This window comes from Salmo trutta, chromosome 21, assembly GCF_901001165.1.
Source record: "Salmo trutta chromosome 21, fSalTru1.1, whole genome shotgun sequence".
Classification (NCBI taxonomy): domain Eukaryota; kingdom Metazoa; phylum Chordata; class Actinopteri; order Salmoniformes; family Salmonidae; genus Salmo; species Salmo trutta.
Genome location: NC_042977.1, coordinates 1,918,947 through 2,495,662, shown reverse-complemented (window position 1 = coordinate 2,495,662; position 576,716 = coordinate 1,918,947). Strand labels below are relative to the sequence as shown.

Below are 576,716 nucleotides of genomic sequence, written 5' to 3'. Positions count from 1 at the left end.
GTGTGGAAAATTATTTAAGACTGAGACTCTCTCCTATACAACTCAACATTGCAGAGATGTATGTGCATACTTTCAAGCACACCCTTCTCATTAACCTGTGGTGAGTTATTCACATTTTTCGATGAACAAATAAAGTTTTATATGTAAGATGGCTAAATAAAGAGCAAAACTATTGATTATTATTATATTATTATTTGTGCCCTGGTCCTATAAGAGCTCTTTGTCACTTCCCACAAGCCGGGTTGTGACAAAAACTCACACTCATTCTTATGTTTAATAAATGTATTGTATATTGTATGTGTGGCAGACTTAAAAGGGGTATGGAACTATACAAAGTTTGGGAACCACTGCTCTAGCAGATCTATTCAACGTGTCTTTAACAACTGTTGAAATACCTTTTGTATGGAAATGAACACGTGATAACTCTTCATAAAGGTGGAAACTGAACAGACCCAAACAACTATAGACATACAGTACTAGCCAAAAGTTTGGACACACCTACTCATTCAACTATTTTTCTTTATTTTTACTGTTTTCTACATTGTAGAATAATAGTGAAGACAACAAAACTACGAAATAACACATATGGAATCATGTAATCAAAAAAGTGTTAAACATATCAAAATATATTTTATATTTGAGAATCTTCAAAGTAGCCACCCTTTGCCTTGATGACAGCTTTGCACACTCTTGGCATTCTCTCAACCATCTTCATGAGGAATGGTTTTCCAACAGTCTTGAAGGAGTTCCCACATATGCTGAGCACTTGTTGGTTGCTTTTCCTTCACTCTGCAGTCCAACTCATCCCAAACCTTCTCAATTGGGTTGAGGTCAGGTGACTGTGGAGACCAGGTCATCTGATGCAGCACTCCATCGCTCTCCTTCTTGGTCAAATAGCCCTCACACAGCCTGGAAGTGTGTTGGGTCATTGTCCTGTTGAAAAACAAATGATAGTCCCACTAAGCGCAAAATCAGATGGGATGGTGGATCGCTGCAGAATGATGTGGTAGCCATGCTGGCTAAGTGTGCCTTGAATTCTAAATAAATCACAGACAGTGTCACCAGCAAAGCACCCCCACACAATCACACCTCCTCCTCAATGCTTCACGGTGGGAACCACACATGCGGAGATCATCTGTTCAGCTACTCGGCGTCTCACAAAGACATGGCGTTTCTCTTTGCTTATTTGAGCTGTTCTTGCCATAATATGGACTTGGTCTTCTGGATTTGTTTAACACTTATTTTTTTCTTAATGCGTTTGTGCCAATCAGTTGTGTTATGACAAGGTTGGGGTGGTATACAGAAGACAGCCCTATTTGGTAAAAGACCAAGTTCATATTATGGCAAGAACAGCTCAAATAAGCAAAGAGAAATGACAGTCCATCATTACTTTAAGACATGAAGGTAAGTCAATTCGGAACATTTCAATAACTTTGAAAGTTTCTTCAAGTGCAGTTGCAAAAACCATCAAGCTCTATGACAAAAATGGCTCTCATTAGAACCACCACATGAAAGAAAAACCCAGAGCTACCTCTGCTGCAAAGGATAAGTTCATTAGCGTTACCAGCCACAGAAATTGCAGCCCAAATAAATGCTTCATAGAGTTCAAGTAACAGACACATCTCAACATCAACTGTTCAGAGGAGACTGCGTGAATCAGGCCTTCGCCGATTAGGTGAATAGAACCCGCAAAACACCAATGTCAACAGTGAAGAGGCGACTCTCAGTTCCTCTGTCTCAATGTCAACAGTGAAGATGCGACTCTCAGTTCCTCTGTCCAGTGTCTCTGTTATTTTGCCCATCTTAATATTTTATTTTTATTGGCCAGTCTGAGATATGGCTTTTTCTTTGCAACTCTGCTTAGAAGGCCAGCATCCTGGAGTCGCCGCTTCACTGTTGACGTTGAGGGTTTTGCGGGTACTATTTAATGAAGCTGCCAGTTGAGGGCGTCTGTTTCTCAAACTAGACACTCTAATGTACTTGTCCTCTTGCTCAGTTGTGCACCGGGGCCTCCCACTCCTCTTTCTATTGTGGTTAGAGCCCGTTTGCCAAGAATTGTTTTACTGTATCCATTAGAAAGACCTTAGTAACCCAACTGCTGCTTCCTGGACTATGGCAACATCATCTATCAAAACACATCCAAGACCCAGCGGTGGCCCCACCATTAGGGCACTCCACTCGTCATTGGAAAAGTTAAACTAGACAAGACTCTCGTTAATCTAACCACACTGTCCGATTTCAAAAAGGCTTTACAGCGAAAGCAAAACATTAGATTATGTCAGCAGAGTACCCAGCCAGAAATAATCAGACACCCATTTTTCAAGCTAGCATATAATGTCACAAAAACCCAGAAGACAGCTAAATGCAACACTAACCTTTGATGATCTTCATCAGATGACAACCCTAGGACATTATGTTATACAATACATGCATGTTTTGTTCATTCAAGTTCATATTTATATCAAAAAACAGCTTTTTACATTAGCATGTGACGTTCAGAACTAGCATACCCACCGCAAACTTCCGGTGAATTTACTAAATTACTCACGATAAACGTTCACAAAAAACATAACAATTATTTGAAGAATTATAGATACAGAACTCCTTTATGCAATCGCTATGTCCGATTTTAAAATAGCTTTTCGGCAAAAGCACATTTTGCAATATTCTGAGTAGATAGCTCGCCATCACGGGCTAGCTATTTTGACACCCACCAAGTTTGGCACTCACCAAACTCAGATTTACTATAAGAAAAATTGGATTACCTTTGCTGTTATTCGTCAGAATGCACTCCCAGGACTTCTACTTCAATAACAAATGTTGGTTTGGTTCAAAATAATCCATAGTTATGTTCAAATATCCTCTGTTTTGTTCGTGCGTTCAAGACACTATCCGAAGGGTGACGAAGGGTGACGCGCCCGGCGCGTTTCGTGACAAAAAAATTCTAAATATTCCATTACCGTACTTCGAAGCATGTCAACCGCTGTTTAAAATCAATTTTTATGCGATTTTTCTCGTAAAAAAGTGATAATATTCGGACCGGGAAACCCTGTTTTCGTTCAAAGACTAAAAATCTAAAATGGACTCTTCCCGTGCACGCGCGCACCAGTCTCATTGTTCTCTGATCGACCACTTACCAAATGCGCTACTGTTTTTCAGCAATGGGCTGCAAAGTCATCATTCAACGTTCTGCCGCCTTCTGAGAGCCTATGGGAGCCGTAGGAAGTGTCACGTTACAGCAAAGATCCTCAGTTTTCAATAAAGAGAGTGTAGAAGGCCAAGAAATGGTCAGAGAGGGCACTTCCTGTTTGGAATCTTCTCAGGTTTTTGCCTGCCATATGAGTTCTGTAATACTCACAGGCACCATTCAAACAGTTTTAGAAGCTTTAGGTTGTTTTCTATCCAAATAAAACAATTATATGCATATTCTAGTTACTGGGCAGTAGTAATAACCAGATTAAATCGGGTACGTTTTTTATCCGGCCGTGCAAATACTGCCCCCTACCCTAGAGAGCTTAACCTGTTGGGGATAGGGAGCAGTATTTGCATGGCCGGATAAAAAACGTACCAGTACTCAGCATCAACGCCATAGTAAAACGCCGTTTTTGGATATAAATATGAACTTGATAGAACAAAAAATGCATGTATTGTCTAACATAATGTCCTAGGAGTGTCATCTGATGAAGATTGTCAAAGGTTAGTGCATAATTTTAGCTGGTTTTCTGCTTTTGGTGACGCCTGTCTTTGCATTGACAAAACATTACACACAGCTATTTTCAATGTACTGTCCTAACATAATCTAGCTTTATGCTTTCGCCGTAAAGCCTTTTTGAAATCGGACAACGTGGTTAGATTAAGGACATGTTTATCTTTCAAAGGGTGTAAGATTGTATGTTTGAGAAATTTGAATTATGACATTTAATTGTTTTCAAATTTGGCGCCCTTGATATTTCACCTGCTGTTGATAGGGTGTACCAGGGGTGGGACGCTTGCGTCCCACGTTCCCAGACAGGTTAAGGAACACCTAACTTTACAACACTCACACTATACCTTTTAACAACAGCAGCAATGACAAATTTCAAGCGTACATCATGAGCCTGGAGTAAGATCTTTCAGATACAAAGGCCCAACTGACTGGAAAATGTTCCTACAATCTTGAAGTGTGGATGCCGATTGGTCAGAACAGCGTTGAATAGTCCTTAGCACGGGTACTTCCTGTTTGTGTTTCTTCCTATAGGAAAGGAGGAGAAAAATGGAGTTGTGGTCAGATTTGGGGGAGGGCCTTGTATGCATCCCGGAAGTTGGAATAACAATGGTCAAGTATTTTTCCAGCGCGAGTACTACAGTCAATATGCTGATAGAATTTAGGTAGCCTTTTTCTCAAATTTGCTTTGTTAAAGTCCCCAGCTACAATAAACGCAGCCTCAGGATATATGGTTTCCAGTTTGCATAAAGTCCAGTGAAGTTCCTTGAGGGCAGTCGTGGTATCGGCTTGAGGGGGGATATACACAGCTGTGACAATAACCGAAGAGAATTACTTCGGGAGATAATACGGTCGGCATTTGATTGTGAGATATTCTAGGTCGGGTGAACAAAAAGACTTGAGTTCCTGTATGCTATTACAATTACACCATGAGTAATTAATCATGAAACATACACCCCGCCCTTCTTCTTCCCGGTGAGATGTTTATTCCTGTCGGCGCGATGAACTGAGAACCCAGCTGGCTGTATAGACCGGGACAGTATATCTGTAGTGAGCCATGATTCCATGAAATAGAGTATGTTACAGTCCCTGATGTCACTCTGAAAGGAGATCCTTGCCCTGAGTTTGTCTACTTTATTGTCCAAAGACTGAACATTAGCGAGTAATATACTCAGAAGCGGTGGATGGTGTACACACCTCCTGAGTCGGACTAGGGATGAGCAAAACTAGTCCATTTTGCTCATCCCTTCCAAAAGGCAGAAACTCAAACAGGAAGTACCTGTGCTAAGGTCTATTCAACACTGGTCTGACCAATCAGAATCCATTCTTCAAGATTGTTTTGATCACGCTGATTGGGATATGTAGCCTCTGAGAATAACATCAACGTATACAGTGTCATAATGACTAAAGTTCATCAGGAAGTGAATATTCCCACTGTGATGTTGTTCCCACTGTGACTATTAAAACCTACCAAAATCAGAAACTGTGGATAGATGGCAGTATTCGCACAAAACTGAAAGTGAGAACCATCACATTTAACCATGGCAAGGTGACTGGGAATATGGTCAAATTAAAACAGTGTAGTTAATCCGTTTGAAAGGCAATCAAACAAGCAAAACGTCAGTACAGAGACAAATAGGAGTCGCATTTCAACGGCTCAGACACGAGGCGGGATGGGGTATCGCTGCAGAATGATGTGGTAGCCATGCTGGTTACGTGTGCCTTGAATTCTAAATAAATCACAGACGGTGTCACCAACAAAGTACCCCCACGCCATAACACCTCCCCCTCCATGATTTACAGTCGGAAATAAACATGCGGAGATCATTCGTTCACCCACACGCATCTCACAAAGACACGGCGGTTGGAACCAAAAATCTCCAATTTGGACTCTTGATCAAAGGACAAATTTCCACCAGTCTAATGTCCATTGCTCATGTTTCTTGGCCAAAGCAAGTCTCTTCTTATAATTGGTGTCCTTTAGTAGTGGTATCTTTTCAGCAATTTGACCATGAAGGCCTGATTCACACAGTCTCCTCTGAACAGTTGATGTTGAGATGTGTATGTTACTTGAACTCTGTGAAGCATTTATTTGAGCTGCAATTTCTGAGACTGGTAACTCTAATGAACTTATCCTCTGCAGCAGACTTAACTCTGGGTTTTCCATTCCTGTGGCAGTTCTCATGAGAGCCATTTTCATCATAGCGCTTGATGGTTTTTAAGACTGCATTTGAAGATACTTTCAAAGTTCTTGAAATGTTCCGTATTGACTAACCTTCATGTCTTAAAGTAATGATGGAATGTCGTTTCTCTTTGCTTATTTGAGCTGTTCTTGCCATAATATGGACTTGGTCTTTTACCAAATAGGGCTATCTTCTGTATACCCCTCCTACAAAGTCAAAACACAACTGATTGGCTCAAATATATTAAAACCTCTACAGGATCGGTGGGTCCCCCGTGGGACGGTTGAGCTAACGTAGGCTAATGCGATTAGCATGAGGTTGTAAGTAACAAGAATATTTCCCAGGACATAGACATATCTGATATTGGCAGAAAGCTTAAATTCTTGTTAATTTAACTGCACTGTCCAACTTACAATTGCTATTACAGAGAAATAATATCATGCTATTGTTTGAGGAGAGTGCACGGTTATGAATTTGAAAAGTTATTAATAAACCAATTAGGCACATTTGGGCAGTCTTGATAAAAAATGTAACAGAAATGCAATGGTTCATTGGATCAGCCTAAAACTCAGAAAAAAAACCTCAGAAAAAAATTGTAGACCTCCACAAGTCTGGTTCATCCTTGAGAGCAATTTCCAAATGCCTGAAGGTGCCACGTTCATCTGTACAAATAATAGTACGCAAGTATAAACACCATGGGACCAAGTAGCCGTCATACCGCTCAAGAAGGAGACGCGTTCTGTCTCCTAGAGATTAACGTACTTTGGTGCGAGAAGTGCAAATCAATCCCAGAACAACAGCAATGGACCTTGTAAAGATTCTGGGGGAAACAGGTACAAAAGTATCTATATCCACAATAAAACGAGTCCTATATCGACATAACCTGAAAGGCTGCTCAGCTAGGAAGAAGCAACCACTCCAAAACCGCCCCCCCAAAAAAACAGACTACGGTTTGCAACTGCATATGGGGAAATAGATTGTACTTTTTGGAGAAGTGTCCTCTGGAGGCCTACAAACCTGACTCAGTTACACCAGCTCTGTCAGGAGGAATGGGCCAAAATTCACCCAACTTATTGTGGGAAGCTTGTGGAAGGCTACCCGAAACGTATGACCCAAGTTATACAATTTAGAGGCAATGTGACCAAATACTAATTGAGTGTATGTAAACTTCTGACCCACTGGGAATGTGATGAAAGAAATAACAGCTGAAATAAATCATTCTCTTTACTATTATTCTGACATTTCACATTATTAAAATAAAGTGGGGATCCTAACTGACCTAAGACGGGGAATTTTTACTGAAATTAAATGTCAGGAATTGTGAAAAACTGAGTTTAAATGTATTTGGCTAAGGTGTATGTAAACTTCTGACTTCAACGGTACACTGCTGCCATCTAGTGGCCAAAATATAAATTGTGCCTGAGCTGGAATAATACATTATGACCTTTCTCTTGCATTTCAAAGATGATGGTACAAAATATAGATACTTTTTCTTCTTTGTATTATCTTTTACCATATCTAATGTTTTATATTCTCCTACATTAATTTCACATTTCCACAAACTTCAAAGTGTTTCCTTTCAAATGGTATCAAGAATATGCATATTCTTGCTTCAGGTCCTGAGCTACAGGCAGGTAGATTTGGGTATGTCATTGCAGGTGAAAATGTAAAAAAGGTTCAGATCCGATGTAAAGAAATTCCACAAATTAACTTTTAAGAAGGCGTACCTGTTAATTGAAATGCATTCCAGGTGACTACCTCATGAAGCTGGTTGAGAGAATGCCAAGAGTGTGCAAAGCTGTCATCAAGGCAAAGGGTGGCTATTTGAAAAATCGCAAATATAAAATATATTTTGATTTGTTTAACTTGTTTTTGGCTACTACGTGATTCCAAATGTGTTATTTCATAGTTTTTATTCCTTCACTATTATTGTACAATGTAGAAAATAGTAAAAAATAAAGAAAAACCCTTGAATGAGTAGGTATTCTAAAACTTTTCACCGGTAGTGTATGTGGCAGGGTTTACAGACAATCACGGATTACAAAGGGATAACCAGCCACGTCGCGGACACAAGATGTCCACCATTGTTCCTGTACCGAAGAAAGCAAAGGTAACTGAACTAAATGACTGTCGCTCCGTAGCACTCACTTCTGTCATCATGAAGTGCTTTGAGAGACTAGTTAAGGATCATATCACCTCTACCTTACCTGACACCCTATACCCACTTCAATTTGCATTCCGCCCCAATAGATCCACAGACGATGCAATCGCCATCGCACTGCACACTGCCCTATACCATCAGGACAAGAGGTATACATTATGTAAGAATGCTGTTCATTGACTATAGCTCAGCCTACAACAACATAGTAACCTCCAAGCTCATCATTAAGCTCTGGTCCCTGGGTCTGAACCCCGCTCTGTGCAACTGGGTCCTGGACTTCTTGATGGGCCGCCCCCAGGTGGTGAAGGTAGGATCCTCAACACAGGGGCCCCACAAGGGTGTGTGCTCAGCCCCCTCCTATACTCCCTGTTCACCCATGACTGCTTGGCCACACATGCTTCTACCTCAATCATCAACTTTGCAGACAACACAACAGTGGTAGGCCTGATTACCAACAACGACGAGACAGCCTACTGGGTGGAGGTGAAGGCCCTGGCGGAGTGGTGCCAGGAAAATAACCTTTCCCTCAATGTCAACAAAACGAAATAACTGACTGTGGACTTTAGGAAACAGCAGAGAGAGCAGGCACCTATCCACATCAACGGGACCGCATTGGAGAAGGTGAAAAGCTTCAAGTTCCTTGGCGTACACATCACAGATGATCTGAAATGGTCCACCCACACAGACAGTGTGGTGAAGAAGGTGCAACAGTGCCTCTTCAACCTTATGTAACAGATATAAACCGTACTCTCCTTGCGTTGTGTTTTGTCCAAATAAATCACATCAGCCAGTGGTCCCATTTGAGCATCATTTATTTCTGTTGCTGTTGTTAAATAGGAAACAGCACGTTAGTTGTGCAGGGCTTAACGGTATTGATGGTTGTCGATGGCAAAATCCCTTGCATCACATTTTCATACTGGGCGAACAAAATACAAAAATACAATACAAAATATAACATGTGTAAATACCTGTTGTTAAATAGGAAACAGCACGTTAGTTGTGCAGGGCTTAACGGTATTGATGGCTGTCGATGGCAAAATCTGTAGCATGAAGACAACTGTGTTAGCAGTGGGCTTATGTGACCATTACGTCGGTGTTTGCTAGCTAACACACTTATTTAAAGCAATCATATGCGAAAGCACATCCCAGAAAGCCCCTCAATCCCTAACAGGTACCATATACCCACACATGTATAAATCAGCAATGTACAGCAAACGTGTACACATTGTAAAATAGAAAACAGTATTCAGAACGTGACCTACCCCTTGCATCACATTTTCATACTGGGAAGACCTGACTTTTGCGATCTCCCCCTATCTGCATACGGGGCCAATCACAACACGCCTTATTGTCATCAGAGTTGAACCAACCAATAAGAATGCTTATTGGTTGGTTCAATAAGAAATTTGGCAACTGCACTGCCCGCAACCGCAGGGCTCTCCAGAGGGCGGTGCGGTCTGCTCAACACATCACCGGGGGCACACTGCCTGCCTTTCAGGACACCTACAGCACCCGGTGTCACAGGAAGGCCAAAAAGATCATCAAGGACAACAACCACCCAAGCCACTGTCTGTTCACCCCGCTACCATCCAGAAGGTGAGTTCAGTACAGGTGTATCAAAGCTGGGACCGAGGCCATCAGACTGTTAAATAGCCATCACTAGCCGGCTACCACCTGGTTACTCAATCCTGCACCTTAGAGGCTACTGCCCTATATACATATACATATACATATACATATACATGGAATCACTGGTCACTTTAATAATGGAACACTAGTCACTTGAATACATACTGCTTTATTCATTTCATATGTATATACTGTGTTATATTCTACTGAATTTTAGTCAATGCCACTCTGACATTGTTCTTCCTAACATTTATATATTTCTTAACTCCATTCTTTACTTTCGATTTGTGTGTATTGTTGTTAATTGTTAGATATTACTGCACTGTTGGAGCTAGGAACGCAAGCATTTCACTACACCTACAATAACAACTGCTAAATATGTGTATGTGACCAATAACATTTGATTTGATGAATGAAAGATGATAATTGTACAAGATGTGTAAACTCGCCTTTAAGGGGGCTGTGTAAGAGGCTTTGTAAGGAGCTTACAGATGGACAGTGGTAAGGGCAACGGTTTCACAGACATCATTGGGAGTAGGGCAGAGGGCTGCAAAAAAACGCAAGCAGTTTTACAAGCAGTGTGGTTTGTGTTGCTCATGCCTGTGAGAAGCGGCTAATGGATCAGCACTCTAGGCTCCAAAATATGAAATTAGGTGAAGTCAAGAGCAGGTGCTGTGCATGTTTGACCAATGAGCAGAGTGCATCTTGTAAACCAATCAACCAATGTTTTAACGACAACATTCGTGCTGATAACAACCGGGACCGCTGGTCTCTACACATAATCGAATGCCTGCCTCGCGGTTCAATTGCTGTTTATCGTGGCCCATGTGAAAGTCCCTTTAGGAATTTGTAGATCAGCCCTCCACGTCTCAGCAGCGTCGCGCGCCCAAATGATCGCCAGAATGGAGTGAACCGTGTGCGTGCGTGCGTGTGCGTGCGTGTACGTGCGCGTGTCGCCAGAGAAATGCAGAGCGAGCCACGCAGAACACTACCATAATAGGCACACGCTACCACGCGCACAGGCGAAGCCGCTTGATAAAATACACTCATTGAAAGGAGGGCTTTGTAACTTACTTCACTGTCAACGGTAAGAATCACTCCATTGAATATTTATTTTTGAAAATGATTAACATTTGCTCAAGTGCGCTTTTTCAAATCGTTTTATTTTCAGGGTGTGTAGATTTTTGCTTTTCACCTATCCATTTGGATAGGTAGAGCGCACGTTGGATAATGGGATGTATTTGACAAAAAAAGGAGCACTTCTGAGCAAATTGACTTGACAATGATTATGTGGACAATGATTGACAATGATTATGTAACCTTGTTTGCAATGGAAATGTCATAATTAGTCCGTTTTCCCTTCTATGCAATTCTACCGACAAAATGTCAAGATAAAGGGGTGTGTTCTCTTTCTCGTGCACAATGTCTGGTGAAGTATGGACCTTTTCCTCCATACAAGTATTTTACATGTCTTGATGATAGTGTAGTTTATTAATGTACGAGCTCTTTTTAAAAGTAAATATGACTGATTACAAACATTGCGTGCTAATGATGCACAAATGTCACAATTTAGGCTGACCAAATGGACAGAAACTCCACATTTTATTGAGATTGCGGAACATCTCTCCAGATGGAAATGATAGTAATTCCAGAAATAAGATTCTTTGCCCCACCTCTTTGTGTATGGAGGTGTGACACTACATGTAACACACACACACACACACACACACACACTGTCATATCATCAGATCTGAACGCGACCGAATTAGGTGACTGATTTATTAATATCATATTTCATCTGAATGTGCACAAATAGGAGATGCTCAGTTCTTGTATGGCATGTGTGATGAGAAGGGGGTGTAGGCTACTAGAGTGCCTATCCTTTCGCAAGACTCTTTAGCATCATTTAAAAATATTTAGCATCATATCGGATTCGGTTAAATAATAAGTAAAATATCGTTATCATTTTTAGTGTCCATCGTTGCAATTACATCTCAAATACTATTGGGTTGGAGTGAAACTTCGATTAGTAATGCCAAGTCCTTTGTTTGGCGGGACGCATGCGCATTGCTTTTAGGGTGTGGATTGCTGGATGCATGATATGCTACCTTGCTTATCAATTGCCTGTCGCGTGTCCCGTAGTTCGACATCCTTATCGATAGCCTAAAATACTACTTTATTTCTTGAATTGAGAATGTGCACGGGTTCTCTTTTTTTTACGACAGTGATTAGGGCGGGAATGAGACATTTTGTATTGACATGTTATATTATCAAATGTATGACCTAAACATTTGGCTATTATTCAATGACAAAAATAGCTACAGTTCGGTTTGCTTTAATGCATGTTTGTAGGGAATGCAATTTTGGTTTCTGCTTCAAGCTACACTGTCGCCTATACTTAAGCCACCTGTCAAGAAGCAGCATAATGCATTTCAATAACTGCTCTGCTATGGATGCATATCATTTTAACGCATCATTTGGGTATCATCATTACATCTGCAGGAGGGGAATTGGCTATAAATTGGAGGCAACCTGATGTCTATTCGATGCTGCTATGAAATTATGGCTGAATAACTCATCCCATAAACTAAGATATAGTCTATTGAGCACCATCCAAAGTCCATGGACTTTGAAATTTGGTCCGTTCGCCCTGGCTTTGATGTCAACGTCCAAAGTAATAATTTTTATCTCCGATTGGGACCGACCTTAATTTCAAACTCCACAGCCATCTGGTACTTCACAATACAGTACTCTCCTGTGATCTACTGTGCCCCCCCCCCCCCCTGATTCGGCAGGTGAAGAAGCTGGATGTGGAGGTCCTCGGCTGGCGTGGTTACATGTGGCCTGCGGTTGTGAGGCCGGTTGGACATACTGACATATTCCCTAAAATGACATTTGAGGTGGCTTATGGTAGAGAAATGAACATTACATTCTCTGGCAACAGCTCTGGTGGACATTCCTGCAGTCAGCATGCCAATTGCACGCTCCCTCAACTTGAGACATCTGTGGCATTGTGTTGTGTGACAAAAGTTTACATTTTAGAGTGGCCTTTTATTGACCTCAGCACAAGGTGCACCTGTGTAATAATCATGCTGATTAATCCGCTTCTGGATATGCCACACCTGTCAGGTTGATGGATTATATTGAAGAAATGCTCACGAATAGGGATCTAAACACATTTCTGGGATCTTTTATTTCAGCTTAGGTAACAAGGGACCAACACTTTGCATGTTGTTTATATTTTTGTTCAGTGGTTGCTTCAGGTTGTGTTTTTACGGCCTTTTATGTATTTCCTTGGAATCAACTCCAATTCCAATGTTAGTCCATTATAGTTTGTTAAATGGCTTACAGAAACAAAATAACAAAATGTAGACCTATTCCTAAATAGGATAACTTGAACCCATTTGCACTCCACATTGAAGCCATGCTATTACTTACAATAGAATTCACACTGATATAAGGGCTATAGTTCAGGGCCCGGTTTCCCAAAAGCATGTTAAGTTCATCATTAGAACCTTCGTAGGATCTCTGAGCTGTTTCCCAGAACCAGCGTTAACATTGCACTTGAAAATGAACGCGATCGAATGCCTGCCTCAGACCACTTGATGCACAGCGCATTGTTATATACTGTTTTACCCTCCTGTGTCACTTGATTTATTTGTCTATCTGTGACTGCCGATAACTTCAGAACAAAGTTGACTGCAAATACAAAGTTGCCAATGTCTTTGCAATTGACACAAACAAGTATAAAAAAATATGCTTTAAATGAAAACTGAGATGACTGCATTAAAATAAACAGTAGGCTATAGGCCTATTTTAACTATATTAAAATACATTTCATGTTCAGTCGAGTTCTATTTTGCTACTTGTAGACTAGGCTACTGTCTGTAATTTGTCTCAATATATTTAATGATGTGTAGCCTAACGTGCACAATAATGTGCCAAAATGGTGATTTAATGCATTTTTATTGGGTAAGCATTAGAATAAGCCACGTCAATATTTGCAGCTATTGTGGAAATATTTCTCTAGGAGCTGATCTGTCATCAGTATTGTGAAATAATTCTAATGTTAAGGTAAGATTTGAATTGAGAAAGCTGAAGCAAGACCCTGTCAGTATCGACATATGCTCCAACGATGCGCTCAGTGACCATTCTATCTGTGTGGTGTTTTGGGAAATGCATGTTACATTTTCAGTCATTGCAGTAAAGATGCATTGTTAAAACACTCGTATACCCAAGATCCATCGCTATCGGAAAACTGGGCCCTGTACAGTAGAGTACAGAACAGTAATGTTCATACAGTAAATTAAGTGTGAGTAGAGTATAGTAAAGTTCAGTATAATGTACTATATTGTACTGAACTCTTCTACTTGACTGTACTCTATGAAGTAAACTCTACTGTAGGCCTACTCTACTGTATTGTGCTGAACTAAATGCAACTTTGCTCTACTATACTGTGCTGTATTGTACTTAATCTATGATTGGTTCAGATTTGGCCCAGTCCGGGCAGACCAAATATGGTCTTGTTTGGGGGTGAGTTCATTTAGAATAATACTCAGCATGCTTTGAAAGAGTAGATTTACATTTTAGGCTTTTAGCAGAAATGTGTCTAGAGCGACTTAGTCAGTGCATTCAACTAGGGTAGATAAACAACCACATATCATATTCATAGCAAGAAAAACATTTCTGTAACTGTTACGGAGAACGTTACTGATAAATTGTGAAACCGTTGCAAAGTAGACAAAATGATTCCGAATACAGGAATGGTGTTGCTGTAAGCTTATGGCTAGCTGCATATGATCTTATTTATTTTTTGGGTTTTGATGTTACCGGTAGAGTGCAATGGTATGTCTTATTTAGGGGATCCAATTCCACGGGTGGAAGCAGAAAATTTAACACAAGTGGCTTCTTTGTTGAACTGCCATTGAATGGGATTATGTGTTTCACGTTCACATAATACTGTTTCTGTTTTAATTAAAAACCAAGCAGTTCGCACACTTGGACAGAGGGTACAGAGAATGTAGTAGGAACATAGACAGGTGCTCAGGACATTGCCCTCACTGCTAACTCTAGCCACACCCACTAAACCTCTAATTAGCTTTTGGCTGGGATTCATGCTAATAGGCAGAATGTAAGTATATTCATTTAGATAGAATATCTATGTACAAGTCTTTGACAAAAACCCCAAACCAATTTTGAAATAATATAAAATGGCCCTTTGACTACTACATTAGACCATTTTACAGTTAATAGGATGGGTTCCTTAGAATTTATTAGGAATCATAGGGAGTATTTAATCATAACGTTTCTCGCTCTATTAAAAAAAAATACAATTGAACAAATAATATCCTGCACTTATAGTAGCCTATAGGCAATATGATTCCCTTCTCAAAATGTCTAAATAAAAAGTACACATTGAAAATGTATAGACTACCATTCAAAAGTTTGGGGTCACTTAGAAATGTCCTTGTTTTTGAAAGAAAAGCAAAATTTTTGTCCATTAAAATAACATCAAATTGATCAGAAATACAGTGTAGACATTGTTCATGTTGTAAATGACTATTGTAGCTGGAAGCTGCCAGTTCAGGACTTGTGAGGCATCTATTTCTCAAACTAGACACTCTAATGTACTTGTCCTCTTGTTCAGTTGTGCACCGGGGCCTCCCACTCCTCTTTCTATTGTGGTTAGAGCCCGTTTGCGCTGTTCTGTGAAGGGAGTAGTACACAGCATTGTATGAGATCTTCAGTTTCTTGGCAATTTCTCGCATGGAATAGCCTTCATTTCTCAGAACAAGAATAGACTGACGAGTTTCAGAAGAAAGTCCTTTGTTTCTGGCCATTTTGAGCCTGTAATCAAACCCACAAATGCTGATGCTCCTCAACTAGTCTAAAGAAGGCCAGTTTTATTGCTTCTTTAATCAGATCAACAGTTTTCAGCTGTGCTAAAACAATTGCAAAAAGGTTTTCTAATGATCAATTAGCCTTTTTAAAATGATAAACATAGATTAGCTAACACAATGTGCCATTGGAACACAGGAGTGATGGTTGCTGATAATGGGCCTATGTAGATATTCCATATATAAATCAGCCGTTTCCAGCTACAATAGTCATTTACAACATTAACAATGTCTACACTGTATTTCTGATCAATTTGATGTTATTTTAATGGACAAAAAATTTGCTTTTCTTTCAAAAACAAGGACATTTCTAAGTGACCCCAAACTTTTGAACAGTAGTGTATGTTTTTATGCCCAGTACGGTCATACTTCAGATATAACAGCAATCCAACATTTCCTCATCCCCAGTCTCTATACTGTGAGCACCATCTGTCACACAAAACCCTGTCTGCCAAGAAATCATGACTGCAATAAAAACTGACAATGCTATTTAATGCAGCCAGAATTGGCATACCGTCAAACCAATTCAAGATACCTTGATGTGACCATATCCAAGACCGAGCCTAACTTTTAGCCAAATTGGCTCTGCATTTTGTGAGAAGTTTATCATTATATACTATGGGCTCTATTTTCGGCTGGCATTAAGGCGGCACTAGTGTCAAATGCACGTTACTTTGCAATCATCATGTAGTGCTGCCGCACTGGCATTTTCCAGCCCTAATGCCAGGTTTGGTAATTTACCTGCCTTATATCAGCTTGCTTGCGCTCAGATGGGCGGGGTGGAAATATTTAAGGTGTGCCCATAAACATGATCCAAAGTGCTAATTTCAGGCAGCGCTGATGGATATTTAAGACCAACCAAAAGCTGCTTTCAGTGGTAACGCAGTTCGTTATTGCATGGATTTTGACAGCGGAATCGCAGCCTATCCAGCAGTGAGACACAGTGCCCATATGTGGATGGAATAAGAGTAACCTAATGTGCTTTCGTTGCCTGTATACGTCATATTTAAAAACAGAATTTTTTTCACATTTTATTTTCTATAAAACCAAGCATAGCCTCCCCTCCCCTCAATGAAGGCTTTTTTTTTTTGTCTGCTCAATGCAATCGCGAAGTAGTCAAGACTGTCGATAAAGGGTTTGGCTCCTGAGACCGCTTGGAAATACATCTTAGTCACCAAAGCTTTAATAAAATATCAAGTTTGAGAGTAAAACAGTGAGCTGACATTCCCTTTTTATCTATGCATTGTAGGCAGGCCCACATAATTTTAGCCATGCGGGTCCCATTTTGATGTGTGTAAAACCCTCCATAGTCTGCGTTGTTTTAAATGCCCACGGGGAGAAATGGTGCCTGTAAGTGTTTAAAGGAAGTTGTTGTTTTGTTTAGAATTTGATTTATAATTATATTCTCTTTTTTTTAGGCCTTATCAATAATGAATTTAATCTTGCTTATTGACCATGTTTGGCATGTCCATGCTCAGCCATGATTCAATTCACAGTAGGCCTAGTCCTTATATCAGTGTGAATGCGATTGAAGCCATGCTATTACTTAGAACAATGTGGACTGCAAATGGGTTCAAGTTAACCTATTTAGCGTAGGGGTGAAGTTTAGGGTTATGGTTTGTATATAGTTAGTTGAAATGTTACTGATAGTCAATCTGTAGATGCTCTACAGACTATCCAAATCAAGTGTAACCAAATGTCTTATTCCCTTCTGAAAATACAAGGTGCAAATGCTTGGTAAAAGCTTAGCAAATCTGGTCCTAGTTTAGTGGTTGAGAGAGATATGAGTGGCTTAAATCATGTAAGATATGATGGGATAACGTTGTGAGTCCTAGTTAAGTCAGATTTCATTTAGTGTGTGAGTGTTCAAGAGTGAGTGCTGAAGAGGATATTACAGTAATTTTCTCACCGTTTTTTTATAGGGCAAGAGGGGAATCAAAGGCTTGTCAAAAACATTCAATTGTGTGTGGGGGAGGGGTTATAGATGTGCATGTTGGGGTGAGTGAGCATTGTGTGCTTTGAGTGTATTGCAGAGAGAGAGAATGTATCTGTGTGTTAACAAGAAAGTGTGTGTGTGTGTGTGTGTGTGTGTCCCGACCCCCTCTAGCAGGGGGTTCGGAGGACAGTATCCGGTCTCCCCTATCTGTCTGGCCACTCTGTGCAGACCTGACCACTGTGTTGTGGCTTTGCCCATGTCTGCCCTGATGCTGCCCACTCAACCACACAGTGGAACGGTCAATGAGAAGCTGTCTTAATAGACCAGCCTAGTCAGTCAGACAGACAGACAGACAGAGTGATTTTAAAAATTTTTTATTTAACCTTTATTTTGACAGGGAGTCAATGCTGAGACAAAGGTCTCTTTTCCAGATGAGCCCTGTATAGCACCAACATATACATTAAACTACACATTCATATACACAGTAAAATATTTGTATTTTTTTAGGGAAACTCATTAGCTGCTAAAAAAACAAAAGATAAAACATTACACCACTACATATCTACAATACAAAAATGTATAATACCACCATACAACAATATTACAATGCCCGTGTGTTTGCGTATGCGTGTGTGTTCCTGTATCTCTTCAGTCTCCACTGTTCCATAAGGTGTATTTTCATCTGTTTTTTAAATCTGATTCTACTGCTTGCATCAGTTTCTTGATGTGGAATAGAGTTCCATGTAGCCATGGCTCTATGTAGTACTGTGTGCCTCACATAGTCTGTTCTTGACTGGTGGCATGTCTTGTGGGGTATGCATGGGTGTCTGAGCTGTGTGCTAGTAGTTTAAACAGACACCTCGGTGCATTCAGCATGTCAACACTTCTTACAAAAACAAGTAGTAATGAAGTCAATCGCTCTTCCACTTTGAGCCATGAGAGATTGACATGCATGTCATTAATGTTAGCTCTCTGTGTACTTTTAAGGGCCATCCATCCTGCCCTGTTCTGAGAAATTTGTAGTATTCCAAGGTCCCTCTGTGGCACCAGACCACACGACTGAACAGTAGTCCAAGTGTGAAAAAACTAGAGCCTGTAGGACCTGCGTTGTGGCATGTTTTTAGTAAAGATTGAAAAAAGTAAGGGGCCTAGACAGCTGCCCTAGGGAATTCCTGACTCTAACTGGATTATGTTGGAGAGGCTTCCATTAAAGAACATCCTCAGTGTTCTGTTAAACAGGTAACTGTGTATCCATAATATAGCATGGGGTGTAAAGCCATAATACATACGTTTTTCCATAAGCAGACTATGATCGATAATGTCAAAAGCCACAGTGAAGTCTAAAAAAACAGCCCCCACAATTCCTAAGCTTACTAAGGGTTGGTAACAGGCTGATTTTGGTCGGCTATTTGATCAAGTAAACGGGGCTTTACTGATCTAGAGGAATTACTTTTGCTTCCCTCCAGGCCTGCGGGCACACTTTCTAGTAGGCTTAGATTGAAGATGTGGCAATATCGTCCTCTGTTATCCTCATTCATTTTTCGTCCAAGTTGTCAGACCCAGGTGGCTTGTCATAGCTGATAGTCAACAATACTTTTTTTCACCTCTTCCAATCTCACTTTACCGAATTCAAAACTACAATGCTTGTCTTTCATAATTTGATCAGTTAAACTTGGATGTGTAGTTTCAGCGTTTTGTTTCTGGCATGTCATGCCTAAGTTTGCTAATCTTGGCAATAAAAAATATAATTAAAGTAATTGTCTATCTGTGGATTTTGTGATGCATGAGCCATCTGATTCAATGCATGATGGAGCTGAGTTTGCCTTTTTGCCAAAAATGTAATTTAAGGTGCTCCAAGGTTTTTTCCTCATCTTTATAAAAAATGTCTTTGTTTCATAGTATAGTTTCTTCTTGTTTTTATTCAGTTTAGTCACATATCTCAATTTGCAGTACATTTGCCAATCGGTTGTGCAGCCAGACTTATTTGCCATTCCTATTGCCTCATCCCTCTCAACTATACAATGTTTCAATTCCTTATCCATCCAAGGGGATTTAACAGTTTTTACAGTCATTTTCGTAATGGGTGCATGCTTATTAGTAACTGGAATAAGCAATTTCATGAATGTGTCAAGTGCAGTGTCTGATTGTTCCTCATTACACACCACAGACCAGCAAATATTCTTTACATAGAATACGTTTTGTAGTGATTCCTATGACCTCTTATACACTATTAGGCCCAGCCTTTGGAACTTTGATTTTCCTAGACATGGCAACTATATTGTGATCACTACATTTGATGGATTTTGATACTTCTTTAAAGCACATATCTGCAGCATTAGTAAAGATGTGATCAGTACATGTTGTTGATTTCATTCCTGTGCTGTTTAACTTCTCTTACTGATAACCTGAACGAGGTTGCAGGCACTAGTTACAGTTTGAAGTTTTTTTCTTGAGTGGGCAGCTTGATGAAAGCCAGTCAATATTTAAATCACCCAGAAAATATACTTCTATGTTGATACATTATACAGATACTGACTGTTAGCATTTGGTTGTCTATAGCAGCTTCCCAGATGAACCTGTAGCCATATTACTTCAACAGTATTTAACATGAGATCTTCTCTAAGCTTTAAAGGAATGTGGTTCTGATCGACCGATTATGATTTTTCAATGCCGATACCGATTATCGGAGGACCAAAAAAAGCCGATACTGATTAATCAGCCAATTTATTTTATTTATTTATTTTGTAATAATGATAATTACAACAATACTGAATGAACACTTATTTTAACTTAATATAATGCATCAATAAAATCAATTTAGCCTCAAATAAATAATGAAACCTGTTCAATTTGGTTTAAATAATGCAAAAACAAATTGTTGGAGAAGAAAGTAAAAGTGAAATATGTGCCATATAAGAAAGCTAACGTTTAAGTGCCTTGCTCAGAACATGAGAACGTATGAAAGCTGGTGGTTCCTTTTAACATGAGTCTTCAATTTTCCCAGGTAAGAAGTTTTAGGTTGTAGTTATTATAGGAATTATAGGACTATTTCTTTCTATACGATTTGTATTTCATTTACCTTTGACTATTGGATGTTCTTATAGGCACTTTAGTATTGCCAGTGTAACAGTATAGCTTCCGTCCCTCTCCTCGCTCCTACCTGGGCTCGAACCAGGAACACATCGACAACAGCCACCCTTGAAGCAGCGTTACCCATGCAGAGCAAGGGGAACAACTACTCCAAGTCTCAGAGCGAGTGACGTTTGAAACGCTATTAGCGCACACCCCGCTAACTAGCTAGCCATTTCACATCGGTTACACCAGCCTAATCTTGGGAGTTGATAGGCTTGAAGTCATAAACAGCGCAATGCTTGAAGCATTGCAAAGAGCTGCTGGCAAAACGCACGAAAGTGCTGTTTGAATGAATGCTTCCTAGCCTGCTCAGTCAGACTGCTCTATTAAATCATAGACTTAATTATAATATAATAAACACACAGAAATACGAGCCTTAGGTCATTAATATGGTTGAATCCGGAAACTATCATCTCGAAAACAAAACGTTTTTTTTATTTCAGTGAAATACAGAACTGTTCCGTATTTCATCTAACGGGTGGCATCCCTAAGTCTAAATATTCCTGTTACATTGCACAACCTTCAATGTTATGTCATAATTACGTAAAATTCTGGCAAATTAGTTAGCTACAAGCCAGGCGGCCCAAACTGTTGCATATACCCTGACTCTGCGTGCAATGAACGCAAGAGAAGTGACACAATTTCACCTAGTGCCTGCTAACCTGGATTTCTTTTAGCTAAATATGCAGGTTTAAAAATATATACTTCTGTGTATTGATTTTAAGAAAGGCATTGATGTTTATGGTTAGGTACAGTCGTGCAACGATTGTGCTTTTTTCGCAAATGCGCTTTTGTTAAATCATCCCCCGTTTGGCGAAGTTGGCTGTCTTTGTTAAGAAGAAATAGTCTTCACACTGCATATATCCTGACTCTGTTGCAAGAGGTGACACATTTTCCCTAGTTAAAAGATTTTCATGTTAGCAGGCAATATTAACTAAATATGCAGGTTTAAAAATATATACTTGTGTATTGATTTTAAGACATTGATGTTTATGGTTAGGTACATGTTGGAGCAACGACAGTCCTTTTTCGCAAATGCGCACCGCATCGATTATATGCAACGCAGGACAGGCTTGATAAACTAGTAATATCATCAACCATGTGTAGCCAACTAGTGATTATGATTGTTTTTTATAAGATAAGTTTAATGCTAGCTAGCAACTTACCTTGGCTTCTTACTGCATTCGCGTAACAGGCAGGCTCCTCGTGGAGTGCAATGTAAAGCAGGTGGTTAGACGTTGGACTAGTTAACCGTAAGGTTGCAAAATTGAATCCCCGAGCTGACAAGGTAAAAATCTGTCATTCTGTCCCTGAACAAGGCAGTTAACCCACCGTTCCTAGGCCGTCATTGAAAATAAGAATTTGTTCTTAACCTTCCTGGGCAAGGTGGGACGCCAGTGGAATCGCATGGGGCGAAATACAAATACCTCATAAATGCTATAACTTCAATTTCTCAAACATATGACTATTTTACAGCATTTTAAAGACAAGACTCTCGTTAATCTAACCACACTGTCCAATTTCAAAAAGGCTTTACAGCGAAAGCAAAACAGATTATGTCAGGAGAGTACCCTGCCAAAAATAACCGCACAGTTATTTTCAAAGCAAGCATATATGTCACAAAAACCAAAACCACAGCTAAATGCAGCACTAACCTTTGATCTTCATCAGATGACACTCCTATGACATTATGTTATACAATACATGCATGTTTTGTTCAATCAAGTTCATATTTATATAAAAAAAACAGCTTTTTACATTAGCATGTGATGTTCAGAACTAGCATACCCACCGCAAACTTCCGGTGAATTTACTAAATTACTCATGATTAACGTTGACAAAATACATAATTATTTTAAGAATTATAGATGCAGAACTCCTTTATGCAATCGCGGTGTCAGATTTTAAAATAGCTTTCGGCGAAAGCACATTTTTGCAATATTCTGAGTAGATATCACGGCTAGATAATTTGACACCCACCAAGTTTGGCCCTCACCAAACTCAGATTTACTATAAGAAAAATTTGATTACCTATGCTGTTCTTCGTCAGAATGCACTCCCAGGACTTCTACTTCTACAACAAATGTTGTTTTGGTTCGAAATAATCCATAGTTATATCCAAATACCTCCGTTTTGTTTGTGCGTTCAGGTCACTGTCCGAAGGGTGATGCGCGAGAGCATTTCGTGACAAAAAAATTCAAAGATTCCATTACCGTACTTAGAAGCATGTCAAACGCTGTTTAAAATCAATTTTTATGCGATTTTTCTCGTAAAATAGCGATAATATTCCAACCGGGCGACGTTGTATTCGTTCGAAGACTGAAAGAAAAACATGGAGTCCTCTCGTGGACGCGCACTCCAGTGTCATTGTTCTCAGCCTAACCACTCACAAAAACTCCTGCTGTTTTTCGCCCAGAGACTGCAGAGATGTCATTCCACTTTCTGGCGCCTTCTGAGAGCCAATGGAAGCCTTAGAAAATGTCACGTTACAGCAGAGATGCTGTATTTTTGATAGAGATGCCACAGAAGGAGAACAAATTGTCAGACAGGGCACTTCCTGTATAGAATCTTCTCAGGTTTTGGCCTGCCATATGAGTTCTGTTATACTCACAGACACCATTCAAACAGTTTTAGAAACTTTAGAGTGTTTTCTGTCCATATCTACTAATTATATGCATATTCTTGTTTCTGGGCAAGAGTAGTAACCAGTTTAAATCGGGTAAATTTTTTTATCTGGCCGTGCAAATACTGCCCCTTAGCCCCAACAGGTTAACTGACTTGCCTAGTTAAATAAAGGTGTAAAAAACAAACAATAAAATCGGCAAATCGGTGTCCAAAAATACCGATTTGTTATGAAAACTTGAAATCGGCCCTAATTAATCGGCTATTCCGATTAATTGGTCGACCTCTAGTTCTGAATACACATTATTATTCACAACAACACATGAAAAGAAAAATACAATCAGAAAAACACAATAAAAAGGTCCCTAGAGGCACCAATTCCTCCCATTTTTTAAAGTGTATTGTAGATCATTGCACACGTAGTAAGGTGCAAGGAAATTTAAGGCTGCTTTACATAACTCTTTAGACCCCAAAGGAGTCTCCAGAGTTAACAAACCCTGTGAACGGGTTTGATAACATGTAATTTTAAATCTTAACAGTGACGTTAGCTAAGTCGGAAGTTTGTGGAGCAGGGTTTTGTAAACAAAAAGTGCTTAATGATGTGATCTACGTGACTTCAAAGAGGTCCAGCCAAACTTTTGGTAAACAATTCAGTGATGAGTAATAAAACTAAGGGAGCTATGAAAAACGGCATCCAAGGGTTTAAGAGTAGAGGCAGCTGCACATTGATAAATAGTATAAACAAGAACAGGTAGAAAGGTTGATCTGCTTCCTGTTGACTAGAGAGGGAGACGAGATCTGTTTCTGTAAATAAAGCCCACTTTAAATCTTAGTTTCTTAACAAGCTCAATCGTATGTTTTTTTTAAACAAATCATTGTCAATCCAAATATCAAGATATTTGAATGGAGGGATTCATTCGATTATAGAACCATCTGATGAGTAAAGATGTAATCCATCTGAGACAACTTATGAGAACATGAAAACAACATGTATTTAGTTTTGCACGTATTAAGTAAGCGTTTTAAATCAGTAAGGGCTTCCTGCAAAATTGGACTGTAGCCTTGTCACAGCCAGGTCAGCAGTTAGGGCAATTGCGTTCATAATAGTAGCATTCGCCAATTTATTATTTTCTTTTTTTTGCAGATTGACCAATAGCATTTATATAAATAGTGAAAAGAACAGGTGCTAGTATCACCCCCTGTGGAACACCTTTATGTACTTCAATCAATTTGGTCACGATAGCCTGCGTTCTGTCACTCAGATAATCATGAAACCATGAACAGGCGTCAGAGATCAGGCCTATCGAGGAAAAGGTATTCAATAAAGTAGCATGATCAACAATATCAAAAGCTCTTGACAGGTCCACAAACAAAGCAGCACATTTTATTTTAGTGTCTAGGGAATGAGAGAAGGGAGAGGAAGTGGGGTGGGGGTATGCTGTCAATAGCCCCGTTTATACCTGGTAGTAATATGCGTCCTTTGTCCTGATCTTGTCCAACTGATCTTGTGCCTAACTACCTCCCAGATGTAGTTAGGCACACATTGTAGACAGATCTTGACAGTTAAATCATCATTATCCCGCTTTCTAAAATCATTGACAGGTGGCACCATTGACTTACGACATAAATAACTATCATTTTTAAGAATAACCGTCAAATAATTTGTGTACATGGAGGCACCAGGACATCTAGCATGTGTAGATGCATATATGAAAATGTGGGCACAACCAGAATGTAGACAAGATCAGGACAAAGGATACATGTTAGCGCCAGGTATTAACAAAGCTTTAGTTTGGGTTAAAAGGCAACAGGCCTAAGGGATTGATATTCAAAAAAGAGGGTAGTGTGGGATGTGCTATTTTAAGAGTGAGGGCTCGACTCAATCTGTATCGTTGAAGCGTTACAGATTGTGCGATCGAAATGTGAAGGTCTTTTCCGATTGAGCCGACATAGGCAGCTTTTACCGTGAATGCAGTCTCCGCTAACGCGGGAACATTGCCTTTAAATTTAAATCGCGCTGTAACGCCGAACTTCAGTGGTACAGATTTAATCCAACCCTGAATTCACAAACATTGTACTTTACAACTATATTTTCCTTCTGTAGATCCTATTGATTGATGTTGGGTCACATCTTTAGTGGATAAAAGCAGTAGGCCTTGAAGCAAAATGTGTACCTTACGCAATGTAAGAACGTAATTAGGATCATCATGCTGCGTAGGTAATTGCTTTTTCGCTTTGCGTACTTACGTAATGTATTAATTAGTCTTAAGAGACACAGCAGGCAGACACTGGGATGTAGGTGTGCATGAGAGTGGCGTGTTGGTGGCAGCTGGGGGATCCAGTCTGGAGTAGTATTGATTGACAGTGGATGCCTAGTCAAAACCAAGGGATGCTAGTCATCAGGACTTTTCTTTACAGTGATTGTGGATAGCCAAGTGGTGACCCTATATACCTGTACATACAGTTGAAGTCGGAAGTTTACATACATCTTAGCCAAATACATTTAAACTCAGTTTTTCACAATTCCTGACATTTAATCCTTGTAAAAATAGGTCCACTTTAGGTCCACTTTATTTTAAGAATGTGAAATGTCAGAATAATAGTAGAGAATGATTTATTTCAGCTTTTATTTCTTTCATCACATTCCCAGTGGGTCAGAGGTTTACATACACTCAATTAGTATTTGGTAGCATTGCCTTTAAATTGTTTAACTTGGGTCAAACGTTTTGGGTAGCCTTCCACAAGCTTCCCACAATAAGTTGGGTGAATTTTGGCCCATTACTCTTGACAGAGCTGGTGTAACTGAGTCAGGTTTGTAGGCATCCTTGCTCACACATGCTTTTTCAGTTCTTCCCACACATTTTTGGAGGTCTACAGTTTGTGGAGCTCTATCATTTTTTTCTTCTGAGGTCTTGGCTGATTTTTAAATGTTGTATTTCAAGACCTGGCTGATTTCTTTTGATTTTCCCATGATGTCAAGCAAAGGCCTTGAAATACATCCACAGGTACACCTCCAATTGACTCAAATGATGTCAATTAGCCTATCAGCAGCTTCTAAAGCCATGACATAATTTTCTAGAATATTCCAAGCTATTTTTAAAAGCACAGTCAACTTAGTGTATGTAAACTTCTGACCCACTGCAATTGTGATTAATTGTAATACAATTTTTGGAAAAATGACTTGTGTCATGCACAAAGTAGATGTCCTATCCGACGTGCCAAGAATATAGTTTGTTAACATCAAATTTGTGGAGTGATTTGAAAAACGAGTTTTAATCACTCCAATGGAAGTGTGTGAATGTTTATCTGTCAGGAGCTCTGTCAGGAGGAATGGTCCAAAATTCACCCAATTTATTGTGGGACGCTTGTGGAAGGCTACCCAAAACGTTTGACTCAATTAGTATTTGGTAGCATGTAAACTTCTGACCCACTGGGAATGTGATGAAATAAATAAAAGCTGAAATAAATCATTCTCTGTACTATTATTCTGACATTTCACATTCTTAAAATAAATTGGTGATCCTAACTTACCTAAGACAGGGAATTTGTTCTAGGATTAAATGTCAGTAATTGTGAAACTGAGTTTAAATGTATTTGGCTAAGGTGTATGTAAACTTCCGACTTCAACTGTATAGGCATATGCAATATGTATAAGCTCTAATATGCATATGTTTTAAAAAAAAATGAATCATCACCTTAGAAAGCACTTTTCATTTCCCACTCAGTTTCAACCTGTTGTTGAACTTCTTTTATGATACTGTTTTGATCATAAGTGTTTGATGTGATTTTTCGATTGCATTTGCATTGATGTCATTGGTTAGAGGGACAATAGGTCGCTAATGGCATGGTACTCAGCGCTCTAACAGTTGCTAGCGAGTTGGTTACTACCAACACATGTACAGAGTGCATAAGAGGAGTTTACCGGGACTCAACAGTCATGTGGAATTTCCTGTGTGGCGGTAATAATACCACAACAGCCCTAGCCATACCATATTTGTGGGCTTGAGAACAAATGTTACAACCCCGCCTGAAACTCCTTTCATTCACCTTTTATGGTTACAAAACTGCCTCATTTGCGATATGATTCGGAGATTTTGGAACTGGGCCATGACAGTTTCTAAAAGAAAGCGCAATTGGCAAATTTGACATTTTCTGTAGAGGTATGAGCAGAATGTTAATCTTTTTGTAGTGATTTTTTTCCAATAAAAAAAAAATGCATTTTGCCTATAGCGAGTGCCAAACACTGGCTGCACATTCCTTAAGATTGTTCGACTAGACAATTTAAAAGTATATGCTACAGCCCATACATGCTACATCCACACTACAGCCCACACAAATTTGTTCAATATTTAAAAAGATGGAAACACAATCTCCTGCCTTGATAAAGAGTCTATTTAATAATAGACTATAATGTCACGCTTCTTGCACACAATACTGTAGCCTATCCATACTGTCAAATATTTTAAATAAACTACCAGTCTCTTTACTTAGATAAATGGTGACCTTTTATTTGTTGTGTAGTGGGAATAAACCAGTCATGTCAAAGGAGAGATGTCTTGCAATATGATTATTATTTAGGACAATTTAATAAACACAAGGCTACATTCTGCTATCTTACCAATGGCAAATGCATCCGTTTTATGATTAGGCCTACGTTTTGAATGTTTTTAGTAGTCTACCATTATTATATGCCAAATTCCTGTGCATCAAACAACTCCATTTCCCTTAAGGCCTCCGAAGACAGATGTGATTCTATATAAACTGAACAAATATAAATGCAACATTTAAAGTGTAGGTCCAATGTTAGGTTTCATGAGGTGAAGTAAAAGATCCCAGAAATTTTGGATGCACTAAAAGCATATTTCTCTCATTTGTTTTGCTCACATTTGTTTACATCCCTGTTAGTGAGCATTTATCCTTTGCCAAGATAACCTATCCACCTGACAGGTGTGGCATATCAAGAAGCTGATTAAACAGCATGATTATTACTCTTCAATGTGCAGTTGTGTCACACGTCGCAATGCCACAGATGTCAAAAATGTTGAGGGAGCGTGCAATTGGCATGCTGACTAAAGGAATGTCAAACAGAGCTGCTTCCAGATAATTAAATGTTAATTTCTCCACCATAAGCCGTCTCCAATGTTGTTTTAGAGAATTTGGCAGTACGTCCAACTGGCTTCACAACCGCAGACCACGTATAACCACACCAGCCCAGGACCTCCACATCCGGCTTCTTCACCTGCAGGATCGTCTGAGGGGGGGTTGGGGGGTTGCTGAGGACTATTCTGTCTGTAATAAAGCCCTTTTGTGATGAAACTCATTTTGATTGTCAGGCCCACCCATGGCTGCACCCCTGCCCAGTTATGTTGCTGGAGTGTTTGTGAGAATAAGAAAAAAAAGTGTTTGAGGTTTATTTGATACACCAAGCTCCAAACAGCCTCTGGAATTAACATCAGCACAATACGTTTTCTTCGGGAGCTTCCTGCGTTGTATTGATAAAATGGAGTACTTGTTGCGATATCAACGCTGTAGGAGTTGTGTATATACTTCACCCTGTTCTGGGATGAGGTCGAACACCATGACTTTCAGTGCGATAATTGCCTGCTCGAGGAGGGCTACAGAGAAGTCACTACGCTGGGCATACAAATAGCTAATTTGCACAGGCTACTAAAAAGCCAAGACCTGTGATTTTCTTGTTTTCCTCCACTCTTATGGCCATGCATCGCGCTGGACTGATAGGTTATCTTCGATAGACTGGCCGCTGCTTGGAAGTGATCGCTCACCGATGGAGAATGGAGTCGGCGGGACCTTTTTGTTTCTGAATTGCGGGATGATCCTCTCCTGGCTGGCTGGGCGGGGAGATACATCATCAGAAGTCGAGGGTGGCGTCCTCCTCTTTCTGAGCCCTCTGCGGTGACGGGATTCATGAATGGGCTGCTGACATCATCGAATAGCTTCGCTGCTCTGGAGCCTGATGTCCCGGCGCCATCTTCTCATGGAGCGTTGGAGGTTCCTTCCGTATCGGCCAACGTTGTGATGGCATCGCCGGGGTCTAAGGTGGGTTCTGCTTCACCGGGGTCGACGGTGGGCTCTGCTATTCCTGTCATTTGTGCGGGGCGAGTTAGAGGAGCCCCTGGTGGGGCTATGGTTGGGCTGATGGCTCCGGCTCGAAATGGACAACAGCCATCAACCATTATGGGAAGCTCCATGGTTAGATTGTTGGAAGTCTGAAATACCCGTACACTTTGTTTTCCTGGAGCTAGGGTATTGGAGTTATCAGAAGTCAAGCCCGACATCAAGAAACCGATTCCTGCTCTGAAAACAGTTGCGTTGCATATGTGTGTGTGAAATCTGTAAAGCCAAGAGACAATTTCTTACAGCTCTTGGAGAATGCTCAGAAATTAGCAGGACATCTAATTGTCTCGGGCCCAATTCCAGCTCCTTGCCGTTGCAGGACTGAGTCTTTTAGCCGTCTTTGATCTCTTCACCCATGGTTAATGCATCTGACCAAGGACTAGGGCATGTCCCTCATTGACAATTTTGACTCTGGAATAGGCCTGGCTACTTTGTAAGATGGAATTCACCTGGGTGAAAATGGCTCCCGGCTGTTGTCATCAAATTGGAAAGGTTATTGATCAACTAAATTGATGTGAGGACAATATAAGCATTATATGCAAGTCAGTTTTTACCACCTCCTCTTTGGTCACTATGGGAGTTCAACATGTTGTATCTGATTGCTATTCCTACTTTGTTTTCTTTTCCTAATAGGTGTAATCCAATCTTTGAGTCTGCTGTTCTGAAATCTCAAAGTAATCAGATTTTTATTGAAACTCAGATTTTAAATGCAGAACATGTTAGACATTTTTTACATCTTAACATTCATAGTTTATTACATGAAATGGATAATGTCAAGATCTGGCCCTCTCAGGCAGACCCTGATAATTTTTTATATCTGAAATCTGGTTAACTGATAGCAAACCTCAGAGTCCAGGGTTTTATGGATGGTTTCAATGTGTTTAGGGCTGATACGAAAGGCAAAGGTGGTGGTGTTGCTATTTCCACAAATAATCTTCTTTCTGTGTCTGTTAAAGGCTACCTCTATTCCTAAACAATTTGAATTGTTGGCTTTGTGTCTTCAGTTGGGTTCAATTTTTTGGGGGGAATCTATCGTCCACCCTCCAGCAAGAAGTGTGTACTAAACAAACTCACTGATTTAGTTGCCATTTTTACTACCCCAGAGGTGTTGATCACTGGAGATTTTAATCTTGCATGGGGAACACAGTCAGGCTATTTTGAGAATTCTGTGAGTAAAACTAGTTAGTAAAGCAAAATCTGAGTTATGTTAATACATTATCTGAATGTACAGGGAACCCAGCTAAATTTTGGAAAGCTGTTATGTCACTTATGGGGTGGCTCCTCTTCTCTCCCCCCAAAAATGTATTTAGAGTCTGGCCCGATTACTGACAAAATTGATGTCATTAATGCATTTAATCACCATTTTATCTCTTTAAATGTATTTCAAAGCCAACTCTTGAAAAGAGTAGTTTGGATGTTGATGGTGAAAATCTATTGAATGTTACTGAGTTTTCTTTTCGGAAATTCACTGATAAAGAAGTCCTGGATGCTTTGCTATCATTTGACAACAACAAAAAATCAACAGTGTGCAGCTCCCTTTTATTGCTGGCTCAGTAGCCCACATTTTATATTTAACAATGTTGTCAGGAAGTATTCCAAAAGCATGGAAATCCGCATCTGTGCTGCCACTCCATAAGGGTGGAGCTACAAATGATCTTGACAACTATCGCTCCATTTCCAGACTACCTTCTTTAGCTAAGATTTTTGAATCCTTGGTTAATGTACAACTTTGTTCCTTTTTATCTGATAATTGTATTTTTAATATAAACCAATAAGGGTTTAGGCCTGGGCATAGTACTACCACAGCCACCATGCTAGTTGTTAATGATCTTGTAAATGCCTCGGATGCTAAAAAGAGCTGTGCTACCTTGTTTATTGACCTATCGAATGCGTTCGACACTGATCATTTTGTTTTGTTGAAGAAGTTATCAAAAATAGGCCTGGGATATACAGCCTGTTTATGGTTTCAGAATTATCTTAGGGACAGAACACCTGCCATCTTGACAGATGGGGTTAAGTCTGAATTTCTTCACGTTCAAAAAGGTGTTCCTTGGTTTGATTTTGGGTCCATTATTGTTCACCTTACATATTAATGACATAGGAAACACTTAATACTTCTAACATTCATCTCTATGCAGACAGATTTATGTTCCTGTGCCACCTCGGTGCAGCAGGCCATTCGTGAACTTCATCAAGACTTTGATTCAATTTAGAAATCACTTACTTGTATTTACCACTAATTTAAGATCTGTAAAACCAAGCTCATGCTGTTCTCTAAGTCACGTAATGTTGACCCTGAGGACCTGCATATTTGCGCTACAAATGGAGCCCAAATTGAGCTTATTTCTCAATATAAGTACCTGGGTGTCTATGTTGATGACAAGTTGTCCTTAACGCATATAGAAAATCTGACTAAGAAGCTAAGATCCAGTATTGTTTTTTTATATCGAAATAAATCATGCCTCCGTATTGAAAATAGGAGAAGGATTGTTCAAACAATGCTTCTCCCTGTATTGGATTTTGGTGATATTGTTTACATGCATGCCGCAACCTCTGTTTTGAAACATTTGGACGCAGTCTACCATTCCGCAATACGTTTTATCACGGGTGACAATTTAGGACTCATTGTAGTCTGTATTAAAAATGAACCTCTCTGATTGTAAGAAGAGAGCTGCATTCTCTTTTAATTATTTTCAAAGCAATCTTACAGAGACTGCCTCCATATCTAACTTCATTAATGAAGTTAAGAATCATAAGTTACCAAACCCGTTCTCAGGAATGGATATTACTAGAGATCCCTTCAGTCTCCACAGATTTGGAAAAGTCTTTGTTCCACAAATGGGGGCAAAAAAACGAAACAATCTGCCGAGTAAACTGCCACTCAGGCAGTTTAAATTATTGATTGAGGACCTCTATGTAGTTGAATGCGATTGCTTTTATTAAATGTTTTTTGTTATTGTGTTATACACATGTTTTTATTGTAATGTATACAGGGCTCTTGTAAAATGTATTTTAATCTCAATGTGACTCCCTGTTTAAATAAAGGTTAAATAAAACATTTCAATAAATAAAAACAGATTAGGGCCTAATACATTTATTTCAATTGACTGATTTCCTTTAATAAACTGGAACTCAGTAAAATAATTAAAATTATTGCTTGTTGCGTTTATATTTTTGTTCAGTGTGTATATAGAATTTGTATAGAAACATTAGACATGCAGTGAAGTGAAATTGAATATAGTGGATTTGGTGCCAATCGATGACACTGGGGGCTAAAATGATTCGTATTTTATCATATCCACTACGTACATACATACATACATACATACATACATACATACATACATACATACATACATACATACATACATACATACATACATACATACATACATACATACATACATACATACATACATACATACATACAGTTCCATGTGCAAACACACATGGATAAATACACATTATATGCAACACTTATACACTTAAATGCATCATATGAACAGTATGTGTAGATAATAGTTATCGGAAGCTCGACTCTTTTTACAGACTCAGACCTTTTCAACTCGATCAGTCAAAATAACAAATCTTGACTCATTTTGTCCTTTTTACGAACAATGAACTAAACTCGAAACACGCCTGATTTTGCAAGTCTCTCATTCACAATAGAGGGCTTATTGGAGCAGTCATTTTGTGACTGAGACTTACAGAAGTGTGCTTCAAACAATGTTTACGTTGTGACCGACCGCATTGATTCTATCTTATGTAGCCAAATGAAATTGTTTTTTTACATTGGATAAAAGCAGAGACACAGAGCTACAAAATGGTATAGCATACACTGCATTTGAGGAACAATGCAATGCTTTGAAAGTTGATAAACTTGTAACCTCACTTTTGAGAAAATAGCCTTTGAATATTTTGGTACACATACTGGAGAGCTCCTTGTCTACACCCATTCAGCATCGTTCACACCCTTTTTTTCAATTTCCGTCTAAATCTAACTGCCTGTAACTCAGGCCCTGACGCAAGGATATACATATTCTTGGTAACCATTTCAAAGAAAACACTTTGACGTTTGTGGAAATGTGAAAGGAATGTAGGAGCATATAATGCAATCGATCTGGTAAAAGATAATACAAAGAAAAAACCAACCGTTCTTTTGTATTTTTTTTGTACCATCTTTGAAATGCAAGAGAGGCCATCATGTATTATTCCAGCCCCGCTACAATTTAGATTTTGGCCACTAGATGGCAGCAGTGTATGTGCAAGGTTTTAGACTGATCCAATTAACCATTGCATTTCTGTTCAACATTTTGTATCAAGATGGCCCAAATGTGCCTAATTGGTTTATTAATAACTTTTCATGTTCAAAACTGTGCACTCTCCTCAAACAATAGCATGGTATTCTTTCACTGTAATAGCTACTTTAAATTGGACAGTGCAGTTAGCCAATATCAGATATGTCTGTCTTGGGAAATGTTCTTGTTACTTACAACCTCATGCTAATTGCATTAGCCTACGTTAGCTCAACGTCCCGCAGGGGACCCATCGATCCTGAAGTTAACAGTTGATCTGAGCATTCTGTCCTAACAGCAGTCAAGCACCCAATCTAACTGGCTAACGCTCGCTAGCTTGCTAGCTACTTCCAGACACAAATGAGAGAACAGCTCACTGACCATTTTACTTGCCCTAGCAGAGCTGGTTAGGCTGTTTTCCAAAGCGTTGGTGACTGCAGCTGTGCTGCTGGCAACAATTTACACTTTTTTTTGCCAATGTATACTGACCCCGGCCATATTCAACGGGTGTTGAGCGTTTGTAAATTTGTCAGTTATTCTGCTCTCTGGCACACTCAGACGAGTTCTCTGAAATCGGAGTAGATTGCCAGAGCGAATTTACCAGCTACGTCTATCAACAGTTGTCGCAGTGACATTCAATTGAAATGGATACTTGCATAGTGGACTCTTTTTGATAAGATGTAGCTTTTTGTTAAGACATGTAGCTTTTTGTTAAGACATGTAGCTTGTTAAGACATGTAGCTAGATGAATCTGCAGGTAGCTAACCAACCAGGTTCAATGTGGCTCTGAGATACGAATAATATGGCTCTGAGATACGAATAATAAGATCATACACGTAACGTTAGCTAGCGAGTCAGTCAGTCTAATGTTGGCTCCCTAGCTAACAGTTCACTTTAACCTCTCTAGGGTATGTGGGACGAAATCGTCCCACCTACTCAACAGCCAGTGGAATCCCGTGGCGCGATATTCAAATACCTTAGAAATGCTATTACTTCAATTTCTCAAACATATGACTATTTTACACCATTTTAAAGACAAGACTCTCGTTAATCTAACCACACTGTCCGATTTCAAAAAGGCTTTACAACGAAAGCAAAACATTAGATTATGTCAGCAGAGTACCCAGCCAGAAATAATCAGACACCCATTTTTCAAGCTAGCATATAATGTCACAAAAACCAAAACCACAGCTAAATGCAGCACTAACCTTTGATGATCTTCATCAGATGACACTCCTAGGACATTGTTATACAATACATGCATGTTTTGTTCAATCAAGTTCATATTTATATCAAAAACCAGCTTTTTACATTAGCATGTGACGTTCAGAACTAGCAAACATACCGAAAACTTCCGGTGAATTTACTAAATTACTCACGATAAACGTTCACAAAAAACATAATTATTTTAAGAATTATAGATACAGAACTCCTTTATGCAATCGCGGTGTCCGATTTTTAAAATAGCTTTTCGGCAAAAGCACATTTTGCAATATTCTGAGTAGAAAGCTCGCCATCACGGGCTAGCTATTTTGACACCCACCAAGGTTGGCACTCACCAAACTCAGATTTACTATAAGAAAAATTGGATTACCTTTGCTGTTCTTTGTCAGAATGCACTCCCAGGACTTCTACTTCATCCACAAATGTTTTGGTTCAAAATAATCCATAGTTATGTTCAAATATCCTCTGTTTTGTTCTTGCGTTCAAGACACTATCCGAACGGTGACGCGCGGACGCGTATCGTGACAAAAAATTTCAAAATATTCCATTACCGTACTTCGAAGCATGTCAAACGCTGTTTAAAATCAATTTCTATGCGATTTTTCTCGTAAAATAGCGATGACATTCCGACCGTGAAAACCCTGTTTTTCATTCAAAGACTCAAAGTTGAAAATGGAGTCGTCTCGTGCACTCGCGCCCCGTCTCATTGTTCTCAGATCGACCACTAACCAAATGCGCTACTGTTTTTCAGCCTGGGACAGCAGAGTCATCATTCAACGTTCTGGCGCCTTCTGAGAGCCTATGGGAGCCGTAGGAAGTGTCACGTTACAGCAGAGATCCTTTGTATTCAATAAAGAGAGTGTAGAAGGCCAAGAAATGGTCAGAGAGGGCACTTCCTGCACAGAATCTTCTCAGGTTTTTGCCTGCCATATGAGTTCTGTTATACTCACAGATACCATTCAAACAGTTTTAGAAACTTTAGGGTATTTTCTATCCCAATCAAACAATTATATGCATATTCTAGTTTCTGGGCAGTAGTAATAACCAGATTAAATCGGGTACGTTTTTTTATCCGGATGTGAAAATACTGCCCCCTACCCTAGAGAGGTTAACTTGAAATGAAAACGACTTTCTGTCAAAATTAGAAATGTGTAATATCTGAAAATGTAGCTAGATAGAAGTGTCCATCCATGATGTATAGTCTGTCTGCCACGGTTGCCCTTAGTTTGAAGATGTAATCCGGAGACTGGTGTTTTCTTCATCTCCTTAGCTATCATACTCTAATTCCACTGATTTCAAAACTCGGTCCTCCAGAAAGTGGAGAGCAACACTTATGCAGTTCTACTACGCAATATATATTTTTAAAGCCGCGTTAGACAAAATTACCTACATATACTGACCAGCTCAAATCGACTGACGCGTGCTATATGGTAGACCAATCCAAACTCATCTCTCGGCATTTCCAGCCCACTCATTATCTCAGCCAATCATGGGTAGCGGGAAGGTTGCTGCCTTTCTGTGTCTAAACCAACTAGGCAAATTGTTTTATTTATTAGTATTACAGATGGCATACAAGTTTGTTATTAAGGCACATGAAAGTTCATATGTTCCAAAAGGCATTTCTGCCAAAACACACATTTTGATTAACCTCTCTTGGGTATGTGGGACGTGACCGTCCCACCTGCGGGACACACTCCCAACAGCCAGTGAAATAGCAGGGCGGCAAATTCAAAACAACCAAAATCTCATAATTCAAATTTCTCAAACACACGACTATTTTACACCATTTTAAAGATGGACTTCTCCTTAATGCAACCACATTGTCCGATTTTTAAAAGGCTTTACAGCGAAAGCAAAACATTAGATTATGTTAGCGCACCACCTAAACAAGAAAAGCCACACAGCCATTTTCCTAGCAAGGAGAGGCGTCACAAAAACCAGAAATACAGCTAAAATTAAGCACTAACCTTTGACGATCTTCATCAGATGACACTCATAGGACATCATGTTACACAATACATGTATGTTTTGTTCGATCAAGTTCATATTTATATCCAAAAACAGCATTTTTACATTGGCGCGTGATGTTCAGAAAATTTTTGCCTCCCAAAACCGGTGAATGTGCACATTTACAGAAATACTCATCATAAACATTGACAAAATATATAACAATTATTTAAAGAATTATAGATATACTACTCCTTAATGCAACCGCTGTGTCAGATTTTAAAATAGCTTTTCGGCGAAAGCACATTGTTCAATATTCTGAGTACAGAGCTCAACCATCAATGCAAGCTATACAGCTACCCGCCAAGTCATGGCATCAATAAAACTCTAAATTTAATGTTATAAATCTTTCCTTACCTTTGCTGATCTTCAGCGGAATGCACTCGCAGGACTCCCACTTCGACAAGAAATGTTCATTTGTTCGATAAAGTCCATAATTTATGTCCAAATACCTCCGTTTTGTTGGCGCGTCCAGAAGAAAGGCATGATGCGGGAGCGCAAATCAATAGACGAAAAGCTCAAAAGTTCCATTACCGTTTGTAGAAACACGTCAAACGATGTTTACAATCAATCCTTAGGGTGTTTAATATAAATAATCAATAATATTCCAACCGGACAATAGCGTATTCATTACAGAAGAAAAAAAAAATGCTAGCCATGCGTGAATGCGCATGAAGTAACTACATGACCTTACAGTCCACTGCTTGAACCGGCTGTTATTCCCTCAAAATTCACCATAGAAGCCTCAAACAACTTTCTAAAGACTGTTGACATCTAGTGGAAGCCTTAGGGAGTGCAAAATGACCCCTAAGTCACTGTAGTTTGGAAAGGGAATTAATTAAAAAAAACTACAGCCTCAGATTTTCAACTTCCTGGTTGGATTTTTCTCTGGTTTTTGCCTGCCATATGAGTTCTGTTATACTCACAGACATCATTCAAACAGTTTTAGAAACTTCAGAGTGTTTTCTATCCAAATCTACTAATAATACGCATATTCTAGTTTCTGGGCCCGAGTAGTAGGCAGTTTAATTTGGGTACGTTTTTCATCCGGCTGTGAAAATACTGCCCCCTACCCAAGAGAAGTTAAAGTTTATGTTCAAATGGCTCTCCTGGGAAGTAGTTACCTGCAACATACGTCTTGTTTCCTGAAACGAGTCACATTTGCGATCGCTAGACATACAAATAAGATTATTTCTTGATACCTTTTGAAACGAAGTCTAGTTGCAAACACAACTGGACTACACACAAAAAATATGACAGTTTACTATTGATCTCTGTAGTAATTACTATAGAATTCTGTAGTATACTGTAGAATCCTACTCCACTCTGTAGTATTCCTCGATCGTGTAGTGCTTAATATGTGACCCGATTCAGTGCAGAAATGCCTTCTCGAACATGTCAACATTCCCGCTAGCCAACCTTCCTGCTAAACATGATTGGCTGAGATAATGAGTAGACTGGACATGCCGAGAGATGAGTTTGGATTGGTCTACAATGTAGCACGGGTCTATTTGAGCTTTTCCATATATTTAGGTAATCGTGTTGAACGCGGCTTTAACATTTTTTTTATCGTGTAGTAAAACTGCATAAACCTGATGTTAGTGTAATGTTAGTTAGCTAACGTTAGCTGGCTGGCTCGCTAGCTAACATTATGTGTATGCTCTCCACTTTCTGGAGGACCAAGTTTTGAAATCAGTGGAATTCGAGTATGATAGCTAAGGAGATGGAGAAAACACCAGTCTGGATTACATCGTCAAACTAAGGCAACCATGCATGGCATCAGACAGGGACGCGTCCAACCATGATGTATACTGGTAAGATTTTCAGACATTACACATTTCTAATTTTGACAAAGTGGTTTCATTTCAAGTGTACTGTTAGCTAGCTACCATTAGCTGGCTGGGTCGCTAGCTAACGCTATGTGTATGATCTTATTCTTCGTATCTCAGACTAGTTATAGCCATAGAACCTGGTTGGTTAGCTACCTGCAGATTCATGCAGGGTAGTAACGCCATGACTTGTGATTATGGTCCATTGTTTAGCTAGCTACATGTCTTGTCAAAATTAGAGTGGAGTCTTTTGTTAAGGTATTTTCATTTCAAGTTAGGGTACTGTTAGCTAGCTAGCTAACGTTAGCTGACTGGCTCGCTAACTAACGTTACGCTATGCATTGGGATTCATTGTTTACCTAGCAGCTATCTAGCTACATTTCTTTGTGTGCCAGAGCGCAGAATAACTGATGCATTTTTGAACGCTCAACACCTGTTGAATGTGTCAGTGAACGTCGGCAACAAAGTGTAATTCAGTTGTTGCCAGCAGCACAGTTAGTCATTTAGTCATCAACGCTCTGGATAACATGAAAAAAGCCTAATCAGCTCTGCTAGGGCGAGTAAAATGGTCAGAGTGGGGTGTTCTCTCATTATGTGTCTGGAAGCAGATAGCCAATGTTAGCTTGGGTGATTGACTGTAGTTGTGAGGTCAGAGCTTTCGGAACAACCCTACTTATTGGCCAGAGCGTCCAGTGTGCACTCAACGCGAAACCACAGATAAAGCGATAGGGTGAGTAATGTCAGTGAGCTGTTCTCTCTCAGATGTTTGGAAGTAGCTGGCAAGTTAGTACAGAACGGTTGGATTAACTCTTAAAGAGATGGGTGAGGCTAAGGCTTAAGAGGGTGTGAACAATGCTGAATGGGTGTAGACAAAGAAGGGCTCTCCAATAGTAGTACCAAAACATTGAAAGACGGTTTTCTCAAAAGTGAGTTTACAAGTTGATCAACTTTCAAAACAGTATTACTTTCCCATTGTTCCTCAAAGATGTAGTGTATGATACACTATTTTGTAGCTCTGCGTCTCTACTTTTATCCAATGTAAAACACAGAAATTCAAATGTTGCTACATAAGACAGAATCCAGGTGGTGAGTCACATACAGACTTCTGTAAGATACTTTGGTGTAGAATACTATAATACACACTGTACTATCCCTTTATCGTGTGTAGTACAGTGCCTTAAAGTATTCACACCCCTTGACCTTTTCCACATTTTGTGTTACAGCCTGTATTTAAAATGGCTAACGTTTTGTCACTGGCCTACACACAGTACCCCATAATGTCAAAGGGGAATTATGTTTTTAGAAATGTTTACAAATTAATAGAAAATGAAAAGCACATGTCTTGAGTCTAAGTATTCAGCCCCTTTGTTATTGCAAGCTTAAATAAGTTCAGGACTAAAAATGTGCAACAAGTCACATAATAAGTAGGATGGACTTACTCTGTGTGCAATAATAGTGTTTAACATAATTTTTTAATGACTATCTCATGTATGTACCCCACACATACATTATCTGTAAGGTCGAGCAGTGAATTTCAAAAACTGATTCAACCACAAAGACCAGGGAGGCTTCCAATGCCTCAAAGTGAACCTATTGGTAGATTAGTAAAAAAAAAGACTTCGAGCATTAAGTTATTAATTACATTTTCGATGGTGTATCAGTACACCCAGTCACTACAAAGATGCAGGCATCCTTCCTAACTCAGTTGCCGGAGAGGAAGGAAACTGCTCACGGATTTCACCATGAGGCCAATGGTGACTTTAAAACAGTTACATAGTTTAATGGCTGTGATAGAACTGAGGATGAACAACATTGTAGTTACTCCACAACACTAACATAATTGACAGAGTGAAAAAGAAGCCTGTACAGAATAAAAATATTCTAAAACATGTATGCTGTTTGCAACAAGGCACCTAAGTAATTATTTCAAATGTGGCAAAGCAATTCACTTTTTGTCCAGAATACAAAGTGTTATGTTTGGGACAAATCCAATAAAATACATTAGTGAGTACCACTCTCCATATTTTCAAGCATAGTGGTGGCTGCACATGTTATGGGTATGCTTGTAATCGTTAAGGACTGGGGATTTTTTCAAGATCAATAAGAAATTGAATGGAGCTAAGCACAGGCAAATTCCTAGAGGAAAACCAGGTTCTCTGCTTTCCACCAGGCACTGGGAGATGAATTCACCTTTCAGCAGGGCAATAACCAAAAACACAAGGCCACGTCTACACTGGAGTTGCTTTACAAGAAGACAGTGAATGTTCCTGAGTGTCTGAGTTTTGAGTTAAATCTACTTGAAAATCCATGGCAAGACCTGAAACTGGTTGTCTAGCAATTATCAACAACCAATTTGACAAAGCTTGAAGAATTTTGAAAATAATAATGGGAAAATGTTGCACAATCCAGGTGTGGAAAGCTCTTAGAGATTTACCTAGAAAGCTGTTATCGCTGCCAAAGGTGCTTCAATTCACTCAGGGGAGTGAATACTTATGTAAATTAGATATTTCTGTATTTCATTTTCTACAAATTTGCAAAAGAATTTAATAACATGTTTTCACTTTGTCATTGTGGGGTATTGTGTAGATTGGAGAGATTATATATTTTTTACATTTTGTATTTCAGGCTGTAACAAAACAAAATCTGGAATAAGCCAAGGGTATGAATACTTCATGAAAGTACTGTAAGATATGTAATAAACAACTGAGGAGAATTGTTATTTAAAGTAGCCCTATGTGGAAATCCATTTCCTGGTTGCAAAAATTCTAATAGTTTGCCTAATTTCAGGTTGTGACAAAACAAGCAAGTATAGTGTAGAGAATCATTGTACCATTACTAAACAGCTCTGAAATATATATTTTCATAACCGAAAATAGTCTATATTCAGCTGTTTGAAGCTGGTGTGCAAAACGGAAAGTAAAAGACGCAAAAATGAAACTTCAGAATGAGGAGCATAGAAATAGTCCACAGCACAGCTCTACCGCTTCTTAGACTTGCTTTCAATCAATCTCTAACTCACATAGGGGGCAAAAGTGAGAACACTGGGAGGCGTCCTTACATTTTTTTTAAATAAACGCAAAATGAGTGCTGTATTAACATCCCTTTCAAATTAACCTTTGTCAATCATCAAACATGTTACACATTTACAGCTAACCCACATGATTTTCTTTATGGTATACTTAAGCAATAAGGCCCGAGGGTTTGTGGTAAATGGCCAATATACCATGGCTAAGTGCTGTTCTTATGCACGGCGCAACACGGAGTGCCTGGATACAGCCCTTAGCCGTGGTAGATTGGCCATATACCACAAACCCCCAGAGGTGCCTTATTACTATTATAAACTGGTTACGTAATTAGAGCAGTAAAAATAAATGTTTTGTCATACCCGTGGTATACGGTCTGAAATACCATGGCTGTCAGCCAATCAGCTTTCTGGACTCGAACCACCCAGCTTATAATATGGTTTAAATACTCTTCTACTACTATAGTATTCACTGTCGTGTTTTTGTGGACTACTGTAGGATACTATAGTATTCACTGTAGTGTTTTTGCTGGAATGACTGTTGTATACTGTAGTATTTGCTGTAGTCTGTTGTGACAAAGCTCTTAAGAAAAGGAGAAAAAAAATGAGAATGCAATGGACTCTACCTAGTGGCAAGGAAAATTATGTGAACCCTTTGGAATTACCTGGATTTCTGCATAAATTAGTCATCAAATTTGATCTGATCTTCCTCTAAGTCACAACAATAGACAAACATAGTGTGCTTAAACTAATAACAGACAAATTGTATTTTTTTCTTGTCTATATTGAATACATAATTTAAACATTCAGTGTGGGTTGGAAAAAGTATGTGAACCCCTAGGCTAATGACTTCTCCAAACGTTTATTGGAGTCAGGAGTCAACTAACCTGGAATCCAATCAATGAGACGAGATTAGAGATGTTGGTTAGAGCTGCCCTGCCCTATTAAAAAACACTAACAAAATTTGAGTTTGTTATTCACAAGAAGCATTGCTTGACGTGAACCATGCCTCGAACAAAAGAGATCTCAGAAGACCTAATATTATTAAGAAATGTTGACTTGCATAAAGCTGGAAAGGGTTACAAAAGTATCTCTAAAAGCCTTGATGTTCATCAGTCCATGGTAAGACAAATTGGCTATAAATGGAGAAAGTTCCGCACTGTTGCTACATTGCTGCATGTCTGAAGTTCGCAAAAATGCACCTAGATGTTCCACAGAACCAACTTCTTTCACTTACTTGCTGTTTCGTTGTTCATTTGTTCAGTTTCATTCTCAACCTGGATTTCTATGGAATGCCGTTTGGGTCTTTGCGTGTCAAAAAAGATACACCTCAAATAACACTATTTGACATGTCAAATAAGCTTGTTGACCAATCAGGACCTGAATATGACTGCACGTCACATAATAATTTAATGCGTTCATACATTTTTTTTTAACGTAGTTATTACACATTGATTACACTCACTCGTATTTCATATGTCATAACGATTCATCAATATGTATGCTGGTAAAGTTGTCTCGTGCACCTGCCCTTCCCCAAGCTCTGGACAGTGCTGGTCATAAAAAAAGCTAGCTAACTGATGGACGCAAACAATGTTCTTCACCAAAAACATAGCAAAATGACATCTGTTTCAGTAGCTATAGTTAGCTAGTTAACTATATAGCTAGGTGTCGTCATCTAAAATATCCTAATTTGTAAGACAGTTCTTCCTTGATTAATGGTGGTCGGACCATCTATGTGAAGCTAGCCACAATAAGGATTCGCCAAAATAGTGGACTTTGCGGTTAGCCTTCAAAATAAAAGTATGTCATTGACAGTGATGCAAATTAATACAAATAGTAGAATTATGCTATTAATAGATCATGCTAAACGAGGTTGGAATGTTATATAAAATCAACAAAAGACGATTTGTTAATTTGACATATCTGTTGATCGCACTGGATGTATTATACACAGCTCAAAAAAATAAAGGGAACACTTAAACAACACAATGTAACTCCAAGTCAATCACACTTCTGTGAAATCAAACTGTCCACTTAGGAAGCAACACTGATTGACAATAAATTTCACATGCTGTTGTGCAAATGGAATAGAAAACAGGTGGAAATTATAGGCAATTAGCAAGACACCCCCAATAAAGGAGTGGTTTTGCAGGTGGTGACCACAGACCACTTCTCAGTTCCTATGCTTCCTGGCTGATGTTTTGGTCACTTTTGAATGCTGCCGGTGCTTTCACTCTAGTGGTAGCATGAGACGGAGTCTACAACCCACACAAGTAGCTCAGGTAGTGCAGCTCATCCAGGATGGCACATCAATGCGAGCTGTGGCAAGAAGGTTTGCTGTGTCTGTCAGCGTAGTGTCCAGAGCATGGAGGCGCTACCAGGAAACAGGCCAGTACATCAGGAGAGGTGGAGGAGGCCGTAGGAGGGCAACAACCCAGCAGCAGGACCGCTACCTCCGCCTTTGTGCAAGGAGGAGCAGGAGAAGCATTGCCAGAGCCCTGCAAAATGACCTCCAGCAGGCCACAAATGTGCATGTGTCTGCTCAAATGGTCAGAAACAGACTCCATGAGGCTGGTATGAGGGCCCGATGTCCACAGGTGGGGGTTGTGCTTACAGCCCAACACCGTGCAGGACGTTTGGCATTTGCCAGAGAACACCAAGATTGGCAAATTCGCCACTGGCGCCCTGTGCTCTTCACAGATGAAAGCAGGTTCACACTGAGCACGTGACAGAGTCTGGAGACGCCGTGGAGAACGTTCTGCTGCCTGCAACATCCTCCAGCATGACCGGTTTGGCGGTGGGTCAGTCATGGTGTTGTGGGGCATTTCTTTGGGGGGCCGCACAGCCCTCCATGTGCTCGCCAGAGGTAGCCTGACTGCCATTAGGTACCAAGATGAGATCCTCAGACCCCTTGTGAGACCATATGCTGGTGCGGTTGGCCCTGGGTTCCTCCTAATGCAATACAATGCTAGACCTCATGTGGCTGGAGTGTGTCAGCAGTTCCTGCAAGAGGAAGGCATTGATGCTATGGACTGGCCTGCCCGTTCCCCAGACCTGAATCCAATTGAGCACATCTGGGACATCATGTCTCGCTCCATCCACCAACGCCACGTTGCACCACAGACTGTCCAGGAGTTGGCGGATGCTTTAGTCCAGGTCTGGGAGGAGATCCCTCAGGAGACCATCCGCCACCTCATCAGGAGCATGCCCAGGCATTGTAGGGAGGTCATACAGGCACGTGGAGGCCACACACACTACTGAGCCTCATTTTGACTTGTTTTAAGGACATTACATCAAAGTTGGATCAGCCTGTAGTGTGGTTTTCCACTTTAATTTTGAGTGTGACTCCAAATCCAGACCTCCATGGGTTGATAAATTGGATTTCCATTGATTATTTTTGTGTGATTTTGTTGTCAACACATTCAACTATGTAAAAGTATTTAATAAGATTATTTCATTAATTCAGATCTAGGATGTGTTATTTTAGTGTTCCCTTTATTTTTTTGAGCAGTGTACTTTAGAATTGCATTGGGGGCATACTTATTTCACTGTAGAGCCTAACCTATGGATTGTGGATCAATGAGATGGGGTATCAGTCGTAGCTCTTATTGCAGGACTCTGAAACAACTGTGAATTGAGCAACATTTATTGTCAACCTATGTGTATTGAATACTATTCTAGAGGAAAAACTATACTGCTTGGATGTTTTGGAGTCTGATAACTCTGAGGACTTTGGGAAAATATATCTTGGGTATTGAGTAGACTGATACCCATTTTCATTGATTCCCCAATTCTTAGGTAAAGCTGTACAATGCAATATGAATGTCAATACACACAATAGGCTGACTGGAGAGGTGTTTTCACACAGCTACAATGCTAATATTTGTGAAAACTCTTCAAAGTTGTGTTCTGTGGGTGTCACCGAGTAGACTGATGCCCCATTTCATTGCTTCACATTCCAAACTTGTTAAACATTATCTAGTCTAAATATGGCATGATTCCACCAATTGTAACCTTCTGCATCACTTTCAAAGAGGTACTTTTATTTTGAAGGCAAACCACAAAATTCACTACAGACTAATCTCTATTGTGGCTAGCTTCACAACAAATAGTCCGGTCGAGCATCACTAGCCAGATGAAGCTCGCTGGCTGCTTATAACGTTAGCTTTGGGCAGCAGGGTTAAGTAGCTGGCTAGCTATTTATTTTCATGAACTGAAGTTCAATATCAATAAGTGAACAGCAAGTGGCTACCTAGCTAATACTTACTCACAAGGATTCCTAAATCATTGCTAAGATTAATGAAAAGGACTGCAGTTTCTACTGGTCATTGTTTTCAGGCTGGTTGTGTTGATGCTAGCTAGGAACCAAGCTAAAGCTAACTAGCTACCCCAGAAGTTACGGTCGAACAAATAATGCTTTATTACCAATGCGGTATTGTAAACACATCGTTCGTGGCCGGTGTTTGCTTGTTTGCAGACTTCTGTACAGCTTTGACAGTGCTACTCATAGTAGTGGTGGCGCTTGGCTTGCACGTGCAAATTCAGAACACACAACATTCTATAATAGAACTGTATTTTACATGTCAAATTAAAAGCTTAAATAGTGTTATTTGACGTATCTTTTTTGACATGCAAAGACCCAAACAGCGTTCCATAGTATGTCGTGAAACTAATAGTAGTGACGCTATTACTTTGTAACTCCGGTAGGGCAACATCTGAAAAATAGCGCACTTGGTAGTGTATACCGGTGGTCGACCAGTCGCGAAAGCCAACATCACCCACGACAGAGAACGGTTGATTGTCAAGGTGCAATGAATTCCATTATCTTGGCTTTAATGGATGTGTAGCAAACATTTTTTACGTGGCGTCATTGTCATGTACCTACGTTATATAGGTATGCACATCAGCTTTGACATCGGTTTTGCACATCAGCGTTAAACTAGACATCGGGCCGATACCGATGTTGGCATTTTTGGCTAATATCGGCCGATTCTCCTATTTTAAAATATTTTTATTTTTTATTATTATTTATTTATATATATATATAGCGCATCCCTAGCTGTAACGTAACATGTGGAAGAAGCCATGGGGTCTGAATACTTTTCGAATGCACTGTATTCTACAATAGTCTGTCAATTTAAAGGTACTCCAATTTTAAAGAGAAGGCTTTAAATGAATGTACTGAAAACCCTTTAGAATGAAAAGTCCACGAGACTGGGTGCGCAAGGGAACCACGCCTGCAACGCCCGTTACACACCTGCATAAGCTAAGTCTGAATACCAACTACGGAGAAGTGTGTAGGAAAGGCGTGCTTAAGAAAGGCATACATTTCCTTAGTCTGAATCGGGCCCTAGAAGTGCTTCCATGCATTGAGTTATTGAACTTCTTTTGTCATCTGTAGCCCCAATCAGCCAATCTGTTTCCCTTATTTCTGAGCAACCATTTTGTGACCATGCTGTCTTTTTAGAAATATTTGGTGTGTGGTTGATTGTTCTGAATGGTGTGTTGAGTTTGATCATCATTGAGTTTATTCATGTGTGACAATTTTCTAGATGTTCGTTATGTAAAACCAATAATGTCCTTTTCTTTGTAGTTGGCTTGTTTGGAGAGGCTTTGCTGGTATAAAGGTCCAGTCAGTTTATTGGCAGTGCCCTCCAATAATGTGATTGTCTTTAAGTACTGTAAAATAATTTGTATTTCTAAAATATCCATTGTTTATGTAAATGCAGTGGGTAAGTGTAATTGATTTTCTACCATCAGAAGTACATTATTGTTTGTCACTGATTTCGGGCCTCTTGTGATCTTGGTCAGCTGAATCTTTGAAGGCACTGCATGTCAGAAAGCTTTATAGTAACATATCTAAGTCATTTTGGTGTACCCTTGTTAATGTGTTTATTTCTGTGCCAAACAAGCAACCCTAATCCGCTAAGCTTTAATAAACTTTTTATTTTCTTTATCTTTCTCTGTACTGCTATCCTTTATAGGGCCTAGAACCTGTCTAACGTTTCGATCAGGTGTCTGATCCGTTGCTTTGCTCAGAACTGTTGAACCAACTAAATAAGTGGTCACGAACCTGTGACTTATGTTCTGATTGAGGTGTTCCTCTCATTAAACTGTAACTGCCATTATCTGGTAGTTGTGCCATTTTAGATAACCCTAGTTGGCAGGAGTTACTACAATAAACTAGGCATGTATGCAAAACACTACAGTAAATACTGCGGTATACAACAGTCATGTCCTTAACACTAATAGTGAAGTCCAAAAACACTAGTGAATACTATAGTATACTAGTCATGTCTGTAAAAAAATACTACAGTAAAGTCCACAAAAACACCATCTGTCTGCAAAAACACTGTAGTGAATACTATAGGTTACTACAGTCATGTCTGTGAAAACACTACCGTGAATACTATAGTATATAAAGTTGAAGTCAGAAGTTTACATACTTTTTGCCAAAGACAGCTTTGTCCCTGACCTGTTTGGAGATCTCCTTGGTCTTCATGGTGCCGCTTGCTTGTTGGTGCCGCTTGCTTGTTGGTGCCGCTTGCTTGTTGGTGCCCCTTGCTTAGTGGTGTTGCAGACTCTGTGACCTTTCAGAACAGGTGTATACAGTTGAAGACGGAAGTTTACATATACCTTAACCAAATACATTTTAACTCAGTTTTTCACAATTCCTGACATTTAATCCTAGCAAAAATTCCCTATTGCAGGTCAGTTAGGATCACCATTTTATTTTAAGAATGTGAAATGTCAGGAATAATAGTAGTGATTTATTTCCTTCATCACATTCCCAGTGGGTCAGAAGTTTACATACTCAATAAGTATTTGGTAGCATTGACCTAAGTTAAACAATTTAAAGGCAAACATTTCGGGTAGCCTTCCACAAGCTTCCCACAATAAGTTGGGTGAATTTTGGCCCATTCCTCCTGACAGAGCTCGTGTAACTGAGTCAGGCCTCCTTGCTTGCACACGCTTTTTCAGTTCTGCCCACAAGTTTTCTATAGGATTGAGGTCAGGGCTTTGTGATGGCCAGTCCAATACCTTGACTTTGTTGTCCTTAAGCCATTTTGCAACTTCTTTGGAAGTATGCTTGGGGTCATTGTCCATTTTTGGAAGACCCATTTGTTTTTAACTTCCTGACTGATGTTTTGAGATGTTGCTTCAATATATCCACATAATTTTCCTCCCTCATCATGCCATCTATCTTGTGAAGTGCACCAGTCCGTCCTGCAGCAAAGCACCCCACAACATGATGCTGCCACCCCTGTGCTTCATGGTTGGGATGGTGTTCTTCGGCTTGCAAGCCATTTCATCAGACCATAGGACATTTGTCCAAAAAGTATGATCTTTGTCCCCATGTGCAGTTGCAAACCGTAGTCTGGCTTTTTTATGGTGGTTTTGGAGCAGTGGCTTCTTCCTTGCTGAGAGGCCTTTTTAGATTATGTCAATATAGGACTCCTTTTACTGTGGATATAGATACTTTTGTACCCGTTTCCTCCAGCATCTTCACATGGTCCTTTGCTGTTGTTCTGGGATTGATTTGCCCTTTTCGCACCAAAGTACGTTCATCTCTAGGAGACAGGATGCATCTCCTTCCTGAGTGGTATGATGGCTGCGTGGTTCCATGGTGTTTATACTTGCGTACTATTCTTTGTACAGATGAACGTGGTACCTTCAGCTGTTTTGAAATTTCTTCCAAAGGATGAACCAGACTTGCGGAGGTCTGCAATTTTGGCTGATTTCTTTTGATTTTCCCATGATGTCAAGCAAAGAGGCACTGAGTTTGAAAGTAGGCCTTGAAGTACATCCACAGGTACACCTCCAATTGACTCAAATGATGTCAATTAGCCTGTCAGAAGCTTCTAAAGCCACGACATCATTTTCTGGAATTTTCCAAGCTGTTTAAAGGCACAGTCAACTTAGTGTATGTAAACTTCTGACCCACTGGAATTGTGATACAGTGAATTAAGTGAAATAATATGTCTGTAAAAATTGTTGGAAAAATTACTTGTCATGCACAATTGTAGATGTCCTAACCAACTTGCCAAAACTATAGTTTTTTTAACAAGAAATTTGTGGAGTGGTTGAAAAACAAGTCTTAATGACTCCAACCTAAGTGTATGTAAACTTCCGACTTCAACTGTATATACTGAGATCATGTGACACTTAGATTGCACACAGGTGGACTTTATTTAATGTGACTTCTGAAGGTAATTGGTTGCACCAGATCTTATTTAGCTGCTTCATTGCAAAGGGGGTGAATACATATGCAGGCACCAATTTTCCGTTTTTTATTTTTTAGAATTTTTGGAAACATGTTATTTATTTTTTCATTTGACTTTTTACCAATTTTGACTGTTTTGACTGTCCATTACATGTAATCCAAATAAAAATCATTTTAAATTACAGGTTGTAATGTAACAAAATAGGAAAAACGCCAAGGGGGATGAATACTTTTGCAAGGCACTGTATGCTTACCCAACCATTAAATAACATTTTAATAAACTACCAGCTACATTAATAAAAAGCAATCGCACAGAGAACAGAAAGGTATTAGGTGAAGAATAGGTAGGTAAAGAAAGGTGAAGGAGCAGTGGCTTTTTAAAGTGACTATGCATATATGATGAACAGAGAGTAGCAGTAGTGTAAAAGAGGGGTTGGTGGGTGGGACACAATGCAGATAGCTCGGTTAGCCAATGTGCGGGAGCACTGGTTGGTCGGCCCATATATAGGGAATTTGGTGCCATTTCAGGAGAAGGCAACTCATGCCTTCCATTATATCAATACAGTTAGAGAGCCATGGACAGGCAGTTCTGATCCTACAGTGTGTATTTAAGATAATAGGTAGCTGCTCTGCGCTCTACCTCTGATCTAAAGTGTACATTTTCTATTGACTCTGGCAGATTTGAACATCTGCTCCCTACAGCAAAGTGACATTAACATCTTAACAGGTCATGTTTGCGTTAAGTACGCTCTTATTTGTGACCCACGTGATCTCTTGTGTTTTGGAGGTCAAAGTCATTGTCATGGTGGGATGACAAACATGATGTTTGACTGTGTTCATACGATCTATTCCATTCACCAGCAGCAATGTGTAGCTTTTTTCTGATGCATTTCTGAAATGTTTGATTTGGAATGCACAGAGCATTGTTTTAATTTAAAACACAGTTCAAGGCATTCAGGATTTTCACGAAGTGAACTTGGATTTCGTTGTTCAAAGATTGCCATATAGGCTCTTATATCGACCACCCATTTGTAGAGTTGAGATAGTCCTCTCCTTCCAGCCCAAGGAATCTCTAAAACGGCCAATATTAGATTATCTATAGAGCAAAAGCAGAGAAGATCCAATAAACCTAAAAGAAAGGGCTGTGTATGGGTGAGGGGTCAGACTTGTGTCAAACACGTCAAATTATGTCTAATACCAATGGAAAAGTTGCACTGAAAATACTTATTTTATAATTACAATGTATATTAAAAAAGGCCACAGGTCAATTTAGTTGGCCTCAGTTGGGTTCTAGATGTGAACCACTGTGCACCTGATGCCCTGAAAAACAGTGATGCTTAGAACTATGGGGACATACAGAATAAAATGGAGTTGCATGACATTTCAAAACATCAATGTGTTGCTCAATGTGCGTGTTGCATTGAAAATACGTAAATATGATTTGGACCATGAGCATAGCAGTAAGCTCACTCCAGCATTTAAACCTGTTCAAAATGGACACCTTATCATTGGTCTCAGACAGCTCTGTGTCGATCATTTATCCCACTTATGCTTTGTGCCAAGCCTACGAGATGGATCAAACGGCCTATATGATATGGCCAGATATGTTTTTTCTTTCCCCAGCTCTGCTCATAGTTGGTCCTACAGGAGCTCTTTTATTTTCTAGACTGCATACATTCTTTTATAAATGGCTGACATCTGGAATCGATTGGAGGTAATATTTGACATGGTGTTGATCAGGGTTTTTATTGAGTCTATATGCCAATTGATTTCCTGAATTGACATGAGCTTAAATAGAAAGGATGTGTCATCTCAGTTTAAAGGTGTAGGAGGTCACAAAAACATACAAATAACTGACACAGTTAAACTGTGAAGGACCATCTTGATGCCTCAGCTCTTTGACATCATTAACATTGTACCACCCCCAGGAGACCCAGTAGGCAAGTTGGATCATGCTCCGGTACGAAGCATTGTTCTGGGATACAGGCTGAGGATCAGTCCCTTTGTAACCTGGAGCTCGACCATTACACGGAAGATGCACCATCTGAGGCACGTCATTTGAACAGGTGATGGCTCCCTAGGGGTGGCCATTCTGTTAGCGCAGTTACGGTACATGTGATGCCAGTTTTACAAGGTATCAAGGTGTCAACAACAGCGTTAAATGTGCAATGGCTCAGTAGCACTAAAGGAGAAATAATGTGTCGGCGTATGTGAATATATTCCTATGTGAAATAATAATCACCCTAGTTAAAGATTAAAGGAAATAAATAAATATGGTCTATGGCTTTTGTTACGTGTATGTATGTATGTATGTATGTATGTGTGTATATGTATGTATGTATGTATGTATGTATGTATGTATGTATGTATGTGTGTGTGTGTGTGTGTGTGTGTGTGTGTGTGTGTGTGTGTGTGTGTGTGTGTGTGTGTGTGTGTGTGTGTGTGCATGTATGTGTACACACACACACGGGTTTAAATGACAGCATTGGTTTAGAGATACTATAGTCACTGTAACTACCCACCAAAAAAAGCAAGAACCTTTCAGACTAGGGTTGTAAAAATTCTGGAAACTTTTTACAAAAATATTCAGGTTTTCCAGAAATCCTGTTTGGAAGTTACCAGAATTTTGCAACCTTATTTAAGAATATGGCCAACCAGTGTTGCCAGTTGCTTCTGTTCAAGGTTTAAAAAGGCTTCAAAAGTTTGTGATTTCCACTTTAAAATGTCAGACATGATTAGCCCTAACTAAAAATGTATCATCCCCTACAAAAATGTCCATTAATTATAATCCACACAATAATTCCCATTTACGATAGCTTCAGGATTGTTTTTACTGCTGTGAGACAGGTCAAATTAAGATCATATATCTGTAGCATTACAAGTTCAAGAAAAATAACATTAATGGGAAATAAGTGTTTCCTCCATCCAACATGTCCTTATCAAATCACAATACATTAACCAGCCTTACTTCCAAACCCACCGCATTGTCTGCTGTAGGAAATAAATCACACGAGTGAAAAGCAAACCATCTCTGTTATAGTCAGACTTAGTCAGACACAGCTGTTTAGTCCAGGTTGGAAGGATAGTGGATGGCCGTGTGGTTTGGTATGGGGGGTTGTAAATACCATATAGCCCTCGGATGTGTTGGCAGCTTCAGGAGCGTGGAACAGGAGAGACGCTGAAGTGTTAAAGGAGACGTTGCGGACGACGGATCAATCGTGGCCCTCTCTGGGTGTCACTGGACACTTTGATACGGAATTCAATACATTACCGATGTTACTATGCGATTATGCTCTATTTACAGTATTTGGCTTTTGGGTCTACATTTGTATATGGTTGCTGCACATTGGGGTTACTTGTTGTTACATTGTAATGTTTGTACGTTGTGGCTAATTGCACAGACATGTCCCTGCTCTATTTCATGGCTAACTCTGTGCTTCACCATAACTTACTTTGCATTAAAACCTAAGTTAGTTCTTCTGAATGTCTGCCCTATTCAGCAATTCAACGTGCCAAAAAATTGCGCTGCCTGTGTCCAAATGATTATCTAGTATTACCTCTATTGTAGTGTATTATCTTGAAGCGATAATAGTGCAACAAATATCTGCATTGTTGTCGATTCAAGCCCTTACAGGGTCTAGTGAATATTTTTTATATGCTGTTATCCTGCTGCTGAGTTTTGATTACACCTGTCCATTAGTTTAAATGCCCTGAAAGCTTGACCTGGATGTGTCAGACAGCGTAGCGCGACACTGAAATCTTTCCCCCACTTTAAAGGGAAACAACGCCTGGAGTGCTCGCTTAAATTCACAATAACCCAAGATGGGATGTCAAATGAGGTACTCTGAAGTGCTCACTTGGTCAAAGTGTTTAGACATATTTCTGTGTGTGTTCTGAATGTCGGTTGGGTTGGAATATCTGTACTATTCAATGTAAAGTGTTGGCCTATATGTCAAACCTGTGAACAGCACACCAAATAAGATGTAAAATGTGTATAATAGTATAATAAAATGCACATAGATACATTTTTCAATCATTCCTCCTGAATACAAGGGAAGTTTTGCTGAACTATTAATGACAAACATTGTAGATTACAGCAACCTGATTCTCTTTTAGGCTATCACCTACTGCACTGGCATTCTTGTAATGGTAATAAGCGTAGTAGTGGGTCTGTGGTATGACTGGTCTTTTCCTATGGTGGTCGTGCAAGGTTATGCCAGCTTGGTGAGGATAGACGTTATGATGCTGACAAGTCTAGAGGGAAAGGATTTTCAAACGGAAATGCCACAGTATCTTGCGGGACTGAGATTTTAGTGGATGTATTTAATTTCCCTTCTGTTGCTTGCTTTCCCGTTTGTTGTTTGCCATTTATTTCTGGCATTTTGGGTGAATTCGCATTCAAACCGAAGCTCTCAAAGCGCATTGAACGAAAAGTCAAAGCTTGCTCACTCACTCTCGTCTTTGCTGAGTCCGTCCTTTGACTCCTAAGCAGCCACTGAACACACAGACAATTCTTTCTCGGCGGCCATTTTGATCAATAGCCATTTCCAGCTAAGGAGGTTGCCCCAGCTTTGTCAATTTGGGAATTGATCCAGTAAACACCAACAAATTGTGTATGTCTGTGTGTTTGCGCATTTTTTGTGTGTGTACAGCCTTGGGCCAAAACAAGCAATTGACACAGTCTAAATGCACAGTATGGAAAATTACTCTCCTTTTTTCAATGTCTAAGCAATACTAGACGGTGGACTTGAACTACAAAAAGTCATGATTGATTAGTGGAAGTTCATGTGAAACCAGAGTGCCTTCTGCAGAAAAAAACAGGCATTACAGTATTTTTTTTCAGTGATACATGATGGATAATACTGGTTTATAGGGTTGCAAAATGTTCAATAAATCCTGCTTGTAGGATGCTTATTCCATCTTGATTACAAGAATATTCCAACAAAGATATCAGGAAACCTGGGATTTTTGGGAAAAGTTTCTGGAATTTTGCAACATCAGCGTTAGTCTTAAAGGGATAGTTCACTGAATAGATACATTTAAGTACTTTGTTCATTAGTCCACTCTTTGCTCTGTACTGGAAGTGTTTTATCGCAAACTTGACTGCTGACATGCTACACTTTTGGGGATTATATTAACGGTGGACTGATTTAACAAAGTACTATCCCTTTTGTTTAACAACTTAGCGCTGTTTGAGTTGAATCATTACACATTAAATAGCCTGTGTGTCCTGCGGATAGTTCTCGATGACTTAGGCCGTTCCACTGGATTTTTCATGAAATAGCCATAGATACTTGGCAACTAATCTTGCTTAAATGGTAATGAAGTCTAGAGAATTGGAGCAGGAGAGGTCATTTGCAAGTATTGAACTGCTTGTGGTCTAGTTTACTAGTGATGGGAAATTCAGCTCTTTTTACTGACTCAGACGTGTTCGACACATTCAGTCAAAATAACTAATCTTTCAACTAATTTTGTTTGAGTCAGTAATGCCCAGAGTGCGCAGGACCCCCTACCAGGGAACGATGAATTGAAAACTCGAAAGAGTCATGATTCTACGAGCCTCTCGTTCACATGTCGTTCACCATAGGGGGCTTATTGGAGCTGTCATTCCTGCCATGTGCTTGAAACAATGTACATTTGTTGATTGCTAGGCACACAAAAAAATATTATTTCTTGATACAAGGTCTAGTTGTGGCCGCAACCGGACTAGATTATGAACAACTCTTGGCAGAATGCATTACTTGACTGCAGTTTTAAAATTATTTGTGTTCGAGTTTGTTGGGTAGATGCTGTTTTATGTTTTGGTTCTATAAAACTGTGTACATCATAACATTCAATAATCAATTAATTGCAGTTATTCTTGCACCATGAGATCAACTATCAGCTCTAAACATGTCTTTATCTTCTCTATGCTCATGATCTATTTTCCTGCGTGCATATGACAGAGTTGATGGTCGGAGTATATCTCTGGAGCCGCTGAGCCGAAGGGTCCTGCTGCAGGTCAAACGAATAACTAAAATGAACAAGTCACTCATAAAAACTAGTCATGACTCTCTAGTCAGTAAAAAGAGACGTTCAAAAAGAAAGAATCGTTTGAATTGCACATCACTATAGTTTACACATTTGTCCAGATATTTCTATAGCTTCTTAAAAATACATTTCTATTTCTGTAAAGCCATTACAAAAGAAATGATTACGGAAATCCAACATCTTGTTAATTATTTAAATGCCATATCACTAGAAATGATAAACTTAAGTAAAAAATAGTACACCTGGTTATTGTTCTGTTCAGGCACTGTGACAAATCACATCAAAGGGAAGCACAGCCGCGAGCTGCCTAGTGACACGAGCCTACCAGATGAGCTAAATCACTTCTATGCTCGCTTCGAGGCAAGCAACACTGAGGCATGCATGAGAGGATCAGCTGTTTCGGACGACTGTGTGATCACTCTCCGTAGCCGACGTGAGTAAGACCTTTTAAACAGGTCAACATACACAAGGCTGCGGGGCCAGACGGATTACCAGGATGTGTGCTCCGGACATGTGCTGACCAACTGGCAGGTGTCTTCACTGACATTTTCAACATGTCCCTGACCGAGTCTGTAATACCAACATGTTTCAAGCAGACCACCATAGTCCCTGTGCCCAAGAACACAAAGGCAACCTGCCTAAATGACTACAGACCCGTAGCACTCATGTCCGTAGCCATGAAGTGCTTTGAAAGGTTGGTAATGGCTCACATCAACACCATTATCCCAGAAACCCTAGACCCACTCTAATTTGCATACCGCCCTAACAGATCCACAGATGATGCAATCTCTTGCACGCCACACTGCCCTTTCCCACCTGGACAAAAGGAACACTTATGTGAGAATGCTATTCATTGACTACAGCTCAGCGTTCAACACCATAGTACCCTCAAAGCTCATCACTAAGCTAAGGATCCTGGGACTAAACACCTCCCTCTGCAACTGGATCCTGGACTTCCTGACGGGCTGCCCCCAGGTGGTAAGGGTAGGCAGCAACACATCTGCCACGCTGATCCTCAACACTGGAGCTCCACAGGGGTGTGTGCTCAGTCCCCTCCTGTACTCCCTGTTCACCCACGACTGCATGGCCAGGCACGCCTCCAACACCATCATTAAGTTTGCAGATGACACAACAGTGGTAAGCCTGATCACCGACAACCACGAGACAGCCTATAGGGAGGAGGTCAGAGACCTGGCCGGGTGGTGCCAGAATAACAACCTATCCCTCAACGTAACCAAGACTAAGGAGATGATTGTGGACTACAGGAATAGGAGGACCGAGCACGCCCCCATTCTCATCGACAGTGCTGTAGTGGAGGAGGTTGAGAGCTTCAAGTTCCTTGGTATCCACATCAACAACAAAATAGAATGGTCTAAACACACCAAGACAGCCATGAAGAGGGCACGACAAAGCCTATTCCCCCTCAGGAAACTAAAAAGATTTGGCATGGGTCCTGAGATCCTCAAACGGTTCTACCGCTGCAACATTGAGAGCATCCTGACTGGTTGCATCACTGCCTGGTATGGCAATTGCTCGGCCTCTGACCGCAAGGCACTACAGAGGGTAGTGCGTACGGCCCAGTACATCACTGGGGCTAAGCTGCCTGCCATCCAGGACCTCTACACCAGGCGGTGTCAGAGAAAGGCCCTAAAAATTGTCAAAGACCCCAGCCACCCCAGTCATAGACTGTTCTCTCTACTACTGCATGGCAAGCGGTACCGGAGTGCCAAATCTAGGCCAAAATGGCTTCTCAACAGTTGTTACCCCCAAGCCATAAGACTCCTGAACAGGTAATCAAATGGCTACCCGGGCTATTTGCATTGTGTGCCACCCCCCAACCCCTCTTTTTACGCTGCTGCTACTCTCTGTTATCATATATGCATAGTCACTTTAACTATACATTTCATGTACATACTACCTCAATTGGGCCGACAAACCAGTGCTCCCGCACATTGGCTAACCGGGCTATCTGCATTGTGTCCCACCACCCGCCAACCCCTCTTTTACATTACTGCTACTCTCTGTTCACCATATATGCATAGTCACCTTAACCTCTCTGGGCTAGTACTCAACAGCCAGTTGAATCCCGTGGCGCGTTTTTCAAATACCTTAGAAATGCTATTACTTCAATTTCTCAAACATATGACTATTTTACACCATTTTAAAGACAAGACTCTCGTTAATCTAACCACACTGTCCGATTTCAAAAAGGCTTTACAACGAAAGCAAAACATTAGATTATGTCAGCAGAGTACCCAGCCAGAAATAGACACCCATTTTTCAAGCTAGCATATAATGTCACATAAACCCAAACCACAGCTAAATGCAGCACTAACCTTTGATGATCTTCATCAGATGACACTCCTAGGACATTATGTTTTACAATACATGCATGTCTGTTCAATCAAGTTCATATTTATATCAAAACCAGCTTTTTACATTAGCATGTGACTAGCATTCCCACCGAACACTTCCGGTGAATTTACTAAATTACTCACGATAAACCTTCACAAAAAACATAAATTATTTGAAGAATTATAGATACAGAACTCCTCTATGCACTCGATATGTCCGATTTTAAAATAGCTTTTCGGTGAAAGCACATTTTGCAATATTCTAAGTAGATAGCCCGGCATCACGGGGCTAGCTATTTAGACACCCAGCAAGTTTAGCACTCACCAAAGTCAGATTTACTATAAGAAAAATGTTATTACCTTTGCTGTTCTTCATCAGAATGCACTCCAAGGACTTCTACTTCAATAACAAATGTTGGTTTGGTCCCAAATAATCCATTGTTATATCCAAATAGCGGCGTTTTGTTTGTGCGTTCAAGACACTATCCGAAAGGGTAAATAAGGGTTACGAGCACGAAGCATTTCGTGACAAAAAAATTCTAAATATTCCATTACTGTACTTCGAAGCATGTCAACCGCTGTTTAAAATCAATTTTTATGCCATTTTTCTCGTAAAAAAGCGATAATATTCCGACCGGGAAATCGTTTTTTTATAACAAAGAGTGAAAGTGAAAGCATGCTATCCCCTCATGCCCTCTGATAGAGCACTTGCCAAACGCGCTAGTGTGTTTCAGCCTGGGCCTGGAATTACGTCATTCAGCTTTTTCCCGGGTTCTGAGAGCCTATGGGAGCCGTAGGAAGTGTCACGTCATGCCAGAGATCCCCTGTTTTTGTTAGAGATGATCAAGGAGGGCAAGAAATCGTCAGACAGGCCACTTCCTGTAAGGAATCTTCTCAGGTTTTGGCCTGCCAAATGAGTTCTGTTATACTCACAGACACCATTCAAACAGTTTTAGAAACTTTAGGGTGTTTTCTATCCAAAGCCAATAATTATATGCATATTCTAGTTACTGGGCAGGAGTAGTAACCAGATTAAATCGGGTACGTTTTTTTTATCCGGCCGTGCAAATACTGCCCCCTAGCCCCAACAGGTTAACCATATCTACATGTACATACTACCTCAATCAAATCAGCTTGACTAACCGGTGTCTGTATGTAGCCTCGCTACTTTTATAGCCCCGCTGCTGTATATAGCCTGTCTTTTTACTGTTTTATTTCTTTACTTACCTATTCTTTACCTAATACTTTTTTGCACTATTGGTTAGAGCCTGTAAGTAAGCATTTCACTGTAAGGTCTACAACTGTTGTATTCGGCGCATGTGACAAATAAACTTTGATTTGATCAAATTTTAGTTGTCACATACACATGGTTAGCAGATGTTAATGCAAGTGTAGCGAAATGCTTGTGCTTCTAGTTCCGACAGTGCTGTAATATGTAACAAATTCACAACGACTACCTTATATACACAGAATGTAAGGGGATGGAATAAGAATATGTACATATAAATCTATGGATGCTCAATGGCCATGCGGCATAGGCAAAATGCAATAGATGGTATAAAATACAGTATATACATATGAGATGAGTAATATAGGATATGTAAACATTATTAAAGTGGTGTTATTTAAAGTGACTAGTAATACCATTATTAAGTCCGTTGATTTAAGTGGCCAGTGATTTGAGTCTGTATGTTGGCAGCAGCCTCTCTGTTAGTGATGGCTGTTTAACAGTCTGATGGCCTTGAGATAGAAGCTGTTTTTCAGTCTCTCGGTCCAAGCTTTGATGCATCTGTGCTGACCTCGCCTTCTGGATGATAGCGGGGGGAACAGGCAGTGGCTCGGGTGGTTGTTGTCCTTAATGATCTTTTTGGCCTTCCTGTGACCGGGTGCTGTAGGTGTTCCTGGAGGGCAGGTAGTTTGCCTCTGGTGAAGTGTTGTGCAGACCGCACTACCTTCTGGAGAGCCTTGCAGTTGAGGGCGGTGCAGTTGCCGTACCAGGCATTTATACAGACTAACAGGATGCTCTCGATTGTGCATCTGTAGAAGTTTGTGAGGGTTTTGGGTGACAAGCCAAATTTCTTCTGCCTCCTGAGGTTGAAGAGGAGCTGTTGCGCCTTCACCACCCTGTCTGTGTGGGTGGACCATTTCAGTTTGTCCCTGATGTGTACGCCGAGGAACTTAACTTTCCATCTTCTCCACTACTGTCCCATCCATGTGGATAGGGGGGTGCTCCCTCTGCTGTTTCCTGAAGTCCACGATCATCTCCTTTTTGTTTTTTTGATGTTGAGTGAGAGGGTATTTTCCTGACACCACACTCCGAGGGCTCGCACCTCCTTCCTGTAGGCTGTCTCGTCGTTGTTGGTAATCAAGCCTACCACTGTAGTGTCATCTGCAAACTTGATGATTGAGTTGAAGGCGTGCATGGCCACACAGTCATGGGTGAACAGGGAGTACAGGAGAAGGCTGAGAACACACCCTTGTGGGGCCCCAGTGTTGAGGATCAGCGGAGTGGAGATGTTTCCTACCTTCACCACCTGGGGCGGCCCTAAAGAAAGTCCAGGACCCATTTGCACAGGGCAGGGTCGAGACCCAGGGACTCAAGCTTAATGATGAGTTTGGAGTGTACTATGGTGTTGACTGCTGAGCTGTAGTCAATGAACAGCATGATTACATAGGTATTCCTCTTGTCCAGATGGGATAGGGCAGTGTGATGGCGATTGCATCGTCTGTGGACCTATTGGGGCGGTAAGCAAATTGAAGTGGGTCTAGGGTATCAGGTAGGGTGGAGGTGATATGATCCTTGTGGGGTGAACTAGAAATGAGGGTAAAAATATGAAAACCAGTGTCCCTCACCTACAAAAATACTACAGTTTACTATAGAATACTACAGTACTTACTATAGAATTATGTAGTATACGGTATAACACTCACACTGTAGTATACCTTGATCATGTGTAATACCAACTATAGAATGTTATAGTATACTGTAGAATACTCTAGTAAATACTACATTTTACTACATAACACCAAAACACTAAATACAGTAAATACTACACTATCTAAGGAATATGGCACCATTTGGGATTCAGCCTAGGAGGAAAACCTTTGACGTGCCCAGGTACACAGCACTTTGTGTTTTGATTGAGAATTGGACACACACCTACGCACGCAAGCATGTGTGTGTTTGTCGCCTGAGTAAGTTTTCTAGTGTTTGTTGTTTTTTCAGTGTTACTGTGCTCCTTATGTTACCTTATTTTCAGTAAAGTATTTACGTTGATCCTAAACCATTGATTCCTTGTCTGATTCATTCTCTGCACCTGGGTCCAACCCCACCATGTCACAGCAAGCTTCTGTCCAAAACATGAATCCAGCAGAGATCACCCAGATCAGGAACATCATAACCCATCAAGGAGCATTGTTGGGACGGCAGCAAGAACAACTCTTCCAAATCTCAGAGACCCTCCGGGCACCTACCGATTCCCTTCAACCACGGCACGCCCCCAACCCAGGAGCAGCCAATGCCCAAGTCTCATCACCCAGTGTTACAGGCGTCGCCGTAGTTCCTCAAGGGAACTTGCACCGGGAACCCAAGATCCCAGCCCCAGAGCGGTATGACAGCCACCCGGGAGGATGTAAGGGTTTCCTCACTCAGTGCTCTCTGGTGTTCAAGCTACAGTCCTCGTTCCATACCGATCAGGCCATGATCGCCTACATCATCTCTCTACTCTCGGGCAAGGCTCTGGCGTGGGCAACGGTAGTGTGGGAACAGCAGCCACCATCCTGCAGCTCCATATTAGCCTTCACTGCCGAGCTGCGACGAGTCTTCAACCACCCAGTCAGTGGACGACTGTTAAGACTCCGCCAGGGGGCCAGACCAGTGGCTGATTTTGCCATTGAGTTCCGCACCCTCGCCGCCGAGAGTGGGTGGAATATTGAGACACTGGTTACCGCCTTCAACCAGGGCCTGTAACTCCAAGGATGAACTGGGAGAGTACCTCGAGTCCCTGATAACACTAGCAATCAGGATTTACAATCGCATCCGAGAACAGGTGAGACAGCGCCCTTTTGACACCACTCCAGCATCCCGGGTTCCTGAGCACCCCAAGCCCCCCGAACCCATGCAGTTGGGACGCACACGTCTGAGCCCACAGGAACGTGACAGGCACATGCCCAAAGGCTGCTGCCTCTACTGCGGAGGTCTTGGCCATTTCCGTGCTGCATGCCCAGAGCGGACGGGAAACACCAGGGCTCGCCAGGACAAGGGGAGACCCTGACGAGCTGTGCAGTTTCACCCCGGCTACCCAGTTACTATCCGCAACCCTCCACTGGGACAACTGTCAGCACCAGATTCAAGCCTTTGTAAACTCCGGGGCCGCAGATAATTTCATTGATCAAGAAGTTGCCAGAGAATTACAAATCCCTTGCATGAAATGTCCCATCCTCTGCAGATTCAAGCCTTCAAGCCCTTGAACGGCCCATCGGCTCCGGCCAGGTGGAATACAAGACCAAACCCATTCTACTGCAGGTTGAGGTGAACCACTCAGACTCTGGTACCCCTGGCTAGCGCTACATAACCCACTATTCTCCTGGTCCATGGGACACCTACTAGACTGTGGTAAGGACTGCCAGACTAAATATCTAAAACCCCCAACAAGAGCCTCGCAACGTCCTCTTGTATCCATTGAAGACCAAGACTTCTCCGCTTTCCCTCCCAAATACTTCAACCTCCAGGAGGCCTTCAGTAAGAGGCAAGCGGCCACCCTTCCCCCTCATCGTCCATAGGACTGTGCCATAGACCTCCTGCAGGTTTCATTCGCCCCTCTATATCCCCCGCTGGTGCAGGCGGCTTCTTCGTAGGTAAGGATGGAGGCCCGCATCCTTGCATTGATTTAGAGGACTGAACTGGATTACGATCAAGAATCATAACCCCCTACCGCTGATGCCCACTGCCTTGGAGTTGGACCAAGAGGCCCGATTCTTCACCAAACTGGACCTCCAACGCTTACTATCTGGTGAGAATTAGGGAAGGAGATAAGTGGAAAACTTCCTTTAACACCCCTAGTGGCCACTATGATTATTTAGTCATGCCCTTTGGATTATCGAACTCACCGGCAGTCTTTCAAGCATTGGTCAATGACAATTTTAGGGATATGTTGAATCGGTTCGTCTTTGTTTACCTTGACGACATCCTGATCTTCTCCAAGACCCTTTCGGAACACATGCACATCTGCCAAGTCTTGAGATGCCTCCTGCAGAGTCAACTATATGTCAAGATAGAGAAGTGTGAGTTCCACATATCCCAAGTTTCCTTCCTGGGTCACATTATCTCTACCGCAGGCATCCAAATGGATCCCGTAAAGGTAAAGGCGGTCACCGACTGGCCCCGCTCACCTCACTCACAGGTCCAGCGGTTACTTGGGTTTACCAATTTTTACAGGCTTTTTATACGCAACTCTGGTGCCATGGCAGAGCCTCACGGTCCTAACCCGCAGGTCCCAGACCTGTTTTTGCTGGCCCTCCGAGGCTGACAGGGCATTCATGGCGCTCGAGGGACATTTCACCTCAAAACCCATCCTTTTTCATCCTGATCCTACTCGTCCCTTTGGTAGGGGTGGACACCAGAGTGGTGCAGTCCTTTCACAGCGGGAGGAGGAGGACAAGAAACTGCACCAATGCGCCTTCCTCTCCAAGCAGTTCTCGCCTGCGGAACGCAACTACCATGCAGGCAATTGGGAGCTCTTGGCAGTTAAGTGGGCCCTTGAGAGGTGGAGACACTGGTTGGAGGGGGCACCTCATCCATTTTGTGATCTGGACGGACCATAAGAACTTGGTCTCCATTCAAGAAGCCAAGAGGTTGAATGCTCACCAGGCTAGGTGGGCTCTGTTTTTTTAACAGGTTCGATTTCACACTAGCTTATCGCCCAGAATCTAAGAATCAGAAAGCAGACGCCCTGTCCTATCAACACGATGTCTCTAACGAGGAGAGGGACTCCAAGCCCATCATCCCCAGCTCCTGCATTGTGGCCCCTGTGGTATGGAGTATTGAGACCACGGTCCGACAAGCCCAGACCCGATAACCGGACCCCGGCGGGGGACACACTTCCAGACTTTACGTTCCGCGATCAGCCCGTTCCGTGATCAGCCCGTTCCCGAGTACTACAATGGGGACACTCCTCTATATTAACTGGGCATCCAGGGGTTAATCAGACACTGGAGTTCCTGAGGAAATTCTGGTGGCCCAACAGGATTGATGTTAGATCCTTCGTTGCAGCTTGTTCCACCTGTGCCCAAAGCAAGTCCTCACGACAGCGACCGGCTGCGTTGCTCCAACCTTTGCCCATCCCCAGCCGCCCCTGGTCCCACCTGTCCGTAGACTTTATCACAGGGTTACCATCCCAAGGGCTTACCACTGGTCATCAATCGGTTCTCCAAGGCACCCCATTTCGTCGCTTTACCCAAGTTGCCCTCGGCGAAGGAGACAGCTGATCTCATGATTACCCATGTCTTTCGACTATACGTACTTCCCCAGGACATTGTCTCGGATCATGGGCCCCAGTTTGTCGCACAGTATTGGAAAGCCTTCTGCTCCCTGTTGGGGGTGTCGGTGAGTCTCTCCTCGGGATTCCACCCATAGTTGAATGGGCGAACTGAGCGGGCCAACCAGGAGTTGGAGAAGTTTATCCGTTTTTTCGTCTCCACCCAGGCCAGCAACTGGAGCAAGTACCTCGTCTGGGCAGAGTATGCTCACAACACACTGCCGAACTCGTCCACTGAACTGTCGCCATTCGAGTGTCAGTTTTGGTCCCCCCCCACACCCGTTTCCAGAACAAGAGGCCAAAGCGGGGGTGCCTTCAGCCGAGGCGTTCATTCGATGATGTCACCGCATCTGGATCAGAGCGCAATCTAACCATTCTTTCGCTAACATTTTACTCCTTGCCACTCCTTGCCATAGACAGACTGGCAATCTTCAAATATGAACATTCTATCATGAGCTCGAGGGGAACAGTGGAGTTGATCCTGATTTGATAACCCTCACAGCTATCCTCCAATCACAACATTATCCAAATATTTGGAACTCTATCACTTTTTTCTCTTCACAGAACAAGTTGGTTTCTGGCTGCTAAATCCCCTGTGGGATTTTAGAAACATGATATAAAAGCGATTGGAACCATTTCCCTGTTTGAGCACTAGGTTTTATGGGTATTATGACTCATACTGTGGTACTCGATTGCTTTTCCACCACTGCCTCCAGAAATGTGAAGTTGTCATGTTGCTAGGTAGACAATATGTGATTGCGCAGCTGGCTTCGATAATGTTGCTAGCTAGCAAGCAAGAGGTTTAAGAATTTAATTCACTCTCCCCATGCTGTAACTGTTACCCCATAGACCTGCCAGTACCAGCCAGACACAGAGCCATGTATTTAGCTTGCTAACATTAGCTAGCTAGCTAAACGGTTAAAATCAAATTGTATTTGTCACATGCGCCAAATACAGATGTAGACCTTTTCGTGAAATGCTTACTTACAAGCCCGAAACCAAAATAAGAGTTAAGGAAATATTTGGGGGCGTGCTCTGCATTTTCCCATAGTCTACAATCTGCTTTGTCTTGATCATGTTGAGGGTGAGGTTGTTGTCCTGACACTACACTGCCAGTTCTTTGACATCCTTCCTATAGGCTGTCTCATCGTTGTCGGTGATAAGGCCTTCCACCAGTGTGTCGTTGGCAAACTTAATGATGGTCGTCGGCAAACTTAATGATGGTGTTGGAGTCGAGCTTGGCCATGCAGTCATGGGTGAACAGGGAGTACAGGAGGGGACTATGCACGCACCCCTGAGGGGCCCCTGTGTTGAGCATTAGTGTGGCAGATGTGTTGTTGCCTACCCTTACCACCTGGGGGTGTCCCATCAGGAAGTACAGGGTCCAGTTGCAGAGGGAGGTGTTTAGTCCCAGGGTCCTTAGCTTAGTAATGAGCTTTGAAGGCACTATGGTGTTGAAGGCTGAGCTGTAGTCAATGAACAGCATTCTCACGTAGGTGTCACTCTTGTCCAGGACAGGGCAGTATGGAGTGCAATAGAAATTGCGTCATCTGTGGATCTGTTGGGGCGGTATGCGAATTGGAGTGGGTCTAGGGTTTCTGGGATGATGGTGTTGTGAGCCATGACCAGCCTTTCAAAGCACATCATGGCTACGGATGTGAGTGCTACAGATTGGTAGTCATTTAGGCAGGTTACCTTTGTTCTTGGGCACAGGGACTGTGGTGGCCTGCTTGAAACATGTTCGTATTACAGACTCGGTCATGGAAAGGTTGAAAATGTCAGTGAAGACACTTGCCAGTTGGTCAGCGCATGCTCTGAGTACCCATCCTGGTAATCCGTCTGCGGCCTTGTGAATGTTGACCTGTTTAAAGGTCTTACTTTAAAGCTCCCGAGTGGTGCAGCGGTCTAAGGCACTGCATCTCAGTGCCAGCGGCATCACTACAGACCCTGGTTCGATTCCAGGCTGTATCACAACTGACTGTGATTGGGAGTCCCATAGGGCGGCGCACAATTGGCCCAGCGTCGCCTGGGTTAGGGTTTGGCCGGGTTAGCCCAACATTGTAAATAAGATTTTGTTCTTAACCTCTATGGGCTAGGTGGGACGCTTGCGTTTGCAAGCCCTGATATATCCGACGAGCGTCAGAGCGGGTGTAGTAGGATTCAGTATTAGTCCTGTATTGATGCTTTGCAGGGTTTGATCGTTCGTTGGAGTGCGTAGCGGAATTACTTATTAGAGTCCCGCTCCTTGAAAGCGGCAGCTCTTCCATTTAGCTCAGTGCAGACGTTGCCTGTAATCTATGGCTTCTGGTTGGGGTATGTACGTACGGTCACTGTGGGGATGACATCATCGATGCACTTACCAATGAAGCAGGTGACTGTGGTATACTCCTCAATTCCATCGGATGAGTGTTTTTTGTTGTTGTTGTTGTTTGGCGAACAACAAGGAACGCCTGGGAAGTCGACCAGTTGATTGCGATCAACCAGTTGGTGACCACAGCTGTAGAACATTTTGTGAAGTTCAGTCTTGTGCTTCTTTCTGTGGGCTGATATTTCTGCGTAGCAGTCCCGGAAGAGCTGCACGGCAGTCACGTGCGCACCTTAGAGGGAACATTGGTTATGGGTATGCTTGTAATTGTTAAGGACTGGGGTGTTTTTCAGGATAAAAAAGAAACGGAATGGAGTTAAGCACAGGCAACAAAAAAATAACCTGGTTCAGTCAGCTGTCCACCAGACACTGGGAGATTAATTCACCTTTCAGTAGGACAAAACCTACAACAGAATGCCAAATCTACGCTGGAGTTACTTATCAAGAAGTCAGTAAATGATCCTGGGTGGCCTAGTTACAGTTTTGACTTAAATCTGCTTGAAAATCTATGGGCAGACTTGAAAATGGTTGTCTAGCAATGATCAACAACCAATTGTGACTCAACACCTGGATTCGGTCTTATATAGCATCATTTGAATTTCTGTTTTTTACATTGGCTCAAAGTACAGACAGAACTACAAAATGGTAGACTGCATCATACACTGCATTTGAGTAAACAACGGGAAAGTAATTATGATTTGAAAGTTGACCAATTTGTAAACTCACTTTTTAGGAAACTGTCTTTAAATGTTTTGGTACTACCTTTGTCTACATCCATGCAGCATTGTTCACACCTTAAGCCTTAGCCCCACCCATCTCTTTAAGGGTTGATCTGTGCGTTCTGTACTAACTTGCCAGCTGCTTCCAGACATCTAAGAGACGGAGAACAGCTCACTGACATTCCTCACCCTATCTGTGGTTTTGCGTTCAGAACACACACTGGACGCTCTGGCCAATAAGTAGGGTTGTTCCGAAAACTCTGACCTCACAACTACAGTCAATCACCCAAGCTAACTGGCTAACATTGGCTAGCTACTTCCAGACACATAATGAGAGAACACCACATTCTGACCATTTTACTCGCCCTAGCAGAGCTGGTTAGGCTTTTTTCATGTTATCCAGAGCGTTGGTGACTAACAGTGCTGCTGGCAAGAACTGAATTACGCATTGTTGCCGACGTTTACTGACACCGGAGATATTCAACAGGTGTTGAGCTATTAATAATGAATCAGTTATTCTGCGCTCTAGCACACTAAGATGAGTGTCTGTTAAGAAATGTAGCTAGCTAGGTAAACAATGAATCTCTACGCATTGAGGTAACGTTAGTTAGCGAGCCAGTCAGCTAACGTTAGCTAGCTAGCTAACAGTACCCTAACTTGAAATGAAAATACTTTGTAGACATGTAGCTAGCTAGCTAAATAATGGACCATAATCACAAATCATGACGTTACTACCCTGCATGAATCTGCAGTTAGCTAACCAACCAGGTTCTATGGCAATAACTAGTCTGAGATACGAAGAATGAGATCATACACATAACGTTAGCTAGCGACCCAGCCAGCTAATGTTAGCTAGCTAATAGTACACTTGAAATGAAACCACTTTCTGTCAAAATTAGAAACGTGTAATATCTGAAAATGTAGCCAGCTAGACTATCTTACCCGTGGTCTGAAATCGGAGTAGATAGCCATCTCCATCTCGTTGATTTCAAAACTCGGTCCTCCAGAAAGTGGAGAACATACACTTAATGTTTGCTAGCGAGCCAGCCAGCTAACATTAGCTAGCTAACATTACACTTTAACATTAGGTTTATGCAGTTTTACTGCGCGATACATTTTTATAAAAAAGTCATGTTTGACACAATTACCTAGACATACTGACCAGCTCCAATAGACAGACGCGTGCTATATGGTAGACCAATCCAAACTCGTCTCTCGGCATGTCCAGCCCACTCATTATCTCAGCCAATCATAGCTAGCGGGAAGGTTGTTCACTTTATCTGTGGCTAAACCAGCTAGGCTCGTAATTTAACAATTTTATTTGAATATACTAGTTTCCTGAATCGGGTCACAATTTACCAGAGCTTGAAGAATTTTGAAAATAATGGGAAAATATTGTACAAAGCTGTTAGACATAAGGCTCTGTATGGTCAATACGACGTCTGCATTGGCTGTGCAGCATTTACGGTGATGCGGCATCTGCAGAAGTCAGGGCATTCATAATTCTTGCGCTTTGCGAAGCAGCACAGAGCTGTTGGGCAGAGTGAAGGAAGTTGTCACAGAAATGAGTTAGTTTATAACGGACTTCCAGCCCCCACCTACAGTCAACCAATCATGTAAATACGGAGCCCTCCGCATTGTTACAACATTTGGGAGGTGCGCAGCGATGTGTTACAGAGCTCAATTTGGCCTCTGCATGTCTTCGGAGGTTCGTCAATAGCATCACACCCTTCATACGGAGCCTCCGACCACATTTTCCGATCAAACGTAAATTGATAGAACCACACCTGTAATCATCACCAAAGGTGATTCTAATGTATTGACTCTGGGGTGTGTATACTTATGTAAATTAGATATTTACACAAAACATGTTTTTTTTGTAATTTATTTAATACATTTTTAGTTCAGGCTGTAACACCACTAAATGTAGAATAAATCATAGGGAATGAATACCTTTTGACGGTTCTGTATTTCAAACAACCAATGAGCAACTCCGCCGTTAATCCAGCTGTATATTGAACGTTGAGATTGCCGAAAGACCAATCTCTTTGGCACTGACATGGAGTAGCAAAGAGTGGAATGTTAGCTAAAAAAAACTGGTACCCAGACTTGAGACATTGAAACCTCTCCTGGATCAAAATCCCTGTTGCCTATAATTTTTTTAAATAGCGTTCCTTGTAATGCACTTTCAGTAAAACCGTATACCCCGGTATGGACCAGAAACAATATGAAAATCTGGACACCGTCCAACCCTAATGCACACAGCTAGCTGGGTCAACCCACATGAAAAAATACTACATTTTACTACAGAATACTAAAGTACTTACTATAGAATTCTATAGTAAACTGTAGAATACTATACTACACACTGTAGTGTCCCTCAATCATGTGTAGTACCTACTATAGTGTCAGGTGTGTGCGTACTGGTAGCAAAGTCAGGTGCAGGAGAGCAGAGATTTGTGAACAGGCGCACACTTTGAGGCAAAAGTGCAAAACGTGCAAAAGTCACAAGAATGATGTTTAACAATAAACATCTTTGTGAAAATACCACGGAAAAAACAAACCAGTCTGGCGCGTCAACAATAGACACGTAACACAAACAATCTTTCACAAAGACATGATGGGGAACAGAGGAATAAATACATGTAGATTGATTGGGGAATGAAAACCAGGTGTGCAGGGAACAAGACAAAACAAATGGATACATGAAAAGCCAGTGACGTCGACCGCTGAACGCCGCCCGAACAAGGAGAGGAGCCGACTTCGGCGGAAGTCGTGACATATAGAATCTTGTGCTATACTGTAGAATACTACAGTAAACACTACCATATTATCTGAAGAATAAAAACTGTAGTAAATACTACAGTAATGTCCCACAAACACTATTGTCCACAAAAACACTACACTTTAACTATAGCAAATCCTACAGTATTACATTTGCATATATACTTCCCATTCCCCTTCCCTTTATCGCAATTTGTGCCACCTATAAGTGAGAAGCCTACATGCCAAGTGTAGACTTTAATGTGTTCCAGACAGTACATAGAAAGTTCAGCGCTTCTGCTCTATCCATTCAGACCCCAGTCCTACTTACCTACAGGTAATGGAACATTTGCTCTATTAGTATTACTCCAGTAGGTTTCCATGTTTGTCAGATAATAAAACAAAAACACTATAGTAAATATTACAGTTCTTTTACTACAGTATCGATACCATAGTCAACTGTAAATACTACAGTATAATACAGTATACACTAAAGTATTCACTGAGGAGGAAGAGTTTTTTTGGGGGGGGGGCAGAATTTGGTCCACAAACACGACGCTGAATACTACAGTAAAGTCCGCAAAAACTACAGTGAATACTATAGTATTTACACTTTAGTATACTACAGTGTTTTCTCTTGAGGAAAGACAACCAGGGAAATTGCAGATGATTCTTTCCTGCGCTCAGCAGTTGCTGGGACTAGCCACATCCCTAACCCCTTCCCTCTTGGTTTACTGGCTGCATCCCAAATGGCACTCTATTCCCTCTATAGTACACTAGTTTTGACCAGGGCTCTGGCAAAAAGTTGTGCACTTTGTAAGGAACAAGGTGCCATTTGGGATGCAAACACTGAGTTGCTTTTAGAGCCAAGTTAGCAACAGCATGATTGATGATCCAGTATCCACCACCAATGGCTCTCTTCTCCTAGATGTTTGTGATAAAACATCTGCTCTGACGTTGTCAGTCTAAATTAACATTTGATATGCAGAAGACTCAAGAGATGGTAATTCCGCATTAAGTTTGGATAGTGTGGTTCCTTGATTAGGACAATCTTTTCTCTCCTGTCCTTTTGTCCCTTGCAATCATATCAACCTCTCTCTCCTATCTCTTTCTCTCTTGCCGCCTCTACCTCTAGTCGTCTCCTTTTACAATGTCCATCTTTCACACTGTTTCTGCCCTCATCTCATTTACCTGTCTCTCTTTTAACTGCTTGGTTTCTTCCTCCCCTCTTCCTTCTCTCTCTTCCGTGCTGCCTCCTTAGTTGCTTCTCTATCCCTCGCTCTCTACCGCCTCTCTCTTTTTCTTGCCATCTCCCTTATTGCTTCTCTGTCCCTCTCTCCTCTTCCTTCTTTCTTTCCTTCTTTCTTTCCTTCTTTCTTTCCTTCTTTCTTTCCTCCTTTCTTTCCTTTCCTTCTTCCGTTCGTTCCTTCTTTCTTTCTTTCCCTCTCTCTCTGGTACGGGGCAGATGGACTTCTCTCCAGGAGGCCCAGAGGTCTCAGTAATCCAGTGGCTGTGGCAGGCTGGGGCGACGGCTCCTTTCACCGGTGGTCTAGGATGACACACTAAAGGTCAAGGCTGCCATCCTAAGATGCCCTCCCTTCCTGTCTGGCTACGCTACTATCATAACCATGAGCCAGCCATGTTACAGTGCTGTGAGAAATACAATAGGCACAGACAGAGGCACTATAAAGTTCCATGCTAACAAGGGTTTATAAGCATTAATAAACCCTTAATAATCCATTAACAAGGCATTTATAAGTGTTAAGTTACCAGTATTGTCACAGATAAAGACAGTGAAAAGCACAGTAGAAGGTATGGTTACATGCCAACAACAGTTTGTGTTATAAGGCACGAGTAAGCCCGTAACAAGACATTAATACCTGTAAGAAGTTCCCTGTCATGTATAAATTACTTTTCAGGTTTAGACATTGAGAAGGATATAATAAAACATAAATATGTTAAAAACAATTAGGATTTTTTTTTTTACTGTCAACATTTTAGTCCTTGTTATAAAGTATGCCATTTTTTTCAAGATCCCTGTGACCATATGAAAAAGGACACTATATGTCGAAACATCAACTCACTTCAAAGTACTCAGCACTGCATTTATTTTCAATACGCGATTGGAATACAACAGTTAAGTGCACAACTAGCTACATCCTAAACATTCATAAATCACTGACACCCATGGACTAATAAGATGTTTTAAAATACAATTCCACTACTTCACTGAAGGGGGGTAGTATGGAGTCATATGACTTTAGTGCTGCTAATTTGTGCTGTTAAAATGACGCCTTGAGTATAAGACTTGACACAAGCCTGAAAAGATTTGCTTTCTACCCTTTCAACCACCATGCTTGTCATACATTGGTCCTCCAGATGAGGGAAGTGAGGACGACATCAATTGGTAGATAACAGATGCTGTGTGACCTCAGTGGTCATTTTGAGATTATATGTGGTGACTCAAGTACTCACGACTTGGAAGTTGAAACAGTGATTGACGTTAACTGCTATTTGCTCTTGCAGTGAGACAAAATACTTGCCCTTTCAGTAAGTGGTCATTAATATAGAGTTTTGGTGTGTGTGTGTGTTTTTTTTTTGTGTAAGTGTTTGGTGTGTAAGAATTTCCAACAATCAATTACTAATTTGAAGTAAAAAAAGATATGGCCACACCTACTCATTCATGGGTTTTTCTTTATTTTTCTATTTTCTACATTGTAGAATACTAGTGAAGACATCAAAACTATGAAATAACACATATGGAATCATGTAGTAACCAAAAAAAGAGTTAAACAAATCAAAATATTTGATATTTTACATTCTTTGCCTTGACAGCTTTGCACATCCTTGGCATTCTCTCAACCAGCTTCACCTGGAATGCTTTTCCATTAGTCTTGAAAGCGTTCCTGCATATGCTGAGCACTTGTTGGCTGCTTTTCCTTCACCCTGCGGTCTAACTCATCCCAAACCATCTCAATTGTGTTGAGGTGGGGTTATTATGGATGCCAGGTCACCTGATGCAGCAATCCATCACTCTCCTTCTTGGTCAAATAGCTCTACACACCCTGGAGGTGTGTTGGGTCATTGTCCTGTTGAAAAACAAATGATAGTCCCACTAAGCACAAACCAGATGGGATATCCCCACACGATCACACCTCCTCCATGCTTCATGGTGGAAACCACACATGCGGAGATCGTCCGTTCAACTACTTTGTGTCTCACAAAAACAGGGCGGTTGGAACCAAAAATTTCAAATTTGGACTCATCAGACCAAGCAAGTCTCTTATTGGTGTCCTTTAGTAGTGTTTTTTTTTGTAGCAATTCGACCATGAAGGCCTGATTCACGCAGTCTCATCTGAACAGTTGATGTTGAGATGTGTTTGATACTTGAACTCTGAAGCATTTTATTTGGGCTGCATTTTCTGAGGCTGGTAACTCTGGGTCTTCCTTTCCTGTGGCGGTCCTCATGAGAATCAGTTTCCTCATAGCGCTTGATGGTTTTTAAGACTGAATTTGAAGAAACTTTCAAAGTAATTGACATTTTCCATATTGACTGACCTTCATGTCCTAAAGTAACGATGGACTGTCGTTTTGCTTTGCTTAGTTGAGCTGTTCTTGCCATAATATGGAATTGGTATTTTACCAAATAGGGCTATCTTCCGTACCCCCCCCCCCCCCCCCCCCCACACACACACACCTTGTCACAACACAACTGATTGGCTCAAACTCATTAAGAAGGAAAGAAATTCCACAAATTAACTATTAACAAGGCACACCTGCAGGTGACTACCTCATGAAGCTGGTTGAGAGAATGCCAAGTGGGTGCAAAACTGTCATCAAGGCAAAGGGTGGCTGCTTCGAAGAATCGCAAATATGAAATATATTTTGATTTGTTTAACACATGTGGAATCATGTAGTAACCAAAGTGTTATTTCATAGTATTGATGTCCTCACTATTATTCTACAATGTAGATAATAGTAAAAATAAAGAAAAACCCTGGAATGATTAGGTGTGTCCAAACTTTTGACTGGTACTGTATATACAGTGCCTTCGGATGTCACGTCCTGACCATAGAAGCTTTTATTTTCTATGGTAGAGTAGGTCAGGGCGTGACGGGGTTGTGTCTAGTTTAGATTTTCTACTTTGTCATGTTCTTGTTTCTGTATTTCTATGTTGTTTTTTGGGGGGATGATCTCCAATTTGAGGCAGGTGGTCATCGTTGTCTCTAATTGGAGATCATACTTAAGTAGTTGTTTTTCCCACCTGGGTTTGTGGGAGATTGTATTTTGAGTAAGTGAATGTTGCACCTCTTCGTCACAGTTTGTTGTTTTGTTTGAGTGTATTTGTATGTCAGGCATAGTTTCACAGTTTAAATAAAATGTGGAACGATACACACGCTGCGCTTTGGTCCCATTCTTCAGACAGCCGTGACATCGGAAGTATTCAGACCCCTTGACTTGTTCCACATTTTGTTATGTTACAGCTTTTTTTCTCAAATAAAAAATCCTCAGCAATCTACACACAATACCCCATAATGACAAAGCGAAAACAGGTTTTTAGATATGTTTGCAAATGTATTAAAATAAAACAGATACTTTTTACATAAGTATTCAAACCCTCTGCTATGAGCCTAGATATTGAGCTCAGGTGCATCCTTTTTCCATTGATTATCCTTGATGTTTCTACAACTTGATTGGACATGATTTGGAAAGGCAGACACCTGTCTCTGAGTTCCCACAGTTGACAGTGCATGTCAGAGCACAGATCTGGGGAACGGTACCAAAAATTCTGCAGCATTGAAGGTCCCCAAGAACACATTGGCCGCCATCATTCTTAAATGGAAGAAGTTGCTTTGCTTTGTCATTATGGGGTATTGTGTGTAGATTGTACAAAGTACTATGCTTTCAAGAAAAAATAATCATGAAATATTGGTTTAATTTCAATGGAAATAGAATTAGCTGAGCCCTGTAGTTAAAGACGAAGCTTGCATTTTATATGGTACCACGACAAAATTCTGTCAAAGAGGAACAGTCGTGAACAGTGACTACATACCTGAACAAGTCCGATCTCTCAAGTACGATCTCTCTTGGATCCGTATGTAGTGGCTGCTGTTTGCAGGTTAAATGGACTCGTTTGTGTCTGAATTGGAGCGGTTCCCTTGGTCCGGTTCCAGCCCCTGCATACACTAAACCACATGTACTGCAGAGAGAGACACTGTGTCTTTGTGAAGAGAATTCATTGTGTGTGAGGATGTTTGTTAGGGATTGTGGCCACGCAGGCTGCCAGTCAAATGGTACAGGGTAGAAAAGAGTCCCTATTGTCATCTGTAATAACCCGTGATAGGAACGGTATGGAGTCTGTAGACATTCAGAGCAATTCACATGACAGTGAAATATTAGGGATAGGAGTATGGATTAACATGAGGTTACATCACAATTCATGGGCCTTTAGCGACTGGGCCACAAATATCTTAAACATCTGTCTACACCTCTCAACGTCTTCAGTTTTGATATAAAGCACAGTGCACATTCAACTGAATTTTCCACCAGTACACTATGAAATACGTTATTAAGTCAAGAGTTTGTAAAGTGTTTGAAACCTCTAGGCTGCACAATGAATTGCCCTACTGGGACGATACATATATTGGTTGATATATCGATTGATTCTCATCAATCTCCTGGCTTTTGAATTATTTTGACTTCATCATAAAGTGTCTTAGTATCTCGCTACATGAAATGTGATCATGTGGAGAATATATGTAATACTCTGCTATATAATATGTAATATCTAAAAAATATTCTGTCATATAGTACTCAGCACCTGTAAGGTCCTTTGGATGTACATATGGATGTACACTATTTGGATACATTTTAGGTATTGAAAATCCTCTTCCCCATAGCGGAGGCAGATGGTCACTCAGGTTCAATTGCATTATAATAGATGGAGAGAGCCAAGAGCCTGCAGGTATGTGTTCAGCAGAAGCCAAGTCAGACACTAGTCAGACACTATGTCTGACTTCTTATATAACTCAATTGTTGGAGGAGGAGATGCCTAAAGTGCCCTCTTGTCACTGATCCCAAATCCAACTCATTGTTCAATGGAAAGGTATTAATAACTCTTTATTTGGACCATCCACCATAAAAACATTTTTTGACACTTAGCATGATGTAACACGTCATAAGCGTTCCTAGTCGAGACTTGACAACTGACTTCAAACAGTCATGACAATGCCACTGATCACTAAGTCTAGCAAGGTTTTTAGCTGATGAAGTTGCCATGGAAGCCACATGCAATATTGTACAATATTAAAAAATATAGACATAAGCTGCTCATGATAACTATTATATCATGCTTATTACAGTATAATTGCAGTTTTATGACAGGAGTTTCAAGTCCATTGGTACTACAGAAGGTTGGTCATCAACTTGACACCTTGGCAGATGTTTATTAATATTTGTAGTAGAAATTTCTCCCTCGCTCCCCAGTCATCTGAATCAGTGTTTCACCAATATGAATGAAGGGTTGAATGTGTGCATGAGGCTTTGCATCATCTGTTGCTGAGAATTCCATTAGTTAGCTGCAATAATCTTCAGAGGGACTTTAAGGGGCTATTTGATAGGAGTGCATGTTAGGAGTAAGATATATTTTAATTTCCACTCGCTCTTGGCGTCTGAGCGACGGGAGTGCTTTTTGCATACTCAATGAAGGGACAGTGATGTTTTGAGAGGGAAGTAACTAGCACATATGAAGTGAGTGAAGTCTAGATGTGTAAGGTGAATCTTGCTGAAAAAAATCTGTCTGCATACTGATAGGTAGAAGTAGCCAGATGCGGATCAGGGGCCGTATATCAAGGGTCTCAACACTAAACAATCTGTGTGTTTGCTGGCAGTAGCATTGTGAAAAATCTTAAGCATTGCTGCAGCAGATTTTTAGAAATCCGTCCCTCTGTTGGTTCATAAATTAACAGTTGAAAGCAGTACATTTTTCATAACTTGTATTGTAATTGCCGAAATACATGTACATACATCCTACTTGGTACATCAATGTTGAGTACCAGAGTGCAGTGCATCAGTATATCACCACAAGCTTTTCCAAAGTCTAAATTAATTCCTCTCTTTTTGATCTTTCAGAGACTAAAATGGGAGGCAAGCTCAGCAAAAAGAAGAAGGGATACAATGTAAACGATGAGAAGGCCAAGGACAAGGATGCCAAACCAGAGGGCGCAACAGCCGAGGAGAGCGAACCTCAGAACGACAAAAAGGACGAGGCCCCTGCTCCCGCCGAGACCACCGAGGTAGCTAACGACACAAAGGATGTGCCTGCAGCCGATACCACAACGACCAAGGAGGAAGAAAAGGGCGCCTCCCCTCCCGCCAAGGAGCCGGAAAAACCTGCAGCAGAGCCCAAAGCAGAGGTGCCTAAGGCTGCGGAAGTCACCGACCCTGCCCCCAAAGCCAAGGAGAAACCAGCCGCCCCTGCGAAAGAGCCAGCCCCCTCCACTAAGGAAGCCGCCCAAGCTCCAGAGGTCAAGGCCCAGGCGCCTGCACCACCAGCAGCCCAGGCTGAAAGCAAAGACGAGGCCGATGCTAAAAAGACTGAGGCCCCCGCAGCACCAGCGGCTAAAGCCGAGGCGGCCCCTGTTGCCGCTGCCCCCCAGGCCAAGCCCACAGAAGCAGCAGCGGCAGCCCCGGCCAAGGAGGCCCCGGCCGCTAGTTCAACAGCAGCACCACTGGCTGCCACTGAGCCCGCTGCACTGGTCAAGGAGGCCAATGCCACAGAGGCCCCAGTTCCAAGCAAGGATCAAACCATAGAAGTTCAAGATTAATGGACACCTCTTTTAAGAAAATAAATTACATTAAACAACAAAAATGAAGTAAAATAGAGAAAAAATGTAATAAAATAGCCCACCCATATTAATATTATAATAATAATAATGATGATTTGTTGGAGGAGGAGGATTGTGACAACAACCTTGAGAAGGATGATGCTGCTGCTGCCGATGATTATTATTGTTATGGTTATTCTATTTTTTCTGCTGTAGTATTTGAACTTTAATAAAAGTATGTCAGCCATATGCCCCTCCATTCCACAGCATCCTTCCTCCATCCATTTCTGGGATTCAGCATTCTTCGCCTTCATCTCGCTCACAGTCCTCTGAGACCTCTGTAGTCTGGGACCATACACGTACATATTTCCCCTAAACAGTGTGCTGCCGATGTCTGAAAACTAAGTGGGAAAAAAGGGGTTTGAATCTATTTACCAGATGGACATGCACTCTCTGTCCCATCCTCGACTCACCCCCTCTCCCATTCCCCAAACTCGCTCATCTCCAGAGCACCGTGTTCTCTGCTACCGTACCTGGCATGTCTGTTTTGGCGCCAAGTGAGTTCCTTTTGCTGTCCCCATAGTCGGCAGCTTATTTGGTATTTTTGGGTTGTTCGTGCTGTATATGGTCACTCAGTTTCTTGCCGCCTGTTTTCCCACAGGTTCATGCCACCTCGTTCAGACGCTGTCAGAGTTGAGAGGAGGTACTTTGGAAATTCTGAGACTTTCCTAGAGGTACAATATGTCGATGCATTCTTAGGCATATGAAAATGTCCTAAGAATTTTTTTTTTTTTTTTTTACAATATTCTTATACCTTCTTAGTTTTTCTAAGAAAAACATTAGTTGTAGATGATCAGGACAGTTTTTGAAGCATTTCTTAAATGTTCCTAGAAATCCTGAAAAGCTTTGTAGATTGTTCTCAGACGTTCCAGCTCTGAATTCGCAGACATCGGGAATTCTCATTTCCTTTGGGCCACTCTGACTGCAGCATAGTCTTTCCTCTTCCTTACCCCGCCCGCCCGCCCCCCACCACTATCTTATTTCAATTTAAAAATAAGACATATCTACTGTGTTTTAATCAATGTAACTCAATGGCTCTCAGCCTACATCACAAAGGTGCAATACATTTACACTCTAAAAAGGGATTGTGCCCAGCTGACAACAGTAGTAGTGTTGTCTGGGGATGGGGGGTTCTAAATGAATGATACTGAATGAGGCATCTACAGCCTACTCAAGCTGCCATGGTCCCTGTAACCATGGCTACCATGTGACATGTTCGAGTAGTAAGATGGAAGAAACCCGCACAAGGAAGGGAGTCTCTAATCTTGTCATCTCCACCCACCATGCATTTTTCATCTTTCTGCTCATATATGTTACATATATGAAAATATATGTAGGTATACAGTACCAGTCAAAGGTTTGGACACCTACTCATTCAAGGATTTTTATTTATTTTTACTATTTTCTACATTGTAGAATAATAAGGAAGACATCAAAACTATGAAATAAGACATATAGAATCATGTAGTAACCAAAGAAAGTGTTAAACAAACCTAAATGTATTTTATATTTGAGATTCTTCAAATAGCCACCCTGCCTTCATGATAGCTTTGCACACTCTTGGCATTCTCTCAACCAGCTTCACCTGGAATGCTTTTCCAACAGTCTTAAAGGAGTTCCCACATTGTTGGCTGCTTTTCCTTCACTCTGTAGTCCAACTCATCCCAAACCATCTCAATTGGGTTGAGGTCGGGTGATTGTGGAGGCCAAGTCATCTGATGCAGCACTCCATCACTCTCCTTCATGGTCAAATAGCTGTTACACAGCCTGGAGGTGTGTTGTGTCATTGTCTTGTTGAAAAGCAAATTATAGTCCCACTAAGCGCAAACGAATGCTGTGGTAGCCATGCTGGTTAAGCGTGCCTTGAATTCTAAATAAATCACTGACGGTGTCACCAGCAAAGCACCCCCACATCACCTCCTCCATGCTTCACAGTGGGAACCACACATGCGGAGCTCATCAGTTCACCTACTCTGTGTCTCACAAAGACACGGCGGTTGGAACCAAAAATCTCACATTTGGACTCATCAGACCAAAGGACAGATTTCCACCGGTCTAATGTCCATTGCTCGTGTTTCTTGGCCCAAGCAAGTTTCTTCTTATTGGTGTCCTTTAGTAGTGTTTCTTTGCAGCAATTCGACCATGAAGGCCTCATTCACACAGTCTCATCTGAACAGTTGATGTTGAGATGTCTGTTACTTGAACTCTGAAGCATTTGGGCTGCAATTTCTGAGACTGGTCACTCTAATGAACTTATCCTCTGCAGCAGAGGTAACTATGGGTCTTCCTTTCCTGTGGCGGTCCTCATGAGAGCCAGTTTCATCATAGCGCTTGATGGTTTTTGCAATTGCACTTGAAGAAACTTTCAAAGTTATTACATTTTCCAGATTGATTGATCTTCATGTCTTAAAGTAATGATGGACTGTCGTTTCTCTTTGCTTATTTGAGCTATTCTTGCCATAATATGGACTTGGTCTTTTACCAAATAGGGCTAACTTCTGTATACAACTGTCACAACACAACTGATTGGCTCAAACACATTAAGAAGGAAAGAAATGCCACAAATTAATTTTTAACAAGGCACACCTGTTAATTGAAATGCATTCCAGGTGACTACCTCATGAAGCTGGTTGAGAGAATGCCAAGAGTGTGCAAAGCTGTCATCAAGGCAAAGGGTGACTACTTTGAAAATCTCAAATCTAAAATATATTTTGATTTGTTTAACACTTTTTTGGTTACTACATGATTCCATATGTGTTATTTCATAGTTGTGATATCGTAACTATAGTTCTACAATGTAGAAAATAGTACAAATAAAGAGACCGTTGAATGAGTAGGTGTTCCCAAACTTTTGACTGTAGATTTATTCATTCATTCATTCATTCATTGAGTACAGTACCTTTTCGGTCAGTTTCTCCCAGTTGACACACAACATTTATTTTTGCCCAACAATGTAGAAACGTAGCAGAAACGTTGCGAGAATGTTGTGTGTCACTTGGGGGATTGTCTCTTCCTCTCTTGACAAAGTAATTGCATGTCCGTGGTTGGGTAAACCTGTGTAGTCCTGTCTTTCGGTGAAGTGGAAAATAGCTTTTTTGAAGTCTGCATTCATGGCAATTACAGTTGATATTTCATTCCATGTCTTACCGCTATCTTCACACCACCTCTAATTCAAACAAAGTAAAATAAAAATGTAAGCATTCAAATGATATGTACTTGTATAAATGGTGCAGCAGTAATAAAATGTAAGAATTTGATTGAAACTTCAGGCCTCTAGCAAGACCATATTTTTTTTCCAGCTTTGTCACACAACTCAATACCTTCGGGCCTGCCTTCACCTTTTGAACTGTCTCTGTCTGATCAGTATTTGGCGTTGGGCTTGGAAAGAGAGAGCTTGACACTTGCATTCAAGCTTTTAGTTCTGCTCAGGCTAAGTAAGCCATGAAACAACTTTTTGACCGCAGACCTACTGTATTTGTTGTGTATAATTCCTGGGCAGTAGATATGATGTACGTCACTGTTTGCTTAACAGCTTTGCTTCCTTCCTATCTGGATACACTGTCCTTTAGTGTTAAACGATTAGTGCTTTTTGAGGTCGTTTCGGTTATTAAAAAATAAGCATGGTTTTTGATTTCAGTTTAGATAATTTGTTTAACCTGTTAGGGCTAGGGGGCAGTATTTGCAAGGCCGGATAAAAAACGTACCCGATTTAATCTGGTTACTACTCCTGCCCAGTAACTAGAATATGCATATAATTGTTTGATTTGGATAGAAAAGACCCTAAAGTTTCTAAAACTGTTTGAATAGTGTCTGTGAGTATAACAGAACTCATATGGCAGTCAAAACCCTGAGACAAATCCTGACAGGAAACTGAAATCTGATGTGTGGATATCACTTCAAACATTTGCCATTGAAACACACAGGGGCTTGTGAATCATTTAGCACTTCCTATGGCTTCCACTAGATGTCCCCAGTCTTTACAAAGTGGTTTGAGCCTCCTATGGTAGTAACTGACCCAAAGAGAGGCTGTGGCACTTGGTCACAGGGGATGGGCCATTACCATTGTGACGTCCGCGCCCATGACTACTCTCCCTTTTCGAAACGTTTTGAAAAACAATGCAACCGTCCCAATGGAATATTGAAGCCCTGGTTGAAAAAGCCCCTAAAGATTTATGTTATACAACGTTTGACCTGTTTGAACGAACTTAAATATATATTTTTTGCTCATTCCTGACGACAAGTCAGAGGCACACGGTACATTTTCACTAGCCTTCGGAGCGCGCTAACACTATTGGGACATAAATTATGAACTTTTTTGAACAAAACTACATTTGTTATGGACCTGGGATTCCTAGAAGTGCCTTCTGATAAAGATAATCAAAGGTAAGGTATTATTTACAATAGTACTTTTGATGGTTGATCGTTCCAAGTTGGCTCCAACATGTAATTTGTAAAAATCCAAATAACTTTACTGATCTTCATTGTTAAGGGATTAAACACTGTTTCCCATGCTTGTTCAATGAACCATAAACAATTAATGAACATGCACCTGTGGAACGGTCGTTAAGACACTAACAGCTTACAGACGGTAGGCAAGTAAGGTCACAGTTAGGAAAACTTAGGACACTAAAGAGGCCTTTCTACTGACTCTTAAAAACACCAAAAGAAAGATGCCCCGGGTCCCTGCTGATCGTCCTCGCAGTGACAGACCACGTGTAACAACACCTGCACAGGATCGGTACATCCGAACATCACACCTACGGGACAGGTACAGGATGGCAACAACAACTGCCCAAGTTACGTGAATGCACAATCCCTCCATCAGTGCTCAGACTGTCTGCAATAGGCTGAGAGAGGCTGGACTGAGGGCTTGTAGACCTGTTGTAAGGCAGGTCCTCACTGGACATTGCCGGCAACAACGTCGCCTATTGGTACACACTCACAGTCGCTGGACCAGACAGGACTGGCAAAAAGTGCTCTTCACTGACGAGTTGCGGTTTTGTCTCACCAGGGGTGACGCGTTTATCGTCAAAGGAATGAGCGTTACATCGAGGCCTGTACTCTGGAGCAGGATCGATTTGGAGTTGGAGGGTCCGTCATGGTCTGGGGCGGTGTGTCACAACAAGCTCAGTCGTATGCCTGCAATGACAGCATCAATCTCAATGCTGTGCGTTACAGGGGAGACATCCCCTTTAAGGTTCATCCTGACATGACCCTCCAGCATGACAATGCCACCAGCCATACTGCTCGTTCTGTGTGTGATTTCCTGCAAGACAGGAATGTCAGTGTTCTGCCATGGCCAGCGAAGAGCCCGGATCTCAATCCCATTGAGCACATCTGGGACCTGTTGGATCGGAGGGTGAGGGCTAGGGCCATTCCCCCCAGAAAAGTAAGGGAACTTGCAGGTACCTTGGTGGTTGAGTGGGGTAACGTCTCACAGCAAGAACTGGCAAATCTGGTACAGTCCATGAAGAGGAGATGCACTGCAGTACATAATGCAGCTGGTGGCCACACCAGATACTGATTGTTACTTTTTATTTTGACCCCCCTTTGTTCAGGGACACATTATTGCATTTACGTTAGTCACATGTCTGTGGAACTTGTTCAGTTTGTCTGTTGTTAAATATTATGTTCATACAAATATTTACACATGTTAAGTTTGCTGAAAATAAACTTGACAGTGATAGGATGTTTTTTTTTTGCTGAGTTTAGAACTCTTTTTGTTTGTTTAAAATATCCTTCATGTGTGATAGAGAGACACCACTTTCCTCAACGGTACTCCTGCCAGCTTTGGTCTTTGTCACGTTAGCTAGCAACATAGGTTATGCTGTTGCTCCTCACAGTTCCAGACAGGGCAGGTAACAGAGAAGATTGAAAACAACAAACAGCAGGGATCTAGACAGCCACAAAACTGGGTCAATCCGCGGTCCCAGCCACAATGGCGTTGAAGCCCTAAAGAAAACCCCACTAGCTGCAAGCCAAAATAGCTCCTCAGACCCGTCCTTCGTTGGCAGGATCACTGGACAGAGACTAGCAGTCCCAGAAACTGATGCCAACTGTGTCGCGGGATCCAAACTAAAAAGTTAGCTAGCTACTAAGAACTTTCCAATACACTTTCAAAACAACAAGCGACAAACTTTGTCAAAACAACAAACCGAGCTCTTCCGCGCTCAACCGGAAGTTCTGCTTTAAATGTTGATAAACTCGTAAGCTCACTTTTGAGAAAGTGACCCTTGAATGTTTTGGTACCTACTGGAGAGCTCTTCCTTATCTACACCCTTTCAGCATCGTTCACACCCTTTTAAGCTTTAGCCCCACCCATATGTTTAAGGATTCACATGTGAGGCTATGTACTAAACAACCCAAGATTTCAAGACTAAAGGCTGGTTTACACTATAGGTGTGTTTTTAATTTTAATCTGGAGTGCCAGAGTGTTCTCTGGGCGTAAGTAAACTTATTGTCAGTATGGCCGTTCATAAAATCAGAGCGCTTCACTCTCGGAGAGCACACAGCTCTCTGGGCAAAAAGTAGGGTTGATCCAAGTGTTCTGACCTAACAACAGAAATAAAGCACCAACCTGACTGGCTAACGTTGGCTAGCTTGCTAGCTACTTCCAGACACAAATGAGAGAACAACTCACTCTGACCATTTTACTCGCCCTAGAAGAGCTGATTAGGCTGTTTTTTTATGTTATCCAGAGCAACTGTGCTGCTGTCAACAAATTAATTTAAAAAAATTGCCAACTTTTACTGACAACGGGTCTTGAGCATTCATAAATTTGTAAGTTATTCTGCGCTCTGGCACACTCAGACCAGAGTACTCTGAAATTGGAGTAGATAGCTAGAGCAAATTTACCAGCTATGTCTATCAACAGTTGTCGCAGTGACATCATAAACATTCTATTGAAATAGTTACTTGCATAGTGGAGTCTTTTGTTTAGACATGTAGCTGGCTAGCTAAACAATGAACCATAATCCCAACTCATGTTACTACCCTGCATGAATCTGCAGGTTGTTAACCAATCAGGTTCAATGTTAGCTAGCTAACATTAGCCATTTGCATTGCTAGTTATAGCCTATGAGATATATTACTAATATATGTAATATTACTACACAGATCATACACATAACGTTAGCTAGCTAGCCAGCAAGCTAACATTAGCTAGCTAGCAAACAGTACACATTAACTTTTAAATGAAACCGACTTTCTGAAAAAAGTAAGAGCATGTACAATCTGAAAAAGGTAGCTAGCTGGACTCTCTTACCCGTATACATGGACGCTTCTCCATCTCTGTCATGGATGCCATGGTTGCCCATACGTGAATACGTAATCCGGAGCCTTGTGTTTTTTTTGACTCCGTCTGCATATTTGCAATCAAACGCCAGAACTTCCAGAAACTGGAGAGCAACACTTATGCAGTTCTACTATGTTAAATCTTTCAAAAAAGCTGCGTTAAATGATTATCTACACATACTGACCAGCTCATATTATAGACAGAAGCATGCTACATGGCAGACCAATCCGAACTCATCTTTCGGAATGTCCAGCCCACTCATTATCTCAGCCAATCATGGCTAGCGGGAAGGTTGCTGCCTTTTTCCATTGCTAAACCAACTAGGTTCATAATTTAACAATTATTCGTATTTCCAGGTGACATACATGTTTGTTAAGGCACATGAAAGTTCACATGTTCCAGAAGGCATTTCTGTAAAAAAAAGTTTACGTTCAAATGGCGCTCCTGTGAAGTAGTGACGCACGACATATGCCTAGTTTCCTGAAACGAGTCACATATGTTCACTGCAATGTTATAGAGTGTAATGAAGAACCCTCCACAGATGGTTTATTCGAAGAAGCAACGTAAAAAGGTTTTCATACGCCCAAAAAAGTGTTCCCTTACAGGGACAAAATTAAGAACCTTTTTTGGTACTAACTAGCACCTTTATACTGGGATACAGTTTATACTTTTCAGCAGGACAATTACAAAAAGTGTCATGCCAAAAACACACCATAATGTCTTTCCAAGAGGTGTTAAGTTTTCCTGAGTGGTTCAGTTTTAGTCCTGACTTCAATTAGACAGCAATATTCAATCCTAAGTCAATCAATAATCCCCAACTACATTTATTGAACTTAAGCAATTTTCACAAAAAACACTGGATATACACTCAATGGATATACACAACAATGGAAAACAGCTCATTGATGAGAGGTTGAAGGAGAATGGCAAGAATCGTGCAAGCTAACCGGCTGGCCACAAAAAGGTAAATAATGGCACAGTACAACTGTGGTTTGCAGTATGGCAGCTCGGAACGCACAACTCATCCTCCCTTGTCATGGATGTGCTATTGCACCTGACACCCACACCGGGTTCCACTCCTGTCAGCTAAAAACAAGAAGAAGTGGCTCCATTGGGCATGCGATCACCAACACTGGACAATTGAGGAGATTAAAACATTGCCTGGTCCGACAAATCCCGGTTCATGTTGCGTCATGCTGATGGCACAGTCAGAATTTGGTGTAAGAAGCATTTATCCATGGCCCGATCCTGCCTGGTGTCAACGGTACAGGCGCGTGGTGTAATGGTGTGGGGAATGTTTTCCTGGCCCACGTTAGGTCCCTTGATACCAATTGAACAATGTTTGAATGCCACACCTTTTAGAATCCATGCCTGAAGAATCCAGACTGTTCTGGATACAAAGGGGGTCCAACCCGGTACTAGATGGGTATACCTAATACACTGTCCACTGAGTATGTTGCACTAGGAGTTCTGCAAAGTTGGAAGAATCTTATTCGAAATGATACACAGTTGTAATGGCTGCAAAAGTGTTTCCACCAATTATTATCTCTAGGTTGTAAAGAAAGTACATGTTTTTTTTTGGGGGGGGGGGGTTTCTTTGACCGATATTTACAGCATTTTCCACTGGGTTTGCTGCAGGCCAAAAATCCTAGGAAATGCTCTTTAACTGACACAAGATTGCTCCAATCAATAATTCAATGTCTGGTTGTGCGTGAGTGTTTGTTGGGGAGATCACCTAAACTAGGGGAGGCATAGCATGAGCATCTTAATTGCACAAAGCCTAAGATTTGGCAGGGAATATTATTTGTAGATCAGTGATTCTACACCTCACTTTGCTCAAGCTGATCCTCTCCAACAGGGCAATACCCCGCTGGGACGCTCCATGCAGACAACAATATATTCTTCAAAACCTGCAGATTTTAAACAGAAAGACGGGATAGACTGCCACCTGAAAAAATATTACGTTGATTGATGCTTCTACCATAGAAGGTTGTGGAGGATATAGTCTCATCCTTACGTAACAAGACCCCATCAATCAACGAAAATATTTCACAATGTATTCGTCTGTTCTTAACATATTGGTATGATAGGCATTGAAAGAAGGGGAATTGTAGACTTTTCAGAACATAAATGGCTAGGACATTTTAATTCGCTTTAGAAATAACAACCCAACAACTTTTTCAACTCCATTAACACCGTAGTATTTAGAGATACGCTTCTCCGCCTCCACAAAACGCGTGTAAAAGTGCAGGCATTCTGAATTATATTCTAACACGTGAAATAGTTCACTCCCTGTAAATACACTGTATCATCCAGAACAACTTTAACGTTTACACCCAGCTGACCTAGAAAATATGAAGATTTTATTGGTCTTGTGTGTCGGTGGATGTGCCTGCTATTGTGGAGATGCGTAAATCTTTTCTATTTTTTGACTGTGCCTCTGTTTTTCCATGTGTATTAATGAATGTGCGAATTTTGGGATTGTCAACTTTTGTCACGCCCTGATCTGTTTCACCTGTTTCTGTGATTGTCTCCACCCCCTCCAGGTGTCGCTTATTTTGCCCAGTGTATTTATCCCTGTGTTTCCTGTCTCTGTGCCAGTTCATCATGTATGTTAGTCAAGTCAACCAGTGTGTTTTTTCAGTACTCCTTTTACTATTCTCTTTTTGATAGTCCTCCTGGTTTTGACCCCTGCCTGACTCTGGACTACTTTCCCGCCTGCCTGATCATCCTGACCTTGATTCTGCCTGCCCATCGGTACCTTTTGTACTCTGAACTCTTTTTGACCCTTTTGCCTGTCCATGATCATTCTCTTGCCTTGACCTATTGGATTAATAAATATTGTAAGACTTCAAACATCTGCAAACCTGGTCCGGCCTTGTGTCATGATACTTTTTTGTATTTCTATAGCAAATGAAAATGGCCACTTTGTTCAGAAATAGGCTACATTTTCTTAAATACAGTAGAATGCCTATAATTCCCATATAAGATTGATAACAGACAATGAATAAGGTAATATTTATGTTGATAATGTCCTTAAAATAGGCTAATAATTTGGTGCATTAGGCTAAAGCGTGTAGGCTGCTGATGAGAATTGTTGGCAGAACATTTCATTTGAAGTCAATCGACATGGTTGGGAATTTCTTTTTTACTAGTTTGATAATTATGTTAGAGGATAATGTTATTCACACGTGACAATGAATTCACACATGGTGTGAGAAGGTGCTATATCGGCCTTGAGGTCAGATGATCGAAATGCGGTGTAGAAAAAACAAAACAAAATGCCTGGCCTTAGGTACAGTGCATTCAGAAAGTATTCAGCCCCCTTGACTTTTTCCAAATTTTGTTACGTTACAGCCTTATTCTAAAATGGATTAAATAACAAATGAAATTTGTGGCAAATGTATTAAAAATAAAAAATATACCTTATTTACAATACATACGTGTTCAGACCCTTTGCTATGAGACTGGAAATTGAGCTCAGGTGCATCCTGTTTCCATTGATCATCCTTGAGATGTTCCTACAACTTGATTGGGGTCCACCTGTGGTAAATTCAATTGATTGGACATTTATTTGGAAAGCCACACACCTGTCTATATAAGGTCCCACAGTTGACAGTGCATGTCAGAGCAAAAACCAAGCCATGAGGTCAAAGGAGTTGTCCATCGAGCGCTGAGACAGGATTGTATCGAGGCACAGATCTGGGGAAAGGTACGAAAATATGTCTGCAGCGTTGAAGGTCCCCAAGATCACAGTGGCCTCCATCATTCTTAAATGGAAAACGTTTGGAACCACCAAGACTCTTCCTTGATCTTGCTGCCCAACCAAACTGAGCAATGGGGGGAGAAGGGCATTGGTCAGGGAGGTGACCAAGAACCTGATGGTCACTCTGACAGAGCTCCAGAGTTCCCCTGTGGAGATGGGAGAACTTTCCATTTCCACAGGACTCCACCAATCAGGTCTTTATGGTAGAGTGGCCAGATGGAAGCCACTCAATGAAAGGCACATGACAGCCCCCTTGGAGTTTGCCAAAAGGCACCTAAAGGACTCAGACCATGAGAAACAAGATACTCTGGTCTGATGAAACCAAGATTGAACTCTTTTGCCTGAATGCCAAGCGTCCCGTCTGGAGAAAACCATCCCTATGGTGAAGCATGGTGGTGGCAGCATCATGCTGTGGGGATGTTTTTCAGCAGTAGTGATTGGGTGAATAGTTAGGATCAAAGGAAAGATGAACGGAGCAAAGTACAGAAAGATCCTTGATGAAAACCTGCTCCAGAGTGCTCAGGACCTTAGACTGGGATGAAGGTTCACCTTCCAACAGGACAACGACCCTAAGCACACAGCCAAGACAATGCAGGAGAGGCCAAGCTTGAATGTCAATGTCCTTGAGTGGCCAAGCCAGAGGCCATGCTTGAACCCGATCGAACATCTCTGGAGATAACCTGGAAATAGCTGTGGGCGACGCTCCCCATCCAACCTGACAGCTTGAGAGGATCTGCAGAAAAGAATGGGAGAAACACCCCCAGTTGTGCCAAGCTTGTAGTGTCATACCCAAGAAGACTCAAGGCTGTAATTGCTGCCAAAGGTGCTTCAACGAATTACTGAATACTTACAGTACCAGTCAAAAGTTTGGGGTTTTATTTATTTTCACTGTTTTCCACATTGTATAATAATAAGACATCAAAAATATGAAATAACACAAATGGAATCATGTAGTGACCAAAAAAGCGTAAAACTTTTTTTGTATATTTTGATTCGTCAAAGTATCCATCCTTTGCCTTGACAACTTTGCATACTCTTGGCATACTCTCAACCAGCTTCACCTGGAATGCTTTTCCAACAGTCTTGGAGGAGTTCCCACATACAGCTGAAGTTGGAAGTTTACGTACACTTAGGTTGGAGTCATGAAAACTCGCTTTTCAACCACTACATAAATGTTTTGTTAACAAGCTATAGCTTTGGCAAGTTGGTTAGGACATCTACTTTGTGCATGACACAAGTAATTTTTCCAACAATTGTTTACAGACAGATTATTTCACATATAATTAATTGTTTCACAATTCCAGTGGGTCAGAAGTTTCCATACACTAAGTTGACTGTGCCTTTTAAACAGCTTGGAAAATTCCAGAAAATTGTGTCATGGCTTTAGAAGCTTCTGATAGGCTAATTGATATAATTTGAGTCAATTGGAGTTGTACCTGTGGATGTATTTCAAGGCCTACCTTCAAACTCAGTGCCTCTTTGCTTGACATCATGGGAAAATCAAAAGAAATCAGCCAAGACCTCAGAAAACAAATTGTAGACCTCCACAAGTCTGGTTCATCCTTGGGAGCAATTTCCAAATGCCTGAAGGTACCACGTTCATCTGTACAAACAATAGTACTCAAGTAAAAACACATGGGACCACGCAGCCGTCATACTGCTCAGGAAGGAGACGCGTTCTGTCTCCTAGAGATTAACGTACTTTAGTGTGAAAAGTGCAAATCAATCCCAGAATAACAGCAAAGGACCTTGTGAAGATGCTGGAGGAAACGGGTACAAAAGTATCTATATCCACAGTAAAACGAGTCCTATATCGACATAACCTGAAAGGCCGTTCAGCAAGAGAGAAGCCACTGCTCCAAAACCGCCATAAAAAATCCAGACTACGGTTTGCAACTGCACATGGGGACAAAGATTGTACTTTTTGGATAAATGTTCTCTGGTCTGATGAAACAAAAATATAACTGTTTGGCCATAATGACCATCGTTATGTTTGGAGGAAAAAGGGGGAGGCTTGCAAGCCGATGAACACTATCCCAACCGTGAAGCACAGGGGTGGCAGCATCATGTTTTGGGGGTGCTTTGCTGTAGGAGGGACTGGTGCACTTCACAAGATAGATGGCATCATGAGGAAGCAAAATGATGTGGATATATTGAAGCAACATCTCAAGACATCAGTCAGGAAGTTAAAGCTTGGTCGCAAATGGGTCTTCCAAATGGACAATGACCCCAAGCATACTTCCAAAGTTGTGTCAAAATGACTTAAGGACAACATAGTCAAGGTATTGGAGTGGCCATCACAAAGCCCTGACCTCAATCCCATAGAAAATTTGTGGGCAGACCTGAAAATGCATGTGCGAGCAAGGAGGCCTACAAACCTGACTCAGTTGCACCAGCTCTGTCAGGAGGAATGGGCCAAAATTCACCCAATTTCTTGTGGGAAGCTTGTGGAAGGCTACCCAAAACGTTTGGCACAAGTTAAACAATTTAAAGGCAGTGCTACCAAATACTAATTGAGTGTATGTAAACTTCTGACCTTCCTGGGAATGTGATGAAAGAAATAAAAGCTGAAATAAATACATGTCTACTATTATTCTGACATTTCGTATTCTTCAAATAAGATGGTGATCCTAACTGACCTAAGACAGGGAATTGTTTCTAGGATTAAATGTCAGGAATTGTGAAAAACTGACCTTAACTGTATGCTGAGCACTTGTTGGCTGCTTTTCCTTCACTCTGCGGTCCAACTCATCCCAAACCATCTCAATTGGGTTGAGGTCGGGTGATTGTCGAGGCCAGGTCATGTGATGCAGCACTCCATCAATCTCCTTCTTGGTCAAATAGCCCTTACACAGCCTGGAATTGTGTTGGGCTATTGTCCTGTTGAAAAACAAATGATAGTCCCACTAAGCGCAAACCAGATGGGATGGCATATCGCTGCAGAATGCTGTGGTGGCCGTGCTGGTTAAGCGTGCCTTGAATTCGAAATAAATCACAGACAGTGTCACCAGCAAAACACCCCCACACCATCACACCACCTCCTCCATGCTTCATGGTAGGAACCACACATGCGGAGATCATCCGTTCCCCTACTCTCCGTCTCATAGAGCCACGGCGGTTGGTACCAAAAATCTCAAATTTGAACTAATCAGACCAAAGGACAGATTACCACCTGTCTAATGTCCATTGCTTGTGTTTCTTGGCCCAAACAAGTCTCTTAGCCAGTTTCATTATAGCACTTGATGGTTTTTGCGACTGCACTTGAAAAACTTTCAAAGTTCTTGAACTTTTCCAGATTGACTGACCTTCATGTCTCAAAGTAATGATGGACTGCATTTGTCTTTGCTCATTTGATCTGTTCTTGCCATAATATGGACTTAGTGCTATTTGGTAAAATACTATTTTCTGTATACCACCCCTACCTTGTCACAACACAAATGATTGGCTCAAGCGCATTAAGAAGGAAATCAATTCCACAAATGAACTTTTAACAAGGCACACCTGTTAATTGAAATGTATTCCAGTTGACTACCTCATTAAGCTGATTGTGAGAATGCCAAGAGTGTGCAAAGCTGCCATCAAGGCAAGAGATTCTTCTACTTTGAAGAATCTCAAATATATTTTGATTTGTTTAACACTTTTTTGGTTCCTACATGATTCCATATGCGTTATGTCATAGTTTTGATGTCTTCACTATTATTCTACAATGAACAAAATAGTCAAAATAAAGAAAAACCTTTTGAATGAGTAGGTGTCCATACTTTTGACTGGTACTGTATGTAAATGTATATTTCATTTTTCTATTTTGTTATAAAATAAAAAGTGTTTTGGCTTTGTCATTATGGGGTATTCTGTGTAGATTGAAATTGAATCAATTTTAGAATAAGACTGTGACGTCACAACATTTGGAACAAATCAAGGTTGTGTGAATACTTTCCGAATGCTCTGTATAACACACTAGTCTGTGTCAACAAACCCTATGTCTGTACTAGTGTTATGGAACACATCTCGCCCCCGTCATATGTGTCATAGGCACTGGGATGAGCGGGTTGACTAGTTTACGAAGGAGGTTAGGTTTGACTCCCCTTGGCTCCTAGAAACAGTCCCAGAGATTCTAAGCCCCTAGCAACCATTTGTTAGCATGAGGCATTCCAGCAATAATTACTATTTCCTTGTCGCATAAAAGAGAGAATGCAGGAGGGATGGAGAAAAAGCCTCGCCAGGAGGTAGATTACTGACAACTCTACCTTTCTCTCTCTCTGTCTCTCAGGAAAGGACAACAGTAAATCAAGCTCTTAATCACAGAGCAGTTAACATCCGTTTAGGCTATGGGTCCTGGTCAAAATAATTGCACTAAATAGGGAATAGGGTGCCATTTGGGACACAGCCTATGTGATGTCTGATGCAAAATTGACAATGTTCATTGATATTGTGCAGTTTTTCCGCTCATCTATATGCTGAAGCTTATCCTTATCTAGATCCTAAACACATGCACGTGCGCATGCACACACGTCAGCTCTGTTACACCCCTCCACTCCTGCCTGAATCACTCTTGTAATCACTCCTGATGGACTCACAAACCATACCTGCCCATTCAACACTGTTCCGGGTACCCCAGTTTGAATCCTCTTTCCCAAACCATAAGTACTGTCTAACTCATTGCGGTACAAACGGTATGATACAAATCATTCCTGTTCAATTGTCCAGTTGTTAAAAATGACTGCAGCTCAAACTGACTATAACCAGACAGAAATACAAATGCTGAAATGATATGAGACAGCAGATTTTGACCTTTGGGACACAGCCTATGTGACTACAAGCATCAAACCCCCATGGCAGAAGCCCTTGTAGTGTCTGCAAATGCAATCAAAGACCTCAACGGAATGTCAAATACACAAATCTCAAAACCAGCTGGAGAAACAGGCTATTTTATTCCCTTTTATTCCTTCACTTCCTGAGGACCCCTTCTTCAGTCTCTTCTTTTTCTCGTTCACAGAGGAGTTGGTTCCTTTTTTCTCCCTGATGTGTCAGTGCTTTGAAGGCAACATGAGCGACGGTTGAGAGCAGTTTCAAAGAAGCCATGTCATTTAGCTGACTGACTGAGCAGGTCCTTACTGAGAATCTTTTTCTCAGTTTCAAAGCTAGGGCGTAGGGGAAAGTATTAGAGAGGAAGACGTACACACCAGGCAAGAGCTCTGCTGGAGATCAGTATATGTTATTGATGTCAAATCAAATTGTATTGGTTACATACACATGTTCAGCAGATGTTATTGCGGGTGTAGCGAAATGCTTGTGTTTCTAGCTCCAACAGTGTAGTAATATCTAAAAATACACACATCTAAAAGTAAAAGAATGGAATTAAGACATATATAAATATTAGGACGAGCAATGTCGTAGTGGCATAGACTAAAATACAGTCGAATAGAATACAGTATATGAGATGAGTAAAGCAAAAATATGTAAACATTATTAGAGTGACTAGTGTTCCATTATTAAAGTGGCCAGTGATTTCAAGTATATGTATATGGGGCAGCAGCCTCTAAGGTGCAGGATTACATAACCGGGTGGAAGCCGCCTAGTGATGGCTGTTTAACAGTCTGAGGGCCTTGAGATAGAAGCTGTTTTTCAGTCTCTCGGTCCCAGCTTTGATGCACCTATACTGACCTCGCCTTCTGGATGATAGCAGGGTACCCATGCAGTGGCTCAGGTGGTTGTTGTCCTTGATGATCTTTTTGGACTTCCTGTGACATTGGGTGCTGTAGGTGTCCTGGAGGGCAGGTAGTTTGTACCCGGGGATGTGTAGGGCACACCGTACCATCCTCTGGAGAGTCCTGCAGTTGTGGACGGTGCAGTTGCCATACTCGGCGGTGATACAGCCCGACAGGATGCTCTCAATTGTGCATCTGTAAAAGTTTGAGGGTTTTAGGTGCCAAGCTACATTTCTTCAGCCTCCTGAGGTTGACGAGACAGTGTTGCGCCTTCTTCACCACACTATCTGTGTGGGTGGACCATTTCAGATCGTCAGTGATGTGTACACAGAGGAACTTGAAGCTTTCTACTTCCCTAGAACTCTAGAATACTAGGGCTACTGAAATCTGCCCCTTGAATCTAGTTATACTTCTAGAGCCATAGGTATCAACAGGGTTGGGGAGTAACGGATTACAGGTAACAGATTACAAAAAACAAACTGTAATCCGTTACGTTACCAGCAAAAATATTGCAATCCGTTAACAAATACTTTTGAAAAAAGATCAAGGGGTATTAAATTAATTGGAATGACTGGAAATCTGACAGACTTTGGTTTTTAATGGAAAAAAATAACCTAATCACATTATCTGTAGTAGAAAGCAATGGGTTAGAAGAAGCCTACATAAGTAAAATGCAACATTCATTTATGGCCAACTATGTAAAATAACATTGATTTATCCTGCAATAGATGTTGGTAATATACATTTTTGTCTTATAATTCCTCTTTAGGGGATAGCAATCTAATAGTAACTGGGTATGGGTAATCCAAAAGTTACTTGGGGCGGAAGGTAGCCTAGTGATTAGAGCATTGAACTAGTAACTGAACAGTTGCAAGATCGAATCCCTGAGCTGACAAGGTAAAAATCTGTTGTTCTGCCCCTGAACAAGGCAGTTAACCCCCTGTTCCTAGGCCGTCACTGAAAATAAGAATTTGTTCTTAACTGACTTGCCTAGTTAAATAAAGGTAAAATAAAAAATACAAAAAAAACCTTCACTGATCACAATTTCCAACAGGTAACTGTAACAGATTACATTTAGAAAGTAATCTACCCAACCCTGGGTATCAAGTGTCTCAGTAGTGCAGATTTAGGATCAGTTTTGTCTTTTAGATCAAATGGACAGGTGGGACCCGATCCTGTGGATCAGCTCTCCAACTATAAGACGCTTGATACATATGGACCCTGGTTCTTTCTTCCCGCCTATCACGGACTGATTTAGACCGGAAAGCGCAATAGACTTGGCCAGGCCTTATTGTTCGTTCTGCAGTATGGCGCCACTGATAAACATGACTAACGGTTCCAAAAACACCCACATACGTCCTTTTAGAAACAGCAAAGCTCTCAGTATAGTGATGTAGGTCTTCAGATGTTGTACACATGACATTGTGTAATTCCTTACTTTATTTGCCACGTTATTCCTTTTTATTGGACTTGAGTGATACTTTTCTGTGTTCGAGCATGCGCGTGCTTTCTTGTTCCCATTGTAGTGATACGAGAAAGCATGTATTTGTATTTATTAAGGATCCTCATTAGCTGCTGCCTTGGCAGACTTGGGACACCAGATGACTTGAATCTCTGGTGTAGCACTTAAGTGAAGAAGCCAAACTACACCCCCTTTTTGGAGCGGTGAGGTCCTCTGATAAATAACAATAATATATAAACACTAAGCACACAGGTCCTACCAACAGGGGTGGAGAAAACAACGAGATGGCAAATAGAAGCCATTTTACTTTCTGCAGCAGCAATTAATAGTTTTAGTATCAGCTTCATTCTTACATTCAATAAATTCGTATGGTCACACATAGCTTAATAATCAACATCGGAGTGCTCTGCATATAAATATAACACAATCTTTGACATTATCGTTCATACAGTCATTCTAGCACAATTATTAGCTTGATATAACAGTAGCATACAAACAAAGACCAAGCAGTGTTTTATGACACTGAAGGAAGCAAATTAGTTTTAGAGCATGGTTAAAATATGAGTGTGAATGAAGATTATGGCGGGGAACTGAATCTCTCATATTGCCACCACCATATACTGTATCTAAGCTTATCAACCTGGCAAGAATTGGGTATGTGTTGAAATATGTATATCTATCTATAATATGTTAAAACAACAGTAAGGTCATGAAAAATACAAAAGATTAAATTGACTACTGCAAAGACGCCAACAAGATATGGCATCTGAGTGTGTGTGCTATTGTGGGGGATTTGTGTACTGAACATGTCTCTGAAACAATAACTGCAGGGCACTCCACTGAACTTCGCTCAAGGCCTTGCCATTACACCAACAGCTGCCTCCTATGAAACTTACCCTCAGTGCCCCCCCACACACACACACGTTTTTGGTGTTTAGTGGGTCAATTCCCAAATTGACAACTCCCAAATTGACAGAGCTGGGGCAAACTCCTTAGCTGGAAAGGGCTGTAATCAAATTGACAGCCGAGAAAGAATTGTCTATCTGTTCACTGGCTGCTAAGGAGTCGAAGGACACACACAGCAAAGACTAGAGTGTGTGAGCGAGTGAGCTTTTTCGCATAAAGTGCTTTTCACACACACAGGGTTCACACCTGAGACGTAACAATAGAGAGATCCCTTTATTGTCCATATGTGTCCAATCTATACATGAAGTACACCTCAGTCTCTAAACACACACACTAAGGAAAGTGAAGTTCTGGGCCTGATGTTCATAAAGCATCTCCGAGACCATTGATCATAATACATTTGATTTTGATTTGGACAGGGAGCTTAGCCACATAAGCTTAGCCACATAATGACAGGTCATCTTTGACATAAAAGTAAGGCCCAGCTGTGCAGCCGTACATGAAGACAGAGGGAATTTGTCACCCACGACCACGAGCACTGACTTTGAACCAGGGTCAGAAGTGCACCTCCAATCCTGTCCACCAGAACAAGCTGATCCGAGATCAGTGGATGCAGATCCACATTTAGGGCTTATTACGGACCTGTGGATACTTGATGGGGTGAGTGAGTTCATTCCCTGACAACTGATCTGAGTGCATACTCACCCCCTCTCGGCCTGTTGCGAGATGGTGTTGCCATAGCGATGTGGTGATGTAAACTGGCGTGATAGGCTGTCACTGTGAGGCTGTACTGCAAGGAGGAGAAATTCTCTCTAAACAGAGAGAGTGGAAAGACTATATTTACCGTATTAAAGACACTGAATGTGTATTTGATATATATGGTGCTGTTAACTGTATTGTCACTAATCACCCATTTAGAGAATTGTATACAATAAATTAAGACTTTCTCAAATTGTAGAAGTACTTTATGTTACATAACATACATTACTAGGTATTTTCAGAACAATTTTTATTGTAAAATAGTATTTACACAGTAATAATCTATGATTTACTTGTTTGTTTCAATCTTATTAATTGAGAACACCACTAGGCACTATTTTGGCAACAGGTAGCTACCGATGTTGAATTCTTTCAAGTACCAGAAAGTGCCTATTACCATACAATTTCCTATGAAACACTAGGTAAATCACATAGATATGCTCACATTATCGGGCCGGTTACCCAGACCCAGATTAAACCTAAACATCCTTCTCAATGTAGGCCTAATTTGTGCTGGGAAACCGACCCATAGAGTAATAGGGACTCTTCAAAACTACGGTATCATAGATATTCACTGATTTTAATGTCAGAAGGGACTTGTGTTGGCATTTACATAGCAGACCGGATCATTTATGCTTTAGAATTAAACCGAAACGTAATGTAATCACAAAAATGATTCCAATCCAAACACCCTTTGAAAGTCTATTTGGACAACAGCTGAGCCTTTTCATTTGTTGTAATAATGTCACCCACTAAGTTCTGAAGAGACTCACAATAGTGCCGATAGGTTAGGCAAGTGGTTCTCAAACCTTTCCTCGGAAACCCCCAGCCGTTCCATGTATATGATCTATTCCAAAGATAGCACGCCTGATTCAACTTGTCATCAAGCCCTTGACTAGATGAATCAGGTGAACTAGTTCAAGGCTACAAAAAAATTGTGAAATGTCTGTGGATCTCATAGGAGAGGTTTGAGAACCACTGGGTTAGGCTACTTCAAACATATTTACTGCTATGTGCAGACGTTTTTTTTATTATTTTATTTTATTTCACCTTTATTTAACCAGGTAAGCTAGTTGAGAACAAGTTCTCCTTTACAACTGCGACCTGGCCAAGATAAAGCAAAGCAGTGTGACACAAACAACAACACAGAGTTACACATGGAGTAAACAAGCATACAGTCAATAACACAATAGAAAAAAAGAAAGTCTATATACAGTGTGTGCAAATGACGTGAGGAGGTAAGGCAATACATAGGCCATAGTAGCGAAGTAATTACAATTTAGCAGATTAACACTGGAGTGATAGACGAGCAGATGATGATGTGCAAGTAGTGATACAGGCGTGCAAAAGAGCAGAAAAGTAAATAAAACAATATGGGGATGAGGTAGGTAGATTGGGTGGGCTATTTACAGATGGACTATGTACAGCTGCAGCGATCGGTTAGCTGCTCAGATAGCTGATGTTTAAAGTTAGTGAGGGAAATGTCTCCAGCTTCAGCCAATTTTTGCAATTCGTTCCAGTCACTGGCAGCAGAGAACTGGAAGGAAAGGCGGCCAAAGAAGGTGCTGGCTTTGGGGATGACCAGTGAGATATACCTGCTGGAGCGCGTGCTATGCGTGGGTGTTGTTATCGTGACCAGTGAGCTGAGGTAAGGAGGAGCTTTACCTAGCATAGACTTATAGATGACCTAGAGCCAGTGGGTCTGGCGACGAATATGTAGCGAGGGCCAGCCGACTAGAGCATACAGGTTGCAGTGGTGTGTGGTATAAGGGGCTTTGGTAACAGCTTTACTCATAGTCACTAACTCATTCTCTCACTGTGAGAGTGACTGCACATCCAAAATACTAGAAAAAAGGGAAACAGTTGACACATCCATGACTGATACCATAGCAGGAGAATAAAGGGCGCTAAGGGGGTGGGTAGTGTAGGAGTGTGTGTGTGTGTGTGTGTGTGTGTGTGTGTGTGTGTGTGTGTGTGTGTGTGTGTGTTTCTTTAAATTGTGAATCTTGCAATTGTAATTAATGAGATCCTTATCCTTAATATGGATATATGTTAATGATTCATATTGTGTACATAGTAACATCTTGTGTGGAATATTTTCATTTACCATTCCGATATCGTTAACTTGCTGGGTTACTTTTCTTGCATATGTTCTTATTCAGCAATGTGTTGAATACTGGAAAAGGGACCTAAAGTCTACATCATCACTATAAGGGGGGGAATATGGAGAGTGATGGTGGCTGTAGTGGCATCAAACATGTCCCAACATTCTAAAAGGACCATTACTTTTAGACACTTTACAGGTTTACATATTTCTTTATACTGTATGTTCAAGAAAAGGCATGATATATCTGTATAATGTATTGGTGTCAACAAAATCCTATTTAGTGTATGCTACTCAAAAAAAGAATGTCCAGGTTTGTCACGGTTCTTTGTTGATGAGTGGTTAAAGAAATAATGGTTTCCAAGTATGCATAAACAGGTTCCTATTGATGGTAAAAGGTAAAAACTTATCAAGGTAAAAAGGATGAAATTAAATGGTAAAAAGAATGGTAAAAGAACGGTTGAAAACGATCATAACTCTGTGTCCATCTAGCAGGCGCCACACACCTGTTAAAATCAAGGTTCAATAATGCCTTTCTTTGTCTTTAGTGTCATGGAATGCACAACAAAAAATTGTGCATGCCGCCACCTACTGTGTGGTACTGTTTGTTCAATCACGTTACAGTTGTGATACAAAAATGAAAAAATAAGAAATTGCACCAGAAACCAACCCTACACCTACAGTACAAGTCAAAAGTTTGGACACACCGACTCATTCAATGTTTTTTCTTTATTTTGACTATTTCCTACATTGTACAATAATAGCGAAGACATCAAAACGATGAATTAACACATATGTAATCTTGTAAACCCTCCAAAAAATGTACTAATCAAAATATTTTTTATATTTGAGATTCTTCAAAATAGCCACCCTTTGCCTTGATCACAGCTTTGCACACTTTTGGCATTCTGAGTTACAGTTCATATAAGTTCAAAAATAAGGAAATCAGTCAATTCAAATAAATCCATTAGGCCTTAACCTAAGGATTTCATATGACTGGGCAGGGGCGCAGCCTGGGAAGGGCATAGGCCCACCCACTGGGGAGCCAGACCCAGCCAATCAGAACTTTATAACAGACAGAAATTCTCCTCAGTTAAATCAGCTGTCCTTGCGGCTGTTGTCAGACGATCCCGCAAGTAAAGAAGCCGGGGGTGGGGGTCCTGGGCTGGGGTGGTTACACGTGGCCTGTGGTTGTGAGGCCAGTTGGACGTATTGCCAAAATCTCTAAAACAACGTTGGAGGCGATTTATGGTAGAGAAATAAACATTAAATTCCCTGGCAACAGTTTTGGTGGACATTCCTGCAGTCAGCATGCCAATTGCACACTCCCTCAAAACTTAAGACATCTGTTGCATTGTGTTGCGTTACAAAACTGCACATTTTAGAGTGGCCTTTTATTGTCCCCAACACAAAGTGCACCTGTGCAGTCATCATTCTGTTTAATCAGCTTCTTGATATGCCATACCTGTCAGGTGGATGGATTATCTTTGCAAAGGAAAAATGCTCACAAACAGGGATGTGAAAAAATTTGTGCACATACAGTAATTTAAGAGAAATACGCTTTTTGTGTGTTTGGAATATTTCAAGGATATTTTATTTCTGCTCATGAAACATGGGACAAACACTTTACATGTTGCGTTTATATTCTTGTTCATTATAGATGAGTGAAGCAATGAACGAGGTTCACAGGATGACAGAAAGGACACGAGGTCAGTTGGATAACAAAGCAAGCACTCGTCATGTTGAAACTATCTTCCTTTACATGTATTCTGTGAAAGTATTGCCATGTTTATCTCTCAATAACATAAGGATGTACAAGTCAAATATTACACATATTCTGCAGATGTTATCGCAGGTGCAGTGAACTGCTTATGTTTCTAGCTCCAACAGTTCAGTAATACCTAACAATGTAAAACAATACACACAATCCCCAAAAATGTAAATCAAGAAATGTCAGAACGAGGCCGGAATATAAATACATGACCAAAAGTATGTGGACACCTGCTCGTCGAACATATCCTTCTAAAATCATGGGCATTAATATGGAGTTGGTCCCCGCTTTGTTGCTATAACAGCCTCCACTCTTTTGGGATGGCTTTCCACTAGATGTCGGAACATTGTTGCTGGCAATTCAGCCACAAGAGTATTAGTGAAGTCGGGCACTGATGTTGGTTGATTAGGCATGGTTCGCAGTCGGCGTTCCAATTCATCCCAAAGTTGTTCGATGGGGTTGAGGTCAGGACTCTGTGCAGGCCAGTCAAGTTCTTCCACACCGATCTCAACAAACCATTTCTGTATGGACCTCACTTTGTGCACAGGTGCATTGTCATGCTGATACAGGAAAGGGCCTTCCTCAAAATGTTGCCACAAACCTGGAAGCACAGAATCGTGTAGAATGTCATTGTATGCTGTAACATTAAGATTGCCCTTCACTGGAACTAAGGGGCCTAGCTCGAACCATGAAAAACAGCCCCAGACCATAATCCCTCATCCAGCAAAAGTTAAAGTTGGCACTATGCATTCGGGCAGGTAGCTTTCTCCTGGCATCTGCCAAACCTAGATTAGTCCGTCGGACTGTCAGATGATAAAGCATGATCAATCACTCTAGAGAACGCGATTCCACTGCACCAGAGTCTAATGGCGGCGAGCTTTATACCACTCCAGCCGACGCTTGGCATTGCCCATGGTGATCTTAGTTTTGCGTGTGGCAGCTCGGCCATGGAAACCCATTTCATGAAGTTCCAGACGAACAGTTCTTGTGCTGACGTTGCTTCCAGAGGCAGTTTGGAACACGGTAGTGAGTGTTGCACCCAACGACAGACAATTTTTAGCAATTTCAGCACTTGGCAGTCCCGTTTTTTGAGTTGAGCCATTGTTGCTCCAGACGTTTAAATTTTACAATAACAGCACTTACAGTTGACCGGAGCAGCTCTAGCAGGATGGAAATTTGACAAAATAATTTTTTGGCTAGGTGGCATCTTATGGCGGTGCCACGTTGAAAGTCACTGAGCTCTTCAGTAAGGTCATTCTACTGCCAATGTTTGTCTATGGAGATTGCATGGCTGTGTGCAAAATTGTATACACCTTTCAGCAACGGGTGTGGTTTAAATAGCCGTAACCACTAATTTGAAGGGGTTTATACATACTTTTGTATATACATTGCCTTTGGAAAATATTTAGACCACTTTACTCTTTCTAAATGTTGTTACGTTACAGCCTTATTCTAAAATGGATGAAAAAAATTACAAATCATCAGCAATCTACACACAATACCTGTCACGTCCTGACCAGTAAAAGGGGTTATTTGTCATTGTAGTTTGGTCAGGGCGTGGCAGGGGGTGTTTGTTTTGTGTGTTTCGGTGTTTTTGGTTTATGTTCTATGTTTTCTATTTCTATGTCTATATCTAGTTTTCTATTTCTATGTTGGGTTTTTGGCAATGGCCTCCAATTAGAGGCAGCTGGTTGTCGTTGTCTCTAATTGGAGGCCATATTTAGTTGTGTTTGTTTCACTTGTGTTTTGTGGGTGGTTATTTTCTGTATAGCCTGGGAGCCTTATAGAACTGTTTTTCGTCGTTTGTTTATTTTGTTTAAGTGTTTTCATTAAATATATTAAGAAGATGAGAACTTTACCCGCTGCGCTTTGGTCCAATCCTTACGACGCCATTGACAATACCCCATAATGACAAAGCAAAAACAGGTTTAGAATTTTTTGCAAACGTATCCAAAATAAAAAAACAGAAGTACCTCATTTACACAAGTATTCAGGTCCTTTGCTATGAGACTCGAAATTGAGCTCAGGTGCATCCTGTTTCCATTGATCATCCTTGAGATGTTTCTATAACTTGATTGGAGTCCATCTGTGGTAAATTCAATTGATTGGATATGATTTGGAAAGGCACACATCTGTCTATTTAAGGTCCCACAGTTGATCTGGGCAAGGGTACCAAAACATTTCTGCATCATTGAAGGTCCCCAAGAACACAGTGGCCTCCATTATTCTTAAATTGATGAAGTTTGGAACCACCAAGACTCTTCCTAGGCTGGGCGGCCAGCTCTATCTGAGCAATGGGGGAGAAGGACCATGCTCAGGCAGGTGACGAAGAACCCGATGGTCACTCTGACAGAGCTATAGCATTCCTTGTGGAGATGGGAGAACCTTCCAGAAGGACAACCATCTCTGCAGCACTCCACCAGTCAGGCTTTTATGGTAGAGTGGCCAGATGGAAGCCGCTCCTCAGTAAAAGGCACATCACAGCCTGCTTGGAGTTTCCCAAAAGGCACCTAAAGACTCAGACCATGAGAAACAATATTTTCTGGTGTGATGAAACCAAGATTGAACTCTTTGGCCTGAATGCCAAGCGTCACGTCTGGAGGAAACCTGGCACCATCCCTACGGTGAAGCATGGGGTTGGCAGCATCATGCTGTGGGGATGTTTTTCAGCAGCAGGGACTGGAAGACTAGTCAGTATTGAGGGAAAAATAAACGCAGGAGTGGCTTCGGGACAAGTCTCTGAATGTCCTTGAGTGGCCCAGCCAGTGCTACTTTCCGAATGCACTGTATGTGTTCTTGGGCTGAATAAAAAGACTAAACCTTGTAATAAATAATGTGGAAATTGAGCAAGTTGGTCAACCATGTTGATACAACATTAGCTAAGATTTGTATTTGTATTTATTATGGATCCCCATTAGCTGTTACCAAGGCAGCAGCTACTCTTCCTGGGGTCCAGCAGAATTGAGGCAGTTTATACAATTTTTAAAACATTACAATACATTGACAGATTTCACAACAAACTCTGTACTCTCAGGCTCCTACTCCATGCTGGTCATTTATGAACATTTGAACATCTAGGCCATGTGCTGTTATAATCTCCACCCGGCACAGCCAGAAGAGGACTGGCCACCCCTCATAGCCTGGTTCCTCTCTAGGTTTCTTCCTAGGTTTTGGCCTTTCTAGGGAGTTTTTCCTAGCCACCGTGCTTCTACACCTGCATTGCTTGCTGTTTGGGGTTTTAGGCTGGGTTTCTGTACAGCACTTTGAGATATCAGCTGATGTAAGAAGGGCTATATAAATACATTTGATTTGATTTGATACTCCACCACTATCACATATCTACAATACACAATCCATGTGTACGTGTGTGTATAGTGTGCATGTTATCATGTGTGTATGCACGTGTCTGTGCCTATGGTTGTGTTGCTTCACAGTCCCCGCTGTTTTATAAGCTGTATTTTTATCTTTTGTTTTTCAGCTCAGACACCCATGCATGCCCCTCAAGACATGCCACCAGAGGTCTCTTCACAATCCCCAAGTCCAGAACAGACTATGGGAGGCGCACAGTACTATATGGAGGCATAGCTATATGGAACTCTATTCCACATCAGGGAACTGATGCAAGCAGTAGAATTAGATTTAAAAAACTGATAAAAAAATACACCTTATGGAACAGCGGAGACTGTGAAGAGACACACACACACACACAAGTACAGACACATGCATACGCATACAAATGCTAGCATTCTACACACAAGTAGATTGAAATAACGTTGTATGGTTATATAATGGTTTAATAATGTTATATGATGTACTATTTTATCTTTTGTTTTATGTCAAATATAAGTGCCTTAATGTGTTTGGACCCCATGAGGACTCCATGAAGAGTAGCTGCTGCCTTGGCAGGGATCCCTAATAAATATAAATACAATGATATACAACAGATGAACGTGTTTTTACTGTACTTCATCTAATAGCAGAACCAAATGACGTGGATTGCAGTTGAGATTACATTTAATGTACTGTACATGGTGCAAGTCATCAATGCCATTTGAGATTCTGCACAGATTATTACAGCAATTATGATGATCTATGCACGCTATCTTGAACATGCACTAGATTCCACGTTGAAACAACGTTGATTTAATCAGTTTGTGCCCAGTGGGTGGTAGGTCATCGGAGGCAAAGGGTGGCTACTTTGAAGAATCTCAAATATAAAATATATTTTGGTTTGTTTAACACGTTTATGGTTACTACATGATCCCATATGTGTTATTTCATAGTTTTGATGTCTTCACTATTATTCTACAATATAGAAAATAGTACAAATAAAGAAAAACCCTGGAATGAGTAGGTGTGTCAAAACGTTTGACTGGTACTCTATGTAAATTGTAATAATTTAACTAGCCAGCTAGTTAATCAGGCAAAATGACCTAAAACTAATGTTGTGCAAGGTAGATGTGCATTTTTTGTGGGTAGCTAGCTAGCTTGCCAGTTAGCCCTTTTGACTTACTTTGGACTTCCCCATTCACTGAACCTTCTTCCAGCCAGGACAATGGCAATAGAGACGAAACACAAAGCAAACATTTCAATTCATAACTATCAGCTAGCTATATGTAAATCGTAATAATGTAGCTTACCAAATAGTTTAACCTGTTATGGCTAGGGGGCAGTATTTTCACAGCCGGATAAAAAACGTACACGATTTAATCTGATTATTACTCCTGCCCAGAAACTAGAATATGCATATAATTATTGGCTTTGGATAGAAAACACCCTAAAGTTTCTAAAACTGTTTGAATGGTGTCTGTGAGTATAACAGAACTCATATGCAGGCAAAAACCTGAGAAGATTCAAAACAGGAAGTACCCTCTCTGACCATTCCTTGAGCTTCTTGGCTCTGTTTAAAGAAAATGTAGGATCTTTGCTGTAACGTGACACTTCCTACGGCTCCCATAGGCTCTCAGAACCCGGGAAAAAGCTGAATCATGTAATTCCAGCCGCTGGCTGAAAAACTTTAGCGCGTTTGGATGGTGGTCGATCAGAGGGCCATCAGACTGAGGCTCGTGCACGAGGGGATCCCATGCTTTTACTTTCTCTCTCTCTGAACATAAACACGCTTTGCCAGTCGGAATATTATCGCTTTTTTACGAGAAAAATGGCATAAAAATAGATTTTAAACAGCAGTTGACATGCTTCGAAGTACGGTAATGGAATATTTAGAATTTTTTTGTCACGAAACGCGTCGGGCGCATAACCCTTATTTACCCTTTCGGATAGTGTCTTGAACGCACGAACAAAACGCCGCTGTTTGGATATAACTATGGATTATTTGGGACCAAACCAACATTTGTTATTGAAGTAGAAGTCCTGTGAGTGCATTCTGACGAAGAACAGCAAAGGTAATAACATTTTTCTTATAGTAAATCTGACTTTAGTGAGTGCTAAACTTGGTGGGTGTCTAAATAGCTAGCCGTGATGGCTGGGCTATCTACTCAGAATATTGCAAAATGTGCTTTCACCGAAAAGCTATTTTAAAATCGGACATGGCAAGTGCATAGAGGAGTTCTGTATCTATAATTCTTAAAATAATTGTTATGTTTTTTGTGAACATTCATCGTGAGTAATTTAGTAAATTCACCGGAAGTTTGCGGGGGGAATGCTAGTTCTGAACGTCACATGCTAATGTAAAAAGCTGGTTTTTGATATAAATATGAACTTTATTGAACAAAACATGCATGTATTGTATAACATAATGTCCTATGGGTGTCATCTGATGAAGATCCTCAAAGGTTAGTGCTGCATTTAGCTGTGGTTTGGATTTATGTAACATTATATGCTAGCTTGAAAAATGGGTGTCTGATTATTTCTGGCTGGGTACTCTGCTGACATAATCTAATGTTTTGCTTTCGTTGTAAAGCCTTTTTGAAAGCGGACAGTGTGGTTAGATAAAGGAGAGTCTTGTCTTTAAAATGGTGTAAAATAGTCATATGTTTGAAAAATTGAAGTTTTTGTATTTTTGAGGAATTTGTAATTCGCGCCACGCCCATCATTGGCTATTGGAGCAGGTGTTCCGCTAGCGGAACATCTAGATGTAAGAGGTTTAACCTTTTGATTTGTTTAACACTTTTTTGGTTACTACATGATTCCGTGTGTGCTATTTCATGGTTTTAATGTCTTCACTATTATTCTACAAAGTAGAAAATAGTAAAATAAAGAAAAACCCTTGAATGAGTAGCTTACATTTACATTTAAGTTATTTAGCAGACGCTCTTATTCAGAGCGACTTACAAATTGGTGCATTCACTTATAATATCCAGTAGAACAACCACTTTACAATAGTGCATCTAAATCTTTTAAAGGGGGGGGGGGTTAGAAGGATTACTTTATCCTATCCCAGGTATTCCTTAAAGAGGTGGGGTATCAGGTGTCTCCGGAAGGTGGTGATTGACTCCACTGTCCTGGCATCGTGAGGGAGCTTGTTCCACCATTGGGGTGCCAGAGCAGCGAACAGTTTTGACTGGGCTGAGCGGGAACTGTGCTTCCTCAGAGGTAGGGAGGCGAGCAGGCCAGAGGTGGATGAACGCAGTGCCCTTGTTTGGGTGTAGGGCCTGATCAGAGCCTGAAGGTACGGAGGTGCCGTTCCCCTCACAGCTCCGTAGGCAAGCACCATGGTCTTGTAGCGGATGCGAGCTTCAACTGGAAGCCAGTGGAGAGAGCGGAGGAGCGGGGTGACGTGAGAGAACTTGGGAAGGTTGAACACCAGACGGGCTGCGGCGTTCTGGATGAGTTGTAGGGGTTTGATGGCACAGGCAGGGAGCCCAGCCAACAGCGAGTTGCAGTAATCCAGACGGGAGATGACAAGTGCCTGGATTAGGACCTGCGCCGCTTCCTGTGTGAGGCAGGGTCGTACTCTGCGAATGTTGTAGAGCATGAACCTACAGGATCGGGGAGGAGGACACAAGGGAGTTGTCAACCGTGATGGCGAGATCATGGAACGGGCAGTCCTTCCCCGGGAGGAAGAGCAGCTCCGTCTTGCCGAGGTTCAGCTTGAGGTGGTGACCCGTCATCCACACTGATATGTCTGCCAGACATGCAGAGATGCGATTCGCCACCTGGTTGTCAGAAGGGGGAAAGGAGAAGATTAATTGTGTGTCGTCTGCATAGCAATGAAAGGAGAGACCGTGTGAGGATATGACAGAGCCAAGTGACTTGGTGTATAGCGAGAATAGGAGAGGGCCTAGAACAGAGCCCTGGGGGACACCAGTGGTGAGAGCACGTGGTGCGGAGACAGATTCTCGCCACGCCACCTGGTAGGAGCGACCTGTCAGGTAGGACGCAATCCAAGCGTGGGCCGCGCCGGAGATGCCCAGCTCGGAGAGGGTGGAGAGGAGGATCTGATGGTTCACAGTATCAAAGGCAGCAGATAGGTCTAGAAGGATGAGAGCAGAGGAGAGAGAGTTAGCTTTAGCAGTGCGGAGAGCCTCCGTGACACAGAGAAGAGCAGTCTCAGTTGAATGCCCAGTCTTGAAACCTGACTGATTAGGATCAAGAAGGTCGTTCTGAGAGAGATAGCAGGAGAGCTGGCCAAGGACGGCACGTTCAAGAGTTTTGGAGAGAAAAGAAAGAAGGGATACTGGTCTGTAGTTGTTGACATCGGAGGGATCGAGTGTAGGTTTTTTCAGAAGGGGTGCAACTCTCGCTCTCTTGAAGACGGAAGGGACGTAGCCAGCGGTCAAGGATGAGTTGATGAGCGAGGTGAGGTAGCGGAGAAGGTCTCCGGAAATGGTCTGGAGAAGAGAGGAGGGGATAGGGTCAAGTGGGCAGGTTGTTGGGCGGCCAGCCGTCACAAGACGCGAGATTTCATCTGGAGAGAGAGGGGAGAAAGAGGTCAAAGCACAGGGTAGGGCAGTGTGAGCAGGACCAGCGGTGTCGCTTGACTTAGCAAACGAGGATTGGATGTCGTCAACCTTCTTTTCAAAATGGTTGACGAAGTCATCCGCAGTGAGGGAGGAGGGGGGGAGGGGGAGGAGGATTCAGGAGGGAGGAGAAGGTAGCAAAAAGCTTCCTAGGGTTAGAGGCAGATGCTTGGAATTTAGAGTGGTAGAAAGTGGCTTTAGCAGCAGAGACAGAAGAGGAAAATGTTGAGAGGAGGGAGTGAAAGGATGCCAGGTCCGCAGGGAGGCGAGTTTTCCTCCATTTCCGCTCGGCTGCCCGGAGCCCACAGTAGCTGTGTCCAAACTTTTTGACTCGTACTGTAGATACAGCAATGCTTTCAGGTTAATTAAAGTTTCATACTAGCCGAGGAATTGTGTTTGAGAACGGAACAAGTAAAAGCAATGGCAAAAACGTATGACGACGAACGAGCACAAACTCTTGAACAAAATCAACTTCGACAGGAACAACTTGATTTAGCCAAAAATAAATACGATGAAGTCCACGCCAAAGCAGATAAATCTGACAAGTTAGCAATAAATAGGGGCGCTCAACTTGATAACATGCATGCAGTTTTGATGAACAACACTCAAAGCAATAATGTTCTAGTCCAAATGCTGCAGACCAAAGACGATTAGTTAATGAACACATTGACCAAGTTTGATGAGCGGAACTCATTGAAGTCACTGACCAAATGAATGATGAGAGAACACAGGTGAGGAAGATAGAAAAATGTATCTCTAAGCAAGCGGGGGAAATCTCATCACTGAATCGCTCGCTCCGCACTCAAGACTTCTACCTGCAAACCATGACAGATAAGTATGAGGCTGAACGGAGCAAGTGTGACACTCACTTGTGTAAAATAAGTACCACCTGGAGGAATTCCAGAACAGTCACCGGATACAGCGTGACTACCCAACCAAGCAACCAAGCACGCAACCGGAGCTCGGCACACAAAGGAGTGAAGACGACAGAAGGTTTCAGACTTTACCCCTCTCAGGTGTCCCTCAGTCTTTTCCTCTTGGCCATTCGGCACAGAGTAATATGGCGCCTCCTCGCCAACAAAGCCAAAAGCTTGGCTTCTCCTCTTGGCCTTTCGGCCCAGAATTCCCCACAAGATGAAGCCAAACCTCTCCGCGCACATGGCACAAAACTTCTTTACAAAATTGTCAAGAACTTGCGCACCTTTGACCTCGCTCCAGGGAAGCCAAACGACACTGAAACGCTCTTATCAGACATAGAGGACGCCTTGGATGGCTACCCGAATGCTATCTGTCTACAACAGCAACACGCGCAAAACGACTACATGAAACTTGCCATGGCTTTGAAAATAGAATTCAGTGGTTCTGCGACTCGCAAACACGACAGCTCGCTGGCTAACACTGTCAAACAAGCTCGGAATGAACACCCACAAGCATACTATCATAGGCTTCGTTCAGCTTACTTTGGCCAACTCATTGAAACAGGAATGGAAGAGCTACTACCATTCAAACAAATGTTTCTGTCAAACATGCATCCCAACTTCATTAACTCCCGGGTGGCGCAGCGGTCTAAAGCACTACATCTCAGTGCAACAGGCCTAGTTAAATAAAGGTTAAATAAATAAAAAATGAAATGAACTACTTGGGCCCTACAGCCCACGTTGGTTTGCCAATCTCAGAAGTCAAAGAACTTGCGAGTACAGCATCAAAGGTGAGCCGCGCTTAGAGCCATGACATCTCCATTTTCAATATTGAACATGAACACTCACTCCAGTCAGAGGGTGCGTCATTAGGGATAGGAGCGCTGAGAGATGAAGCACAACAACGGTATCTACCTCAAACCACGATACCAATAACCACCGCGGTCAAAATAAATATAAAGAACGTTGCCAGCGAAACGACTACAAATTGTCAGGGCACAAGGGTAACAAAGGGTTCAATGACAATCAAAACGTAGACCAATACTCTCTAGAAGATATGCTAATAGAAGTACAAAAGGGCCAAAAAATTGAGGAAGAGGAAAAAGGTAATTCACTGGTTGTGGAATTGCCGGAGAACAGATCCGCCGAAATTAACACCATTAGCGAGGACGTAAACAATCAAATTACCCCCTGTTTTAACCATGAACACAAATGACACATCATGCCGTTCCAAACAATCACTCTACTTTGTGGGGAATGTGACCACAAAACGCAACTCAAAGGCCATACCTCAAAACAGTCCTGGAGGACTGCTTAACCGTTGATGCGCTAATTGATTCGGGCTCAACAATATCGCTCATTTCTCAAACATTGTTCAATTATCTAAAAATGGCTTTGAACCCAGCTTCGAGTTTTTACTCAGACTACCTTGCCTCTCACAATGCGACTGAAACTACACTTCCAAGACGTATCGCTTGTTCACCCTGTGTATGTTACCAGCCTCGACAATGAACACATGCTACTCGGAGCAGACTTGATCGATCATTTGATCCCACTAATGGATTGGAAAAACAACCAAATATGGTCACAAGTAACCGTGCCGTCTCCATAGACCACACTGTCTTCTCCTAACGCTGGCTGCAATACAGTCATCCACAAGAAATATCTGTCGACAGGACCCCTTGGGAAAAATACTTTTGATACCTCTTGGTGCAGAATCTGACTCAAGCAGATGTTACGAAATTTCGTCACATTCAATCAGCAAACCTGATAAAATATTATTTTCATGATTTCGAGCCAGCAGTCTCTGTGAGTGAGCAACTTCCCTCTTCCTGGGAGTCATGCGATACTGTAGCTAAGATTAACTTCTCTTGTCCTTCAGACACTTCCACCAGCACCGCAGCCGTCTCAGGAAACAAAGCATCAATGTTCAGTGGACTCTGCTTCCGATGATACATTTTCCACTTTGAGAGGGACTGAAACCCTTTACAATGAAACTAACGGTGTCAGCCCGCCACTGACCCGGTGACTCCAACTGGTGAAACACTGTGCAATATTGCCGAAAGATATCCTTGTCTTAGTTCGCAGGTACTGGAATGGTTGCAACACACGGACGCTGTGGTGAATGGCAGGCCATGACAGCCACTGAGCGTTTTGAAGCACAAACACCAGGGGATTTGGTTGAAAGGTTACAGCCAATCTACTAACAACACGGCTGCTGACAACTAGTACAAAGGGCACAACCTTTTCGTTTGTGCCTCGGACACCAATACCAACTGCTGGTGGGAGGGGTCCCAAGAACCAACGGGGGGGGGGAACACTAGCCCAGAGAGCCTCATGATGAGCCTCGTCAAGACCAGTGGGGAGGTCGAGGCTATGTGCAACACTGTACGAGGCCGCCCAATAAGGAAAGAAATGAAGTTGTAAACTTTCCCACAAGAACAGAGAGGGGCAGACAAGCCCCTCGACGGGATAACCTTAGAATACATCTTGAGATATCACTGAGGTGTCCAGTGGACCAGCGGACTTTCCACCTCCCCCCAAAAATTGGTAACAATAATCACTCCTTGCCAAGCGTAGTCTCAACTACAATGCAACTAGTAAAATGCTCTAATCATGTGCTCCGGTAGGATAACATTACGGAATAAATTGATAGGGTAGCTGGTCCCCTTGGGTACCAGTACCAATGCCAGCAACAGTCAGTCCAGCCACAGTCAGCAAGAAAGTTAAAGACTTAACATGTTGAATGCCCTTGATAACAGCGAAAGAGGAGGTAGTAGTCACTCAGATTTCAACAAGTGGAAGGGAATCTCCAAAACACTCTTCTGATGGTTAACACACATGGGCTAATAAATAGAACCCTCCATTCAGGACGTAAGTTGTTAGAAGTCATGAACCATGATCACACTGCATACGACTGGTTCAGTGCTTATAGAGTACTTCCGTCGTGAGGTTAGCTCCTCCGTAGATAACATAGCTATGAAATAGAGTCCTTCATACCTATCGCCACTACAATGGTGTAAGACACATTGACTTGTAGTAAAATCACGACAGGTCCCCTTGGCATATGGCTTGAGGTCGGCACCGATTCTTATTGACACACGGTCATTGACATGAAAATTATCTGATGACGTCAGACTCACTCTACCCAGGTTGCAGCCTACCATGATACTTGGTTTTCTTGCCCTTGGCATGTGTGCTTGTGCAAGCATAAACACACATGCACAACAGAACATTTAATGAGGATTTATGCTCGGATCACTTAAGGGTCAGAGCAAAGTACCAGTCTTGGTAAAATTGAAAATTGACCCTGAAGCCTTTGAGTTTACAGCTATATTAGTGACCAGTTTCTCCCCAGAGGTCCATAGGTCATCCCTGTAGACTGTCCAAAGCTAGTGCCTTACAGCTGTAGCCTATGTAGTTATCAACTTAGGAAAGTGCCCTAAGCAACACACCACTAAATAGGATCGCCCTAGATGTGACAGACAAAATGCCATGATAGATTCATATAGCCAAGACTGTAGACGTACAGTGCCTTGCAAAAGTATTCATCTCCCTTGCCATTTTTTAAATTGATTTGTATTTGTATTTCATGTAATGGACATATACAAAATAGTCCAAATTGGTGAAGTGAAAAAAATGTTATGTTTAAAAATATGAATTAAAATAAAAAACAGAAAAATGTTGCATGCAAATGTATTCTCCCCCATTGCTACGAAGCCCCTAAATAAGATCTGGTGCAACCAATTACCTTCAGAAGTCACATAATTATTTAAATAAAGTCCACCTGTATGCAATCTAAGTGTCACATGATCTGTCACATGATCTCAGTATATATACACCTGTTCTGAAAGGCCCCAGAGTCTGCAACACCCCTAAGCAAGGGGCACCACCAAGCAAGCAGCACCACGAAGACCAAGGAGCTCTCCAAACAGGTCAGGGACAAAGCTGTGGAGAAGTACAGATCAGGGTTGGGTTATAAAAAAATATCACAAACTTTGAAAATCCCACAGAGGACCATAAAATCCATTAGTAAAAATGGAAAGAATTAGGCAACACAAGAAACCTGCCAAGAGAGGGCCGCCCACCAAAACTCACGGACCAGGCAAGGAGGGCATTAATCAGAGAGGCAACAAAGAGACCAAAGATAACCCTGAAGGAGCTGCAAAGCTCCACAGCGGAGATTGAAATATCTGTCCATAAAACCACTTTAAGCTGTACACTCTTTTTTTTTACCGGTGCTGGATTATGGTGGTGATATTGTCTATATGCAGGCCTCAGCAAGTACCTTGAAAATTCTGAACAGAGTGTATCATGGTGCTTTAAGATACATTACAAATGCTAGATCACTCACTCATGACTGATCTGTATGCTATGGTGCAATGGACCTCTCTCTCCAGCAGGAGGCTAAAGCACTGGTACACTTTTATGTACAAAGCATTGATGGGACAACTCTCTTTGTATCTCTGTTCCTTACTGACCAGATCAGTCACTCAATACAGTCTTTGTTCACAGTCATTACTGTCCTTGTCTGTTCCTAAGGCTAGAACTGAGATTGTGAAAAAATATTTTTCACATAATGCCCCTTCTGTCACATCCTGACCCTAGTAAGATATCATTTTCTATAGTAGAGTAGGTCAGGGCGTGACAGAGGGTTTTTTGGGTTGTTCTATGTTTTCTATTTCTATGTTTAAGTTCTAGTTTTTCTATTTCTATGTTGGGATTGTTTGGGTTGATCTCTAATTGGAGGCAGCTGATCCTCGTTGCCTCTGATTGGAGATCATATTTAAGTAGGGGTTTTTCTTCCTGGGTTTTGTGGGTAGTTGTTTTCTGTTTAGTGTATGTCACCTGACGGAACTGTCGGTCGTTTTGTTTAAGTATATTCATTACAAGTAAATATGAGCACTTCACACGCCGCACCTTGGTCTCCTTTATATGACCCGCGTTACACCTTCATCCTGGAACATGCTTCAGAAGATTTTAAAGTTAGGGGAGTTAGTGTCTTTTCCTGTTTTTAAGACTCTGAACGACAACAATGTTTGTGATAACTGCAGTTGTATCTTTAACTTGTGACACACTGTCTTTTGTGTGTATTCTCTATTTTTCTGTTACGTTTTATGGACATGCTGCTATTTTCTTGTTTTGCCTTCTTGCCAGGTCGCCCTCGCAAAAGAGGTTTCTAACCTCAATGGGTTTTACCTGGTTAAATAAAGGTTAAATAAAAAAATATATATATATATGGCATGCATGTTCACTAATACAATTTTTTTACATTTAAAGTTCTCTCAATACTACCATAGAGAAGAAATGTAACAACATTTCCCCACACCCACGGAAAATCCCAAGGTCACGTCGGAAAGGCACGATAATTGTAAGAGGAACAAAAGTGGCCAGCTCCCTTTCTCTCCCAGCAAAATTACTATTAAGGTCATACGTCTTTGAATTGCTGTCAGCCTTTTCGACAAAAGCATATTATAGTCTGCATACATGTCAACACATACAGTACCACCTGTTTATGTCAACACATATTCCTGTTAATTTACTCAAATCAGTTTGAAGTTCAGCTAGCTTACTCCTGCACAGGCTAGCCGGCAAATAAGCACTAGATGGTAAACTTGAGCTAGCATGAGTTAGCCTTGTTTAGTTGCTTGGGTCTTCCCTCCTGTCATAAAATAGTGCATTGTGCATTAAAACACAAAAATTAATGTGTACTTTTGGTAAATTTCAACTGCTTAGGGGTTCTGTAAATGACCTACGTTGTTACTTTTGTGGATATTTTAGCATGGAACCTTGTCTTTAATAGCAAGTTTTAGGCATAATGTACAGTGGGGCAAAAAAGTATTTAGTCAGCCACCAATTGTGCAAGTTCTCCCACTTAAAAAGATGAGAGGCCTGCAATTTTCATCATAGGTACACTTCAACTATGACAGACAAAATGAGAAAAAAAATCCAGAAAATCACATTGTAGGATTTTTAATGAATTTATTTGCAAATTATGGTGGAAAATAAGTATTTGGTCAATAACAAAAGTTTATCTCAATACTTTGTTATATACCCTTGGTTGGCAATGACACAGGTCAAACGTTTTCTGTAAGTCTTCACAAGGTTTTCACACACTGTTGCTGGTATTTTGGCCCATTCCTCCATGCAGATCTCCTCTAGAGCAGTGATGTTTTGGGGCTGTCGCTGGGCAACACAGACTTTCAACTCCCTCCAAATATTTTCTATGGAGTTGAGATCTGGAGACTGGCTAGGCCACTCCAGGACCTTGAAATGCTTCTTACGAAGCCACTCCTTCGTTGCCCGGGCAGTGTGTTTGGGATCATTGTCATGCTGAAAGACCCAGCCACGTTTCATCTTCAATGCCCTTGCTGATGGAAGGAGGTTTTCACTCAAAATCTCACGATACATGGCCCCATTCATTCTTTCCTTTACACGGATCAGTCGTCCTGGTCCCTTTGCAGAAAAACAGCCCCAAAGCATAATGTTTCCACCCCTATGCTTCACAGTAGGTATGGTGTTCTTTGGATGCAACTCAGCATTCTTTGTCCTCCAAACACGACGAGTTGAGTTTTTACCAAAAAGTTATATTTTGGTTTCATCTGACCACATGCCATTCTCCCAATCCTCTTCTGGATCATCCAAATGCTCTCTAGCAAACTTCAGACGGGCCTGGACATGTATTGGCTTAAGCAGGGGGACACATCTGGCACTGCAGCATTTGAGTCCCCGGCAGCGTAGTGTGTTACTGATGGTAGGCTTTGTTACTTTGGTCCCAGCTCTCTGCAGGTCATTCACTAGGTCCCCCCGTGTGCTTCTGGGATTTTTGCTCACCGTTCTTGTGATCATTTTGAACCCACGGGGTGAGACCTTGCGTGGAACCCCAGATCGAGGGAGATTATCAGTGTCTTCCATTTCCTAATAATTGCTCCCACAGTTGATTTCTTCAAACCAAGCTGCTTACCTACTGCAGATTCAGTCTTCCCAGCCTGGTGCAGGTCTACAATTTTGTTTCTGGTGTCCTTTGACAGCTCTTTGGTCTTGGCCATAGTGGAGTTTGGAGTGTGACTGTTTGAGGTTGTGGACAGGTGTCTTTTAAATTGATAACAAGTTCAAACAGGTGCCATTAATACAGGTAACGAGTGGAGGACAGAGGAGCCTCTTAAAGAAGAAGTTACAGGTCTGTGAGAGCCAGAAATCTTGCTTGTTTGTAGGTGACCAAATACTTATTTTCCACCATAATTTGCAAATAAATTCATAAAAAATCCTACAATGTGATTTTCTGGATTTTTTTTCTCATTTTGTCTGTCATAGTTGACGTGTACCTATGATGAAAATTACAGGCCTCTCTCAACTTTTTAAGTGGGAGAACTTGCACAATTGGTGGCTGTCTAAATACTTTTTGCCCCACTGTACATGGGCAGTTGTCACTTTAAGGCTAAAACACACCAACCGGACGGTTGGCTGACTGCTCCTCACCCAACATGATGGGGCTCCCGAGCGGCGCAGCGGTCTAAGGCACTTCATCTCAGTGCATGCGGTGTCACTACAGACCTTGGTTTCGATTCCAGGCTGTATCACAATCGGCCGTGATTGGGAGTCCCATAGCGTGGCGCACAATTGGGCCAGCATTGTTAGGGTTTGGCTGGAGTAGGCCGTCATTGTAAATAAGAATCTGTTCTTAACTGACTTGCCTAGTTCAATGAAGGTTAATCCCTGGTCGGGCTCCGGACGGACATCCAGCGAGAAATCCTATCGCTATTAGCATAACAAAATTAATTATATATTTTTTCAAATATAGGACTATATTATATCGTTTTATAGATACACCTCTCCTGAATCGAACCACGTTGTCCGATTTCAAAAAGGCTTTACAGCAAAAGCAAAACATTAGATTATGTTAGAGGAGTATATCGTAAAAGTAGCCACATAGCCATTTTCCGACCAACCACATGCATCACAAATAACCAAAAAACAGCTAAATGCAGCACTAACCTTTGACAATCTTCATCAGATGACACTCCTAGGACATCATGTTAATTACTAGATAGTAATTATGTTATTAACAATATTTTTGTTTTATTGGAATTGCAACTATGTGATTACATGGTAATATTGTTTAGAGCCATAGGTTATTTCACAGATGGAACAAGGTATGGGGGAGGAGTGACTCAGGGGAGGTGTCCTGTGATAACATCACCAAATTCTAATTACAAATTCTATTTACCTACATTGTTGTTACTAACAGCATTACTATGTATGTTACTATATAACATCAACTTAAGAATAAGTGTTATCGTGTTTTCTAATTCAATATCCTCAATCTTTCTGTACATGATGAAGTTGATTTGGTTTTCTAGCTTTAATTGAGTTTATGGCAGAAGGAAAGATATAAATATGTATGTTTAGAATAAATACTATTGTGTTCAGTTTTCAGAAAGCAAATGAATAAATTGCTTTATGGTGTACATGTTAACAGCCAAAACCCTGGACGACATAGCAAAAAGGTACAAGAAAGTCCCGGCGACCTACAAAAAGAAGGGAAGCATATCCACTGCTTTCCACAGCGACGGCGTGGATCGCAACACTGTGGTAATGAGTGCCCCTCTGGCAGAGATCATGCTAGTGGTGCCGGAGTTCCTTCGTTTGACAGCTCTAAAACTGTCAACCAATACGCAAAAAAGGATCACCAAAAATACAACAGCAGAGATGAGTGACGCTATAAAAGAGAAGAGGCGTAATGAACTGCTCCCTATCACTTATATAAGTTCAAATAAACACTGATTATGCACCCTCAAACACACCACACACACACACACACACACACACACACACACACACACACACACACACACACACACACACACACACACACAATAGGTAGAGATAATGTGAGAGAAAGTAAGATACAAAAATGTTGAGGGAACAGAATGTATTTTTTTTTTTAAATGAGGCGCACGGAACTGCTTCATATCCCCTATAAACGTGATTTATTGCACACATTTATGTTTAAATGTTAAGGATACAGCATGTTCTGGCTGTACATGTTTTATAAAAAACGAAATATAGTGAGTGGTTGACGTTTGCTCCAGATGTGCAGTGGAGAGCAATACTTTTGCAATACTTTTCTTTGAAATGACATTGTAATAACTGAAATTGTGATATACCCTGCCAAATGTTTAATATTAAAAGTACATAGTAATGACACTTAAAGTTGCTGTAACAAAGTTTTTCCTAGATTGAGATGCAGTATTATATTGGGTGTGTGCCTAAATTGTAACATAGTAACTACATTCACAATGTCTTTCACTTTACATTGTTGCTTATTCCTGTGTAGAAACATTGTAGTTGCGATACTTTTCTTTATAACAGCATTGTAATAACTGTAAAATATGTACTTGCATTGAAAGTACATTGTAATTACACTTATAGGTGCTGTAACAACATTATTCTACATTGAAGTGTCTTTTCCCAATGATTGTCATAAAACTGTTTACCCTATTGTGTTTCACTTTACTTAAAGCTGTTTGCTCAGAAGTACCTACATTAACATTATATTATCTTGAACAACATTTCATTTACATTACACCATTGAAGCCAGATAAATAAACCCTTAAATCCCTTTTCAAAGGCAGGTACATTGGAAATACTAAGGTTATACCATTGTGTTTCACTTTACATTAAGTTGCTTCCTCCTGGGTAGGTACATTATAATAACATTCATATCCATTGTAAATACATTGTTCTTACATTTTATTCAGTACATCCATTAAGTCAAATAATATGGAAATAAGATAACTGAAGCTGTAGTTAATGATAGGGTGTGCATTGTCACAACAGCTGACGGAGTCCTAGCCTAGCTTATTTAGGTGGTAGTGACTTATGTAGTCACATGTAACAAGGTTACATAATAGGATGCATTGTCACAACAGCTGACGGAGTCCTAGCCTAGCTTATTTAGGTGGTAGTGACTTATGTAGTCACATGTTACAAGGTTACATAATAGGATGCATTGTTACAGCAGCTGACGGAGTCCTAGCCTAGTTTATTTAGGTGGTAGTGACTTATGTAGTCACATGTTACAAGGTTACATAATAGGATGCATTGTTACAGCAGCTGACGGAGTCCTAGCCTAGCTTATTTAGGTGGTAGTGACTTATGTAGTCACATGTTACAAGGTTATATAATAGGATGCATTGTTACAGCAGCTGACGGAGTCCTAGCCTAGTTTATTTAGGTGGTAGTGACCTATGTAGTCAAATGTTACAAGGTTACATAATAGGATGCATTGTTACAGCAGCTGACGGAGTCCTAGCCTAGCTTATTTAGGTGGTAGTGACTTATGTAGTCACATGTAACAAGGTTACATAATAAGATGCATTGTTTACATGTGTAACGCCCTGGCCATAGAGAGGGGTTTTTGTTCTCTATTTTGGTTAGGCCAGGGTGTTACATGGGTGGGCGTTCTATGTTTATTTTTCTATGTTGGTTTGTTTCTTTGGTTGGCCGTGTGTGGCTCCCAATCAGGAACAGCTGTAGTTCGTTGTTGCTGATTGGGAGTCATACATAGGCAGCCTGTTTTTCCTTTGGGGTTTGTGGGTGATTGTTTTCTGTTGAGAGTTTTTCCTGACAGGACTGTTTTGCTGTCGTCTTTGGTTTATTTTGTAAAGTGTTCTCTTTTTCTATTAAATTTCTAAGATGAACACACATCCTCCGCTGCACCTTGGTCTCATTACGACGACGGCCGTTACAACATGATGCTACACAGGAGACTGCCAAAGTGTAATTAGAGAACACGTTAGTTACATTTGGAACAAGACATCTTGTAATTACCTATACATAAATCATGAGTAATTACACATGTGGAATAACCTCCGACACGCTGATTTGTAATTACAAATCCTTGTTCCACTTGTGTAATAACATATACCGCTAAACTCTTATTACAGTGTAATTATATAATATTTGCATGTAACTATGATATTATAAATACATGTATTACTAAACTCAGCAAAAAAAAGTCCTCTCACTGTCAACTGCGTTTATTTTCAGAAAACTTAACATGTGTAAATATTTGAATGAACATAACAAGATTCAACAACTGAGACATTAACTGAAGAAGTTCCACAGACATGTGACTAACAGAAAGGGAATAATGTTTCCCTGAACAAAGGGGGGGGGGGGTCAAATTCAAAAGTAACAGTCAGTATTTGGTGTGGCAACCAGCTGCATTAAGAGCTGCAGTGCATCTCCTCCTCATGGACTGCACCAGATTTGACAGTTCTTGCTGTGAGATGGTACCCCACTCTTCCACCAAGGCACCTGCAAGTTCCCGGACATTTCTGGGGGGAATGGCACTAGCCCTCACCCTCCGATCCAACAGGTCCCAGACGTGCTCAATGGGAATGAGATCCAGGCTCTTCGCTGGCCATGGCAGAACACTGACATTCCTGTCTTGCAGGAAATCACACACAGAACGACCAGTGTTGCTGGTGGCATTGTCATGCTGGAGGGTCAAGTCAGGATGAGCCTGCAGGAAGGGTACCACATGAGGGAGGAGGATGTCTTCCCTGTAATGCACAGTGTTGAGATTGCCTGCAATGACAACAATCTCAATCCGATGATGCTGTGACACACCGCCCAAGACCATGACGGACCCTCCACCTCCAAATCGATCCCGCTCCAGAGTAAAGGCCTCAGTGTAACGCTCATTCCTTCGACGATAAACGCAAATCCAACCATCACCCCTGGTGGGACAAAACCGTAACTCATCAGTGAAGAGTACTTTTTGCCAGTCCTCTGTGGTCCAGTGACGGTGGGTTTGTGCCCATAGTCGACGTTGTTGCCGGTGATGTCTGGTGAGGACCTGCCGGCCTACAAGCCCTCAGTCCAGCGTTCCTGTTGTAACTCGGGCAGTTGTTGTTGCCATCCTGTACCTGTCCTGCAGGTGTTGGTACACGTGGTCTGCCACTGCGAGGACGATAAGCTGTCCGTCATGTCTCCCTGTAGCGCTGTCTTAGGTGTCTCACAGTACGCACATTGCAATTTATTGCCCTGGCCACATCTGCAATCCTCATGCAACCTTGCAGCATGCCTAAGGCACATTCACGCAGATGAGCAGGGACCCTGGGCATCTTTCTTTTGGTGTTTTTCAGCGTCAGTAGAAAAGCCTCTTTAGTGTCCTATGTTTTCATAACTGTGACCTTAATTGCCTGCCGTCTGTAAGCTGTTAGTGTCTTAACGACCCTTCCACAGGTGCATGTTCATTAATTGTTTATGGTTCATTGAACAGGCAGGGTCCTGAAAAAGCGATGTTTCTTTTTTGCTAAGTTTATTTGGTTACATATTAATTTATGTACAATAAAGGTAGTGTTATTATTTTTCTCACACAATACCCCATAATGACAAAGTCAAAACATGTTTTTAGAAATGTTTGCAAATATATTGAAAATGAAATACATTTACATAAGTATTCACACCCCTGAGTCAATCATTTGTGGAAGCACCTTTCTGGAGTTTATCTCTAAGAGCTTTCCATACCTGGATTGTGCAACATTTGCCCATTATTCTTAAAAAAATTCTTCAAGCTCTGTCAAACTGGTTGTTGATCATTGCTAGAAAACCATTTTAAGGTCTTGCCCTTATTACAGTGTAATTACATAATATTTACATGTAACTACTATGTTCTAAATACATTTATTGCTATTTAGTTATATATTAATTCATATACATCTAAGGGAAAGGTGCTTCTACAAAAACAGTACAGTACAGTAAAAAAAGTAGAGTCTAGTGCAGTTAAGTACAGTACAATACATCGAGCAGCAAAAAACTGTACTGTACCCTACTTTACTCTAATGTACTCTCCTGAACTAAACTGTACTCTCTACTCTACGGAATAAAACTATTGTCCTGTACCGTACCATACCATATTGTAATGTACTCTGTGTTCTACTGTACTAAACTGTGCCGTACTGTACTGTGATGTTCAAACTTGTGAAACATAGCCTACATGTCTATGATTTGTTCAGATTTGGATCTGGGTCAGTACCGACTGTACTTGTTTGGGGGAGGAGCTCATTCAAATAATACCCAGCATGCTTTGCAAGCGTTCGTTTTTACGTAAACATTTTGGTCCTTTAGCAGACGCTGCTATCAACTAAGGTAGATAAACAACAACATATCACAGTCATAGCAAGAAAGAAAAAAATCTGTAGTCTGTTGGTTTATTCTGTAGTTTGGAAAATTTTCAACATCATCGCTGTTCGTTTTCAAGATTTTGTAAAAGCTAACATAAGTACATGTGATAGATGGGAGCAATAATAAATATTTTGTTACAATCTTCAGTTGGCACCTCTTTCCTATTAAGAGGTGAGAACAATTATTGTGGTGGAAATTCAACACCAGGGACACCTGAAGTCAATAATAAATGAATTACTCTTTATTATCAGTTAACCAGAGAGGTTACAACAAACACACATACAAAGTACAAGTCTACCACAAGCTCTACAAGGGCGGTCCCTTCAGTCCTCTTATATACTGCTACACAAAAAGCTACATAGGCATGGTTCATAGGGTTGGTTCTTGCAGGTGACTGGCTGTTATCGCGCGGGGTCAGTTTCCCAAGAAACTGAACAATGTCTCCTATCTTAATTTCCAGAATATATTCTAGGCATTCTGCCAATTGGTCAGAGGAGGAGGTCACAGTCACCTGCACGAACCAAGATAGAGTGAGACAAGATGCATACTGTATACAATTCAAGGCTATCTCTTCAGACAATAAAATGTTCCCTTACAATATAATGCTTACTTAATTGATCATGTATAGCAGTTGAAATTTCATCCAAAAATCAATGACCCAAAAAATACATATTTTCAATGTATGCAAATGATATTTTTTCAACGTCAAGAAAATACGTATTTTTGACATCCTTATAATGTCCGTATAAGATATATTTTTGATGTCCGGAAAATACGTATTTTAACCTTTCATTCAGCACCTGAAATGCACGTGATCACAATGTCTGGAAAAGACGCCTAAAATACATATTTTCTACATCATTGTCAATGTTTTCCATCTTACAAATCACCTTAGTACAACCTACAGTACAATTCGTATACAATCACAGTCCCCGGATATAACTATTAGATGGATACTTGCTTTGATGTCAACCCCATTGAGAAATCAATCAAAATTACATGAAAAACTATGCATCAGCCCACTGTCTCGCATCGCCACCTCATTGGTTCAAAATCTTCATGCATCATCCACGGTGCAGATTCTCGCCTAGCAACAGCCTCTAGTGTAGCCACTGCAGAAGTCCACCGACTGACTGGAAGAGCAGCTGATAGATGAGGCAGAAGGAAGGGCAAGCATGTGGCGAGAGAACAGCACAGACAGACAGACAGACAGACAGACAGACAGACAGACAGACAGACAGACAGACAGACAGACAGACAGACAGACAGACAGACAGACAGACAGACAGACAGACAGACAGACAGACAGACAGACAGACAGGCAGACAGACAGACAGACAGACGTTAACATGTTTCCCATACCAATAAAGCCCCTTGAATTGAATTGAATTGAATTGAGAGAGAGAGAGAGAGAGAGAGAGAGAGACCAGCATGGACCTGACACACATGTTCAGTACATACACACACAAAGAAAGAGAGTGAGCGAGCGAGAGAAAGAGAGAGTGAGAGGGGAGGGAGAAGCACAGACAGCCACATACATGTATTTACACAGTGCACACACACACACACACACGAGTGATAAAAAAGGGGACAAAATGGAGCCTAATGTAGCTACTGATTCCTCTCACTGAGTCATCTACCATGTAAGTAACCAAGCGCCTATGAAACCGTCATGAATTAACATCGACTGTCAATGGAGACACATTTCTTCTTTCTGACCACGTTAACACATCAAGAGATTACATTAAGAAATTAACACGTCCACGTGTTCAAAATAGATATATTTAGATATAGAACACCTGCCGAATGGCTGTGACTAATGAACGCATAACTAATTCCTGGAGTAATGAACGCCTGCAGAACAGCCGTGACTAGTGAACGCATAACTAACGCCTTGAGTAATGAACACATGTACGTGACAGGTACGTGTAAAATATGTGACTATAAATTAAAACTTATTTCTGGCTTGTGTTTTTCATGTCCCAGTTATCAGGTTAACTCTGGGGTGCTGAATTGACAGGACAACTGTTTATCCAGCTGTAATTCTTATCGTTTGTGTACAGGCCAGGAGACGGTTTGTAGGCACAGTTCGTTACACACGCCCTGATTACGTTTTACAATTTTGAATAGGCTAATAAACAGTTATTCTCATGTTGATTCAATATAGTAGCCTAAGCTGCAAATTGCAAAGTACAATGCATTTAGGCCTACATTTACTTTTAAATGATGTCTGTTTGTATGTCCTTATATCACTGACTTCTTCAATCAAATCATTCTGTAATGTAATGAAAACACCGTGTTAGAATTGCATTTATTAGACATTTCAATAGTTTAAATATGGATATTTCGTTAGAACACTTGTAAATAGTATTTGTAAATATCTTTATTTATCATCATAATGCCCATACATTTTTGGGGAACAGTTACATTTTAATATTGGCATTTTGAATAATAGCACAATTGAAAACTGGTGCACAAATGGATATGTTGACATCCTGCACGGTCACACTTGCTAGGACACATAAAATGGCAAAAAAGAACACATCACCCACACCAGTACCTACAGCAGGAGTCTGTCCTGTACATTTGAAATGCATCAGTTCAGCCATTTAGGCTATTCATTCATCACCACCAGCCAATCACATATTACACCAGAGCTACTTCTCGCACGTTAATTTTCATCACTGCTGCCTACTTTATACTTTGCTTGTCTCCTTGACAATTCGTTTTATTCCTGTGACTTGCATCAAACTCGTTCGGTAGAAGAGCAATCAGGAATAGAGAGAGGAGAGGGGAAGAGAGAGAGGCCAGTGGAGCTGATGTGATGCCAGCGGAGATGTGTGAATTGTGCAAGACGGGAACAATGAAGACAGAGAGATTTGTTAATTTGAAATGAAGGTAATTTTTATATTAATCTATCATTTGTAGGGCTATGCTGTCATACCATCTGAACATACGCTATGCAAGATAGAGACGCATAATATCAGCCGGAGACAGATCTAGATCGGCCTATCTTACACACTAATTAAAATGTGGTGTCACCAATCAGCATAACCACACTAAAACGTCTAATTGTTGTACATTTCATCTTCCTCAAATGCCTACTATCGCATAGCTGTCTCTCTATCCCCCTTCAAACTTTCCTTGTCTATTAATTTGATAGACTACATAGTTTTAGCATTATCCTATAGGCCTAAGTTTTTAATAGCCAACATTTTTAGGAAACGAGAATGTGATATGCTGCTGTGTGTTTGAGATGTGCTGGTGGCTTTGATTGATGTGTAAGCTACTTCTCTCAATGTTCATTCAGAAAGGTTCCTAAAGTAAATTAATTTATGTTAATGTATTGTGATGAGACTGTCGTGTTATCAATTTGGCCACACGCTCGGCCGCTGGCCATGGTCCTGATATTGTCAATCCCACCGCTGAGATGCACAAAAGAGCCCAGCGCTGGGCCTGCACTTCATCTGGATGACACAGGTTAGCCTATACTGTAACAATAGTATTGTTATGTGTTGCAGTGGGGACACTAATATGAGCAACACTCATTGCTGCCATGCTACTGCAGTGACCCGCTGGTCACTGTATTGATGCTGAGATGTTCACCATTAATAAATAACAGTTAAGCAAGTGAAATGCTTTAACCATCCATTTTGTATAGGGGTATAATCTATAGACAGAATATATATGAAACACGGTGATAGCAGAGACGAACTTGTCGGCAGAAAAATGACTTTTGCCATCGAGTGACTGAGTAGCAAACATGGAAGTGGTTAGCCAACAGTGAGCTATGTAGCTAGCTAGAAAGAAGGCCACCAAAGCAGCTGACAGCAGAGAGAGAAACCGTGTTGCAAGACGGAGAGCGTACTTGGATTAAAACCACCATCGACATTATCCTTGGACACAAACAACCTGGCGAAGACATGGAAATCGTGGAAAGAGGAGTTTACAATCTACCTGGATCTTACACCAAAAAAGTGAAACTTTTCTACTATCTAATTGAAGATGGTAGGGAGCTGTGTGAGACATTGACGTGTTCAATTTCGGCGAGGAGGACAGTGAATTTAGAGGTACAGTTGAAGTTGGAAGTTTAAATACACTTAGGTTGGAGTCATAAAAACTCGTTTTCCAACCACTCCACAAATTTCTTGTTAACAAACTATAGTTTTGACAAGTCAGTTAGGACATCTACTTTGTGCATGACACAAGTAATTTTTCCAGCAATTGTTTACAGACAGATTATTTCACTTATAATTCACTGTATCACAATTCCAGTGGGTCAGAAATGTACATACACAAAGCTGACTGTGCCTTTAAACAGGTAGGAAAATTCCAGAAAATGATGTCATGGTTTTAGAAGCTCATGATAGGCTAATTGATATCTATCGAGTCAATTGGAGGTGTACCTGTGGATGTATTTCAAGGCCTACCTTCAAACTCAGTGCCTCTTTGCTTGACATCATGGGAAAATCAAAAGAAATCAGCTAAGACCTCAGAAAACAAATTGTAGATGTCCACAAGTCTGGTTCATCCTTGGAAGCAATTTCCAAACGCCTGAAGGTACCACGTTCATCTGTACAAACAATAGTACGCAAGTATAAACACCATGGGACCATGCAGCCGTCATACCGCTCAGGAAGGAGACGCGTCCTGTCTCCTAGAGATGAACATACTTTGGTGTGAAAAGTGCAAATCAATCCCAGAACAACAGCAAAGGACCTTGTGAAGACGATGGAGGAAACAGGTACAAAAGTATCTATATCCACATTAAAACGAGTCCTATATCAACATAATCTGAAAGGCCTCTCAGCAAGGAAGAAGCCACTGCTCCAAAACCATCATAAAAAATCCAGACTACAGTTTGCAACTGAACATTTGGACAAAGATCGTACTTTTTGGAGAAATGTCCTCTGGTCTTCTGAAACAAAAATAGAACTGTTTGGTCATAATGACCATCGTTATGTTTGGAGGAGAAAGGGGGAAGCTTGCAAGCCGAAGAACACCATCCCAACCGTGAAGCACGGGGGTGGCAGCATCATGTTGTGGGGGTGCTTTGCTGCAGGAGGGACTGGTGTACTTCACAAAATAGATGGCATCATGAGGGAGCAAAATTATGTGGATATATTGAAGCAACATCTCAAGACATCAGTCAGGAAGTTAAAGCTTGGTCGCAAATGGGTCTTCCAAATGGACAACGACCCAAGCATACTTTCGAAGGTGTGGCAAAATGGCTTAAGGACAAAGTAAAGGTATTGGAGTGGCCATCACAAAGCCCTCACCTCAATCCTATAAAAAAAATGTGGGCAGAACTGAAAAAGTGTGTGCGAGCAAGGAGACCTACAAACCTGACTCAGTTACACCAGCTCTGTCAGGAGAAATGGGCCAAAATTCACCCAACTTATTGTGGGAAGCTTGTGGAAGGCTACCCAAAACGTTTGACCCAAGTTAAACAATTTAAAGGCAATGCTACCAAATACTAATTGAGTGTATGTAAACTTCTGACCAACAGAGAATGTGATGAAAGAAATATAAGCTGAAATAAATCAAATTCTCTCTACTATTATTCTGACATTTCACATTCTTAAAATAAAGTGGTGATCCTAACTGACCTAAGACAGGGAATTTTTACTAGGACTAAATGTCAGGAGTTGTGGATAACTGAGTTAAAATGTATTTGGCTAAGGTGTATGTAAACTTACGACTTCAACTGTATTTGAGGCGCATTGCAACCCAAAATTTAATGATACTTAAGGTATCTTTTCTTTGTAAGAAATCAAGGAACTGATATCGTTATTGATAAATATGTGACAGAATTTATAGTGCTAGCCAGTGCATGCAATTTCAGTGATATTAATGACTCATTGATCTGTGATAGAATGGTTTGTGGCACATGGAACTCCCATTTTAGAGAAAGACTGCTAAGAGAGGAAACCCTGACATTAGAAAAATGTATGGAGATATGTAGAGCTGCTGAGTTGTCACATGAGAACAGTAAAACAATTCAAGGTAATACAGTTGAGGAAGTGCTTGCAATGAAACAGAGCACAGAAAGAAAAGGACAAATATGCAATCTCATGCAAATTCTGTGGGAAAAAAGCATGAGAGGAAAAAAAGGAAATGCCCAGCTTTTGGAAAGCAGTGTAAAAAGTGTGGGATGGACAATCATTTTGCTGCAAAGTGCATGTCAAAGCAAGGGTAAGGAAAATCAGTGCAAAAAGTGACTGAGACAGATGAGAAATATGAGGAGATTCTGAGTGTTACTACAGAGACTGTAAACACAGTAAAGACAGTACAGCAAGTCAGTTGTTTGCAGCAATCCCATTGGCAATGAACTAGTGAGATTGTGGATCAAGCTGTAATATTATCCCAATAAATCTACTGAACCTGGTCGCACAAGTTGAGAAAACAAACCAAGTCCTAGTGATGTACAACAAGAGCACACTACAGCCACTGGGCAAATGCAAGATTAAACTGAGAAATCCACAAAACAAGAAAATGTACCGTCTAGAGTTTATGGTGGTTGACGAGGGCTCTACAACGCCAGTGACAGAGGGTACAGACACAGAGGGTCAATGGACTTTAGAGAATATAAAGAGATAATATTCAGATGTCTTCACAGGTGATTGCTGTCTGGAAGGAAACTACAAGATCAAAATGAACCAGAAGGTAGAGCCAGTGAAACTACCTAAAAGAAGAGTTCCAGTTGCAGTGATGAAGCTGTTGAAAGAAGAGCGAAGCAGCTTTCAGCGCAGAATGATTATTACACCTGTGGAGAAAAGCACCGACTGGATAAGCAGCCTTGTGATCGTGAAGAAACCAAATGGTAAATAGAATGTGTAGACCCCAGACCACTGAATAAAGCACTAAAGAGAAGTCCATTTCCCCTACCAACAACAGATTACATCTTTCCGAACCTGTCTAAAGCAAGAGAACTCACAGTGTGTGACATGAAGCTATCTGACCATATTCTCTACACCGTGTGGCAGATACAAATGGTTGAAGATGCCGATGGGGATTAGCCAAGCACCTGACATTTTTCAAAGGAAATTGAGCCAAACACTGTTCTGATTACAGTATTGTGGATGTGAGGAGGGGTCCTAGTGTCTGTGTGCAGACATGTTGTGAAAGGTGTTGGTGGGGTGACAGAGGCTATTGTGTTGATCAAGGTGCTATTGTATTGGGACCTATTGTGACACGGTGAGGGTTGATGTGATGGGTTAGTTAGGATGAGGGTTCCATGTCTGGGATGACACCAATACCCCATTGTCCAATTTCTGTAATCAGAATGAGTTGTGAGAATGCTTGAAGTTGTGATGGGCTAATCAGGAGGGAGGTTCTTGTGTTTGTGTGTATTGGTGGGGAGGGGCTGGTGATGTAGGTCTGGAAAGTTCTACTCTAAAAACGCTTATGTTGGGGCACGAGTGAAACATTTCAGATGGCCAAGTCTGTGGTTATTTTTTCTTGCCCTGTAGACAGGTGTGAGGGTCAGGTTGTGATCCTGGGGGTAGTGTATATGGCTATATGTTTTTTTAAATGTATTTAACTAGGCAAGTCAGTTAAGAACACATTCTTACTTAGATCATCCGGCCAAACCCGGATGATGCTGGGCCAATTGTATGCTACCCTATGGGACTCCCAATCACGGCCAGCTGTGATACAGCCCAGATTCGAACCAGGGTCTGTAATCACACCCTTTGGACTGAGATGCAGTGCCTTAGACCACTGCGCCACTCGGGAGCCCTTATGTAAGACAGAATGTGCTTTGTGCTTTTGATCGAGTTGAGTTCTTGGTCAATTGTGGGACAATTGTTTGGTTATACCCTTGATCAGTGGTAGTGTATTAGGCTATTTGGGGAGCCAAAGTTCAGTTGTGACTTTTGATCAAGTTTGTGGGTTAAGAGGAGGGGTGTTGCGCATGTTGAAACCGTTTTGGTGTTTAAGGTATGGGTTTGGTTGGGAAGCCTATTGAAAATGTTTTGGAATGGGGTCTGGGTTGAAAGCCAACAATTTTAATCAAATTGGTTAGGGATAGGCTTAGGTCTGGCCCAGTGTGTCACACCCTGATCTGTTACACCTGTCCTAGTTATTGTCTCCACCCCCTCCAGGTGTCGCTTGTTTTCCCCAGTGTATTTATCCCTGTGTTTCCTGTCTCTCTGTGTCAGTTTGTCTTGTATGTTCCAAATCAACCAGCGGTGTAGTTCCTGTTGTCCTGCCTTTGATATTCTCCTTTTTTCTAGTCCTCCTGATTTTTGACCCTTGCCTGTTTCTGGACTCTGTACCCGTCTGCCTGACCATTCTGCCTGCCTTGACCTCGAGCCTGCCTGCCACTCTGTACCTCCTGGACTGATCTGGTTTTGACCTTTTGCCTGTCCATGACCATTCTCACATAAATCAAAATGGCGCATTTTTCAAAACGCACATCAATCAAATTGCCGCATGTTTCAAAACTCACATTTTCAATTGACTGAGTACATCAAACCAAGTGATCAAAAATGTTGACACTGTATATGACATTAATTTTATGATATGGAAATTTGAAGTGCACATTTAGAATCACGAGGTACTTTAGATCACCCCCAGTTAATTTGCCATCACACTAATACAAGATGGCCCCTCTATAGACCCTTTGTAATTGGACTTGAAGCCGTAGCCTGGTTTTGAGTACGATGAACATAGATTTAATTATTAGATTTGATTTTTAAGATCAAGAAGGATTTCCCTCTCTCTCTCAGTTTTCTAGAAATAAGGATTACATTTTAAATCCTAGATATTAGTGTTTGGCACCAATATCGCTATTTCAATCTCGATATCAATATGAGAAAGGGATATCATGACATTTAATTTCTCTGAGCTCTTTACAGCAATGATAATTAAAATATACAATTATATTTGGGGAGCTTATTGAAACTATTTTGCAATTGGATCTGGGTTGAAATCCAACATTGTAATCAAACTGGTTAGGGGTAGGCTTAGACCACAAGAGCATTACACCTGCCCCAGTGGGAAATCAACAAGCACAGTTGTCCGGACTTCAAAGAGCCTTCTTTTTCAATCACTTCGGTGCAATTAAACAAAAGTATGTGGTACATAAGCACACAATTGCTTTTGAAAATGCAATATTCACTTTACTTTAATAGAATTTTCTATCACTTAATGAATCAAACTGCTCAAAACTACTAACCACTGAAACAAAACTATGTAGTGCCTGGTTTTACGGACATTGTTTGATAACTGCTGAAGACTGTAAAGGTGTATATTTTTTGATCAAAATGCATTTTGGGCAGAAATGCCTTCTGGAACATGTGAATGTTCATGTACCTTAATAACAAACTTGTATGCCCTCTGTAAATACAAATAAATGTAAAAAAAATACCAGCCTAGTTGAATTAGCCACATAAAAAGACAGGAACCTTCCCTCTACCCATGATTGGCTGAGAAAATGGATGGGTTGGACATGCCGAGAGATGCCATGTAGCATGCATCTGTCTATAACATGAGCTGCTCAGTATGTGTAGATAATTGTTACCACAGCATTTATTAAAGATATGAAGAACCTCAAATGTGTTGCTCCTGCTCTCCACTTTCTGAAGGACGAGCGTGCCATGCTGACTCTCTCTGACTCTGAAAAAGAATCAAACAATGAGGAAATCCCTGAATTAAGGAGATGAGAAGGAGATCAAATTTCAATATTGAAACAATGGCTGATGAGACAGTGGATTGCACAGTCAGATGGAACAGAGTAAATAAACATTTTAACGTCATAGATTTAGCTGGTGGTAACTTGTGGAATAGACACCGGCTGGAATGCAGTTTTAACCAATCATCATTCAGGATTAGACCCATCCGTTGTATAAAACAATATATTCCATACATTATCTGCATTTCATTGATACACATACTTATATTGTTAACAAATGACAAAATTGTAACTATCACTTAATCAAACTGCTCAAAACTGATAACTACTGTACCAAAATGATATAGTGCCTAGTAACATACCCTGAACACAAATGTAATCACAACATGTAAAGTGTTGGTTTCATGAGCTGAAATAAAATATCCCAGAAATGTTCCATACACACAAAAAGCTTATTTCTCTCATTCTGTGCACAAATTTCTTTACTGTACATCCCTGTTTGTATTTGTATTTATTAAGGAGTGAGCTGTTAGTGAGCATTTCTTCTTTGCCAAGATAATCCATCCACCTGACAGGTGTGGCATATCAAGAAGCTGATTAAACAGCATGATCAGTACACAGGTGCACCTTGTGCTGGGGACAATAAAAGGCCACACTAAAATGTGCACAACACAACGCCGCAGATGTCTCACGTTTTGAGGGAGTTTGCAATTGTCATGTGGACTGCAGGATTGTCCACCAGAGCTGTTGCCAGATCATTTAATGTTCATTTCTCTAAAATAACTCGCCTCCAACATCGTTTTAGAGAATTTGGCAGTACATCCAGCCGGCCTCACAACCGCAGACCACGTGGACCTGTCCTGGTGGCCAGCCTAGGACCTCCACATCCGGCTTCTTCACCTGCGGAATCGTCTGAGACTGGCCACCAGGACAGCTAATGAAACTGGGTTTGCACAACCAAAGAATTTCTGCACAAGCTGTCAAACAGTCATAGAGAAGCTTCTCTGCGTAGTCTTTGTCCTCAACAGGGTCTTGATCTGACTGCAGTTTGGTGTTGTAACCAACTTCAGTGGGCCCACCTTCGATGGCCACTGGTACGTTGGAGAGGTGTGCTCTTCATGGATTAATCACATTTTCAACTGTACTGGGCAGACGGCAGATAGCAAGTATGAAGTCGTGTGGGCGAGCTATTTGCTGATGTCAGCGTTGTGAACAGAGTAGCCCATTGTGGTGGTGGGGTGATGGTATGGGCAGGCTTAAGCTACGGAAAACAAACACAATTGCATTTTATCGATGGCAATTTAAATGCACAAAGATACGGTGACGAGATCCTGAGGCCCATTATCATGCTATTTATCCGCCACCATCAACTCATGTTTCAGCATGATAATGCATTGGACCCATGTCACAAGGATCTGTAAACACTACCTGGATGCTGAAAATGTCTCAGTTCTTAACCTCTTATGGCTAGGGGGCAGTATTTTCACGGCTGGATAAAAAACGTACCCGATTTAATCTGATTATTAGTCCTGCCCAGAAACTAGAATATGCATATAATTATTAGCTTTGGAGAGAAAACACTCCACAGTTTCTGAAACTGTTTGAATGGTGTCTGTGAGTATAACAGAACTCCTATGGCAGGCAAAAACCTGAGATGCTTCTGTTCAGGAAGTACCCTGTTTGAACATTTCTTGCCCTTGTTGATTCTCTCTATCTATTACAAGGGATCTCTGCTGTTACGTGACACTTCCCACGTCTCCAATGAAGTCTCAGAGCCCGGGAAAAACAGGAATGACGTAATTCAAAGCCCTGGCTGAAGCACACGAGAGCAAAAGCGAAGTGGTCACTCAGTGGACTAAGCCTTACGCTCGCGACCCGCCCCGCCCCCGGGTTTCGGTTTTTCCCTCAGTATACAGACAGGCAGATTCCCGGTCGGAATATTATCGCTTTTCTACGAGATAAATTGCATAAAAATTGGTTTTAAACAGCGGTTGACATGCTTCGAAGTACGGTAATGGAATATTTAGAATTTTTTTGTCAAATTCTGCGTCATGCTCGTGGCCGAAATTTAGCGTTGGGATAGTGTCTAGAGCGCACGAACAAAACGTCTTGATGGAACATAACGATGGATTATTTGGGACCAAACCTACATTTGTTATTGAAGTAGAAGTCCTGGCAGTGTATTCTGACGAAGAACAAGCAAGGTAAGAACATTTTTCTTATAGGAAATGTGATTTTGGTGAAGGCTAAACTGTTTGGGTGTCTAAATAGCTAGCCCTGTGATGCCGGGCTATGTACTTAGATTATTGCAAAATGTGCTTCATCCGAAAAGCTATTTTAAAATCGGACATATCGAGTGCATAGAGGAGTTCTGTATCTATAATTCTTTAAATAATTGTTATGCTTTTTGTGAACGTTTATCGTGAGTAATTTAGTAAAATCACCGGAAGTGTTCTGTGGGAATGCTAGTTCTGAACGTCACATGCTAATGTAAAAAGCTGTTTTTTGATATAAATATGAACTTGATTGAACAGACATGCATGTATTGTATAACATAATGTCCTAGGTGTGTCATCTGATGAAGATCATAAAAGGTTAGGGCTGCATTTAGCTATGGTTTGGGTTTATGTGACATGATATGCTAGCTTGAAAAATGGATGTCTGATTATTTCTGGCTGGGTACTCTGCTGACATAATCTAATGTTTTGCTTTCGCTGTAAAGCCTTTTTGAAATCGGACAGTGTGGTTAGATAAAGGAGAGTCTTGTCTTTAAATAGCTGTAAAATAGTAATATGTTTGAAAAATGGAAGTTTTCGGATTTTAGAGGAGTTTGTATTTCGCTCCCCGCCCATCATTGGATATTGGATGTTTGTTGCATGTTTTTAATATATTTTTGTTCAGTGTAGTTTGATAACTGCTGAATACTGTAAATGTCTATATTTTTACCTCAAATGTATTGATTTGGCATCAATTTATGTTTGAAGGTAAATATCTAATCATATATTAATGTGACTTTAAATACTACATCATAGGCCAAAGTGTAAAGAGTCACTTTGTGCTACTATTTGGAATCATAGTGTAGTGTACAATGGGTTATATATATATAAATACCTGGGTTATATATAACAACATTTTCCACTCATTATCTGAATTTCATTTCATTTAAATGGTAGGCTCACCATTTAGTATTTTAACTAGGATATTCTGATGTATTAGATGGATATCTGTCCCCATCACTATTAAATAGATGGTTTTTCAGGCCCTATTACCACACTGCTGATTTTCCCATTTATTACTGAACAATCATTCAGACAAAACACAATTTGTATTACAATCTGTACTCAAATTATTCCATACAGAGAACAGGCATATGCACTTTTCCGAAAGATTTGTGATGTGATTATATTTACTTGTTTTTCATAATTGGTTGGTCTCAGGGTGTTGTGTAGATGGATATAAATATATATATATATATATATATATATATATATATATATATATATATATGTTTTGAGCATGTTCATTTATACAGTATATTTGTGTTGTATGACTTTACAGTGGAATCAGTTCCTAATCTACTGAAACTTCATGGCCAAGTTGTTTTATATAAACATTCTAACATACCCCCAGTGTATTACACTGTAAAAATACTAAGTCTCAAAACACCATGATTCTGTAATGAAACCATGAAAAGTAGTACACCTTAGCTGAGATCTGGTGTTTGGAGGGTGTTTGAATGTAAACCCAATACAAGTGCTTAAATACAAAGAATGTGTTTTGAAACAGAAATTAAGTACTCTGAAACCTGATAATAGTTTTTTTAAGAGTGTTGTGAAAACACTTTTTGGGGTTTCAGTGCATGTAAAAGGCAACATCAAAACACAAATGTTTCTCATATAATCAGTGGTTTAGAAATGCAAATGATTTATAGCCTAAATATTGATTGATAATATGATTTTTTCAATGCTTTTATTTAGACAGATTAGAAAGAGCGGGAACAGTAACATGGTACATTTCGTTGGTATTTTACCCACACAGCCACACTATAATAAATGATTCTGCAGTTAATTGAAATTGACAAAGAAACAAAACATTGTTAATAAAAATGTATGCAAGCGGTAATGCACCCGGCTTAGACACGTCACCCCCTCTCCCCACTGAAGACCGGGGTTAAATCCCCGCGCCAACTCTTCAATCTGTTTCTCCCACCTTTCTGTATAGCCTCAGTTATGAAATTACAATCTCAATATAAAGTGTCAACATACAGAAATATTTTTAAATATATTTTGGGTGCAAGTCGTTTCAAATTACATGTACATTTCATTATAGCAAAATAATCTAAAAATAAATCCAACTCAATATGTTGCTAAAAACTATCTTTCATGGGGATAACCAACGAGAGAGAATATTGAGTGATTGAACTCATTGGATGTCTGGCTTTAAATCACCTTACATTTGTTATGTTGCCACGTGACTCTGTTTTTAGAGGATTGTGGGTAATCAACATTTTACACAATGTTGTATGCATGTTTGAAGAAAGAAAAGTATATTTCTATACTAGAGTTAAGCTTTTTGTGCCATCAGGTGTAATGGATCACGATGAACGGATATCAAAACCTTCAGGCAAATTGACATTCAATGGGGACAGCAATTTTGTACAGAATCTTTCATTCATGCAGTTCAACATCAAGTTAGTGCTGGGGGTTTGAACACTGTGCATGACGACAAGTGGCGGAAAAAGTACCCAATTGTCATACTTGAGTAAAAGTAAAGATACCTTAATTGAAAATTACTAAAGCGAAAGTCACCCAATATAATACATAATTTACAAACTAAGCATGTGTGTTTAGTGAGTCTGCCTGATAAGAGGCAGTAGGGATGACCAGGGATGTAAAAGTCTAAAAGTATTTGGTTTTAAATATACTTAAGTATCAAAAGTAAAAGTGTGACTCATTTCAAATTCCTTATATTAAGCAAACCAGACGCCAATATTTTTCTTTTAATTTACGGATAGCCAGGGGCACACTCCAACACTCAGACATAATTTACAAACTAAGCATGTGTGTTTAGTGAGTCTGCCTGATAAGAGGCAGTAGGGATGACCAGGGATGTTCTCTTGATGTGTGTGAATTGGACCTTCTACCTGTCCTGCTGAGCATTCAAAATGTAACGAGTACTTTTGGGTGCCAGGGAAAATGTATGGAGTAAAGTACGTTATTTTCTTTAGTAATGTAGTAAAGTAAATGTTGTCAAATATAAATAAAGTTACCCCAAAAAACGACTTAGTTCTTTAAAAGCCAGCCAAAACGATATAAAATGGAAAATGATCAAATACAGAAAACCATGTTAAACATCAGGACACTTTTGAAAAAGTGATCTAATTCTGCACTAGACAGGATTCAAAACATCATAATGTTAAAAAAAAACTTTAATGAGACAACACCAAAAGAGAAGGTATCTAATTCTGAACTAAACAGGACTCTAAATACCGAAATAGTGTTTTCAATCTTTTCCGTTAGTGCTCCCAGTCCATGGCAAGTTGTTTCACTACACTTAAGTGGTGTTACAACACACTGTCGGGACGTGACTATCATTAATGTGATGACAGCTATTTATCGAATAATTACCTACTATGTTTAATTATTACTCAAATGAATCATGTAACAATTAACTCATTAGGAATTTGGGGCACCACGGGAAAAGTTGTTTACCGAGTTAATGTCTTGACTTAATCTTTAGAGTTTATCTAAATATCTCTTACATCAATAACAGTCAATTATTAATTATTACCTCATCAGTCTCATTCTGAATGTCGCATAATTCTGGATATCTGCACAAACCCTAACCTGATGAAGTGATGAATCAGCTATAACACAAATTGTCTTAGTACATAAATAATTAACTAAATAATCACACAGAAATACATAAAACACACACCGTATAGGTTAATGATCACTAACATAATGCAATGAAAACAGGTCTCTAGTGGACTAACAAAAGCATGACAGTTTGGTTACACAATGGAAAGGGAGGGGTGGTAAGGAGAGAGGGAGACAAAAGGAGTCAACTTATCGTACATACATTTGGAAGCTACACTCACGGAATATGAATATTTGGAAACCAATCAATCCGTCTATGGGGAGTAGTTCGATGTAAGTCTCTGGTTGTCCACCAGAGGTAACAATGTCCTTCTTAGTTGTAGGCCTCTTTGTCTTGGAGTGTTCTTAGAATGGATACTACAGGTGTCCCACACAATTTGGTCAAATTGTCCTAGACCACTTTACATACCCAGCTGTAGACTGAATGTTTGGTCTAGTCCAGGGGTGGGCAATTCCAGTCCTCGAGGGCCTGATTGGTGTCAGTTTTGCCCCAGCTAACACACCTGACTCAATAATCACCTAATAATGATCCTCAGTTTAGAATGACATTTGATTAATCAACTGTGTTTGCTAGGAATGTAGAAAAAGTGTGACACCAATCAGGCCCTCGAGGACTGGAGTTGCCCACCCCTGGGCTAGTCTTTACCTTCACTCGTCGAGAGTTTCAGAGGGTCTTACCATTTTCTGGTCTTGTAGTTTTAACCATTTCTACATGTGGACCACATCCTCACGTTCTCTGGTCTGTATTTAAATTCTCAGCGAGTCCTTTTAAGCATTTAGGCCTTGGAGGGCGTTCCATGTTGACACAATGTCTGTGCTCACGTGGGCGTGGTTACTGACTGGGCCCAGGTTTATATGAAAGCCATTATCTCATTTAAAAGGCTGAGGTCACATTTCTATCTTTTCAAAAATAGTTTCATATTTAATAATCAAATTTTTACAACATTTAGAAGTAAATATGATACAATGTGAAAGCTCTTATAGTTACAATGTTTCCCTTATAACTTCTTTCTGATCATTTTAATGACATCACAAAATAGACATTCATTTTCCATTTTCCATCTCAACATTCCCAACATTTATGTGAGCAATATTGTTTCATTGTCCATTGCTTGATGTTGAAGTTTTGGCGGCAAAGTCCCTCTGTGTAACGAAGGATTTTCAGCCTTCACATGCTGCAGGGCAAGAAAGTTTACGACCGGCTGTTATGTCATTCAACCGGCGCAAGTCCCCCCTCTGGTGGGAGAGAGGGGGATCTGGCTATCTGTCAGCCATGTACCGAGCTAATTGGGCACCTTTGATCCTCACCAAGGAGAGAGAGTCATGACAACACCATGCAATGTTTTGTCAATTTCAATTTGGTGGCAGCTCAGTTGCCACCAGTTCTTGTGTTACAATACACTTCATTTTCCCATACCATATCTTGGGAATAATTTTGACCCCCCCTTGGTTTTGAATGGATATGACATCAATGAAATGTATTTATAAAGCCCTTTTTGCATCAGCCGATGACACAAAGTGTGCTACAGAAACCCAGCCTAAAACCCCAAACAGCAAGCAATGCAGATGTAGAAGCACAGTGGCTAGGAAAAACTCCATAGAAAGGCTGGAACCTAGGAAGAAACCCAGAGAGGAACCAGGCTCTGAGGGGTGACCAGTCCTCTTCTGGCTGTGCCAAGGGGAGATTATAACAGTACATGGCCAAGATGTTCAAACGTTCATAGATGACCAGCAGGGTCAAATAATAATAATCAGTGGTTTTAGAGGGAGTAAATGTCAGTTGGCTTTTCATATCCGATCAATCACATCACAATCTCATTCATTGGCAACCTTAGCAGCCCCATTTCACATGTTAATACTCCAAAAATAAGGTTTTATCTGGGAGTGAAATACTGTTTATACAGTATGTTAAACTGTCGGGAAAAATGTTCTAAGGTGAAACAGGGAGACACTGATGTTTTATATACTACACATATCCAGAAGTCTTGTTCTGACAAGTAGCTACTTTGAACCTCTACGGGATCTCTGCCACGATCAGCTGTCTGTCCTGTCTCCCTGTAGCGCTGTCTTAGGCGTCTCACAGTACGGACATTGCAATTATTGCCCTGGCCATAACTGCTGTCCTCATGCCTCCTTGCAGCATGCCTAAGGCACGTTCACGCAGATGAGCAGGGACCCTGGGCATCTTTCTTTTGGTGTTTTTCAGAGTCAGTAGAAAGGCCTTTTTAGTGTCCTAAGTTTTCATAACTGTGACCTTAATTGCCTACCGTCTGTAAGCTGTTAGTGTCTTAACGACCGTTCCACAGGTGCATGTTCATACATTTTTTATGGTTCATTGAACAAGCATGGGAAACAGTGTTTAAACTCTTTACACAATGAAGATCTGTGAAGTTATTTAGATTTTTACAAATGATCTTTGAAAGACAGGGTCCTGAAAAAGGGACGTTTCTTTTTTTGCTGAGATTATGTATATGTTTTTTTCTTACAAAATATTATCATTTCAACAAGACCTGTTGGTGATGTATTTTTGTGGGCAGTTGGAGCAAATTAATAGATGTGGAATAATGGGAAATAAAATGTATGTATGTGTGAGTATAGGCCACGTCCATTTATTTGTTGATTTTTGGTCAAATATTGGTCAAACTGTAGTCATTGTTGGTCAAACAGTGGTCTAGTATTTTTTTTATACTGTCTAGTCACATTGAGGCTGAATTTCTCTCCATAAGGTCCTCAAAAGGTCAAATTACAAGGTGTGAAATGATAGAGAATCAGCCCCAGCTCTCTCTCCCGCTCTCTTTCCCTCTCACAGAAATAAGCCCACGCTTAGTTCATCCCTCCCTCTCTCGCCATCCCATCTACTCCATACATGTTTCTTCTTCTAACGTGCAAATGGTTTCCATAGCAACTCTGCTTGGGCAACATTCTGCTCCCCTGTCTCTTTCTCTCTCCCCTGCCTGCCTACCACCCCGGTTGGAGCAGCCAAGCTCCTACTGCAGAAATGAAGCACTAGCCCCTTTCATATTTAACAGAAAATCTATACGAATAAGGCAAACAGAAACACGATCAATATTTGGGAAACGTAGCGTTTCTGTTTGTCGCAGCTGGCTGGCCAGACTTGCACTGATTTGAAGTGATTTCTTTATTTCTTTAGTAAACACATCTCGTCCCTTTGAAGCAAACACGAAACGCGATCGAGTCGATTTTCTTTGAGAATTTCTAAGGTGCGGCTGCTTTTAATGTCGGTGTAGGGCATTTGTACTGTACGGTCCATTCATGAGGGTTTAAAGTGGAAGATCTGATGTAAATTGAGCACCTTGCAGGCAGTGGTGTTGTGGAGTGTAAAGATATTATTTTACCACTGCATCACTGATTGCATGAGATTGAAGGTGCTTTTAAAAATCTAAAGTTACACTAGATTTGGAAAGAGTGGAATTCAAATTGTCTAAGCATTGTCGAAAAATGTGTGCTCTCTTAATTAAGTCTACAGGATTTTCTTAAAACTACTATCCAGAACTCAATGCATTAACTCAATGATTTACCTTTATGCCCTTCAAGGCAAAATGGATCAACTAATATGCTACCTAAATGCTGCACGTTGGATTACTTGGGGTCTCATATGGTCTGAGTCCCACATGGCACCCGATTCCCTACATACAGTAGTCCATTACTTTTGACCAAAGCCCTATGGGCCCTGGTTAAAAATAATGCAGTATATAGTGAATAGGGTGCCATTTGGGACTCAAGCCATAGCCTTTAGCTCAGTGTTAGCTGAGCAGACGAGACAGAGGAAGAAGCATGTGCACCCAATACATCTTGATGATAAAATGTAATGGAGTAAAATAAATTGTATTATGTCAACATTTAAATCATAGTCGAAATTGCTGATGGACTTATGACAGAGTAACAGTTATTGTATGAATTGTCAACTAATTAGCTTACAGGGTTGGGTAGGTAACTTTCTAAATGTAATCTGTTACAGTTACTAGTTACCTGTCCAAAATCGTAATCAGTAACGTAACTTTTGGATTACCCAAACTCAGTAACGTAATCTGATTTCAATCCGTTACTTTTAGATTACTTTCCCTGGAAGCCAGTGGAGTGTGCGGAGGAGCGAGGTGACGTGAGAGAACTTGGGAAGGTTGAACACCAGACGGGCTGCGGCGTTCTGGATGAGTTGTAGGGGTTTAATGGCACAGGCAGGGAGCCCCGCCAACAGCGAGTTGCAGTAATCCAGACGGGAGATGACAAGTGCCTGGACTAGGACCTGCGTCACTTCCTGTGTAAGGCAGGGTCGTACTCTACGAATGTTGTAGAGCATGAACCTACAGGATCGGGTCACCACCTTGATGTTAGCGGAGAACGACAGGGTGTTGTCCAGGGTCAGGCCAAGGCTCTTAGCACTCTGGGAGGAGGACACAATGGAGTTGTCAACCGTGATGGCGAGATCATGGAACGGGCAGTCCTTCCCCGGGAGGAAGAGCAGCTCCGTCTTGCCGAGGTTCAGCTTGAGGTGGTGATCCGTCATCCACACTGATATGTCTGCCAGACATGCAGAGATGCGATTCGCCACTTGGTTATCAGAAGGGGGAAAGGAGAAGATTCATTGTGTGTCGTTTGCGTAGCAATGATAGGAGAGACCATGTGAGGATATGACAGAGCCAAGTGACTTGGTGTATAGCGAGAATAGGAGAGGGCTTAGAACTGAGCCCTGGGGGGACACCAGTGGTGAGAGCACGTGGTGCGGAGACGGATTCTCGCCACGCCACCTGGTAGGAGCGACCTGTCAGGTAGGACACAATCCAAGAGTGAGCCGCGCCGGAGATGCCCAACTCGGAGAGGGTGGAGAGGAGGATCTGATGGTTCACAGTATCAAAGGCAGCAGATAGGTCTAGAAGGATGAGGGCAGAGGAGGGAGAGTTAGCTTTAGCAGTGCGGAGAGCCTCCGTGACACAGAAAAGAGCAGTCTCAGTTGAATGACCAGTCTTGAAACCTGAGTGATTTGGATTAAGAAGGTCATTCTGAGAGAGATAGCAAGAGAGCTGGCCAAGGACGGCATGTTCAAGAGTTTTGGAGAGAAACGAAAGAAGGGATACTGGTCTGTAGTTGTTGACATCGGAGGGATCGAGTGTAGGTTTTTTGAGAAGGGGTGCAACTCTCGCTCTCTTGAAGACGGAAGGGACGTAGGCAGCGGTGAGGTAAGGGAGAAGGTCTCCGGAAATGGTCTGGAGAAGAGAGGAGGGGATAGGGTCAAGCGGGCAGGTTGTTGGGCGGTCGGCCGTCACAAGTCGCAAGATTTCATCTGGAGAGAGAGGGGAGAAAGAGGTCAAAGCATAGGGTAGGGCAATGTGAGCAGGACCAGCGGTGTCGTTTGACTTAACAAACGAGGATCGGATGTCGTTGACCTTCTTTTCAAAATGGTTGACGAAGTCATCCGCAGAGAGGGGGGGGGGGAGGATTCAGGAGGGAGGAGAAGGTGGCAAAGAGCTTCCTAGGGTTAGAGGCAGATGCTTGAAATTTAAAGTGGTAGAAAGTGGCTTTAGCAGCAGAAACAGAGGAAGAAAATGTAGAGAGGAGGGAGTGAAAAGATGCCAGGTCCGCAGGGAGGGTAGTTTTCCTCCCTGTTCTGTGAGCTCGCAATGAGTTGTCAAGCCACGGAGCAGGAGGGGAGGATCGAGCCGGCCGGGAGGATAGGGGACATAGAGAGTCAAAGGATGCAGAAAGGGAGGAGAGGAGGGTTGAGGAGGCAGAATCAGGAGATTGGTTGGAGAAGGATTGAGCAGAGGGAAGAGATGATAGGATGGAAGAGGAGAGAGTAGCAGGAGAGAGAGAGCGAAGGTTGCGACGGCGCAATACCATCTGAGTAGGGGCAGAGTGAGTCGTGTTGGAGGAGAGCGAGAGGGAAAAGGATACAAGGTAGTGGTCGGAGACTTGGAGAGGGTGAGTTCAAAAGAGGAGAGGAGTGGAAAGAAGGAGGCAGAGAGAAATGAGTCAAAGGTAGACGTAGGGAGGTTAAAGTCACCCAGAACTGTGAGGGGTGAGCCATCCTCAGGAAAGGAACTTATCAAGGCGTCAAGCTTATTGATGAACTCTCCAAGGGAACCTGGAGGGCGATAAATGATAAGGATGTTAAGCTTGAATGGGCTAGTGACTGTGACAGCATGGAATTCAAAGGAGGAGATAGACAGATGGGTCAGGGGAGAAAGAGAGGATGTCCACTTGGGGAGAGATGAGGATTCCAGTGCCACCACCCCGCTAACCAGATGCTCTCGGTGTATGCGAGAACACGTGGTCAGACGAGGAGAGAGCAGTAGGAGTAGCAGTGTTTTCTGTGGTAATCCATGTTTCCGTCAGCGCCAAGAAGTCGAGGGACTGGAGGGTAGCATAGGCTGAGATGAACTCTGCCTTGTTGGCCGCAGACCGGCAGTTCCAGAGGCTGCCGGAGACCTGGAACTCCATGTGGGTCGTGCGCGCTGGGACCACCAGGTTCGAGTGGCAGCGGCCACGCGGTGTGAAGCGTTTGTATGGCCTGTGCAGAGTGGAGAGAACAGGGATAGACAGACACATGGTTGACAGGCTACAGGAGAGGCTACGCTAATGCAAAGGAGATTAGAATGAACACTCAATGACACTCAAATATAACTTTTCCAACTTCCACTTTAGAAATTATAATTGATGTAAACTACAGTGGTTCAATGTTTCCAGGAATAGGCTCAAACTTAGTTTATTCAGCTAGATAACTTGGAACAGTATTCTTCCGTGAAACCCACCCAGTGCACCATATCCTATGACGCCGTAGCTAACTAGCATGCTAGCATCCAATAACACACGGTTAGCACCGTAGATTAGCCAAATTGTTTTACCTGAGCATGACCCCAAAACTAAGGACTTATTAGCCAACCCTACTCTGTTGTTTATGATTTGTTGTCATGGAGGTGTCACGGAGGAGACAGAGGGCCGGAGCAACAGTGTTTTAATTCCACGGGAAAAAACACAATAGCCGAAAGGCACAGGGCGCTCAAGAAAGTCCGCCAGGGAAAACACATTCCCAAAATAAACACGAGAAAAAAACGCACGGGGCGCAGCCCGGCAATAAATCTGACACAGGCCAGCGAAACAGGCCACACACACAACTGTCCTGAGTGGACAATAAACAATCCCGCACGAGAACTCAAACTGAAAATACACACTAAATAACCCCCCACTAATGACAGACACGAAACAGGTGCGGGATAGACAGACAAAACCAAAAGACACAGAAACATAGATCGGTGGCAGCTAATAGGCCGGCGACGACGACCGCTGAGCGCCGCCCGACCGAGGAGGGGCGCCACCTTCGTTGGATACTGTGACAGGAGGACTGATTGGGCTCATTGATTCGAGTTGAAAAATAAATGCTGCACTCATGGAATGGCATGCTTTGAGCACTACTGAAAAGAGCTATTTACATGTGAAAAATGAATGCCATATGCTGCATTTGCTATAGGTCTATTGTTTACCTTTTAGTTGGTGACACTTTGATATCTTGATAATATGCAGCCTTTTAAAGGGCAAATCCACAGATGAAACAATAACAAAACTGTCTGTTTTGGTAAAAACTGAGGGATGGGCCTGGAGAAATGTAACCACTCTCAGATTAATAGACAGAGCGGGGTTCTCATGGTGTGACGGTTGAACTAAGCTCATGATGCATTTATAATTTATATTCTTCAAGAATCAATGGATATCTTTTGAAAGGCCATTTTTTGTCCAAAAAAATAACATCAAATTGATCAGAAATACAGTGTAGACATTGTTAATGTTATAAATGACTATTTTATGGAATATCTACATAGGCGTACAGAGGCCCATTATCAGCAACCATCACTCCTGTGTTCCAATGGCATGTTGTGTTAGCTAATCCAAGTTGATCATTTTAAAAGCCTAATTGATCATTAGAAAACCCTTTTGCAATGATGTTAGCGCAGCTGAAAACTGTTGTCCTGATTAACCTGTTAGGGCTAGGGGGCAGTATTTACACGGCCGGATAAAAAACTTTTCGGTGAAAGCACATTTTGCAATATTCTAAGTAGATAGCCCGGCATCACAGGGCTAGCTATTTAGACACCCAGCAAGTTTAGCCTTCACCACACTCCGATTTACTATTAGAAAAGTTTGATTACCTTTGGTGTTCTTCGTCAGAATGCACTCCCAGGACTTCTACTTCAATAACAAATGTTGGTTTGGTCCCAAATAATACATAGTTATGTTCCAACAGCGGCGTTTTGTTCGTGCGTTCAAGACACTATCCGAATGGTAAATAAGGGTCATGCGCATGGCGCATTTCGTGACAAACGATTTCTAAATATTTCATTACCATACTTCGAAGCATGTTAACCGCTGTTTAAAATAAATTTTTATGCCATTTTTTTCGTAAAAAAGCGATAATATTCCGACCGGGAATCTGCAATTAGGTAAACAGACGAAAGAAAATAAAGCATGGTGTCGACTCGGGCACACGCCTAAGCCCTTTGTCCTCTGATCGGCCACTTGTCAAAGGCGATAATGTGTTTCAGCCAGAGGCTGCCTCGATATCGTTCAGCTTTTTCCCAGGCTCTGAGAGCCTATGGGAGCCGTAGGAAGTGTCACGTTACAGCTAAGATCCTGAGTCTTCAATAAACAGAGGCAAGAACAACAACACCTTGTCAGACAAGCCACTTCCTGCATGAAATCTTCTCAGGTTTTTGCCTGCCATATGAGTTCTGTTATACTCACAGACACTATTCAAACAGTTTTAGAAACTTTAGGGTGTTTTCTATCCAAAGCCAATAATTATATGCATATTCTAGTTACTGGGCAGGAGTAGTAACCAGATTAAATCGGGTACGTTTTTTATCCGGCCGTGTAAATACTGCCCCCTAGCCCTAACAGGTTAAGGAGAAGTGCATCTATAATTCTTTGAATAACTGTTGAATATTTTATCAACGTTTATGATGAGTATTTCTGTAAATTGATGTGCTCATTCACCGGAGGTTTTGGGAGGCAAAACATTTCTGAACATTACACGCCAATGTAAAATGGGGTTTTTGGATATAAATATGAACTTTATTGAGCAAAACATACATGTATTGTGTAACATGAGGTCCTGTGAGTGCCGCCCTGCTATTTCACAGATGAAGATCATCAAAGGTTAGTGATTCATTTTAGCTGTATTTCTGGTTTTTGTGACGCCTGTCCTTGCTTGGAAAATGGCTGTGTGGTTTTTCTTGTCTAGGCGCCGTCCTAACATAATCTAATGTTATGCTTTCGCCGTAAAGCCTTTTTGAAATCGGACAATGTGGTTGGATTAACGAGAAGTGTATCTTTAAAATGGGACATAATAGTTGTATGTTTGAGAAATTTGAATTATGAGATCTTTGTTGTTTTGAATTTGCCGCCCTGCTATTTCACTGGCTGTTGAATAGTGTGTCCCGCAGGTGGGACGCTAGCGTCCCACATACCCCAGAGAGGTTAATGCCAAATGTCACGTCTGGAGGAAATCTGGCACCATCGCTTCAGTGAAGCATGGCAGCATCATGCTGTGGGGTTGTTTTTCAGCAACAGGGACAGGGAGACTAGTCCGGATCGAGGGCTTGAATGGAGCAAAAATAGATAGAGATCCTTGACCTGCTCCAGAGTGCTCAGGGCCTCAGACTGGGGCAAATTTTCAGCTTCCAACATGACAACGACCCTAAGCACCCAGCCAAGACAAGTCTCTGAATGTCCATGAGTGGCCCAGCCAGAGCCCGGACTTGAACCCGATCAAACATCTCTGGAGAGACCTGAAAATAGCTGTGCAGAAACACTCCCCATCCAACCTGACAGAGCTTGAGAGGATCTGCAGAGAAGAATGGAAGAAACTCCCCAAATACAGCTGTGCAAAGCTTGTAGCATCATACCCAAGAAGGCTCTATGCTGTAATCACTGAGTAAAAGGTGTGAATACTTATCCTCTATGGGACCGGCGGGACGAATTCGTCCCACCTACGTAACAGCTAGTGTAATCCTGTGGCGCGATTTTTAAAACGTTTGAAATGCTATTACTTCCATTTCTCAAACATATGACTATTTTACAGCTATTTAAAGACAAGACTCTCGTTAATCTAACCACACTGTCCGATTTCAAAAAGGCTTTACAACGAAAGCAAAACATTAGATTATGTCAGCAGAGTACCCAGCCAGAAATAATCAGACACCCATTTTTCAAGCTAGCATATAATGTCACAAAAACCTAAATCACAGCTAAATGCAGCACTAACCTTTTATGATCTTCATCAGATGACACACCTAGGACATTATGTTATACAATACATGCATGTCTGTTCAATCAAGTTCATATTTATATCAAAAACCAGCTTTTTACATTAGCATGTGACGTTCAGAACTAGCATACCCCCCGCAAACTTCCGGGGAATTTACTAACAATTTGCTAAATTACTCACGATAAACGTTCACAAAAAGCATAACAATTATTTTAAGAATTATAGATACATTACTCCTCTATGCACTCGATATGTCCGATTTTAAAATAGCTTTTCGGATGAAGCACATTTTGCAATATTCTAAGTACATAGCCCAGCCATCACGGGCTAGCTATTTAGACACCCGGCAAGTTTAGCCTTCATCAAAATCATATTTCCTATAAGAAAAATGGTCTTACCTTTCCTGTTCTTCGTCAGAATGCACTCCCAGGACTTCTACTTCAATAACAAATGTAGGTTTGGTCCCAAATAATCCATCGTTATATCCAAACAGCGGCGTTTTGTGCGCATGCGCAGAACGTGACAAAACATTTCTAAATATTCCATTACCGTACTTCGAAGCATGTCAACCGCTGTTTAAAATCAATTTTTATGCATTTTATCTCTTAGAAAAGCGATAATATTCCGACCGGGAATCTGCAATTAGCTAAACAGCCGAATGAAAATACTCCATGGGGGCGAATTGCGCCTAATTCAATTGTCCACTGATGGGACTCTTGGAAAAGGAGATAATGTGTTTCAGCCTGAGGCTGCCTCGTCATCGTTCAGGTTTTTCCCGGGTTCTGAGAGCCTATTGGAGCCCTAGGAATTGTCACGTTACAGCTAAGATCCTGACTCTTCAATAAACAGAAGCAAGAACAACAACACCTTGTCAGACAGGGTACTTCCTGCATGAAACCTTCTCAGGTTTTTGCCTGCCATAGGAGTTCTGTTATACTCACAGACACCATTCAAACAGTTTTAGAAACTTTAGGGTGTTTTCTATCCAAACCTGAACAATAATATGCATATTCTAGCTTCTGAGTTGGTGTAGGAGGCAGTTAAAAATGGGCACATATTTTTTCCAAAATTCTCAACGCTGCCTCCTAGCCCGTAGAGGTTATGTAAATGTGATATTTTAGTTTTTAATAAATTAGCAATAATGTCTAAACCTGTTTTTGCTTTGTCATTATGGGGTTTGGTGTGTAGATTGATTTGAGCATTTTTTTAAATCCACTTTAGAATACCGCTGTAACGTAATAAAATATGGAAAAAGTCAAGGGTTCTGAATACTTTCCGAAGGCAATGTATATTGTCCTTTTGCTCGTTTGATGACTCTGCGGAAATGGTAGCGGGACTTCTTGTACTTGTTCCTGTCCTCAGCCATAGCCTCAGTGTTGTCTGTGGTAGCCCTGTGTGGGGTAGTCCACTCATTTAGTTTAAAGCTAACCTCAGTGTTAATCCAGGGGCTTTTGATTGGGGAAGCAGCGAACCTTCACTGTGGGGACAACTTCACCGATGCATCTCTTAATGAAGTTGGTCACGGATGTGGTTAGCTCGTCGATGTTATCGGCGGAGTCTCGGAACATATTCCAATCAGCACTAGCAAAGCAGTCCTGTAGAATAATCTCTGATTGTGCTGACCATTTCTCAACGGTGCGAGTCACGAGTACTTCCTGTGTGAGCTTCTGTTTGTAAACTGGAATACAAAGTCATTATCTCATTTTACGAATGGCAGATGAGGGAGGGACTTGTATGCTTGCTTTTGGGTAGAATAACAGTGGCCTAGGACCTTATCGCCCCTAGTGGCAGCGGAGACATTTTGATGGACGTTTCTTAATGACGCCAACCACAAGAAAAGCAAGCTGCGGATGTACGTTTTCCTGCTTGTTTATAGTCTTGTACAGTTCATTGAGTTAGTTAATTTTCTTGTACTGAGGTGGAATGTATATAACAGTTACGATAACAACTGAAAACTCCCTGACTGTTAATGAAGAGGCAAACTCCTCCCCCTCTCAATTTCCCTGACTCCGTTGTCCTGTCCACTCAATTAATGGAGAGTGCATGGGGAGTATCTTGTCGGATGTTTCAGAAATGCAGAGAATATTGCAGTTACGAGAGTCCCATTGGTAGTAAATCCGTGATCGGAGGTAATCCGGTTTTCCCTTCGCCTTAATCTCGCCAGGACCCCCTCTCTCTTTTTTCTGTAATGCTAGTGTTTCCTCTTGAATACCCTGAAAATTGGGTCAGAATTACAGAAAGAGCCCAGGGTAGATGAATCGAAGTTGAAGCCAGAATTGGGGTAACTGCTAGGGTGACCACATTTAAAATACCAAAATGCAGGACAACACAATCATTTTGTAGAATATTCACGGGACAGTGTAGCCTACATGATTTTTTGGGGAGGGTGCAACACCCTACCCCGATATATGCATTTAGATCTTGTCCCGGGGTGCCTCTTTGAATAGTATCAACGTATACAATGACTTGGTGACTGACTTCATCAGGAAGTGCATTAAGGATGTTGTTCCCACTGTGAGGATTAGAACTTATTCAAACCAAAAACTGTGGATAGATGGCAGCATTCGTGCAAAACTGAAACCACGGCAAGGTGACTTGGAAGATGGACGTGTACAATCAGACCAGCTATGATCGCCATAAGGTTATCAAATTGGCAAAACGATAAAGTGCAGTCGCAATTCAATGGCTCAGACAAGAGATGTATATGGCAGGCAATGTTCCCTCCAAGCTGTGCGCGGCCGTTCACCTCCGCCAGGACTGCCGCGCAGAAGAAATGCTAGTCAGTGCAGAAATGCAAGAGATTGAACTTCACTAAGTTTGCCCCATTAGTTTGCACCTTATAGATCCAAATTGGTGTTAAATTGCCTGCATTGAACACCACATAATGGCTACTGTAGGCTATATCATTGAAATCTAAATCTATTTCCATGTGAAAATCTTATGGGATTTGCTCCATTGGTTTTGTAGGTAGGCCTACATTATGCTCAAATAGCCACAATACCCTATTGGCTACTGTCTAAAACTGTATGAGTACAGCCTCAGTGTCACTGTAAACGCGCCAGAAGTTGCACACAATTCTCAGAACTCAAGTTTCCGCTCACAAGACCAAAAAATTAATTTAAGCATATTAACCCTATCAAGGCTGCTGGCTCTGCGTCCTCAGAGCATGACCACTCACTTCTGTCATCATGAAGTGCTTTAAGAAGCTAGTTAAGGATCATATCACCTCCATCATACCCGACACCCTAGACAAAGGGTCTCCAACCCTGTTCCTGGAGCGCTACCATCCTGTAGCTTTTCGCTACAACCCAAGTTGTAACTAACCTGGTTCAGCTTATCATCCAGCTAATTATTAGAATCAAGTGTGCTAGATAAGGGTTGGAGTAAAAATGTACAGGATGGTAGCTCTCCAGGAAGAGGGTTGGAGAGCCCTTCCCTAGATCCACTACAATTTGCATACTGCCCCAACCGATCTACAGAGGATGCAATCGCCATTGCACTGCACACTGCCCTATCCCACATGGACAAGAGGAATACCTATGTAAGAATGCTGTTCATTGATTACAGCTCAGCCTTCATCACTAAGCTCGGGGCCCTGGGTCTGTGTTTTTTGACAGAAATGCCTTCTGGAACATATGAAGTTTCATGTGCCTTCATAGTAAACTTATGCTATATGTAAATATGAATACAATTGTTAAATTACGAGCCCAGTTGGTTTAATAATATCAAATCAAATCAAACTTTTTGTCACATGCGCCGAATACAACAAGTGTGGACTTTACCGTGAAATGCTTAATTACAAGCCCTTAACCAACAGTGCAGTTCATGAAGGTTAAGAAAATATTTACCAAGTAAACTAAAATAAAAAGTAATAATAAAAAAGTAACACAATAAGAATAACAATAATGAGGTTATATACAGGGGTCACCGGTACCGAGTTAGTGTGTGAGGGTACAGGTTAGTTGAGGTAATTTGTACATGGAGGTAGGGGTGAAGTGACTATGCATAGATAGAAAATAAACAGCGAGTAGCAGCAGTGTACAGGGGGGGTGTCAATGTAAATTGTCCGGTGGCGATTTTATTAATTGTTCAGCAGTCTTATGGCTTGGGGGTAGAAGCTATTGAGGAGCCTCTTGGTCCTAGACTTGGTGCTCCATTACCGCTTGCCGTGCGATAGCAGAGAAAACAGTCTATAACTTGGGTGACTGGAGTCTCTGACAGAAACCTGCCTAAGGATCTGAAGGGGAGTGGGGCGGGTGGATACCACATCCCGAACATAGGAACATTGAGAGAGGTGAGCTTGAACATGTTCAATAGGTTGAAGCCCCTGTTGAGGGTACGCCCAGAGCGCGGCACTCTGAGAAAGAGAGGCCATGGCTGGGGTGACTAGCAGGACTGGGCTAGGTTGATTGGGTGTTTGTAAGTGAGTTAATCCTTAGACACATTTATTAACTGGACAGTTGAGGGCTAAAACAAAAGTCCAGGGCCGTGTCTGGTTTGATCACAGCCGGACTGGTGAGGTTGTGTGAGAACAAAAGTCCAGGACTCAAATAAACTTCTCGCAAGAGTTTCTTGGCCTGGTGAGTAAAATGTTATAACGTGCATTTGCTTTATAGTGTTCTTAGAGGGCATGCCCTGGGTGACCGTTGTTAGATGTTATTGTGAACGTTTTGTTATACCTGTTATCTCCCCTGAAGTTGAAGTTAGAAATATGAAGTAAGGCTGGGACCGCGTTACACAACTTGATACGAGGCGCGGGTATTCAGTAGGTAGCTATGCATATTTGGATAGACATAGAAGGATCTACACCACAGTAATTTCAGTAGGGGCTATTCCTGTTTGTAGGCAACACCCCGTCTTTGGGCCATTAATTAGACAATATATTTGGAGATATGATTTTTACTGTGCATATGGAAAGGTTATGATAAGAAATAAATAATAACTACCGGTAGTTCTCCATTTGTTTGTGTGTGTGTTTTCTGTGAGTGAACGAGTGACCAGAAACCACGATGGGAGTACAAGGACGCAAAGGTGACGGCCTGCCAGACCCTTTGACGGGACCCCTGAAGATTATGGCAGATAACTGGGGAAGGGACATTCTGGACCAGGTTCAATTATGGCACAGGGAAGGTGGTTTTCCATTGACAGGGACACTAAGTGTGACACTGTTAGATGAAGTAAGGGAGAGATTGACAAAATATGAAGGAAAGAAGCAGAAGAAAAAGGACAGAATAGAATGAACTAAGTTCGGAAAGTGGGAGAGAGAGGTAGACAGACATACCCAAAGGCAAGACCCATTCCGGGAAAAACCCCGCCAGAATATGATAGTTCAGACTGAGGAAGAGGGAAACAATAACAAAGACGAGAGTCTTGGGAAGAATAGAAAAGACGATGAGAGGGATTTTTCCCCTCCCTATTTTTCTCCCCATCAACTCTACCCAGCATTGCCGCTGCCTGATGGACTGCCTCCACCACCTCCTCCCCCTTTGCCCCTGGTAGACCTGCCGAACCCTCTGCTGCCAGACCCAGCCATGCCAACTGCGCTGCCTGGCCCCGCTCCTACAACCCCGCCCACGCCTGTCCAAGGCTCTCCAGGAGCAGATTTCATGAACCATCTGGCTGCTGGTATCACTAGCATGATGGGAGGGGCATCGCTTACCGCGTCAGCAGGCTGGAAGGACGCAGTTGAAGGTGCTCGTTCTGGGGGAAAGGGAAAGAAAGCAACAAATCCCTTTAGTCAGACTGGGACCAAAGGACCTCCGTGGTTGATGACACCAGCAGCAGCTCCAACTGAAATCAAATTTTATTTGTCACATACACATGGTTAGCAGATGTTAATGCGAGTGTAGCGAAATGCTTGTGCTTCCAGTTCCGACAGTGCAGTAATATCTAACAAGTAATCTAACAACTCCCCAGAACCACCTAATACACAAATCTAAAGGGGTGAATGAGAATATGTACATGTAAGTATATGGATGAAGGTGCAATAGACGCTATAAAATACAGTATATACATGTGATATGAGTAATGTAAGGTATGTAAACATTATTTAAGTGCCATTATTTAGAGTGCATTGTATAAAGTGACTAGTGATCCATTTATTAAAGTGGCCATTGATTGGGTCTCAATGTAGGCAGCAGCCTCTCTGAGTTAGTGACTGCTGTTTAGCAGTCTGATGGCCTTGAAATAGAAGCTGTTTTTCAGTTTCTCGGCCCCAGCTTTGATGCACCTGTACTGACCTCGCCTTCTGGATGGTAGAAGTGTGAACAGGCAGTGGCTCGGGTGGTTGATGTCCTTCATGATCTTTTTGGCCTTCCTGTAACATTGGGTGCTGTAGGTGTCATGGTGGGCGGGTAGTTTGCCTCCAGTGATGCGTTGTGCAGACCGCACCACCCTCTGGAGTGCCTAGCGGTTGAGGGCGATGCAGTTGCTGTACCAGGCTGTGGGTGACAAGCCAATTTCTTCAGCCTCCTGAGGTTGAAGAGGCGCTGTTGCGCCTTCTTCACCACACTGTCTGTGGGTGGACCATTTCAGTTTGTCTGTGATGTGTACACCAACGATCTTAACTTTCCACCTTCTCCACTGCTGTCCCTTCGATGTGGATAGGGGGTGCTCCCTCTGCTGTTTCCTGAAGTCCACGATCATCTCCTTTGTTTTGTTGACGTTGATTGAGAGGTTTTCCTGACACCACACTCTGAGTGCCCTCACCTCCTCCCTGTAGGCTGTCTCGTCGTTGTTGGTAATCAAGCCACCTACTGTTGTGTCGTCTGCAAACTTGATGATTGAGTTGGAGGCGTGCATGGCCACGCATTCGTGGGTGAAGAGAGTACAGGAGGGGGCTGAGCATGCACCCTTGTGGGGCCCCAGTGTTGAGGGTCAGCGAAGTGGAGATGTTGTTTCCTACCTTCACCACCTGGGGGCGGCCCGTCAGAAAGTCCAGGACCCAATTTCACAGGGCGGGGTTGAGACACAGGGCCTCCAGCTTGATGATGAGTTTGGAGGGTACTATGTTGTTGAATGCTGAGCTGTAGTCAATGAACAGCATTCTTACATAGGCATTCCTTTTGTCCAGATGGGATAGGGCAGTGTGCAGTGTGATGGCGTTTGCGTTGTCTGTGGACCTGTTGGTGCTGTACGCAAACTGAAGTGGGTCTAGGGTGGCCGGTAAGGCGGAGGTCATATGATTCTTGACTAGTCTCTCAAAGCACTTCATGATGACAGAAGTGAGTGCTACGGGGTGGTAGTCATTTAGATCAGTTAACTTTGCCTTCTTGGATACAGGAACAATGGTAGCCATCTTGAAGAATGTGGGGACAACAGACTGGAATAGGGAGCAATTGAATATGTCCGTAAACATACCAGCCAGTTGATCTGCTTATGCTTTGAGGACGCGGCTAGGGATGTCGTCTGGGTCAGCAGCCATGCGAGGGTTAACACGTTTAAATGTTTTACTCATGTCAGCTACGGAGATGGAGAGGTGGGGCACAGTCCTTGTTAGCGGGCCGCGACGGTGGCACAGTATTATACTCAAAGCGGGCAAAGAAGGTGTTTAGTTTGTCTGAAAGCGTGACTTCAGTGTCCGTGACATGGCTGGATTTCTTTTTGTAGACCGTGATTTCCTGTAGCCCTGCCACATACGTCTCGTGTCTGAGCCATTGAATTGCGACTCCACCTTGTCCCTGTACTGGCATTTCGCTTGTTTGATTGCCTTGTGGAGGGAATAGCTACACTGTTTATATTCAGACATATTCCCAGACCTCTTTCCATGGTTAAATGCGATGGATCGCGCTTTCAGTTTTGCGTGAATGCCGCCATTCATCCACGGTTTCTGGTTAGGGTAGGTTTTAATAGTCACAGTGGGTACAACATCTCCAATACACTTCTTTATAAACGCACTAACCGAGTAAGCATATAGGTCGATGTTGTTCTCTGAGGCTGATTGGAACATATTCCAGTCCGCGTGATCAAAACAATCTTGAAGCGTGGCTTCCGATTGGTCGGACCAACGTTGAATGGTTCTCGTCACTGGTTTATCCTGTTTGAGTTTCTGCCTATAAGACGGAGGGAGCAAGATAGCGTCGTGGTCGGATTTTCCAAAGGGAGGGCGGAGGAGGGCTTTGTATGCATCGCGGAAGTTAGAGTAGCAGTGCTAGAGGGTATTGCGCATGCGCATAGAATTTAGGTAGCCTTGTTCTCAAGTTTGCTTTGATAAAATCCCCAGCTACAATAAATGCAGCCTCAGGATGTATAGTTTCTAGGTTGCGTATGGCCGTCTTGGAGTCTGCTTGAGGGGGAATGTACACAGCTGTGACTATAACTGATGAGAATTCTCTTGGAAGGTAAAATGGCCGGCACTTGATTGTAAGGAATTCTAGATCGGGTGAGCAGAAGGACTTGAGTTCCTGTATGTTATGATTACACCATGAGTCGTTAAACATACACCCCCGCCCTTCCTTTCCCAGAGAGGTGTTTATCTCTGTCGACGTGACGCATGGAGAAGCCCGGTGGCTGAACCGATTCCGACAACATATCCTGAGAGAGCCATGTTTCCGTGAAACAGAGAATGTTACAATCTCTGATGTCTCTCTGGAAGGCAACCCTTGCTCGAATTTCGCCTACCTTGTTGTCAAGAGACGACATTGGCTAGTAGTATACTCGGGAGCGGTGTGCGATGTGCGTGTCTATGGAGCCTGACCAGGTGGCCGCTTCTTCTGCCCCTTCTGTGGCATCGTTGATCGCCTACTGGAATTAGATCCATTGTCCTGGGTGGTGGTCTGAACAGAGGATCCACTTATGGAAAGTTGTATTCCTGGTCGTAATGTTGGTAAGTTGACGTTGCTGTTATATCCAATAGTTCTTCCCGGCTGTATGTAATAAGACTTAAGATTTCCTGGGATAACAATGTAAGAAATAATACATAAAAAAACTAAATACTGCATAGTTTCCTAAGAACTCGAAGCGAGGCGACCATCTCTGTCGACGCCATCATTGAGAAACCTTTAAACCTTCTGCTCTTGGGGAAAGACTGATGACGGTGCCACAATGAGCTCTCATCCAGCCAGCAGAACCAGAAGAAAGGAGAAGTGGAAGGCTGACCAAAAGACACAAGACCAGACAAAATCTGGCAAATCAGCCATGTATCAACATTACCCCCTGATGGCATATCCAAACCCTCAGCCACAGCCAGCGGCAAGAGCGGCTGGACACGGAGAATGGCAGCCAATTGTGTGGATCCAGAAAACGTGGAGACGTGATGAAATAAAATACATTGTTGAAGACCTGCCTGATCTCAGTAAGGATACTGGGAAGTTTGTGGCTGATCTCACTCTGCTGCTGGGCCAGTATAAACCCTCAGCAGCAGAAGTGGCACACATCTGCAGAAAGAGGGGGATGTTGAAGGTAACTTCGATTACAATGAGAATTGGGTTGAGCAGGGCACCTACCCTGCCCAATTACAACAGCTGATGGGAAGACTCGATGCGCTCTACCCTGCAAAGACTGAGTGGACACAGATTTGTGAATGCACGATGGAGAGAGAAGAGTCACTCGATACCTACAGGAAGAGACTGGAAACCTGTTTCAGACTGCACTGTGGCATCCATCCCGGGGAACAGATATCAAGACCTTTTGGATGACTCTCTGGTGAGAGGGCTCAGATCAGATCTCCAGAAATCAGTTAGAACCACATGCATCATTTGGGAAACGGAGCCATCTGTCACAGTAATTCAACACTGTAAACACACAGAGCAACAGCAGGGCGAGCAGAAGGAAGAGAATAAAAAAGAGGAGAAAAGGTGGAGACTCAGAAACTACAGGCTGCTCAATTGACTTAATAGCAGGGCCAGGTGTCAGCTGATGCAGGGGCTAGAAGAAGTCGAGGAGGTAAGCCCAAGCCTGGGAACTGCTTCACCTGCGGCCAGCCAGGTTATTTCTCCGCTCAGTGCGACCAGGCACCCCAATCTGGTGCTCCGGCTGGTGGAAGAGATCAGATCAAGAGGCAGGGAAACCCCAAGGGGGGCCCTAGAGGACAAGGCAACCAAGGCGCCACAGGACTGTAGTATCCCCCTGCTCAGCAATGGCAACCAGGGCCACCACCTCCCGTTCAACCTCAACAACAATGGAGGCCCCAAGGGGGCCCACAAGGAAGAGGTCAGCCTGACCAATGGCAGACGGGCCCTCCTGCACAGACGACGCTGTACAATCCAAGAGCAGGCAATGTACACGAGAAAGAATATTGAAGTGAGGAGGACACAGGGACAGATTAACCTGTTTGGGATAGGGGGCAGTATTTTCACGGCCGGATAAAAAACGTACCCGATTTAATCTGGTTACTACTCCTGCCCAGAAACTAGAATATGCATATAATTAGTAGATTTGGATAGAAAACACTCTGAAGTTTCTAAAACTGTTTGAATTGTGTCTGTGAGTATAATAAAACTCATATGGCAGGCCAAAACCTGAGAAGATTCTATACAGGAAGTGCCCTGTCTGACAAATTGTTCTCCTTCTAGGGCATCTCTATCAAAAATACAGCATCTCTGCTGTAACGTGACATTTTCTAAGGCTTCCATTGGCTCTATGATGGCGCCAGAAAGTGGAATGAGAGCTCTCCAGTCTCTGGACGAAAAACAGTAGGGGTTTTTGTGAGTGGTCCTTCTGAGAACAATGACACTGAGGCGTGCATGCACAAGACGACTCCATTTTTTTCCCAGTGTTTGAATGAACACAACGTCGCCCGGTTGGAATATTATCGCTATTTTACGAGAAAAATAGCATAAAAATGATTTTTAAAAAGGAGTTCTGTATCTATAATTCTTAAAATAATTGTTATGTTTTTTGTGAACGTTTATCGTGAGTAATTTAGTAAATTCACCAGAAGTTTGCGGTGGGTATGCTAGTTCTGAACAACACATGCTAATGTAAAAAGCTGTTTTTTTATATAAATATGAACTTGATTGAACAAAACATGCATGTATTGTATAACTTATGCAATCGCGGTGTCAGATTTTAAAATAGCTTTTCGGTGAAAGCACATTTTGCAATATTCTGAGTAGATAGCCCGGCCATCACGGCTCGCTAATTTGACACCCACCAAGTTTGGCACTCACCAAACTCAGATTTACTATAAGAAAAATTGGATTACCTTTGCTGTTCTTCGTCAGAATGCACTCCCAGGACTTCTACTTCAATAATAAATGTTGTTTTGGTTCGAAATAATCCATAATTATATCCAAATAGCTCCATTTTGTTTGTGCGTTCAAGTCACTATCCGAAGGGTGACACTCCGGCGCGTTTCGTGACAAAAAATGTCAAAATATTCTATTACCTGTTCAGACTCCTGAGGGGGAAAATGTTTTGTCGTGCCCTCTTCACAACTGTCTTGGTATGTTTGGACCATGGTAGTTTGTTGGTGATGTGGACACCAAGGAACTTGAAACTCTCGACCCGCTCCACTACAGCCCCGCCGATGTTAATGGGGGCATGTTCGGCCCACCCTTTCCTGTAGTCCATGATCAACTCCTTAGTCTTGCTCATATTGAGGGAGAGGTTGTTGTCCTGGCACCACACTGCCAGTTCTCTGACCTCCTCCCTATAGGCTGTCTCATCGTTGTCGGTGATCAGGCCTACCACAGTTGTGTCGTCAGCAAACTTATATTTATATTTACATTTACGTCATTTAGCAGACGATCATATCAAGAGCGACTTATAAATTGGTGCATTCACCATATGATATCCAGTGGAACAACCACTTTACAAAAGTACATCTACATCTTTTTTTTTGGGGGGGGGGTTAGGATTACTTTATCCTATCCCAGGTATTCCTTAAAGAGGTGGGGTTTCAGGTGTCTCTGGAAGGTGGTGATTGACTCCACTGTCCTGGCGTCGTGAGGGAGCTTGTTCCACCATTGGTGTGCAAGAGCAGCAAACAGTTTTGACTGGGCTGAGCGGAACTGTGCTTCCGCAGAGGTAGGGAGGCGAGCAGGCCAGAGGTGGATGAACGCAGTGCCCTTCTTTGGGTGTAGGGACTGATCAGAGCCTGAAGGTACCGGGGTGCCGTTCCCCTCACAGCTCCGTAGCCAAGCACCATGGTCTTGTAGCAGATGCGAGCTTCAAATGGAAGCCAGTGGAGTGTGCGGAGGAGCGGGGTGACGTGAGAGAACTTGGGAAGGTTGAACACCAGACGGGCTGCGGCATTCTGGATGAGTTGTAGGGGTTTAATGGCACAGGCAGGGAGCCTCAAATAAAATAAAATGTATTTATATAGCCCTTCTTACACCAGCTGATATCTCAAAGTGCTGTACAGAAACCCAGCCTAAAACCCCAAACAGCAAGCAATGCAGGTGTAGAAGCACGGTGGCTATGAAAAACTCCCTAGAAAGGCCAAAACCTAGGAAGAAACCTAGAGAGGAACCAGGCTATGAGGGGTGGCCAGTCCTCTTCTGGTTGTGCCGGGTGGAGATTATAACAGCACATGGCCTAGATGTTCAAATGTTCATAAATGACCAGCATGGTCAAATAATAATAATCATAGTAGTTGTCGAGGGTGCAACAAGTCAGTAACACAAGAGTAAGTGTCAGTTGGCTTTTCATAGCCGAGTATCTCTACCGCTCCTGCTGTCTCTAGAGAGTTGAATACAGCAGGTCTGGGACAGGTAGCACGTCCGGTGAACAGGTCAGGGTTCCAGCAGGTCTGGGACAGCAGGTCCTGGACAGGTAGCACGTCCGGTGAACAGGTCAGGGTTCCAAAGCTGCAGGCAGAACAGTTGGAACTGGAGCAGCAGCACGGCCAGGTGAACTGGGGACAGCAAGGAGTCATCAAGCCAGGTAGTCCTGAGGCATGGTCCTAGGGCTCAGGTCCTCTGAGAGAGAGAAAGAAAAAAAGAGAGAAAGAGAGAATTAGAGAGAGCATATTTAAATTCACACAGGACACCGGAAAAGACAAGAGAAATACTCCAGATGTGACAGACTGACCCTAGCCCCCCGACACAAACTACTGCAGCATAAATACTGGAGGCTGAGACAGGAGGGGTCAGGAGACACTGTGGCCCCATCCGATGAAACTCCCGGACAGGGCCAAACAGGTATAACCCCACCCACTTTGCCAAAGCACAGACTCCACACCACTGATAGGTCTAGAAGGATGAGAGCAGAGTAGAGAGAGTTAGCTTTAGCAATGCGGAGAGCCTCCGTGACACAGAGAAGAGCAGTCTCAGTTGAATGACCAGTCTTGAAACCTGACTGATTTGGATCAAGAAGGTAATTCTGAGAGCGATAGCAAGAGAGCTGGCTAAGGACAGCACGCTCAAGAGTTTGAGAGAAATGAAAGAAGGGATACTGGTCTGTAGTTGTTGACATCAGAGGGATCGAGTGTAGGTTTTTTGAGAAGGGGTGCAACTCTCGCTCTCTTGAAGACGGAAGGGACGTAGCCAGCGGTCAGCGGAAGCCAGCGGATGAGTTGATGAGCGAGGTGAGGTAGGGGAGAAGGTCTCCGGAAATGGTCTGGAGAAGAGAGGAGGGGATAGGGTCAAGCGGGCATGTTGTTGGGCGGCCGGCCGCCACAAGTCGCAAGATTTCATCTGGAGAGAGGGGAGAAAGAGGTCAAAGCATAGGGTAGGGCAACGTGAGCAGGACCAGCGGTGTTGTTTGACTTAACAATGAGGATCGAATGTCGTCAACCTTCTTTTCAAAATGGTTGACAAAGTCATCCGCAGAGATGGAGGGGGGGAGGAGGATTCAGGAGGGAGGAGAAGGTGGCAAAGAGCTTCCTAGGGTTAGAGGCAGATGCTTGGAATTTAGAGTGGTAGAAAGTGGCTTTAGCAGCAGAAACAGAGGACGAAAATGTAGAGAGGAGGGAGTGAAAAGATGCCAGGTCCGCAGGGAGGCTAGTTTTCCTCCATTTCCACTCGGCTGCCTGGAGCCCTGTTCTGTGAGCTCGCAATGAGTCGTCAAGCCACGGAGCAGGAGGGGAGGATCGAGCCGGCCGGGAGGATAGGGGACATAGAGAGTCAAAGGTTGCAGAAAGGGAGGAGAGGAGGGTTGAGGAAGCAGAATCAGGAGATTGGTTGGAGAAGGATTGAGCAGAGGGAAGAGATGATAGGATGGAAGAGGAGAGAGTAGCAGGAGAGAGAGAGCGAAGGTTGCGACGGCGCAATAACATCTGAGTAGGGGCAGAGTGAGTAGTGTTGGAGGAGAGAGAGAGGGAAAAGGATACACGGTAGTGGTCGGAGACTTGGAGGGGAGTTTCAGTGAGATTAGTAGAAGAACAGCATCTAGTAAAGATGAGGTCAAGCGTATTGCCTGCCTTGTGAGTAGGGGGGGACGGTGAGAGGGTGAGGTCAAAAGAGGAGAGGAGTGGAAAGAAGGAGGCAGAGAGAAATGAGTCAAAGGTAGACGTAGGGAGGTTAAAGTCACCCAGAACTGTGAGGGGTGAGCCATCCTCAGGAAAGGAATTTATCAAGGCGTCAAGCTCATTGATGAACTCTCCAAGGGAACCTGGAGGGCGATAAATGATAAGGATGTTAAGCTTGAATGGTCTAGTGACTGTGACAGCATGGAGTTCAAATGAGGAGATAGACAGATGAGTCAGGGGAGAAAGAGAGAATGTCCACAAAACTTAATGATGGTGTTGGAGTCGTGTTTGGCCATGCAGTCGTAGGTGAACAGGGAATACAGGAGGGGACTAAGTACACACCCCTGAGGGGCCCCAGTGTTAAGGATCAGCGTGGCAGACTTGTTGTTGCCTACTCTTACCACCTGGGGGCAGCCCGTCAAAATGTCCAGGATCCAGTTGCAGAGGGAGATGTTTCGTCCCAGGGTCATTAGCTTTTTGATGAGCTTTGAGGGCGCTATTGTGTTGAACACTGAGCTGTAATCAATGAATAACATTCTCACATTGGTGTTCCTTTTGTCCAGGTGGGAAAGGGCAGTGTTGATTGCAATAGAGATTGTATCATCTGTGGATCTGTTAGGGCGGTATGCAAATTGGAGTGGGTCTAGGGTTTCTGGGATGATGGTGTTGATGTGAGCCATAACCAGCCTTTCAAAGCACTTCATGGCTGCAGACGTGAGTGCTACGGGTCATTTAGGCAGGTTATCTTAGTGTTCTTGGGCACAGGCACAATGGTGGTCTGCTTAAAACATGTTGGTATTACAGACTCGGACAGGGAAAGGTTGAAAATATCAGTGAAGACACTTGCTAGTTGGTCAGTGCATGCTCTTAGTACACGTCTTGGTTATCTATCTGGCCCTGCGGCCTTGTGAAAGGTTGACCTGTCTAAAGGTCTTACTCATATCGGCTGCGGAGAGCTTGATCACACAGTCTACCAGTACAGCTGGTGCTCTCTTGCATGTTTCAGTGTTATTTGCCTCGAAGCGAACATAGAAGTAGTTTAGCTCATCCGACGGACAGCTCTCTCAGCTCTGCTCTCATTTCATTAATAACGTTTTTGTTTCTCAAAATAAATTTCTAAATCATTGTAATAATAAAAATGTGAAGTAAAACGATAAAAATCGAAAAGTTAAAATTCAACTAAGGCGAGAACACCAGCCTCTGCCATATGGACACATATAGGCCAATGCAGCAGAAAGCCAAAACTTCATCGTCAACATATAACTTCGTAAAGTCAACATATAAAAACAGTAGGAATACTTCACATTCATCTCTCTTCTCGGCCTGTCTGCCTCCCTTTTTATCTGTCTTGACTTCAGCTATTGTTAGTGAAGTGCAACATTGTTGTCACGTCCTGACCATAGAAAGCTTTTATTTTCTATGGTAGAGTAGGTCAGGGTGTGATTGGGGGTCTAGTGTAGTTTTTATTTCTATGTGGGGTTCTAGGTTTGTTTTTCTATGTTGGTGATTGTGTATGATTCCCAATTAGAGGCAGCTGGTAATCGTTGTCTCTAATTGGGGATCATACTTAAATAGCTTGTTTTCCACTTGTGGGTTATGGGATTCTGTTTATGTGTAGTTGCATTGTCGTCACGGTTCGTTTATTCTTTGTTTTGTATTTTTTTCTAACTTTCACTTTCTAATAAATTATGTGGAATGCTACTCACGCTGCGCCTTGGTCCGATCATTCCAACGAACGTGACAATTATATCAAATCATCAACTGGGTCGGCCCAAGCTGTCACTAGCGAACTTGCAACATTATATCAACTAGCCTATTCCAGGCATTGTTTTTTATGACGTTTCCACTGAATATATGGAATCATCAGATCATGGTATTTTGCTCTTTCAGACCGAGGCTGGGTGATTATTGAGGCCGGGAGTGTTGGAAAGATTTTTCAAATAATAAGGACTTATCATTCACAACGGATGTAAAAAAAAAAAAAAATGTAATTGTTGACTTACTATGTGAGTTGAAGAAAATATGACTGACAAGCTCAGCTTACTAGTGGTGAACATGGTGAGTTATGACAATCAGAAATCAGACATTCCAAATGGGCGTTTACCTACTTTTGCACACAGCAGGCCAGGTAGGCCTACTTCTTTGTGCCCAGGCATGCACGCTCCCTCAACATTATCAGGAAAGAGAAACCAGATGCATGCACATTGCTCACATAGAGCACTCCAAACAAAAGAAAATGAAAACTTTTTCAAAACTTGTAATGGTTATAAAATTAACCAAAACTTGTTACTCACAAGTGTAGCAGGTTGTGAACTCCACAAACAACTATGTTTCCATTCCAAGAATAAAAACTATAACGGACTGTAATTAATACATGCATTAACAGAAATTAATGTAACCAAATGACGGGGGATTAACAGTACATTTACTAGGCCTACTGGTATGGAATGCCAATTGTGTTTTGACCATATGCTTTAAGACCCAATCTTTTTAATGCTACGCGTGTAAAGTAAGCAGGTGCAGGCGCTAAATTAACGTGTTCAGGCGTTAATTTAACGTCTTCATGCGCTAAGTTAACGCCTATAAATGTCAAATAAGCGCGTGCAAATTTGCTTGCAGGCGGTCCAACATGTGATAAATAAACGTCTACAAGCGGTCCTGCATACATCAAATTAACACCTACAGCTGCTAAATATACACCTACACACGCTAACTTAAGGCGTTGTTTAATATGCGAATATTACCAGCCAATTTCCCTAGCTCCTCCATTCATTAAATCAGTGTATAGTCAGTTTGATGCAACAACACCACAATTGAAGATGGCGAGAAGGAACTTCCTTATCCACTGCAAACAGACCCTAAATGGTTGCACTCGGCTTCTGCTCTCCGATAATCCTGGACTTGATGCCCTTCAGTCCACGTTAACAAGGTTGTTTATTTTTAAATACTACAGTATTATTACTTAATCATAAAGGTGTTCAGGTAGCTAACACAATGGCTATGTTGGAGGCTCAGACACTGAGACAGCAGTGCATGTAACTTAGGTCTATCTATCACTAATATTGTGAGTCTGATAGGGCCAAGGGAGTATTTTATATGTACCGTAAATTCCGGACTATAAGCCGCAACTTTTATCCCACGCTTTGAACCTCGCGGCTTAAACAATGACGCGGCTAATATATGGATTTTTCCCGCTTTCAATTTTCTTTTTCCAAAAAAACACATTCTGTGACGTGCTCAGCTTTTTTGGCTGCATGAAGCTTTCATTAGACCAATGAAATTGCCGAACGGGTTAAGGTCAAACTACTTTTTTGTTTACTGCTAAGATGAAATCGAGCGCTCTCAAACTTCCCATCATTCTGATTACGGTAGTCATTTTGTCACCCTCATCATGGCAAAGACACGGAGAAATGCATATGATGCAGCTTTCAAGTTGAAGGCGATTGATCTGGCTGTTGGAAAAGGAAATAGAGCTGCTGCACGGGAGCTTGGTCTTAATGAGTCGATGATAAGACGTTGGAAACAGCAGCGTGAGGAATTGACTCAGTGCAAAAAAACAACTAAAACTTACTGCTAATTTTAAATTTTTTGTTACAAGCCGTGTTTCGTTAAAGCCTATTTATTTTTGTTACAAGCCCTGTTTCGGTAAAGCCTATTTATTTTTGTTACAAGCCGTGTTTCATTAAAGCCTATTTATTTTTGTTACAAGCCGTGTTTCGTTAAAGCCTGTGTAAAGTTCATTTGTTTCAATGTACCGGTAGGCACCTGCGGCTTATAGACATGTGCGGCTTATTTAAGTTCAAAATAATATATATTTTTTAAATTCAGTTGGTGTGGCTTATATTCAGGTGCGCTTAATAGTCCGGAAATTACGGTAGTATATATATTTTGTTTTAATGAATGCTGGTTTTTAAATGGCTGGATTGCTAAATTAGTTACTAGTTAGCTTGCTAATGTTCCTTAGCCACACACCCCGACCAGAGCAGCCGCAGCAAACGGCGCCATATTGTAATATTTTTACAGCCCTACTAGCTACATAAAGGTGACTTATTATCGAGGAGTACTGACGTCAAAAATGATTTTGTATTTTTAGGCAAAACAACAACTGAAGGGTTAAAACTTTAGGCATGCTGGCTGGCTAGCTATAATTTCAATGCTACCTAGCCTTAGCTGTGCTAGCTCGCGATTAGCATGAAAATATTGACAAAGCTCTCAAAGCTCAATTGACCTAGGACAACCCTATAAAAACTTTGCTAATATCTACAACATATCAACTTTCCAACTGCACATATACAGTGAGGGAAAAAGTATTTGATCCCCTGCTGATTTTGTACGTTTGCCCACTGACAAAGAAAGGATCAGTCTATAATTTTAATGGTAGGTTTATTTGAACAGTGAGAGACAGAATAACAACAAAAATATCCAGAAAAACGCATGTTAGAAATGTTATAAATTGATTTGCATTTTAATGAGGAAAATAAGTATTTGACCCCCTCTCAATCAGAAAGATTTCTGGCTCCCAGGTGTCTTTTATACAGGTAACGAGCTGAGATTAGGAGCACACTCTTAAAGGGACTGCTCCTAACCGCAGCTTGTTACCTGTAAAAAAAGACACCTGTCCACAGAAGCAATCAATCAATCAGATTCGAAACTCTCCACTATGGCTAAGACCAAAGAGCTCTCCAAGGATGTCTGGGACAAGATTGTAGACCTACACAAGGCTGGAATGGGCTACAAGACCATCGCCAAGCAGCTTGGTGAGAAGGTGACAACATTTGGTGCGATTATTCGCAAATGGAAGAAACACAAAAGAACTGTAAATCTCCCTCAGCCTGGGGCTCCATGCAAGATCTCACCTCGTGGAGTTGCAATGATCATGAGAACGGTGAGGAATCAGCCCAGAACTACACGGGAGGATCTTGTCAATGATCTCAAGGCAGCTGGGACCATAGTCACCAAGAAAACAATTGGTAACACACTACGCCGTGAAGGACTGAAATCCTGCAGCGCCCGCAAGGTCCCCCTGCTCAAGAATACATATACATGCCCGTCTGAAGTTTGCCAATGAACATCTGAATGACTCAGAGGACAACTGGTGAAAGTGTTGTGGTCAAATGAGACCAAAATGGAGCTCTTTGACATCAACTCAACTCGCCGTGTTTGGAGGAGGAGGAATGCTGCCTATGACCCCAAGAACACCATATCCACCGTCAAACATGGAGGTGGAAACTTTATGCTTTGGAGATGTTTTTCTGCTAAGGGGACAGGACAACTTCACCGCATCAAAGGGACGATGGACCGTCAAATCTTGGGTGAGAACCTCCTTCCCTCAGCCAGGGCATTGAAAATGGGTCGTGGATGTGTATTCCAGCATGACAATGATCCAAAACACACGGCCAAGGCAACAAAGGAGTGGCTCAAGAAGAAGCACGTTAAGGTCCTGGAGCGGCCTAGCCAGTCTCCAGACCTTAATCCCATAGAAAATCTGAGGAGGGAGCTGAAGGTTCGAGTTGCCAAACGTCAGCCTCGAAACCCTAATGACTTGGAGAAGATCTGCAAAGAGGAGTGGTACAAAATCCCTCTTGAAATGTGTGCAACTACAAGAAACTTCTGACCTCTGTTATTGCCAACAAGGGTTTTGCCACCAAGTACTAAGTCATGTTTTGCAGAGGGGTCAAATACTTCTTTCCCTCATTAAAATGGAAATCATTTTATAACATTTTTGACATGTGTTTTTCTGGATTTTTTTGTTGTTATTCTGTCTCTCACTGTTCAAATAAACCTACCATTAAAATTATAGACTGATAATTTCTTTGTCAGTGGGCAAACGTACAAAATCAGCAGGGGATCAAATACTTTTTCCCCCCACTGTATTACTTTTGAATACCCTTTGAAATATTAATATTTCATCTTAGCCTATGATGTAGAAAATAACCACTTCAGACATAAACCAGGAACGTTAACGTTAGTACTATGGCACTGTTTGAACAGGAATCACACTCCCATGGTCTCTATTTTCACCAAACTGTCGTCTTGCAGAATGGAAACCATGCAGAGCCTTGAGTGTCCTAGGGGGAGGCTGATAAATGTTGCTTCAGCAGATGACCTAGTTGATCAAGTGTCTCAGTTCATTCAGGAGATTTGTACCTCTTGCTGGCATGCACAACAAGGTAAGCAGCATTGTAGTGGGTGTGGTTGGGCTTACTGTTTTCACTCTTCTTTCTCCTGCTGCCCATTGTATTCATTCTAGGTCAACATTTATATTTATGTCCTGGCTTTAAAATCCAATATTATAAAAAAAACATTACTTGGCCACAATTTCTGACAGTTACAATAATTTAAAAGTAGCCTAAACACAGTGTTGTTTTATTGTTACAGCCAGTTCCAGTTACCGGGCTCCTCGGACATGGAGAGGAGCTAGAGGTGCACCTTGTTATGCCATCACTCAAGAGCAACTGAGGTTTCTGATGTCCTGTGCTTTCAGTGTGTCTCAAATGGTAGATATTCTACTACATGTGTCGCGAACGACAGTCAAACGTCATCTAAGGTCAGTTTTGCTTGGGAGTAATACTATAAACTACAGACTTTAGATGCATGGTTTCCAGTTTCTTACCAATCAAACCAATTAGAATGACTACAATCAAGACAGGACTTTAAAATGACTATGATGATATACATTACCTCATCCCTGTCCATTGTTGCTTTTTTCCCCCTTTTTTCTCCAGACACTTCAATCTGTCACATGCACCGTTATATTCTGACATGTCAGACTTGGCTCTGGATGAAAAGACTACAGACTTGGTGGCTGGGAGTGACAAATTTGGACCGGAGGCTGTTTGAGCATAATTAAGGGCTCCGGGTGCAGAGTTGCAGAGTGAGTGACAGCATGCTTCGTGTTAACCCAAGGGCGGCTGCCCTCAGAGCCATGTCGCAGAGGCTGCATAGAAGGTCATACCATGTTGCTGAACCAAACTCGTTATGGCACCTTGATGGAAACCACAAACTGATAAGGTAGATATATCTTTGTGATAGACACAAATATTTTTATCACTTCTGAGAAGTTGTACATTGTAACATCTCAAATTGTTCATCAAGAACTTGTTAATCAACAACTAACAGTTCAGTTTAGCAAGCAACGGCCATTGATACCATATGTCACTCATGTGGATAATAATTGTTTTATTGTGTTTCTGCTACTTCTGTGATTGATAGAATATCTGCATCATGAAATTAACTTTTTAAGGTATAGGGGGCAGTATTTTCATTTTCGGATGAAAAGCGTGCCCAGAGTAAACTGCCTAATACTCGGGCCCAGAGTATTAGGCTGTAAAGCCTTTTTGAAATCGGACAATGTGGTTAGATTAACGAGAGTCTTATCTTTAACCTCTTACATCTAGACGTTACGCAAGCGGAACACCTGCTCCAATATCCAATGATGGGCGTGGCGCAAAATACAAACTCCTCGAAAATCCGAAAACTTCAATTTTTCAAACATATGACTATTTTACACCATTTTAAAGACAAGACTCTCCTTTATCTAACCACACTGTCCGATTTCAAAAAGGCTTTACAGCGAAAGCAAAACACTAGATTATGTCAGCAGAGTACCCAGCCAGAAATAATCAGACACCCATTTTTCAAGCTAGCATATAATGTCACAAAAAACAAAACCACAGCTAAATGCAGCACTAACCTTTGATGATCTTCATCAGATGACACTCCTAGGACATTATGTTATACAATACATGCATGTTTTGTTCAATCAAGTTCATATTTATATCAAAAACCAGCTTTTTACATTAGCATGTGATGTTCAGAACTAGCATTCCAACCGAACACTTCCGGTGAATTTACTAAATTACTCACGATAAACGTTCACAAAAAACATAACAATTATTTTAAGAATTATAGATACAGAACTCCTTTATGCAATTGCGATGTCCGATTTTAAAATAGCTTTTCGGTGAAAGCACATTTTGCAATATTCTGAGTAGATAGCTCGCCATCACGGGCTAGCTATTTTGACACCCACCAAGTTTGGTACTCACCAAACTCAGATTTACTATAAGAAAAATTGGATTACCTTCAAGACACTATCCGAAGGGTAACGAAGGGTGACGCGCCCGGCGTGTTTCGTGACAAAAATATTCAAAATATTCCATTACTGTACTTCGAAGCATGTCAAACGCTGTTTAAAATACATTTTTATGCGATTTTTCTCGTAAAAAAGCGATAATATTCCGACCGGGAGTCGTTGTTTTCATTCAAAGACTGAAAATGTAAACATGGAGTCGTCTCGTGTACGCGCGGCCAGTCTCATTGTTCTCAGATCGACCACTTACCAAATGCGCTACTATTTTTCAGCCATGGCCTGCAAAGTCACCATTCAACGTTCTGGCGCCTTCTGAGAGCCTATGGGAGCGTTGTAAAATGTCACGTTACAGCAGAGATCCCCTGTTTTTGATAGAGATGACAAAGAAGGCCAAGAAATGGTCAGAGAGGGCGCTTCCTGTTTGGAATCTTCTCAGGTTTTGGCCTGCCAAATGAGTTCTGTTATACTCACAGACACCATTCAAACAGTTTTAGAAACTTTGGAGTGTTTTCTATCCAAAGCTAATAATTATATGCATATTCCAGTTTCTGGGCAGGAGTAATAAACAGATTAAATCGGGTACGTTTTTTATCCGGCCGTGAAAATACTGCCCCCTATCCATAACAAGTTAAAATGGTGTAAAATAGTTGATTGTTTGAGAAAATTTAATTGTAGTATTTTAGTTGGTTTTGTATTTCGCGCCGTGCGATGCCATTGGCTGTTGGCTAGGGGTTCCGCAGGCGGAACGGGGTTCCGCTAGCGAACGTCTGTCCTCAACAGGTTAAAATGTTTTCTTGACCTACACTTACATTTTAGTCATTTAGCAGACGCTCTTATCCAGAGCGACTTACAGTAGTGAATTCATACAATTTCATAAATTTTTTTTTTGTTTTTGTTTTCTGTGCTGGCCCCCCGTGGGAATCGAACCCACAACCCTGGCGTTGCAAACACCATGCTCTACCAACTGAGCTACAGGGAAGGCTATAGACCTAAACATTGATTACATTCTATAGTGAGTGATGCATGCGCTACATTTTTTTCTGTAAATCATTTTCAGAACGCAATCACCTCATTTTTGACAGCATTATTGCTTTCTCCATGTTTTTGAAATGTTTAAGCCTTTAAATGACCTTTACAGACTACTTCTACAAACGAGGCTACACTATGGGGGCGTTGACGGAGGGACAGGAGTCGTTTATCCTTACCGCAGATCGGGTGGTCGAAGACTTTTTTCCCCATCTTCTGCACCACTTCTTGTGGCCCCCCCTCCACCAGCGCAACTTCCTGTGCACCCCCTCCCTATACCACCCTTCTGTGGCCTCCCCTCCACCATTTCCTGAGGCTTATTGTCCACCTTCACCACACTCGTCTGTTGGTGATGATGACAATGAGTAAGTCATCCCTGTAAATAATTCAATGCCTTGTTATTACAGATTAATTGTGGGAAGTATCTCAGCTTTGTCATTCTGAATGTCTCTTTTTTTAGTGTAGACCTCAAAACACTGAAGTTAATGAGCAGCAAGGTTGACTCTACTTTTGCCCCTGATTCCAAACAAATTAACGTGATGAGGGACAATGTTTATGATTGTGCAATGAGAGGCTTTAAGAGAGCCCGCTTTAATCCGGAGGCAAAAATAGACATGGTTTTTAGGGATGCTGACGGAAAAGGGGCAGCTGATGAGGGTGGTCCCTCAAGAGAATTTCTCTGGCTGCTAATGAGTGCCATCCATTCCTCTGCAATATTTGAGGGATCAGATTGGCAAAAATGCCTTTCTTGTAACTCTCAAGGTGAGTTACACTTACACCAACAAAGACACGTTTGTTTATGGCAATATGCATGACTTGAGTAAGACATTTGATTTTTGCCCGTTATGTAATGTGTCCTTTATTTACAGTATGTCTTCTGATTGACAGCACGTATGGCGTATACAAGCCAGTGGGCCGCATGATTGCTGCCTGTCTGGTATATGGGGGTGTAGAGCCACAATATTTTTCAGAGGCTATACAGGCAAGTGTGTGGCACCTCTGGCACCTCCTGTGCCAGAACTGAAAGAAATTGCGGAATATGATTTCAGAGAGAAGTTGGAGAAGGTAAGTACAGTTGAAGTCAGAGGTTTACATACACTTAGGTTGGAGTCATTAAAAATCGCTTTTCAACCACTCCACACATTTCTTGTTAACAAACTATAGTTTTGGCAAGTCGGACATCTACTTTGTGCATGACACAAGTCATTTTTCCAACAATTGTTTACAGACAGATTATTTCACTTATAATTCACTGTATCACAATTCCAGTGGGTCAGAAGTTTCCATACACTAAGTTGACTGTGCCTTTAAACAGCTTGGAAAATTCCAGAAACTTATGTCATGGCTTGAGAAGTTTCTGATAGGCTAATTGACATAATTTGAGTCAATTGGATGTGTACCTGTGGATGTAGTTCAAGGCCTACCTTCAAACTCAGTGCCTCTTTGCTTGACATCATGGGAAAATCAAAAGAGATCAGCCAAGACCTCAGAAAAACAATTGTAGACCCCCACAAGTCTGGTTCATCCTTGGGAGCAATTTTCAAATGCCTGAAGGTACCACGTTCATCTCTACAAACAATAGTACGCAGGTATAAACACCATGGGACCACACAGCCGTCAGAGCGCTCAGGAAGAAAACGCGGTCTGTCTCCTAGAGATGAATGTACTTTCTTGCAAAAAGTGCAAATCAATCCCAGAACAACAGCAAAGGACCTTGTGAAGATGCTGGAGGAAACAGTTACAATAGTATTTATATCCACAGTAAAACGAGTCCCATATCGATATAACCTGAAATGCCGCTCAGCAAGGAAGAAGCCACTGTTCCAAAACCGCCATAAAAAGCCAGACTACGGTTTGCAACTGCACATGGGGACAAAGATCATACTTTTTGATGAGAACTGTTTGGCCATAATGACCATCATTGTGTTTGGAGGAAAAAGGGGGAGGCTTGCTAGCCGAAGAACACCATCCCAACCGTGAAGCACAGGGGTGGCAGCATCATGTTGTGTGGGTGCTTTGCTGCAGGAGGGACTGGTGCACTTCACAAAATAGATGGCATCATGAGGCAGGAAAATTATGTGGATATATTGAAGCAACATCTCAAGACATCAGTCTGGAAGTTAAATCTTGGTTGCAAATGGGTCTTCCAAATGGACAATGACCCAAGCGTACTTCCAAAGTTGTAGCAAAATGGCTTAAGGACAACAAAGTAAAGGTATTTGAGTGGCCATCACAAAGCCCTGACCTCAATCCTATAGAACATTTGTGGGCAGAACTGAAAAAGTGTGTGCGAGCAAGAAGGCCTAGAAACCTGACTCAGTTACACCAGTTCTGTCAGGAGGAATGGGACAAAATTCACCCAACTTATTTTGGGAAGCTTGTGGAAGGCTACCCGAAATATTTAACCCAAGTTAAACAATTTAAAGGCAATGCTACCAAATACTAATTGAGTGTATGTAAACTTCTGACCCACTGGGAATGTGATGAAAGAAATAAAAGCTGAAATAAATCATTTTCTCTACTATTATTCTGACATTTCACATTCTTAAAATGAAGTGGTGATCCTAACTGACCTAAGACAGGGAATTCTTACAAGGATTAAATGTCAGGAATTGTGAAAAACTGAGTTTAAATGTATTTGGCTAAGGTGTATGTAACCTTCCGACTTCAACTGTAACCTTATACTGTGATGAATGTTATGTTACTGTTAATTTGCACTAAGTTTGAAAAAATATTAGGGTTGTAGTTGTTCATGAATACTTTTCCACATGGATTTGGTTTCCTTTTGTTGGCAGTCAATCTTTAAGGGTAGTGATAATCAGTTTATTGTTTTGCTAATTTGTCCCAAATTATTGAACTAATATCTAGTTATTTGTTGACGAGTCCGAAGAAGCAGTCATGGAACTCCGAACAACTGGTCATGTTGGTCCAATGTGTTTCTGTGGCTGTTACAATTTACATGTTTTTTCAGCAGGGCTTTTAATAAAACACAAGACGGCGCCGTTCACTGCGGCTAGCAGTATGGCCGGGCAGAGTTTGAGGCTAACTATATGATATTATATGGCCGGGGTTCGAGGCTACCGACATTAGCTAGATTAGCTAGCCAGTATCTGACTTAGCTTATGCTAAGCACTGCTGATCCTGGTGCTAGATTAATGTCTGCTGAATTTTATAGCCAGTGATGAGAAACAGATCCTTCCATTGTAAACTAGCTGATAAACTTTATGATTCAGTAACAACAATTTTCAAAGACAAAACCGTTACCTTGTGAATGTTCATACTCTGCTTGCATTGGAAAGGAAGTTCCTTCAAACTGTGAAATCTGGTTGAAAAGAGGAGCTAGGTAAATTGGATAGTAAAATTAGCATGTTACAGAACGCGTTAAGTTAGTGTGTGTAGGTGTATATTTAGCAGCTGTAGGCGTTAATTTGACGTGTGCAGGACAGCTTGCAGCCGTTTATTTAGCACATGTTGGACCGCCTGCAAGTACATTTGCACGTGCTTATTTGACGCGTATAGGCGTTAACTTAGCACGTGAAGACGTTAACTTAACAAGTGAATGCGTTAATTTAGGGCCTGCACCTGCTTACTTTACACGCAAAGCATTAAAAAGATTGCGTTTTGACCACATGCTTTAAGACCCAATCGGCATTCCATATAGCCCAAATAAATGCTAACAGTAACAGACACATCTCAAGATCAACTGTTCAGAGGAGACTTTGTGAAAGGCACCAATAAGAAGATACTTGCTAGGGCCAAGAAACACAAGCAATGGACATTAGACCGGTGGAAATCTGTCCTTTTGTCTGAGTCCATATTTGAGATTTTTTGTTTCCAACCACCATGTCTTTGTGAGATGAAGAGTAGGTGAAGGAATGATCTCCGCATGTGTGGTTCCTACCGTGAAGCATGGAGGAGGAGGTGTGATGGTGTGGGGGTGCTTTGCTGGTGACACTGTCAGTGATTTATTTAGAATTGAAGGCACACTTAACCAGCATGGCTACGACAGCATTCTGCAGTGATACACAATCCCTTCTGGTTTGCACTTAGTGGGACTATTATTTGCTTTTCAACAGGTTAATGACACAACACACCTCCAGGCTCTGTAATGGCTATTTGACCAAGAAGGAGAGTGATGGAATGCTACATCAGATGACCTGGCCTCCACAATCCCCCAACCTCAACCCAATTTAGATGGTTTTGGAGGAGTTGCTCAGCATATGTGGGAACTCCTTCAAGACTGTTGGAAAAGCATTCCAGGTGCAGCTGGTTGAGAGAATGCCAAGAGTGTGCAAGAAGTCATCAATACAAAGGGTGGCTACTTTAAAGAATCGAAAATCGAAAATATATTTTTTAACACTTTTTTGGTTACTACATGATTCCATATGTTTTATTTACTAGTTTTGATTTCCTCACTATTATTCTACAATTAAGAAAATTGTAAAAAATGTAAAAAAAACCTTGAATGAGTCGTTGTCTCCAAACTTTTGACTGGTACTGTATGTAAATGGGGAATTGATAAAAAAAAATAAACAAACAATTGAAGGGCAAACAATTCACACATTTAAACAATTAATGCACAAGAATTGGCGGGAGACAGCTGAGCATTCTGGAGGGCTGTGTGCACGCATTCTGGAGAGAGACAATCCATGTCTTTGCAACACCCATCCCGTTCTTCTTGTTGCAACATTTTAAGTTATACTCAAGACACATTATCTTCAAACATATTTTAGATGCTTATCACTGACAGCCGCAACTCAATCCGCTAGACCTATTTCCACATACACTACCTAAATTGCGGGCTTCCCAAGTAGGCATAGGCCAAGACACTTGCGATTTCAAAATATTCACAGCTAATTTTTAACAAATAACCTGATGATCCTCTGTTGCTAATCATGCTTCCTGGTAAAGTATTTTGAATGATTTTATTTAGACAGGAGTAATTATGACTAATTTTGGAGAAACATCAATTTACTTTAGGGGAATCCAGCATCCTAACAGTGCACAGTTCACTTGGCTGAAACCAGAGATCTGTATATAATGACGAGATGCTCATGTCTCCACCCTAACAATAGAGGCTCCCGAGTGGCGCAGCTGTCTATGACACTGCATCTCAGTGCTAGAGGCGTCACTACAGACATCCTGGTTCGATTCCAGGCTGTATCATAACCAGCTGTGATTGGGAGTCCCATAGGGCGGCGCACAATTTGCCCAGAGTCGTTAGGGTTTGGGCGGGGTAGGCCGTCACTGTAAATAAGAATTTGTTCTTAACTGACTTGCCTAGTTAAATAAAACTAAAAAAATAATTGTCTCAAAGGTGGGAAGGCAGGCGACAAGCTTAAGTCTGCATATTATGCCCATAGAAACGCATTGGGAATATTCTGGACAGATTTTGGTGAGAGTAAACCCTCTCACTTCGCCTCTTCCTATCTGCTGAAACTGTCACCGGAGAAAGAATCTGAGCCAGTAAAACAGCACCCCTCTATATGTAGCCCATGTATCTGATGCTGTCTGGACAGACATAGTATGACATACCTTACTCTTATGGTCCAGACAGCATCAGATACATGGTCTTCACATACTGAGACAGAGGGGCACTGTTTCGCTCGCTCGGATGCTTTAACTAAGATTGATGCGTCTTTCTATATTTTATTTGGATTTTATTAGGGGGACCAGTCCCCCTAAGGCCCGCCCATAACGCCGGACCTGAGAAACACATTTTTGTTTGGCTAGAGTTACGCTAATCCGTTTGCAATCCCTTTAGCTTTGGTTGGTATCCAACTTTGCTTGAACCCAACATGTTCATTAGCCCACACATTTTCTCTCTCTCTTTCTCTTTTGTCTTCCACACATTCATGCATGCATGCAGACTCACTCACTCACTCACTCACTCACTCACTCACTCACTCACTCACTCACTCACTCACTCACACACCAGAGAGAGAGAGAGAGAGAGAGAGCCAGGAGTGACACAGCTGAGCACATATTATTGCCAGAGTTTTGTTGAGACCCTATTGCTGAAGCCATATTGCCTGAGTTATATCACAGTGCATAGTAGATACAAGAACATGAAGGCAATCCTACACAAGTCATAAAAACACTTGTTCACCTGGTACTTGGATTCCCATCATTATAGCTCTATCCCTTTCCCCCATTTTATGCTATTTCTGTCCCACCGCCCTCTTCTTGCAACAACCTCGAAGCATCGATCATGTCTCCATGGCAACTGCCTCCTTCCCCAGAGTGGTTTCCTGGGGTGACCACAATGAGCTTCATACCATCTGCCATGGCAATGGTCTGAGGGATCACAGAGTGACCATGCCTGCCTGCCTGCCTGTCCGCTCACACACACACACACACACACACACACACACACACACACACACACACACACACACACAAAGATGCATACTGTCACGGCTGCTCCTGCTCCCCCTCCCTCGTGCTCGAAGGTGTCAGGCATTACGCACACCTGCCTTCCCCCCGTCACACACATCAGCGATTATTGGACTCACCTGGACTCATTCACCTCTGTCATTACCTCTCCTATAACTGTCTGGTTCCCCGCTCTGTTCCCAGCTTCACCATTAATTGTCATATGTCCTTGTATACCTGTGTGCTGACGCTGTCCCTGTCTTGTTTCATGTCTGTTCCTGATGAAATGTTTGACTCCCTGTAACTGCTTCTCTACTCCAGCGTTGGTCCTTACAATACACACACACACACACACACACACACCACACACACACCACACACACACACACACACACACACACACACACACACACACACACACACACGTATTCTATTCCTTTTAAATGGGCTACTATATAATTCTATGCTCTCTCTCTCACACATCTTTTACACACAAACTTTTACCTCCCTGTATTGCTTTGCCATACATTCTGCCCCTTGCATCCCCACACCTGAACCCTTGGAACAACACACCCTCACAACTCCTTCCTCCTCTTGATCCTCAGGGAGTTGGCTGTCAGTGTCAACGATCAGACTTCCCACTGGGCACAAACTGGTTGAATCAATGTTGTTTCAACTTCATTTGTCAACATATTGTGATGTGTATTTGGAAGAAAAATACAAATGCAACATGCAACAATTTAAAATATTTTACTGAGTTATAAAGAAATCAGTCAATTGAAATGAATTCATTAGGCCCTAATCTATAGATTTCACATTGGTCACAGACACCTTAAAATCAGAATCAGAAACAGTATCCGGTGTGACCACCATTTGCCTCATGCAGCGCGATACATCTCCTTTGCATAGAGTTGATCAGGCTGTTGATTGTGTCCGGTTGAATGTTGTCCCACTTCACTTCAATCACTGTCCGAAGTTGCTGGATATTGGAGGAAACTGGAACACACTGTCATACACATCGAACCAGAACACTCCAAGGTGGGACATTTTCATCTTCCAGGAATTGTATACAGATCCTTGCGACATGGGGCCGTGCATTATCATGCTGAAACATGAGGTGATGGCGGCGCATGAATGGCACAACAATGGGCCTCAGGAGCTCTTCATGGTATCTCTGTGCATTGAAATTGTCATCAATAAAATGCAATTGTGTTCACTGTTGGTAGCTTATGCCTGCCCATACCATAACCCTACCGCCACTATGGAGCACTTTGTTCACAATGTTGACATCAGAAAACTGCTTGCCTAAATGATGCCATGCACGTGGTCTGCGGTTGTGAGGCCATTTGGACGTACTGCCAAACGATCTAAAACGACTTTGGAAGCGGCTTATGGTAGAGAAATGACCATTAAATTGTCTGGCAGCACCTCTGGTCGACATTCCTGAAGTCAGCTCCCTCAAAACTTGAGACATCTGTGGCATTGTGTTGTGTGACAAAACTGCACATTTTAGAGTGGCTTTTTATTGTCCCCAGCACAAGGTGCACCTGTATAATGATCATGCTGTTTAATCAGCTTCTTGATATGCCAAAGAGAAATGGGAAAAGAGATGGGAAAGAGAAATGTTCACTAACAGCGATGTAAACAAATTGTACACAGAATTTGAGAGAAATAAGAATTTTGTGCATATGGAACATTTCTGGGAAAAAAATTAAGTTCATGAAACATGGGACAACACTTTACATGTTGCGTTCATACGTTTGCTAAAAAAGTCAACGTAAACTGTTTTGAGGGTGACATTTCAACAACAGGGTTATGTCATCATGGTATCCAATTTAATACAGACAAATACTTGTATAACCTGTTGAATTTGCACCTTTGAAAAGTCAGATTCTCAACATTAAATCCACCTTCAGAAAAAATAAGCAGGGCAGTACCTCCTACTGGAGAGTTGATCTACAGCTATGAATTCAATCTCCCATCCAGGGCTCTAACCAAGGCCAGCTCTGCTAAACTTCGACATTTGTCATGGACTTGTGCTATCGTTAGAATGAGTACTTAGATATCTCTTACTAAATAGATTTACTGTTGCCGAAGTCAAGGGTAGGTTTAACAGAACAAATAAAACCATACTTTGTATCAGTTAACAGCCCTATATTCTGTAGAATTTGTCGAAATCAACAGCTATTGTTTCACTTTAACCCAGGGTTCAACTAAAAATAGACAATACATAAAGGTCTGTGCTTTCAAGCTTTGGTTGATTTCAAGTCTAATCTTCAAGTTAATAATTGATATGTTGCATTCATGTCTCCAGCTCAACCAAAAATCTAAGTTAAAGAATAGGACTAATGTCATGGTTGTCGTCGGTTAAGGAGGACCAAAACGCAGCAGGTATGTGTACGCTCATCTTGCTTCTTTAATAAATACAAAACGAACACCAAAATAACAAAACCACGAGAACGATCAACAAAACAGTCTGGTAAAGCCTAAGGCTCAACACAGAACAATCACCCACAAATAACAAACACACCCTAATATATGGGACTCTCAATCAAAGGCAGATAGACAACACCTGCCTTCAACTGAGAGTCCCAACCCCAATTAACACAACATAGAAACACACTCACCAGACTACACATAGAAATACATAAACATAGACCATCAACCAAAAACCCGGAAATACTAAATCAAACACCCTTTAAACAAACACACCACCCTGAACCACATAAAACAAATACCCTCTGCCACGTCCTGACCAAACTACAATACTAATTAACCCTTATACTGGCCAGGACGTGACAACTAAATAAAATTAAACTTTTTATGCACTTTAAATAAAGTTACATATGTAGCATACAACCCTCCTTTCAGTTGAAATATTTCTCAAATTTATCATTTATTTAACATTGAAGCCCAGCTGATATGATTTCATTATTTGAATGACCAGACTTTGAAATGGGTTTAGAATATTTATTGAGGAAATGGAATGGATGTGAATGATATTTTTTTTTATTTCACCTTTATTTAACCAGTTGAGAACAAGTTCTGATTTACAACTGCGACCTGGCCAAGATAAAGCAAAACAGTGCGACAAAAACAACAGAGTTACACATAAACAAACGTACAGTCAATAACAGAAAATAAAAAGAAAAGAAAAATATTTAAAAAATAAAGATTCAGGAGGGGAATGACAATGGACCAGAAAGCCAAGGGCTGGAGATGAAGGATCCAGGGGTTGGACTGTAGAGTTTGGCTTGGAGTCTCAGATAGACCTCATCGTCAGACCTCATCGTCAGGTCGTGGTAGTTATGCTGCTGTGGGGATGGCAATCACCCTCAGGAGATACTTGGAAGAACCTACGAGATACTAGATAGAAGGGGAGGATGAGGGATGCAAAACTTGACAAGACTAGTGCAGGGTTTCCCAAACTCAAGCCTCAGGACCCCAAGTAGTGCACATTTTGGTTTTGCCCTAGCACTACAAAGCAACTAATCATCAACCAAAACATGCACCCCTTGGGGTCCCGAGAATCGAGTTTGGGAAATGCTGGGCTAGTAACAAACAGTGGCGTGCCAAGTGACATGCAAAGAGGAGGAATGTTAATCTGGTCATGTTTAAGTACTGGTGGCAGTGGAGAATAACTACAGTGAGTAGACTGATTAGCAGATTGTGCTTGTTGAGGAAATGCGATCAAGGGATTTAGTTTAACACTAGAAGTCATTTTGACTGCATTTGAATTTCAATTTTAAGGTTTGCCCCATCTGTCCTTGTCATTTCCTAATACATTTATTTAACACCCGTATGTTGTTAGAATTTTTATTTCACAAACATAATGTGTTACGCCCTGATCTGTTTCATCTGTCCTGTGATTGTCTCCACCCCCTCCAGGTGTCACTTATTTTCCCCGGTGTATTTATCCCTGTCTCTCTGTGCCAGTTTGTCTTGTATGTTCAAGTCAACCAGCGTGTTTTTTCCGTGCTCCTGCTTTTTCAATTCTCTTTTTGCTAGTCCTCCTGGTTTTGACCCTTGCCTGTTTCTGGACTCTGTGCCTGTCTGACCATTCTCCCTGCCACTCTGTACCTCCTGGATAGTGAACTGGTTTTGACCTTTTGGATTATAATAAATATCAAAGACTCAAACCATCTGCCTCCGTGTCTGCATCTGGGTCTCGCCTTGTACCCTTATAGAATGTGTAATACGCAGTTAAGTGGACATGCTATTTTTTTCACCTGAAGCAAAACAAATGGACTTTCTATTCCTCCTACAGAGTCACATGCAGGTAACACATTGATTTCTATATATAGTATCAAAGAGCAGATTGAGGTTTCCAAAATACTTACCTTTGCCAAATTAACTAAATTGAAGAGGTGAGTTCTATTTCAAAATAGCACTTTTTCCAAGAATAACCACTTCCATTGTGCTCCACAGGTGGGCACGTTGCAGCAGATCGCCCAGCTCTAGGAAGAGTCGGTGGTTCCAAACATCTTCCATTTAAGAATGGAGGACACAGTGTTCTTGGGGACCTTCAATGCTGCAGACATTATTTGGTACCCTTCCCCAGATCTGTGCCTCGACAAAATCCTGTCTTGGAGCTTTACAGACAATTCCTTCCCCCTAATGGCTTGATTCTTGCTCTAACATGCACTGTCAACTGTGGGACCTTATATAGACAGGTGTGCCTTTCCAAATCATGTCCAATCAATTGAATGTACCACAGATGGACTCCAATCAAGTTGCAGAAACATCAAGGATGATCAATGGAAACAGGGTTTTGCTATGAGACTCAATTTTGAGTCTCATAGCAAAAGGTCTGAATACTTATATAAATGAGGTATATGTTTTTTATTAACCTGTCTGGGCTAGGGGGCAGTATTTTCACGTCCGGATGAAAAACGTACCCAATTTAAAGAGGTTACTACTCTGGCCCAGAAACTAGAATATGCATATTATTAGTAGATTTGGATAGGAAACACTCTGACACTTCTAAAATTGTTTGAATGGTGTCTGTGAGTATAACAGAACTCATATGGCAGGCAAAAACCTGAGAAAAATTGAAGCAGGAACTGCAAAGTCTGAGAATTGTAGTTCTTCTTTTGAGTCTCTATCGAAGCTACAGTGTCTGTGGGGTGACGTTGCACTTCCTAAGGCTTCAATTGGCTCTCTAAAGCCTTCAGAAAGTGGTTTGAGCATTCTCCTGTCACTGGGCAGAGTATAGGAGCTCATTCACTGAGTGGTCTGCCTGGCAACAAAGGGATTGGATATGCGCAGTCACACGAGCACGCCGTTCCTGCTTTTTCTTCTTAAATGAATATGCTATTGTCCGGTTGGAATTTTTTCGCAATTTTACGTAAAAAATACCATAAAGATTGATTTTAAACAGTGTTTGACATGCTTCTAAGTACGGTAATGGAACATTTAGACTTTTCGTCTCTCGTTCCGCACTCGCGCGTTATGCCTTTGGATAAGTGATCTGTACGCATGAACAAAATGGAGGTATTTGTACATAAATATGGATTATTTCGAACAAAAACATTTCTTGTGGAAGTAGCAGTCCTGGGAGTGCATTCTGACGAAGATCAGCAAAGGTAAGAGAATATTTCTAATACTAATTCTGAGTTTAAGTTGCCCCGAACTTGGCGGGTGTCTGAATAGCTCACCGTGATGGCTGAGCTATGTACTCAGAATATTGAAAAATGTGTTTTCTCCTTAAAGCTATTTGAAATCTGACACAGCGGTTGCATCCAGGGGTAGTCTATCTATAATTCTTTAAATAATTGTTATATATTTTGTCAATGTTTATGATGAGTATTTTTGTAAATTGATGTGCACATTCACCGGACGTTTTGGTGGGAATGCATTTTCTGAACATCATGCGCCAATGTAAAATGCTGTTTTTGGATATAAATATGAACTTTATCGAACAAAACATACATGTATTGTGTAACATAATGTCCTAGGAGTGTCATCTGATGAAGATCGTCAAAGGTTAGTGCATAATTTAGCTGTGTTTTGGGTTTTATTGACACATGTCCTTGCTTGGAAATTGTCTGTGTGATTATTTTTATCTATGTACTCTCCTAACATAATCTAATGTTTTGCTTTCGCTGTAAAGCTTTTTTGAAATTGGACAATGTGGTTACATCAAGGAGAAGTGTATCTTTAAAATGGTGTAAAATAGTTGTATGTTTGAGAAAGTTGAATTATGACATTTTGTTGTTTGAATTTGCCGCCCTGATATTTCACTGGCTGCGTACCACAGGTGGGATGCTAGCGTCCCACGTAGCCCATAGAAGTTAATACGTTTGCCAATATTTGCAAATATTTCTAAAAACCTGTTTTCGATTAGTTTTTATGGTGTATTGTGTGAAGATTGAGGATTTAAAAAAAAATTAATGCATTTTTGAATAAGGCTGTAAAGTTACAAAAAGTGTCAAATTTAACGGATACTTTCCAAATGCACTGTATCTACAGGAAAGTAACGTTACATTTCTATCACCTGAAGCAGGCGCACAAGATGCATGCATACTTACCATGTACGTGTTTACATGGTTATGTGCATGTTTCAGGTGATAATCTGAACACACTTGAGGGTGTGGTTTGATGTGGGTGTGTTCCCATATCGTACTCTGGCAGGTACGGTATGTCCATCCTGAGTCACTGTAGCAACAACATAGCCCCTTCATCAAAATAGTCACTTCCATAAAATAGTCAGAATTAGTCTAAGATAAATCAAAAAGAGGTCTTAGTCAAACAGTGTTTACATCTAGTGAAGGTATTTGGTGCAGTTTTTCTCAAGTAAAAAAGTGCATGAAAAACTAGTCAGTGCTGCATATAGTATCAAGTCGGGAAATTCTGGCTGTGCGCTCAGGACTGGTTTGAGAACAATAACATGTCTACAATTTCATCATCTGCAAGCTGTCAAATTATCTAAATTAAAGCACAAGCTACATACTGTTGATCAGAGCTCAAATCACTTGCTAGCTAAGTTCCAGCTATGTGTTTGTCAATGAAGGTAGCAAGTAGTACCTACCAGGCATATTAAGCAGCGAGTGGTGACAAATCAAACCAAATGTTATTTGTCACATGCGCCAAAAACAACTGGTGTAAACTTTACCGTGAAATGCTTGCTTACGAGACCTTCCCAACAATGTAGACTTGTAAAATAAAATAAAATACGCAATTAAGCTATATACAGGGAGAACCAGTACCAAATCAATGTGTAGAGGTCTGAGGTAGATTAGGCATCAGGATAGAAAATAATGAGTAAAATAAAGAACAGAGTAGCAGCAGCAAACTGAGTGTAAGAGTGTGTGTGATGTTTGTTGTCGGTATGCGTGTGTTTTAGTGTATGTAGTGAATGTGTGTGGGATTGTCAATGTAGTGTGTGTATGGTTTGTACTGTGAGGGAGTGAGAGGGTGGGTGTGTGAAGGCCTGGATATGCCTGATCGTTGGCTACATTTGATGGCCATGAGAGAGGATGGCCGGAAGGATAAGAGCCCAATTACACACACCTGAATATAATTAGCTTGGAGGTTGGGTGGTGGCTGTTACAACCTGGCTTTGGCCAGATCTGTTTTTGGTCTGGAGCAGCAAGAGCTGACATGCAGGGCCCTCCAGCACTGAGAGGGATATCGAACCCAACTGGGCAGGAACCCATTGGACATTACATGGCCATCGACCTGACCCAAGTAAGGACAAGCCTGTTGGATACGCCGGTAAACAGCTTAGCTGTCCAGTAGCAGGGGGGACCAAGAAGACTTGTGTAGAATGGCTCAAAGACTAGCTAGGTTATGTTTTGGTTTTATTGTTATCCAGCGCTGTGGTGCATTCTGTTATTTTTTTTTATGAATAAAAGTCCTGGGTTGTTTCCCTGGAGAAAGGTCAATTTTGGGTCTACGCATGTGTTACTTCACACTCTCGGCAGTTGTTGCCTGGCCTGCCCCTGACCACTAGTGTGTATTGACAGTCTAGTGCACATTCCAAACTCATTCCATGGAGGGCCGAGTGTCTGAGGGTTATCGCTCCACCCTTGTACTTGATTGATGAATTAAGGACACTAATTAGTTAGGAACCCTGCAGACTCTCGGTACTCTGCGGAATGAGTTTGACACCTCTGGTCTGGTGAGTAGGCATAGCGTCAGTGCAGATAGTTATGGTTTCATTAATTTACTGTTTAACAGTCTTATGGGTTGGGGGTAGAAGCTGTCTCGGAGCCGGTTGGTCCGAGAGTTGATGCTTCGGTACAGTTTACTGGACGGTAGCAGAGTGAACAGTCCATGACTTGGGTTGCTGGAGTCTTTTGCTATTAATTTTTTTTGGCCTTCCTCTGACACTGCCTGATATAGAGGTCATGGATGGCAGGGAGCTTAGCCCAAGTAATATACTGGGCTGTCCACACCAACCTCTGTAGCGCTTTGCGATCAAGGGCGGTGCATTTGCCATAGCCAGTGGTGATGCAGCCAGTCAAGATGCTCTCAATGGTGCAGCTGTATAACTTTTTGAGGATCTGAGGGCCCATACCAAATCTTTTCAGCCTCCTGAGGGGTAAGAGGCACTGCAGTGCCTTCTTCTCGACTCAGTGGGTGTGTGTGTGGACCATGGTAGGTCCTTAGTGATGTGGACGCCAAGGAACTTGAAGCTCTCTAACCCTCTTTCTCATATAGTCCATGATCAGCTCATTGGTCTTACTGGGGTTGAGGGAGAGGTTGTTGTCCTGGCACCACACTGTTAAGTCTCTGACCTCATCCCTGTAGGCTGTGTCATTGCTGTCAGTGATCAGGCCTACCACCGTCGTGTCATCAGCAAACCTGATAGTGTTGGAGTCGTGCGTGGCCACGCAGTTGTGGGTGAACAGGGAGCACAGGAGGGGACTTAAGCACACCACTGAGGGGCCCCTGTGTTGAGGGTCAGCGTTACGGAGTTGTTGTCTATTCTCACCACCTGGGGCTGGCTCGTCAGGAAGTTCAGGATCGAGTTGCAGAGGGAAGGGTTCAGTCCCAGGGTCCCTAGCTTGGTGATGAGCGTGGATGGGACTATGGTGTTGAACGCTGAGCTGTAGTCTATTTGTATTTATTATGGATCCCCATTTGCTGCTGCAAAAGCAGCATCTACTCTTACTGGGGTCCAGTAAAATGAAGGCAGTGTTATACAATTTTTAAAACATTACAATACATTCACAGATTTCACAACACACTGTGTGTCCTCAGGCCCCTACTCCACCACCACCACAAATCTACAGTACTAAATACATGTGTGTGTGTGTGTGTGTGTATGCATGTGTCTGTGCCAAGGTTTGTTGCTTCACAGTCCCCACTGTTCCATAAGGGGTTTTTTAATCTGTTTTTTAAATGTAATTTTACTGCTTGCGTCAGTTACTTGATGTGGAATAGAGTTACAATATCATTTGCTATTATCCTCAGTAATTTTCCATCCAGATTGTCAGACCCCGGTGGCTTGTCATTGTTGACAGACAACAATAACTTTGAATAGTTCTCACATAGTTAGGCCAGTGTGAAGTGCATTTGAGATTGCGTCATCTGTGGTTCTGTTGGGGTGGTATGTGAATTGGAGTGGGTCTAGGGTGTCTGGGATGGTGGTGTTATATTTCATGACTAGCCTTTAAAGCAATTCATAATAACAGATGTGAGTGCATCATGACAATAGTAATTTAGGCAGGTTACCTTGGAACTCTTGGGAACAGGGACAATGGTGGTCAGCTTGAAACATGTTGACATTACAGACTGGGACAAGGAGAGATTGAAAATGTCTGAGACACTTGCCAGCTGTTCTGCGCATGCTTTGAGAGTGTGCACTGGTATTCTGTCTGGACTGCCGTTCTTGTCACTGTTGAAAGCAGTTAAATGTGATCTTTGTAATCCCCAAAAGTAATCATTTATCATGAGAGGGCCATAAACAATAACTAGTAATGCTACATATTCAAAGAAAGGTTCAAATCTCACCTTTCTCGTAAAAATAGATATAGAGTTGAAGTCGGAAGTTTGCATACACTTAAGTTGGAGTCATTAAAACTATTTTTTTTAACCACTCCACAAATGTCTAGTTAACAAACTATAGTTTTGGCAAGTCGGTTAGGACATGTACTTTGTGCATGACACAAAACATTTTTCCAACAATTGTTTACAGACAGATTATTTCACTTATAATTTACTGTATCACAATTCCAGTGGGTCAGAAGTCTACATACACTAAGTTGACTGTGCCATTAAACAGTTTGAAAAATTCCAGAAAATTATGTCATGACTTTAGAAGCTTCTGACAGGCTAATAGACATCATTTGAGTCAATTGGAGGTGTACCTGTGGATGTATTTCAAGGCCTAGCTTCAAACTCAGTGCCTCTTTGCTTGACATCATGGGAAAATCCAAAGATATCAGCCAAGACCTCAGAAAAAAATTGTAGACCTCCAGAAGTCTGGTTCATCCTTGGGGAGCAATTTCCAAATTCCTGAAGGTACCACGTTCATCTGTACAAACAATAGTATGCAAGTATAAGCCATGGAACCACGCAGCCGTCATACCACTCAGGAAGGAGAAGCATTCTGGCTCCTAGAGAGGAACGTACTTTGGTGTGAAAAGTACAAATCAATCCCAGAACAACAGCAAAGGACCTTGTGAAGATGCTGTTCAAGAACGTACAAGAACATTTTGTGAAAACATGTCTTTCAGTACAAACCGTTCCCCAATGTAGCAAACGTTCAAGCGAACTGAACGTACCCCTGATGTGGTGCCTATTTGGAACAAAATACTGCAGCACTTGTGACACTCCAGGAACAGGGTTACCTACCCCTGCTCTAGGGTCCTGTGGTGAAACAACCTCTGTTAGATATTGGGAAACAGCTTTCTTCTAGGGCCTATATTCACAAAGCATCTCAGAGTACGGATAGAGATCTAAGATAACCTCCCCCTTGTCAATGTAATTGTACTCAGTGTGAAGGCAAAACTGATCCTAAAATCATTAGTCCTACGCTGAGATTATTTGTGAATATGGGCCCTGGCCTGTCAGCATGCTGGCCTGTAAGCAATGCAACAACAAAAACATGAATAAAAATGTACTTAGTCAGTAACTTAATTAACTAGCTAATGAAACACTCATGTAAATGTGTACAAGTGTGTACGGAGTCATCTATGATTCTCCGGATGATATTTTAAAAGAAGGGCTAATTATTTTAGGCAGATGTTCTCTTTTCCGTCTCATCGTCTCCCACTGAATGAAGATTAAGGTAAGGAATTCTTTCCAAATAATATAAAAAATGGAAAATTAACAAATGTACAGAAAGATCAGTGTGAAAGCCAAATTAGAGGAAGAACTTTTTGAGGCTATTAAATCCTTTCAGTCTGGAAAAACACAGGGGCTTGATGGCATACCGGTAGAGGTATATGAAGTATTTTTTTATATACTAAAAGCTCCATTGTTAGATTGTTTTAACTACTCCTATAGAAATGGTAGTCTGTCAGGTACTCAGCAGGAAGGTCGGACTTCTCTATTATTAAAACAAGACCCAGATGGCAAATATAAAGACCCGTTCTATCTAAAAAAACTGGAGGCCCCTTACACTTCAATGTTGTGATGCAAAAATACTAGCAAAATGCATAGCACTCAGAATTAAAAGGGTTTTGCCAGGTATTGTTCATCCTGATCAGACAGGTTTTTTACATGGACGATACATTGGAGATAATATACGACAACTACTAAAAGTAATAGAACATCATGAAACATATAAGAAGCCAGGAATGGTATTTATAGCGGATTTTGAAAAGGCATTTGATAAAGTAAGACTGGATTATTTTATAAATGCCTGGATATTTTTAAATTTAGGTAATTCTCTAATACAATGGGTAAAAATTATGTATAGCAACCCCAGGTGTAAAATAGTAAATAACGGCTCCTTCTCAGAGAGTTTTGAATTGTCAAGAGGACCTCTGAGATGCTTTGTGAATATCTATTCGTTATGGCCATCCAAATGCTAGCTATTAAAATCAGATCCAATAACAACATTAGAGGATGAGAAATCCAAGGCTTACAAACAAAGGTGTCCATGTATGCCGATGACTCAATTTTATGTTAAGTCCTCAAGCTAGATCCCTGCAATGTCTCATTAAAGATCTAGATAACTTTTCTGTACTCTCTGGACTAAAACCTAATTATGATAAGTGTACAATATTACGTATTGGATACTTAAAAAATACAACATTTACATTACCTTGCAGCTTACCTATAAATGGGCTGATGGTGAAGTAGACATACATGGTATTCATATCACAAAATATATAAATAAGCTCTCCACAATGAATTTCAATAGAAAACTTGTAAAAATAGACAAGATCCTGCAACCATGGACAGGACCTGTCTATTTATGGAAAAATTGCCCTGATTAACTCCTTAGTCAGATCTCAATTTACTCACTTACTTGCCTACTCCTGAATTGTTTTTCAAATCATATGAGCAAAAAAGATTTTGCTTTATCTGGGATGCTAAACCAGACAAAATAAGCGTGCCTATCTATATATTGAATATGAATTGGGTGGGTTGAGATTATTAAATATAAAAGAACTAGACCTCTCGCTAAAAGCTTCACTCATTCAAAAGTTTTATTTGAACCCTAAATGGTTCTCAAGTAGATTAATAAGCAAGCTCATCCATTGTTTAAAAATTACCTTTTGCCTTTGTGCAGATTGGCATGTCTCATTTTCCATTAATTGAAAATGATACTTTTTTCAAAGTATGTCTTTTCAAACAAGCATTGCAGAGCTGGCTACAATTTCAATTTCATCCCCCTGAAAAGATAGAACAAATATTATGGCTGAACTCAAATGTGCTGGTTGATAAAATACCTGTATTTATGGGAAAGATGTTTGAAAAGGGTATTTTGTTCTTATGATATTGTAAATTGTAATGGTAGAGTTATGTCCTTCATGGAGTTATCAGAATTGTACGGGAAGGTCTGCTCAATCCAAGAGTACAACCAATTGATTACACCATTGCCCCAAAAATGGAGCCAGCGGGAGGAGGTAGGGAACTGGTCTGTTTGCCCAATATAAAGGATCAAAACTGGCGGAGGAATAAAAATGGCATAAATAGGAAAGTATACCAGTTTCATTTGAGGACCAGGATGTTGACAACTGTGCCATACAGATTGCGTGTTGAAGATAAATACACTGCTCAAAAAAATAAAGGGAACACTTAAACAACACAATGTAACTCCAAGTCAATCACACTTCTGTGAAATCAAACTGTCCACTTAGGAAGCAACACTGATTGACAATAAATTTCACATGCTGTTGTGCAAATGGAATAGACAACAGGTGGAAATTATAGGCAATTAGCAAGACACCCCCAATAAAGGAGTGGTTCTGCAGGTGGGGACCACAGACCACTTCTCAGTTCCTATGCTTCCTGGCTGATGTTTTGGTCACTTTTGAATGCTGGCGGTGCTTTCACTCTAGTGGTAGCATGAGACGGAGTCTACAACCCACACAAGTGGCTCAGGTAGTGCAGCTCATCCAGGATGGCACATCAATGCGAGCTGTGGCAAGAAGGTTTGCTGTGTCTGTCAGCGTAGTGTCCAGAGCATGGAGGCGCTACCAGGAGACAGGCCAGTACATCAGGAGAGGTGGAGGAGGCCGTAGGAGGGCAACAACCCAGCAGCAGGACCGCTACCTCCGCCTTTGTGCAAGGAGGAGCAGGAAAAGCACTGTCAGAGCCCTGCAAAATGACCTCCAGCAGGCCACAAATGTGCATGTGTCTGCTCAAACGGTCAGAAACAGACTCCATGAGGGTGGTATGAGGGCCTGACGTCCACAGGTGGGGGTTGTGCTTACAGCCCAACACCGTGCAGGACGTTTGGCATTTGCCAGAGAACACCAAGATTGGCAAATTCGCCACTGGCGCCCTGTGCTCTTTACAGATGAAAGCAGGTTCACACTGAGCACGTGACAGACGTGACAGAGTCTGGAGATGCTGTGGAGAACGTTCTGCTGCCTGCAACATCCTCCAGCATGACCGGTTTGGCGGTGGGTCAGTCATGGTGTGGGGTGGCATTTCTTTGGGGGGCCGCACAGTCCTCCATGTGCTCGCCAGAGGTAGCCTGGCTGCCATTAGGTACCGAGATGAAATCCTCAGACCCCTTGTGAGACCATATGCTGGTGCGGTTGGCCCTGGGTTCCTCCTAATGCAAGACAATGCTCGACCTCATGTGGCTGGAGTGTGTCAGCAGTTCCTGCAAGAGGAAGGCATTGATGCTATGGACTGGCCCGCCCGTTCCCCAGACCTGAATCAAATCAAATCAAATCAAATGTATTTATATAGCCCTTCGTACATCAGCTGAAATCTCAAAGTGCTGTACAGAAACCCAGCCTAAAACCCCAAACAGCAAGCAATGCATGTGAAAGAAGCACGGTGGATGGGAAAAACTCCCTAGGAAAAACTCCTGAGAAAGGCCAAAAACCTAGGAAGAAACCTAGAGAGGAACCAGGCTATGAGGGGTGGCCAGTCCTCTTCTGGCTGTGCCGGGTGGATATTATAACAGAACATGGTCAAGATGTTAAAATGTTCATAAATGACCAGCATGGTCAAATAATAATAATCATTGTAGTTGTCGAGGGTGCAACAAGCACGTCCGGTGAACAGGTCAGGGTTCCGTAGCCGCAGGCAGAATGGTTGAAACTGGAGCAGCAGCATGGCCAGGTGGACTGGGGACAGCAAGGAGTCATCATGCCAGGTAGTCCTGAGGCATGGTCCTAGGGCTCAGGTCCTCCGAGAGAAAGAAAGAAAGAAAGAGAGAATTAGAGAGAGCATATTTACATTCACACAGGACACCGAATAAGACAAGAGAATACTCCAGATGTAACAGACTGACCCTAGCCCCCCGACACATAAACTACTGCAGCATAAATACTGGAGGCTGAGACAGGAGGGATCAGAAGACACTGTGGCCCCATCCGATGATACCCCCAGACAGGGCCAAACAAGCAGGATATAAGCCCACCCACTTTGCCAAAGCACAGCCCCCACACCACTAGAGGGATATCTACAACCACCAACTTACCGTCCGAAGACAAGGCCGAGTAAAGCCCACAAAGATCTCCGCCACGGCACAACCCAAGGGGGGGGGCGCCAACCCAGACAGGAAGACCACGTCAGTGGCTCAACCTACTCAAGTGACGCACCCCTCCCATGGACGGCATGGAAGAACACCAGTAAGTCAGTGACTCAGCCCCTGTAAAAGGGTTAGAGGCAGAGAATCCCAGTGGGAAGAGGGGAACCGACAAGGCAGAGACAGCAAGGGCGGTTCGTTGCTCCAGCCTTTCCGTTCACCTTCACACTCCTGGGCCAGACTATACTTAATCATAGGACCTACTGAAGAGATAAGTCTTCAGTAAAGACTTAAAGGTTGAGACTGAGTCTGCATCTCTCACATGGGTAGGCAGACCATTCCATAAAAATGGAGCTCTATAGGAGAAAGCCCTACCTCCAGCCGTTTGCTTAGAAATTCTAGGGACAATTAGGAGGCCTGCGTCTTGTGACCGTAGCGTACGTGTAGGTATGTACGGCAGGACCAAATCGGAAAGATAGGTAGGAGCAAGCCCATGTAATGCTTTGTAGGTTAGCAGTAAAACCTTGAAATCAGCCCTTGCCTTAACAGGAAGCCAGTGTAGGGAGGCTAGCACTGGAGTAATATGATCAAATTTTTTGGTTCTAGTCAGGATTCTAGCAGCCGTATTTAGCACTAACTGAAGTTTGTTTAGTGCTTTATCCGGGTAGCCGGAAAGTAGAGCATTGCAGTAGTCGAGCCTAGAAGTAACAAAAGCATGGATTAATTTTTCTGCGTCATTTTTGGACAGAAAGTTTCTGATTTTTGCAATGTTACGTAGATGGAAAAAAGCTGTCCTTGAAGCAGTCTTGATATGTTCTTCAAAAGAGAGATCAGGGTCCAGAGTAACGCCGAGGTCCTTCAGTTTTATTTGAGACGACTGTACAACCATCCAGATTAATTGTCAGATTCAGCAAGAAGATCTCTTTGTTTCTTGGGACCTAGGACAAGCATCTCTGTTTTGTCCGAGTTTAAAAGTAGAAAATTTGCAGCCATCCACTTCCTTATGTCTGAAACACAGGCTTCTAGTGAGGGCAATTTTGGGGCTTCACCATGTTTCATTGAAATGTACAGCTGTGTGTCGTCCGCATAGCAGTGAAATTTAACATTATGTTTTCGAATGACATCCACCAGAGGTAAAATATATAGTGAAAACAATAGTGGTCCTAGAACGGAACCTTGAGGAACACCGAAATTTACAATTGATTTGTCAGAGGACGAACCATTCACAGAGACAAACTGATATCTTTCTGACAGATAAGATCTAAACCAGGCCAGAACTTGTCCATGTAGACCAATTTGGGTTTCCAATCTCTCCAAAAGAATGTGGTGATCGATGGTATCAAAAAGCGGCACTAAGATCTAGGAGCATGAGGACAGATGCAGAGCCTCGGTCTGACGTCATTAAAAGGTCATTTACCACCTTCACTAGTGCAGTCTCAGTTGCTATGATGGGGTCTAAAACCAGACTGAAGCGTTTCGTATACATTGTTTGTCTTCAGGAAGGCAGTGAGTTGCTGCGCAACAACTTTTTCTAAAATTTTTGAGAGGAATGGAAGATTCGATATAGGCCCGATAGTTTTTTTATAATTTCTGGTCAAGATTCGGCTTTTTCAAGAGAGGCTTTATTACTGCCACTTTTAGTGAGCTTGGTACACATCCGGTGGATAGAGAGCCGTTTATTATGTTCAACATAGGAGGGCCAAGCACAGGAAGCAGCTCTTTCAGTAGTTTAGTTGGAATAGGGTCCAGTATGCAGCTTGAGGGTTTGGAGGCCATAATTAATTTCATCATTATGTCAAGAGATATAGTACTAAAACACTTTAGTATCTCCCTTGATCCTAGGTCCTGGCAGAGTTGTGCAGACTCAGGACAATGGAGCCCTGGAGGAATACCCAGATTTAAAGAGGAGTCCGTAATTTGCTTTCTAATGATCATGATCTTTTCCTCAAAGAAGTTCATAAATTTATTACTGCTGAAGTGAAAGCCATCCTCCATTTGGCGAATGCTGCTTTTTAGTTAGCTTTGCGACAGTGTCAAAAAGAAATTTCGGATTGTTCTTATTTTCCTCAATTAAGTTGGAAAAATAGGATGATCGTGCAGCAGTGAGGGCTCTTCGATACTGCACGGTACTGTCTTTCCAAGCTAGTCGGAAGACTTCCAGTTTAGTGTGGCGCCATTTCCGTTCCAATTTTCTGGAAGCTTGCTTCAGAGCTCGTGTATTTTCTGTATACCAGGGAGCTAGTTTCTTATGACAGATGTTTTTAATTTTTAGGGGTGCAACTGCATCTAGGGTATTGCGCAAGGTTAAATTGAGTTCCTCGGTTAGGTGGTTAACTGATTCTTGTCCTCTGACGTCCTTGGGTAGGCAGAGGGAGTCTGGAAGGGCATCAAGGAATCTTTGGGTTGTCTGAGAATTTATAGCACGACTTTTAATCTTCCTTGGTTGGGGTCTGAGCAGATTATTTGTTGCAATTGTAAACGCAATAAAATGGTGGTCCGATAATCCAGGATTATGAGGAAAAACATTAAGATCCACAACATTTATTCCATGGGACAAAACTAGGTCCAGAGTATGACTGTGGCAGTGAGTAGGTCCAGAGACATGTTGGACAAAACCCACTGAGTCGATGATGGCTCCGAAAGCCTTTGGAGTGGGTCTGTGGACTTTTCCATGTGAATGTTAAAGTCACCAAAAAATTAGAATATTATCTGCTATGACTACAAGATCCGATAGGAATTCAGGGAACTCAGTAAGGAACACTGCATATGCCCAGGAGGCCTGTAAACAGTAGCTATAAAAAGTGATTAAGTAGGCTGCATAGATTTCATGACTAGAAGCTCAAAAGACGAAAACGTCATTGTTTTTTTTTTGTAAATTGAAATTTGCTATCGTAAATGTTAGCAACACCTCCGCCCTTGCCGGATGCACGAGGGGTATGGTCACTAGTGTAACCAGGGGGTGAGGCCTCATTTAACACAGTAAATTCATCAGGCTTAAGCCATGTTTCAGTCAGGCCAATCACATCAAGATTATGATCAGTGATTAGTTCATTGACTATAACTGCCTTGGAAGTGAGGGATCTAACATTAAGTAACCCAATTTTGAGATGTGAAGTATCACAATCTCTTTCAATAATGGCAGGAATGGAGGAGGTCTTTATACTAGTAAGATTACTGAAGCGAACACCGGCATTTTTAATTTTGCCCAACCTAGATCGAGGCACAGACACGGTCTCAATGGGGAAAGCTGAGCTGACTACGCTAACTGTGCTAGTGGCAGACTCCACTAAGCTGGCAGGCTGCTAACAGCCTGTTGCCTGGCCTGCACCCTATTTCATTGTGGAGCTAGAGGAGTTAGAGCCCTGTCTATGTTCGTAGATAAGATGAGAGCACCCCTCCAGCTAGGATGGAGTCCGTCACTCCTCAGCAGGCCAGGCTTGGTCCTGTTTGTGGGTGAATCCCAGAAAGAGGGCCGTTTATCTACAAATTCTATCTTTTGGGAGGGGCAGAAAACAGTTTTCATCCAGCGATTGAGTTGTGAGACTCTGCTGTAGAGCTCATCACTCCCCCTAACTGGGAGGGGGCCAGAGACAATTAATCGATGCCGACACATCTTTCTAGCTGATTTACACGCTGAAGCTATGTTGCGCTTGGTGACCTCTGACTGTTTCATCCTAACATCGTTGGTGCCGACGTGGGATAACAATATCTCTATACTCTCTACACTCGCCAGTTTTAGCTTTAGCCAGCACCATCTTAGATTAGCCTTAACGTCGGTAGCCCTGCCCCCTGGTAAACAGTGTATGATCGCTGGATGATGAATCCAATTAAGCACATCTGGGACATCATTGTCTCGCTCCATCCACCAACGCCACGTTGCAACCACAGACTGTCCAGGAGTTGGTGATGCTTTAGTCCAGGTCTGGGAGGAGATCCCTCAGGAGACCATCCGCCACCTCATCAGGAGCATGCCCAGGCGTTGTAGGGAGGTCATACAGGCACGTGGAGGCCACACACACTATTGAGCCTCATTTTGACTTGTTTTAAGGACATTACATCAAAGTTGGATCAGCCTGTAGTGTGGTTTTCCACTTTAATTTTGAGTGTGACTCCAAATCCAGACCTCCATGGGTTGGATTTCCATTGATTATTTTTGTATGATTTTGTTGTCAGCACATTCAACTATGTAAAGAAAAAAGTATTTAATAAGATTATTTCTTTCATTCAGATCTAGGATGTGTTGTTTAAGTGTTCCCTTTATTTTTTTGAGCAGTATATAATACATTTTGTAGTGATTCCTATGATGTTGATGTAAAGAATATTTGTAACAAATATTACTAACAAATTTTGATTTCATGAACCTAGTTTCTTAAGATACATATGTTAACATGGGCTATTTTAGCACTTTTCTGAGATGCTTGATTGTTTTTATTGCTTATTGGGAAGTTAGCAGAAGTAGACATGCACATGATTTACAGTTGAAGTCGGAAGTTTACATACACTTAGGTTGGAGTTATTAAAACTTGTTTTCAACCACTCCACAAATTCTTGTTAACAAACTATAGTTTTGGCAAGTCGGTTAGGACATCTACTTTCTGCATGACACAAGTAATTAATCCAACAATTATTTACAGACAGATTATTTCGCTTATAATTCCCCGTATCACAATTCCAGTGGGTCAGAAGTTTACATACACTAAGTTGACTGTGCCTTAAACAGCTTGTGTCTATATACACAGTAAAACTAGTCCTATATCGAGCATAACCTGAAAGGCTGCTCACAAGGCAGAAGCCACTGCTCCAAAACCTCCATAAAGAAACCAGACTACGGTTTGCAACTGCAACATGGGACAAACATCATACTTTTCGGAGAAATGTCCTCTGGTCTGATGAAACAAAAATAAAACTGTGTGGCCATAATGACCATCGTTATGTTTGGAGGAAAAAGGGGGATGCATGCAAGGTGAAGAACACCATCCAACCGTGGAGCACGGGAGTGGCAGCATCATGTTGTGTGGGTGCTTTGCTGCAGGAGGGACTGGTGCACTTCACAAAATAGATGGCATCATGAGGACAGAAAATCATGTGGATATATTGAAGCAACATCTCAAGACATCAGTCAGGAAGTTAAAGCTTGGTCGCAAATGAGTCTTCCAAATGGACAATGACCCCAAGCATACTTCCAAAGTTGTGGCAAATGGCTTAAGGACAACAAAGTCAAGGTATTGGAGTGGCCATCACAAAGCCCCGACCTCAATCCTATAGAAAATGTGTGGCCAAAACTGAAAACGTGTATATGAGCAAGGAGGCCTACAACCTGACACCGTTACACCAGCGCTGTCAGGAGGAATGGGTCAAAAATTCACCCAACTTATTGTGGGAAGCTTGTGGAAGGCTACCCGAAACGTTTGACCCAAGTTAAACATTTAAAGGCAATGCTACCAAATACTAATTGAGTGTATGTAGACTTCTGACCCACTGGGAATGTGATGAAAGAAATAAAAGCTGAAATAAATCATTCTCTCCACTATTATTCTGACATTTCACTTCCTTAAAATAAAGTGGTGATCCTAACTGACCTAAAAAAGTAATTTTTACTAGGATTAAATGTCAGGAATTGTGAAAAACTGAGTTTAAATTTTTGCTAAGGGTGTATGTAAACTTCCGACTTCAACTGTATGCTAGTGCAAGGTGAGCTGCACACAGTGGATTTCCTACTAGGGCACAACGCCTCAGTGCTAACAGTAAAACTCTGCTCATAGGCTCATACAATAGTTGTAGGATCAGCAGAGGCATCAGGGTAGTTAGAGGGACATACATTGGTTTACTACATTGTGTCTTCCAAAAGTTCCAGAATAATGTGCATTTGCTGAAGCATTATGACAACTCAGCGACACAATGGTAGGGATTAACTGAGCTGGGCTTGGGTCACTGATAAGTCATTGTCTCAACTCAGCCTTATAATGCTGTGAAAGGAACCCAAATGATTTTGTGGATCCCATCCTTTTCATAAAATGAGATTTGTTTCCAGAAGGTATCAAAATGGTCAATAAATGTTACACCCACAGAGTTACAATAGTCTTGTAGCCAGATATGGAGGCTAAAGTCTGCTGAAATGTTCAATGTCTTGATTTAGGGAGGGCAAGGGCCAGATATTATGGGGTGTTTTTTGGTGTCAAGCGAAGACCCAGTCAATTTTTAAAACCCATCTTCAGCTGTTCTGAACTAACCCTTCATAATGTCATTGAATCCCACATGAACTATTATGGACTACGATTTCCTGATGCAGGGTTAAAATGTTTGGATGCAGCTTATTGATGTCCTGTACTCATGCTCCTGGATTGCACAAAGTTTTGCTCCGTTGACTGAGACATTGACTGAGACATTTCTCACCATTGAACTGCCCAATACAACGGGCGGAGAAAGGGATGGAGAAATCTGTCCATTCCTACCCCTCGCACAATTCGTTGAACCTTTCACAGGCCCACGAGAAGCAGGATAGCATACGTCCACTGCTCCCGGTGGTAGGTCCAGACCTCCCACAGCAGGCAGTGCCCTGTCAGATCCAGAGAGAGGGAAAGGAGCCAAACTCAACAACAAAGCCGCTGCTCGAGTCAGCGTAGTTGGAGTCAGTACAGACCCAAGCAATCCCTGAGATGAAGGCGCAGTTAGATCAGGCACCATTGCGGCAAAGCTATTCCTTATGTCAATCTGCTCCAAACCTATCGCAGACGCTCCAGTCTGCTTAGCAGTATGCCGCTGCCTTCAGTTTCCATGACTTGTGACATGGGACCAGCACTGATTGGAACAATCCACTTGCTGTTCTCCATCTACTCCACTACAAGATGGAGGAGGGGAAGCAGATGGAGACGACTTCCTTGGCAGGCAAGTTTCAGGTAGCACACGCCATTCGGATAAGGACAGATGACAAGGCGGGGATACATCCGTCAGGCCCGAGTGGTGTCCAGCCAAAGGAGTTGAGAAAGAGAATTCCAATTTGCGATTTCCCCATAAGTTCGAATAGAATTGTAATTTTCTTGCTAATGACAGCCACTTCCATTTCGATAATCCTCCGCAAGAAAACAATTGCTGCATTGGAACTCCGGTTTGTCAATATTGTCCCGGACCAGAGTGTAATAACACAGCTTCTACAGCGCTGGGAAACGTTCGCCAGCTATTCCAGGTGAAGTGGGTTCCATTGCCAACCTAGCTAGTTAGCTAGCTGTCTGGCTAGTTGGTAGCAGGTGTTGACACGAACAGTTATGACCAAAATAAAACAAAATAAACAACAGGCCGAAACAACAGGTCGAGGCGCAGGCGGTATCCAAATTCATGACAGGAGTTAGTGGAGTTCGTGACAGGAAATTACGTCGACAGGGGAGAAGGAGAGAGTGTAGATGAAGGGAACGAGACAGGTTAAAATAGGATTTTAAAGCCTTGAGAAAATTGAGAAATGGATTGTGTATGTCTTTCAGAGGGTGAATGGGCAGGACAAAAGATATAAATGCCTTTGAACGGGGGTATGGTAGAAGGTGCCAGGCGCACCGGTTTGGTGTGTCAATAACGGCAACGCTGCTGGGTTTGTCACGCTCAACAGTTTCCCATTTGTTTAAAGAATGGTCCCCCACTCAAAGGACATCCAGCCAACTTGACACAACTGTGGGAAGCATCTGGAGTCAACATGGACCAGCATCCCTGTAGAACGCTTTTCAACACCTTGTAGTCCATGCCCCAACAATTTGGGGATGTTCTAAGGGCAAAAGCGGGTGCAACTCAATATTAGGAAGGTGTTCCTAATGTTTTGTGCACTCAGTCTATTAAATCAGAGGAGATGGGAGAGAGGAAGGAGAGTGAGGAGGGAGGCAGAGAGAGATAGGGAGAGAGAGATCAAGCTAACCTGTGCTCATGTCAAACTCATTTTGCCTCGGAGGCTGCATTCGGTCTTCAACGAGGTCTGCACTGAAAATGTATTATTATTATTTTATTTACACTCAAACCACCCACAGGCCGGATTGGAGCCCTTCACCGGCCCCAAGCTCTGTCAGACCTTCACTCTGTGACTCTGAACCCAGCTGGAAGCTGGGCAGTTCACATACATCATTCTTTCTCTCAGATGTCATTTACAGATTTTGTAATGTTGTCCACAAACACACAACTGTCACTATCTCTTTCCTATTGTGTACAATAAGTAAATGTACACCAATGTGCGTTAATTCAGTGCAGCTATTGATGGATCAGTGCATCTCCACAGAGTGGTAAACCAGCATAGCAGCAGCAGTAGTAGCAAGAATGTGGTTGCCATGGAGATCCGGCGGGCCAATGAAATTCACAGAATCCGAGCTAAAGAAGCGAGCTAAAGACAAGCGACAGAGCCAAAGCAGGTGGCTGCACTATGTTTGGGGAGAGGGACAACTCTGAAGTGTAAATTATAACAATCCAGGCTATGATCCTACTATTTTGGCCCCTCAAAATACTTCTCCCATTTTCTCTTTAAACAGTGGCCCCCCTTGGTGAATTAAAGGAAGTAAAAGTAGCTCAAATAAGAGTGGAAGTAAAAGGGGGTATTAAAATTGTATTTGTCACATGCGCCAAATAGAACAGGTTTAGACCTTACAGTGAAATGCTTACAGGGGTACAATTGATGTGCATACCATGTTCCTAAAATGTGTAACTGACTTTATCTGATATTAATCCCTTTATCCCAAATCAACCCCTACTCCCATCTGAGAAGGTTTGGGTAGATGCAAGCAACATTGTGGTAGCTCTATCTTACCCTCTGGTAGGCTAGGTGGAATTGTTGCCATATTTCAGACACCTATCCAGTCATACACATAATATAAACCAGTGACTGGGGGTTAACGTCAAGCGGTTTATTTGGGAATCTACAGTATATGGTCACTACATAGTCTACTCATACAACCTATATTCTATGACATATTTTCTCCTCTTGTGAAAATGATGGTTTTCATGATGTCGCCAACCACCTTTATCATTCTAAATGTCATGCCATGTGATGCACATGCTAGACCTCCTGCTAGGCTTTCTCTTACACTGTCTGTGAAGTGTAGCCTACTTTATGTAGGAAGAAGAAAGTTTGGAGTGGCAATAGTGCTTCTGTGTTTTATACTTTTTAAAAACACTTAAGTCTTATATTGTTAAGACACACATTTTATACCTTTAATGTTTTATGTTACGTGTTTTTTTTAATTTGGGACCACGGTGTTAGTGCAGTTCTTAGCACACCATTTTTGGCTGGATTTTACTGTCTCCTGGAGATAATGTTAGCAGGCTAGCCCAGGCTAGGTCCGACCTCACGTAGCCGGGACCGTCGTTTCTGACCCGAGTATAAGCATGTCGGACTCCTCTGATTTGGAGTCGAATCTGGAAATGGACAGTAAAGCCATATAATGCGAGACCTGTGCTAAGTTCACCCTAGTGAAAGAGGAAGAATTATACACTTGGGAAGTGTACACAACTCGTTGCCTCAAAAGACTGGATCATTTAACTACTAGAGGAGAACAGCTTTAGCCTGACTCAACTCAACTGATTGCAAAACCCACACTAAGGTAAAAAATCCAGCAAAATCCTCACTGATTGACCGAGTTCTGACAAATAGCCCGCACAAGTACTTGTCCAGTGGTGTCTATGCTGATGATTTTGGGGGGTGGATCTCAGTGATCACTGTCCTATTAGATACCAAACAGATTAAACACATCCTCGTAAAGTATGTATTACTCAGACTTGTCCTCTATCAGCTGCAAGCCTGACCCTGAATTAGCTCTAGAATTGTTCTCATCTATTTTTATCTCTCTGGCAGACAAACACCTTTAAATAAAGAAAATCCATGGTTCACTATAGAACTTTCAGATGTTGTTATGATGAGAAATTAGCCCTGGGCCAAGCTTAGAAAACTTGACTGATTGGCAGCAGCTTTTCAGGCAATTGAGAAATAGATGTACTTCCTCAATTAAGAAAGCTAAATCATGCTACTTTCTAGTTCTATCTCAGGCTCTGCTGATGATCCGTCTCACCCTAATGCACTGAAGTGTCAGTTCATCTCCCTCCCTGCCTAAGCAAGTTATGTCAGGGTCTAGCATCGTTACTGGAAAAAAAGGAGATAAGTGATGCTTTTAATTAACATTTTATCTCTGCAGGCCCTTTATTTGAATTAAATTGTGTTTTATTTGACCCTGATCATTCAATTGACTGCTCTTCCCTCTCTCAGCCTCTAGTTGGTATGATGGAAGATCTGTCAAATTCTAGTGAATCTTTGATTTCATTTCAAAAACTCTCTACTTGTGATGTGCTTGACACCCTGCTTTAAAGGGTCAATCAGCAGTTGCTGCATCTATTTTTGGACAACAATGATTCTTGAACAAAACAACTTATGAATGCCTCATGAGCTTATTTCAACTGTCGTACCTCATCAGAACCCATAATATAAGTTGTTTTACTCCAATGTTTGTAAACAAAGTAAATGTAAAGAAACACTGTCAAGCCTCAAAACATGGTTAAAAATATAATGTTGATATCATGGATGGTCAGTCCTTGCATCCATAGCTCTCTCTATGAATGTGAGTGTTACATTTCTCCAGTCCCATCCCTCAGCTGTTTACTGAAAGCAGGTGGGGAGGATGCTTTGTTATTTTTATACTGCTGATTGGCGCTTTAAGATTTATGTAAAAAAAATAAAAAATCCACTGGGGCTGATTGGCTTGATCCTTTCTTGTTGCAGCTTTCAGCTCCCCTAATTGTGGAATCTTTGACACATATGTTTAACCTGACAATTATCTCAGGTGCTATCCCTATGGTCTGGAAGGCTGCCCTTGCGATCCCTCTCCACAAAAGTGGTGACCCTCTGGCATAATTATCGCTTGATCTCTAAACTGTCTTGCCTAGAGAAAATCTGTGAATCTTTTTTGAAATTGCCTGGGTTAGGCAGCCTGCATTTGTTTTGAAAACAACCTGACAGACCGGACACAATGTGTTTCTTCTGATGGTGTTAAGTCAGGTTTCCTTGATATTACTAAAGGTGGCCCCCAAGGGTCAATTTTGGGCCCTATAATTTTTACTGTCTATGTAAACAATATTGGTTTGTCTGTAAGAAAATGTAACCTCCACTGTATGCAGATGATACCATTGTGTATTATGTTGCCCCTTCTGTTGACAAGTATCTTTCAGAACTACAATCTGCCTCCTTTCTGCTTTGCAGAAAGCCGTTGTGAACTGTAATTGGTAATGAATTAATGCATATAAACTAAGTATATGTTGTTTTCCAAAAACATAAATCTGATGATTTATGCATATGTACATTGGATGGTGCCCACATTGATTGTGGTCCCCACTTATGGGTATCTGTATTGACAAAAATCTAAAAATTTAAAATAATAAGTCAGTAAAGGATGTTCTTCGAAGATAACATATGGAATTGTTTTAAGATGGTCATACTATGGATCATTTAGCTATTTGATTTAGAATTTTAGGATCGCTGTATGTATCCCCCCCAAAATATAAAACCATTATTTGATAAAGTATTGCATTTAGGCTTTACTAAATAGCCATAGAAACACATTAATAAATTTGATAAACAGACAGTCCAAAAAAATCATAAGTAATAAGGTTTTCAAGTGTCTGTCCTATATCTAGGAGCTGTAAGAAATCTCAGGAAATATTGTAGTTTTTGGGACATACAATGACTACTTCAATTACTGGCTTACCTTCAGGTGAGTTCCGTGACAGTTGTGGGGGTCATAGAGCAAAACGGAGAACACCGTTCGGATGCTACAGACATTTCCGTGAGGACAAAACAAACTTTCATGGTCTGACAAACAGTGCTGTAGCTCTGCCACTTTCCACCGCAGATGTGGAAGGCTGACATAGCAGAATGGGGGATTGAGATGCAGCCCAAGCAAAACAACATATCACTTTTAAACTGACAGATTGTGATGGGGATTTTGTTATTATTTATGTTAATGAGATATTGACACACAGGTGTGTCAATAGACTCTTAAGGATATTATAAGTTAAGGTACGCGCAATGCCGTCGGTGGACATACATACATTACATCTACATTTTAGTCATTTAGCAGACGCTCTTATCCAGAGCGACTTACAGTAGTGAATGCATACATTTCAACAACAAAAAATAATCCGTACTGGTCCCCCGTGGGAATCGAACCCACAACCCTGGCATTGCAAACACCATGCTCTACCAACTGAGCCACACGGGACCCCAAATAAAAATGTGATTCACATTTTTTTTTTATATAATAATACATTCTTCACATTTTACACAGTACATTTATATTTTTCAACGGGGGCTATACATTTGGGTGAGGTTTTTTTCTCACCTGAGTAGCCTTGTTTCACTGCCAGAAATAAAATTAAACCATCTAGTGTTCAGCGAAATAACAACACAATGTCAAATACAGATAGCCTAGTCAAATAATTAACCCTGTTGGAATATTAAACCATTGTCAATTCGACGTGTCTGCATCTGGTCTTACCTTGATTCCTGATACCACGGGAGTTTTTGAGCGAGAATAAAGATTACTTTTGAGTAGTAAGACATGTATAAAGCAACAGATACCATTAATAAGAAGGGGCTAGAGGCGTCTTATATGGTGAGCTACCGAGTGGCTAGGACAGGCAAGCACCATACATACTATTGTGGAGGACTTAATTCTTCCTGCTGCCGTGATATGGCTGGGACAATGCTGGGGGAAAAGTAAAAAAAATCTATACAGACTAAATAAAGAGCAAGTGTTCATTTATATATAGTCACATTTCAAACAGTGCATTTATATTTTCCAACAGGGCTATACATTTGGGTGAATTTTTTTCTCTCGCCTGAGTAGCCTCGTTTCACTGTCAAAGATAAATTAAACCATCTAGTGTTCAGCGAAATAACAACCCAATGTCAAATACAGGTAGCCTAGTCAAATAATTAACATCCAATCATATTAACCTTTACTCTCTCGTGGGAAACCTTCACTCTTGAGCAGACACTTAGAAACTAAACATGGACAATTTGAAAATAAGCCACAGGAGTTTTTCATATATGAGTGAAGCTACAACTGCATTGAACACATTTTATCTTGCTTTATTATGTGTAATAGGTTCAGTACACATCACTGCATTCTGTATCAGAGAGTAGGCTGGCCCTCTCCTAATCTCGTAGTTGAATGCACTGCTCTCTTTTTTTAATAAGGTCCTCTTCCGCCATACCTTACGTTGTTAAATTACAGACATGCCATCCCTGTGAGCGGGACTGGTATCTCTGGAGATATCTTTGATCTCCACTTACATTTTTTGTAATTTAGTAGATGCTCTTATCCAGAGTGACTTACAAGAGCAATTAGGGTTAAGTGCCTTGCTCAATGGCACGTCGGCAGAGTTTTCACCTAGTCGACTCTGGGATTTGCTCTAGCAACCTTTCGGTTACTGGCCCAATGCTCTTAACCGCTAGGCTACCTGCTACCCACGTAGATGTGTAGATTTGCTTTTAGTTTTTTTGCACCTTACATGTGGAATGATCTCCAAAGCACTCTAAAATCTGAGGAATTGGTGCCTCTAGGGCATTTCGGTGGCTGTTAGGAGACCTTTTTACTGAAGAAAATGTTTGTTTTTTATGATGAATGTCACATCCTGCCCAGTAAAGGAGTTATTATAGTTTGGTCCCGGACGTGGCAGGGGGCGTTTGTTTAGAGTGTTTCGGGGTTATTGGGTATGTTATTATGTAAGAGGGGTGTGTTTGTTTTGTGTTGTAGGGGTTTTTGGGTATGTTCTGGTTTTGTATTTCTATGTTTTTCTAGGTTGTGCATTCTTTGTGGCCTGGTATGGCTCTCAATCAGAACAGCTGTACATCGTTGTTGCTGATTGGGAGTCATACTTAGGTAGCCCTTTTTTCACGTGGTTTGTGGGAACTTGTTTTCGCATAGCTGTGTGTAGCCTGCATTACTGTGCGTTTCGTTCGTTTCTTGTTTTGTTTTTTTCCAGTGTTCAAATAAAAGTTAAAATGAACACTCACCATGCTGCGCTTGGGTCCCCTTCTTCTACAGACGACAAGCGTTACATTGAATGTGTTTTGCTTTATTGTATTGTTGTGTATATGAATGTGTAGCTTGATGTGTATATTGTATTTTAATGTGTATTGTTGTATTATACAGGGCTCATCTGAAAAGAGATCTTGGTCTCAGCTTGACTCCCTGTCAAAATAAAGTAAATACTGTCCAATCCCTTTTTATATGGAGAATAGCATTTACACACCAATTGCGCTAAGGTGGCATTGCTTGTATTGGCATTTACTTCATGCCATTAATCTCCCCATATTTGTTAGCAATGCAGCCCTGCCAATTATATGAAAAGTCAAAACCGGGTAATGGCCTTTACTCATTCATTCAATATATGCACTCAAAATCCACTTTTCAGTTGACAATATATTGATATCAGCTCGTATAAAGCAATAATATTTCAGTGGAAAGTGGTTGAGAGACAATCAATCTAGCAATCTCCGCTTGTCGATCACACCATGTCGGAAAATCTATTAATATGTTTCTGTATTTTTATAGCTGGTATTTGCTATTAGCATTTTCAGCACTGTGTTCCTGGCTGTCCACATGTATTCTAAGCAATCAACAGCAAACATTTTACTCTAAACCGTAAACACTGTATATGCAGAGAATCAACCAGTGAGATTCATAACTCTGGCAAAATTGTAATGAAACCATTATGTTAAAGTGCCTGAAGTACACAACATGTACAGTTAGACTGACTCTTTCCCTGTCTTCAACTTAGAAATATGGTGGGCCAGATAATTGAGGTACAGTTAATGTGTGTTTAGATCTATCTTGTCTCTGTTCTCATCTGAATCTCCAACACTGTGATTGGTCTAAATTTAGAACATGAGAGGAGGGCAATGAGTTTGCCGTCTCTTTAAAAAGAACAGTTGGAAATAACTTAACTTAAAAGGCTGCTTCTCAGCTGTAACACTGACTGACAAGCCTCTTTGCAGTAAGTTTTTAAATGCTAACTCTTTGTGAATTAGTCACGGAGAGAGGACAGTCTGAAACGATGAAGACATCACCCGGGATGACAAATCCTCTTGTTGGGACTTTGAGAAAGTCACATTCAAGTCCCACAAGTGTTTGAACGCTGTGTGGATACAAACTGGATTAAAAACAATGCAAAGACATTCAAAGGTCACGTGAAAATCTCGAGTCATTTTTAAATGTCCATTTAGCAGTTTGAATAATACCCTCACCCATCAAAAATAGATTTTTGATTATTGAAAAAATATTTCTCAGAGGTGTAGATGGTACAATGATTATCTATTTTGCTTGTTTATTGCTGTTTATTGCTTGTGTGTCATATCAACTGAAATCAGGCAAATATTTTTGAATTATGAAACTAGGAAATGCCTGAGGTGTTTCTACAGTTTGCTTCCTTTAAAATTGTAATAAACATGTAAAGGTGTGTTATTATAGGTGTGATGTTGAGATTTGAGTTCAACTCCCGACTGAAGAAGGAATGGAGTTGAGTTGGAGGGTTGTTGATGCAGCTGCTCCTCTCTATATCTTTCTGCCTCGCTCTGCTGCCTGTATCAGCCAACCAGACCGAATACTAATGATGATGTCAAGTATTAATCAAATGTTATGCTGCTGTGGCAGTACTATTATGGAAAGCCATTTTACCATATTAATGTAATTTTTATGTCAATAATAAAGAAATGTATCATTGAATCACTGATATCGATAAATTATACTAAAGTATTCAATGTAGTATTGTTGCACACTTTACTGTAGTATACTGTAGTATGCCTGTTTTTGCAGACGTTACTGTAGTATGCTGTTGTTTTAGCGGCCAGTACATACTTTAGTAATTTTGTTTTATTATCTTTGACATAGAGGTCGGGGCTTTCTCCTTGAGGAAACCTAATGGACAAATATTAAAAGAGCACATTTTCCATAACTTGTAAGTAGGTAGGTACATGTAGGAGTCTGAATAGATAGGTTCAACGCTTCTACTTTTTTTTAATACCTGTATTAAATATGAGCATCTACACAGTGTGTAGTATAGTATTCTGCAGTTTACTACAGTGTACTAAATTATTCTAAAGTAAGTATTGTAGTATTCTATAGTAAACTATAGTATTTTTTATGTGGGTATGAGGGTGTTAAACATGATTTATTTACATACATGAAATTATCTTATTCATGGAATGATTTCCAGCTTTCCACTGTGACACATCCGATTGTTCAATAGGTTCATATTTACAGTACAACACATCCATTTTGTACATGATTGTCATTGAACAGTAGAGAAATAAGTTATCATAGCCCAAATACATTTATTTGTAGGCCTACCATAGTACACACCACGGTATACTATGGTAAACTATGGTACGTACTATAGTACACTACGTAAAAATTTCTTATTGGACAGTCTATTGCAATTTAGTGCAAAATTCTATAGTACAGTATGTGCTATTACAGTTTCTCAATCGTGCAGCAAAAAGAGTTCACAAGACACAGAAGTCTTTGGCCTTGTGCAAAACGATAAATGCATTTTCAAAATGTAGTTGCCTTCTCAAAACATAAATACATTCATCAAAACTATATTATACCGTAAGAATTGCAAATGCATTAATCAAAATAACATGACTGCCAGCAAGAATATTAAAACAACCATACTTACAGACGTAGGATCTTAATTTGATCACTCTTTTGTTGCTGAGAATTTTCCTGCACAGAAGAAAATGCTAACTTGTAATGTATTCAAGCTTTAAAAAGGATTTTAAAGTCAGACTTGATTTGCCCTAACCAAAACTGGATCAACCCCTGCAAAGAAATGTCCATTAATTATAATCCACATAATAATTTACATTTCTGGTTTGCTGCAGGATTATTTTCCTGCTGTAGCAAACTGGTTCAAATTAAGATCCTACATCTGTATCTCTTGAGTCCAAGTAGACAAAACAGAAAGTAAATCAGTGTTTTAAAAATTCAGGATATCAATACATTTTCTTTGCCGTCACTAAATCATGTCATAGAAATTGGAACTACAACTATTCAAAAAAGTGTAGACTTATGGGAAATTACTCTGCTTTTATGCATATTTCACCAAACAATTTCAAACACATCAAATAAAATATTATTCCTGATATAAAATACAAAATAAGCACATTGTGTGCAGGATTCATTCATAGGTATCATCACAATCCAATTTCAGGTATTCTATATAGTCATGCACCGATATTACATTTTTGGCTGATACCGATATCTGATATTTTCCTTGCCCCAAAACCCGATACTGTCACGCCCTGACCTTAGAGATCTTATGTCGCTCTGACCTTAGAGATCTTATTTATTCTCTATGTTTGGTTAGGTCAGGGTGTGACTCGGGTGGGAATATCTATGTTTTCTATTTCTTTGTTTTTCTGCCTGGTGTGGTTCCCAATCAGAGGCAGCTGTCTATCATTGTCTCTGATTGGGAATCATACTTAGGCAGCCTGTTTTCCACCAGAGTTTTATGGGAGGTTATTTTCTGTTTAGCGTATGTGCCTGACGGACCTGTGCGTTTTCGTTTTTCTCTTTTGTTATTTTGTTTGAGTGTTTCTTGAAAATAAATAATCATGAGCACTTACCACGCTGCGCTTTGATCCACTTCTTCACCTTCAGACGACCGTTACAGATACCGATAACTGATATTTACAATTTTAGCGGCCTTTTAAGCATTCTGGTACAGTTAAATAGTTAACACACACACATGGATGCAGCGGTCTAAGGCACTGCATCAGTGCAAGAGGCGTCACTACAGTCCCTGGTTCGAATCCAGGCTGTATCACATCCGGCCGTGATTGGGAGTCCCATAGTGTGGCGAGCAATTGGCCCAGCGTCGTCTGGGCCGTCATTGTAAATAAGAATTTGTTCTTAACTGGACTTGCCTAGTTAAATAAAGGTTACACACCACCACACTTAACAAAAAGTTATTTGTTGGCATTTACACATGTCCCCATTACCAGTAAAACATAATCAAAACCTATTTATTTCACTTACTTGCTGTGCTGTTTCGCTGTTCATTTGTTCAGTCGTTTCATTCTCAACCAGGATTTTCCATGGAATGCCATTTGGGTATGTCAAAAAGATTATTTGGCATGTCAAATAACACGATATCTGTTTCAGTAGCTATAGTTAGATAGCTAACTATATAGCTTGGTGTCATCTAAAATAACCCTAATTTATAAGACAGTTCTTATTTGATTAATGGTGGTCGGACCCATCTATGTGAAGCTAGCCACAATAAGGATTAGCCACTTATTCTACTATTTGTATTCATTTGCATCACTGTCAATTACATACTTTTATTTTGAAGGCAAACCACAAATTCCACTATTGTGCCTAATCCTTATTGTGGCTAGCTTCACAACACATAACCCGGTGCTGTCAAGCCTCACTAGCCAGATGAAGCTAGCTGGCTGCTTATATGTTAGCTTTGGGCAACAAGGGTTAAGTTGCCGACTAGCTATTTATTTTCATGAACTGAAGTTCAAGTTCAATAGGCAAACAACCAGTGGCAACCTAGCTAATACTTACTCTCAAGGATTCCTAAATCATTGCTAAGAATAATGAAAATGACTGCAGGTTCTACTGGTCATTGTTTTCATTCTGGTTGTATTGGTGCTAGCTAGGCACCAAGCTAAAGCTAGCTACCTCAGAAGTTGCGGTCGAACAAATTATGCTTTATTACCAACGTGGTATTGGAAACACATTGTTCGTGGCTGGTGTTTGCTTGTTTGCAGACTTTTTGACAGTGCTACTGTATCGTTTTTGACATGCAAAGAGCCAAACGGTGTTCCATAGTATGTATGTCGTGAAGCTAATAGCAGCGGACGCTATTACTGTGTAACTCCGGTTGGGCAACATCTGAAAAAAAAGCGCACTTGGTAGTGTGTACTGGTGCTCGACCAGTCGGCGAAAGCCAACATCACCCACGACAGAGAACTGTGGATTGTCAAGGTCAATGAATTCCATTTTCTTAGCTTTAATGTATTTCGCCTTTGAGTTGTCTCGCTGAAATTGTTTTACTCTTACAAATGACTGCTTGACTTTTTGACTGCTCGATCCACACAGCAGACATTGTGGGCTAGTTTAGGAATGCTGTGTTGCACCTATAGCGCAAAATAGTAAGTGGCATCATTACGTCATGTACTACGTTATATAGGTATGCACGTCAGCTTTGTCAGCAATTTTGCACATCAGGGCGTTGAACTAGACATTGAAACTAGACATTGAACTAGACAAGCTAATATTCCGATATGTTCACCGATATATCGTGCATCCCTAATTCAATATAAAGGTTGGTTTGCTCATAGTTTTGTAGACTTTCCATTGGCACACAGAAACACAATCCACAATAGAAATAAGAAAAAGATGAATACAATGGAGGAAAACAATTTATATGAATGTATATGCCTAAATCCACACCAAAGCCAAGCTTTGTAATGGAGGGTCTGTAAGGGGTGCGTAACTGGTGGCAGAGAAGTCAGACGCAGGAGAGCAGAACTGGGTAATAACCGGAGCAGTTTAATTATCAAAACCAACGGCATAAAGAATAACAACGTATGGGTACAAAACCCGTTGCGCACCAGCCAACAATGTGCACAAGCACTTACAACAAACAATTCCGCACAAAGACATGAGGGGAACAGAGGGTTAAATACACAACATGTAATGAGGGAAAACAAGACAAACCAAATGGAAAATGAAAAATGGATCAGCGATGGCTAGAAGACCGGTGACGTCGACCGCCGAACACCGCCCGAACAAGGAGAGGAACCGACTTCGGCAGAAGTAGTGACAGTATCCCCTTGACGCACGGCTCCAGCAGCGCACCGACACCGGCCTCGGGACGACCCGGAGGGTGAGGCGCAGGGCAATCCGGACGGAGACGGTGGAACTCCTGCAGCATTGAACGGTCCAACACGTCCTCCACCGGAATCCAGCATCTCTCCTCCAGACCATACCCCTCCCAGTCCACGAGATACTGAAGGCCCCTCGCCCGACACCTCGAATCCAGTATGGAACAAACGGAGTATGCCGGGGCCCCCTCGATGTCCAGAGGGGGCGGAGGAACCTCAGACTCCTGGAGTGGGCCAGCCACCACCGGCCTGAGGAGAGACACATGGAACGAGGGGTTAATACGGTAATCGGGGGGAAGCTGTAACCTGTAACTCACCTCGTTCAGTCTCCTCAGGACTTTAACCTGTTGAGGACAGACGTTCTGCTAGCGGAACCCCGTTCTGCCTGACAACAGCCAATGGCATCGCACGGCGCAAAATACAAAACCAACTAAAATACCACAATGCAATTTTCTCAAACAATCAACTATTTTACACCATTTTAAAGATAAGACTCTCGTTAATCTAACCACATTGTCAGATTTCAAAAGGCTTTACAGCGAAAGCAAAACATTAGATTATGTTAGGAGAGTAAATAGACACAAATAGTCACACAGCCATTTTCCAAGCAAGCATATATGTCACATAAACCCAAACCACAGCTAAATGCAGCACTAACCTTTGATGATCTTCATCAGATGACACTCCTAGGACATTATGTTATACAATACATGCATGTTTTGTTCAATCAAGTCCATATTTATATCAAAAACCAGCTTTTTACATTAGCATGTGACGTTCTGAACTAGCATACCCCCCGCAAACTTCCGGCGAATTTACTAACAATTTACTAATTTACTCACGATTAACGTTCACAAAAAGCATAACAATTATTTTAAGAATTATAGATACAGAACTCCTCTATGCACTCAATATGTCCGATTTTAAAATAGCTTTTCGGTGAAAGCACATTTTGCAATATTCTAAGTAGATAGCCCGGTATCACAGGGCTAGCTATTTTGACATCCACCAAGTTTGGCCCTCACCAAACTCCGATTTACTATAAGAAAAATTGGATTACCTTTGCTGTTCTTCGTCAGAATGCACTCCCAGGACTTCTACTTCAATAACAATTGTTGGTTTGGTTCAAAATAGTCCATAGTTATATTCAAATATCCTCTGCTTTGTTCTTGCGTTCAAGACACTATCCTTAGGGTAACGAAGGGTGACGCGCCGGCGCGTATCGTAACAAAACATTTCTAAATATTCCATTACCCTACTTCGAAGCATGTCAAACGCTGTTTAAAATCAATTTTTATGCGATTTTTCTCGTAAAAAAGCGATAATTTTCCGACCGGGAAACCCTGTTTTCGTTCAAAGACTAAAAATCTAAAATGGACTCTTCAACTGCACGCGCGCACCAGTCTCATTGTTCTCATTGTTCTCTGATCGACCACTTAGCAAATGCACTACTGTTTTTCAGCCATGGCCTGCAAAGTCATCATTCAACGTTCTGCCGCCTTCTGAGAGCCTATGGGAGCCGTAGGAAGTGTCACGTTACAGCAGAGATCCTCAGTTTTCAATAAAGAGAGTGTAGAAGGCCAAGAAATGGTCAGAGAGGGCACTTCCTGTTTGGAATCTTCTCAGGTTTTTGCCTGCCATATGAGTTCTGTTATACTCACAGACACCATTCAAACAGTTTTAGAAACTTTAGGGTGTTTTCTATCCAAATCAAACATTATATGCATATTCTAGTTTCTGGGCAGTAGTAATAACCAGATTAAATCGGGTACGTTTTTTATCCGGCCGTGCAAATACTGCCCCCTACCCTAGAGAAGTTAATACTTTTTTGGTTACTACATGATTCCATATGTGTTATTTCATAGTTTTGATGTCTTCACTATTATCCTAGTAAAAATGGTAAAAATAAAGAAAAACCCTTGAATGAGTAGGTGTGTCCAAACATTTGACTGGTACTATATGTACACAGTTGAAGTCGCAAGTTTAGAAACGCTTAGGTTGGAGTCATTAGAACTCGTTTTTCAAACACTCCACAAATTTCTTGTTAACAAGCTATAGTTTTGGCAAGTCGGTTAGGACATCTACTTTCTGCATGACACAAGTAATTTTTTCAACAATTGTTTGCAGACAGATTATTTCACTTATAATTCACTGTATCACAATTCCAGTGGGTCAGAAGTTTACATACACTAAGTTGACTGTGCCTTTAAACAGCTTGGAAAATTCCAGAAAATGATGTCATGGCTTTAGAAGTGTCACAACTTCCGCCGAAGTCGGTCCCTCTCCTTGTTCGGGCGGCGTTCGGCTGTCGACGTCACCGGCCTTCAAGCCATCGCCGATCCACTTTTCATTTTCCATTTGTTTTGTCCTTGTCTTACACACCTGGTTTCACTCTCCCAATTACTTGTTCATTATTTAACCCTCTGTTCCCCCATATTTGTTTGTGAGTGATTGTTTGTATGTAATACGGTCCGTTATTTTGGGCTAGATTATTGCGTTGTATTATTGATCCTTTGAGTAAATGACGTTTATTACTCATATCTGCTGTCCTGCGCCTGACTCCTCTACACCAGCTACACACAGGCTTATTACAAGAAGCTTCTGATATGCTATTTGACATAATTTGAGTCAATTGGATGTGTACCTGTGGATGTACAGTGCCTTGCGAAAGTATTCGGCCCACTTGAACTTTTCAACCTTTTGCCACATTTCAGGCTTCAAACATAAAGATATAAAACTGTATTTTTTTGTGAAGAATCAACAACAAGTGGGACACAATCATGAAGTGGAATAAAATTTATTGGATATTTCAAACTTTTTTAACAAATAAAAAACTGAAAAATTGGGCGTGCAAAATTATTCAGCCCCCTTATGTTAATACTTTGTAGCGCCACCTTTTGCTGCGATTACAGCTGTAAGTCGCTTGGGGTATGTCTCTATCAGTTTTGCACATCGAGAGACTGAAATTTTTGCCCATTCCTCCTTGCAAAACAGCTCGAGCTCAGTGAGGTTGGATGGAGAGCGTTTGTGAACAGCAGTTTTCAGTTCTTTCCACAGATTCTCGATTGGATTCAGGTCTGGACTTTGACTTGGCCATTCTAACACCTGGATATGTTTATTTGTGAACCATTCCATTGTAGATTTTGCTTTATGTTTTGGATCATTGTCTTGTTGGAAGACAAATCTCCGTCCCAGTCTCAGGTCTTTTGCAGACTCCATCAGGTTTTCTTCCAGAATGGTCCTGTATTTGGCTCCATCCATCTTCCCATCAATTTTAAATATCTTCAATGCCCCTGCTGAAGAAAAGCAGGCCCAAACCATGATGCTGCCACCACCATGTTTGACAGTGGGGATGGTGTATTCAGGGTGATGGGCTGTGTTGCTTTTACGCCAAACATAACGTTTTGCATTGTTGCCAAAAAGTTTGATTTTGGTTTGATTTTGGTTTCATCTGACCAGAGCACCTTCTTCCACATGTTTGGTGTGTCTCCCAGGTGTGCAGTATACGACTGATTGTTGTCCTATGGACAGAGTCTCCCACCTCAGCTGTAGATCTCTGCAGTTCATCCAGAGTGATCATGGGCCTCTTGGCTGCATCTCTGATCAGTCTTCTCCTTGTATGAGCTGAAAGTTTAGAGGGACGGCCGGGTCTTCGTAGATTTGCAGTGGTCTGATACTCCTTCCATTTCAATATTATCGCTTGCACAGTGCTCCTTGGGATGTTTAAAGCTTGGGAAATAGTACGCAAGTATAAAGACCATGGGACCAACACAGCCATCATTCCGCTCAGGAAGGAGATGCATTCTGTCTCCTAGAGATGAACGTACTTTGGTGCAAAAAGTGCAAATCAATCCCAGAACAACAGCAAAGCACCTTGTGAAGATACTGGAGGAAACGGGTACAAAAGTATCTATATCCACAGTAAAACAAGTCCTATATCGACATAACCTGAAAGGACGCTCAGCAAGGAAGAAGCCACTGCTCCAAAACCGCCATCAAAAAGCCAGACTACGGTTTGCAACTGCACATGGGGACAAAGAGCGTACTTTTTGGAGAAATGTCCTCTTGTCTGATGAAACAAAAATAGAACTGTTTGGCCGTAATGACCATCGTTATGTTTGGAGGAAAAAGGGGGAGGAGGGGCTGGTGCACTTCACAAAATAGATGGCATCATGAGGCAGGAAAATGATGTGGATATATTGAAGCAACATCTCAAAAGATCAGTCAGGAAGTTAAAGCTTGGTTGCAAATAGGTCTTCCAAATGAACAACGACCCCAAGCATACTTCCAAATGTGTGGCAATATGGCTTAAGGATAACAAAGTCAAGGTATTGGAGTGGCCATCACAAAGCCCTGACCTCAATCCCATAGGAAATTTGTGGGCAGAACTAAAAAAGTGTGTGCGAGCATGTTGGCCCACAAACCTGATTCAGTTACACCAGCTCTGTCAGGAGGAATGTACTTATTGTGGGAAGCTTGTGGAAGGCTACCCAAAACGTTTGACCCAAGTTAAACAATTTAAAGGCAATGCTACCAAATACTAATTGAGTGTATGTAAACTTTTGACCCACTGGGAATGTGATGAAAGAAAAAAAAGCTGAAATAAATCATTCTCTCTACTATTATTCTGACATTTCACATTCTTAAAATAAAGTAACTGACCTAAGAAAGGGAATTTTTACTAGGATTAAATGTCAAATATTGTGAAAAACTGAGTTTAAATATATTTGGCTAAGGTGTATGTTAACTTCCGACTTAAATTGTAGCTCAAGTTGGGGAGGGGTTTTTTTTTACACCAGCTATTAGACAATTCTTTGGTAAAGGTTGAATAGTCTATTGTTCAGCTAATAACCCATTCTACTACTCTTGTGAAAAACTAATAATAATACCTTTTCCCCTTTCCACTTGTTAAAGATTCCAATAGATAGTGTTTTCAGCCACAATCGGCCCCAACCCCATTTAATACATTTGAACACAGTCGATAGCGTACTGGATGTTGAGGGTTTGAAACCTGCTCCTTGCTTGTTTCATTACATTATTATGCCGGTCTCAGAGCAAATTGCCTGGATTGTTACTCCCATGTCATTCTTCGGCATCTTCCACGTGTCATTTCCCGCCTGAGTGGCTCGCTTGTGGGCGTGCTGGCAGGATATGGCAGCACCTTCGGTTCTGTGTCAAAAATTCAGCATAGGCAAGTTTGTATGAAGGTCTGGTTATTCACAGGCAAATAGTAATATGCTCTAAACCGCTCTGGTGAAAAACAAACTTTGCTGCCCTGTTTTCAATCGTCCACATGGCTGGGAGAACGTCCTCAGATGAAGGGAGTTAGATATGCATAGGAAGTGTAGTGTGCTGTTTTTTTCTGTATATATGAATTACTAAATCAGCCTTTACTTAAATCATGTTTCTAGTCTATTGCATAGTTACAATGTGTAATCATTGATCTCCCAGGAGTGGTAAACCCTGTTGAAGTGTATAATTATAATACATACATGCAGACACAGCATCATTCAAAGAATGGAGTTTGAAACACCTGGTATTGGATATGACTGAAAAAAAACTTGCTAAATAGCGATTTTCGGAAATTAACTTTATGACAAAAAAATATGCATAATCGATTGTCTCTACATTGTAAATGGTTTGCTTGACTCGTTATGACATTATAATAACTTACATTTGCTTCCAGCATAATGTTTTGACAGCCATCTTTGCTGAAGAAAGTCACCAGCGATGGGTGGCTCACGTCAAATTTGTCAATGGAACCACTCGATATGATTGGTCATATAAAAACCTTGGGACCCAAATGCATAATGAGTGCTCTAACTTCCCTTTGCGGTGGTCTGGAGCAATGAAGCCGTGACGCTGGGAACCTCTAAGTCCCGCAGTGTAAACTCACAACTTTTAAAGGATGAACCACTATATTCACGTCACCAAATAATTGATTAAAACACACTGTTTTGCAATGAATGGCTACAGTAGCCTCAACAGCACTGTAGGGTAGCACCATGGTTTAGCCGAAGGACAGCAAGCTTCCATCCTCTTCTGGGTACATTGACTTCAACACAAAACCTAGAAGGCTCGTGATTCTTACCCCCTTTCATAGACTTACACAATAATGATGACTTCCGGAGGATGTCGTCCAACCTATCAAAGCTCTTGCAGCATGAACTGACATATTGTCCTCCCAATCAAAGTATTAGAGGATGAATCTAGTATTGAAAGCATAAGCTACAGCTGGCTAGCACTGCAGTGCATAAAATGTGTTGAGTAGTTGACTTAAAAAAAGAGAAAGACAATAGCAGAACAGTTTTGAACAAATATAATTTTTCTAAAATGAAGGAGAAGCAAGAGAGAGAGAGAGAAATAGCTATATTTCATGTTTTATTTTCTATTTCAATTTCTGCTTACTGCTAGCTAACTGTACACTGTACTGTGTGATTTGTAGCAGGTTTACTGACGCGTTAGTTATAGTATCTATGTTGACTTGACGTTAGCTAATATGGTGACAACAATGTAGGCTGTGTGTAGTGGTTAGCAGTTATGATATGAAGGTTTGGCTCTGAAAGGTTTTTTCACCTGGTCACAGACTGATGTGTTGTGCACTAAAATCCACAAGCGAAGTGAAAAGATTAGATGCAAGATGGAAATATCCAACAAGCAAAGGGATAATGGTGTTTATTTGTGGCTGCTATGAAAGTGAACTGTGTTTCCGTGTGATTAGGTGTGTATTCATTTCTCTGATTCTGTTGAAAAACATTTCTTTATGGAATGAAACAAAATGGGGATAAACATGCCTGCATTTGTCTCATAGAAACTCTAGTTTGCAATGTTGTAAACTTTCATTCATAAGTTAGGTTGTAGAAAACTCATGATGGGTATGTATATGGAAAATGTGAGTATCTTGTATGGTTAGAGGGAAAATGTTTGTAACATGTAGTAGCCTTAACCTATCGATGTAACATTGAGCTGTGTGAATGGAATATGAATGACAGTCATCCAATATGCTGTAAGAGAAATAAGGTCATGCTCATAAAAAAATTATCACCCTCCCTCATCTTAAATGGCACCAACCTCCACTGGTGTAGATGAAGGGGAGGAGACAGGCTAAAGAAGGATTTTTAAGCCTTGAGATAATTGAGACGTGTTGTATATGTGTGACATTCAGAGGGTGAATAGGCAAGACAAAAGATTTCAGTGCCTTTGAACGGGGTATGGTAGTAGGTGCCAGGTGTACAGGTTTGTGTCAAGAACAGCAATGCTGCTGGTTTTTCAGCCGTATGTGTCATCAATGGTCCACCACCCAAAGAACATCCAGCCAACTTGAAACAACTGTTGGAAGCATTGTTGTCAAAATGGGCCAGCATCCCTGTGGAACGCTTTTGATACCTTGTAGTCCATGCCCCAACGAATTAAGAGGGCAAAAGAGGATGCAACTCAATATTAGGAAGGTGTTTCTAATGTTTGGTGGACTCAGTGTATATAACGTGTCATGACGTTGCCCTCTTTGGGTACAGCGAGCTCCATCCCCCTCTCTCTCTCTCTCTCTCTCCTACACGCAGGCTGCTGTTAGGCAGGTCATAAATTCTTGGAGGAGATTCTTCCTCATGGCCAGACAGTATAGACAGAGAGTGAGTTTTCATAGAGAGAACAAAGGAATTTCTTTCACCTCACAGAACTTGAGAACTGAACAATATTCATGTTCTGGAGAATGTGTAAAAGGTTGGTGAAGTAGCCAGCTACGAACTGGTCCATTTGGTACAATTTTGTGAAACTCATGAGAGACAATACAGCCATATTACCATAACCATGTTTATACAAGAGTCTCAGTTGTGAGGCGTGCATCTAATTGTTGTATAAAATGAATGAGTAAAGATTAAACTATTTGTGAAATTATGTAATGTGATTTTAGACTCTTTAATGAAGGAAACTCCAATTCCCTTCGGAGTTTAACTAAGTCATGGGCCCGCCCCATGAGCGCAGACATTGATCTGGCGTCATGAGACCGCCCCTTTCTGCTCTTCCGAATATAAACCCCCACCTTAGGAATTTATCTTCAGACCATGCTTCTCTCAATTACGAGAGGGCTAAGGTTTGAGTAGAGATCAAGCTTACCTCAATTACGAGAGGGCTAAGGTTTGAGCCCATTGCTGAATTCTTAACCATACCACGTGGTTAAAACTCTGAGACTATCTAACCAACAGAATAAGAACAAATCTTTGATACTAATTACTAGTCTGCAGCTAGGAATTCGGTATCTTTGAACGCGAAGACCAACAACCACTGAAACATCTATTCTGTAACAACATTGCTGAATGTTACTCTGAACTATCCATTCTACACACGGCAGAGAGAGAGGGCTGACAAACTCTCAAACAGAAAATAACTTTCCAACAGAGATCAAGACGACACACTGTGCGTAAATATATACACTGCTCAAAAAAATAAAGGGAACACTAAAATAACACATCCTAGATCTGAATGAATGAAATAATCTTATTAAATACTTTTTTCTTTACATAGTTGAATGTGCTGACAACAAAATCACACAACAATAATCAATGGAAATCCAATTTATCAACCCATGGAGGTCTGGATTTGGAGTCACACTCAAAATTAAAGTGGAAAACCACACTACAGGCTAATCCAACTTTGATGTAATGTCCTTAAAACAAGTCAAAATGAGGCTCAGTAGTGTGTGTGGCCTCCACGTGCCTGTATGACCTCCCTACAACGCCTGGGCATGCTCCTGATGAGGTGGTGGATGGTCTCCTGAAGGATCTCCTCCCAGACCTGGACTAAAGCATCCGCCAACTCCTGGACAGTCTGTGGTGCAACGTGGCGTTGGTGGATGGAGCGAGAAATGATGTCCCAGATGTGCTCAATTGGATTCAGGTCTGGGGACTGGCGGGCCAGTCCATAGCATCAATGCCTTCCTCTTGCAGGAACTGCTGACACACTCCAGCCACATGAGGTCTAGCATTGTCTTGCATTAGGAGGAATCCAGGGCCAACCGCACCAGCATATGGTCTCACAAGGGGTCTGAGGATCTCATCTCGGTACCTAATGGCAGTCAGGCTACCTCTGGCGAGCACATGGAGGGCTGTGCGGCCCCCCCAAAGAAATGCCACCCCACACCATGACTGACCCACCGCCAAACCGGTCATGCTGGAGGATGTTGCAGGCAGCAGAACGTTCTCCACGGCGTCTCCAGACTCTGTCACGTCTGTCATGTGCTCAGTGTGAACCTGCTTTCATCTGTGAAGAGCACAGGGCGCCAGTGGCGAATTTGCTAATCTTGGTGTTCTCTGGAAAATGCCAAACGTCCTGCACGGTGTTGGGCTGTAAGCACAACCCCCACCTGTGGACGTCGGGCCCTCTTATCTGGTGTCCTGTGTGAGATTAGGGAGCATCACTTTAACTCTCTTTCTTTCTCTCGTTCTCTCTTTTCTTTCTTCTCTCAGAGCCCTAGGACCATGCCTCAGGACTACCTGGCCTGATGACTCCTTGCTGTCCCCAGTCCACCTGGTTGTGCTGCAGCTCCAGTTTCAACTGTTCTGCCTGTGGCTATGGAACCCTGACCTGTTCACCGGATGTGCTACCTTGTCCCAGACCTTCTGTTTTCAAATCTCTCTCTTTTCCGCAGTCTCTACTGTCTCGAACTCTGAATGATTGGCTATGAAAAGCCAACTGACATTTACTCCTGAGCTGCTGACCTGTTGCACCCTCTACAACCACTGTGATTATTATTATTTGACCCTGCTGGTCGTCTATGAACGTTTGAACATCTTGGCCATGTACTGTTATAATCTCCACCCAGACCAGCCAGAAGAGGACTGGACACCCCTCAGAGCCTGGTTCCTCTCTAGGTTTCTTCCTAGGTGCCTGCCTTTCTAGGGAGTTTTTCTAGCCACCGTGCTTCTACATCTGCATTGCTTGCTGTTTGGGGTTTTAGGCTGGGTTTCTGTATAGCACTTTGTGACATCGGCTAATGTAAAAAGGGCTTTATAAATACATTTTAATGATTGATTGATCTTACAGACCTTCTCAAAGGCTCTCAACAGCATACTTAATTGTCTGCTGATGGTTGATGGGCTCCTAATTGTATTCAAACTGGTTAGAGGTAGGCTTAGGCCACCAGAGCATTCACATGCCCCAATGGGGACTCAACAAGCAGTTGTCTGGACTTCACAGAGGTTTGGAGCCTTCTTTTTCAAACACTTTGGTTCACATGTATGTGATACATTTTCACAAGTCTAAGCACAAAATCAAAACAGATCATCAGAATGTTCATATTTCAAAACTGTAAGCACATTTTCAATTGACTGAGTACAACAAACAAATTCAGTCACTTGTTCATGGCACCAAATCACTTTCAATTTGGATACATGTTCACTCTAAGTATCTGCAGATTTTCTTGTCATGTTAACAATACAATTAACTATCACTTATTCAAACTGTTCAAAATGGATAGCTGCTGAACCCAAATGATGTAGTACCTAGTTACCATATGTAGTACCTAGTTACCATATGTAGTTTGATAACTGCTGAACACTGTACCTTTCTATATTTTATACCTCAAATGTATCAAATGGACATCAATGTATATTTTACACTGACATGAAAGACTTTGCTGTTTGAGCATGCTTTCATTTATACATTAAAAAAAAGTTCATTCGCAGGTTAAATGTCAATATTAGTTTCAAGTTTCAATGTCATATGCACAAGTACAGTGAAATGCCTTTCTTGCAAACTGAAAACCCAACAAGGCAATAATCAATAACAATGCATTAGTAGAAAAAACACATGAGAAATAAGAATAGGAAATATGAAATACACAATAAAGTAAGTAATTAAGCATAGTATATACAGGAAATATCATATTTACACTGTAGTGGCAACAGGATATCAGATAAACAGAGTAGCAGCAGCTTGCATGTGAGTGGGTGTGCAGGTGTGTAGAGTCAGTACAAATGTATATGCATATTATGTGTGAGTGAGCAAATGATGGAGTGTTTGTGTGTGTTGGACTGACACTGTGTCAGGCCCTTGTGAGTGTGCATAGTGAGTGCAATTTTCTGAATAAAAGGTCAATAAAGACACAAGGTTAACTTTTGGAGCCACTTAAACATATTATTTTCTTATTTACAATAAGAGTGACTCTAAAATGACACAGTACATTATTTAACAGTAAATTCCATTGGGCACAAAATAATCTGAAACGCAACCAAAACAAATTGAAAATGCATCCAAGAATTTTGTAGAGTCACAAGCTTGATTTAGTCATTGCATGCTAGGACATACTAAACTTAACTAAATGTGATCCCTTACTGAGAAAACAGGCTTCTGGCAAACAGTTGTGGCAAGCTCATATTTTCACATGCAAATTAGTTTTGTGGCAAACTGTTGCGGTACATTTTGCGCCAACTTGTGAACTTCTGGCAAACAATTCTGTATGAATATGCAAATTAAGTTCACAAGTTGCCGCAAAATGTACCGCAACAGTTTACCACAAAACTTCTGGCAAACAATTCTGTATGAATATGCAAATGTGTTCAGGTTTTTAGTAACTGTGTGTTAAACAATATTGAAATGTATCTACATAAACTAAATCACATAACTTTAAAATAAACATACTTTTCAGAGAAAAAAACTAAACACACTAAATCTAGTAAATATACTAAACAAGATGTATTCAATGTCTTTAAGCGATTAAAATGAATCCAATACAATTTGAAATCATCAGCATGGTAGTGAAGAAAAGATATTTCCCAAATAAATTGTTTAAACTACAACATTTACATGACAGAAATATGAACAGTATGGGGATGTTGACCTTTAACCTCTTAAGGTCCCAATACCGGGACAGTTGTTGCTAACGTGCGCTAATGTGACTAGAATGACGTTGTAAGTAACAGCAATCAATGCAAGGTGTAACCACGGCTATAGAGTCATTCAGAGGAGTGACTCACTTGATGGATTCAGAGGGATCGGAAAACACAAGTTATGTTTGAACAAGGCTTTATGGGCTTTTTAGTGAGAGGAGTGTCATAATTAGGCTACTTAATAATATCACATTATTAAGTAGCCTAATTTGATCTAGATCTGGGCAGTTCAATCCTGGTTCTGGAGAGGTACCTTCATGCATGCTTTTGCTCAAACGCTTTTTTAGCACACCTGGATCGACTAATTAGCTCCTCACCAGGACTTTGGTTAGCTGAAGCAAGTGTATCTACAGGTCCCTTTGTCGACAACTACAACTACAATGATTATTATTATTTGACCATGCTGGTCATTTATGAACATTTTAAACATCTTGACCATGTTCTGTTATAATATCCACCCGGCACAGCCAGAAGAGGACTGGCCACCCCTCATAGCCTGGTTCCTCTCTAGGTTTCTTCCTAGGTTTTTGGCCTTTCTAGGGAGTTTTTCCTAGGGAGTTTTTCCTAGCCACCGTGCCTCTTTCACATGCATTGCTTGCTGTTTGGGGTTTTAGGCTGGGTTTCTGTACAGCACTTTGAGATTTCAGCTGATATACGAAGGGCTATATAAATAAATTTGATTTTGATTTGATTTGATTTGTCGGCTGTAGCTTGTGGAAAAAATAACATTTGGGATGTAAGAGAGGGCATTGGAGTGATCATCTACTGCCATCTAGGGGAATATTTAGGGTCCCCCTATCATTATATATATATATATATATATATATATATCTCTGTGTATGTAGTAACATACTGTATTAACACTTAACTACAAACTGTGAAAATAAAGGAGCGGAGACAAGGCAAGGAAGCCACTTGAGATTGAACCGTAGACACCCAGACTGTAATAACCTTAGCCAGCAAACCTGCATCAATAAGCTTACAATCATTGAGTACATTTACATGCACACTAATAATTCGATATTAAACTGATTATGGCAGTTTTCCGAATATTGAAATAACCTTAATCGGCATAATTTCAAAATTGAAAAAGCATACGCTGATTAAAACACCTGGTTTTCTGAGCAATCTTTAAAATTATTAGGACATGTAAACAGTATATTAATCGGTGTTCCAGCAGTGCATTTGATTTGCGCATGTGCCAGCTTCAGTAGCGCAAGCCTCCCTCTTATGAATGAGTGAAGTATATTCAGAAAAACTGAAAGTATGCATCTTACAAATAGTTTTCACATACAAACGTTTTATGTCCGGAATCAAATAGCCTTCGCAAAATTAACATGGTCACTGTGGTAGAGCATTGACTTTTGATTGCCGATTTTCTTCATTTATTTAAATCCCATCAGGTAGCCTCATTTCAGATGTGTCCATGTAAACAGGATTATTAGGGATTTTTACAAAGCATGTAATAATTTTAAACAAACTATTACATTAATCTGACTATCCACAATACTCTTATTATCATTGAGCTGAGAAAAATGTTACCTCTGCACTCCTCTAGCGCTAGAATGTTGAACAAAATCCCACTGGGAAACAGACAATTTAACGTCTATTCCACGTTGGTTCAACGTTGTTTCATTGAAATGACGTGGAAACAACATTGATTCAACCAGTGTGTGCCCACAGGACTCATTTGAGTTGTTAATTTCCCTCATCACAATTAACTAATGCCTCACTATCATCAGAGACATAGCACAAATGGAACTCATCTATCCAATAGGTGACTCAGACAGCAACAGCCTCTTGCACTCTACGCCTCTAAACTAATTTGCAATGAAGTGATTGATCCTAGATCAGTTAGCCCCATTGCAGCGAATATAATTAGTGTTTTTAAAAGCTCTCAAAGCAGTCAAAACAATTAGGATGTTTTGTGTAGATTAGGAGATGATATTTAGAGCCCCGTTTAAACCTGGTGCTAACAGGCACAATCAGAATGTGGACCAGGAAAGGTCACAAGTTAGAACCAGGTATAAACAGGGATAAAAGAAGAAACTCCAACATGCCAACTTGCAAATGTTTATATTTTATATTGAAGTGATGTTTTGATCTTACCACCATTGTCAGACACATATTGAAAACCTGAACACTTTGGCAAAGGGTAGGAAAGGGTAGGAATTTTAGCAAAGTTAACAGATTTTTGCAACTCTAAATGCCTGTCTACGTAGACAACACTCCTGGGAGATGGGTGTCATGCAGGTTCACGATCCAGTCCGGCTCTAACACATGGTCCAGCTACTTACGTCTGAGCAGAAAATAAACAACAAGGGCAAGAATTGTTGTATGAATGTCGAGCACTGACAAAATAAAAAAGTCACCAGACACAAGTAATCTATAAAAAATTAAACTCCTTTATTGTGTTCTCTTATATAAAAGAAATACAAAACAGAAACATTGACACCAGGCAAGGGGTTAGGGGGTATAGTAGGCAGAACATTAAATTGTCAGAAGGATAGATAGATGGATGGCTGGACAGATGGATGAATGGACAAATCGATGCAATGAGGGCGGATGAAAACAGAAAGCACAGTCCTGTCAAGTCCCCTCCCTCCCTTCCTTTTTGCAGTGGGCCTCTTCAGGGCAACTCAGTCTTATCTGCCACTTCGGCATGGCCAACCTCTGCCCCCCCAGGGGCCAGCAACGTCCTCCTGTTGTAGTGGTGATGGCCCTTCATGATGCCCGAGTTGTTGTTCTCGTTCAGGATCTGCTTCTGCTTTTGTCGGTTGAGCGACTGGACCAGGCCCAGCACCACGGCCGCCAGCGAGTACTGGCCCTGGAGCTTGCGCGGCTGCATGATGAGCGGGTTGGGCTGCACACGGCCCATCAGGAAGTGTGTGCGGATCTTGCCCTCCTGCTCGCTGATGCCCTTCACGTAGATCTCGCCACGGTACTCGAAGGCGAAGCCTCGCTCCTTCAGGATCAGGTAGGTGTCCTCAGGCACCTGGATCTTGCCACTCACGCCTGTGCTGTCCATGCGGCTCGACAGGTTCACTGTCTTGCCCCAGATGTCGTACTGGGGCTTCTTGGCGCCAATCACACCCGCCACCACCGAGCCATGTGCCATGCCTGAGAAAAAGTAGGAGGGGGAAGATGACGAAAATGAAGAGAAGGGGATGGAAAAGGGGGAAGAGGAAGTAAAATAGGAATATGAGATGATTGAGTGGAGAAGGGAAATCGAGAAGAAAAAAAGGGAAGATAAAGGGGAGTAAAAGAAAGACGAGTGAGAGTTTTAGAAGAGTTAGCTCCACCTAGTGACAAAACTACAGTATGTTAATGAATTTCAAACACTTTCATAGTCTATTCATTTTGAGTGGTTGCCAGGAAGGGAGCACATGGGATTTATTACCAATTCTTAGCTCAAAGTTGTTGAAGGAGTGCTTGTTGATCTCCTGGATGCTCTCATTCAGGGCGATGGCAAAGTCGGCCAGCTCACACAGATGACCCCACTTGTCCTCACATTGCTATGAACACAGAGGGACAAGAATCAGAGTGACATCAGAGAGAAAGATTGACAGTGCAAACTGAATCACAGATTGAGATTATAGTGCTACCAGTGTCAAATGGAGTCAGAATTATGCCACACATGATGATGTACAGATAAAATACCCCCTCTTTAGAAATAAGGTTCAAGTTCTGCGTTTTATGTCTTGTTACACCTTGTGCACAAATTCTACATACCTTTCTACTGCACCTACACGTACAGCATGTACAAGGTAACAGCACAAATCAATGATGTCAGTGTTAATATATAGGTTTTACGCAAGTCAGGATATGGCCACGAATTACTGAACCACTTAATGTTGATTTTGCTCACTTGTTTTTCTGGTGACAGTCCGGAGACTGCCATGTAGGTGCTGCCGATAGTCTTAATCTTCTCAATGTCCTGGAATCGTTCCTCACCAAGCAGCTATACAAAGACAAAGACGAACAGGGTAGAGAAGAAACACAAGCAGTCCATTGTTAATTAACTGTGCTCAATATCGCATCACTACTACAAAGGGTAAACAAGATTTGGTCAATCAATCGCGTGATTGATTGACACAGAAAGCAACTCATTATACCCAACAACCCATTAGCAACTTATAAAGCAATGCCATATCACATAAAAGTGTTTCTTCATCCATCCACTGTGCCACTCTGCAGCTGCTACCTAAGTATGTGCTGTATCTTGGGGCAAGTTTCAAGTCGGGAAAAGGCACGTCTATTCCTGTCCAAAGAGGCGAGGCATTAGTCGACTGCAGCTGGTTTGTGTCTTGTTCTGGCCTCGTTTGCTGACATTGACACCGTCCGTGAATAACACGGTTCTATGGCAGATTTAGAACAGAATCTCATTGTCAGATACCACCCATTCCACCAGGATCTGTAAAACGATATGAATAGTTTAGTGAAAGATCTCAAACTAGTTTTTGTACTCTGTTGAAGCAAAGTGGTACCTTTAATTTAAAATATTTCATACCATTGCATCTGACTAGCACAACTGTCAACTGCAAAAGTCCAACAACATTTTTGAGTGGCTGGCCTTCCCTGCTTATTTTGATAGTTTGACTGGTTTGATAGTCATCCAATATGTCATTCTGATGAGTGAATTAAATAAAACATATACAGTATGTTAGTGGGATAAAAAATCTGTGGGCTAAAAAATATTTATTTATTTTTATTTGCTGGCTCACCTCACTTTTCAAAAAATAAATTATATTAAAAAGATAATTAAAGTTGATTTCGGAATTCAATTTATGGGATATTGCAACTCAATAGATGCTAGTCAGCCTGAAAACTTAACACTTCAAATAAAATAAAAATCGAATGAAATTGTATTTGTCACATGCGCCGAACCTTACAATGAAATGCTTACTTACAAGCCCTTAACCAATGCAGTTTAAATAAAAAATAAGTGTTTAGAAAGTATGTACTAAATAAGTAAACAAAGAAATAAAAATAACAAATAATTAAAGAGCAACAACAAAATAACAGTAACGAGCCTAAATAGAAAGGTTACCAGTACAGAGTCAATGTGGGGTGGCACATTAGTTGAGGTAATTGAAGTAATATGTACTGTACATGTAGGTAGAGGAAAAGTGACAATGCATAGATAATAAACAGAGAGTAGCAGCAGCTAGTCCGGGTAGCCATTTTGTTAGCTGATCATGAGTCTTATGGCTTGGGATAGAAGCTGTTAAGAAGCCTTTTGGACCTAGACATAATGCTCCGGTACCTCTTGCTGTGTGGTAGCAGAGAGAACAGTATATGACTAGGGTGACCGGAGTCTTTGGCAATTTTTTGGGCCTTCCTTTGACACTGCCTGGTATAGAGGTCCTGGATGGCAGGAAGCTTGACCCTGGTGATGGGCAGTACGCACCACCCTTTGTAGTGCATTGTGGTCGGAGGCCGAGCAATTGCCATACCAGGAGGTGATGCAAACAGTCAGGATGCTCTCGATGGTGCAGCTTTAGAACTTATTGAGGATCTGAGGACCCATGCCAAATCTTTTCACTCCTGAGGGGGAATAGGCGTTGTCGTGTCCTCTTCACGACTGTCTTGGTGTGTTTGGACCATGACAGTTTGTTGGTGGACACCAAGAAACTTGAAGCTCTCAACCTGCTCCACTACAGCCCCGTCGATGAGAATGGGGGGTGTGTTCGGGCCTCCTTTCCTGTAGTCCACGATCATCTCCTTTGTTTTGATCACGTTGAGGGAGAGGTTGTTATCCTGGCACCACACTGCAAAGTCTCTGACCTCCTCCCTATAGGCAGTCTCATTGTTTTCGGCAATCTTAATGATGGCGTTGGAGTCGTGCTTGGGTGAACAGGGAGTACAGGAGGGGACTGAGGGGGGACTGAGCACACACCCTTAAGGGGCCCCTGTGTTGAGGATCAGCATGGCAAATGTGTTGTTACCTACCCTTACCACCTGGGGGGGGGGGGGGGGGCGGCCCGTCAGGAAGTCCAGGATCCAGTTGCAGAGGGAGTTGTTTAGTCCCAGGGTCCTTAGCTTAGTGATGAGCTTTGAGGGCAATATGGTGTTGAACGCTGAGCTATAGTCAATGAATAGCATTCTCAAATACAATGCCGTGCAAAAGTATTCATACCCCTTGGCGTTTTCCAATGTTGTTGCCTTACAACCTGTCATTTAAATTGATTCAACTTTTTTTCATGTAATGGACATACACAAAATAATCCCAATTGGTGAAGTCAAAATGAAAAAAATTACTTGTTTCAATTTTTTTTTATATAATTAAAAAGGAAATGTGGTGTGTGCATATGTATTCACCCCCTTTGCTATGAAGCCACCAAATAAGATCTGGTGCAACCAATTACCTTCAGAAGTTGCAAAAAAAAGTCCACCTGTGTGCAATCTAAGTGTCACATGATCTGTCACATGATCTCAATATATATATACACCTGTTCTGAAAGGCCCCAGAGTCTGCAACACCACTAAGAAAGGGGCACTACCAAGCAAGCGACACCATGAAGACCAAAGAGCTCTCCAAACAGGTCAGGGACAAAGCTGTGGAGAAGTACAGATCATGGTTGGTTATAAAAAAAAAAAAATCGAACGTTGAACATCCCACGGAGCACCATTAAATCCATTATTAATAAATTGAAATAATATAGCACCACAACAAACCTGCCAAGAGAGGGCCGCCCACCAAAACTCACGGATCAGGCAAGGAGGGCATTAATCAGAGGCAACAAAGAGACCACAGATAACCCTGAAGGAGCTGCAAAGCTCACAGCACAGATTGGAGTATCTGTCCATAGGAACACCTTAAGCCGTACACTACACAGAGCTGGGCTTTACAGAAGTGTGGCCAGAAAAAAGTAATTGCTTAAAGAAAAAAATAAGCAAACACGTTTGGTGTTCGCCTAACGGCATGTGGGAGACTCCACAAACATATGGAAGAAGGTACTCTGGTCAGATGAGACTAAAATTGAGCTTTTTGGCCATCAAGGAAAATGCTATGTCTGGAGCAAACCCAACACCTCAAATCACCCCGAGAACACCATCCCCACAGTGAAGCATGGTGGCGGCAGCATCATGCTGTGGGGATGTTTTTCATCAGCAGGGACTGGGAAACTGGTCAGAATTGAAGAAATGATGGATGGCGCTAAATAAAGAGAACTTCTTGAGGGAAACCTGTTTCAGTCTTCCAGAGATTTGAGATTGGGATGGAGGTTCACCTTCCAGCAGGACAATGACCCTAAGCATACTGCTAAAGCAACACTCGAGTGGTTTAAGGGGAAAAATTTAAATGTCTTGAAAGGCCTAGTCAAAGCCCAGACCTCAATCCAATTGAGAATCTGTGGTATGACTTAAAGATTGCTGTACAGCAGCGGAACCCATCCAACTTGAAGGAGCTGTAGAAAAGTTGCCTTGAAGAATGGGCAAAAATCCCAGTGGCTAGATGTGCCAAGACATACAGCTGTAATTGCTGCAAAAGGTGGCTCTACAAAGTATAGACTTTGCTGCTTGCGTCACTTTAAAAAATACATGTAATCCGTTAAACACTTAATACAATTTGTATGGCCTAACGTGTGTTTGTTGGGATAGCAGTTGGGCTATCGACTTACCGTTGAGAGTTTGAATAGTAGCATAGCATACATCAATTATGGGATATTGCAACTAAATACTGTACATTCTGGTCAGCCTTCCAAGTAAACACTTCTAAGGTAAGATAAGAATGACTAAAATAATGTGTGTGCTAGCTTCAGCCGTTCAAAAATATTTGTATGTTAGTGGGGTAAAAAATACACACAAAAAATATATTTTTATTTGCATTTCAGAAATGTTTAGTTCCATGCTTCCCGTTCTTCCGTATCATTTTTGCATCTTTTACTTTCGGTTTTGTACACCAACTTCAAACAGCTGGAAATATTATATTTTAGGTTATGGAAAATATATTTCACAGCAATTTAGATGGTACAATGTTTCTCTACACTACTGTATATGTGCTTGTTTTGTCACATAAACTGAAATTAGGCAAACCATTTGAATTTTTGCAACCAGGAAATGGCAGAGTGATTTCTGTATAGTGCAGCGCAGAGTACCTGGATACAGCCCTTAGCTGTGGTATATTAGCGATATACCACAAACCCCCGAAGTGCCATATTGCTATTATAAACAGGTTACCAACAAATTTGTAATTTTTTTGTCATACCCGTGGTATGCGGCTTTCAGCCATTCAGCATTCAGGGCTCGAACCACCCGGTTTATAATTAAATATAAGTCTCTTCACCCTGTCTAGCCCATTTACGATCAATGAAACAAAACAAAAAATAATTACAAAAAAATTACTTTTTAGCGGGACAGTGAAAAGGACAATGTTGCTGTTCCCCACCTCATCAAAGTCGGCAATGATCTCGTTGAGGAGGCGCAGACACTCCACCCCTTGGTTGTTCATCTCTGTTTGGGAGTAGAAGTCGGCAAAGCCTGGGATGGAGGCGAACATCACACCCACAGCATCGTAAGACTGGGAGTAAAGCTCCTGTGGAACAAAATGTGGGCAATGTATGTTTAAAGAAAGAGGGGCAGGGAAAAGCCATTGAAAATTACATATAATGGAATTCTAACAATGTCAGGTAGTTATATACACTTATTTGGAAAAGGTCAAGGATGGAGGGGACATGTGATTTGCTCATATGATTTAAAAAACGAATCAGGAGTAGGCAGCACCATAAGTAAGTGAGTAAACTGAGATATGACTAAGGAGTTAAATCAGAGCAATTTTTCCATAAATAGACTTTAACAACGGTAGAATTTTAATGGCACATAATGCCTAAAAAATGGCTGAGGTGGTTCTTATGTTAACATTTTACTGCAGTGGGCTAAATCAGGGTCACACAGAGTGTTTCTTGGTAGTCTTCAACCAATCTACTTTGAAACAAAAGTGTAAACCTCACACACATGGTAATGGGCTTCAAAAAAATAATACACCTGTACCATGTCAGATATAGAGATATATACTCATTTTTGAGTTTGCATCCCAATATGACATTTTATATACATCACAGAAGACTGAAATATAACAAAACCGTTCGACAATGAAACACTGGATTTGTAATCATTATAATTATTAATTATGAAATCATTAAAAATATGAATGACATTCCACCCATGAGGCGATTTGATAATTTGACTGCAGGAAAGGGGTCTAAGTTCATTTTAGTTAGTCTTGTAGATTAACAATACTTGGTCACACATCTAGTTCTTTAAAAAATATATATATTTAATGTTTAAAACATACAATATACTTGCAGTGAAGCCACTCAACAACTACATCACATTAGTCATCTAACAGACTCCCATCCAGAGCGACACACAGAAGCAACCAGGGTCAACACCCAGCTCAAGGGCACGTCGACAGATCTAAAATGTTTTTTTTTTAAACAGGGACCTGAACCAGCGATCAATCAGCCACCGGCCCAAGCTCCCAACCGCCAGCCCTCCAAGACCCCCCCACCCCCCACCATAGTTCCCCAAGAGCTGCCCCTCAAACATCCGAGACCCCCCCCCAGAAGATGTACAAATAACTAATCATAATTTAAAAAATATATTCCATTCCCCACCCCCAAGACCCCTCCATGCACCAACGACCAACAAAATGAACAAAAGAGAAAGACAAAGGAAAACAGAAAACAACAATGAAAAAAACAACAAAGACATCAAGGACAACAAAAATCATAACATATGGCACTATTTACCTGTGTCCGTGTATGTGCACATGTGTGCATTTGAATGAGAGTGTGTGTATATGCAGGTGTACAAACACCTGCACGGCACCAGGCTCAGGAAAACCGGCATTAGCTGTAAAAACTAAATCTGCAGAGCTTCAACGATTGAATGCCCCAAATATTCAACATTTTGTTGGTGGCAAGAATTCCATATAATTATTTTAGCTGAAAAGCACGAAGTCTTGAATCTTGCGTCGTTTTATATATCAACTCATACACCCTGTACCATGGAATTGGTACATCAAAAATCTCTTCCCAACTATTTTGCAATCTGTTTGGCACAGCTGTCAACATCCTGGTCCTCAAATTAAGCTGATATATTCTTATTTATGCTATTTTTATTCCTCCGCCAGTTTTGTTTCCTTATATTTGGCAGACAGACCAGTTCCCTGCCTCCTCTGGCTGCCGCCTGCCTCCTCCATTTTTGGGGTAATGCTGTAATCAATTGGTTGTACTCTGGGATTGAGCAGACCTTCCCATACTGTTCTGATAACTACATGAAGGACATAACTCTACCATTCCAATTTACAATATAATTTAAAAACAAAATACCCTTTCAAACATCTTTCCCATAAATACAGGTATTTTATCAACCAGCACATTTGAGTTCAGCTATAATATTTGTTGTAATATTTGTTCTATCTTTTCAGGGGGATGAAATTGAAATTGTAACCAGCTCTGCAATGCTTGTTCGAAAGAGAGATACTTTGAAAAAAATTATAATTTTCAATTAATCAAAAATGACACATGGCAATCTGCACAAAGGCAAAAAGGCAGTTTTTAAACAACGGATGAGCTTTTCTTAGTAATCTACTTGAGAACCATTTAGGGTACAAATAAAACTTTTGAATAAGTGAAGCTTTTAGAGAGAACTTTAGTGCTTTTATATTTGATAATCTCAACCCACCCAATTCATATTCATTATATAGATAGGCACGCTTTATGTTGTCTGCTTTAGTGTCCCAGATAAAGCAAGATATTTTTTGCTCATATGATTTGAAAAACAAATCAGGAGTAGGCAGCACCATAAGTAAGTGAGTAAACTGAGATATGACTAAGGAGGTAATCAAGGTAATTTTTCCATAAATAGTATTTATTTACCTTTCCATTGTTGCAGGATCTTGTCTATTTTTACACGATTTCTATTGAAATTCATTGTGGAGAGCTCATTTATATATTTTGTGATATGAATACCATGTATGTCTACTTCACCTTTAGCCCATTTTATAGGTAAACTGCAGGGTAATGTAAAATTTGTATTTTTTAAAGATCCAATACGTAATACTGTACACTTATCATAATTAGGTTGGAGTCCAGAGAGTCATCTAGATCTTCAATGAGACATTGCAGGGATCTAGCTAATATAAAACTTGAGTCATCGGCATACATGGACACCTTTGTTCTTAAGTCTTGGATTTCTAATCCTCCAGTGTTGCTATTTGATCTGATTTTAATAGCTAGCATTTCGATGTCCATAACAAACAGATATGACGACAGCGGACACCCGTGTTTAACTCCTCTTGACAATTCAAAACTCTCTGAGAAGTAGCTGCTATTTACTATTTTACACCTGGGGATATTATACATTACTTTTACCCATTTTCTTTTTCCTGTCGGGTTAGAATTCTTTTGTGAGGTAGCCGGATCTTTCCACGATGGAGTATGTTGTTCCTCCATAACATAAGGCTGTAGATACTTCCCTCAGGATTTGATTTGCCTCAGGATTTCTTTAGTATCCAGGTTGACTCTGAACTGCAAACAGTTGTTTACAAATGTTTTTAACAATGCGTCTTTTCCACGACAACCGAATATGTAATCCCGAGTTACAAAATGCAACAAAGTTGCTTTCGCTGTTTTGTTTGTAATCAACAGGGCTGTGATGAAAGTTTAAGTTAGTGCTTCCTCGAATACTTGCTCGGAAAGCTCAATGTTTTCCAGTCGTATGCTAATCCGTTTCACCAACTCATCTAGTTCTACACTTGCCCCTAGCAGGAACGCAAATTATGAGGGACTGTCAAATCATCACCAATAGGGTGCAATGTTAGTACATCACAAATATGCTAGTTGATGTAAAATGTAAGGCATTCATTCAGATAGAATAATACATAGACTACAATAGCTATACATGTTAGCAGTCCTTTTAATGTTACTACATTCACAATTAATTTATGCAGTAGTGGGTCAAAGTTCAAGCTTATTAAACAATGGTACTGTAAATAATTGTGTTAACTTAGTAACAGGTTATGTATATTTTTCATACGTGGGCAATTGAGCAATTATGGTTTAATTCATGAATCTCTGGCTTAATGAGATTAATTAGTTAAAAATGTAAAATGTAAAATGTTATTTAGTGGATGCTCTTTGCTCCTGTGTATACAGCTTTTAGATTACCTATACAATTTTGCTCTATAAATTAAAACGTAACTATTTGTCTTTTATTTGTCTGATACACCCAAAAATGTTTTTGACTTGAACTGATTAATTGATACATAGTCTCTCTCTCTATCAATCTATCAATCAATCAATCATCCATGAAATCAACCCATTGCGCTCCATTCTTGACTCCCTGGTTTGTAGATTTGCATCTAGGGGAAACTTCACGGCTGGGACATAATTGTGTCTTCTTTGCAGTGGCGACGTGTCATTCAGAGCAACCACTATCCAGCAAATGCCGCTGTTTTGCATATAATTCTGACATTCATTCGCAGCACAATATTATATCATACCAGTTAGCAAATAATGTAAACAAAATCATTGAATTCTGATAAAGAAGCATAATCAACTCCTCCATATCATATTATTGTTTGCTTAAATTGTCTTTGAGTAAGGCAGCTTCAGAATGCAGCTGTTTCAGCCTCTCTCCATGCCTTCTGGGCAGCCAGAGAAACCACAGACCGTTGGCGTTGTTGATCTTCTCTGTTTTCGTTTGATTTCCTTAAAGGTGATGTCACTAACAACACAGCAGCACCTACTGGGAGAGCTGACTGAGGACCAGGCACGTTCTGCCCGCTTGGGTGCCCCTTGGCAGTGCCAGTCCAAGAAGGCTCAAGGTCATTGGTCACAGATAAATCAACGTCTTTCTCTGGTAACTTTGATTGGACTGATGTGTGTCAACTTACAGGAGCTGAAAAGTTATCATGAAACACAAATCATGTTGATTATCTTATCATTTTCAAAATTAGCGTTCTGAAGGAAATGTAGAGATAAAACGTCTCGGTGCTCATCAGCCACTAAACATTGAAATTAGGCCACCCGTTAAAATAAAGCAAACTGGTAAAGAAGATTCAAATATGGTTGGAAGCAGTTGCTAATATCTGTCTTGAGGCAGATATACGGCGACGTGTCTTGTTCTTAATGTTTGATGTCAGACTGTAATACCCATGGAACTGTAACTATGCAACAGATGAAGCGAGGGGGTGACTTTATAAACTTTGTTGCTTTATTCTTCACCGGAGAAGCTTGGTACCAGAACGGTGTTTTGGCTGTGTCCCAATACTCTAACAATGTTGCAATATTGTAGACCAGGGTTCCCCAACTGGCACCTGTGGGTGGTTTTATTTGGCCCCCCAACCAAAGTTTTCTGAGCAAAAAACTATGTCATTTGTTTATATTTTTATTTAAAATGTTCATTATTGGAAATAAAAGACTGTAAAAACACCAGGAAATCAGCTCCAATTGATTTTAATTTTGGAAATCTGTTCCCAAGTATTCCCACGCATAATAGAGAGATGTGATTGTATACAAATGTAAGCAAGGTTTGAAGTGATTATGTTTTAAACAAATATTATATATATATACATACATACATCTCTGTTTGGGATTCTTGCGGTTAATTTGCAGTCTACAAATTATTTTTTATTATGTTCCGGCCCACCGACCATCCGCTCAAGAAATAAAATCGTCCCGCGGCTGAATCTAGTTGATGATCCCCGTTGTTGACACATGCTGAATTTGTCTATGGGAAGTAGCCTACACAAACTGATCATAACCAAAGATTATCTATATATTGCCATAACCAGAATGTTATAACCTTTGTGTGTGTCGAGGTTTTGATGCACATTAGCTTTTTTGATTGAGTTTGCACAACCAATATTTTCATGTTAAAATTGCCACTGCGTCTTTGACCCCCAACCTGGTCTCAGAGCATTTTGTATGATTCTGTATGTAAATCCGAGACACTCCATTTAGTATGATATGTTACATTTCGTATGGTATGTATTATTTGTGGATGTTACAAATTACAATTTGTATTACCGTAAATTCCGGACTATAAGCCGTAACTTTTTTCCCAGGCTTTGAACCTCGCGGCTTAAACAATGACGCGGCTAATATATGGATTTTTCCCGCTTTCAATTTTTTTTCTCCAAAAAAACACATTCTGTGACGTGCTCAGTTTTTTGGCGGCATGAAGCTTTCATTAGACCAATGAAATTGCCGAACGGGTTATGGTCAAACAACTTTTTTGTTTACTGTTTAGATTAAACTGAGTGCTCTCAAACTTCCCATCATTACGGTAGTCATTTTGTCACCCTCATCATGGCAAAGACACGGAGAAATGCATATGATGCAGCTTTCAAGTTGAAGGCGATTGATCTGGCTGTTGGAAAAGGAAATAGAGCTGCTGCACGGGAGCTTGGTCTTAATGAGTCGATGATAAGACGTTGGAAACAGCAGCGTGAGGAATTGACTCAGTGCAAAAAGACAACTAAAGCTTACTGCTAATTTTTTATTTTTTGTTACAAGCCGTGTTTCGTTAAAGCTTATTTATTTTTGTTACAAGCCGTGTTTCGTTAAAGCCTATTTATTTTTGTTACAAGCCGTGTTTCGTTAAAGCCTGTGTAAAGTTCATTTGTTTCAATGTACCGGTAGGCACCTGCGGCTTATAGACATGTGCAGCTTATTTATGTTCAAAATAATATTTTTTTTTATATCCAGGTGCGCTTAATAGTCCGGAAATTACAGTATATGTTACGAATTTACAAAACGTACAATATGTTCCGAATTTGCTAAATGTATATGTTAAGAATTCTAGCTAGGTGGCTAGGTCGGTAACGTTAGCTAGCTCGCTAACTTTAACTAGGCTACGGGTTAGGAGTTAGGTTAAAGGGTTGGGGGAAGGGTTAGCTGAAAGGTTTAAGGTTAGGGTTATCTAACATGCTAAGTAGCTGCAAAGTAGCTAAAAAGTAGTAAGCAGTTGAAAAGTTCCTAATTAGCTAAAATGCCAATCTCCCTTCTTTCGTTTTTGCCTTAAGTAACCATCTGATGTAACCATATGAAACATAAAATATCATATTAAATGGAGTGTCACAGATTTACATACAGAATGATATGAAACGCTCTATGACCAGGATGTATGTGTTTATATGTATGTGTTTAAGGTTCAAATTCAAGTGTGAATTCAGAGGTAAACCCTGTAAATAAATAAAAACGTATCTTCTTCAAAACTTTCCTTTCACATTCGGAAGTCCCTGACTCATATATGGGAATGTGTAGAACAATGGGTTATCTCCCACCAACTGACATGTTATTACCATCAAATTAAAAGCAGGAAACATTAATAAAAGTGTGTCTTGTTTTATAAAGCTTTCAGGCTGACTGAATCTAACTCTCGCTGCACTTTGTGGAAGCATCCTGAAGGCCGACCGTTCAGACCACCGCCACCCTCTTTCCGCGTTTCGGTCTGAAGATTTTCGGAAAATCAATTACGGCTCTCAAAGGGCATATGTAATTAGCATACATTGAGGTTTATGGAACCGATTGTGATGAATGTTTGACGACAGCTCTTGATAGGTAAATATGTCGATAGTGTCATTTTGGTTGAGTAAAGAAGTGAAAAAAACTCCTCTTCATGCTCCAAATCACAAATGTAACGTAACTTGAGTTTGGTTCAAGTAGAGGTAAACCAAATAAAACTGGGTTGTGTATGACCCCCAACACTGAAATAATATAATAATATAGAGGCCATTTTTTTCAAAAGCAATTTACAGCAATGCTCTGCATATATCTTATGAGTGGCCCCAGCAAGAAACAAACCAACAACCCTAGCATTGCAAGCACCATGCTCTAGCAACTGAGCTACACAGGACCACACAAGTCATTAGTTATTAAAAATACCATAAATACGGTACATTATTAAGTTGAACATATCCTGAACAGACGAAAATAAGGTAGAAAAGTTCCAGCTGACCTCATTATCCCGATCCTTCTCCAGGAAATGGCGGGCAACGTGACTTGGCAGAATATTCCGGAGCATGTTCTCGTTGTGTTCCCGGAGCTCCTTCATCTCGTTGATCTCCTCCTTGGCCTGGACACGCCAGAGGAAATCCAGCCGGGCAGTGTATTCCAGCTATGGGGGAAAAATATAAATATCAGGGCCACAATAGGTACAATGTTAAGGAAAGTTCAGATAAAATCACAAATTATTCTGCATCTTCATCAAACCTTGACTAATATTTAGCAGACACTTTTATCCAAAGCGATTTACAGTAATGCGTGCATACATTTTCATGTGGGTGGCCCCAGCGGGAATCGAGCTCACGATCCATAACAGTCCATTGTTGCTCTACCAACTGAGCCAGACAGGACCACCACTGAACTGAATTGCATTGAATAGAAACAGAATGTCTCCTCGTTCTGTCACCATTTAGAAGGGAAAACTTGGTTTGTGGGGTTAGGGTTAAGGTCAGGATAGTTAGAATTTCATGTGATCATGCCATACAGTAGAACTGTGTATGCCTCAAGAATACAGAATATCACAGAAGCCAGAAAAGAGGACAATATATAATGAGACATAACTATTAATTTGTGTGTGCAGACCTTTATGTGAGGTAAAGGTAAAGTGGATACAAAAAAACAATTCAGGTAAAATGAAAATAAACATTTTAGGGTGACCCATGAAATTACAGTTGAAGTCAGAAGTTTACATATAGTGAGGAAAAAAATTATTTGATCCCCTGCTGATTTTGTACGTTTGCCCACTGACAAAGAAATTATCAGTCTATAATTTTGATGGTAGGTTTATTTGAACAGTGAGAGACAGAATAACCAAAAAATCCAGAAAAACGTATGTCAAAAATGTTATAAATTGATTTGCATTTTAATGAGGGAAATAACTATTTGACCCCCTCTCAATCAGAAATATTTCTGGCTCCCAGGTGTCTTTTATACAAGTAACGAGCTGAGATTAGGAGCACACTCTTAAAGGGACTGCTCCTAATCTCAGTTTGTTACCTGTACAAAAGACGCCTGTCCACAGAAGCAATCAATCAATCAGATTCCAAACTCTCCACCATAGCCAAGACCAAAGAGCTCTCCAAGGATGTCAGGGACAAGATTGTAGACCTACACAAGGCTGGAATGGGCTTCAAGACCATCGCCAAGCAGCTTGGTGAGAAGGTGACAACAGTTGGTGCGATTATTCACAAATGGAAGAAACACAAAAGAACTGTCAATCTCCCTCGGCCTGGGGCTCCATGCAAGATCTCACCTCGTGGAGTTGCAATGATCATGAGAACGGTGAGGAATCAGCCCAGAACTACACGGGAGGATCTTGTCAATGATCTCAAGGCAGCTGAGACCATAGTCACCAAGAAAACAATTGGTAACACACTACGCCGTGAAGGACTGAAATCCTGCAGTGCCCGCAAGGTCCCCCTGCTCAAGAAAGCACATATACATGCTGTTGTGGTCAGATGAGACCAAAATGGAGCTCTTTGGCATCAACTCAACTCGCCATGTTTGGAGGAGGAGGAGGAATGCTGCCTATGACCCCAAGAACACCATCCCCACCGTAAAACATGGAGGTGGAAACATTATGCTTTGGGGGTGTTTTTCTGCTAAGGGGACAGGACAACTTCACCGCATCAAAGTGACAATGGACAGGGCCATCTAATGTCAAATCTTGGGTGGGAACCACCTTCCCTCAGCCAGGGCATTGAAAATGGGTCGTGGATGGGTATTCCAGCATGACAGTGACCCAAAACACATGGCCAAGGCAACAAAGGAGTGGCTCAAGAAGAAGCACATTAAGGTCCTGGAGTGGCCTAGCCAGTCTCCAGACCTTAATCCCATAGAAAATCTGTGGAGGGAGCTGAAGGTTCGAGTTTCCAAACGTCAGCCTCGAAACCTTAATGACTTGGAGAAGATCTGCAGAGGAGTGGGACAAAATCCCTCCTGAGATGTGTGCAAACCTGGTGGCCAACTACAAGAAACGTCTGACCTCTGTGATTGCCAACAAGGGTTTTGTCACCAAGTACTAAGTCATGTTTTGCAGAGGGGTCAAATACTTATTTCCCTCATTAAAATGCAAATCATTTTATATCATTTATGACATGCGTTTTTCTGGATTTTTTTGTTGTTATTCTGTCTCTCACTGTTCAAATAAACCTACCATTAAAATTATAGACTGATCATTTCTTTGTCAGTAGGCAAACGTACAAAATCAGCAGGGGATCAAATACTTTTTCCCCTCACTGTACGTAATGCTTTTAATATAAAGGTGCATTTTTATGGTGAAAATTAGCTTCCCCAAACGTGAAACTCACGCGCTACTTATGTATGCCAGTTAGGCTCTAAACCCCTTGTAAAGCGGATTGTGCTTAATTTTAAGACGTTATTTGACCACTTTACTTGTGATACAAACCTTATCAAAACATATAGGCCTATGGGCTGGGCTACATGTGGTGTGCGGCTATGATTTGGGGCGGCATGTAGCCTAGTGGTTAGAGCGTTGGGCCAGTAACCAGAAAGGTTACTAGATCGAATCCACAAGCTGACAAGGTAAAAAAATCTGTTGTTCTGCCCCTGAACAAGGCAGTTAAGACACTCTTCCTAGGCCATCATTGTAAATAAGAATTTGTTGTTAACTGACTTGCCTAGTTAAGCAAAGGTTAAATTGAAAAAGTAAAAAAAAAGGCAGTTTCTTATGCTGGGCATCATTCACAAGTGACAGGCTAATACTGTCACCCATCAGACTATTATTGATTTAATATTGTCTTTATACATATTAAATAATATGTGTTACATTTATTTTGATTTAGAATGGGCCATTATCATGCACCTGTCTCGAAACAGGGGCAGCTGGAAAATATAACTGTTATCTATGCACTTAAATAGCGAATGGAGGATGCTTTTCCTGTGGTTAATGTTCATGCCAGCCAGGTAGGCTATACTCCTGTTGTAAAGATAAACATTGTTTTTGTCACGACTTCCGCTGAAGTTGGTTCCTCTCCTTGTTTGGGCGGCAGTCGGCGTCGCCGGTCTTCTAGCCATCATCGATCCACTTTTCATTTTCCATTTGTTTTGTCTTGTCTTCTCACACACCTGGTTTCAATTCCATCATTACATGTTTTGTATTTACCCTCTGTTCCCCCCATGTCCTTGTCCGGAATTGTTTATTGTAGTGCTTGTGCACGTTATGCTGGTGTGTGACGGGTTTTGTACCCATTGCTTTATTGTGCTGTTAACGATGGCTTTATTTATTAAACTGCTGCGTTGTAAATCAGTTTTTGCTCTCCTGCGCCTGACTTCTCTGCCGCCAGTACGCACCCTTTACAGTGCTTAACCCTTTACAGTGCTTAGTTGAGAAATAAATATAGTAGGCCTAGGCTATAGAAAGTTGATGGGATCCTCGTCCTTTTAGTAGAGGCCATAACTCTGCTTTCTCGCGCAATTGCACAGCCTATAGAAATGTTGCAGAACATGAGCTCATGTCTTTCATTAAGTGTTTGATTAGATTTTCGAATACATTTACATTGATGTCACATTGATTAGATGAACAATAGAGCGCTGTGTACCAGGCAGTTAGTACGTTTGGTAGGCTACTAATGACAATCAGCAGCATCAGAGCTTGGAGAAGTCTAATTACCGTGACCAAACGGTCACATGGAATTTGACTGCCTTCATGACTCGTGACCGCGGGTGTGGCGTTAATACGGCCACCGCAACAGCCCTCAGTAAATGTGATAATACGTTTTTACAGAAAACAAATTGACAACAGACTTTCAGCACACTTATAGGGAAGGACATTCAACAAGCACAGCACTTACACAAATTACTGATGACTGGATGAGAAAATTTGATGACAAAAAGAGTGTGGGGGTTGTTTTGTTAGACTTCAGTGAGGCTTTTGACATTATCAATCATAGTCTGCTGCTGGAAAAACATATGTGTTATGGTTTTACACCCCCTACTATATTGCGGATAAAGAGTTGCCCGTCTAACAGAACACAGAGGGTGTTCTTTAACTGAAGCCTCTCCAAAATATTCCAGGTAGAATCAGGAATTCCCCAGAGCAGGGGAATGACATGCCACTGGCTTTGAGTAAAGCCACTGTGTCTATGTATGCGGATGACTCAATACTATACATGTCTGCTACTACAGTGACTGAAATAGCTGCAAAACTTAACAAAGAGCTGCAGTGGCAAGGAATAAGTTAGTCCTAAATATTTCAAAAACTAAAAGCATTGTACTTGGGACAATTCATTCACTAAACCCTAAACCGCAACTCTTGTTATGAATAATGTAGAAATTGAGCAAGTTGAGGTGACTAAACTGCTTGGAGTAACCCTGGATTTTAAACTGTCATGGTAAAAACAAATTGATAGAACAGCAGCTAAAATGGGGAGAAGTCTGTCCCTAATAAAGCGCTGCTCTGCCTTCTTAACAGCACAATCAACACGGCAGGTCCTACAGGCCCTAGTTTTGTCGCACCTGGACTATTGTTCAGTTGTGTGGTCAGGTGCCACAAAGAGGTACTTAGGAATATTGCGATTGGCTCAGAACAGGGCAGCACGGCTGGCTCTTGGATGAATAAAAAAATATCGGTCAAAAGGTTTGGACACAGCTACTCATTCAAGGATTTTTCTTTATTTTTACATTTACATTTACATTTAAGTCATTTAGCAGACGCTCTTATCCAGAGCGACTTACAAATTGGTGCATTCACCTACATTGTAGAATATTAGTGAAGACATCAAAACTATGAAATAACACATATGGAATCATGTTGTAATCAAAAAGGTGTTAAATAAATCAAAATATGTTATTTTTGAGATTCTTCAAAGTAGCCACCCTTTGCCTTGATGACAGCTTTGCACACTATTGGCATTCTCTCAACCAGCTTCATCTGGAATGCTTTTCCAACAGTCTTGAAGGAGTTCCCACAAATTCTGAGCACTTGTTGGCTGCTTTTCCTTCACTCTGCGGTCTGACTCATCCCAAACCATTTCAATTTGATTGAGGTCGGGGGATTGCAGAGGCCAGGTCATCTGATGCAGCACTCCATCACTCTCCTTCTTGGTAGAATAACCCTTACATAGCCTGGAGGTGTGTTGGCTCATTGTCTTGTTGAAAAACAAATGATAGTCCCTCTAAGCGCAAACCAGATGGGATGGTGTATCGCTGCAGAATGCTGTGGTAGCCATGCTGGTTAAGTGTGCCTTGAATTCTGAATAAATCACAGACAGTGTCACCAGCAAAGCACCCCCACACTATAACACCTCCTCCGTGCATTACGTAGGAAATACACATGCGGAGATCATCCGTTCACCCACACCGAATCTCACAAATACACAGAGGTTGGAACCAAAAATCTCAAATTTGGACTCCAGACCAAAGGATACATTTCCACCGGTCTAATGTCCATTGCTCGTGTTTCTTGGCCCAAGCAAGTCTCTTCTTATTGGTGTCCTTTAGTAGTGGTTCCTATGCAGGAAATCGACCATGAAGGCCTGATTCACAGTCTCCTCTGAACAGTTGATGTTGAGATGTGCCTGTTACTTGAACTCTGAAGACTTTATTTGGGTTGCAATTTCTGAGACTGGTAACTCTAATGAACTTATCCTCTGCAGCAGAGGTAACTCTAGGTCTTCCATTCCTGTGGCGGTCCTCACGAGAGCCAGTTTCATCATAGCGCTTGATGGTTTTTGCAACTGCACTTAAAGAAACTTTCAAAGGTCTTGAAATTTTACATATTGACTGACCTTCATGTCTTAAAGTAATGATGTCGTTTCTCTTTGATTATTTGAGCTGTTCTTGCCATAATATAAACTTGGTCTTTTACCAAATAGGGCTATCTTCTGTATACCCCTCTACCTTGTCACCACACAACTGTTTGGCTCAAACGCAGTAAGAAGGAAAGAAATTCCACAAATTAACAAGGCACACATGTTTATTGAAAAGCATTCCAGGTGACTACCTCATGAAGCTGGTTGAGAGAATGCCTAGAGTGTGCAAAGCTGTCATCAAGGCAAAGAGTGACTATTTGAAGAATCTCAAATATAAAATATATTTTGATTTGTTTAACACTTTTTTGGTTACTACATGATTCCATATGTGTTATTTCATAGTTTTTATGTCTTTATTATTATTCTACAATGTAGAAAATAGTAAAATAAAAATAAAAAATCCTTGAAAGATGGTGTTTTAACATTTTTGACCGGTAGTGTACATTTAACTTCTATGGGCTAGGTGGGACATGACCGTCCCACCGGCGGGACACACTATTCAACAGCCAGTGAAATAGCATGGCGCGAAATACAAAACAGCAAAAATCTCATAATTTCATTTTCTCAAACAATCAACTATTTTACACCATTTTAAAGATAAACTTCTCGTTAATCTAACCACATTGTCCGATTTCAAAAAGGCTTTACGGCAAAAGCATAAAATTTGATTATGTTAGGACATAAACTTCACAAGAAAAACCACACAGCCATTTTCCAAGCAAGGACATGCATCACAAAAACCAAAAATACAGCTAAAATATTCACTAACCTTTGATGATCTTCATCAGATGGCACTCATAGGACTTCATGTTACACAATACATGTATGTTTTGCTCGATAAAGTTCATATTTATATCCAAAAACCCCATTTTACATTGACGTGTGATGTTCAGAAAATGTATTCCCACCAAAACTCTTACAAAAATACTCATCATGTCACGTCCTGACCAGCAGATGGAGCTGTTGTAGTAGTTTGGGGGTCAGGACGTGGCAGTCTTGAGTGTGTGTTTGATTGTTCTGTGTGTCTTGTGACTCCTGATCAGGAACAGCTGGGGATCGTTGTTCCTGATTGGGAGTCATATATGTAGCAGTATGTTTGTCACTGGGGTTTGTGGGTGGTTGTTTTGCACTGCGTTTTCAAGCCTGCAAACTGTTGCTGTCGTGTTTTTTTGTTTCCTGTGGATGCTTTACTCCTTTTGTTGGGTAATTAAAGATGAGTATTCACATACCTGCTGCGCCTTGGTCCATTTATGAAGACAGCCGTGACACATCATAAACATTGACAAAATATATAACAATTATTTAAAGAATTATAGATAGACTACCCCTGGATGCAACCGCTGTGTCAGATTTTAAAATAGCTTTACGGAGAAAGCACATTTTCAATATGCTGAGTACATAGCTCAACCATCAAAGCAAGCTATACAGATACCCGCCAAGTTCTGGGGACAACTAAACTCAGAATTAGTATTATAAATATTATCTTACCTTTGCTGATCTTCGTCAGAATGCACTCCCAGGACTCCTACTTCCACAAGAAATGTTCTTTTTTGTTCGAAATACTCCATAGTTATGTCCAAATACCTCCGTTTTGTTCGTGCATTCAGATCACTATCCAAAGGCATAACGCGCGAGCGTAATTCCAGACACGAAAAGTAAAATAGTTCCATTACCGTTCGTAGAAACATGTCAAACGTTGTTTACAATCAACCCTTAGGGTCTTTTTAACATAAAACATCGATAATATTCCAACCGGACAATAGCATATTCATTCAAGAAGAAAAAGAAGGAACGGCGCACTGGCGGGCTCGCGCATCACCAAGTCCTTTGTCCTCAGGCAGTCCACTCATTGACTGAGCTTCTATTTTCTGCCCAGTAACAGGAGAAGGATGAAACACGTTTCTAAAGGCTGTTGACAGCCAATGGAAGCCTTAGGAAGTGCAACGTGACCCCACAGACACTGTAGTTTCGATAGGGATTCAAAAGAACTACAATTCTCAGATTTCCCACTTTCTGGTTGGATTTTTCTCTGGTTTTTGCCTGCGATATGAGTTCTGTTATACTCACAGACATCATTCAAACAGTTTTAGAAACTTCAGTGTTTTCTATCCAAATCTACTAATAATATGCAAATATTTGACTCTGGGCCCGAGTATTAGGCAATTTACTCTGGGCATGCTTTTCATCCGAAAATGAAAATACTACCCCCTATACCTTAAAAAGTTAATCTTGATTTAAACTAGGATGTACACAGAGAGCTAACATTAATGTCAATGTCAATCTCTCTTAGCTCAAAGTGAAGGAGAGATTGACTTCATCGCTACGTGTATTTGTGAGAGATATTGACATGTTGAACTACTGGGACACAGCTCGGACACTCATGCATACCCCACAAGACATGCCTCCATAGGTCTCTTCATAGTCCCCAAGTCCAGAACAGACTATGGGAGGCGCATACTACTACAAAGAGCCATCACTACATGGAACTATATTCCACATCAAGTAACTCATGCAAGCAGTAAAATTTGATTTAAGAAACAGATACAAATACACTTTATGGAACAGCGGGGACTCTGAAGCAACACAAACACAGGCACAGACACATGCATACAAACACACAATAACATAAGCACTATACACATGGATTTTGTGTTGTAGCTATGTGGTACTAGAGCAGGGGCCTGAGGGCACACACTTAATGTGTTGTGAATGTATTTTAATGTTTTTAAAATGAAATTAAATACATTTTGCTGGACCCCGGAAACGGGTATCCATAATAAATACAAATACCTTTTAGTTAGAATGTTAACATACTCAATAGGATATACTGAGAGAACGGGTTCACAATATTAGGGATCAATGAAAGAAAGACATTGAAATATATGCATATTCTTCTCCTTTTCAGCATCAACTGGTAGATTTAAAAATACTCTAATATTTTAGATTATTTAGAGTTAGGAAAGTATTTATGAATCATAAATAACTGGTTTAGAGTGCCTTTACGTATGAAAGAAAGAAAACAATAGTTTGATTCGTTCTGAAAATAGCCACATTCAGTTACCCATTATAACGTTGGAAGAGTATTGTACATATAATTATAATAGGGATAATAGTGTACAATAGTAGGCTATACCCTCGTCTATTGCCTGAACTAACTGTGTGATGACGCAGCCAAGTATTGCGCCATGTGTCGGGTTCAAACTGTTACAACTTGGTTCTGCGCTCCGCTCCATAGCAATTTAATTAGCATACATGTATTTTTTATATGATCAACTGTTACTAATGATCCTCAGCAACAACCACATGGCCGTGCTTGCTTTTACAGAGGAAGCATATGAAGGTAAACAAAACATGTTTTTAAATGGAATGATAATGTAGGCCGGCTATTCCCAAACTGGGGGGAATAAAGGGGGTACGCGCAATGCTGTCGGGGGTACACCAAATAAAAATGTGATTCACATTTTCAAACAGTCCATTTAGATTTTCCAACGGGCCTATACATTTGGGTGATGTTTTTTTCTCACCTGAGTAGCATCGTTTCACTGCCAAAAATAAAATTAAACCATCTAGTGTTCAGCGAAATAACAACACAATGTCAATTACGGGTAGCCTAGTCAAATAATTAACATCCAATCACATTAACCGTTACTCTCTCACGGGAAACCTTCACTCTTGCGCAGACATTTAAAAATGAAACATGCCAATTTGAAAAATAATCCACGGGAGTTTTTTGAGTGAGAATTAAGATGACTTTTGAGTAGTAAGACATGTATAAAAGCAACAGATACCATTAATAAGAAGGGGCTAGAAGCATCTTATATGGTGAACTACTGAGTGGCTAGGACAGGCAAGCCCCATACTATTGTGGAGGACTTAATTATTCCTGCTGCCGCAGATATGGCTGAGACAATGCTGGGGAAAAGGCCCAAAAAACTATAGAGACAATGCCTCCATCAAACAACACTGTTTAACGAAGCATCAGGGACATGGCAGGAGATGTTTTGAAACAATTACTGCTTCGCGTACAAGCCAGTGAATTCTATGCATTACAGCTGGATGAGTCAACAGACATGGCGGGCCTGGCACAGCTCCTGGTATATGTCCATTACGTTTATGGGGGATCAAATAAGGAAGACATCCTCTTCTGCAAACCACTGGAAACAACAGTAGAGGATACTTTTAAAGTACTGGACAGCTTTGTGACATCAAATGGACTTTGGTGGTCAAGATGTGTTGGTACAGTGGTTCCTCCTTCAAAAGTTGCTTCATACTGCAGAAAAAACCTTGCGGGCTGCTACAGCATTCTATGGCACGTTATTTATTTGTCAGAAATGTTTTACGTTAATGCAAGTTAGTTCTAGTTTGACCACCAGAAGGCATCTTTGAGAAGCATTTGATAGTCTTCCATATTGGCATTACTAGAGAATTTAAAACCTTTTGTGTAATAACATAGTACATAGGATTGATTTTAAGAAATTTGGCTGAATAAATGTCATGAATATTATGGTGTTTCTATTCTGAGAAAAACAAAAAAGAAACCCTCAGTGTTGGAAAATATGAAAAATATGGAGCTGTACAACGTGATGGTTGGGAGTAGGCTACAGCATAAGAGGATTGGAGGATTATAAATTGTTTGCCTTCATTAGACAACTTTGTTTCAATATTTCTGTAAATCAGTGATATTTATTCCCATAGTAGTTCATTATGGATCCATAACTAAATCTTCATCTGTACATTGAAAGAGTATTTTTATCATTATTTTATTAACGAAAGCATAAAGATGCTGATGAAGAAATACAGTACTGTACAGTATATGCTTTTACATTTGGATAATAAAGCATTTAAAGCCTTTTGAATATATAAGCCACCTGCATTTGTTTATTAGGACACTGTGCAGTCTGATAAGTAAACATAGCCTACAATACATACTGTAGAAAACATAGGAAAGTGCCTAATTCCTTACTTAAGGGAGAGCAGAACATGTCTGTACTAGAGAATGCAGGCACGCAGGAGACAGGGGTTCAACTCCCCAACGGGGAGAAAGGAGTAGGTTGTCAAAGTAAATAAGAATTTGTTCTTAACTGATTCCATATGTTTTATTTCATAGTCGTGGTGTCTTCACTATTATTCTACAATGTAGAAAATGATAAAAATAAAGAAAAATCCTGGAATGAATAGGTGTGTCCAAACTTTTGACTGGTACTTCCTTAATTAATTTGATTAATATTATGGTGTTTCTATTCCAAGAAAAATGAAAAAACCCTTTGGGTTTCTGTTAGAATGGAACGGAAAATATGGTGCTGTACAACATGACGGTTGGCAGTACAGTACTAGGCTATTTAGCTAAAGAATCCTGTGTCATGTGGGCAGGGCACGTGGGAGACTGGGGTTCAATTCCCCGACAGGGAGGAAGGAGTAGGCTGTCCTTGTAAATAAGAATTTGTTCTTAACTGACTTGCCTAGTTAACTAAAGGTTACACTAAGAGCATAACATTTCTGCACCCTAATTTTCCAATGCTAGTGTAATACCCTTGTTTGAAACTAGGTATTGAGTTTATTCTTGTTAAAACCAAGTATTGAGTTTATTTGTTTTAATTAATTGGTATTATATTTAAAAGGTGATTGAATTGCTCCAAAATTGTAATGCTAATGCATTTATTTTTGAATAAATATTTATTTAATGTATACGTGAGTAGTTTGGTTTACTTTTAAGTTCAAGTTTTGACCAATAGGGTTGCTTGTTAAGCTTTGGCCAATGGGAGAGTGGATCTGGTTAACGGGAGGCTTGGGGAAAAAAAGAGGGAGAGAGACGTTGATAGAAGGATGGACATTTTACCTTAGGACGGTTGGTGAAGAAAAATTATAAAAGAAGACCACAGAACTAGAACAAAACCCATGCCTACTAAGACATTTTATAAAAGAGTTGTTATAATTTTGTTAAAACTTAGTAAAGACTGAAGCTACCGTCTCGTCGTGGAGGTATTTGACAGCCTTGAGGTTAGCCTAGCATCGTGTAACACCGAGAGAGAATTGCTTGGGAAAGCTTAACGAGTTCATATTCCCATGGGATATCTGTTACGGCTAAGGAGTACTGTCTGCATTGATAGCGGTGCTTGCTGTGGCTCTTGTGAGGAAACCTGCAAGGAACTGCCATACTTCGCTGAAGGAATATCTGAAGGAGGTGCTTCTGGACTTTGTGTGTCGTCATTTTTTTTTAGCTCCAATGCGCGCCAACGGGTTATTGAGCAAGCTTTAAATAATTTGGACATGGGTTGTGCACGACTCATTTGGGTTTATTATTTGTATGTATTTTGATGTTGTGCTATGAAAATGTAATAATACACATATTGAACCTTATGTATGTTGCCTTGGTGGAGTCATTTAATGATTCAAATTAATTTAATGCATGGGATAGCCTATCCTGATACAATAACAGAAACCTATAATCATTTCATCTGAAGTTAATACCCTATTGTCATCACCCTAGATAGTTTACAATAGGAATTCTTATTGGAGATGTCCTTCTCACATAACCTCCCATGCTGTTGAGACACTCAACGTAAGTTAATATCGTGAGAGTCAAATTCGAGTCTGGTGAGAGGGTTACACTAGTATAACCAACACACAATCGGCGATTCAGTGAAAATAAAAATGTAATTGATTTATCAAAACCAGTCCCCATGCTTGTCTCAGAGAAGCGCGAAATTATGCTGCAATCTTATTGCTTCAAATCCTATTGCTTCTAACTTCAATATGATTTTTAAATAAATAAGACCTACACCACTTTTAACAGCACATTACTCAACACTAGTGAGACTCATTTCGACTATGGTAGGCCTACAGTATACCTAAAAAAATGACGTGACTCTCCACCAATAACTACATTTAGAGGATTGGAGGATTCTAAATGAATATCTAAGGGGCATTTTTCATTAGGATCTGTGAGAATATCTAAGGTGATTTTATAAAATTCTAAATTAATAATAATAATAGCTTTGTTTAAAAAGTAATGATATTTTGGAGATTTCGTTTTCATTTAACCTAGAGTGTGCGAGAAAAGGGCAATTCTTGAACATGGGGTGAGACATTCTCACTAATTTGTATATATGTAAATAAAGCCAGTTTGTTATTTTGAATTATTTATTTCTGGAGAAACCCAACTTGATTATTTAGCAGACATCACTTGCTTATATTCAGTCAACACATATGTATATCTTAAGAATATCATGGAATATAATTGAACATTTTTGGATTTCAATGCTTGTTCCGGAGCAGCGTGAAACGGTGCTGAAATAGACATCCATAGCGAGAAGGCTATATATGATATTTTGGAGATTATTTTGTTTTAAAAAAAATGACTAATCTGAATAAAGGCCAAAATAATAAACTCACTGTAAACTGTGTTAATTTACAGCAAACTTAGCATGTGTAAATATTTGTATGAACATAAAAAGATTCAACAACTGAGACATAAACCGAACAAGTTCCACAGACAGGAGACGAACAGAAATTGAATAATGTCAAAAGTAGCAGTCAGTTTCTGTTGTAGCCACCAGCTGCATTAAGTACTGCAGTGCATCTCCTCCTCATGGACTGCACCAGATTTGCCAGTTCTTGCTGTGAGATGTCACCCCACTCTTCCACCAAGGCACCTGCAAGTTCCCGGACATTTCTGGGGGGAATGGCCCTAGCCCTCACCCTCCGATCCAACAGGTCCCAGACGTGGTCAATGTGTTTGAGATCCGGGCTCTTCGCTGGCCATGGCAGAACACTGACATTCCTGACTTGCAGGAAATCAGGCACAGAATGAGCAGTATGGCTGGTGGCATTGTCAAGCTGGAGGGTCATGTCAGGATGAGCCTGCAGGAAGGGTACCACATGAGGAAGATGTCTTCCCTGTAATGCACAGCATTGAGATTGCCTGCAATGACAACAAGCTCAGTCTGATGATGCTGTGACACACCGCCCCAGACCATGACGGACCCTCCACCTCCAAATCGATCCCGCTCCAGAGTACAGGCCTCGGTGTAATGCTCATTCCTTTGACGATAAACGCGAATCTGACCATCACCCCTGGTGAGACAAAACCGCGACTCGTCAGTGAAGAGCACTTTTTGCCAGTCCTGTCTGGTCCAGCGATGGTGGGTTTGTGCCCATAGGCAATGTTGTTGCCGGTGATGTCTGGTGAGGACTTGCCTTACAACAGGCCTACAATCCCTCAGTCCAGCCTCTCTCAGCCTATTGCAGACAGTCTGAGCACTGATGTAGGGATTGTGTGTTCCTGGTGTAACTCGGGCAGTTGTTGTTGCCATCCTGTACCTGTCCCGCAGGTGTGATTTTCAGATGTACCGATCCTGTGCAGGTGTTGTTACATGTGGTCTGCCACTGCGAGGATGATCAGCTGTCCGTCCTGTCTCCCTGTAGCTCTGTCTTGGGCGTTTCACAGTACGGACATTGTAATTTATTATCCTGGCCACATCTGCAGTCCGCATGCCTCCTTGCAGCATGCCTAAGGCACATTGACGCAGATGAGCAGGGACCCTGGGCATCTTTCTTTTGGTGTTTTTCAGAGTCAGTAGAAAGGCCTCTTTAGTGTCCTAAGTTTTCATAACTGTGACTTTAATTGCCTACCGTCTGTAAGCTGTTAGTCTCTTAAAGACCGTTCCACAGGTGCATGTTCATTAATTGTTTATGGTTCATTGAACAAGCATGGGAAACAGTGTTTAAACCCTTTACAGTGAAGATCTGTGAAGTTATTTGGATTTTTACGAATTATATTTGAATGACAGGGTCCTGAAAAAGGGACGTTTCTTTTTTTGCTGAGTTTATTTATAAAGGCCAAAATATAGCCCTGCTAAAAGCCATACAGCCATAACCTATGGTAGGCCTACAGTATATCAACAAATATTTGCTTTATCTCTACATGTAGGTCTCCTGATTTAAACCCGATCAAACTTGTTTGACATTAACTAAAAACATGAATCTATAACTCTGCCAAGCCGACAAGCAAAGATGAACTGGTCAAGGCCATCAAGATGTTTTGGCTAGAGAAATTGACAATACAACAACGCAACAAATACATTGATAATCTCTACAAGGTTTACCTGTGGTCGTGGAGCTGGGTGGAAGTGCGACTAAAATGTAGATTAAATACACATCTGCATTTCAATGTATTTTTTCTTGTTATTTTATTAACAAAAGCATAAAGATTTTGATGACGAAATACTGTACTGCTGTTTTGAGTTACAAATGTAACACTTTAGAGTAGCTAAGCATCGAATACATTGCAAGTTGTGGGATTTTCACAACAGTAGCCGGGCTATAAAAAGTCTATTGTCCTGCTAATAGGAAACATTTGCATGATGATCTACACCTGCTACTGTACACTTGTGAAAAACAAGTGTTTGAAAAACCTGTTTTCAAAACGCCTCCAGTTGTCCATCACTACTGTAAATAAAAACACAGCATCTTGTTTACATTCTTTATTGTTACCACAATGTCACAAATAATTTGTATCTACCTTTCCAATTACTTTTAGAGTTTGAGATTTACAAATGTGCGCTTTTCATTATTAGTTACATTGTTTTAGTTTGAACGTGCAGACTTTTTTTCTTTAAATGATTGTTTTATGTAGGACGCTACATTTTTGACCAGTTGCAATTGTAAGTAGGCATAATAAAAAAAATCCTACTTCTATTAGGTTGTTAAGCCTTATAGCTTACCTCAGCCAGTTAAGTTATTTTATATAGGTCTAGGCTCCAAAGAAATAGACTCCAATTAAGCCCTCTTGTTTTTTGTAAAGTTGAATTAAAATGAAGATTATTGTTGAAATGAATTGCTCGACTGGTGTAGGTTTTCTCCATCTGTTGGTGTGCAACACTTGCATAACAAGTTAGCTATATTTTCAGCACCAGCCACTGTTCACCTCCTATTGATTGCGCTGCGGTTGCGGCAAGTTGTTTTTTAAATGTAACCTTTATTTACAATAGGGATTCTTATTGGAGATGTCCTTCTCACCTAACATCCCATGCTGTTCAGATATCCTTAGTAAGGTAATATCGTGAGAGTCAAATTCGAGCCTGGTGAGAGGGTTACACACATCTACCTACACACGGTTAATGTTCTGAATTTTAAAAAAAATTATATATATATATATATATATTGGTCATGGCTCCCGAGTGGTGCAGCTGTCTAAGGCACTGCATCTCGGTGCAAGAGGCTTTACTACATTCCCTGGTCCGACTGATTGGGAGTGCCTTAGGGTGGCACACAATTGGCCCAGCGTCATCTGGGTTTGGCCGGGGTAGGCCGTCATTGTAAATAAGAATTTGTTCTTACCTGACTTGCCTAGGGTAAACTATCTAGGGTGATGACAACTAGGGTATTAACTTCAGATAGAATGATTACAGATTTTTGTTATTATATAAGGATATGCTTTCCCATGCATTATTAAATGAAACTGAAACAGTAAATGACTCCACCAATGCAACAGACATACGGTTCAAGATGTATATTATCACATTTTCAATGTACCACATGAAAAGAAATGAAAATAATAAACCCCAATGAGTCGTGCACAACCCATGTCCAAATGATTTCAAGCTTGCTTAACCCCGTTGGCATGCATTGGAGCAACAAAAAAAATGACAACACAAAGTCCAGAAGCACCCCACCGTTGTGGTTACTCACTACTCGTGGATATTCCCTCAGCGAAGTATAGCAGTTTGTGCAGGTTTCCTCTCAAGATCCACAGAAGCACAGCTACCAATCTTGGTTCCAAGATGGCATAGCAGTCAGACGTCCGTTGTCCTCCTCTTGTCGCGTCCCGTGTATATATATATTTACATCTTATCTTCGCATATCTTTTTATAGATTTTTTTCTAAAAACTCAACCTCAAAACACTCTCCTGCAACCCGCCTCACCAATTAAAAAAAATAAGTATTTTTTACCTCAAACCTGAAATCCACAACAGAAGCTAGCAAGAGGTTAGCCAGAGGCTGGCCAGTTCACTGGCTAACGTTGGAGTTCAGCTAGCCACGGTTGGCGGTCATCAGCTATCCTTTAGCTCGAAAAGCTATCGGCAGTTTTGTACAGCGCGATTCAGACCAGAGCATACCGGACCTATTTTTCTCTACATATCTCCGGATTTCTACCGCAGGCTGTGGACATTTACACCTGGATCTTGCAGCTAGCTAGCTGCTACCCGAGTGACTATTGGCTAACGTCGGTCCCGGAGCTAACATCAATTATTCCGGAGCTAGCCAGCTGAAGAGTTCCATCAGCCACTCCTGGGCTACAATCACCTATCCGGACCCGTTTTACTGCTGATGCGGAGCCCCATCGGGCCTTCACAACTGGACTACCGACGTTATCTGCCCGAGGGAGTTATCCAACTGGCCCCTCCGTCACGACGTAACCTGAACGCCCATCTGCGGCCCGCTAATCGTTAGCTGTCTTATCGGCTGCTATCTTAATAGGTCTATCAGACAATTTTCTTGGGCCACTATAACTATAACTATTTTTCCAAATGAACTGGTCCCCCTTACCACACGGAACCCCACTAATCTACAGATGGAAACGCATGAGGTGGCTAAAAACAGACCTCCCTCCATCTTCTGCCAACTTGCTACCTATGGCCCGGCTAGCTGTCTGAATCTCACTTGGACATTTATGATCACTCGGCTAAGCATGCCTCTCCTTAATGTCAATATGCCTTGTCCATTGCTCTTTTGGTTAGTGTTTATTGGCTTATTTCACTGTAGAGCCTCTAGCCCTGCTCATTATACCTTATCCAACCTTTCAGTTCCACCACCCACACATGCTATGAGATCTTCTGGTTTCAATGATGTTTCTAGAGACAATATCTCTCTCATCATCACTCAATGCCTAGGTTTACCTCCACTGTATTCACATCCTACCATACCTTTGTCTGTACATTATACCTTGAAGCTATTTTATCGCCTCCAGAAACCTGCTCCTTTTACTCTCTATTTCGGTCGTCATAAACGACCAATTCTCATAGCTTTTAGACGTACCCTTATCCTACTCCCCCTCTGGTGATGTAGAGGTGAGTCCAGGCCCTGCAATGCCTAGCTCCACTCCTATTCCCCAGGCGCTCTCTTTTGATGACTTCTGTAACCGTAATAGCCTTGGTTAACATTAGAAGCCTCCTCCCTAAGTTTGTTTTATTCACTGCTTTAGCACACTCTGCCAACCCGGATGTGCTAACCGTGTCTGAATCCTGGCTTAGGAAGTCCACCAAAAACTCTGAAATCTTCATCCCTAACTACAATTTCAGACAAGATAGAACTGCCAAAGGGGGCGTTGTTGCAATCTACTGCAGAGATAGCCTGCAGAGTTCTGTCCTACTATCCAGGTCTGTACCCAAACAATTTGAACTTCTACTTTTAAAATCCATCTCTCTAAAAACAAGTCTCTCACCGTTGCCGCCTGCTATAGACCACCCTCTGCCCCCAGCTGTGCTCTGGACACCATATGTGAACTAATTGCCCCCCATCTATCTTCAGAGCTCGTGCTGCTAGGTGACCTAAACTGGGACATGCTTAACACCCCAGCCATCCTACAATCAAAGCTTGATGCCCTCAATCTCACACAAATTATCAATGAACCTACCAGGTACCACCCCAAAGCCGTAAACACGGGCACCCTCATAGATATCATCCTAACCAACTTGCCCTCTAAATACACCTCTGCTGTTTTCAACCAAGATCTCAGCGATCACTGCCTCATTGCCTGCATCCGTAATGGGTCAGCGGTCAAACGACATCCACTCATCATTGTCAAACGCTCCCTGAAACATTTCAGTGAGCAAGCCTTTCTAATCGACCTGGCCCGGATATCCTGGAAGGATATTGACCTCATCCCGTCAGTAGAGGATGCCTGGTTATTTAAAAAAAATGCCTTCCTCACAATCTTAAATAAGCATGCCCCATTCAAGAAATTTAGAACCAGGAACAGATATAGCCCTTGGTTCTCTCCAGACCTAACTGCCCTTAACCAACACAAAAACATCCTGTGGCGTTCTGCATTAGCATCGAACAGCCCCCGTGATATGCAACTTTCAGGGAAGTTAGAAACCAATATACACAGGCAGTTAAAAAAGCCAAGGCTAGCTTTTTCAAATAGAAATTGGCTTCCTGCAACACAAACTCAAAAAAGTTCTGGGACACTGTAAAGTCTATGGAGAATAAGAACACCTCCTCCCAGCTGCCCACTGCACTGAGGATAGGAAACTCTGTCACCTCTGATAAATCCACTATAATTGAGAATTTCAATAAGCATTTTTCTATGGCTGGCCATGCTTTCCACCTGGCTACCCCTACCGCGGCACTGCACCCCCCACAGGTACTCGCCCAAGCCTTCCCCATTTCTCCTTCTCCCAAATCCCGTCAGCTGATGTTCTGAAAGGGCTGCAAAATCTGGACCCCTACAAATCAGCCGGGCTAGACAATCTGGACCCTTTCTTTCTAAAATGATCTGCCGAAATTGTTGCAACCTCTATTACTAGCCTATTCAACCTCTCTTTCGTGTCGTCTGAGACTCCAAAAGATTGGAAAGCAGCTGCTGTCATCCCCCTCTTCACTCCGACATCAATGATGTCACTCTTGATGCTGTTGAGTCTCTGATCCACCTCTATGCAGACGACACCATTCTGTATACTTCTGGCCCTTCTTTGGACATTGTGTTAACAACCCTCCAGACGAGCTTCAATGCCATACAACTCTCCTTCCGTGGCCTCCAACTGCTCTTAAATACAAGTAAAACTAAACGCATGCTCTTCAACCGATCGCTGCCTGCACCTGCACCTGGACGGTTCTGACTTAGAATATGTGGACAACTACAAATACCTAGGTGTCTGGTTAGACTGTAAGCTCTCCTTCCAGACTCACATCAAACATCTCCAATCCAAAGTTAAATCTAGAATTGGCCTCCTATTTCGCAACAAAGCATCCTTCACTCATGCTGCCAAACATACCCTCGTAAAACTGATCATACTACCAATCCTCGACTTCGGCGATGTCATTTACAAAATAGCCTCCAATACCCTACTCAATAAACTGGATGCAGTCTATCACAGTGCCATCCGTTTTGTCACCAAAGCCCCATATACTACCCACCACTGTGACCTGTACACTCTCGTTGGCTGGCCCTCGCTTCATACTCGTCGCCAAACCCACTGGCTCCAGGTCATCTACAAGACCCTGCTAGGTAAAGTCCCCCCTTATCTCCGCTCACTCGTCACCATAGCAGCACCCACCTGTAGCACGCGCTCCAGCAGGTATATCTCTCTGGTCACCCCCAAAGCCAATTCCTCCTTTGGCCGTCTCTCCTTCCAGTTCTCTGCTGCCAATGACTGGAACGAACTACAAAAATCTCTGTAACTGGAAACACTTATCTCCCTCACTAGCTTTAAGCACCAGCTGTCAGAGCAGCTCACAGATCACTGCACCTGTACATAGCCCATCTATTATTTAGCCCATACAACTACCTCTTCCCCTACTGTATTTATTTATTTATTTATTTTTGCTCCTTTGCACCCCATTATTTCTATTTCTACTTTGCACTTTCTTCCACTGCAAATCTACCATTCCAGTGTTTTACTTGCTATATTGTATTTACTTTGCCACCATAGCCTTTTTTGCCTTTACCTCCCTTATCTCACCTCATTTGCTCACATTGTATATAGACTTATTTTTCTACTGTATTATTGACTGTATGTTTGTTTTACTCCACGTGTAACTCTGTGTTGTTGTATGTGTCGAACTGCTTTGCTTTATCTTGGCCAGGTCGCAATTGTAAATGATAACTTGTTCTCAACTTGCCTACCTGGTTAAATAAAGGTGAAATATTTTTTTTTTAAATGCAGACAGTACTCTTTAGCAGTAACCGATATCCCATGGAAACATGAACTCGTTAATCTTACCCAAGAAATTCTCTCTGGGTGTCGCACGATGCTAGGCTAACCTCAAGGCTGTCAAATATCTCCACGATGAGATGGTAGTTTAAGTCTTTAAGTCTTTCTTTAACAAAATGATAATAACTCCTATAAAATAAAATCAGTATTTCCCATCAAAACTCGGTAGGTATGGATTTTGTTATATTTTTATTGTCATCTTTTACAATTTTTCTTCACCAACGGTCATAATGTAATGTCCATCCTTTTCTAAACGTTTCTCTCTCTTTCTTTTTTCCCAGGCCTCCCGTTAACCAGGTCAACACTTCCAAGCAACCTTACTGGTCAAAACTTAAAAGTAAACCATCCTATTCACTTATACATTAAAGAAATACATCTTCAAAAGAAATGCATTAACAACATTACAATTCGGGAGCAATTCAATCACCTTTTAAATCTATCACCAATTAATTATAACAAATAAACTCAATACTTGGTTCTAACAAGAATAAACTCAATACTTGGTTCTAACAAGGGTATTACATGTGGAAAGGTAGATACAAATGATTTGTTGCAAGTTGGGGGGGTTAACACCTACGGTAGCTCAAGTTGGAGAGGGGGGAGGGGGGTTCACACCTAGCTTGGCTATTGGACAATTCTTTAGTAAAGGTTAAATAGTCTATTGTTCAGCTAATAGTCCATCCTAGAAACGTTGTTAGCAGAATTCACAGCCTGCCATGCTTGTGAAAAACGAATAATTATACTTTTTCTCTTTCCACATGTTAAATATTCCAATTGATAAAATGTTTTTCACCACAATCGGCCCCAACCCCAATTAATACATTTGGGCACATTCGATAACGTACTGGACTTCGGGTTCGAAACCTGCTCCCTGCTTGTTTCATTACATTATTATGCCGGTCTCAGAGCAAATAGCCTGGATTGTTACTCCCATCTCGATTTTGCTTCCTCATGATGCCATCTATTTTATGAAGTGCACCAGTCCCTCCTGCAGCAAAGCACCCCCACAACATGATGCTGCCACCCCTGTGCTTCACGGTTGGGATGGTGTTCTTCGGCTTGCAAGCCTCCCCCTTTTTCCTCCAAACATAACGATGGTCATTATGGCCAAACAGTTCTATTTTAGTTCCATCAGACCAGAGGACATTTCTACAAAAAGTATAAACTTTGTCCCCATGTGCAGTTGCAAACCTTAGTCTGGCTTTTTTATGGTGGTTTTGGAGCAGTTGTCACACCCTGATCTGTTTCACCTGTCCTCATTATTGTCTCCATCCCTTCCAGGTTTTTCTTGTTTTCCCCAGTGTATTTATCCCTGTGTTTTCTGTCTCTCTGTGACAGTTCGGTTTGTATGTTTCCAAGTCAACCAGCATTTTCCCCGTTCTCCTGCTTTTTGCATTCTACTTTTTCTAGTGCTACCGGTTTTGACCCTTGCCTGTTTCAGGACTTTGCACCCACCTGCCTGACCATTCTGCCTGCCTTGACCACAAGCATGTCTGCCACTCGGTATCTCCTGGACTGGTTTTTACCTTTTTGCCTGTCCACGACCATTCTCTTGCCTACCCATTTGGATTAATAAACATTGTAAGACTCCAACCATTTGCCTCCTGTGTCTGCATCTGGGTCTCGCCTTGTGCCTTGATAGCAGTGGCTTCTTCCTTGCTGAGCGGCCTTTCAGGTTGTCGATATAGGACTCGTTTTACTGTAGATATAGATACTTTTGTACCTGTTTCCTCCAGCATCTTCACAAGGTCCTTTGCTGATGTTCTGGGATTGATTTGAACTTTTTGCACCAAAGTACGTTAATCTCTAGAGTTCTTCTCTAGAGTTCTTCTCTTCCTGAGATGTATGGCGGCTGCGTGGTCCCATGGTGTTTATACTTGCATACTATTGTTTGTACAGATAAACGTGGTACCTTCAGGCATTTGGAAATTGCTCCCAAAGATGAACCACACTTTTAGAGGTCTACAATTTATTTTCTGAGGTCTTGGCTGATTTCTTTTGATTTTCCCATGATGTCAAGCAAAGAGGCACTGAGTTTGAAGGTAGGCCTTGAAATACATCCACAGGTACACCTCCAATTGACTCAAATTATGTCAATTAGCCTATCAGAAGCTTTTAAAGCCATGACATCATTTTCTGGAATTTTCCTACCTGTTTAACCTGTCTGGGATAGGGGGCAGTATTTTCAAGGCCTGATCTATTTTACGAGAAAAATAGCATAAAAATTGATTTTAAACAGCGTTTGACATGCTTCTAAGTACGGTAAAGGAATATTTAGAATTTATTTGTCACGAAATGCGCTCGCGCGTTACCCTTTGGATAGTGACCTGAACGCACGAACAAAAGAGGTATTTGTATATAACTATGGATTATTTGGAACCAAAACAACATTTGTTGTTGAAGTAGAAGTTCAGGGAGTGCATTCTGACGAAGAACAGCAAAGGTAATCCAATTTTTCTAATAGTAATTCTGAGTTTAGTGAGCCCCGAAGTTGGCGGGTGTCTGAATAGCTAGCCTGTGATGGCCGAGCTATGTACTCAGAATATTGCAAAATGTGCTTTCGCCGATTGCATAAAGGAGTTCTGTATCTATAATTCTTAAAATAATTGTTAAGCATTTTGTGAACGTTTATGATGAGTAATTTAGTAAATTCACCGGAAGTTTTCAGTGGGTATGCTAGTTCTGAACATCTCATGCTAATGTAAAAAGCTGGTTTTGATATAAATATGAACTTGATTGAACAAAACATGCATGTATTGTATAACATAATGTCCTAGGAGTGTCATCTGATGAAGATCATCAAAGGTTATTGCTGCATTTAGCTGTGGTTTGGGTTTTTTGTGACATATATGCTTTGAAATTGGCTGTGTGATTATTTTTGGCTGGGTACTCTCCTGACATAATCTAATGTTTTGCTTTCGCTGTAAAGCCTTTTTGAAATCGGACAATGTGGTTAGATTAACGAGAGTCTAATCTTTCAAATGGTGTAAAATAGTCATATGTTTGAGAAATTGAAGTTATAGCATTTGAGGTATTTGTATTTTGCGCCACGCGATTCCACTGGCTGTTGAATAGAGTGGGACGCTAACGTCCCACCTAGCCCATAGAGGTTAAATAATTGTTATATATTTTGTCAATGTTTATGAGTATTTTTGTAAACTGATGTGCACATTCACCGGGCGTATTGGTGGGAATACATTTTCTGAACATCACGCGCCAATGTAAAATGCTATTTTTGGATATAAATATGAACTTTATCGAACAAAACATACATGTATTGTGTAACATAATGTCCTAGGAGTGTCATCTGATGAAGATCATCAAAGGTTAGTGCTTCATTTAGCTGTGTTTTTGTCTATGTACCTAACAATCTAATGTGCAGACTCCGAATGCAACAAAACAAACAAATAAAAAACACAAAACAAAAGGGAGGGTAGGGAGGGTGACAACAGTCTATGGCGGCTCATATGCAACACCCAGAACCTTCCTCTTCTCCCGATCCTCCAGCAACGGAGGTGGCTCTGGCTCAGGGCGAAAACTCCATTCCGCCAGTAGATTCCTCTGCTTCTGTAACATAAGCCTGTAGATCATTATTGTTGGAATCCTTACCGGAAACACTTTGCTGTAGACCACTACTGGAGGTTCCGACCTCCAAGCCGCCGCTGGAGGATCTGGGCTGCAGACCGCCGCTGAAGGCTCTGGGCTGCAGACCGCCGCTGGAGGATCTGGGCTGCAGACCGCCGCTGAAGGCTCTGGGCTGCAGACCGCCGCTGAAGGCTCTGGGCTGCAGACCGCCGCTGGAGGCTTTGGGCTGCGGAGCGTCGCTGGAGGCTCTGGGCTGCGGAGCGTTGCTGGAGGCTCTGGGCTGAGGAGTGTCGCTGGAGGCTCTGGGCTGAGGAGCGTCGCTGGAGGCTCTGGGCTGAGGAGCGTCGCTGGAGGCTCTGGGCTGAGGAGCGTCGCTGGAGGCTCCGGACGGTGGATGCGCACTGGAGGTCTGATGCGTGGGACTGGCATAGGTGGCGCCAGACTGGTAACACGCACCTCAGGTCGAGTGCGGGGAGGAGGCACAGAACGTACTGGGCTGTGGAAGCGCACTGGAGGGAGAGTGCGAGGAGCAGGCACAGGACATACTGGGCTGTGGAAGCGCACCAGAGGTCTGATGCGTGGGACCGGTATAGGTGGCACCGGGCTGATGACACGCACCTCAGGTCGAGTGCGGGGAGGGCACAGGACGTACTGGGCTTTGGAGGTGCACTGGAGAGAGTGCGAGGAGCAGGCACAGGACATACCGGGCTGTTGAGACTTACTGGAGACCTGGTGTGTATCGCCGGTATCACTTGTTCCCGAACTTCCACACACTTCTCAGGTTGAGTACGGGGAGCTGACTCAGGTGGCATCAAACTGACGACACGTTCCTTTGGGAAAAACTTGTGTGTCCTCCACCAACTCAATAGTTCTCCCATTTCTCCCTTCTCCAAATTCTCCCTCTTCTCCTGGATTGGCTCTGGTTTGCTCCTCAGCTCTGCCGACTCCTCCATGTGCCCCCCCCAAAGAAAAGTAGCCTCTCGTGCTTCCCAGGTAGGCTCCGATAACGCTCGATTACTTGGCCCCAAGTCCAGTCTCTCCTCTCAATCCACTCCTGATGTGACCATGTGTCCATCTCCTCCCAAGCACACTGCTTGATCCAGTTGTGGTGGGTAGTTATGTAATAGGGGTCGTCTAAAGGGGACCAAGGCGCAGCATGTATAGTGCTCATATTCACTTTTATTATGAAGACACTAGAACAAAACGACCGACAACAGTTCCGTCAGGTGAACATACACTAAACAGAAAACAACGACCCACAAAACCCAGGAAGAAAAACCCCTACTTAAATATGATCTCTAATTAGAGGCAACGAGGTTCAGCTGCCTCCAATTAGAGTTCAACCCAAACAATCCCAACATAGAAATAGAAAAAACTAGAACTTGAAATATAAAACATAGAAACACCTCCTGTCACGCCCTGACCAACTCTACTATAGAAAATGACATCTTACTAGGGTCAGGACGTGACACACCCTAAACACATTTCATAAATACAATAAAATAAAATAAAAAGCTGCTGAGGGAAAATCCAGAGACATTGTTTGCTGATCATACCCTAATTGGAGAAAATAATACAATCTCTGACCTGCTCTTCTACACTGAGCATACTGTGGTATTCTGCCTCATGTAGGCACTTTGGGCATGTTAGAAAGAGAGGAATGGTCGACAGATCTTGGTATTATGAACAGGAGCCTGAAAATCGACTCTGCACCATTGACACCTACAACAATGGCACCGTAATGATTCAAGGCCTAGAAGCTGAACTTGTCCTCTATATACATGAGTTTCCATCACTGAAAGAGCTAGCAGACACCTTGAAAGAGAATGGCTCTCTGATACACTTCAATCAGAAGACAGACCTGATAGGAAATCAATTAATTCCACAAGTCCCCTCACCCTCATATCTAACTAAGTCAACTGAGCAGACATGGAGAGTTACAACCTATCCCAGCTGTCCCAGGCCTTTGGGAGTATCTCCCTAGTGGAAGTAGAAGTGAATGAGCTTAATGGTGGGGTGACAGTTCTGAGGCAGGATAAGGAAGAGTTGAGAGAGAAACTGGCAATGGTCGAGAGCATCATGAGGAGAGAGGTAGCTGACATCAGGGAGGAGCTACAAAGCAGTCATAGAATTGCTACAACACAGACATCATCATCCACACTCTAAGAAAACAACTGGAACAACCCTCACATCCCCTCATCAACAGTACAACTGCTTCTCATAGTGAACCTCCGGAACTCACACAGAGAGGTCAGTAACCAGAACTCCTCCTCCCACACCAACACCTCCCCAAGATCCTCACATCACAGCCCCAGAGCACCAGCGCCATGTCAGGAATACAACAAAAGGCCGCCTGTGGTCTCCACCCCACTCCATCCAAAGAACATCACTCCAGACACTACATCCCACAACAGCAGCACACAGGCAGAGCACTCTATGGCCTTAATTGTATGAGAAATTGCTATTCCCTGGCATGTTAGTCAGAAAGCTATAGTGCCGAAACAGCAAGTGCCATGAAAAGTCTGTCAAGCAACAAATGAAATGGGGCCAAACATATTATAATTCACACAGGTGCTTATGATTTGATGGCAATGAGAGGAGAAGTAGCTCCTGCAATGCAGCAAGTGGCAGCCCGAGGTGCAAAGATGACCTTCCACATTATACAGAGCAACAACGCTGAGGTGTCTAGAGGTTTTGTTACAGGGCAGTTGCCTTGGGCCGTTACTCTTCTCTATTTTTACAAATGATTCGCCACTTGTCTTACATGAACCTAAAATGACTATGTATGCTGATGATTACACACTTTACACATCAGCACCTACAGCCAGTGAGCTCACTGAGACTCTTAGCAAGGAGTTACTATCAGAATGGGTAATTAACAATAAACTGGTCTTAAATACATCTAAAACCAAACGCTATGTACTTGGAACAAAGCATTCTCTTAGACCTACACCTCAACTGGAGTTATGCATAAACGGTATGACCATTGAACAAGTTGGAGAAGCTGAACTCCTAGGAGTAACATTGGATGGTCAGTTATCATGGTCAAGTCATATTGACAAAGTTGATGGGTAGAGGTAGGTCTGTTCTAAAAATATGTTCTGAGTTTTTTGACACAAAGATCAACTGTACTAGTTGTTCAGGTTTGATCTTGTCCCATCTTACTTACTGTCATACTGTAATATGATCAGGTGTGGCAAAGAAAGACCTAGAAATGCTGCAGCTGGCTCAAAACAAAGCAGCACACCTTTCCCTTAACTGCACACACAGAACTAACAACAACATGCATGATTGTCTTTCATGGTTGAGGTTTGAAGGGTTTCTTCACGGTACCCAAACTAAAAACAGATCTAATGCGTCGCTCAGTTATGTACTTTATAGAGCCATTTCATTGTGTAATGCTCTGCCATCAGCGGTTACTCAGGCCAAAAGAAAGTTTAACATTAAAAAACAGATAAAAAAAACACATTGTATCACAGCGCCTCTATTCTAAAATTCAAATTTAACAGTTGAGCTGACAGACGTTTTGCACTGTTTCATTATGGCTTTAGTCATCAATATAGCAAAAGTGCAATATTTTATTAATGTAGTAGTGTGTCTGCCCCCCCTTAGAAAACTATGACCTTTGGCTTTCACCTGGATTTGTCTGAGAAGAAAACTATTTTCAACCCATATGATCTAGTACACAATAAAAGTATAATAAAACATATACAAATATGAGGATATGATTATACACTTTTTTGGAATGAATAAAACTTTTCATACTTTATAAAATGTCCATACTGTATATAGTTAGAATCTGTGTTAAGAACATCTATCCAAAATATTGCACAGTCTTGATACCAAACATATCATGACATTAGTAATAGTCAAAATCGATTAAAATTGTGAACGTTTAAATCAACATTTGGGCCATTTAAACATCATTTAAACATCATCACCTATAGATAAGGGGAGAAGGGCTTTGTAAAGAGCTCCATTTTTTCGTTCTGAGCATAAGCAATGTGTCTGCAATGTTTAACTTCCACAGAAAATTACTTTTTTATCGTAGAGCTATTAAAGTTTTATATTTAGATCTGCTTGCTCAAGACAAATTCAGTGATTGCTTTGCCATGTCTGTATCGTGAAGCAGTTGAGCTGGATAAATGTTTTTCTATGGACCGCCCCTGATGTAACGTTGCAGTGAAGCGCTATAAATTGATGTAATGATGCTGCTGACCACCAGAGGGATGCAAATACAAGTTTATTCAACAGAGGACCTTTAAATGGTCCTAGGAAGGTCTGAACAGCTGTCTTCTGACAAAATGGTGGGAAATCAATAAAATAAGTAATGTAAACATATACAGTGCCAGTCAAAAGTTTGGACACACCTACTCATTCAACGGTTTTTCTTTATTTTTACTATTTTCTACATCGTAGAATAATAAGGAAGACATCAAAACTAGGAAACAGCACACATGGAATCGTGTAGTAAACAAAAAAGTGTACAAGTGTTTTTGGAATATATTTTATATTTTAGATTCTTCAAAGTAGCCATCCTTTGCCAGGAGAACAGCTTTGCACACTCTTGGCATTCTCTCAACCAGCTTCAACTGAAATGCTTTTCCAACAGTATCAAAGGAGTTCCCAAATATGCTGAGCACTTGTTGGCTGCTTTTCATTCACTCTGTGGTCCAACTCATCCCAAACCATCTCAATTGGGTTGAGCTCGGGTGATTGTGGAGGCCAGGTCATCTGATGCAGCACTCCATCACTCTATTTCTTGGTCAAATAGCCCTTACACAGCCTGGAGGTGTGTTTTGGGTCATTGTCCTGTTGAAAAACAAATGATAGTCCCACTAAGCGCAAACCAGATGGGATGGCGCATCGCTGCAGAATGCTGTGGTAGCCATGCTGGTTAAGTATGCCTTGAATTCTAAATAAATTAGTGACAGTGTCACCAAAAATGTCTAATTCCACCGGTCTAATGTCCATTGCTTGTGTTTCTTGGCCCAAGCAAGTCTCTTCTTATTATTGGTGTCCTTTAGTAGTGGTTTCTATGCAGCAAATACAGCATGAGGGCCTGATTCTCCTCTGAACAGTTGATGTTGAGATGTGTCTGTTACTTGAACCCTGTGAACCATTTAGTTGGGCTGCAATCTGAGGTGCAGTTAACTCTAATTAACTTATCCTCTGCAGCAGAGTTAACTCTGGGTCTTCCTTTCCTGTGACGGTCCTCATGAGAACCAGTTTCATCATAGCGCTTGATGGTTTTTGCAACTGCACTTGAAGAAACATTCAAAGTTCTTGAAATGTTCCGCATTGACTGACCTTCATGTCTTGAAGTAACGATGGACTGTCGTTTGTCTTTGCTTAATTGAGCTGTTCTTGCCATAATATGGACTTGGTCTTTTACCAAATAGGGCTATCTTCTGTATTCTACCCCTACCTTGTCACAACACAAATGATTGGCTCAAACGCAATAAGAAGGAAAGAAATTCCACAAATTAACTTTTAACAAGAGTTAACTAGCAAGGGCTTTGTCAAACGGTTTATTAAGCCCTGGTCTGTGGTCTTTGTGTATAAACATCCAGCTACCTTAATTATAGTGGCGTAACGAAGCTGGTACATCTGACTACATTCTGTCCATATTGATTTCATCTACATGGAAGTTTATCTAGAACTTGACAAAAGGTAATTTGATTTATTTCTATAACAATATACCACCGCATACAGTATATCATTTTTCAAATACTGTTAATCTTTTTCTTATCAAAGATCCCTTTTCATTTGGCACACAGACCACAACGATCATATGTATAACTTTACATGTGAATCCTTCCAGTTTTCCAGGTAGATGCTGTCCTGTAAAGCATCAACTCCGAACCCACGACTTCGTCTCTCTGCCTTATCCATGCATCTAACAACGTAACAGACGCTTTGACTCAACAAACCGACAAAGCGCTAAAATCAAAGAAAGCCATTGACAAGAGTGTCTCAATGACATTGAAGATCTTCAAATGGGGAAATTTCTTTTTTCACTTTCATATGGCTACAGTACAAAGGACGTTGAATTATTCTCATCTCCCATCTGTCTCTGACCAGAGCAGACCAAGTGATCAAAGAGATCAAAGGATGCTATTCAGTAGATTGAGCTCAAAAGAAATGTGTCCTCCTCATCAGCTGCTGTCTCTGTCTGTATATACCAGGAAGCACTTTTTCTTACCACATCTATCACACCCATAGTGCATTATTGGTTCTGTTACAAACCCATAACAGCTAATGTGTCTTTATAATAGGATTAGTGAATATGCAAAAATCAACTTACCTGCTGCCCGTGGTAAAATACAGCAAGGAGGAACATAGCCATCAGAAGCAAGGATGTCTCTTTGGTCCCTAGGAAGTTTCTGTGGAAACAAAACAGTTTCTATTGCAACAAAAAGTTTTCAAAATAATTCTACTGAGGGAAAAAAGTTACAGAATAGTTAAAGTAGAGTAGCCAGAATGCAATCCAAGACGTACTGTAAAATAGCAAAAGAGTATGTTCACGACGTTCACAGAGAATCGCAGTCACAGTAAACACTATGCGGATGTCGGCTTAAGTTAAAGCCAAGTGCAGTGCGCTTCCCTACAAAGTGCCTGTACATTTAGTGTGTTCACTCAGGCACTATCACATATTTACAATACAACATCCATGTGTTTGTGTGTTTAGAGTGCATGTCTTATGTGTACATGTGTCTGTGCATGTGTGTGTGTGTGTCTATTCACAGTCCCCGCTGTTCCATAAGGTGTATTTTTATCAGTTTTTTAAATCTGATTCTACTGCTTGCATCAGATATCTGATGTGGAATAGAGCTCCATGTAGCCATGGCTCTATGTAATACTGTGTCCCTCACATAGTCTGTTCTTGATTTGGGGATTGTGAAGAGACCTTTGGTGGCATGTCTTGTGGGGTATGCATGGGTGTCTGAGCTTTGTGACAGTAGTTTAAAAAGACACCTCAGTGGATTCAGCATGTAAACACTTCTTACAAAAAATAGTAGTGATGAAGTCAATCTCTCCTCCACTTTGTGTACATTTAAGGGCCAGCCATCCTGCCCTATTCTGGGCCAATTGTAATTTTCCGAGGTCCACCTTTGTGGCACCTGACCACACAACTGAACGGTAGTCCAGGTGAACAAAACCAGAACCTGTAGAACCTGCCAATCTTACTTCTCCCCACCTTAGCTCAGTTGGTAGAGCATGGTGTTTGCAACGCCAGGGTTGTGGGTTCGTTTCCCACGGGGGGCCAAGTATGGGAAAAAAAGAAAAAAAAAATTATGAAATGTATGCATTCACTACTGTAAGTCGCTCTGGATAAGAGCGTCTGCTAAATGACTAAAATGTAAAATGTAAAAAATTTTGTATCAACATGTTATCAGCATGACAGTTTACACTCCAGGGTTACTCCAAGCAGTTTAGTCACCTCAACTTGCTCAATTTCCACAATATTTATTACAAGATTAAGGTGAGGTTTTGGGTTTAGTGAATGATTTGTCCCAAACACAATGCTTTTAGTTTTTGAAATATTTAGGACTAACTTACTCCTAGTCACCCATTCTGAAACTAACTGCAGCTCTTTGTTAAGTGTTGCAGTGATTTCAATAACTGTAGTTGCTGCAGTGTATAGTTTTGAGTCATCTGCATACATAGACACACTGGATTTACTCAAGGCCAGTGGCATGTCATTAGCAAAGATTGAAAAAGTAAGGGGCCTAGACAGCTGCCCTGGGGAATTCCTGATTCTACCTGGATTATGTTGGAGAGGCTTCAGTTAACCTCTTACATCTAGACGTTCCGCTAGCGGAACACCTGCTCCAATATGCAATGATGGGCGTGGCGCGAAATACAAAGTCCTCGAAAATCCGAAAACTTCAATTTTTCAAACATATGACTATTTTACACCATTTTAAAGACAAGACTCTCCTTTATCTAACCACACTGTCTGATTTCAAAAAGGCTTTACAGCGAAAGCAAAATTTTAGATTGTCATCAGAGTACCCAGCCAGAAATAATCAGACACCCATTTTTCAAGCTAGCATATAATGTCACAAAAAAACAAAACCACAGCTAAATGGAGCACTAACCTTTGATGATCGGTTTGGCGGTGGGTCAGTCATGGTGTGGGGTGGCATTTCTTTGGGGGGCCGCACAGCCCTCCATGTGCTCGCCAGAGGTAGCCTGACTGCCATTAGGTACCGAGATGAGATCCTCAGACCCCTTGTGAGACCATATGCTGGTGCGGTTGGCCCTGGGTTCCTCCTAATGCAAGACAATGCTAGACCTCATGTGGCTGGAGTGTGTCAGCAGTTCCTGCAAGAGGAAGGCATTGATGCTATAGACTGGCCCGCCCGTTCCCCAGACCTGAATCCAATTGAGCACATCTGGGACATCATGTCTCGCTCCATCCACCAACGCCACGTTGCACCACAGACTGTCCAGGAGTTGGCGGATGCTTTAGTCCAGGTCTGGGAGGAGATCCCTCAGGAGACCATCCGCCACCTCATCAGGAGCATGCCCAGGCGTTGTAGGGAGGTCATACAGGCACGTGGAGGCCACACACACTACTGAGCCTCATTTTGACTTGTTTTAAGGACATTACATCAAAGTTGGATCAGCCTGTAGTGTGGTTTTCCACTTTAATTTTGAGTGTGACTCCAAATCCAGACCTCCATGGGTTGATACATTGGATTTCCATTGATTATTTTTGTGTGATTTTGTTGTCAGCACATTCAACTATGTAAAGAAAAAAGTATTTAATAAGATTATTTATTTCATTCAGATCTAGGATGTGTTGTTTAAGTGTTCCCTTTATTTTTTTGAGCAGTATATTTGTATGAACATAACAAGATTCAACAACTGAGACATAAACTGAACAAGTTCCACAGACATGTGACTGACAGAAAAGGAATAATGTGTCCCTCAACAAAGGGGGGGGGGGTCAAAATCAAAAGTAACAGTCAGTATCTGGTGTGGCCACCAGCTACATTAAGTACTGCAGTGCATCTCCTCCTGTGAGATGTTACCCCACTCTTCAACCAAGGCACCTGGAAGTTCCCGGACATTTCTGGGGGGGAATGGCCCTAGCCCTTACCCTCCGATCCAACAGGTCCCAGACGTGCTCAATGGGAATGAGATCCGGGCTCTTCACTGGCCATGGCAGAACACTGCCATTCCTGTCTTACAGGTAATCACGCACATAAAATGCAATATAGCTGGTGGCATTATCATGCTGGAGGGTCATGTCAGGATGCGCCTGCAGGAAGGGTACCACATGAGGGAGGAGGATTTCTTCCCTGTAACGGACAGCTTTGAGATTGCCTGCAATGACAACAAGCTCAGTCCGATGATGCTGTGACACACCGCCCCAGACCATGATGGACCCTCCACCTCCAAACTGATCTCGCTCCAGAGTACAGGCCTCGGTGTAACGCTCATTCCTTTGACGACAAACGCGAATCCGACCATCATCCCTGGTGAGACAAAACCGTGACGTGTCAGTGAATAGCACTTTTTGACCGGACTTGTCTGGTCCAGCAACGGTGGGTTTGTGCCCATAGGTGACGTTGTTGCTGGTGAGGACCTGCCTTACAACAGGCCTATTGCGGACAGTCTGAGCACTGATGGACGGATTATACGTTCCTGGTGTAACTCGGGCAGTTGTTGTTGCCATCATGTACCTGTCCTGCAGGTGTGATGTTCGGATGTACCGATCCTGTGCAGGTGTTGTTAACCTCTTATGGCTAGGGGGCAGTATTTTCACAGCTGGATAAAAAACGTACCCGATTTAATCTGATTATTAGTCCTGCCCAGAAACTAGAATATGCATATAATTATTAGCTTTGGATAGAAAACACTCCAAAGTTTCTAAAACTGTTTGAATGGTGTCTGTGAGTATAACAGAACTCCTATGGCAGGCAAAAACCTGAGAAGGTTCTGTTCAGGAAGTACCCTGTCTGAACATTTCTTGCCCTTGTTGATTCTCTCTATCTATTACAAGGGATCTCTGCTGTTACGTGACACTTCCCACGTCGCCAATGGGCTCTCAGAGGCCGGGAAAAACAGGAATGACGTAATTCAAAGCCCTGGCTGAAACACACGAGAGCAAAAGCTAAGTGGTCTATCAGAGGACAAAGGCTTAGGCGCGTGACCTGCTCCGCCCCCGTCTTTCGGTTTTTCCCTCAGTTTACAGACACGCAGATTCCCGGTCGGAATATTATCGCTTTTCTATGAGATAAATTGCATAAAAATTGATTTTAAACAGCGGTTGACATGCTTCGAAGTACGGTAATGGAATATTTAGACATTTTTTGTCACTTTCTGCGCCATGCGCACGACCGTGATTTACCATTCGGATAGTTTCTAGAACGCACGAACAAAACGTCGCTGATGGAACATAACGATGGATTATTTGGAACCAAACCAACATTTGTTATTGAAGTAGAAGTCCTGGGAGTGCATTCTGATGAAGAACAGCAAAGGTAATTAAACTTTTTTAATAGTAAATCGGAGTTTGGTGAGTACCACACTTGGTGGGTGTCAAAATAGCTAGCCGTGATATCTACTTAGAATATTGCAAAATGTGCTTTCACCGAAAAGCTATTTTAAAATCAGACATAGCGAGTGCATAAAGGAGTTCTGTATCTATAATTCTTAAAATAATTGTTATGTTTTTTGTGAACGTTTATCGTGAATAATTTAGTAAATTCACCAGAAGTGTTCGGTGGGAAAGCTAGTCACATGCTAGTCACATGCTAATGTAAAAAGCTGGTTTTTGATATAAATATGAACTTGATTGAACAAAACATGCATGTATTGTATAACATAATGTCCTAGGATTGTCAACTGATGAAGATCATCAAAGGTTAGTGCTGCATTTAGCTGTGGTTTGGGTTTATGTGACATTATATGCTAGCTTGAAAAATGGGTGTCTGATTATTTCTGGCTGGGTACTCTGCTGACATAATCTAATGTTTTGCTTTCGTTGTAAAGCCTTTCTGAAATCGGACAGTGTGGTTAGATTAACGAGAGTCTTGTCTTTAAAATGGTGTAAAATAGTCATATGTTTGAGAAATTGAAGTAATAGCATTTCTAAGGTATTTGAATATCGCGCCACGGGATTACACTGGCTGTTGAGTAGGTGGGACGCAAGTGTCCCACTGGCCCAGAGAGGTTAAGCTGTATATGTTAACGTGGGCTATTTTCAGCACTTTTCTGGGATACCTGATTATTTTCATTGCTTTACTGGGAAATGTAGCAGACATAGACATGCTCATGTTATTTATGTTAGTGCAGGGTGAGCTGCACACAGTGGACGTCCTACTAGGGCACACTGCCTCAATGCTAACAGTATAACTCTGGTTCATATGCACATGATTACTGCATACAATAGCTATAGGATCAGCAGAGACATTCAGGGAAGTAAGAGGTACATAAATTAGGTTACTTACATTGTCTCTTCCAACACCCCTGGGATAATGTACATTTTCTGAAGCATTATGAGAACTCAGTGACACAATGGTAGGGATTAACTGAGCTGGGCTTGGGTCATTGATAAGTAATTGTCTCAACGCAGCCTTATAATGCTGTGAAAGGATCCAGGAACACAAATTATTTGTGTGGATCCCATCCTCCTTAAAAAACGAGCTTTGCTTTCAAAAGGTATCAAAATTGTCAATAAATGTTACACCCATAGAGCTGCAATAGTCTCGTGGCCAGTTATGGAGGGCAAAAGGTCTGCTGAAACGTTGAATGCCACAATTTAGGGAGGTCACAGGCCAGATATTATGGGGTGTTTGTTGGTGTCAAGCAGAGACCCAATCAGTTCTTGAAAATCCATCTTCAGCTGTTCTGAGCTGCCCTTCATAATGTAGTTGAATCTCACATGAACTATGACAGGCTCAAATTTTCTTATGTCAATCTGCTTTCGAACCTCTCGCAGACACTCCAGTCCGCTTAGCAGCATGCCACTGCCTTTGGTTTGTACGACTTGTGACATGGGACCAGCGCTGATTGAAACAATCCTCTTGCTGTTCTCCATCTACTCCACTACAAGATGGAGGAGGAGAAGCAGGTGGAGACGACTTCTTTGGCAGGCAAGTTCCAGGAAGTAAAGGCCATTCGGATAAGGAGATATGACAAGGCGGGGATATCCATCAGGCCGGAGCAGCGTCAGGAGTTGAGAATAAGCATTTGCGTTTTCCTCATAAGTTTGTGCAGAATTGAAATTTGCATGCTAAGGATAGCCACCTCATTCCTGTAATCCTCCGCAAGCAAACAATTGCCGTATTGGAACTCCGTATTGTCAATTTTGTCCCGGACAAGAACGTAATAAATACAGCTTCTACTGCGCTACAAATGTTTGTTAGCTATTCCAGGCGAAGTGGGCTCAATTGCAACCTAGCTAGCTGGCTAGTTGGTAGCAGGTGTTGACACAAACACTTATGAACAAAATAAAATCAAACAAATAAAACTTTGGAAACAACAGGCCGAAACAACAGGTTGAGGCGCAGGAGGTATCTGAGTTCGTGGAGCACATCAACAGTCAAAGGTCAAAATATTGTATCTAAGGCCTCTATTTTGAGATACTCAAAGTTTCTGAGATGCCACCGTGCCATAGTAGAGCTTCAGTGTTTTACGGACAAATCCTCGGAAGAAGTTGAAAAACATTGTAACTCAATGTCTGAGAGCGATTTAGAAGGGAGCTTTTAGCCTGCTGTGGCAGACTAAATGGCATCTTGGAAAATAAAAAGATGTATGATGTGTTACTCTACTAACTAGCAGATGTAGAGTGGAGACACCAGAGCAAGGTTAGGCAACTGGCAGCCCGCGGGCAGCATGCGTCCCAAGGGTCACCCCATTTTGTAGGCCTGCATTTACATTACCGTTCAAAAGTTTGGGGTAACTTAGAAATGTCCTTGTTTTTGAAAGAAAAGCACATTTATTGTCCATTAAAATAACAATAAATTGATCAGAAAAACAGTGTAGACCTTGTTAATGTTGTAAATGACTATTGTAGCTGGAAATAGCTGATTTTGAATGGAATATCTACATAGGCGTACAGAGGCCCAATATCAGCAACAATCACTCCTGTGTTCCAATGGCACGTTGTGTTAGCTAATTCAAGTTTATCATTTTAAAATGCTAATTGATCATTAGAAAACCCTTTTGCAATTATGTTAGAACAGCTGAAAACTGTTGTGCTGATTAAAGAAACAAAAAAACTGGACTTCTTTAGACTAGCATTTGTGGGTTCGATTACAGGCACAAAATGGCCAGAAACAAAGGACTTTCTTCTGAAACTCGTCAGGCTATTCTTGTTCTGCGAAATTAAGGCTATTCCATGCGAGAACTTGCCAAAAAACTGAAGATCTCGTCAATGCTGTGTACTACTAATAGTGATGCTGGCCTTCTAGGCAGAGTTGCAAAGAAAAAGCCATATCTCAGACTGGCCAATAAAAATAAAATATTAAGATGGGCAAAAGAACACAGACACTGGACAGAGGAACTCTGCCTAGAAGGCCAGCATCCCGGAGTCGCCTCTTCACTGTTGATGTTGAGACTGGTGTTTTGCGGGTACTATTTAATGAAGCTGTCAGTTGAGGACTTTTGAGGTGTCTGTTTCTCAAACTAGACACTCTAATGTACTTGTCCTCTTGCTCAGTTGTGCACCGGGGCCTCCCACTCTTTCTATACTGGTTAGAGCCAGTTTGCGCTGTTCTGTGAAGGGATTAGTACACAGCGAGCAATTCCAGTCCTCGGGGCCTGATTGGTGTCACAGTTTTGCCCCAGCCCTGGCTAACACACCTGACTCCAATATTCGCCTAATCAGGATCTTCAGTTTAGAATGCAATTTGATTAATCAGCTGTGTTTGCTAGGGATGGAGAAAAGTGTGATACCAATCAGGCCCCGAGGACTGGAGTTGCCCACCTCTGTTCTATGGGGTAAATCCCAAGTGGGTTGGTTCCTGCGAGCACCATAAAGTATAGGGTAAGTCCCGAAAGGTAAGCTTGAGCAGGGTAGACCCCGCAGAGGGTAAGTTCTAGGGGGTAAATCCCAGGCGGGGTTGGTTCCCTGCAAGACTCGTAAGAGAGGGGTAAAAGTCCCAGCCGCAGTGGCCATGAAGCTGTAGGGTGTGTGTGTGTGTGTGTGTGTGTATGAATGAATGTTTGAACATGATTCGTGTGTAGTAGCAGTAGCATTAAATAGATTGGTTTATGCCCTATTGGGGTGGGGAACCGTGACAAATTAGGTGGAAAAAGGAGGACAACTGTGAGTAATTTTGGTAATGAGGGTTGTTGGGAACAGTGGTATTTATGTAGAGAAATTGGATTAAAACCCCTTCCCATGCTACACATTACTCGTCCACAATTGCCTGTGGGGAACTGCCAGTGTCGTCCAGCACCAAAAGTATACAGAGGAGTGACCAAATTATTGGTAGCCTAAGCTGTTACTACTTAACGCCGTTGGGGGGTGACGCCGAGTCAATAATAACTGATATGGTTTCTAGAGGCCAGGAGACTCCCGCAGAGGGAGTGGTAGAAGGGGAAAATATTACCAAAGCATTAGAGGCACTAACAAAGGCATATGACCAGCACTAAGAACCAAATAAATGGTGGGGAAAATTTGCCAAATTGGACTAAATTGGTGCACATTATCCCGTAGATGGAAAGTTTAAAACCAGACAATAATGTATTGATGCAATAGTAGTGTAGAATACTAAAATCAGAGAACAGTCCAGACCAAAATACGCAGGCATCCTAACCACGGCATTTTATCAGCAGTGGACAAATATGGAAAAAGTGAAAAATAGAGACCTGCGAAGTAAAATGGAACAGGCAGTAGACAAGAACGAGGCTATAAGGTGACATCAGGTCACATCTGGAGGCCTCCATTATACCACTCTGTTAAAGAGAAAAAAGAGCAGTATGGGTTGCGAGAGGCAGAGGACATGTGCATTAAGAGTCCAGATATAGTAGTCCCGTACTGGATAGTGGATCAGCATGATCTAGGTAATCATGGAAATGTGTGCCCAGTACGAACACACGCGACCCCGGTTACATTTTATCCGGGACAAATAGTACCATGGGAGTACAACCCTATTCCCGATGATGCGTATCGTCAAGTACAGATCCTAATTCAGCATCATCAGCCACTGAGCATGAGCGAAATGCATAATATTATGAAAGAGGCACCAGATCCAGTAAAAGAGGGACAGGGATTTATCAGTTTCCTGAGGAAACACTGTAGAATTTTGGGGTTTCATGCTGGTGATTACGATCATATTGAATACTCGCTTTGCCAAGAGCCGTGTTGCCAACACTCGCACAGGAATATCGAATGTCGGCTTGGCCCTCTGTACGCGAAGCATGTGACTCGGCGATAGCAAATTACAAAATTGAGGGATTCTTAACCACAGTTGGGAATATATTGTTTCGACCAGATGTGAGTAAAATTAGTAACTGTACTCAGGTTCCGAAAGAAAGAATGCGCAATTATGTGGATTGGATGGATGATGCGTTACGTACTAATCTGACAATGGGGGATAGATACATTCAAAATGTAGGAATTTGTACGTCTGCTTCGATGGCAGGTTTGAAACCTGTCATTAAAACAGCTATTGTGGGGTTAGTGGACCAACATGGGATGAAATAGTACAGGCGGCATTGAGATTGGAATCTAATTCCGCTCACTTCGCAGCCGTGCGAGTGGTTAATACAGCCACAGTGAAAGTCACTAACAGTGGTTTCAATGGCCAATGTAAGACAAAGAAACAGAGAGAAAAGGGTAGCAAACTTGTGTTCTAAAACACAGGGGGTTAGCTCCCTGTTTTAGATGTGGGGCCATCAAAAGCAGTCTAACGTCAAGATAAGTCCAAGAACCACGACATTTGCCGTGTATCCATCTACGTACTGTATAACAAATTCCCAAATTCCCAAATTCCCATCTTAAATGACTAAATTATTGTAGACAATGCCTATATTTGGGAGCAAACATTTGAAAGCATTTTGGTGTTAAGATACACTGTAATGTTACATCACTCACTCTGTGTTGTGGTGGACATAGTCGTAGCGTAAAAACAGGGAGGTGTAGAAGGCTTCAGTGAGCAGGGAGTAGATAGCAATCATGACCAGGAGCACAGCGAGCTTTAGGACTGAGTTCAGTCGCAGGAACACCGCGCACGTCACCATGGCGAGCACCCCCGTGAACACAAAATACTGTGGAGGAAAACATTGACACACACACAACACTAAGGAGTAATCTGGAATTGGTACATACATTTTTGGACTTTTAAATACATTTTATATAGCCATTAATTCTTGAAGAATATAACTATAAATGCCACATGAGCTTAGTTCGTGATGTTGTACTGCACCTCATCAAAGGCCAAAATATAAGCACCTTTTACTCCATTGTTTGTAAACAGCCATAGCCGCGGGTAGATGTTTGGTGGTCGGGGTGCTGAGATAAAAAAACAATTGCAGGACTAGTAAAGGCCCAGTGCAATACTTTTGTAATTAAAAAAAATATATATAATCAAATGATATATACAGTGCCTTGCAAAAGTATTCATTCCCCTTGGCTTTTTCCCTACTTTGTTGCATTACAACCTGCAATTTAAATGGATTTTTATTTTTATTTCATGTAATGGACATGCACAAAACAGTCCAAATTGGTGAAGTGAAATGAAAACAATTACTTGTTTCAAAAAATTCAAAAAAATTAGTGCGTGCATATGTATCACCCCCTTTGCTATGAATCCCTTAAATAAGATCTGATGCAACCAATTACCTTCAGAAGTAGTGCGTGCATATGTATCACCCCCTTTGCTATGAATCCCCTAAAAAAAATCTGGTGCAACCAAATACGTTCAGAAGTCACATAATTAGTTAAATAAAGTCCACCTGTGTGCAATCTGTGTCACATGATCTGTCACATGATCTCAGTATATATACACCTGTTCTGAAAGGCCCCAGAGTCTGCAACATCACTAAGCAAGCAGCACCATGAAGACCAAGGAGCTCTACAAATAGGTCAGGGACAACGTTGTGGAGAAATACAGATCAGGGTTGGGTTATAGAAACATTTCAGAAACTTTGAACATCCCACAGAGCACCATTAAATCCATTATTAAAAAATAGAAAGAATTTAGCACCACAATAAAACCGGCCAAGAGAGGGCCGCCCACCAAAACTCACGGACCAGGCAAGGAGGACATTAATCAGAGAGAACAAAGATAACCCTGAAGGAGCTGCAAAGCTCCACAGCGGAGATTGGAGTATCTGTCAAAAAAAACACTTTAAACCGCACACTCCACAGAGCTGGGCTTTACGACAGAGTGGCCAGAAAAAAGGCATTGCTTAAAGAAAAAAAAAAGCAAACACGTTTGGTGTTCGCCAGAAGGAATGTGGTAGACTCCACAAACATATGGAAGAAGGTACTCTGGTCAGATGAGACTAAAATTGAGCTTTTTGGCCATCAATGAAAATGCTTTGTCTGCCACAAACCCAGCACCTCGCATCACCCCAAGAACCCCATCCCCACAGTGAAGCATGGTGGTGGCAGCATCATGTTGTGGGGATGTTTTTAATCGGCAGGGACTGGGAAACTGGTTAGAATTGAAGGAATGATGGATGGTGCTAAATACAGGAAAATTCTTGAGGGAAACCTGTTTCAGTCTTCCAGAGATTTGAAACTGGGACGGAGGTTCACCTTCCAGCAGGACAATGACACTAAGCATACTGCTAAAGCAACACTCACGTGGTTTAAGGAGAAACATTTAAATGTCTTGGAATGGTCTAGTCAAAGCCCAGACCTCAATCCAATTGAGAATCTTTGGTATGACTTAAAGATGGCTGTATACCAGCAAAACCCATCCAACTTGAAGGAGCTGGAGCAGTTTTGCCTTGAAGAATGGGCAAAAATCCCAGTGACTAGATGTGCCAAGCTTATAGAGACATACCCCGAGACTTGCAGCTGTAATTGCTGCAAAAGGTGGCTATACAAAGTATTGATTTTGGGGGGGTGAATATTTATGCATGCTCAAGTTTTCTGTTTTTTTGTCTTAGTTCTTGTTTGTTTCACAGAAAAAAATATTTTGCATCTTCAAAGTGGTAGGCATGTTGTGTAAATGAAATGATACAAACCCCCCAAAAATCTATTTTAATTCCAGGTTGTTAGGCAAAAAAATAGGAAAAATGCCAAGGGGGTGAACACTTTCGCAAGCCACTGTATTTATTTTATTATTGTAATTTTTTTATTACGATTTTCCAGGGGTGTTTCAGCACCCTTAGCACCCCTACTTCCCGCGGCTATGTTAATAGCTGTATGAATTTGAAAGTCATTAAATTTCTCCTAACCTTCCTTTCAGCTGTCCCAGATTTCCCCTTTAATGAACATAATACAGTAGAAGGGCAAAAAACACTTAAATTCAGGAAATTAAATTATTTTATTTAATGAGCTGGAAATTGCCAATTCATTTATATTGGGATTTTGGTTTCAATGTTGTGAATTAAAGTCCTATTCATTTCCTGAGTTGAAATGGCATTGACGCAAGCCACGGACTTAGAAGATAAACACAACATGACCAAAAGTATGTGGAAACATGATCGTTGAACATCTCATTCCAAAATCATGGGCATTAATATGGAGTTGGTCCCCCCTTTGTTGCTATAACAGCCTCCGCTCTTCCGGGAATGCTTTCCACGATATTTTGGAACATTGCTGCGTGTAGTTGCTTCCATTCAGCCACAAGAGCATTAGTGAGGTCAGGCACTGATGTTGGGCGATTAGGCCTGGCTCGCATTCAGTGTTCCAATTCATCCCAAAAGTGTTCAATGGTTGAGGTCAGGGCTCTGTGCAGGCCAGTCAAGTTCTTCCACACTGATCTTGACAATCCATTTCTGTATGGACCTAGCTTTGTGCACGGGGGCATTGTCATGCTGAAACAGGAATGGGCCTTCCCCAAACTTACCACAAAGTTGGAAGCACAGAATTGTCTAGAATGTTGTTGTAGGCTGTAGAGTTAAGATGTCCCTTCACTGTAACTAAGGGGCCTAACTCGAACCATGACAAACAGCCCCAGTCCATTACTCCTACTCCCCTTAACTGTACAGCTTGCACTAGGCATTCGGGCAGGTAGGTTTCTCCTGGCATCCGCCTAACCCAGATTTGTCCATCAGACTTTCCAGATGTACTGCTAGCTATGAATTATATCTGAGGGTGTTTGCATGTTTAGGTAAAAATTAGAATAATGTCCTGAATATTGGCAAGTAGAGGGGCTCCCCAATGGGTGGGCCCAGGCACACATGCGCCTACGTGGCTGGATAACATGTTATCTTAGTTCCACACTGTGAAGTGTTCCCCTGAAATACTAAAGTACTATATAATGCCATGTTAATACCATATTGTTAGTACTGTAGTTACAGTGTTACTACACAGGTCTAAGACCAACTTAATGTAAAGTATTACTGTCTAGTACAGTTACCTCAGGGTAGAAGCAGATGTCAGGGATGGGGGTGGATGTGTTGAAGGTCTGGTTGCTGAAGGTGCTGGACTTGTCAAAATCACACCACAGCTGCAAGAGAGGAACAGATCGAGATCATTGTTGTACATTATTGTCTCTATAGATAATCAGTATATGCCTACTCGATCAGTGAATGAATACTCAAATACAGGCACGTGCAGAGAGCACGAGCACCTGCCCCACCACTCATCAAGTATATATATTTTGCATACCGTTGTCATTGTTGTTAGGAACACACTGCCCCCAAGTCATTGTGACATTGTCAAGTTCACCACCCACATCCCTACCCGGTCCTGGTCTGCCCTGAGCAGAGCTCACATGCACCCGGTTGTGCCTTTTTTCCCAGCTTGCCCTGTATGGAGATTACGGAGATATCCAAACATGCATGGCTTGATATGCGGTCACCAGTCAAGTGTCTGTAACAAGCCACCTACAGTTGAAGTTGGAAGTTTACATACACCTTAGCTAAATACATTTAAACTCAGTTTTTCACAATTCCTTACATTTGATCCTAGTAAAAATTCCCTGTTTTAGGTCAGTTAGGACCACCTTTTTATTGTAAGAATGTGAAATGTCAGAATAATAGTAGAGAGAATGATTTATTTCAGCTTTTACTTCTTTCATCACATTCCCAGTGGGTCAGAAGATTATATACACTCCGTTAGTATTTGGTAACATTGCTTTAAATTTGTTTAACTTGGGTCAAACGTTTCGGGTAGCCTTCCACAAGCTTCCCACAATAAGTTGGGTGAATTTTGGCCCATTCCTCCTGACGGAGCTGGTGTAACTGAGTCAGGTTTGTAGGCCTCCTTGCTCGCACACACTTTTTGAGTTCAGGTGATTTTAATTTGGACCCTCAAGTTCTAAGCAAAACAAACACAAAACGAATACAAAACACTGTAAAAACACCAGCAAATCAGCTCCAATTAATTTAAATTTTGGAAATATGTTCCAATGTATGTGATAGTATACAAATGAAAGCAAGGTTTGACATTATTGTGTTTTAGTTAAATATTATATTTGTTTGGGCTTCTTGTGGTCAACTTCTTGCGGTCAATTTGCAGTTTACAAATTATTTGTAATTATTTTCAGTCCCCCTGACCATCCACTCAAGAAAATTGTTGATGATCCCTGATTTACATTATCAATATTCGGTATGGCTGGCTGATAGCCTACATGCAGCAGAGAGGCAGAAAGACTTAGGGGGAAATTCAGACCTGAGTTATGCGTGCGTAAAATGAACTTCATTCCCTTTTTATGCACTTTTCTCTCTCTACACATATTCTGACCTTGAACTTAAGCAAGGGTTAACACATGTGCCAGCCAGATATTCCATTTGGGGTGGAGTTTACAGAAATGGAGGTGTGGCAGAGGTATGTCTACAGATATGCTGTATTGTGACCTTGACTTAATTCCACCACGTTTACACATGAGGAAACCATGAATAAGGTTGAGTGAACCTGTTGGTTCCAAGTAGAAAAACATCTACTTGCTTTTTTTCCCCCCAATATAAATTACACTCACAGTCATTTATAAATTGATAAGATCTATTGATAAGACCAAGGTAAATGAGTAAACAGCAGAATATGTATTAGTTGTCCTGCTTTCCCTATTTCACCATGTTCATACCGCTTTTCTTTATTCTACAGCTACAAAACTCTTTCTCAATCAGTTCACTGTTGAGTGCCTCTAGGCTGTATGTGCTAACAGCATACAGTACGTAGACCTTGCAACCTCGCAGACTAATGATGAGTATTTCACAAGCTTTGATGGAAGTAATGACTTGCAAGCAATGTTGCTCTGATCCTGAAAAGAGAAGAACATTGCCTGCAGAAGGTAAATTGGGGTCAGTAGGTTCAGCTGTGAATCTATTGCTGGGCAAAGAACCATTCGTTTAGATTAGGTATAGAAAGAAGGTCCTGTATTTCAGGGTGTAGAATTGAACTGGCCCAATACCATTGAGAGACCGTATATACTATGTGAGAACCCCTTACCAAACCAGCTCTGACTGTGCTATAAAGCTGTGACGTTGTGAGGTTGGACATAGGTGTAGAGAAGAGACCAGACGAGGAATCAGTGGTTAAGGATAAACATAAATACTTTACTGATAAACAGTAGCTGCAGGATCACAGTACACTGAAAAAAAACACTAAGTCTCAAACTCACTCAGGAAACAAACACATATGGTAAACAATTCAAGCTTCTGCAAATGAAACAAGAAAACACACCTCTTTTAAAAGGGAAATCATAATGGGTAATAGGACACACCTGAGAGGATGGTCTCTGCTGCCCTCTGGTGACAGGTGGAACCATGACAGGACCACCCCTTCTAGGAGCAGCTCCAGCCGTGGAGCCAGGATGACCACCATGCAGTTGGTTGAAGTCCCAAACAAGTCCCGGATCCAGTTTGTCCTGGGCAGGCACTAAAAGCCTGCTCCTTGGAACCGTAGCCCTCCCAGTCCACCAGGTACTGCAGGGTGCCTCGAACCCGACGAGCCTCCAACAGATGCCGGACAGTGTAGGCTGGGCGGCCATCCACAAGTCGAGAGGGCGGAGGGGCAGGTGTGGGGGGAGAGAAGGGACTGATCCTTACCATCTTGAGACAGGAAAGGATGGACAGACCCTCATAGACCTGGGAAGCTGGAGACGATAGGTGACCAGGTTGATGCGACTCAGGATCTTGAATGGTCCTATGTAGCGTGGAGCAAGCTTCCGCGAGTCCACCCTTAAGGGAAGATCACGGGTGGAGAGCCACACCTGCTGACCCAGTCGGAGGAGCCGAACAGGCCTTCGGTAGCGGGTTTGCCTGGCGTTGGTGTCGGGCAGAAGAGCGGAGCAAGGAGGATCGCTCTTTGATCCAGGTGCGGTGACATCGTCGAATTAACGCCTCGGCTGATGGCACCTCCGTGTCTGCTTCTTGTTCAGGAAGAGGCTGAACTCACACTAAAATGGCGACAGTCCAGGGGACGAGTTCAGCAGTGTGTTATGAGCATATTTCGCCCAGACGAGGAACTTGCTCCAGTTGCTGGCCTGAGTGGAGACGAAACAGCGAAGGAACTTCTCCAGCTCCTTTTTGGCCCACTCAGTTTAACCATTAGAACACAGAGGAGAGACTCAATGACGCCCCCAACAGGGAGCAGAAGGCCTACCGTGTGACGAACTGGGGCACACAATCTGAGACAATGTCCTGGGGAAGTCCGTGTAGTCGAAAGACATGGGTAATAATGAGATCAGCGGTATCCTTCGCTGAGGGCAACTTGGGTAAGGCGATGAAATGGTGAACCGATCCATGACCACCAGAATAGTGGTAAGCCCTTGGGATGGAGGTAACCCTGTGATAAAGTCTACGGACAGGTGGGACCAGGGCCGGCTCAGGATGGGCAGAGGTTGGAGCAACCCAGTCGGTCACTGTAATGAGGACTTATGAGGACAACATAGGATCTCACATCCTCAATCATGTTGGGCCACCAGAATTTCCGCCCCAGGAACTCCAGTGTCTGATTAACCCCTGAATGCTCAGTTAATTTAGAGGAGTGTCCCCATTGTAGCACTCGAGATCAGGCTGATCGTGGAACACAAAGTGGGACCCCTGCTGGAGTCAGGTTCTCGGGTCTGGGCTTGTCATACCGTGGTCCCAATACTCCATATCACAGGGGCCACAATGCATGAGCTGGGGATGTTGGGCTCGGAGTTCCTCTCCTCATTAGAGACATTGTGTTACCGGGACAAGGTGTCTGCTTTCTGATTCTTGGATCCTGGGCGATAGGCTATTTTTCCAACTTAATTGAGGAAAATAAGAACAATCCGAAATTTATTTTTGATACTGTCGCAAAGCTAACTAAAAAGCAGCATTCGCAAATGGAGGATGGCTTTCACTTCAGCAGTAATAAATGTATAAACTTCTTTGAGGAAAAGATCATGATCATTAGAAAGCAAATTACGGACTCCTCTTTAAATCTACGTATTCCTCCAAAGCTCCATTGTCCTGAGTCTGCACAACTCTGCCAGGACCTAGGATCAAGGGAGATACTAAAGTGTTTTAGTACTATATCTCTTGACACAATGATGAAAATAATCATGGCCTCTAAACCCTCAAGCTGCATACTGGACCCTATTCCAACTAAACTACTGAAAGAGCTGCTTCCTGTGCTCGGCCCTCCTATGTTGAACATAATAAACGGCTCTCTATCCACCGGATGTGTACCAAGCTCACTAAAAGTGGCAGTAATAAAGCCTCTCTTGAAAAAGCCGAATCTTGACACAGAAATTATAAAAAAACTATCAGCCTATATCGAATCTTCCATTCCTCTCCAAAATTTTTGAAAAAGCTGTTGCGCAGCAACTCACTGCCTTCCTGAAGACAAACAATGTATACGAAACGCTTCAGTCTGGTTTTAGACCCCATCATAGCACTGAGACTGCACTTGTGAAGGTGGTAAATTACCTTTTAATGACGCAGACCGAGGCTCTGCATCTGTCCTCGTGCTCCTAGATCTTAGTGCTGCTTTTGATACCATCGACCACCACATTCTTTTGGAGAGATTGGAAACCCAAATTGGTCTACATGGACAAGTTCTGGCCTGGTTTAGATCTTATCTGTCGGAAAGATATCAGTTTGTCTCTGTGAATGGTTTGTCCTCTGACAAATCAATTGTAAATTTCTGTGTTCCTCAAGGTTCCGTTTTAGGACCACTATTGTTTTCACTATATATTTTACCTCTTGGGGATGTCATTCGAAAACATAATGTTAAATTTCACTGCTATGCGGACGACACACAGCTGTACATTTCAATGAAACATGGTGAAGCCCCAAAACTGCCCTCGCTAGAAGCCTGTGTTTCAGACATAAAGAACTGTTCGCTGCTCTGGCACCCCAATGGTGGAACAAGCTCCCTCACGACGCCAGGACAGCGGAGTCAATCACCACCTTCCAGAGACACCTGAAACCCCACCTCTTTAAGGAATACCTGGGATAGGATAAAGTAATCCTTCTAACCCCCCCCCCCTTAAAAGATTTAGATGCACTATTGTAAAGTGGTTGTTCCACTGGATATCATAAGGTGTATGCACCAATTTGTAAGTCGCTCTGGATAAGAGCATCTGCTAAATGACTTAAATGTAAATGTAAATGTAAGTGGATGGCTGCAAACTTTCTACTTTTAAACTCGGACAAAACAGAGATGCTTGTTCTAGGTCCCAAGAAACAAAGAGATCTTCTGTTGAATCTGACAATTAATCTGGATGGTTGTACAGTCGTCTCAAATAAAACTGTGAAGGACCTCGGCGTTACTCTGGACCCTGATCTCTCTTTTGAAGAACATATCAAGACTGTTTCCAAGACAGCTTTTTTCCATCTACGTAACATTGCAAAAATCAGAAACTTTCTGTCCAAAAATAATGCAGAAATATTAATCCATGCTTTTGTTACTTCTAGGCTGGACTACTGCAATGCTCTACTTTCCGGCTACCCGGATAAAGCACTAAACAAACTTCAGTTAGTGCTAAATACGGCTGCTAGAATCCTGACTAGAACCAAAAAATGTGATCATATTACTCCAGTGCTAGCCTCCCTACACTGGCTTCCTGTTAAGGCAAGGGCTGATTTCAAGGTTTTACTGCTAACCTACAAAGCATTACATGGGCTTGCTCCTACCTATCTTTCCGATTTGGTCCTGCCGTACATACCTACACGTACGCTACGGTCACAAGACGCAGGCCTCCTAATTGTCCCTAGAATTTCTAAGCAAACGGCTGGAGGTAGGGCTTTCTCCTATAGAGCTCCATTTTTATGGAATGGTCTGCCTACCCATGTGAGAGACGCAGACTCAGTCTCAACCTTTAAGTCTTTACTGAAGACTTATCTCTTCAGTAGGTCCTATGATTAAGTATAGTCTGGCCCAGGAGTGTGAAGGTGAACGGAAAGGCTGGAGCAATGAACCGCCCTTGCTGTCTCTGCCTTGCCGGTTCCCCTCTCTCCACTGGGATTCTCTGCCTCTAACCCTGTTACAGGGGCTGAGTCACTGGCTTACTGGTGTTCTTCCATGCCGTCCATGGGAGGGGTCCGTCACTTGAGTGGGTTGAGTCACTGACGTGGTCTTCCTGTCTGGGTTGGCGCCCCCCTTGGGTTGTGCCGTGGCGGAGATCTTTGTGGGCTACACTCGCCTTGTCTTAGGACGGTAAGTTGGTGGTTGGAGACATCCCTCTAGTGGTGTGGGGGCTGTGCTATTTCTGACAAAAGTCAGAAATAGCGATATAATATATGCCTTACCTGTGAAGATCTTCTTCTGTTGGCACTCCAAAAGGTCCCAGTTACATTACAAATGGTCCTTTTACATTTACATTTTAGTCATTTAGCAGACGCTCTTATCCAGAGCGACTTACAGAATTGAATGCATACATTTCATTAAAAAAATGTTCTTCCATACTTTTGTTCGATAAAGTCCTTCTTTATATCCGTAGTTGGCGCGCTTCAGTCAATAATCCACTCGGTTTCCCTCCTTCAAAATGCATACAAAATTAATCCCAAACGTTACCAATAAACTTATCCAAACAAGTCAATCAAAGTTTATAATCAAACCTTAGGTACCATAATACGCAAATAAATTAGCAAATTTAAGATGGAGAATCATTATGGTCTTTACCGGAGAAAAATACCAAAGAATGCGTTCTCATTCACGCGCTTGGAAACACTACAGCCAAAATGGGAGCCACCTAGAAAACTACAATTTCTGGCTCATTTTTCCAAAAACCAGCCTGAAACTCTTTCTAAAGACTGTTGACATCTAGTGGAAGCCCTAGGAACTGCAATCGGGCACGATTTCGCCCTATTATAAAAGTGCCAGCCATTGAAATCAGTGGTAGGATGAAAATTATTTTTGGGGGAATGATTTGTCTTCGGGATTTCGCCTGCCATTTCAGTTCTGTTATACTCACAGACATTATTTACCAGTTTTAGAAACTTTAGAGTGTTTTCTATCCAAATGTACCAATTATATGCATATCCTAGCTTCAGGGCCTGAGTAGCAGGCAGTTTACTTTGGGCAAGCTTTTCATCCAGACGTCAAAATACCACCCCCTATCCCAAAGAAGTTAACAGGGAAATCATAATGAGTAATGGGACACACCTGAGTGTCGTTAATGTCTCTTGGACGGTCTCTGCCGCCCTCTGGTGACAGGTGGAATCATGACATAATGCATCTCATAATCACCTCTGGTTGTACTCACAATGTGGCCTGACTCTTGACCTCCTGTCCTCACTGACCTACTTTTGACCTTGTCTAGTCTGTAGACGATTTTTTTTTATTTTTATGTTTGATATGTCTACCATGACCTGAACTTGTGTATTCCTCTGCCTTTCATCTTTGCTGATGTTTTTTGCCTCTTGGGCACCATTGTAAATGAGATCTGGCTCCCAGTTGACCCACCAGGTTAACCTCTTGACGGTCGCCTAGGATAGGGGGCGCCACAGCACATTTTGAAAAAAATTCGTGCCCATTTTAAACGGCCTACTACTCAAACTCAGAAGCTAGGATATGCATATAATTAATACTTGTGGATAGAAAACACCCTAACGTTTCTAAAACTGTTTGAATGGTGTCTGTGAGTATAACAGAACTCATATGGCAGTCAAAACCCCGAGACAGATCGAAACAGGAAGTGGAATTCTGAATTGCGGACTCAACTTCATCACGTTGCCTATTAATCACACCGTGAGCTATGGTTCATTGAGCACTTCCTATTGCTTCCACTAGATGTCCCCAGTCTTTACAAAGTGATTTGAGCCTTCTACTGTGAAAACTGACAGAATGACACGCTGTGGAACGTGGTCACACAGAGGGCCATCACCATTATGACGCCGGCGCCCCTAGCTACCCTCCCCTTTCGAAACGTTTTGAAACACAATGCAATCGTCCCCCTCGAATCTTATTGGAGCTCTAGTTGAACAAGGCCCTAAAGATTTATGTTATACAACGTTTGACATGTTTGAACGAACCTAAATAAGAAAAAAATGCATTTTGTTGAAAGAGTAGCCCCGCGCACGTCGGTACTTTTGGTGCAGCCTTCAGAACGCGCTAACAACAACAAGCTAATGGAACATAAAGGATGAACTTTTTCGAATGAAAATACATTTGTTGTGGACCTGGGATTCCTGGAAGTGCCTAAGGATGAAGATAATCAAAGGTAAGGGATTATTGACAATAGTATACAAGACTAGATTTGATATGCGATTGTTCCAAGATGGCGCTGACCAGTATTGCTAGCCTATTGTTCTGAGTATCGCATCCCCTTTTATCGCAAAGTGTGATTACCCAGTAAAGATATTTTTAAATCTGGCATTACAGGTGCTTTCAAGAGATATTCATCTATAAATCTTAGAATGACAATATTACATTTTAAAAATGTTTTCGAATAGTAATTTAGTAAATTATAGCGCTGTTTCATCGGATGCATTTGAGGGAAAATAGTTAGTCAACGTTACGCACCGATGTAAAATGCTGTTTTTATATATAAATATGAACTTTATCGAACAAAATAATGCATGTATTGTGTAACATGATGTCCTAGGTGTGTCATCTGATGAAGATTGTCAAAGGTTAGTGCTGCATTTAGCTGTTTTTTGGTTATTTGTGATGCATGTGGTTGGTTGGAAAATGGCTATGTGGCTACTTTTACGATATACTCCTCTAACATAATCTAATGTTTTGCTTTTGCTGTAAAGCCTTTTGAAACCGGACAACGTGGTTCGATTCAGGAGAGGTGTATCTATAAAACGATATAATTTGAAAAAAAATTTAATTTTAAATTTTTTAAAATTTTGTTACGCTAATGGCGATAGGATTTTTCGCTGGAGGCCGCACAGGGGTTAAATAAATGAATAAAGAATTGGAAATAATCAAAAATGAATCCCATTTCCAATTGTCCTTTCCAGCACAATTCCTTCTGGGACATTGAATTTAATTGAATGGCAAACATGCATAAAGATGGAGGAATACAGATATAACATAAGCACTATAAGCACAGAGTTTTCATACTATGGTCCGTGACATGGTTTTAATTCATCCATAAATAAGCACAATCAATTTTTTCAGTTTTTCCAATCTAGAAGCTAGAAATGGGATCATGTACAGTTGTGGCCAAATATATTGACACCTTTGTACTTTTCTCAAATAATTCTCTTTCTTCAAAAATGGTCTTCACACCTTGTTATTGGATTTTCCACATCGCAGAACCAACTTTATCTTTGCAAACTTTGCAAACAGCTCTAATTCTTCAATGTTTGAGGGGTTCCCTACACCACCTGTGGTTTTCAGCTCTCGCCATAGGTTTTAGATGTGATTCAGATCTGGCCACTCCAGATTTTTTTCAGAACAATTCCAGGATGTTTTTTCTGTGTGTTTGGGGTTGTTGTCCTACTGGAAGACCCACAACTTTCAACAGAGACACAGTTTTGAGACACTGAATTGAACATAGCACTCCAAAATACCTTGATAGTTTGCTGATTTTATGATGTCTTGCACACATTCAAGGCCCCCAGTACCAGAGGCTGGAAAGTAACCCCACATCATTATCAAACCTCCCCCATATTTGATTGTAGGGAGAGTGTTATTTTATTTGAATGCTTCATTTTGTTGTTGGAGACACAAGAAAGCCTGATTGAACTTCTCAAAAACCCACCTAAATAAGCCTAAATCCTGGGGGAAATGTTATGTGGATCAATGAAACAACGTAAGAGCTCTTTGGCATTAAAGATCAGCGCTGTTTACTGAAGACCAAATTAAGCATTCAATGACAATAACACCTTCCCTACAATCAAACATGAGGAGGTTTGATAATACTGTAGGGTTGCTTTTCTGCCTCTTGTACTGGGTCATTGAAATGTGCGGGTCTTCCAGCAGGACAACGACCCTAAACACTGTGGTGGATGAATCAGAATTAGTTGGCTAACATAGGTAATTAAGATGTTTTATTAGTATAATATGCTTATGTGAGATACTTGTCATTAGAAAGTGTCCTTTGGACTCTGGTGTCTTTCAGTTGCACGTTTCCCTTAGCTGGGGCTCAGTCACTTGGGGCTCAGAGAGAGGAGAGGTCAGACTTGTTTTTTACATGTCTCTGTTGCTATGTAGAATATCAGCAAGAGAGGAGGACTGAATGAAACATTGTCTTCATATGTGAATGTCTTTACCTATTCTTAAACCATGTGAAGGGATGGTATAATTAATGGGGAACCAATTATTTGTCTCCACAATGTCTCTGCACAGGTCACTCCCCTCAGTGAGCTTATCCAGGAGTGGGAACAAGAGGTGTCTTACTGAGGATGGGCCTCTATGAGATAGCACTGACAGAGGAGATTTATGATGTATTTTGATAAGAACGTCTAAAAAGCATTCCAGAGGACATGAGCTAATAGTTTTGTTCTATACCGTACCAGGGAGGGACGGTTCTAGGGAGACCAGACACCGGTCTATATAATGAACACTGTTGAGATAGCAGTTGCTGTCTGCTGTGTTTTATAGATATCTTTTCATACAAAACTTAACCTTTTGTGAACTGTTCCTAATATTTGTGGTTCGTCAATGTACGTTGAAGGGGTGGATTCATGGGTATAAAAAGCTCTTTGTATTGTTGTATAGAGACCTTCCTTTTTCAATGGCATCATTGAAGGTCAAGTGCTTTTGCAAAAGTATCTTAAGTATTAAAGATGTAGTTTAACTCAGACTGGTGTGTTTGTAACTCTCCTCATTTGGTAATGAAGAAATTAGCCACCACAACACACATCAAAAAGCACCCAGGAATGGTTAAGAAGAGATGCTGGACTGTTCTGGAGTGGCCAGCGAAGAGTCCAGATCAGAATCGTATCCAAAACCTATGGCGAGATCTGAAAACAGCAGTTGGTGGAGAGCATCCCTCAAATATTGAAGAATTAGATCACTTTACTGCTGAAAAATGGGCCAAATTGCCAGTAGAAAGGCTAAGCAAGCTCAATGATGACTACAAGAAGTGTTTGTCTGCAGTTATCTTGGTCAAAGGATGTGCAACCAAGTACTAGCTCTGGGGTGCCAATAATTGTGTCCATGCCATTTCTCTTTATTTTCTTAAGTTTACAAAAATAAAGTTGGTTCTGCAATGTTGAAAATCCAATAACAATGTGTGGTGACCCCCAACCCATAAGACTGCTGAACAATTAATCATATGGCCAACCCCCCCCCCCCCCTTTATTATCTATGCATAGTCAGTTTACCCCTACCTACATGTACAAATTACCTTAACTAACCTGTACCCCTGCACACTGACTCGGTACCTGTACCCCCTGTACAGTTGAAGTCAGAAGTTTACAGACACTTAGGTTGGAGTCATTACCACTCGTTTTTCAGCCACTCCACAAATTTCTTGTTGACAAACTAAAGTTTTGGCAAGTCGGTTAGGACATCTACTTTTTGCATGACACAAGTCATTTTTCCAACAATTGTTTACAGACAGATTATTTCACTGATCATTCATTGTATCACAATTCCAGTGGGTTAGAAGTTTACATACACTAAGTTGACTGTGCCTTTAAACAGCTTGGAAAATTCCAGAAAATGATGTCATGGCTTTAGAAGCTTCTGATAGGCTAATTGACATCATTTGAGTCAATTGGCAGTGTATCTGTGGATGTATTTCAAGGCCAACCTTCAAATTCAGTGCCTCTTTGCTTGACATCATGGGAAAATCAAAAGAAATCAGCCAAGACCTCAGAAAAACATTGTAGACCTCCAGAAGTCTCGTTCATCCCTGGGAGCAATTTCCAAACGCCTGAAGGTACCACGTTCATCTGTACAAACAATAGTACGCAAGTATAAACACTATGGGAACACAGCCATCATACCGCTCAAGAAGGAGACGCGTTCTTTCTCCTAGAGATGAACGTACTTTAGTGCAAAAAGTGCAAATCAATCCCAGAACAACAGCAAAGGACCTTGTGAAGATCCTGGAGGAAACAGGTACAAAAGCTATTTACACAGTAAAACGAGTCCTATATCGACATAACCTGAAAGGTCACTCAGCAAGGAAGAAGCCACTGCTCCAAAACTGCCATAAAAAAGCCAGACTACGGTTTGCAACTGCACATGGGGACAAAGATCGTACTTTTTGGAGAAAAATAGAACTGTTTGGCCATAATGACCATTGTTATGTTTGGAGGAAAAAGGGGGAGGCTTGCAAGCTGAAGAACATCATCCCAACCGTGAAGCACGGGGGTGCCAGCATCATGTTGTGGGGTCATGTTGTTGGGATGCTTTGCTGCAGGAGGGACTGGTGCACTTCACAAAATAGATGGCATCATGAGGCAGGAAAGTTATGTGGATATATTGAAGCAGCATCTCAAGACATCAATCAGGAAGTTAATGCTTGGTCGCAAATGGGTCTTCCAAGTGGACCCCAAGCATAGTTCCAAAGTTGTGGCAAAATGGCTTAAGGACAACAAAGTCAAGGTATTGGAGTGGCCATCACAAAGCCCTGACCTCAATCCTACAGAAAATGTGTGGGCAGAACTGAAAAAGCGTGTGCGAGCAAGGAGGCCTACAAACCTGACTGTTACACCAGCTGTTATAGGAGAAATGGGCCAAAATTCACCCAACTTTTTGTGGGAAGCTTGTGGAAGGCTACCTTAAATGTTTGACCCAAGTTAAACAATTTAAAGGCATTGCTACCAAATACTAATTGAGTGTATGTAAACTTCTGACCCACTGGGAATGTGATGAAAGAAATAAAAGCTGAAATAAATAATTCTCTCTACTATTATTCTGACATTTCACATTATAAAAAAAATGTGGTGATCCTAACTGACCTAAGACAGGGACTTTTTACTCGGATTAAATGTCAGGAACTGTGAAAAACTGAGTTTAAATGTATTTGGCTAAGGTGTATGTAAACTTCCGACTTCAACTGTATATAGCATCTTTATTGTTCTTTTATTGAGTTACTTTTAATTTTTATATTTTGTTTATTTAGTAAATATTTTCTTAACTATTTCTTGAACTGCATTGTTGGTTAAGGACTTGTAAGTAAGCATTTCACGTTAAGGTCTACACCTGTTGTATTCGGCGCATGTAACAAAAAACGTTTGATTTGATTTGACTTTTTTTTACTTATTTGAGAAGAAATAGAGAATTATTTAAGTAAATTGCAAATGTGCCAATATTTTTGGCCACATCTGTATACTGTACAAATGCAGATCTTTTTTTGTATATATATATAGAACAGTAACAGAGAGCAAGCTACAATGCACCTAACTTAGGAAACAAGGCATTTGTGGTTCGAGAATGGAGGCCGGCCACCATCTTTATGCACATCTGCTGTGTAAATGTCTGGCTAAACTCACAATGTTGATCATGGCCGCCAGGAAGTTGATGAGGATGGAGACAAAGACGATGACGTTGCGGGCCATGTAGGTCTCATTGATCCAGCAGCAGGACTTTCGCAGGACCAACGGCAGACACTTGTAGTCCTCCGCCGTGGTCACCAGGACTAGGAATGAGTGCAGGACGATGAGCACCGAAAACTGGATCACCATGGTAACCATCCTGCAGACATGAGCAATGGAGGGTAGATAAAGTGATCCAATCGCAGCCCTGGACAATAACACCAAGGCCGCTGAAAAATGTATGGCGACAGTATAATGTTTCAATTAAATACAGGTGAAAACAGTGAAAAGAGTTGGTGATGTGACCGTTGCAGCAACGTTGAAGGTGGGAGAGCATTATGGGATTTGATTGAACTATAGACGACTCCTGACAGTTGGAGACTGTCAAGACTATGTGCCATTGTCTCTTCATTCTTACTCAACCGCATTGCCATGGGTGGAGTTACCATGGGTGGAGTCATCACTATCTGACGTAAGACAATAGACCAGTGCAACAGACTAGAGCACGCCATTATCCAAACCAATTAAAAATATTGTTATTGAATTGGGAATGGAAAACTGTAGCGCACATCAAATGAGTGTGCACTTATAAGTAGTGTCCTTATGCTAAGTGTATATATCAGGAGTCGACCTCATCCACTTTCCTCCTCCTCACCCCTAGGAGTTCAGTGTTGCAATATTCTGGTATCTTTCCAAAAATGTCCAGGTTTTCTAGAAATCCAGGTTGTACAATTTCTGGAAACTTTAAGAATGTTACCGGAATTCTGCAATCTTACAGCTGTCCCTCTATTACCTGGCAGAAGGCAGCAGGCTCTGAATGGCCGTGATGAAGATGAGCACGATGAAGGCGCACACCAGGTTGGACTTGAACACTTCGTCCCTCATTTGGGAATACTGCACAGTGAGGGGAAGGGAGAAGGAAAGACAAGAAAAGAAGAGAGAGGGGTTTAAGAGATATACAAGGCCATACGAAAATCTCTAGCTCCACATTTCAATGCCACGACAGATACAGTCACGTCACAGTTCCACCACAAGCGTTAGAGAGATAGAGGTAGAAATAGGAGAGCAGAAGGAGGCTAGCTGGGGATTCTGGGGATGAGGCAGGTGTTGGGTACTGTAAAGTGATTATTCAAGAAGCAAGATACTAAACCACCACAACCACAACTAGTTAAGGTCACTGAACAAAGAGGAAAACTCCATGTACGAATGGTGTTTGGATTTTGTGTGTACAGCTTGTTATGTTTGGCAATACTGTCAAAACAAATGCATTTGCAAGTGCTGTTAGCATTAGCAGCGGTGGCAAGTGATGCTAGATACTAGTAGCATCTGCTAGCTAATATACTGTCCAAGCCTTCACATATCGTTGCCGGTGAGTCACCATGCAGACGTATGAGAAATCTCTGTCCTTTAACGACTGGGTTTGTCCTTTGACCTCTCGCACCATGACACGCTATGCAAGGTTATTATAGTTAACTATTAACTATACCGAAAAAAAATGTAAACACAACATGCAACAATTTCAATAATTTTACTGAGTTACAGTTCAAATAAGGAAATAAGTCAATTGAAATAAATTAATTAGGCCTTAATCTATGTATTTCACATGACTGGGCAGGGGCATAGCCATGGGTGGGCCTGGGAGAGCATGGGCATAGCCATGGGTGGGCCTGGGAGGGCATAGGCCCACCCACTTGAGAGATGGGCCCAGCCAATCATAATGAGTTTTTCCCCAAAGAAGGGCTTTATTACAGACAGAAATACTCCTCAGTTTCATCAGCTGTTCAGTTTGCTGGTCTCAGGTGCAGATGACGCCGGATATGGAGGTCCTGGGCTGGCGTGGTTACACGTGGCCTGAGGTCGGTTGGACATACAGCCAAATTCTCTAAAACGATGTTGGAGGTGGCTTATGGCAGAGAAATGAACATTCAATTATCTGGCAAAAACTCTGGTGGACATTCCTGCTGTCAGCATGCCAAAAAAACTTGAGACATCTGTGGCATTGTGTTGTGTGACAAAACTGCACATTTTAGAGTGGCCTTTTATTGTCCCCAGCACAAGGTGCATCTGTGTAATGTTCATGCCGTTTAATCAGCTTCTTGATATGCCACACCTGTCAGGTGGATGGAATACCTTGGAAAAGGAGAAATACTCACTAACAGGGATGTAAACAAATTTGTGCACAACATTTGAGAGAAATAAGCTTTTTGTGCCTATGGAACATTTCCGGGATGATTAATTTCAGCTCATGAAATCATGGGTCCAACACTACATGTTGCGTGTATATTTTTGTTCAGTATACAACTGAAACTAAAATGAAAAATAATTTTAAAAAATGTAAAAAACATAACATAATAAAAAAAAAAAAAAATAAACATTTATGTTGGGCAAAATTCGAATGGGGTTTTCTAACTATTTTTCGAATGGGATTTTCAAGTTTCTGAATCTGGCACGTCCTATTGAGATTGGACGCGTTTGAATGATAAGGCTCAAGCAACCGACTGTAAACGAAAGTTGAGGAGTGAAATCAGGGGAGGTGCGACCGCCAAAAGTCGGACACTAATGTGGTTTTCCAACAGCAAAGCTCTGATCAAAATGGTAGTGTTGCTGTTGTTTATAAAAGTATTTTCCCTTCTTCCTATGTCTCCAACCCCCATATCACACACTCACAAACTGAAATAATGTGTGTACGTTTTACAATCAATTAGTGAGAGGGAGAAAGAGAAAGAGACTCAAACATCATATTCATTTGTATCTATCCAGACACAATCACAAACTAAACCCTAATCCCTATGCACTTGTGGAGATTATTTGTCACATGCTTCCTAAACAACAGGTGTTGTTCCAACAATATAGAGTTAAATATAAAGACTTTGTAAAAATCATTTAAAAAAAGAAAGTGACAAGGAATAAATACACTGCAAATAACGAATAACAATAACAATAAAAATAACATGGCTATATAGAGGTAGTACCAGTGCCGAGTCGATGTGCAGGGGTACGAGGTAATTGAGGTAGCTATATACATATAGTAGGGGTATAGTGACTAGGCAATAGGATAGATAATAGACAGTAGCAGCAGTGTGTGTGTGTGTGTGTGTGTGTGTGTGTGTGTGTGTGTAAGCATCAGTATGCATATGTGCGAGTGTTATGTGGGTGTGGGTGTGTGTATGTATGTGTGTGTATAAGCAACATGGTGAAACCTCCACATAGCCTATCAGAGGGCTATTACCATATTTCTTACACCTGTCAAATCCTCTCAGATCTCCACAAGTGCATAAGGCGTAGGGTTTAGGGGTCTATTAGGGATTGGGCCCATGTCTTTGATCACATTTGCGTGGGTCAAACAAGAAAACCCTAATGATTGGTTGACTATAGAACCTCCCACAATGTAAGCCATGGCTGCAGGATGAAGTTGGTGAAAAGCAACTGCAGAAACTTGCAGTCACAACTTCATGACTGATCACATGGTTTTTGTAAAGTTCATACAGTCGACATGTAGGCGCAAGTATCTCCATAATGCAACACACGGTGACCGATTTGGCAAAAGTGATCTGCTGGAACGAGCCCATTGACTTTATAATTTAAAGATAGACTCAGCAAGATCATGTTGCCAAGAGCAGCAAAGCAGATATTGGGCAAGTTCGAGCGGATATATTTTGTCTAGTCGGTGACCATCGTTGGTCACTGCCTTTCAAAGTGTCTTGCATTATGGGGATAAACATTTTCCAACTTATGCCTATATGTTGACTGCATGAACATTACAAAAACCATGTGAACAGGTCATGCAATTTTTGATGAAGTTGCCTTCAAGTCACTACAGTTGCTTCTCACCAACTGCACCATGCAGCCAACGCCTGGTAGGGAGAGGCAATATTTGTCAACCAATATTTAGGGTGTTTTTGGTTGACCCACGTGACCAAAGATGTGACTGAAACCGTAACCAACTTTGTCGCAATTCTAAAGCTACAGGCAGAACAGGGGATACAAATAAAATGATATTTGAGACCTCTCTCTAACCAATTAATTGTACACACATTATGTTTTCAGTTTGTGAGTGTGAGTTTATTTCTACATTTATAAAGAAAAACTTTTATAAACAATAGCAGCTATGTTGACACTGCCTTGTTGATCCAAACCTTGCTGCTGGAAAACCCCTAGAGTGTCCAACTTTTGACTGTCGCAGATGCACCTCCCTCGACTTCACTCCTCGACTTTCGTCTAGAGTTGCCTGCGTTACTACTCGAACACACCCAATGAGTTGAGCATGACACAAGACTCTCACAGTCACATAGTATCTGCGCATGTGAAAGGGTGTGCTTCACGCTGCTACAACGTGGTAGCTCCGTGACCAAGAGAAGTTTAGCCTCTTACTGTGGAAATTGACCCACTACTACTGTTTACTTTGTGCATCTACGTCATCTCGCTGAGTCTACTTTTAACCTATGACCTGACAAATCCCCTTATGCATTACTGCCCCACAGTGGCAAGAAGTGACATCCCCAAAAACACAAAAACACATAAATGGCTCCTAGTCACCCACACACAGGCTACTTTCTGTCCCTAACACTAAAACGAAATAATATAAAAATGAAATAGAAACGTTTTTTTTATAAAACTTATACTTAATAAAAATGAGTAAATCAGATCTGAAAACGAACTACTTTGTAAATCTTAAAATGAGTAGAAATAAAAACTAATATAAAAACACAAAACTATAATAACCTTGACACACTGCCCCCTTTCTCTCTGTCTCTTCCTCAAAGGGTGCTGGGGAAATTAGCAAGAGGATGCTTCATGTTTGTCACGACTAGACCAAAAATAAGGACATTCAAAAGCAACTCACTGGGCATTGGGCAGAAACTAAACGAAAAGGGGTTGGGACTTGAAATGTTTAGCTTAAGATGGTTGCACAATAAAAGGGAAACACAGGTAAGGGGTGCAAAGGTCAACTGAAAAGGTAAACTCAAAGGTCAAGGGTGTAGAAAAGTGACTTCAGTCATGGAACAAAAAGTAAGAAGGAAAAATAACAGCAAAAAAGCTGAACATGTCAACTTTTTCAACAAGGTTTTAAAGGAGAACAGGTCCATGGCATGGATATTTGGTCATGAGTAAACTTAAGGGGATTCTTCATTCTTGGAAAAGTCAATCAGCCATTTTGGGAAAAAAACACATTAATTAGCTACCTACCCTAAAATTATCAGTTTAAAAATTATCAATTTATTCTCTCAATGATTTAAATTAGATATCAATCATTGATCTAAATGCACTGTAAGTACAAGATCTGTGCAGTTTAAAAAGTATTTCTGAATTGAATTTTATTAGCCTTTAGGATAGTTTTCAAATAATGTATGCAGATGCTAGATCTGATCTAACAGAAGCCAAAATATGCCATCCTGCAAAATGAGGACTAAAGGCCTGTATTCAAACCAACGCAGATCAACAACATTGCACAGCAATTTAATATTTATACTATATCGGAAGTATAACTGCGGTAACAGAAAACAAATCACAACTCCGACTTTCCCTGGCACTGTTTCCAAATGGAAACGTTTAATCATTTGTGGCACAAATCCCATTCAAGTCATGGTACCGATATTAGCATATTTAGAGCATCATGTCCAAATCATACAAAAGTACCTAAAATTGATTGTGAAGCTCAACATAATCACTTACAGATTTGAACAGAATCTGCGAAGAATTACAATATCTGTACCAGGACTTGAATGGGATTTGTGCCACACATTAGCGTTTGGAAACAGCAGTTTGTAAATTTAGGGTGGCATGTAGCCTAGCTGTTAGGGTGTTGGGCCAGTAACTGAAAGGTTGTTGGTTTGAATACCCGAGCTGACAAGGTGAAAATCTGTTGCTGTGCCCATGACCAATGCGCTTAATCCTAAAATTGCTCCTGGGTGTGCTGAACTACTATGGCTGACCCTGTAAAACACCACATCACTGCACATACAGGTGAAGTCAGAAGTTTACATACACCTTAGCTAAATACATTTCAACTCAGTTTTTCACAATTCCTGACATTTAGTCCTAGTAAAAATTCCCTGTCTTAGGTCAGTTAGGATCACCACTTTATTTTAAGAATGTAAAATATCAGAATATTAGTAGAGAGAATGATTTATTTAAGCTTTTATTTCTTTCATCACATTCCCAGTAGGTCAGAAGGTTACATACACTCAATTAGTATTTGGTAGCATTGCCTTTAAATTGTTTAACTTGGGTCAAACGTTTAAGGTAGCCTTCCACTAGCTTCCCACAAGAAGTTGGGTGAATTTTGGCCCATTCCTTCTGAAACAGCTAGTGTAACTGAGTCAGGTTTGTAGGCCTCCTTGCGCGCACACACCTTTTCAGTTCTGCCCACACATTTTCTATAGGATTGAGGTCAGGGCTTTGTGATGGCTACTCCAATACCTTGACTTTGTTGTCCTTAAGCCATTCTGCCACAACTTTGGAAGTATGCTTGGGGTCATTGTCCATTTGGAAGACCCATTTGCGACCGAGCTTTAACTTCCTGACTGATGTCTTGAGATGTTGCTTCAATATATCCACATCATTTTCCTGCCTCATGATGCCATCTATTTTGTGAAGTGCACCAGTACTTGCGTACTATTGTTTGTACAGATGAATGTGGTACCTTCAGGCATTTGGAAATTGCGCCCAAGGATGAACCAGACTTGTGGAGGGCTACACATTTTTTTCTGAGGTCTTGGCTGATTTCTTTTGATTTTCTCATGATGTCAAGCAAAGAGGCACTGAGTTTGAAGGTAGGCCTTGAAATAGATCCACAGGTACACCTCCAATTGACTCAAATGATGTCAATTGGCCTATCAGAAGCCATGACATCATTTTCTGGAATTTTCCAAGCTGTTTAAAGGCACAGTCAACTTAGTGTATATAAACTTCTGGCCGACTGGAATTGTGATACAGTGAATTATAAGTGAAATGATCTGTCTGTAAACAATTGTTGGAAAAATTACTTGTGTCATGCACAAAGTAGATGTCCTAACCGACTTGCCAAAACTATAGTTTGTTAACAAGAAATATGTGGAGTGGTTGAAAAACAAGTTTTAATGACTCCAACCTAAGTGGATGTAAACTTCTGACTTCAACTGTGTATATATATATATATATATATATATATATATATATATATATATATATATATATTTGTTACCGCAGTTACACATCTGAATCACAGGATCACAGTCAATCGTAGTGCGATGTCATTTATCTACATTGGTTTGAATCCCAACCTATTAGACTACTAACTGACTCCTAACTTCAATTTAAATAACATTTTCACTTAGTCATGCATTGATGTCAATGGGAGACTAAGAGACAATTTTACTTAAAAGTAGAAGTTAGAAACTTGCAGAAATTTGAATACAAATAGATTTATTTAAAAATAAAATATTTCTCAATGTATTTATTTTGATTGCTTTTATTTACTGTTCTCTCAAAAATTAATGTGACGTGACCCATGCAAGTGTGCAGTTTTGTGTTTCTTAAGAAATAAAAAAACATGCTTCTATATTAGTGAGGGAGTTGGTAGGTGAAGTTCCTTTAGCTTACTCATGATAAAAATACAAATAAATTATTCTGAAATTGATATCTACTATAGATATTAAATTAAAAAAGGAAATCTGTCTTAACCCCAGCTACCTTTTCTTCCAGGCTGGAGTCTTTAAACATCAGTGAGAAAGGCTTGATATGCTCTCTTCTCAACTTATCACCACTCCGTAAGTCGATGGCACTCTCTATTCCCTTGTTAATTTCCTCAGGACCAGAGTGGATATGCAAAGCTTGTGCAAGATGGTTTGGAAGCAGATTTATAGAATTTCTTGTTAGGGCAGCCAGAGTCTAGGGGAAAGCACATGCAAATATAATACATCTACTTGTCCTGTTTTAATTTGGTTACAAAAATAAGAAAACATACACACAAATTATAAAAACTCAAACTAAACCAAAATGCAACAGTCTTGATTAAATAGACAGGCTCAGAAGTGAATGCATCTCAAACTCATTCATTTAAATATTTCTGTGATGGCAACAGTTTGTGACAAAAAAAAAGCTCACGTACACACAGGTAGAATACAGTTGTCTAGAATAATTAATGATCAGTGTATTGCACATAACAATACAAAAGAAACAACAAAAAACTAATGACAAAATTAACAAAAACATTGTAAAAAAAATGTTGAGTGACAAACATGAAGAAATAGCATACACACCATTTCCTAATTATTATCAAAAGTATTCAAAATTCCACAACATTCTTTAACCTGTTGGGGATAGGGGGCAGTATTTACACGGCCGGATAAAAAACGTACCCGATTTAATCTGGTTACTACTCCTGCCCAGTAACTAGAATATGCATATAATTATTGGCTTTGGATAGAAAACACCCTAAAGTTTCTAAAACTGTTTGAATGGTGTCTGTGAGTATAACAGAACTCATATGGCAGGCAAAAACCTGAGAAGATTCTGACCAGGAAGTGGCCTGTCTGACAAGTTGCTGTTCATCTTGGCTCTTTTTATTGAAGACTGAGGATCTTTGCTGTAACGTGACACTTCCTATGGCTCCCATAGGCTCTCAGAACCCGGGAAAAAGCTGAATGACGTAATTCAAGGCCCAGGCTGAAACACACTAGCGCGTTTGGCAAGTGCTCTATCAGAGGGCCATTAGACGAGGCTCGTGCATGAGGGGATAGCATGCTTTTACTTTCTCTCGTTGAATGTAAACAGGCTTTGCCAGTCGGAATATTATCGCTTTTTTACGAGAAAAGTGGCATAAAAATAGATTTTAAACAGCGGTTGACATGCATCGAAGTATGGTAATGGAATATTTAGACATTTTTTGTCACGAAATGCGCCATGCTCGTAACCCTTATTTACCCTTCGGATAGTGTCTTGAACGCACGAACAAAACGCCGCTGTTTGAACATAACTATGGATTATTTGGGACCAAACCAACATTTGTTATTGAAGTAGAAGTCCTGGGAGTGCATTCTGACGAAGACAGCAAAGGTAATAACATTTTTCCTATAGTAAATCTGACTTTGGTGAATGCTAAACTTGCTGGGTGTCTAAATAGCTAGCCCTGTGATGCCGGGCTATCTACTTAGAATATTGCAAAATGTGCTTTCACCGAAAAGCTATTTTAAAATCGGACATATCGAGTGCATAGAGGAGTTCTGTATCTATAATTCTTAAAATAATTGTTATGCGATGCCATTGGCTGTTGGCTAGGGTTCCGCTAGCTAGGGTTCCGCTAGCAGGAACGTCTGTCCTCAAAAGGTTAAACACTGTTTCCCATGCTTGTCCAATGAACCACAAACAATTAATGAACATGCACCTGTGGAACAGCTTACAGACGGTAGGCAATTAAGGTCACAGTTATGAAAACTCAGGACACTAAAGAGGTCTGTCTACTGACTCTGAAAAACACCAAAAGAAAGATGCCCAGGGTTCCTGCTCATCTGCGTGAACGTGCCTTAGGCATGCTGCAAGGAGGCATGAAGACTGCAGATGTGGCCAGGGCAATAAATTGCAATGTCCGTACTGTGAGACGCCTAAGACAGCGCTACAGGGAGACAGAACGGACAGCTGATCGTCCTCGCAGTGGCAGACCATGTATAACAACACCTGCACAGGATTGGCACATCCAAACATCACACCTGCGGGACAGGTATATGATGGCAACAACAACTGCCCGAGTTACACCAGGAACGTACAATTCGTCCATCAGTGCTCAAACTGTCCGCAATAGGCCTGTTGTAAGGCAGGTCCTCACCAGCAACAACGTCACCTATGGGCACAAACCCACCGTTGCTGGACCAGACAAGACCGGTCAACAAGTGCTCTTCACTGACACATCACGGTTTTGTCTCACCAGGGATGATGGTCGGATTCGCGTTTGTCGTCAAAGGAATGAGCGTTACACCGAGGCCTGTACTCTGGAGCGAGATCAATTTGGAGGTGGAGGGTCCATCATGGTCTGGGGCGGTGTGTAACAGCATCATCGGACTGAGCTTGTTGTCATTGCAGGCAATCTCAACGCTGTCCGTTACCGGGAAGAAATCCTCCTCCCTCATGTGGTACCCTTCCTGCAGGCTCATCCTGACATGACCCTCCAGCATGATAATGCCACCAGCCATATTGCATTTTATGTGCGTGATAACCTGTAAGACAGGAATGGCAGTGTTCTGCCACGGCCAGCGAAGAGCCCGGATCTCAATCCCATTGAGCACGTCTGGGACCTGTTGGATCGGAGGGTAAGGGCTAGGGCCATTCCCCCCAGAAATGTCCGGGAACTTCCAGGTGCCTTGGTTGAAGAGTGGGGTAACATCTCACAGGAGGAGACGCACTGCAGTACTTAATGTAGCTGGTGGCCACACCAGATACTGACTGTTACTTTTGATTTTGACCCCCCCCCTCTTTGTTGAGGGACACACTATTCAATTTCTGTCAGTCACGTCTGTGGAACTTGTTCAGTTTATGTCTCAGTTGTTGAATCTTATGTTCATACAAATATACTGCTCAAAAAAATAAAGGGAACACTTAAACAACACATCCTAGATCTGAATGAAAGAAATAATCTTATTAAATACTTTTTTCTTTACATAGTTGAATGTGCTGACAACAAAATCACACAAAAATAATCAATGGAAATCCAATTTATCAACCCATGGAAATCTGGATTTGGAGTCACACTCAAAATTAAAGTGGAAAACCACACTACAGGCTGATCCAACTTTGATGTAATGTCCTTAAAACAAGACAAAAAAAGGCTCAGTAGTGTGTGTGACCACATGCCTGTATGACCTCCCTACAACGCCTGGGCATGCTCCTGATGAGGTGGTGGATGATCTCCTGAGGGATCTCCTCCCAGACCTGGACTAAAGCATCTGCCAACTCCTGGACAGTCTGTGGTGCAATGTGGCGTTGGTGGATGGAGCGAGACATGATGTCCCAGATGTGCTCAATTGGATTCAGGTCTGGGGAACGGGCGGGCCAGTCCATAGCATCAATGCCTTCCTCTTGCAGGAACTGCTGACACACTCCAGCCACATGAGGTCTAGCATTGTCTTGCATTAGGAGGAACCCAGGGCCAACCGCACCAGCATATGGTCTCACAAGGGGTCTGAGGATCTCATCTCGGTACCTAATGGCAGTCAGGCTACCTCTGGCGAGCACATGGAGGGCTGTGCGGCCCCCCAAAGAAATGCCACCCCACACCATGACTGACCCACCGCCAAACCGGTCATGCTGGAGGATGTTGCAGGCAGCAGAACGTTCTCCACGGCGTCTCCAGACTCTGTCATGTCTGTCACATGTGCTCAGTGTGAACCTGCTTTCATCTGTGAAGAGCACAGGGCGCCAATGGTGAATTTGCCAATTTTGGTGTTCTCTGGCAAATGCCAAACGTCCTGCACGGTGTTGGGCTGTAAGCGCAACCCCCACCTGTGGACGTCGGGCCCTCATACCACCCTCATGGAGTCTGTTTCTGACCGTTTGAGCAGACACATACACATTTGTGGCCTGCTGGAGGTCATTTTGCAGGGCTCTGGCAGTGCTCCTCCTGCTCCTCCTTGCACAAAGGCGGAGATAGCGGCCCTGCTGCTGGGTTGTTGCCCTCCTACGGCCTCCTCCACGTCTCCTGATGTACTGGCCTGTCTCCTGGTAGCGCCTCCATGCTCTGGACACTACGCTGACAGACACAGCAAACCTTCTTGCCACAGCTCGCATTGATGTGCCATCCTGGATGAGCTGCACTACCTGAGCCACTTGTGTGGGTTGTAGACTCCGTCTCATGCTACCACTAGAGTGAAAGCTCCGCAAGCATTCAAAAGTGACCAAAACATCAGCCAGGAAGCATAGGAACTTAGAAGTGGTCTGTGGTCCCCACCTGCAGAACCACTCCTTTATTGGGGGTGTCTTGCTATTTGCCTATAATTTCCACCTGTTGTCTATTCCATTTGCACAATAGCATGTGAAATGTATTGTCAATCAGTGTTGCTTCCTAAGTGGACAGTTTGATTTCACAGAAGTGTGATTGACTTGGAGTTACATTGTGTTGTTTAAGTGTTCCTTTTATTTTTTGGAGCAGTGTATTTACACATGTTAAGTTTGCTGAAAATAAACACAGTTGACAGTGAGAGGACGTTTATATCTTCATTGCTTGCCGTTTGGGATTTTAGGCTGGGTTTCTGTGTAAGCACTTTGTCACATCAGCCGATGTAAAAAGGGCTTTATAAACAAATGTGATTTTATCTCAGTAACAGTTGAGTCATTGTCAGTAGGAGTTGAGTCGAGTCAGCAACAATTGAGTCATTGTCAGTGGGAGTTAAGACATTCTCAGTAATAGTTGAGTCATTGTCAGTAGGAGTTGAGTCAGTGTCAGCAAGAGTTAAGTCGATCTCATTAAGAGTTATTTTCAGTAGGAGTTTAGTCAATCTCTGTAAGAGTTGATTCAGTCTCAGTAGAAGGTCAGTCTGTGTCAGTAGGAGTTGAATCAGTAGAAGTTGAGTCGATCTCAGTAAGAGTTGAGTCAGTCTCAGTAGGTTTTGCATCAGCCTCAGTTGGAATTCATTCAGACTATCCTAGATCCCTTCTATTCTTTCCTCCAAGATCCCCTAATTTATCCTTTCCTTGCTTCGTTTCCTTTTCTCCTTTCCTACATCCCTTTCTTTCTATCCTTACTCAGTTTCTTCACCTCCCCTCTTTTGCTGTCCTAGCAGACTTTCTTCCCATCCTGGGGTATGACAGTTAAACTAAACTCATGAGGCATTTACATTCTTCAAGAATCAATGTTTAAGTATTATAGCGATCCTCTCAATATGAGCCACGTTACAATTCCCACCAAGTGAGTTAACCATATTGGCGCAATGCGTAGGGTGTTTCCCTTAGAAGAATATAAAATACCATTTAGCTAATGTTTTTATACAAAGCAATTTACAGTAGTGAATGCATACATTTTTACACGTGTCTCCCATGGGGATCGAGTCCACAAACCTTGTTTTGCAAGTGCCTCGCTCTTAGGGTTGCACATTTTGGGGAATATTCAGAGGTGGAAACTTTCCGTGGGAATTAACGGGAATATATGCAAATTAATATTAATACCATTTAAATAGATGCTTTTTGCATTGGATATATTTACCATATCATTTGGAGATAGAAACAGAAACCTTTTACCTTATAAATAGACATAATTGCAAATTATTAAATCCTTCCAATAGAAATAAAAAAACATTTTTAGTTAAGAATTGATTTGACTCTTCACATTGGATGATTTCATTGAACAACAAAAGAAAGGGAATATTGAATGATCCCCAATGATCCATTGCATCTTCCAAAAACATTTTCTGTAAAATGATACTAAAGCTTTGGATGTCTTCCTCTCAGGCTTCCATGTCTTCTCCCTGGACCTGCTCAATGTCCACCTCTTCGACATCAGACTCTGAGGCCTCATCTTCACTGTCACTTTCCAACCTTGTTGAGGATGGCTCGCTGTCAGGCTCAAAAAGCCTCAAATTTGCCCAGATGGCCACCAATTTTTCAACCCTTGTATTGGTCAGCGTGTTGCATGCTTTGGTGTGAGTGTTCCCAAACAAGGACCAGTTGCGCTCTGAGGTGGCTGACATTGGTGGGATTTGGAGGATGATGGAGGCAACAGGGAAAAGAGCCTCAGAACCACAAAGTCCCTTCCACCAGGTGGCTGATGAGATATGTTGGCACTACTGCCATATTGCATCTCCATCCCAAAGCCCTTGCTTGGAAGTGTACTTTGCAAGACTGCCAAGAACCTTGTCCTCATCCAGGCAAAGGTGGCGAGACACGGTAGTGATGACACCATAGGTCTTGTTGATCTCTGCACCAGAAAGGATGCTTTTGCCAGCATACTTGGGGTCCAACATGTATGCACGCTGCGGCGTGTATGGGCTTCAGGCAGAAGTCTTCACACTTTTTAATGTATTTCAAAACGGCAGTTTCCTCTGCTTGGAGCAACAGTGAAGTGGGCAGGGCAGTACGGATTTCTTCTCTTACATCTGCAAGCAGAGTCTGAACATCAGACAGGATGGCATTGTCTCCCTCAATTTGTGCAATGGCTACTGCTATAGGTTTCAGGTTGCTTACCACTCTCTCACAAAATACATCATCCAGAAGGATCCACTTGGGGCTGTCCATATCGGCAGACTGTGATATGGCCATTTCTTGGAGAGACTCATTCCCCTCCAGGAAACTGTCAAACATGATGACAACACCACCCCAACGGGTGTTGCTGGGCAGCTTCAATGTGGTACTCTTATTCTTTTCACTTTGCTTGGTGAGGTAGATTGCTGCTATAACTTCATGACCCTTCACATACAGTGAGGGAAAAAAGTATTTGATCCCCTGCTGATTTTGTACATTTGCCCACTGACAAAGAAATGATCAGTCTATAATTTTAATGGTAGGTTTATTTGAACAGAGAGACAGAATAACAACAAAAAAATCCAGAAAAACGCATGTCAAAAATTAGAGGTCTACCGATTATGATTTTTCAACGCCGATACCGATACCGATTATTGGAGGACCAAAAAAGCCGCTACCGGTTAATCGGCCGATTTAAAAAAAAATATATATATATTATTATTATTTTTTGACTTATTTATTTGTAATAATGACAATTACAAAAATACCGAATGAACACTTATTTTAACTTAATATAATACATCAATAAAATCAATTTAGCCTCAAATAAATAATGAAACATGTTCAATTTGGTTTAAATAATGCAAAACAAAGTGTTGGAGAAGAAAGTAAAAGTGCAATAGGTGCCATGTAAGAAAGCTAAAGTTTAAGTGCCTTGCTCAGAACATGGGAACATATGAAAGCTGGTGGTTCCTTTTAACATGAGTCTTTAATATTCCCAGGTAAGAAGTTTTAGGTTGTAGTTATTATAGGACTATTTCTTTCTATACGATTTGTATTTCATATACCTTTGACTATTGGATGTTCTTATAGGCACTTTAGTATTGTCAGTGTAACAGTATAGCTTCCGTCCCTCTCCTCGCTCCTACCTGGGCTCGAACCAGGAACACATCGACAACAGCCACCCTCGAAGCAGCGTTACCCATGTAGAGGAAGGGAAACAACTACTCCAAGTCTCAGAGCGAGTGACGTTTGAAACGCTATTAGCCCGCACCCGCTAACTAGCTAGCCATTTCACATCGGTTACACCAGCCTAATCTCGGGAGTTGATAGGCTTGAAGGGGTGGGTATAATTTGTGGAACGTTCCAACAGGAATCTGTTCCAAAAAACGTAAAGTAAAAGGTTGCCAACCAACAACGCATACAAAGTAGCAACGCATACAAACCTAGCTAACTAGCTGCCGAATAGGCATCAACTCACCACGTAGCTTATTCTTAATGTTTGTCCATAGGCAACCAGAGTGAGGACAGACATTTTTCAGAATAAACGTGATGAGTGAAAAATGCAATGAAATAGACTACTCTCTACCCGGTATCTTATTCTGCCGCTATACAACTTTGTATGCGTTGTTTTTTGGCAACCTTGTTATTTACAAAATTTTTGGAATAGATTCCTGTTGGAACGTTCCACAAATTATACCCACCCGGCTTGAAGTCATAAACAGCGCAATGCTTGAAGCACAGCGAAGGGCTGCTGGCAAAACGCAGTAAAGTGCTGTTCGAATGAATGCTTACGAGCCTGCTGGTGCCTACCACCGCTCAGTCAGACTGCTCTATCAAATCATAGACTTAATTATAATATAATAATCACACAGAAATATGAGCCTTAGGTCATTAATATGGTAGAATCCTGAAACTATCATCTTGAAAACAAAATGTTTTTCTTTCAGTGAAATAGGGAACCGTTCCGTATTTTATCTAACGGGTGGCATCCCTAAGTCTAAATATTCCTGTTACATTGCACAACCTTCAATGTTATGTCATAATTACATAAAATTCTGGCAAATTAGTTTGCAACGAGCCAGGCGGCCCAAACTGTTGCATATACCCTGACTCTGCGTGCAATGAACGCTAGAGATGTGACACAATTTCATGTTAGCAGGCAATATTAACTAAATATGCAGGTTAAAAAATATATACTTGTGTATTGATTTTAAAGAAAGGCATTGATGTTTATGGTTAGGTACATTGGTGCAACGACAGTGCTTTTTTTCGCAAATGCACTTGTTAAATCAACACCCGTTTGTCGAAGTAGGCTGTGATTAAATGAGAAATTAACAGGCATCGCATCGATTATATGCAGGACACGTTAGATAACTACACATGGTTGATGATATTACTAGTTTAACTAGTAATTATGTTAAGATTGATAGTTTTTTATAAGATAACTTTAATGCTAGCTAGAAACTTACCTTGGCTTCTTGCTGCCCTCGCGTAAAAGGTAGTCAGCCTGCCATGCAGGCTCCTCGTGGAGTACAATGTAAGGCAGGTGGTTAGAGTGTTGGACTAGTAACCGAAGGTTGCAAAAACAAATCCCTCCTGAACAAGGCAGTTAACCCCCGTTCCTAGGCCATCATTGAAAATAAGAATGTGTTCTTAATCTGACTTGCGTAGTTAAATAAAGGTGTAAAAAAATATTATTATTTAAAAAAATATATAATAATAATAAAAAAAAATATATATATTATTATTAATTTTTTTTTAATCGGCAGATCGGTGGCCAAAAATACCGATTACCGATTGTTATGAAAACTTGAAATAGGCCCTAATTAATCGGCTATTCCGATTAAACGGTCGACCTCTATCAAAAATGTTATAAATTGATTTGCATTTTAATGAGGGAAATAAGTATTTGACCCCCTCTCAATCAGAAAGATTTCTGGCTCCCAGGTGTCTTTTATACAGGTAACGAGCTGAGATTAGGAGCACACTCTTAAAGGGAATGCTCCTAATCTCTGCTTGTTACCTGTATGAAAGACACCTGTCCACATAAGCAATCAATCAATCAGATTCCAAACTCTCCACCATGGCCAAGACCAAAGAGCTCTCCACTGTCAATCTCCCTCGGCCTGGGGCTCCATGCAAGATCTCACCTCGTGGAGTTGCAATGATCATGAGAACGGTGAGGAATCAGCCCAGAACTACACGGGAGGATCTTGTCAATGATCTCGGCAGCTGGGACCATAGTCACCAAGAAAACAATTGGTAACACACTACGCCGTGAAGGACTGAAATCCTGCAGCGCCCGCAAGGTCCCACTGCTCAAGAAAGCACATATACATACACGTTTGACGTTTGCAAATGAACATCTGAATGATTCAGAGGACAACTGGGTGAAAGTGTTGTGGTCAAATGAGACCAATATGGAGGTCTTTGGCATCAACTAAACTCGCTGTGTTTGGAGGAGGAGGAATGCTGCCTATGACCCCAAGAACACCATCCCCACCGTCAAACATGGAGTTGGAAACATTATGCTTTGGGGGTGTTTTTCTGCTAAGGGGACAGAACAACTTCACCGCATCAAAGGGACGATGGACGGGGCCATGTACCATCAAATCTTGGGTGAGAACCTCCTTCCCTCAGCCAGGGCATTGAAAATGGGTCGTGGATGGGTATTCCAGCATGACAATGACCCAAAGCACACGGCCAAGGCAACAAAGGAGTGGCTCAAGAAGAAGCACATTAAGGTCCTGGAGTGGCCTAGCCAGTCTCCAGACCTTAATCCCATAGAAAATCTGTGGAGGGAGCTGAAGGTTTGAGTTGCCAAACATCAGCCTCGAAACCTTAATGACTTGGAGAAGATCTGCAAAGAGGAGTGGGACAAAATCCCTCCTGAGATGTGTGCAAACCTGGTGGCCAACTACAAGAAACGTCTGACCTCTGTTATTGCCAACAAGGGCTATGCCACCAAGTACTAAGTCATGTTTTGCAGAGGGGTCAAATACTTATTTCCCTCATTAAAATGCAAATCATTTTATAACATTTTTGACGTGCGTTTTTCTGCATTTTTTTGTTGTTATTCTGTCTCTCACTGTTCAAATAAACCTACCATTAATATTATAGACTGATCATTTTTTTGTCAGTGGGCAAACGTACAAAATCAGCAAGGGATAAAATACTTTTTTCCCTCACTGTACCTAACCATTTCCTTGGCTCTCTTGTAGAGTGTATCCATTGTTTTCAGTGCCATGATGTCCTTGAGGAGTAGATTCAATTCATGAGCAGCACAGCCAATGGGTGTGATGTGAGGGTAGCACTCCTCCACTTTAGACCAAGCAGCCTTCATGTTCACAGCATTGTCTGTCACCAGTGCAAATACCTTCTGTGGACTGCCTTCAGCTCATCTGCAATGTAGAGACCAGTGTGTCTGTTGTCCCTTGTGTCTGTGCTCTTGTAGAATACTGGTTGAGGGATGGAGATGATGTGGTTAATTATTCCTTGCCCACAAACATTCTTCCACCCATCAGAGAATATTGCAATATAGTCTGCTTTCTCTACGATTTGCTTGACCTTCCCTTGAACTCTGTTGAACTTCAGCAAATGAGTAAATAAAGCATGTCTCTGTGTCACGTCCTGACCAGCAGAGGGCATATTGCTTAGTCTAGGTCAGGATGTGGCAGGTGGTTTGTGTTTGTTTAATGTTGATGATTGGGACTTCCAATTGAAGGCAGGTGTGTATAGTTGCCTTTGATTGGAAGTCCTATATAGGTGTGTGTGTTTGTCTTTGGGGTGGTGGGGAATTGTTGTGAGCACTGCTGCGTTTGGTATAGCCTGCCACACCGTCAGTCCGGTCATTGTTTTGTTTATTGGTTTTCAGTGGATGCTCTACTCCTTTTGTTTTCAACATTAAAAACATGAGTATCCACACTTCCGCTGCGCCTTGGTCCTTCTCTCTTAAATACGACATATTCGCCGAAGAGTACGACATATTCTTTGACACTCTGGTTGGAGGGGTGTATGCTGGGCGAAGAACATTCAGAAATCTCTTCCAACACACTTCGCCTATCAGCATCAGAGGTGAACCAGTTGCTTACACAGCTCAAGCAAGACATTCATCAGCATTTCTCTGACTACGTTCCTCCATTGAGTCAAAAAAACATCTGATTCCAGGAGGACCATGAGCTGTTGCTATCGATAAGGTGTCTGATTCATCATTTTCAACTCAAATAGAAGCAGAGGGACTTTTGTCAGAGGTTGCTTGTTGTGAGTGCTGAGGGAACTTTATGCACTTGGCCAGATTCTGCATCTTTGTTACATTCTTCACATATGATTTGGCACAGTATTTGCAAATGTACGCTGCTTTTCCTTTTACATTCGCTGCATCAAAATGTCTCCACACATCAGATAGTGCCCGTGGCATTTTCCTGTAAACATTTGAAAAAAAAAGTTAAAAAAAAACCCTGAATACAATTACATGTACAGATAAATAGTTAAGCAGTTAGATTAAACAACTCCTTTGTAAGATAAATGTTTTAAATTTAAACATGTATGGAAACAGGTGAATTCACACTCCTCAGTTAGCAACCTCAAGCAAGATAAAACCCACATGGTAGCAAAAACTAACTAGCAGAAATTGTTAACAAGTTAGAAATGATTTAAACACACTTTGCTTTAGGCTACTATTTACTAGTTAACAAAAAATCATCTATGTCATATACAATATATTCACCCCACCCTATATTATAATCAAAACTTACCAGAAAGCATGTAGTCCTTGGCTCAGTGTAGTAGTGTGGGCTCAATAGTGCAAGATCTTGAGAATCAGCTGTACATGTGATGGAAAAGTGCACTGCACATGTGACGGAAGAATGCACTGTGCATGCAGAGGGTTGCAATTCCATTGAATTTGGGATAGTTTAACCAAAATATGCCACAAGACCTAGAATTGCCTTATGGGTATCCCACAAAAAAGGTTCAATGTTATAAGCTAGGTTTTTTGATGAATTTAAGCAAAATTACCAAAATTCCCGGGCTTAACTTCCCATTGAACATTTCCGGGAAAATTCAGGAAATTTACCGGAAAGTTTCCGACCCTTTGCAACCCTACTTGCTCTACCAACTGAGCTACTTGGGAACTTTCATAAGGCTACATTGAGACAATGACTTATCATTGACCCAAGCCCAGCTCATTTAATCTATACCATTGTGTCGCTGAGTTGTCATAATGCTTCAGAAAATGTACAGTATCCCAGGGGAGCTGGAAGACACAATGTAAGTAACCTAATTTATGTCCCTCTTACTCCCCTGAATGCCTTTGCTGATCCTACAGCTATTGTACGCAGAAATCATGTGCCTATGAACCAAAGTTATACTGTTAGCACAGAGGCAGCGTGCCATATCAGGAAATCCACTGTGTGCAGCTCACCCTGCACTAACATATTTTTTATTTATATATTTTTTTAAACTAGGCAAGTCAGTTAAGAACAAATTCTTATTTACAATGACTGCCTACCAAAAGGCAAAAGGCCTCCTGCGGGGACGGGGGCCGGGATTAAAAATAGAATACAAATATAGAACAAAACACACATCACAACAAGAGAGATACCACAACACTACATAAAGAGAGACCTAAGACAACAAGATAGCATGGCAGCAATACATGAGAACACAGCATGGTAGCAGCACAACATGACAACAACATGGTAGGAACACAATATGGCAGCAACACAACATGGTAGCAGCACAAAACATGGTACAAACATTGGGCACAGACAACAGCACAAAGGGCAAGAAGGTAGAGACAACAATACATTACGCAAAGCAGCCACAACTGTCTGTAAGAGTGTCCATGATTGAGCCTTTGAATGAAGAGATGGAGATAAAACGGTCCAGTTTGAGTGTTTTTTGCAGCTCGTTCCAGTCGCTAGCTGCAGCGAACTGAAGAGGAACGACCCAGGGATAAATAACCTGAGCATGTCTACCTCTGCTAAGATTCCCAGTAAAGCAACAAACACAATCAAGCATCCCAGAAAAGTGCTACAAATATTCCACGATAACATATGTAGCTTAAGAAACAAGGTTCATGAAATCAATAATTTGCTAGTAACTGATGACATTCAAATTCTGACAATCTCTGAAACGCTCTTATATGATATCTTTAATGATACACATATAGCGATACATGGTTATAAGATCTACAGAAAAGCCAAAGGTGGAGGTGTGGCCATTTTATTTTCAGAACCACATTCCTATAAAGCTTAGAGAGGATCTCATGTTAAATACTATTGAAGTAATATGGCTACAGGTCCAACTGCCTCACCTAAATGAAGCTGCTATAGACTACCAAGTGCTAACAGTCAGCATCTGAATAACGTGTGAAATGCTTGATACTGTATGTAATATCAACAGAGGTATATTTTCTGGGTGATTTAAATATTGACTGGCTTTCTTCAGGCTGCCCACTCAAGAGAATACTTCAGATTGTAACTAGTGCCTGCAACCTGGTTCAGGTTATCAGTCAACCTGCCAGGGTAGTTACAGCACAGAACAGCACAGGAATAAAATAATCAACATGTATTGATCACAACTTTACTAATGCTGCAGAAATTTGCTTGAAAGCAGTATCCAAATCCATCAGATGTAGTGATCACAATATAGTAGCCATATCTAGGAAAACCAAAGTTCCAAAGGCCGGGCCTAATATAGTGTATGAGGTCATACAAAACATTTTGTAGTGATTCGTATGTTGTTGATGTAAATTTGTTGGTCTGTGGCGTGTAATGAGAAGCAACCAGATGCTGCACTTGACACGTTTATGAAATTGTCATGCCCTGATCTGTTTCACCTGTTCCTGTGATTGTCTCCACCCCCTCCAGGTTTGCTTATTTTCCATAGTGTATTTATCTTTGTGTTTCCTGTCTCTGTGCCAGTTTGTCTTGTATGTTAGTCAAGTCAACCAGTGTGTTTTCCCGTACTCCTTTTACTATTCTCTTTTTGATATTCTTCCCGGTTTTGACCCCTGCCTGACTCTGGACTACTTTCCCACCTGCCTGATCATCCTGCCTGCCCTGACCTTGATTCTGCCTGCCCTTCTGTACCCTTTGGACTCTGAACTGGTTTTGACCTTTTTGCCTGTCCACAACCATTCTCTTGCCTTACCCTGTTGGATTAATACATATTGTAAGACTCCAACCATCTGCCTCCTGTGCCTGCATCTGGGTCTCGCCTTATGTCATGATAGAAAATGCTTATCCCAGTTACTAATAAACATGCACCCATTAAGAAAATTACTGTAAAAACGATTCAATCCCCATGGATTGATGAGGAATTGAAAAATTGTATGGTTGAGAGGGATGAGGCAAAATAAATGGCAAATAAGTCTGACTGCACAACCGACTGGCAAATGTACTGCAAATTGAGAAATCATGTGACTAAACTGAATAAAAACTACACTATGAAACAAAGACACATGACATAAAGAATGATAGTAAAAAGCAAAAAGCCAAACTCCGCTCCATCATTCATTGAATCAGATGGTTCATTCATTACAAAACCCACTGATATTGCCAACTACTTTAGTGATTTTTTTCATTGGCAAGATTAGCAAACTCAGGTATGACATGCCAGCAACAAACGCTGACACTACACATCCAAGTATATCTGACCAAATGATGAAAGACATTGTGCTTTTGAATTCATTAAAGTGAGCGTGGGAGAGGTGAACAAAATTCTATCAACAATGACAAGGCACCGGGGTCTGACAACTTGGATTGAAAATTACTGAGGATCATAATGGATGATATTGCCACTCCTATTTGCCAAATCCTCAATTTAAGCCTACAAGAAAGTGTGCCCTCAGGCCTCGAGGGAAGCAAAAGTAATTCCCCTATCTAAGAACAGTAAAGCCACCTTTACTGGCTCAAATAGCTGACCAATCAGCCTGTTACCAATCCTTAGTAAACTTTTGGATAACATTTTGTTTAACCAGATGCAATGCTATTTTATAGTCAACAAATTGGCAACAGACTTTCAGCACGCTTATAGCGAAGGACCTTCAACAAGCACTGCACTTGCACAAATGACTGATGATTGGCTGAGAGAAATTGATGATAAAAAGATTGTGGGAGATGTTTTGTTAGACTTCAGTGAGGTTTTCAGACCTTATCAATCATAGTCTGCCACTGGAAAACGTATGTGTTATGGCTTTACACCACCAGCTATAATGTGGATGAAGAGTTACCTGTCTAACAGAACACAGAGGGTGTTCTTTAACCTGTTGGGGCTAGGGGGCAGTATTGAGAATTTTGGAAAAATATGTGCCCATTTTTAATGGAAGCCTCTCCAACATAATCCAGGTAGAATCAGGAATTGCCCCTTACTTTTTTCAATCTTTAGTAAAGACATGACACTGGCTTTGAGTAAAGCGTGTCTATGTATGCAGATAACTCAACACTACACACATCAGTACTAAAGCGAGTGCAATCATTGCAACACTCAACAAAGTGTCTACTTGGGACAAATCATTCACTAAACATCAACAAAATCTTGTAATAAATAATGTGGAAATTAGCAAATTGAGGTGACTAAACTGCTTGTGGACCGGGATGGTGGATGGACGTAAGCATCTGCCTCTGGTACGAAAGGGCCAGAAGGTTGCATGTTCAAATCCAGCAATAGAAAGATGTTTTGGAGGGGCCTCGCAGTGCTAGCTGTGCCACTAGAGATCATGGTTCGAGTCCAGGCTCTGTCGAAGCCGGCCAGCAACTGGGAGACCCATGTGTTGGCGCACAATTGGCCCAGCGTCGTCCAGGTAAGGGGAGGGTTTGGCCGGCAGGGATGTTCTTGTCCAATTGCGCTCTAGTGACTCCTGTGGCGGGCGGGCTGGGCGCAATGCACGCTGACACGGTCGCCAGGTGTACGGTGCTTCCTTTGTCACATTGGTGCGGCTGGCTTCTGGGTTAAGCGGGCATTGTGTCAAGAAGAAGTGCGCTTGGCTGGGTTGTGTTTTGGAGGACGAAATCGTCCCACCTACGTAACAGCCAGTGGAATCCTGTGGCGCGTTATTCAAATACCTTAGAAATGCTATTACTTCAATTTCTCAAACATATGACTATTTTACACCATTTTAAAGACAAGACTCTCATTAACCTAACCACACTGTCCGATTTCAAAAAGGCTTTACAACGAAAGCAAAACATTAGATTATGTCAGCAGAGTACCCAGCCAGAAATAATCATTTTTCAAGCTAGCATATAATGTCACATAAACCAAAACCACAGCTAAATGCAGCACTAACCTTTGATGATCTTCATCAGATGACACTTCTAGGACATTATGTTATACAATACATGCATGTTTTGTTCAATCAAGTTCATATTTATATCAAAAACCAGCTTTTTACATTAGCATGTGACGTTCAGAACTAGCATACCCCCTGCAAACTTCCGGTGAATTTACTAAATTACTCACGATAAACGTTCACAAAAAACATAACAATTATTTTAAGAATTATAGATACAGAACTCCTCTATGCACTCGCTATGTCCAATTTTAAAATAGCTTTTCGGTGAAAGCACATTTTGCAATATTCTAAGTAGATAGCCCGGCATCACAGGGCTAGGTATTTAGACATCCAACAAGTTTAGCCCTCACCAAAGTCAGATTTACTATAAGAAAAATGTTATTACCTTTGCTGTTCTTTGTCAGAATGCACTCCCAGGACTTCTACTTCAATAACAAATGTTGGTTTGGTTCAAAATAATCCATAGTTATATCCAAATAGCGGCGTTTTGTTCGTGCGTTCAAGACACTATCCGAAAGGGTATTTTTTGTCACGACGCGTTTCGTGACAAAAAAATTCTAAATATTCCATTATCGTACTTCGAAGCATGTCAACCGCTGTTTAAAATCAATTTTTATGCCATTTTTCTCGTAGAAAAGCGATAATATTCCCCCCGGGAAATCGTGTTTTAGTACAAAGAGAGAGAAAATAAAAACATGGTGTCCCCTCGTGCACCCGCCTCAGTCTCATAGTACTCTGACTGACCACTATCCAAACGCGCTAATGTTTTTCAGCCAGGTCCTGCAAAGCCACCATTCAGCTTTTTCCCGGTTTCTGAGAGCCTATGGGAGCCGTAGGAAGTGTCACGTTACAGCAAAGATCCTCAGTTTTCAATAAAGAGAGCCAAGAAGCCCAAGAAATTGTCAGACAGGCCACTTCCTGTAAGGAATCTTCTCAGGTTTTTGCCTGCCATATGAGTTCTGTTATACTCACAGACACCATTCAAACAGTTTTAGAAACTTTAGGGTGTTTTCTATCCAAAGCCAATAATTATATGCATATTCTAGTTTCTGGGCAGTAGTAATAACCAGATTAAATCGGGTACGTTTTTTATCCGGCTGTGTAAATACTGCCCCCTAGGCCTAACAGGTTAACTGCCTTGTTCAGGGGCAGAATGACAGATTTTTACTTTGTCAGCTCGGGATTCGATCCAACAACCTTTCGGTTACTGGCCCAACACTCTAACCACTAGGCTACCTGCCGCCCCAACTGAGAAGAGGGCTGTTATGGCATCGCTACAGCCTGGGGTTAGATCCCAGGTTGTGTCACACAGGCCGTGACCGGGAGTTGCATAGGGTGGCGCACAATTGGCCCAGCATCGCCCGGGTTAGTGGAGGGTTTGGCCGGGGTGGGGGGGTGGGGGGGGCTTTAATTGGCTTATTGCGGTCTAGCGACTCCTTGTGGTGGGCCGGGCGCCTGCAGGCTGACCTCGGTCATCAGTTGAAAGGTGTTTCCTCCGACATATTGGTGCGGCAGCTAATGGGGATCCTTAATAAATATGAATACAAATACCAACCTGTTGTAGAATAAAGTTTTAACCATTATGAAAAGTCGGCCAGTTGTCATTGGTTTAAGAAACAGATATATGAAATGCAACATTCCTGTTGTGTATGCAAAATGACTGCCAAACAGGGACCGACTGGGACCAGAAATCGGCCTGGGTATTTCTAACTCTCTGGTTCATGTTCCTTAAGGTCCCCCCTTTAGACAGGCCCACTGGGCTAAAGATGGGCCAGCCTATCTTGCATTTGCCTGAATTGCCCTATGGCCAGTCTGTTTCTGATGCCAACTGCTAAAATGCTTTATACTAACTGATTGGTAGCTCAGTAAACTACATCTGTCCTGGTAGAGAGAGATGATTTATGTGAAGTTCAATATTTATGACTCACTTAACTTCTCTAAGCACCTCACATTAGCTTTCCATCATTAGCTATTAGCTATCTAGAAAACCAGACAACGGATGACACCCATGAGCAAATTACCTTTTGTGAAGCCATTAACGTGGTTGACATGTGGAGTCATCTCTGAGTGTGTGTGTGCATGTGCACGTGTATGTGTGAGTGCTTGTGGTTGTTTGAGTGTACGTGCATGTGTGTGTGTCTGTAGGTGTGTGTTCAGTGAAATGTCTGACCAACTGATCATCATATTCCAACAAATCCCTCATGCCATCACTGCACTTCAACTGAGTACTTGATGTGGCTATGGAAATCCATTACATTGAGAGCCTATTAAAAGTTCATTCCTGGAGTCTGGCTATTGCTATGTGTTCTAATGGGCCCCATTTATTTCATAGTACCTGACAATTCTCGACGTGACAAACATTGGCGAACAGTATAAAATAATTGAATGCGTATCAGGGTTAGCTCATGATCTAAACGGCACAGACTGCATGGTGGCGTCACTGTCTAGCAATACCCGAAATGGCGTTAAATGATTGTGCTTTGAAACTTTAGCACAAAGGTGAAGATATTATTTGACTTTTTGAGACATCCAGACACATTTCTAAAATCATTATGCACCCATTCAATTCATATCACTCATTAATCGAGTCATACATTTTACAAGGTCTAACTTTACCATACAGTCGTGGCCAAAAGTTTTGAGAATGACACAAATATTAATGTGTCTGCTGCCTCAGTTTGTATGATGGCAATTTGCATATACTCCAGAATGTTATGAAGAGTGATCAGATGAATTGCAATTAATTGCAAAGTCCCTCTCTGCCATGCAAATGAACTGAATCCCCCAAAAACATTTCCACTGCATTTCAGCTTTGCCACAAAAGGACCAGCTGACATCATGTCAGTGATTCTCTCGTTAACACAGGTGTGAGTGTTGACGAGGACAAGGCTGGAGATCACTCTGTCATGCTGATTGAGTTCGAATAACAGACTGGAAGCTTCAAAAGGAGGGTGGTGCTTGGAATCATTGTTCTTCCTCTGTCAACCATGGTTAACTGCAAGGAAACACGTGCTGTCATCATTGCTTTGCACAAAAGGGCTTCACAGGCAAAGATATTGCTGCCAGTAAGATTGCACCCAAATCAACCATTTATCAGATCATCAAGAACTTCAAGGAGAGCGGTTCAATTGTTGTGAAGAAGGCTTCAGGGCGCCCAAGAAAGTCCAGCAAGCGCCAGGACCATCTCCTAAAGTTGATTCAGCTGCGGGATTGGTGCACCACCAGTACAGAGCTTGCTCAGGAATGGCAGCAGGCAGGTGTGAGTGCATCTGCACGCACAGTGAGGCGGAGACTTTTGGAGGATGGCCTGGTGTCAAGAAGGGCAGCAAAGAAGCCACTTCTCTCCAGGAAAAACATCAGGGACAGATTGATATTCTGCAAAAGGTACAGGGTTGGACTGCTGAGGACTGGGCTAAAGTCATTTTCTCTGATAAATCCCTTTTCCGATTGTTTGGGGCATCCGGAAAAAAGCTTGTCCGGAGAAGATAAGGTGAGCGCTACCATCAGTCCTGTGTCATGCCAACAGTAAAGCATCCTGTGACCATTCATGTGTGGGGTTGCTTCTCAGCCAAGGGAGTGGGCTCACTCACAATTTTGCCTAAGAACACAGCCACGAATAAAGAATGGTACCAACACATCCTCCGAGAGCAACTTCTCCCAACCATCCAGGAACAGCTTGGTGACGAACAATGCCTTTTCCAGCATGATGGAGTACCTTGCCATAAGGCAAAAGTGATAACTAAGTGACTCGGGGAACAAAACATCAATATTTTGCGTCCATGGCCAGGAAACTCCCCAGACCTTAATCCCATTGAGAACTTGTGGTCAATCCTCAAGAAGTGGGTGGACAAACAAAAACCCACAAATTCTGACAAACTCCAAGCATTGATTATGCAAAAATGGGCTGCCATCAGTCAGGATGTGGTCCAGAAGTTAATTGACAGCATGCCAGGGCGGATTGCAGAGGTCTTGAAAAAGAAGGGTCAACACTGCAAATATTGACTCTTTGCATCAACTTCATGTAATTGTCAATAAAAGCATTTGACACTTATGAAATGCTTGTAATTATACTTCAGTGTTCCATAGTAACATCTGACAAAAATATCTAGACACTGAAGCAGCAAAGTTTGTGGAAATTAATATGTGTAATTCTCAAAACTTTTGGCCACGACTGTACATCAAGCCTCTGCCACATATGCCTGTTTTTGACTCAGACACATTGCCCTAGGACTAGACATACAATGACAATAGAAAAACCTAAAGAAAACCTACATTTATGTAAATGGTCATCTTCTTGCAGGTCCAAACCAGTTTCAGAAGATGTGTGACTACCATTTAGATCAAAACAACTACAGTGGGGGAAAAAAGTATTTGATCCCCTGCTGATTTTGTACGTTTGCACACTTACAAAGAAATGATCAGTCTATAATTTTAATAGTAGGTTTATTTGAACAGTGAGAGACAGAATAACAAAGAAAGAAAATCCAGAAAAATGCATGTCAAAAATGTTATAAAATGATTTGCCTTTTAATGAGGGAAATAAGTATTTGACCCCTCTGCAAAACATGACTTAGTACTTGGTGGCAAAACCCTTGTTGGCAATCACAGAGGTCAGACGTTTCTTTTAGTTGGCCACCAGGTTTGCACACATCTCAGGAGGGATTTTGTCCCACTCCTCTTTGCAGATCTTCTCCAAGTCATTAAGGTTTCGAGGCTGACGTTTGGCAACTCAAACCTTCAGCTCCCTCCACAGATTTTCTATGGGATTAAGGTCTGGAGACTGGCTAGGCCACTCCAGGACCTTAATGTGCTTCTTCTTGAGCCACTCCTTTGTTGCCTTGGCCGTGTGCTTTGGGTCATTGTCATGCTGGAATACCCATCCACGACCCATTTTCAATGCCCTGGCTGAGGGAAGGAGGTTCTCACCCAAGATTTGATGGTACATGGCCCCGTCCATCGTCCCTTTGATGCGGTGAAGTTGTTCTGTCCCCTTAGCAGAAAAACACCCCCAAAGCATAATGTTTCCACCTCCATGTTTGACGGTGGAGATGGTGTTCTTGGGGTCATACGCAGCATTCCTTCTCCTCCAAACACGGCGAGTTGAGTTGATGTCAAAGAGCTCCATTTTGGTCTCATCTGACCACAACACTTTCACCAGTTGTCCTCTGAGTCATTCAGATGTTTATTGGCAAACTTCAGACGCGCATGTATATGTATTCTTGAGCAGGGGGACCTTGCGGACGCTGCAGGATTTCAGTCCTTCACGGCGTAGTGTGTTACCAATTGTTTTCTTGGTGACTATGGTCCCAGCTGCCTTGAGATCATTGACAAGATCCTCCCGTGTAGTTCTGGGCTGATTCCTCACCGTTCTCATGATCATTGCAACTCCACGAGGTGAGATCTTGCATGGAGCCCCAGGCCGAGGGATATTGACAGTTCTTTTGTGTTTCTTCCATTTGCGAATAATCGCATCAAATGTTGTCACCTTGTCACCAAGCTGCTTGGCGATGGTCTTGTAGCCCATTCCAGTCTTGTGTAGGTCTACAATCTTGTCCCTGACATCCTTGGAGAGCTCTTTGGTCTTGGCCATGGTGGAGAGTTTGGAATCTGATTGATTGATTGCTTCTGTGGACAGGTGTCTTTTTTACAGGTAGCAAGCTGCGGTTAGGAGCACTCCCTTTAAGAGTGTGCTCCTAATCTCAGCTAGTTACCTGTATAAAAGACACCTGGGAGCCAGAAATCTTTCTGATTGAGAGGGGGTCAAATACTTATTTCCCTCATTAAAATGCAAATCAATTTATAACATTTCTGACATGCGTTTTTCTGGATATTTTTGTTGTTATTCTGTCTCTCACTGTTCAAATAAACCTACCATTAAAATTATAGACTGATCCTTTCTTTGTCAGTGGGCAAACGTACAGAATCAGCAGGAGATCAAATACTTTTTTCTCCCACTGTATAACCTGTATGATAGCAGCAGCATACTGTAGCTTCTAACACAAAATACGTAATACTTTGTCACTAAGTTAGATCTCTCACAACGATCAATTTGAGCAAAATAACAAGAGTTCTATGACCGACAACAATTTGCTAAATCAAGGGAAGCTGTTTTGTGAGGCCTGGCAGATGAAAATGTAAGTCACCAAAGTGAGAGGGATGAAGGGGGCCGAGTGAGGACGGGAAAGGAGAGTGAACAAATTAATAATGACTTCTCAGTGGCACAGTATACATGACGGGTAGCCTTCTGATGGCTTCTCTTTGATGACATTGGAAGCAAAGATGTGTCTTTCAGAATACTATTCCCTAGTGTTCTTATCTCTATCTGCTCCAACAACTAGGCCTACACCACATCCTGTAGAACACACAACGCCTGTCAGGGAAGAGCCAATCAGACTGCAATGCACACTATAGCTGTCAGAAGCAATCCAATCAGCCAAATAACTGTCAAAGAACAGCCAATCAAAAGAAAAGAGACAACAATATCAGTCCAATAAACTAGCAGAGCATGCAAATAAATCTCAACATTCAGCAAAAATGGAAACATAATAATGCCTGTCGATGACGTGTCAAATAAATGTAGAGCATACTAACAATAGTTTCAGTCACTGAGCACAAGCATGACAAAGGCTGCGTTTAGACAGCCCAATTCTGATATTTTTTCTTCTTCACTAATTGGCCTTTTGACCAATCAGATCAGCTCTGAAAAAGATCCCCTTCACTATTGATGCATTATACCAACAACATCAAAAGAGCATTTCCAGACTCTGAAGTCAGGAGGACTTCGAGTTCGATATCAGCCAGACTACTGTTAATCAGCACCTCTATTCAGAACACTATCTTCATTTGATTTCATGATTCAGCTCACCACATTTTTTTGTCTTTCTACCCCTGGTTATGTTACCATGGTTGTAAATAGCTTCCCTTCCATGTCTTCTTTCTTTCACAACCACATATCTGAGCAAACGTGGTTGGTGGCAACATTATGCTGCAAATGCATCCTGTCCTTCCTATCGAAGGCAACGAGGTAAATAAGAAAGGCAGGCAGGAAAACTAAACGTAAAGCCCTACCACAGCCTCAACAACACATCCACTATTGCATTGTTTCTCAGCACAAAACAAAGAACTAGACAATTAGTAACTGACTGGTAAACATATTTGTTTTGGTGCGCTTCTCACCAATGTGGCGGGAAACACCCGCCACCTCAGTTTGCAGTGGTGAGTTAGCAGGTTGTGTCACACACACAATGCGAGCTCTTTAAGGTGAAAGCCTTGTGACAGTGGCTTTCGTCATGAAGAGCCAATAGAGAGGGCGAGGCATGAAATAGGGTGTGGAGAGTCAGTCGTTCAGACGACATTGGTAGACAGTGAAAGGGGAAAGGAATCTTATTTCACAACTTGGGGACATTCTTGTAGCTACAGATACGGAGTTGTATAGGGGTGCTTTGTGTGGAGAAGCAAATGAGATTGAACGTAGACAAACAAAATATAAGGATAGCCTAATAAATCTGACATTGTTGTCAGCAAATATCCGTAAATTATCAGTAAATATTACAAGCATTTCGTTACACTCGCAATAACATCTGCTAACCATGTGTATGTGACCAATAAAATGTGATATTTCAAAAGTATGAAAAACTGCTTATGTGCTGCCACTCCATAAGGGCGGGGATAGCAGAGATCTTGATCATTATTGTCCCATCTCCTGGTTTTCACGTCTAGCCAAGATTCTCAAATCGTTGGTAAATAAGCAACTTTTCTCTTTTTTTATCTAAGCATGGTATTTTGAATATAAATCAATCTGGGTTTAGGCCAGGGCACAGCACTATTACAGCAACCACATCAGTTGTTAATGATATTGTCAATGCTTCGGATGTTAAAATGAATTGTGCTGCCTTGTTTGTGGACCTGTCAAAAGTGTTTGATGCTGTCGATCATGTTATTTATTGAACAAGTTGTCCTCGATTGGCCTGGGCTCTGACACCTGCTCTTGGTTTCCTGATTATCTTAGAGACAGAACTCAGGCCATCGTGATTGAGTCCTAATTTCTTGAATTAAATAAAGGTGTTCCGCAGGGGTCCAATAATAGGACCTGTTCTTTTCACTATTTACATAAATGCTATTGGTCAATGCCAGAAGGGCAGCACACAGGGGAGAGACTGGGGGAATAAAGGACTCCCGTATAGTTGGGGATGGTACCAGAGGTAACAGGAGGGAGTTCAGTTTTTTTATCCCCACAGGATACAGCAAGACCCGGAGCCCAGAATATGGTATCCCGGAGAGGGTCTCATGGGGGAGACCTATTCTTTTAAATTAGTTCAGTAAACACCTTTGAAACCGAGCTAATCCTACTCTTGTCCGTGTCTGATCTGTGTAAACGTTCTGACCCAACCCCCTGGTCTGCCACAGTACGCAATTACCTGGCTGTGACAAGGCTATAGTCTGAGTTTGCAGCTGTGCAGGAAGAACTTACTGATTTTAAAACTCATGCTTAATACGGGCAAACTAAATACATGTTGTTTTCAAGTTCTCGTAAGATTGTCTCTGATGGATTACATCTTCACTCATCAGATGGTTGTGTAATCAAACGAGCCCCTGCATACAAATACGTTGCTATTTGGATTGAGAATTATTTATCATTTTAAACATACGAATGAGCTTGTTAAAAAACTAAGATTTAAAGTGGGCTTTTTTTAACAGAAACAGATCTTGTCTCTCTCTAGTCAGCAGTAAGCAGTTTGTGCAGTCAACCTTTCTACCTTGATTATGGTCACACTTTTATCAAAATGCAGATGCCTCTACTCTGCCATTTTTGATAGCACCCTTAATTTGATCAAATGAGGAGTTTAATTACCCATCACTGTATTCTTTACCAAAAGGCTAGCTTGACCTCTTTGAAGTTACGTAGATCACATCATTACACTCTCTTTGTTTACAAAGCCCTGCTCCACAAGCTTCTGACTTACCAAACCTCACTGTTAAGATTAAAAACTACAAGTTATCAAACATGTTAACAGGGTTGGTTAACTATGGAGACTCCTTTGTTGTCTAAATAGTTAAGTCAGCCAGTCATTTTTTTGCTCCACATGTTTGGAATGATCTCCAAAATACATTTAGAATAGTGTCCATAGGGCAGTTCAGGAAGCAGACAGAGAATATAATGAAGAATGTGTGTTTTAGTTGACTGTGTACTGTATATATTTATGTTTGTCTGTGCAATATGTGTTGTGCTGTATTTTGTTTTATATTGTATTAGATTTATGTGTTTTATGACATTTTATATGCAGGGCTCCCTGCAAGAGACACTTGTCTCAATGGTGATCCTTGATTAAATAAAGGTAAATAAAAATTGACAACAGCTCCAAGCCATTTCTTAAAACTGAAGCCAACAGCATGCTCATAATGTATGCCAAAGCAGTGATATTGATATTGGGATTTGTTTCCTGGATTTTTTTTAGACAACCTACTGTATCTTCTGTACAAAATGGCATTGGTGACATGACAAGCATGTAATTGCACTGTCGCAATAAGGCAGGGTGTCGGAGAGCAGCCATTTAAGCTACTCTTGTAAGGAAAACAAGTACAGGATCAAGAGAACATGTACTTTTGTGTACGCACACGTTCTTTCCCCAGCAGCATGTTCAGCCAGCTCAGACTCTCAACCCAACCACGCTGAAAACAGAATCAGACAAACTAACGGAGGAAGAGGCGGTGAGAGCCCGGAGGATAAAATCACGAGAGGGATAACTTCAGCCCATAGCGAGAGACGTGACAACATAAAAGACACATCAAGTTGCAGCAGAAGAGCCTTTGACATGCAAAGACAGAGCCTTTTCAAATTACTGTCCTGACAGCATCTCATTGTGTGAGAAACAAAGGAGTCAGATCTTATCAGACATAGAATTCCATTGAATTGAAATGCAGCCATGATGGTTACATCATAAAAAACACCTCCACAGAAGTACAGTACAGTACAGTACTTTGAAGTAAAGTCACTGTTGAAGAATCTTATGCATAGAATTTGTACATTCAATGTGCAAAGTGGAATACTTGACACTTGATGTTCTGTGTCCTTCTGTTCAATCGAGCTTAAGGCTGGTCTAGTGGGTAACGCCGCCTGCAGCACATAGCCATCAACCTTAGCGTGGGTAGGAATCCCAGCCACTCTACATCTCCCTCTGTCTCCCTTCTCATTTCAATCTATCAATAAAATAAAATGACAATGAAATCTATCAATAAAATACTCAGATCTCCTTACAGTTGGTAGTTCTTACATGCTGGCCCCATCAGCATAGAATGTGTGTGTGACATATCCCTAACAAGTGACCACCTGTAGGCTAAGCATGATAATGATAATATAAGCCTTTAATGCATGATGTAACAGTAGATTATATGGGGGATATGAGCAGGTGGCAACAGCTAGATCTACTGTAGATCAGATTCAATTGATGTTTAGCTGCCGAACATACAGAAGGGCCCCACGCAGATGTGCCAGAGCCAGTAAACTGCCTTTGTGTGCGCGAGCGTGCTTGGGTGTACACTGAGGCGTTGCTGGATTACATTTTTGCAATCTTCTTCATTATTCATGCAACAAATAGGCCAGTCAAGCGAAACCATGACATACTGGAACCCCGGCACTGAGTTATAGCCAGGTGAACCTCCATAGGGTATTACAGCACTACACATTTAATATGAGTTAGAAAAAAACTGCCTGGAATGATCCAATCAGACAGAGCACCCTCCGGGACCAACAAGAGAGTGCCACAGACTTATTAGTGACACTCCATTGTGGTTCAACTGAATTCAACACTTATTCTAATATTCATATCTGGATACATATCGAGCTGAGACTGACATTGTGGAGCATATTCTCAGAGGCAAAAAGACGACTGATTCCGACAAAAATAACACACGATCAAAATACACTGCCATAATGGTCAAAGGTTGTGGTTAAATCACATTTCCTCACCTGTTCACTCTCACAATGATATGGTCACATGGTCCACTTACGTTCTGGTGATTCACACACACACACATGATGCAATTCATGGCTAAAGCCACACGGTCCAGCAGTTCATATTCATTCTGTTTTCACAAACAAGTTCCCGCAATACATGGCAAGCGCCACATGGTCATGTGTACCACCACATATAACTTCCACATTTTGTTGTGTTGTAGCCTAAATGTAAAATAGATTGAGTCACTGGCCTAAACAGGTCCCATAATGTCAAAGTGGAATTATGTTTTTAAAAATTGTTACAAATTAAGCTGAAATGTCTTGAGTCAATAAGTATTCAACCCCTTTGTTAAGGAAGCCTAAATAAGTTTAGTAAAAATGTGCTTAAGTAAAATAAAATTGTATTTGTCACATGGTCCGAATACAACAGGTGTAGACCTTACCGTGAAATACTTACTTACAAGCCCTTAAACAATGCATTTAAGAAAAATACCTCCAAAAAAGAAACAAAAGTAACAATTAAAGAGCAGCAGTAAAATAACAATACCGGTACTGTAATGAATACTCAGGGAGAAAAAGGTGTAGATTCACACGCAGAGCACAGCAGGTGTTTATTTCGCCTTCGCAGAAGGCAGAAATCGTGGTCACAGGCATGCAATGGTCATACACAGGTAGGCAAACAGGCAGGTGAATCGAAACTAGGACTGAAGGCTATAACTGGTTCTCACAAACAAGCTAGGAAAAGGCTTAGTAGAGTCAAAACGAACAATACCTCAAAGGCACAAACAGAATAAACTGAACTAAATAAGGAGCTGATGAGACCAGGTGAGTAACTAACACAGGTGAAACCAATGAACAAAAATGAAAGACAGGGCTACGTTCAAGAACACAAAGAAACAGGGCTACGTTCAAGAACACAATAAAACAGAACACAAGATTGACTAAGAAAATAAATACAGAACCCTACACGTAGAGTCTCCTCAGGGGGAATAGGCGTTGTCAAATAGGTGTTGTTGTGCCCTCTTCACAACGGTCTTGGTGTGTTTGGACCATGATAGCTTGTTGATGTGGACACCAAGGAACTTGAAGTTCTCAACCTGCTCCACTACAGCCCCGTCGATGAGAATGGGGGCGTGTTCGGCCCTCCTTTTCCTGTAGTCCACAATCATCTCGTTTGAGGGAGAGGTTGTTGTCCTGGCACCACAGTCTCTGACCTCCTCCCTATAGGCTGTCTCATTGTTGTCGGTGATCAGGCCTACCACCGTTGCATCATCGGCAAACTTAAGTGTGTTACAGAGACTAATAGTTGCATGGACTAATAGTGTTTAACTTGATTTTTGAATGACTACCTCATCTCTGTACGTGACATATCTAAGGTCCCTCAGTCGAGCAGTGAATTTCAAACACAGATTCAACCACAAAGACCAGAGGCTTTCTGCCTCGCAAATACGGGCATCTAATTTGAAGATGGGCAAAAGGATTGGATTGTGTATCAATACAACCAGTTACTACAAAGATACAGGCATCCTTCCTAACTCAGGAAGGACACTTTAAAACAGTTAGAGTTTAATGGCTGTGATAGGAGAAAACTGATGGATCAACAACATTTTAGTTACTCCACAATAATAACCTAATTGACAGAGTGAAAAGGAAGCCTGTATGAAGGATTTGGAGACAGGCACAGGAATACACAATCTGCGATTTTTAATATACCCAAAACAAACACGTATACAAAACACTGGGATGTACCCAAACAAAAGAGCGAGGGAAACCTCGAAGACAACACGGGACAAGGCCCGTAATAGACAATGCACAAAACACGCAGCACAGGCTGAGACAACGCATAGGTACTCACACGACCAACGGACATGGGAACAATAATCGACAGTGAGATGGGGAAACAAAGGGCACATTTATACAAACACAATCAGTGAGGAATTGGAAGCAGGTGTGTGTAATGACACAGCTCAGTGCAACCTAGAAGACCGGTGACGTCGACCTCCGGAACTGGTGAGCAGAATGAGCAGCAGTACCGGGGGGGAATCCGTGACATTATATTTGTGGCAAATCCAATACAACACATTACTGAACTCCACACTCCATATTTTGAAGCATAGTGATGGCTGCATCAGGTTATGGGTATGCTTGTAATCGTTAAGGACTGGGGAGTTTATCAGGATAAAATGGAAACAGGCAAAATCCTAGAGGAAAACCTGGTTGTCTGCTTTCCACCAGACACTGGGAGATGAATTCACCTTTGATAAGGACAATAACCGTGTTACAGTTTTGACATAAATCTGCTTGAAAATCAATGGCAAGACTTAAAAAAAATGGTTGTCTAGCAATGATCAACAACCAATTTGGCAGAGCTTAAATAATTTTTTTAAGAATAATGTGCAAATACTGTACAATTCAGGTGTGCAAAGCTCTTTCAGACTTACCCAGAAAAACTCACAGCAGTAATCGTTGCCAAAGGTGATTCTAACAGGTGTGTGAATACTTATGTAAAATAGATATTTCTGCATTTCATTTTCAATACATTTGCTAAGATTTCAAAAAATATGTTTAAACTTTGTCATTATGGGTATTGTGTGTAGATGGGTGACAAAAATAATCAATTTAATCCATTTTGAAAACAGGCTGTAAGACAACGATGTGGAATAAATCAAGGGGTATGAATACTTTCTAAAGGCACTCCACATTCTGGTTGTCCATTCTCAAAAACATACAGGCAATGAGACAAATGACAAACATACCACAATACATGGCTCCTAGGGGTGTGAACGTTTAAACATTTTAACAACATAGGAATTGTTAACGTTTAGAAAAAAATACCTAAATGAAAAACATTTATTTTTCACTTTTAACAAATGAAAATCAGTGCACTTATCACAAAACTACCACTAACAAGCCTTTATCATCATAAAGAGAAACATTTTAATTAAACAAATACCTAATGCAACAATGCTGTAACATTAGTTGGAGGAGATATGCAGTACAGGTACAATGCTGAAAGGGATGACCCAACCCGTTGCTGGCAGGACGGAGTGGGAAAAGCACAGCGCTGATTACAGAAATGATTGAAGTTGATATGCAGCCATTGTCATTGGTAGAGGATGTTGTCTTCAATACCCATATCTAGAACCAGACTTGTTAGCTATGAACACGCTGTCGTACATTACTGCATCAAGCCATCATATTGATGAGAAGTGGGACATGAAGTACGTACTGACAACTGAGAACACTGAGTAGAGTAAGATGAGCACCGTCTGGTACAATTTCCACTAGTTACCACAGCCACAAAGTAAAAAATAGCTATATCGTAAAACAAGTGTTCTTAATTTAAGGTTAGGGTTAGGCATAAGGTTAGCAGTGCGGTTTTCTGTTAGGGTTAAGTAGATAAATTGTAGCAATATAGGCAGGATTTATGACTTTGTGGCTGTGGTAACTAGTGACGACCGGTAAGTAGGTAGTAGCCAAGAATACGGTAAATTGAACTGCATTGCCCCCTAGCAGTCATACACAGAACCACATCTGAATTGTGAACTTCAGTCAATTTATATTTGTTTTTAAAACGTTTGAAAAAAAACTATATGGCAGTTTAAACGTTAAGAGAAATGTTACATTTGTCACATCCCTACCACCATGGGTACCACCACATACATTCTGCTTGCTCACTCTCACAAAACCAAAAAAGGCAGACAAACAAATTGATCCAGTAATTCCCACAGACAGCTAGCTACATGAACACGGTTAGGGAACGATCAGGACTTACATTCTGCTTGCCCACGATGTTGTCGAAGGGCAGCTCGGGACTCCAGGAGCCCTGGTTGAAGGTGGCGCTGCTGACTCGTCGGTCGGTGCTGGTCGCCTCCTTCATGATGTCCTCGGGCAGCGTGAGTAGGCTCTCCTCGGGCTGCTTGATCAGGTACGTCTCGATGTTGTGGCGGCGCAAGAATTCGTTGCGGTCCTTGCCATGGCCCTCCTCTACCTCGTAGTCACCATTCAGGCAGTCCAGGGACGCCTTGGAGATGTGGATTCGTCTGAGGATGAGGTTTTCATTAGATGGCCAGTACGTACACTTTATTTTGATATGGTCTATGCTGCTCAAACTGTCAACAAACTATCAACTGAACATCTGTTGATATGAAATTGCTTGCAAGGGTTACAGTTAGAGTGAAGGTAAGGGTAAAGGTAAGGGCTATGAATCATTTGTAAGGTTAGGGCAAGGGTTAGGGTTAGTGGATAGTTACTGTAGTTGACATTTTGTTGACAGAACATGTACAAATCATCAATTTGGTACTATCAAAATAATGTGATACCGATGACCATGCTGTCAAGTCACACTTGTCTCTATCATTACATTTGATGAGCAATTCAATTACATAGGTTGTTAACAATAAACGTAACAATAAGGTCCAGAATGTTTGATTTGCCTGCTGGAGGCAAGGAAAACATGTGGCGTTTTCAAGGGAAATACATTTTACCATTATTTGGTTGTAAAATGATCAGCTCCTGAACAATACAGTCAAAACGACTAATTTTCAATTATTCCATTCAAAACAATTGCACACATTTAAGTCTATCATCATAGATGTCACTCCCTGATCTGTTTCACCTGTCCTTGTGCTTGTCTCCACCACCCTCCAGGTGTTGCCCATCTTCCCCACTTATCCCTTAGGTATTCATACCTGTGTTTTCTGTCTGTCTGTGCCAGTTCGTCTTGTTTGTTCAAGTCAACCAGCATTTTCTCAGCTCCTGTTTTTCCCCAGTCTCTCTTTTTCTTGTCCTCCTGGTTTTGACCCTTGCATGTCCTGACTCTGAGCAAGCCTGCCTGACCACTCTGCCTGCCCCTGAGCCTGCCTGCTGTCCTGTACCTTTGCCGCTACTCTAGATTATTGACCCCTGCCTGCCTTGAGCTGTCGTTTGCCTGCCCCTGTTGTTGCAATTAACATTGTTACTTCAACACGAGTGTTTGGCCTCCCTTGATAAAAAAAACATAAAATAATAGCCAATCAGTGTTGAGCTACATTGAGTGAGCTCAATTTTGAATGGTCCTGGTGCCCCCCCCCAAAACAAGTTTGGATTTGGCTTCATCACTAATCACTTCACATCAAAAGAAAAACATAATTGACAGAAAATGTTGAATTGTTGCATCTTGTTGTGTCGTTGTCCTCCAGTGGCGAGCCAGCTAGCTAAAATCGCCCCTTTCCCAAATTAGCCATGGATGGAGATTGAGATCTGTACTTGTGGTTGTAGTAAATTCCCTGTACTGGCCATTAATTATAATGCAGATTTGGATCCAACCATAAATTCATACATTGTGCCCTGGGCCTGAGAGGGTGGAAGTTCAACATGAAGCTAAACTCCATGACCAAAAGTATGTGTACACCTGCTCGTCCAACATCTCATTCCAAAATCATGGGAACTAATATGGTGTTGTTTCCCACTTTGCTGCTATAACAGCCTCCACTCTTCTGGGAAGGCTTTTCACTAGATGTGGGGACTTTCAGCCATAAGAGCATTAGTGAGGTCGGGCACTGATGTTGGGCGATTAGGCCTGGCTCGCAGTCGGAATTCCAATTCATCCCAAAGGTGTTCGATGGGGTTGAGGTCAGGGCTCTGTGCAGACCACTCAAGTTCTTCCACACCGATCTCGACAAACCATTTCAGTATGGATCTCGCTTTCTGCACGGGGGCATTGTCATGCTGAAACAGGAAAGGGTCTTCCCCAAACTGATGCCACAAAGTTGGAAGCACAGAATCGTATAGAATGTCATTGTATGCTGTAGTGTTACGGTTTCCCTTCACTGGAACTAAGGGGCCCAGCCAGAACAATGAAAAACAGCCTCAGACCATTATTCCTCCACCAAACTTTACAGTTGCCACTATGCATTGGGGCAGGTAGTGTTTTCCTGGCATCCACCAAACACAGATTTGTCCGTCAGACTGCCAGATGGTGAAGCGTCATTCATCACTCCAGAGAACGCGTTTCCACTGCTCCAGAGTCTAATGGCAGCGAGATTTACACCACTCCAGCCGATGCTTGGCAATGTGCATGGTGATCTTAGTTGTGTGTTAGGCTGCTCTACCATGGAAACCCATTTCATGAAGCTCCCGAGGAACAGTTGTTGTTCTGACGTTGCTTCCAGAGGCAGTTTGGAACTCGGTAGTGAGTGTTGCAACTGTGGACAGACAATGTTTAATTTACGCGCTACTTGCTTCAGCAGTCCTGTTCTGTGAGCTTGTGTGGCCTACCACTTCGCGGCTGAGACATTGTTGCTCCTAGATGTTTCCACTTCACAATGACAGAAATTACAGTTGACCGGGGCAGCTCTAGCAAGGCATAAAGTTGATAAACTGACTTCAGTTAAGCAATTCTACTGCAAATTGTCTATGGAGACTGCATGGCTGTGTGCTCGATTTTATAAACCTGTCAGCAAGGGGTTTGGCTGAAATTGCCGAATCCACTAATTTGATAGCGTGTTCACATAGTAGCCTAGGCTAACGTTAACTAGCTGGCTCATCGTTGCCCATGAAAGGAAGTTAGGCAAGCAAGTATTTTAGTCAGGTAGCCTAGTCTAGAACAACACAAACTAAAAGTGTGTACACTGTATGACCAGACTGATCACTAGGAATAGACAGCGATTTTGGACGTTTGAAAAGGTCCCCAGAAAGTCAATATATGCCTTCCTCAGTGCGCACAAAAGAAAATAAAAACTATTGCCCAACACTGGGAGCAAACTTGTGATGCTCAGAGCTGGAGAGCACTGCTTATACCACTCCACTAGGAAATCCTGGCCAGCCAAACCCTTCCGATGCTGGGCCAATTGTACCCCACCTCATGGGTCCCCAGGTCACGGCCGGTTGTCGCACTGCCTGGGATCAAACTCAGGTCTGTAGTGATGCCTCAAGCACTGCGATGCAGTGCCTTAGACTGCTGTGCTACTCGGTAGGTCAAACCACGAGAATACTTGATCATACTTGCGGGTAATTGCACGTTGTTTTTAATTATTTTGTTTTAAGCCTTCTCCAAGCCATAGCCCTAACCACTCAGAATTTAACCCTTTGAGTTGGTTCTGTTTTAATACTGTAACCACACAGAATGAATGCATAAAAAAATAGATGTTCATCCATAACACGTCAAATTTAGAAGGGAAACTATGAAATTGTGTTGGTATGACAGTTCTGGCAACATGGCATGCCGTTCCTCTACAAGTAAGGTGAGTCGACATGTTTTTTCTACTTACGCACACACAAACACACGAACGCACGCACACACACACACACACACACACATAAAATCAGTGTCATGGACATCCATGATATTTAGCTTAGGTTGATTAGACAAATTGTTTTTGATATCTTTAAATTGTCACTGTATTAGAATAAGCATAGGTGATTTGATTACTTTATAATGTTGAACTTTAAATGGTGCTGGAATAGATCCTGTTTTCTTCGCCACTTGCAGTAAATCTCTGTGGTTCTAAATCAATAGTTGTTTAGCAGTCCGAAAATGTCGAAAACATGAACTTGACCATGCTGTAGGTCATCTAAATGCAATATGTTTTGTGGACTTCATCGGACAGATGTTGCGCTCCGGTTTTGTGATGAAACAAATGCAAGATTGAATTTATTCTGCCACTGTGTGTCTGTTGTCTCGGCCTTATACATGACAGTGGCATATGAACTAACGGGTTATGGATAAAACAACGCAATTATTACAACACCCTTATTTTTTTCCCGGCTTGGTTTCCCCATTGATTTTACCCACGCATCAATACTGGGTTTGAGACAGAATGCTGTTTTCTAAAATGCAGTAGGAAACAATGTTTAACCTAATAGACAGATCAACTACAGGCCCTCACCTAAGAGTCTAAAGCCATATAACCATTTATCTAACCACTCCCCCTTTTGCATTTTATATTTATTCCTGTATCTCCGCAGTGCAATGATACATAGAATATTTTGAGGAATAATCCTCATTATAAGCATATTACGCAATTGAATTACATTAAGCGCAGAGGAAGGGGAAGGATCATAACCCACTGTCATCATAAATTCCAACAGCAGATGTTGCCTGAAGCTTTAGATTCAACAACGATAAGGATAGCCACATCACATTTCCTTGAGGTGAGGAGCAAAATGTCACAATATAACCCTCGGCTTGACTTTCCCTTTAAATTGTAGATTTGATCAAAAACCCCCATGTCACCCAAAGCCAATCACATCCAATGTCCCTTTGTTTGTAAACCAATCACGGTAAAAGTATTTCTAAAGAGTGATTTGGCACATGGATTTCATCCCCATTTGCTGATGGATTTCTCAGAGGTTGGGATAATCGCACACTGCAGGGTATACCCTCGAGGCCGGCAAAAAGGGATGCACTGTATAGAGTATTCACAGAAAATGGTTACCTGGTATTTACCATGAAATAACTTGGCAAAAAATTATACTTTTGGACTCATACTGACATTAGACCGCTTTTGAGACCTGAACCCCCCCCCACACACACACACACACACACATTCTATGATGCATAGAACCTAATACATTGTCGGACAATAGGGAGAGACTTTATACGTGAAAATGTAAATGTGTGACTTGTGTACTAACTTTCCAGTTTTCCGTACTGCATCTAATATACGTGTTGTGTATTTGTATGCTGATGTCACAAAATGAATTTCCATGTAAATGGACAATAACATATATTGTATCATATGGAATTATAGAGGGAAACTCATCTGTGGTCATGGAATAGCAGATGTCTATGGAAGTTTATAGCTGTCGAAATTCAATTTGAAATGCAAATTGGATATAATACTTTCATAGTTGTCAACTCACCCAGGGATCCCCCCTGACTCCAGCTTGTTGGCAATGTCCACGTCCCACGACCACACGTCAAACTGCCACTTTCTCAGTCCCAGCACCCCACACAGGACCGATCCCGAATGGATCCCGATTCGCATGTCGATGTCATGCTTTGTGCGTGATCTTACATATCTAGAGAGGGGAAATAAACAATATGGTATCTATTTATTTGTGTACCTTCTTTACTGTTATCTTTTCCAGTAGACTATAAAGACAATATTATCCTATATAATCAAATCACAATTGATTTCAAGTGCATTTAACAAAGTCACAACACACTTTACAGAAAAACAACACACTTTACTGAAAATATGAAATCATAAATATAAGGTAATAAAGTAAAAACTGCAAATGATTTATCTCTGATATTTTTAATTGTGTTGTGGGTAAATATAAGAAACTAAACCTTATTTTTCCCGTATTTAGCAAACCATTTGATTTGGCACTGTGACTGAAACTACATTACTTCAAATTATCAATGGAAAAATAAGATAATTCATTCAGTGTTCCAAAATTCACCAGGAAATAGTCCCATTTTATGTTGTATACGGTGATAAAACGGAATAAAGTCCACAATAATCGATTTGTCCAGCATTATCTCACCTTCTAATTTTTGTTTATAATTTCATATGCCATATAATTATGCATTACTAATATTTACAGTTTCCACCACTGGGTGAAAAATAACAATATATTTCCAAACCCATTTCCATACAACTACAATTTGGCAAGTCTCATTTCATCCTATTTCATGCCTTATAATAACTATGATGAATGTGAGCTGACAGGCGCTCAATGATATTCAGCCCAGGTGCATAAAATCAATAGGTTTTGAAGTTCACCCTGCCATAGATACTGATGAAATTGTCGTAGCTGTGGCTGCTGATAGAGTCTGAAAATGCTTGGTTTGTGTCCCAAATGGCACCCCTATTCCCTATATAGTGTACGTCTTTGACCGGGGCTCATAGTGCACTACTTTTGACCAGAGCCCAATGTAGGGAATAGGGAGCCAATTGGGATGCAGTGTCACCACAGTGGCACTGATGCTGCAGTAAAGGGGCCATCAGCCAAGAGGCTCTTAGCGAGCGACCTGCCTCTTGTTTGCTCTCCATTCTCTAAAAGGACGGTTGGCCGATTCATTCTAATGGTCTACTACATCACTCCAGTAGCTTAGCTCACTCTTAAACGCACACACGGACACACGCACACACACGGACACACACACGGACACACACTGTACACACACGTGCATATCTCCCTCTCCATTTCTTTCTTTCCTCTCTCTCGCCATCTCTTCTGTTTCAAACACTATCTCTTTTCACATATGCTCTGGCAGGACAATATCAAACAAGAGGACAAACAAACTGCCTATTTACCAGAAAAAAATACCTTTAGCCTTAAAAGTACACATGGCCATCGTTATCCATTAAATACGCGTAGTCAACAAAAATGTTGTAAAAGCCTTTGAAAATAGTATTACCACTATGTGACAATCATTGTAAGACTCAGTATTATATATTTTTTTATCATTATTTTATATTTTTCATTCCAAATACAAACATACATACAAACAACAATTTACAGATGTACACAAACAATGACTACTTCTCATCTGCCCAGACCCACACGCTCACACCCTCATCCTTAGTGCCTGCATTATTGTTTGCCACTTGGCCTTAAATTGTAACAAATCGTTTTTCTCGGTCGCCCATGCAATTTCAACATTTAAATAATAAATCATTCAATTTGATCTTTGTGTTAATTATGGCAGATTAATTGATTTCCAAGTTTTTAGCATACGTTTTTTTCAAGATGAGTGATGAGAGGAGAATCGTCCAGCCCATTGGGAATTTTTCTTTTATGAGTTGGACGAGAGGGATTTACTCCAGACACCCGAACAAGCCCTCATCCCCATCATTACCAGGACAAAGAGACAGAGGTTTCGCGGAAGGAGATCGGGGTGCCTTGTAAGGATCAGGCGACGAGTGGCTAATCTGCCTTTGCCATCGGTACTATTGGCCTACGTACAATCGCTGGATAATAAAATGGATGAGCTAAAAGCATATATATTCTACCAACGGGACATTCAAAACTGAAACATCTTATGTTTCACCGAGTTGTGGCTGAACAACAACATGAATAACATACAGCTGGCGTGTTATACCCCGTACCAGCAGGATAGAACAGCAGCCTCTTAGCTAATTTCTACCAGCATGTTAAATGTGCAACCAGAGGGGAAAAAAACTATAGACCACCTTTAATCCACACTCAGAGACACTTACAAAGCTCCCCCTTCATTCTGCAAATCTGATCATAATCCTATCCTCCTGATTCCTACTTACAAGCAAAAATGAAAGCAGAAAGCACCAATGACTTGGGTCAATAAAAAAATAAGTCAGATGAGTCAGTGTTCTGCCATGGCCAGCGAAGAGCCCGGATCTCAATCCCATTGAGCACGTCTGGGACCTGTTGGATCGGAGGGTGAGGGCTAGGGCCATTCCCCCCCAGAAATGTCCGGGAACTTGCAGGTGCCTTGGTGGAAGAGTGGGGTAACATCTCACAGCAAGAACTGGCAAATCTGGTGCAGTCCATGAGGAGGAGATGCACTGCAGAACTTAATGCAGCTGGTGGCCACATCAGATACTGACTGTTACTTTTGATTTTGACCCCCCTTTGTTCAGGGACACATTATTCAATTTCTGTTATTCACATGTCTGTGGAGCTTGTTCAGTTTATGTCTCAGTTGTTGAATCCTGTTATGTTCATACAAATATTTACACATGTTAAGTTTGCTGAAAATAAATGCAGTTGAGAGTGAGAGGACGTTTCCTTTTTTGCTGAGTTTATTACCTCAATTACCTCGACTAACCGGTGCCCCCGCACATTGACTCTGTACCGGTACCCCTTGTATATAGCCTCGCTATTGTTATTTTACTGCTGCTCTTTAATTATTTGTTGCTTTTATTTCTTTTTTTTGTGGTATTTTTCTTAAAACTGCATTGTTGGTTAAGTGCTTGTAAGAAAGCATTTCACCGTAAGGTTATATTCGGTGCATGTGACAAATACAATTTGATTTTTCACTACACCCCCATATGCCAGATTAAAACGTCGTTTACATTGTAATACTTCTGACAGCCAACTTTCTTGCTCGGCCCATAACTTTTGGACATTTTTACATTTACGTCATTAGCAGACGCTCTTATCCAGAGCGACTTACAAATGGGTGCATTCACCTTATGATATCCAGTGGAACAACCACTTTACAACAGTACATCTAAATCTTTTTTGGGGGGGGTGGGTGGGTTAGAAGGACATCATAGCATTCCCAGAAAGCATGGATTATTGAGTCATTATTAGTTTTACACTTATGACATAATTCTGCCATTTTGCTGTAGAATTTATGAGTTTTGTCTCTTGTATAATAAATTCTATACGTCACTTTTACATGGGATTAAGCGTACATTTCCGTTACCTGTAATTTTGTCCGTTAACTGAAATTTAGTTGCATGTATTTGAAACTATCTACATGGGTCAGTCCAAAATTACTTTTTAATTCTGTCATGGAAATAAATGTATTTTCTGTTACCAAGTTATTTGCCTTTAGTTTTCCATGTGGACCAATGTATCAGTGAATTCTGAAAAGCTATAATTGTTTGATAAGTTTGTGTTTGTAGGGAGTGATATTGGTTCTTGTAGAATATGTTTCATTTTCTCCATATTGTTATAATGTTCTTAACTATAAAGTTGTTAATGTTCTTAGCTTTATCCTTTAAAATAGACACGTAAAAAGATTCTGGGGATATCTTCAAAAATATATTTTCAAAATGTACCCATTGTTCCTCTTTAGTGCAATTAACTATATGTCGCAAGTAAAAGCCTTGGGTAGCGAATTGATAGAATTCCATGCCTGGAAAGTTAAAACCAAGATGTAAAACTTTATTTTTTATTCTATGAATTTTAGTTACCCATATAAAGTCTTATGACCGAGTATACTTTTTACAAAAGATTATTCCATTTAATTAGATCTGCCTTCATATTGTTGAGTAATGGAATAAAGTTATCTTTATATATTTGTTGTTTGCTGTCACTTATTAAGCATCGTTAAGTATTTCATATTTTTTGTGGTCCACTTAAAGGATTTCTGTAGATTGTGAGATATTCTTTTTCCCACTGCCATTATTTTGGGGGGTTTTCCACATTAATTTATATCCTAAGATTTTAGAGTATTCAGATTTTTTTTTTTTTTTAGCATAGGGGTCATTGAGTTTTCAATATTGGTCAGGTATATCAGAAGATTATCTGAAAATAAGTTTAGTTTATATGCATGTTTACCAAGTTTAGTTTATATGCATGTTTACCAATATTGATACCTGTTACATTTGGGTCCTGTCTTTCTGCAAACTGTTCAATTGCCAGTGTCTTGTGTCCTTTCTAAAGCAATTTCATCAGATAATGTATTGTTTGTGCATATTTTTGCTTTAGGACATTTACACAATATTTTCATGACATTTTTTTACTTCAGCTGGAAAGTTGAAAGCTTCCAAAGTTTTGAATAGAAAAGGCCATTCAAGACGGTGGAAAGCCTTTTCAGCATCAGACATTATCGATAAATCTATATCTAGTTTTTTTTTGCATATTGTATTAAACTGAAAACCTGTTTAATTGATACGTATCAAGTCTGGAAACTGACTTTTGCCATTCTATTGCTTATAATCTTAGTTTTTATTGTCACAATGTATTAAACTTATGGGTCTAAATCAGCAGGGGACTCTCCAGATTTTCCTGGTTTTAATAATAACTGAAATAACAGTTTGATACATGGAACTAGGAAGTACTGAATTGAGTGACATTTGTTGTTATTTGTGTACTTTGTCCGAAAATGTTGAATAGAATTCTATGGTAAAGCCATCCATTCCTGGTGTTTTTCTCAGTGTGAATGTTTTAACAGTATCTAATATTTCTTCTTGGGAGGACCTTGTCACAGCTGTCTGAAGGATCGGACCAAAATGCTGCGTGTTTGTAGTTCCACATATTTTATTTATAGTGAAACTAAATGCAATACACGAGAATACTTGAATATACAAAAACAACAAACCGTGACGCAGCGAGGAAAACACACTACTCAAAAGATAATCACTCACAAACACAGGTGGGTCAAACATCAACATAAATATGACCTCCAATTAACGGTAACGAGGATCAGCTGCCTCCAATTGGAGATCAACCCAAATAACACCAACATAGAAATACAAAACTAGAAACTGAACATAGAAATACAAAAACAGACAAACACCCCCTGTCACACCCTGACCTACTCTACCATAGAAAATAACAACTTACTATGGTCAGGACGTGACAGACCTCTGTTTCTAGTGATTCTTTTTTGTCTGCTGATAATTGCTTCAGATTATTACAGTATTATCAAGGGTTTTTTATTGCACACAAGCCTATGGTGCATCAGGAACCATCATGTTACAGATCCAAAAAAGGAGGAAGCTACAAACAGCTTCGAGACAACTAGAAACATCAACCCAGCGTGCTAGAACACAATAATTGCCACACATTAAACTGAAAAAACCTATAGGTTACTCAAACCTTTGCACAAATCTTCCACTGACAACCGGAAACTACACTGCTCAAAAAAATAAAGGGAACACTTAAACAACACAATGTAACTCCAAGTCAATCACACTTCTGTGAAATCAAACTGTCCACTTAGGAAGCAACACTGATTGACAAATTTAACATGATGTTGTGCAAATGGAATAGACAACAGGTGGAAATCATAGGCAATTAGCAAGACACCCCCAATAAAGGAGTGGTTCTGCAGGTGGTGACCACAGACCACTTCTCAGTTCCTATGCTTTCTGGCTGATGTTTTGGTCACTTTTGAATGCTGGCGGTGCTTTCACTCTAGTGGTAGCATGAGACGGAGTCTACAACCCACACAAGTGGCTCAGGGTAGTGCAGCTCATCCAGGATGGCACATCAATGCGAGCTGTGGCAAGAAGGTTGGCTGTGTCTGTCAGCGTAGTGTCCAGAGCATGGAGGCGCTACCAGGAGACAGGCCAGTACATCAGGAGACGTGGAGGAGGCCGTAGGAGGGCAACAACCCAGCAGCAGGACCGCTACCTCCGCCTTTGTGCAAGGAGGAGCAGGAGGAGCACTGCCAGAGCCCTGCAAAATGACCTCCAGCAGGCCACAAATGTGCATGTGTCTGCTCAAACGGTCAAAAACAGACTCCATGAGGGTGGTATGAGGGTCCGACGTCCACAGGTGGGGGTTGTGCTTACAGCCCAACACCGTGCAGGACATTTGGCATTTGCCAGAGAACACCAAGATTGGCAAATTCGCCACTGGCGCCCTGTGCTCTTCACAGATGAAAGCAGGTTCACACTGAGCACATGTGACAGACATGACAGAGTCTGGAGACGCTGTGGAGAACGTTCTGCTGCCTGCAACATCCTCCAGCATGACCGGTTTGGCGGTGGGTCAGTCATGGTGTGGGGTGGCATTTCTTTGGGGGGCCGCACAGCCCTCCATGTGCTCGCCAGAGGTAGCCTGACTGCCATTAGGTACCGAGATGAGATCCTCAGACCCCTTGTGAGACCATATGCTTGTGCGGTTGGCTCTGGGTTCCTCCTAATGCAAGACAATGCTAGACCTGATGTGGCTGGAGTGTGTCAGCAGTTCCTGCAAGAGGAAGGCATTGATGCTTTGGACTGGCCCGCCCGTTCCCCAGACCTGAATCCAATTGAGCACATCTGGGACATCATGTCTCGCTCCATCCACCAACACCACGTTGCACCACAGACTGTCCAGGAGTTGGCGGATGCTTTAGTCCAGGTCTGGGAGGAGATCCCTCAGGAGACCATCCGCTACCTCATCATGAGCATGCCCAGGCGTTGTAGGGAGGTCATACAGGCACGTGGAGGCCACACACACTACTGAGCCTCATTTTGACTTGTTTTAAGGACATTACATCAAAGTTGGATCAACCTGTAGTGTGGTTTTCCACTTTAATCTTGAGTGTGACTCCAAATCCAGACCTCCATGGGTTGATAAATTGGATTTCCATTGATTATTTTTGTGTGATTTTGTTTTCAGCACATTCAACTATGTAAAGAAAAAAGTATTTAATAAGATTATTTCATTCATTCAGATCTAGGATGTGTTATTTTAGTGTTCCTTTTATTTTTCTGAGCAGTGTAATAACATCAACAAGTGTAGCAAGGCCTAAAAGTGGGGATTTTTTTTACCTGATTGTCTTAATCATGCTGAGGCCCATCTCTACACAGCAATGAGCGTGGTCCTGTCGAGGTTCAGGAAGACCGGACACACAGTAGTAGCAGTCTCCTAAAATCTTAATCCTCAGACAATGGTGCTCCTAGAAGAGAGTGAGAGTGAGAGAGAATGGAGTTAGACTGGAATCAATGGGAAACTCAGAATGATCTTGATTTGATCAATACCTCTTGCTCCATGAGAATGCTTGAATTATCATAGAATCGTACACGAATGTACAGTGCACATGCATGCATTTGTTCACGGCAATGAGCAAGTTGTTCTGTCTTGCACCAGAAATGTCTGGACAACAGCTTTGACTTTATAATAAAGAGACATTATAGGCCAAGCAGGCTCCGTGCGTCATGCACAAGGACATAGACTCAACTCTGAATTCATTCCCTGAATTACGTTAAAATAACAAAGACATTCACGTAAACATTACGCTTGTCCATTAAGCTGCACTATATCTCACCTGTTTTTCAATCCAGTCATTGGACTTAATTACGGGTATTACCCTTTGAAAGCATTGCATGTTCCATTTAAATTCAGCCTTCTACACTGTATTTGTATCATTAATGACAGCTCTGGGGCTTGAAAATGAAACCGTAGCCAGAAGTGCAAAACATATTTCTATAATTGTATAGCACCATACCTGTAAGGCTGTCATTCATTCATGCTATCAATATAAATTGGGACCCGAGAGTATTACTGCTTTTGCATTCTACTGTGATATCTTAGCAAATTCTAGAACAAAGCGTGATTATTCATGTCTCCTTGCTCGTAGATTTTTTCCTAAATGTCAGTTCTTGCTGTCATAAAGTCACGTTGGAAAATGAAATTAGCATAAGCATAAAGTAAACTCACATGGGCTAGACGGTCGAAGCGTGCAAAGAGCTCGTTCAACATCCGCACCAGCTCTTGTGCCGATAGCGTCGTCGAGAGGTTTGTGAATCCTTTAACGTCTGCGAAAAGAATGCTGTAGAAAATATGGAGAAGTCACATTGTCACCATTACAATTCAACCTCTACAGATAATTTAGTGAGAAAATAGTCAACAGGGTACAGGTTTAAAAAACATGTAGTCCAGATCAAAAATGGTCCAATGTGGTCCCTCCTTGCTTTTGGATGAAACATTAAGACAAATCTAAACGGAATCTCTGCCCCTCCCTATCTCCAGGCTATGCTCAAACCCTACACCCCAACCCAAGTACTCCATTCTGCCACCTCTGGTCTCTTGGCTCTCCCACCCTTATGGGAGAGCAGATCCCGCTCATCCAAGCAAAAAGCTCTTCTCTGTCCTGGCACCCCAATGGAACCAGTGGAACCAATTTCCCCCTGAAGTTAGGACAGCGGAGTCCCAACCCCTCCTCACCCCTGCCCCGTAAAAAAAATATATGCCCTTTGTGAACTAACACTCACACTTGACTTTTTTCCCTCCAGCACTGACTTTGCTGATAGCTACTTTATTGAGGAAAAATGTACTTACTATGACTGAGATATAAGGTTGTCTCGCCTAGCTATCTTAAGATGATTGCATTAACTGTAAGTCACTCCGGATAAGAGCATCAGCTAAATGACTAAATTGTAAATGTAAATTACACCACATTATAAACTACAACCAAGATCACATTTATATGATCCCATGTTTATATGATTGATTTGGTTGAGATATTGCCTTCCTGCTTCTTTTAAAAAATGAAGGGGAACTGAATCTAACTGGTAACATAATTGAGACAACACAGAAACATTATGGAACTGACAGCATTTTAATTATACTGAACAAAAATATAAACGCAACAGGTAGTGTTGGTCCCATGTTTCATGAGCTGAAATAAAGGATCCCAGAAATGTTCCATATGCACAAAAAGCGTATTTCTCTCACATTTTGTTCACAAATTTGTTTACGTCGCTGTAAGTGAGCATTTCTCCTTTGCCAAGATAATCCACCCACCTGACAGTTGTGACATATCAAGAAGCTGATTAAACAGCATGATCACTACACAGGTGCACCTTGTGCTGTGGACAATAAAAGGCCACTAAAATGTGCAGTTTTGTCACACAACACAATGCCACAGATGTCTCAAGTTGAGGGAACGTGCAATTGGCATGCTGACCGCAGGAATGCCAGAGTTGTTACCAGAGAATTGAATGTTAATTTCTCTACCATAAGCCACCGCCAAAGTCGTTTTAAAGAATTTGGCTGTCTGTTCAGCCTGCCTCACAACCGCAGATGACATGTAACCACACCAGTCCATGTCCTCCACATCCGGCTTCTTCACCTGCAGGATCGTCTGAGACCAGCCAATGGGACAGCTGATGAAACTGTGGGTTTGCACAACTGAAGAATTTCTCGACAAACTGTCAGAAACCATCTCAGGGAAGCTCATCTGCTTGCTCGTTGTCCTCACCAGGATCTTGATCTGACTGTAGTTTGCTTCATGGAGGATTCCTGGTTTCAACTGTGCTGGGCAGGGCAGATGGCAGTATGACATACATTATGGCGTTGTTTGGGTGAGCGGTTAGCTGATGTCAACGTTGTGAACAGAGTGCCCCATGGTGGCGGTGGGGTTATGGTATGGGCAGGCATAAGCTACAGACAACGAACACAATTGCATTTTATCGATTGCAATTTGAATGCACAGAGATACCGTGAAGAGATCCTGAGACCCATTGTCGTGCCCTTCATCCGCCGCCATCACCTAATGCACGGTCCCACAATTCCTGGAAGCTGGAAATGTCCCAGTTCTTCCATGGCCTGCATACTCACCAGACATATCACCCATTGAGTACGTTTGGGATGCTTTGGGTCGAAGTGTACCACAGCATGTTCCAGTTCCCGCCAATATCCAGCAACTTCAAACAGCCATTGAAGAGCAGTAGAACAACATTACACAGGCCACAATCAACAGCTATGCGAAGAAGATGTGTCGTTCTGCATGATGCAAATGGTGGTCACAACAGATACTGACTGGTTTTCTGATCCACACCTGGTATCTGTGACCGACAGATGCATATCTGTATTCCCAGTCAAGTAAAATCCATAGATTATGGCCTAATATATTTATTTCAATTTACTGATTTCCTTATACGAATTGTAACTCAGTAAAATCTTGAAATTGTTGCATGTTGCGTTTATATTTTTGTTTAGCGTACTTTGCAGATATGAAAAAAATAGACAATCATATCAGTCACAAATTCCCAATTTATGCTTCAAAACCAACTCTATAAGAGGTTTTAAAAATCGATTCTATTTGACTCAAAATTCCATGACGTACAGTAAGGCATTGTTGGCAGAATAGATGGATGCTGTTAAAAACGGAAGACTGTAACTAAGGCTGGAAATGTCAATACAATCAAACTAATATTGGCAATGATCACAAGGTAGTTGTGATGTGGCTAATAGGCAAACACAAGGCTTAGGACACATAAGCGAGTAAACTGTAAATGAGTCAACAGTTGAGTCATCTACTGCATGAAATTACAGCCTGATGTGCTTGCATCAGTGAATTCAACTTCAATTGCGCTGCTTTTGTGGGTCCCGTTTACAGTACGCAGCGGAGGTAAAGTGTACAGACATGCCACAGTCGTAGCCAGGCTACTAAAATGTTGTAGTCTAGCTTCAGTTTTTAAAGCTTGACAATGAATAACCAAAAAACAAAACATGCAACAAAACACCATTCAAACCTTTGAGCGGTAGTCTACAGTACATTTTGAGTGCACCACACAGCAATGCTGCTGGTGATCCAAGCAGTGCAAAAAAATGAAAAAAATGTTTTAAGTTTAAATGTTACACCAACATTAAGCTACATTTTTGTTATTTGGAGTTATTAAACACTTTTTGATTAAGGTCACATCGTATTATGCACATCTGCAAGCATAGTGGCAAAGGCTGGACAAATATTTTTGTTTTAATATGTTAAAATGCTATATACAGCATCCTATGTACTACATAAGTGGATATCAAATAAAATAATGGTCAGTTTGGGTCGCAGTTGCAAGTTATTTTTATTTAAAAAAAAATTGGCTGTCTGGCCTGAAAATGTGTTGTGTTTTTCAATATGGCCCGTGTGCTGATTGAGTTTGACACCACTGGGCTAGCGTATCAATTTATGTAGCTAGCTATTTATTTAGCAAGCTAAAAACACAGAGCCTAACATTAGCTAGTTAGCCAGATGCAGGGAGGATGTCATGTCATTGGAAGAGTGGGTGAGTGATAGACTTTTCTCCCTCATATCGTTTTTAGGTGGCTACAGCTAGAGATGCTTGAATGAATGTTATCCACATTTAGCATATTTCTTAGTTAATGTATTTTGGGTGGACAGGAATGCAAGTTCCCATTTAGTTGTCTGTGGGTTGGGACAAGCATGCATTGGCTGGCAGGCAAGCTGCAGAAGGACGAGCAGGCTACTATTCCCCATTGTTTATCAGTGCAATTTTTACGGCCAACTAGCTGAAAAAGTTTGAGAGGGTTTATCTAATGTTCCTTCATTAGATTTTTGCTCAACTCGCTCTGGCTAGCGTTAATTGTTGATCTTATTGTTGTTGATGTGCATAGACAACTGAACTGAGGGAGAGAGAGCCTACCTTTTCATGGTTGTTTGATCAATAGGACTGTAAAGTTCCCAAATGTAAGAGGACTCCCGTGGTATTTACATATTTGCAGAAATCCATTCAGGTGTATTTTGTGGCTTTTGGCGAATGCGTTATAATGATCTAACGTTGTGCTGTTGCTACTGACTGTAAATAAACAGTCCAGTTCAAAGTGAGTGATGACAGGCCCGTGTGACAAATGGCATGTTTCTATGAAGGCCTACTGTAGCTCTGATTGGCTATGGTGCACCGGTCTGCACAGACTCCAGTCCTGAAAAAGATAGATGTTTTTATTCTGTTTTATTTCCTGCAGTGTCTTTTAATTGTCCAAATCCACGGGCGCATTCCAATTCTATATTTCTATAGAATTTTCACAAATTACTATACTTCATTCAATTCTATGATTTTGTTGTGACGTGACTTTCATTAATCTGATGACTGTTACATATCGAATCAACTAACTATGTTTAATTGTTACTTGATTAAATGAATCATGTTACACGGAATAAGTTGGTTAACCTGTTGGGGATAGGGGGCAGTATTTGCACGGCCGGATAAAAAACGTCCCCGATTTAATCTGGTTACTACTCCTGCCCAGTAACTAGAATATGCATATAATTATTGGCTTTGGATAGAAAACACCCTAAAGTTTCTAAAACTGTTTGAATGGTGTCTGTGAGTATAACAGAACTCATATGGCAGGCAAAAACCTGAGAAGATTCCTTACAGGAAGTGGCCTGTCTGACAATTTCTTGTTCTTCTTGGCTCTGTTTATTGAAAACTGAGGATCTTTGCTGTAACGTGACACTTCCTACGGCTCCCATAGGCTCTCAGAACCCGGGAAAAAGCTGAATGATGTAATTCCAGCCTCTGGCTGAAAAACATTAGCGCGTTTGGATAGTGGCCGGTCAGAGTACCATCAGACTGAGGCTCGTGAACGAGGGGATCCCATGCTTTTATTTTCTCTCTCTTTGAACGTAAACACGATTTCCCGGGGGGAATATTATCGCTTTTTTACGAGAAAAATGGCATAAAAATTGATTTTAAACAGCGGTTGACATGCTTCGAAGTACGGTAATGGAATATTTAGAATTTTTTTGTCACGAAATGCGTCGTGCGCGTCACCCTTCATTACCATTTGGATAGTGTCTTGAACGCACAAACAAAACGCCGCTATTTGGATATAACTATGGATTATTTGGGACCAAACCAACATTTGTTATTGAAGTAGAAGTCCTGGGAGTGCATTCTGACGAAGAACACCAAAGGTAATAACATTTTTGTTATAGTAAATCTGACTTTGGTGAGTGCTAAACTTGCTGGGTGTCTAAATAGCTAGCCCTGTGATGCCGGGCTATCTACTTAGAATATTGCAAAATGTGCTTTCACCGAAAAGCTATTTTAAAATCGGACATATCGAGTGCATAGAGGAGTTCTGTATCTATAATTCTTAAAATAATTGTTATGCTTTTTGTGAACGTTTATCGTGAGTAATTTAGTAAATGTTTTGTAAATTCACCGGAAGTTTGCGGGGGGTATGCTAGTTCTGAACGTCACATGCTAATGTAAAAAGCTGGTTTTTGATATAAATATGAACTTGATTGAACAAAACATGCATGTATTGTATGACATAATGTCCTAGGTGGGTCATCTGATGAAGATCATCAAAGGTTAGTGCTGCATTTAGCTGTAGTTTGGGTTTATGTGACATTATATGCTAGCTTTAAAAATGGGTGTCTGATTATTTCTGGCTGGGTACTCTGCTGACATAATCGAATGTTTTGCTTTCGTTGTAAAGCCTTTTTGAAATCGGACAGTGTAGTTAGATTAACGAGAGTCTTGTCTTTAAAATGGTGTAAAATAGTCATATGTTTGAGAAATTGAAGTAATAGCATTTCTAAGGTATTTGAATAACGCGCCACAGGATTCCACTGGCTGTAACGTAGGTGGGACGATTTCGTCCCGCCGACCCTAGAGAGGTTAATGAGTTACCATCTTCCGAATGAAACTATAGATTATATATATTGATAAGTAATTTATTAATTATTACCTCATATCAGTCTCATAATTCTGAACGTTGCATACCCCTTGCATCTGCACAAACCCCAACTTTAATGATAATTCTGTACCACACAAATTGATTTAATTGTTTATTTACTAACTAACTAAATGATGCACACACATGGTATAGGTTATTGATTAGAAACTTAATACAATGGAAACCGGTCCCTAGTACACTAACGACAACATGACTGCTTAATTATCAAAAGAGGGAGGAATAGAGGGGAAAAGGGAGAAAGAGAGACTACACTTGTACGCTCACAGTAATCCTAATAATTTGGCCCGAACCACCGCTCGTTTGGGGTAAAGAAATAATTTATGTATTCACGAGTTTGAATGTCTTCCTTCGTCGTGTATCTCTGTTGGACCCAGGCCTTCGTGAAAAGGGTTCCGTTGGGCCTTCTCTCAAATTAAGTGTAAGGCTCTGATTGTCCACACGAGGTCACAATGTCCTTCTTCTTAGTTGTCCATGGCTTCAATGCTTTGTCCTGTAGTCTTAAGAAGGACTAACAGGATGGCGTTTACTTTCACCCATTCTGGAAGAGTGGTCCTCTGAAGACATCTAATCAGCCATGTCGATGATCCCCAGTGGGGTGATGAGAGCAGTGTAGTCGACGACGATTTGAAGAGAGTAACAGGATGGTCCTACTTAAATGTACTTTCTTAGATACTGTACTTAGAACAGCTACTCAGCCGTAACATCGATTGTTAGAGAGGCTACTTTGTCGTCCTCACCTCGTGTTGATTTTCAGGGTTGTAACCAATCGAGACCTAAGCTGCAGCTTGAGTCCTTCTGGTCTGATATGTTCATTCTCAACTCATCCTTTATACACTCTGGTAAAAAGGGGTGTTTCCATCATGCTGACATGCTATCTGAGCTCCCTCGGGCATGGCTACTTACTGGGCAAAGTATCATCAAAACTATGATCTCGTTAGGAATGTGCTTTTAGTTTTTTATCTTAAGATAACTATTCTCATCATCTTTGAAATTTCCTACACAACACAAAGGATAAAAACCTGACATATACAGTGTGTATGCTGGTCAAGTTACAATATTTTCATTATAAACATTTTATACAATTTTTAATGACATCACAAAATCAACATTACTTTTCCATAGACCATCTCTCATCAACCCCCACATCCGGATGCTAGAAATATTGTCCCAGTTTTCACTTTTGGACGTTAGAGTTTTTGGGGCGGCAAAATGTCTCTGTAACAAAGAGACATTCCAATCACCACTACTAAAGACCAGAAAGAGTCCTCTGCTGCATACAATTTATGACCGGGCGTGAGGTGTCACAAAACACCCCACATCAATCCCTCCTCCCCTCTGCGGGTGAAAGGGATCTGGTAGACGATGATCCATTGTAACCTGATCTTCGAATCCTCACAGGAGAGTCATGACAAATTTATAGTGTACGCTTGACAAAAAAAATAAAATAAAAAAAAGAGTCATATTCTTCCTGGGGGTGTATATAAACAGATTCTAATAAGATATAATGTTGCTAAAATGCTGTCACTTCCACTTTAAATCATTTGACAAATGCAGGGCCCAGAGCATTTAAGACTCACACAGAGACAAGGTCCAAAACTATAAGGAAATCATTTTCTTCCCTTTAGTGTAAAATTTGTAACTGATACACATGCTACAATGTTCTACTCATACCGTGACATAACCTGGTGATATTAGGGTGGTTGGTTAATCATAACTCTATTTGTATAACTGTTTTTCTGGATATGAGCAGAAGGCACAGACCTTACAATGTTCAAAATCTTACCATTTATTATTATCGTTAATGTTAGAGTGTAGGCAATGAAATTCTGCAGTTCTCCAAAATATGTCCTTGTTTAATGGCATCTATTTCTACGTAAATTGTGAGTGATAGTTTGAAGTTTTAATGTGAAATACAGAAGTACAGTTAAATGCCATTCTTGCAAGCTTCCAACCCAACAATGCAGTAACCAATATCAATGTAAAATAAAAATAAGATAAGGTAGAGCAAAAATTAGAAATACAATTAAGAAATAAGAACATAAGAAAGTAAGAGTAGTTCAGTTCCAATACCATATTTACAATGTGCAGGGATCCAGGAATGATAGAATTAGATGCAGTGCTTTCAGAAAGTACTGACACCCCTTGACTTTTTTCACATTTTGTTTTGTTACAGCTAGGGTTGCAAAGGGTCGGAATTTTTCCGGAAATGTTCCATGGGAATTTGGGAATATTGCTTAAATTCGTTCAAAAAGTTAGCTTATAACAGTGAATCTTTTTTGTGGGATACACATATGGCAATTCTAGGTCTTGTGGCATATTTTGGTTAAACTATCCCCAATTCAATGGAATTGCAACCCTCTGCATGCACAGTGCATTCTTCCATCACATGTGCAGCTGATTCTCAAGATCTTGAACACTAATGAGATGCTATTGAGCCCACACTACTACACTGTCTGAGCCAAGGACTACATGCTTTCTGGTAAGTTTTGATTACAGGGTGGGGTGAATATATTTGATATGACATACATGATTTTTTGTTAACTAGTAAATAGTTGCCTACAACAAAGTGTGTTTAAATCATTTCTAACTTGTTAACAATTTCTGCGAGTTAGTTTTTGCTACCATGTGGGTTTTGGCTTGCTTGAGCCTGCTAACTGAGGAGTGTGAATTCACCTGTTTCCATACATGTTTCATTTTAAAACATTTATCTTACAAAGGAGTTGTTTAATCTAACTGCTTAACTGTTTATCTGTACATGGAATTGTATTTGTTTGTTTTTTACCAAAAAATTCTAATCTTTACAGGAAAATGCCACGGGCAGTATCTGATGTGTGGAGACATTTTACTGCAGCTAATGTAAAAGGAAAAGCTGTGTACATTTGCAAATACTGTGCCAAATCATATGTGAAGAATGCAACAAAGATGCAAAATCATCTGGCCAAGTGCCAGATGACAAATGTCCCTCTGCTTCTATTCGAGGTGAAAATGAGGAATCAGACACCTTATCGATAGCAACAGCTCATGGTCCTCCTGGAATCAGACGTTTTTTTGACTCAATGGAGGAACGTAGTCAGAGAAATGCTGATAAATGTCTTGCTCAAGCTGTGCATGCAACTGGTTCATCTCTGATGCTCACAGGCAATGTGTATTGGAAGAAATAGCTGAATGTTCTTCGCCCAGCATACACCCCTCCAACCAGAGACAAGCTTTATTTACTCATTTGCTGGAGTTAAGCAGAGTTCAAGTGAAGGTCAAGCAAATCGTATTGCAATCTCTGATGGGTGGTGGAATGTTTGTGGGCAAGGAATAATTATCTACATCATCTCCACCCCTCAACCAGTATTCTACAAGAGCACAGACACAAGGGACAACAGACACACCGGTCTCTACATTGCAGATGAGCTGAAGGCATTCATCAATGACCTTGGACCACAGAAGGTATTTGCACTGGTGACAGACAATGCTGTGAACATGAAGGCTGCTTGGTCTAAAGTGGAGGAGTCCTACCCTCACATCACACCCATTGGCTGTGCTGCTCATGCATTGAATCTACTCCTCAAGGACATCATGGCACTGAAAACAATGGATACACTCTACAAGAGAGCCAAGTAAATGGTTAGGCATGTGAAGGGTCATCAAGTTATAGCAGAAATCTACCTCACCAAGCAAAGTGAGAAGAATAAGAGCACCACATTGAAGCTGCCCAGCAACACCTGTTGGGGTGGTGTTGTCGTCATGTTTGACAGTCTCCTGGAGGGGAAGGAGTCTCTCCAAGAAATGGCCATATCACAGTCTGCCGATATGGACAGCCCCATCAAGAGGATCCTCCTGGATTATGTATTTTGTGAGAGAATGGTAAGCAGCCTGAAACTCCTGAAACCTATAGCAGCAGCCATTGCACGGATTGAGGGAGACAATGCCGTCCTGTCTGATGTTCAGACTCTGCTTGCAGATGTAAGAGAAGAAATCCGTACTGCCCTGCCCACTTCAATGTTGCTCCAAGCAGAGGAAACTGCAGTTCTGAAATACATCAAAAAGCATGAAGACTTCTGCCTGAAGCCCATTCACGCCGCAGTATACATGTTGGACCCCAAGTATGCTGGCAAGAGCATCCTATCTGGTGCAGAGATCAACAAGGCCTATGGTGTCATCACTACCGTGTCTCGCCACCTTGGCCTGGATGAGGGCAAGGTTGTGAGCAGTCTGGCGAAGTACACTTCCAAGCAAGGGCTTTGGGATGGAGATGCAATATGGCAGTCGTGCAAAAATATCTCATCAGCCACCTGGTGGAAGGGACTTTGTGGATCTGAGGCTCTTTCCCCTGTTGCCTCCATCATCCTCCAAATCCCACCAACATCAGCTGCCTCAGAGCGCAACTGGTCCTTGCTTGGAAACATACATCATTTTACAGATGTATGTTGAAAATGTTTTTGGGAGATGCGATGGATCATTGGGATCATTCAATATTCCCTTTCTTTTGTTGTTCAGTGAAATCATCCCATATGAAGAGTCAACTCATTTAATTAAAGTTCAATTTCTAACTAAATTGTTTGTTTTATTTCTATTGGAAGAATTTCATCGTTTGCAATTATGTCTACTTATGATAAGGTAAAAGGTTTATGTTTCTGTCTCCATGTGATATGGTAAATATATCCAATGCAAAAAAACATCTACATTTAAATGGTGTTAATATTAATTTGCATATATTTCCGTTAATTCCCATATATTCACGTTAATTCCCACGGAAAGTTTCCACCTCTGAATATTCCCCAAAATGTGCAACCCTAGGTGCAGCCTGTATTTAGAATGGATTAAATTCTGATTTTTTTTGTCACTGACCGACAAATTGTAATTTTTGGGACAAATCCAATACAACACATTACTGAGTACCACTCCATATTTTCAAGCATAGTGGTGGCTGCATAATGTTATGGGTATGCTTGGTGTAATCTCGTAAACTGGGGAGTTTTTCAGGATAAAAAAGCAACTGATTGGCGCCAAACACAGGCAAAATCCTATCGGAAAACCTGGTAAAGTCTGCTTTCCACCAGACACTGGGAGATGAATTCACCTTTCAACAGGACAATAACCTAAAACATAAGGCCAAATCTAAAATGGAGTTGCTTACGAAGAAGACAGTGAATGTTCCTGAGTGACCGAATTACAGTTTTGACTTAAATTAAAAATCTATGGCATGGCTTGAAAATGATTGTCTAGTGATGATCAACAACCAATTTGACAGAACTTGAAGAATTCTGAAAATAATCATGAAAAAATATTGTACAATCCAGGTTTGCAAAGCTCGTAAAGAGTTACCCTGATAGACTCACAGTTGTATTGGCTGCCAAAGGTAATTTTAACATGTATTCTTATGTAAATGAGATATTTATGTATTTCATTTTCAATACAATTGCAAGCATTTCTAAAAACATGTTTTCACTTTGTCATTATGTATTGTGTGTAGATGGGTGAGAGAAAAACATGTTTAATCCATTTTGAAATCAGCCTTTAACACAACAAAATGTGGAGTAAGTCAAGGGGTTTGAATACTTTCTGAAGGCACTGTATGTACAGTATAAGGGAACGGTGACTAAGCATCAGGATATAAATTCAGCAAAAAAATAAACGTCCCTTTTTCAGGACCCTGTCTTTCAAAGATAATTCGTAAAAATCCCCAAAAAAAGTCATGAGGACTGTAGATGTGGCCAGGGCAATAAATTGCAATGTCCGTACTGTGAGACAGCGCTACAGGGAGACAGGACGGACAGCTGATAGTTCTCAAAGTGGCAAACCATGTGTAATAACAGGATTGGTACATCCGAACATCACACCAGCGGGACAGGTGCCCGAGTTTACTCCAGGAATGCACAATCCCTCCATCAGTGCTCAGACTGTCCGCAATAGGCTGAGAGAGGCTAGACTGAGAGCTTGTAGGCCTGTTGTAAGGCAGGTCCTCACCAGACATCACCGGCAACAACGTCGCCTATGGGCACAAACCCACCGTCACCAGACCACACAGGACTGGCAAAAAGTGCTCTTCACTGACGAGTCGTGGTTTTGTCTCACCGGGGGTGATGGTCGGATTCGTGTTTATCGTCGAAGGAATGAGCGTTACATCGAGGCCTGTACTCTGGAGTGGGATCGATTTGAAGGTGTAGTGTCCGTCATGGTCTGTGGCTCAGTTGGTAGAGCATGGTGTGTGCAATGCCAGGGTTGTGGGTTCGATTCCCACGGGGGGCCAGTACAAAAAAAAAATGCATGAAATGAAAATGAAATGTATGAAATGTATGTATTCACTACTGTAAGTCGCTCTGGATAAGAGCGTCTGCTAAATGACTAAAATGTAAATGTAAAATGTAAAATGTCTGGGGCGGTGTGTCACAGCATCATCAGACTGAGCTTGTTGTCATTGCAGGCAATCTCAACGTTGTGCGTTACAGGGAAGACATCCTCCTCCCTCATGTGATACCCTTCCTGCAGGCTCATCCTGACATGACCCTTCAGCATGAAGGCAATGCCACCAGCCATACTGCTCGTTCTGTGTGTGATTTCCTGCAAGACAGGAATGTCAGTGTTCTGCCATGGCCAGCAAAGAGCCCGGATCTCAATCCCATTGAGCACATCTGGGACCTGTTGTATCGGAGGCTGAGGGCTAGGGCCATTCCCCCCCCAAAAATGTCCGGGAACTTGCAGGTGCCTTGGTGGAAGAGTTGGGTAACATCTCACAGCAAGAACTGGCAAATCTGGTGCAGTCCATGAGGAGGAGAAGCGCTGCAGTACTTAATGCAGCTGCTGGCCATACCAGATACTGACTGTTACTTTTGATTTTGACCCCCCCCCTTTGTTCAGGGACACATTATTCCATTTCTGTTAGTTACATGTCTGTGGAACTTGTTCAGTTCATGTCTCAGTTGTTGAATCTTGTTATGGTCATACAAATATTTACACATGTTAAGTTTGCTGAAAATAAACACAGTTGACAGTGAGAGGACATTTCTTTTTTTCTGAGTTTATGATAAACAGAGTAGAAGCAGCATAAATGATGACTGTATGTGTATGGAGTCAGTATAAATGTGTGTGCATGTTTTGCTGTGTCAGTGAGAGAGTAGAGTCATGTGAGTGTGCATAGAGACAGTACAAAAAATACAAATTATGTACAAGGGTCTACTCAGATAGTCCGTGTAGCCATTCTGTTAGCTATTTAACAGTTTTATGGCTTGGGGATAGAATCTGTTCAGGAAACTGTTCGTGTCAGACTTGATGCACCAGTATCACTTGTCGTGAGGAAGCAGAGATAACAGTCTATGGCTTGGGTGGCTGGAGTTGGGTGGCTGGAGGCTTTCCTTTCACACCGCCTGATATAGAGTTCCTGGATGTCAGGGAGTTAGTATCACCCTCCGTAGTGCCATGCGATCGAGGGCAGTGCTGTTGCCATACCAAGCAGTGATGCAGACAGTCAAAATGCTCTCAATAGTGCAGCTGTATAACTTTTTGAGGATTTGAGGGCCCATACCAAACCTTTTCAGCCTCCTGAGGGGGAAAAGGCACTGTCGCTGACCTCCTCCCTGTAGGCTGTCTCATCGTCGTCGGTGATCAGGCCTACCACCGCTGTGTTGTCAGCAAATTTGATGATAGTGTTGGAGCCATGCGTGGCCACGCAGTCATGGGTGAACAAGGAGTACAGGAGGAGACTAAGCACACACCACTGTGGGGCCCCCATGTTGAGGGTCAGTGCAGCGGAGGAGATGTTGTCCTACCCTCACTACCTGGGATCGGCTTGTCAGGAAGTCCAGGATCCAGTTGCAGAAGGAGGTGTTCAGTGCCAGGGTCCTAAGCTTGGTGATGATGGTGTTGAATGCCGAGCTGTAGTCAATGAACATCATTCTCACCAAGTATTCCTCTTATATAGGTGGGTGCAAATAAAATTGCGTCGTCTATGGATCTCTTGGGGCGGTTTACAAAATAAAGAATTTGAGTTCTTGGGAACAGGAATGATGGAAGTAATCTTAAAACACTTGGGGATTACAGACTAGGACAAAGAGAGTTTGGAAATTACTGTGAATATGCCTGCCAGCTGATATGCGCATTCTCTGAGAATGCACCATGGAATATCGTCCAGCCCACAGCCTTGCGAGTGTTGACCTGATTAAAGACCATGTCGATCTCGGAGAGCGAGATCATCCAGTCTTCTGGGTCGTTTCGGGACCTCATGCATGGTACGGTGTTGTTATTATCGAAGCGTGCAGAATATGCATTGAGTTCGTCTGGAAGAGATGCATTGTTGGGCACATGCAGCGGGCAGCGTAATAATAAATGTGAATGAAGATTTGGAAGAAATGAAGTTTGATCCAAATAGGCCTTCTCGTCTGATATTCACTTGTCATCACAGTCCCTAAGGACATTCTTACACTTTCAGGATGAACAACGGCTGTCCTAGTCTACAGTTGAAGTCGGAAGTTTACATACACTTAGGTTGGAGTCATTAAAACTCGTTTTTCAACCACTCCACAAATTTCTTGTTAACAAACTATAGTTTTGGCAAGTCAGTTAGGACATCTACTTTGTGCATGACACAAGTAATTTTCCAACAATTGTTTACAGACAGATTATTTCACTTATAATTCACTGTATCACATTTCCAGTGGGTTTACACAGAAGTTTACATACACTAAGTTAACTGTGCCTTTAAACAGCTTGGAAAATTCCAGAAAAGTATATCATGGCTTTAGAAGCTTCTGATAGGCCAATTGACATCATTTGAGTCAATTGGAGGTGTACCTGTGGATCTATTTCAAGGCCTACCTTCAAACTTTGCTTGACATCATGGGAAAATCAAAAGAAATCAGCCAAGACCTCAGAAAAAACATTGTAGACCTCCACAAGTCTGGTTCATCCTTGGGAGCAATTTCCAAATGCCTGAAGATACCACGTTCATCTGTACAAACAATAGTGCGCAAGTATAAACACCATGGGACCACGCAGCCGTCATACCGCTCTGGAAGGAGACGTGTTCTGTCTCCTAGAGTTGAACGTACTGTGGTGCGAATAGTGCAAATCAATCCCAGAACAACAGCAAAGGACCTTGTGAAGATGCTGGAGGAAACAGGTACAAAAGTATCTATATCCACAGTAAAACGAGTCCTAAATCGACATAACCTGAAAGGCCGCTCAGCAAGGAAGAAGCCACTGCTCCAAAACCGCCATAAAAAGCCAGACTATGGTTTGCAACTGCACATGGGGACAAAGATCGTAATTTTGGGAGAAATGTCCCTTGGTCTGATGAAACAAAAATATAACTGTTTTTGGCCATAATGACCATCGTTATGTTTGGAGGAAAAAGGGGGATGCTTGCAAGCCGAAGAACACCATCCCAACCGTGAAGCACGGGGGTGGCAGCATCATGTTGTAGGGGTGCTTTGCTGCAGGAGGGACTGCTGCACTTCACAAAATAGATGGCATCATGAGGAAGAAAAATTATGTGGATATATTGAAGCAACATCTCAAGACATCAGTCAGGAAGTTAAAGCTTGGTCTCAAATGGGTCTTCCAAATGGACAATGGCTTAAGGACAACAAAGTTAAGGTATTGGAGTGGCCTTCACAAAGCCCTGACCTCAATCCTACAGAAAATGTGTGGGCAGAACTGAAAAAGTGTGTGCGAGCAAGGTCTGCAAACCTGTCTCAGTTACACCAGCTCTGCCAGGAGGAATGGGACAAAATTCACCCAACTTATTGTGGGAAGCTTGTGGAAAGCTACCCAAAACATTTGACACAAGTTAATCAATTTAAAGGCAATGCTACCAAATACTAATTGAGTGTATGTAAACTTCTGACCCACTGGGAATGTGATGAAGGAAAGAAAAGTTGAAATAAATCACAAATAAAATAGTGGTGATCCTAACTGACCTAAGACAGGGAATTTTTACTCGGATTAAATGTAAGGAATTGTGAATTTAAATGTATTTGGCTAGGGTGTATGTAAACTTCCGACTTCAACTGTATATCCCAAATGGCACCCTTATACCCTATGTAGTGCACTACATTTGACCAGGGCCCACAGGGTAGAATTGACCAGGGCAGCTGTCTAGGCCCCTTACTTTTTTGAGTAAATCCAGTGTGTCTATGTATGAGGATGACTCAACACTATACATGTCAGCTACTACAGCGACTGAAATGACTGCAACACTTAACAAAGAGTTGCAGTTAGTTTCAGAGTGGGTGGCAAGGAATAAATTAGTACTAAACATTTCAAAAAATAAATGCATTGTTTTTGGGAAAAATCATTCACTAAACCCTGAACCTCAACTAAATCTTGTAATAAATAATGTGGAAATTGAGCAAGATAAAACTAAACTGCTGGAGTAACTCTGGATTGTAAACTGTCATGGTCAAATTATATTGATACAACAGTAGCTAAGATGGGGAGAAGTCTGTCCATAATGAGGCGCTGCTCTGCCTTCTTAACAGCACTATCAACAAGGCAGGTCCTGCAGGCCCTAGTTTTGTCGCACCTGGACTACTGTTTAGTCAAGTGGTCACGTGCCACAAAAAGGGACTTAGGAAAATTGCAATTGGCTCAGAACAGGACAGCACGGCTGGCCCTTGGATGTACACATAGAGCTAATTTTAACTACTGGCACACAAATCGGACACCCGTGCTTACCCCACAAGACATGCCACAAGAGGTCTCTTCACAGTCCCCAAGTCCAGAACAGACTATGGGAGGCGCACAGTACTACATAGATCCATGACTACATGGAACTCTATTCCACATCAAGTAACTGATGCAAGCAGTAAAATTTGATTTAAAAAACAGATAAAAAGACACCTTATGGAACCGCAGGGACTGTGAAGCAACACAAACATAGGCACAGACACATGCAAACACACACACGATAACATACGCACTATACACACACGCACACATGGATTTTGTACTGTAGATATGTGGTAGTGGTGGAGTAGTTGTGCAGCCCAAAACGTACCTATTCCCATAATGTTGAAAAGCACCAATTTAAGCCGAAATAGCCACAGCCTTACCTGACATTCTCATAGCGATGGATATAGATTCTGTGAAACTGGTGCTGGAGGTGCTCGTCATCCACATTTGTCATGTCGTTGATCATCTCCAATACCACAAACCGGGGTAAAACGGACAACACCAGCCTTTCCTGTAAAGAAAAGGAGCATCCTGGTAAATATATGTAGCTTTTTGGGCATAACCGGGGGAGAAATGTAACCACTCAAAAAAATTTAAAACAGAGCTACAGATGCAGGGACTGACCATCCATGATGTTAAAATTATAGTTTTAACCATGGTTTTAGGCTATACAGTGTTTCTTTACATTTACTTTGTTTACAAACATTGGAGTAAAACAAGGTTATATTTGGGATTTTGATAGGGTACAAGAGTTGAACTACAATCATGAGGTATTTAAAAGTTATATTCTTCAAGAATTAATGGGTGCATATCATTCATTTATAAGTAAAGAAAAAAAATGTAGCGACTGTTGATTTCCCTTTTAAAAAAACAGCATCCAAACAAAAAATAAAAACATCTAATAGCCACACACCTTATAAATGCTATAAGCATGTATGCATTTAAGTATGCTCTCATAAAAACCATGGCCTTTTAATATATGTTTAAAAATATATGCATTATAAATGCATCATCCATTTTTCATAATGTAAGTTGATAAAGGTGTGTGATGCATTATGATTAATGGATTTATAGCATTTATATGCAATTAAAAGAGACATTGAGCTTTTATGAATGCTTGTAGCAAGTCTTATAACACACTACGGCGTGATATATTTTAATTTAAGGATCATATCACCTCCACCTTACCTGTCACCCTAGACCCACTTCAATTTGCATACCACCCCAATAGGTCCACAGACGATGCAACCGCCATCGCACTGCACACTGCCCTATCCCATCAGGACAAGAGGAATACCTATGTAAGAATGCTGTTCATTGACTACAGCTCCGCCTTCAACACCATAGTACCCTCCAAGCTCATCATCAAGCTTGTGGCCCTTGGTCTGAACCCCGCCATATGCAACAGGGTCCTGGACTTTCTGACAGGCCGCGTCCAAGTGGTGAAGGTAAGAAACAACATCTCCACTTCGCTGACCCTCAACACTGGGGCCCCACAAGGGTGCGTGATCAGCCCCCTCCTGCACTCCCTGTTCACCCACAACTGCGTGGCCATGCACGCCTCCAACTCAATCATCAAGTTTGCAGATGACACAACAGTAGTAGGCCTGATTACCAACAATGACGAGACAGCCTACAGGGAGGAGGTGAGGGCTTGGCGGAGTGGTGCCGGGAAAATAACCTCTCCGTCTTCATCAACAAAATAAAGTAGCTCATCGTGAAGTTCAGGAAACAGCAGAGGGAGCACAACCCTATCCACATTGACGGGACCGCAGTGGAGAAGATGGAAAACTTAGTTCCTCAGCGTACACATCACTGACGATCTGAAATGGTACACAGACAGTGTGGTGAAAAAGGCGCAACAGCGCCTCTTCAACCTAAGGAGGCTGAATACATTTTTCTTGGCCCCTAAGACCATCAGAAGCCTTTACAGATGCACAATTCAGAGCATCCTGTCGGGCTGTATCACCGCCTGGTACTGCAACTGCACCGCCCGCAACCGCAGGGCTCTTCAGAGGGCGGTACGGTCTGCCCAACGCATCACCGGGGGCACACTGTCTGCCCTCCAGGACACCTACAGCAACCGATGTCACAGTAAGGCCAAAAATATCATCAAGCACATCAACCACGGCCTGTTCACCCCGCTATCATCTAAAATGCGAGGTCAATACAGGTGCATCAAAGTTGGGACTGAGAGACTGAAAAACAACTTCCATCTTAATAAGGCCATCAGACTGTTAAATAGCCATCACTAGCTGGCTACCACCCGGCTACACAACACTGCACCTTAGAGGCTGCTGCCCAATATACATATACATGGAATCACTGGCCACGTTAACAATGTTTACATACTGCTTTACTCATCTCACATGTATATACTGTATTCTATTCCACTGTATTTTAGTCAATGGCCACTCCGACATTGCTCATCCTAATATTTATATATTTCTTTACTCCATTTTACTTTTATATGTGTGTATTGCTAGATACTATTGCACTGTTGGAGTTAGGAACATAAGCATTTCGCTACACCCGCAATAACTGCTAAATATGTGTATGTGATGAATACAATTTGATTTTATTAAATTCATAACGCAATATAAACAAATGCTTCTTAGAAAGTGTAACCAAAAGCATTTCTCTGCTACAGGCCTAAGAAAATAGCAAAATAATAATGATTGTTATGAATTCCCTGCCAGTGACTATTATCAGCACCTCACAACCCTGAGCTGAACTCCACTCCCCACCCCCCATGACTGGAGCCTGAGAGTCTAGGGGGTACCATAAACCTGCCTCTCTAATAGGTTGCTAAGGGGCAAGTTGTTAGGGGGCAGGACACCTGACAGCTGTTCTGACTGTGCAAGCCAGTGTCTCTTCACTCCTTGAGTGGACTTGTGGGATGGAGTGTGTGCAAAAGTGAGTTGTTATTATTGTTTTAACTTGTTATTGTTGTTGTGTGTTTACTATTTACTGTTCGTAGTTAATGATAATTGCCTAGTTCAATAAAAAAAATTCAAATAAATGTCTGCTTGTCTAGCCTTGATTTATACAGTCCTTACCAGTGCTCTTGCTGTGCTATTGTATTGGATTCATGCTCATGCTATGCTAATTGTGTGCAGCCTATTCATTACTGTTTATCTCCTGTATTACAGAACCACATTCTTCCCACATCTATTCCCTGTCTGTTATGTGTGTGTATGGCAATAAAGTTATTGTGTGTAACTATGAGGTTGCCTCATTCCCCTCTTAACAGGGGAGGTGCTAGCGGGTCACAGAGCAGTTTTAACAGAGTCACTCTCTTTCAATGCTTCTTTGCGCCATTGCATCAATTCATTTACAACACAATGTAAACTGGTGGTTCATTGAACGTGTTACCATTCTAAAAGCATGTGTATGCTACAGACCTTAGCAAATTGTGCTTCTTTTATGGCGTCATTTCCCTCTCACAATTCGAAGGCACAACAATGCATGTTGAGAGCGTGGAAAATAATGGTGAGCACAGGTAGAGGTAAGAGTTCAGATAAAAAGTCTTGAGGGTGCAGAGGATCATGTTGAGGAGCTGAGAGAGAGCAAAAAGCTCAGACAAAAATGTTGCGTGCTAAGAAAGTGGAATTGAGTGCAAGATATTAAGTGTCGAGCACAGCATCTCCCTGTTCATGGTATACTTGCCTGCGCTCTCTCAAAATGCAGCAGCTGAAAGCTGTGCTACGCAATATGATTTCTGTGTGCTCGCAAATCTACAATGACATGCTGGCTTGCTATAATAAGCAGCTCTAGATGCGAGGGGAAAACAAATATATTTATTATCTATAAAGATGATAAAAAGGTCATTAGGTACAGTAGCTAGCTAGCTTAAATGCAATAGGTTCATGGTCTGGGTCAGGCTGGTCTGGTATTGGCTCTGTTTCACTGCAGCTTAAGCCTGTTGGATGAGCCTAGCTAAGTTGAAACTGCTTGGTAAGAGCAAACTTCCACCATCAGGTGAGTTCATTTTAGAAAAGAAAAACGACATATTTGAACACTTTTTGCCAAACAAGTTCATTATGACTGTTTATTGATGAATTGGCAACTGAAAAAAGTAGCAAAGAGGCTGAGGTTTGTGGTAATAAAGAATAGACTTGTACACATTAGTGTTTCATTAGTTAGTTAAGTTACTGAGTAGGCACATTGTTATTCCTGTTTTTGTTGTTATTTCAAGTGGAGAGGGAGTTAGATCACTAGAAAGGAGCATGCTGACAGACCAGTATGAAAGCTGTTGTTGCACAGCAGAGGTATTACACTCAATACTTATGAACTGAATATTGTGTGTGAATTGCCCATTTTATATAATTGGTACTAACAAAGGGAATGGCTTGTTCAGCAACATGAGCAGTAAATGCTAACACGGCTTTGGTGATGAATGGTATGTCACGGAGGTGACTATGTATAGTGCCTTCGGAAAGTATTCAGACCCCTTGACGTTTTCCACATTTTCTTACATTACAACCTTATTCTAAAATTGATTAAACCGTTGTTTTCCAGCAATCTACACACAATACCCCATAATGACAAAGCAAAAACAGGTTAAGAATCGTTTGCTAATTTACTAAAAATAAAAATAAAAACACTGGCACCCTCATAGATATCATCCTAACCAATGTGCCCTCTAATTACACCTCTGCTGTTTTCAACCAAGATCTCAGCGATCACTGCCTCATTGCCTGCACCCGTAATGGGTCAGCGGTCAAACGACCTCCACTCATCACTGTCAAACGCTCCCTGAAACATTTCAACGAGCAAGCCTTTCTAATCGACCTGGCCCTGGTATCCTGGAAGGATATTGACCTCATCCCGTCAGTAGAGGATGCCTGGTTATTTTTTTTAAATGCCTTCCTCTCCATCTTAAATAAGCATGCCCCTTTCAAGAAATTTAGAACCAGGAACAGATATAGCCCTTGGTTCTCCCCAGACCTGACTGCCCTTAACCAACACAAAAATATCCTGTGGCGTTCTGCATTAGCATCGAACTGCCCCCGCGATATGCAACTTTTTAGGGAAGTTAGAAACCAATACACACAGGCAGTTAGAAACGCCAAGGCTAGCTTTTTCAAACAGAAATTTGCTTCGTGCAACTCCAACTCTAAAAAGTTCTGGGACATTGTAAAGTCCATGGAGAATAAGAACACCTCCTCCCAACTGCCCACTGCACTGAGGATAGGAAACTCTGTCACCACCGATAAGCCCACTATAATTGAGAATTTCAATAAGCATTTTTCTACGGCTGGCCATGCTTTCCACCTAACTACCCCTACTGCATTCAACAGCACTGCACCCCCCACAGCTACTCGCCCAAGCCTCCCCCATTTCTCCTTCTCCCAAATCCATTCAGCTGATGTTCTGAAAGAGCTGCAAAATCTGGACCCCTACAAATCAGCTGGGCTTGACAATCTGGACCCTTTCTTTCTAAAATTATCTGCCGAAATTATTGCAACCCCTATTACTAGCCTGTTCAACCTCTCTTTCGTGTCGTCTGAGATTCCCATAGATTGGAAAGCAGCTGCTGTCATCCCCCTCTTCAAAGGAGGTGACACTCTTGACCCAAGTTGCTACAGACCTATATCCATCCTACCCTGCCTTTCTAAGGTCTTCGAAAGCCAAGTCAACAAACAGATTACCGACTATTTTGAATCCCACCGCACCCTCTCCGCTATGCAATCTGGTTTCAGAGCTGGTCATGGGTGCACCTCAGCCACGCTCAAGGTCCTAAACGACATCGTAACCGCCTTCGATAAGAAACATTACTGTGCTGCCGTATTCATTGACCTGGCCAAAGCTTTTGACTCTGTTAATCACCACATCCTCATCGGCAGACTTAGTAGCCTTGGTTTCTCAAACGATTGCGTCGCCTGGTTCACCAACTACTTCTCTGACAGAGTTCAGTGTGTCAAATCGGAGGGCCTACTGTCTGGACCTCTGGCAGTCTCTATGGGGGTACCACAGGGTTCAATTCTTGGGCCAACTCTTTTCTCTGTATACATAAATGATGTCGCTCTTGCTGCTGGTGAATCTCTGATCCACCTCTACGCAGACGACACCATTCTGTATACTTCTGGCCCTTCTTTGGACACTGTGTTAACAACCCTCCAGACGAGCTTCAATGCCATTCAACTCTCCTTCCGTGGTCTCCAACTGCTCCTAAACACAAGTAAAACTAAATGCATGCTCTTCAACCGATCGCTGCCTGCACCTGCCCGCCCATCCAGCATAACTTCTCTGGACGGTTCTAACTTAGAATTTGTGGACAACTACAAATACCTAGGTGTCTGGTTAGACTGTAAACTCTCCTTCCAGACTCACATCAATCATCTCCAATCCAAAGTGAAATCTAGAATTGGCTTCCTATTTCGCAACAAAGCATCCTTCACTCATGCTGCCAAACATACCCTCGTAAAACTGACCATCCTACCAATCCTCGACTTCGGCGATGTCATTTACAAAATAGCCTCCAATACCCTACTCAACAAGCTGGATGCAGTCTATCACAGTGCCATCCGTTTTGTCACCAAAGCCCCATATACAACCCACCACTGCGACCTGTATGCTCTCGTTGGCTGGCCTTCACTTCATCATCGTCGCCAAACACATTGGCTCCAGGTCATCTACAAGACCCTGCTAGGTAAAGTCCCCCCTTATCTCCGCTCACTGGTCACCATAGCAGCACCCACCTGTAGCACGCGCTCCAGCAGGTATATCTCTCTGGTCACCCCTAAAGCCAACTCCTCCTTTGGTCGTCTCTCCTTCCAGTTCTCAGCTGCCAATGATTGGAACGAACTACAAAAATCTCTAAAACTGGAAACACTTATCTACCTCACTAGCTTTAAGCACCAGCTGTCAGAGCAGCTCACAGATCTCTGCACCTGTACATAGCCCATCTTTAATTGAGCCCAAACTACTACCTTTTCCCCTACTGTATTTATTTGTTTTTATTTATTTTGCTCCTTTGCACCATATTATTTATATTTTAACTTTTAACTTTCTTCAAACTACAAATCTACCATTCCAGTGTTTTTTCTTGCCATACTTTATTTACTTTGCCACCATGGCATTTTTTTGCCTTTACCTCCATTATCTCACATCATTTGCTCACATTGTATATAGTCTTATTTTTTTCTACTGCATCATTGATTGTATGTTGTTTTACTCCATGTGTAACTCTGTGTTTTTGTATGTTGTCGAACTGCTTTGCTTTATCTTGGCCAGGTCGCAATTGTAAATGAGAACTTGTTCTCAACTTGCCTACCTGGTTAAATAAAGGTGAAATAAATAAATAAATAAAAAAAAACATAAATATCACATTTACATAAGTATTCAGACCCTTTACTCAGTACATTGTTGAAGCACCTTAAGCAGTGATTACAGCACTGAGTCTTCTTTGGTATGAAGCTACAGGCTTGGCACACCTGTATTTGGGGAGTTTCTCCCATTCTCCTCCACAGATCCTTTCAAGCTCTGTCAGGTTGGATGGGGAGCGATGCTGCACAGCCAATTCCAGGTCTCTCCAGAGATGTACGATCGGATTCAAGTCCGGGCTCTGGCTGGGCAACTCAAGGACATTCAGAGACTTGTCCCGAAGCCACTCCTGCGTTGTCTTGGCTGTGTGCTTAGGATTGTTGTCCTGTTGGAAGGTGAACCTTCACCCAAGTCTGAGGTCATGAGCACTCTGGAGCAGGTTTTCATCAAGGATCTCGCTGTACTTTGCACCGTTTGTCTTTGCCTCAATCCTGACTAGTCTCCCAGTCCCTGCCGCTGAAACATTTTCACAGCATGATGCTGCCACCACCATGCTTCACCGTGGGGATGTTGCCAGGTATCTTCCAGACGTGATGCTTGGCATTCAGGCCAAAGAGTTCAATCTTGGTTTCATCAGACCAGAGAATCTTGTTTCGCATGATCTGAGAGTCCTTTAGGTGCCATATGGCAAGCTCCACTGAGGAGTGGCTTCCGTCTGGCAACTCTAACATAAAGGCCTGATTGATGGAGTGCTGCAGAAATGGTTGTCCTTCTGGAAGGTTCTCCAATCTCCACAGAGGAACTCTGGAGGTCTGCCAGAGTGACCATTGGGTTCCTGGTCACCTTGCAGACCAAGGCTCCCCTCACCCGATTGCTCAGCTCGGCCGGGCGGCCAGCTCTAGGAAGAGTCTTGGTGGTTCCAAACTTCTTCCATTTAAGAATGATGGAGGCCACTGTGTTCTTGGGGAACTTCAATACTGAAGACATTTTTGGTACCCTTCCCCAGATCTATGCCTCCACACAATCCTGTCTTGGAATTCTATGGACATTTCCTTCGACCTCATGGCTTGGTTTTTGCTCTGACATGCACTATCAACTGTGTGACCTTATATATATATATATATATGTATATAGTGTGTCTTTCCAAATCATATCCAATCAATGGAATTTACCACAGGTGGACTCCAATCAAGTTGTCGAAACATGTCATGGATGATTAATGGAAACAGGATGCACCGGAGCTCAACTTGAGTCTTATAGCAAAGGGTCTGAATACTTATGTAAATAAGGTATGTGTTTTTTATTCGACTTGAATATATTTGTATAACTGTTATCTTGATACAGTCTGAATGTTTGTTTAAATTACCATAGTAGTTAGTAAAAATGTTAAGACCAACAGGCTACGAAAAAGTTATTCTTTTTTAACCTAACTATTTTAAAAACAATGACATGCATAGTTTAGACACAGCTTTATTGCATTTAGTCATCCCCCAAATTCAGCCATTGAAAGCCTTGACCATTATATCCTTCCTCATGGAACGGCCTGCTGACAACAGGGTAGCATGTTTTGATGTGCTGCTCTAGAGTTCCATGGCCCAGCAGACTAACCTGGTGACGGGGGAAAGACGCATGTTAGTTTGGGAGATCTTTAGAGGGAGGAGAGAGCATACGTTTTGAAGTGAGTAAAGTAAATCCAACCAGTGACCCTTGACTATATGCTTTATAACACAGACATCAATATTGAAGGTGCCATAAGTATACTAGTACGAGCAGAGCCTACTTCTCCATGCTCTGGAGAGATCGCAGGTAGTTGGTCAGAAGGCTCTGGAGGTCCTTGAAATATTCTGTCTCTGTAGCACCCGGAGAGGGATGGATAGAAGTACTGAGTGTGGTTTAAAGAAACAGCAAGAGAGTTAACATGTAAAAAGTATTACATTGTTGATTATTTAGGACTAAGGGGGCCTTCAAATCAGACAAACGCATGTGGAAAAGACGCAGCAACTCAATGGTTTTCAATTTCAGGAGTGTGTTGGGGGTGGCGCTAGCATTGTGTTGAGCTGACTCCATCCATCCGGGGCACTGGGCCTTGTTAAACTAACTGACCCACTCTGTCCCCTAAGCATTGTGTTGCGCTGTCTGACTCCATCCATCCGGGGCACTGGGCCATGTTAAACTAATTGACCCACTCTGTCCCCTAAGCCCTCACCCGTGTCCTCCCATTGGGCCAGGGCATCCTGTCTAACCCTCTAATCACAGTCTCTGTGATTATTCCAGTAGACAGGTTTATTGTGCATAGGGTTTCTCCACTCCTCATATGAGTTGAGTATTAGTTCTTCAAATAGTATCGGTTGGGAGCTCAAAAAGGTGGGAATTGATCTGTCAACTGGAGGGCTGCTGGGTTCATGTCCTAAATATATTCCCCTACTGTTGGGCCCTTGAGCAAGGCCATTAACAGCACAACATGCTCTCCGTCCAGTGCTGGTCTCAACTGTGAGTGATGTGTCCCATCATGACACTGACATGGGGTGCTCCATGTTCCTGCTGGTAGCAGGCCTTAACGTGGATGGTGGGGAATGCCTTGCCTTGGAGTATGGTTGAATCTATCTCCACCAGGCTCCTTGGAAATCAAATTACAAACCTGCATGGATTAGCAAGAAAGTTGTACCTGTATTTAGACAATTGTAGTCAAGACAGAGACAGATTTTTTAAACCGGAGTCCACAGGTTTTTGTTCCAGCACTCTACTAACACTTCACTCAACTAATTGTGGACTAAATTTAAGACCATGATTATTTGAATTAGATGGCTGTGCTGGGCAGGAAGAAAAAATGTGCACAGAGTTCCGTCCCCTGGGACTAGGGTTGCAACAATCTAGTAACTTTCCCAAAATCCCCAGGTTTTCCAGAAATCATAGTTGTAGGATTACAGAGTTCCTGCTTATTCCAGGAATATTCCAACCGAGTTTTCTGGAAAACTTGGGGATTTTGGGAAAGTTACTGGATTTTTGCAACCCTAGTCCCAGGGGACGGAACTCTGTTGCACGTTTTTCTTCCTTGCGAAAGTTCACAGATTTTTGCATCTACCTGGGACAGAAATCATCCACTTTTGTATTATAGAACAAAATCACTAAGTAAGAATGAGATGACAATTCTGCATCATATAGACAATAACATGTGTGGATCTACAGGTAATTGCAAAAATAAAGGAAACACCAACATAAAGTGTCTTGATGGAGCCTTGGGTCACAACGAGCCAGAACAGCTTCAATGATGCATAGATTCTAAAAGTGTCTGAACTCTATTGGAGGGATATGACACCATTCTTACATGAGTAATTCCATCCTTTGGTGTTTTGTTGATGGTGGTGGAAAGCGCTGTTCCAGAATCTCCACATAAGTGTTACATTGGGTTGCGATCTGGTGACTGAGACGGCCATGGCATATGGTTTACATCGTTTTCATGTTCATCAAACCATTTAGGCACCCATGCCCTGTGGATTGGGACATTGTCATCCTATGCTGGGCATCCTACGGCCTGCCCAGCATTTTTATACATGACCCTAAGCATGATGGGATGTTAATTGCTTAATTAACCACACCTGTGTAGAAGCACCTGCTTTCAATATACTTAGTTTCCCTAATTTACTCAAGCTTTTCCATTGTTTTGGCAGTTACCTGTTTTTCTATCTAGGGCGGCAGGTAGCCTAGCATCTAAGAGCATTGAGTTAGTTTGGTCGAATCCCTGAGCTGACCAGGTGAAAAATCTGATGTTCACTTGAGCAAAGCACTTAACCCTAATTTGCTCCTGTAAGTCGCTCTGGATAAGAGCATCTGCTACAATTTTGTCTGAGTATTATGTGCTTAAGCCTTTAAAATATAACTAGCAAATATATTGTTTCTTTTCTAGAAACCTATCATTAGCTATATTAATGAACTCAGCTGATGGTGGGAGTTAGTTAGCTAGCAAACTAGATTAGCCAGCTCTTCCCCAGGAGTTTCCAACCTAGCTAGCTAGCTACCTAATTTATGGATAATATATTTATAGATAATATAAAAATAGACATTTTGCACTCGTATCTAGAGCTGGCTAATATAGCAAGCCAGATGATAGTACAGTAGCTAAGATGAATACAATGTGTGACAGTAGCTATATGATAGACATTTGCTAGAAAATTGAGTGATGAAATCCAAAGGAAGGACATCACATCAGAAAAAGGTTTATAGCTAAACTGGAAATTACTGAGTGTACCATTACAGGTATCCACTGGCAAATGTTTAAATAATGAGATCATCAAAAACCTACTGAAATAGCATTAGATGGAATTATGTTTCTAGCTCTTACCTGAGAAGAACCGACTTCCTGGGAGTCCACCATGTTGCTAGGTACTAACCTGGGGACGTAAACATCACGTTGTATGGGTCCTGCCTTCCATTTAGCTAGCCAATCAATGGCATTACAACACAAAACAGCACTATGATTGGTCAATAAGTGTGCCTATCATATTTTAGTAACGTGAGAGCAGAGCAGGGAGGTGTGTGCTCGACATGTAATTTCTTGCTCTCAATTCCACTGTTTGGGCACGCAACATTTCCCTGAGCTCTCAACTATCTCTCAGCTCGTCAACATGATCCTCTGTGACCTTGACATTTTTTTTTATTTCAACTCTCTCCACCCACCCTCAACATTATCCTCCACGTTCTTTGACATTCCTCCATGCTTCTTTGAATTATGAGATGGAAATTACAGCATATTCTTTGCAGTGCACCTGTGTCACATTTGATGAACTTTAACACAAGGCTATTCAAAGATAAAATGGAGCACAATATTAAAACATTAAGTATTCCTCTCATGGTGATTACTGGGTCCCTTTCTCTAAAACTCAGTATCAACTTGAATTGCCATAAACTCTACTGATACAGTCTTAGTCTTTCCAGTAAAGGTGCTAAAGCTCAGTGTCCACTTGCGTTGCCATAAACTGCTGATATAGCCTGAGTGTTTTACTGTAGTCGCAAAGAGCTCTCAACACAGAGAGCACCTGCAGAGAGGCGAAGAGAGAGAGGCAAAGAGAGAACGAGAGGAGGGAGAACGAGAGGAGGGAGAACGAGAGGGAGAACAAGAGGAGGGGAGATGGTATGGAAAAGAGAGCTATGGTTTCGTTTAAATTATTAGGATCCCCATTAGCTACTACCCATGTACAGTGACTTACGAAAATATTCACCCCCTTGGCATTTTTCCTATTTTGTTGCCTTACATCCTGGAATTAAAATTGTTTTTTGGGGGCTTTGCCTCATTTGATTTACACAACATGCCTACCACTTTGAAGATGCAACATATTTTTTTTATTGTGAAACAAAAAAGAAATAAGACAAAAAAACTGAAAAGTTGAGCGTGCATAACTATTCACCCCCCCCCCCCCCCCCCAAAATCAATACTTTGTAGAGCCACCTTTTGCAGCAATTACAGCTGCAAATCTCTTGGGGTATGTCTATAAGCTTGGCACATCTAGCCACTGGGATATTTGTCCATTATTCAAGGAAAAACTGCTCCAGCTCCTTTAAGTTGGATGGGTTCCGCTCAATTGGATTGAGGTTTGGGCTTTGACTAGGCCATTCCAAAACATTTAAATGTTTTTAAAATTACAAACTTTTCCGATATACATATTCATATTCTTATATACAGTACAGTTAAATTAGATCTTTAGAATGAGGAGGAGAGGCACTGTGATACAATATGTTGTTTATCTGTTTTTTAAAGCTAAATTTGGTGGCAGAGCATTATACGATGACATGGCTCTATACATAACTGAATGCTGCATTAAATCTGTTTTTGGTTTGGGTACCATGAAGAAACTCATAGTGGTGTGTCTGGTGGGGAATGTATGTTTTTGAATTTTTACTTTTATTTTAACAGGGAAGATATATTGAGACCTGGGTCTCATTTTCAAAGCGCCCTGTACAATAAAACATACACATACATACAATATCAGTAAAAAGTTTGGGCATACCTACTCATTCAAGGGTTTTTCCTTATTTTTACTATTTTCTACATCATAGAATAATAGTGAAGATATCAAAACTATGAAATAACACATGGAATCATGTAGTAACCAAAGAAAAGTGTTAAACATTTATTTTACATTTGAGATTATTCAAAGTAGCCAACCTTTGCCTTGATGACAGCTTTGCACACTCGTGGCATTCTCTCAACCAGTGTCATGAGGTAATCACCTGGAATGCATTTCAATTAACATGTGTACCTTGTTAAAAGTTCATTTGTGGAATTTCTTTCCTTAATGCGTTCGAGCCAATTAGTTGTTGTCACGTCCTGACCCTTGTAAGATGTCATTTTCTAAAGTAGAGTAGGTCAGAGTGTGACAGGGGGTGTTTTGGGTGGTTTTCTTGTTATCTGTTTCTATGTGGTTTTTCTAGGATTCTATTTCTATGTTGGGGTTGTTGGATGATCTCCAATTAGAGGCAGCCGGTCCTCGTCTCTAATTGGAGACCATATTTAAGTAGGGGGTTTTTCCACTTGTGTTTGTGGGTTGTTAATTTTTGAGTAGTGTGTATTTCTCTCTGCGTCATGGTTTTGTTATTTTGTTGTGTCAAGTATTTGGTGTATTGCAATGTTTCACGGTAATAATACATATGTGGAACTACAACTATTCTGCGCTTTGGTCCGATCCTTTAAACAGCCGTGACAGTTGTGTTGTGACAAGGTAGGGTTGGCATACAGAAGATAGCCCTATTTGGTAGAAGACCAAGTCCATATTATGGCAAGAACAGCTCAAATAAGCAAAGAGAAATGACAGTCCATCATTACTTTATTTTTTTTATTTAACCAGGTATGCCAGTTGAGAACAAGTTTAAGACATGAAGGTCAGTCAATCCGGAAAATTTCAAGAACTTTGAAAGTTTCTTCAAGTGCAGTTGCATAAACCATCAAGCGCAATGATGAAACTGGCTCTCATGAGGACCGCCATAGGAAAGGAAGACAGAGTTACCTCTGCTGCAGAGGATAAGTTCATAAGAGTTACCAGCCTTAGAAGTCGGCAATTAAAATAAAATGCTATTTATCACTCTGTCGGGGAGGGGACTGTCATCAGTGCAACGTAGGTCTCCCTTCTCGATAGGGCATCCGCGTTTCCATGCTTCGCCCCTGACCTGTGCACAACAGAGAAAGAGAAGCGTTGAAGGGACAAGAACCACCTGGTGACCTGATCGTTTGTGTCCTTGCCCCTGGCCATCCAGACCAGGGGAGCATGGTCCGTGACCAGGGTGAAGTGGGTACCTAGCAGGTAATACTTGAGAGTGTCTAGCGCCCACTTCACCGCTAGACACTCTTTCTCAACGATAGAGTATTTCTTTTCCCTAGGCATCAGCTTTCGGCTGATGTACATGGGGTGCTCCTCCCCCTTGTGTACCTGGGAAAGAACGGCCCCTAGTCCCGTATCACATGCGTCTGTCTGGACCACCATCGGCACCTGGAAATCGGGCTTTACAAGAATCGGATGGGAGCACAGCGCTTCCTTCAGACTGTTGAACGCCGCTTCTGTCTCGTCCGTCCATTTCATTGTGTTCGGGAGGCGGGCCCTGGTTAGATCGGTGAGGGGGGAATCTATAGCTGCAAAGTTGGGGATAAACCAGCTATAGTATCCTGACAGTCCCAGGAAGGACTTGACCTGTGTCTTGGTGCGTGGAACGGGCCAGTCACACACCGCGTGAACCTTCCTCTCCTGGGGCTTGACGTTCTCCCGTCGAATCAAATACACCAGGTACTCCACCTCCTCGAACCCTAACTTGCATTTCTTGGGGTTTGCGGTCAACCTGGCTTGTCTGAGCGTGTCCAGCACCGCCTGGAGGCGCGTCAGGTGCTCTTCCCAACCTTGGCTGTAGATGATGATATCATCCAAATATGCCACTGCGTACTGCTGGTGGGGTCGAAAGACTCTGTTCATCAGCCGTTGGAATGTGGGCGGGGCTCCGTGGAGACCGAACGGGAGCACCCGGTACTGATACAACCCGTCTGGTGTCGAATACGCCGTCTTCTCCCGGGAGGAGGCTGCCAAAGGTACCTGCCAATAACTTTTGGTCAGGTCAAGGGTGCTGATGTACCGGGCCTTTCCCAATTGGTCGATGAGCTCGTCCACCCTCGGCATGGGGTATGCGTCGAACAAGCTGATGTCGTTCACCCCCTCGGAAATCGTTACAGAAGCAGTGGCTACCGTCCGGTTTGTGCACGATTGGGCTGCACCATGCACTGTGGGACTCTTCCACGACCCCCATCCTCAGCATAGCCTCCACTTCCTGTTTCACGGCCTCCCTTCAGGCCTCCGGAATCCTCTTTCGTACCCTTTCCCCGGGCCGGGTACGGATGTGGTGTTCAATGAGGGTCATGCGACCCGGCTTCTCGAGGAAAACAGCCGTGTTCCGATCAACGAGCTCCCTGAGCTCTTGCTTCTGGACCGGGTCGAGGTCCTCATTGCTCGGGACCTCCACTGGTACCGTTGGCGTCCTGGGTCCCGACCATAACACGGCCAAGGCTGTCCTCTCGTGCCACTTCTTCAACAGGTTCACGTGGTAAATCTGTTGGGGTTTCCGTCTCCCGGTTGCCGTACATGGTAATTGACAGGTCCCAGCTTCTCGATCACCTCGTATGGTCTGTGCCATGTTGCCAGGAACTTACTTTTGGCCGTGGGGATCAAGACCAACACCCTGTCTCCCACCTGGCATCCTCGGGGCTGTGCTCCCCGATTGTAGACCTGGGCTTGGGCGTGTTGGGCCTTCTCCATATGTCCCTTCACGACTGGCCATATGGCTGTCATCTGCTCCCGCATCGTCTCCACGTGCTCTACCACGCTGCGTAAGGGGGTCGGTTGGCGAGGTCCAGTAGGCCGCGTGGCCTCCTCCCATAGAGGAGTTCGAACGGGGAAAACCCAGTGGAGGATTGTGGTACTTCTCAGATTGAGAACATTAGGTGGGGTAGCAGCTGGTCCTAGTTCTTGCCGTCCTGCTCGATGACCTTCCGCAGCATCTGTTTGAGCATTTTATTAACCTCTCTAGGGCAGGTGGCACCAAATCGTCCCACCTACGTAACAGCCAGTTGAATCCTGTGGCGCGATATTCAAATACCTTAGAAATGCTATTACTTCAATTTCTCAAACATATGACTATTTTACAGCATTTTAAAGACAAGACTCTCATTAATCTAACCACACTGTCCGATTTCAAAAAGGCTTTACAACGAAAGCAAAACATTAGATTATGTCAGCAGAGTACCCAGCCAGAAATAATCAGACACCCATTTTTCAAGCTAGCATATAATGTCACAAAAACCCAGAAGACAGCTAAATGCAGCACTAACCTTTGATGATCTTCATCAGATGACACACCTAGGACATTATGTTATACAATACATGCATGTTTTGTTCAATCAAGTTCATATTTATATCAAAAACCAGCTTTTTACATTAGCATGCGAAGAATTTACTAAATTACTCACGATAAACGTTCACAAAAAGCATAACAATTATTTTAAGAATTATAGATACAGAACTCCTCTATGCACTTGATATGTCCGATTTTAAAATAGCTTTTCGGTGAAAGCACATTTTGCAATATTCTAAGTAGATAGCCCGGCATCACAGGGCTAGCTATTTAGACACCCAGCAAGTTTAGCCTTCACCAAACTCCGATTTACTAATAGAAAAGTTTAATTACCTTTGCTGTCTTCGTCAGAATGCACTCCCAGGACTTCTACTTCAATAAAAAATGTTGGTTTGGTCCCAAATAATCCATAGTTATGTTCCAAGAGCGGCGTTTTGTTCGTGCGATCAAGACACTATCCGAATGGTAAATAAGGGTCACGCGCACGGCGCATTTCGTGACAAAAGATTTCTAAATATTTCATTACCGTACTTCGAAGCATGTCAACCGCTGTTTAAAATCCATTTTTATGCCATTTTTCTCGTAAAAAAGCGATAATATTCCGACCGGGAATCTGCAATTAGGTAAACAGACGAAAGAAAATACAGCGTGGGGTCGACTCGGGCACGAGCCTAAGCCCTTTGTCCTCTGATCGGCCACTTGGCAAAGGCAATAATGTGTTTCAGCCAGAGGCTGCCTCGTCATCGTTCAGCTTTTTCCCGGGCTCTGAGAGCCTATGGGAGCCGTAGGAAGTGTCACGTTACAGCTAAGATCCTAAATGTTCAATAAACAGAGGCAAGAACAACAACACCTTGTCAGACAGGCCACTTCCTGCATGAAATCTTCTCAGGTTTTTGCCTGCCATATGAGTTCTGTTATACTCACAGACACCATTCAAACAGTTTTAGAAACTTTAGGGTGTTTTCTATCCAAAGCCAATAATTAAATGCATATTCTAGTTACTGGGCAGGAGTAGTAACCAGATTAAATCGGGTACGTTTTTTATCTGGCCGTGTAAATACTGCCCCCTAGCCCTAACAGGTTAAATCGCTCGACAAGCCCATCCGTCTGTGGGAGAAAAACAGAGGTCCGGATCTGATGATCTGCAGGAGGGCACACAACTCTTTCATGAGGTGGGACATAAACTCCGTACCTTGGTCTGTCAGGATCTCGTTCGGGATGCCCACCCGGCTAAAGAGGTGGAATAGCTACCGGGCGATTCCCTTGGACACCGCCGCCCGTAGGGGAATGGCCTCGGGATACCGGGTGGCATAGTCCACTATTACCAAGATGTACCTGTGTCCTCATGCAGTCTTTACCAGGAGTCCCATTCTGTCCATGGCGATGTGTTTAAAGGGCACCCCGATTATTGGCAGGGGGACCAGAGGGTTTTGGAAGTGTGCTTTCGGGGCAGTGAGTTGACACTCCAGGCAGCTGTGACAGTAGTCTTCCACGGCCCTCCTCATCCCGGGCCAGTGGAACCGGGCAGCAATCCATTCCCGGGTCTTCTCCATTCCCAGGTGCGCCCCCAACAGGTGGGTGTGGGACAGCTGAAGAACGGTTCCTATGTACCGTCAGGGCAGCAACAATACCTCTTCGAAGTTCCCCCTGTTGGCACGACACCTGATACAAAAGGTTATTCTTGATTTGGAAATGGGGGTATCGCCAGTCACTCACCCCTCGAAATCGATGACGGGGAGGATGAGCTCCTACTCCAGGGGTTCCCGAGGAGGATCGGATTCCGGCACCCACTCCGACTCCGGAGCCGTAGACACATGCTGGTTAACCGGGCCGCACAGGCTAGTGGTCGTCCACACTCTCTTCTTCAGCCGGCTGGTACCTTCTTCCTCAATTTGTGCCCCCATAGGGCCGCGAACAGCGGACAATCCCATCCCACTAGGAGAGGTACCGGCAGCTCTGGTACTGCACCCACCATCATCTGACAGCTCCCTTGTGGCATCACGCTGTTCGTCCATATGGTTGGATACCGCTTTGTGTCCCCGTGAACACAGGAAATTGACATCTTCCTACCCCGTTCGGTCTCCTGGTTCAGCAGGCTCATGGTTACGAGCATAACCATGCTTCCGGAGTTTAATAGCGCTTCCGTGTCGTGTCCATCCACCTTCACCGAGACCATGGGTGCAGTTGATTCGTGGTGCGCCCGACAGGAGGTGACATAGTTCACGGCGTGACCCACCTCGCCTCCGTTGCTAGCTGATGGCATCGACTCCTCTCGAGCCGGGCAATTCCAGGAAATGTGCCCCCGGGCGCCACACTCAAAACACCTCCTTTGGTCTCCCTCTACCTGGGGTCGTCGGTGGCGGGTCGGCCCTACCCTTGCCGTCTCTCCACGGGTTTGCGGTCCTTTGGCCTTGCCAACTGTTGGTTCGGGGTACACCGCGGTGAGGCTGTCCTTCCGTCCCCTCGGACAGGTTGCCGACTTGTCCAGGCTCCCATTCAGCAGTGCCTGAGTGTTCTTATGCATCTCCACTGCTTCCAGGAGGCCCTCCAAGGTCTGGGGCGCACATAGACTCGTGGCCCTCTTCATGTCATGGGGTAGCGCCCACAAGAAGCGGTCCAGGACTACTTTGTCGAGGATGGAGAGGGTGGATACGTCGGTGAGGAGCCATGCCCTGGTGACGCGCAGTAGGTTGCTCATCTGGGCTCGGGGGATGCGTCAGGTATGAACCTCCAGTTGTGGAACCGTTGAGCCCGATGGGCCAGGCTGTACCCATAGCGGCGGAGTATCTCCCGTTTTGAATCCATCGTAGTTAGCCGCCTGTTCGTCGTTCAGGTCCCAATACGCCTTTTTGGCATTCCCAGAGAGGAACGGGGCCGGTCTTGGCCATCCTTCCCGTAGTGCTGTCCATTCAAATGTACAGAGGTATGTTTCGATGTCATCGTCTTCCGTTAGCTTGATCAAAAATTCGTTGGGATGTGATCCAGGAGACGCTCCTTCTTGCAGCTTCCTGACTTCCTCAACGAGGCGGACGTTTTTTAGTCGCTGTTCCTACAGCGTTCATTCCTGAACCGCCTGTTGTGCTTGTTGGGCCCGGACGAACTGAGCTATCGACTCGTCCATGCTGATACTGTGTAAATGTCAACCCTGATCTGACCACGTTATCAGAGATGCCCGCATTCTCCACCACTTGTGGCAGACCAGGGGGTTTGGTCAAGACGTTTACCCAGATCAGACACGGACAGAGAAGGATTAGCCATCGCCTCGTGATGTACACTCCATCTGCTACCAGGCCTCGACGAATCTCCCGCTGGTGGCTGACCTGCTGTACGCCACTATATATATATATATATATATACACATACATACATATATATATACACATACATATATATATATATATATATATATATATATATACATACATACATACATACATACATACATACATACATACACACACACACACACACACACACACACACACACACACACACACACACACACTAAAACACAGTCATGGGAAGCACAAATAAATAATAACAAATCACCCAGAAAACAGTTACAGTCCTTCACAAATAAGTCCCCAATCAATACTTTAAATTGCCCGAATGGCACCAGAAAATAGTGTAAATTGTGTTATAACAATACGATGCAGTAAAAATAAAAAAAATATATCTAACTCGGTGAGACTCTAGGAACCTCAAGAGTTAACCAATCCTGTGAAGGTGTTAGGCAACTCAGGTGTCTCTACTTTAACAGAAAAGTTAGATAAGATGGAAGTTTATGAAGTAGGGCCTTGTGTAGAAATCTATGGGTCTTTAGCAAAGTCCAGCCAACCTTTTGATACAGGTTGGATGAGTATCAAAACAGTCACCTGTAACAAAACGAAGTGCACCGTGTGTAGTAGCAGCTGCACCTTGATAAATAATGACCATAATCAAGCACAGATAAAAAGGTTGATTGAATAATCTGCTTTCTATTGCTTAGAGAAAGGCATGATCTGTTTCTGTAGAAAAGGCCAACTTTAAATCTTAGCTTGTCCCTTTTTAAATGTACGCAAACAGATTATACAAGTGGTTAGGCATTTTCAACACACAAATGTTTCTTAAAAAGACTACAAGAGAAGAAGTACATTTCTCATCAATCCTCAACCATGAAAGACAATCATGCATGTTGTTGATGTTAGTTCTGTGTGTGCAGTTAAGGGAAAGGTGTGCTGCTTTGTTTTGAGCCAGCTGCAGCTTTTCTATGTCTTCCTTTGCCACACCTGATCATATTACAGTATAACAGTAAGTAAGATGGGACAAGATCAAACCTGAACAACTAGTACAGTTGATCTTTGTGTCAAAAAACTCAGAACATATTTTTATAACAGACCTACCTCTCCCCATCAACTTTGTCAATATTACTTGACCATGATAACTGACCATCAAATGTTACTCCTAGGAGTTCAGCTTCTCCAACTTGTTCAATGGTCACTCCCTTTATTCACAACTCCAGCTGAGGTCTAAGTCATTTATACTGTAAAAAGAAAACTAACATTTTACTGCAGTATGCTGTCAATTATGATGCATTGTGGGAAAATTGCTGTATTTTAAATGGTTCTGTAATTCCACCCCACAGAATACTGTACCAAACCGTATCTTTGGAGCACAAAAAACCTTTTGACTCCTCAACATATTTTGAGGTGTGCCTTGTAAGAAGCTATATTTGCACCAGTGAGTAAGAATGCTGTACCAATTTAACTCCTATGTGGTTACAGTGCCCCATCAATTTAAAATGTACAGATTTGAGGCCAGCTAGTGTTAAACCTTAAATGTTTGAGCGTTTTGCCATGTCCTTTTGGCCTGTAGTCGCTGCCAGTTTGGAAGCCTTTGTTAAGGCCTCTAGAAGTGCAAGTGATATACAATGCATTCAGAAAGTATTCAGACCCCTTGACCTTTTACACATTTTGTTACGTTACAGCCTTAATCTAAAGTGATTTAAATTATTTTTTTCCCCCTCATCAATCTGCACACAATACCCCATAATGACAAAGCAAAAACAGTTTTTTAGACATTTTAGCAAATGTATAAAAATGTTAAAACTGAAATATCACATTTTGCATAAGTATTCAGATCCTTTACTCAGTACTTTATTGAAGCACCTTTGGCAGTGATTACAGCCTCGAGTCTACTTGGGTATGACGCTACAAGCTTGGCACAACTGTATATGGGGAGTTTCTCCCATTCTTCTCTGCAGATCCTATCAAACTGTCGGGTTGGATGGGGAGTGTCGCTGCACAGCTGTTTTCAGGTGTCTCAAAAGATGTTAGATCAGTTTTTAATTTGCACAAAAAATTCTAAACACCTGTTTTCGCTTCGTCATTATGGGGTATTGTGCATAGATTGATGAGGAAATGTTTTTATTAAATCCATTTTAGAAAAAAGCTGTAACGTAACAATATGTGGAAAATGGGAAGGGTTCTGAATATACTGTAAAACCCCAAATGTTCATTAATATGCTGTAATGTGTGAACACCTTACCTAGAAGCCAAGATGCTTGCACCAATCCATTTCAATTACAGTAAAATACTGTGAAATACAAACCCCTCTCCTCAATGAATTTAATTAATTCATTAATTCTGATTATGGTAGCTTTTTTTTGTTTTCAGGATAATACAGTACATTTTACGGTATTATACTGTGTCATGACAAAGTACTTGCTTTGATACGTACATGCCTTGTTAAAAGTTAATTTGTGGAATTTCTTTACTTCTTAATGTGTTTGAGCCAATTAGTTGTATTGTGACAAGGTAGGGGTGGTATACAGAAGATAGCCCTATTTGGTAAAAGACCAAGTCCATATTATGGCAAGAACAGCTCAAATAAATCTAAATGTGCAGTCGCAAAACCATCAAGTGATATGATGAAACTGGCTCTCATGAGGACCACCACAGGAAAGGAAGACCCAGAGTTACCTCTGTTGCAGACGGTAAGTGCATTAGAGTTACTGGCCTCAGAAATTGCATCCCAAATTGTAAGGATAGACGATGGGAGACGAGAAGCACCAAGGATGGGGGGTGGGAGCAGGCGTGACACAAATAAATGCTTCAAGTAACTGTCAGGGGTGTGCGTACTGGTAGCGAAGTCAGGTGCAGGAGAGCAGAGGGTTGTGAACAGGCGTACACTTTATTGAGGCAGGAGAAACCAACAGACGGACACAACTGCGTCAAAGTGCAACAACGCGCAAACAGTCACAAAATATATGTTTAACAAATAAACATACCTCGTGAACAACACGGAATATAAGAACACCAGTCTGGCGCATCACAAAATAACACGTAACACAAACAATATCACACAAAGACATGAGGGGGAACAGAGGACTGTAAACCAGGTGTGCAGGGAACAAGACAAAACAAATGGATCAATGAAACATGGAGTGGCGATGGCTAGGAAGCCGGTGACGTCGACCGCCGAACGTCGCCTGAACAAGGAGAGGAGCCGACTTTGGCGGAGGAGGAAGCATGGAGGAGGAAGTGTGATGATGTGGGGGTGCTTTGCTGGTGACACTATCTATGATTTATTTAGAATTCAAGGCACACTTAACCAGCATGGCTACCACAGCATTCTGCAGCGATATGCCATCCCATCTGGTTTGCGCTTAGTGGGACTATCATTTGTTTTCCAACAGGACAATGACCCAAAACACACCTCCAGGCTGTGTAAGGGCCATTTGGTCAAGAAGGAAAGTGATGGAGTGCTGCATCAGATGACCTGGCCTCCACAATCACCCGACCTCAACCCAGTTGAGATGGTTTGGGATGAGTTGGACCACAGAGTGAACGAAAAGCAGCCAACAAGTGCTCAGCATATGTGGGAACTCCTTTAAGACAGTTGGAAAATCATTCCGTGTGAAGCTGGTTGAGAGAATGCTAAAAGTGTGCAAAGCTGTCATCAAGGCAAAGGGTGGTAACTTTGAAGAATCTCAAAAATAAAATATATTTTGATTTGGTTACCACTTTTTTAGGTACTACATGATTCCATATGTGTTATTTCATAGTGTTGATGTCTTCACTATTATTCTACAATGTAGAAAATAGTACAAATAAAGAAAAACCCTTGAATGAGTAGGTGTGTCCAAACTTTTGACTGGTACTGTATATTACAGGAGGTTTACTTGCCACTGAGTTGCCTGTAAACTAATGCCTGTAAATTACTGTCAAATTCATGGTAACCCTTTTAACGTGTAAAGAAGACAAGGAGAGACAGAGGGAGAGATAGAGAGGAACAGTGAGGGAGAGGAAGTAAGGAAAGATGGCTGTGGTGGATGAGACAGTGGAAGTGGGAGAGAGACAGACAGACAGTGAGAGGGAGGTTGCTATAGTTAGAAAGAGTGAAAGTAGAGAGAGGGAGGGGGATGGTGACTTGGCTTTCAGTGGCAAAATTAGAGATGATGTCCACTAGAGCACGCGGAGCTTACTTCTCCAACCCATCCCCAGCCCCCAAACCCTGGAGCATTGGTTACAATGCAGATGCAGTGGACCAAACATTAGCAATGGTCCATTGCTAAAATGCCTAGCTGTCTAGACCAGTGGTTCTGAAACTGTGGGTCACGGCAGAGGGCCAGGTGGGTAGCGGGTTGACATTTTTTGTGCATTTTCATATTTCACTTGTGTGTTTACCACTCAACTCTTATGGTGGGTCACGAGTCAAAAGACATCTCAATTGGATATTACTGTGTTACTTTTTCCTTGTTTTTATTTGCACATTTCTTACTTTTTAACTCTGTATTGTTGTAAATGGGCTCATAAGTAAGCATTTCACTGTAAAGTCTACACCTTTTGTATTTGGCGAAAGTGACACATTCATTTGATTTGATTTAGTTTCCACGGTTGCTATGTTAATGGTAAAAACGAATGTCACAAGCAAGAGTGAGAAAGAGTCGCCAGAGTAAAATTAAACCAATCAATCCAGCAAGATTTAAGTGACAAATTAATTTTGCACCCCTCAAACACAGGAAATGGATGACTGAAAAGTAGAGATCGTCAGGTGGGTAGGGCATGCACATTGCTAGCCCTTGTGTCCTTAAGAGTACATTCACACAGAAGAGACACTTATTTGTTCACATTATCTGTGGTTGCTTCCAAGGATGGCTTTGTTTTGCTCTATTAAAAGATCCAGTGGTTTATCTTGGGCAGCGTAGTTCCAGGAAATACTATGCCTTAAAAGCTTTCTGAGGCTATCTCTGACCAAGCAATGATGGATCCACTCTCTGTACAGTAAACAATAAACCGAATGTGTGTATATGTGTGTGCATGTGTTTATGCATAATGTGAGCGAGTGTGTTTGCGTGTGTGCATGCATGCATGCATATGTGAGTGAATGTGTATGCATCTTGGTAACTGCTTTTACACAGTGGGTGTGTAGACATGGAATATTAGAGAGCTACTTGTCTATCCCCTTGTATGTGCTGTATTCTATCATACTATGTAAGTAGGGGCTTACAGAGCAGGGAAGCATACATTCCAGTTTTCTGTTATGACCCTGTCACAATTTAAGTACTGAACTATAAGTGATTGCGTTCCAAGTTCGTAGTTATCAACAGCACTCTAATCGTTCCAGATTAATCTATCTGCACTCTCCAGTCTCTGCCTCTGGTTTCCCAGCCTGTCTGGTTATAGTTCCCTGTTTATCTGGTTCTCATTTCCTGCTTGTCTAGTATCTAGACAATATTCTCATGGTCTTCTCTGTCTCTGTCTCTGGCTCTATCTCTATCCTTAATGGTTTCATTGGTCTTACCCGTCTCTGGTTCTCTCTCTATATCCTGACTGTTCTCCGATGGACTAATTATCTTTGGCTCCTATCCAACAGTCTGAATGGTCTCCAGTTTACATTTGACTCATTTAGCAGACACTCTTATCCAGAGCGATTTCAAGTTAGTGCATTCATCTTAAGACCACCACAACCACTCGTCCCCGGCATGCCAGCATGCGCACGGTAGGTATAAAAGTTGTATGCAGGCAAGAATCTGGTAAAAATGGGCCTATTTGTAAGGGGGTCATATAAACATTGACAACAAAAACCCACACCCACACATACACTCCCTACTTAGACACAGGCAGTAGTGCTGACACATAACATTGGTAGTACAATACAGCATTTCTCAACCGTTTCTGTACCAGTGACTGGTGAGACATGGTCCTCATCTTTTTTTAACCAGCTCATGTTTAAAACAAATACAATATGTAAAAACACCACTGGAGATGCAACACACCACTATAACTGTAGCCGTATATGTTATAAAAGCCAAGCTAACGACATAGGCAATATTGCAAATAGTGCCTGTCGTATGTGTTGCTCTGTATCAACCCTTACCTTAAGTGTTAATTCCCACAGCGCTCCAGACTAACATCGTCCCCTGATCTCACTGGTGCCACTAACTTTTACAGTTTGTGGCACTAGTGCATGATTTGGTAAGATGATTTGGTCGGACCCAAATCATGAGTAATCATCGTATTCAGTTATTCATAGTGCTTAATTAAGTGCAATAAATAGAGGACTGAGGTACTCAATAAATAAGTGGTTTCATCTAGCACATCCAATCAGGAATGCATGACTCAAAATATTTTGATGTGCAACCTTAACCAGTGATTGACATACATTTTGGGTTGATAATTAGACTATAGTTGCTATATTTTACTGTTAAAATAGGACTCCAGAAATTCCAGATTTTTTGTTGTTGTTCAATAGAGATTAATTACATACATCTAACTAATATCATAGGCTAATTTAATTTGATTCAGAAGTGATCAGATATCATTCACAAGTGATAGGCTAATATTGTCACCTATCAGTCTATTCTTGATTTAATCTTGTTTTTGATAAACTCAGCAAAAAAAGAAACGTCATCTCACTGTCAACTGCGTTTATTTTCAGCAAACAAAATGCATGGATTTTTTAAGGTGGCATTAAGGCCACACAAAGGGGATACAGACAGGAAATATGAGGCATTATCAACTGATTGTCAAATTGGGAATGAGAGACTGATGTAGTGTGTATAGCATGAACAAAAAACTAAGCAGAGCTCATGCCTTTCATGCGACTTTTTCCAAATCATCATTAGTGTCGCATCACACATCCTTAGAATGTATTAAACATCAAAACATATAGCCCAAAATTTGTATCACAACTAAAGTTACATAAATAACTAAATTAAGCATATAGGAGTACCTGTTTCTTTGTTAATTGCTCAATACAGAATAGCCGCATGTGCACAATCCCTCAAGTCATTTAGAGAAAATATCCTTTGTATTTTATTCAGCTATGTTCAATTAGATTATTCATACTATAAAATAATATCAACTAATGCCACGAATTCTAAGCTGCTAAATGAACTAGTGTAGCCCACTGCTATATGGAATAGCTAGATCAGGGCTAACAGGACAACTCAGAGCATGCTATTCTGAAATAGACAACATTTTCTTTATATCATGTTTCTTTAGACCTGTCTAAAATAAATCATGGATTTATTGTGATGGTGTGGGCTATATTACATGGATTTATTAGACTTTTTAAAATATAGATCTTCCAAAGGTCTGCATCAGTGGCTTGTAGGAAGCCAGGAGATGCTAAATGTGTTTATGTTAATTCACGGTCAATTAACGTGAGACCAGCAGTTATTTGCTTGACAATCACCGGCTGACAAAATTTCATGACCGCCACAGCCCTAGTTGTGCAAACCCACAGTTTCATCAGTTGTCCCGGTGGCTGGTCTCAGGCGATTCCGCAGGTGAAGAAGCCAGATGTGGAGGTCCTGGGCTTGCGGGCTACACGTGGTCTGCAGCGGTTTATGGTAGAAAAATGAACATTCCATTCTCTGGCAACAGCTCTGGTGGACATTCCCGAAGTCAGCATGCCAACTGCAGGCTCCCTCAAAACTTGAGACATCTGTGGTATTGTGTTGTGCGACAATTTAAGGTGTTGTGAGACATTTTAGAGTGCATTTTTATTGTCCCCAGCACAAGGTACACCTGTGCAATGATCATTATGTTTAATCAGCTGCTTGATATCCCACCCGTAAGGTGGATGGATTATTTTGGCAAAGGAGAAATGCTTACTAAAAGGGATGTAAACAAATGTATGCACAATATTTGAGAGAAATACGCTTTTTGTGCGAATTGAACATTTCCCTCCCTCCCGTGCTACACCCCCCCCCCCAATCCTCCAACTATGGAGGTGGCTTTGGCTCTGGGCCTAGTCCCAATTCTAACCTGCCCACCCCCGTTGGAGGCTCATGGCTGTAGACCACTGCTGAAGGCTCTGGGCTAAGGTGCGTCACTGGAGACCTCAGGCTGAGGTGCGTCGCTGGGGACCTCGGGCTAAGGTGCGTCGCTGGGGACCTCGGGCTGAGGTGCGTCGCTGGGGACCTCGGGCTGAGGTGCGTCGCTGGGGACCTCGGGCTGAGGTGCGTCGCTGGGGACCTCGGGCTGAGGTGCGTCTCTGCAGGCTCCGGACTGTGGGCCGTCTCTGCAGGCTCCGGACTGTGGGCCCTCTCTGCAGGCTCCGGACTGTGGGCCGTCTCCGGACTGTGGGCCGTCTCTGCAGACTCCGGACTGTGGGCCGTCTCTGCAGGCTCCGGACTGTGGGCCGTCTCTGCAGGCTCCGGACTGTGGGCCCTCTCTGCAGGCTCCGGACTGTGGGCCCTCTCTGCAGGCTCCGGACTGTGGGCCCTCTCTGCAGGCTCCGGACTGTGGGCCCTCTCTGCAGGCTCCGGACTGTGGGCCGTCTCTGCAGGCTCCGGACTGTGGGCCGTCTCTGCAGGCTCCGGACTGTGGGCCGTCTCTGCAGGCTCCGGACTGTGGGCCGTCGCCGGAAGCTCTGGACGGGGAACTGTCGCCGGAAGCTCTGGATGGGGAATTGTCGCCAGAAGGCCTGATGCGTGGGGCTGGCTTTGGAGGCGCCAAACTAGTGACACGCACCACAGGGCTAGTGCGAGGAGCAGGAACAGGACGTACTGGGCTGGGCAGGCGCACTGAAGGCCTGATGCGTGGGGCTGGCTTTGGAGGCGCCAGACTATTGACACGCACCTCAGGGCTAGTGCGAGGAGCAGGAACAGGATGTACTGGGCTGGGCAGGCGCACTATAGGAAGAGTACGAGGAGCAGGAACCGGATACACTGGGCCATGAACCCTCACCGGCGGTCTGATGCTTGCAACTTGAATCACCGGTCCTGGCTCGATGCTGGCTCTAACATGACACCTGTGAGGAGCTTTCACTAAGCGCACCGGGCTGTGTACGCGTATTGGCGATACCGTGCGCATCTCCGCATAACATGGTGCTTGCTTGATCCGTCACTCCCCATAGTTAACACAGGTGCCCCTTCGTGCCCTTTCCGCCAGTACCTCTCTCCCGAATCTTGCGTCAAGCTCCTCGCTTGATTCCTTGACTGGCTCCCCATAATAAGCACGGGGAGTTGGCTTAGAGCTCACCCCTGGCCCAGCCAAACTACCCGTGTGCCCCCCCAAAAAAACAATTTGGGGGCTGCCTCCTCTCCTCCTGAAATGGAGGATACAATGCCTCATACCTCCGTCTTTCAGCCTTAGCTGCCTCCAGCTCCTCCTTCGGGCGCTTGTACTCCCCAGCCTTGTGCCATGGTCCTTTACCATCTAATATCTCCTCCCATGTCCACGACTCCAAGTAGCTCCTCCGTTGCTCTTTCCTCCGCTGCTTGGTCCTATTTTGGTGGGTGGTTTTGTAACGGCCGTCGAAGGGAGTAGACCAAGGCGCAGCGGGTTGAGTGCGCATAATTAACTTTATTTAGAACACTAAACAAAACAAGAAAAACCACAACAGCCAAACAGTACTGTCAGGTACACGAAACACTGAACAGAAAATAACCACCCCCTCCCTTCCCTCCCTTTAAGTTTGGGGTTATTTTTGTGGGGTTTTTGTGTTTAGGTGCATTCGGGGTCTGCACCTTTGGGGGGGGACCCTTTATGGATCGGTGTCCCGTCTACAGGACAGTTGTTGCTCAATATGCATAACGTGACTAGAATGTCGTTGTAAACAAGAACCAATTTCCCGGTACATAGAAGGGTCTTAAGAAACCTTTAAATTCTTGTTAATATTGTCCAATTTACAGTAATTATTACAGTGAAATAATACCATGCTATTGTTTGAGGAGAGTGCACAACAACAAAACACTTTTATCACGGCGACAGGTTTGATACATTCACATCTGAAGGTAAATAATTTACTTACATTCTGAAATCTTTCTCTGATTTATCATCCTAAGGGTCCCAGAGATAAAATGTAGTGTAGTTTTCTTTGATAAAATCATTTTTCATATCCTAAAAAGGTCCATATATTATGCACGATCGATTTTTTTATATCCACTCGTTCAACTTGCAAAGAAAGAAATCTGTGAAAATCGAATGCTAAATGTTGTTTCAACCTGTCATGTCCTGACCAGTAAAAGGGGTTATTTGTTATTGTAGTTTGGTCAGGGCGTGGCAGGGGGTGTTTGGTTTGTGTGTTTCGGGGTTTTTGGGTTATATTCTATGTTAGTCTATTTCTATGTTTTATTCTAGGTTGTCTATGTGGAAGTATTTGGGATTGGTCTCTAATTGGAGGCAACTGTATCTCGTTGTCTCTGATTAGAGACTATATTTAAGTAGAGGTTTTTTCTCATTGTGTTTGTGGGTGGTTATTTTCTGTTCAGTGTTTCGTGTACCTGACAGTACTGTTTGGCTGTCATGGTTATTCTTGTTTTGTTTAGTGTTCTGAATAAAGTTAATTATGAGCACTCAATCCGCTGCGCCTTGGTCTACTCCCTTTGACGGCCGTTACACAACCAGTCAAATTAGGTTTGTATTTATTCCTCAGACACTTTAAAAAGTAACCAGCCTTTGCTATATCATTCTGCATTCAGTATATCCACTGGAAAGCCGCTTTAACCAAGAAGACACAACATCATTGCGTGCCGATGAGACGGGCGGTGTTCACTTGATTGACTATCTTTGTATAATGACCACCTATCGTTTTGAAACCTAGCTAGCTAGATAGCCAATGAGCTGTGCTTTATGTAAGTATGTGGAAACCCTTTGAGCTTACGAGTGACCATCGAGTGACCATTGGAAATCTATGCAAGAACAAGGCGAAGCGCATTAGGCATATCTGTGAGTTATGAAAACTAAGTGTTTTGCAAATGTTGAACTTACAATATGGCTACTAATACTGGAAAAATGTAAATCAAAGTCCAGGTATACAGATTTATGATGATATTCCAGCAGTAGTATTCATTTGAGAGATTTTTGAAATATTTGCTTTGTTTGTTATATATATACAGTACATGTAAACTCAGCAAAAAAAGAATCGTCCTCTCACTGTCAACTGTGTTAATTTTCAGCAAACTTAACATATGTAAATATTTGTATGAACAAAACAAGATTCAACAACTGAGACATAAACTGAACAAGCTCCACAGACATGTGAATAACAGAAATTGAATAATGTGTCCCTGAACAAAGGGGGGGTCAAAATCAAAAGTAACAGTCAGTATCTGACTGAAGTTTCAAAAACTGTTTGAATGGTGTCTGAGTATAACAGAACTTATATGGCAGGCAAAAACCTGAGAGAAATCTAAGCAGGAAGTGGAAAGTCTGAGAATTGTAGTTCTTCTTTTGATTCTCTATCGAAGCTACACTGTCTGTGGGGTGACGTTGCACTTCCTAAGGCTTCCATTGGCTGTCTAAAGCCTTCAGAAAGTGGTTTGAGCATTTTCCTGTCACTGGGCAGAGTATAGGAGCTCAGTTACTGAGTGGTCTGCCTGGCAACAAAGGGATTGGATTATGCGCAGTCACGCGAGCACACCGTTCCTTCTTTTTCTTCTTGAATGAATACTCTATTGTCCGGTTGGAATATTATCGCAATTTTATGTAAAAAATACGCTAGCATCCCACCTAGCCCATAGAAGTTAAGGATGCAGAGCAGCGCTTTATTATGGACAGACTTCTCCCTATCTTAGCTACTGTTGTATCAATATGTTTTGACTATGACAGTTTACAATCCAGGGTTACTCCAAGCAATTTAGTCACCTCTACTTGCTTAATTCCCATATTAATCATTATGAGATGCAGTTGAGGTTTAGGGTATAGTGAATGATTTGTCCCAAATACAATGCTTTTAGGTTTGGAAATATTTAGGACTAATTTGTTCCATTCCACCCATTCAGAAACTAACTGCAGCACTTTGTTAAGTCATTTCAGTCACTGTAGTAGCTGACGTGTATAGTGTTGAGTCATTTGCATACATAGACACACTGGCTTTACTCAAAGCCAGTGGCATGTCGTTAGTAAAGATTGAAAAAAGTAAGGGGCCTAAACAGCTGCCCTGGGGAATTTTTGATTCTACCTGGATTATGTTGGAGAGGCTTCATTAATGAACACCCTCTGTGTTCTACTAGACAACTAACTCTTTATCCCCAATATATGGGGTGTAAAGCCATAACACATGTTTTTCCAGCAGCAGACTAGGATCGATAATGTCAAAAGCTGCACTGAAGTCTAACAAAACAGCCACAACAATCTTTTTATCATCAATTTCTCTCAGCCAATCATTAGTCATTTCTGTAAGTGCTGTGCTTGTTGACAGTCCTTCCCTATAAGTGAGCTGAAAGTCTGTTGTCAATTTGTTTACTGTATAATAGCATTGTATCTGGTCAAACACCATTTTATCCAGAAGTTTACTAAGGTTGGCTATTCGAGCCAGTAAAGGGGGCTTTAATATTTACTTTACTATCCACTCCCATTCCCCAGGCACTCTCATTTGTTGACTTCTGTAACCGTAAAAGCCTTGGTTTCATGCATGTTAACATCAGCCTCCATGTTAACATCAGCCTGCTGTCTTCAACCAGGATCTCAGTGATCACTGCCTCATTGCCTGCGTCCGTAATGGGTCTGCGGTCAAACTACCATCTCTCATCACTGTCAAACGCTCCCTAAAATACTTCAGCGAGCAGGCCTTTCTAATCGACCTGGCCTGGGTATATTGGAAATTTACCTCCTTACGTCAGTAGAGGATGCCTGGTTATTCTTTGAAAGTGCTTTCCTCACCATCTTAAATAAGCATGCCCCATTAAAAAAATGTAGAACCAGGTACAGATATAGCCCTTGTTTCACTCCAGACCTGACTGCCCTTGACCAGCATTAGCATCGAATAGCCCCGCGATATGCAACTTTCAGGAACGTTAGGAACCAATATACACAGGCAGTTAGGAAAGCAAAGGCTAGCTTTTTCAAACAGAAATTTGCATCTTGTAGCACAAATTCCAAAAAGTTCTGGGGCACTGTAAAGTCCATGGAGAATAAGAGAACCTCCGCCCAGCTTCCCACTGCACTGAGGCTAGGAAACACTGTCACCACCGATAAATCCATGATAATTGAGAATTTCAATAGGCATTTTTCTACGGCTGGCCATGCTTTCCACCTCGGTCAACAGCCCTGCACCCCCCACAGAAACTTGCCCAAGCATCCCCCATTTCTCCTTCACCTAAATCCAGATAGCTGATGTTCTGAAAGAGTAGCAAAATCTGGACCCCTACAAATCAGCTGGGCTAGACAATCTGGACCCACTCTTCCTAAAATTACCTGCCGAAATTGTTGCAACCCCTATTACTAGCCTGTTCAACCTCTTTCGTATCGTCTGAGATCCCCAAAGATTAGAAAGCTGCCGCGGTCATCCCCCTCTTCAAAGGGGGAGACACTCTAGACCCAAACTGACCATTTCGAATCCCACCGTACCTTCTCCGCTATGCAATCTGGTTTCCGAGCTGGTCATTGGTGCACCTCGGCCAAGCTCAAGATCCTAAATGATATCATAACCGCCATCGATAAAAGACAATAATGTGCAGCCGTATTCATCGACCTGGCCAAGGCTTTCGACTCTGTCAATCACCACATTCTTATCGGCAGACTCAACAGCCTTGGTTTCTCAAATGACTGCCTCGCCTGGTTCACCAACTACTTCTCAGATCGAATTCAGTGTGTCAAATCGGAGGGCCTGTTGTCCGGACCTCTGGCAGTCTCTATGGGGGTGCCACAGGGTTCAATTCTGGGGCCAACTCTCTTCTCTGTATACATCAATGATGTCGCTCTTGATGCTGGTGATTCTCTGATCCACCTCTACGCAGATGACACCATTCTGTATACTTCTGGCCCTTCTTTGGACACTGTTAACTACCCTCCAGACAACCTTCAATGCCATTGAATTCTCCATCCATGGTCTCCAACTGCTCTTAAATGCAAGTAAAACTAAATGCATTGTCACGTCCTGGCCAGTATAAGGGTTAATTAGTATTGTAGTTTGGTCAGGACGTGGCAGAGGGTATTCGTTTTATGTGGTTCGGGGTGGTGTGTTTTTTTGAAGGGGCATTTGGTTTAAGTATTCCGGGGTTTTTGGGCACTGTTTGGTTTTCAGGTATTCTATGTTTAGTCTAGTATGTCTGTTTCTATGTTTGGTTAATTGGGGTTGGGACTCTCAGTTGAAGGCAGGTGTTGTCTATCTGCCTTTGATTGAGAGTCCCATATATTAGGGTGTGTTTGTGTTTGTTATTTGTGGGTGATTGTTCTGTGTGTAGCCTTGTGCCTTACCAGACTGTTTTTGTTGATCGTTCGTGTTTTTGTTATTTTTGTACGTTCATTTTGATAGTTAAATAAACATCAAGATGAGCCTGCACATACCTGCTGCGTTTTGGTCCTCCTTAACCTCCTTAACCGTGACAGAATCACCCACCAACTATGGACCAAGCAGCAGAGGAAGGAGCAGAGGGACTTCGAGTTGGACTGGCGGGAGAAGTGGACCTGGGAGGAAGTTCTGGACGGGGCCGGACCTTGGCACCAGGCTGGGGATTATCGCCGCCCACAGTGGGAAATTGAGGCAGCCAAGGCAGAGAGGCGGAGGTACGAGGCCATGGATGCGCTGAGGGAGAAGCACGAGAGGCACCCCCAAGAAAATTTTTGGGGGGGGCACACAGGTAGTTTGGCTAGGCGTAGGAAGAGCCGGAAGCCAGCTACCCGTGGTTATATGGAGGAGCGTATGGCGTGGAGAGCGCTATGTTTCGCTGAGGAGCGCACTCTCACCCATACGCACGCACAGTCCGGTGCGAGTTATTCCAGCCCCTCGCAGGTGCCGTGCTAGAGCGGGCATCCAGCCTGGTAGGAGGATGCCTGTGCAGCGCATCTGGTCGCCGGTACGCCTCCGAGGACCAGGCTACCCAACTCCCGCTCTACGCACGGCTATCATCAGGCCCCTGCACAGCCCAGTCTGCCCTGTACGAGCACCCCGCTCGTACAGGGCTACTAGTTCCATCCAGCCAAGGCGGGTTGTGCAGGAGGTAAGATCTAGACTGACTGTGCGCCTCCATAGCCCTGGGTTTCCAGCTCCTGTCTCTCGTGCGGACCCGGAAGTGCGTCAACCCAGTCCGACTCGTCCTGTTCCCGCTCCCCGCACTAGCCTTCAAGTGCGTAAACCCAGCCTCGCCAGTCAACAGTCGTCAGAGCTGCCCGCCAGTCAACAGTCGTCAGAGCTGCCCGCCAGTCAAGAGTCGTCAGAGCTGGCCGCCAGTCAACAGTCGTCAGAGCTGTCCGCCAGTCAACAGTCGTCAGAGCTGCCCGCCAGTCAACAGTCGTCAGAGCTGCCCGCCAGTCAACAGTCGTCAGAGCTGCCCGCCAGTCGACAGTCGTCAGAGCTGCCCGCCAGTCAACAGTCGTCGGAGCTGCCCGCCAGTCAACAGTCGTCGGAGCTGCCCGCCAGTCAACAGTCGCCGGAGTGGCCAGACTGCGCTGAACTTCCGGAGTGGCCAGACTGCGCTGAACTGCCGGAGTGGCCAGACTGCGCTGAACTGCCGGAGTGGCCAGACTGCGCTGAACTGCCGGAGTGGCCAGACTTCGCTGAACTGCCGGAGTGGCCAGACTTCGCTGAACTGCCGGAGTGGCCAGACTGCCCTGAACTGCCGGAGTGGCCAGACTGCCCTGAACTGCCGGAGTGGCCAGACTGCCCTGAACTGCCGGAGTGGCCAGACTGCCCTGAACTGCCGGAGTGGCCAGACTGCCCTGAACTGCCGGAGTCGCCAGACTGCCCTGAACTGCCGGACTGCCCAGACTGCCCTGAACTGCCAGACTGCCCAGACTATCCCGAGCTGCCAGACTGCCCAGACTATCCCGAGCTACCAGACTGCCCAGACTGTCCCGAGCTGCCAGACTGCCCAGACTGCCCCGAGCTGCCAGACTGCCCCGAGCTGCCAGACTGTCCAGACTGCCCCGAGCTGCCAGACTGGCCAGACTGCCCCGAACTGCCAGAGTGGCCCGACTGCCCGGAACGGCCAGAACCGGAGCCACCTCCTGATATAGGTGGGTTGGGGAGGGGGGGTGTAGCACAGTGCCGTCGTTGATGGCAGCCACCCTCCCTTCCCTCCCTTTTAGTAGAGGGGAAATTTGTTTTGTTGTTTGGGGTTGTTGTTTTTTTGTTTTTTGTTTTTAAGGTGCTTCCGGGGTTAGCACCTTTAAGGTTGGGGTACTGTCACGTCCTGGCCATTATAAGGGTTAATTAGTATTGTAGTTTGGTCAGGACGTGGCAGAGGGTATTCGTTTTATGTGGTTCGGGGTGGTGTGTTTTGTTGAAGGGGCATTTGGTTTAAGTATTCCGGGGTTTTGGGCACTGTTGGTTTTCAGGTATTCTATGTTTAGTCTAGTATGTCTGTTTCTATGTTTGGTTAATTGGGGTTGGGACTCTCAGTTGAAGGCAGGTGTTGTCTATCTGCCTTTGATTGAGAGTCCCATATATTAGGGTGTGTTTGTGTTTGTTATTTGTGGGTGATTGTTCTGTGTGTAGCCTTGTGCCTTAACAGACTGTTTTGTTGATCGTTCGTGTTTTTGTTATTTTTGTACGTTAATTTTGATAGTAATAAACATCAAGATGAGCCTGCACATACCTGCTGCGTTTTGGTCCTCCTTAACCGACGACAACCGTGACATGCATGCTCTTGAACCGATCGCTGCCCGCACCTGCCCGCCCGTCCAGCATTACTACTCTGGACGGTTCTGACTTGTGGACAACTACAAATACCTAGGTGTCTGGTTAGACTGTAAACTCTCCTTCCAGACTCACATTAAGCATCTCCAATCCAAAATTAAATCTAGAATCAGCTTCCTATTTCGCAACAAAGCCTCCTTCACTCATGCTGCCAAACACACCCTCGTAAAACTGACTATCCTACCGATCCTTGACTTCGGTGATGTCATTTACAAAATAGCCTCCAACACTCTACTCAGCAAATTGGATGCAGTCTATCATAGTGCCATCCGTTTTGTCAACAAAGCCCCAAATACTACCCACCACTGCGATCTGTATGCTCTCGTTGGCTGGCCCTCACTTCATATTCCACTGGCTCCAGGTCATCTATAAGTCTTTGCTAGGTAAAGCCCAACCTTATCTCAGCTCACTGGTTACCGTAGCAGCACCCACCCGTAGCATGCGCTCCAGCAGGTATATTTCACTGGTCACCCCCAAAGCCAACTCCTCCTTTGGCCACCTTTCCTTTCAGTTCTCTGCTACAAATGACTGGAACAAGTTGCAAAAATCACTGAAGCTGGAGACTCATATCTCCCTCACTAACTTTAAGCATCAGTTGTCAGAGCAGCTCACAGATCATTGCACCTGCACATAAGCCATCTGTAAATAGCCATCCAACTACCTCATCCCCATATTGTTATGTATATATTTTTCTCCTTTGCACCCCAGTATCTCTACTTGCACATTCATCTTCTGCACATCTATCACTCCAGTGTTTAATTGCTAAATTGTAATTACTTCTCCACTACGACCTATTTATTGCCTTACCACCCTAATCTTACCTCATTTGCACACATTTTTTTAAATTGTGTTATTGACTGTACGTTTGTTTAACTCTGTGTTTTTGTTTGTGTTGCACTGCTTTGCTTTATCTTGGCCAAGTTGCCGTTGTAAATAAGAACTTGTTCTCAACTGGCCTACCTGGTTAAATAAAAAATATATAATTATAATAATGGGTAGCGGAATGGCATTTGCTTCCTTCCAGGCCTGAGGGCATACACTTTGTAGTATGCTTAAAGGAACATTATGTAGAATTTTTTGCATTATAATGTCATAAAATGTATATAATATATCTGCTGTCAAAGTGGAATAATAACAATGCTTTGGGCCTTCAGAATTTCAGTTTTCCTCTTGTTTTCGAATTGGTGGGCTGCACCCTCCATCTTTGAGCAGCGTCACTTGGAGGCATGGTCATCTTCTTCCGAGCCCAATAAACCAAGGTGAATTTCTTAGGCAAGCGTCCAGCCCTACTGGTTGCGGATACAGGTGCCAAAAAAGGAGAAGTTTAGCCAAGCGACTAAATAATAAGGCTCGGGGGAAACCAAAGTAAATATAAGTAACAATTTTAATCACTGGAGAGAAGTTATGGCCCTAAAAGGGCTGACGTCTGATGCAGAGATGACCAGTTTTGTGCTTGACAGTTAACGTTACGTTTTTGTATTTTCTTGTGTTGGCGGCTAGCTAACATTTCATGTGCATTTCTCTGTTTGAGAGTGATACAACTGTAATGGTGCTCTACTATAACGTTAGTAGCTGTAATGGTGGTCGGCAATATAGTTGCCTTGCCTTTTTAGACTTCCAAGTGACTAACGTTATTACAGAACATTACTGAAACAATGTTAGTTAGCTAGCTAACATTATGTGCTTGGTAGAGAGTTGACAAGCTAGCTAGGTTTTGTGAAATAGCTAGCTAGTATTCACAAAACCTAGCTACAGTGAGGGAAAAAAGTATTTGATCCCCTGCTGATTTTGTACGTTTGCCCACTTACAAAGAAATTATCAGTCTATAATTTTAATAGTAGGTTTATTTGAACAGTGAGAGACAGAATAACAACAAAAAAATCCAGAAAAACACATGTCAAAAATGTTATAAAATGATTTGCATTTTAATGAGGGAAAAAAGTATTTGACCCCTCTGCAAAACATGACTTAGTACTTGGTGGCAAAACCCTTGTTGGCAATTAGAGGTCAGACGTTTCTTGTAGTTGGCCACCAGGTTTGCACACATCTCAGGAGGGATTTTGTCCCACTCCTCTTTGCAGATCTTCTCCAAGTCATTAAGGTTTCGAGGCTGACGTTTGGCAAATCGAACCTTCAGCTCCCTCCACAGATTTTCTATGGGATTAAGGTCTGGAGACTGGCTAGGCCACTCCAGGACCTTAATGTGCTTCTTCTTGAGCCACTCCTTTGTTGCCTTGGCCGTGAGTTTTGGGTCATTGTCATGCTGGAATACCCATCCACGACCCATTTTCAATGCCCTGGCTGAGGGAAGGAGGTTCTCACCCAAGATTCTCCCCGTCCATCGTCCCTTTGATGTGGTGAAGTTGTACTGTCCCCTTAGCAGAAAATGATCCCCAAAGCATAATGTTTTCACCTCCATGTTTGACGGTGGAGATGGTGTTCTTGGGGTCATAGGCAGCATTCCTCCTCCTCCAAACACGGCGAGTTGAGTTGATGTCAAAGAGCTCCATTTTGGTCTCATCTGACCACAACACTTTCACCAGTTGTCCTCTGAGTCATTCAGATGTTCATTGGCAAACTTCAGATGGGCATGTATATGTATTCTTGAGCAGGGGGACCTTGCGGGCGCTGCAGGATTTCAGTCCTTCACGGCGTAGTGTGTTACCAATTGTTTTCTTGGTGACTATGGTCCCAGCTGCCTTGAGATCATTGACAATATCCTCCCGTGTAGTTCTGGGCTGATTCCTCACCGTTCTCATGATCATTGCAACTCCACGAGGTGAGATCTTTCATGGAGCCCCAGGCCGAGGGATATTGACACTTCTTTTGTGTTTCTTCAATTTGCGAATAATCACACCAAATGTTGTCACCTTCTCACCAAGCTGCTTGGCGATGGTCTTGTAGCCCACTCCAGCCTTGTGTAGGTCTACAATCTTGTCCCTGACATCCTTGGAGAGCTCTTTGGTCTTGGCCATGGTGGAGAGTTTGGAATCTGATTGATTGCTTCTGTGGACAGGTATCTTTTTTACAGGTTACAAGCTGTGGTGAGGAGCACTCCCTTTAAGAGTGTGCTCCTAACCTAAATCTTTCTGATTGAGAGGGGGTCAAATACTTATTTCCCTCATTAAAATGCAAATCAATTTATAACATTTCTGATATGCGTTTTTCTGGATTTTTTGTTGTTGTTATTCTGTCTCTCACTGTTCAAATAAATCTACCATTAAAATTATATACTGATCCTTTCTTTGTCAGTGGGCAAACGTACAAAATCAGCAGGGGATCAAATACTTTTCCCCCCCATTGTAGCTAGCCAGATATAATAATGGGACATGCACAAAATGTAATTTCTCCTCTTCTAGTTATGAAAAGGCCCCAACACAATCCGCTCCAAGGGAAGTGTTACCTCTGCCTGCTTTATCAAGCATTGGAGTGGCATCCAGCACCATGCTGTCAGATGGGTGAGAACACATGCTTAATTTCATTAGGATTAGCTAGACACCTTTTTCCTATTCCTTTCAATGATGGCTATTGGGTAGTGTGAACTTTCTTGTGTGTGCATCATTTATGGTTGGTTTCTGTGTTTTTATGTCCCTGTCTTTGAGTAGCGTATGTGGGGGTGTATCTCTCTTGTACTGTCATGTCTCTCTCTCTAGTATTCAACATGTTTGCCAGTAATGAAGATACTATATGATTGGAGTATAAACAACTGTCTTTTTCTAAAGAAGGGATGGGTTTCTGGAGGAGCCTGGAGTGGTTGAGCTAGATGGGAGCACCATGAAGGCAACAGAAGGTGAAAACAGGCTACACAAAAGTTTTTTTCCCCGTTAACTATTCCCAGACATTATCACTCTATATGTGCATTGCCAATGTTGTACAGATGTTATTCAGTGAATTTACTTTTTTTGTTATCTTCTATCAATTCTACTTAGTCTGATAAATATGAGCATCTCCGAAGAGACCATAGAAGTAAATGAAGATGAGATCAATTACCTAATGAATAGTGTGTAAGTGTAAGATTGTTCTTAGTATTTGTGATGTGCTAGTGTATTATCGTTTGTTTGTATTTACAATTTGCCATTATATTATTATTCTGTCTTATTTGCGATTGCATCGATTGAGATGATTAAATTGGTGAAGACAAGAGTGGTGCTGTTGAGACCTGGAGTCCCTCAAAGGAATCACAGGTGAATGAAGATTCTGATGAGTCTGACGAGTTTGATGATTCTTGGGACAGTAGCTCGAACAAAGAATACATTCCTTCACTTTGTGTGCGGTATGTTTATCATTCTAAGCCTTTAGCCATGTATACATTTAAATGTGCATCTATATATTTTTTAAATCAACATTCTTTTTCTATGTGTTAAAACAGAATGGGTGGATCTCTCCATCCACAGCTGCACAATGATAGACTACCGGTCTTCAGTGCGGAAGAGACAGTGCATGACTCCAAACATTTATAAGACTCTTCTGCTACTGACGCACCTCCATCCACAGACGCACCTCCATCCACAGACATGCCTGACCTACATCAAGTGATTTGCCAGGATGACATCATTGGCAAGCATGCTTCCATCACTTACGAAGTCAGTTTAATACATCTGACAAACCTTCATGTGCTACCTGTGGATCAGTGCCCATTCCACAACCAGAAGTTTACATACACTAAGTTGACTGTGCCTTTAAACAGCTTGGAAAATAACAGAAAATATGTCATGATTTTAGAAGCTTCTGATAGGCTAATTGACATCATTTGAGTCAATTGGAGGTGTACCTGTGGATTTATTTCAAGGTCTACCTTCAAACTCAGTGCCTCTTTGATTGACATCATGGGAAAATCAAAAGAAATCAGCCAAGACCTCAGAAAATGTTTTGTAGAGCTACATAAGTCTGGTTCATCCTTGGGAGCAATTCCAAACGCATGAAGGTACCACGTTCATCTGTACAAACATAGTATGCAAGTATAAACACCATGGGACCACGCAGCCGTCATACCGCTCAGGAAGGAGACGCGTTCTGTCGCCTAGAGATTAACGTACTTTGGTGCAAAAAGTACAAATCAATCCCAGAACAGCAAAGGACCTTGTGAAGATGCTGGAGGAAACAGGTACAAAAGTATCTATATCCACAGTAAACGAGTCCTACATGGACATAACCTGAAAGGCCGTTCAGCAAGGAGAAGCCACTGCTCCAAAACCACCATAAAAAAAGCCAGACTACGGTTTGCAACTGTTCATGGGGACAAAGATCGTACTTTTTGGAGAAATGTCCTCTGATCTGATGAAACAAAAATAGAACTGTTTGGCCATAATGACTATCGTTATGTTTGGAGGAAAAAGGGGGGAGGCTTGCAAGCCAAAGAACTATCTCCAACCGTGAAGCACGGGGGGGCAGCATCATGTTGTGGGGTGCTTGCTGCAGGGGACTGGTGCACTTCACATAAAGATGGCATCATGAGGGAGGAATATTATGGTTGATATCTTGAAGCAACATCTCAAGATATCAGTCAGGAAGTTAAACCTTGGTCACAAATGGGTCTTCCAAATGAACAATGACCCCAAGCATACTTCCAAAGTTGTGGGAAATGGCTTAAGGACAACAAAGTCAAGGTATTGGAGTGGCCATCACAAAGCTCTGACCTCATCCTATAGAAAATGTGTGGGCAGAACTGAAGAAGTGTGTGCGAGCAAGGAGACCTACAACCTGACTCAGTTACACCAGCTCTGTCAAGAGGAATGGGCCAAAATTCACCCAACCTATTGTGGGAAGCTTGTGAAAGGCTACCCGAAACGTTTGACCCAAGTTAAACAATTTAAAGGCAATGCTACCAAATACTAATTGAGTGTATGTAAACTTCTGACCCACTGGGAATGTGATGAAAGAAATACATTTCACATTCTTAAAATGAAGTGATTATCCTAACTGACCTAAGACAGGGAATTTTTACTAGGATTAAATGTCACATATTGTGAAAAACTGAATTTATACGTATTTGGCTAAGGTGTACGTAAACTTCCAACTTCAACTGTAGCTACATTTTTTGTTATTACACATTTCTAATTTTGACAAAGTCCTTTTCATTTCAAGTTAAAGTATACTGTTAGCTAGCTACCTAACGGTAGCTGGCTGGCTCCCTAGCTAACGTTATGTGTATGATCTTAGTATTCGTATCTCAGAGTCATTTGCTTGGCTAGTTATAGCCTAATGTTAGCTAGCTAACATTGAACCTGGTTGGTTAGCTACCTGCAGATTCATGCAGGCTGGTAACATTATGAGTTGGGATTATGGTTCATTGTTTAGATAGCTACATGTCTTAACAAAAGACTCCACTATGCAAGCATCCATTTCAATAGAATGCCACTGCGACAACTGTTGATAGTCGTGACTTAGCTGGTAAATTCGCTCTGGCTATCTACTCCAAGATAGTCTAGCTAATTACATTTTCAGATATTACACATTTCTAATTTTGACAATGTATTTTCATTTCAAGTTAAAGTGTACTGTTAGCTAGCTAGCTAATGTTAGCTGACTGGCTTGCTAGCTAACATTACGTGTATGATCTTATTATTCGTATCTCAGAGCCATTTAACCTGATTGGTTAGCTACCTGCAGATTCATTCAAGGTAGTAAAGTCATGAGTTGTGATTATGGTTCATTGTTTACCTAGCTAGCTACATGTCTTAACAAGACTCCACTATGTAAGTAACCAATACGATTTCAGAGCAGAGCGCAGAAAAATTTATGAACGCTCAACACCCGTTCCGTTGAATATGGCCGGTGTCAGTAAACATCGGCAAAAAAGTGTAATTAAAGTGTTGCCAGCAGCACAGTTACAGTCACCAATGCTCTAGATAACATGAAAACTGCCTAACCAGCTCTGCTAGGGCGAGTAAAATGGTCAGTGGGGTGTTCTCTCATTTGTGTCTGGAAGTAGCTAGCAAGCTAGCCAATGTTAGCCAGTTAGCCTGGGTGCTTGACTGCCATTGTGAGGTCAGAACGTTCGGATCAACCCTACTCATCGGCCAGAGCGTTCAGTGTGCAATGTGAACGCTCCCAGAGCGAAACGCTCTACATTTACGAACGGACAATCTGACAGCACAGTTGCAGTCACCAACGCTCTGGATAACATAACAGCCTAACCAGCTCTGCTAGGGCGAATAATGTTCACTGAGCTGTTCTCTCATTTGTGTCTGGAAGTAGCTAGCAAGTTAGCTTTGGTGCTGTTGTTAGTACAGAACGCTCGGATCAACCACCAATGAAATAGGTGGGGCTAAAGCTTAAGAGGGGGTGAACGATGCTGAATGGGTGTAGACAAAGAAGAGCTCTCCAGTAGGTACCAAAACATTCAAAGGCCATTTTCTCAAAGCAGAATTACTTTCCCATTGTTCCTCAACTGTAGTATATGATATACCATTTTCTAGCTCTGAGTCTCTACTTTTATCCAATGTAAAAAAACAGATTTTCAAATTTTGCTACATATGACTGATTTGAGCCTGTCGGTCACATATTGCATGCTGTCTTTATCATATAGATCTGCCCAAAAAGGTCACTGCATCTGTAAATGGAAGTCACAGCCCACAATGAAGCATGGGATGCTGGAAGGTGACTTTTTGTTGGCCACAAACATTTTGCTGTCTGGAAAGAATTGCCAAAAAATGGGCCATTTATGAACATGGGGGAATGGTTTCGTGTTTTTCAACATTCAAGACTCTGTGTGATACTGTGTGGACTGTGATCATTGACCGTCTGCGAACCAAAGACAGTGTGGTAGGCCTAGGTAAGACTTAATTGTTTGTGTGCTTACAGTACACCACAAGTATTTAACACGGATGTCCTGCTTTTTTATTTATTACTTCAATGTCTCTCACAATTTCAGCTGATGGCCGCATGGACTCGTCAGGCTACTGTGCACAGTATTGCACTTACACTACATTGGAGAATGATTCCAGAGACATCATCTTCGTAGTGAACATTGACGAGAGGGAGACCCAGAGAAACTCTGTCATCATGGAGAAAGAGAAATTCATTAGGACCATGGACCAGCTGATTACCAGGATTCCGCTAAAATTAATATATATATCTCATATTTTTTCAGACCCAGTGAAAGGAAAATATAAAGAGAGCGGAATACAGCATGGAGCCAAGAAAATCCATGCAGTGTGTATGTAATGATAGATATTACAGTATATATTTCTTTACTTTTATGATGTGACGATGTTGCTCCAGTGTTGTTATTGTTATCATATCTAAACAGCACAGAATAAAGGCAAGGCAGAACACATCCTGTGGACGAAGGAAGTTGTCAACCACTTTTAGTGGTGCTGTAAAAAGGCATTTTATTGTAAGTCATACTTATCTTGTCTTATTTATTACTCTCATGTATGTGTTATGTTTGAGTGATGTACTTACTGTATTGTGCTTAAATGTGAGCTAGCACTCATCCCTGAGTTTTTTTACCTTTACATAACTAGGCAAGTCAGTTAAGAACAAATTCTTAATTTTAATGACGGCCTAGGAACATTGGGTTAACTGCCTTGTTCAGGGGCAGAACAACAGATTTGTACCTGGTCAGCTAGGGGATTTGAACTTATAACCTTTTGGTTACTAGTCCAATGCTCTAACCAATAGGCTACGCTGCCGCCCCTGATGAAAGCATATCTGCAATAGGCAGATAATGAAACAGATAATTTTTTTTAAATGCATGCATTGTGATTGTATGTTTCAGGACCTGTGGAGAGGTGTTATTCAAGATGTGGTGAATGAACACACATGGACACTGGGACATTGTGAACATGACTGCCTGGTGGACAACCACACCAAGGAATGGATCTCAAAGGGCTCCCCTGCACATCAGGCTCTCACAGACATCGGTGGCTGAAGGATCTTCATAAATACCTGAACTTCAGGTGGGTTACATATTTTCTCAAAAATCCTTTCCAGTATTTAGCAATTAGTTATAGATAATGGTCCATTGTGCATTACTGCAGTACTGTCCTCGGACCACCAGAAAAAGTATAAAAAATATTGGTTTATTGGTCACAGAGGTGATGTTTGACATGCACACAGCCAAATGGGAGGATTACAATTTAGTTGATTTCATGACGCATTTATTATGACTTTTCTGTGTTCTTTTTTGTGTTTTTTTTATAGATCAACAGCTGATCTTGAGTGCTACCAGAACCATATTCTAATGTACGCCAGTAAGCGGTTTTCCTTTTCACCATCAGTCTGAGGCCAGAACACTGCTGGCAGCACTAGATTACAACTTCCACCAGGACAGACCAGCCAGGCAGAACGCAGATGTAAGTCCCCATTCTATTTGAAGTCGATAGGGTAGAGAAGGAAGTTTTGAACAACAGAACTTTTCAAGTCTGCCCCACGCACCTGTTCGAACTCACACATTGGCCAAATACAGGGTCTTTCTAAATGTTTATTTCCTGAATTGCATACATCCTCTCTCTCCTTGCCTCCTTTTCAAAACCTATATTGGAGAAGACAGTCAGAGGGGAGTGACCCAGGACCTTCTTATACCATATACAATGAGAAGTAGGCAAGGACGTGGGATGCAAGAAAGATGTGTCATTGAATATAAACAGGTACTTCTAAGTGTATTTACAGTTTATTGTAAACCATCCTATCTCCTTTCTCTAAACCATTGAGGGAGGTGATGCACAACCGTATTTGTTCTGTTGTACTCAGATTGCAAGATATGTGAACTTACAAATTTTCCTTGAAAGTACATATTTCATAACACAATGCAAATGATGTTGATTTATATCTATAGAAAGACGTATTAATAACGACCCACATTCATACAATCGTTTTACACCAAGTACATTACAATGGGCAGAACTTGAAAGAAGCAGTTTCATTTAGTTTTTGCACTACAGAATTCTTTGCCCCTCATAGTAACAATTATAATTCTTCTGACTTATCTGTTGGACCAAGACCCCTGCTGCTGGACCTCTCTAAAGACCCCTCTCCTCCACTATCAAGCAACTAGGGGGATACCTCCCTGCCTGCCTCGCAGTCTCAACACCAAAACTGATGCAGCACTTTCTCCATGTACCAGGCCACACACACAGACTGATGACAGGAACATACACATGGACAGCTTATGCTCTATGTCTGGCTGGCATAGCGAAGGAATGGGATGAAATGAGCATTGATCTAATGCTTTGCAGAGGGCCTACAATGCCAGTCCATTTTCATAGGTTTACTTTGCTCTGTAAACATGGCCTTACTTTTGAGAGTACATTACTTCATTAAAAGGCCCACCGTCATCACGTGATCACCCCATTCAATTTGCCAATGGCTCGTCACAAAAAATGACATCACAACTTGCAAACAAATTATTGGTTTAGAAGACAAAATGTTGTGTGACAACATGATCCTAGCCTATTGAAACAACACAGAGCAGACCATCACCCTCCCCAAACCCCTTGCTGCACACCTGAACCTCATTTTGCTTTAGATTGTGGTTGGTGGTGTACATGTGAGGTCATTTGAATGGGGTGATCATGTGATGACAGTGGGCCTTTAAACAGTTAGTTCAGATTAAATCTATAGAGGTCTTTACACAGCTAGATCCATCTTTGCTGCTACGTCTTACCTGGACCACCTGTCAGCCATAGCTCTATTATAAGATATTGTTGGCCTCTTTACCCTCCTCTAATCCTCCCATCCCTGTGTTCATGGGGCTCTACCTGCCTCTAGGGGTATATATTATGGGCTGACACATCTTTTATTTCTTGTTAGGTGACACAAGGTTCTGGATCATAGGTGTTTTTGAGCTGGTTATATTTTGAATTTCTGTTTTAGCCATTTATCAGTTGACAATGTTTTTTGGTAGCTAAGGGTTAACTTGCGTTTGATCATGTTCACATTGCATCTGAACTCCTTAAAACTGGAATCAGCGAGTCGTCTGCGACCCTCAGTACGCACCTCTTTTGTTATTTAATTTGTAACGAAACCCAACACTTACCTCTTTCTCACTTCTCTTTTTGGGTCGAGTTGATCAAGATCCAACACTAATGATGATGATGCTTGTTCAGTAGAACATTTCTGAAAACATTGTCCCTGCTACCACACCTGTTTATCTACAACTAGCTAGCAGCTGACTACTCTATTGTTCACATTCAAGCTCTCTCATGCACGCTCCCTCATGCCCAAGCGCTCTCTCTCGCATCTATGAGCTCTCCCACAACCATAGACTGTGTATAAATAAACAACAAGCCTGGGGTCATGGACGACTCAATGATTACCACTTTAAATATGTTATTGAGTTTATTTGTCCAGGGGTAGTTATGTGTTTTATATCCCAGTTGAAAACACTTCTGGAATATCGGTACCCTAACCTAATAATTTCATGCCTCGGTCTTATTTCACAGTCTGATGTCTTATTTCACAGTCTGATAGACAAACCTTGTCTAAAAGTGTTCCTTTGGAACTTTATTTCCAGAAAAAAACATATGCAAACAAATGTGAAATATTTATTTATTTATTCAAGCACAGTTTCAGATATATAAATAAAATCTGACATTTTCCCATTTAAACTTTGTTGTGTAGTGATGACACTTGCTGGTGAGAAATAAACTAAGAACCTTTAGAATGTTTGATATGACGCCCAGTTAGAAAGTTTTTGATGTCCTGAAGCACCTGGCAGGTGTTTGTATGTGGAGAATGCAAACTGAGGGAGAGGTTGTGTTCTGTTCACAGTAAGTGACATGATGCCATACTAATGTCATGCCAATAAGTGTCTTGCAACAAACACTCTTTGAAATTCTAGCAACCAGGGTGGAACCCAGTGTACTGTGAATCCGCTGTCTAGGAAATAATGGGCGAAATGTGGCAACTGGCTTACACAGAGGTCTGGTCCCTGACCGCAACACTTCCTCTCTCTGTCTGTAGGCATCTCCCTGCAGTTGCCCCTTGTGTGCAGGTGGTGGCTCATCATTCCGCCGCCGGTAAATCTCTAGGGCATCAAAAACCAAACCTGGCTCTCGCTGAAACATCCAGCATTATCCAGCTCCCTGATGAGGAATTCTTGAATGAACAGATGCACACAGCCTATTATCAGTAAGGCATAATGTGATATTTCTCTCCATACCCAACTAAAGGTATTGCTCATATGAATAGTCAAGGTTTATGATTAATTCAAAGCCACTTTCTATAGCAAATTGATTAAACTAGATGTTGTTTCTAATGTTTCTATTGAAAGTAAACTCAGCAAAAAAGAAATGTCCCTTTTTCAAGACCCGGTCTTTCAAAGATAATTCGCAAAAATCCAAATAACTTCACAGATGTCACGTCCTGGCCAGTATAAGGTTAATTGTTTTTGTAGTTTGGTCAGGACGTGGCAGAGGGTATTCGTTTTATGTGGTTCGGGGTGGTGTGTTTTGGTGAAGGGGCATTTGGTTTAAGTATTCCGGGGTTTTTGGGCACTGTTTGGTTTTCAGTTATTCTATGTCTAGTCTAGAATGTCTGTTTCTATGTTTGGTTAATTGGGGTTGGGACTCTCAGTTGAAGGCAGGTGTTGTCTATCTGCCTTTGATTGAGAGTCCCATATATGAGGGTGTGTTTGTTTGTTATTTGTGGGTGATTGTTCTGTGTTGAGCCTTAGGCTTTGCCAGACTGTTTGTTGTTGTTTGTTCGTTAGTTCTTGTGTTTTTTGTTATTTTGGTATTCATTTTTGGAAGTTAAATAAAGGTCGGGATGAGCCTGCACATACCTGCTGCGTTTTGGTCCTCTTTCACCGACGACAACCGTGACAACAGATCTCATGTAAAGGGTTTAACCTTTTGAGGATAGGGGGCAGTATTGAGAATTTTGGAAAAATATGTTCCCATTTTTAACTGCCTCCTACACCAACTCAGAAGCTAGAATATGCATATTATTGTTCAGGTTTGGATAGAAAACACTCTGAATTTCTAAAACTGTTTGAATGGTGTCTGTGAGTATAACAGAACTCCTATGGCAGGCAAAAACCTGACAAGGTTTCAAGCAGGAAGTACCCTGTCTGACAAGGAGTCGTGCGTCTTGCATCTTTTTATTGAAAAGTAAGGATCTGACAATTCCCAGGGCTCCAATAGGCTCTCAGAGCCCGGGAAATAACTGAAGGTTTACGAGGGAGCCTCAGGCTGAAACACATTATCACCTTTTGTAAGTGGCTGCTCAGAGGACCTTTGAATGAGGCGCGTGCACTATTCGCTCCTGAGGAGAAATTTTATTCGGCTGTTTAGGCTCAATGCATATTCCCGGTCGGAATATTATCACTTATCTACGAGATAAATGGCATAAAAATTGGTTTTAAACAGCGGTTGACATGCTTCGAAGTACGGTAATGGAATATTTAGACATTTTTGTCACGCCAATGCGCCATGCGCAACACCGTGATGAAGCATTCTGATAGTGTCTAGAACTCACGAACAAAACGTCGCTGTTTGGATATAACGATGGATTATTTGGGACCAAACCAACATTTGTTATTGAAGTAGAAGTCCTGGCAGTGTATTCTGACGAAGAACAAGCAAGGTAAGAACATTTTTCTTATAGGAAATGTGATTTTGGTGGAGGCTGACCTGGGTGGGTATCTAAATAGCTAGCCCTGTGATGCCGGGCTATGTACTTAGATTATTGCAAAATGTGCTTCATCCGAAAAGCTATTTTAAATCGGACATATCGAGTGCATAGAGGAGTAATGTATCTATAATTCTTAAAATAATTGTTATGCTTTTTGTGAACGTTTATCGTGAGTAATTTAGCAAACTGTTAGTAAATTCCCCGGAAGTTTGCGGGGGTTATGCTTTTTCTGAACGTCACATGCTAATGTAAAAAGCTGTTTTTTGATATAAATATGAACTTGATTGAACAGACATGCATGTATTGTATAACACAATGTCCTAGGTGTGTCATCTGATGAAGATCATAAAAGGTTAGTGCTGCATTAGCTGTGGTTTGGGTTTATGTGACATGATATGCTAGCTTGAAAAATGGGTGTCTGATTTTTTCTGGCTGGGCACTCTGCTGACATAATCTAATGTTTTGCTTTCGTTGTAAAGCCTTTTTGAATCGGACAGTGGGGTTAGATTAACGAGATTCTTGTCTTTAAATAGCTGTAAAATAGTCATATGTTTGAGAAATTGAAGTAATAGTATTTCTAACGATTCAAAAATCGCGCCACTGGATTTCAGTGGCTGTTACGTAGGTGGGACGAGTTCGTCCCACATACCCTAGAGAGGTTAAACACTGTTTCCCATGCTTTTTCAATGAACCATAAACAATTAATGAACATGCACCTGTGGAACAGCTTACAGATGGTAGTCAATTAAGGTCACAGTTATAGAAACCTAGGACACTAAAGAGGCCTTTCTACTGACTCTGAAAAACACCAAAAGAAAGATGCCCAGGGTCCCTGCTCATCTGTGTGAACGTGCCTTAGGCATGCTGCAAGGAGGCATGAGGACTGCAGATGTGGCCAGGGCAATAAATTGCAATGTCCGTACTGTGAGACACCTAAGACAGCGCTACAGGGAGACAGGACGGACAACTGATCGTACTCGCAGTGGCAGACCACGTGTAACAACACCTGCACAGGATCAGTACATCTGCGGGACAGGTACAGGATGGCAACAACAACTGCCCGAGTTACACCAGGAATGCACAATCCCTCCATCAGTACTCAGACTGTCCACAACAGGTTGAGAGAGGCTGGACTGAGGGCTTGTAGGCCTGTTGTAAGGCAGGTCCTCACCAGACATCACCAGCAACAACGTCGCCTATGGGCATCGATTTGGAGGTGGAGGGTCCGTCATGGTCTGGGGCGGTGTGTCACAGCATATCGGACTGAGCTTGTTGTCATTGCAGGCAATCTCAACGCTGTGCGTTACAGGGAAGACATCTTACTCCCTCATGTGGTACCCTTCCTGCAGGCTCATCATGACATGACCCTCCAGCATGACAATACCACCAGCCATACTGCTCGTTCTGTGCGTGATTTCCTGCAAGACAGGAATGTCAGTGTTCTGCCATGGCCAGCGAAGAGCCCGGATCTCAATCCCATTGAGCACATCTGGGACCTATTGGATCGGAGGGTGAGGGCTAGGGCCATTCCTCCCCAGAAATGTCCGGGAACTTGCAGGTGCCTTGGTGGAAGAGTGGGGTAATATCTCACAGCAAGAACTGACAAATCTGGTACAGTCCATGAGGAGGAGATGCACTGCAGTACTTTATGAAGCTGGTGGCCACACCAGATACTGACTTACTTTTGAAACGTTAGTAAGGGAACCGACAGAACACATCACGGAAACTTGACAAATTGCTCAACGTTACCATACGTTATTACAATACAAATACTTTTTGGAGTTTAACGTTATATTTCACCCCATCATTCGACATGCTGTATGTCCATTGGTTAGCGAATAGACTGCTGCTGTAGCTGTATGAAATGGCTGGCTCGCTAGCTAGCTATGCCTATGTAAACAAATCCACATGTCTTAGAATGAAAGGGAGAGAGCATGCAAAGGGGGAGTGACTCTAGGCTTGTTGAGAAAGGGGGCGGGGGTGGGCAGTGGGGAGAGTGTTCGAAAATAGCCTAATTACAAGGAACCCAAACCGGCTGTGCGCGTGTGCCATCGTGCATAAATCTATTTTGTCCCCCCACACCAAACGCAATCATGACACGCAGGTTAAAATATGAAAACAAACTCTGAACCAATTATATTAATTTGGGGACAGGTCGAAAAAGCATTAAACATTTATGGCAATTTAGCTAGCTGGCTTGCATTTGCTAGATAATTTGTCCTATTTAGCTAGCTTGCTGTTGCTAGCTAATTTGTCCTGGGATATAAACATTAAGTTGTTATTTTACCTGGAATGCACTAGGTCCTACTACTACTCCGCCAATTAATCCACACATAAAACGGTCAACCGAATCGTTTCTAGTCATCTCTCCTTCTTCCAGTCTTTTTCTTCTCTTGACTTTATATTGCGATTGGCAACATTCATAAATTAGGTGCATTACGCCACTGACCTTGTTTATCTTTGTCACCCACGTGGGTATAACCAATGAGGAGATGGCACGTGGGTATCTGCTTCTATAAACGAATAAGGAGATGGGAGAGGCAGGACTTGCAGCGCAATCTGCGTCACAAATAGAACTGACGTCTATTTTAGCGCTTGGCAACACAGACGCTCGTTGGCGCAATAATTGAATAATATAGATTTCTAAATTTATTTTGCAACGCTCGCGCACGCGACGCAAGCGTTGTAGTCAGCCTGTTGTTGTAATACGCGGGAGAAAAATAGGGATATCTCCTAGAAATTGAAAATATGGCAAATAGGAGTGGCAATATCATCCACTATTATCCTCAGTATCTTTCCATCCAGGTTGTCAGACCCCGGTGACTTGACATTTTTGATAGACAACAATTTTTGAATCTCTTCCACACTCACTTCACGGAATTCAAAAGTACAGTTCTTGTCTTTCATAATTTTGTCAGATATACTTGGATGTGTCAGCGTTTGTTGCTGGCATGTCATGCCTAAATGTGCTAATCTTGCCAATAAAAAAACGAATTAAATTAGTTGGCAATATCAGTGGGTTTTGTGATGAATGAGCCATCCGATTCAATGAATTGAGTTTGCCTTTTTTCCCAAAATGTAATTTATGGTGCCCCAAAGCTATTTAATATCATTCTTTATATCATTCATTTTTGTTTCTTCTTTTTATTTAGCTTAGTCACATGATTTCTCAATTTGCAATAAAGTACAGCGTCTGACTGCTCCTCATTACACACCACAGACCAGCAAATATTATTTACATCATCTCTAACGGCTGTCGTCGGATTTAGACCAAAATGCAGCGGGGAAATGTGCGCTCATCTTCTTTATTATAATCGAAGGAGAACCAAAACAAACACGTACACAATGAAAACACAACGACTATTCACAGGCTGGTAAGGCACAAGGCTATACACAGAACAATCTCCCACAAAGTACTCAACAAACACATACCTATATATAGGACTCTCAATCAGAGGCAACTAGAAAACACCTGCCTCCAATTGAGAGTCCTACCCCAATTAACAAAACATAGAAATACAAAAGACTAGACAGAACATAGAAATACACTAACATAGAACAGTGCCCAAAAACCCCCAGAATACATAAATGAAATACCCTACTAAACAAACCACCACCCCGAACCACATAAAACAAATACCCTCTGCCACATCCTGACCAAACTACAATAACAAATAACCCCTATTACTGGTCAGGATGTGACAGTACCCCCCCCCCCCCAAAGGTGCAAACCCTGGATGCACCTCACACAAAAAAACAAAATTACCCCAAAACAAACATAAATCCCCTAAAATAAAGGGAGGGTGGCTGCCGTCAACGACGGCACCTGTGCTACACCCCCCACCCCTGTCCTACACCTCCCCAACCTAAATGCAGCGGGGAAATGTGCACTCATCTTCTTTATTATAATCGGACAAGAAGGAGTACCAAAACAAACACAATGAAAACACAACGACTATTCACAGGCTAGAAAGGCACAACGCAAAAATACATAAATGAAATACCCTACTAAACAAACCACCACCCCGAACCACATAAAACAAATACCCTCTGCCACGTCCTGACCAAACTACAATAACAAATAACCCCTATTACTGGTCAGGACGTGACATCATCAACATAAGAATCACTACAAAACTTGTTGTATGACCTCTTATACACTATATTAGGCCCTGCCTTTGGAACTTTGGTTTTCCAAGATATGGCTACTATATAGGGTTGCAAAGGGTCGGAAACTTTCCGATAAATGACCTGAATTTTTCCGGAAATATTCCATGGGATGTTAAGCCCGGGAATTTTGGGAATTTTGCTTAAATTCATTTTATAGGACATGACATTATTTTTTGTTAACTATTAAATAGTAGCTTTCAGCAAAGTGTGTTTAAATAATTTCTAACTTGTTAACAATTTCTGCTAGTTTTTGCTAACTGAGGAGCGTTAACTCACCTTTTTCCATACATGTTTTATTTTAAAAGTTTCTTACAAACAAGTTGTTTAATCTAACTGCTTAACTATTTATCTGTACATGGAATTGTATTTGTTTATTTTTGACAATTTTTTTTCTAATCTTTATAGGAAAATGCCACGGGCACTATCTGATGTGTGGAGACATTTCACTGCAGCTAATGTAGAAGGAAAAGCTGTGTACATTTGCAAATACTGTGCCAAATCATATGTGAAGAATGCAACAAAGATGCAGAATCATCTGGCAAAGTGCATAAAGTTCCCTCCGTGCTCACAACAAGCAACCTCTGACAAAAGTCCCTCTACTTCTATTTGAGGTGAAAATGATAAATCAGACACCTTATCGATAGCAACAGCTCATGGTCCTCCTGGAATCAGACGTTTTTTTGACTCAATGGAGGAACGTAGTCAGAGAAATGCTGATGAATGTCTTGCTCGATCTGTGTAAGCAACTGGTTCACCTCTGATGCACACAGGCAATGTGTATTGGAAGAGATTTCTGAATGTTCTTTGCCCAGCATACACCCCTCCAACCAGACATGCTTTATCTACACATTTGCTGGATTCAGAGTTCAATAGAGTTCAAGTGAAGGTCAAGCAAATCATAGAGAAAGCAGAATGTATTGCAATCATCTCAGATGGGTGGTCGAATGTTTGTGGACAAGGAATAATTAACTACATCATCTCCACCCCTCAACCAGTATTCTACAAGAGCACAGACAAGGGACAACAGACACAGCGGTCTCTACATTGCAGATGAGCTGAAGGCAGTCAATGACCTTGGACCACAGAAGGTATTTGCACTGGTGACAATGCTGCGAACATTAAGGCTGCTTGGTCTAAAGTGGAGGAGTCCTACCCTCACGTCACACCCATTGGCTGTGCTGCTCGTGCATTGAATCTGCTCCCCAAGGACATCATGGCACTGAAAACAATGGACCCAAGGAAATGGTTAAGTATGTGAAGGGTCATCAAGTTATAGCAGCAATCTACCTTACCAAGCAAAGTGAGAAGAATAAGAGCACCACATTGAAGCTGCCCATCAACACCCATTGGGGTGGTGTTGTCATCATGTTAGACTACTTCCCCTCCAGGAGACTGTCAATCTAAGAAATGGCCATATCACTGTCTGCCGATATGGACAGCCCCATCAAGAGGATCGTCCTGGATGATGTATTTTGTGAGAGAGTGGTAAGCAGCCTGAAACCTATAGCAGTAGCCATTGCACGGATTGAGGGAGACAATGCCATCCTGGCTGATGTTCAGACTCTGCTTGCAGATGTAAGAGAAGAAATCCATACTGCCCTGCCCACTTCACTATTGCTCCAAGCAGACGAAACTGCAGTACTGAAATACATCAAAAAGCATGAAGACTTCTGCCTGAAGCCCATATGTTGGACCCCAAGTATGCTGGCAAGAGCATCCTGTCTGGTGCAGAGATCAACAAGGCCTATGGTGTCATCACTATCGTGTCTCGCCACCTTGACCTGGATGAGGGTAAGGTTCTTGGCAGTCTAGCGAAGTACACTTCCAAGCAAGGGCTTTGGGATGGAGATGCAATATGGCAGTTGTGCCAACATATCTCATCAGCCACCTGTTGGAAGGGACTTTGTGGATCTGAGGCTCTTTCCCCTGTTGTCTCCATCATCCTTCAAATCCCACCAACATCAGCCACCTCAGAGTGCAACTGGTCCTTGTTTGGGAACACACTCACACCAAAGCACGCAACAAGCTGACCAATACAAGGTTTGAAAAAAGGGTGGCCATTCGGGCAAATATGAGTCTTTTTGAGCCTGACAACGAGCCATCCTCAACAAGGTTGGAAAGTGACAGTGAAGATGAGGCCTTAGAGTCTGATGTTCAAGAGGTGAACATTGAGGAGGTCTAGGGAGAAGACATGGAAGCCTGAGAGGAAGACTGTCACATCCTGACCATAGAACGATTTTATTTTCTATGGTAGAGTAGGTCAGGGCGTGACAGGGGGTTTTGTCTAGTTTAAATTTTCTATGTTGTGTGGTCCTAGTTTCTGTTTTCTATGTTTTTTGGGGGGATGATCTCCAATTAGAGGCAGCTGGTCATCGTTTTCTCTAATTGGGGATCATATTTAGTAGTTGTTTTTTCCACCAGGGTTTGTGGGAGATTATTTTGAGGTAGTGTATGTTGCACCTCTTTGTCACGGTTTGTTATTTTGTTTAGTAGTTTATTTGTATGTCTTGCATAGTTTCACAGTTATAATAAAATGTGGAACGATACACACGCTGCGCCTTGGTCTTCATTGAACGACGGACGTGACAAAGACAACCAAAGCTTTAGTATCATTTTACAGATGTATGTTGAAAACGTTTTTGGGAGATGCGATGGATCATTGGGATCATTCATTATCCCTTGCTATTGTTGTTCAGTGAAATCATCCCATTTGAAGAGTCAAGTCATTTAATTAAAGTTCAATTCTTAACTACATTTTTATTTTATCTATTGGAAGGATTTAATCTTTGAAATTATGTCTATTTATGATAAGGTAAAAGGTTTATGTTTCTGTCTCCATATGATATATATATATATCCAATGCAAAAAACATCTACATTTAAATGGTATTAATATTAATTCGCATATATTTCCGTTAATTCCCGTTAATTCCCACGGAAAGTTTCCACCTCTGAATAGTCCCCAAAATGTGCAACCCTACTACTATATTATGATCACTACATCCGATGGATTTGGATATTGCTTTAAAGCACATTTCTGCAACATCAGTAAAGATGTAATCAATACATCTTGATTTAATTCCTCCAACTACCCTGGTAGGTTGACTGATAACCTGAACCAGGTTGCAGGCACTGGTTACAGTTTGCATTTTTTTCTTGAATGGGCAGCTTTATGAAAGCCAGTCAATATTTAAATCTCCCAGAAAATATACTTCTCTGTTGATATCACATACTGTACATTATCAAGCATTTAACACATATTATCCAGATACTGACTGTTAGCACTTGGTGGTCCATAGCAGCTTCCCACAAGAATGGGCATGAACCTGTATCCATATTACTTCAACAGTATTTAACATGAGATTGTCTCTAAGCTTTACAGGAATGTGGTTCTGAATATAGACCGCAACACCGCCGCTGTTGGCATTTCTGTCTTTTCGGTTGATGTTATAACCATGTATTGCTACCACTGTATCATCAAAAGTATTATCTAAGTGAGTTTCAGAGTCAGAATATGAATGTCATCTGTTGCAAACAAGTTATTTACTTCATGAACCTTATTTCTTAGGCTACATATGTTAATATGGGCAATTTTGCTTGATTGTTTTTAATGCTTTACTGGGAAGCTTATGTCATTGTAATTATTCTAATCAAAGGGGAGACTTGTAGATTTCTTCAAAACAATTGAACTTTATTAATTCCTGCAGTAATGGAGTGTTAACGGTCAGCCAATGGTGTAGAGTTAAAGCCCAAATAAAACAGAACTCTTTATAGTATTCCTGGATCCTTGTGACGAACAACAGATAGGTGAAATTACACAAAGGTACATTGTGCTCTCATGCAACAGACATCAACATTTACATGGCGCCAAATATATGTATCTAGTTCATTTACTTCTTGTTTATACAGAAATACTAATGCAACATAGGATACTAAGCTCTTCCCTCAGAATGATGGAGTCCAGTATTCATCTGCCATATAGGATAAATAAACTGGAGATTGGTCTCCCTTGCACCGACAGACAGGCACACAGACACTAATCATGGAATGGAATGTTGTCTTTTCACCAAGCCATCGTAAATCGACTGTCAGCGTTAAATATCAGACACATGAAAGTTCTAAGAACCCTATTCTGTTGCCTCTAAGAAAAACAGACAGTGTGAATGTACTAATAGATGTGTCACTGATACTTCCTGTTTAAGTTTTTGCTTGTAAGCATGCATCAGGAAGATAGAGTAATTGTCAGATTTGCCAAATGGAGGGCGAGCTTTGTATGCATCTCTGTGTGGAGTAAAGGTGATCTAGAGATTTTTTGCCTCAAGTTGCACAAGTGACATGCTGGTAGAAATGAGGTAAAACGGATTTCAGTTTTCCTGCATTAAAGTCACCGGTCACTAGAAGTCTCTGGGTGAGCATTTTCTTGTTTGCTTATGGCCCTATACAGCTCGTTGAGTGTGGTCGTAGTGCAAGCATCGGTTTGTGGTTGTAATAGACAGCTACGAAATATTTAGATAAACTCTCTTGGTAAATAGCGTGTTCTACAGCTTATCATGAGGTATTCTAACTCATGCGATCAGAACCTTAAGGCTTCCTTATTATTAGAGGTCGTACACCAGTTGTTAACAAAGAGACACACCCCCTCCTCTGAACCTCCCCGACGCAGCCGTTCTGTAATGCAGATGTATAGAAAAACAGCTTTATATTTACCAGGTCCTTGTTTAGCCACGACTCGGAGAAACATAGGATATTACAGTTCTTCGGATCACATTGATAGGATAGTCACGAACGGAGCTCATCCATTTTATTCTCCAGTGATTGCACGTTCGTCAATAGAACAGAGGGTAAAGGCGATTTATCCACTCTCCGACATAGTCTCATCAGGTATCCCGCAAGCCGGCCTCTATAGCAGTTTCTCCTCCTTCTTCGAGTTTCAGGGATTTGGGCCTGGTCCGGGATAATCAATTTGGGCTTGGTCTGGATGCTAGTCCTTTGCCTCCGACTCATTGAAGTAGAAATTCTTATCCAAATGGAGGTTAGTGATAGCTGTTCCGTTGTCCAGAAGCTCTTTTCAGTCATAGGAAACGATGGCGGAAACATTATGTACAACAAAAGTTAAGATCACTGCTCAAAAATACACAAAATAGTACAATTGGTCAGGAGCCCGTAAAATGGACGGCTTTCCTTCTGGCGCCATTATATAAGAATATGTGCCCTTCTTTGCGAAGCATTGGAAAACTTCCTTGGTCACTGCTCGATGAGGGACCTAATAGATAATTGTATGTGTGGGGTTACAAAGATGAGGTAGTCATTCAGAAATTATGTTAAACACAGTCCATGCAACTTATTATGTGACTTGTTAAGCACATTTTTACCCCTGAACTTATTTAGGCTTGCCATAACAAAGGGGTTGAATACTTTATGACATTTCAGCTTTTCAATTTTAATTAACATTACAAAAAACATAATTCCACTTTGACATTATGAGGTATTGTGTGTAGGCCAGTGACAAAAAAAAGTAATAAAATATTTGCAATTTAACCCATTTTAAATTCAGGCTGTAACACAACAAAATGTGGAAAGGCACTGTAGATGCCAAAGCTACAAAAGAGCAAAATGAGATCTGAAAATAACTAGGTAAGATACTCAAGTGAGAGAGTGGGGTGGAGCCTTCCTCTCTTTCCTTCCTCAAACAACTTCACAGAACAACTCCACAGAACCGTCTTTGTTTTGGCGACGGTTTTAGTTTTGCGACGAGACTGTCCCTGAGAAAACAGGGAAGACTGAAGAACTAACACTAATTGCTAATGGCCTTGCAGAGGTGAAGAGCACACCTCCCAGTACTAATTGCTGATTGCATAAGAGAGGAGAAACCACTCCCCCTCCAATACAGCCACTGACTACGAAGACAACAGTCATAAATTGCCCTGCACCATAATCCTGGTTCATGTGTCAACAATCATCTGCAAGTTAATAGCAGTCAGCAGTTCACCCACCAAGTAGGCTACTTGGAAGACAGGCAGCACCTTAAGTAGATTTCCCTAGCTAGCAAAAAGACAGTACTAACAGATTAAGACAAAAACTATAGGAGATAGAGTTATTCGGCTGGTTAACCATAGGTTACCCCAAAAGGATTCTACTTGGAACCAAAAAGGTTTCTTCAAAAGGTTCTCCTATGGGGACAGCCGAAGAACCTTTTAAGGTTCTAGATAGCACCTTTTCTTCCAAGACTGTATGGTTATATGTCTTACAGTGACTGTTTTCTTTCAGTCACTTGTTTCTTCAGAGAACCTTTGTTACATACATAATCCTTTCGGTGGACCAAGACCAATGGTCTTACCTGTCTCTGGTTCTCTGTCTCCAGACGGAGCCTGGCCTCGATGCACCTCCTGGTCTCCAGGAAGGCCTGGCGCTGTGCGCGGTCCGATAGGTAGCTGATGAAGATCCCAGCCGTGTTCATACACATGAACAACACCGCCTGGGCCACCACCTGAGGGAGACATAGAGAAGAACATTGAACATGGCTAAACAGGCTTATTAGTTGTAACACACATCACTTTTCATGGGGTATGGGTTACAAAAATCCATGTAATGGTGAAGTACACACTTATTGTTGGTTGACAATACAGGCTTCTGATGTTGATCTATGTGCGATCAAAATGTTTTTAACTAATAAAGGTATTTGTTGGAGCATATGAGCGTTTACTTCCAATACTGAAGAAGGCACCATTGCTGCAGCATATGTGCATGAGGGCTCCCGAGTGGCGCAGCAGTCTAAGGCATTGCATCTAAGTGCTAGAAGCGTCACTACAGACCCTGGTTTGATCCTGTTCTGTATCACAACCGGCTGTGATTGGGAGTCCCATAGGTTAGGGGAAGGTTTGGCTGGTGTAGTAAAATAAAAATTTGTTCTTAACTAACTTGCCTAGTTAAACAAAGGTTAAAATTACACTGGTCACAATAAGAAAAAAAAGTATTAGATTAGGTACTGCAAAAATACTTTACTAATGACTACTAAATTGTTTATTAATGTGGGAGTACCACACCAGTTGGTGTTACCCCTGTCCATAGGCCCTTGGACAGGAAGAGCCATCGTGGACACCGGGTCATCAATGAGAAGCTATGGAAGGAGGTGAGAATAGTCCACAAGACAACATGAAGCCTTGGACAGAAGGTCCATTGTATCTGGCTGATGGTGAGGCTAAACGACCACAAGTTAAGTGTCGCCTGTTTAACCACTCTTATAGGATTCCTTTTGTTATTCTGCCTTCCAAGACCCTTGCTTTTCCTGTCATGTTGGGAATTGATTTCATGTACTTTAGTGGTGTCCAGATTGACAGAGCTCACTCAAAACTGACTTCCCCATCTCTGATGAGGCCATGTGGAAGGCCCAAAAGGATGATCCAGAAGTACAGGCTCTGTACCAGACTTTCCTGGAAGATGGAGAACATGCAAATAAATAATTCTAAATAACAAACTGGCTTTATTTACAAATTAGTAACAATGTCTCACCCCATGTTCAAGAATGGCCTTTTTCTTGCTCATTTTATGTTATTTGAAAACGAAATCATCTCCAAAATATTGTTCGTTTTAAAACAAAGTGATTTCTTATTATTATTATTAATTTAGAATCATATAAAAGCCCGTTGGATATTCTCACAGATATATTAACCCTGTTATTAGCAGGACAATATATATTGGTCATATTGGTCATGGCTCCCGAGTTGCGCACACTGGGATTGCCTTGCAGTTCTCCAGCTGTATCCACTGAAAGCGAGCAAGTTTCAAGGCACGAGGGCAGGGGGCACGGGATTGGCCGCAGAGCCGCGCACAGAAGACCGACCTAGCCCATGGGGAAGAGAGGAGGAGGAAGGGGGAGTGTAGCACCTGACCAGATGACTCAAAAGTAGTCCACGTGTGACAAAACTAGAGCCTGTAGGTCCTGCCTTGTTGATAGTGTTGTATTCTGAATATAGCCTAAAGTTCTATTCTGTACGTAAAACCAAGACACTCCATTTAGTATGTTACGTTTGGTGTGGTTAGGTAACACAGATTTGTATTTCTATTCATTATGGATCCCCATTAGTTCCTGCCAAGGCAGCAGCTACTCTTCCTGGGATCCAGCTAAATTAAAGCAGTTATACAATTTTAAAAACATTACAATACATTCACAACAGATTTCACAACACATTAAGTGTGTGCCCCCTGGCCCCTACTCTACTACCACATGTCTACAACACAAAATCACTGTGTATGTGTGTGTATAGTGCGTATGTTATTGTGTGTGTGTATGCATGTGTCTGTGCCAATGTTCGTGTTCCTTAACAGTCCCCGCTGTTCCAGAAGGTTTATTATTATGTTTTAATCAAATTTTACTGCTTGAATTAGTTACATGAGGCAAAAAATGAAAGAAGGTTGGTTGGCAAGGGTGGATTGGTGGTCATTTAACACAAACGTATAGCAACCCTAAGGTTGCAAGTTAAAATCTCATCAAGGACAACTTTAGCATTTTTATTAATTTGCAACTTTTCAACTACTTACTTTTTCTTAGGTACTTTGTAACTATGTCACATCCTGGCCAGTATAAGGATTAATTGTTATTATAGTTTGGTCAGGAGGTTGCAGAGGGTATTTGGTTTATGTGGTTCGGGGTGGTGGTTTTTCTAAAAAGGGCATTTGATTTATGTATTCTGGGGTTTTTGGGCACTGTTCCTTGTTTATGTAATTCTATGTTTAGTCTAGGTAATCTGTTTCTATGTTGAGTTAACCTAATTGGGGCGGACTTCCAATTGAAGGCAGCTGTGTGGTGTTGCCTTTGATTGGAAGTCCTATATTAGTTGGGTGTGTTTGTCTGTGTAATTGTGGGAGATTGTTTCGTGTTTAGCATGTGTGAGCCTAACAGGACTGTCAGAATATCGTGAGTTCGTTTTGTTATTTTGTATGTTCATCTTTGAGTTTATTAAACGTTCAAAATGAACTCTCAACTCTGCTGCATATTGGTCCTCATTTTCCGACGATGATTTCGCTATATCGTCTGACGAAGAAATCCCTGACAAACTACTTAGCATGTTAGCTAACCCTAACCTTAACCCTTTTAGCTAAACCTTTTAGCTAACCCTTCCCCTAACCTTAATGCTTCAACCTAATTCCTAAACTTAACCCCTAAGCCTCGCTAACGTTAGCGAGCTAGCTAATGCTAGCCACCTAGCTAGAATTCCTATCATATCATACTCTTTGCAAATTCGTAACGTATTGTACATTTAGAAAATCCATAAAATCTGTGTACGTTTTGCAAATTTGTAAAATGTTGAATGTTTGCTAATTCCTAACATATAATATGAATTGTAATTCGTAACATCATACGAAATGGTTGCTGGACATCCACATATTAATACGAAATGCACTGAGACCAGGTTGTACAGGCAGGTATGATGACTGACATGTTTGGCAAGGTAGTCCCAGCACCACTCTACAAAATGCTGATAGGGACAGTATATGTATCGGATGTGAATGACAATAGAAGATTAAAGTGTGCACATTGCTATCCAGGGCCTGTGTCTCAGATGTCTCTACTTCCCTCTGTGGCTGTATCATCAATGCTCCCTCCTCTCATGATACTACCTAGCATCTAAAGCTGTGGAAGACCTTCGCCCAAGAACTGCCAGATACCTACATTTGTTTTGTTAAATCATATTTTATTTTTAAAAGCGACTTTGAGGTCCTACTTGTAATGAAAATCGGCATATAAAATACATGTATTATTATTTTATTATTAGCAGAACACTGCTTCCAAAGTACAATGTAAAGAATGGTTTATTCTACATGGAATCGTTACACTTGAAAGTTATCAAAAAACTGTGTTCAAATTCAACAATTGCACTTGTATTAGATTACTCTGTAGGCTACTCACCGATGCAAAGCTTCCACCTGGAGGAAGCTTTGAATTGGTCATACTACAGAGTGGTATGAGAATAGTGCCATCCTCATGCATCTCACATCTGCCTGTAGTTACACATCTGCCTGCTGGACCCATGGGTTGAGGCAAACTCTGTCATAGACAGTAGACAGTACAGGAGTGTATTACAGTATGTACAGGAGTGTACGCCACCCCTCCTGCCACCTGACTTCATGTGTCAGTAACCTGTAATACATTACATAGATGGAAGGGACTTCAACAACCACTGGATACTTGAAGACAGAACCTCACCCAGAGAGCTGTGCATGTCAGTGTCTGGTTAGACAGACAAATCCTTAGAAATGTGCAAATAGACAAATAGAATACCATGCTACACTGAAGAAAAATATAAATGCAACATGCAACAATTTAAAAGATTTTACAGTTACAGTTCAAATCAATCAAATTAAATACATTCATTAGGCACAAATCTATGAATCTATGGATTTCATATATGTTGGTCACATATACCTTTAAAGCCAGGTAGGGGCGTGGTTCAGAAAACCAGTCAGTACCTGATGTGACCACCATTTGGCTAATGCAGCGCAACACATTCCCTTCACATAGAGTTGATCAGGCTGTTGATTGTGGCTTCTGGAGCGTTGTCCCACTCATCTTCAATGGCTGTGCAAAGTTGCTGGATATGGCCGGGAACTGGAACACGCTGTTGTACACATTGATCCAGAGCACCCCAAACATGCTCAATGGGAGACATTTCTGTTGAGTATGCAGGCCATGGAAGAACTGGGGCATTTTCAGCTTCCAGGAATTGTATACAGATCCTTGAGACATGGGGCCGTGCATTACTATGCTGAAACATGAGGTGATGGCGGCGGATGAATGGCACGTCAATGGGCCTCAGGATCTCGTCACGGTATCTCTGTGCACTTAAATTGCCATTGATAAAATACAATTGTGTTTGTTTCCTGTAGCTTATGCCTGCAGTGGTCTAAGGCACTGCATCTCAGTGCAAGAGGTGTCACTACAGTCCCTGGTTTGATTCCAGGCTGTATCACATCCGGCCGTGAATGGGAGTCCCATAAGGCGGCGCACAATTGGCACAGCAATGTCCGGGTTTGGCCGTGGTAGGCCGTCATTGTAAATAAGAATTTGTTCTTAACTGACTTGCCTAGTTAAATAAAAGGTCAAATAAAAAATATACAAAATAAAAACATACCATAACCCCCCCGCCACCAACGTCTGCCATCTGCCCGGTACAGTTGAAACCGGGATATATCCATGAAGAGCACACTTCTCCAGTGTGCCAGTGGCCATCGAAGGTGAGCATTTGTCCACTGAAGTCAGTTACGATGCCAAACTGCAGTCAGGTAAAGACCCTGGTGAGGACGAGCACACAGATGAGCTTCACTGAGACGGTTTTTGACAGTCCGTGCAGAAATGATTAGGTAGTGCAAACCCACAGTTTCATCAGCTGTCCGGGTGGCTGGTCTCAGATGATCCCACAGGTGAAGAAGCCAGATGTGGAGGTCCTGGGCTAGTGTGGTCTGTGGTTATGAGGCCGGTTGTACGTACTGCCAAAAACGACGTTGGAGGCAGCTTATGGTATACAAAAGAACATGAAATTCTCCGGGAAGAGCTTTGGAGGATATTCCGGTGTCAGCATGCCAATTGCACGCTCCCTCAAAACTTGAGACATCTGTGGCATTGTGTTCTGTGACAAAGCTGCACATTTTAGAGTGGCCTTTTACTGTCTCTAACACAAGTTGCACCTGTGTAATGATTATGCTGTTTAATCAGCTTCTTGATATGCCACAACTGTCAAGTGGATGGATTGGCTTGACAAGGGAGAAACACTCACTAACAGGAATGTAAACAAATTTGTGGCAAAAATTTGAGAGAAATAAGCTTTTTGGGAACATTTCTGGGATCTTTCATCCCCTTTTAGCAAGGGTCTGAATACTTATGTAAATAAGATATTTATTGTTTAACTTTATTTTTTGCTAACATTTCTGAAAAGCAGTTTTTGCTTTGTCATTATGGGATATTGTGTGTAGATTGATGAGGAAACAAAATAATTGAATGCATTTTTAAATAAGGCTGTAGTGTAACAAAATGTGGAAAAAGTTAATTGGTCTGAATACTTTCTGAATGCACTGTAAGCCAGATAAGCCTACCACGTACATGCCCTTCGAAGATGGCGCCGACAGACATGGCAGCTCTGCTTCTAGCTCTTAAGCAACCTTGAAGAATTTTACATTCTTCTTACATTATTAGCCCAGAATTTTTTTTGCGTTGTTACATACAGCCAGAAATAACTTTTGGATACAAAGTGGCGGTAACTCGACCAGAAATACCAATGTCCTGAATTGGATGAATTGGATCCAGAGAAGAGGTATTCGGAGTGGACTTCTAGTCCGACTCAGGAGGCGTGCACATCATCCACCGCTTCTGAGTATATTACTCACATGCTTTATCAGCTGGAACGTGAAAGGAATTAACCAGGTGGTCAAGCGTAGCTGAGTGTATGCTCATCTCAAGTCCTTTAGTCTGGAAATTTGTATTTCTCCAAGAGACCCATCTCCGGTCCAGTGACCATGATAAACTAAAGAGAGGATGGGTAGACCAAATATTTCACTCCAACTTTGGTGCTAAGGCCTGAGGGGCAGCCATCAGAAAAGGTACCCCGTTTGTCTCCTCCAAAGTAATTTCAGACACTAATGGAAGACATATTAAGTGATGGGGAAATTGTTTAGCACACAGGTTATTCTAGCTAACGTCTATGGTCCTAATTGGGTTGACACTCAATTTCTCTCTGACCTTGTCGCAACACTTCACAACCTTAACTCTCATCAATTTATATTGGGCAGAGATTTCAATTGTGTATTGCATCCAAGTCTTGACAGATCCAGACTGAAGCCCGACAATGTAATTTCAAAATCAGGCGCAGTAATCTACTAATTTCTAGAATCCTATAATTTGTCTGATCCATTGAGGAGGAGCAATCCAACTGCTAAACAGTACTCCTTTTTTTTCTCCAGTCCACTGCTCATACTCTAGGATTGACTTTCTCCTGCTGGACAATATAATTCTTCCTTTAGTAACTAATAGCTAATATCACAGCATCGTTATCTCAGATAATAGCCCTGTCCAGCTAGATATCCGCTTTCCGGCCAGTACTGTGTCACGACGCGCGTGGCGACTAGACCCACTACTACTATCCTGTAGTGCCTTTAAAAAACTCACATTGATGGCTTTTTACAGATCAACTGCACCCCTAACGTGTCTCACTCTACTGTGTGGGAGTCGTTAAAAGCATATCTAAGGGGCCAAAATATTTCATACACAGCATATGACAACAAACAGCGCACCAGATACAGTGGCTTGCGAAAGTATTCACCCCTTGGCATTTTTCCAATTTTGTTGCCTTACAACCTGGAATTAAAATAGATTTTTAATTCTCTTGAGGTATGTCTTGGCACATCTAGCCACTGGGATTTTTGCTCATTTGCCCAGGCAAAACTGCTCTAGCTCCTTCAAGTTGGATGGGTTCCGCTGGTGTACAGCAATCTTTAAGTCATACCACAGGTTCTCAATTGGATTGAGGTCTGGGCTTTGACTAGGCCATTCCAAGACATTTAAATGTTTCCCCTTAAACCACTCGAGTGTTGCTTTAGCAGTATGCTTAGGGTCATTGTCCTGCTTGAAGGTGAACCTCTGTCCCAGTCTCAAATCTCTGGAAGACTGAAACAAGTTTCCCTCAAGAATTTCCCTGTATTTAGCGCCATCCATCATTCTTTCAATCCTGACCAGTTTCCCAGGCCCTGCTGATGAAAAACATCCCCACAGCATGATGCTGCCACCACCATGCTTCACTGTGGGGATGGTGTTCTCGGAGTGATGAGAAGTGTTGGGTTGCGCCAGACATAGAGTTTACCTTGATGGCCAAAAAGCTAAATTTCTGTCTCAACTGACCAGAGTACCTTCTTACATATGTTTGGGGAGTCTCCCACTTGCCTTTTGGCGAACACCAAACATGTTTGCTTATTTTTTCTTTAAGCAATGGCTTTTTTTCTGGACACTCTCCGTAAAGCTTGTGTACAGCTTAAAGTGGTCCTACGGACAGATACTCCAATCTCCGCTGTGAGCTTTGCAGCTCCTTCAGGGTTATATTTGGTCTCTTTGTTGCCTCTTTGATTAATGTCCTCCTTGCCTGATCCGTAAGTTTTGGTGGGCGGCCCTCTCTTGGCAGGTTTGTTGTGGTGCCATATTCTTTCCATTTTCATGGATTTAATGGTGCTCCGTGGGATGTTGAAGGTTTTTGATTTTTTTGTAACCCAACCCTGATCTGTACTTCTCCACAACTTTGTCTCTGATCTGTTTGGAGAGCTCCTTGGTCTTCATGGTGCCGCTTGCTTAGTGGTGCCCCTTGCTTAGTGGTGTTGCAGACTCTGGGGCCTTTCAGAACAGGTGTATATATACACTGAGATCATGTGACAGATCATGTGACACTTAGATTGCACGCAGGTGGACTTTATTTAACTAATTATGTGACTTCTGAAGGTAATTGGTTGCACCAGATCTTATTTAGTGGCTTCATAGTAACGAGGGTGAATACATATGCACACACCACTTTTCAGTTTTACATAATTTTTTGAAACAAGCTATTTTTTTCATTTCACTTCACCAATTTGGACTATTTTTGTATGTCCATTACATGAAATCCAAATTAAATCCATTTAAATTACAGGTTGTAATGCAACAAAATGGGAAAAACACAAAGGGGATGAATACTTTTGCAAGGCACTGTATGCCTCTTCTATGACTCCTGAACTCTACAAATGGAGACTGCTAAACCAATCGGAATTTGACAATCTTTCCACCAAACAAATTGAGCAGCTTCTGTTTAAGTCGAGGCAATTCTATGAACAAGAAGAGAAAGCTGGCAAGTTGTAATCTCACCAGCTTCGACAATCCACTGCTAGTAGCACCATACCTGAAATCTGTGTTGTAGCAAATTTAACTTCTACCAATCAAAAAGAAATCTATAAATAAAGCTTAAAAAATTTAAAAAAAAGAGAGAATTCTGTTCAGTTATAGTCACAACCGTGTATATACCATGACGGACTTCAAGGAACTACACTGGGCTTTGTGCAAACAGTAAACCACATATCCTGAGGCTGCATTTATTGTAACTGGGGATTTTAACAAAGCAAATTTGAGGAAAATGGTTCTATAAACGCATTGTTTGTAGCACTCAAAAACTCTACCATTGTTACTCCCCCTTCGGGGTGGCTAAAAGGCCATCCACCTCCCTCCCTACAGCAAATCAGATCACGACTCCATCCTGCTCCTCCCTTCCTATAAAAGGAAGTACCGGTGCTAAAGTCTATTCAAAGCTGGTCTGAACAATCGGAATCCATGCTTCAAGGTTGTATTGATCACGCGGACTGGGAAATGTTCCGGGTTGCCACTGAGAAAAACATTGACATATACACGGACACGGTGACTGAGTTAATCAGGAAGTGTATAGGGGAGGTTGTTCCCACTGTGACTATTAAAACCTACCCAAACCAAAAATCGTTGATAGATGGCAGCATTCGCACAAAACTCAAAGCACGAAGCAACACATTTAACCATGGCAAGGTGCCTGGGAATATGGTAGAATACAAACAGTACAGTTATGCCCTCAGTAAGGCAATCAAACAGGAACAACGTCAGTACAGAGACAAAGTGGAGTTGCATTTCAACGGCTCAGACACCAGGGTATACAGACAATCACGAATTACAATGGGAAAACCAGCAACGTCCTGCTCCCGGACGAGCTAAAAACCTTCTTCGCCCCACTTTAAGGATAACACAGTGCCACCGATGCAGCCCGCTCCCAAGGACTGTGGGCTCGTTCCCTGTGGCTGATGTGAGTAAGACATTTAAGCGTGTTAACCCTCCCAAAGCTGCCGGCCCAGACGGCATCCCTAGCCGCGTCCTCCTGCATGCGCAGACCAGCTGCCTGGAGTGTTTACAGACATATTCAATCTCTGCCTATCCCAGTCTGCTGTCCCCTCTTGCTTCAAGATGTTGCTTTAACCCAGTCCTTCTCAAATAGTGGGGCGCGCCCCCCTGGGGGGGCTCGGAGCGATGCCAGGGGGGGCGCGTGACCCCGGGAAACATGCTTTTTCTTGCAGCGGGGAGTATTTTTTTTTTTTTTTTTACCGAACAAGAGCACACAGCACAGAGCAGGAGATATGAAGTGCAGATAACAAACCCTTAAGAGACACCATGGAAAAATATTTAACAGGCGGAGAGAGACGGAGATAATGAGACAAACGTAAGTCTCCCGAAAGCTAAGACGAGGAAATATGACGAAGCGTATGTAGCGCTTGGCTTCACTGTGACTACAGTGGGAGACGAGGAAAGACCGGTATGTTTACTGTGTCTAAAAATGTTGGCAGCGGACAGCATGAAGCCAAATAAATTAAGGCGTCACTTAAAGACATTACACCCCAATCACGCTGATAAGCCGCTTTAGTTTTTCCAGCGAAAACGTGCCGAATATTGTCAACAATCGTCCTGCTTTGTGAATGCTTCTTCAGTAAACCAGCGAGCACTGTTACCATCATATAAGGTGGCGTACCAAATTGCTCAGTGCAAAAAACCCCACTCCATAGCAGAGGAGCTGATACTGCCTGCAGCATTAGACATGGTCTCTGTTATGCTGGATGACGCAGGTGCTGCAAAAATAAAAACTATCCCTCTGTCCAATGACACTGTCGCCAGACGTATAAATGACATTGCTAACGATCTCAAAGAACAGCTTGTAGATAAACTCAAAGACAAACGTTTTGCCTTACAGTTCGATGAAGCAACTGACAGCAACAATGACTGTTTGTTTATCGCTTATGTACGTTTTGACATGACAAACTCCCTGTGTGAGGATCTACTTTTTTGTAAATATGTCAGAGACAGAGCCACAGCTGAAGAGCTATTCAAAATGCTGGACTGCTTCCTGACTGAGAATGGGCTAAAGTGGGAGAACTGCATTGGTGTTTGCAGTGATGGTGCACAGACCATGGCAGGGATGAGAAAAGGACTTCGGGCACTCATCAAGAAGGCCTCACCTAATGCTGAGTGGACACACTGTGTAATACACAGAGAAGCACTGGCATCAAGGCACCTTTCCTCTGAATTAAGTGAGGTTATGACTGACATTGTAGGTGTAGTCAATTTTATAAAGACCAGACCACTAAAAACAAGAGTCTTCTCTGCTATCTGTGAGGAGATGGGAGCTGAACATCAAGCTGTGCTGTTTCACAGTGAAGCAAGGTGGCTGTCATGAGGAAAAGTCTTGTCCCGAGTTTTTGAGCTCAGAGAGCAGATAAAAATGTTTTTGGAGTAGGAGCACAAGTACGACATCACAGAACATTTTTGTGATAAGAACTTCCTGGTAAAACTGGCCTACCTGAGTGACATATTTGGAAAGCTAAATGAACTAAATCTACAGCTTCAAGGCAAAGATAAACACCTCCCTCAGGTCACAGACAAGATCAGCTCTTGTACTCGAAAGCTTGCAATGTGGGGCAGGCGACTTGATGAAGGAAATACTGATTCATTCGAGAACTTGCATGAATTTGTTGACACTACTGACTATGATGCCACCTCAGTGATTCCATATATTAAGGAGCATATTTCATCACTGATGGGATTCTTTAAAAAGTACTTCCCTGAAAACAGTTCCCAATATGACTGGGTGAGAGATCCTTTCAATGCACCAGCTCCAACTGGTTTCAGCTCTGCAGAGGAGGACCAGTTCATTGATATGACGTCTGACTCCACATTCAGACTGAGGTTCACATCACAGACACTGAGTGAATTCTGGCTGAGTGTAGAGAGGCAGTATCCACTCTTAGGGCAGAGGGCCATGGGCATTCTTCTTCCTTTTGCAACATCTTAACTTTGTGAGACTGGCTTCTCTGCTGTTGCTGCACTGAAGACCAAGTACAGGTCCCAGCTAAACATTGAGCAGGAGCTGAGAGTTGCAGTATCATGCTTCAAACACCGCTTCGAAAAGCTGTGCTCTGCAAAATGTGCTCATTGTAGCCATTAATCCTGACTTCCTCATTTTGATTTAAGAAAAATCAGCACAAATTGTTTTATTCATTTTTGTTTTATAGGTCAAAATGTTTAATATATTGTGCTCCTGAGTTAATGTTGCTGATCAATTTGAATTTATTATTATTTATTGATTAGATTTAATTTTACTTTTCAGTATCAAAAGGTCAAAAATGTTTACAGTGTAAATAAGGGTTGAATTAAAAAAAAAAATTCAGGCAAATTGATGCACTTGAAGTCTTCTGTTACAAACTAAAAAAAAACAATGTTAATAAAGTTATTCTTTGTTGTAAGTTGATCTATATTTTTTTCTTTTTTCTTTTATGTTAATAAGGATACAATATTATGCAGAGGTGTACTTATAACAATTTTATAGACAAATTATACTATTTACAGTCACGGCGGAGAATTGGGGGGGCGCGAAATGTTTACTTCTTCCTAGGGGGGGGCGTAACAGAAAATAATTGAGAAGCACTGCTTTAACCTGATATGGATACGGGGCAGTATTTTCACGGCCAGATGAAAAAATGTACCCGATTTAAACTGGTTACTACTCTTGCTTCTAAGTACGGTAATGGAACATTGACTTTTTGTGTCTCGAATTGCGCTCGCGTGTTACAAACAAAACGGAGGTATTTGGACATAACTATAGATTATTTCGAACAAAAACAACATTTATTGTGGAAGTAGCAGTCCTGGGAGTGCATTCTGATGAAGATCAGCAAAGGTAAGAGAATATTTCTAATACTAATTCTGAGTTTAGGTTGCCCCGAACTTGGCGTGATGGCCGAGCTATGTACTCAGAATATTGAAAAATGTGCTTTCGCCGAAAAGCTATATTAAAATCGGACACTGCGATTGCATAAAGGAGTTCTGTATCTATAATTCTTAAAATAATTGTTATGTATTTTGTCAAAGTTTATGCTGAGTATTTTTGTAAATTCACCGGAAGTTTTTGGTGGGAATACATTTTCTGAACATCACCCGCCAATGTAAAAAGCTGTTTTTGGATATAAATATGAACTTGATTGAACAAAACATACATGTATTGTATAACATAATGTCCTAGGAGTGTCATCTGATGAAGATCATCAAAGGTTAGTGCTTCATTTAGCTGTGTTTTGGGTTTTATTGACATATGCTTGCTTGGAAAATGGCTGTGGTTATTTTTGTCTATGTACTCTAACATAATCTAATGTTTTGCTTTCGCTGTAAAGCCTTTTTTGAAATCGGACAACGTGGTTGGATTCAGGAGAGGTTTATCTTTCAAATGGTGTAAAATAGTCATATGTTTGAAAAATTTAAATTATTGGATTTTTGAGGTTTTTGTTTTTCGCGCCATGCGATCCCATTGGCTGTTGGCTAGGGATTCCGCTGGCGGAACGGGGTTCCACTAGCGGAACGCCTAGATGTAATTAAGAGAGGTTACTCCAGTATAGTCGTGCTCAGTCCCAGCGTTGTTTGTAGCACTCAGCGATAACGGAGGGAGCTCAGTTTTGTTCCCCACTGGATACAGCAAGACCCGGAGCCCAGAATACGGTATCCCGGAGAAGCTGAAATAATCAGCTGAAATAATAGATCCCAGAAATTCTCTCAGATTTGGTGCACACATTTGTTAACATCCCTGTTAGTGAGCATTTCTCCTTTGCCAAGACAATCCATCCACCTGAGAGGTGTGACATATCAAAACGCTGATTATACAATATGATCAGTACTAGGGCTGGGCGATATGGCCAAAACATTTGTATCACATTATATTTTTTTTAAATGGACGGTATGACGTTTTTTGATGGTATTTTTTTAGTTTTTGAATAATAAAAGTTCTACATTTGCTTTATGAGTAGTGAGTGATCCTAGGGTGACAACACATATATTCTAAGTGATTTCAATGAGTCTTTCTCCATTCTGATTGGTTTATACTGTTCAATTCAACTTCAACAAAAACAAATTTCAGCACTTTTATAATTTCTGCCCAATTGTCATACTTGAGTAAAAGCGAAGATATGTTAATAGAAAATTACTCAAGTAAAAGTGAAAGTCACCCAGTAAAATACACCTTGAGTAAAAGTCTAAAAGTATTTGGTTTTAAATATGCTTAAGTATAAAAAGTAAATGTATTTGATAAAATGTACTTAAGTATCAAAAGTAAAAGTATAAATAATTTCAAATTCCTTATATTAAGCAAACCAGATGGCACCATTTTCTTGTTTTTTTTAAAATGTTGGATAGCCAGGGGCACAATCCAACACTCAGACATAATTTACAAACAAAGCATTTGTGTTTAGTAAGTCCTCCAGATCAGAGGCAGTAGATGACCAGGGATATTATCTTGACAAGTGTGTGAATTGGACCACTTTCCTGTCCTGCTAAGCATTCAAAATCTAACGAGTACTTTTACGTGTCAGGGAAAATGTATGGAGTAAAAAGTACAGGTATTTTCTTTAGGGATGTAGTGAAGTAAAAGTAAAAGATGTCAAAAATAAAAATAGTAAAGTAAAGCACAGATACCAAAAAAACGACAAGTAGTACTTGAAAGTATTTTTACTTAAGTACTTTACACCAGTGCTCAATTGAGATAATTTCCACACTGCACGATATTGGCAAATAGGGCTGCACGATATTGGCAAATAATCTTGGACTTATTTTTAACCAAATGTTGCAATTGCGATTTGACTTGCGAATTAGAGCAAAACTGTTGGAATCATGGAAATAGAATGACCATTCTAATTCTATAGTTAGAATATAATAGTGGGCACTTTGAATACAGTGTTGTTTGAGATGACAACAAATTAAAATGCGAGGGAGGAGTTATTGTGACAGGGTAGGAAATATAGTGTTGATAAGTGTTTCCTAGGGGACCCTATAACCTTTGGCTACATTGCATGTTTTCTCTTAGCTACTTCATGTAGCTAACATATTCTTGTTTTGCATATTCCTCTTTTATTTAGAAGATACTGTTGCACAAACAACATGCTGATTTAGGTCTACACCATCACTGGTATTATCAGGCTGTATTAGCTAGCTACGTTTGCTCTTACTCAGTACATGTATTAGCTAGCTGGCTAGCTAGCTATTAGCATTAGCGGCTAACAATTAGCATCTCAAGATTTAGGGCAACTTGCTAAGAAAAGACAAACTAGTTGTTTGCTGATGTAAGAAACACAAACTAATAGAGTCATAGAACGCTAGTGGATTTATATTAAGAAGAAATGAAAACAGCATTGTTGTCATCAACATTGTTGCATGTGCTGCATTGACCATGCAGACTGAACGCAAGTGTCTCATTGTTGCATGTGCTGCATTGACCATGCAGACTGAACGCAAGTGTCTCGTGGTTGAGGAACATCAAATGCACTCCTTGAGTGACAGGGGGCGTGGCTAGGTCAGTGTGGAAAGTGGCACGGAGAGAAAGAGCAGAGAGAGATGACTCAATTAGCGAAGTAAACTATAAAAATTGACATTACACATGGCGTATCACATTTAACAAACCAAACATTCAAATACTGGTATTGAAGGTAAAGTAAAAACCCAAACCAGTCCCTGCATCAATACCGGTATATCGTAAAATACTGTATACCATCTCGCCCTAATCAGTACACAGGTGCACCTTGTAATGGGGACAATAAAATGCCACTAAAATGTGCAGTTTTATCACACAAAACAATGCCACGGATATCTCATGTTTTGAGGAAGCATGTAATTAGCCGTTTTAGAGAATTTGGCAGTACGTCGAACGGGCCTCACAACCGCAGACTACATGTAACCACGCCCGCCCAGGACCTCCACATCCGACTTGTTCACTTGCGGGATTGTCTGAGACCAGCCACCCAGACTGCTGATTCAACTGAGGAGTATTTCTGTCTATAATAAAGCCCTATTGTTGGGAAAAACTAATTCTAATTGGCTGGGCCTGTCTCCCCAGTGGGTGATTCCCACCCAGTCATGTGAAATCCATAGATTAGGGACTAATGAATTCATTTAAATTGACTGATTTCATTATATCTATCTGAAATTGTTGCATGTTGCGTTTATATTTTTGTTCAGTATATATATTCAACTATTGCTGTACATATAATATTCTATCCACGTATTCTTCAGATATACTAAATATTCTATCTACATAATGTCTAATGTCATAATGTCTAATGTCCATAATGTCTATATATCACATACACACACAGTGTATCTACATTTATACTCTGGACTCCGACATTGCTCGTCCTTATATTTCTTAATTCCATTCTTTTACTTTTAGATGTGTGTATTGTTAGATATTACTGCACTGTTGGGAGCTAGGAACACAAGCATTTCACTACACCAGCAATAACATCTGCTAAACATGCGTATGAGACCAATAACATTTTATTTGATTTTTCCCTTTACGGTGTATCTACTTTCATAAGGATATTGTCTTGTAATTTCACTCTCTTCCGATGTTGCTAGTTCACTTTCATCATCATCTCAAATTTGCATAAAGTCTACAGTAGGTGTTCAATTGACAAAACATTTATTTATTTATTTAATAACAATAGATTAAAATAGACATACACACACAACCTCAAACTACAACATATCACATTACTTGTGATTCAAAAGGAATATGTGCATTCAAAAGGAATATGTGCATTCAAAAGGAATGAATCAGGTTAAGTGGTGTCAGATTGAAATTGATTGTGACATTGCCTTTCTTTCCACTTCATCCATAAGCAAATATTTGTCATAAAACGAATTAACCATATGCAATTATATACTGCTGTGAAATATCTAAATTTACCACACTGCTTTGTTGAGTCAGGTGTTCATGAAATAAATTAAGCTCTCAACTTTCACACACCAGGAAATATCCGAGATGCCAGAAATAAATAGAGACTTCAAAACGCCCCCATAGAAGAAAACAAAATCCTGATGAAACCTGATGCCATCATTAATACATTTTAACCATTACTGGTTGTATACAATGTGAGCCAAGTGCTTCTCAAGAGACTGGGTATCTATCCCCCAAAGCAGGCATTGACAAGCCTGGACAAGCACCAACACCTGCTACCATCTCTCTCTTTTCCTGTTCAAAGACAAAGAGGAAGGGCCAAAACAACATGACAAGGAAAGTCTTCTTAAGATAGGGCACATGATGTACATGTGAATGGATGCTTGTGTGTGTGTCTGCACACAGCGCACAGACTGTTTCAACTGGGGTTTTTTCATGTTTGTGTATGCTCACAAGTTGTCTTGCATGGACACAAACCTTTAGAGTGAGCCAAACGTAAAATACAAAATGTAAGAACGGGAAGCATAGAAATAGCACACATAGAATAGATCATTCACCATTCATATTGGGCAAGACATGACCCCAAACATACCCAAAAACAGACAAAAAATGCATCCAAAGAGTTTGTAGAGTCAAAAGCTTCATATAGCCAAATCATCTAGCTACACTCAGTTCATTTGTCCAAATACTTATGACTTCTTCAAATGGGGGGACTAGAAACATAAAATGCTATTATGTCTGACTGGTAAAACATAGTGTCTTCGGAAAGTTTTCAGACCCTTGACTTTTCCACATTTTGTTACGTTACTGTCTTATTCTAAAATGTATTTACAAAAATAATAGTCAGCAATTTACACACAATACCCCATAATGACGGAGTGAAAAACGTTTTTTATTTTAGCTAATGTATTAATAATAATAAACAGAAATACCTTATTTTCATAACTATTCAGACCCTTTGCTATGAGACTCGAAATTTAGCTCAAGTGCGTTCTGTTTCCATTGATCATCCTTGAGATGTTTCAACAACTTGATTGGAGTCCACCTGTAGTAGATTCAATTGATTGGACATGATTTGGAAATGCACACACCTGTCTATATTAGGTTCCACAGTAGACAGTGCAGGTCAGAGCAAAAACCAAGCCATGAGGTCGAAGGAATTGCTTGTAGAGCTCCGAGACAAGATTGTGTCGAGGCACAGATCTGGGGAAGGGTACCAAAACATTTCTGCAGCATTGAAGGTCCCCAAGAGCACAGTGGCCTCCATCATTCTTAAATTGAAGAAGTTTGGAACCAACAAGAATCTTCCTAGAGCTGACCGCCCAGCCAAACTGAGCAATCGGGGGAGAAAGTCCTTGGTCTGGGAGGTGACCAAGAACCCGATGGTCACTCTGACAGAGCTCTAGAGTTACTCTGTGGAGATGGGAGAAACTTCCAGAAGGACAACCATCTCTGCAGCATTACACCAATCAAGCCTTTATGATAGAGTGGCCAGACGGAATCCACTCCTCAGTAAAAGGCACATGACAGCCTTCTTGGAGTTTGCCAAAAGGCACCTAAAGACTCTTAGACAATGAGAAACAAGATTCTCTGGTCTGATGAAACCAAGATTGAACACTTTGGCCTGAATGCCAAGCATCACAGCTGGCACCATCCCTACGGTGAAGCATGGTGGTGTCAGCATCATGCTGTGGGGATGTTTTTTAGCGGCAGGGACTGGGAGAATAGTCAGGATTGAGGCAAAGATGAACGGAGCAAAGTACAGAGAAATAAAAAACATTTATCCTTGATTAAAAACTGCTCCAGCGCGCTCAGACTGGGGCAAAGGTTCTACTTCCAACAGACTGGACCTCAGACTGGGGCAAAGGTTCAACTTCCAACAGGACAACAACCTTAAGCACATAGCCAAGACAACGCAGGAGTGGCTTTGGGACAAGTCTCTGAATGTCCTTGAGTTGCCCAGCCAGAGCCCGGACTTCAACCTGAATGAACATCTCTGGAGAGACCTGAAAATAACTGTTCAGCAACGCTCCCCACCCAACCTGATAGAGCTTGAGATGATCTGCAGAGAAGAATGGGAGAAACTCCCCATATACAGGTGTGACAAGCTTGTAGCATCATAGCCAAAAAGACTCGATGCTGTAATCACTGCCAAAGGTGCTTCAACAATGTACTGAGTAAAGGATCTGAATACTTATGTAAATGTAATATTTGCTTCGTCATTATGGGGTATTGTGTGTAGATTAATGAGGGAAAAAAACAATTTAGGCATTTTTTGAATAAGGCTGTAACGTAACAAAATGTGGAAAAAGTCATGGGGTCTGAATACTTTCAGAAGGCACTGTATTTAAATTGTCATTCTGGACTGTCGCCTCATAATTTGATCTTAAATAAAAAATGCTGGCGTACAGAGCCAAAATAAAATGTTAGTTTTACTGTTCAAATGCATATGGTGAGGACTGTAGAATATTTGCAAAAAACACTTATTACGAAAGACAGCTAGCTATTGGTTCATTTAGGCAGAGTCATCACTGCTGACAATGCAATGCATTCACAAGAGTTTGTCTTTCCCAAGGATGTTCCGCTTCAATTCTGTCCTTGTGTACAAAACTGCTCTTCAGAAAACCAGCACCTAGCAAATGCAATCACACACACTTACACGCGCACGCACACACACTCAAGGCGGCAGTATGACATAAACAGCACAAAAAAATAGACAGTCTTTAAGCATGTTGTTGTGAGGCGCCGAGGGAGCCATCATACATTCAATTTGCTACTATTATTCCCTCATGATCACTGTCCCCCCCAGAGAGGACAAAATTAAAACCGTCCATGCCATGGCAATTACAGCAGTGGCCATGTTATTTTGGAAAGAGCAAGGCTTGTCTCTTGCTGCAAAGGCCAACAGCACAGATACCTTCATTAAAGGAGAATACCAGTGATATGGATGTCTTGTTAAGCTTTTGTACACATCACACATAAGCCTCCATCTGTGAAGGCAAGACCAGGATGTTTCCATCTCGCAACGTAGCATTAGCAGCTAACAACAAGGCCACATTTGTACACCAATGATAAACTGTGACAAGAATGGTCGTTGTTTTTGCAGGTGTGAAACTAGGCCAGCTCAGGTGTTACAGATAGTGTCCAGTGTTATTCTAGCTGCTAGCAGGTTGTTGGCTGGCTACACTAGTGCGCTAATTATGAAGTCGCTACCTTTGAAATGAGTAGCTTAGGCAAACTGCCAGTTCTGTCAGGGAATACAGATGATCTCCCATCACATCAATATTTCAGCGGTGTAGCTTACCATTGCAATCTGCCATAAGAGTGCTCAACGGACCAGACAGAATGCTATTTCCATTCTACATGAAATGGTTACTGGCTTAACTTCCACTTAACGCCTATGCCCAATGACAACTGTCAAGAAAATATTTCTACATTGCAAACCATGTCTCCCAGCCAGGTTGCAGAAATACACAGTCTGCGCCTCAAATGGCGCCCTATTCCCCATTTAGTGTGTAACACGCGGGATATGAAGGGGAAATGAACCAATGTCTTAGACCAATATAATAAGTAGATATTCCCCCTTGGGCCGAGAGCAGACACTGGTTTTGATGTTCGCAGACGGGACTCTCATTACATGACCATAAACGACTGATGTCCGCTACAAGTGCACTACTTTTTGACCACTACTGGTAAAAAGTAGTGCACTATAGAGACGCTTCTCCAATAAATCTTCCATTCCATTTTCACTTGAGTAACATGCGCTTCATCTATAATTCATGAATGATGGATGCAGATACTATATGAATAGCAATTTATTACTCTGATCAATAATGATGATTACGCAGCTTCTACAAAATCCTTACTAGCCTATAGGTCTGTACCACTCCAAATAAAAAGCTTGCCAAACACTGAGACATTTTAGGATTCGCAACATGTTGCAAGGGCAATTCTCATTGTCAGAGCTCAAGAAACAGCTGAACTATATGCCAGCCTGGCCTCAGAGCCATTAAAACATACTTTATGTATTTCTGAGCACCTCCAAGACGTTTGATACCTACTAATGGTGCAGTTACTTTGGACAGAAATGAAAGTAGGGAGGTTGGTTGAGGAGGATGGGTGAGCATAATTTGCAACCGTCTAGCAATCCAAAGGTTCAGGTTGCATCGGGGACAACTGTAGCATTTAAGCTAACCTTTAAATTTAACCTAATCCTAACCTGCTACGTAAATTCCCCTAACCCTTGTTGTTTTATTTCGCCTAACCTTTCACGTAAATTATTCAAACCTTTCTCGTTAGTTCACCTAACCACCAACGTAAATTCTTTTTTGTTACAACGCAACAAGCAACTTGGTCTCAGAGAAAGATGTATAATACTACATGTCATCCAAGCTGTACGATAGCATATGAATTGGATGATGTAAGTTATTTGTGACCAGGTAAGACGTATGATACCAAACGTCCTCTAATTCATATAATATTGTGAGGCCATTGCAATCATAATGTAACCTGACATAACATATACTAAATGGAGTCACAGGTTTACATACAGAATAAAACAAATTGCCCTAAAACCACGTTGCCTATGCAGATTATATTTACAATGTTGATGCAGATACTATCCTTGCATTGCAGTCAAATCATATAGCGTGGTACTGCCAAACTGTGTCCTGACATTCCCTGTATTCCAGCCTGTCTTTATCCCAGGCCCACCGCGAATTGGATTGACATCAAAGCTGACAAGAAATAATCAATAAGGATACAAATGTTTAACAGCGTGAATAGTGCTCATTCTTGATACTTTAATGAATAACACTTTAAAAAATAACAAACGACCAACAGTTCCGTCAGGTAAAACAACTAAACGGAAAATAACCACCCACAAAACCCAAAGGAAAACAGGCTGCCTAAGTATGGCTTCCAATCAGAGACAACGAAAGACACCTGCCTCTGATTGGAAACCATACTCGGCCAAACATGGAAAACGAAACATAGAAATAGAAAAGTAGAACAAATTCCCCTAGAAACAAAAGACACCAAAACACACAAAACAACCCCCCTGCCACGCCCTGACCATTCTACTATGGCAAATTACCCTTTTCACTGGTCAGGACGTGACACATATGCACCCCTAAGTCTCTTAAACCAATACAATGATATAGAAACAATATGTTGCAATTCTTCCGCCATTCCTGGTCCTGTGACCAAAAACGAGCTACATATGGATAAATGATCTAACGACTCTGCCTCCTCGCAACAAAATCTGCAGAGCTGGGAAGATTGTATCCCCCATATATATAACATTCTATTGGTTGCAAGAATTTTGTATAATAATTTAAATTGAACAATTCTAAGCTTTGAATCCGCCGACATTTTGCGTGTCAATTCATATACCATGTGCCATGGAATCGGTACATCGAAAATCCTTTCCCAACTAATTTGTAATTTATATGCCACAGCTGTACATTTTTTAGTCCTTAAATGAAACTGGTATATATTTTTATTTATCACAATTTTCAACCAATTTTGGTCTTTAATGCAAGTTCCTTACTTTTTCCCCCTTCCACTTGCTTCTTCCATTTTCGTAGTAATGCTGCAATTAGTTGGTTGTAATTTTGGGTAGAGCAGATAATTCCATGTCTGTGTTAGCTGCATGTGTGACTGTCACGGTCGTCGTATGAATGAGACCAAGGCGCAGCGTGTGTATCGTTCCACATCTTTATTTATCAATGAAACTATGAAAGACATACATTAAACTAATAAACAAAAACAACAAACCGTGACGAAGAGGTGCAACATACACTAACTCAAAAATAATCTCCCACAAACACTAGTGGGAAAAACAACAACTTAAATATGATCCCCAATTAGAGACAATGATGACCAGCTGCCTCTAATTGGGAATCATACAAAAAAAATTGAAAAAAGAAACTTGAACCAACATAGAAAGAAATAAACTAGACAAAACCCCCCAGTCACGCCCTGACCTACTCTACCATAGAAAAATACAAGTTCTCTATGGTCAAGACGTGACAGTACCCCCCCCCCCCCCCGCCAAAGGTGCGGACTCCAGCCACAAAACCTGAAACCAAAAGGGAGGGTTAGGGGGGTGTCTAATGTTGGTGGCGGCTTTGGTGCAGGACGAAGAACCTTCTCATCCCGCGGATCCTCCCGCATCGGAGGCGGTTCTGGTGCGGGAAGAAGAACCCTCTCATCCTGCGAACCTGCCATCATAGGAGGCGGCTCTGGTGCAGGACGAAGAACCCTCTCATCCTGCGAACCCGCTATCATAGGAGGCGACTCTGGTGCAGGACGAAGAACCCTCTCATCCTGCAAACCCGCCAGCATCGGTGGAGGCTCTGGGCTGCAGACCATCACTGCAGGCTCCGGACCGCCAACCGTCGCTAGAGGCTCCGGATCGCAGACCGTTGCCGGTCCGCGGCCCGGAGCCTCCACTGATGCTGGCAGGTTCACAGGATGAGAGGGTTCTTCGTCCTGCACCAGAGCCGCCTTCATGAATTATAGATGAAGTGCATGTTCCGGTCTGTGGGCCGTCTCAGGAGGTTCAGGGCTGTGGACCGTCGTTGGAGGTTCCGGTCTGTGGACCGTCGTTGGAGGTTCCGGTCTGTGGACCGTCGTTGGAGGTTCCGGACTGTGGACCGTCGTTGGAGGTTCCGGACTGTGGACCATCGTTGGAGGTTCCGGACTGTGGACCGTCGCCGGAGGTTCCGGACTGTGGACCGTCGCCGGAGGTTCCGGACTGTGGACCGTCGCCGGAGGTTCCGGACTGTGGACCGTCGCCGGAAGCTCTGGACTGGGAACCGTCGCCGGAAGCTCTGGACTGGGAACCGTCGCCGGAAGCTCTGGACTGGGAACCGTCGCCGGAAGCTCTGGACTGGGAACCGTCGCCGGAAGCTCTGGACTGGGAACTGTCGCCGGAAGCTTTGGACTGGGAACTGTCGCCGGACTGGGCAGGCGCACTGGAGGCCTAGTGCGTGGAGCCGGGACAGGTGTCGCCGGACTGAGCAGGCGCACTGGAGGCCTAGTGCGTGGAGCCGGGACAGGTGGCACCAGACTGGTGACACGCACTTCAGTGCGAGGAGCAGACACAGGACGTACTAGACTGGGGAGGCGCACTGGAGGCCTGATGCATGAGACCGGTACAGGTGGCACCGGACTAGTGACACGCACTTCATGGAGAGTGCGTGGAGCAGACACAGGACGTACTGGGCTGTGGAGGCACACTGGAGACCTGGTGCGTAGAACCAGTGCAGGATATACTGGACCGTGAAGGCGCACTGGACGTCTGGAGCGTAGAGCTGGCACAACCCGTCCTGGTTGAATGCTCACTTTAGCCCGGCACATGCGGGGCGCTGGCACAGGACGCACTGGGTTGTGAATGCGCACTGGCGACACAGTGCGTAGAGCTGGTGCAGGATATCCTGGACCGAGGAGACACACCGGAGACCAGGAGCGCTGAGCCGGCACAACCCGTCCTGGATGAATGCTCACTTTAGCCCGGCAAATGCGGGGAGCCGGAAATGAGTGCACCGGGCTGTGAATGCGCACTGGAGATACGGTGTGCATCACCGCATAACACGGTGCCTGTCTGGTCACACGCTCCCCGTGGTAAGCACGAGGAGTTGGCTCAGGTCGCAAACCTGACTCCACCAAACTCCCCGTGTGCCCCCCCCCCCAATTTTTTGGGGGAGCTGCCTCTCAGGCTTCCGTTGTTGGTATAGTTCCTCGTATCGTCGCCGTTCAGCTCTCGCTGCCTCTATCTCCTCACTTGGACGGCGATACTCCCCGGCCTGCCTCCAGGGTCCTTTCTCGTCTAGGATTTCTTCCCAGGTCCATTCCTCCTGACCACGCTGCTTGGTCCTTTGGTGGTGGGAGATTCTGTCACGGTCGTCGTATGAATGAGACCAAGGCGCAGCGTGTATCGTTCCACATCTTTATTTATCTGTGAAACTATGAAACACATACAATAAACTAATAAACAAAAACAACAAACCGTGACGAAGAGGTGCAACATACACAAACTCAAAAATAATCTCCCACAAACACTAGTGGGAAAAACAACAACTTAAATATGATCCCCAATTAGAGACAATGATGACCAGCTGCCTCTAATTGGGAATCATACAAAAACAACAACATAGAAAAAATAAACTAGAACCAACATAGAAATAAATAAACTAGACAAAACCCCCCAGTCACGCCCTGACCTACTCTACCATAGAAAAATACAAGTTCTCTATGGTCAGGACGTGACAGTGACATAACTCCACCAATCCTACTTATGAAATCATTTACAAAAATTATACCTTTTTTAAAACATTTTATTGAAAATATAGGTTTTTAATCAATTAGTATATTTGATCTTAACCCAACATTTGTTGTATTATTTGTTCTGTCTTTTCAGCTGGATTAAACTGAAATTGCAACCAACTTTCTACGGCTTGTTTAAAAAAAACAATATTTTGGAGATTATTTCATTTTCAAATAACTGAAAGTGAACGGTTGTAATCTGAATAAAGGGAAAAGGCCATTCTTGAGCATGGGGTGAGACATTCTTACTAATTTACTAGAGAACAATTTTGTATTTAAGTATAACTTTTGTATGACTGATGCCTTTAGTGAGAGCTTTAATGCTTTAATGTTTAATCATTTCTGCCCTCCAAATTCATATTCATTATATAAATGGGCCCTTTTAATTTTGTCTGGCTTGCCATTCCAAATCAAATTGAATATTTTTTTATCAAATAATTTAAAAAGCTGATCGCTCGGTGTAGACAAAACCTTAAACAAATAGGTAAACTGTGATATGACTAGACCTAATCAGGGTGATTTTTCCACAAATAGACAGGTATTTTCCTTTCCATGGTAGCAGGATCTTATCTATTTTTACAAACATTCTATAAAAATGTATTGGAGTGAGATCATTTCTTTCTTTAGGGATATGTATACCGAGTATGTCCACATCCCCGTCAGAACATTTTATTTGTAAACTACATGGTAATGTTTAAGTACATTTTTTTTTGTGATCCAATACGTAATATAGTAAGTACACTTTATCATAATTTGGTTTTAATCCAGAGGTTAGAAAAATGATCTAGGTCCTCTATGAGGCTGTGGAGGGATTCTAATTGTGGATTTAAAAGAAAACATGAATCATCAGCATACAATGAAACCTTTGTTTTTAAGCCATGGATTTCTAATCCCTTAATATTATTGCTGGATCTAATTTTAATAGCTAACATTTCGATGGCAATAATAAATAGATATGCCGATAGTGAACAACCTTGTTTTACTCTTCTTGACAGTTTAAAACTTTGAGATGTAATTATTTACTATTTACTATTTTACACCTAGGGTTACTACACATAAATTTAACCCATTTTATAAGAGATTCTCCAAAACTGAAATATTCCAGGCATTTATATATAAACTCCAGTTGTACTTTATCAAAAGCCTATTCAAAGTCAGCTATGAAAACCAGTCCTGTGTGGCTCAGTTGGTAGAGCATGGTGTTTGCAACACCAAGGTTGTGGGTTCGATTCCCACGGGGGGCCAGTATGGAGGAAAAACATTTATGAAATGTATGCATTCACTACTGTAAATCCCTCTGGATAAGAGTGTCTGCTAAATGACAAAAATGTAAAATGTCTGGTTTCCCAGATATTGTCACGTCCTGACTGGTAGAGGGTGTAGTTAGGTCAGGATGTGGCAGAAGAGAAGTGTGTAGGTTGGTTTGTTTCATTTATTTTGGCCGTGTGGCTTCCAATCAGGCAGAGCTGTAGAGGGTTGGGAGTCACGCATAAGTAGCCTACTTTTCCTTTGGGGTTTGTGGGTAATTGTTCTTGTTACTGTGTTAAATGTGACAGGACTGTTTTGGTTGTCTGTTTATTGTTTTGTATTGTATAGTGTCCGTTTGATTATTAAATATAGGATGAACACTAACTCCGCTGCATTTTGGTCCACTCTCTCTAAAGACAGCCGTTACAGATATTTCATAGTGCTCTATTGTTTCCAGTACTTGTCTTATATTATCTGCAATTTATCGTCCTTGTAAAAAACCTGTCTGATTAGGATTGGACTGGATCTTTATATATACACCACTTGGATCCTGTTTCAGTAAAAATGAAATTAGACCTTCTCGTTGAGTGTCTGATAATCTACCATTTATATAGGAATGGTTAAAACATGCTAAAAATGGTCCTCTGAGTATATCAAAAAAGGTTTGGTATATCTCCACTGGTATGCCATCCAGCCCTGGAGTTTTCCTATTGTATTAGATGTGTCAATAGGGGTTCAATTACTGCTAACAACTCTCGGGAAAACTATTGCACAATACTGTTGCTGGAGCTACTGTGAATACTAAATTAATACCCAAGAGAGGGTATTCCATAGGGCCCTGATCAAAAGTAGTGCACTATATAGGGAATAGGGTGCTGTTACGTTCCCCATCAATAAATAAATAATGTCGCTCAAACAGAAGGGGAACTAACAAAGAGTCACTGACAACAACCAAAACAAAACAGGTGGGGTTTTAGGAGGGTTTCTGAAAAACATGGGGGTGAAACACCTTCCGACTAACAAGATGGACAAGCCAGCACAGGTGTACCACATAGTGACTAACAAGGCGACACAAATCGGTGCGCTCTATGTGCTTACGTGCACATAGGGCGCACAGTCCAACCTCAAAACATAAATTGAAAAACCAAAACCTGTAACAGGTGCCATTTGGGACGCAGGCAAAAGAAGGCGAGTGTGTATCCTTTGAAAAAGATAAATTAATCAAGCATTTGATCGGGCAAGGGTGAATCTGGAAAAAAAAGAAAAAAAGACAAAAAAGAAAAAGATCATTATGGTATGGTGATTAAGGACAACACAATATTAAGAACAGTCAATTAAAGACATGCAGTCAACAACTAATACTCAACATGAGCACTTATTATGTGCGTAGGCACCCAAGGTATTCGGCCTATTTTGAAATTGCCTCTGAAAATATGTCTTAGTAAACTGTAAACATTTAATGCTTAAGAGTGGATTGGATGTATTGAGTTCTTTACGAGATGCTCAATTCATTTACATTGTATGGGGAGGGGACTCATTCACTACCAATTTGTGACACCCACCTGGGTGATGCAATGTCAACCAGAAAGCTCACCAAACATTAGCTATCACAGTGGAGGGGTTAAGAGTAAACTAGGCCAATTAGCATGTATAAACGCATAACAACAATAGTGCTTTAATGTGGCTCCTTTTATTTTTTTCAAACATGAGATCAGCCATATCATTCTGAAATGCAATATCTAGAAATACATGTAAAATCTACACAGAACAAACAGAAACACTAAGAGTGATTGAAGAATGTTCTCCTAGCAAAATAAATAGAAAATGAAGTGCATTTTTTTACCTAGATCCTTAAGCAAAACACAAATCGTAGGGCCCCTAAAGCAACATCTGCGACTACAAAGACCGTCACCAATGGAATTCAAATTTTTCTGGTGGAGGGCAACAGAGGTAGGCAAGGGGAAACAATAGGAACAGTACATTCAGAAACTATTCATTACATTTTCCACATTTTGCTGTGTTACAGCCTGAATTCAAAATGGAATAAATATATTTTTGTTTACCTCATCCATCTACACAGAATACTCCACAATAACAAAGTGATAACATGTTTTTAGAAATGTCTGCTAATTTATAGAAAATGAAATACAGAAATATACAATTTATATACAGTGGGGGAAAAAAGTATTTCATCCCCTGCTGATTTTGTACATTTGCCCACTGACAAAGAAAGATCTGACCTCTGTGATTGCCAACAAGGGTTTTGCCACCAAGTACTAAGTCATGTTTTGCAGAGGGGTCAAATACTTATTTCCCTCATTAAAATGCAAATCATTTTATAACATTTTTGACATGCGTTTTTCTGGATTCTTTTGTTGTTATTCTGTCTCTCACTGTTCAAATAAACCTACAATTAAAATTATAGGCAGATAAGTTCTTTGTCAGTGGGCAAACGTACAAAATCAGCAGGGGAACAAATACTTTTTTCCCTCACTAAGTATTCATACCCCTGAATCAATACTTTGTAGAAGCACCTTTGGCAGTGATTACAGCTGTGAGGCTTTCTGGGTAAATCTCTAAAAATCTCACACCTGGATTGTGCAACATTTGCCCATTATTCTTTTCAAAAATCTTCAAGCTCTTTCAAATTGTTTTTTGACAACCATTTTCAGGTTTTGCCTAGATTTTCAAGTATATTTAAGCCACTCAGGAACATTAACTGTCTTATTAATGACAAGCAACTCTAGTGTAGATTTGGCCTTGTATTTTAGATTATTGTCCTGCTGCAAGTTGAATTCATCTCCCAGTGTCTGGTGGAAAGCAGACTGAACCAGGTTTTCCTCTAGGATTTTGCCTGTGCTTAGCTCCATTACGTTTCTTTTTTATCCTGAAAAATCCCAAGTACTTAACGATTACAAGAATACCCATAACCGAATGTAGCCACCACTATTCTTGAAAATATGGAGAGTGGTACTCAGTAATGTGTTGTATTGGATTTGCCCCAAACATAACAGTTTGTATTTTCAGAATTACTTCAGTTCCTTGTTGCAAACAGGATGTTTTGGAATATTTTTAGTCTGTACAGGCTTCGTTCTTTTCATTCTGTCAATTAGGTTAGTATTGTGGAGAAACTACAATGTTGTTGATCCATCCTCCATTTTCTCCTATCACAGCCATTAAACTCTAACTGTTTTAAAGTCACCACTGCCTTCATGGTGAAATCCCTGAATGGTGTCCTTCCTCTACGGCTACTGAGTTAGGAAGGACACCTGTATCTTTGAAGTGACTGGGTAATACACCATCCAAAGGTAATTCATAACTTCCCCATGCTCAAAATCGACTGATTTTTTTTTACCCATCTACCAATAGGTGCCCTTCTTTGTGAGGCATTGGAAAACCTTCCTGGTATTTGTGGGTACATTTTTGTTTGAAACTCACTACTCGACTGAGGGACCTTGCAGATACATTGGTTCCTCCTTTAAAAGTTGCAGCTTACTGCGGCGCAGCTTGAATGGTGCCGCAGAATTATATGGCACGTAATTTAAGTGTGAACCACTGGTACCATTAATGCTATTTAGTGCTAGTTTAACCACCAGAGGGCATCTTTGAGAAACATTTGGTAGCCTTCAATAATGGCTGTACCAGAAATAGCGGGCACACGGGAGACCGGGGTTCAATTCCCCGATGGGGAGGAAGGAGTAGGCTGTCTTTGTAAATAAGAATTTGTTCTTAACTGATTCCATGTGTGTTATTTCATAGTTGTGATGTCTTCACTATTATTCTACAATGTAGAAAATAGTAAAAATAAAGAAAACCCCTGGAATGAGTAGGTGTGTCCAAACTTTTGACTGGTACTTGCTTAATTAATTTGATTAATATTATGGTGTTTCTATTCGAAGGAAAAGAAAAAACCCTCTGGGTTTCCATTAGGAAGGAACGGAAAATATGGCGCTGTACAACGTGAAGGTAGGAAATACAGTACTGGTCTATTTAGCTAAAGAATCCAGTGTCCTGCAGAAGACCGGGTTTCAATTCCCTGACGGGGAGGAAGGAGTAGGCTATCCTTGTAAATAAGAATTTGTTATTAACTGACTTGCCCAGTTAAATAAAGGTTACAGTAAGAGCATAACATTTCTACAGCCTAATTTTCTAATTCTAGTCTAACTAATACCCAAACGGAGATTCAGTGAAAATAAAAATATAATTGATTTACCAAGACCAGTCCCCATGCTTGTCTCAGAGCAGCGCAAAGCGGTGCTAAAATAGTTGTAGGCTATTGCTTCAAATCTTATTGCTTCTAACTTCAATATGCTCTTTAAAAAATCTCACAATTCAATGGCTTTTTCTTTGCAACTCTGCCAAGAACGCCATAATCCTGGAGTCGCCTCTTCACTGTTGACGTTGAGACTGGTGTTTTGCGGGTACTATTTAATGAAGCTGCCAGTTGAGGAATTGTGAGGCGTCTGTTTCTCAAACGGGACACTCTAATGTACTTGTCCTCTTGCTCAGTTGTGCACCGGGGCCTCCCACTCCTCCTTTTATTCTGGTTAGATACAGTTTGCTCTGTTCTGTGAAAGGAGTAGTACACATCGTTGTAAGAGATCTTCAGTTTCTTGGCAATTTCTCGCATGTAATGGCCTTCATTTCTCAGAACAAGAATAGACTGACGAGCTTCAGAAGGACGGTCTTTGTTTCTGACCATTTTGAGCCTATAATCAAACCCACAAATGCTGATGCTCCAGATACTCAACTAGTCTAAATAAGGCCAGTTGTATTGCTTCTTTAATCAGCACAACAGTTTTTGGCTGTGCTAACATAATTGCAAAAGGGTTTTCTAATGATCAATTAGCCTTTTCAAATGATAAACTTGGATTAGCTAACACAACATGCCATTGGAACACAGGAGTGATGATTGCTGATAATGGGCCTCTGTACGCCTATGTAGATATTCCATTAAAAATCAGCTGTTTCCAGCTACAATAGTCATTTACAACATGAACAACATCTATACTGTGTTTCTGATCAATTTGATGTTATTTTAATGGACAAAAAAATTAGCTTATCTTTCAAAAACAATTATATTTCTAAGTGACCCCAAACTTTTGAACGGTAGTGTATATTGTCCTGCTAATAACAGGGTTAATAATATATCTGTGAGAATATCCAACGGGCTTTTATATAATTATAAATTAATAATCGCTCTGTTTAAAAAATAATATTTTGGAGATGATTTCGTTTTCAAATAACATAAAATGAGCGAGAAAAAGGCCATTCTTGAACATGGGGTAAGACATTGTTACTAATTTGTAAACAAAGCCAGTTTGTTATTTAGAATTATTTATTTCTGTTTTTAGAGGGAGAGAAACCAAAAACCTACAGTCATCTTATCGGTCTCCCAGTCGAGCCCACCACAGGTATTGAACCAGCATCTATAGCAACAAAGCTTGCACAGCTATGCAGTGTCTTAGACCATTGCGCCACTCAAGCGCTAAACAACATGACTGGTCGGGAGTGGCATACAGTAAGAGTAAAATAATCCTAACAAAATAAAATCCCTAGTGTAACAACAGTTTTAGTAAGTAATACTGAAGTCGTGCACAACTATCAGTTTCTATTTAGGTTTATGTCGCCCATTCATTGTCAGAGACACAGTAGGACCCAAAAGCATAATCAGTGCTCTAACTCCCCCTTGCGCTGGTCTGGAGCAATGAAGTCACTACGCAGGGTACCGTACTAAACCACAAATTACCTCTAAGTGTAAACTGGCAACTTTTAAAGGAGGAACCACTGTAACTGTATGTGTGGGGAACAGAGATGAGGTAGTCATTCAAAAATAATGTTAAAGAGTGAGTCCATTGAACTTATTAAGTGACTTTTTACTCCTGAAATTATTTAGGCTTGCCGTAACAAGGGGGTTGAATACTTACTGACTCAAGACATTTCAGCTTTTAATTTGTAATTCATTTGTTACAATTTTGAAAAACATAATTCCACTTTGACATTATGGATTATTGTGTGTAGGCCAGTGATAAAGAATTATATAAATGTAATCAATTTTAAATGTAGGCTGTAACACAATAAAATGTGGAATAAGTCGAGGCCAAGGGTAGTGAATACTTTCTGAAGGCACTGTATATTATTTCTTCAAAAAAACGAACAACAGTCTCTTAAAATTCCACCTAACCGTCATACTTTCTATATGACGGGTTTGGGAAACAGCTTTTTTACTCTGTTCTTTGGTTAAGGTTTGTTTTCTGAATTGACAAATGCCCTTGCTGTAAGCAGAATCATTAGGGCTCATCTGCAAATGAGACTGTGGTCTCAGCATGACTCCCTGCTTAAATAAAGGTAAAAATACATATATACTGTTTAACTAGATGTCCTTTGAGAATCCTTGCCCAAATTCTGCGAAAGAAAGCAGAGAAGCAAACAGACAATAACAACTGACTTAACTGAAAACAAACGTAACTGTTGATATTTGTGCTATCATTGTGTTCCTGGTGGGGATGGCATGTTGGTCATTTACTGTTACAGACCCACACCCTCCCCCTCGAAATTGACATACAAATACATGTATGTTGTTGTGTTTCAAACCGTGGCTTCTCAGAGTCATCCTAAAGGCTAAATATGTCCATTTTATTTTCAGCTAAAAGTGCTGACCCTGCACAGTTTGTAAACTGAGAGGCGTGGGTCTTGGTGAACTGCCACCCATCCCCACAGTCTATAAACGATTGGCATGTGTGCTGCCACCCATCCCCACAGATACACGGCGATTGGCACGTGTGTTCTTTTGTTGCTCATTCGAAAAAACTTGATTTCAGTCTTGGAGGTGTGTTTACTGACCGAGTCTGCGTTTGGTTAATGATGTTTGTCCCCATGAGACACTGTAGAAGCCTATTTCACTTCCTCAAAATCCGCAGAATGAATCTAAGATAACTCAAAAAATCTGTATTACATTTTTACATTTTGGCTGAGGATGTTTCAGTTGTGCAATTTTAAATCTAACTAAGGTGTTTGGTGCAGTATTTTTCAAGTAAAATAATGCACAACATTTTGTCTTATGTACAGTCAGAGTTGCCGGGCAGATCTGTCTCACTGTCTATGTTATTGGATAGAGAGCAATCACTGCAGCTGTTCACCCCATGTTAGTGGGCAAATGGACATCGTCAAATCAAAACCCAACCTTCATTTACCCGGTGTGATGGACAGATGTTCCAAACTCAGTTTTAGATAAGTCTGACCAAAATGATTCTATCTACACTTTGTAGTCAATTTTGACATTAGAATAACTGTTTCTGACTCATATCAATGCCACATAAACCGATTTCAAAGGGATTAGTTGCTTTTTAAAAGTAATCGCTCTTTAACAGTGAGGCCTAATTCCTAAGATTGTATGTAGGTTTTTCCCAAGTGCTACTAGAGATTATTGTTTGAGGGTTCTTTTTCTTCTTGCCGTTCCCCTAGGATAGGGGGCGCCACAGCGCATTTTGGAAAAAAATCGTTCCCATTTTCAACGGCCTACTAATCAAAGTCAGAAGCTAAGACATGCATATACTTATTTTATATGGATAGAAAACACCCTAAATTTTCTAAAACTGTTTGAATGGTGTCTGTGAGTATAGCAGAACTCGTATGGCAGTCAAAACCCCGAGACCGATTGAACCAGGAAGTGGAAATCTGAATTGTGGACTCGACTTCACAGCCTTCCCTATAAATCACAACGTAAAAAAATGAAAATTGAGCACTTTCCAGTGCTTCCACTAGATGTCCCCAGTCTTTACAAAGTGTTTTGAGGGTTCTACGGTAGAAACTCAGTGAAAGAGACGATGTGGCAATTGGTCACAGTCGGAGGGCCATGAGCATTGTGACGTTGGCGGCCGTGTCTGCCCCCACCTTTGGAAGTTTTTTGAAACACAATGAAATCGTCCCACTTGAATCTGATTGGCTTTCTTGTTGAAACAGGCCCTGACGATGTCTTGATACAACGTTTGACATGTTTGAACGACCCTAACTTACCGTAAACAGTCATTTTGCGTTAGACAGCTGCCGCCCACGGATCGACTTTTGATTACAGCCTTAGGACGCGCTAACAAGAGGAAGCTAATGGAACATAAAGCATGGACTTTTTCGACCGAAAATACATTTGTCATGGACCTGGGACATCGGGAAGGGATTTCTGATGAAGACAACTAAAGGTGAGGGATTATTGGCGATATTATACAATATCAGATGTTACGTGTTCAAATGTTCAAAGATGGCGCCGAGTTAGGTTTTCGAGCTCAATTTCTGGGTATCGCATCCCATTTGATCTCAAAGTGTGATTACCCTGTAAAGTTAATTTAAAATCTGTTTTGACTGGTGTTTTCAAGAGATATTCATCTATAAATCTTAGATTGACAATATATATTAAAAAAATCGTTTTCGAATAGTAATTTATAAAATTGTAGCAGTGTTTACCGGGACGCATTATATGGGAAAATAGTTAGTCAACCTCAGGTGCCGATGTAAAATGCTGTTTTTATATAGAAATATGACCTTTATTGAACAAAAGATTGCATGCTGTGTGTAACATGATGTCCTAGGTGTGTCATCTGATGAAGTTTGTAAAAGGTTAGTGCTGCATTTAGCTGTTTTTTGCCTATATGTGATGCGTGTGCTTGGTTGGAAAATTCATATGATGCGATTTTTACAAAGTACTCCTCTAACATAATCTAATATTGTGCTTTTCCTGTAAAACCTTTTTGAAATCGGACAACGAGGGTCGATTCAAGAGAGGTGTATCTATAAAACGATATGAGACAGCCCTATATTTGAAAAAAAAAAAATATTGAATTTCGTTATGCTAATGTCGCTAGGAGTTTTCGCTGGAAAATGATCCCGCTAACGGGATGAGACATTCAAGAGGTTAAGGATTGGATAGATGACTCTCTATGTAGACAAACACTGGATGGAGACGGATTAGTCTTTTGCATATTTAATTTAGAACTGACCATATTCATCAACTCCACTACTTCCTGACTTTTCTCTTCCTACAATGAACTGATATCTGAACAATCAGAATAGAGAAAAGTCATTTCTATGAAGATAATCAATTACCGTTACAATTCCGAACAACTGATTCACCATATTTTAGAACTACACAACATTGACTTAGAAAATAATAATACTGTATCTCTCCTAAAATAATCATGCAAGATCCACATACAGTTATAGTACATCTGTGAAAGGGGAGTTAGTCGTTCCACTACTAAGTCCTTGATCATATAGTCCACCCATGGGCCTTTGTTCCCTCATTCTTCCCTGTGCTCAAAGTGTTGGTAGTGGTAGTAATTGACCTGACCTAGGGTTAGTTTTGTTTTCATTCACTAAGCTTCAGGATAAGCTAGCTAAAAGGTTAAAATCTGACGAGAGCAGTGCTTGGGGCCACCCCTGAGTTGATTCTGCCAGTGGAGATGCACTCTGTGTGGCAGTGAGTAGAGGAACACTGTCCCTATAAACCCTAAAGTCTCTCTACACCCCAGTAATCTCATTAAACGCTGACCCCGAGGAGCGGGCAGGCTGACGTTTGCGAGCGGCTATGAATAGACCGCTTGGAGGTAATCCAGCCTCAAATCGCCCTCAATGTAAAATAAGCCTGAAATCATTCACTCTAAGCCTAAAACTACACTCAATATGTCCTGAACTGTCTTTTACTACAGTACTGAAATCAAACCTCACTGTGAAATAGGCATGAAAGCACTCACTACGCACCTAGACCATAATCAATGTGTTTTGAGATAAAGAAAATAATCACTTAAAACTCCCTATAATAGTGTAATATGATATCAGTGTTTAAATCGTGTGCACTGCAAAGAAATACATTTATCAGTTCCTGCTGAAAATAACCATTGAAATGACAAAATTATAAACTGGCGCTGACTGCATGCACATTGATTTTAAAAAACTATTTGAATTGAAGCAATCACTGCATAACAGCTTGGTTCAGGTGTTCATAATAAACACACTATAACAACTGTTCTAAGATCAGCCTATAAGGGTGGTTGGAGAGCAGGCTACTCAAAAGGCAAAATTTGTCATGGAACATCATAACAACATGATTTTCTGGTTGAAGCAGTTAGTATACAAAACATTAGGAACACCTTCCTAAACCCTCAGAACAGCCTCAATTCGTTGGGGCATGGACTCTACAATTTTTTTTTAATTGGCAGGACAACCATGTTGGTTGGATGCCCATGTTGACTCCAATCCTTCTCACAGTTGGGTCAAGTTGGCTGGATGTCCTTCGGGTGGTGGGCCATTCTTGCGACACACGGGAAACCGTTGAGCGTGAAAAACCCAGCAGCGTTGCAGTTCTTGACACAAACTGGTGTGCCTGGCACCTACTACCATACCCCATTAAATATTTTGTCATGCCCATTCACCCTCTGAATGGCACACATACACAATCCATGTCTCAACTGTATCAAGGCTTAAAAATCATTTTTAATCTCGGTGTCCTTAAACCGGGACGGTTGTTGCTAAAGTGTGCTAATGGGATAGAATGATGTTGTAAGTAACAGCCAACTTTCCAGGACATAGACATCTCATATGGGCAGAAAGCTTAAATTCTTGTTAATCTAACTGCAGTGTCCAATTTAAAGCAGCTATTACTATTACAGTGAAAAAATACCATGCTATTGTTTGAGGAGTGCACAACAACAACAACACACTTTTATCACGGCAAACGATTTGATACATTCACCTCTGAAGGTAAATAATGTATTTACATTCAGTAATCTTGCTCTGATTTGTCATCCTGAGGTTCCCAGAGATAAAATGTAGTGTCGTTTTTTGTTGTTGATCAAATCCATTTTTATATTCCAATGTAGGAACTGGATTCTGTTTTTTAGTTTGTATTATCTTTTACCAGATCTAATGTGTTATATTCTCCTACATTAATTTCACATTTCCACAAACTTCAAAGTGTTTCCTTTCAAATGGTATCATTTGGAAAAGGAGATTATTGTGGACTACAGGAAAAGGAGGACTGAGCACTCCCCCATTCTCATCGACGGGGCTGTAGTGGAGCACGTTGAGAGCTTCAAGTTCCTTGGTGTCCACATCAACAACAAACTAGAATGGTCCAAACACACCAAGACAGTCGTCTGTACATCCCGTCTGCTGTTCGTGACCGATTGATCTATTGAGCCCACATGTCACCCTCCTCTGGTCATCCTGGGATCGGTCAGACAGTGCGCTGTTTGAGCGGGAGGTACTGGTGGCCTACCTTGGCTAAGGACATGAGGGTTTATGTTTCCTCCTGGCGTCTGGGCCTGAGTAGCAGGCAGTTTACTTTGGGCACGCTTTTCATCCGGACGTCAAAATACCGCCCCCTATCCCAAAGAAGTTAACAGCTGAATACACAGGAAATAAAACATTCCCGATTCTACCAGTGAAATGAAAATGCCCGCGTTGTAGTTTGTGGTTTGGATCATGTTTATGACAAAAACATAATGTTGTTTCTATAGTAATGACTATATGCCGTGGCAGAGCCAGGGTGAAATTAGTAGCATGGGAAGAAAAATTGTCTACACCAGGGATGGGCATCTTTGAAGGCGGTGGGGGCCACAAAATTTAAACTCATCATGGGGGACCACAGTGGCTTGTGGTTCTGCGTACCCACATCCATACCCACGTCTTGCGAGCAATACATTGTAGAGGCCTCCTTCTTGACAGTGGAGAGAAACAATTCATTTTAGAGTTAACCTGTTGGGGATAGGGGGCAGTATTTGCACGGCCGGATAAAAAACGTACCGATTTAATCTGGTTATTACTACTGCCCAGTAACTAGAATATGCATATAATTATTGGCTTTGGATAGAAAACACCCTAACGTTTCTAAAACTGTTTGAATGGTGTCTGTGAGTATAACAGAACTCATATGGCAGGCAAAAACCTGAGAAGATTCCATACAGGAAGTGCCGTCTCTGACCATTTCTTGGGCTTCTACACTCTCTTTATTGAAAACTGAGGATCTCTGCTGTAACGTGACACTTCCTACGGCTCCCATAGGCTCTCAGAAGGCGGCAAACCGGTGAATGATGCCTTTGGAGCCCCTGGCTGAAAATCAGTAGCGCATTTGGATAGTGGTCGATCAGAGCACAATGAGACTGGAGCGCGTGCACGAGGCGACACCATGTTTTTATTTTTTCGTCTTTGAACGGAAACAGGGTTTCCCGGTCGGAATATTATCGCTTTTTTACGAGAAAAATCGCATAAAAATTGATTTTAAACAGTGGTTGACATGCTTCGAAGTACGGTAATGGAATATTTAGAATTATTTTGTCACGAAACGCGTCGGGCACATCACCCTTCGTCACCCTTCGGATAGTGTCTTGAACGCACAAACAAAACAGAGGATATTTGAACATAACTATGGATTATTTTGAACCAAACCAACATTTGTTATTGAAGTAGAAGTCCTGGGAGTGCATTCTGACGAAGAACAGCAAAGGTAATCCAATTTTTATAATAGTAAATCGGAGTTTGGTGAGGGCCAAACTTGGTGGGGTTCAAAATAGCTAGCCATGATGGCTGGGCTATCTACTCAGAATATTGCAAAATGTGCTTTTGCCGAAAAGCTATTTTAAAATCGGACATAGCGATTGCATAAAGGAGTTCTGTATCTATAATTCTTAAAATAATTGTTATGTTTTCTGTGAACGTTTATCGTGAGTAATTTAGTAAATTCACCGGAAGTGTTCGGTGGGAATGCTAGTTCTGAACGTCACATGCTAATGTAAAAAGCTGGTTTTTGATATAAATATGAACTTGATTGAACAAAACATGCATGTATTGTATGACATAATGTCCTAGGGGTGTCATCTGATGAAGAACATCAAAGGTTAGTGCTGCATTTAGCTGTGGTTTGGGTTTATGTGACATTATATGCTAGCTTGAAAAATGGGTGTCTGATTATTTCTGGCTGGGTACTCTGCTGACATAATCTAATGTTTTGCTTTTGTTGTAAAGCCTTTTTGAAATCGGACAGTGTGGTTAGATTAACGAGAGTGTTGTCTTTAAAATGGTGTAAAATAGTCATATGTTTGAGAAATTGAAGTAATAGCATTTCTAAGGTATTTGAATAACGCGCCACGGGATTCCACTGGCTGTTGAGTAGGTGGGACGATTTCAGAGGTTAACATAATCTAATGTTATGCTTTCGCTGGACAATGTGGTTGTATTAACGAGAAGATTATCTTTAAAATGGGATATAATAGTTGTATGTTTGAGAAATTTGAATTATGAGATTTTTGTTGTTTTGAATTTGCCGCCCTGCTATTTCACTGGCTGTTGAATAGTGTGTCCCGCGGGTGGGACGCTAGCGTACCACATGTCCCAGAGTGGTTAATTAACAAGAATTTAAGCTTTCTGCCCATATAAGACATGTCTATGTCCCGGAAAGTTGGCTGTTGTATACAACATCATTCTAGTCACATTAGCACACGTTAGCAACAACCGTCCCGGTTTATGGACACCGATCCGTAGAGGTTAACAGATATTACCCTTGGAATGTGGAGATTGGCTGATAGCAAGGAGGTATAGCACCACAACCAGCATCCAGGATCCAAACAACCCATTTTATAACTGTGCATATTGATGTTATTATAAATTACCATGAAAGAGTGCCTGTGCTATATCTAATGTACTATATTTTCTAATTCTCAGGTTGAGGAGTGCCCAAAGTGTCAACTCTACAATAACATGAAAATGCGGACACCTGTGATGCATCCTATCGAAGTTAGACAGGCATGGTCTGTCCTGGGCATCTCATAATCCCTTTTGAGAAGAGAACCGCAGCTGGTAACCAGTATGCCCTAACCAGGACTGACCTCTTCAGCAAATGGGTGATTGCTGAACCCTTGGAGGGCAAAATCGGGAACAGAGATTGCTTTAATAGTCAAACTTCTTGATTTTGGACTTACGGACAAAATCATCACTGACTGGGGAGGGGAGTTTGCAAATGATGTACGTAGTCTTACTGTCACTGATGTCAAACATTGGTCATGAAAAGTCTAACATTTTCGAATCATAGCCATGCAAGTGCTGTTTGTCAATTTTTCTTTCCCAGCTCAACAGATCCATATAGACACAAGGTTTGCCCAGCTAGAAGCAGAAACGGAGCTAGTAGCAGAAATGGAGATCAAGGATGTGAGTATACAAATGTATTAAAGTGTAGTAATTAATGTCATGGCTAATGCAAACATCTCCCCTCGTACACAGTCTATTAACAGTGTAACAATTTCTCTCAATAGGTGAACCCACTTCCTGCATGTGCATTCATATCATGGCTGGGCACTTGGACTAACAGCAGACCAATCCATGAACGTATATTTATGAACGTGTCCTGTCTTGTTACCTGAAAGTATGAAATGCAGATTGACTGAACTTAATTACTTTACCACCTTTTGAAATTACTGGGGAGGAGACGGGACAATACCCCATAATGACAAATTGAAAAGAGGTTTTTAGACATTTCTGCACATTTATAACAAATAAAAAACAGAAACCATTTGCTATGAGACTCAAAATTGAGTTGAAGTGCATACTATTTCCATTGTTCATCCTTGAGATGTTTCTAGAACTTGATTGGAGTCCACCTGTGGTAAATTCAAATGATTGGACAAGAGCTGGCCGCCCCGCCAAACTGAGCAATTGGGGGAGAAGGGACTTGGTCAGGGAGGTGACCAAGAACGGTATGGTCACTCTGACAGAGCTCCAGAGTTCCTCTGTGGAGATGGGAAAACCTTCTAGAAGGTCAACCATCTCTGCAGCACTCCATCAATCAGACCTTAATGATAGATTGGCCAGACGGTAGCCCCTCCTCAGTAAAAGACACATGACAGCCCACTTGGAGTTTGCCAAAAGGCACCTAAAGGACTCAGACCATAAGAAACAAACTTCTCTGGTCTGATGAAACTAAGATTGATCTCTTTGGCCTGAATGCCAAGCGTCACGTCTGGAGGAAACATGGCACCATCTCTACGGTGAAGCATGGTGGTGGCAGCATCATGCTGTGTGGATGTTATTCAGCGATAGGGACTGGGAGACTAGTCAGGATCGAGGGAAAGAAGACTAGAGCAAAATACAGAGAGATCCTTGATGAAAACCTGCTCCAGAGCGCTCAGGATCTCAGACTGGGGTGAAGGTTCACCTTCCAACAGGACAACGACCCTAAGCACACAGGCAAGACAACGCAGGAGCGGCGTTGGGACAAGTCTCTGAATGTCCTTGAGTGGCCCAGCCAGAGCTTGGACTTAAACCTGATCGAACATCTCAGGAGAGACCTGAAAATAGCTGTGCAGCGACGCTCCCCATCCAACCTGACAGAGCTTGAGAGGATCTGTAGAGAAGAATGAGAGAAACACCCCAAATATAGTTTTGCCAAGCTTTGTGACGGGGGAATGGAAGCTTGTTGTGTGCAACAGGGACGGGCAATTGAATGCAAGATTTGTTTAATTGTTAAAACATTTCTAGCCTATCTAACAATGTTGACGGGTTGTTTATTTGGATCCTCATTTGCATTTGCAGAAGCAGCAGCTCAACTGGGGGTTATACTCGACCCGCTCAGTTTTTCACCACAAAACACCATAAAATGTCCAAAAAGATTAGAACCAGCTCACCTGCTTTTACTCTATTATTACACTATTAGATGTTCAATGTTTCTTTTGAAAGAAATATTTAAAGAGGAATAGTTTCACCAGCTCTAGCAGGGAAGAAATTTGAAGAACTGTCTTGTTGGAAAGGTGGCATCCTATGATGGTGCCACGTTCAAAGTCACTGAGTTCTTCAGTAACGCCATTCTACTGCCAATGTTTCTAGGGAGATTGCATGGATGTGTGCTCGATTTTATACACGTCGAAACTTGTAGGAGAACTCATAAAGAACCATAGGAAAAAAAATATATTCACACAGGGTGCCTTTCCATCGCTGGGCCGGCCGTTTAGTAACAACTACAGCACTGCATAGGGCTGATGGAAAAACAACAGTAACACAGAGACATCATAAGCCAGTAGGTCCCAATCATAAGAATACAAAAACACAACCATTAAGCATTTCCCAATCTAAATGTACAGCTATTACTTCCCATTGAAATAAAAACATTTCATGTTTAGCATACAAAGTAACCGGTGACCTAATGTTTAAAGTGGAACTGACAGTGTTTTAACTACTTTGCAGATGTGAAACAAACAGACAATCATAACATCAGTAAAACATAACAAATTCCCAGTTTATGCTACAAAACCAACTTCATAAGAGGTTTTAATAATAGGTTCTATTTGACTCAACATTCCATGATGTACACTAAGGCATTGTTGGTAGAATAGATGGATGCAGTTCAATGCATGATTTATATAATTCACCAATACATTTCTTGGTAGTCCAAACTCTTTCAGCTTCAATGACTCAATATTCTGGACAAAAAAGTAGGAATTTAACTAAGGCTGGGAATTTCAATACAATCAAACTAGCAAAGGCAGTGATCACAAGTCAGTCATAACGTGGCTAATAGGCTAACGTATCTATTTACGTAGCAGGCTAAAAACACAGAGCCTCACATTAGCTAGCTTCTTCCAGGATGTCATGCCATTGGAGGAGTGGGTGAGTAACTGTTTTCCCTTCATATCGTTTTTTGGTGGCTATACACAGCTAAACATGCAGGTGTCATTTGGTTCGCTAGGAAGAACTTGCACGACTGTTAACCAGTTAGCATATCTCTTGCATTCGCAAATTCACTCTGGCTATCTTTGATTTATTTTATTTTTTTACTCTAATTTCAGAGCACTAGTCTGAGTCTGCCAGGGTGCAGAACTGATGAATTTATGAACGTGCAACACCCACTGAATATGACCGGTGTCAGTAAACACAGGCAAAAAAAGGAATAGTTAGTCAAGAACGCTCTAGATAACATGTAAACAGCCTAACCAGCTCTGCTATGGTGAGGAAAATGGTCAGAGTGAGGTGTTCTCTCGTTTGTGTCTGGAAGTAGCTAGCTAGCAAGCTAGCCAATATTAGCCAGTTAGCTTGGGACAATGGCAGGCAAGGCAAGCTCCAGAAGGACAAGGAGGCTAAAATTCCCCATTGTTTATCAGGGCAATTTTTACGGCAAACTAGCTGAAAAAGTTTGAGAGGGTTTATCTAATGTTCCTTTGTTAGATTTTAGCTCATATTGCTCTGGCTAGCATTAGTTGTTGATCTTGTTGTTGTTGATGTGCATAACTGATGGAGAGAGAGACAACCTTTTCATGGTTGTTTGATCAATAGGACTGTAAAGTTCCAAAATATAAGAGAACTCCCGTCGTGTATACATATTTGCAGAAATCCATTCAGGTGTATTTTGTGGCTTTTGGCGAATGCGTTCAAATGATCTTAACTCGCGCTGTTGAAACTGCCTGTAAACACACAGTCCAGTTCAAAGTGCGTGATGGCAGGCCCGTGTAACAAATGGCATGTTTCTATGAAGGCCTACTGTAGCTCTGATTGGCTATAGCGCACCGGTCTGTGTAAATTCCGGTCCTGGACAAGACAATGTTTTAATTGTTTTTTATTTATTTTTTACTGCAATGTCTATTAATTGTCCAAACGCTCAGATGCTTTCCCACTCCATATTGCCATAGAATTTTCACAAATGCCTTAGTATACATAATTCTCAACCTTTCTAAGTGGTCGCTTGTCATATTCTTCCTGGGGGTGTATATGAACAGATTTTCATAAGATTTCATGTGCTAAAATGCTGTCAGTTCCACTTTAAATGCAACAATATTTCACACACATAAGTTATTTTCAAAGAGATGGCTAACAACAGGAAACACGCTGCAATAAAAAACACAATTCCACTCACCAGAGGATGATAAAAGTTATTCTTGAAAATGGAGAAGCTAACGTAAACTCACCCCATTCCGTACAAATGTGCGCCACCGCGACATTCAAACGAGGCTGCAAAGAAAACTAATGGGACTGTAGCGACTGTGTTGACTTCAAAATCTGGGGTGTGAACTACGTTTCTATTCAAGCATTGATCGACATGGTAATGGCTCTATAGTATTGGAGAAAAGTTGAAAAAACTGACCCTCCGTTACATCGTGACGTGTCATGCCGTAACGTACAGCATGCATAAAGCAACTATTTCTGTCTTACAATCTCTCTCCACCAGGTGTAGCACTTCTCTCATCGTTTAAAAACAAGAAATGGACAGTGACGGGGGTAAAGGGGATTCCTAGTCATTTTTTGTGTCATCACTGCAAGCAATCATGAATCTCAAAGCCGCTGTTTACTTCTGAAGATCACTTTAGCACCGCCCTAAAAACCCGATTCAAATTCGACACAAACCTTCAAATAGGTATGTAATGACACATTATGTAAACTCTTTATAGTGTGATAAGGCGATAAGGGGATAAGTTGGACAGATCGAGTGAAAAAAGCAGTTTTTCCACACGACATCTCTCCTTCTCACTATCACGCATTAGTTTCGCTTCCCTTTAAAAAGACCCGAAGGAGCTCATTGCCTTGTTGAATTATGCAGAAACGGGCAGCATGGAGCTCATATCATTAATTTTGTTGGAAAGGGGAGAAATTGTGCTTTACAATGGTATTGACATTACAGTTGATCTGGAAGTATTACGTTTTTGTGGCGCTAAAATAAGGTCAATTGTACGGACCAAGGCAATGTACAAAAGTGAGTGAGTTTACGTTAACAAATTAACAACAACATCCTCTTTGATAACACCTGCTGCAAACTAGCCCAAAACAAAACCTAGGTAGCTATACCATAGGAAAACTAATGCTAGCTATTGCGCCGTGACCTACTGGCCTTGAAGAAGTCAGAACTTTCCATAGGTTTTTGTAAAAACGGTTAAGTCAAAATGTGATTGGTTGATTCCACTGTCACTCCAAAATGTTACTCTAATACAGTTGAATGGCAGATGCCTTTATCTAGCTTCTGACTTAGCTAGCTACACTTATCTCCCCAGAGACCAGCAAAGAAAAATCCTGATTGGATCTTTTTTTTTCTTAAGGGTTAACCCTTTACTTTCCAACAAAAACTGAAGAGATTAAATCAGAATGTCATTGCATATAATTCTAATTATTATTATATTATTTTAATAATAATTGTATAAATCCTTATCCCTTCTCTGAAGGCGTAGAAGGCCCATTGTTCCCCACTGTGTTTGGGTTAGTAATAATTTGTAGAGTGGCTCTATTTTCCCTCAGCATTCATTTTTTTACTGTTCTGAATGTCTAAAGAATCCAAATTTTGAACACAGAAATACTGGACATGTTGGACTCTTCATGGTCAATCATGGTCTTGACTCGGTCTCAGACCCCTTGTCCCCCTCCTGGTCTCGCCCCCCTCCGGTCTTGGTCTTGACTCGGACTCGATTTGCTTCGGTCTTAGTCTTGAATCTGTCTGGCTTTAGGTGGTCTCGAACACAACACAGCTTACTATAGTTTTTTATGAAGTTGAACATGTGCTCTTTATGAGAATGTTGGAATTTAACGTTTTTATATTTTATTTAATTGATATCACTGTCAAAGTGTTGGCTTGGTGGACAAAAAAAATGATCTCCATTTATCAATATGTAAAGAGACATTTAAGAAGCCTAATTGGGGACCACCCAGTAGACTACATATTTGACTTGCACATCAATACTTCACAGGAGAGACATCTGAACGTAAACATTTAATTTTTAACATGTGAACATTAATAACAAACGTGTATTCCATCCATAAATAAAATTGTTAAATTATGCTCCAACATATTTTAGACAGAAAAAGTCAGGAACCTTCCCGCTAGCTATGATTGGCTGAGATAATTGATGGGCTGGACATGCCGGGAGATGAGTTTGGATTGGTCTGCCATGTAGGATGAGTCTGTCTATAACGTGAGCTGCTCAGTAAGTGTTGATAGTCCTTTCTACCGTGCCTTATTTGAACGATATAACATTAGCCATTTGTATTTATTAGGGATCCCCATTAGCAGCTACTCTTCCTGGGGTCCAAACATATTAAAGCACTTACATTACATATTAAATAAAATATAAAAAGTACATCATATAACATTATTACACCACATCTACAATACAAAATGTTTAATACCACCATACAACAATATCACAATGTATGCATGTGTCTGTGCCTTTGTGTGTGTCTCTTCACAGTCCCTGTCGTTCCATAAGGTGTATTTTTACCTGTTTTTTAAATCTGATTCTACTGCTTGCATCAGTTACCTGATGTGGAATAGAGTTCCATGTAGTCATAGCTCTATATAGTACTGTGCGCCTCCCATAGTCTGTTCTGGACTTGGGGACTGTGAAGAGACCTCTGGTGGCATGTCTTGTGGGGTATGCATTCGTGTCCGAGCTGTGTGCAAGTATTTTAAAACAGACAGCTCGGTATATTCAGCTTGTCAACACCTCTCACAAAAACAAGTAGTGATGAAGTCAATCTCTCACTTTGAGCCATGATAGATTGACATGCATGTCATTATTGTTAGTTCTCCGTGTACTTTTAAGGGCCAGCTGTCCTGCCCTGTTCTGAGCCAACTGCAATTTTCCTAAGTCCCTCTTTGGGGCACCTGATCACACTCCTGAACAGTAGTCTAGGTGCAACAAAACTAGGGCCTGTAGGACCTGCCTTGTTGATAGTGTTGTTAAGAAGGCAATGTACCAATATGTTTTGACCATGACAGTTTTCAATCCAGGGTTAGTCACCTCAACTTGCTCAATTTACACATTATTCATTACGAGATGTAGTTGAGGTTTAGGGTTTAGTGAATGATTTGTCCCAAATACAATGCTTTAAGTTTTGGAAATATTTAGGACTAACTTATTCCTTGCTACCCATTCCGAAAATAACTGCAGATATTTGTTAAGTGTTGCAGTCATTTCATTGCTGTAGTAGCTGACATGTATAGTGTTGAGTCATCTGCATACATAGACACACTAGCTTTACTCAAAGCCAGTGGCATGTCGTTAGTAAAGATTGAAACAAGTAAGGGGCCTAAACAGCTACCCTGGGGAATTCCTGATTCTACTTGGATTATGTTGGAGGCCTTTGTGTTCTGATAGACAAGTAACTCTTCATCCACATTATAGCAGGGGGTGTAAAGCCATAACACATACGTTTTTCCATCAGTAGACTATGATCAATAATGTCAAAAGCTGCACTGCCCCAACAATCATTTTATCATCAATTTCTCTCAGCCAATCATCAGTCATTTGTGTAAGTGCTGTGCTTGTTGAGTGCCCTTCCCTATAAGTGTGCTGAAAGTCTGTTGTCAATTTGTTTACTGTGAAATAGCATTTTATCTGGTCAAACAATTTTTTTCCCAGAAATTTACTAAGGGTTGGTAACAGGCTGATTGGTCTGCTATTTGAGCCAGTAAAGGGGGCTTTGCTATTCTTGGGCAGTGGAATTACTTTAGCTTCCCTCCAGGCGTGAGTGAGGGCACACACTTTCAAGTAGGCTTAAATTGAAGATGTGACAAATAGGATTGAAAACATCATCCAATCCTATTTGTGATATCCAATTGGTAGTTACAATCTTGTCCCATCTCTGAAACTCCCATATGGACTCGGGAGAGGCGAAGGTCAAGAGCCGTGCGTCCTCCGAAACACGGTCCTGCGAAGCCGCACTGCTTCTTGACCAAATGCTTGCTTAACCCGGATCACAGCCCCACCAATGTGTCGGAGGAAACGCCGTACACCTGGCGACCGTGTCAGGGTGCACTGCGCCCGGCCCGCCACAGGAGTCCCTAGAGTGCGATGGGTAAAGGATAACCCTCCCCTAACCCGGATGATGCTGGGCCAATTGTGCAGTGCCTCATGGGTATCCCGGTCGTGGCCGGCGGCGACACAGCCTGGGATCAAACCAGGATCTGTCGTGACGCAGCTAGCATTGCGATGCAGTGCCTTAGACCGCTACACCACTCGGCGGGCCCAAAAGTACAATTCTTGTCTTTCATAATTTGGTCGATATACTTGGATGTGTAATGTCAGCGTTTGTTGCTGGCATGTCATACTTAACTTTGCTTATCAACCAATGAAAATTAGTTGCCAATATCAGTGGGTTTTGTGATGAATGAGCCATCTGATTCAATGAATGATGGAGCCGAGTTTGCCTTTTTTCCCAAAACGTAATTTAAGGTTCTCCAACGTTTTTTACTATAATTCTTTTATATCATTTCGTTTTTGTTTCGTAGTATAGTTTATTTTTATTTAGTTTAGTCACATGATTTCTTAATTGTTGGGTTGCCAGACTTATTTGTAATATCTTTTGCCTCATCCATCTCAACCATACAATTATTCAATTCCTCATCAATCCAAGGGGATTTAACCATTTTTACAGTCATTTCCTTAATGCGTGCGTGCTTATTAGTAACTGGAATAAGCAATTTCATAAATGTGTCAAGTGCAGCATCTGGTTGCTCACACAGAAAATATTATTTACTTCATCAACATATGAATCACTACAAAACTTATTGTATGACCTCTTATACACTATATTAGGCTCAGCCTTTGGAACTTTGGTTTTCCTAGATATGGCTATATTGTGATCACTATGTCCTATGAATTTGGATACTGCTTTAAAGCAAATTGCTGCAGCATTAGTAAAGATGAGTGAAGATGATTCCATTCCTGTGCTGTTTGTAAATATCCTGGTAGGTTGACTGACAACCTGAAACAGGTTGCAGGCACTAGTTACAGTTTTAAGTTTTTTCTTGAGTGAGCAGCTTGATTAGAGCCAGTCGATATTTAAAATCACCCAGAAAATATACTTCTCTGTTGATATCACATACATTATCAAGCATTTAACACATATTATCCAGATACTGACTGTTAGCACTTGGTAGCCTATAGCAGCTTCCCACAAGAATGGGCTTGAACCTGTAGCCATATTACTTCAACAGTATTTAACATGAGATCGTCTCTAAGCTTTACAGGAATGTGGTTCTGAATATAGACCGCAACACCGCCCCTGTTGGCATTTCTGTCTTTTTGGTTGATGTTATAACCATGTATTGCTACCACTGTATCATCAAAGGTATTATCTAAGTGAGTTTCAGAGATAGTCAGAATATGAAGACCCATTGAGTACTACAAAAGTTATGCTACTTTTCTCAACAACATTGATGCCCTGAATTTTGCAGGCACAATTGACAGATCAGTTGGAAAAAGTGATGGGCTACTTTCTGCACACACCACGGTCAGTGTGAACCGGAGTGACTTGACACAACATTGCCCCCCCCCCCCCCAAAAAAAAGTTAAATGGTTCCAGTTTGCCATGAAGCATTCATTCATGTATACAGGTAAGAGTCTAGCTACATTTCCAGATATTAAACATTTCTAATTTTGTCAAAGTAATTTTCAGCGATTTCCGGTTGTGTTTAGTCAGAGATGCAAGTGTAGTTCTGAGTACCATCTCAAAAGTCCAAAATCGTAATAAATTCCTGACAACTTGCCTCTGAACCTTCAAAATGCTTAATAACATGGACCTACGTGACCGAGGACACTCAACTAAGGCACTGGGAAGCCTAAAAGCGTCTCAAACAAAGAAAGAGACACCAGCCAACTAAGAAGAAACAGACAACTACGGCCCCCCTCCTTCCTTGGATACCCTATCGCATGAACACCCATCTTAACTAGTAAGATGGACACAACTAATGCTAAGATAAGTAGCTAACGTTACCCATTATTTGTTATTCAACTACATAACTTAGTTAATTTGGTATGAGGGGCCTGGTTGATTTGTTAACTTGCCTGTTGGCATACTGGTTATATGGCTAAGCTGCAGCTGGCTGGCACGTAGCTCGCTAGCTGAGTTGGCTGACTAGATGGCTAGGTTAGCTGGCTGGATAATTATTTGGTTCAGGCTGCAAATGATAGCTGGCTAAAATAATTATATTATTGTTAAAATCCAGCTGTCATAGTTTGTTCACAAATATGTATAATGGTACACACTTTTTTTCTGTTTATATTGAAGTAGGTGTTTATTACATTTTTGGTTATTTTTGTCATACATTTATCCATACATTCTACATGACAAAGGTTTTAAATGAACCGTGGGCTCATCGTAATGTCATTAAATCCCATTGCTTGAATTCCGCTATCAAGCGTTCCAAATGCTTAGAATACATCAGACGCAAAAAGGTTGATATCCCCCGAATACAAGAAACCCACCTAAAACATTCTGATATCTATAGATTTTAAAACAGATACTATTAATGTGTTGTTCACTCCTCAGCCACTAACAAAACAAAAGGTGTTTTATTGTTATTTGATAGAAAACTGTGTTCCGGTTGATGGTTCTGATAATGATGATGCATGACATCTTGCATTTGTAACTACCGTTATAAATCACACTAAGATCTGTGTTGCTTCAATCTACTGTCCAAACATACCTGATTCTAATTTCCTTAGTTCTATCTTGAAAAGACTATTAGATCTTTCAGAATACCAACTTGTTGTGGGAGGAGATTTTAAATCAGGTAAGTAATTCTCAGTTAGATAGGTCTCATGTTTCAACTCACTCTCAAACTGATCAGGCCTTTGATCTTATCTAGTTTGCTGCAGAGCTTAATATTTCAGATGCCTGGCGTCTAAGGATTTTTTCTTTCTTTTCTTCAAGACACAATACATTTTCACGGATAGACTCCATATTTTAATATCTCTATATAAACAGAGATATATGTATTCAGACAACTGAGCTGCTCCCCATAGTCATTTCTGACCATGGAGCTGTCCTGTATAGTATCTGACTTGACAGCTCCAAACAGAAAGGTGCCAGAAGATGGCGATTTAACACAACTTTGCTGCAGAATAAATCTGAAGGGGAGAAAGTTAGTAGACTATTGGCTGCAAGTCTTAAGCAAAATTAAGCCTTTTCTTGTAACAATACAATTCAAACCTCAACTGGGAAGATATCACACGACCCGGCAGAAAATGAATGCAACGTTTAGGCAGTTTTATTGCCAATTATATATGTCAGAGGCAGACCCTGGTCATAGTAAGATGACGCACTTATCATTGAACCTTTCCAAACTCGATAGAGAGCAATCTGGATTCCTTGACTCCCCAGTCTTGAAGAACTCATGAGTGCATTAACATCTATGAAAAGAAGCAATGAATGAATCAGAAACCATTTGCATTGCTAGTTATAGCCTAATGTTAGCTAGCTAACATTGAACCTAGTTGGTTAACTCTTTAGCTACCTGCAGATTCATACTACAGCTATGAAAATATTTGTATTGGTAGTAGTATGAGTTGGGATTATGCCAGTTCATTGTTTAGCTAGCTAGCTAACTACATGTCTAAACAAAAGACTCCACTTCGCCAGATGATTACATGACCCATCAAGTTAGCCAGGTGTGTCTGGGGGTGATTACGGCCATGTATTGTATATCATAAACATGTGTACATGTGTACAAGGTGGTGCCTTTAGTCTTGGCATTTTTGGTTGTTTACTAAACTATTCACTCTGTTTTGCACATGGACTCCTATGTGAATCCTTAAAGAGATGGGTGGGGCTAAGGCTTAAGAGGGTGTGAAGAAAGCTGAATGGGTGTAGACAATGAAGAGCTCTCCAGTGGTGTACCAAAACATTCAAGAGCTATATTCTCAAAAGTGGGGTTACAAGTTTATCAACTTTCAAAGCAGAATTACTATCTTAAAAGGGAAAAGGATGATACACTTTTAAAGGTATCAGATTGCCTGGGCAAGGGGACAACATTTAATTAATAGACCATGGCTTTACATGTTTTACTTGCTGAGCAAGCAATTTCACCTCCTCTTCTAGAACACATTTACTTACACTAAACCCAACAAACTGCACCGCTCAGTGCTGTTTGTTGAACGTGACACAAAGGACACCTTTAGATGAAATTAACGTGTAGCCGGAGCCAAACTGGTAATAGAGGGACGTGTCAGCGTTTGGCAGAAAACAAAAATGACTCGTCAGGTAACTTGAAGGTCAATCAACAGGGAGAGACAACGCACAGGCAATGGTGTCAGATGTACTTTTTCAAAAAGTGGTTTGGGTGGACGTGTATTAAACTGTACAGTCTGCACCTAAAACCCTTGAAGAGCCAAGAACTGTCAGGAAATGAAGAAATTAACTGAGAAAGTGTCTTTTTTATTGATCCGGCCAAGACTAGGATATTTTATAATGCTATCTGGCTGGGAGGTTTATTTTATTTGGGAGCGGTTGCCAAGGTTGCCAATGGCAGTTAAATAAACCATTGTGGTCCATTGTGGAAAATCATGCTGGAGCACTAAAACCAGTTTTTCTCAAATATGTTACCATTAAGTCACAATTATTAACTTAAAATGATCTCAGAGGTGGTACTGTTTTATTGTAGCCAGCACAAGGTACGTGCTCCAGATTGCATGCTCGGTATATTGAGAAATACCCAGGGATGGTTAACCCAGGAGATCCCTTTAATCTCCACCAAGTTAGGATAATCTGCTTTTATTTTTTTTGCGCCTGTCATTCAGGATGATCCCCAAAACTCTTTAAAGGTGGTGCCTCTAGGGCAGTGTTACTTACTATTTTTTGTAAGGGGGCCACTTTGGGTTTAGACAATCATACAGAGGGCTGCACATATCTTTCTTTTGTTGTACTTTGTCTTCCAATATTATCAATTGAGAGCAAATGTAATTGATTTGATGAACAGCACATCACAAATCAAATAGGCTACATCACATGTAATTATTTGTTATTTTACCATTATTTAACTAGGCAAGTCAGTTAAGGACAAATTCTTATTTACAATGACGGCCTAGGAACAGTGGGTTAACTGCCTTGTTCAGGGGCAGAATGACAGATTTTTATCTCTTCAGCTCAGGGATTTGAACTAGCAACCTTTCGGTTACTGGCCCAATGCTCTAAACATTAGGCTACCTTCCACCCCATATCAAGGGTTTCCTCAGTAGTTGGATGAGCGAAAATGTCCCTTCTGCTCCTTGACTGCATTAATTCTAAATGTATAGTCTGTTGTTGCTATCCTTGTGAGGCAATCCAGGTGTGCATTGGTCAGTCTGTTTCTCTGTTTTTGTTTCACAATGTTCATTGTTGAAAATGTTCCTTGACATGAATAACTGCTGACAAAAAATGGTTACCTTTTGCACACACTGTTTCAGAAGTGGATACTCTGTGTCTGACACAATGCTCCAGTAATGGGTAACACCTGATCTTAGTTCACCTTACAATGTGTCATTTGCCTGCAGCTCCACTATCTCACTCTCTATTCCAGCACAGTCAACACAGAGGGGCTGTGATGACTGAGGTCAGCGATGACACCCTACAAATGAAAGGGGTCCTCAATGAATTTGAAAACTCCTTGTACTCCATGATATCCTTGAATCTTGACTCAAACTCCAACTTCAACTCTTCCAACACACGCACAAATGCATCATATGTGTGTGAATGGTGCCGGAGAGGATGGCTGACGTTTTACGTGCTCCTAACCAACTGTGTAACATTGTTTGTAACTTATGTTTTTACTTATTTTGTACATAATGTTGCTGCTACCACCATCTCTTATGCCCGAAAATAACTTCTGGACATCAGAACAGCGATTACTCACCACGAACTGGTAGAAGCTTTTTCCTTTAACGAGTCCGACAATTCCGTCATGAAGGATATACTGCTTTCCCGGGAACAGGCCCAAATCCACGTCATTTGCACAAAGTGAAGACAGAGAAAAAGGGGGCGGAGGTCAGGCTGCCTTAGAATTCGTAGGCGAGCGAGTAAACCCCCACTGCCATCTGTTCTATTGGTCATCGTGCAATCATTGGAAAATAAAATCGATGACCTACGAGCAAGATTAAACTACCAACGGGATATTAAAAACTGTAATATCTTATGTTTTACTGAGTCGTGGCTGAACGACGACATGAATAACATACAGCTGGCGGGTTTTACACTGTATAGACAGGATACAACAGCAGCCTCTGGTAAGACAAGGGGTGACAGTATATGTATATTTATAAACAGCTGGTGAACGATATCTAAGGAAGTCTCAAGGTTTTGCTCATCTGAGATAGAGTACCTGATGATAAGCTGTAGACCACACTATCTACCTAGAGAGTTTTCATCTGTATTTTTTGTGCAGTTTTAGTGCTGGCACACAATGAGCTGTATACCGCCATAAGCAAAGAGGAAAACGCTCATCCATAGGCGGCACTCCTAGTTGCCAGGAACTTTCATGCAGGGAACTTAAAGCCGTTTTACCTCATTTCTACCAGCATGTTAAATGTGCAACCACAGGGGGAAGAAACTCTATAGACCACCTTTACTCAACACACAGAGACTCGTACAAAGCTCTTCCTAACCCTCCATTTGGCAAATCTGACCATAATTATATCCTCTTGATTCCTGCTTACAAGAAAAAATTAAAGCAGGAAGCACCAGTAACTCGGTCAATAAAAAAGTGGTCAGATGAAGCAGATGCTAAGCTACAGGACTGTTTTCCTAGCACAGACTGGAAAATGTTCCGGGATTCTTCTGCTGGCAATGAGGAGTACACCACATCAGTCACTGGCTTCATCAATAAGTGCATCGATGATGTCGTCCCCACAGTGATACCCCAACCAGAAGCCCACTTTCAAGGAGCGGGACTCTAACCCGGAAGCTTCTAAGAATTCCCGTTATGCCCTCCGATGAATCATCAAGCAGGCAAAGCGTCAACATAAGCGTCAATACGAGCACGCCCCCATTCTCATCGACAGGGATGTAGTGGAGCAGGTTGAGAGCTTCAAGTTCCTTGGTGTCCACATCACCAACAAACGAACATGGTCCAATCACACGAAGCCAGTCGTGAATAGTGCACAACAAAACCTATTCCCCCTCAGGAGACTGAAAAGATTTGGCATGCGTCCTCAGATCCTCAAAAGGTTCTACAGCTGCACCTTCGAGAACATCCTGACTGGTTGCATCACTGCCTGGTATGGCAACCGCTCAGCGGATCTTTCTGTGTTCTTCTTGAATCATCCATATCCTTCTCTTAGCCACCGGAGCCACGTTAGCCATGTTAGCTACGTTAGCTAGCTGCATTTCCCCGATGCAACTTCCTGATTTTCCTGGTTCTCCGGTGGTTGCTTGATCATAGCTGCCATGCTGTTCTCCAGCTCTTCCCCCTTATTTCATTGTCAATAGATTTATGCTGCTTTTTTTACAATAAAATCAGTCCATGTCAACCAGACTGCAAAATTAGCTCGTAGCAAGCTGATACGTGTCGGTCGCTGTAGCTAAGCAGTTGCGTTCTATTTTGGTAAACGTTCTATTTGGCCTTTCTGTTCAACAGCTACACAACACTGCCATCCAGGGAACAATAGATAAAGAAGAAACATCCCTTTTATCAGGACCCTGTCTTTCAAAGATAATTCATAACAATCCAAATAACGTCACAGATCTTCATTGTAAAGGGTGTAAACACTGTTTCCCATGCATGTTCAATGAACCATAAACAATTAATGAACATGCACTTGTGGAACAGCTTATAGACGTAAGGCAATTAAGGTCACAGTTATGACATCTTAGGACACTAAAGAGGCTTTTCTACTGACTCTGAAAAACACAAAAGAAAGATTCCCAGGGTCCCTGCTTATCTGCGTGAACGTGCCTCAGGCATGCTGCCAGGAGGCATGAGGACTGCAGATGCAGCCAGGGCAATAATTTGCCAGGGCAATAAATAAATGTCCATACTGTGAGACATCTAAGACAGTGCTACAGGGAGACAGGATGGACAGCTGATCGTCCTCGCAGTGGCAGACCACGTGTAACAACACCTGCACAGGATCGGTACATCTAAACATCACATCTGCCGGACAGGTACAGGATGGCAACAACAACTGCCAGAGTTACACCCACCATCACTGGACCAGACAGAACTGGCAAAAAGTGCTCTTCACTGACAAGTCACGGTTTTGTCTCACCAGGGGTGATGGTCAGATTCGTGTTTATTGCCGAAGGAATGAGCGTTACACCGAGGCCTTTACTCTGGAGTGGGATCAATTTGGAGGCGGAGGGTCTGTCATGGTCTGGGGCGGTGTGTCACAGCATCATCAGACTGAGCTTCTTGTCGTTGCAGGCAATCTCAACGCTGTGCGTTACAGGGAAGACATCCTCCTCCCTCATGTGACACCCTTCCTGCAGGCTCATCCTGACATGACCCTCCAGCATGACAATGCCACCAGCCATACTGCTCGTTCTTTGCGTGATTTCCTTCAAGTCAGGAATGTCAGTGTTCTGCCACAGCCAGCGAAGAGCCTGGATCTCAATCCCATTGAGCACGTCTGGGACCTGTTGGATCGGCGGGCGAGGGCCATTCTCAACGGAAATGTCCGGGAACTTGCAGATGCCTTGGTGGAACAGTGGGGTAACATCTCAGAGCAAGAACTGGCAAATCTGGTGCAGTCCATGAGGAGGAGATGCACAGCAGTACTTAATGCAGCTGGTGGCCACACCAGATACTGACTGTTACTTTTGATTTTGACCCCCCCTTTGTTCAGGGACACATTATGCATGACTCTCCGCTTAATAAAGGTTCAATAAAAAATACACTCCAGACAGATTTTCCCTGTTAGCTTTTGTATTGGCATCGGATTTGAACTGGCAACCCTGCGGATAGTAACCCATCTCCTTAACCTCAAAGCTAACACCACCCTCCAAATTATATAACCCAACTGCGAAGCATAAGGCGGTCAACGATTGATATTTCAGTTTAACATTTCACCTGGCAACACACGTTGGGATAGGTTATGAAAAGCATTCATGCTTGAGTGTCCTGATTGGCTGTGACAAGTACTGTGAAGTAGTATTGACAATGGTTGCTTTCAAGTAAAGTGTTTCCAAAATACATGCAATCCTTCTATGCTTTTCCACTTCACCTGGCTAAACACGTTCCAACAGGCTAAAATTATTAGTTATAACCCTTCTTGCAATATACCACGTCTTGCTACTATCAAACCTATAATAATAATATACAGTGGGGGGAAAAGTATTTGATCCCCTGCTGATTTTGTACGTTTGCCCACTGACAAAGAAAGGATCCGCCTATAATTTTAATGGTAGGTTTATTTGAACAGTGAGAGACAGAATAACAACAAAAATCTCCAGAAAAACGCATGTCAAAAATTTTATAAATTGATTTGCATTTTAATGAGGGAAATAAGTATTTGACCCCCTCTCAATCAGAAAGATTTCTGGCTCCCAGGTGTCTTTTACACAGGTAACGAGCTGAGATTAGGAGCACACTCTTAAAGGGAGTGCTCCTAACCGCAGCTTGTTACCTGTATAAAAGACACCTGTCCACAGAAGCAATCAATCAATCAGATTCCAAACTCTCCACCATGGCCAAGACCAAAGAGCTCTCCAAGGATGTCAGGGACAAGATTGTAGACCTAAACAAGGCTGGAATGGGCTACAAGACCATCGCCAAGCAGCTTGGTGTGAAGGTGACAACATTTGGTGCGATTATTCGCAAATGGAAGAAACACAAAAGAACTGTCAATATCCCTCGGCCTGGGGCTCCATGCAAGATCTCACCTCGTGGAGTTGCAATGATCATGAGAACGGTGAGGAATCAGCCCAGAACTACACGGGAGGATCTTGTCAATGATCTCAAGGCAGCTGGGACCATAGTCACCAAGAAAACAATTGGTAACACACTACGCCGTGAAGGACTGAAATCCTGCATCGCCTGCAAGGTCCCCCTGCTCAAGAAGACATATACATTCCCGTCTGAAGTTTGCCAATGAACATCTGAATGACTCAGAGGACAACTGGTGAAAGTGTTGTGGTCAGATGAGACCAAAATGGAGCTCTTTGGCATCAACTCAACTCGCCGTGTTTGGAGGAGGAGGAATGCTGCCTATGACCCCAAGAACACCATCTCCACCGTCAAACATAGAGGTGGAAACATTATGCTTTGCGGGTGTTTTTCTGCTAAGGGGACAAGACAATTTCACCGCATCAAAGGGACGATGGACAAGACCATGTGCCGTCAAATCTTGGGTGAGAACCTCCTTCCCTCAGCCAGGGCATTGAAAATGGGTCATGGATGGGTATTCCAGCATGACAATGACCCAAAACACATGGGCAAGGCAACAAAGGATGGGCTCAAGAAGAAGCACATTAAGGTCCTGGAGTGGCCTAGCCAGTCTCCAGACCTTAATACCATAGAAAATCTGTGGAGGGAGCTGAAGGTTTGAGTGGCCAAACGTCAGCCTCGAAACCTTAATGACTTGGAGAAGATCTGCAAAGAGGAGTGGGACAAAATCCCTCCTGAGATGTGTGCAAACCTGGTGGCCAACTACAAGAAACGTCTGACCTCTGTGATTGCCAACAAGGGTTTTGCCACCAAGTACTAAGTCATGTTTTGCAGAGGTGTCAAATACTTATTTCCCTCATTAAAATACAAATCAATTTATAACATTTTTGACATGCGTTTTTCTGGATATTTTGGTTGTTATTCTGTCTCTCACTGTTCAAATAAACCTACCATTAAAAGTATAGACTGATCATTTCTTTGTAAGTGGGCAAATGTACAAAATCAGCACGGGATCAAATACTTTTTCCCCCACTGTATTTATTTTATATGCTGCTTTTCATTATAAACAGAATTTCAAAGTCACTTTAAAAATCGAACAAAAACAGATGGCAGAACCTTGCGCAGAATTTGGGGTAGATTCTTGGGCGATTGAGGCACTAAGGATAGGCAGTTGCTTAAGTGGGGGGAGCATAGATGGTAGGCCTACAGCCAGGGAGAAATGTCAGTCAGGCCACAAGATCTCTTCATCAGGCACTTTGACATCTACGATGTTCAGCTCATTTCTGTAGGAAGGCTGAGCCAGGCCACTTAAAACAGACTTGACATCACCAGTCCTGCAACTCCATCGGTAACCACCAGATATTTAATGTTAACCCTCAACAAGTTACTACCATTTCTAGAAAAAAATCTATTTAGAAACAGTTAAAAATATATATAAATATATATAAAATAAATACAAAATATTTACAAACGTACAGGAGCTCCTGCTTAGGCGACCTCACGGAACCCCTCTTTCAAATATTTCAAAAACTTTTAGCGTTGACTCTGCCTGGAGTTCCAGATGGGCCAGTTTGTCCTTTTCCTTTTCCATTTGTTCCATTGCTACAGACAAGCTCAATCAATCCCAGATAAAGTATTTGCAATTAGTGCTAAGAACCTTGGCGTGACCCTGGACAACACCCTGTCGTTCTCCACTAACATCAAGGCAGTGACCCGATCCTGTAGGTTCATGCTCTACAACATTCGCAGAGTACGACCCTGCCTCACACAGGAAGCGGCGCAGGTCCTAATCCAGGCACTTGTCATCTTCCATCTGTATTACTGCAACTCGCTGTTGGCTGGGCTCCCTGCCTGTGCCATTAAACCCCTACAACTCATCCAGAACGCCACAGCCCGTCTGGTGTTCAACCTTCCCACGTTCTCTCACGTCACCCCGCTCCTCCGCTCTCTCCACTGGCTTCCAGTTGAAGCTCGCATCCGCTACAAGACCATGGTTCTTGCCTACGGAGCTGTGAGGGGAACGGCACCTCCGTACCTTCAGGCTCTGATCAGGCCCTACACCCAAACAAGGGCACTGCGTTCATCCACCTCTGGCCTGCTCGCCTCCCTACCTCTGAGGAAGCATAGTTCCCGCTCAGCCCAGTCAAAACTGTTCGCTGCTCTGGCACCCCAATGGTGGAACAAGCTCCCTCACGACGCCAGGACAGCGGAGTCAATCACCACCTTCCGGAGACACCTGAAACCCCACCTCTTTAAGGAATACCTAGGATAGGATAAAGTAATCCTTCTAACCCCCCCCTTAAAAGATTTAGATGTACTATTGTAAAGTGGTTGTTCCACTGGATATCATAAGGTGAATGCACCAATTTGTAAGTCGCTCTGGATAAGAGCGTCTGCTAAATGACTTAAATGTAAATGTATTTCAAATAGTATTTCAGCACAGGTCTGGCTGCAATGACAAGCGCTATGCACAGTTAGCCTAAATACAGAGCGCTTCAAGTGAAGCATTTTCCTGAAAATATGCAATCCCCTCATACGCTCACCCCCTACATCCATCCAGGTAAGCTGCTGCATTTGACCTTGAAAGGGAAATGCAATGAGCAGAAGAAGGGGTAATCATTGGTTAAAACAAATTGCATCCTCAGGAACAGCACTCTGCTGATCTGGGAATGATGGACACGTGCACTATTGATGGAACAGATATGCAGGGGACAGACAGATAAGATATCGTATTGACTCATTCTAATGCTCACCATCTGCGCCAATCCCCCCTCCTTCCTAAGCCATATCAGTTATTAAGCAAAGGAGGGTGTTCATTTAACAGCAAATAAGTGGACTTAATGAAATGTGACAAAATTTGACCAAAGTCAATACAATAGCAGGTCTGTGAATGAGAAAATAGGCTGTTTTCCCAAATGACACCATAGTCCCTATATAGTGCACTACTTTAGACCAGGGTGCACAGGGCTCTGGTTAAAAGTAGTGCACTATGTACAGTTGAAGTCGGAAGTTTACATACATTTAGGTTGGAATCATAAAAAAAAAAATTCAATCACTCCACAAATTTCTTGTTAACTTCTCTAGGGTAGGGGGCAGTATTTTAATGTCCGGATGAAAGGCGTGCCCGTAGTAAACTGCCTGCTACTCAGGCTCAGAAGGTAGGATATGCATATTATTAGTAGATTCGGATAGAAAACACTCTGAAGTTTCTACAACAGTTTGAATGATGTCTGTGAGTATAACAGAACTCAAGTGGCAGGCAAAAACCTGAGAAAAATTCAACCAGGAAGTGTGGAAATCTGAGGTTTGTAGTTTTTCAATTGATTGCCTATGCAGTATACAGTGACTTAGGGTTCATTTTGCACTCCCTAAGGCTTTCACTAGATGTCAACAGTCTTTAGAACGTTGTTCCATGCTTCTACTGTGACTGGGGAGAGAATAAGAGGTACTGGAGTCAGATGACTGAGAAAATAACATGAGTTCAGTGGCGCGCAGTCACATGAGAGTTGGCTGTGTTCCTTTTCTTTTTTGAAGACATTGGAATTGTCCGGTTGGAATATTATGGAAAATTTATGATAAAAACATCCTAAAGATTGATGCTATACATCGTTTGACATGTTTCTACGAACGTCAATATAACTTTTTTTGACTTTTCGTCGTGACATTTTGCACGTGCTTCCTGCATTTGGAGTAGTGGACTAAACGCGTGAACAAAAAGGAGGTATTTGGACATAAATGATGGACTTTATCGAACAAAACAAACATTTATTGTGGAACTGGAATTTCTGGGAGTGCATTCTGATGAAGATCATCAAAGATAAGTGAATATTTATAATGTAATTTCTGTCATTTCTGTTGACTCCAAAATGGCGGAGGCTTGTTTTGATATCTGAGCGCTGTACTCAGATTATTGCAAAATTTGCTTTCGCAGTAAAGCTTTTTTGAAATCTAACACAGCGGTTGCATTAACCTCTCTAGGGTATGTGGGACGAAATCGTCCCACCTACTCAACAGCCAGTGGAATCCCGTGGCGCGTTATTCAAATACCTTAGAAATGCTATTACTTCAATTTCTCAAACATATGACTATTTTACACCATTTTAAAGACAAGACTCTAATTAATCTAACCACACTGTCCGATTTCAAAAAGGCTTTACAACGAAAGCAAAACATTAGATTATGTCAGCAGAGTACCCAGCCAGAAATAATCAGACACCCATTTTTCAAGCTAGCATATAATGTCACATAAACCCAAACCACAGCTAAATGCAGCACTAACCTTTGATGATCTTCATCAGATGACACTCCTAGGACATTATGTTATCCTCTTGGCGTTCCCCTAGGATAGGGGGCGCTACAGCGATTTTTGAAAAAAATTAGTGCCCATTTTAAACGGCCTCCTACTCAAACTCAGAAGCTAGGATATGCATATAATGAATACCTGTGGATAGTTTCTAAAACTGTTTGAATGGTGTCTGTGAGTATAACAGAACTCATATGGCAGTCAAAACCCCGAGACCAATCGTAACAGGATGTGGAATTCTGAATTGTGGACTCAACTTCACATCTTTGCCTGTAATTCACACAGTGAGCAATGGTTCATTGCCTAAGGATGAAGATAATCAAAGGTAAGGGATTATTGACAACAGTATACAAGACTAGATTTGATATGCGATTGTTCCAAGATGGCTAGCCTAATGCTATTGCTAGCCTATTGTTCTGAGTATCGCATCCCCTTTTATCGCAAAGTGTGATTACCCAGTAAAGTTATTTTTAAATCTGGCATTACAGGTGCTTTCAAGAGATATTCATCTATAAATCTTAGAATGACAATATTACATTTTAAAAATGTTTTCGAATAGTAATTTAGTAAATTGTAGCACTTTCACCGGATGCATTTGAGGGAAAATAGTTAGTCAACGTTACGTGCCGATGTAAAATGATGTTTTTATATATAAATATTAACTTTATCGAACAAAAGAATGCATGCATTGTGTAACATGATGTCCTAGGTGTGTCATCTGATGAAGTTTGTAAAAGGTTAGTGCTGCATTTAGCTGTTTTTTGGTTATTTGTGATGCATGTGGTTGGTCGGAAAATGGCTATGTGGCTACTTTTACGATATACTCCTCTAACATAATCTAATGTTTTGCTTTTGCTGTAAAGCCTTTTTGAAATCGGACAACGTGGTTCGATTCAGGAGAGGTGTATCTATAAAACGATATAATTTGAAAAAAAATGGAAAAAAAAAATTATTACATTTTGTTACGCTAATGGTGATAGGATTTTTCGCTGGATGTCCGTCCCGTGGGGTTATACAATACATGCATCTTTTGTTCAATCAAGTTCATATATATATCAAAAAACAGCTTTTTACATTAGCATGTGACGTTCAGAACTAGCATATCCACCACCAACTTCCGTGAATTTACTAAATTACTCACGATAAATGTTCACAAAAAACATAACAATTATTTTAAGAATTATAGATACAGACCTCCTTTATGCAATCGCTATGTCCGATTTTAAAATAGCTTTTCGGCAAAAGCACAGCTTGTCAACCGCTGTTTAAAATCAATTTTTATGCGATTTTTCTCGTAAAAAAGCGATAATATTCCGACGAAAAAATAAAAACATGGTGTCGCCTCGTGCACGCACCCCCAGTCTCATTGTTCTCTGATCGACCACTATCCAAATGCACTACTGTTTTTCAGCCAGGGGCTCCAAAGGCATCATTCACCGTTTTGCCGCCTTCTGAGAGCCTATGGGAGCCGTAGGAAGTGTCATGTTACAGCAGAGATCCTCAGTTTTCAATAAAGAGAGTGTAAAAGCCCAAGAAATGGTCAGAGAGGGCACTTCCTGTAAGGAATCTTCTCAGGTTTTTGCCTGCCATATGAGTTCTGTTATACTCACAGACACCATTCCAACAGTTTTAGAAACTTTAGGGTGTTTTCTATCCAAAGCCAATAATTATATGCATATTCTAGTTTCTGGGCAGTAGTAATAACCAGATTAAATCGGGTACGTTTTTTATCCGGCCGTGCAAATACTGCCCCCTATCCCCAACAGGTTAAGGAGAAGTGTATCTATAATTCTTTGAATAACTGTTTAATATTTTATCAACGTTTGTGATGAGTATTTCTGTAAATTGATGTGCTCATTCACCGGAAGTTTTGGGAGGCAAAACATTTCTGAACATTGGGGGTTTTGGATATATATATGAACTTTATCGAGCAAAACATACATGTATTGTGTAACATGAAGTCCTATGAGTGCCATCTGATGAAGATCATCAAAGGTTAGTGATTAATTTTAGCTGCATTTCTGTTTTTTGTGACGTCTCTCCTTGCTTGGAAAATGGCTGTGTGGTTTTTCTTGTCTCGGCGCTGTCCTAACATAATCTAATGCTTTCGCCGTAAAGCCTTTTTGAAATCGGACAATGTGGTTGGATTAACGAGCAGTGTATCTTTAAAATGGGATATAATAGTTGTAAATTTGACAAATTTGAATTATGAGATTTTTGTTGTTTTGTATTTGCCGCCCTGCTATTTCACTGGCTGTTGAATAGTGTGTCCCGCGGGTGGGACGCTAGCGTTCCACATACCCCAGAGAGTTAACAAACTATAGTTTTCGCAAGTTGATTAGGACATCTACTGTGTGCATGACTCACGTAATTTTTCCAACAATTGTTTACAGACAGATTATTTCACTTAATCACAATTCTAGTGGGTCAGAAGTTAACATACACTAAGTTGACTGAGCCTTTGAACAGTTCGGAAAATTCCAGAAAAATGTAATGGCTTTAGAAGCTTCTTACAGGCTAACTGACATAATTTCAGTCAATTGGAGGTTTACCTGTGGATGTATTTCAAGGCCTACCTTCAAACGCAGTGCCTCTTTGCTTGACATCATTGGAAAATCAAAAGGAATTAGCCAAGAAAAATTGGATACCCTCCAACAGTCTGGTTCATCCAGCAATTTCAAAACGCCTAAAGGTACCACATTCATCTGTACAAACAATTGTACGCAAGTAATAACACCATGGGACCACGCAGCCGTCATACTGCTCAGGAAGGAGACGCGTTCTGTCTCCTCGAGATGAACGTATGTTGGTGCGAAAAGAGCAAATCAATCCCAGAACAACAGCAAAGGACCTTGTGAAGATGCTGGAGGAAACAGGTACACAAGTATCTATATCCACAGTAAAACGAGTCCTATATCGACATAACCTGAAAGGACGCTCAGCAAGAAAGAAGCCACTGCTCCAAAACCGCCATAAAAAAGCCAGACTACGGTTTGCAACTGCACGGGGACAAAGATTGTGCTTTTCAGAGAAATGTCCTCTGGTCTGATGAAACAAAAGTAGAACTGTTTGGCCATAATGACCATCATTATGTTTGGAGGAAAAGGGAGATGCTTGCAAGCTGAAGAACACCATCCCAACCGTGAAGCACAGGGGTGGCAGCATCATGTGGGGTGCTTTGCTGCAGGAGGGACTGGTGCATTTCACAAAATAAATAGCATCACGAGGAAGGAAAATTATGTGGATATATTGAAGCAACATCTCAAGACATCAGTCAGTAAGTTAAAGCTTGGTCGCAAATGGGTCTTCCAAATGGACAATGACCCCAAGCATACTTCCAAAGTTGTGGAAAAATGGCTTAAGGACAACAAAGTCAAGGTATTGGAGCGGCCATCACAAAGCCCTGACCTCAATCCTATAGAAAATGTGTGGGCAGAACTGAAAAAGTATGTGCGAGCAAGGAGGCCCACAAACCTGACTCAGTTACACTAGCTCTGTCAGTAGGAATGGGCCAAAATTCACCGAACTTATTGTGGGAAGCTTGTGGAAGGTTAAAAGTTTGACCCAAGTTAAACAATTCAAAGGCAATGCTACCAAATACTAATTGAGTGTATGTAAACTTCTGACCCACTGGGAATGTGATGAAAGAAATAAAAACTGAAATAAATCTACTATTATTCTGACATTTCATATTCTTAATATAAAGTGGTGATTCTAACTGACCTAAAACAGGGGATTTTTACTAGGATTAAATGTCAGGAATTGTGAAAAACTGTATTTGGCTAAGTTGTATGCAAACTTATGACTTCCACTGTAGGTAATAGGGTGCTATTTGGGACGAATCTATTTATTTGGAAACTATTTAGACCCCTTGACCTTTTCCAGATTGTTATGTTTTATTCTAAAATTGATTAAATAAATACAAAAAATCCTCATCAAACAATACCCTATAATAACGAACGGAAAACAGGTTTCGATTTTTTGTTAAAAATATTTGTTTTTTTTAAATGGAAATACCTAATTTACATAAGTATTCAGACCCTTTGCTATGAGACTCGAAATTGAGCTCAGGTGCATCTTGTTTCCATTGATCATCATTGAGATGTTTCTACAACTTGATTGGAGTCCAACTGCGGTAAATTCCATTGATTGGACATGATTTGGAAAGGCACACACCTGTCAATATTATGTCCCACAGTTGACAGTGCATGTCAGCGCAAAAACAAAGCCATAAGGAATTGTCCATAGAAATCCGAGACAGGATTGTGTCGAGCCACAGATCTGGAAAAGGGTACCAAAAAATCTCTGCAGCATTGAAGATCCCCAAGATCACAATGGCCTCCATCATTCTTAAATGGAAGAAGTTTAGAACCACCAAGACTCTTCCTAGAGCTGGCCACCCCGCCAAACTGAGAAATCGGGGGAGAAGTGCCTTGGTCAGGGAGGTGACAGAGCTCCTCTGTGGAGATGGGAGAATCTTCCAAAAGGACAACCATCTCTGCAGCACTCCACCAATCAGGCCTTTATGTTAGAGTGGCCAGACGGAAGCCACTCCTCAGTAAATGGCAAATGACAGCCCACTTGGAGTTTGCCAAAAGGCACCTAAAGACTCTCAGACCATGAGAAACAAGATTCTCTGGTCTGATGAAACCAAGATTGAACTCTTTGGCCTAAATGCCAAGCACCACGTCTGGAGGAAACCTGGAACCATCCCTACGGTGAAGCATGGTGGTGGCAGCATCATGCTGTGGGAATGTTATTCAGCGGCAGGGACTGGGAGACTAGTCAGGATCATGGCAAAAATGAATGCCGTGAAGTGCAGAGAGATGAAAACCTGCTCCAGAATGCTCAGGACCTCAGACTGGGGTGAAGGTTCACCTTCCAACAGGACAACGACCCTAAGCACACAGCCAAGACAACGCAGGAGTGGCTTTGGGACAGGTCTCTGAATGTCCTTGAGAGGCCCAGCCAGAGCCCGGGCTTGAACCCGATCGATCATCTCTGGAGAGACCTGAAAATAGCTGTGCAGCAACACTCCCCATCCAACCTGACAGAGCTTGAAATGATCTGCAGAGAAGAATGGGAGAAACTCCCCAAATACAGGTGGGCAAAGCATGAAGCGTTATACCCAAGAAGACTCAAGGCTGTAATCGCTGCCAAAGGTGCTTCAACAAAGTACTGAGTAAAGGGTCTGAATACTTATGTAAATGTGCTAGTTTTTTTTTTTTATAAATTTGTATGAAAGTGCTGTTTTTGCTTTGTCATTATGGGGTTTTTGTGTGTAGGTTGATGAGGGAAAAAAATAATTTAATACATTTTAGAATAAGGCTGTAACGTAACAAAATGTGGGAAAAGTCAAGGGGTCTGAATACTATCCAAATGCAATGTAGCTACGAAACTTTTAATAACTCTACCTACACGTACATATTACCTCAATTACCTCTACACCTGTACCTCCTGTTAATTGCCCCGCTATTGTTATTTACTGCTGCTCTTTAATTATTTGTTATTCTTATCTCTTACTTTTTTTGTATTCTTAAAACTGCATTGTTGGTTAAGGGCTTGTAAGTAAGCATTTCACTGTAAGGTCTACACCTCTTGTATTCAGCGCATGTGACAAATACAATTTGATTTGATTTTAACTCCCCTATGCACATGTGTTTTGTCACCAAGATTGAGCATTAGCGTAGCTAGCTAGCTACCAAAGAGCCTCAACTCTTCACATGTTGGCTACCATTACTCAAAAAATCTTTGGCTTGACATTTTCTCTCTAGTCGGTCAAGTTTGCTGTCTAAGAAGCTGTTTATGTTCAATAGTTACTAGTAGCTATGTTAGGACCAAAACACTGTCTCAGCTAGCTAGTTAGTTAACTTAGCAAACTTTTTAAGGGTAGTCATTATAAGAGTAACTGGTTAACACTGTGGAAGCCCGCTGTGCTAAAGCCTAGGCATTGGTCTGGTGACTTGGATGGGTCTCTTCAAGGAGGAGGTCAAAGGGGGGTGAAGTGTTACATTGGTGGTTTGGTGACCACGCTCACGTGATAATTGAGTTGTCTGAGACCGGAAAAGTTGCATTGTCTGGCGCACTTGAGACCTGGGTTAGAACCCAATCGGTCAAACTAACATTAAATGGGGTGCACACATCATTTTGCCTGATTTCGAACACAGTCAGCTATATTTGGTGCCGTGATCTCTGAGTATGAGGTCAAACGGGGGTGAAATGTGACCGAGGTGGTTCAATGAACCACGCTCTTTTGATGAGTAACCTTTAAGACTTCTGTTAGCTTCCTGAGCTCCTCCCCATTATGTTTAGCTAAGTGGGATACCACAGTCTTGTGACATGCAGGAGACCTGGTTTGAACACAGTCAGTCACAAGAGCAAGATGAAATAGGCAGTGGAAAGGCTATCATTAGAATGGCTATTTAACAACTAATGGAGGCCAAATTATGTTTTTTGTGACACTTCCTTCTAGCATTTCGATCGCGGTCTATGATCACCATAGAGGGGAACGGAAGGCATGGCCATGTTCCAGAGAGTCTTAGCTTTCAGGAATGGGGTCATTATAGCATATAGGCAAAACGGTTCAAACGCTACAGCCAAATTCATACGAAGACAATACATTCAACATGCCACAAAAACTGGCTTCAGAAACGTCTAGAAGCTTCGGTTAACCACAAAGAGCGTTTGATTCTATCTGTTCTCGTCTACCTTTGCTGGCTGGCAAAGTACCAGGATGTGGTCTCTGGTACTGAATCTGAATTCTGAGAATTTGAATATATTAAATATTAAAACTTTGAAATGATCGTTTGTAAACTTGATCCACAGACAATGAATGCAAAATCCACCAAATCAAAAGGGAATACAGTGCCTTCACACCCCTTGACTTTTTCCTCATTTTGTTATGTTAAAGCCTGAATTTCAAAAGTATTAAATTGAGATATTTGTCACTGGCCTACACACAATACCCCATAATGGCAAACTGGAATTATGTTTTGAATTTTTTACAAATTATACTGAACAAAAATATAAACGCAACATGCAACAATTACAAAGACTTTACTGAGTTACAGTTCATATAAGGAACTCAGTCAATTTAAATAAATTAATTAATCTGTAATCAATGGATTTCACAAGACTGGGAATACTGATATGCATCTGTTGGTCACAGATACCTTAAAAAAATAGGTAGGGGCGTGGATCAGAAAACCAGTCAGTATCTGGTGTGACCACCATTTGCCTCATGCAGCGTGACACATCTCCTCGGCATAGAGTTTATCAGGCTGTTGATTGTGGCCTGTGTAATGTTGTAACACTCCTCCTCAATGGCTATGTGGAGTTGCTGGATATTGGCAGGAACTGGAAAAACGCTGTTGTACACGGGTGACATGTCTGGTGAGTATGCAGGCCATGGAATATATTTTCATGTTCCAGGAATTGTGTGCAGATCCTTGCAACATGTGGCCGTGCATTATCATGCTGAAACATGAGGTGATGGCGGCAGATGCATTGTACAACAATGGGACGAAGGATCTCGTCACGGTATCTCTGTGCATTACAATGGCTATCAATAAAATGCAATTGTGTTTGTTGTCCGTAGCTTATGCCTGCCCATATCATAACCCCACCGCGGGTTATGATTGGTCTGCGGAAGCCGGTTAGACATACTGCCAAATTCTCTTAAACAACATTGGAGGCGGATTATGGTAGAGAAATGAGAATTAAATTATCTGGCAACAGCTCTGGTGGACATTCTTTCAGTTTGCATGCCAAAACTTGAGACATCTGTGGCATTGCAAATTTTAGAGTGGCCTTTTATTGTAACTGTGTAATGATAATGCTATTTAATCAGCTTCTTGATATGCCACACCTGTCAGGTGGATGGATTATCTTGGCAAAGGAGAAATGCTCACTAACAGGGATGTAAACAAATTTGTGCACAAAATGAGAGAAATAGGCTTTTTGTGTATATGGAACATTTCTGGGATCTTTTATTTCAGCTAATGAAACATGGGACCCAAGATTTACATGTTGCAATTATATTTTTGTTGAGTGTAATTAAAAATGAATAGCTGAAATGTCTTGAGTCAATAAGTATTCAACCCCTTTGTTATGGCAAGCTTAAAGTGGAACTGAAAGCATTTCAGCATCATGAAATCTTATTCAAATCTGTTCTTATACACCCCAAGGAAAAATATGACACTTTTTTTTTTTACATTTTCTGACTAGCCAGCACTTAGATATGGTCATTTTCATGTTTTCATAAATTCATAGAATGTTTGGGAATGGTAGTAAGGCATTTGTGAAAATTCTATAGCAAAATAGAGATGGTGAAAGCGGCCGTGCGTTTGGACACTTAATAGTCACTTTAGTAGATAAAACATGTGGTTAATACCATTCCATTGACACCATTCCAGCCATCACTATGAGCCGTCCTCCCCCTAATCATCCCTAGCTTCAAATTGGCTCATTCATCCCCCTTCCTCTCCCCTGTAACTATTCCCCAAATGGCACAACAGAATCATTCAGATTGACCAAAGCACAGCATATGACAACCATCTTGTATAACTGAGGGATGTTTCCTTTTATATCTGAAAAAGGACAAAGTAGTAGAAGTAGAAACTTCTGCGTCGCTCATCTTCACAGTGGCAATCCAGCCAACATGGGTGTCTTGATAGAGGTCAACTGGTGAACCTACAGTACATAAACAAATGAGAAGCAGACCTGATGTTAGAATATCACTTATTCAGGTCACCTATACCATCAGGGCTCTTGATTGTTTGGTTGTGTTTAATTCACTAAGGTGTTTGTGTCATATAAAGATTAAATCTATTGTTGGGCTGGAACAACCAATAGTCACCACAGCAGGTTGTCCTATCCCATTGAGGCCTTTTCCAATTCTGTAATGTCCATACATTCTCCCACCTCTTATGAATAAAGTTCTCAACAAATTATTATTGGGTCAGTGCCAATGGAGTTTTTTGGGACAATAATGTCCTCCTATGGACATCATATTGTACAATTTGTCTCCAGCCTTTGTCAAATGAATGTCAGATTTGACTTTTCGAAGCAGGTTAGGAGAACTTGCGCAGAAGGTTAGAAGAATTGACGTAACAGGTTAGGAGATTTACTTTAAGGTTAAGAAAAGGATTAGGGTTAGCTCAAATGAAAAATAATTACTTTTGCCGTTAATTTTACAAAAGCTGGATCCCTTCTAGCAATGACCCCTTTTCATAGGCCTAGATTTTTATTGATCTGTCGTCAGTGTCAGCAGAATAGGCCTATTCTACCAGCCTATACTACCATCGTATTAAAAAAGATTCTGCTAATGTCTCCAGTCATATAAAGTGCAGCCACATTTTTCCCATGCAAAGTAAATACATGTCTTTGATATAGCCTATAGGCCTATGCCACTACACACTCATTAATAGCATAAATGATGATCCAATCTACTCATCACATTAGGAATAGTAGGTTTACATTAGTCTGCAAATTTGATGATCAATGCATACAATCCTTTATTATAAAGGTGCACTTTTATTGTGAGAAAATTGCTTCCCCAAAACTTTACACACGCGCCACCTATGTAAGAGACATGCTAATAGCTAGACTACAAGCTATCTATCTAGCTAACTTAGTCTTGTTGTTAACACCTGGTTAGCATAATAGTTAAACTAAACTCGAAATTGATCAGACTTACCAGTGATGAAACGATCGGAGTAGAACCTGTACTGACAGCTTTCTGGGTGCTGGTCTTGACGGGCAAAAGGTTCTTTGCTTATCTGACAGTTCTTGAGTCTTATCTCCTTGGTGTTTCATGATTGCAGGTAATCCTGTTGTCTTTCCTGCCTCGTTAGAGCAGCCAAATACTGCACAGAAATTGACCGTGGTGATGAATTAACTCATTTTAGGCACTGTTATCACGCAGCTTGGGGTAGCCACTCAGCTGTTGTTGTCGAAAGAATTGATGTGGTGGTCTTTCAACATGGCTGTCAGGAGGTGTCGTACGTCAACTTCAACCCTTCTATTGTTGTTTAGATCTCCACAGCAGTTAGCAATCAATGCACTGTAAGCCTACTTCTATTGTGTATCCATATATGAGGAAAGTATGTATTCTGTTTTTTACCAGTCATTGTGCAATGAGAACGCAATAGTGCAGAGATATTGTTTAGAGTGAAACTAACGTACCGGTACATTATATTTAGGTAGTAACCTTACATCCCGGTTGCCATGTCTAGCTGCACTACCTGATAACTTTGAACTATAGACCTCCCATTTTAGTTTGAGCTCAGAGCGACACAAGTGGACCAACCCTTTCCTTGACAGCATTGTCAAATCATCACAGAGATTCAGATGATTCATATGACTAAAGGGGCGAGTTAACCCAATGCAAACTTCATTAACTTCTTATGGAAGTTGGCAGTATTGAGTAGCTTGGATGACTAACGTGCCCAGAGTAAACTGCCTGCTACTCATGCCCAGAAACTAAGATATGCATATTATTAGTAGATTTGGATAGAAAACACTCTGAAGTTTCTAAAAATGTTTGAATGATGTCTGTGAGTATAACAGAACTCATATGGCAGGCAAAAACCTGAGAAAAATTCCAAACAGGAAGTGGTTTGTAGTTTTTCAATTGATTGCCTATCCAAACTACAGTGTCTGTGGGGTCATTTTGCACTTCCTAAGGCTTCCAATTGATGTCAGCAGTCTTTAGAACCTTGTTTGAGGCTTCTACTGTGAAGTGTGGATGAATAAGAGCTACTGCAGTCAGAACACTGCCAGCAGGGCATGAGGCTCAGGCATGCGCGCTCAAGTGAGAGGTAGCTCAGTTCCATTGCATTTCTGAAGACAAATTATTTCTCCGGTTGAAACTTTATTGCGGATTTACGATAAAAACATCCTAAAGATTGATTCTATACATCGTTTGACATGTTTCTACGAACTGTAATGGACATTTTTGAGTTTTCGTCTGACCTGCACGTCATGAATTTGGATTTGTGAACTGAAGGCGCGAACAAAAAGGAGGTATTTGGACATAAAGGATGGACTTTATTGAACAAAACAAACATTTATTGTGGACCTGGGATCCTGGGAGTGCATTCTGATGAAGATCATCAAAGGTAAGTGAATATTTATAATGCTATTTCTGACTATTGTTGACTCCAACATGGCGGATATATTGTATGGCATGTTTTTGTGTCTGAGCGCCGGACTCAGATTACTGAGTATTTCTGTAAATTGATGTGGCTCTCTGCAAAATCACCGGATGTTTTGGAGGAAAAAGATTACTGAACATTACATGCCAATGTAAACTGAGATTTTTGGATATAAATATGAACTTTATCGAACAAAACATACATGTATTGTGTAACATGAAGTCATATGAGTGTCATCTGATGAAGATCATCAAAGGTTAGTGATTAATTTTCTCTCTATTTCTGCTTTTCGTGACTCCTCTCTTTGGCTGGAAAATGGCTGTGTTTTTTTGTGTGTAGGCGCTGACCTAACATAATCATATGGTTTGCTTTCGCCGTAAAGCCTTTTTGAAATCAGACACTGTGGCTGGATTAGCAAGAAGTAAAGCTTTAAAATGGTCTATAATACTTGTATGTTGAGGAATTTTAATTATGAGATTGTTGTTTTGAATTTGTCGCCCTGCACTTCCACTGGCTGTCGTCATCTCGATCCCGCTAATGGGATTCAAGCCATAAGGAGACAGCAGCCCTTTCCTGCAGTCAAATGACCAAATCACCCTCTGCTGACCTCATTGGTGGAATGTTAATATGTTTCATAATCAATCAACTATTTTTATTTATACATAAAATCTGGTGTTTCTATGTGAAACAGTTTTGTTATACTTCAGTCTTCTGTGATGTACATAAAGTGTAATATTGGGATGCAAACTCAAAATGTAATATATTTCAACTCTTTATCTGACATGGCACAATGTCTTTTTCTTTAAACCCAGAAACTTTTGTTTCAAAGTAGATTTAAGTCTATCAAGAAACCCTCTGTGTGACTGATTTAGCCCACTGAGTAAGTACAAATCATTATGCATTACAAATATTCAGACACACAGCTATTTCGGATAAAAATTTTCGCAAGTGTAGCCTAGTCTATTTGGCATTAAGTTTGATGATAACTCAAGTAAAGATGCAACAAAAAACTCTGTTAAAATCCTTTGAATGAGTGACTCGTGTATTGCAATGTTTTCATGATGGGATTTAATTTAAACCGCCATTGACATGAGTTTAGTGTATCTCCAAAATTTGCGTAAATATGACCTTTAGTGATCTCCAAAACAGCCTGATACTGAAGCACCAGTCCCAGGAAAAAGAATTGCACATTTATTAGGTCATAAACGCCAGTAGAGGACGCTAAACCGTTGGAAGGATGTCATTTATTAAAAGCAACTCTTTCAGCACCTCTGGACTGGAGTGGACAGCGACCAGAGCTGAAGCGATATGAATGGACAGATTTAGATTTGGAAAGCCATTTTAACATATATTCATTGATTTCTTTTATATCAATAATTGAATTTGTTCATATAAAAAAGTATTTATCGTTATAAAAACAAGAACATTTATATAAAAAAATCAACTATATATTTTTTTTTCAATAAAACATCCTATGATAATGACCTTAGTGGGTGCGGGATTACATGTGCATGCTCCTACATAGACTGTCTGCTCCCACTAACAGATAGACAGGAAGACACAGGTGAGCAACACAGGTGAGCAACATGGCCGCATGTGTACTTCTCCAAGACAGAAGGAGAAATTTGATAATTCTCCACCCTCCTCCATCTTAGTTTGGCAAAATCTTTGCTATACATGGCTCTTCTCTCGCTGTCGAGGATCCCGCGAATCTGTGATCCGCGGCCCGCCACTTCTTTATAAATCAAGCAATACTTAATTGACATTCAAGACACTTGAAGATCATTGGGTTTCAGTCTAAAATCATGCTAAATATATGCTAATATATCCGGAATACAACAATTATTGATATAAAGAAAATATATATTGATACAAAAATTCAATTAACATATGTTAAAACGTCTTTCCTTAGATTTTAAGAGAATCAGATATTTAGAAGTTGGTGCTTGAAATAGACCAGAGCTGTGTTCGAGTACCGATAATAACATCATGTATACTACATAATTCATGAGTATATACTACACACTAAACTCAGCAAAAAAAAGAAACATCCCTTTTTCAGGACCCTGTCTTTCAAAAATAATTCGTAAAAATCAAAATAACTTCACAGATCTTCATTGTAAAGGGTTTAAACACTGTTTCCATGCTTGTTCAATGAACTATAAACAATGAATGAACATGCACCGGTGGAACGGTCATTAAGACACTAACAGCTTACCGACGGTAGGCAATTAAGGTCACATTTATCAAAACGTAGGACACTAAAGAGGCCTTTCTACTGACTATGAAAAACACCAAAAGAAAGATGCCCAGGGTCCCTGCTCATCTGCGTGAACGTGCCTTGGAGGCAAGGAGGCATGAGGACTGCAGATGTATCCAGGGAAATAAATTGCAATGTCCGTACTGTGAGACGCCTAAGACAGCGCTACAGGGAGACAGGACGGACAGCTAATCATCCTCGCAGTGGCAGACCACATGTAACAACACCTGCACAGGATCGTAACATCTGAACATCACACCTGCGAGACAGGTACAGGATGGCAACAACATCTGCCCGAGTTACAGCAGGAACGCAAAATCCATCAGTGCTCAGACTGTCCGCAATAGGCTGGAATGAGGGCTTGTAGGTTTGTTGTAAGGCAGGTCCTCACCAGACATCACCGGCAACAACGTCGCCTATGGGCACAAACCCACCGTCGCTGTACTAGACACGTCGCGGTTAAGTCTCACCAGGGGTGATGGTCGGATCCGCGTTTATCGTCGGAAGGAATGAGCGTTACACCGAGGCCTGTACTCTGGAGCAGGATTGATTTGGAGGTGGAGGGTCCGTCATGGTCTGGGGCGGTGTGTCACAGCATCATCGGACTGCGCTTGTTGTCATTGCAGACAATCTCAATGCTGTGTGTTACAGAGAAGATATCCTCCTCCCTCGTGTGGTACCCTTCCTGCATACTCATCCTGACATGACATTATTATTTTTTTTACCCTCCAGCATGACAATGTCACCAGCTATAACTGCTCGTTATGTGTGTGATTTCCTGCAAGACAGGTGTGTCAGTGTTCTGTCATGGCCAGCGAAGCGCCCGGATCTCAATCCCATTGAGCACGTCTGGGACCTGTTGGATCGGAGGGTGAGGGCTAAGGCCATTCCCCCCCAAAAATGTCCGGGAACTTGCAGGTGCCTTGGTGGAAGAGTGAGGTAACATCTCACAGCAAGAACTGGCAAATCTGGTGCAGTCCATGAGGAGAACTGCAGAACTTAATGTAGCTGGTGGCCACATCAGATACTGACTGTTACTTTTGATTTTGACCCCCCCCCCTTTGTTCAGGGACACATTATTCAATTTCTGTTCGTAACATGTCTGTGGAACTTGTTCAGTTTATGTCTCAGTTGTTGAGTCTTATTATGTTCATACAAATATTTACACATGTTAAGTTTGCTGAAAATAAACGCAGTTGACAGTGAGAGGGCATTTATTTTTTTGCTGAGTTTATATACTATTAGTTCATTTTAGTATGCTGTAAATGAACGGTATCGTTTCAGTTGAGTGTACTAGAGCTTCTTCTGTCTACAGGAAGTTGATGCTGTTTTACGATTTCGGGTGTGTTTGTAAATTCAATCTGGAGTGCCAGAGTGTGCTCTGGCCGTTCGTAAATCCAGAACATTGTCAGATTGTCCATTTGTAAATTCAGAGCATTTCGCTCTTGGAGCATTCAGAGCACACACTAGATGCTATGGCCGAGGAGTAGGGTTGATCCGAGCATTCTGACCTCACAACGGCAGTCAAGCACCCAAGCTAACTGGCTAACGTTGGCTAGCTACTTCCTTAGCAGAGCTGGGAAGACTGTTTTCATGTTTTTCAGAGCATTGGTGATTGTAACTGTGCTGCTGGCAACAATTTAATTATGCTTTTTTGCCAATGTTTACTGACACAGGTCATATTCAACGGGTGTTGAGCATTCATAAATTCATCAGTTATTCTGTGCGAGAGTGCTCTGAAATCAAAGTAGATAGCCAGAATTAACAATGTCCATTGAAACGCACAACGACTATACCACTTAGCTAAGAATGATGTGAATAATCAAGTCAATAAACGTTGGGTAGTTAGATAGCAGATAGTTAATATACTGCCCGGCAAGTTCGATGTATTAGTAGCCAACTAATAATAGGTAACTAGCTAACATACCGGTACATACTTCTGTAATGCTATGCGGTTCGTAAGGATAGCGTAGCTAACAAATTGTCAGCCAACATAACGTGTAACGTTACTTAATTAAAAAGTCAATATTTTATTACATTGCTCAACATTGTCTTAACATTTGTCGTAATCAGTTAAAGCAATGAATATGTATCCGCTCACGTCTGACCTCGGCTGCATATTTTCTGCCATTTTATTCAAATCTGAAAATGTTGTGAAGCCACGCCCATTTTCTGAAGAATTGCATTATGGGCCCTAAAAGCACGGAAATAGTATGGTTAGTGCGGTTAGTATGAGTATTCGAACACAGCTCAGGTTTTTGTAATACCACTTATTGTCGAAATAATATTAAACTAGGTCTACTCTAGAATACTCATAATACTCAGTCGACTATGATATGTGAAAGAACTGTTAAAATAGGATGATAACGCCTAATCTACATGTGCGGTGATCACATTGTGATTGACTTATTATAAAACATACATTTTCATTTTATAAAAAAATATATATATTAAAAAAGTGTAGTGAGGGAAGCAGGGGGTGTAGCCTTATTACTATTTCACATACCTGATTTGTGGAGAGCTGTGCATTTGGGGAGATGAATAGCTGTACAACAATGTGGAGTGTTGAGGTGGCCAAACCAGCCAGAATAGCCCAAGTGAGAGGCAAGGGAAGCATACTGTAAGTGGCAAAGAGGGTGAAAAGCACGTATCCGACTCCGTCGCCCAAAAGTCCGTAGCCCAATCCAGCCGCCAAAATCTGCGTGGCCATGACCACCCACGTCACCACGCCGCTGTATTGCAGATAGCTGTGAGAGGTCGTGTCTTTTCGGACTACCACTAAGGCACAAATGACCACTTCGATGCCAGTGAAAAAGCCCAAGAGCATTCCTTTGATGGGATCCATTGGCGAAGACGCAAGAGTTAAATGTAAAACCAACAGGGTTAGTTTGGTCACCACATCCAAAATGTTCATCACCACCACTGATTTGCGCCTCTGGCCCAAAAAGTAGCGTTGGTACAGACGCTCGAGGTCCCGAGATTTGAAAGAATTGCGTAGAGTGGGAAATATTACGCCTCTGTATGTGTAGCCCCAGTTCAAGAAAAAGTCTGAGTTGCTCGGAGCGCAATCGATTTGGAGAAATCCTAGGTCACTGCTCGCACGCTCGGGGAAGACTTTGGTTCCCCCATTGTTGTGTCTGTCGCCTACCGAGGTCCTACCCGCAGACTGTTTCCGTAGGCTTTGGTCGTAGTGCTCATCTGGTGTGATGCCTTTCGCTTCGCTCTGCTCATGGATGAACCTCTGCTCAGTGATGTGTCGAACCGCGTTCTGCCACAACAACCTTTTGGGTCGTGTGCTGCTGTTGCTGGTTGGCGTCCTGTTGATGGTGTAGAGTTCTTCGCTTGCACTGGAACATCGAACTTCAGACAATTCCATTGTTTTCAACGTGGTTGGTGATTTACCCCCTGCTTTTTAGATGTTAGCCAAGCTCAGCGAATCTGGGGACATGTCTTGTGCACATAGAATCGAGCTGGCATGGTTTCCTTGGGGTGTGTCGAGCTGAATTGAAAAAGTGGACTTGTTGGTCATTGTCACACACCCAGCAGTCACGTAAAAATTCAAGAAGTGGTCTCTTGAATAAAGATACTTTTCATCACTGTCAATGCAGCTCAATCGCACATGCATAATTAATTAGGCAAGGTGTTAGAAACTACAGTGCCTGCCACCATGTGCCAACGGTCCGCACCATTATTACAAGGCACCGTTGTCAGTGCATTCTGAAAATGAACATCTGCAAAATGAACAGTATTCACATCCAAAAAAAGCGAATTTAACACACCTGTGCACTCATGTTTGCATATGAGAGGACACAAGAATATAGATAATGCTGTAATATTGTTGACATGTATTCAAGTGTGCTTGCCTCATGCGTCTCTAACGCAGCATGTCCTCCTGGTTTTTCCATTCGTTTAACAATGAGTGTTCCATGGAATGAAACCGAATATTTTGTTTTTCCTTACATTAAGGTCATGGTCCCGCGTGCCCAGTCAACTGAAGAGTGGAATGAATATAGTCCAGGATTTTCCGTAATCTTCAACATAACCGGACGCCTCGCCTGAACGATTTGGGCATCACATTGAGTAGCTCTGATGAAAATAGATCAACGTCGAGAGCTCGAGACCCTGCGCGCAACGCGCCCCTCCCCCATCATCATGTCGGGGTTGTTGGATGAATGCAACACCTGGTGAAAGAAGCTTCGGATGGCGAGAGAGGCAGAAGAAGACGCAACTCCCTCGCGCAGCGCATAGACTGCTTACAGCAACAGCTGCAGTCTGCGTCTTTTCATTTGAATATAATTCCTCCGTTCAATTTAGATGAAAAACACCAACGAAATGGGGTTTTACCCAGCAGAAATCTGACGGTTTCCAAAATAGGATCGGTAGGCTTTGGGAAAACTAGACTGTCGCCCCGTCTTTCCTCATGTGGTTGATTTGGTACTAAGGCTGAGTGTGCAGTGTATGAAATACATTTGCAGAAAAGCTGCTGGTCAGTGGAGGTAGGGCGAAGCAAGTCATATGTGTCTAGCTGACGTCAGACCATCCTCTCCCTCTCTCTATTGCGTTCCTTTTGTCTCATCTGACTGCTGCAGCAACAGACATAAGGCACTGACTGCAAAGCAAGTGGAGCGAAGCGGAAAGGATTAGGGCAAGAATTGAGGAGCAGACTGGAAGGGAAAAAACAACGTGTAAAAATAAGAATCAATTCTACTCTTCCCATTTGTCATGGGATTAGGCGAGCCTAGGTGTGATGAGTCCCTTACAAAAATGAGAAGAGGATTTATTGATAACATGTATTCTAATTTATAATATTATATTCTAATATTTTATATTATATTCAATACGTATGAGGACAGATGTGATTAAATAGATGCGAAATTAGACATTTTATATCACTCACAAACCTAATCCTGGCTGTGATGATGATATAAATAGAGGGAAAAAACAATAGCAGTTGGCCTAACGCAAATACACGCCTACAATTTGCCCTAGAAGTCGACAAGTCACAACTAACTCATGATAGGGCAGGCTATGTGTACGAAATAATTTATTATCAGGGTGTCAATATCAGGATATGGGGATGAAAGCGTCTGCGAGTTGAGCAATACAGTGAGTCATCTCTCCCTCATTGTCCCACCTCCCATTCTATAGATACATTGGAATATGAACATATAGTGACTTCAGGTCTGTGTAGTGCGTGTGTTCGGGAGAAGCTCCCAGTTAATGAGGGGCTATTTTGGTTCCTCTCTAGGATAGGATGTCACACTTGCTGTGAATACACAGGACGGGTGGCACATCAATTAAATTATGCCAAAAGTGGCAAATTAATGGGCTTCCGTTATTGGCTGCCACTTCTGTTTGCTTAGAGAGAGAGAGAGTGTGTGTGTGTGTGTGTGTGTGTGTGTGTGTGTGTGTGTGTGTGTGTGTGTGTGTGTGTGTGTGTGTGTGTGTGTGTGTGTGTGTGTGTGTGTGTGCGCGTGCGTGCGTGCGTGCGGGCGGGCGTGTGTGTGTGTGTGTGTGTGTGTGTGAGAGAGAGAGACGTCACACGTTTTTCATGACAGAAATTTGAAGGAGAGAAAGATTGAGTGTGCACATGTGCGTGCGTGTGTGTGCGGGCATGTGTGTTATGGTGTGTATTTTTTTTACGTCACCTACTCATTTCCTTATAGAACTATGGAGGAGATATTCTGTGTAGGGTTGTGGCGAAGTCAGCAGGCAACTGTCATGCAAATAACTGCCAGTCTCACGGTAATTGATCAATAATTAACATAAACAGGTTTAGCATCTCTGGGCTTCAATGCATAGCCTACAAGCCACTGATGCTAACCTTTGGAACATCTAGGGCTACATTTTAAAAAGTCTGATCAATGTAATATATCCTACACCATCACAATAAATCCATTATTTATTTTAGTCAGGTCCAAAGAAACATTAGGTTATTAAGAAAATGCAGCCTATTTCAGAAGAATGTTAGGCCCTGATCTGGCTATGCCAGACAAGATTTTCTTACAATTCCCGTGGTATTATTTTAGATTATTTTATAGTTAGAAGAATACAATTGAACATAGCTGAATAAAATTAGAAAGGATGTGTTTCCAAAATGATTTTCAGCTATTCTGTGTTGAGCGGTTAACAAAGTGATCATTTGAAACAGGTCTTCCTATATGCTTAATTTTGAGTTATTTGTGCAGCTTTAGTTGTGATACCAACCTTAGGCTATATGTTTTGATTTCTAAAACATTCTAAGGCTGCATCGTGCAAATCAAATGATTATTTGAAAAAAGTTGAAAGTCATGTGCTCTGTTTCTTGCGCAGGCTGCACACACTGCATCAGTCTCTCATTCACAATTTGACAAGCACTTGATAATATTTTCACCCATCAGACTATTCTCAATGTAATCTAGTCTTTACATATAACCTACTAATATAGACTGTGTGTGGAATTATTTTTTATTTTGAATGGCCCTCAAAAAATATCATGTTATAAGTAGCCTGCACTCAAATAGAGAATGGAGGTTATCTGTGGTTACGTTTTTAATACGCCAGGTAGGCAACACCGGTTATAAAGCGGATTAGAGTGCTTAATTTAAAGGAAAGTTGAGAAATAAATATTGTGGGCCTAGCCGATAGAAAGCTGATGGGATCCTCCTTTTTTTAATAGAGTCCCATCAAAACTCTGTTTTCTCATGCAATTACATAGCAGAGCTTCTAGAAATGTTGATAACCACTAATCTCTCTTGGACAAGCTAACTTTGATCAATAATTGACACCAAACACACAATTAATTCAAACTTTTAGTAAAATTTACGATGTGAAAAATGAATGCCGGAAAACCTTTGAAACCATTTACATGATTTTATAGGTATTATGACACGTCCACTGTGGCACGTCCACTGTGTCAGACTATACATAACAGCCCTAATTGTGTGTATGTGTGCATGTGTGTGTACGAGCACATGTGAGTTTGAACATGTGCATTCTCTGTCATCCCAGAACTGCATGTTAAGTTTACCATATTGGACAGCATGCTCTCTGGAGCAGAATGTCCGCAGAAACAGGAACAGACAATGAGTAGATAAGAATTATACTACAAAGTCCCCACCCACTGCCAAAACCAAGTATGCCAAAAATATGTTATGATGACAATGCATGTAATCCATTTTCATGTGACATTTTCCAAAATACTTATATATGGTTTATTAGTTTAGCTTTAAATGATGTTCACCTTATAAAGGCTTCATAAAGCTTTCATGCTATCAATCAAGTTACTAAATGTACCGAATGCGACTCACTTTCCTTTCAATCTTTTTTCCCAGATGTTAGCAGAGATGCATAGTTTTTTTTTTTTAAAGAATCACCAGTCAGGATGATGCAGACAGCTCAAGAGCTATGCTTAGATATGCAGAAAAATACTTGGTTTAAATGTAATCTGGCACTTTATGATATTATCATGATATTTGTGTATTAATTATGATGCCATGATACTGTATGTGCCTGTCTTGATGATGTTCTCAAAGATCCCATGTACTGTGTTGTAATTTGGATGTAATATTCTAGACATGTTAGTGCAGTATATTGTATAACTAGCCATAATGACCATCGTTATGTTTGGAGGAAAAAAGGGGACGCTTGCAAGCCGAAGACACCATCCCAACCGTGAAGCACGGGGGTGGCAGCATCATGTTGTGGGGGTGCTTTGCTGCAGGAGGGACTGGTGCTCTTCACAAAATGGATGGCATCATTAGGCAGGAAAATTATGTGGATATATTGAAGCAACATCTCAAGACATCAATCAGGAAGTTAAAGCTTGGTCGCAAAAGGGTCTTCCAAATGGACAATGACCCCAAGCATACTTCCAAAGTTGTGGCAAAATGGCTTAAGGACAACAAAGTCAAGGTATTGGAGTAACCATCACCAAGCCCTGACCTCAATCCTATAGAAAATGTGTGGGCAGAACTGAAAAAGTGTGTACGAGCAAGGAGGCGTACAAACCTGACTCAGTTACATCAGTTCTGTCAGTAGGAATGGGCCAAAATTCAGACCCACTGGGAATGTGATGAAAGAAATGAAAGCTGAAATAAATCATTCTCTCAACTATTATTCTGACATTTCACATTCTTAAAATAAAGTGGTGATCCTAACTGACCTAAAACAGGGAATTTTTACTTCCGGCGCCAACAAAGATGGCCGCCTCGCTTTGCATTCCTAGGAAACTATGCAGTATTTTGCTTTTTTATGTGTTATTTCTTACATTGTTACCCCAGGTAATGTTAGGTTTTACTTCATACAGTCGGGAGGAACTATTGGATATAAGAGCAACGTCAACTCACCAACATTACGACCAGGAATACGACTTTCCCGAAGCAGATCCTCTGTTTGGCCTACCACCCAGGACAATGGATTGGATCCCAGCCGGCGAGCCAAAACAACGGCGCCGCAGAAGGGGCAGACGTAGCGGTCTTCTGGTCAGGCTCCGTAGACGGGCACATTGCGCACCGCTCCCGAGCATACTACTCGCCAATGTCCAGTCTGTTGACAACAAGGATACAAAACACGTATACAAAACACTGGGATGTACCCAAACAAAAGAGCGAGGGTAAACCTCAAAGAACGACACAGGACGAGACCCGTACTACACAATGCACAAAACACGCAGCACGGGCTGAGACAACGCCTGTGCTGCGTGTGTACGTTTGTTTATCCCATGTGTAACTCTGTGTTGTTGTTTGTGTCACACTACTTTGCTTTATCTTGGCCAGGTCGCAGTTGTAAATGAGAACTTGTTCTCAACTGGCCTACCTGGTTAAATAAAGGTGAAATAAAAATGTATTAATTAATAAAAAATAACAAATCTGACCTTTCCCTTGGGTATTAAAAAAACTAAAGGTGTGAAACTGGAAGGAAATTGTGTTGGGAGAGAGTTGAGTGATTGACTAGACTGGTGGGGGTCGGACGTGCAAGCGGCTCGGGCAGGTCGGTCTGGCTGAAATTTTATATAGAGAATGTCATAATAAAGACAATCTAAAGTCTGTATTTTTTCAAGAGTTTTTCATTTGTTAGGCTATTGGGGGTGCATCACAATATTTATTATTGAATTACCTTTGATCTAGTTCAGTCTTATTAATCACTTAAAAATGTTTAATAATATTCTCTTACCTAGCTTGATGACTGTGGCCATTTTTGCCTACTTTTTGTTCTAAATGGAGACGGCATATTGGTTTGTGTAAAAATGCATTAAATTAGCTTTAGATTCCCAAAACAATTCTGGGGGATGACCCCCCGTGAGGTTATGTCTCCCCACTTCTAAAATCAAAGTGGCACCCTTGCTAATATGACCCTTTGTAAAGGTCTCTCATGGACTCTCATGAACATGTCAGTTGTTTTGCTCTAGGACACCTACAGGCCACACAAGACTCATATGAAGGTCCTCCAGAACCAGTCGGAAAATTTTTTGGGAAGTATATATGGAGACTGTTTAGTGATAGAGATAAGGGATTGAAAAATTTAACACAATAAAATCCTGATCATTCTTATACAGTGCCTTCGGAAAGTATTATGACCCCTTGACTTTTTTCACATTTTGTTAGGTTACAGCCTTATTCTAAAATGTATTAAATCATTTTTTCCCTCATCAATCTACACACAATACCCCAAAATGACAAAGCTAAAACAGCTTTTTAGAAATGTTTGCTAATTTATTACAAATAAAAATATCACATTTACATAAGTATTCAGACCCTTTACTCAGTACTTTGTTGAGGAATCTTTGTCAGTGAGTACAGCCTCGGGTCTTCTTGGGTATGACGCTACAAGCTTGGGCTGCCATGTGCCTTTTACTGAGGAGTGGCTTCCGTCTGGCCACTCTACCATAAAGGCCTGATTGGTGGAGTGCTGCAGAGATTGTTGTCCTTCTGGAAGTTTCTCCCATCTCCACAGAGGAACTCTGGAGCTCTTTCAGAGTGACCATCGGGTTCTTGGCCCATCTCCCCCGATTGCTCAGTGTGGCTGGGCGGCCAGCTCTGGGAAGAGTCTTGGTAGTTCCAAACTTCTTCCATTTAAGAATAATGGAGGCCACTGTGTTCTTGGAACATCCAATGCTGCAGAAATGTTTTGGTACCCTACCCCAGATCTGTGCCTCGACACAATCGTGTCTTGGAGCTCTACGGACATTTCCTTCGACCTCATGGTTTTTGCTCTGACATGCACTGTCAACTGTGGGACCTTATATAGACAGGTGTGTGCCTTTACGAATCATGTCCAATCAATAGAGTTTACCTCAAGTGGACTCCAATCAAGTTGTAGAAACATCTCAAGGATTATCAATGGAAACAGGATGCACCTGAACTCAATTTCGAGTCTCATAGCAATGCTTAAGTAAATGTTACTGACCGGCTCGAATTTGGTTTTATGTAGCAACATTTTAAATTGTGTTTTTTTTTATATTGGATAGAAAATAGAGACTCAGAGCTAGAAAACGGTATATCATACACTACAGTTGAGGAACAATGGGAAAGTAATTCGGCTTTGAAAGTTGATAAACTTGTAACCTCACTTTTGAGAAAATGGCCTTAAAATGTTTTGGTACCTACTGGAGAGCTCTTCTTTGTCTAAACCCATTCAGCATCGTTCACACCCTCTTAAGCTTTATCCCCACCCATCTCTTTATGGTTTGACCCGAGCGTTCTGTCCTAACAACAGCAGTCAAGCACCTAACTTAACTGGCTAACGTTGGCTAGCTTGTTAGCTACTTCCAGACACAAATGAGAGAACAGCTCACTCACCATTTCACTCGCCCTAGCAGAGCTGATTAGGCTGTTTTTATGTTATCCAGAGCGTGGGTAACTGCAACTCTGCTGCTGGCAACAATTTATGCTTGTCTTAGGTCTCTCTTTATGTAGTGTTGTCTCTCTTGTCGTGATGTGTGTTTTGTCCTATATTTTTGTAATCCCAACCCCCGTTTCTTCAGGAGGCCTTTTACCTTTTGGTAGGTCCTCATTGTAAATAAGAATTTGTTCTTAACTGACTTGCCTAGTTAAATAAAGGTTAAATAAATCAAATCAAAATAGTAGAGTATTTTGTTAAGACATATTCCAAGCTAGCTAGCTAGCTAGGTTAAAAATGTACCATAATCCCCAACTCATGACATTACTGCCCTGCATGAATCTGCAGGTAGCTAACCAACCATGTAGTTAGCTAGACTATCTTACCCATATACATCATGGATGGACGCTTCTCCCTGTCACAGATTTCATGGTTTCCTTTAGTTTAAAGATATAATCCGGTGATAGGCGTTTTCTCCATCTCCTTAGCTATGATACTCTAATTCCACTGATTTCGAAACTTGGTCCTCCAGAAAATAGAGAGCAACACTTATGCAGTTCTACTACAAGATATATATATATTTTTAAAGCTGCGTTAGACAGGATTACCTACACATACTGACTATCTCAAATAGACAGAAGCGTGCTACATGGCAGACCAATCCGAACTCATCTCTCAGCATGTGCAGCCCACTCATTATTCATTGATAGCGGGAAGGTTGCTGACTTTTTCTATGGCTAAACCCTCTAGGCTCGTAACTTAAGAATTTTATTCGTATTTACATATGATTTACAAGTTTGTTATTAAGGCACATGAAAGTTCACATGTTCCATTTAGGCATTTTTGCCCAAAAATGCATTTTGATAAAACAAAGTTTACGTTCAAATGGCTCTCCTGTGAAGAAGTGACCCGCGACATACTACTAGTTCCTGAAACGAGTCACAAATAAGGTGTTTCAGTTTTTTTTATTTTAATACATTTACCAGAAATTCTAAAAACGTGTTCTCGCTTTGTCATTATGGGGTATTGTGTGTGGATTGCTGAGGATTTTTTTTAAATCCATTTTAGAATAAGTCTGTAACATAACAAAATGTAGAAAAAGTTAAGGGTTCTGAATACTTTCTGAAGGCACTGCATCTCTTCAGAACAAAATTTGTTTAGATTTGTTGGGGGGGTGACTATCTGTTGCTCCATGTAGTGAATCTGTTATTCAATGTGTTTGCTTGGGCTAAAAGCGGTAAGGCCCAATTAAAATGTTCATGAACTAGTGCCAATATTAATTAGTCACAGATCACAATCCTGTAATAAAGAGAGGAAGGGGTTCTGTCTCTAATGTGTCTGTTATTCTGTGTTTTATTCTGAAATTAACATTTACTTTTTGTCTAGTAGTAAAATCTCCAATATGTTTATTATGGATATTTACAATTGCACCTCTTGTCATCTGAAGCATTAAATAGCCAAACTCATACATTGTTTACATGTTGAGCTATGTTCTCAATTTAAAATTATACTAGTAGACAATGTACAGTATATGAGGCAAACCACATAACAGATCTTGTACATGCCTTTTAAGTGCTGACATATGAAATAGTTTTGTGCAAATCCAACCCTACAGTATGAAAGTAAGGACATGAGAATTAGGCTACAGGAGATTAACATTACAGGTAACATATTATGAGCTTCATTATAGTTAACTTCATTCATTTTAGCAATGTTGCTAGCAGAAAGTTTGCAGTTTTCCCATAGATGTATAGAACAACCATGTACTGTCTATCACTGAACCTGGATAAGCTAGAGACTCGGCTAAAACAGCTAACCTTTTACGTCAATAATATGCTGTTTTTATCAGCATTTTGTTGGCTTTACCATCGTGAGAGAAATGTAACTAGCTAGTAACTTTATACCTAGATACCTTTCAAGGTTAGATGACTTTTCTCAAATCGAACCTCATTGTGGCTAGCTACTTCTTGTCCCTCATGCTAGTCTGAACACAACCAAATATCGTTCCAGAAACGTCAAAATTAAAAATATTGATATGGCCAGCATTTTAGACCATTTCTTCTCTCTTGCTGCAGCTTTAGCTCATCTCGAAATAACAGACAAACGCTGTCCTGCGTCTCTACTACTTTTTGTCCTTTTTCGGTTGTTTTATCTCGAGCTCCATATATAAACTGCCTGACTGACTTCTCACTCCTTCTTCATCGTCCTCCTCCTCAATCACTGGACTCAATCGCCTGTTTCCACCATGCAACATTTTAGAACGCTATAGACGGGTTGGCTGACAACGTCACTAAAAATGATACGAGCGCACGATTACTTAACAAGCAACAATGACAAGAAGCTGCCTTGTGGGGAATCGTAAGTGGCTCGTTTCAGCTTGTTGTATGTTGTTATTGATACCATGTCTAGTTTTGAGGTGTTTTGACTAATATGCTAATATGGCTCAATTTTGCTAGCTAGCTAACTAACAACTGGAACAATGTATTTGAGAGACAACAAGTGCTCATTGTGGAAATGTATTTTCACGCTGGTTTTCACAGCATTTTTCGGTTATTTCAAGAAGGGACAAATGGTCTAAAATGCTGGCCATATCAATATTACAAATTTTGACGTTTCTGGAATGATATTTGGTTGTGTTCAGACTATTTTATTTTATTTTGTATTTTTTGGGGATCAGTGTCTCTTCCATGGGGCGGTTGAGCTAACGTAGGCTTTTGCGATTAGCATAAGGTTGTAAGTAACAAGAACATTTCCCAGGACATAAACATATCTGATATTGGCAGAAAGCTTAAATTCTTGTTAATCTATCTGCACTGTCCAATTTACAGTAGCTATTACAGTGAAAGAATACCATGCTCTTGTTTGAGGAAAGTGCATAATTTTGAACATGAAAAGTTATTAATAAACAAATTAGGCACATTTGGGAAGTCGCGATACAAAATTATGAACAGCTATGCAATGGTTCATTGGATCAGTCTAAACCTTTGCACATACACTGATGCCATCTAGTGGCCAAAATCTAAATTGCACCTGGGCTGGAATAATACATTTTGGCCTTTCTGTTTCATTTCAAAGATGATGGTACAAAAAAAACACAAAAGAACGGTTGGTTTTCTTCTTTGTATTATCTTTTACCAGATCTATTGTGTTATATTCTACTACATTCCTTTCACATTTCCATAAACTTCAAAGTGGTTCCTTTGAAATGGTACCATAAATATGCATATCCTTGCTTTAGGGCCTGAGATACAGGCAGTTAGATGTGGGTATGACATTTTATGCGAAAATTGAAAAAAAGGGGCTAATCCTTAATTCAGGGGCCTGAACGCCGCTTCGGTCTCGTCCGTCCATTTCACTGTTATAGGGAGGCAGTGCGGCTCGACTTCTTGGAGAACACTACCGTGTTCTGATCGACGAACTCTCTGAGCGCTTGTTTCTGGGCCGGGTCGAGGTCCTCATTGCTCGGGACCACCGTTGGTACTGTTGGCGTCCTGGGTCCCGACCATAACACGGCCAAGGCTGTCCTCTCGTGCCACTTCTTCAACAGGTTCACGTGGTAAATCTGTTGGGGTTTCCGTCTCCCCGGTTGTCGTACGTGATAATTGACAGGTCCCAGTTTCTCTATCATCTCGTATGGCACATACCATGTTGCCAGGAACTTACTTTCGGCCGTGGGGATGAAGACCAACACCTTGTCTCCCACCTGGAATTCTCAGGGCTAGGTTCCCAGATTGTAGACCTGGGCTTGAGTGTGTTGGGTGTTTGTTCAATCAAGTTCATATTTATATCAAAAACCAGCTTTTTATATTAGCATGTGACGTTCAGAACTAGCATACCCACCACAATCTTCCGGTGAATTTACTAAATTACTCACGATAAACATTCACAAAAACATAACAATTATTTTAAGAATTATAGATACAGAACTCCTTTATGCAATCGCTATGTCCGATTTTAAAATAGCTTTTAGGTGAAAGCACATTTTGCAATATTCTGAGTAGATAGCCCAGCCAACACGGGCTAGCTATTTAGACACCCACCAAGTTTAGCCCTCACCAAAGTCAGATTTACTATAAGAAAAATTTGATTACCTTTGCTGTTCTTCGTCAGAATGCACTCCCAGGACTTCTACTTCAATAACAAATGTTGGTTTGGTTCAAAATAATCCATAGTTATGTTCAAATATCCTCTGTTTTGTTTGTGCGTTCAAGACACTATCCGAAGGGTAAATAAGGGTGACGCGCCCGACGAGTTTCGTGACAATAAATGTCTAAATATTCCATTACCGTACTTCGAAGCGTGTCAACCACTGTTTAAAATCAATTTTTATGAAATTTTTCTCGTAAAAAAGCGATAATATTCCGACCGGGAAACCCTGTTTTAGTTCAAAGACAGAGAAAATAAAAACATGGGATCGCCTCGTGCACGCGCCTCAGTCTCATTGTACTCTGATCGACCACTTACCAAAGGCGCTAATGTTTTTCAGCCAGGGGCTCCAAAGACATCATTCAGCTTTTTCCCGCCTTCTGAGAGCCTATGGGAGCCGTAGGAAGTGTCACATTACAGCAGAGATCCTCAGTTTTCAATAAAGAGAGTGAAGAAGCCCAAGAAATTGTCAGACAGGCCACTTCCTGTAAGGAATCTTCTCAGGTTTTTGCCTGCCATATGAGTTCTGTTATACTCACAGACACCATTCAAACAGTTTTAGAAACTTTAGGGTGTTTTCTATCCAAAGCCAATAATTATATGCATATTCTAGTTTCTGAGCAGTAGTAATAACCAGATTAAATCGGGCACGTTTTTTATCCGGCCGTGCAAATACTGCCCCCTACCCCCCAACAGGTTAACCTGTTAGGGACAGGCGTAACCACATTGTCCGATTTCAAAAAGGCTTTACAATGAAAGCAAAACATTAGATTATGTCAGGAGAGTACCCAGCCAGAAATAATCACACACCCATTTTTCAAGCTAGCATATATGTCACAAAAACCAAAACCACAGCTAAATGCAGCACTAACCTTTGATGATCTTCATCAGATGACACTCCTAGGACATTATGTTATACAATACATGCATTCAATCAAGTTCATATTTATATCAAAAAACAGCTTTTTACATTAGCATGTTTTGTTCAGAACTAGCATACCCACCGCAATCTTCCGGTGAATTTACTAAATTACTCACGATAAACGTTCACAAAAAACATAACAATTATTTTAAGAATTATAGATACAGAACTCCTTTATGCAATCGCGGTGTCCGATTTTAAAATAGCTTTTCGGTGAAAGCACATTTTGCAATATTCTGAGTAGATAGCCCGGACATCATGGCTAGCTATTTTGACACCCACCAAGTTTGGTCTGAGGCGAAGCATGGAAACGCGGATGCCCTATCGAGAAGGGAAACATATGTCGCAGAGCTGGAGGCGGGGTTTGTATACAGCAGGTCAGCCACCAGGGGGAGACTCGTCTCGATGGGCTCTCCGGCCAGGTCTAATTGGGGATGATTGTGGTTGGTGAGTAATCAAGGGGCTGATTACTCACCAGCTGGAGTCCCATAAAGCTGCCAGAAGGGCAGCACACAGGGAGGGGACTAGGGGAAGAGAAGTTACTCCCGTATAGTTGTGCTCAGTCCCAGGGATAACAGAGGGAGCTCAGTTTTCTTCCCACAGGATACAGCAAGACCCAGAGCCAAGAGGACAGTATCCTGGAGAGGGTCTCCTGGGGTAGACCTATTCTTTTATTTTTTGTTTGTTATTTAAATAAACATCCTTGAAACCGAGCTAATCCAACTCTGTCCGTGTCTGATCAATGTAAACGTCTTCACCAAACCCCCTGGTCTGCCACAACAGTAAAATGTACAGTAGGCCTGATCGTGTGTAATCTTCATCTGTAACATTAGCTAGCTATTAGCTGTGTACAAGGGGATTGTTTGAAAGAGACGGTGGAATGTGTTATTGGAATTGAAGTAATCAACACTGTTGTTTTGATGGTGAAATTTCAACCACAGGATTATGTCATCATGGTGACTTAATTTCAACATAGACAACCCTTTTATGAAATATGTTGAATTTGTACCTTTTAAACAACATCAGATCTTCAATGTTATATGCACTATCAGAAAAAAACTATATGCAGGGCAGCAACTCCTACGGGACAATTGATCCATCTACATTTACAGTACCTTTTGGTCTCCCACCCAGGGTTGTAACCAAGCACAACCCTTGATAGCTGTGATATGTCACTGACTTACAAATGGGCTATCATGAGAATGATTGTTGGGAGCTCTCCAATTAAAAACGTAATATATTTACTGTTGCTATCGAAGTCATTCCAAGGGTTGGTTTAACAGAGCATATTAAATGGGACTATACTTTATCACTCAAATATCATATCATCAATGATGCTATTTAGGCCTATATAGCATTTGCAAAGTCATCAACAACTATTGTTTCAATTCAATTGAAGGAATGATTGATTGAGCTAAACACAGGGAATTTCTTGAGGGAAACCGGTTTCAGTTTTCCAGATATTTGAGACTGGGACGGAGGTTCACCTTTCAGCAGAACAATGACCCTAAGAATACTGCTAAAGCAACACTCAAGCGGTTAAAGGGGAAGCATTTAAATATCTTGGAATGGCCTAGTCAAAGCCCAGACCTCAATCCAATTGAGAATCTGTGGTATGACTTAAAGATTGCTGTACACCAGCGGAACCCATCCCACTTGAAGAAGCTGGAGCAGTTTTGCCTTGAAGAATGGGCAAAAATCCCAGTGGCTAGATATGCCAAGCTTATAGAGACAGACCCCAAGAGACTTGCAGCTGTAATTTAATTTTGTCTTATTTCTTGTTTGTTTCACGATAAAAAATATTTTGCATCTTCAAAGTGGTAGGCATGTTGTGTAAATCAAATGATACAAACCCCCCCAAAAAATCTACTTTAATTCCAGGTTGTAAGGCAACAAAATAGGAAAAATGCCTAGGGAGGTGAATACTTTCGCAAGCCACTGTATGACTGGGCAATAATCAAGATAAAATCAAATTAGACACTGCATTACTTGCTTTGTGGAGTGTGGTGTCATGACGTTGGCCTGTGGGTAAGGTTTATGACCCCCCCCATAAATACCTTTCTCCCTTCCCCTCTCTTACTGACCCTACTGAAGGACTGCTGTCCTGTTAAATATAGAGAGTCTGGGAACATCAAACAAATGGGGAAAGGAACCATATTTTGTTAATAAAACCAGTTGGAAATATGCTTGATAACGTAATGAGTATGGAGGTCAGTTCATTGTTATCTGGGACATTATGACTGATGACAGGACGACATAAACTGTACCTGAGAAAGTATACACCCTCTAGTTATCAGAGTCACATGTAATTGTTATGCAATTGAAATGTTTGATATTGAAATTGTTTGTTAGGAGATTAAATGTAATTTTAGCTTCCAAATGAGAGAATTGGGTTTTCATAAGGAAAGTGCCCTGCTCGATCAGGGGCCCAACCCTGTGAAGAGACAGGGGTTATAAACGATGAAACACCTCCTTCCCCCCTCTCCACTATATAAGCCTTTGACGAAAAGATAACCGTTAGTTCCAGTACGGGAGGTCTGCAGGCTCTACGTTAGAAGGACACACATATCAAGGACAGAACTAAGCCAACCTCGGCGTGAGCTATGGTATGAACTGGTATGAACTTTGAGCTTATTCACTACAGAAGTGATACTTCCTAGCCGTTGAGTTAGCCGCTGCTAAAGTGGGCTAGGAAAGGACGGACGACGGATCCAGTCTAACAACCAGACGAAGATACCACCACGTATCCAATTTACCACCATTGACATTCTTCCACTACAGGAAGATCTGTTGGCCAACCCGGCCAGCATCTACGACCAATCTACCGAAGCGCAGCTCAGAGTAAATATTTATTGCATTTTCCTTTTCCAAATGGGCGGTAATTTAGAATGCATAAGATAATGTATTTACGATAGCATAGCTGCTGTTTCTTTGTTCCTAAATCTTCCCGCTCTTTCATTCAAGCCCAACCCCCTTTCCTTTGTGTAACCAGGTTCCGTCCACCGGGACGTTTTCTGTATGACATCATTGTATTCTGTGTATTTGTAATTCTGTGTGATTAGTTAGGTATTTAGTAAATAAATAATTAAACCCAATTTTGTATTGCTGATTCAACTTGTTAGCCAGGGTTCGTGAAGATAACCAAGAATTTACAACTTTCATTATGAGACTGAAAATAAGATAAGGGTTAAAATTGACTGCTATCGATGTAAAATATTACTAAGTATTTTAAGAGTTTATTCAGAAGATAACGGCTCTATAAACGTTCTTCCGTGGTGCCCCGACTTTCTAGTTAATTACATTTACATGACTAGCTTAATCAGGTAATATTAATTACAGAGAAATCATTTTATAAGTTAGCATGTCATATCACTTAATCCGGCATAGCCAAAGACACGACAGTGGTGTCAAAAATACCTCTCTCCATCTTCACAACCATTGAATCAACCATTGAATCAATATGTTTACAATCCAAGATAACACCAAGTAATTTAATCTCCTCAACTTGCTTAACAGCCACATTATTCATTACCAAATTCAGAAAGGTCTAGAATTTAGGGAACCCCTCATCACTGTCAAACGCTCCCTAAAACATTTCTGCAAGCAGGCCTTTCTAATCAACCTGGCCCAGGTATCCTGGAAGGATATTGACCTCATCCCGTCAGTAGAGGATGCCTGGTTGTTCTTTAAAAGTGCTTCCCTTACCATCTTAAATAAGCATGAACCTTTCAAAAAATGTAGAACTAAGAACAGATACAGCCCTTGGTTCACTCCAGACCTGACTGCCCTTGACCAGCACAAAAACACCCTGTGGCGTACTGCGCTAGCTTCGAATAGTGCCTGAAGTTGAGAACCAATACACACAGTCAGTTAGGAAAGCAAAGGTTAGCTTTTTCAAACAGAAATGTGCATCCTGCAGCACTAATTCCAAAAAGTTTTGGGACACAGTAAAGTCCATGGAGAATAAGAGTACCTTCTCCCAGCTGCCCGCTGCACTGAGGCTATGAAACACTGTCACCACTGATAAATACACAATAATTGCTTTCCACCTGGCTACCCCAACCCCGGCGGCCAACAGCTCTGCACCCCTCGCAGCAACTGGCCCAAGCCCCCCCCGCTTCTCCTTCACCCAAATCCAGACAGCTGATGTTCTGAAAGGGCTGCAAAATGTGGATCCCTACAAATCAGCTGGGCTAAACAATCTGGATCCTATCTTACTAAAATTATCCGCCGCAATTGTTGCAACACCTATTACTAGTCTGTTCAACCTCTCATATTGTCTGAGATTCCTAAAGATTAGAAAGCAGCCACGGTCATCCTCCTCTTCAAAGGGGGAGACACTCTAGACACAAACTGTTACAGACCTATATCCATCCTGCCCTGCCTTTCTAAAGTCTTCAAAAGCCAAGTGAACAAACAGTTCACTGATAATTTTGAATCCCACGTACCTTCTCCGCTATGCAGTCTGGTTTCCGAGCTGGTCACGGGTGCACCTCAGCCACGCTCAAGGTCCTAAACAATATCATAACCGCCATCGATAAAAGACAATACTGTGCAGCCATATTCATCGACCTGGCTAAGGCTTTCGACTCTGTCACTCACCGCATTCTTAGCAGCAGACTCAACAGCCTTGGTTTCTCTAATGACTGCCTCGCCTGGTTCACTAACTACTTCTCAGATAGAATTCAGTGTGTCAAATCGGAGGGCCTGTTGTCCGGACCTCACGCAGTCTCTATGGGGGTGCCACAGGGTTCAATTCTCGGCCCGATTATTTTCTCTGTGTATATCAATGATGTCGCTCTTTCTGCGGGTGATTCTTTGATCCACCTTTACGCAGACGACACCATTCTGTATACATCTGGCCCTTCTTTGGACACTGTGTTAACAAACCTCCAAACGAGCTTCAACACCATACAGCACTCCTTCCGTGGCCTCCAACTGCTCTTAAATGCTAGTAAAACGAAATGCAGCTTCAACGGATCGCTGCCCGCACCTGCCCGCCCGACTAGCATCACTACTTTGGACGGTTCTGACTTAGAATATGTGGACAACTATAAATACCCAGGTGTCTGCCTAGACTGTAAACTCTGCTTCCAGACTCACATTAAGCATCTCCAATCCAAAATGAAATCTAGAATCGGTTTCCTATTTCGCAACAAAGCCTCCTTCACTCATGCTGCCAAACATACCCTCGTAAAACTGACTATCCTACCAATCCTTGAATTCGGTGATGTAATTTACGAAATAGCCTCCAACACTCTACTCAGTAAATTGGATGCTGTCTATCACAGTGCCATCCATTTTGTCACCAAAGCCCCATATACTACCCACCACTGCGACCTGAATGCTCTTATTGGCTGGTCCTCGCTTCATATTCGTCTCCAAACCTACTGGCTCCAGGTCATCTATAAGTCTTTGCTAGGTAAAGCTCTGCCTTCTCTCAGCTCACTGGTCACCATAGCAACCCCCACTCGTAGCATGCACTCCAGCAGATATATTTCACTGGTCATCCCCAAAGCCAACATCTCATTTTTCCGCCTTTCCTTCCAGTTCTCTGCAGCTAATAACTGGAACGAATTGCAAAAATCACTCAAGTTAGAGACTTATAGCTCCCTCAATAACGTTAAGTGTCAGCTGTCAGAGCAGCTTACTGATCGTTGCAGCTGTACACAACCCATCTGTATATAGCCCATCCAACCATCCAACTTTTTTTATTTATTTTTTTATTTCACCTTTATTTAACCAGGTAGGCAAGTTGAGAACAAGTTCTCATTTACAATTGCGACCTGGCCAAGATAAAGCAAAGCAGTTCGACAACATACAAAAACACAGAGTTACACATGGAGTAAAACAACATACAATCAATGATACAGTAGACAAAAATAAGACTATATACAATGTGAGCAAATGATGTGAGATAAGGGAGGTAAAGGCAAAAAAGGCCATGGTGGCAAAGTAAATAAAGTATAGCAAGTAAAACACTGGAAAGGTAGATTTATAATTTGAAGAAAGTTCAAAATTAAAATGTAAATAATATAGTGCAAAGGACCAAAATAATAAATAAATACAGTAGGGGAAGAGGTAGTAGTTTGGGCTAAATAATAGATGGGCTATGTACAGGTGCAGTGATCTGGGAGCTGCTCTGATAGCTGGTGCTTAAAGCTAGTGAGGGAGATAAGTGTTTCCAGTTTCAGAGATTTTTGTAGTTCGTTCCAGTCATTGGCCGCAGAGAACTGTAAGGAGAGACGACCAAAGGAGGAGTTGGCTTTAGGGGTGACCAGAGAGATATACCTGCTGGAGCGCGTGCTACAGGTGGGTGCTGCTACCTAGCAGGGTCTTGTAGATGACCTGGAGCCAATGTGTTTGGCGACGATTACGAAGCGAAGGCCAGCCAACGAGAACGTACAGGTCGCAGTGGTGGGTAGTATATGGGGCTTTGGTGACAAAACGGATGGCACTGTGATAGACTGCATCCAGTTTGTTGAGTAGGGTATTGGAGGCTATTTTGTAAATGACATCGCCGAAGTCGAGGATTGGTAGGATGGTCAGTTTTACGAGGGTATGTTTGGCAGCATGAGTGAAGGATGCTTTGTTGCGAAATATGAAGCCAATTCTAAATTTAAAGATGTCATATTCTGGTTGTTATCTTTTCAGATAACAAGGTTAAAACCAAATGAAGACCTCTTTTTCTGGTTGATAAACATTAACAAGATGTCCTTATGCAACCAGTATCCAACTTGACCATGACATCATAAAAACATCAGAATTACATCATAGCAACCACTTTTGCCCGCTGGGGCACCTTTTCAATGTACATTTTTTTCCCGTTTTGGAACTGTGAAGTGCTAACCTTTAGGTTGGCATACTGCAACAATTTGCCTTTACCACAAAGCAGTTTCCGAACTATTACGCAAGATTGTATGCTTACAAAATGCCTCAACCTATAAAGCATACATTAGGTCAACATCATCATGAACGTGAACTTATGTCAATTTCATGCTCCCACATTCTACAGCAAGATGTACAGTTATTTTGCCTAAAGCTTTGTAATAATCCTTATCCAAAACAAATGACAAACACAGACGCCTCAACCTTGTCGTCTATAATCGTCAATTATACTCCTTGTCATTCTATCAGCAGTGCACAGACTCCTGTAACTAAAAGTAGGACAAACTGTTTTCAAGAAGTTGTTGTCCCTTCCGCAAATCTCTGCCTAATCGTAATTGTTTGGGCATTCAATTTCCCAGTCAGGGGGCGGATGCTTGGTATGACATTGCCCAAACAGAAGACAAGAGAACGCAAGAGAATGACAAGGGAGCCGGTGGCAAACAAAATGGAGTAGAGCGACGTGGAACATAGCAGGTCATTTGGAACAGCTGTCGTAATTAGACGCTGCTCCTCGGTCCACATTGTTTTGGGGGCCCTAATTAGGGAGTGACATTTGAGAGGGAGCCTCAGGGTGCCACAGTGTCGTCCCACCACTCTGCCCTCCCCTCGCTACTATCATCCCTCCCTCTCCCTTCTCCCTTCGCTTCGATACAACACAAACCACCACTAAATATGTCCATTAATCAGCAGATATCCCCATCAGTGCTTTCCCAGGGGGTTTTGCATCTAGAAACACAATGCAACATGTAAAATGTGATGATAATGAGTGACTGTCGTTGTGGGGGAGTTGATGTAAACAGGTTTACTGGGATCTCAATTCGAGGGGATCGATGCTCATCAAATGAGTTGTGAGGTCACAAGCAAGCATTTGAGAATTGATTTGTCATGACATACACGTTTAGAAGGCTGTACAAATCATAGCTACCAGCCGCTGCCATTGTGCCCTTGAGCAAGGCACTTAACCCCCTACATGTCTCCAGCAGCGATGCACTGTGATTGCTAGTGTTCTCTTTCTAAAACAATGGGTAATGTGGGATTCACTAGGGGGTTGGTACCCATGAAGCAAAAGACAAAATTAATTTGCAAGAAAGACAGTTCTATTCTATACTGTTATTAATGTAGGGTAATTGTTGTTGGTTGAGTAACCTGCTGGCCAGAGTGGCAATGCTGTCAATCTGGGATAAGTACGAGGGCAATATATAGCTAGGTTAGGGCTATTGTAGTTGACTGGTGACAATGGAATTGATGTAGGATTATGTGTTTAGTGACACCACATATGGGTCACTGACAACATTGAAGACGACTGACACCAGATTGAGTCTATCACTGCCCCAGCTCTCTCAGTTCAATAATGAAACAATAATGAAGAGAGAGCGATGTGTGTGTGTGTGGGGGGGGGTGAGGGCATGTTTTTGTGTGTCATACAGTGGGGGGGAAAAAGTATTTGATCCCCTGCTGATTTTGTACGTTTGCCCACTTACAAAGAAAAGATCAGTCTATAATTTTAATGATACGTTTATATGAACAGTGAGAGACAGAATAACAACAAAAAAATCCAGAAAAACGCATGTCAAAAATGTTATAAATTGATTTGCATTTTAATGAGGGAAATAAGTATTTGACCCCTCTGCAAAACATGACTTAGTACTTGGTGGCAAAACCCTTGTTGGCAATCACAGAGGTCAGACGTTTCTTGTAGTTGGCCACCAGGTTTGCACACATCTCAGGAGGGATTTTGTCCCACTCATCTTTGCAGATCTTCTCCAAGTCATTAAGGATTCGAGGCTGACGTTGTCCTGTCCCTTTAACAGAAAATCAACCCCCAAAGTATAATGTTTCCACCTTGACGGTGGAGATGGTGTTCTTGGGGTCATAGGCAGCATTCCTCCTCCAAACACGGCGAGTTGAGTTGATGCCAAAGAGCTCCATTTTGGTCTCGTCTGACCACAACACTTTCACCAGTTGTCCTCTGAATCATTCAGATGTTCATTGGCAAACTTCAGACGGGCATGTATATGTATTCTTCAGCAGGGGGACCTTGCAGGCGCTGCAGGATTTCAGTCCTTCACAGCATAGTGTGTTACCAATTGTTTTCTTGGTGACTATGGTCCAGCTGCCTTGAGATCATTGACAAGATCCTCCCGTGTAGTTCTGGGCTGATTCCTCACCGTTCTCATGATCATTGCAACCCCACGAGGTGAGATCTTGCATGGAGCCCCAGGCCGAGGGATATTGACAGTTCTTTTGTGTTTCTTCCATTTGCGAATAATCGCACCAACTGTTGTCACCTTCTCACCAAGCTGCTTGGCGATGGTCTTGTAGCCCATTCCAGCCTTGTGTAGGTCTACAATCTTGTCCCTGTCATCCTTGGAGAGCTCTTTGGTCTTGGCCATGGTGGAGAGTTTGGAATCTGATTGATTGATTGCTTCTGTGGACAGGTGTCTTTTTTACAGGTAACAAGCTGCGGTTAGGAGCGGTCCCTTTAAGAGTGTGCTCCTAATCTCAGCTCGTTATCTGTATAAAAAACACCTGGGAGCCAGAAATATTTCTGATTGAGAGGGGGTCAAATACTTAAAATGCAAATCAATTTATAACATTTTTGACATGTGTTTTTCTGGATTTTTTGTTGTTATTCTGTCTCTCACTGTTCAAATAAACCTACCATTAAAATTATAGACTGATCCTTTCTTTATCAGTGGGCAAACGTACAAAATCAGCAGGGGATCAAATACTTTTTCCCCCCACTGTACATATGTGACCCACCACCTCAATTAGGTATTATGTAGCAACATTTTAAATTGTATTTTTTACATTGGATAGAAGTACAGACTGAGAGCGACAACATGGTCTATCAGACACTTCAGATGAGGAACAATGGGAAAGTAATTCTGCTTTTATTGTTGATAAACGTGTAACCCCACTCTGGGATGCTGGCCTTCTACGCAGAGTTCCTCTGTCCTGTGTCTGTGTTATTTTGCCCATCTTAATCTTTTATTTTTATTGGCCAGTCTGAGATATGGCTTTTTCTTTGCAACTCTGCCTAGAAGGCCAGCATCCCGGAGTCGTCTCTTCACTGTTGACGTTGAGACTGTTGTTTTGCGGGTACTATTTAATGAAGCTGCCAGTTGAGGACTTGTGAGGAGTCCTGTTTCTCAAACTAGACACTCTAATGTACTTGTCCTCTTGCTCAGTTGTGCACCGGGGCCTCCCACTCCTCTTTCTATTCTGGTTAGATAGTTTGCTCTGTTCTGTGAAAGGAGTAGTACACAGCGTTGTAAGAGATCTTCAGTTTCTTGGAAATTTCTCGCATGGAATAGTTCTCATTTCTCAGAACAAGAATAGACTGATGAGTTTCAGAACAAAGTTATTTGTTTCTGGCCATTTTGAGCCTGTAATCGAGCACACAAATGCTGATGCTCCAGATACTCAGCTAGTCTTAAGAAGGCCAGTTTTATTGCTTCCTTAATCAGGGAAACCGTTTTCAGCTATGCTAACATAATTGCAAAAGGGTTTTCTAATGATCAATTAGTCTTTTAAAATGATAAACTTGGATTAGCTAAGACAACGTGCCATTGGAACACAGGAGTGATGGTTGCTGATAATGGGCCTCTATGCCTATGTAGATATTCCATAAAAAAGCAGCTTTTTCCAGCTACAATAGTCATTTACAACATTAACAATGTCTACACTGTGTTTCTCATAAATGTTGTTATTTTAATGGAAAAAAAAACATTTGCTTTCCTTTAAAAAACAATGACATTTCTAAGCGATGCCAAATTTTTGAACGGTAGTGCAGGTAGGGCTAAAGTGACTAGGCAACAGAATATATAATAAAGAGTAGCAGCAGTATATGTGATGTGTCAATGCAGATAGTCCGGATAGCTATTTGGTTAACTACTTAGTAGTCTTATGGCTTGGGGGTAGAAGCTGTTCAGGGTCCTGTTGGTTTCAGACTTGGTGCATCAGTACCACTTGTCGTGCAGTGGCTTGCGTGGCTCGAGTCATTAACAATTTCTAGGGCCTTCCTCTGACACTGTCTGGTATAGAGGTCCTGGATGGCAGGAACTTGGTCATGGTGATGTACTGGTCAGCGTGGCCCCTCAGGTATGCGTACTTAGTCCCCTCCTGTACTCCCTTATCACCCACGAATGTGTGCATGACTCCAACACCATCATTCAGTTTGCTGACTACACGACGGTGGTAGGCCTGATCACCGACAACGATGACACTGGCTATAAAAGGAGGTAATTTTGATTTATTTTTTATTAACCCATCCACCCCCTCTTCGGAGGACACACATTCTCTTTGTTTTTTACAGCTTTTCTGCAACATATACGTACATACATTTTACATATACATTTTGCATACATGATACTTTTATATACAACAATCATATAACAATAATACATTACCGAACATAAGCTCTTTAATCCCACCCCTCAGCCACTCTCAGCTCATCCCACCTGTCACCATAGACCACCCTCGTTTGGTGATGTTTTACATACATTTTGAACCTTTCTAATCATATAGCATCCACAGATTGTGAGCTAAAGATGAAAACCTTTCCTTTCGAGTATTATTACATTATTTATTGAATATGGCTTTCCAAATCGCCCAACAAGGTTACTTTGCAAGGTTAATTTTAAGTGACCATTCCTGACGAGCTACTTAGGGGCAATACCCGAATAAATGATTGAGTGATTCTGTCTCTTCACAGCAAAATCTACAGAGCTGAGATTGTTGTTAGACCGATACAGTGCTTTTGGAAAGTATTAAGACCCCTTGACTTTTTCCACATTTTGTTACAGCCTTATTCTAAAATAGATTTTTTTCCCTCATCAATCTACACACAAAACCCCATAATGAGAAAGCAAAAACAGAAATTTTTGCAAATTGATAAACAAAACAGTAAATATCGCATTAACATAAATATTCAGACAGTTTTTTGCTCCATTCATCTTTCCCTCGATCCTGACTAGTCTCCCAGTCCCTGCCGCTGAAAAACATCCCCACAGCATGATGCTGCCAGGTTTCCTCCAGACGTGCCGCTTGGCATTCAGGCCAAAGAGTTCAATCTTGGTTTCATCCGACCAGAGAATCTTGTTTCTCATGGTCTGAGAGTCCTTTAGGTGCTTTTTGGCCAACTCCACGCAGGCTGTCATGTGCCTTTTACTGAGGAGTGGCTTCCCTCTGGCGGAGAGCTGTAGAGATGGTTGTCCTTCTGGAAGGTTCTCCCATCTCCACAGAGGAACTCTGCAGCCCTGTCAGAGTGAACATGGGGTTCTTGGTCACCTGACCAAGGCCTTTCTACCACGATTGCTCAGTTTGGCTGGTCGGCCAGGTCTAGGAAGAGTCTTGGTGGTTCTAAACTTCTTCCATTGAAGAATGATTGAGGCCACTGTGTTCTTTGGGACCTTCAATGCTACAGAATTATTTTGGTACCGTTCCCCAGATCTGTGCCTCGACACAATCCTGTCTCAGAGCTCTACGGACAATTCCTTCAACCTCATGGCTTGGTTTTTGCTCTGACATGCATTCCAAATCATGTAAAATCAATTGAATTTACCACAGGTGGACTCCAATCAAGTTGTAGAAACATCTCAAGTATTATCAATGGAAATAGGATGCACCTATTCCGACCGGCAAAGCCTGTTTACATTCAACGAGAGAGAAAGTAAAAGCATGGGATCCCCTCGTGCACGAGCCTTAGTCTGATGGCCCTCTGATCGGCCACTATCCAAACGCGCTAATGTGTTTCAGCCTGGGGCTGGAATCACATCATTCAGCTTTTTCCCGCCTTCTGAGAGCCTATGGGAGCCGTAGGAAGTGTCACGTTACAGCAAAGATTCTCAGTCTTCAATAAACAGAGGCAAGAAGCTCAAGGAATGGTCAGACAGGCCACTTCCTGTAAGGAATCTTCTCAGGTTTGTGCCTGCCATATGAGTTCTGTTATACTGACAGACACCATTCAAACAGTTTTAGAAACTTTAGGGTGTTTTCTATCCAAAGTCAATAATTATATGCATGTTCTAGTTACTGGGTAGGAGTAGTAAACAGATTAAATCGGGTACGTTTTTTATCCGTCCGTGTAAATACTGCCCCCTAGCCCTAACAGGTTAAACAGGTCAACATACACAAGGCTGTGGGGCCAGATGGATTACCAGAACGTGTGCTCCGGGCATGTGCTGACAAACTGGCAGGTGTCTTCACTGACATTTTCAACATGTCCCTGATTGAGTCTATAATACCAACATGTTTCAAGCAGACCACCATAGTCCCTGAGCCCAAGAACACAAAGGCAACCTGCCTAAATGACTACAGACCCGTAGCACTCACGTCCATAGCCATGAAGTGCTTTGAAAGGCTGATAATGGCTCACATCAACTCCATTATCCCAGAAACACTAGATCCACTCCAATTTGCATACCACCCCAACAGATCCACAGATGCTGCAATCTCTATTGCACTCCACACTGCCCTTTCCCACCTGGACAAAAGGAACACCTATGTGAGAATGCTATTCATTGACTACAGCTCAGCGTTCAACACCATAGTACCCTCAAAGCTCATCACTAAACTAAGGAACCTGGGACTAAACACCTCCCTCTGCAACTGGATCCTGGACTTCCTGACGGGCCGCCCCCAGGTGGTGAGGGTAGGTAGCAACACATCTGCCACGCTGATCCTCAACACTGGAGCTCCCCAGGGGTGCGTGCTCAGTCCCCTCCTGTACTCCCTGTTCACCCACGCCTGCATGGCCAGGCACGACTCCAACACCATCATTAATTTGCAGACAACACAATAGCGGTAGGCCTGATCACCGACAACGACGAGACAGCCTATAGGGAGGAGGTCAGAATCCTGGCCGAGTGGTGTCAGAATAACAACCTATCCCTCAACGTAATCAAGACTAAGGAGATGATTGTGCACTACAGGAAAAGGAGCACCGAGCATGCCCCCATTCTCATCGACGGGGCTGTAGTGGAGCAGGTTGAAAGCTTCAAGTTCTTTGGTGTCCACATCAACAACAAACTAGAATGGTCCAAACACACCAAGACAGTCGTGAAGAGGGCACGACAAAGCCTATTCCCCCTCAGGAAACTAAAAAGATATGGCATGGGTCCTGGGATCCTCAATGGTTCTACAGCTGCAACATCGAGAGGACCACTGGAGGCTTCGGGCCATGGATCATCACTGGAGGCTTCGTGCCATGGATCATCACTACAGGCTTTGTGCCATGGATCATCACTGCAGGCTCCGGGCCATGGATCATCACTGCAGGCTTCGTGCCATGGTTCATCACTGGAGGCTTGGTGCGTGGAGCCGGCACAGGACGTACCAGGCTGGGGAGACGCACTGGAGACTGGGTGCGTGGAGCAGGCACAGGACGTACCAGGCTGGAGAGACGCACTGGAGGCCGGGTGCGTGGAGCAGGCACAGGGTGTACCAGGCTGGAGAGACGCAATGGAGGCCAGGTGCGTGGAGCAGGCACAGGATATACTGGACCGTGGAGGCACACTGGAGGTCTGGAGTGTAGAGCTGGCACAACCCGTCCTGGCTGGATGCTCACTTTAGCCCGGCAAGTGCGGGGCGCTGGCACAGGACGCACTGGGCTGTGAAGGCATACTGGCGACACAGTGCGTGGAGCCGGCGCAGGATATCCTGGACTGAGGAGGCGTACTGGAGACCAGGAGCGCTGAGCCGGCACCACCCATCCTGGCTGAATGCCCACTCTAGCCCGGCAAATGCGGGGAGCCGGCAACGAGCGCACCAGGCTGTGAATGCGCACTGGAGATACAGTGCGCATCACCGCATAACACGGTGCCTAACCGGTCACACGCTCCCCACGGTAAGCACGGGGAGTTGGCTCAGGTCTAAACCCTGACTCCGCCAATCTAACCATATGCCCGCTGCAAATTTCTTTTGGAGCTGCCTCTCGGGCTTCCGTTGTTGTTCTAATTCCTCGTATCGTCGCCTCACTTGAATGGTGATACTGTCCAATCCGCGTCCAGGGCCTTTCTCCATTCAGGATTTCCTCCCATATCCACTCATCCTGGCCACGCTGCTTGGTCCATTTTTGGTGGGATCTTCTCTAACGGCTCTCGTTGGTGGTAGGAAGAGTAGACCAAAGCGCAGCTAAATACGGCTGCTAGAATCCTGACTAGAACCAAAAAATTTGATCATATTACTCCAGTGCTAGCCTCCCTACACTGGCTTCCTGTTAAGGCAAGGGCTGATTTCAAGGTTTTACTGCTATCCTACAAAGCATTACATGGGCTTGCTCCTACCTATCTTTCCGATTTGGTCCTGCCGTACATACCTACACGTACGCTACGGTCACAAGACGCAGGCCTCCTAATTGTCCCTAGAATTTCTAAGCAAACGGCTGGAGGTAGGGCTTTCTCCTATAGAGCTCCATTTTTATGGAATGGTCTGCCTACCCATGTGAGAGACGCAGACTCAGTCTCAACCTTTAAGTCTTTACTGAAGACTTATCTCTTCAGTAGGTCCTATGATTAAGTATAGTCTGGCCCAGGAGTGTGAAGGTGAACGGAAAGGCTGGAGCAACGAACCGCCCTTGCTGTCTCTGCCTTGTCGGTTCCCCTCTTCCCACTGGGATTCTCTGCCTCTAACCCTTTTACAGGGGCTGAGTCACTGACTTACTGGTCTTCTTCCATGCCGTCCATGGGAGGGGTGCGTCACTTGAGTAGGTTGAGCCACTGACGTGGTCTTCCTGTCTGGGTTGGCGCCCCCCCCCTTGGGTTGTGCCGTGGCGGAGATCTTTGTGGGCTATACTCGGCCTTGTCTTCAGACGGTAAGTTGGTGGTTGTAGATATCCCTCTAGTGGTGTGGGGGCTGTGCTTTGGCAAAGTGGGTGGGGTTATATACTGCCTGTTTGGCCCTGTCCGGGGGTATCATCGGATGGGGCCACAGTGTCTTCTGATCCCTCCTGTCTCAGCCTCCAGTATTTATGCTGCAGTAGTTTATGTGTCGGGGGGCTAGGGTCAGTCTGTTACATCTGGAGTATTCTCTTGTCTTATCCGGTGTCCTGTGTGAATGTAAATATGCTCTCTCTAATTCTCTCTTTCTCTCTTTCTTTCTTTCTCTCGGAGGACCTGAGCCCTAGGACCATGCCTCAGGACTACCTGGCATGATGACTCCTTGCTGTCCCCAGTCCACCTGGCCATGCTGCTGCTCCAGTTTCAACTGTTCTGCCTGCGGCTACGGAACCCTGACCTGTTCACCGGACGTGCTTGTTGCACCCTCGACAACTACTATGATTATTATTATTTGACCATGCTGGTCATTTACGAACATTTTAACATCTTGACCATGTTCTGTTATAATATCCACCCGGCACAGCCAGAAGAGGACTGGCCACCCCTCATAGCCTGGTTCCTCTCTAGGTTTCTTCCTAGGTTTTTGGCCTTTCTCAGGAGTTTTTCCTAGGGAGTTTTTCCCAGCCACCGTGCTTCTTTCACATGCATTGCTTGCTGTTTGGGGTTTTAGGCTGGGTTTCTGTACAGCACTTTGAGATTTCAGCTGATGTACGAAGGGCTATATAAATACATTTGATTTGATTTGATTTGATTTGAAAGTGTTCATGATTCGCTTATTCAAGAAACACTAAAACAAAATAACTACAGCAACAAAACGAAAGCGAACAGTTCTGTCAGGCACTGACACTAAACGGAAAACAAGATCCCACAAAAACCCAAAAGGAAATTGACAACTTATATATGATCCCCAATCAGAGACAACAATAGACAGCTGCCTCTGATTGAGAACAACACTCGGCCAAAAACAAAGAAATAGAAAACATAGACTTTCCCACCCAAGTCACCCCCTGACTTAACCAAACATAGAGAATAATAAGGATCTCTAAGGTCAGGGCGTGACACTCCTTCTCAAAATCTGCCATGAAGACCAGGCCTGCTATCTTTCATGTTTCATAATGTTCAATTGTTTCAAGTAATTGTTGTATCTCCGATTATCTCCGATATATCGTCCATATAAAAAAAACCTGTCTGATCAGGATGAACATTATCTGGTAAAACCTTGTTCATTGTATATGCTATGCATTTCGCCAGGATATTCACATTACAACATTGAAGTGTAAGAGGCCTCCCGTTTTTTAAATGGAGTGGATCTTTATACTTACCACCTTGGTCCTGTTTCAGTAGTAATGAAATCAGACTTTCTTGTTGAGTACCTGAAAGTCTACCATTTGTATAGGAGTAATTAAAACATACTAATAATGGATCTTTATGTCCACCAAAAAAGGTCTGATATACCTCTACTGGTATACCATCAAGCCCTGTTTTTTAAATATTTTTTTCAGACTGAAAATATTTAATTGCCTCAGAAAGTTGGTCTTCACACAGATCTTTCTGTAAATGTGTTTAATTGTACTTTATTATTATTATTATTATGAAATAAATCCTTACAGTTAACATTATTTAGTGGACATTGAGGAGACTGAAAATAAAACATGCCTAAAATATTTTGCTTCCTCTTTCAAAATATAAATTAGTGTCATGTCCTGACCAGTAACAGGGGTTATTTGTTATTGTAGTTTGGTCAGGGCGTGGCAGGGGGTGTTTTTCTGTGTGTTTTGGGGTTATATTCTATGTCCTTTTTTCTATGTTTTGTATTTCTTTTTTTTGGCCTGGTATGGCTCTCAATCAGGGACAGCTGTACTTCGTTGTCGCTGATTGGGAGCCATACTTAGGTAGCCTGTTTTCCTTTGGGTTTTGTGGGTGGTTAATTTCTGTTTAGTGTTGTTACCTGATGGAACTGCTTTGGCTGTCGTTCGGTTCTTGTTTTGTTTGAAGTGTTCCTTGGTCTACTCCTTCAGATGGCCGTTACAATTGGTGAATCATGGATGACTCCATCATTTGTAACGAATTTCTGTAAATTATTTTTGGTAGCATTTCTATGTTGTAGATTCAAGAAAAATGTTGTGCATTTTTCAAAAATTTTCCATCCAATTTGCTATATTTGTGTAAAAAATTACACATGATCATTCTTGAATAAGTTCCTCCAAATCTTTTTGTTTTTCCTCTAACCTATTTTGGGCCTCTATAGTACAGTTTCCATTACCATCTACCTGCACTGTTATTTCCTATATTTCCTTTATTAGTGTAATATCTTTTGACCTAAACTGCTTTTGTTTTAATGATGAGTATTGTATGGAATCTAAAAGTATGTTTAAAAGTGTCCCATACAATAAGGGGATCTGCTGTACCTACAGTACCAGTCAAAAGTTCGGGCACACCTACTCATTCAAGGGTTTTTCTTTATTTGTACTATTTTCTACATTGTAGAATAATAGTGAATTCATCAACACTATGAAATAACACATGGAATCGTGTAGTAACCAAAGAAGTGTTAAACCAATCAAAATATATATATTTTATATTCTTCAAAGTAGCCACCCTTTGCCTTGTTGACAGTTTTGTACACCCTTGGCATTCTCTCAACCAACTTCATGAGGTAGTCACCTGGAATGGTCTCCAACTGTCTTGAAGGAGATCCCACATATGCTGAGCACTTGTTGGCTGCTTTTCCTTCACTCTGCGGTCCAACTCAAACCATCTCAACTAGATAGAGGTCTGGTGATTGTAAAGGCCAGGTCATCTGATGTAGCACTCCGTCACTCTCCTTCTTGGTCAAATAGCCCCAGATGGGATGGCGTATCGCTGCAGAATGCTGTGGTAGCGATGCTGGTTAAGTATGCTTTGAATTCAAAATAAATCACAGACAGTGCCAATAGAAAAGCACCCCCACACCATCACACGTCCTCCTCCATGCTTCATGGTGGGAACCACACATGCGAAGATCATCCGTTCACCTACTCTGCATCTCACAAAGACACAGCCGATGGAACCAAAAATCTTACATTTGGACTGATCAGGCCAAAGGCCAGATTTCCACCATTATTTGTGTTTCTTGGCACAAGCAAGTCTCTTCTTTTCATTGGAGTCCTTTACTAGTGGTTTCTTTGCGTCAATTCGACAATGAAGGCCTGATTCACTTAGTCTATGAACAGTTGATGTTGAAATATGTTTGTTACTTCCATTCCTGTGGTGGTCTTCCATTCCTGTGGTGGTCCTCATAAGAGTCAGTTTCATCATAGCACTTCATGGTTTATGTGACTGCTCTTGAAGAAACTTTCAGATTTCTTAACCTCTCTAGGGTAGGGGGCAGTATTTGCACGGCCGGATAAAAAACGTACCCGATTTAATCTGGTTATTACTACTGCCCAGAAACTAGAATATGCATATAATTGTTTGATTTGGATAGAAAACACCCTAAAGTTTCGAAAACAGTTTGAATGGTGTCTGTGAGTATAACAAAACTCATTTGGCAGGCCAAAACCTGATAAGATTCCTTACAGGAAGTGCCCTCTCTGACCATTTCTTGGGCTTCTACACTCTCTTTATTGAAAACTGAGGATCTCTGCTGTAACGTGACACTTCCTACGGCTCCCATAGGCTCTCAGAAGGCGGCAGAACTTTGAATGATGACTTTGCAGCCCATTGCTGAAAAACAGTTGCGCATTTGGATAGTGGTCGATCAGAGAACAATGAGACTGGGGGCGCATGCACGAGACGACTCCATGTTTTTATTTTTTCGTCTTTGAACGAAAACAGTGTTTCCCGGTCGGAATATTATTGCTTTTTTTACGAGAAAAATCGCATAAAAATTGATTTTAAACAGCAGTTGACATGCTTCGAAGTACGGTAATGGAATATTTAGAATTCTTTTGTCACGAAACGCATCGGGCGCGTCACCCTTCGGATAGTGTCTTGAACGCACAAACAAAACAGAGGATATTTGAACATAACTATGGATTGTTTTGAACCAAACCAACATTTGTTATTGAAGTAGAAGTCCTGGGAGTGCATTCTGACGAAGAACAGCAAAGGTAATCCAATTTTTCTTATAGTAAATCTGAGTTTGGTGAGTGCCAAACTTGGTGGGTGTCAAAATAGCTAGCCCGTGATGGCGAGCTATCTACTCAGAATATTGCAAAATGTGCTTTTGCCGAAAAGCTATTTTAAAATCGGACATAGCGATTGCATAAAGGAGTTCTGTATCTATAATTCTTAAAATAATTGTTATGTTTTTTGTGAACGTTTATCGTGAGTAATTTAGTAAATTCACCGGAAGATTGCGGTGGGTCTGCTAGTTCTGAACGTCACATGCTAATGTAAAAAGCTGGTTTTTGATATAAATATGAACTTGATTGAACAAAACATGCATGTATTGTATAACATAATGTCCTGGAAGTGTCATCTGATGAAGATCATCAAAGGTTAGTGCTGCATTTAGCTGTGGTTTGGGTTTATGTGACATTATATGCTAGCTTGAAAAATGGGTGTCTGATTATTTCTGGCTGGGTACTCTGCTGACATAATCTAATGTTTTGCTTTCGTTGTAAAGCCTTTTTGAAATCAAACAGCGTGGTTAGATTAACGAGAGTCTTGTCTTTAAAACGGTGTAAAATAGTCATATGTTTGAGAAATTGAAGTAAAAGCATTTCTAAGGTATTTGAATATCGCGCCATGGGATTCCACTGGCTGTTGAGTAGGTGGGACGATTTCGTCCCACATACCCTAGAGAGGTTAATGCAACCGCTGTGTTAGATTTCAAAAAAGCTTTACGGCGAAAGCAAATTTTGCAATAATCTGAGTACAGCGCTCAGATATCAAAACAAGCCTCCGCCATTTTGGAGTCAACAGAAATGACAGAAATTACATTATAAATATTCACTTATCTTTGATGATCTTCATCAGAATGCACTCCCAGGAATTCCAGTTCCACAATAAATGTTTGTTTTGTTCGATAAAGTCCATCATTTATGTCCAAATACCTCCTTTTTGTTCGCGCGTTTAGTCCACTACTCCAAATGCAGGAAGCACGTGCAAAATGTCACGACGAAAAGTCAAAAAAAGTTATATTGACGTTCGTAGAAACATGTCAAACGATGTATAGCATCAATCTTTAGGATGTTTTTATCATAAATTTTCCATAATATTCCAACCGGACAATTCCAATGTCTTCAAAAAAGAAAAGGAACACAGCCAACTCTCACGTGACTGCGCGATTTCGTCCCACCTACCCTAGAGAGGTTAACATTTTCCGCATTGACTGACCTTCATATCCTAAAGTAATGATGGACTGAGGTTTCTCTTTGCTTATTTGAGTTGTTCTTGCCATAATATGGACTTGATATTTTACCAAATATGGCTATCTTCTGTATATCAACCCTACCTTGTCACAACAAAACTGGCTGTCTCAAGTGCATTAAGAAGGAAAGAAATTCCACAAATGTACTTTTAACAAGGCACACATGTCAATTGAAATGCATTCCAGGTGACTACCTCATGTAGCTGGTTGAGAGAATGCCAAGAGTGTGCAAAGCTGTCATCAAGGAAATTGTATTTATTTTATTTAACTAGGCAAGTCAGTTAAGAACAAATTCTTATTTTACAGTGACGGCCTACTCCAGCCAAACCCTAACCCGGACAATGCTGGGCCAATTGTGCGCTGCCCTATGAGACTCCCAATCACGGCCGGTTGTGATACAGCCGGGAATCGAACCAGGGTCTGGTGTGACGCCTCTAGCACTGAGATGCAGTGCCTTAGACCGCTGCGCCTAACGGGGCGCAAACGGTAGCTACTTTGAATAATCTCAAATATAAAATATATTTTGATTTGTTTAACACATTATTCCATAGTGTTGATGTCTTCACTAGTATTCTACAATATGTAAAAATAAAGAAAAAACCTGGAATGAGTAGGTGTGTCCAAACTTTTGACTGGTAATGTAGGTTGCAGAAAAAAGTCAATTATTGTCACGTATACTCCCTCTCCGGCGCTCAAGGTCACCAGGTGGCTCATTATTATGCACAACTGTCACCATCATTATGCACACCAGCGCCTCATCAGACTCACTTGGACTCCATCACCTGCCTGATTACCTTCCCTATATATGTCACTCCCTTTGGTTCTTTCCCTGGACGTTATTGCTTCTGTTTCAGCATACACGTTACAGAATAACGCTTCACCAAAGGGAAGCATCAGATAGTGTTTTTTTTTTGTTAGTGTAGGAGATGTCGGGTCCGGGTGTTGCTACCAGAGCAACCGGGGATGCCTCAGCTGGCTTGTCAGGCTTCCATGCCTCAGCCGGCACGTCAGGTTTACAAGACACGGTTTGCCAATAAATCATCCGTTGCCGAGTCTACCGAGGATGCCTCAGCTGGCTCGTCAGGCACCAGTGCCTCAGCCGGCTCGTCAGGTTCCCACACCTCAGCCGGCTCGACAGGTTCCCACTCCTCAGCAGAAGCGACCGGCCCGCTGGTACTTGCTTCCCGACTCCCAGCGTGTTACAATGATGAATTATTTTGTCTTAGTTAAGAACAAATTGTCATCCAATAGGCTTCCACCTCTTTCGAGCACCTCACCCCATCCATGTGGAAATTAGATGGTGGTCCCATTGCATTTGGTCTCCTATTAATACTTTTTTACTTTTGTAGCCAGCAAGAATGAGACCAGGAAGTAATCAAGATGGCTAGCTTGATTAAGCCTCCTCCATAAATATCTCACTAGGTCAGGGTTTTTCAGCATCCATTTATCCACTAGTTCTAATATATCTATGATATTTGTGATCTCCTTAAGTGCTTGAGGGTGATACAGTGGTTCTTCCTTTAAAAGTTTTGAGCTTATGCTGCGACCGTTAGTGGTAGATGGTCGCATTCTGTCATTGCATAACACTATCATAAGGGGGAGTTAGAACGCTGATCTATCGGTAGTCTAAATTGTGGCACAAATTGACTATCTGTTTGTAAATTAATGGAGGTGTTTTCAGTCTGATAGTCTTTAATAAATAAATGTTTTGATGGTTTTGACCAAGTTAATCTGCTCATGTTGTTTGTGTTCAATTATTTGTGACATTGTGGTTACAATGAAGAATGTAAACAAAATAAATCCTATTCATATTGAATAATCAGATGCGTGTTGCAAGCTTTAGTTTTCCTTATTTTTTGCTCATTTATTTTATCTCCAGTGCACACATCACTTTCCACCTCATGGCCTAAAACTGCACCATTTTGTTTCTCTCCATTGCCCACATGCACTTTAAACATTTGGATAATAAAGCATTTAAAGCATATTGAAGATAGAAGCCGCCTCTTAATGAGTTCCGAGAGCCGATCTGTTAACTAACGATTATTATTATCATTATTAAGCCTGCATTATAATTATATAAAAGCCCCTTAGATATTCTCACAGACCAGAAATAAATCCTATTAATAATGAATAATCAGACGTGTGTTGCAAGCCTGATTTTTTTTTTTTACTTACTATGTTACGTATTGGATCACTAAAAATATAGCTTTTGTATTACCATGTAGTTTACTGACGGGGATGTGGACATACGTGTAATACTCCCTCCAACATATTTTTATAGAAAGTTAGCAAAAATAGCGGAACGCCTAGCCAACATCCAATGGAACAGCATGGCGCGAAATACAAAACCTCAAAAATTGAATAATTTCTATTTCTCAAACATACAACTATTTTACACCATTTTAAAGATACACTTCTCCTTAATCCAATCACATTGTCCGATTTCAAAAAGGCTTTACAGCGAAAGCAAAACATTAGATTATGTTAGGAGAGTACATAGACAAAAATAACCACACAGCCATTTTCCAAGCAAGGATATATGTCACAAAAACCCAAAACACGGCTAAATGAATCACTAACCTTTGACGATCTTCATCAGATGACACTCCTAGGACATCATGTTACACAATACATGTATGTTTTGTTTGATAAAGTTCATATATATATATATATCCAAAAACAGCATTTTACATTGGAGCGTGATGTTCAGAAAATGTATTCCCACCAAAAACTTGCGGTGAATTTACAAAAATACTCATCATAAACGTTGACAAAATACATAACAATTATTTTAAGAATTATAGATACAGTACTCCTTTATGCAACCAACCGCTGTGTCAGATTTTAAAATAGCTTTACGGAGAAAGCACATTTTTCAATATTCTTAGTACATAGCTCGCCATCACAGCAAGCTATACAGACACCCGCCAAGTTCGGGGTCACCTAAACTCAGAATTAATATTATAAATATTCTCTTACCTTTGCTGATCTTCATCAGAATGCACTCCCAGGACTGCTACTTCCACAAGAAATGTTGTTTTTGTTCGAAATAATCCATATTTATGTCCAAATACCTCCGTTTTGTTCACGCGTTCAGGTCACTATCCAAAGGCATACCGTGCGAGCGCAATTTGAGACACAAAAAAGTCAAAATGTTCCATTACCGTACTTAGAAGCATGTCAAACGTTGTTTAAAATCAATCTTTATGGTATTTGTAATGTAAAAATGTGATAATATTCCAACCGGACAATAGCGTATTCATTCAAGGAGAAAAAGAAGGAACAGCGCGCTCGCAGGACCGCGCATATCCAATCTCTTTGTCCCCAGGCAGTCCACTCAGTGACTGAGCTACTAAACTCTGCCCAGTGACAGGAGAATGCTCAAACAACTTTCGGGAGGCTTTTGACAGCCAATGGAAGCCTTAGGAAGTGCAACGTGACCCCACAGTTACTGTAGTTTCGAAAGGGACTAGAAAGAAGAACTACAATTCTCAGATCCTCCACTTCCTGGTTGAATTTTTCTCAGGTTTTTGCCTGCCATATGAGTTCTGTTATACTCACAGACACCATTCAAACAGTTTTAGAAACTTCAGAGTGTTTTCTATCCAAATCTACTAATAATATGCATATTCTAGTTTCTGCGAAAGAGTAGTAACCAGTTTAATTTGGGTACGTTTTTTCATCCGGCCGTGAAAATACTGCCCCCTATCCTCAACAGGTTTTAAGATCTTGCTACCATGGAAAGGAAAATATTTGTGTAAAAATCACCCTGATTAACTCTTTAATCAACTCACAGTTTACCTATTTGCTTATGGTTTTGCCTACACCTAGCGACCTGTTTAAGTTATATGAGTAAAAAATATTCAATTTGATTTGGAATGGCAAGCCAGCCAAAATTAAAAGGGCCTATTTATATAATGAATATGAATTCGGAGGGCAGAAATTAGAAATTACTTTATCAATTGGAACCTTTATCAAGAGTAATGGGGGAAAAGTAAGGAACGTGTCTGTCGGCACTGCATTAAAGACCAAAATTGGTTAAAGAAAATTGTGATAAATAAAAATATATACCAATTTAATAAAGGACAAAAAAATTGACAGCTGTGCAAAATGGATTGCAAAATAGTTGGGAAGCAATTTTTGATATACCGATTCCATGGCACATGGTTTACGAATTGACACGCAATTTTCCATTCCCCCTGAAAGCCCTAATATTAAAAACAGTGAAATGCATTCTCTCCATCACCCACATGCTCTTTAAACATTTGGATAATAAAGCATTTAAAGGCTGACATTGGTGGATTTTAATATATCTGACAGAGAAAATTCTAACTCCACCCATAACTTTTGGACTTTTAAACATTCCCAGAAGGCATGGATTGTTATAACTTACAGAAGGCCTAAACCCTCTGGGTGCAAACAATGTTTCCATGATGGGTTATTAGCAGGACAGTAGACTCTTCAACCTTTACAAAAGGATAGTTTAATAGCTCGGCAAAGTGTGAAAAGAAATTCCCCCAATTTACAATGTATTAAGTACTCTAAAGTTTTACATTTCTAACTACAAACATCACGCAACCGCAAAATGTCGGGTAAAGCATATACTGTACAGTATTTCTTCATCAACATCTTTATGCTTTCATTAATAAATTAATGATAAAAATACTCTTTCAAAATGCAGATGTTTATTTCAACTATCAGCAATAGACTCTTGCCGAGTTTATGGACTTTATATATATTAATGGATCCATAATGAATTATTATAGGAATAAATATCACTGAATGACATAGCATGGGGACTGGTCTTGATAAATCAATCAGATTTATTAGGATTATTTTGCTCTTCACTATCACAATATTAAAAACTTTCAAATGCATTCATGAATTAAATCTCTTTAGCCGACATGTTGCGGTTTATCTGATGAAGGTGCACATGAGCCTATTTGTGATGAATATGAATATGAATTCAGAGGGCAGAAATTATTAAATATTAAAGCATTAGACCTTTCACTAAAGGCACCAGTCATACAGAAGTTATACTTAAATCCGAACTGGTTCTCTAGAAAATTAGTAAGAATGTCTCACCCCATGTTCAAGAATGTCCTTTTTCCCTTTATTCAGAGATTCCCTCTGGTGGTCAAACTAGCAATAACTAGCATTATTGGCAACAATGGCTGACACTTAAATAGTGTGCCATAGAATTCTGCGGCAGCCCCGCAAGCTGTGCTGAAGTACAACGCAACGTTTAAAGGAAGAACCACTGTAGTTTGTAGTGTGACTTCCTTTGCGATCCATTGAGGTACTTAAAACCGTATTATAATCTCCCACCATAATAATAGATTCATTCGTTGCTTTAAATTAAAAATGGCGGTGTTCGCTTCAGTAATCTTACTAGTATAAAGACCTCCTCCATTCCTGCCATTATTGAAAGAGATTGTGATACTTCACATCTCAAAATACGGTTACTTAATGTTAGATCCCTCACTTCCAAGGCAGTTATAGTCAATGAACTAATCACTGATCATAATCTTGATGTGATTGGCCTGACTGAAACATGGCTTAAGCCTGATGAATTTACTGTGTTAAATGAGGCCTCACCCCCTGGTTACACTAGTGACCATACCCCCCGTGCATCCGGCAAAGGCGGAGGTGTTGCTAACATTTCCGATAGCAAATTTCAATTTACAAAAAAAAAAACAATGACGTTTTCGTCTTTTGAGCTTCTAGTCATGAAATCTATGCAGCCTACTCAATCACTTTTTATAGCTACTGTTTACAGGCCTCCTGGGCCATATGCAGTGTTCCTTACTGAGTTCCCTGAATTCCTATCGGATCTTGTAGTCATAGCAGATAATATTCTAATTTTTGGTGACTTTAACATTCACATGGAAAAGTCCACAGACCCACTCCAAAAGGCTTTCGGAGCCATCATCGACTCAGTGGGTTTTGTCCAACATGTCTCTGGACCTACTCACTGCCACAGTCATACTCTGGACCTAGTTTTATCCCATGGAATAAATGTTGTGGATCTTAATGTTTTTCCTCATAATCCTGGATTATCGGACCACCATTTTATTGCGTTTACAATTGCAACAAATAATCTGCTCAGACCCCAACCAAGGAAGATTAAAAGTCGTGCTATAAATTCTCAGACAACCCAAAGATTCCTTGATGCCCTTCCAGACTCCCTCTGCCTACCCAAGGACGTCAGAGGACAAGAATCAGTTAACCACCTAACCGAGGAACTCAATTTAACCTTGCGCAATACCCTAGATGCAGTTGCACCCCTAAAAATTAAAAACATCTGTCATAAGAAACTAGCTCCCTGGTATACAGAAAATACACGAGCTCTGAAGCAAGCTTCCAGAAAATTGGAACGGAAATGGCGCCACACTAAACTGGAAGTCTTCCGACTAGCTTGGAAAGACAGTACCGTGCAGTATCGAAGAGCCCTCACTGCTGCACGATCATCCTATTTTTCCAACTTAATTGAGGAAAATAAGAACAATCCGAAATTTCTTTTTGACACTGTCGCAAAGCTAACTAAAAAGCAGCATTCGCAAATGGAGGATGGCTTTCACTTCAGCAGTAATAAATTTATGAACTTCTTTGAGGAAAAGATCATGATCATTAGAAAGCAAATTACGGACTCCTCTTTAAATCTGGGTATTCCTCCAGGGCTCCATTGTCCTGAGTCTGCACAACTCTGCCAGGACCTTGGCTCAAGGGAGATACTAAAGTGTTTTAGTACTATATCTCTTGACATAATGATGAAAATAATCATGGCCTCCAAACCCTCAAGCTGCATACTGGACCCTATTCCAACTAAACTACTGAAAGAGCTGCTTCCTGTGCTTGGCCCTCCTATGTTGAACATAATAAACGTCTCTCTATCCACCGGATGTGTACCAAGCTCACTAAAAGTGGCAGTAATAAAGCCTCTCTTGAAAAAGCCGAATCTTGACCCAGAAATTATAAAAAACTATCGGCCTATATCGAATCTTCCATTCCTCTCAAAAATTTTAGAAAAAGTTGTTGCGCAGCAACTCACTGCCTTCCTGAAGACAAACAATGTATACGAAACGCTTCAGTCTGGTTTTAGACCCCATCATAGCACTGAGACTGCACTTGTGAAGGTGGTAAATGACCTTTTAATGACGTCAGACCGAGGCTCTGCATCTGTCCTCATGCTCCTAGATCTTAGTGCCGCTTTTGATACCATCGATCACCACATTCTTTTGGAGAGATTGGAAACCCAAATTGGTCTACATGGACAAGTTCTGGCCTGGTTTAGATCTTATCTGTCGAAAAGATATCAGTTTGTCTCTGTGAATGGTTCGTCCTCTGACAAATCAATTGTAAATTGCGGTGTTCCTCAAGGTTCCGTTCTAGGACCACTATTGTTTTCACTATATATTTTACCTCTTGGGGATGTCATTCGAAAACATAATGTTAAATTTCACTGCTATGCGGACGACACACAGCTGTACATTTCAATGAAAAATGGTGAAGCCCCAAAATTGCCCTCGCTAGAAGCCTGTGTTTCAGACATAAGGAAGTGGATGGCTGCAAATTTTCTACTTTTAAACTCGGACAAAACAGAGATGCTTGTCCTAGGTCCCAAGAAACAAAGAGATCTTCTGTTGAATCTGACAATTAATCTGGATGGTTGTACAGTCGTCTCAAATAAAACTGTGAAGGACCTCGGCGTTACTCTGGACCCTGATCTCTCTTTTGAAGAACATATCAAGACTGCTTCAAGGACAGCTTTTTTCCATCTACGTAACATTGCAAAAATCAGAAACTTTCTGTCCAAAAATGACGCAGAAAAATTAATCCATGCTTTTGTTACTTCTAGGCTCGACTACTGCAATGCTCTACTTTCCGGCTACCCGGATAAAGCACTAAACAAACTTCAGTTAGTGCTAAATACGGCTGCTAGAATCCTGACTAGAACCAAAAAATTTGATCATATTACTCCAGTGCTAGCCTCCCTACACTGGCTTCCTGTTAAGGCAAGGGCTGATTTCAAGGTTTTACTGCTAACCTACAAAGCATTACATGGGCTTGCTCCTACCTATCTTTCCGATTTGGTCCTGCCGTACATACCTACACGTACGCTACGGTCACAAGACGCAGGCCTCCTAATTGTCCCTAGAATTTCTAAGCAAACGGCTGGAGGTAGGGCTTTCTCCTATAGAGCTCCATTTTTATGGAATGGTCTGCCTACCCATGTGAGAGACGTAGACTCAGTCTCAACCTTTAAGTCTTTACTGAAGACTTATCTCTTCAGTAGGTCCTATGATTAAGTATAGTCTGGCCCAGGAGTGTGAAGGTGAACGGAAAGGCTGGAGCAACGAACCGCCCTTGCTGTCTCTGCCTTGTCGGTTCCCCTCTTCCCACTGGGATTCTCTGCCTCTAACCCTTTTACAGGGGCTGAGTCACTGACTTACTGGTGTTCTTCCATGCCGTCCATGGGAGGGGTGCGTCACTTGAGTAGGTTGAGCCACTGACGTGGTCTTCCTGTCTGGGTTGGCGCCCCCCCCTTGGGTTGTGCCGTGGTGGAGATCTTTGTGGGCTATACTCGGCCTTGTCTTCGGACGGTAGTTGGTGGTTGTAGATATCCCTCTAGTGGTGTGGGGGCTGTGCTTTGGCAAAGTGGGTGGGGTTATATCCTGCCTGTTTGGCCCTGTCCGGGGGTATCATCGGATGGGGCCACAGTGTCTTCTGATCCCTCCTGTCTCAGCCTCCAGTATTTATGCTGCAGTAGTTTATGTGTCGGGGGGCTAGGGTCAGTCTGTTACATCTGGAGTATTCTCTTGTCTTTTCCGGTGTCCTGTGTGAATGTAAATATGCTCTCTCTAATTCTCTCTTTCTCTCTTTCTTTCTTTCTCTCGGAGGACCTGAGCCCTAGGACCATGCCTCAGGACTACCTGGCATGATGACTCCTTGCTGTCCCCAGTCCACCTGGCCATGCTGCTGCTCCAGTTTCAACTGTTCTGCCTGCGGCTACGGAACCCTGACCTGTTCACCGGACGTGCTTGTTGCACCCTCGACAATTACTATGATTATTATTATTTGACCATGCTGGTCATTTACGAACATTTTAACATCTTGACCATGTTCTGTTATAATATCCACCTGGCACAGCCAGAAGAGGACTGGCCACCCCTCATAGCCTGGTTCCTCTCTAGGTTTTGTTCCTAGGGTTTTGGCCTTTCTCAGGAGTTTTTCCTAGGGAGTTTTTCCCAGCCACCGTGCTTCTTTCACATGCATTGCTTGCTGTTTGGGGTTTTAGGCTGGGTTTCTGTACAGCACTTTGAGATTTCAGCTGATGTACGAAGGGCTATATAAATAAATTTGATTTGATTTGATTTGCTTGTGAGCTCAATAGATTATTATATCTTTTTTCAAAGAAGTGTGTAACATCATTATTTAGCCCATTCTGTTTTTGGCTCAGTAGCATATTAAAAAGGAGCCATCTTCCTTGAGGATCTGTTTGTACATTTTGCACAATCCGATCAAAATTGTTGTTAATTAATATAATCATCCCTATTGAGTTTCTTTGCCCATGAAAAAAATTCTCCCTCCCAGTTCTTTTTTCCACCCAACCTCATCTATATTTGTAGAGTGAGTTTCCTGTAAGCAATAGATATTATATCCTTTCTCTTTTAGCCAGGTAAAAAAATGTATTTTATTTTCTTATGATCTGCTAAGCCATTACAATTGTAACCAGCTATACTTATTTCCCCACTTACCATAATGATACCCGAGTTTCAATTATACTTACACCTACCAATGTTTGTAAACTTACCATTAAAAAGCACCATGATGATTAAGTGTCCATATAGCTGTAGCATAATATTTGACCTGTTAAGCATACTGTAGCTGCAACTTTGTAAACCTCCAATTGTCCTAATATTCCACCCACTAAAACCTCCCCCCATATGTAGGTCTGTTGTCACTAAGACCACCAGACCATCTCCCTGACTCATGACGCACCTTTGCGTCCTAAGGCAAACCCTTGGCCGCCAATTGGCGTAGAACAGAGGGAAATATGGGCAGTCCCATGATAACATAATTCAATACTGCCACCCTTCACTCACACATTCAAGGCCCAAAGGTCTATTGCATATCTATGAGGATGCTTTTTAAGAGAACTAACCAAATAACATGGAAAACAGTCAGAAAAAAATGGAACAATAGAAATAATAACAGCACAATATTATACAATCCCAGCTCATATTTAGAAAGTCCTAGGAAAGGCTATAAGCGGTTCAGTGGATCCAATTGTTGGAAAGAATTAGAAAAAATGAAGAGAATACCTATATACATCCTAAGACCAGTTCTTTATGTTTATGCATGTAGTCCTCATTATATCCTGTTTCATTCCGTCAAAAGCAAGAAGGAAAAGGGAACATAGAATCTAACGGCCACTAATGACTGGCAGTAAACATTTGTCTTAAGCATCACACTACCAATAAAGAAATACCTAAGTTTAACTTACAATCGACCCTGACACAGCGATGGCACGATAGCAAAGAATACATGCAGTACTACTAACAATCCAGAGCGAGTAAACCTGTAAAACCAAACCTCGCTCCACCCACACACATTTTGTTTTTATTCCAGGGTCGTTGCTCTATCACCTCGGCTGTTTTACACCTAGGCCTATATCATTAGGATCAAGAATATAAAAGGTAGCGTAAATAGCTCATATAGAAATATATAATATACTTATTGCTTAGTGCTTCCATAAGCCATTTATTGTGTTGGTTTACATTTTACATTTTAGCAGACGCTCTTATCCAGAGCGACTTACAGTAGTGAATGCATACATTTCATACAATTTCATACATTTTCTTTTTTTCTGTGCTGGCCCCCCGTGGGAATCGAACCCACAACCCTGGTGTTACAAACAACATGCTCTACCAACTGAGCTACAGGGAAGGCTACCGTTAACTTTAATCACAGTGTTAACCAGCCCGCCACACACTAATAGAGACAACAACCCTGTTGACAATACCCAATCCATTTGCCGGTTTGTATCGGAACAATAATATGTCCTTTACATTTTTAACATTGAGATGGATTTTTGTAATGTAAATGGATAATGACACAAATTAATTTAGGATCGTATAGGCCTACTCCAATAGATAACCTAGGCAGATTTTTAATTATAGAATCCTTTATCCTAGCTCTACATTAGATCCGCAAACAAGGGCCACACTTTATAACAGCTTTTAAGTCATAATATACCCAATCTCTACAATTAGGCCATATCATATCAAGCTAAAAAATAACCTTGGTTTTTCTAATGTACTACCTGTGCAATCTTCAAATTAAATAAATAAACAATCAAAAAGAAAAAAAAGTTCAACCTTACCCATCTTCGCCTTGCCCTAAATCAAAACCTGATTTTAACTCCATATAGTCCAAAGTTCCATATTGCCTAAATATAAAAAAAAGATAAGTTCATCATACCAATTTTGCATTACCTTAAGTACAACCTTATTTTAAGTCCACGGTTCTATACTGCATTATTTAAATAATCATTTAAATTAGAGTCCATCATGCAAATTATTTTGGGGAAAAACGAATGAATACATAATTGTACTGTGTAATGCGATGCAAATTAAAATTGGGGATTAATTCAGCAGGAGGTACCTATCACTCACAGCCACGTTGCAATCACGAGTCCTTGAACATTTGATTGTTTACATTCAATTCATCGACCACAAGACAAACATTCTGCTTCTCTGCTCGGGGCCTTTTGAAAGTGGGAACAGGTTACGTTGTCTCTCCACTATTTCATGGGGAAATTGTTAATCAATAGATAACGGGGTGTTCTTCAGTACCGTACCCTGTTGTAACAAGGCAATCTTGATTTTGTAGTGAGTTAGCATAGCTACGATCGAACAGGGCCTTCCCTCTGCCACCGAAACGGTGAGCCCTTGAAAATCAATTGTATCCACCTGTTCATCTGTCATCTTGAGATTACATTACATGAACACCTTGATATTTTCCTCTGTTGACTGATAGTTTTCGTTTTCATCTTCCTTTATTCCCATTATAACAATATTATTATTCATATTTCTACACTTTAGATCAAGTAATTCGGCTTTAGTGTTTTATTATCATACCATAGCCTTTCTGTAGTGTCTTTTAGGGAGTCCACGGTAGTTTTCGATAACTTATTTTCCGCTGTTTATTTCTTCCATCATTGTATTACTGTAATCCATTCCTGTTTTTAAGGCCTCAACCTCCCCCAGTAGTTCAGGCAATATATCCTGCTTTTTTAACTGCTCGCTCATGCTTGTAAGCAATGCTCTATCTTCTGGAGACATAGTTATAAAAACGTCACCCTCCAATGTTAAATTTTGATTTTAGACGGCGGCTTCCCTTCAGTTACACTCGCAGAGCTCGAGGAAAGGTATTTTCTTGTTCGCTTCGATGTATCTGATTATTTTTCGAGCATATCAAAATGCTGATCAATAAATAGTTCAAGGTTCTCTATATTATCCAGAATGTTTGTTTCACAGTTATCAGCTACTCCTCAATTTTATGATTAATTTATTGGACAAGCTGTGCCTACCACACTGCCAAGTCATCAACCACCAACTCAGACAGAAAACCAGTTTACAAACAGAAAATTATGTCAATAATACGACATCGTTATAGACTTCTTGGAAAGATACATGAACAGCATTCTCAGAGATGACACATGAGGGAACAAGTTCTATACAGGGGTGCCAAGCCCAGCGTGTAAGCCCATGGTAACTATGAAGTATTAAGGGCAAATCCTACAGACACTTTTTATTTGAGCCACAGATAATGGGCTTACTCTTGGATCATTCCCGCCAGCACTTTTAATGAAGAGAAGACTGCATTGGTCGTGTGTATCCCCTGGATACGAGTGCTACTAAATCAGAGAGACTGTCACCAGAGGGGCGCTTTCAAACACTGACATTTTCCAGGGAGACGTGAGGAATGACTCACGGCTGAAAATGCGCCAAAGTTCAGAAGAGGCCGCCCCAAATGGTACAGGAAAAGACCGTCTTTAGTTTAAGGAATGTTTGGTTCACATGGTTCGCCAAATTGTGGAGGAATCGCAATCTTTCTCGTTTCTCATGTGGGCAGACTAGACTAGTATATGGTTGAAGGGCAAGGGAACATAACTGACATTTTACCAATTTTACAGGAGAACAAAATAAAGTAACTTTTAGTAAAACATGTCACAGTAGAAGCAGGGCTTCCATTGTTGTTTTAGAACTCTCATTTGATGTATTTAAAGGTGTCAGACGGGCCCTTTGGCAGTTTAATCTGGAGCTGTCATTTGACCCAATTTAACCATCTTTTGCCCAAAATACCCCTTACATCATTCTGCTTCTCATCCCCTGAAGTGCCAGGGAGTGCCACATTAGTGGAGTTCCAGGGGAGTGCCAAATACCTATTAATGACAAGGACATTGAGGTCACTGACCATGCACCACCATGCAATGCCATTCAGTCAATTTTCACTCAAAGCAGGGGTGTGTATCGGAGGCGAAGTCAGGTGCAGGAGAGCAGAGAGTAGTGAACAAGCGCACTTTTTATTCCGGTCAAAAAAACACCACAAAAATAACATAAAATGTGCCCAAAACACGGAACATAGACAAAATGTAATGCGCATAACAATATCCACAATATCAAAATACACGTAACACAAACAATCCTATCCAAAGACATGATGGGATACAGAGGAATAAATACATATGAATTGATTGGGGAATGAAAACCAGGTATGCAGGGAACAAGACAAAACAAATGGATACATGAAAAATGGAGCGGCAGTGGCTAGAAAGCCGGTGATGTTGACCGCTGAACGCCGCCCGAACCCCCCCCCCCCTCCGACACGCAGCTCCAGCGGTGCGTCGACACCGGCCTCGGGGGCGACACAGAGGGCGAGGCGCAGGGCGATCTGGCCGGCGACGGTGGAACTCACGCAGTAGTTCAGGGTCTAATACATCTGCAACCGGAACCCAGCACCTCTCCTCCAGACCGTACCCCTCCCACTCCACGAGGTACTGAAGGCCCCCCGCCCGATGCCTTGAATCCCAGATGGAACGGACGGAGTGGGCCGGGGCCCCCTTGATGTCCAGAGTGGGCGGAGGAACCTCCCATACCTCAGACTCCTGGAGCGGACCAGCCACCACCGGCCTGAGGAGAGACATATGGAAGACTGATGGAGCATTCATCAACCCGTACGGCACAACGAGGTACTCATAATGCCTTGAGGTGGTACTAAACGCCGCCTTCCACTCGTCTCCCTCTTGGATATGCACCAGATTGTACGCACTTCTGAGATCCAGTTTAGTGAAGAAGCGCACCCCGTGCATTGACTCAATTGCCGTGGCGATAAGAGGTAGCGGGTAACGCACGGAGGAGACCTGGGAAGTCGCCCATGGTCACCTCCAGCAGAACGCGCTGCGCCAAAATACCAGCACGGACCATCACCGCAGTGAGGCCCCGGTGTTCGCACCAGGGGACAGGGTCTGGCTCTCGACCCGAAACCTGTACCTCCGCCTGCCCTGCCGGAAGCTGGGCCCGCGGTTTGTGGGGCCATTCAAAGTCCTGAGGAGAGTGAACGAGGTATGTTACAGGTTACAGCTTCCCCCGATTACCATATTAACCCCTCCATATGTCCATAGGTGCAGGAGAGCAGAGTGTAGTGAACAGGCGCACTTTTTATTCTGGTCAAAATGACAGCACAAAAATAACATAAAATGTGCCCAAAACACGGAACATAGACAAAATGTAATGGGCACAACAATATCCATTCGGCCCCCTTGACATTATCCTCATCCAATGATGGGCGGGGCGCGAAATACAAACTCCTCTAAAATCCGAAAACTTCCATTTTTCAAACATATGACTATTTTACAGCTATTTAAAGACAAGAATCTCCTTTATCTAACCACACTGTCCGATTTCAAAAAGGCTTTAAAGCGAAAGCAAAACATTAGATTATGTCAGCAGAGTACCCAGCCAGAAATAATCAGACACCCATTTTTCAAGCTAGCATATCGTGTCACATAAACCCAAACCATAGCTAAATGCAGCACTAACCTTTTATGATCTTCATCAGATGACACACCTAGGACATTATGTTATACAATACATGCATGTCTGTTCAATCAAGTTCATATTTATATCAAAAACCAGCTTTTTACATTAGAATGTGACGTTCAGAACTAGCATTCCCACCGAACACTTCCGGTGATTTTACTAAATTACTCACGATAAACGTTCACAAAAAGCGTAACAATTATTTTAAGAATCATAGATACAGAACTCCTCTATGCACTCGATATGTCCGATTTTAAAATAGCTTTTCGGATGAAGCACATTTTGCAATAATCTAAGTACATAGCCCAGCCATCACGGGCTAGCTATTTAGACACCCAACCAGTTTAGCCTTCACCAAAATCACATTTCCTATAAGAAAAATGTTCTTACCTTGCTTGTTCTTCGTCAGAATACACTGCCAGGACTTCTACTTCAATAACAAATGTAGGTTTGATCCCAAATAATCCATCGTTATGTTCCATCAAGACGTTTTGTTCGTGCGTTCTAGACACTATCCCAACGCTAAATCTCGGCCACGAGCATTACGCAGAATGTGACAAAAAATTTATAAATATTCCATTACCGTACTTCGAAGCATGTCAACCGCTGTTTAAAACCAATTTTTATGCAATTTATCTCGTAGAAAAGCGATAATATTCCGACCGGGAATCTGCCTGTCTGTATACTGAGGGAAAAACCGAAAGCCGGGGGCGGGGCGGGTCGCGAACGTAAGGCTTAGTCCACTGAGTGACCACTTAGCTTTTGCTCTCCTTTGTTTCAGCCAGGGCTTGAATTACGTCATTCCTGTTTTTCCCGGGCTCTGAGACTCCATTGGAGACGTGGGAAGTGTCACGTAACAGCAGAGATCCTTAGTTTTTGGGAGAGATGTCAAACAAAGAAAATAAAAGGTCTGACAGGGTACTTCCTGAACAGAAGCATCTCAGGTTTTTGCCTGCCATATGAGTTCTGTTATACTCACAGACACCATTCAAACAGTTTTAGAAACTTTAGGGTGTTTTCTATCCAAAGCCAATAATTATATGCATATTCTAGTTACTGGGCAGGAGTAGTAACCAGATTAAATCGGGTACGTTTTTTATCCGGCCGTGTAAATACTGCCCCCTAGCCCTAACAGGTTTTAAGACCAAAATCTTATTTACAATGACAGCCGACAAAAAGGCAAAAGGCCTACTGCGGTGACGGAGGCTGGGATTAAAAATATATATTTTTTAAATATTTAAATTATAGGACAAAACACACATCACTACAATAGAGACAACATAACACCACATAAAGAGGGACCTAAGACAACAACATAGCAAGGCAGCAACACATGACAACACAGTATGGTAGCAACACAACATGGTAGCAGCACAAAACACATTACAAACATTACTGGGCACAGACAACAGCACAAAGGGCAAGAAGGTAGAGACAGCAAAGCAGCCACAAATGTCATTAAGAGTGTTCATGACTGAGTCTTTGAATGAAGAGATTGTGATGAAACTGTTTGAGTGTTTGTTGCAGCTCGTTCCAGTCGGTTGCTGCAGCGAACTGAAAAGACGAGCGTCGCAGGGATGTGTTTGCTTTGGGTACCTTTCAAATCAAATTGTATTTGTCACATACACATGGTTAGCAGATGTTGTTGCGAAATGCTTGTGCTTCTAGTTCCGACCATGCAGTAATATCTAAAGTAATCTAACAATTTCACAACTACCTTACACACACAAGTGTAAAGGAATGAATAAGAATATGTACATTAAAATATATGGATGAGCGATGGCCGATCTTGCATAGGCAAGATGCAGTAGATGGTATAGAGTACAGTCTGTAAATATGAGATGAGTAATGTAGGCTATGTAAACGTTATATAAAGTGGCATTGTTTAAAGTGGCTAGTGATACATTTATTACATCCAATTTTGCATTATTAAAGTGGCTAGAGACGAGTCAGTATGTTGGCAGCAGCCACTCAATGTTAGTGATGGTTGTTTAACAGTCTGATGGCCTTGAGATAGAAGCTGTTTTTCAGTCTCTCGGTCCCCGCTTTGATGCACGTGTACTGACCTCGCCTTCTGGATGATAACGGGGTGAACAGGCAGTGGCTCGAGTGGTTATTGTCCTTGATGATCTTTTTGGCCTTCCTGTGACATCGGGTGGTGTAGGTGTCCTGGAGGGCAGGTAGTTTGCCCCCGGTGATGCATTGTACAGACCTCACTACCCTCTAGAGAGCCTTACGGTTGTGGGCAGAGAAGTTTCCGTACCAGGCGGTGATACAGCCCGACAGGATAACCTCGATTGTGCATCTGTAAAAGTTTGTGAGTGTTTTTGGTGACAAGCCGAATTTCTTCAGCTTCCTGAGGCTGAAGAGGCGCTGCTGCGCTTTCTTCACCACGCTGTCAGGGTGGGTAGACCATTTCAGTTTGTCCGTGATATGTACGCCGAGGAACTTTCCACCTTCTTCACTACTGTCCCGTCAATGTGGATAGGGGGGTGCTCCCTCTGCTGTTTCCTGAAGTCCACGATCATCTCCTTTGTTTTGTTGACATTGAGTGTGAGGTTATTTTCCTGACACCACACTCCGAGGGCCCTCACCTCCTCCCTGTGGGCCATCTCGTCGTTGTTGGTAATCAAGCCTACCACTGTAGTGTCGTCTGCAAACTTGATGATTGAGTTGGAGGCGTTTATGGCCACACAGTCATGGGTGAACAGGGAGTACAGGAGAGGGCTGAGAACGCACCCTTGTGGGGCCCCAGTGTTGAGGATCAGCGGGGTGTTGTTTCCTACCCTCACCACCTGGGGGCGGCCCGTCATGAAGTCCAGGACCCAGTTGCACAGGGCGGGGTCGAGACCCAGGGGACATGCTCTGAGGACGCTGCTTGGGATGCCTTCTGGGCCGGCAGCCTTGTGAGGGTTAACACATTTAAATGTTTTACGCAGGTTTTGGTAGCGGGCCGTGTCGGTGGCACTGTATTGTCCTCAAAGCGAGCAAAGAAGTTCTTTAGTTTGTCTGGGAGCAAGACATTGTGGTCCACGACGGGGCTGGTTTTCTTTTTGTAGTCCGTGATTGACTGTAGACCCTGCCACTTTTTTTTCTACTGTATTATTGACTGTATGTTTTGTTTATTCCGTGTGTAACTCTGTGTTGTTGAATGTGTCAAATTGCTATGCTTTATCTTGGCCAGGTCGCAGTTGCAAATGAGAACTTGTTCTCAACTAGCCTATCTGGTTAAATAAAGGTGAAAATAAAAATAAAAAATAAACATACCTCTCGTGTCTGAGCCGTGAATTGTGACTCTACTTTGTCCCTATACTGACGCTTAGCTTGTTTGTGTCACGAATTCCACCGAGGTCGGCTCCTCTCCTTGTTCGGGCAGCGTTCGGTAGTCGACGTCACCGGCTTTCTAGCCATCGCCGCTCCATTTTTCATTTATCCATTTGTATTGTCTTGTTTTACACACCTGGTTTAGATTTCTCAATCACACTGCATGTATTTATTCCTCTGTTCCCCCTCATGTCTTTGTGTGTTACTTGTTTTTGTAACGCGCCAGGCTGGTGTTCGTTACTTCCATGTTGTTTTTTCACAAAGCTTGTTTGAATTGTTAAACATTGATGTTTTGTGACTGTTTTTGCGCGCTTTACACTTTGCCTTGTTGGCTGGAGGTTTTTGACGCCGCTGCGTCCATCTGTAATCTTTCTCCTGCCAAAATAAAGTGTGCGCCTGTTCACAATTATCTGCTCTCCTGCACCTGACTTCACCACAAGTACGCACACGCCTGACAGAATATCACACCACCATGGAGTCAGCAGGAACAAGTACCCCGGTCAGAGGAGCGCGTCCAGGAACACTCGGCAATGATACATCTCGGTGCCATGATGGATCGCGTTGTCCAAACCATGGACCGCTGGGAGAGAAGGTCTCTCCAGCGCCTCGACCAGCGCAACCGGGGTTACATCTACCCGTCCCGTCCAGATCCAGTCCCAGTGGATCTAAATCTTCCTCTCCCCACATGGCATTTGCCCACTCCAGAGCTCTCCCTGAGAGGCATGAGACGAGGGCGGACACTCTCTCCCTTCCCAGGGAGTATGATTGGACAGCAGCACGGTGCCAGGGGTTCCTCTTACAACTGGACCTGTACCTGGCCACCGTTCACCCAGCTCCCTCTGGAAGGGAGAGAGTGTCCGCCCTCGTCTCATGCCTCTCGGGGAGAGCTCTGGAGTGGGCAAATGCCATGTGGGGAGAGGAAGATGCGGCGTTGGACCACTTCAAGGAGTTCACCCGCCGTCTTCGACCATCCACCTGAAGGAAGAGCGGCGGGGGAACGGCTCTTCCATTTGAGGCAGGGGACAAGGAGCGCCCAGGAGCCTTAGAATTCCGGACCTTGGCTGCCGGAGCAGGATGGAACGACAGGACCCTCATCGACCACTACCGATGCAGCCTGCGCGAGGACGTCTAACGGGAGTTGGCCTGCAGGGATGCCACCATCACTTTTGACCAACTGGTTGATCTGTCCATCTGGTTGGATAACCTGCTGGTCACCTACGGACGTCCAGAGAGGGTTCTGTCGGGTTCATCCCCGAGCATCCCCGCTCCGGTGCCCATGGAGCTGGGAGGGGCTGCGCGTCGGGAGGCTGGAGGAGGGGCCGTCACGTGCACCATCTGTGGCCGCAAAGGGCACACTGCCGGTCGGTGCCGGGTTGGTCCTTCTGGGAGTCGAGGCAACAGGCAGGGCACTCTGGCGTCACCCCAGATGAGTCTGCACCACTCTCATCCAGAGTTCTCTGTTGTCCACCTGATTGTTTTCCCCTCATTCCCAGCATTAGACGCTAGTCTTTTCAGGCGCGGCTGGGAATTTTATTGACAGAGCGTTAGCCCCTAGTTTAGGGATCCCCATTGTTCCTGTGGTTAGACCTTTCCCGGTACACGCTCTGGATAGTCGACCATTAGGGTCCCCGCTAATCAGGGAGTCCACCATCTCCCTGGCCATGGTGATGCAAGGGGGTCATGAGGAGAGAATCAGTCTCTTCCTCATTGACTCTCCTGCGTTTCCCGTGGTACTAGGCATTCCCTGGTTGGCTCGTCATGACCCCACCATTTCATGGCAACAGAGGGCTCTCAAGGAGTGGTCACGAGAGTGTTCGGGGAGGTGTGTAGGGGTTTCCGGTGGTGCTACCACGGTGGAAAGGCCAGACCAGGTCTCCACTATGTGCATTCGCCCAGAATATGACGATTTGGCTCTCACCTTCTGTAAAAAGAAGGCGACTTAATTACCACCCCATCGACAGGGGAATTGTGCGATAAATCTCCTGGTAGACGATGCACTTCCCAGGAGTCACGTGTATCCCCTGTCGCAAGCGGAGATGGCGGCTATGGAGACATCCTTGCATCAGGGGTACATTCGGTCATCCACTTCACCCGCCTCCTCGAGTTTCTTTTTTGTGAAGAAGGATGGGGGTCTGCGCCCATCTCAATCAAATCACGGTGAGGTACATGACAATTGAGTCAATGCACGGGACGCGCTTCTTCACTAAACTGGATCTCAGGATCGCGTACAACCTGGTGCATATCTGGGAGGGAGACGAGTGGAACACAGCGTTTAGTACCACCTCAGGGCATTATGAGTACCTCGCCATGCCATACGGGTTGATGAATGCTCCATCAGTCTTCCAATCCTTTGTAGACAAGATTTTCAGGGACCTGCACGGGCAGGGTGTAGTGGTGTATATCGATGACATTCTGATATACTCCGCTACACGCGCCGATCATGTGTCCTTGGTGTGCAGGGTGCTTGGACGACTGTTGGAGCATTACTTGTACGTCAAGGCTGAGAAATGCCTGTTCTTTCAGCAGGCCATCTTCTTCCTAGGGTATCGTATTTCCACATCAGGGGTGGAGATGGAGAGTGACCGGCATTTCAGCCATTCGTAATTGGCCAAATCCCACCACGGTAAAGGAGGTGCAGCGGTTTTTAGGGTTTGCCCATTTCTACCGGAGATTTAACCGGGGTTTTGGCCAGGTGGCTGCTCCCATTACCTCACTGCTGAAGGAGGGTCCTGTACGTCTGCAGTGGTCAGTTGAGGCGGACAGGGCTGTTGGGCAGCTGAGAGCTCTGTTTACCTCGGCTCCCGTGCTGGCTCATCAGGATCCCTCTTTGGCATTCATAGTGGAGGTGGAAGCGTCCGAGGCTGGGATAGGAGCTGTGCTCTCTCAGCGCTCGGGCACGCCACCGAAGCTCCGCCACTGTGCTTTCTTGAAGAAGCTCAGCCCGGCGGAGCGGAACTATGATGTGGGGGACTGGGAGCTGTTGGCTGTGCTTAAAGCTTTGAAGGCGTGGAGACATTGGCTTGAGGGGGATAAACACCCTTTCCTCATCTGGACTGACCACCGCAACCTGGAGTACATCCGGGCAGCGAGGAGACTGAATCCTCGTCAGGCAAGGTGGGCCATGTTTTTTACCCGTTTTGTGTTTACCCTGTCCTACAGACCAGGTTCCCAGAATATGAAGGCAGACGCACTGTCCCGGCTGTATGACACAGAGGAGCAGCCCATGGATCAGACACCCATACTCCCGGCCTCCTGCCTGATAGCGCCGGTTGTGTGGGAGCTGGACGCAGACTTCACCACAAGTACACACACGCCTGACAGTTTGATTGCCTTGCGAAGGGAATAGCTAACAGAATATGACTGGCAGAATGGGTGTTGTATGTGGAGGATGAGGGCTGTAGTAGATATCTCAGATAGGGGGGAGTGAGGCCTAAGAGGGCTTTTTAAATAAGCATCAACCAGTGGGTCTTGCGACGGGTATTCAGAGATGACCAGTTTACAGAGGAATATAGAGTCCAGTGATGTATCCTATAAGGAGCATTGATGGAAAATCTGATGGCTGAATGGTAAAGAACATCTAGCTGCTCGAGAGCACTCTTACCTGCCAATCTATAAATTTTGTCTCCGTAATCTAGAATGGTTAGGATGGTCATCTGAATTAGGGTTAGTTTGTCAACCGGGGTGAAAGAGAAGCGATTACAATATAGGAAAACAAGTCTAGAATTAACTTTAGCCTGCAGCTTTGATATGTGCTGAGAGAAGGACAGTGTACCATCTAGCCATACTCCCAAGTACTTGTATGAGGTGACTACCTCAAGCTTTAAACCCTCAGAGGTAGTAATCACACCTGTGGGTAGAGGGGCATTCTTCTTACCAAACCACATGACCTTTGTTTTGGAGGTGTTCAGAACAAGGTTAAGGGTAGAGAAAGTTGTTGGACACTAAGAAAGCTTTGTTGTAGAGAATTTAACCTCTTATGGCTAGGGGGCAGTATTTTCACGGCTGGATAAAAAACGTACCCGATTTAATTTGATTATTCGTCCTGCCCAGAAACTAGAATATGTATATAATTATTAGCTCTGGAGAGAAAACACTACAAACTTTCTAAAACTGTTTGAATGGTGTCTGTGAGTATAACAGAACTCCTATGGCAGGCAAAAACCTGAGAAGGTTCTGTTCAGGAAGTACCCTGTCTGACCATTTATTTGCTTTCTTTGACATCTCTTCCAAAAACTAAGGATTTCTGCTGTTACGTGACACTTCCCACGTCTCCAATGGGCTCTCAGAGCCCGGGAAAAACAGGAATGACGTAATTCAAAGCCCTGGCTGAAACAATAGAGAGCAAAAGCTAAGTGGTCTCTCAGTGGAGAAATGCTTACGCTAGCGACATGCCCCGCCCCCGTCTTTCGGTTTTTCCCTCAGTTTACAGACATGCAGATTCCCAGTCAGAATATTATTGCTTTTCTACGAGATAAATTGCATAAAAATTGGTTTTAAACAGCGGTTGACATGCTTCGAAGTACGGTAATGGAATATTTAGAAATGTTTTGTCAAGTTCTGCGCCATGCTCGTGACCGTGATTTACCATTGGGATAGTGTCTAGAACGCACGAACAAAACGTTGTTGATGGAACATAACGATGGATTATTTGGGACCAAACCTACATTTGTTATTGAAGTAGAAGTCCTGGGAGTGCATTCTGACGAAGAACAGGAAAGGTAAGACCATTTTTCTTATAGGAAATGTGATTTTGGTGAAGGCTAAACTGGTTGGGTGTCTAAATAGCTAGCCCTGTGATGCCGGGCTATGTACTTAGAATATTGCAAAATGTGCTTCATCCGAAAAGCTATTTAAAATCGGACATATCGAGTGCATAGAGGAGTTCTGTATCTATAATTCTTAAAATAATTGTTATGCTTTTTGTGAACGTTTATCGTGTGTAATTTAGTAAATTCACCGGAAGTGTTCGGTGGGAATGCTAGTTCTGAACGTCACATGCTAATGTAAAAAGCTGTTTTTTGATATAAATATGAACTTGATTGAACAGACATGCATGTATTGTATAACATAATGTCCTAGGTGTGTCATCTGATGAAGATAATCAAAGGATATTGGAGCAGACGTTCCGCTAGCGGAACATCTAGATGTAAGAGTTAACAACAAAATCTGGGGAGGGGCCTGCTGAGTAATAGACTGTATCATCTGCATATAAATGGATGAGAGAGCTTCCTACTGCATAAGCTATGTTGTTGATGTAAATTGAGATGACCGCAGGGCCTAAGATTGAGCCTTGGGGTACTCCCTTGGTGACAGGCAGTGGCTGAGACATCAGATTTTCTGACTTTATACACTGCACTCTTTGAGAGAGGTAGTTAGCAAAGCAGGCCAAAGACCCCTCAGAGACACCAGTACTCCTTAGCCGGCCCACAAGAATGGAATGGTCTACCATATCAAAAGCTTTGGTCAAGTCAATAAAAATAGCAGCACAACATTGCTTACAATCAAGGGCAATGGTGACATCATTGAGGCCCTTTAAGGTTGCAGTGACACATCCATAACCTTAGCGGAAACCAGATTACATACCAGAGAGAATACTATAGACATCAAGAAAGCCAGTCAGCTGATTATTGACAAGTTTTTCCAACAGTTTTGATAAACAGGGCAAAATAGAAATAGGCCTATAACAGTTAGGATCAGCTTGATCTTCCCCTTTAAATAATGGATGAACCGTGGCTGCCTTCCAAGCAATGGAAACCTCCCCAGAAAGGAGAGACAGGTTAAAAAGGTTGGAGATAGGCTTGGTGATGATAGGGGCAGCAACCTTAATAACCTCTTGCACTTACCCTAGGATAGGGGGCGCCACAGCGCATTTTGGAAAAAATTTGTGGCCATTTTCAACGGCCTACTAATCAAACTCAGAAGCTAGGATATGCATATAAAATACCTGTGGATAGAAAACACCCTAAAGTTTCTAAAACTGTTTGAATGGTGTCTGTGAGTATAACAGAACTCATATGGCAGTCAAAACCCCGAGACCGATTGAAACAGGAAGTGGAATTCTGAATTGTGGACTCGACTTCACATCTTTGCCTATTATTCACACCGTGAGCTATCGTTCATTGAGCACTTTCTATTGCTTCCACTAGATGTCCCCAGTCTTTACAAAGTGTTTTGAGCCTTCTACTGTCGAAACTGAATGAATGAGACGCTGTGGAAATTGGTCACAGTAGGAGGGCCATCACCATTGTGACGTCGGCGGCCCTGTCTACCCCCTCCTTTCGAAATGTTTTGAAACACAATACAATCGTCCCCCTCAAATCTTATTGGCTCTCTTGTTGAAACAGGCCCTGAAGATTAATGTTATCCTGTTGAGGCCAGGGGGCAGGATCTTATCCCGGTATTGGGATTCATTGTCATGTGACCATGGCGGGGAATTCAAAACTGCAAGAGTAATCATTTCAAATAATCAAATAATCAACTATTTTCCTCCATTTGAAAGATATATCTCCTAAATCTAACCACGCTGTCCGATTTTCAGAGGCTTTACGGAGAATGCATAAAGTTAGGTTATGTTAGGAGAGTACATTGACAGTAGCTGCGTGTAATGTTTAGCCAATTCAAAGAAGGGCATCAACAGACAGAAAACTAGCTAGAATTATGCACTTACCTTTGACAATCTGCATCAGATGACACTCATAGGACATTATGTTATACAATACATGCATTTTTAGTTCCATCAAGTTCATATTTATATCCAAAAACAGCATTTACAGTCGCGGTGAAATTCAGAATTTTTTCCGGCTCGAATGCTCCCAGTGAATCCAGCATTACAAATCACGGAATTACTATTCGAAAACATTGGTAAATTATAATATTGTCATTCAAAGAATAATATATTATCATCTCGTAATTGCTACCGAATGGCCAGATCTCAAAATAACTTTACTGGGAAATCACATTTTGCAATAAACTGGGTACTATGCTAACAACAACAAGCTAAGCTATAAGCTAAGCTAAGCTAAGCTAAGCTATATAGTTAGCATTAGCATCATCTAATATCGATAATAACATTCTAAATATCCCCTTACCTTTGATTATCTCCATCAGAAGGCGCTGCCAGGGATCCCAGGTCCAGAACAAATGTGGTTTCTTTTGACAAAGTTCATAATTTATGTCCAAATAGTTAGCGTTCAGTAGGCTCCCACAAAATGAGGTGGGCAGTGTAAAGTCACGCCGAAAAGCTAAAAAAAACCTAGTAAATAATCTATTTACTTTTGTTCAAACATGTCAAACGTTGTTTAGCATTAATCTTTTGGTCCATTTTTAACGTGAAACATCAGTAAACATCAGTAATATTTTCACACAACCTATCAAGTGTCTAGAATAAACGATTATGACAAAGACACTCTTCTCAGATTTATGCGCAGGCGCAAAAAATGAAGTGATGACGTGTCAACTTACAAGCATTCTAATTCGGTCTGTATTCATCACAGATGCTTCAAACAACTTTATAAAGATCGTTGACATCTAGTGGAAGCCTTAGGAGTTGCGAACTGAATCCTTTCTCACTATGGTATCTATAAAACAATGACACTAAATAGTACAGTCACAAAATTCACAATTTTTTTTTAAATCTATTTTTCACAGGTTTTTGCCTGCAATATGAGTTTTGTTATACTTACAGACACCATTCAAACTGTTTTAGAAAATTCAGAGTGTTTTCTATCCAAACCTGAACAATAATATGCATATTCTAGCTTCTGAGTTGGTGTAGGAGGCAGTTAAAAATGGGCACATATTTTTTCCCAAAATTCTCAATACTGCCCCCTAGCCCAAACAGGATTTATACAACGTTTGACATGTTTGAACGAACCTAAATGAGGGAAAAAAGTTATTTTTTGAAATTGCTGTCCCGCGCCCGACGGAGCAGTTGGATACAGCCTTCAGACGCGCTAACAACAGCAAGCTAATGTAACATAAAGGATGGACTTTTTCGAACGAAAATACATTTGTTGTGGACCTGGGATTCCTGGAAGTGCTTTCTGATGAAGACAACCAAAGGTAAGGGATTATTGACAATAGTATACAAGATTAGATGTGATATGCGATTGTTCCAAGATGGCGCCGAGCTGTATTTACTAGGTAATTTTCTGAGTATCGCATCCCCTTTTATCGCAAAGTGTGATTACCCAGTAAAGTTATTTTTAAATCTGGTATTACAGGTGCTTTCAAGAGATATTCATCTATAAATCTTAGAATGACAATATTACATTTTAAAAATGTTTTCGAATAGTAATTGAGTAAATTGTAGCACTGTTTCCCGGGATGCATTTGAGGGAAAATAGTTAGTCAACGTCACGCGCCGATGTAAAATGCTGTTTTTATATATAAATATGAACTTTATTGAACAAAAGAATGCATGCATTGTGTAACATGATGTCCTAGGTGTGTCATCTGATGAAGTTTGTAAAAGGTTAGTGCTGCATTTAGCTGTTTTTTGGTTATTTGTGATGCATGTGGTTGGTCGGAAAATGGCTATGTGGCTACTTTTACCATGTACTCCTCTAACATAATCTAATGTTTTGCTTTTCCTGTAAAGCCTTTTTGAAATCGGACAACGTGGGTCGATTCAGGAGAGGTGTATCTATAAAACGATATGAGACAGTCCTATATTTGAAAAAAAAAAATTAAAATTTCGTTATGCTAATGTCGATAGGAGTTTTTCGCTGGATGTTCGTCCCGCTTACGGGACAGAGGCCGCACAGGGGTTAACCGTTTTCCAGAACTTCTTGGGGTTAGACCCACAGAGAGAGAACTGCTACTTAAAGTAACTAACTTTGGCCTTCCGGATAGCCTGAGTGCACTTGTTTCTCATTTGCCTGAACAAGAGCCAGTCAGCCTGAGTATGCGTGTGCCAACCCTTTCTCCAAATGGAATTCTTGAGGTGGAGTAACTCTGCAAGATCACGGTCGAACCAGGGGCCGAACCTGTGTTTAATTCTAATTTTCTTTATGGGGGCGTGTTTGTTAACAATACCACTGAAAAGACCAAAAATAAGGTCCAAGCGTCTTCGACAGAGGGGATGAAGCTGATTCTATAACATTTTACAGAGACCAGATCTTGATGGAAGGCTTGCTCATTAAAGTTTTTTAGCAAGTGTCTATGACAAATCAGGACAGGTCGTTTCCCTGAGCAGCCATAACGAACACAGGATGTAAAACAGTGATCACTTAGGTCATTACAGAAAACACCAGACTGATACCTATCACGATTATTTGTAAGGATAACATCAAGAAGAGTAGCCTTTTTCCGGTGTTTGGAGTCATACCTTGTGGGATTGGCAATAATCTGAGAAAGATTTAGGGAGTCCCATTGCTTTAGGACTTTCTAAGGTGGTTTAAGCATGTCCCAATTTAGGTCACCTAGCAGGACAAATTCAGACTTGGTGTAAGGGGCCAGGAGAGAGCTTAGGGCAGGTAGGGTACAGGCCGGTGCTGATGGATGATGATGGCACCCAGCAGCAGTCGGCAAAGAGCTATTTAAAAGTTTAATACTTAAAACCAGCAAATCAAATTGTTTGGGAACAGACCTGGTGGAGACAACCGAGCACTGAAGGTGCTCCCCCACCTTTGGAAAATATGTCTTGCCGAAAAAGGTTATAACCAGAAAAGGTTAACCTCAGTATTCAAAACACTCTTCCTTAGCCACGTCTCAGTAATGACCAACACATCTGGATTGGAGCATTGAACCCACACTTTCAATTGATCAATTTTAGGTAATAGTGTTAATGTGCAGAATTCCCAGGCTTTTACGGGAGCAGAAATCAGTAAAGCAGATATCAGAGCACAAGTCAGAATTGGAGCTAACAACAGTAGATGGGCCAGGGTGTACATCCACATTTCCAGATATCTACAGTAATACAATCGAGGCACGGCATCGGACAGAGAGAGCTCTACAGTGCTGATTTATGACATCTGAATGTGCATCAGATGGCAACAAGATCATATTGTACAGCAATTTCATCAGGTAACATCAATACAAAGCCGGCAAGAGGTGGTTAGAATGGGATGGGAGGCCAAAAGTCTGCGTAACCAATAGAGAGTCAGAGTCCTGAGTGTTGGAACAAACAGTCTGTCCCACGGTTGGATAAAGAAAGTTCATAGTCAACAAAGCATGCAGGAGTCATAAGACAAATAGCAAAATGCACAAGAAAGATATAACGACTTCTGGCTAGCCATTGTGAGTTCAGAGTAATTTGATCCAACAGTGCCTGTGTGTTGGAGGCAAGTGAAAGCTCGGGAGAGAGAGGGGGGTGGAGGTACCTGTACCAGACAGGGGGAGACAACCAAGGCAGGCGGTGAACAGATCGCCAGGCGGAATCCAAGCAGCAGGCAATGGGAGTAGATGTCACACCCACTTGGGAGAAGCTTTTATTTCTGGAGGCAGATTTCTTGTAGAAAATACCAGTGGATGGACTGAACAGCAGGAGGGGGCTTCAAGGCCTCTGGATCTGGGTGGGGTAGACTGCCATTTGTTGGGCTCAAAGGCTTCGACACCTCTCGCTTCACACATCACCGCTAATTTAAGTATTTATAGCAAGCTTGGTAGCCTGAGCAGTCAGTCCTTATAAAGTAAAATATATCATTGTACTGTAGCTTTTGAAAGTAACAAATTGCTTCAGAGCAAGCATTACTCACTCAGCTCCTGGTTGGATGGTGTTTTCAGGTCTCTGCTTGCTTGCCAGAGCATTTGCTGTATAGTTTGGGAATAATAATCCTTGGGTGTAGGAAGCGTTCCAGGTTAATTCCAGGTAATTCCGTCCAAAATCAGGTTGTAGGTTTGGAGTATTGATTTGGAGTGAAGGTTATGTTGTTTAGGGTAGCATCCTGTATATGTTCCTGTCAAAAAAATCTAAGTTTGTTTAACTCTAAATCTATCTATTTTTAAAAACATGCTGGCAAATGTGAGAACTCATCTGGACATGACCTCTCTCTCTCCCTCTCTCTCTCATCAGTGTAGTGGTTTCTTTGCAGAAATTCGACCATGAAGGCCTGATTCACGCCGTTCATGTTGAGATGTGTCTGTTACTTGAACTCTGTGAAGCATTTAATTGGGCTGCAATTTCTGAGGCTGGTAACTCTAATGAATTTATCCTCTGCAGCAGAGGTAACTCTGGGTCTTCCTTTCCTGTGGCGGTCCTCATGACAGACAGTTTCATCATAGCACTTGATGGTTTTTGTGACTGCACTTGAAGAAACTTTCAAAGTTCTTTAACTTTTCCTTGACTGACCTTCATGTCTTCAAGTAATGATGGACTGTTGTTTCTATTTGCTTATTTGAGCTGTTCTTGCCATAATATGTACTTGGTCTTTTACCAAATAGGGCTATCTTCTGTATACCAACCCTACCTTGTCACAACACAACTGATTGGCTACAACACATTAAGAAGTAAAGAAAATCCACAAATGTACTTTTAACAAGGCACACCTGTTAATTGAAATGCATTCCAGGTGACTAACTCGTGAAGCTGGTTGAGAGAATGCCAAGAGTGTGCAACGCTGTCATCAAGGCAAAGGGTGACTACTTTGAAGAATCTCAAATATAAAAAATATTTTGATTTGTTTAACACTTTTTTGATTACTACATGATTTCATGTGTTGATGTCTTCACTATTATTCTACAATGTAGAAAATAATAAAAATAAAGAAAAACCCTGGAATGAGTAGGTGTGTCCAAACTTTTGACTGGTACAGTAATTAGACTAAGTAGTTTGTGTTATGATTTCTTACCTTGATGGCCACCAACACTTGGAAACTTCATCAAGGAAAAAAGCAAAAGCAATTCTTGTTTTGTGTTTCCAGCAGTATCGAGGTACAAAACAGAAACATGTTGTCAATTTTAACAAATTTTGAGAAATTAAGGCCTTAATTTGTGGCTGCATAAATGATACACATGTCAATGTGTTGTGGGATTCAAAAAAAGCCTTACCATGAGGTTGATATCATGAGAAATCGATGTAGCATCAACAGGTGCATGTATAATTTAGTTAATAAGTTGTTAAATTCCCCTATAGTAAGGCAACATTTCCCACAGTCATCCTTCCTCAGAAAATACCATAAATTAACCATTTGGTTAAAAAATGACATGCAGTTTCAAAGGAAAAATAACTTTACCTTCCTTGAAAATCCATGTATACCTCCAAATATCATAATGTTGAACCTAAGATAAGAATATAAGGTGATTTACCGCGGCAGTAACATTGTCAACTGAACATGGCAAGAAATAAAACATTGGTGTTTTTCTGTTACATCCAAGGAATCATACAAAATGAATCTTAGTACATATTGTAATAATTTGTGATAACTGCTATCATTCAGGAAGACGTTTATTTGTATTTGTATTTATTATGGATCCCCATTAGCCAAGGCAGCAGCTACTCTTCTTGCGTTCCAGCAAAATTAAGGCAGTTAAACAATTTTAAAAACATTACAATACGTTCACAACAGATTTCACAGGACATTAAGTGTGTGCCCTCAGGTCTTTACTGATTGTGGTCAATGTCTGCTCTCAGAGCACTTTTCCTTATCTGTTGACCTGATTATAATCCTCTACAGAACACAAGCCTGCCTGAATAACTTGTGAATGGTGTCGATGTGAACAATGGACAAGGGAGCTGGCACAGAATATGTTGTGCGAGCTACCGTACCCAGCTGCAATAACCTAGCCAAAACTCCAGCCCCATCCACCCGGTTCATGGAGGACACGATTCTTCGCCATTGCACACTGTGCCAGATAGCGTGCAGATTACCCTTCATCAGTCTGTCACCAGCATGTGGAATCCTGGACTTAATGGTCCTCACATGCTGATTCTTCAGAATGAGCATCATAGCAGAATACCTAGCTCTAACATAGAGGTTCTGTTCATTCATTCGATGTTGCAGGGTACTCCTGGAAACTCCATGGAGCTCAGCTAAACATAGGACAGGCGTGAATGTTTCCAGATGACTTGACAGTGTGTTGGGGTCTATTTTTAGTCTAGGCCAACAAAGCGTCTGATCGTGGATGTTCTGCAGTTGATTCTCGGATGTGTGTAGAGACAACAACCCCCAAATGTTGAAGACCATCAATGTCTATATGTTCAGCTGCAGACCTTGAAAGTTCTTGGGTACACACATTGTGCATGCATTCATAGTAGAGGCTGGCTGTTGACTACAGTGGTCAGCCTCAGTCTGAGCCTCTCCAGGAAATGTGTTTTATAGTATATGAAATAAAAAGAATGGAGCATGCTTTAAATGCCAGGATGTCATACTCATTTAGGCTTTTCATATAGTAGAATTCGCTGCACACTATTGAGGAAGAGAATCGTCTTTCGAAACCCACGTGTTAGACAACAGCTGATAATCAACTGAGGGGACTCGCGGAATGAATGGTGCACGTTATGCAGTTTAAGCAATTAGTAGGCAAGCCAGATATAAGCAAATATTGACTCTTTGCATCAACTTCATGTAATTGTCAATAAAAGCCTTTGACACTCATGAAATGCTTGTAATTATACTTTGGTATTCCATAGTAACGTCTGACAAAAATATCTAAGACACTGAAGCAGCAAACGTAGTGGAAATTAATATTTGTGTCATTCTCAAAACTTTTGGCCATGACTGTACATTTACTAAGGATTCGAGAATCTTAGCTAGACAAGGAAGCCTTGAAATGGGGCGATAAATATTAACATCACTACAATCCCGCCCTTATGGAGTGGCAGCACAAGAGCTGATTTCCATACTTATGGAATATTTCCTGATAACAATGTTAGATATAAAATGTGGGTTATTGAGCCAACAATGATGGGCGCTGCACACTTAAGCAGACCGGGATCCAATTGTTCGGCCCCTGTGGATTTCTTGTTGTCTACTGCTAGAAAAGCATCCAGGACTTCTTTTTCTATAAATAGTCTAAAATAATTTTTCTGATCATTCAGCAAGTTTTCCCTATCAGCATCCAGCCCAATATCATTGTGAATAGGCTTAGAAGTAATATTTAAGAGATAGCCAGATTAAATAAAATGGTGATTAAATGCATCAATGATGGCATTTTTTTCCCATAATGAGGCTACTATCTGAATTAAGTAGAACCCTTCAGGGATTTGACAGTTTTACAGAATTTAGCCAGGTTCCCATTACAATCCGGAAGAGCGTTTACATAAATCAGATTCAGCCTTTCTGATTTGTTTTACAGAACGATTCCTCAGTTACTCAAACGCTTGCCAGTCCAGGCCTAAGCCTGTGTTCCTGGCCTTGACCCAAGCATCATCTCTTTTATGAATGACTTCTGATAATTCCAGAGTGTACCAGGCAGTCAATCAACCTTTAAACCTTCATTTTTTGAAGGGAGCATGATTATCCACAATATTATTGAAGACATCTGCAAAAAGGCTCAAAGCTAAATCAGGTTCAGGGATAGCTGAAATACAATCAAGGTCACTAAAATAAAGATCATGTAATAAAAAGCCTGTTCAAAGTTCCTCTGTGATGACACGAGGCTTCAATCTCTAACAAAAACAACTGTGAAATAGTCACTAATGTCTTGGGCGAAAACACCAGTAGAAACCTATTTCTCTTGTGTATTTTTTAAAACAAGATCAATCAGAGTTGACTTTGAAGGATCTCTAGGGTTGGGCCATGTAGGCTTAGTCATCAGCTGGGTTAGATTTAGATCACTAAACATGTTTTATTAGACTGTCTGAAGCCTGCATTTCCCAATCAAAATGTAGGTCACACAGGACAATAACTTCCGATTTAGTAAAAGAAGACAACAAACTAGTTAACTCCTCAAGTGTACAAAGGTTAGCAGAGGGAATACGGTAGATCCCTATAACAATTATGGATAAAGGTAGTAGCGCAAATGTTTTGGCAAGGGAAATGGATTTCAGTAAAGAGACAGAGAAATGGTTTTGTATAAAAATGGCCACTCCACCACCTCTACCCTGTCTGTCAGCTCTGAACACATGATAACCCTCAATATTAATACTAGAATCCAGAATATCCCCAGAGATCCAAGTTTCAGGCAATACCAGAATGTCCAGATTTGTCTGCATACCACAGATCTTGATGTTATCTAGTTTAGGAAGTAAGCTACTAATGTTCAGATGCGTCAACTGAAGTCTTTTGCGATTTTTTAAGTTACATAGAAACGCCAACGCAAACAAGCTGCGTTCAATACAGTGGAGGCTGCTAAGGGGAGGACAACTCACAACATTTGCTGGAACGGCGCAAATGCAATGGCATCAAACATAGAAACCATGTGTTTGATACCATTCCACTCCAGCCATTATCACAAGCTCGTCCTTCCCAACTAAGGTGCCACCAACCTCCTGTGGTTCAATAGGCGGTTGTAGGCCCTGTCTGATGGTTGATATTGATATAGTTGGTATGACTATAAGATTGCATAGAACTGCACCATTTGGTCTATCACTATTAGTAAAAGAGGAAGGACAAGATATTGGAATTACTTTTCCAAAGTTAAAGCCATAGGGCCTGAGGCCGCGTTCAATGTCAATATGAGGAACTCTGAGTAACCAATGATGGAAATTAGAAATTCACTTACATGGGCTTTGGTTGCTATCTAGCAACAACCCAAGCCCTCTATGTGATTTGAAAACTGAGGGGGTATTGAAGTTTATATAGCAGATCTAAAAGTTGAGTTCAAACTAATGGGTAGAAGATTACAACTCACAACACCCCTGGCAGTATAGACAACAAGACGACGATACGCTTAGAGAGGATTTGAGGTATTACTTGAGCGGGGTTTGGTCTGTCGCTGAGCCAATATCTTAACGCAGCCTTGAAATATGAAGAGAGGGTCCAGGCTCCTAGATGGTTTCAGTGGAGTTCATCATCTCTGTAGTGTCAAAAATGTAAATAAAAGTTATACCAACAGAGTGGTAGTAGTCTTTAAGCCAGATATGGAGTAGTAAGAGCCTGCTGAACCTTTCTCAGCCGCGACCCAGCATCGGCACGGGGCCAGAGATAAATGGCAGCTTTTCAGAGCTTTTTAGGGTGTTGATCAGCTCCATCAAATCCTGTTTCATTAGCTCTTATTTACCCTTTTTGATCCCACATGCACTACGACAGCAGCAGTCCTTGGCTGCTGATGTAGAATGGAAGAAATGCTGTGATATCCTTCACCATAGCCCCGGGTAGCACAAGGTTTTTGCTCCAGGAACCAAAATATGCTTCACCATGGAACTACCAATGATGATGGCTGGAGGAAGGTGA

At 41.7% G+C, this 576,716-nt stretch overlaps 2 protein-coding genes and 1 long non-coding RNA gene across 4 annotated transcripts; 1 reads left to right on the top strand and 2 right to left on the bottom strand.

The window, feature by feature from the left end:
- Positions 1–10,472: 10,472 nt before the first annotated feature.
- On the top strand, positions 10,473–78,857 carry basp1 (brain abundant, membrane attached signal protein 1). Its single transcript, XM_029703949.1, has 2 exons — positions 10,473–10,763; positions 77,901–78,857. The coding sequence occupies exon 2, from the start codon at positions 77,909–77,911 to the stop codon at positions 78,593–78,595; it is 687 nt and encodes a 228-aa protein (XP_029559809.1). The 5' UTR covers positions 10,473–10,763; positions 77,901–77,908; the 3' UTR covers positions 78,596–78,857.
- Positions 78,858–229,387: 150,530 nt separating this feature from the next.
- adcy8 (adenylate cyclase 8 (brain)) lies at positions 229,388–509,483 on the bottom strand. Of its 2 annotated transcripts, XM_029703947.1 has the most exons (18): positions 507,548–509,483; positions 429,709–429,858; positions 369,282–369,412; positions 352,459–352,570; positions 351,570–351,697; positions 344,284–344,442; positions 339,215–339,482; positions 307,934–308,131; positions 301,056–301,156; positions 300,221–300,422; positions 286,819–286,908; positions 283,377–283,549; positions 273,621–273,699; positions 242,975–243,133; positions 235,395–235,541; positions 230,874–230,966; positions 230,406–230,520; positions 229,388–230,125 (listed from the first exon to the last, which is right to left on the bottom strand). In XM_029703947.1, the coding sequence occupies exons 1-18, from the start codon at positions 508,415–508,417 to the stop codon at positions 229,635–229,637; spliced, it is 3,666 nt and encodes a 1,221-aa protein (XP_029559807.1). In that variant the 5' UTR covers positions 508,418–509,483; the 3' UTR covers positions 229,388–229,634. The 2 variants fall into 2 exon arrangements, with proteins under 2 accessions (XP_029559807.1, XP_029559808.1); XM_029703948.1 differs by lacking the exon at positions 307,934–308,131.
- LOC115156514 (uncharacterized) lies at positions 377,623–378,371 on the bottom strand. Its single transcript, XR_003868252.1, has 2 exons — positions 377,951–378,371; positions 377,623–377,778 (listed from the first exon to the last, which is right to left on the bottom strand). It is a non-coding gene; the product is annotated as an uncharacterized LOC115156514 (long non-coding RNA).
- Positions 509,484–576,716: the final 67,233 nt, after the last annotated feature.

Excerpts from the sequence above, each read along its gene's own strand:
- basp1 (XM_029703949.1), top strand. The coding sequence starts at position 77,909 with ATGGGAGGCAAGCTCAGCAAAAAGAAGAAGGGATACAATGTAAACGAT.
- adcy8 (XM_029703947.1), bottom strand. The coding sequence starts at position 508,417 with ATGGAATTGTCTGAAGTTCGATGTTCCAGTGCAAGCGAAGAACTCTAC. Across the intron at positions 301,157-307,933 it reads ACTCCAGCCTGGAAGAAAAG|TATTCCCAAATGAGGGACGA; the intron begins GTAGCTGGGGTT and ends CTCACTGTGCAG. Across the intron at positions 235,542-242,974 it reads AGAAGGATCGGGATAATGAG|GAGCTTTACTCCCAGTCTTA; the intron begins GTCAGCTGGAAC and ends TTTGTTCCACAG.